This window comes from Tursiops truncatus, chromosome 13 (assembly GCF_011762595.2).
Source record: "Tursiops truncatus isolate mTurTru1 chromosome 13, mTurTru1.mat.Y, whole genome shotgun sequence".
Lineage (NCBI taxonomy): Eukaryota > Metazoa > Chordata > Mammalia > Artiodactyla > Delphinidae > Tursiops > Tursiops truncatus.
The window spans coordinates 49,751,021-50,295,885 of NC_047046.1; the positions used below are offsets into that span (position 1 = coordinate 49,751,021).

Here is a 544,865-nt window from a genome sequence, read left to right on the forward strand (position 1 = left end):
ATGGAGCTCCCAGGATGCCCACTTGAGCTGGTTTTCCACTGCATCGAGCTCAGAACTTGGTAATCCCTGAGCTTCTTCTTGAGATACCATCTCCTCTACTAACACTTCCCGTTTTCGTCGTCGAAGAGAAACCTGGAAATGAAAGGGTTTGGTTCAGTTGAGAACGAACGTGATGAGAATCAAACCTAAACGCACACAAAAGAAACCATACAAAACATATGCTGCAGAGGCCTAGATGGCAAACAAGCATAGATAATGCGGGGGGGGGGGGGGAACGACACAGAAACATAATTTTAACTTAGTTGAGTGGAATTAATTCAGCAGCTGCGCCTACTGCCATGCCAATGCTCCTGACCCAGGAACGTGACGCAGCAGGCTTACCGGCTGTCCAGGGTCGTCCAGTTCACTCTCTAAATCCTCCAGCACCGTCACTGCCTCCTCTCCATTCTCTGGATGATGCTCTCGAACCCAAGTCTGTAGCTCCTTGGGTAGGATGGCAACAAACTGCTCCAGTACTACCAGCTCCAAGATTTGTTCTTTTGTGTGTGTCTCTGGCCTGAGCCATAGACGGCAAAGTTCCCGAAGCTGGCTCACAGCTTCACGGGGCCCAGGTGAATCCTGGTATCCAAACTGCCTGAATCGCTGCCGGAAAACCTCCGGGTCAGGGAGATGGTTCCAGGGGATACTTGACCCCTCTTCGCCATCAGGATCCTCCTCCAACTTCACTCTCAGAATTTTTTCCTCTTCATCTGGAGTTGGGATGATAAGTATTGAATCCTCTTCCACTGACTGTGCAGACATCCTGATTTATAATACTTCAAGAAAAGACAATCAAGGTAGGATACAGGCCTCAGGGAAATACCCCGTTTTCTTCACAGGCACTCCTGAGGCACAAGAAATGAAAAATATATAAATGACCAAATATTCTAAGAATTTGGACACATACCGATTAAAGGAAATAAAAATGTATTCTTTTACTAGGTTAAAAATTCCAATCAATAACCTAAAACCAGAAGTTGGCAAACTACAGCTCATGGCCAAATCTAGCCTGGTGCCCATTTTTGTACAGTGCTTGTACTAAGAAAGAGTTTTCACATTTTGACATGGTTGAAAGAAATCAAAAGAACACTCCATGACATGTGAAAATGATACGAAATTAAGTTGTCTCCATAAATTTTATTTGTTCACACTACAATAGCAGAATTGAGTAGTTGCAATAGACACTATAGGGCATGAAAAACCTAGTATTTACTCTGGCCCTTTAGAGAAAAAGTTTGCCTATCTGTGACCTACAAAACCTATTTCAACAATCAAAAGAATCCAAGTAAGCACCAGACCACTTCAGTGTTATTTAAATGCATCTGACCCTTGAATACATTATTTGCAATTCATAACTGGTGTTCCCTGACACACTTAGGTCACCTCAAAAGCAGGGACTGCTTTTTCATTATCCGCTTAAAAAATTTCTTTTGACAAATGTTTTTTAAGGGCTAAGAAATATTTTCAAAATGTTTAAGAACTCCCCGGAGTTAAAATATACGTGAAAAAAACATTCACTTGCTCAGTAACAGATACATAATGTTGACAAAAATTAACCACTATGTGCCATAAAACTTAAGTATTATTCAGTCACCCACCGCGCCGTAAGTACCTTTACATTTGTAATGACAGGCATTAATCACAGTAAAATTTTTCAAAGAAAAGGCACTCTCATAACACCGTAACTTCGTGCAGTGGTGCAGACTCTTGTCCTTACACTGGGTGACTCACAGGCTCCCCGGCTTCTACCTTCAGGGAAACCTTGTACTATTTCTGATCCTTTCCTTAGTATTTGCACAGTCATGCCCATGCCATTGTTTACAATACCCATTAGGAATGAGCCATGCAGCTACTCAATGTACCTATTCAGGACCCGGAATGTGAAAGCCAGTAATTTCCAAACAACTTCCCGTAACCCCATGAGACTAGGAATCGGAAAATATCTTATCAGGTAATATACATACAGGTGTAATTAAACACTCTGGAGTGTGGCGGCCCTACAAACACGTAGGTTTGGCCTACAGATTCGTTTGTTCCTATTCCAAGACCCTACCTTATCGACGGCTCAGTCTACAGAAAATAAATTTCTCTTCCTTTTACGTTCTCATACAGCACCCTGCCCGTGGGACGTGAGGAGGTGCGGGGAGGGCAGCCTCGCTGTCCCGACGGCGCGTGGGCGGGGAGCCCAGTTCCCCACTCACTCCTGCAGACTGCCGCTGCGAACCCCGCCCCCACCGCAGCGATTCCAGCCTTCTTCCCCGCACTCGCGGCGGCGGCTTTCGTTAGACCAAAAGCCACCCTGCCACAACAGCGTCGAAGCCACGGTACTTCCGCCCGCGACCGGCTGAACTACAAGTCCCGGCAGGCCCCGCGAGAGGTCCGCCCACTCCCACCTCCGCCCGAAAAGAATCCCAGAACTCTCCGCGAGATGCCAGGGCCTCGAAATAGAACAAAACCGCCCGATGGGGGAGGGGAAGGCAAGGGTCGCGGAGGACACAAGGGATGGAGGAGTCGCCGAAGGTGCTGAAAGCCGAATCTGGCTTTCCGTGTACCCCTCGCCGTCCCCCAACTGCCGGGCATGGAGTCCGCGGCCTGCCCCCCCGCGCCTCCCGGGAAGCCGAGAAAGGTCCCCGCCAGGCTTCTTCGCTGACTCTTGCCAAAGCGGTCCGCAGCCCGTAGCCCAGAGTCTCCCTCACGCACTTCCCCCCACTCTCGCGCAAACCTCGGGCTCGGGAACCGCAGCCGCTTCGCTGTGCACGGCGGACGCACAAACGCCACTCACGAGCGGTTTCCCAGCAGCCCCCGGCGCAGACTGCTTCCGGTCTGCGGGCCCCAGGAGGCGGGGGGAGGCGAAGCACCGCGTTACCATGGAGATGCGCTCCGGGCAGGGGGAAGGGCTGTCCGACGACAATGACTGCTTTGAGGCTACGCTTGGCCTCGCGCCTCTTTCCTCCGGATAGCCCAGCCTTCTGTGTTCCGCTTAGAAGACAAGGAAAAGAAAGAATTCAGCCACTAAGATAGTCTTACGGTTTCATAAGCCTTTTCGCATGCATTATCTCATGTGATCGTCACAGTAATCCTCTGACAGAAGTAACAAAAGCTAATATTTATGAATGCTAACTACATCGTACCAGGCACAGTCACCATGCTTTACATGTATTGTAATTTAATTTTCACAACAACCCTAAGATGGTAAGAACTTTTATTATCCCCATTTCACAGCTGAGATAATCGCGGCACAAGTAAATAGCTTGCCCAGAGCTCATAACTAATAAGTGGGAAGCAAGATTTAAAACCAAGGCATGACTCTAACCTTTGCCTCCCCACTTGCTGTGCTATAGAGCTTTAGTATGACCAATTTATGTGTCAGGGAAACAAAATGAGACTCTTAACCAAGAGCTTTGGCAATGATCGCACATTGAATTTGCAGAATGCGTGGTCACCTTCTGACTTCAGGCTTGACATTTTATACTACAAAACAGCTGCCAAAGTGATCGTTTAAAAACATAAATCAGATCATTTCATCCCCTATTTAAAGGCCTTCAGTGGATCCCTACTGCCTTAATTATGACATAAAAACTCCTGACGTTTGTCTGTAAGGCCTCCTGTAATCTGTTCCTTGCCCCCAATCCCATCTCCACCCCACCCCACTCCCCAGCTCTTAGGCTCATTGTGACCCAGGATCCTCAGCCTCCCTGACCACCTTTCCTCCCAGAAGCCTCCCCACTCTCAAGCACTGGGTAGAAGTGAGCCCACTTATTCATTTCTCTGGTTTTTGTTTTCTTTTGTTTTTCTCCATAAGTCTCCTAAGGGCAGGGACCTTGCCTGTCTTGTTCACCACAGTATCCCCACCTAGTAGTCCCAGGATGCTGACTGCCTGGTACATAGAGAACCCAATAAATATTTATTGAATAAATGAATGAAGCATGGGCTGCTCAGATTGCTGCCTTTGCTAGATCACATGTCAGGCCTCAGAAACCACACAAAAGAGCCCTGTTGTTTAAGTTCTGTGTTAGAAGTGCAGGTCCAGCCTTCCAGAAGCATTCCAAGATCCTCAGGCTTCAGCTTTCTGCCTCCTTCAGGAAAGTGTCCTTTGCAAAGAGCCCTCAAGTCTCTGCAGGATTCATGAATGAGAGAGCAAGTGAGTTAGAAGCTGATGGTATAGCATTACTCTACTCTCTGACTAGAGCTTTGCCTCCCCAGAACCCCTGCAACTTCTGATGCCTCTTCTCTCTTCATTTAGGCAGTTTCCGAAATCCAGACTTTTTTCTCTCCTGCTTGCCTACTGCCACCAACCTACCTGGCTGCTCTTCCCAACCTTTCTCTCTTCTGTGACTCTAAAAGCTAGCTCAAGGCATTTTTGTTTTGCTTTAAGAGTTCTTTTTTTTACATCTAATTAATGTTGGAAAACTAAAAGGATACACATCAAACAGAAATACTTGGGGAAATTAAAAATGTTGCAAAATTTTACAAAACCCTTTGCCTGAGATTCGTTCTATCATTCCTAATTCTGAGAGAATAAATGGTAACCACGATGAAGTTTTCCTCTCTAATTTACTCGTTTGAGGGCAGGGACTACCAACCCCGGTTTTGAAACACCATCCTTCTGAGCCCCACTACGTGAGCTCTTTCCTGAATGGTGGGCCCTGTTGCTATCTTAAAGATCTAGTCTTAAAGATCTAGGACTTCCCTGATGGCGCAGTGGTTAAGAATCCGCCTGCCAATGCAGGGGACACGGGTTCAAGCCCTGGTTTAGGAAGATCCCACATGCCACAGAGCAACTGAGCCCGTGCACCACGACTACTGAGCCTGTGCTGTAGAGCCCTAGGGCCACAACTACTGAAGCCCGCGCACCTAGAGCCCGTGCTCCACAAGAGAAGCCACCACTCTCCACAACTAGAGAAAAGACCATGCGCAGCAACAAAGACCCAATGCAGCCAAAAATAAATAAATTTATTTAAAACAAAAAAGATAGAGCATCATGATCCTCTGGGCAACCTGAGTGTAGGGAATAGCTCCGTGCCAGTGCCTGACGACCTTGCACATAGCTACAGAGGCCACAGAGACGAGGCTTGTGCTGCAGCTGACCTGAGTCTTGGCAGAACACCTTGTGATCCCCCTGGAACATGAGAGGCTCATGAGGAGCTGCTATAGGCCACTTGCCACTCAGCTCCCTGTCCTCCCAGGAGGCTGTCAGGGAAGTTTCTCCAGGCTTCCCAGGTTGTGATGAGGCTTTCTGCCTCACCAGCCTAGAGTACAGCTGCAGATTATACACAGGTTTAGATATGCAGTGTGGCATTAGCCCCTCAGCAACAAGGGGTCCCACATCTCAGGTTGCAGTCACCCAACTGTTGTTTTGGTGTCATCCTTTTGGTGTGTGAGACAAAAGCTCATGGGGAGCTGAAACCTTTGGCTACTCTTGCTTTGTCTCTGTAAGTAATAATCTAAATCTAAAAACGGCTTGTTGTTTCTTTACCAGCCAAATCTTTTAACCTTGCCTTGAAAGCATCTCATCCATTAATTAATGGTAAAAATTAAAAGCAAACAAACAAACAAAAGCAGACAGATGCTACCTGGCTGAGTTCCAGAGACCTAGAAATGATTAAAATGAAGTCATGATTCCCTCTTTTAACATTACCGTCTCGTTCAGGAGATAGACATAGAAAACAAGGAGATAGACATAGAAAACAAGGAGATAGACATAGAAAACAAGAATTTACAAGACAATGTAGAAGTGCTACAGTAAAAGCGCTTAAGAATACCAGCAGGAAAAAAAAAAAAGAATACCAGCAGGGGCACCCAAATGAATTAGTATGCTGAAGGGGAACGGAGGCACCCCGAGAGCGAGGAAGTGGAGTAAGAAAAGTTTTCATGCTGAACAAAAACACAGACCTTCAGATTTGGTGTTACCATATTTCATCCCAAAATTATCTTTTCTAGGATTTTCTCTAACAATTATTTTGGAGCTCTCATACCTTCTCCTCAGCTCAAAAGTATCTCCCTCTGGGCACTTAAAGTACACTGGTTAAATATTCCATTTTAGCTAATAAATGCACTGCACCAGGAATCTTTTCATTGCAAGTGACTAAAAAGGTAACTGGCAGGCACTGTTAGCTTCCTACAAAAAGCACTCCCCCTTACTTCTAATACGCTCCTCATTTTTTTGATTTTGGGGGCCCAACACTGTGCCCAGCCCATAGACAATAAGTTGTGATTGAGCTAAGCCATCCATGACTTCTCTGTTTCTCTTTGCCATGTATTCACTTTGCCTTCCTAATGGCTAGGAATGGCCAAATGATTCTGTTCTGGTCAATGAGATGTAAGGGGCAGTAGTTTGTGTATTTCAAGAAATTTATCTAATTCATGTAAGTTGTCAGATGTATTAGCATAAAGTTGTTCATAATATTTCCTTAATATCCTGTCTACAGGATCAGTAGTGATGTCCCCTTTTTCATTCCTGAAATTGATACTCTTGTTTCTTTTTCAGTTTTGCTTGAAGTTTATCAATTTTATTAATCTTTCAAAGTAACAACTTTTGGGTTCATTTGCTCTATTACTTTTGTTTTCTATTTCATGGAGTTCTGCTCCTTTTAAAAGAAATTAATATACGGTAAAATTAGTTCTGTTTTAGCAGATAGCTCCAGGAGTTTTAAAACATGTACAGATTGTAAAACTACCACCAAAATCATGATACAGGATAGTTCTATCATTCCACAAAACTCCCTCAAGATGTACTCACAACTTTCCTACTCCCTAACCCATGGCAACCACTGATTTATAATCCATCAATGACTTTTACACGATGTAATACAAATGGAATCATAAAGTATTTAACCTTTTACATAACTTTCATCAAACATACTACCTTTGAGATTCATCTATGTTGTTGCATGTCTCAATAGTGCATTTCATTTTATTGCTGAGTAGTATTTTACTGTAGATATCAGTTTGTTTATCCATTCATCCATCGAAGGACTTTTGGGTTGATTCCAGATTTGGGCGATTTTGAATAGAGCTACTATAAATACTAATGGACATGCTTTTGTGTGACCATAGTTTTTATCTCTCTAGAGTAAATATCTAGAAGTGGAATTGCTGGGTCATATAGTATTATGGACTGAATATTTGTGCCCGCCTCCCAAACTCACACGTTGAAGCCTTAACCCACAGTGTGATGGTATTTGAAGATGGGCCCTTTGGGAGGTAATTAGGTTAGATATGGTCATGAGAGTGGGGCCTCCACAATGGGATTAGTTCCCTTATAAAAAGAGATGTAGAGAGTTTGCTTCCTCTGTCTCTCCACCATGTGAAGACAAGGCAAGAAGATGGCCACCTGCAAGACAGGAAGAGAGCCCTCACCTGGGAACCAAATCAGCTGGCACCTTGACCTTGGATTTCCCAACCTCCAGAACTGTAAGAACTAAATTCCTGTTATTTAAGCCACCCGGTTTATAGTATTTTGTTATAGAAGCTGGAGCTAATATATATGATTTTTGCTTTTTTTAGTTTGAATACATTGAATTTTAAAAAGTGAAAAAAAGAAAGAAATATTGAGCCAAAATCAATATTTGGTACATAAAGTATGAATCTGGAAAAGCACTATTAAAAATTATATCTATCTCTATATTCTTTTAATAGTGTGTTTCACAGAGAAAAATGTTTAATTTTGATGAACTCCAATTTATCCATTTTAAAATTTTATGGCTAGTCCTTTTGGTGCCATAGCTAAGAATTCCTAACACCAGGACCTGAAGATTCTCTCATGTTTTCTTCTAAAAGTTTTATATTTTTACATTTAATATTAGATGTATGATTTATATTACATTAATTTTTATATAAGGTATGAATTATAGGTTGAGAGTTTGTGTATATGTCTGTTTCCATATAGATGTCCAGTTGTTCTATTTGATAAAAAGGTTTTGTTTTTATTGCATTGCATTTCCATCTTTTTTTTTTTAATTTATTTTTGGCTGCATTGGGTTTTCGTTGCTGTGCGTGGGCTTTCTCTAGTGCGGCGAGGAGGGGCTACTCTTCATTGCAGTGCTCAGGCTTCTCATTGTGGTGGCTTCTCTTGTTGTGGAGCACGGGCTCCAGGCATGCAGGCTTCAGTAGTTGTGGCACACGGGCTCAGTAGTTTTGGCTCGAGGGCTCTAGAAGGCAGGCTCAGTAGCTGTGGCGCACGGGCTCAGTTGCTCCATGGCATATGGAATCTTCCCGGACCAGGGCTTGAACCCGTGTCCCCTGCATTGGCAGGTGGATTCTTAACCACTGCACCACCAAGGAAGTCCTCCATCTTTATAAAAAAAAAAAAATCAGTTAGCCATATTTGTGTGGATCTTTTTCTGAACTCTCTAATATGTTACATTGATCTCTGTGTCTATCTCAATACCACATCTTTGATTACTATAGCTTTATAATAATTGTTTAAAATCTGGTAGTGTGAGTCCTCCAACTTTGTATTTCTTTTCAAAATTATTTTAGGTATATATATATATATATATATTTAGCATTCCATAAAACTTTTAGAATTAGCTTGCCTATATCTACACAAAATATCCTACTGAATTCTGTCAGAATTGCTTTAAATCTATTCATCAATTTTATGGACAACTGGCATGTTAATCATATTGAGTCTATCAATCCATGGATACACATTATATCTCTCCATTTAAATTTTCTTTGATTTTATTCATCAGCATTTTGTATATTTCAGTGTGTAGATCCTGCCCATGTTTTATTCAATTTATTTGTGAACATTAACTGATTTTTGGAGCTATTTAAAATGATATTTTAAAATATCCAGTTATTCACAGCTGTATTTATAAATATCATTGATTTTTGTGTATTGACTTGTATCCTAGAACCTTGATAAATTCCTATATTAGTCAAGGTTCTCCAGAGAAACAGAACCAACAGGATATATATCCATATATCTGTATCTATCTATCTAAGATATGTTCTAGAAGTTGCCTTACAGTTATGAAGGCTAAGAAGTTCCACAATCTTCCATCTGTAAACTGGGGAATCCGGAAAGTTGGAGATGTAATTCATTCTGGCTGATGTCTGAGAGGCAGGAAAAAATGGATGTCTCAGTTCAAGCAGAGAGAGCAAATATGCCCATCCTTTGCCTTTTCAGGTCCTCAAGAGATTGGATGATGCCCACCCATACTGGTGAAGGTGAACTTCTTTTTTATTTTATTGAAGTGTAGTTGACTTACAATGTTGTGTTAATTTCTGTTGTACAGCAAAGTGATTCAATTACATAGGTACATTCTTTTTCATGTTCTTTTCCATTATGGTTTATCACAGGATTTTGAATATTTCCCTGTGCTGTACAGGAGGACCTTGTTGTTTATCCATTCCATATATAATAGTTTGCCTCTGCTGATCCCAAACTCCCAATACAAGGGTGAACTTCTTTACTTAATCTACTGATTCAAATGCTAATCTCTTCTGGAAATACCTTCACAGGAACACCCAGAAATAAGGTTTTACCAGGTATCTGGGCATCCCTTAGCTCAATCAAGCTGACACATAAAATTAACCATCATAACTCCATCATTAGCATTTTGAAGAGTTTTTATAGAGTCAGTGAAATTTTCTATGGAGATAATCATGTTATCTGTGAATAGGGAAAATTTATTTAATTTCCAATCTGTATTATTTTGATTTCTTTTTCTTTGCCTTATTGTACTGTCTAGGACTTCCAATTCAATACTGAGTAGGAGAGGAGAGAGTAGATATCTCTTAGGGGAAAAACTATTCAGTCTTTCACAATTAAGTATGATCTTAATTCTAGAGGTTTTTGTTTGTTTGGTTTGGTTTTTTTGCTTTATGTAAAGACTATTTTTGGAGCAGTTTTAGGTTTACAACAAAATTGAGAAAAAGATATCCCCTGCCCCTACACATGCATAGCCTCTCTCATTACCAACATCACTCGCCAGAATGGTATATATATATATATATATATATATATATTTTTTTTTTTTTTTAAACCAAGGATGAACCTACATTGACACATCATAATCTCCCAAAGTCCATAGTCTACCTTAGGGTTCACGCTTGGTGTTGTACATTCTATGGGTTTGGACAAATGTATAATGTCATATAACCATCATTATAATATCATAAAGAGTATTTTCATTGCCCTGAAATCCTCTGTGCTCTGGCTATTCATCTCTCTACTCTCCCCCACCCCTGGCAACTTTTTACTGTCTCCATAGTTTTGCCTTTTCCTGAATGTCATACAGTTGGAATCATACTGTATATAGTCTTTTCAGGTTGGCTTCTTTCACTTAGTAATATGTATTTAACGTTTCTCCATGCCTTTTCTTGTCTTGACAGCTCATCTCTTTTTTAGCCCCAAATAGTATTCCATTGTCTGGATATACTGCAATTATCTTTTCGAATTAATATTTTCTTTTTTTTTGGATACATACCCACAACTGGAATTGCTGGGTCATATGGTAGTTCTATTTTTAGTTTTTTGAGAAATCTCCATACTGTTTTCCACAGTGGCTGCACCAATTTGCACTCCCATCAATAGTGTACAAGGTTCCCCTTTTATCCACCTCCTGGCCAGCATTTGTTATTTGTGTTCTATTTGATGATAGCCATTCTGACAGGTGTGAGGTGATATCTCATTGTGGTTTTAATTTGCATTTCCCTGATGATTAACGATATTGAGCATTTTTTTCATGTGCTTGTTGGCCAACTGAATGTCCTCTTCGGGAAAATGTCTGTTCAGGTCTTCTGCCCATTTTTAAAACGGGTTGTTTGTTTTTTTGATGTTGAGTTCTATGAGTTGTTTATGTATTTTGGATATTTACCCCTTATCGGTCATATCATTTGCAAGAGAGTATGTTTAGTTCTGTAAGAAACTACCGAACTGTCTTCCAATGTATCTGTACAATTTTGCATTCGCACCACCAATGAGTGAGAGTTCCTGTTGCTCCATATCCTCATCAGCATTTGGTGTTGTTGGTGTTCCACGTTTTGGCCATTCTAATAGGTTTGTAGTGAATTCTAGCTTTTTAATAGATGTCCTTTATGAGTTTGAGGAAGTTCCTATTTTTTCTTATCAGTGGGTGGTGAATTTTGTCAAACACTCTTTCTGCATTAATTGATATGGCCATGTGGTGTTTTCTCTTTGCAACTACTAATCTGGTGTGTTTCTTTGATTTTGAATACTGAGTCAACCTTATAGTCCTGGGATAAACCCCACTTGGTCCAGGTGTTTTATTCTTTTTACACATTGCTGGATTCAGTTTGATAATATTTTGTTGAGGAATTTTGTGCCTGTGTTCCTTAAGGATTTTGGATTGTGGTTTTCTTTTTTTATACTGTCTGGGTTTTTTCCCTGTTTTTCAATCTTTTATTCTCTGTGTTGTTTAAATTGGATGATTTTTACTGATCTATAGCTATTTCCTCTGTCATCTACATTGTTCCATTAAGCTCATCAAGTGAATATTTTATTTTGGTTGTATTTTTCAGCACTAAAATTTCCATTTGGGTCTTCTTTATACCTTCTGTTTCTTTGCTGATGTTTCCTGTCTTTCCATTCATTCACCCTTACTTCCTAAGCAGGGTTATAATATCTGATTAAGGTCTTTTTCTGATAACTCTAAAATCTATGTCATCTAGGCCTTGATATAATTTGATTTTCTTTCTCTTTGCAAATTGAGATAGTCTGGTTCTTCCTGTGCTTAACAGTTTTGCATTGTATACTGCACATTTTGAATATTATGTTATCAGATTCTGGGTATCATTTAAACCCTAAGTTGAAGGTTGACTTGTTTGTTTGTTTTAGCAAGGAGCTGCCCTTGTTAGGGTCAGGTTACAAGGTCTGATCTGCATTGTTTGGGCTTTCCAAAGTCAGTTCAGTTTCCAAACATTTCTAGTCCTATGTGTATGCCACTCAGTGGCCAGTCTGGATTCTGGGCGGTAGTCTGCCCCGTAGCTCAGTTCGCAATGCCTGTGCTCTGATGTTTAGGGTCAGATCCATGCATGAATAGTTTAGAGGTGAGCAGAGGAGTTCATACACTACTTGTGGGAATTACTCTTTATCTCTCTAGTCTCTGCAACAAATGCAACACTTTCTCACTCCTTGAGGCCTCCCTTACTAGTCTTCCAGCTAGAAAGCTGGGGTTTTATTTTCCTTGCTCTGATATTTACTCCTCTCAACTACATCTGCATCCTGGTGAAAGGAGTGATAGGACACCAAGAGAATAAAAGTAATGGGGATTGGCACCATGCTCTTGGGACCAAAGCTCCTCTGATCAGAGTGAAGGGTTCCCCTCTCTCTTAGTTGAAGGTGACTTCCCTGTGACCCCTGCCATTGCTGTGCTGCTGCTGCTGCCACTGCCACTGCCATAGGGAGAGAAGTTGAAGGAAAAAAAAAAGATGCGGGATTTCCCCTATTTTCTGGACCCTTAGAAGCCCCTTTCCCATCCCTTGGGCCAGACACAGAACACCTCTCTTGGAGTTCTTCTCTTTGTGCACTTCAGGGTTTCAGGCTCCCTTTGAGTCCAGGCCAGGTGATACCAAAAGGGAAAAAGGGTAAATTCAGTGGAACTTGAAATTCTAGTCCTCTTCCCCAGTCTGCTTGCTATTATTTACATTGAGGAGTCCTCAGCATGAAAGTTCCATGCTTTCTGTCCAGGATTCTGTGGGACTCTCTCTTTAGAGAGAGACAGGTTGGAGTGTACTTACTCCATCTTGCCTAGAACCAGAGCCTCTGTTTTTATTCTGATCATTTTCCCCCTTTGGCTTACTTTAGTTTTAAATTGCTCTTTTGTTTTTTCCCTGACTTCTTCTACTTTTTTTTTCTTTAATTAATTTTTGGCTGCGTTGGGTCTTTGTTGCTGTGCACGGGCTTCCTCTAGTTGCGGTGAGCGGGGGCCACTCTTCATTGTGGTGCGCGGTCTTCTCATTGCAGTTGCCTCTCTTGTTGCAGAGCACGGGCTCCAGGCGTCAGGGCCTCAGTAGTTGTGGCTCACGGGCTATAGAGCACAGGCTCAGCAGTTGTGGCGCATGGGCCTATTTGCCTCTTGGCATGTGGGATCTTCCTGGACCAGGGATCAAACCTCTGTCCCCTGCATTGGCAGGCAGACTCCTAACCACTGCGCCATCAGGGAAGTCCCATTTCCTGGCTTCTTAAGGTAGATAATCAGATCACTGATTTTAAGTCTTTTGTCTCTTCTAATATAAGTATTTAAAGGAATGGTACCTCAGGAAAAAAAAAAAACTTGTTACCTCAGGGCTTCAGTCCTGTTTGTCTGTAGTACTCTTGGCTCCTTCCTCCACATGGGTCTGCTTCATCTTCCAGCTGTTGCAGCACTGCCTGCTGTCATAACCAGTCACAACAACATCTGGAGATAGAAAAGCATCATCTCTTCTTCATGTCTCTCTTTTTTTTTTTGACCGCGCTGCGCAGCATGTGGGATTTTGGTTCTCCAACCAGGGATTAAACCCTCGCCCCCTGCAGTGGAAGTGCAGAGCCTTAACCACTGGACTGCCAAGGAAGTCCCTATGTCTCTTTTTTAGAAGAAAGCAAACTTTTCCAGAAGCCATGCAGCGGGCTTCCCCTAATGTCTCATTGGTCCAAATTGAGTGATATGCCTGTTCCTAAATCAAAATTACTTGCAAGTGGAATCGGATTATCATAATTGGCTTAGAGTAATCATTTGGGGTTGAATGAATATTTTAAAAAATCAAACTGTAAAACACCTAGGTGACAAGACTGCTAATAGGCAATGAATCAAAAGTAAAATTTAATGGACTAACTCAGTTCTGATGCAGCCTCACTGACATGTCCAGCTGGAGATATTCTACCTAGAATCCTGACAACTCCTTCTTCAAAAGACTGGAGCCAGCAAAGCTGCATAGGAAAAGACTGCAGATGTCTACCTGGCTGATCATTAGCTCTGACAGTAGAGTTCCTTAGTTTAGCTGCCACTCAATGTCTTTGTAGTCTTTGAATAAAAATAATCCTTCATTTGAAGACAAACCAGTTAATCTGAGCTACGTTCAAACACAAGTATGATTAAGAGAGCCAGCTAGTAAGATACATCCATTAGCTTAAAATTTCAGGAATCAATAAAGTAATTAACTTAGCATATGGCTTTATATAAGGAAATACATTGAATCCAAGATGGAAATTATAACTAATTTTAGTATTATTTACTAGCCATCCAGGATTTGTAGCCCATATAGTCCATTCAAATCTTCTTTTAGGGCTGCTGGGATAGTCTCATCATTGCCTGTCCTAAGTGTTAGTGGCAAAGAGAAAATTATTTGTTAGTCCCTTCACCAAACACTCGTCTGGATTTTATCTTCCAGATCTTCTGCTTTTCAGCATTCCATAGAGTTTCTTATTATTATTATTCCTTTTTTTTTACTAGAATATAAATGTTATTAGGACAGGATTATAGAAAAGTGATTTCCTTTTTGTTTCCTCCAATGCTCTTGTGGTAAAATATACATAAAGTTTACCATTTTAACCATTTTTAAGTGTACAATTCAGTGGCATTAAGTACATTTATAATGTTGTACAGCCATCACAATTATCCATTTCCAGAACTTTTTTATCACCCTAAACAGAATCTCTGTACCCATTAAACAACTCCTCATTCCTCTCTCCCCCCAGCCCTGGTAACCACTATTCTACTTTGTCTCTATGAATCTGCCTATTCTAGAAACCTCATGTAAGTAGAATCATACAATATTCATCCTCTTTTGTCTGGCTTATTTCACTTAGCATGTTTTCAAGGTTCATTCATGTTGTAGCATGTACAAGTTTCCTCTGCTATCCCATAGCAGGGAGTTTCTCTGAAACCTTTCGGAAGCCGAAATGGTGTAAAGCAAAGAATCGATTACTTTACATCTTGCTGACGGATACGTGAAATAAATCAAGATAAAGCACATATGCTCACAGACACAGTTCAAAGCTATGGCAGCTTGATGCTGAGATGCTTGGTGTAGTTCCAGGGAAGGAGCTTGGCTGTGCCAGTCTTGCCGTTTGGGGAGCATACTGCCTCTATTACAGACCGTTAAATAGGTACTAATGTAGGTCTTTCATAAAAGTGAAGTGATGGAAAGCAAACTTTCAAAAAGCAGAGGATACCTGTACCTGTTTTCACTAACTGAAATAAATCTGAGGAGGATTTTCACTTTTAAGGAAAAAGGTAAAAAGCAATGATAGCATTCAGCCTTTGTTTTGGTGGCAAGCTGTTACAGAGGCAGCAAGCAGCCCAAGCAGCTAGAGTGGCACTGCCAAGCTCCTTCCTGGAGAACGACTCTCAGCATCTCAGCATGAAACCGCCATAGCTTAGAGCTGTGTCTACGGTAACTGCTTCTTTGCTTTACACCATTTCGGCTTATGAAAAGTTTCATAGGAACACTCTACTTTCAGATAGTGGGAAAAACCTGTACTAATGTAGGTCTTTCGTAAAAGCGAAGTGGTGTAAAGTGAACTTTTGAAAAGCGGGGGATACCCGTATCAGAATTTCATTGCTTTTCAACGTTAAATGATATTCCAATTGTATGTGTATACCATATTTTTGCTTACCCATTGATTTATTGATGAACACGTGGGTTGTTTCCACTTTTTGGCTGTTGTAAATAATGCTGCTATGAACATGAGTGTACAAGTATTGGTTTGAGTCCATGCTTTCAATTCTTTGGGGTATATACCAGGAGTGGAATTGCCATACCATGTGGTAATTCTATGTTTAGCTTTTTGAGGAACCACCAAACTGTTTTCCACAGTGGCTGTACCATTTTACATTCCCATCAGCAGTGCACAAGGGTTCCAGTTTCTCCACATCCTTGCCAACACTTGTTATTTTTTGTATTTTTAATCAGCCAGCATGATGGGTGTGAGGTGGTATATCACTGAGGTGTTGATTTGCATTTCCCAAATGATTAGTGATACTGAACATCTTTTCCTGTACTTACTGGCCATTTATATATTTTCTTTGGAGAAATGTCTATTCATGTCTTTTGCCCATTTTTGAAATGGGTTGAGTTTTGTTTTTTTTCCTGTTGAATTATAGGCGTTCTTTACATATTCTGGATATCATCACATTTAAGATTTGCAAATATTTTCATTTCACAAATATTTGAGTGCCTGTTATGGGCATGTACTGTGCCTGATGCTTGAGAAACATGTGAATGAGGCAGCTCATGCTCTGGAGAAACATAGTATAGTGAGGTCAATACAGGAGTAGATATAGTATCAATTTAGTGGATAAAAAGCTACCACATTGAAAAGAAAAGTGGAGCTTATTTTTTGTAACTGATGTTTTTGCTTCTTGAATTCCCACCCCATTGAGTGGGGAGTGGTAGTGATGAAAGAGTTGAATTAAATTATTCAGTCCATTTTAAGTTCAACTCCCTATCACGGCTATTTCTCCCTCTGCCCTTCTCTGCCATCTAGATGTCTGGGAAGAGAGTTTCTATTCCCTGTGGTGAGGTGGTGCTGTGGATTGGGTCTCAGATGGCCTTGCCATCCTCCTGAGCCTCTCTGGTTTCTATTCTGGGCAGCTAGTCTGAGGTGCTTGCTCACCAAACCTGCAGCAGTTAAGTGATCTGTTCTGGTGAGGCAGGAGGCCAGTATCCCTTCCTTCATGATTTGCCTCCACCTTGGCTCTAGCCACCCCTCTAAGGTGTAGCTGAGACTCACAGTTCTGGCCACAAGTTCCACAAAGTTACTTTGTCCAATGATCCCAATTCTCCAGGTGGTTCAACCAGCTCCTTTCCAAGGTCCCCATCAGGTAGGGGGAACGGCTACATATTTTCGAAATCACATGGTAGCTGGTAGACTCTTCACTAACTCTGTATTGCCATTTTTACAATAGTCCAGTGTTGGAGCACAGGAAGTCTGTTGAGCAATTGTTTCCCAATGCACCCCAATGCACTCAATGACAAGTAAGCCCAGCTTTCTCCCCTTTCAAGTTCTCTCCCAACCCCCTCCAGCATTTCTGCAGAGGTGAAACGTCACCTGTGTCTGACCTTCTCTTTGTCTCACCATTCCCAGGATCAGGAGGGCTTTTTTTTTTCTTTTACTATTCCGTGACTTCTTTCTTCTCAAAGTATCATTCCTCCTCTTCCTTGGGCCATATTTGCAGTTTGATATTTTATCTTTTAAAAATTATTGGAGCGGTTTTCCCTGGTGGCGCAGTGGTTGAGAGTCTGCCTGCCGATGCAGGGGACACGGGTTAGTGCCCTGGTCCAGGAAGATCCCACATGCTGCAGAGCGGCTAGGCCCGTGAGCCTATGGCCACTGAGCCTGCACGTCCGGAGCCTGTGCTCCGCAACAGGAGAGGCCACAACAGTGAGAGGCCCGTGTACCGCAAAAAAAAAAAAAAAAAAAATTATCGGAGTATAGTTGATTTACAATGCTGTGTTAGTTTCAGCTGTACAGCAAAGTGAATCAGTTATACATATACATATATCTACTCTTTTTTAGATTCTTTTCCCGTATAGGTCATTACAGAGTCCTGAGTAGAGTTCCCTGTGCTATACAGTAAGTCCTTATTAGTTATCTATTTTATATATAGTAGTGTGTATATGTCAGTCCCAATCTCCCAATTTATCCCTCCCCTGACACTTCCCCCCTGGTAACCATAAGTTCTACATCTGTGACTCTACTTCTGTAAATAAATTCAACTGTACCATTTTTTTTTTTTTTTAGATTCCACATATAAGCAGCATATGATATTTGCCTTTCTCTGACTTACTTCACTATGACAATCTCCAGGTCCATCCATGTTGCTGCAAATGACATTATTTTGTTCTTTTTTATGGCCGACTGTAGTTTGATATTTTAAAAATACCGTATTTCATGTGATAAATGTAATGCCAGGGTGAGAACAGATTACTATGGAATCAACAGAAAGGTGTGGAGGTGGTCCCAACCTATTCTTAGGATGTTACAGTAGGCTTCCTGGAAGAAGTGGCATTTAAGCTAAAACCTGAAGAATACACAGGAGTTAAGATAAAGTGCAGAAGCTGGATAAGAGTTTAAAAGGAACACATACAAAGGCCCAGAGGCAGGAGGACTTCTAATTCAGAATGTCCTTGGCATAGAGTATTAAGGAGGCAGTAAAAAAAGAGAAAGCTGAAATGGTAAACTGTGGTCACATCATGAAAAGCCTCAAAAACCTTGTTTAGGAGTTCTGATTTTATATTAAAAGCAATGGGGGGAAATCCCTGGCGGTCCAGTGGTTAGGACTCCATGCTTTCACTGCTGAGGGCCCAGGTTCAATCCCGGTGGGGGAACTAAGATACTGCAAGACTTGCGGCTTGGCCAAAGGGGGGAAAAAAAGCAATGGGTGGCTTGTGTTTTAAGCAAGGAGGGTACATGATCAAATTTATGTTTTAGAAAGATCACTGTGTTTGAAAGAGATGGATGCATATGAAGGAGGCAAAACTAAGGGCCATTTTGCTCCCCCCGACTCAGGGATTAGCCACCATCTTGAATTTTTAAGAATATGCTAGAAAAGTCACATCAGCATATTTGAATGTTGAAGAGATGGATCCTGAAGGAAAGCAAAAGGATGAATAAAAAAGAGAATAACTGATGGCAGCCAACATCCTTCAGAGGTGGGAAGGAGTGCTGAGGGACCAGAGAAGAGAGACCCCTCTTTCATTCTGAAAGGAAGGGGAGAGGAAATGATGGGTGAGATGTAGATAAGTTGACAAACTTGGTGGAGTTCTCATCTTTTTTTTTTTTTTATTGATAATGAAGGAGGCAAAATCATAGCCATCTGCTCATGAAAAGGAAAGTGGCCAAGAAGGAGTATGGCAAACACTGTTGGCTGACTCAGTGTGGTTCCCAATCCCCATCTGCCCTGCTGCTTTCCCTCTAGGAGTTGAAAACACTGGCTTTACTAGACACACCTGCAACAAGGAAACATAAGCAGAATTTTGCTAGGGTTTCTTGGAAAGCTTTCCCTTTTCCTAGTAGAGGACATGGCCATGGCTGGAGTCCCTCTTCCTCTCTTACTTGACCCCAAATGCCATTCCCAGAGCTGAGACAGCTCTCTTGCATATCTGAGAAAATAAGTATGAAGGAAAGGCCCAAAGAAGTGCAGAGACAGCAGCCAGACAAGTCATTGTTCAGCTGCCGATTGACAGCCAGCAGCAACTCGCCTCCAGATTTCTGGTTGCAAAGTCTAATTTGTTTAAGCCACCAAAGGTGGATTTTGTATCCAGAAGCATTCCTGATACAGGAAGTTTCAAGGACAGTGACAAACATCTGACCTGGTCTCTGAAGAGAATGGGAGAAAAAGAGGGAACATAGGATTAGAGATAATAATAAAGGCTCAGATGAAGTGAAATTCATTTAAAAAACACCAATTTCATTTTGGAGTATTTACTATCTGTGGAAATTAATGAGTTTGATGGGGTGCTAATATGCTAATTTTATCAAGGTTATACCAAGTCACATTAATTCTCCAGTTAGATAAACTAGCACCTTCTACTTATTAGGAGACCTGTGTAAGTGCAAGATAACTTAGAGTACTCAGCGACACCCTTTAAAGATTTGTTATTCTAAGATGATATGATTCACATCACTGTCTGGTGGAGAAGTTCAGATTATTCACACTGAAGACAATGTAATCTTGCAAAGTTTATGGCAGAAGCAAGTGAAGAAAGACGCTTCCCTCAGAATACTTGATTTAGATTCTGTCATTTTATTCACATAGTACCCAAAAAACTCTTTCCATGATTAAGCAGTAATTCACAATACATGTATCTTTTGAGGCATTTGCTGCTTTAACAGATGGCTTGTTCCTCTCTTTAATTACAAAAAGAATGAGACCCCAATAAAAAGACTCCTACATTTTTAATAAATGAAAATGTACAAAACTCAATACTTATTCATATTTACTAGAGCTACAAAGTATAATCACTATCAGAAAATTCTAAAATTAAAATTTGTATTCTCCTCTCCCCTTACTAATCTAATATTTATCAATATTCCAACTAAGCAGAGCATGTAATCCCACATTTGTCTCAGGAGTTACTCCAAGCACTAGATATGACTGGATTTTCTGATAATGAAATGTTTACCCTTCATGAGGTACAAAGTTCACCATGAGGCCTATCCTCCCTTCTCCTTCTAAGGACTTTCATTTCTCATGGTTGCCTCCATATTGGGTAACGGTGGCACCATGGGAGACACGACAATCCATGTATTCTTGTAATACATACAGAGTTTTATTAAGAATCCCTGGAAAGGGGGACATTATGTTATATATTGTCAGAATACTTAAAAAAAATACCAGTCATTTACTTTTTAAACAAGAGAATCTGATTGAATTAAATGTGGGTTAAACTCAATGGACTCTTTAAATTGAACTTTAGTGATTTTCTCATTTGCACAAGAGTATCAAAATCCAAGGTCTTAACATCATGATAAATTGTCTAGAAACTCATTTACTAAGAATGCATAAGACCCTGAAAAGGTTGTCCTGGGATGCCTGAAACATGTTCACAGATGATTTATGCCAGAACAGAGGCCATGAAGAACTCTGAAGGATAGTCACCAGCTGTTAAGGGTTCCCATTTCCAGGTAAGTACAGTTCTCCATTATGTGCTGCACTTACCAGGTAACATCAGTCTCATTTGGACAGTCTTTTCTTCATCTTCCTTATTACTTTATGTTAAGGTGATCATCAACTTTATATAAGCACCCACAGATAACTGTTCATTATTAGAACACTCATCATATTTAGGCCACTTCCTAAAGACACGTAGAGCAAATCTTAATGCTTTCACTGAGATATTTCCAATATAAATTGTAAAGGAGATAATTTTTTTTTCCTACACAGGAAATTACTTAGTATCATCAACAGTATGTATAGATGATATTATACATCAACTAAACCTCAATTTTAAAAATTGAAACAAAACAGTATGTAGGTTCTCAGGTTTTTGTAAGAGACGAGTAAAGTCCCTTTACTCACCTGCTTCCTAACAATGACCCTGGACATTTCAGCTTAGGTCTTGAGGTACATATTCTTTTGGGTCTCCTCAATCTTATTCTCATATTTTGAATCTGGTAACAGAAAATAAAACAGGAAATTTATTATATTTTATTATTATTATTTTTGGCCACGCCACGTGACTTGGAGGATATTAGTTCCCTGATGAGGGACTGAATCCAGGCCTGCAGCAGTGAAAGTGTGGAGTCCTAACCACTGGACTGCCAGAGAATTTCCAGGAAATTTTTTTAAAAAACTGATTTAATCTTTGGTCTAGTAACTCCAATGTGCAAATAATGAAATGGAGAATACCCACTTATATACTAACTCACACACTCCTTCTCAACAGGGAAAATGTACTTGTCTAAAAAGGAACATACTAGTTCATTATTTGTGTTAATAATGGAAACAGTAGAACATGTCTGAGAGTATCTTTTCAAGAGTTGCACTAGGGATGGAAATCCGATTTAAGCTTTAGAATCTCAATCGTCTGAACTGACACTGTACAGAAAAGCAAACAATGCTGACAGAAAATATTCTACATTCTCTCCTGTGGCTTTTACAACCTTTCAAAGGAAATTGGTGCCCACTGAAACTACCGATTTATGCTAAAGGAGTATTGGTGCCTTGTGTCTGCTCCCCTGTTGAAAAAGTTCTCAATAAATGGTTTGACTCCCTCACAGCACTGATGGGACTTTCTCTCTAGTATGTTTTTTCCTATGTCTGAAAAGATTCGAGCTCTGACTAAAGGCTTTCCCACAATCATGACATTTGAAGGGTTTCTCCCCAGTGTGGGTTCTTCGATGTTGAATCAGGATTGCACTTCGGCTGAAAGCCTTTGCACACACGTCACATGTATAAGGTTTCTCTCCACTGTGGATCCTCTGATGTAGATTAAGGGCTGAGCTCTGAGTAAAGACTTTCCCACATTCATTACACTTGTGTTGTTTTTTTCGAGTACGGTTTCCCTGTCTTCTTTCAAACTTTCTATCTTGTTCACAGGTTCCTCTAAATGTGAAACTCTGGGAAGCATTCATTTGAAGAGTGTTAGAAACTTTGTGATGCAGTTCTTTGCCTGAAGAAGTCTTTCGCCTTGAAGCTGATTTCACATTTATAGTTCCGGTGTCTCTATCTGAAATAATACATGGAAAAGCAAATGTAACCAGTTCTCTGTCCAGAAGGAAGGAAAACGAAATAGAATGATCCAAATGAAATATATATAGACTATTTTTTAGCTGGCATGTTTGAAATATAGCATCACAATGTGGAGGATGGAGAGGGTAAGGCAGAAAACACTGAGAAGATCAAAAGGTGAAAGAGATTTATATACTGATGAGGTGGGCAACTATAAACATGAAAAGCTCTAAAAAAAAAAAAGATGAAAAGCTCTGTGCAAAAGGTAGAATGGTGGGTAGGGGTAAAAAGATACATTAGAAACTGAGGAAAGTCTGGAAGAAAAGAAAGGGCCTAAGATGAGGAATTATTGGAGAAGCAGAGGAGCAACTGAAGGAGAGGAATTAAATGTGGTAGTGGGTAGCAATAAGCAAGATTTAGTACAAGAGTATCAATAAACAAAAGTTATAAAAATAAATGAATCAGTCTTTAGACCGTGACCTTGGGGGTCCCTCAAAAGGGCCTCAGGGACTGCCTGATGGCGGAAGAGGTGGGACGACACTGCTTGTTCCTGCTTTAGTCAGAGTAGCTGTGTTTTCATCTGTTTAATATATTGCAACTCCGCATAAAATTTCATTGAGAAGAGGGCCATGCTGCTTAAAAAAAGGTTTGAAAATCCGGATGGAGATGATGTCAAGGATTCAAAAATCTGAACGATATTATAAGAATCTCTGAGAAGGAAATGAGGACAAAATACTGAGAAAGTGCACTGGCAGGATATATAATGGTGGAAGTTCCCACAGGAACAGGAGGCAGGAGGGGAGATTGGAGACCTCTTACAGAAAGCAGCCTAGATGTGTGTGATGGGTGGGCTGAGAGGCCACCTTCCCACCCCCCAACCATGACCTGAACCCTGCCCCTCACCATTTTGTCTTAAGGTGTGATGCTCCTTCGATGCCCACTGCAGTTGCTTTTTTGTGGGCTTAAGCTGGCTACGTGGTGTCTCCTGAGTGATTTCACAAGTTGATAGCTTCTTTGCAAGCATGTCCTCATTTCGTCCAAGAGAGACCTAGAAACAGTTTGGTACTAACTGAGGCTGAAGAAGGGAATCAGGTTGGAACTTGAAGATAAAATAACAGAGAAGAAACTATCCTGGGACACAGGAAAAGGGAGGAAAAAGGCAGAGGCGCATTCTGTTTTCTGGCACAGCTGGGAGTCCACTCACCACACTCTACATTTAGTTGTGCTGAGTGGGAGTACAATTTGGGAGCTCTAACCCCAGTGATGTGCCAGAGCTCCTGACTCAGCCTTGTCCCTCATGCCCACAGCCCCTTCTCACCTGTTCAGCCGCCCTGTCATGCTCTTTCTCCAGCTCCTCCAGCATCACCACGGCTTCCTCTCCACTCTCTGGTCGGTTCTCTTCAAACCAGGCCTGCAGCTCCTCAGGCAACATGGCCAGGAACTGCTCCAGCACCAGCAGCTCCAGGATCTGCTCCTTGCTATGCACCTCTGGCCTCAGCCACTGACAGCACAGCTCGCGGAGCCGGCTCAGAGCCTCCCGGGGCCCAGATGACTCTTGGTAGTCAAACTGCCTGAACCGCTGGCGGTAGGTCTCTGAGCTGTAGTAGCTGCTCCAGTGGCGGCTGGAGACCATATTAGAGGCCTGCCCTCCCTCTTCCACCTTCATTACCAGAATGCAGTCAGGGTCCCCTGAAGTTTGTGGAAGGAGTTTTGATGTCTCTCTCAATTTTGCAGACATTTGGACTAGGAATAGCTCAGAACTGCTGGGCTTTAATCTTCAAGAAGGTGAAACTCTCCTTATGGACACTCCTAAATATGATTAAAGAGACAAGTGGAAACAAGACAGAGACAAATGCTTCTTAGAAGGATACAACTAAGATTAGAAACATAAAGACTGTACAGAAAGTGCTGCCCTTAATCTTAACATAAACCATGCTTTCAAAGAACACTTCCTTCTCTAAGAGAATCAAAGAGCTCAGAGGCATTAATTTATATACATGAGTAATTTGCAATTTATTCTGAAAATCATGCACGTGAGGCTGACTAAATATCACAATAAGAGTTCAGCTAGTGTTGCAGAGGAGCTCCTGGAGAACAGAAATAAGGGAAGGCTGAGGAAAGTTATGACTCTGGGTCAGCCTCGAAGAGCCAGTTAATTTTTTCTAGACTGCTGCAAGGAGCTCTAAGGAACAGTCTCACGAGAGAAGTACTTTTGCATAGATTTTTTTTTCGATGCTTACTAATTTTTAAAACAATATTACTTTGGCATTAAAGGGACCATTCAAAAGAAAAAAGCATATTCCTCCATCTTAATGTATTTCCATTTTTTCATGTCCATGTCTACTGCTCATCTGTGACATCCATATTATTTACTTAATTATCTCTTTACTGTAGAATATTTAGGCTGTTTCTAATTTTTACTATTATAAACAATGCTAGGAAGCACATTTTCAGAAAATATACTATTTTTCTCCTTTCAAATTATTTCCTTCAAAGATGTCCCAAGGACTTGACTTACTGGGGTCAAAGCAAAAGGGACAAATATCTTGCTATGTATTATCAAATAGATTATAGAAAACGCTGTATCAAATCACAGTGTCACCAGCAACATAGTGATGTATGGGGGCAACAATTTCTCCAAGTATCGCTAGCTTGTTAGCAGGAAGGGGGTGGGAAGACGTTTTCCTTAGTAGCATTTTAGTATATGTATCACTAGTAACTGACAGCTAATTTAAACTGTTATATGTGCCCCTATTTTTCCTCTCTACCATTTTTTTCCCCACTTCACCGAGAACTCTTCTAGGCACTGAAGATATGGCGGTGACCCGAACAAAGCCTGCGGCTGCATAAAGCTTATATTCTAGCCCGGGAAAGACAAGGTTACCAAATAAATGACACAACTTTATACAGTGCTCCACAACTGAAACGCAGAGAATTTACTATGTGCTAAGCACTCGTTTAGGGATCTTAATAAATATAAACTCATTTAAATCCCCACAAAAGCCCTGTAAGGTTCTTTTCATCCCCACGTTGAGGAACCCGCCAGGGCAAGCTCAGGTAACGAGACCAAAGGCAAAGGAGCAGGGCTGGGGTCTGAGTTCAGGCCATCCACACCTTCTACGGTGCTGCGCGGTCCAGAGCCGGTGGCCGGGGTCCCAGCGCAAAGAAAGGCAGCAGACCCATGTGATCCTGAGCCGAATCTGGGATCGAGACCGGAGCGACAGGTGGGGTTTGAGGCCACGTGTCTGGAGCCGTCTAAGGGAGTTACACAGAGGGCCCCTAAGCTAAAGCATCCTCTGGAAGTCGCAGGAGTGGCCACCGGGACGCACTTTGCGTCTCCCGCACCAGGAGCGGAGTCTGTGCCGGGTCCACAATTGCTCTCAGTTCCACGCAAGAGACCAAACCCCCAACACCGCGCGAGGGTCCGTATCGAACCCGGTCCCTGGAGGAGAGGTTTCGCCCAGAGTCCCAGATCCGGGGGTCTTTCCCAAGGGGATCGACTCTCCCTTGGAAATACCTCCTCTGCTGAGCCTGCTCCCGACGGTCCCGGGACACCTTCCTCCACCACACGGCGCCGCTCCCGGACGGGGACCCGACTCCGCGAGACCACACGAGGAGAATGGGCGCGGGGGGAGGGTGCGCGGGAGGTCAGGTAAGCGCGCGGAGGGTGATGGGAGGAGGTCGGCTTCGGGGGCGGGGGTCAGGCGCCGCAGGGTACCCGGACAAGGAGAGGGGGTGCACGCACACGTTGTAAGAGGCCAGGAGGTGCGGGGACGAGGTGGAGGCCGCGGGGAAGCGCCGGGGGCGTGAGGAAGAGGTAGCCGGGGTGGGGGCGGGGAGGGGTATGAAGAGGGGGTGCGCGGGCGCGTGCTAGTAGTGGTGGTGGGGCTCCCGTGAGGTGGCCCCAGGCCGGCGGCCATCCCTTCCCCATCCCCCCGTGTGCCGGTCGCTTCTCCCAGAGACCTAGCAGAGCGAAGAGACCTCAACTCTCACCTCCGGCCTAGGAAGGACGACCCCGCGTTTTGGGGGAGAAGCCGGGGAAGCGCCCAACAGGACGCTGCTTCCGGTCCTCGCGGCGGGTGGGGGGGGCGGGGCTCGGGATGCCGGAGACGTTGCCATGGAGACGAGCCGAGGCCCGCGCCTCAGGCTTCCAGAGAGGTAGCTCTTGGACTGCGGGGAAGAGCGAAATACCGACGGATGGGAATCCAGCTGCTTGGGATCCCCGTTCAAAGAAACCAGCATTATTTTTCTCAGAGTACTTTTACTTACATTATTTCGTTTACTCTTTCGATAAGCCAGTACGGTTATCCCCATTTTACAGGGAATAAACCCAAAGTTTCTGTGACTTGGCCAAGGTCACGGAGGAGACTCCCGGGCTTTCCACCGCTACGCACAACTTTCTGTAATACCATCTGCGCTCCTGAGGCTGGCTACGCTCCAAGTATCGTCGTAAGAAATGTGTTTGACCCTCCCATCCTCACCCCATGTTTTCACGAGAACCTAATGGCCCTTGAAAAGGTGTGAACCCGCGCACGCACATATTTTGGCACTAATATATACATATATATGTCCTCAGATAATCTTGAGTAAATTTAAAAATAAATTTGAGGCTAACTGAGCTACAAGGCCACAGCCCCACATATTGGCTCCCTCCTCCACCCACTTTCCCTAGGGACTCTTGGAAATATAGAGGGAAGTAGGGAATCAGGGAGAGGACAGCAATGCTTGAAAATTAATAAACGACAATAAGAAGAAAAAAACCCTTTTGGTATGAGCAAACAAATAAAAAAGAAAGGTATATTAGTAATGAAGTCTGAAGGGATGAGAGAAAAGGCTGGTTTACTCAGTCTATGCCAGACCTAGGGGATTAGTGGAGAAACTTGCATCTTAATTAACCTACAGTGGTATTAAATTTGAAGAATTTATTTTTTTAAAGAAATTCTTGCTTCTACAGCGGTATTTCATGGGATAAGATTTTTTGTTAATTGCTAACACATAGCAAGACAACCCAAAATTGTACAAGGGAATATATTTATGGTGATGGTGGGTAGGTTAAATGACTCAAGGCAATGAGGAATCTGAAACAGATCCTCAAGGGCAATCTTGGCAGTGGTGTGAAGTCATAGAAGGTGGTTTAAGGAGAAAATGGGCAGCAGTCAAAAGCTGCAAGGAGAATAAGGAACTGTGAAAAGCCATGTGATTTGGCAGGAAGTCAGAGGTGAGTACATCAGCTAGGATTCTACCAGATAGCTGGACCCAAGAACCTAAAGTTTCTTTTAAAAAAGGGAGGCTTCTGGGCTTCCCTGGTGGCGCAGTGGTTAAGAATCCGCCTGCCAATGCAGGGGACATGCGTTTGAGCCCTGGTCCAGGAAGATCCCACGTGCCACGGAGCAACTAAGCCCGTGCGCCACACTACTGAGCCTGCGCTCTAGAGCCCGCGAGCCACAACTACTGAGCCTGTGTGCCACAACTACTGAAGCCTGTGCTCCTAGAGCTCCACAACAAGAGAAACCACCACAGTGAGAAGCCTGCGCATCGCAATGAAGAGTAGCGCCTGATCGCCGCAACTAGAGAAAGTGAGCGTGCAGCAACGAAGACCCAACGCAGCCAAAAAAAAGAAAAGAAAAAATAAAGGGAGCAAATGTAAAAGATTGGTTGTAATAAATAGTTCACAGTAAGCTTGATAAAGGGCAGGCTTTTGTTTTTATTTTTTTAATGTTTGGGTGGAAAGCAATTAACAGGAACAAGCTCCTAGTAGAGCAAGCATCTAGCTGTATACCAGATGCATGGTAAACACTGGGAATTCAGATCTGAGGTACAGATTCTTTTTTTTTTTTTTTTTATTTGGCTGCGTCTTAGTTGTTAGTCTTAGTTGCAGGCATGCGGGATCTTCGTTGCGTCATGCAGGCTTCTCTCTAGTTGTGGCTCGCAGGCTCCAGAGTATGCGGGCTCAGTAGTTGTGGTGCTCCGGGTTAGTTGCCCCGTGGCATGTGGGACCTTAGTTCCCTGACCAGAGATCGAACCCACGTCCCCTGCATTGGAAGGTGGATTCTTAACCACTGGACCACCAGGGAAGTCCTGAGATACATATTCTTGCTCTTTAGGAACTGATAGACTACTTAAGAAGAAGAGTATATAAACTGACTATTCCAAACAAAGTGGCAGATGTTCAGATGGAGCTACCTACAGGATGCTACAAAAGCATAAAGAAAGGGAGGTGTTGGGGAGAGCTGAGTGTTGATACATTTCAGACTGAGGGACCAGAGCAGAAAGTTTACATTTGTTGGATTGAAGGATGTCAAAACATGAGTGGCTGAGGATGAGGGTGAAGAAGTAAGCAGGGGTCTAGTTTTGAAAGATTTGGCAGGCCAAGTAAAAGGCTGTGAACTAAAATTTGAAGCAGGGTCTTGAGCGACTGGCTCAAGCATATCTGCAATTCAGATAAAATTCTGATGGCAATGTGAAAGATGGGTTTGAGTGGAGACCAAACTAAAGGTAGGGTGACCAGCTCTGAAGCTATTTCAAGGTTCCAGGCTGCAACTGACGGAGGTCTGAACTAGTGGAGGCAGATTCAGGGAATATTTGGGAGGCTGGTGTTTGTTGGATGGTAGGCTGACCATTGGATGGATAGTGCATCATTAAAGAAGTTTAAAAAAGAAAAACAGTATGAGTAGGTTTGACAGTGGCTTATGTGGACTTTTGAGGGGAGTTTTCGGTAGCCTGAATCTGAGTCTGAATGAGATGAAAGCAATACCATACAATCAAACAACACAAAATTGGACACTTTGTGAGATTATGTGAAAGTAAATATCAAATGTGCTCTATATCTGAATGCTTCTCCTGTATATTAACCTCCTTGTAAATTTTTTCTTTTTTTTTTTTTCCCTGCGTGGCGCAGCTTGCGGGATCTTAGTTCCCTAACCAGGGATTGAACCCACGCCCTTGGCAGTGAAAGCTTTGAGCCCTAACCACTGGACTGCCAGGGAATTCCCTCCCTGTAAATTTTATAAGATACTTATAAACACAGTGAAGGAAGAGGGCAATTACTTTATTTACTTTTTAATTTTTTAATTTTATATTATTTATTTTTGTATACAGCAGGTCCTTATTAGTCATCAATTTTATACACATCAGTGTATACATGTCAATCCCAATTGCCCAGTTCATCACACCACCACCCCCCACCGCTTTCCCCCCTTGGTGGCCATACATTTGTTCTCTACATCTGTGTCTCAATTTCTGCCCTGCAAACCAGTTCATCTGTACCATTTTTCTAGGTTCCACATATATACGTTAATATACGATATTTGTTTTTCTCTTTCTGACTTACTTCACTCTGTATGACAGTCTCTAGATCCATCCACGTCTCTACAAATGACCCAGTTTTGTTCCTTTTGATGGCTGAGTAATATTCCATTGTATATATGTACCACATCATCTTTATCCATTTGTCTGTCGATGGGCATTTAGATTGCTTCCATGACCTGGCTATTGTAAATATTGCTGCAATGAATATTGGGGTGCATGTGTCTTTTTGAATTATGGTTTTCTCTGGGTATATGCCCAATAGTGGGATTGCTGGATCATATGGTAATTCAATTTTTAGTTTTTTAAGGAACCTCCATACTGTTCTCCATAGTGGCTGTCTGTATCAATTTACATTCCCACCAACAGTGCAAGAGGGTTCCCTTTTCTCCACACCCTCTCCAGCATTTGTTGTTTGTAGATTTTCTGATGATGCCCATTCTAACTGGTGTGAGGTGATACCTCATTGTAGTTTTGATTTGCATTTCTCTAATAATTAGTGATGTTGAGCAGCTTTTCATGTACTTCTTGGCCATCTGTATGTCTTTGGAGAAATGTCTATTTAGGTCTTCTGCCCATTTTTGGATTGGGTTGTTTGTTTCTTTAATATTGAGCTGCATGAGCTGTTTATATATTTTAGAGATTAATCCTTTGTCCATTGATTCATTTGCAAATATTTTCTCCCATTCTGAGGGTTGTCTTTTCATCTTGTTTATGGTTTCCTTTGCTGTGCAAAAGCTTTGAAGTTTCATTAGTTCCCATTTGTTTATTTTTGTTTTTATTTCCATTACTGCAGGAGGTGGATCAAAAAAGATCTTGCTGTGATTTATGTCAAAGAGTGTTCTTCCTATGTTTTCCTCTAAGAATTTTATAGTGTCCGGCCTTACATTTAGGTCTCGAATCCATTTTGAGTTTATTTTTGTGTATGGTGTTAGGGAGTGTTCTAATTTCATTCTTTTACATGTAGCTGTCCAGTTTTCCCAGCACCACTTATTGAAGAGGCTGTCTTTTCTCCATTGTATATCTTTGCCTCCTTTGTCATAGATTAGTTGACTATAGGTGTGTGGGTTTATCTCTGGGCTTTCTATCTATCCATTGATCTATGTTTATGTTTTTGTGTCAGTACCATATTGTCTTGATTACTGTAGCTTTGTAGTATAGTCTGAAGTCAGGGAGCCTGATTCCTCCAGCTCCTTTTTTTTTCCCTCAAGACCGCTTTGGCTATTCGGGGTCTTTTGTGTCTCCATACAAATTTTAAGATTTTTTGTTCTAGTTCCATACAAAATGCCATTGGTAATTTGATAGGGATTGCATTGAATCTGTAGATTGCTTTAGGTAGTATAGTCATTTTCACAATATTGATTCTTCCAATCCAAGAACATGGTATATCTCTCCATCTGTTGGTATCATCTTTAATTTCTTTCATCAGTGTCTTATAGTTTTCTGCATACAGGTCTTTTGTCTCCCTAGGTAGGTTTATTCCTAGGTATTTTATTCTTTTTGTTGCAATGGTAAATGGGAGTATTTCCTTAAATTTTCTTTCAGATTTTTCATCATTAGTGTATAGGAATGCAAAGGATTTCTGTGCATTAATTTTGTATCCTGCAACTTTACCAAATTCATTGATTAGCTCTAATAGTGTTCTGGTGGCATCTTTAGGATTCTCTATGTATAGTATCATGTCATCTGCAAACAGTGACACTTTTACTTCTTCTTTTCCAATTTGTATTCCTTTTATTTCTTTTTCTTCTCTGATTGCCGAAATGACATTATAGAGACGTTCACTCCTCAACTTTCTATTCACGTTCCTCACGACATTCCTCATCCCAGCATATTTGCTTTCCACCTAGTTAAAGGCTTTTAGTGGTGTGGCTCTGTTTCCACCTGTGCATAGAACCATTTTTTTCCTTGCCCAGGGTATGTGAAGCAGATGTGTTAGAGACAAGCTGCCATATTTCTATAAGGATAATAGGTTAGAAAGTCAAGAAATTTAGCTTTAGAAATAAAAAGCAATTTGCCTGCAATTGAACTACAGTTTCCAGAGAGTGGTGGATAGAGTGTGTGTAGCAAGTCCAAGTGTGGATACACACTGAATGGCTATGAGAGTTTGGATGTGTCCCTTTGTGGAAGATACGAATTAGGGAAACAACTAAGGAAGATACGAATTAGGGAAACAACTAAGATACAAGTTAGGGAAACAACTAAGGAGGCATCCCAAACTGAGTTCATGTTATTCCCCTTATACCCTCAACTGGCCCCGCTCCCCCAATTCCTTGCTTTGATAGTGAAAACTACTGTTAACTCCATGCTCCAGGCAAAAATCTTAGAATTCATCTTGGACATTTCCCTCTCCCTCATTCTACTACCCCCAGTGGGTGCAGAAGTCAGCAGAGGGACCTGGTTCATGCCCTGACTCTGCCACAAGCTAGCTGTGGGCAAGTTCCTGCAATCCTCTGCTCCTCATCTCCTCATTTATAAAATAGGGATCATAGTAGTCATCTCATTGGGTGAAGATTAAATAAGATAATGTACGTAGGTAAAGTTCCACAGGTGATTCCAGTGGACAGCTGTATCAGTTTCCTGGGGCTTCTGGAACAAAGTACCACAGAATTGGTGCCTTAAAACAGCAGAAATTTATTCCCTCACAGTTCTGGAGGCCAGACATCCAAAATCTGTTTCACCGGGCTGAAATCAAGGTGTCAGCAGGGCAGCACTGCCTCTGGAAGCTCTAGGGGAAAATCCATTTCTTTCCTCTTCCAGCTCCTGGTGGCTGCCAGCATTCCTTGGCATGTGGCTGCATCACTTCAATTTTCAAGGCCAGTATCTTCAAGTCTCCTTCTTCCTCTCTCTTGTAAGGTTAAATGTGATTGCATTTAGGGTCTACCTACCCACAAAATCAAGGACAATTTCCCTATCTCAAGATTCTTAATTTAATCACCCCTGCAAAGACACCTTTTCCAAATGAGGTAACATTTACAGGTTCCAGGAATTAGGATCTGATATCTTTGGGGGCCATTTTGGGGGGGTCTGCCACAACAGACAAGGTTGAGAATCTCTATATTAGGTAGATAAGGAACTGCCTCAAAAGGAAAGCTTTGGAAAAACAAGCATTTAAGAGGAGAGTTCTAACCCATGGTCTATGGGCTCTCTATCTGTGTGCCTGATGTGGTAACTACTAAATACCTGTGGCTAGTTAAGTTTAAATTTAAACCAATTAAAATTAAATAAAATTAGAAATCCAATTCCTTGGTCACATCTGCCAGTTTCAAATGCTCGTAGCCTCATGTGTCTCACAGGCTACCATATTGGACAGCACAAATACAGAACATGTCCACAATCGTAGAAAGCTTTAATAGACATCATTTCTCACCCCGAAATATGTTTCTAGATGCATATGTTCACTTTTCTGGGGACAGGGTCTAACAGAAGACACAAGTTACCAACACTGACAAAGACTAGCCTGTTGATGTGTTTTATTGGCTCACTGTTTTAAAATTGAATTGGTTCCTAACATGGACATTTTGATTCAATACATTAAAAAAAAAAATCGGGCTTCCCTGGTGGCACAGTGGTTGAGTGTCTGCCTGCCGATGCAGGGGACACGGGTTCATGCCCCTGTCTGGGAAGATCCCACATGCGGTGGAGTGGCTAGTCCCATGAGCCATGGCCGCTGAGCCTGTGCGTCCGGAGCCTGTGCTCCACAACAGTGAGAGGCCCGTGTACCACAAAAAAAAAAAAAAAAAAAAAAAAAAAAAATCACACTACTTCTTTTGAAAAACTGAAAAATCTAGGAATACTGATCCCGCATTCCCTCAGAGCAAACATTTCTTGGACAAAGTATCTGCTACCTGCTTTAGACAGATCATGCTTTCCCCAGTTGCCATTGTCCCCACCTACCCACTGCCATTTCTATCACTAGTCTAGCCCCTACAGGTTAGTGGAGTTTGAGGCTTCTAATCTTCATCTTCTGATTCTCAAAGATGTCCAAGATTATCGCTTCTCAAACTTGAATGTATCAATACATACAGATCACTTGGGGATCTTGCTGAAATGCAGATTCTGATTCAGTAAGTTTGAGGTGGGGCCCGAGTTTCTGCATTTCTAATACATTCCCAGGTGATGGTAATGTTTGAATAGCAAGGCTCTGATGGAATCTAGAATCTATTTTCTATCAATAGAATAACTTAGTGGAGAGCCAAATTCAAGCTGCCAGAGACATGTTCTGAATATTGGAGAAGTCACAGCACTAGTAGCAGTACTGAACAATTGGTAAATGAGGCTTCTTCCCCCATCTTTAAAATGGCTTCTTTGGTATTTAATAGTGAATTTGTACCAGTTAAAACCCAGTTTAATTATTCACAGATATGAGTGGAGATGTTTTTAATTGCCCACTCAGCAACTGTTTTTGAGGTAAAGGCTGCCAAGGTACTTAGCATAAATCATTTAACCAAAACATCTGAAGAGGGGATTCCCTGGCAGTCCAGTGGTTAGGACTCAGCACTTTCACTGCTGAGGTCCCGGGTTGGATCGCTGGTTGGGGAAACTAAGATCCCTCAAGCCTCAAGGTGCAGCCAAAAAAAAAAAAAAAATCTTAAGATGATCAAACAACCTGAAAATGATACACATCTCCCCAGTGTGGATTCTTTGATGATCAATTAAGAGGACAGAACTTGTCCCCAGTGTGTATGCTCTGAGGCTGAATAAAGGTTGAGCTTTGAGTAAAGGTTTTTCAAGAAAATGTCCCAGGACTGAAAGACAAGAATTCACAGATCAAAAGGGCCAGCCCTTTGTGTACTCAACACATGGGATGAAGACCTATATCATTATGGAATTTCTCAAAATTTGGGAGAAATTTAAGATCCTAAAAGCTTCCAGAATCTAACAGGCCACAAACTAAAAATTGAAAAACAAGATGGTATTAGACTTCTCAGTTTAGAAGGTGATAAACAGTGCCATCAAAATCTTGAGAAAAATTATTTCCAATTAAAATCCTGCTGGGAAGTTCCCTGGTGGTCCAGTGGTCAGGACTTAGCGCTTTCACTGCCGTGGCCAGGTTCAATCCCTAGTCGGGGAACTAAGATCCCACAAGTCATGTGGCATGGCCAGAAAAATAAATTAATTAATTAAAAAATTTAAAAATAAAATAAAAAATAAAACCCTGCTGGATCATTATGCAAAGCGAGAAAAAGGACATTTTCAGGCATGCGAAGTATTAAAAAAAAGTTACCTTCCATGCAGCCTTTTTCAGGAGACTATTGGATGTCTACCAAAAAGAGAGTAAACCAAGTAAGAAGATACAAATAGAGGATTCAACACAGGAGATAATTAAGAAAATTCCCAAGAGGGTGATGAAAGGAGGTCCCAGGTGGCAGTCGGAGTTAAGCAGCAGAGGGATGGAGAGCTCAAGGAACATGACTTCAAGGGGGAAAAAAATGGTGCAGTGGAGTACTGGGTGTGTTTGTTTTGTTATGTTCCAGTGTTGAGAGGAGTTTTATACTCTGGCTGAAAGTCAGTGGAAAAATTAGTGGTAGATGGATAGAAGACTAAACAAAGCGGAAAACAATGTTATCATTTATCATTAGATCCAGGTAAGCAAAATAGTATATAAGAAATTTAATTATAGTATATCATAAGGCTTAGCTATGGATAATATTTATATAGTCATAAAAATGTAAACACTGAATTCTGATCTAACCAAAATATGTTAGAAGTATATTGGGAGGATTGGGGTTGCAGGGAGGAGAATCCTGTGTGATGAAGATGCCTGTGGATTTATAAGAGAGCTAAGTCCTTATCTTCCATAATATGAGCTTAGTCAATAGTAGTTAAAATGAAATATCAAGAAGAAGTAGCTGTATTAACAAGTTATTTTTAAAGTGTAAGTAAATCCCCACAGAAACAGCTGTAAGAGTTGAAGGTAGATGCAGTCCTGGGGAGCAGGGGATGGGGAAGGGACTGCCCTTGTCCATTCTAGGTCTTGTAGACCAATTTGACTTTTCAATTATATGTATTATGACATCAGTTATAGAGAATAAACTATAATTGCACCTCCCATCCTCTTTAAGCCTTCTGTATTGAGGCTTCCACCCTCACCCCCTTACTAGTCTTCCCTGTTGCCAAATCTAATTCACTTGTTTTAGTTCTCATCTTCTCAGAATTTCGCATTATTAACTACGGTACTTCTTCCACTTTGAACTCTTTGTCCTTCATTTTCACTACTCTTCTGTCTTCAGGTTCTCTTCCTTCTTCTGAACACTCTTTACAGTGGTTCCTCTTGCTCTGCAATCCCACATATTGAGTGTTCCCCATTGTTCTGCCTTTGGTTCCTGCACTTTTCATGTTGTAGGCTCTCTGTGGGCCAGCTCATCTATTTCCACCTGTAACTCTTCACCAACCATCTCTAAACTAATCAGTTCCAATTTACATCTTGAGCCTGATCTTCTCCTTGAGGCTCCTCCCCACAGAGCTGAGTGCTTATCAGACATTACCACTTGTTACGTCAGACAGAGAAAAAGAAATACCGTGTGATATCCCTTATATGTGTAATCTAAAACGAAATGATACAAATGAACTTATTTACAAAGCAGAAACAGACTCACAGACTTAGAGAATGAACTTACGGTTACTGGGGGGAAGGGAGGAGGGCCGGGGATAGTTAGGGAGTTTGGGATCGACATGTACACACTGCTGTATTTTAAATGGACGACCAACAAGAACCTACTGTATAGCACAGGGAACTCTGTTCAATGTTATGTGGCAGCCTGGATGGGAGGGGAGTTTAGGGGAGAATGGATACGTGTATATGTATGGCTGAGTGCCTTTGCTGTGCACCTGAGACTATCACAACATTGTTAATTGGCTATACGCCAATATAAAATGAGTTAAAAAATTTTAAAAAAACAAAAAAAAACATTACCACTTGTTTGTTTTACTGACAACCTTAAACTAAACATGAGTTATTCCTCACTTCTCCCACACTCACCTCTTTTTCCTCCTTATCTCTTGAGCTAGCACCACCATCCACTCATTCCCCCCAGTAGAAATCTGGAATCTTCCAGATATGTCTATTTCACTCATGTACATGTCAGGCAGTGTCTGTGTCCCATTCATCTTTGGGCTCTCTGTGTCCTTTATTCCCTTTATGGTGGCTGGCACATTGATCTCTACTTAATTCATGCTCCATAAATGCAGGAATCAAAAAGAGGAGGATCAAACTGATAAAAGAGTCAGTTTCCCACTAGCAATGGGATTGTGGGAGTGGACTGGAAACGATATAAAATTTGATGTATACTGGTAGTGGGAGTCCAGGGTAAGGTCTGAAGGTGATGAAGGACAAAGTCAAAATGTTAAATCTGAAATTTAGCGAAGAGTGTTCCGATGGATTTAAAGGTGTAGTTACCAGAGAAGACAGATAATCCACAGGGAGAGCGCAGTGGGTCAGAGAGCTGCTACACGTACAAATATTGCAATAAAAGCATAATGGCTTCAGGACAGTTTCATGTGAAGAGATGAAGATAATACATTTCATACAGTACTGAGCAGCCATGTCTGGGAAGACAGTAAAACCCAATGAGAGGGAGATAAATGGTAGAGTTTCGCCATTCACTGTAACCTTGGGTGTTTAGCACACTGCCTGCATGGAGTCTTGCTTCTTGCCTCTCTCCCGAAACATGGGGCTCCAGGTATTCATTTATGAGTTGGTTCTCTACAAACTGCAGCTGAACATTTGGTGCTGTATTAGTTTCTTAGAGCTGCCATAACAAATTACCACAAACGGTGCCTTCAAACAACAAGAATTTGTTATCTCGTGGTTCTGGAGGCTAGAAGTCTGAAATGAAGGTGTTGGCAGGGCCATACTCCCTCTGAAGGGTCTTTGCCTCTTCCTAATTTCTGATGCTTGCTGGCAATCCTGCATCACTCCAATCTCTGCCTCTGTCACCTTATGGCCTTCTTCCTTCTGTGTCTAAGTGTGGCTTCTTGTCTCAGCTCCTTTTAAAGGATTCATTGGATTTAGGGCCCACCCTAATCCAGTATGACCTCATCTTAACTAATTACATCTGCAAAAAATGTCCATTTCTAAATAACGTCACATTCTGAGCTTTCAGGTGGACATGAATTTTGGGAGGACACTATTCAACCCAGTTCAGTGCCTTTGCCTTCTAGCAGTTTATTGCAATTCACCCTTCTTTGCCTGCTCTGTAAACCTGAAATTGGCCTCCTAAATATTTTCCCTTTACCCACAAACATGATGTTACGATTTGTCAGTTGGGGGTGCTGTAGAAACATTGCGGGAGGAAGGAGTTTCCCTTCCCCGTTCTGGTGTGCTGGCTCAGCTTGTGGCTCTCCAGAATCCAGCAGCAGCTCTCCCTGCAACAGTTTTCTCCTGCACCCTCTCAGGCACTAGTGAGATACTCCCTTGCCCTCTAGAGGGAAGACTTCCAGCAAGATCCACTACCATGACACAACAGTTGACTCCTTTCTATCCAGTGAGCCATGACTGCACTGCAGAGGAGGCTCCTAAGCAAGTAAACAAAATGACAGACTCGGTGTACGTAAGTCAGTCCCTTACCCCAGTCACCCCAGTGCTTGCTCTACGGGCCATAAACAAAGTGGCCACAGTGGCAGGGATGGAGGCTATGCGTGGGCTAAAAACACGGACTTTACCTACCCAAGACTGGCCTGACAAGCATTACTGCTGAGTGTCTAACTTGTCAACAGCAGAGGCCAAAGCTAAGCCTCTCAAATGGCACCACTCCCCATGGGGACCAACCAGCCACCTGGGGCACATTGATTACATTGGACCTCTTTCTTCATAGAGGGAGCAGAGATTCATCCTCACTGGAATATTCATGACTCTGAACATGGATTTGCCTTCCCTGAACATAACACTTCAGCCCCACCATCTGTGTACTTATGGAATGCTTTATCCATCATCTTGGTATTCTGCGCAGCACTGCTTCTCATCAAAGAGCTCATTTCACAGCAAAGGAAATAGAGCAATCGGCTTATGCCCATGGAATCAACTGGTCCTACCACATACCCCATCACCTGGAGCCGTTGGCGTAATTGAAAGTCGGAATGGACGATTCAGTTGTGGTGCCAGTTGGGAGACAACCCCCCCAGAACCATGGGATTCTGTCTTACAGGGTAGAGTATAGGTTTTGAATCAGTGATTGTTATATGATGTTCTCTCTCCTGTAGCCAGAACACATGGATCTGGGCATCAAGGGGAGGAAGTGGGAGTGGCTCCTTTCACTCTTAAACTCACTAAGAAGAAATATTCTTCCTTCCCCAGAAACTTTGAGCAATGCTGGTTTGGAATTCATAGTCCCCAGGGGAAGAATGTTTCCACCAGCCGACATAATGGTTCAATTGAATTGGAAAGTGAGAATGCCTCCTGGACATTTTGGACCTCTTATACTATTCACCAACTGGCCAGAAAAAAAGGGGCGGGGGTTACTCTAAATGAGGTACTTGAACTTGGGCTGCTACTACACAGTGCAGGCAAGGAGGACTATGTCTGAAACCCAGGGAGTTATGTGGGTGTGCTTCTTAGTACTTCCATGCCTAATAGCGAAAGTTAATGGAAAACTACAGAAACCAGGAAAGGCAGGACTGAAGACTCAAACCCTCTTGAGAGTGAAGGTTTGGGTCACTCTGGTAAGTAATGAACTCCAACCAGCTGAATTTCTGGCTGAGGGTGGGGAAAATGTGATGTGGACTGGGCGGTGGGAGAAGGAAGAGATGGGTACCATTGACAGCCTCATAACAAAGCACAGAAATAATGGCAGTAGTAGCTTCGTGTATATTCTCATTACATACATGTGTGTTTATTGAATGTACTAAACATTTTCTTCTATCTCCTTTCTATTTTTATGTTACATACATGTAGTTGAAAATTAACTTTACAATTTATTCTTTAGGTGACAGAATATTCAGTGGGACTCCACCTGAATTTAGGAGTGAGTCATATAACCACTGATGGATATGACAGAATATTCAGTGGGACTCCACCTGAATTTGAGGAGTGATTCATATAACCACTGATGGATATGGTGCCTGTTGGAACTGTGTGCCTCTACATTTTGAAGAAGAGGTGAGAACTTTACTTTTAATACAGAAAGTTGTATTTTGTTATGGGAACAATTAGAAGTGTTTTATTGATGTACAGAAGTTCGAAGCGGTGTAGAAGGCTGCACGTGGAGGCTGAGGAGCCAGAGGGCTCTCCTCACTGGTACTGCTGTGCTACTGCTCCAGCTATTCTTGGAACCTTTAAGTGTCTCTTCGTGTCCTCTCCAATTTGAGACACAGCTTGTATCACCATGAAAGTTCTTCCAATTTCCCTATTCTATAGTGATTTTGTTCTTCTCACGACCCTGAAGAACTTGACTATGTCACACATATAGCATCTAATTGTACTCGGAATATAATTCTCCTCTCATTATTTGGTACATTACACTGCTCCTCCACCAGCCCCAGTCCATTTGATCCTCAGCTCTTTTAGGACAATGTCTCATTCCTCTTTTGCCTCATCCACCAAAAATACACACATGAATACACACGCAATGAACATCTCTTAATTAACTGCCCTTGCTTGCCGCACTGATTTTCTGCTTCTTGCTCCAAATTTAGTGTTTCAGCTAATACAGTGTTTCCCAACCTAATCTGACTAGAGATTGCCTTTGACATTAATATGTCAAACTTACTCAAAATTACTTGGAAATTTAAAAAAATTCATCAAGGTTTGCTTGCTATAGAGCAGGGATTTATGGAAAATATTTTATTCTGGATTAGTACATTGTATCATAACATGACTTTCCTCCACTACTTAAAAATAATTATATAAGAATTAAAATGACATACTGTAGTTCCAAAGAAATTAAAAACTAAAATTACTATATGATACAGCAATTCCACTTCTGGGTATACACCCCAAAGAATTGAAAACAGAGTCTTAAAAAGATATTTGTACATCCATGTTTATAGCAGCATTATTCACAGAAGATGGAAGCCAACAAGTGTCCATCAACAGATGAATAGATAAGCAAAATGTGGCATGAACATGCAATGGAATGTTAGTCAGCCTGAAAAAGGAAGGGAATTCTGACACATGCTACAACATGGATGAATCTTGAGGATATAATGCTAAGTGAAATAAGCCAGTCACAAAAAGACAAATACTGTATGATTCCACTTATATGAGTGTAATCAATAGAATAGTCAAATTCATAGAGACAGAAAGTAGAATGGTGGTTTCCAGGGGCTGGGGGAAGGGGTATGGGGAGTAGTTGTTTGATACAAAGTTTCAGTTTTACAATATGGAAAGAGTTCTGGAGATTGGTTGCATAGTAACATGAGTATACTTAACACTACTGCACAGTACACTTAAAAATGGTTAAGATGGTAAATTTTGTTGTGTATCTTTTACAGATAATCTGATACCTTTTAAAAAATCTAACAGAGTCCATAAAAAAATTTATAGATGAGATTGTTTAGGAACCAATGGAAAAATTATTGAGAGAAATTAAAGACTGAAATAAATGGAGTGACATCCTGTGTTCATGGATTAGAAGACCTGACATAGTAAAAATGACAGTTCTTTCTAAAATTATCTGTAGATTTCATGCAATCCCAATAAAAATTTCAACACTTTTTCTGTAAATTAAAAAACTGAAACTAACATTTATATGGAAATGCAAAGACTTAAGAAGAACCAAGACACTCTTCTTTTTTTCAATTGAAGTATAGTTGATGTACAATACTATATAAGTTACAGGTGTACAATATAGTGATTCATAATTTTTAAAGGTTATATTCCTTTTATAGTTATTATAAAATATTGGCTATATTCCCCATGTTGTACAATATATCCTTGTAGCCTGTTTGATACTTAATAGTTTGTACTTCTTAATCCCTAACCCCTATATTTCCCCTCTTCCCTTCCCTCTCCCAGCTGGTAACCACTAGTTTGTTCTCCATATCTGTGAGTCTGTTTCTTTCTTGTTATATCCACTAGTTTGTTGTATTTTTTAGATTCCACATATAAGTGATATCATACAGTATATTTCTTTCTCTGTCTGACTTATTTAACTTAGCATAATATCCTCCAAGTCCATCCATGTTGTTGCAAATGTCAAAATTTCATTCTTGTTTATGGCTGAATAGTATTCCATTGTATATGTATATACCACATCTTCTTTATCCATTCAATTGTTGATGGACACTTAGGTTGCTTCTGTATCTTGGCAGTTGTAAATAATGCTGCCATGAACATCGGGATGCATGTATCTTTTCAAATTAGTGGGTTTGTTTTTTTTTTCAGATATCTACCCAGGAGTGGAATTGCTGGGTCACATGGTAGTTCTATTTTTAGTTTTATGAGAAACCTCCATACTACTTTCAACAGTGGCTGCACCAATTTACATTCCCACCAACAGTGTGTACAAGGGTTCCGTTTTCTCCACATCCTGCTCAACATATGTTATTTGTGTTCTTTTTGATGATAGCTATTCTGATAGGTATCAGGTGATATCTCATTGTGGTTTTGATTTGCATTTCCTTCATGATTAGCAATGTTGAGCATCTTTTTATGTGCTTGTTGGCCATCTGAATGTCCTTTTTGGAAAAATGTCTGTTCAGGTCTTGTGCCCATTTTTTAATTGGGTTGGTTGGTTTTTGATGTTGAGTTGTATGAAGAAGAGCCAAGACACTCTTAAAGGAGAAGAATGAGGTGGTGGGACTTGCTCTGTTGGCTATAAAGATATATTAAAACTCTGCAGTAGCTAAAAAATGTGATATTAATATAAGAATAAATAAACATACCAATGGAAGAGATTAAAGGTACCAGGAATAGATTGACACATACATGGTTAGTTGATGAGTGACACAAGTAGCACTGCAGAATAGTGGGTGAAAGGTGGTCTTTTCAGTAAATGATGTTGGATCAATTCATTATCTATGTAGAAAAAGTAAAGTAAAATTTTATCCCTACCTCACACCATACACAAAAATAATTTTCAAGTCAATTTTAGGCCTAAATGTGCAAAGCAAAACAATAAAGATTTTGGCATATAACGTAGGAAAACATCTTCAAGGTATTGGGATGAGAGAGATTTAAAAAATAGGACATTAAAAGCACTAACCAAAAAAGGAAAAAATGACAGATTTGTCTTATTAAAATTCAGAACTGCTATTATCAAAAGATTGAAAAGGCAAGCAAGTGTGGGATCTCAGGATTTTAGCTGTGCACCAAATGAGGGGGTAAATAACTAGTCTCATTTTAAGTGGTAGCACTGAAGATAGCTCCAGTCATTTTTATTTAAAAGAAATTTAATTTAAAGGATATACCGTATAGCATAGGTTATACCCATTATACTCATTATCTTGTGATAACCTATAGTGGAATATAATCTGCAAAAATACTGAATCACTATGCTGTACACCTGAAACTAACACGATATTATAAATCAAGTATACTTCAATAAACAATTTAAATTTTTAATTTTTTATTGAAATATGGTTAATGTATCATATTATGTTAGTTTTAGGTGTACTACATAGTGATTAGACTTTTGTATACATTATGAAATGGTTACCACAATATATCTAGTAACCATCTGTCTCCATACAAAGTTATGACAATATTATTGACCATATTCCTTACACTGTATATTATATCCCATAGCTTATTTATTTTATAACTGGAGGTTTGTGCCTCTTAATCCCCTTCACCTATTTCCCCCCATCATCTTACTCAGTTCCAGTAATTTTTAATAGTATTTTTGAAGGTTCCAGATTTGTTTAACCATATTGAGCGGACCTTACAGCTTCATCAGAGAGTGTGGACATTAATTTTGACAATACCTAGAAGACTAAGCAAATAAAAAAATGAAGCAATGTAATGACCTTCCAGGAGCAAAAACATACAAGGATATTATCAGGAGAAAAATATAATTATATAATACTTTCTAGTTCATCTGTGAATAATACTTACAAAATCGTAAATCATAATATGGTAAAGATGATTTATTAATATCCTATTATAACTATATTTAGAATAGTTATATATAAATACAGACTAATATTAAGTTAAAATTAAATATTGAAAGATATATTTGTAGTTAAATATATTTTAATTTATTAATATTGTATTACCAGTATAATTAGAGGAGGAGGAGGAGGTGGGGGTAGGGAAAGAACTAAATCCGCATCTTCCAAGGTAGTAATACAGTGTTCTTTGCCTTCTTCTCCACAAGAGGGCGCAAGGTGAATACGATTTTCAAGTCCATTGTTTCATCCAGGGCCTTCGGCTGTGACCAGGGACTGCCACTTACCTCCATTTTGGTAGAGTTAACAAACTACTATTGTTAACATCTAAACAACTGTCTTTGAGGTCCGGGAGCTGTTGAAGGGATACCCAGATGAAGAAGTCATGATTTAAGCACTCACAATCTAGTGGGGTCCCAGAGGGAACAAAAATCATACATTTGGAGGGTGTGCTAAGGGCCCCAGGAGTCCCGCAGATAATGAGTTGGGGTGTTCCTTCTGAGAGGTTGGCATGGTTGGGGGTGATGCATTGGATGAGGCAGAGCGATGGAATAGACTGCACATGGAGAGATCAACTGTGGGAGCACTGAGGGCCCAGGGCTGCTGTGGGAACGCAGGAATTCTTCACCAGCAGACTCGGGGGCAATGATGAAAGAGGTGAAGGTTTCTTAACCAACACTCTGCCTGCAAACACTGGGCAGTTTCTGAGGTCTGTTCTCCCTTCTTTGTCCCTTGCAGTCTGCTCTGTTCCCTTAAGGGCCCATGACTTTCACACAGACACCACCCCTGCCCGCTCTGCCCCACCCCCATGACCTTCTTCAGATGCGCTTCACCCTTTCCTCACAGAGGCCTTTCCTTATCCAGGGCCATTTCCTCTTATTCTTTCAGGCCTTCCCCACTTATCTGAGGGTTTGCTCTCTGGTCTCTAGTCCTCTTCTCCTCTCCTGGACCTTCCTCCCCAACACTAGGATTCCTGTCCTTCTTCCCCCTGGTCTCTCATCTGTCGCCCAGTCAGCTCCCTTTCTGGAGGGCTGGAAAGGGACTGACCCTCAGGACCCCTGGGGCTCCGGTGAATATGGCTGACGCTCTTTTCACACCTCTGCTTTTCCTTTTGTGGCCAGGTGTTCACGCTGTATCCTCGGCATTTTAGTCTGATATTTCCAAAGCAGTAGCACTGCTTATGGACTCTGAACTTGAAACGTGAGAAAGTTCTGCACCGCCCTTTCAGTTCTTAAACCTGGTTCCAAGTGAGCTTGTCTGTCGTGTGGTGTGATGATGTGATGGATATCACAGGGGTCATGATGCACAGGCCCGCCTCCTGGTGCTGACCTTCCCGGCCAGGGTACTCGGGCAAATGAAGGTACTCTGGGAGTCTCAGTTTCCTCACCTGTAAAATGAAGCCAATGAGAGCAATTACCTCATAGGATTGTCCTGAGAAGTAAATGAGGTAACAATAAATGAGGCAGTGTTTCCTAAGCATCTAGGAAATCCTTTACACTAAAAGGAAGTGCTAAAAAATGTAGCTATTATTATTATTTCTTCATCTGTGACACTCAGGTGGGATTGCCGAGGGCAGACTGAATGATCTCCAAGAGGCTCCTTCAAGCTCTTTCCTCTGAGTTTGTCAAATATGACTCGCCATACATGCTGCACGGGTTTTGCGGCTCAATTCTTATAGCTTCCCTCCTCTGTCTGTCTCCTCTGGTAACCCCCATGCCACCCCAGCCCTGGGACACCTCAGTCAACAGCTCTCCGCGCTAAATTCCTCGCTGTTCTAAAGAGCGAGTGGTTTCAGTTCTGGGTGCAGTGGCTTCACCATCCGGGGAGTCAGCTCCAGGCAAGTGGCATCCACAGGACAAACCAGAGGAGTCATCACCACCTCTGCTCATAATCTGGTTTCTAGATATGAATATGGGTCAAAGGATACCGTATTGGTTGCCATGACAAACCACCCAGCATATATAAATGTTTTCATTTCTATTCTGGAACAAAATCTCACACAGCCTGCAATGGGACAGTGTTTCCAGGCCTGAGGGGAGGCTGAACCTCCACTGATGCGTCAGACTGGTCAGACTGTCCATTCCCCTTACGACATTTCTGTTTCCTGGCATTTTGCTGTCTTCCTGCTTTAGAACAACAGCAGCCATGAGTAAACTCTTCACACGTTGCACGTGCAAATCAGCGTGGCAGGACTGAGAAGCGGGGCTTGCGTCAGCCCAGTTCAGGCTGAGTGACAGGTTCTGCTTTCCCAAGTGACCGACGGAAGGCAGGAGTGTTTCCCAAGGACCAGGCTCAGGCCACTCAAATGAGAAAGCTGGCCTGGGGTCAACTTATATCCCAACCAAGGAGGCTGCCTGATGAGCAGAGCCCCACAGCAGAGTAAGTTCAGAGGCTCCATCAGACACCTAAAGGCTGAGGAAGGAGTCTTAAGTGACAGGCTGGAAAGAGATCCCCAGAGACTAGGTGTTCGAAAAACCCACAAAAGTACTTCAGGGAGGAAAGTGCTTGCTTCATGGAGAGAGCTGATGCCAGAGCATCACGGAATTCCAAGTTGTACGAGGACTCCCTGCCCCACCTTCACCTCCATCCTGGGTGGGGTCAGAAACCACAGCAAAGGTGGGGCAAAAGTCATAAAGGAGGTTGACAAGAAAAGAGAAAAGTATCAGGACCTTTTCCCCTGCAGGTGTGATGGGAAACCCAGCCCAAACATGAAATTTAGTTTTATTATTATTATTATTACTGACACCATACTTTAATTAGTAGCCTTGCAGTGACTAGAGGATCTTTGGTTACTCATAAGTAACCAGAAAAATCTTCAGAGCTGCTGGAGCGCTTCTCCTTGGGGCAGGGCAGAACTAGCCCCACCTCAGGGGAAATGAATGATGCTGTCTGAGCCCATCTCCATGAAGCCCATTTGCTTCTTATAGAGGCCAGACTGGCAATCCACGCCAGAGTTAGGAGTTCAATGGAGTGGCCATAAGGAGTGACAGTGGCTGTCGGCTCTATTCTAGTGCAGGATGCTGAGCCCCAAGATGAGCAAAGGGCTTTTCACATCTCCCAGAAGCAGGGGATCTCTGCTGAGCTGGATAGGATGGGAGGTAGAGGAGAAGGGAGGGTGTGAAATAGACTATTCAGAGGGAGTGGATGTGACCGTGACCGAGGAGTGCAGAGACCCTGGTGGGCAGGGCTGCTGCTCATTTGAGATTTGTGACATCTCTGTCCCTTTGATACCTGCTTCTTGGGTCCGATGGCTGGATGATTAAGGTTAACAAGCATTGGGGTTTCACCACAGTGTAGAGAAAGGCTGCAAGAAGGGCATTAGACGGCAGGTGGTGACATGCTGGACCACAGGTAGTCTGGACCGGATGAGGAAGAAAGGGAGACACCGGCACTGCAGACCATGCCCCGTGGGTCCAGGGGTTGGAGCTGGGGTCTGTAGAGAGCGGGGGTGGAGCTGGAGGTGCCGGGACAGCAGGCACCCCAGCAAGCTTCTGAAGTGGGGCATCTACTTGTGAAAATAAGATCTGGGCTTAGGCTGTGGGTGCTGAGGTGTGAGGAGAGGATGACTGTAGAGATGGGGAAGGACTGAGAAACCAGAGTGTGGTGGTTCACCCATTGTAGGGAATTGACAGGGGACAGGTAATGTTAGGGGAAACTGACTGAAACCGCCCACCCTGGCCAGGCACCACAGTAACCATTTGCACGAGTTATTTTACAACAGGAGGTCCTGTAAGGAACATGGGACTAAAAGCTACCACCAACCAGGAGAATTCCAGAAAGGTCAAAAGGAGACGCCAGTCCATATGTCCTACCCACCTCCCAGAATCCTCCTCGCTGGAATCCATCTTGGCTGAGTGATGCGTGCACCACCAGGCAGGACCCTGAGTCAGAATGATTGGCCAGAGACAACCTGGAAACTAACCCCATCACCATAAAACCTGAGACTGTGAGCCACGTGGCAGAGCAGTCCTCCTGGGTTCCCTTACCCTCTTGCTCTCCACCCGGGCGCCCCTTCCCAGTAAAGTCTCTTGCTTTGTCAGCACATGTGTCTCCTCGGACAATTCATTTCCGAGTGTTAGACAAGAGCCCACTCTCAGGCCCTGGAAGGGGCCCCCCTTCCTGCAACAGTAAGAGGACCAGGTCAGTCAGTCAGGTGCTGCAGTTGCTGCAGAATAAGGTGAGTGGAAGTTGGCCACAAGGAGAGTCATGAGTGGTAAAGTCTTCAGGGCATGAGCTCAACTTCAAGGGAAGAGAAATGGATTAGAAATGGACTTGGATGTTTGGAATGACTAGAATGCTGCAGTGTGATATCCAGTTATTAAGCTCTGGTCCTTACACACACACACACACACACACACACACACACACACACATACACACACACACACACACACACACACACACACACACACACACACACAGCCTGAGCTGACCAGGGCCTAGGTCATTAGCTGGCAAATTGCTGGGGAGGAGGCCTGGCACACTCCCCTGGTCTACAAAGTCTTTATTCTTCATCCCTAACCCTCCACCAGGAGTGGGGTCATCAAAGCCGCAGGACCCCATTCTCTAGGAAGGAGAGAAGCGCTGGGGAATAAGCCCCCAAGACCATCAACAAAACAGGGAGGGAATGAAGGGAGGGGCAGAAAGAGTGGAGGGGTGGCAGACAGCAGGGGAAGAGAAGGGTGTGGTGTGCGGGTGCAAGCAGGACGAGACCTGAAGGGTGGTTGCAGGAGCTGGAGAGATACGCTCAGGAAGGCAGGGGCGTGGTATAGATGGTGGATGACAACTGGGTCATGCGTGAGGAAATGGAAGGAGAAAATTCAGACAGTTCTTTCAAGAACTTTGGCTAAGAAAAGGCAGGGAGAGATGGGGCAATAACAGCAGGGAAGGTGTTTTTATGATGGGTAAGGTTTGAGCATGACAAAAAGCCTGCTTTCTGTTTAAATGCTCCTTGGTGGGAGCATGTTAAAGCCGATGTGATTATCTAGTCAGCCTGTAAGTAGGGACGCTCATGGAAGTCTGCCTCTGACAAGACCGTAAGACCGTGACGGCAACTGATCACATGTATATTACAGCACCGTGGCTCTGACATGAAGCTCCACCCGGGGACAGTGTGGGTGGGATTGGACAGCATCTGGATTATTTAGAAGCACTACAGGCTGATGGGGAAAAAGTTTAAGGATGAGGAAAGAGGAGAAAGAAAACTCAGAAAAATCTGCGTGTAAATGGAAATTATTTTTAAAAATCTACCAACACCTGAAAGTTAACTATGTTGGATTTAAAAACGAGTATCAAACCTCCCCAGAGCTCTAAGAGGCTTGCCTAGAGCCCATGGGGTCTATGGACATCCAAGCGTTGGTGGGGGTGATGATCCCAATTTTAGGAGAGAGACCAGCTAAAGTCAGAGTGTATCTGATGACTAGGGACACCTTCAGCAGTGCATAAACCCATGCTGTTTGTTCCAGCTCCCAGGGAAAACAGGGTGTGGAGACTGGCATTTGCAGGTTGCAGGCAAGGGAGGTTAACTTGGAAGAAATGGGCTTACTTTATAAAAATACAAGCTACCAGGGAAGGACTTCAGGATGGTAAATGTCAGGATTGGTTAAAATGTGATCAAATGACATCATGCTTCAAAAGAACAAAATTAAAATTGAATTAATTAATTAAAATTGAGTAGAATGAATTTAACTGCTAAACCAAGGCACATAAATTATGTTTTTAAAAGGTAGCAGAATTCTACTCCTAGCCAAGGTGAAGTAGCAGAGACAGTGTTTACCCTCCTACCTGAAACAACCAAAAAAAAAAAAAAACGAAAAGAAAAAGAAAATAAATGGATGAAATATATGAAACAAGGGTTTTCAAGAGCCTAGACATCAGGCAATAGAGGACAGTGATCCCTGAGATAAAGGAAACAAGTGACTGCCCCAGCTTATTGCTTTGAGAATTTTCAGGTGACAGTACCGGGAAAGGGACCCAAGCACAGCAAGACCCAGCTGCATGGTGCCTATAAGAAATCCATTTAATATAAGGACATAAATAGAGACAGAAAGCAAATTGGTAGTTGCCAGGGGGTGGGGGAGGGGAAATGAGAAGCAACTGCTTAATAGGTCCAGGGTTTTCTGTTGGGGTGATGAAAACATTTTGGAACTAAATAGAGGAAGTGATTGCACAACATTGTGAATGCACTAAATGCCACTGAATTGCACACATTAAAGTGGTTATTTTGATGTTATGTGAAATTTTTTTTTTGGTAATTTATTTATTTATTTATTTATGGCTGCATTGGGTCTTCGTTGCTGCACATGGGCTTCCATAGTTGTGGCTTGCAGGCTCTAGAGCGCAAGCTCAGTAGTTGTGGCACATGGGCTTAGTTGCTCATGGCATGTGGGATCTTTCCCGACCAGGGCTCGAACCCATCTTCCCTGCATTGGCAGACGGATTCTTAACCACTGCACCACCAGAGAAGTCCCTGTTATGTGAATTTCACCTGAAAACAACAAAACAAAACAAAAACAAAAACAAAAAACCAACTAACCAGGCATACAAGGGAACAAAACAACCAGCAGAAACCAGAGACCCACAGAAGATCTAGAGAATGAAGTTATAAAACTCAGACTTGAAAATAATTATGCTTGCTGTGTTCATTAAGAGATGAAAGATGAAACTGAGTATTTTGACAGAGGAATATAAACTGTAAAAAAAAAAAATAGAGAGAGTGTTTTGTTGTCCAGTATACCATGTTCATCTCTATGCTCAGGGTCTCTGATCTTGGACCTGATTGGTTCCCAGGAAATAATCACAAGTTAAACCATTAGAGGTCATACCCTTGTATGTGTACTTTTATAAAGTTTTGGGAAATCCATTTTATTCCATAAAAGTGCCAAAGCTGTTAGAAAATAAATGAAAACAAATATAAAGTTTACAAAACATCAAGTATATTAGTGAAAGAAGTATGTGTAAAAGACATTGTAAATGTTCATTTGTGGATGTTTTTCTACACGTTTTTAATCTGAGGCACTGTGGAGTTTAACTAGTTATCTTCATTCAACTCATTCGATAAACATTTACTGAGCATCTTAAAAAAAAAAAAAGAGAAATTCTAGAACTGTAGGTACAACAATCAAATGAGTAAATCAGTGAATGGGTTTAACAGTGGAATAGAGAGCTGAAGAGAGTAGTAATGAATTTTTAATGACCTGGAAGACAATGTCCAGAATACAGTATTGAGAAGTGAAGGTAAGACAAAGAAGTTACAGAAAGGAGTCTCATAAGGAGGGGAGAGGATGAGGGGGACGGAGTAGTATTTGAGAATACTAATAGTTGAGAATTTTCAAAAATTGATGAAAGATATTAAGCCATATATTTATAGCTGACTTCTAAACAGTGGAATCTGGAAGACAATGGAATGATATCTTCAAAATGCTAAAAAATATATATCTGCCAAAGGATGGTGTAGAAAACAAATGCTCCAGCAGTTCATAAATGGGACATTAACTTAAGACAAGAGAAAGATGACAGGATTACAGAAGCTGGATAAGGATTGAGCAGGCCACTAAAGAGGCATTGACAAGGAATGTTTCCTAGGCAGGTGGTCAGGAAATCTTAAGGTCTGTTGGTGGAACAATGAGTCAGTCTGTTTGGGTGAAGTTGGGCAACGATCACTAGGGTTGGGATAGAAGTTGAGCCTGGAAATAGTCAGTAGGAGCAAGATGGTGAATGATCTCATCCTACAGGTGATGGGAAATACTGAAGGTGTTTTTATGGCATCCTTGCCTTGTTTCTTGGTAGAATACTGCTGCTAAAAGTCTTTCTCCCAATTTCCTGGTATAGGTATAAATCATGCTGTCTCTTGCTACTTTACTATGAGTGAAATGAAGTTTAGATAAGTACCAGCTTCAGCCTGCACTATACTTTTACTCCCCTGAGAGGAAATATTAAATTACCATTTTAAAATAATCCAATTGCAATGAATCTTATTTCCCCTTTGATTTGTTCCTCTGGAGCCAGAGTGAGACAGTAAAGCAGGGAGGGAAGCGAAAATAAAGAAGTTCCCTTTCAAAGTTGTTTCCACATGGCTGATCTTTTGAATTATTTTCTCATTTTTTAAGCACCACATTCCTTTTAGTCCTAACTTTCCCTTTCTGTCTTCAGAAGGTCAGAGATACTCCTTATAAACCCATACTGTCTTAATCAGTCCATGTGAGCTCTGTTTTGCTTTAACTGTATATTCCTCACCTCTGAGTGCCACTCCCACTTGCCCCCCAACCCAGAGTCCAACTCTGATATGTTTGGTATACATACTTGCATAATTCATTAATCTTTGAAAACGATAGTGTTCCTTTATGTATATTTTAATTACATCAATGGCACTTGCTTTTAGGACCCTATAATTTGACCTACTGGACTAAACTCTTAATTTTCTAGTCCATTCTCTTTCATTTGCATCTCTTGGAATTTTCTGTTTTTATCTATTTCCTTTAAGATTCCTCAAGGTGCTCAGCATGATAAATATCAGGAAAATGCAAATCAAAACCACAATGAGGGACTTCCTTGGTGGTCCAGTGGCTAAGACTCCGAGCTCCCAATGCAGGGGTCCCAGGTTCGATCCCTGGTCAGGGAACTAGGTCCCACATGCCGCAACTAATACCCAGGGTGGCCAAATAAATAAATATTTTTTAAAAAACACAATGAGATATCACCTCATGCCTAGAATGGCTATTGTCAAAAAGACAAGAGGTAACAAGTGTAGAAGAAGGTGTGAAGAAAAGGGAACCCCGGTGCACTGTTTGTAAAAATACAAATTGGTGCAGCCACTATGGAAAACAGTATGGAGTTTCCACATATGATCCAGCAATTCCACTTTTGGGTATATATCCAAAGGAATTGAAATAAAGATCTTGTAGAGATATCTGCTCTTCCATGTTCATTGCAGCATTATTCACAATAGCCAAGATATGGAAACATCCTAAGTGTCCATCAATGGATGAACTGATATTTTTTCATCTGATTTTATTTTTATTCCCATATTAAACATGGAGATGGAAAAATAAAGTCTTATATTAAGCAGTGACCAAAAAAAGTTACAATGGAATATGTTTCAGCGATAAGAAAGAAGAAAACCCTGCCATTTTGGCAATTTGGATGAACCTTGAATGTACTGTGCTAAGTGAAATAAATCAGACAGAGTAAGACAAATACTGTATGGTATCACTTATATGTGGAATCTAAAAAAGTCAAACTCAGAGAAACAGAGTAGAGTGGTAGTTACCAGGGGTTGGGGAGTTGAGGGAAAGGAGAGATATTGGGTAAAGGGTATAAACTTCCAGTTATAAGATAAACAAGTTTGGGGATCTAACATACTTTTTGTAGCTGCTTAAGTTGGAAGCTGACATAACTGATTTGAGACGTTTCTTCTTTTCTAATACTGATATTTAGTGCTTTTAATTACGCCTATTACAGCATACCACAAATTATATGTTATGCTTTCATTTTCATTCTCTTCAAAATACTTTCTAATTTTCTGTTTGACTTCTTTTTGATTCATGGGTCATTTAGGAGTGTGTTATTTAGTTTCTAAATATTTGGGGTTTTCCCGAGATCTTTCTCTAATTGATTTCTAATATAATTCCATTTCTTATAAGCAGCATATGGTTGGGTCTTGCTTTTTTATGCAAACTGACAATCTGAGCATTTCCATTTTATGTGATTATTGGTATGGTTATGTTTAAGTCTCTCATCTCGATATTTGTTTTCTATTTGTCCCATTCGTTCTTTGTTCCTTTTTCCTCTTATTCTGCCTTCTTTGGGATTGAATGAGGATTTTTTTTTTTTATGATTCCATCTTATCTCGTTTGTTGCCTTACTAAGTATAACTCTTTGTCATGTTATTTTAGTGCTTGCTTTAGGGTTTATAGTATACATTTTAATGTATCAGGTGATATTATACTAATTCATACATATTATAGGAACCTTACAACAATATACTGCCATATCTTCCCTCCAGCCTTTGTGCTATTGTTGTCATATATTTCACTTCTAAACTTCACAATATATGGTTATTATTTTTGCTTAAGCAGTCAATTATCTTATAATGTGATTTAAAGGATGAAAAACTTTTTTATATTTACCCATACAGTCACTGTTTCTGATGTTCTTCATTCCTTTGCATAAATTCAGTTTCCATCTGGTATCTTTGTCCTTCTGCCTGAAGGACTTCCATAAATATTTCTTTAGTACAGATCACTGGAGACAGATTCTTTCAGCTTTTGTTTGTCTGAAAAAGGCTTTATTTTGCCTTCTTTTTTGAAAGGTGTTTTTGTTGAGTAAAGAATTTTAGGTTGACGGATTCCCCCCCCAATACTTTAAAGCGTTGCTACATTGTCTTCTATCTTGATTTTTTTCCAATGGGAAATCTGCTGTTGTCCTTTGTCTCGATGTAATGTGTCTTTTTCCTGCTGCTAGCTATTTTTAAGATTTTCTCTTTATCATGGATTTTGAGAAATTTAATTATGATGTGCCTTGGTGTAACTTATATTTTTGTGTGCTTGGGTTTTATTGAGTTTCTTAGTTCTGTAGGCCTATAATTTTCATCACTTTTAGAAAGTTTTTGGCCATTATTTTTACAGATTTTTTTCCCTGCCAATCCTCTCTATCCCCTCTTCTTCAGAGACTCCAGTTGTGTGTATATTTGACCACTTGAAGTTATCCCACATTTCACTGATGCTCTCTTCATTTATTTTGTCTTTTTTCTCTGTGTTTTATGTATATATATTGGATAGTTTCTATTGGTATATCTTCAAATTCATGAATCTTTTCTTCTCTAATATCTGAGTAGTTGCTTTAGGGTTTATATTGTATATATTTAACTTACTACAATCTATCTTCAGGTGATATTATATCACTTCACATACAATACTTTACTTATGTTTCTCCCTTCCTAGCATTTATGTCATTCATTTTATACATCTGTTATAAACCCCACAATACAATGTTATTACTTTTGTTAAACTGTCAATTGTTTTTTAAAGAAATTTAAATAATAATAATAAATCTTATATAATTACCCATGTAGTTACCATTTCTGGTGCCTTAATTCCTTTGTGTAGATCCAGATTTACCTCTGACATCATTTTTAGTTCTGCCTGAAGGATGTCCTTTAACATTTTTTTAAAGTGAAAGTCTGATGATGATGAATTCTTTCAGCTTTTGTATGTCTATAAATATTTATATTTTGCTTTCATTTTTTGAAAGATATTGGGTGTAGTATTTAAGGTCAACAGTTTCTCCTTTCGGTCCTTTAAAGATATTGCTCCATGTCTTCTTGCTTATGTTGTTTTCAGTGAGAATTCTGTGGTTCTTATCTCTGTCTTATTAACATCCCCCCACCTCCTGCCCCAGCTACCTTTAAGATTTTCTCATCACTGTTGTTTTTTTTTTTCCTAATATTTTATGACTTGGTATAGTTTTCTTCTTCTTCTTCTTCATTTTTTTTTTTTAATGCTTGGGATTCATTGAGTTCCTTGGATCTTTGGATTTATAGTTTGAAAAACATTAGAAAAAATTTCAGCCATGATTTAGTTAAATGCCTTTTTGACCTTCCATTCTCTTCTCTGCTGTGAAGACTTAGGTTGCTTGAAATTGCCCCACTGTTCACTGAGGGTCTTTTTTTTCTTCTTTTCTTCTGTCAAATCTAACCTGCCATTAATACCATCCAGTGAATTTTTCATTTCATACATTGTAACTTTTATTCTAGAAGTTTGATTTAGGTCTTTTAAAAAATATCAGTACATATCATACTTCTATTTAAGTTTTTGAATATATACAATACAATTTTAATTGTCTTAATATCTTTGTCTGCTTATTCTAACAACTGTCAGTTCTGGATTGGTTTCAATTGATAGATTATTGTCCTTATTTTGAATTATAGTTTCCTGCTTCTTTTCATCACCTGGTGACCTTTATTTCTGAGACATTGTGGATTTTACCTTATCAGGTGCTAGATATATTATTTTTGTTGTTCTGTGAATTTTTTTTAACATCTTTATTGGAGTATAATTGCTTTACAATGGTGTGTTAGTTTCTGCTTTATAACAAAGTGAATCAGCTATACATATACATATATCCCCATATCCCTTCCCTCTTGCATCTCCCTCCCACCCTCCCTATCTCCACGCTCTAGGTGGTCACAAAGCACTGAGCTGATCTCCCTGTGCTATGCGGCTGCTTCCCACTAGCTATCTGTTTTACATTTGGTAGTGTATATAAATCCATGCCACTCTCTCACTTCGTCCCAGCTTACCCTTCCCCCTCTCCATGTCCTCAAGTCCATTCTCAACGTCTGCATCTTTATTCCTGCCCTGACCCTAGGTTCTTCATAACCAATTTTTTTTTTTTTTAGATTCCATATATATGTGTTAGCATACAGTATTTGTTTTTCTCTTTCTGTCTTTCTTCACTCTGTATGACAGACTCTAGGTCCATCCACCTCACTACAAATAACTCAATTTCGTTCCTTTTTATGGCTGAGTAATATTCCATTTTATATATGTGCCACATCTTCTTTATCCATCTGTGAATGTTCTTCATGTTTGTCTGGGATACAGTTACGTTTCTTAGAAAAAGTCTGATTTTTTAAATTCTTACTTTTACGATATTTTGGGTCCAGAGTAGTGCTTAGTTTAGGGCTAACTTTTTCCCCTTACTGAGGCAAGGCCTTCCTGAGTATTCCATTCAATGTCCTGTGAATTATGAGTTTTTCCAGTCTGGCTGGTGGGAATCGGCACTGTTCCCAGCTCGGTGCTAGTGCCAGATGCTGTTCTCCAATCCTTTCAGATAGGTTTGTTCCCCTAGCTTTAGGTAGTTTTCTGAGTCCTGTGCTGGTCATTTCTCTCCTGAATACCCAAGGGTGACCCTCTGCAGATCTCTGGGATTCCCTCTCTGTCCTAAGCACTTTAGCCACCTTGATTTGCCTGTGACTCTCAGCTCCCCAACTCAGGGGGACTGCTAGTCGCTGCCTGGGTTCCCTCTCCGTGCACTGCAGCCTGGAAACTCTCTCAAGGCAGGAAGCTGGACAGCCACAGGGCTCACCTCATTTGTTTCTTGTCTTGCAGGTTAATGTTTCTTGTTGCCTGATGTCCAATTGGAGTCTTTAAACCTGTTGTTTCATACATTGTGTCTTGGTTGGTTGGTTTGAGACAGGAGTATAGAATCTAGTCCCTGTTACTCCTTCTTGAGTGGAAGCAAATATTCCTTCCTTTATTTTCTTAATTTGAGATTTTAAATAGTCTCCATAAATATCTTGTACATTCTTGAATTATTTCTTTGATAGTTCTCTTCCCTCAGTTTTCTCTGTTCCTTCCTTCTGAAACATATTTTTCTGCTCTCTTCATTGTCTTTGTTTCCAAATTTTATTTTTTTATCTGTTTATTTGATTTCCAGATTTTGTGTCAGGTGATTGTCAAATTAAATTGTCAGGTGATTTCTGGTTTGTCTTTCATATTTAAGAGGATATTCATTTGAAACAAAAGTGGAAACTCTTGCCTACTTACACAGTAGTAAATTTTATATTTACATCACAGTTAACTTCACCAAATTATGCACTCACCCTTATATCCCTTATTCCAAATTTCCTCTCTTTATTTATTTATTTATTTATTTATATTTATTTTTTTTGTGGTTCACGGGCCTCTCACTGTTGTGGCCTCTCCCGTTGCGGAGCACAGGCTCCGGACGCGCAGGCTCAGCGGCCATGGCTCACAGGCCCAGCCCCTCCGCGGCACGTGGGATCTTCCCGGACTGGGGCACGAACCTGTGTCCCCTGCATCGGCAGGCGGACTCTCAACCACTGCGCCACCAGGGAAGCCCTATTTATTTATTTTTTGCTAGAATTTTTCCTCCAAGATTTCTCTCAAGAAGGTTTTTTGTTTTTGTTTTTTTGTCTACTAAAACTCTAGACTTTGTGTGCCTGAGGATATCTTTGTTTCATCCTCACATTTAAATAGTAATATAGGGAATTCCTTAGTGGTCAAGTGATTAGGACTCGGCCCTTTCACGGCCATGGCCTGGGTTCAATCCCTGGTCAGAGAGCTAATAGCCCACAAACTGTGCAGCATGGCCGGAAAAAAAAGCTTCTATAAAGTGAGTCTGTGAGTTTGGTTTTTTTAAAATAAATAAATAGTAATATAGCTGGATATAAAATTCTAGTTCAAAGCTCTTTTTCTGTAACACTTTCAAAATCAGCATTCCATGATCCCCTCACATCAGTAGTTGCTGTTGACAAGTTTGATGTCTGTCTGGTTCTGGGTTGTCCTTGGATTCTCTGTCTCACATGGAGTGCATCTTTTTTTCTTTTCCAAATATCCTTAATGAAACCAGGAGGCCAGATACCTCTCAAGAGAAGGGTGATGACTGCATGTAATTAAACCCTGTCTGCAGCTGGGGCTGAAATTCCCACCATAAGATCTGTGAGGCCAGCCACTGACCACCCTGCATAATCGATTCTGCAGCTAAGGGAAACAGCCAACCACAGACTCATGGAAAATTCAAAGTCCTTTATCAGTTTACTCTCAGAGAACTTCTTATCAAGTATAAATTCCCAGTGGTGAGGCCAAGGGGGGGTGGGCATGGGGCCATGCCCACTCTGGGTTCCAGGTACATCTGGGATCTGTTTAGTTGGAATGGAATTCCTGCCACTGCGTCCCTCTCCAAGGCTTCCACTCAAGACTGCTTGAAGGGATGTTTGGCTTGGGACAGGAGGAATGGGTCTCAGGAGTGAGATAATGTGCTTGTACTGTCTATGGAACACAGTGATGCTGGCAGGAGTCTTTGGGAAAGAAGTGATGGAAGAACACCATGCTGGACAGTGTACGTGTGTGTGTGTATGTGTGTATACACAAACACATTCTTCAGATGAAAAGATATGGTTCAGTCAAGGTTTCCCTCTTTGAAGTAAACTTGATGAATTTTGCTCATTCTTATTCTTACCAAGCTCAGATAGGTACAGTAGGACCTACAGATTTCCATTTTTCATGAGATCGCCCAGGAAATTCACCACCCTCTGCCATCCCCAGTACACCTACTTGTGTGTCCTGCTGGCCAAAGTTTATTCAAAATATGGAGCATACATATGGTTTTAGTTCAGTTTTCCCCATCTGTGGGGAAGCTCTCTCCTGGTTAAGGTATTGGGATTGATTGTCCTAATAGGCAAGGTGTTGTGTAAGGAAGGCTGTGGTAGGCAGGATAATGCCTCCCCCCTCAACCAAAGATGTTCATGCTCTAATCCCTGGAGCCCGTGAATACGTTACATTACGTGGCAAAAGGAACTTTGCAGGTGGGATTAAATATAGGCCTTGAGACAGTGATATTATTCTGGATTATCTGGGTGGACCCAACCTAATCACATGAGTCTTTAAAAGCAGAGATCCTTTCAGCTGGATCAGAGAGATGAGAGGGGAGAAAAAGGAGAGATTCAATGTGTGAGAAGAATTCAACCTATCATTGCTGATGATGAAGATAGAAGAAGGGGCCCCCAGGTGGAGGAAAGTGGTGGCCTATAGGAGTCAACAACAACCCTCAGCTTACGGCCAGCAAGCAAACAGGGGCCTCAGGTCTACAATTGCAGAATTCTGCCAACAACCCAAATGAGCAGGAAGTGTATTCTTCCCTAGCACTTCCAAAAAAAGAATGCAACCTGCTGACTCCTTGATTTTTAGCTTAGGAAGATGATGCATATGTCAGACTTCTGACTTCCAGAACCATAAGATAATGTATTTGTGTTGTTTTACACCATGAAGTTTGTGATAATTTGTTACAGCAGCAATACAAGGCTACCACAGAGCCTTACACAAATGTCAAAAAACAGTCAACAAATTGAGATGACTGTAAATCCTGTGGGAAGGTGACCTTGATGTACGCAACCTTGGGCATTACTACGTTCCCAGATATTGATCTCAGGGAGCAGGAACATATATATATTCCATTAATCATAAAATGCACCCTTACTTTATGGATATTAAAATGTGAAAACAAATGTGGTGCCAGGGAGTAACACTGCATCTGTTGTGTGCCTTAGGTTTAATATCTACTCTTTTTTTTTTTTTTTTTTTTGTGGTACGCGGGCCTTTCACTGTTGTGGCCTCTCCCGTTGCGGCGCACAGGCTCCGGACGCGCAGGCTCAGTGGCCATGGCTCACGGGCCCAGCTGCTCCGCGGCCTGTGGGATCTTCCCGGACCGGGGCACGAACCCGTGTCCCCTGCATCGGCAGGCAGACTCTCAACCACTGCGCCACCAGGGAAGCCCCAATATCTTCTTCTCTTTTTGCTCAGAAAGAAGGTCAAAATCAAGAGCCCAGAGCCATGCCCAGCCTCTCTAGTGCAGGTGAAGCTAATAATAAAAGAGTCCCATGAATTAAACTGTAAGTGAAAACAATTGAATAACCCTCCAGCTTACTTAGAATAAAATATCTACCTATGAAGGTGGACATTTTAAATTTTCTTCCATCTACATATTTTCAACTTTATATTATGGAAATATTCAAACATGTACAAAAAATAGAGAGACTAACATAATGAGCGTCAATGTACACATCAACCAGCTTCATCATCAACAATAATCTAGTTTCATCTCTTTCTTCACAGCTTGGTTTTTGCATGGGAGTATTTTAAAGCAAATTCTAGCCACCATGTAATTTCACCACCAGAGGAGGATATTAAAGGAATTTTAAAAGAAACTATTCCTTTGGCATTATTATACCTCACAAAATTAATAAGCATTTGAGGTGGACCATTAGGCATGAAGCTATAAGGTGGAATTAGAGGGGAAAGGCTAGGAGTAAACTGTTCAAATCTGTATTAGCTTCCTGTTGCTGCTGTAACAAATACTACAACTTTAGTGTCTTAATGCAAATTCATTACCTTGTCTTGCAGTTTTGGAGGTCAAACGTCCAAAAATCAGTGTCTGTGGGCTACAGTAAAGGTGTTTGTAAACCTTCATTCCTTTCTGGGGCTCTGGGGGAGAATCTGTTTCTCTGACTTATCCAGTTCCTAGAGGCTGCCCACATTCCTTGGCTCATGGCTCCCTTTCCTCCATCTTCAAAGTCAGAAATGTTGCATGGCTCTGACCATTTTTTATTTGGTGGTTACATCTTCCTCTCTGTCTGTCTCTTCTGCTTCTCTATTCTACTTTTAAGGACCTATAGATTACATTGGGCCCACCAGGATAATCCAGGGTAATCTCCCTATTTTAAGGTCAGCTGACTATTACCTTTAGTTTCATCTGCAAGCCTAATTCTGCTTTGCCATCTAACCTAACATAGTCACAGGTTCCAGGGATTGGGATGTGGACATCTTTAGGGGACCATTATTTGGCCTGCCACAAGCTCCCTCCTCAATTAGGTGTATGGTTGGGGACAGCAGCCAGGAGAAGCAAATAATAACAGTATCTGGAAAACCATGAGAGAAGAAATTCAAGTTCTACACAGGAAGCTTCAGGGAAAAGGCTTCCGGTATCCCTAATCATGAGAAAAAGATACAAAACATGCAAGGAAAACTGAGAAACTCCTTTGCATGATTTGCCAGCCCTGGCTGTGTGTGTTTGCAGAAGAAGGGTGGTTGTAAGGTCCTTCCTTTCTCTCTCTACACAGGGATTTAGTTGTGATAGGAAAAGTCACTGTAGAACTTTTAAAAGTGATAGGAATGTAAACCAATGATGATGATGAGCCTTTGGCCCACTGGTGAGGTGGCTGCCACTTGCCGCCGACGTGCCTTTGTCAGGAAGGCCCAGGGTCCCGGAGAGAAAACAGCGTCAGGGTGAGAGGAGGGACCCCAGCATCCCCCTCTGGGAGTCAGCTTCCAAACAGGCCACGTTGACTTGGGTGTGAATCACACTGGTCTGAACAAGAACACAAACCCAAGAAAAAATATTGTTGGATGAGGTGATTTATGACTTCCTCTTATCTCTTCTTTCAAAACGTTAAGAAACGTCAGGCTTAGTTTGTTCAGATTCATTACAGGTTGCATGGAAGAGGAAAAACTAAAAAACAAAACAAGATCAAAAATTTGTTGTTTGGCCCACACCCGTCTCTTGGGCATTGTTTCTAGGCATGAACTGCATTTTTGTAAACGAGGGTTTACCTGCAAACCTTCCTTGCAGGAATAGCTGATCGTCAGAAATTGCTGACGCGTGCACACTCACACTGATACACACTGCTGCTTACTGTTCATTTGTAAAACCTCTTGATTGTGAGCTTAATTCGGAAACCATTTCCAAATACTATCACTTTGGTGTTTCTCACTCATATTTTCTGTTTTCTAAAATTGTATTACTAATATGGCGCAACTCTCATGTTTAGTTTTATTAAACTAGCAGCACTTTGTTCTTTGTATTGATGTGTGTGTGTGTGTGTGCGTGTGTCTGTACACACCACACACTTTTACTTGTGCATGGGCATAAAGGAAACAACGAGCCAAAAAAACAAACAAATATTGTTCTACTTCCACACTAAAGTGACTTTTAAAGGCTTGTTGGGTAAGACATTTGAGTGCAGGACAAGTTAGAGCAAGCAAAACGTTGGAGCAGACTTATAAGTGTTTTATCTGAATTTTAGTGTAAAACAAAGCTGTGGCTACCAGCACGGTTGTGGATCATGCTCCTTTTATTTATTTGTTCAGCTTCAAAAGAAAGGCTAGTCCCGCCTTTGTCACACGCAGGCCATGTTCAACGAGCCACCAACCCTCCTTGGGGCCAGTGTCAGAAGACAGACACAGGGACCCCAGACATTCGCAGGCTCTTCTCTCAGGGATGTGGGAGGAGGGTCCCTCTTGGAGGCTGCGTGGGCACCTCAGCACTGCCCTCAGCACTTATTACCCTCAGAACCCATCTTGCCATGCTTCCCTTCCAACTCTGCCAAGAACGTTTTTGAGACAGAGGCTGATGGAAAGAAAGTGAGTGGGAAGAAGCTCAACTGAGCTTTCACTCCAGGAGTCCCACAGTGTTGGTTGTGCTGTTTGACTTTAGAAGGGGCCTGTCCTCCAGTTTCAAGCACTGCTCAATACTTGAGTACTTGTGGCCACTCCTGAATCTGGGACTCTAGGGAGGAGGGAGAGCCCCTGCAGCCAGGAGAGGAACAAAAGGAAGCCCTGTGTTCCGCCTCTGCTGTCATTCATCACAAAAGGCTCCCTTCTGTCTCCTATTTTGCCTAAGGGGAAGGGTTGGCAAAATCTGAAAGATCTCTCTGCTTCAAAAGAAAAAATAGAACAAGGGAGGGAGAGAGGGAGGAAGAGAGAGAAGGGATCAGTTCATCTTTTGTTTGGGAAGAACTTTAGGTCTGTAACAACAAACACCAATTGTGGCGGGCGGCCTCAGCCCTAAAGAAGGCGGTCCAGGCCACATTAGAATCCAGGGAATTTGAAATGGCGGCGTTTGTGGTGCCTTGCAGATTTCCACTGGCAATTTCTTTAAAGCCAAAGAATTATAATTAAAATAGAAATGGATCCAATTATATCTGCCTCTTGTCTGAAAGGATGTAGCTGGTAATGAGAATCACATGTCTAAGCTTCAGCTCCTATTTCCAAGCAAGTTGTCCCATGAGAGAAATTCCTTCTTTTCAGCAAAGCTCAGTAAACCACATTTCTCCCTCCTCTTTGGCTACTGTGGTTTTGCACTGATTTTTAAAAGTCCAAGCAATGGAGCTTCAGTCATAGTAAATGCTTCATTTCTTTTTCCTTTCTGCTCTCTGTGAGACACGTCAGGGTGATAAGACATAGCGTTTTGTTTCAAAGACAGAGATCAGGAGAGTAGGAGCTCTTAGTCTTTTTTTTTTTTTGCAGTACGCGGGCCTCTCACTGTTGTGGCCTCTCCCGATGCGGAGCACAGGCTCCGGATGCGCAGGCCCAGTGGCCATGGCTCACGGGCCCAGCCGCTCCGCGGCTTGTGGAATCTTCCCGGACCAGGGCACGAACCCGTGTCCCCTGCATTGGCAGGCGGACTCTCAACCACTGCGCCACCAGGGAAGCCCGGGAGCTCTTAGTCTTAACCAACCAAGATGCACTCTCTCAGGAATGACAGACTAGGTAGCTCAGGCTGTTGCCACCTGGGTTGTTGTCAGGCTGTGAGAAAGTGGCTTGGTTACGGAGGAGAGGGGAGGAGCTTACTAGGTGACCGGGTAGGCCAGTCTTGGGGAGAATCTTACCCATGGGTGAGTGAGGCTCAGATAACATGGTGGTCATCAGAGTGCCGTGAAAATGGCAGAGCCTGTACTGGGACAGAATGCCATGGTTGCCAGCAATAAATAGATTACATAACAGTGTTGTTCTTATCATTGTTACTACAGCGACTCATGACAGATTTGGTCTGTATACCTCGGATCCATTCAGGCACCACAGGGTGTCCCAACACTCTTCTCCTAACTGGAAGCTCTAGAAGCAAGAACAGGGGCAGAGTCAGCTGTCCTGGTGCCCAGCTGTTATAGACATCCACGTAGAAGTCTTTGGGTAGATATATGTTTTTGCGTACTTAGTAATTATGTGAATATCTTCTTTGGTGAAATATCTATTAAAATCTTTGGACCGTTTTTAATTTTTATGTATTTATTTTTAACATCTTTATTGGAGTATAATTGTTTTACAATGGTGTGTTAGTTTCTGCTTTATATTGCTCATTTTTTAATTGAGTTTTTTGACTTACTGAATTGTAAGAGTTCCTTATATATTCTAGATAAAAATCTTTTATTAGACATAGATTGAAAATACTTTCTCACAGACTGTAGTTTGTCTTTTTATTTTCTGAATTGTATCTTTTGAAGAGCAAAAGTTTTAGATTTTGATGAAGTCCAATTTATTAATTATTTCTTTTTGTATCATACTATGCTTTTTGTACAATAGCATCTAAGAACTCTTTACCTAACCCAAGGTCACAAAGATTTCATAGAACATTTTCTTCTAGAAGTTTTATAGTTTTTGCTTTTACTTTAAGCCTGTAATTAATTTGGGGAGTTAATTTTTGTATGTGTCATGAAGTAAGGATCTAAGTTCATGTTTCTCCATATGGATATCCAGTTGTCTCAGTAACATTTGTTGAAGAACATTGTTTCTCAACAGAACTGCTGTGGCACCTTTGTTGAAAATCAACTGACTATAAATATAAGTGTTAATTTCTGAACTCTCTGTTCTATTCCAATTATCTATATATCTATTTTTATGCCAATACCACATTTTCTTGATTACTGTGGTTTTGTAGTAAGTTTTTTGTTTTGTTTTTGTTTGGTTTTTTTGCGGTACGCGGGCCTCTCACTGTTGTGGCCTCTCCTGTTGCGGAGCACAGGCTCCGGACGCGCAGGCTCAGCGGCCATGGCTCACGGGCCCAGCCGCTCCGCGGCATGTGGGATCTTCCCGGACCGGGGCACGAACCCGTGTCCCCTGCATCGGCAGGCGGACTCTCAACCACTGCGCCACCAGGGAAGCCCTGTAGTAAGTTTTGAAATCAGGTAGTGTGAATCCTTCAAGTTTGTTCTCCTTTTAAAAAATAGTTTTGACTATTCTATGTCCTTTGCATTCTCATATACAAGCCAACTGATTGGCTTGTCAGTTGCTATAAGAAATTCTGCTGAGATTTAGATAATGATTCTGTTGGCCAATCTGGGGAGAACTGCCATCTTAATAATACTGTTTCTTTCAATCCATGAAGATGGAATATATCTCTATTTATATCTTTAAATTGTCCTGTATTCTCTTAAAATTCTCTTTTTAGTTTACAAGTCTTGCACTTCTCGAGTTAAATTTACTCCTAAGTATTTTATTCTTTTGGATGCTATTGTGAATGGGATTTTCTTAACTGTGTTTTTGGACTTTTCATTGTGAGTTTGTAGGAAAAATTGATATATTTTATATCGATCTTTTACCCTGAGATTTTCTACATGCTGGGTCGTGCTGTCTGTGGATAAAAACAGTTTTTCTTTTCCAATTTGCATATAATACATTTGGTTGATCTTTCTTGTTTTGTTGTACTGGCTAGAACCTTCAGTATTATGCTGAATAGGTGAGAACAGATATCCTTTTGCTTTCAATCTATTTGTGTCTTTGAATTGAAAGCGTGTGTCTTGTAGACCAGTGGTCCCCAACCTTTTTGGCACCAGGGACCGTTTTGTGGAAGACAGTTTTTCGATGGACTGGGGCCGGGGGGATGGTTTTGGGATGACTCAAGCGCATTACCTTTATTGTGCACTTTATTTCTATTATTATTACATTGTAATATATAATGAAATAATTATACAACTCACCATAATGCAGAATCAGTGGGAGCCCTGAGCTTGTTTTCCTGCAACTAGATGGTCCCATGTGGGGGTGATGGGAGACAGTGATACCCTAAGTGTGTTGCTTATGTCCAGTCTTCTCCGTAAGATGCAGCTTAATTGTCACTTGCCACTCACTGATAGGGTTTTGATATGAGTCTGCAAGCAGTTGATTTATTATGGTCTCTGTGCAGTCAAACCTCTCTGCTAATGATAATCTGCATTTGCAGCCGCTCCCCAGCGCTAGCATCACCGCCTCAGCTCCACCTCAGATCACCAGGCATTAGATTCTCATAAGGAGCATGCAACCTAGATCCCTGGCATGCACAGTTCACAGTAGGGTTCGCGCTCCTATGAGAATCTAATGCTGCCGCTGATCTGACAGGAGGTGGAGCTCAGGCAGTAATGCGAGCGATGGGGAGCAGCTGCAGATACAGATGAAGCTTCACTCACTCACCCGCCCCTCACCTCCTGCTGTGTGGCCCGGTTCCTAACCGGCCACGGACCCGTACCGGTCCATGGCCCAGGGGTTGGGACACTTTGTTGTAGACAACATATGGTTGGATTTCATTTTTTTATTCAGTCTAACTATCTCTGACTTTTGACAGGAATATTTATTTTTAATGTAATTATTAATATGGTTGGATTTATATGTGTTATTTTGCTATTTGTTTTCTATATGCCTCTTGTCTTTTTTATTCCTTCTTACTCCCTTCTTTTGTGTTAAACAAATAATTTTGTATAGTATTTTAATTCCTTGGTTGATTTTTTAAAGTATACTTTTGAGTTATTGTCTTAGTGTTTGCTCTAGGAAACACAATGTGCATTTTAACATATTACAACGTATCTCATATTTTAATCTAGTAAAATATAGCAACTTTGTTTCAATATAGTTTCATTTTATTCCTATGTCACTTTTGTGCTGTTAGTGTCATGTATATTACTACAACTATATATGTTATAAATTCCAAAATACACTTGCTTTATATAATCTTACACCATTTAAAGAAATAATAGGAGAAAAATATATATTCATTAAGTCTTTTATAATTACCCATATTTTTACCATTTCTAGTCTCCATTTCTTCTTGTGGATTCAAGTTACCAACTGAAGTAAGTTTCTTTCCTCTCGAAGGACTTTTAGTATTTTTTGTGAGGTATGTCTGTTAGCAGCACTTTATAGCAGTCTTTGCATACCTAAGAATATCTTTATTTCACTTTCACTTTTGAAGGGTAGTTTTGCTGGATATGGAATTCTTGGCTAACAGTTTTTTCTTTCAGCGCTTTGAATATGTCATTCCACTGCTTTCTGGCCTGCATTGTTTCTGATGAGATTTAGCCATTATTTGTATTGTTGTTCCCTTACATATGATTAGTTTTTCTTTTGCTATTTTCAAGATTTCCTCTTTGTTTTTTGCTTTGAAGAGTTTGATATGACTAAGTGAAGATCTCTTTGTGTTTTTCCTACTTGGGGTTCCTTGGTATTTTGGGATCTATGAATTAATGCTTTCCTCAAATTTGAGAGGTTTTCAGCCTTTATTTCTTCAATTTTTTTTTTCTGCTCTTTTTCTTTCTCCTCTTATTCCAGGACTCCCATTTTGCAGTTGGTATGCTTGATGTTGTCCCACAGGTCTCTGAGATTGTTCTCTTTTCTTCAGTCTTTTTTCTCTTTGTTTTTCAGATTGGATAACATTCTATTGATCTGTCTTCAAATTCACTGGTTTCTTCTGATGTTTCGAATCTACTGCTGATCCCATATAATAAAGTTTTCATTTTGTTATTGTATTTTTCAACTCTAGCATTTCCATTTTGGCCCTTTTTTTAAAAAAAATTCTATTTTTTGTTGATATTCCTACTTGTTGAGTCATTTTAATAATATTTTCCTGAAATTTCTAAAACATGGTTTCCTTTAGTTTTTTGAAATATTTCAAATAGCTTTGAAGTGTTTGTCTGTTAAATCCAACATCTGTGCCACTCAAAGACAGTTTCCATTGACATTCTTCCCGACCCCAAGTATGTCACACTTTCTTGTTATTTTGCATGACATGTAAATTTTTGTTCAATATTGGATATTATAGATAATATAACAAATCTAGATTCTGTTTTCCTTTTATCTTCTGAAATTCTTAGCTGTTACTGATTTTTGTTTGTTTGTAACTTGCCTGGACTTGATCTGCAGAATCAGTCACCCTGAAGCATGCATCTGCTGCTCAGTTTTTTTTTTTCTTTTTCAATTCTTATTTGTATTTTTTCTGTGGGGGCCTGGCTTCTTTGCGGTCATCTCTGTGTTTGCATAGCTTAAGTCACTCAGTGATCGGTCAGAAGTTGTGCTTAAACACCACCCTCTGTTGGTGGATCTGTGTTTGAATTGGGGGATGTATTCAAATTTGGCAGTTTTCAACTCTGCCCTAGCTGTTACTTTAACACCAGGCCCTCTCGGGTCTCCACTGTGCATGCGCACAGGCTCCCAGACAGCCAGGGTTATGTCAAATGCTTATCAAGATGTCAGTGGCTATCTCATTTCCAGGATCCCCCTATTCAATTTCTGGCCAGTCTTATACTGCTCATCCCAACCAGGATTGCAACTTCAGGCTAGGAGATCTGCAGACTTTTCCCATTTGCTGCTGGCTGTGGGTTTCCACTCTTCACTCTAGATCAAGTGAAGGCCAGTCCTATCCTGGATGAACAGGTTGACTGGGCTGAGATGGAGGATGGAGTCAGTCCCAGCCAAGAAAGCCACATATCCCCACTATTTTTACCTGTATCCCCACAGTTTTTCATGATTACATGTTTCTCAATTTGTTGTTTGCCTGTGGTCAATTTCCAGAGCCCTGAAATGATTGCTTTTTTTGCAACTATGTCTAGTTTTATGGTTGATTTTAGTGGGGAGGATTTGTTGATCTCTACTCCTTTATAGCTGCAAGTCCAGCCACATACAATATATTTTTAAAGAAATGCATTTTATTATTTTAAGCATGTTATATTATCATTTTAGCTATAAATGAGTACTAATACGTAAAGCTAAATTTAGAACAATGGAATCATTTCTCAGCCTTTTGGCTAAGATCAAATGTAGAAAAATTGTAGTTCACAATAATGTGACTTTGACATTTTATGATCAGGAACAGAAAAACTTTTCAAAAGGCATTTTGAAATAATTCCTAAGTTTTCAAGTCTTGGATTAAAAATTCTATCTGAATAGCAAGAGTCTCATATTTTTACAGGAGGAAATTATTTCAAACTTTTAATTTAGCAACTAGCATATGAATGAACTGGAGTCTAAATTGAAGAATTCCAAGTGTATTCCTGTCTTGGTTGAGGCATAATATAAATATTTTCCTGGTGTCTTGTGGGGGCAGGGCGGTCACGATTTACATACTTGCCACCCTCTTTTAAATGGATTCAGCTACAATGTCTATGGCATCAGGAGAACGTAGAAGTCTGCCTGTAGACTAGGATTGTGGCCATTTCAGGTGCTCAGCCAGACCACCTTCTAGCTCTCCTCCTTTTCAGCCCATTCCTCTTGCCCCTGCTCTGGATGGGGACATGGGAAGAGGGGCTGCAGGATCTGGAGGACATCCAGCCCTGGTCTCAGAGGCCACATGGTCCCCAGAGGGTACTGAGACATTCCAGGATCCTGGAAGCAGGGCAAAGAGTCATCCATGAGGAGGGTGAGGGGACATCTGCTCAGGGCTGGATGGCTCCCTACTGCCTACCCAAGCTAGGCCAGGTCCTGGGTCTTCCATGACCTGGCCTGGCCTTATCTACCCCACTGACTGCCCAATTGGCCAGTGTGATTGCCATGGGGTGAGGGACAGGGAGAAGACCAGTCATTCAGGCCTGCATGACCATGACTGCACCACTAACAAAAATGCCCTAGCCTTAGGAGCATAAAAATTCTTTTCACTTGAAATCATGCAACAGAAGCACTCAGAGTAAAGCGTATTTTTAAGGATATTAGTGGGAGTGATTCAGAGTCAGCAGATCCAGGGTGTGGACGTTAGCTCAGTACGGCATCTATGGTGCAAGATCTGCGACTCAGTTCTATGGCTGCCCAGTCCTTTCTAAGCTCTCTTCCTTTCCTGGCATAGCATTGCATTGTGGGTTAAATGTGTGCCCCCCAAAGTTATGTTAAAGTCCTAACTCCAAGTACCTCAGAATGTGACCTTATTTGGAAGTAGAGTCATTGTGGAAGTAATTAGTTAGGATGAGGTCATTAAGGTGGGCCCTAATCCAAATATGACTGGAAGACGATGTGAAGACAGACACACAGGGAGAACACCATGTGAAGGCACAGGACACACAGACACACAGAGGGAAGACAGCCACGTGAAGATGGAGGCAGAGTGAAGCTACCGTGAGCCAAGGAACGCTTGGGGCTATGAGAATCTGGGAGAAGCAAGGGGAGATCCACCCCTAGAGACTTCAGAGAGAACAGGCCCATGCTGACAACTTGATTCCAGACTTCTAGCCTCCAGAACTGTGAGAAAAGGACGTTCTGTTGTTTTAAGCCACCCAGTTTGGGTACTTCGTTACAGCAGCCCTAGGAAACTGATAAGCATGGTATGTGTACTTTGTCAAATTTGCTTCTCTCTGTCTTCACAGTTCCCACCTCTGTTCCCAGCCTGGGACACCAGCCCAGCTGCCAGGTCCTCTTCTGGGCCACATGGTCATGCCACGTGTGGGTCAGTGGCTTTGGGAAGCAGGCTCATTTTATAGACTTGGATTTTTAAAAAGACTGTCTTTTTATTATTCCCACAATTTCTCACACTTACCAGCATCTGGTATGTTACAGAGGAGAGTATCTTCATGCTCACTGTGAAATCACAGCTGTTTCTTGGGCACTATTGAAGCCAGGCCTAGTTGACAGCCTGCGTAGAGAAATGGCAGGAGTGTGAGGCTGGTGTCCGGGATACAGAGTGCTGTCCTTGGGGGAGGCCAAGCAGGGACTGGGCTGAATGTTGTGATGCTGGGGCATGACTGCATCTCTGGACCCTGTCCCACCTCCCTGGTTCAGGGCCTTCACACAGGCTGCTCCCTCTGCTGGGGACTCTAACTGGGCTCCTAATCCTACTGTATGTCTCAACTCAAGTGTCACCTTCTTACCTAAGGGGGCACTATTGTCCCCCTCCCCATACAATACACATCCTCCCACATTCTTTTCTTGCTTCATAACCTTCAATATGATTTGTCACTATCTTACTTATTCATCTGCTCACTTGTTTTTTGCCATGGTGAGTATAAAAGCTATGCCAGCTTTATCCCCCACTGCACCCCTGGTACTGGGCACCGGTCCCCAGCACATATTAGGTGCTCAAAACCTCCTGTGGAATGCATTCCTACTTGGAAGGAATAGTGACATACATGCAGACAACTGGACACCACCAAGGGCGTTTTTGTTTTGACTGTTCTAAACCACTAGGCTCCAGAGCTGCCTCCCGCAGGCCCCGAGACTCGATGAGTAAGTTGCAGCTTGAGGTTCCTGTCCTTAGGCAGCCCCTCATCTTTACCTTCGTGACCCTCATCCTCAGCTGTGTGATGTGCTCTCTGTGGGTCCCCAGTGTAGACTGGGGGTTTGGGGGACTAAGAAGCTCCTGCGCACGTTACCAAAGATCTGCGTGCACACATACCCAGGAGAGTCACAGACAGGGCCTGCCAGGGTTGGGGAGACACCAGGGGTCATCCGGAGTGCCTGCAGCAGCCCCCTCACCACCTCCTTGCTCCTGCCTGGGCCCCTACAGTCTGGCTCCACTCAGCAGCCCGAGAGGTCTGTTACAAGGGAAGTTGGCCCGTATCACTCTGCTGCTCAGAACCATCTGTACCTCCCCTGACCACCAAGAGCGAAAGCCCGGGACCTCACCCTGCCCAGCAGGCCCCAGCTCCCCCTCGGACTCACCTCCTGTGCCCTCCTCCACACTCATCCTGTCCCTTGGTGCGGCCCCCCTTGAGCATGCTGCGTGCTCTTCTACAGTAGGGCCTCTGCTGGCGACAGTGTCCACCCAGATAAATGCATCTCTCCAGTCAAGTCCTAGCTCAAATGTCAACTTCTCAGTGGGCCCACCTGGACCACCCTATTTTTTAAATTAAACTTTTTATTGTGAGACAACTGCAGATTCACCCATAGGTACAAGAAATAATACAGAAAGATGTCCCGTGTCCTTTACACTGTTCACCTGCAATGGTGACATCTTACAAACCTACAACGCAATAGCACAACCAGGACGCAGACATCGACACAGTCAAGATACAGAACATTTCCATCCCCACAACGACCCTCCTACTGTCGCTTTCATAGCCACACACACTCCCCTCCAGTCCCATCCCCTCCAGATCCCCGGCAACCACTCATCTGTGCTCCATTTCTATAACTTTGTCATTTCAATAATGTTCTTTAAACGGAATCATACAGTATGTAACCTTTCGGGATTGACTTTTTCACCCAGAATAATTCTCTGGAGACTCCTCCAGGTCGTTGGGGATATCAATGGGTTGTTCCTTTTCTTTGCTGAGTAGTAGTTCCATGGCGAGAAGGTGCCAGTTCATTTGATCATTCACCCGATGAAGGACAGCTGGGTTATTTCCAGTTTGGGACTATTACAAGAAGAGCTACTGTGGAAATGCATGTACAGGTTTTTGTGTGGACACAAGTGTTCATTTCTCTAAGAGAAATGCCTGAGAGTACAATTGCTGGGTTGCATACTGGTTGCATGTTTAATTTTTAAAGAAACTCTGGCCGTTCTATCCTGATCTATAAAGTCTCTCCCCACACCCAAAAACATCCAACACCTTTTATCCCTGCTTTACTTTTATCTTTTCCTCAGCAGTTCACTTTCTAATGTAGTATATAATGGGCTTATTCATTTATTAGGTGTATTGCATTTGATCTGTCTTCCCCATCCCCCCCAGGGTCGTGCTGGGCCAGGGTGGGCATAAGGAGCCCCTGTGTAGGCACAGGCCTGAAGTCGGCCCTCTGACCGGCGCCCTGCACAGGGGAAAGCTTGCTGACACCTTGAGTGCACAGAAACGCCGATGTGCCCACGAACCTCCTAATGTGGCTGTGATGACGAGGCAGACTGTGCACGAATTCCCCAGCTAAAGCAGTCCGCTAGGTTTACAAGCAAATCACACTGAGCTCAAAAAACAAATTAGCGCTATCCCGACATAAAACTTACTGAGCAGGAAAGTTTGAACTTAGAAACTCTCTTGATTTATGACCTGACCAAGCAGAGCTGCAGTCCACACAGACCCTCACACCCCCAGCAGTGTTTCTCGGCATCACCAGTTCCAGGGGAGGGAGTCTTTTTTGCAAATTAGCAGAAAGGATTCTAGTTAGAAACATTCAGAGAGCCCCAGAGGGAGGAGAAGCAAGACAGGACTGAATTTCATGCTGAAAAGTGAAAACCAAATAAACAAAGCTGCCTGTGATGGCAGCTGGCCAGCTCAGCTGTGTAAGTGAACAGCAAAAACATTCCTCTGCCCTGTGGAAGGCCCTGGACGAAATCCAGAACCTTGTGTACTTAGCCTGACTGGGGGGTTGTTGTTATTATTATCATTACCATAAATTCATTTATTCTTAATACATTGGTGTCTTTCATTTTGAACATTTGCTTGACATTTGTACTGATTAGGTGAATGCCGGAAGAAATGATTAAATAATGTCGTAAAATAATGCTTTGGCCTGACTCGACGTGGAAATGTTTGTAGTGTTCTCATTAACACCAGATGATGTCAGCCTGACTATTGTGCTGCTTTCTCAAAAACACACAGGGCTGAAAAAACCCTCACAAACTATCCAAAATGAGTCAAGGCTCTCAAAGGCTTTTCCTCCGTAAATACCCTCCTGTGCGATTTGGCCTGGGAGGCTGTTGGGAGCACCGTGGCTCTGAGTGTTGGGAACTCATATGTCTCGTCAGCCGAAGTGTCACCTGGAGAGGTGACTCAGGTGTCACTGTGGATCAGTGCTGCCTGTGTCCCCTCTCAGCCTGGCTCTGTGGGATCTGACGTCTCTGTGCTTCGATCCTGTGACTTCTACTCCCCACTTTTCTTCCTGACCCTTTGTTCTCCTCCACTTTATCCTTCCTCTTCTTCCCTTTCCTCCCCCCAACCCTAGGCTCAACCAACTCAGTTAACCCACTAACTCAACTAGGCCTCAGCCCTGAAGCATCCGTGTCTATAATAGAAATACAGCTGCGGGTAAACTGCCATCCTCACCTGGGAACTGCAACTTCCCAGTTGCCCTGGGCAACTGGAAGGAGGTGTCGAGGCCCAGGGCATGGCTTGGGCCAGGGGGCAGTCCTCAGTGTTCCCCTCCAAGCAGACCAGTCTGCCTCTGCCCAAGCCCACTCCATGCAAGTTCCACCTGGCCACCCTGGGCTTCCTCAGGGCCCCAGAGGGACCATGGGAACCACAGGAGACAACCACTGTGGTCTCCTAACAGTGTCCTGGGGTGAAGAGAGGGTTCTGAGGAAGGAGGCTTTATTGCAGGCTTCAACATGATCTCTAGGGAAGATTAGCAACTTGTGGGAGAAAAGCAAAACCCATTTCCAGGGAGCCTTCAAAGGCTAAACCATAAATGCTCAGTGAGCACTGCAAGCTATGGATGGGAGAACAGGCAGGTGCCTGCCCAGGCCTGCAGCTCTAGGTCAAGGAACCACAGTAGGGACCACTGTCCTCAGAATCAGAGGCCCCAGAGCCTGGATCCCTGGACCAGGCCACACTGGCCGATCTCATGGTGGCTCCTGTATTAATCTGCTCAGGCTGCCATAACAGACGCCCATAGTCTGGATGGCTTAAAAAAAAGAAATTTATTTTCTCACAATTCTGGAGGCCAGATGTCCAAGATCAAAGTCCAACAGGGCCAGTTTCTGGGGGGTCTCTCTTCCTGGCTTGCAGACAACATCTTTCTTGCTGTGTCCTCACATGGCCCTTCCTTGGTGCATACACACAGAGAGCACTCTCTAGTGTGTCTTCGTAATGGGACATTAATCCTATGGGATCGGGGCCCCACCCTCTGACCTCATGTAACCTTAATTACCTTCTGATAGGCCCCATATCTCAATACAGTCACATGGTGGGTTAGGGCTTCAACATATGAATTTAGGGGGACACAGTTCAGTCCATAGCAGCTCCCTAGGAACGGGTGTCCCACTTCCCTAACTGGAAGAAGGCCAGGATTCCCCAGCATCAGTTTGGTTCAGGTTTGCTCATGAAGGATGTCTACTGCTCTGGGTGGGGGCTGGGACCCTAAAGGGATCAGCGTGCCCTGAGTGCCCCTGTCCTGGCAGAAGCTCAGCTGACAATGGAGAACATTATGACATATGAGTTCCTTCCAAATTAAGCTAAAATGCAAACGCAGGAGCTATGTGCTGGCGCTCAGTCTCAAGAGCTGGACAGGAAGAGGGGTAGGCCATGGTACATCACAGACAGCCCACTGGCCTGCATGTGAGAAGCCAGGCATCCCCTCCCCACTTCCCTCACCTGTGCAGTGAGGATACGTGGTGAATGCTGCGCACCCACAGGGTTGTGTGGTGTTTGCACGCGCTCACGTGGGTGGAGCCCTGAGAAGTGGAGAGGGGAGATCTCAGGAGGCAGAGGCAGGAGGAGACTGACCTCCTCACCTTTTCGTGGAGCCATGGGAAGCCGGCCCCCGGGTTGGCCGCCCCAAGTGCCATCTCCCTCTCTGGTACTATGCCTCCCTGGTATCTGTCTCTAAACTAGGCTCTGAGAGAGCCACCATGTGTCTTGTGACAAACATTAGAGGCCTTCTGCCCTTGCTGCTGTTGAAGAGCAAACCAGAATGTGGCCTGAAAGTGCAAGGCAGCTTGGTGAACCTCACAGCTGTCATGGACCAGAGGGAGAGCCATCTGCCTCAAAAAAGAGTGTGAAGTGTGCACACACGTGTTTGTGTGTGTATGTGTGTGTGTGTGTGTGTGTTTGTCTGCGCACACCCACTGGAGATAAGGGTCATGGCCATGAGTTCTTCTAGCAATTGGCTATGATTCTGAAGGGGCTGGAAACATGGCCCAAGCTGAATCTGTGATCCAGCATGTTGGGTCCTACTATCCCCAAAGCCTGTAGTCCTGGTCTAGAACAAGGCCCCTAAGAGACTGGGGGAGCCATGTGGGGGTGACATGCACTGCAGCAGTGTCTGAGCAGCATGTCACCAGAGACCAAGGCCCTCCATGGAAGCACACACACATAGGAGTGTGCATGTTAGGGTGGGGCAGAAGGAGGGTTTGCTTGGTGCTGTAACACTGATCTCCTTTCTCTCCTGTCCTCCTGGGAAGGGATAACCCAAGAAGAAGCTGAAACAGAGACTTGTGACCCTCACTCACGTGGGGTGGGGATGGCAGCCCGGCTTCTCTGCAGACAGCTCTCCCAGCCATCGGAGTGGACCTCTGCTTCCACCCCTGGCAGGACAAGGGCAAGAGAACTCATGCTCTTGGAAAAGATCACTATATACATATATATTACATCTTTATTGGAGTATAATTGCTTTACAATGGTGTGTTAGTTTCTGCTTTATAACAAAGTGAATCAGTTATACATATATATATGTTCCCATATCTCTTCCCTCTTACGTCTCCCTCCCTGCCACCCTCCCTATCCCACCCCTCTAGGTGGTCACAAAGCACCGAGCTGATCTCCCTGTGCTATGTGGCTGCTTCCCACTAGCTATCTATTTTACCTTGGTACTGTATATATGTCCATGCCTCTCTCTTGCTTTGTCACAGCTTACCCTTCCCACTCCCCATTTCCTCAAGTTCATTGTCTAGTAGGTCTGTGTCTTTATTCCTGTCTTACCCCTAGGTTCTTCATGACATTTTTTTCCCTTAAATTCCATATATATGTGTTAGCATATGGTATTTGTCTTTCTCTTACTGACTTACTTCACTCTGTATGACACACTCTAGGTCTATCCACCTCATTACAAACAGCTCAACTTCGTTTCTTTTTATGGCTGAGTAATATTCCATTGTATATATGTGCCACATCTTCTTTATCCATTCATCTGATGATGGACACTTAGGTTGTTTCCATCTCTGGGCTATTGTAAATAGAGCTGCAATGAACATTTTGGTACATGACTCTTTTTGAATTATGGTTTTCTCAGGGTATATACCCAGTAGTGGGATTGCTGGGTCATATGGTAGTTCTATTTGTAGTTTTTTAAGGAACATCCATACTGTTCTTCATAGTGGCTATACAAATTCACATTCCCACCAGCAGTGAAAGAGTGTTCCCTTTTCTCCACACCCTCTCCAGCATTTACTGTTTCTAGATTTTTTTGATGATGGCCATTCTGACTGGTGTGAGATGATATCTCATGGTAGTTTTGATTTGCATTTCTCTAATGATTAATGATGTTGATCATTCTTTCATGTGTTTGTTGGCAGTCTGTGTATCTTCTTTGGAGAAATGTCTATTTAGGTCTTCTGCCCATTTTTGGATTGGGTTGTTTGTTTTTTTGTTATTGAGCTGTATGAGCTGCTTGTAAATGTTGGAGATTAATCCTTTGTCAGTTGCTTCATTTGCAAATATTTTCTCCCATTCTGAGGGTTGTCTCTTGGTCTTGTTTATGGTTTCCTTTGCTGTGCAAAAGCTTTGAAGTTTCATTAGGTCCCATTTGTTTATTTTTGTTTTTATTTCCATTTCTCTAGGAGGTGGGTCAAAAAGGATCTTGCTGTGATTTATGTCATAGAGTGTTCTGCCTATGTTTTCCTCTAAGAATTTGATAGTTTCTGGCCTTACATTTAGGTCTTTAACCATTTTGAGCTTATTTTTGTGTATGGTGTTAGAGAGTGATCTAATCTCATACTTTTACATGTACCTGTCCAGTTTTCCCAGCACCACTGATTGAAGAGGCTGTCCTTTCTCCACTGTACATTGCTGCCTCCTTTATCAAAGATAGGGTGACCATATGTGTGTGGGTTTATCTCTGGGCTTTCTATCCTGTTCCATTGATGTATCTTTCTGTTTTTGTGCCAGTACCATACTGTCTTGATTACTGTAGCTTTGTAGTATAGTCTGAAGTCAGGGAGCCTGATTCCTCCAGCTCCGTTTTTCGTTCTCAAGATTGCTTTGGCTATTCGGGGTCATTTGTGTTTCCATACAAATTGTGAAATTTTTTGTTCTAGTTCTGTGAAAAATGCCAGTGATAGTTTGATAGGGATTGCATTGAATCTGTAGATTGCTTTCGGTCGTACAGTCATTTTCACAATATTGATTCTTCCAATCCAAGAACATGGTATATCTCTCCATCTATTTATATCATCTTTAATTTCTTTCATCAGTGTCTTATAATTTTCTGCATACAGGTCTTTTGTCTCCTCAGGTAGGTTTATTCCTGGACATTTTATTCTTTTTGTTGCAATGGTAAACGGGAGTGTTTTCTTGATTTCACTTTCAGATTTTTCATCATTAGTGTATAGGAATGCCAGAGATTTCTGTGCATTAATTTTTTATCCTGCTACTTTACCAAATTCATTGATTAACTCTAGTAGTTTTTTGGTAGCATCTTTAGGATTCTCTATGTATAGTATCATGTCATCTGCAAACAGTGACAGCTTTACTTCTTTTCCGATTTGGATTCCTTTTATTTCCTTTTCTTTTCGATTGCTGTGGCTAAAACTTCTAAAACTATGTTGAGTAAGAGTGGTGAGAGTGGGCAACCTTGTCTTGTTCCTGATCTTAGTGGAAATGCTTTCAGTTTTTCACCATTGAGGATGATTTTGCCTGTGGGTTTGTCATATATGGCCTTTATTATGTTGAGGAAAGTTCCCTCTATGCCTACTTTCTGCAGGATTTTTATCATAAATGGGTGTTGAATTTTGTCAAATGCTTTCTCTGCATCTATTGAGATGATCATATGGTTTTTCTCCTTCACTTTGTTAATATGGTGTATCACGTTGCTTGATTTGCGTATATTGAAGAATCCTTGCGTTCCTGGAATAAACCGCACTTGATCATGGTGTATGATCCTTTTAAAGTGCTGTTGGATTCTGTTTGCTAGTATTTCGTTGAGGATTTTTGCATCTATTTTCATCAGTGATATTGGCCTGTAGTTTTCTTTCTTTTTGACATCCTTGTCTGGTTTTGGTATCAAGGTGATGGTGGCCTCGTAGAATGAGTTTGGGAGTGTTCCTCCCTCTGCCATATTTTGGAAGAGTTTGAGAAGGATAGGTGTTAGGTCTTCTCTAAATGTTTGATAGAATTCACCTGTGAAGCCATCTGGTCCTGGGCTTTTGTTTGTTGGAAGATTTTTAATCACAGTTTCAATTTCAGAGTTTGTGATTCGTCTGTTCATTATTTCTTCCTGATTCAGTCTTGGCACATTGTGCATTTCTAAGAATTTGTCCATTTCTTCCAGGTTGTCCATTTTATTGGCATAGAGTTGCTTGTAGTAATCTCTCATGATCTTTTGTATTTCTGCAGTGTCAGTTGTTACTTCTCTTTTTTCATTTCTAATTCTATGGATTTGAGTCTTCTCCCTTTTTTTCTTGATGAGTCTGGCTAATGGTTTATCAATTTTATCTTCTCAAAGAACCAGCTTTTAGTTTTATTGATCTTTGCTATCATTTCCTTCATTTCTTTTTCATTTATTTCTGATCTGATCTTTATGATTTCTTTCTTTCAGCTAACTTTGGGCTTTTTTTGGTCTTCTTTCTCTAACTGCTTTAGGTGGAAGGTTAGGTTGTCTATTTGAGATGTTTCCTGTTTCTTAAGGTAGGGTTGTATTGCTATAAACTTCCCTCTTAGAATTGCTTTTGCTGCATCCCATAGGTTTTGGGTTGTCATGTCTCCATTGTCATTTGTTTCTAGGTATTTTTTAATTTCCGTTTTGATTTCTTCAGTGATCACTTCCTTATTAAGTAGTGTATTGTTTAGCCTCCATGTGTTTGTATTTTTTACAGATCTTTTCCTGTAATTGATATCTAGTCTCATAGGGTTGTGGTCGGAAAAGATACTTGATACAATTTCAATTTTCTTAAATTTACCAAGGCTTGATTTGTGACCCAAGATATGATCTTTCCTGGAGAATGTTCCATGAGCACTTGAGAGAAATGTGTATTCTGTTGTTTTTGGATGGAATGTCCTATAAATATCAATTAAGTCCATCTTGTTTAATGTGTCATTTAAAGCTTGTGTTTCCTTATTTATTTTCATTTTGGATGATCTGTCCATTGGTGAAAGTGGGGTGTTAAAGTCCCCTACTATGAATGTGTTACTGTCGATTTCCCCTTTTATGGCTGTTAGTATTTGCCTTATGTATTGAGGTGCTCCTATGTTGAGTACATAAATATTTACAATGGTTATATCTTCTTCTTGGATCGATCCCTTGATCATTATGTAATGTCCTTCTTTGTCTCTTCTAATAGTCTTTATTTTAAAGTGTATTTTGTCTGATATGAGAATTGCTACTCCAGCTTTCTTTTGGTTTCCATTTGCATGGAATATCTTTTTCCATCCCCTTACTATCAGTCTGTATGTGTCTCTAGGTCTGAAGTGGGTCTCTTGTAAACAGTATATATATGGGTCTTGTTTTTGTATCCATTCAGCCAATCTGTGTCTTTGGTGGGAGCATTTAGTCCATTTACACTTAAAGTAATTATCGATATGTATGTTCTTATTCCTATTTTGTTAATTGTTTTGGGTTCGTTCTTGTAGGTCTTTTCCTTCTCTTGTGTTTCTTGCCTAGAGAAGTTCCTTTAGCATTTGTTGTAAAGCTGGTTTGGTGGTACTGAACCCTCTCAGCTTTTGCTTGTCTGTAAAGGTTTTAATTTCTCCATCAAATCTGAATGAGATCCTTGCTGGGTAGAGTAATCTTGGTTGCAGGTTCTTCTCCTTCATCACTTTAAATATGTCCTGCCCGTCCCTTCTGGCTTGCAGAGTTTCTGCTGAAAGATCAGCTGTTAACCTTATGGGGATTCCCCTGTGTGTTATTTGTTGTTTTTCCCTTGCTGCTTTTAATATGTTTTCTTTGTATTTAATTTTTGACAGTTTGATTAATATGTGTCTTGGCATATTTCTCCTTGGATTTTTCCTGTATGGGACTCTCTGTGCTTCCTGGAGTTGATTAACTATTTCTTTCCCATATTAGGGAAGTTTTCAACTATAATCTCTTCAAATATTTTCTCAGTCCCTTTCGTTTTCTCTTCTTCTTCTGGAACCCCTATAATTCGAATGTTGTTGCATTTAATGTTGTCCCAGAGGTCTCTGAGACTGTCTTCAGTTCTTTTCATTCTTTTTTCTTTATTCTGCTCTGCAGTAGTTATTTCCACTATTTTATCTTCCAGGTCACTTATCCGTTCTTCTGCCTCAGTTATTCTGCTATTGATCCCTTCTAGAGTATTTTTAATTTCATTTATTGTGTTGTTCATCGTTGCTTGTTTCATCTTTAGTTCTTCTAGGTCCTTGTTAAATGTTTCTTGCATTTTGTCTATTCTATTTCCAAGATTTTGGATCATCTTTACTATCATTATTCTGAACTCTTTTTCAGGTAGACTGCCTACTTCCTCTTCATTTGTTAGGTCTGTTGGGTTTTTATCTTGCTCCTTCATCTGCTGTGTGTTTCTCTGTCTTCTCATTTTGCTTATCTTCCTGTGTTTGGGGTCTCCTTTTTGCAGGCTGCAGGTTCATAGTTCCCGTTGTTTTTGATGTCTGTCCCCAGTGGCTAAATTTGGTTCAGTGGGTTGTGTAGGCTTCCTGGTGGAGGGGACTAGTGCCTGTGTTCTGGTGGATGAGGCTGGATCTTGTCTTTCTGGTGGGCAGGTCCACGTCTGGTGGTGTGTTTTGGGGGTGTCTGTGGACTTATTATGATTTTAGGCCGCCTCTGCTAATGGGTGGGGTTGTGTTCCTGTCTTGCTAGTTGTTTGGCATAGGGTGTCCAGAATTGTAGCTTACTGGTCGTTGAGTGAAACTGGGTGCTGGTGTTGAGATGGAGATCTCTCGGAGATTTTCGCTGTTTGATATTATGTGGAGCTGAGAGGTCTCTTGTGGCCGAGTTTCCTGAAGTTGGCTCTCCCACCTCAGAGGCACAGCACTGACTCCTGGCTGCAGTACCAAGAGCCTTTCATCCACACGGCTCAGGATAAAAGGGAGAAAAAGTAGAAAAAGAAAGGAAGAAAGAAAGAAAGGAAGGAAGGAAGGAAGGAAGGAAGGAAGAAGGGAGGGAGGGAGGGAGGGAGGAAGGAGGGAAGGAAGGAAAGAAAGAAAGAAAGAAGATAAAATAAAATAAGATAAAATAAAATAAAGTTATTAAAATAAAAAATAATTATTAAGAAAAATTTTAAAAATTTTTTAAAGAAAAAAAAAAATCCAAAAACGGACAGATAGAACCCTAGGACAAATGGTGAAAGCAAAGCTATACAGACAAAATGTCACACAGAAGCATACACATACACACTCTCAAAAAGAGGAAAAGGGGCAAAAATCATAAATCTTGCTCTCAAAGTCCACCTCCTCAATTTGGGATCATTCCTTGTCTATTCAGGTATTCCACCGATGCTGGGTACATCAAGTTGATTGTGGAGTTTTAATCCGCTGCTTCTGAGGCTGCTGGGAGAGATTTCCCTTTCTCTTCTTTGTTCTCACAGCTCCTGGGGCTCAGCTTTGGATTTGGCCCCGCCTCTGCGTGTAGGTCGACGGAGGACGTCTGTTCTTCACTCAGACAGGACGAGGTTAAAGGAGCCGCTGATTCGGGGGCTCTGGCTCACTCAGGCTGGGGGGGAGGGAGGGGCACGGACTGCGGGGCGAGCCTGCGGCGGCAGAGGCCAGTGTGACGTCGCACCAGCCTGAGGCGCGCCGTGCGTTCTCCCGGGGAAGTTGTCCCTGGATCCCGGGACCCTGGCAGTGGCGGGCTGCACAGGCTCCCCGGAAGCGTGGTGTGGATAGTGACCTGTGCTCGCACACAGGCTTCCTGGTGGCGGCAGCAGCAGCCTTAGCGTCTCATGCCCGTCTCTGGCGTCCGCGCTTTTAGCAGCTGTTCGCGCCCGTCTCGAGCTCCTTTAAGCAGCGCTCTTAATCCCCTCTCCTCGCGCACCAGGAAACAAAGAGGGAAGAAAAAGTCTCTTGCCTCTTCCGCAGGTCCAGACTTTTCCCTGGACTCCCTCCCAGCTAGATGTGGTGCACTAACCCCCTGCAGGCTGTGTTCACCCCGCCAACCCCAGTTCTCTCCCTGCGCTCTGACCGAAGCCCGAGCCTCAGCTCCCAGCTCTGCCCACCCTGGCAGGTGAGCAGACAAGCCTCTTGGGCTGGTGAGTGGTGGTCGGCACCGATCCTCTGTGCTGGAATCTCCCCGCTTTGCCCTCCGCACCCCTGTTGCTGTGCTCTCCTCCGCAGCTCCAAAGCTTCCCCCCCTCCACCACCCGCCGTCTCCGCCCGCGAAGGGGCCTCCTAGTGTGTGGAAACCTTTCCTCCTTCACGGCTCCCTCCCACTGGTGCAGGTCCCGTCCCTATCCTTTTGTCTCTATTTATTCTTTTTTCTTTTGCCCTACCCAGGTACGTGGGGACTTTCTTGCCTTTTGGGAGGTCTGAGGTCTTCTGCCAGCGTTCAGTAGGTGTTCTGTAGGAGTTGTTCCACGTGTAGATGTATTTCTGGTGTAACTGTGGGGCGGAAGGTGATCTCTGCGTCTTACTCTTCTGCCATCTTCCCCTCTAGGCTATATATATTGTTTTATATTTTATTTTTGGCTGCATCGGGTCTTCGTTGCTGCGCGTGGGCTTTCTCTAGTTGCAGCGAGCAGGGGCTAGTCTTCATTGCAGTATGTGGGCTTCTCATTGCGGTGGCTTCTCTTGTTGTGGAGCACAGGCTCTAGGCGGGTGGGCTTCAGTAGTTGTGGCACGAGGGCTCAGTAGTTATGACTGGCGGGCTCTAGAGCACAGGCTCGGTAGTTGTGGCGAACAGGCTTAGTTGCTCCACAGCTTGCGGGATCTTCGCGGACCAGGGATCAAACCCATGACCCCTGCATTGGCAGGCGGGTTCTTAACCACTGCGCCACCAGGGAAGTCCCAGGTCACAGTATTTTAAAAGAAGATAAATATTACTTAGCTGGAGGCCACAAATAGGTGTCAAGATTCTCCCATATAGTGCTGGCAGCCCTAATTTATGTTATATAAGGTATAGCTAGGCCCTCAGTTACCTGAATTGGTCATGGAATATGCTGTTGTCAATGGGATAATATTTGGAAATGTCCATTTCACCCATGTAACAGGTTTGTATAGAACTCCTCGGCTGTGCTGGACCAGTACAGCACTAGAGATGCATCAGTAAGCAAACCAGAGTCCTGTCCTGTGGAGCTTGCACTTAAGCAGGAGGAAATAGACCATGAGCCAGTAACAGAGTAAATCAGTAAAATGCACTGTGTACCAAAGGTCAGATGGGTGTCACAGAAGAAAAAAAGAAAGAAAAAGAAAAAGAGGGATGGGCAGTAACAGGATGGGTGGAGCAGGTTAGAACTGCAGTCAGAGAAGGCCTCATGGGGGAAGTGACATTGAGAAAAGACAGAAGAGCAGGGTGGGTCAAGTAGATATGTGGGGTAAGAGCCTTCTAGCCAGAAAGAAGAGCCAGTGCAAAGGCCCTGAGGTAGATAAGATAAGCAAGAGTTCATGGATAAAGTTTTCGTGGACCCATAGGCAGAGTGGAGAGCGGATGGATGCCCACGAGGATCAGGGTCCTCCTCCATGTCATCTTCAGGAAGTCCCGTCACCTCCCGGTTCTCTGAGCCCCAGGTCTACCCCAGACCATGAGGCCAGCACTTCATGAAGACAGGCTTTATCACACTGGGCATCCCACTTAGTCTCTGGAATGGATTCCAGCGCCCTAATTTCAGTCCTGAGCATTCTGCTTCTCAGTGGCTCCTCCCGTCTCTGTCGCTGTGGTGCTCTTCCTTTGTGTCTGCTTTACCCTTCTCTCCCGTTGAGGATCATGGTTCACACTCTTCCTCTAGTTACACCCTGCTTGGCTGCCTTCAACCCCACCCTAGGAAAGGTCTCCAGACTCGGTCCTAGAATCTTGCACTTCAGAACCTAGAAAACACACTCCCACCCCTGGGTTCTTCCTGGACCCAGAGTCAGGGTCAAAACCATCCAGCCGGGCTTCCCTGGTGGCGCAGTGGTTGAGAGTCTGCCTGCCGATGCAGGGGACACGGGTTCGTGTCCCGGTCCAGGAAGATCCCACGTGCCGTGGAGCGGCTGGGCCTGTGAGCCATGGCCGCTGAGCCTGCGCGTCCGGAGCCTGTGCTCTGCAATGGGAGAGGCCACAATAGTGAGAGGCCCGTGTACTGCCAAAAAAAAAAAAGAAAGGAAAAAAACCCATCCAGCCCTCACAGGGCATTAGATTAGATGATTCATTAGATCTTATCATGGGCTAGTACTCCTCAATCCTAAGAGAAATCTCTAAAAGTGTAATGCACTCCTTACTGCCTTAGAAACTGATGTAGTAGACACATTTTATCCTTTCTTCAAAATGCAGTCATAATTACATTATACAGTGGAGAATCGCTCTTTGGGAACATTTGTTGTCCTCTTCTACAGACAGACCAAGGGGTTATAGGATTATATGTGTCCTGGTCCCAGGAGAGACCCCGACACATACCTGCTTGCAGAAGCCTATGCGTTCAGCTTGTTTTTTCTGTTTTTGTTCTTGTCATTTGACTTGTTCTCACAAAAGTAGAGTGACGACCTCAGTTCTCTGTCCCTCTGAACAACATTATCTAGCAAAACTCATTACTGATTTAAAGAGGCTGTTTTCTCTCAACAAATTTTCTTCCCCATAGTAACTTTTCTTCACTGTTACCAAAACTCTCTGAAGTACACTTGAATTCACACCTTGTATTGTCTTCTGGGCTTCCTGCCTACAGAGATTCTCCTTCCAATTTCTCTCCTTTCGTGAAAGAGCAGAACATCCTGAATCTCTGTGTGTGTCCTCTGTGGCACTGAGGAGCTATGACATACCAGGTCCTCAACAGACTAGCTGAACTAACTCTAAACCATTCCTGATGTTCCTGTCAGAATAGCCCAAATATTTCATCACTTCTAGGGGCCTGAACTCTCAGGCCCCACTGAAAAACATGTTCAAGTCCCACAGCAGAGTTGTATAGAGTTACATTCTTTGTGTGGGATTTGTACTGACACGTGGCTTTGCTGTAAAAGCAGATACCTGCAGAACCTCTGTGGCTTAAAAGGACAAAGTTTTACTTCTTGCTCATACTCCAGGTGTGCCATGGTCAGCTGGGGGCTCTGCTTTGCTCTGTGTCACTCACTCAGGAATGCAGGCTGACAGGCTCCCCAACTTGGAGCATTGCCGTTGTTGGGACAGACTGTATTCGTTTCCTATTGCTGCTGTAACCAGTTACCACAAACTTAAGTGCCTGAAAACAATGCAAATTTATTGTCTTCCAGTTTTGAAGGTCACGGTCTGAAATGGGTCTCATTGGGCTAAGATCAAGGTGTCGGCAGGACTGTTTTCCTCCTGGAGGCTCTCGGGGAGAATCTGTTTCCCTCCCTTTCCAGCTTCTGGAGGCTGCCTGTGTGCCTTCCTCCATCTTCACAGCCAGAAGTGGAACATTTTCAATTCTCTCTGTTGCCTCTGCTCCATCGTCACATCTTCTTCCACTCTGCCTCTCCTGCCTCCCTCTTGTGAGGGTCCTTGTGATTACACTGGGCCCACCTGGAGAAGCCGGGATCATCTCCTTATCTCAAGATCCTTAATCACACTTGCGAGATCCTTTCTGTCCTGTGAGGTAACATATTCACAGGTTCCAGGGGTTAAGAGGACGTCTTTGGGGGGGCCATTATTCAGCTTACCACACAGAGGGAGGTGATGGTGTCCAATCACACGCAGGCTTAAATATTCCACCCAGAAATAGTCACACTTCACTTTTCATTGGTCAATCAAGTCACATGGCCACACCTAACTTTTATGAGGCAGGAAGTACAATCTCTCATGTATCTAGAATGAAGGGAATAAGAATAAACACCCTGAATTCTTCTTCAGGATTAGGATGAAGGAGAATGCAAAAGGCCTTCACTACCATGGTAACAACAAAATAAATCTACATGAACGAAGAATCATACTTTTCTATTTGGTGAATAGGTTGTAGATGCAAGGAAGCCCTGATTAACTGAATTTCAGGTAGGAATGAGCCCCCCACGGTTGAGCCAAAAGCCCCAGCTGAGGCAAACACCTAGTCTGGTATAGGTAGATAGAAGAGCAGGCCTGCTCTAGAGGAAGACAGTGTGGGCAGGAGGCAGCCAAGATTTACATGGTTGAACAAAAGAAAACAAATATAAACCCCCAGACCCAAGAAGCTGAGCAACTCATAAGCAGAGTGAACATAAAGAAAATCACAGCCAGTCACTTTGTAATCAAAATGCTGACAACAAAGTTAAAAAAAAAATCTAAAAAGGAGCCAGAAGAAAAAAGACATATTATATGCATACAAAATTAAGCTGACATCTCATCGGAAACAATAAGGCCAGAGACAATCTTTAAGTGCTGAAAGAAAAAAAAATGTCTGCAACTTAGAATCTATAAACTACCAAAATATATTATAAAAATTAAGGCAAAATAAAGGCGTTTTTTGATAAACAAAAGCTGAGAGTCATCTCTAGCAAATTCACACTACAAGAAATGCTAAACAAGTTCCTTGAGGCTGATAGAAAATAACATCAGATTGAGTAAGTTAACAAGAGAGAAAACACACATTTCAAACATCAGGATTAAAAGGGGGTTATTGTTAGCAATTCTGCAGAGATAAAGGATTAATAAAGGTGAATAAAGGGTTTTTGAACAATTTTATGCTAAAAAGTACTAAGTTAGATGAAAAGGACAAATTCCTTGAAAAACACACTTACCAAAACTGACACAGGAAGAAATAGAGAATCTGAAGATCCTCATGTTGATTTTAAAAATTGACTGTGCAATTAAAAACCTTTTGCAAAGAAAACTTCTGTCAAAGATAGTTTCACTGGTAAATTCTATCCAACCTGCAAGGAAGAAATTATACCAACTATACACAAACTGTTTCAGAGAATAGAGGAGAAAATCATTTCCCAATTTTTAAAACTTTTGGCCAGCCCCAACCCTAAGACCAAAACCAGACAAAGACATTACAAGAAAAGAAAACCACAGACCAATATCCCTTTTGAACATAGACACAAACATCTTTAACAAAATGCTAGCAAACTGAGCCTAGCATTTTTTTTTATGACCAAAAACTAGTGTTTTTTTCCTCAGGAATGTGGGGTTGTTTTATTTAAAAATATTAACATAATTCATCATATTATCAAAATAAAATGGAAAAATCATATGACCATCTCAGTAGACACAGGAAAAGCAGTCTACAAAATTCAGCACCTATTCATAATAAAAACTCTCAGCATGCTAGGAATAAAAGGAAACTTTCTCAACCTGACAGAGGTAATTAAAAAAAAAACCTATACGTAACATCATATATAATGATGAAATATTGGAATTTTCACCTTAATATGGAGAGCAAGGCAACACTGTTCACTCTCACCACTTCTCTTCAACATTGCACTGGAGCTCACTATTCACTGGGACAATAGGGCAAAAAAAAATAGGCATATAAATTGGAAAGAAAGAATTAAAACTGTCTAGAGCTAATAAGTGAATTCAGCAAGGTCTCAGAATACAAGGTCAATATACAAATATAAATTGTATTTCTATACACTAGCAGCAAAATTAAAAAATTAAATTTAAAAAATACCATTTGAAAAAATGGGTCAGATTGAGGGATGTTGGAATTATGTTTATGGTGTGTTGGAATCATGCATATGATGGTAGTAATGAATGATCTGAAAATAAAATGAAGAAAGCAATTCCATTACAGTAGCATAAGCAGCATAAAATAGAATAACATACTTAGGAATAAATTTAACCAAGGAGGCAAAAGGCTTGCAGGCTGAAAACTACAAAACATTGTTGAAAGAAATTAAAGACCTAAATAAGTGGAAAGACATCTCATTTTCATGTATTGGAAGACTTAATATTGTTAAGATGGCAATACTTCCCAAAAGCAACATATAGATTCAATGCAATTCCTATCAAAATCCCGATGGCATTTTTTTTACAGAAATAGAAACGCAGCCTTATATTCAGATGGAATCTTAAGGTATTCCAAATCACTAAAATAATCTTGAAAAGAACAAAGTTGCTGGACTCACACTTCCTGATTTCAAAACTTACTAAAAACCTATGGTAATCAAAATTGTTGTACTGGCATGAGAACAGATATAACACCAATGAAATGGAGTAGAGAGCCCAGAAATAAACCCTTACATATATGGTCAGTTGATTTTCAACAAGGGTCAAGACACTTTAATGTGGAAAGGACAGGCTTTTTAACAATTAGTGATAGAAAAACTGTATATCCATATGCAAAGGAATGAAGTTGGGCCTTTACCTTACACCATATACAAAAATTAACTCAAAATGGATTAAAGACCCAAACGTAAAAGCCAAAACTATAAAACTCTTAGAAGAAAACATACAGGAAATGTTTCATGATATTGGATTTGGCAGTGATTTATTGGATATGACACCAAAAGCACAGGCAACAACAACAAAAAATAGATAAATTGGACTTCATCAAAATTTTATAAGTTCTGTGCACCAAAGAACACTATCAAGAGAGTAAGTAAAAAGACCACCTACAGAATGGGAGAAAATATTTGCAATTCATATATCTGATAAGGGTCTAGCAATCAGAACATCTAAAGAACTTTATAACTCAACAACAAAAAGACAAAAGCCTAATTTAAAAAATGGGCAAAGGACTTGAACAGACATCTTCCAACAAATATATACAAATGGCCAATGAAAAGATGCTCAACATCATTAGTCACTAGAGCAACACAAACCAAAACCACAATGAGGTATCACTTCACACCCGCTAGGATGGCTAAAAAAAAAAAAAAGACCAGAAAATAAACAAGTATTGGGGAGAATATGGAAATATTGGAACCCTTATACATTGCTGGTAGGAATATAAATTGTACAGCCACTGTGGAAAACATTTTGATGGTACCTGAAAAAGTTAAACGTAGAATTACCAAATGACGCAGCAAGTCTACTCCTAGATATATACCCCAAAGAACTGAAAACTATTCTAACAAAAACTTGTACATGAGTGTTCATAGCAGCACTATTCACACTAGCCATAAGGTGAAACAACCCAAATGTCCACCAACTGATGAATGGATAAATAAAATGTGGTTTATCCACACAATGGAATATATCAGCCATAAAAAGGATTGAAGTACTGATACATGCTACAACATGGGTGAACCTCAAAAACATGCTAAGTGAAAGAAGCCAGATGCAAAAGACCACATATTACATGATTCCATTTGTATACAATATCCAGAATAGGTAAGTCTGTAGAGACAGAAAGCAGGACAGTGGTTGCCAGGGGCTTGGGAGAGGTAGAAATGGAGACTGTTAATGGACACAGGTTTCTTCTGGGGGATGATGAAAATGCTCTAAAATTAGATAGTGGTGATGGTTGCACAACAACTGAATTGTACACATTAAAAAGGTTTTTACTCTATGTAAATTATATGTCAAAAAAATTCTATGCAACATAGGACTATACACCAAAAAGTGAATACTGTCACAATACACCTATTAGAATGGCCCAAATCCAGAGCACTGACAACACCAAAAGCTGACAAGGATGAGGAGCAATAGGAACTCTCATTCACGGGGGAGAATGCAGAATGGTACGGCCACTCCCGAAGACAGTTTGACAATTTCTTACAAAACTAAGCGTACTCTTACTATATGATCCAGAAACCACGCTCCTTGGTATTTACCCAAAGGAGTTGAAAACTTACGTCTACACAAAAACCTGCGTATGGATGATAACAGCAGCTCTGTCCATAATTGCCTAGACTTGGAAGCAACCAAGATGACCTTCAGTAGGTAAGAAGATAAATTGTGGCACATTCAGGCAATGGAATATTATTCAGGGCTAAGGTCATATGAGCTAGTAAGCCATACAAAGACATGGAGGAAAATTAAATGCCTATTAGTAAGTGAAAGAAGCCAGTCTGGAAAGGCTACCTCATGTGTATGAGTCCAACTATATGACATTCTAGAAGAGGCAAAACTATGGAGACAATAAAAAGACCAGTAGTTGCCAGGGGTTGGGGGGAGGGGAGAGATGAATAGGCAGAGCACAGAGGATTTTTAGGGCATGAAGATACTCTGTATGATACCATAATGATGGATGCATGTCAAAATACATTTATCTAAACCCTGACATCATACTCAAAATAATTAATTCAAGATGAATAACAAACTTAAATAGAAAAGGGAACCAAAATGCTTTTAGCAGAGAGCATGGGAGAATATCCTCGTGACCTTGAGGTAGGCAAAGATTGCTTAGAACACACAAAAAAAAACCCATTCACTGTACAAGAAATACAGTGATCAATAAAAGGGCAGCAAAATTAAAATTCAGTTCATCAAAAGATACCATTCAGAGAATGAAAAGGCTGAACAGCACTGATGACGATCACAGCCTGATTAGCGGCAGAGGGCCTCAGCACTGTTGCTGGCTTCCCACTCACCTGCTTCAGAGGCTTGGAGCTTTGCAAAGTCCTTATCAAGTCCTACCCATCTTTTCTCTCGCTTAGATTGATAGATTGACAGGTTGTGAAGGTTGCATTTGGCCCTGACCAATTCAAGAGCTTTTTTGTCTAACAACAAAGCCTACGCCTCTACTAACATTTCTGCAAACACCAATCGGCCATGGTTTTCTCAACTTCCTTTTTACTATTCAATTGGTAGCCAAGTGGCACGGAAGGCCTTAAAAGTCACATTTTTAACATCGTAATGAAATTGACAGTTCTGAAACTGCCTGCATATTACCTCAGCCTGCTCGGAAGCATCTCTGTAAACTTCATACTGTGAATACTAAAGCACTTCTTATCTGTAGCACCTCGCAAAGCACATTGACATGAAATTTCACATAAGCTCCACAACACACAGGGATTATTACCTTCATTTTCAGATGAGCACATTAAGATTTCTGAGCATTCCTGTTAACCTATCCTTTACCTATCTAGTAAGCAGAGGTGTGGAGTGCAAACCCAGATCCTCTGCCTCCAAATCCAGACTTCTCACCTCCTTGTCAGGCCTGGCCCTGGGACATGGTAGACATAGTCTCAGTCACTAACTCTCCTTCGTCAGCATGGGGGTGAATCTGTGTGCAAACAACATTTGGCAGAATTTACAGAATGGTGATGGAACCAACCAGACAATGTGCCTGTCTCAACATGAGCTTGTGCCCTGTGAGTAGCCAACGTGGAACCGTCGAAGGCTCTGGGCAACTGAAGGTTTTGTTTCATGAAAGTAAGCAGCGCTAGGACCTCCAAGTATGAGCAGACCAGTCAGGTTTTGTTTAAACTGGGGATCCTTTGAGCACCGGTTACCAGTGGAAGGGAAGTGAGCAAACTGCCTAAAGAGACCAACTCAGCAGGCTCTGGGTGTGGGCAGTGCTCAGAAACGAGCTTTAAGATGTTGAAGTCACTCAGTTGCTCTGCAGCTTTTTGATTGGCTGATTGTATTGTGAGCCTTCTAATCGTTGATTCGTTTTGAAATGCCAAAGCCCTTACTAACAAAATGAAACAGACGGGGAGGATCACTTGACAGAGGACTGGGCACGTAGGGGACTCAGTGGAAGTTGTGCCAGCAGCCCCCTGCCCTAACCCTTTTGGGCCAAGTTTTCTGTCCCAACCCACACAGAGTGGAAGGGTATGAAACCAGGGAGCAGCTGGCAAAGGGGGGAAAATGGGTGCCAGGACTGAGGTGTGAGGAAGCCCAAAAGACTAGATGGCAGGTAAAACAAAACAGGGAGGTGTTCGGATTTTAGCGGGGGGGCAGGACTGCGCAACAGGGTTCATGGTGCGTATTTCAGTCTTTCAAAGGCACTTGCCAGCCTGTTGATTTTCCATTCAACCGAGTCTGCCATAAGTTGATTCCATGATGGTGTCCTAATGTGTTCTGTGCCACACATAGGCAAGCCAAGGCACTAGCATTATGTTTGAGATATTTCTTCCGAGAACAAGAAAATTTCTCCCCAAATTTCCCCTGGATAACATCTCTCCCCTTCTCAAATCCTCCCATTCCCCATAAAACAACAACAGCACAAGAAATAAATGAGGGATGAAATCAGAGTAACAAGTATTTATAACTTCACAAATTACTCCAAGAAAGAATGGACCAGACTTCACATACACACAATAATATATGGAATCTTCTTGCTTGGGGTGTACGGCACCTCGCTACTACCAGAAATTACTGCTTCGTTATCACAATTCCTACAAGGTAGAATGTGGTGGAGTCAGCAAAAATGCTTTTATGGGAAGTTTGCAAATAATACTATTTCTTATGGGAGAAATAATTTTGGCAAGAATGTCTTCTTTTCAAGTCATACCATGTAACATATTACTTTCTGAATCAGAAATAAGTCAAACCAGAATTTTTTAAAAAAATCAATTATTTATTTTTGGCTGCGTTGGGTCTTCGTTGCTGTGCGCGGGCTTTCTCTAGTTGCAGCAAGCGGGGGCTACTCTTCGTTGTGGCGCGTGGGCCTCTCATTGCGGTGGCTTCTCTTATTGCAGAGCACGGGCTCTAGGTGAGCAGGCTCAGTAGTTGTGGCTCACAGGCTCTAGAGCACAGGCTCAGTAGTTGTGGCACACGGGCTTAGTTGCTCCGCGGCATGTGGGATCTTCCTGGACTGGGGCTCAAACCCGTGTCCCCTGCCTTGGCAGGCAGATTCTTAACCTCTGTGCCACCAGGGAAGTCCCCAAACCAGAATTTTTAAAGGACATAGTAATAGTGGTTCTTAATTATTATATCTTGAATATATAATAGATATTTAAAATAGCAGTAAAGAAGGTTAAAGTGGGTGAGTTTTCACTTGGTAACTAATGATACTTTATCATGTCTATAGTTTGAAAGGCAGCATTTAGGATCCACAAGTAAGATTTTCTTCAGTGATATGGGATTCAGCAGTTGCTGCTCTATTGGGGGTTGTAGAATGACTTTTCAAAAAAAGCCATTTTTTTTAAAGCCAACTTTTTCTCTTAGAACAGTTTTAGATTTACAGAAAAGGTGCAAAGATAGTACAGAGTTCCCACATAGCCCACACCCAGTTTCCCTGATAATTAACTTTTCATGTTACATTTATATACATTTGCTAGAATTAATGAACCAATATTGATACATTGTTATTAACTAAACTCCATACCTTATTTCAGATTTCCTTAGTTTTTGCTTGATGTCATTTTCTGCTGCAGGATCCCATTTAGGACATCACATTACATTTCATCATTATGTCTCCTTAAGTTCCTCCTGATTATGATGATTTCTCAGACTTTCCTTGTTTTTGATGACCTTGACAGTTTCGAGGAGTACTGGTAAGTTATTTTGTAGAGTGTTGTTCAGGTGGGATTTGTCTGAGGTTTTTCTCATAATTAGAGTGGGCCTGTTGGGTTTTGGAAGGAAGACCACAGAGGTGAAGTGTAATTCTCATCACATCCTATCAAGGTACATGCGAGCAACATGACTTACCACCAGGATGTTAATAGGATGATGTTTTACTTTACTGGGAAGCAGGGAGCTTGCTGAAGGATGGGCCAGAACCCCAGCCCCCAAGCGTGTGTAGGAGAGGTTGTAGGGGAGGGGCCTGAGCTCCAGAGCACAGAAACCTGACGAAGCAGGGACCTGTTCCTCTTGGGAAATCCCGGTGGTTTACACTGCCTAGTAATGAGATTGCTTCCAAAGCGGGAAAGCGTGCCCTGTGCCTGGTCCCATCGGGGGCCTGGTGAGTGGATGCCCTTCGATGCTCAGGAAGGGTTTTGACAGTGCTGCAAGGAAGCCCAGGGACCCTCTGTGTCTGGTGCGGGGGAAGGGGTATGGGGGTTCAGGTGAGAGTAATTTATGAACAAGGATATATGCTTAGCGGGCAGAGGCTATGTATAAAATGTAAGCCCCCTGACGGGAGCATCCTAAGTAAATTAAGGCACAAGCATTATACAGATATGGCACAAAACCAGCTGGTAGGAGAAACACGCCTGAGGTTTGAATCCAAGTGTTAGAAGGCGCAGAGCATGGGGACGTCCCAGGCTAGGCTGAAAAGTGTTCAGCACGGCTCAGGGCTGCAAGGCTGGAAGGCAGGAGCCAGCTGGGTCTGTAACGAGGCTGTCTGCACAGCACACTGGACCTCAGCTGTGCTCCGCTCCCTCTCTCCACCAGGCCTTGGGGATGGAGGTTACATCTCTACTCGTTTCCCCTTGTTCGCATTCCAGGACTCCGCCTGGCATGGGGGCTGGAATTCTTTCAGGCCCGGGGTTTCTACATGAGCTCCTATGTGGAAAGTCGCTGGGCTGCTCCAGGATGTCCTCTGCTGTGCCCCATCCTGTCCTCCTTATCACAGCTGCAGGCGGCCTGAGCCACATTCCTCCTGCCTGAGTCATTGCCCCAGGCCCCAGGCTGCCTTTCCTCCAGCTTGGCCTGGGGGCCAGCCCCTGTGCAGCCCATCTCGTTGCTTGTCCCTTTATTCGTCAAGAATGCGACAGATTTATTTTTGTCACCTGCATGGAATGGCAGCTATTAGCCAAAGAAAATTTTCCATACATTAAGTTCTTCCCTTTCCTCTTCAGCATCCTTCTCATCAAGATCTAGCCTATCTCATCCCTACTGGGCCCTACTCCTAATCACAGCATTATCTGTATATTTTTTAACTTAGGTTTCCTTGATGGTTATAACACCATTTGATCAAAAGTCTAAGCTATGTTTTTAGGTTTAGACCGTGCACGCCCATCCACCCACTGGTGGACTTCTGACCTCCACCTTCCTGCTTGTTGATGTCTTATCCCCTAGAGCACCTTACTAACCCTCCTATGGCAGAAGGCTTCCATTCCCCACATGAATGGATGAATGAATGAAAGGGAACAAACACAATGTTGCCTAATGTCTAAACCAAGTGATTTTGAATTTGTTGAATTAACTGGAAAATTTGACACCAGGTGGATCTTATTTTTCGTAGATAACTGGCAGGCCCCTGGAATCCTGTCATATTCAATTTCAAGTTTAAAATACCTCTAATACATAATTTGGGGCTAAATTTTATGCTAATTACTTGATTCTAGATAAGCAACAAGACATTATGGTGGTTTTGGAAAAGGTATGGAAGGAAAACTTAAAATTGAAAACATTCTCTTCATGGCCATTGACATTTTTACCCAGAAATTACAGTGAGACTGCCTAGTATCCCCACAGCATAACTTAAGTCAGGGGGTATTTATTCTGAGCACAACCCTCTTACTTTTAAGAATTATTCTCTAAACATTGAATGCCCATTATGTATCACGCAAGATGATTAGTAATTTCTAGTCATTTTTCCCTAAAAGAGGAAATATTCCCTAGTGTACTCACTTCTACTCTCTCCGTGGTTTAGTCATCAAATGTTTACCAAGCTCTACCATGTGCCAGATGCTCTCAGTGCCAGGCTCCCTGCCCTTAAAGGGCTCAGCCTGGCGACCATGCAAGGCATCTAGCATGGAGCCTGTGGACCACCAGAGCTAGCGGGTGTGTGTGTGTGTGTGACAGGGAAGGGACAGGGAAGCTTTCTGGAGGAGGTAACTGCTAAGCTGAGTGCTGAGGGATAAGGGAACTCTCCAAGCTGTAGCAGACAAGGAATGAGCTCGCCACGTTGTGGGAAATGAAATGTTGTGTTGGACACAACTTATTTGAAAGGAGACATTAGGCCAGAAATTTAAATGGGAATTAAGAAGCAGTCTTCCATATCCAGGACATAGCTCTGCGGTAAAACCAGGATGCCAAGTCTCCATCCCTTCATCAGGATCTGCTCCTCAAGAAGTGGTGAGGCTTGGTGAATGAGGATTCCAGAGAAGCCAGGGCACATCCTCCCAGACACCTTTCTCCTTCCCGGCAGCCTCGTGACCAGCTTGGACCATGACTCCTGTGCAGCCCTGGGCAGACAGCCCAATATCCCTGGGCCTCAGTCTCCTTCATGGTTAAACTTGGAGCAGTGATGCTCCCCAGTTAGGAGCTGTTTCTCTGAGTTCTTGGCCCAGCTCTTGTAAAATGCAGATACTGCTAGGCACCTAAATGAGTTCATGCTGGTCTCAGCATTGTGTATAGGTAACAGGAAGTGTTTGCCCATGGTGAGGGTGTGTGTAGACAGAATGGGGTTGGGCCCTTCCTTACAGAGGGACCTGCACATGGGGTGGGAGGGAGGGGAAGCAGTGCCTGGCTTAGAGCTTTGCTTCTGGCCCCGCCAGTCCCCATTTACTCTGATTTAAAAGACAAAACAGAAGCTATAGTTTCTGGAATGATCCTGGGTCACAGACTCTTCAGAAATGGAAGGTACCTCACCACTCATCACTCCCACCTTTGATTTAGTCCAGTCAATTTCTGTTCTTTTCCATTAGATCCAATGACTTAGACGGGAACAAAGCAGTAGTTTAAATAAATATCATATCTGGCAAAGCCATGAAGCATTTTCCGCCTAGTTGTTGGTTCTCACTCAATTACTTGTGAAGCGTGTAAGTCGCGCAAGCCTCACTGCTGGGTGTGGTGATGGCAGTGAAAGGTGGTTTAGAAGAAATGTGTCCACCCAGTCTTCTCCTTTAGAGAAAGGATATTGCTCAGGGTTCTCCAGAGACACAGAACCAGTTGGATGTGTGTATACCTGTAGATGTAGAAAGAGAGATTTATTTTAGGGAATTGGCTCACGTGATTGTGGGGCTGGCAAGACTGCAGTGTGAAGGGCAGGCCAGCAGGCTGGAGATCCAGGGAAGAGCTGAGGTTGCAGCTTGAGTCCAAAGGCAGCCTGAAGGCAGAATTTCTCTTCCAGGGCCCTCCATCTTTTTCTCTGAAGGCCTTCAACTGACTGGATGAGTCCCACCCATATTATGGAGAGTAAAGCGCTTTACTCAAAGTTCACTGGTTTAAATGTTAATCTCATCTAAAAAATATTCTCACAGTGACTTCTAGACTGCTGTTTGACTAGATATCTGGGCACTGTGGCCACCAGGTTGCACACAGAGTTAACCGCCACGGGACAGTCCTGGCATGGTCATTTCGGCCTTCTCATGGTACATCCAGGCAGAGACCCTGTGCTCCTTCTCACCCTCCTCAGGTAGCTCCAGGCCAGCCTTCTGCCAGAGGAAGCAGGGGCTGAAAGGAGCCCTGGGCCTGGATGGAGGGGCCTGGCTCACTGCCCTCGCTGCCTGCTGGTAGCCATGCCGTTTCTCCTCTTGGACTTCAGGTTCCGTGGGCGTAAAGTGGACATGCCGCTCTACCCGCCTCACAGGAGCGACGTGAGCATTAAATGGAAATACCATTTGCGCTCCGTTAAGTGCAGTCATTGCGCTGTCAGGAGGAGCCAGCATTCCTGGCTTGGAGCGGGGCAGAGAGGGTCCCTCATGCTGATGGGTGGGGTGGGGAGGTGGGGACTTCCCTCATGGACCGAGGCAACATGGGGAGGAGCGTCCACCCTCAAGGACGAGCCTGAGCTCTGCCTGCGGGAAATACTCCCAACCCAGAGCTCCTAAATTGAGCTTTTTGCTCTTTTAAAATTACTATATGTTCTTTCCAAAAATTCCAAAATTTCAGGGTAAAAACTTCCCCTCCTTCATCACTCCTTCCCCAAATCCACACCCTTCTCCAAAGGAGGCAACTGTTAACTCCTTGGCATGAATCATTTCACACCCCTTCTCACTGATTTCTTTTGTCACTACAAAAAATGGGGTTTGTCTATGGTTTTGTGATTTTTAAAATTCACTTAGCAATATACCATATGTGCTTTTTCGTGTCTATATCTGACTTTATGTATACTGGATTTTTTTTTCCCTATTCACTAAATTAGAGAAAAAAGGTAAAGAAGAAAAAAAAGGTAAGTAAAAAGGCTTCTTACAAATTAAAAGCTGAACCTCACTGTAGACCTAGGACATCAGCTTTCTGAGAGAGCGCCCACAGTGTTCTCTGCGGAGGGCCCTGGCCAGGCAGTGCTACCGCGAGGGCTGCCTTTGCCCCCAGACCCACTGACGCCTTCCCTCCCTGGAGTTCTGCCTTGCCTTCTGCCCCTGTAGCCTGTGTGCCTCTGAGGCTGAGCCACAGGTTGGCCCTCCGCCACTCCATAAGCAAAGAAATAGCGGCGTCGAATTTCAGAGAGAATGGTAATGAGTGGGCACACTTAGGGTATTGTTTCTTTAACAAAACCTTCCAGGCAGGCAAGCATGGAGTTTGGGGGAATTGTGCTAGTGTGTGCTTTGGGGACACCTCACTTTCAAGGTCTGGTACTGAAAAGACCAGAAACTCTCTTATCTTTATCTCTAGTTAGCAGTTTCCTCCCCAGTTGTTATTAGGGGAGAAATCGGTCACCAAGGCCTCAGCTGGATCCCTGAAAAAAGCCCTTACAGTATTCCACATTGCAAAAGCCCAGGACATTGCTGGGAAGATCCGAGGCTCTGAGTCCCCGCGGCTGGTGGAGGTGACTCATCTTCCTGACCCCAGCAGAGGAGAGCGGCGTGTTTGGTGCGTACTGTGCGCCTGTCAGCACTCAGCATCCTGTTGGCCAGGAAAACGCTGCCCCTTCCCGGGAAAGCCTTTGTCTGCAGTTGGAACACAAGCACCAGTGGACAGAGGCCACGGAGTCATGGAAGAAAACCAGGTTGAATCCAGGGGCTCCGTGTTTGTAGTGGGAAGAGAGATGCCCCCATTTTCCCACCGAATCCTGTCACCAAAACAAGTAGGCAACTTGGCCTACTTTTGTTCTTGAGGGTTTCCCGGCCCATTATTACAACAAAAAGTGGTAGCAGACATGGTGGATACCAAGGAAGGCATAAAGCAAGAATGGTTTGGAAGAGGTCCAGTGAGCGGTTTCTATCGCCCCCTCCCCATCTGGAGGAGCTCGTTCATCAGAGTCCTCCCCAACCCCGCCGTGACTCCTCTCTTCCCCTGGCCTCAGCCATGGATCACTTATTTACTTAGCTAGTAATTTACCCCTTCCCTTGCTCCATAAAAAAGTTGAAACAGCTCATAAAAATACACAGAATAAAGGATGGACTAAATGACCACCATAAGTAAGGAAGAAGACAAGGAAAATAGCTGATAGAGCAGCAATACGATGAGCACACGGGAGTGTCTGTCAGCCGATGCTGTTCAGTTACTACGAGTGGGCTGCAAATTTGGACCTAAGAGTCCTAGAAGCCAAAGAAAAGAGACAGAATAATCAGGCAGAAGGTGCATATCGGCAAGTCAGAAAAAGATCTGCCTTTTTAATGTAGAGACCAGGGAGAGATGAGGAATCACAGTTCACAGTTTGCATGTGGGCCAGGGACTGAGTTAAAGGCTCTTCTGACATTTTCTCATTTGATCCTGGCAATCATGTCAGGTGGATACTATTATGACACTCATTTTACAGATAAGGAAACTGAGAATTTGAGAGTAAGTTAGTAGTTTGCCCAAGACCAGAGAGTTAGTCAGTTGTAGAAATGAGACTCAAACCTAGGCTATCAGCCTCCATGTCTGGGTGCCAAACTAGGAGGCTAACCTTGCAGGGCAGTGGGGGGCCCTCAGGGCTATTTCTGCAACAGATGCAACAGGGATTTCTGTAGGACTGTGTCTCCTCACTTCTTTCAATACAATTCCTAAATACAGGCACAGAAGCATAAATGTAGTTAAAATTCTGCGACAGCAGTTCCTTCAACTAAAACAGCTTGTCCAGGTGCTTAGTTCTTTGAAGATCTAATTTTCTTCTCTGTATAGATGTATAAACATTGCAGATTCTATCAGGAAGTAGATCAACAGGTATTTTCTCAAACCACAGTCATTTTAATGCATCCCAAACCCACTCTAGTACGTTTTATTTATTCCTCAGAAGGAACTAGAAGCTGATGTCTTTAGTCTCTCTACTCCCACGCCTACCCCTACATGGGAAATACTCTTATAGCCTCCAGGACAATGGGACTCACAACGAAGACCTCTATTAACCAATGTCTTGAGGACAACTTCACCTGACGTGTTGTTCTTTTCTTCCAACCTATTCTTTGTGAAATGCTTTGGGAATTGGGTATTCCCTCTACTTAAGACCATGTACCATTCAGCAGCATTTCTCAAACTTTCAGCTTCCATAAACCCCTTTACGCTCATGCAGACCACCAATTTTAGGTAAAAATTCATCACAATTTTTAGTAATAAAAACATCATATTCTAAAAAAAACCTTTTTATTATGAAGAAATTCAAACACCTATGAAAGTAGAATAGTGTAATGAACCTCTGTGTACCCATCACTCAGCTTCAACAGTTACTGGCCAATCTTGTTTCAGCACTACTCACACCAACTTCCTCTTTCCCATATTATCCTGAAGCAAATCCCAGATAACACATCATTCCATCCATAAATATTTCAGTATGTGTTTCTAAAAGATATGAATCCTTTCTTTTAACATGACAAGACCATTATCACAACTAAAAGTATTCATAAGAGTTCCTAAAAATCATCAAATATCAAATTTCCAATTGTTTCAAAAATGTTTTAATTTCTTTTTGTTTGAATCAGGATCCGAATAAGGCTTGCACATTCCTACCAGATAGAACTTTATTTTAAATATCACTAATCATTTCATGCATTTGCAAGAGGACATCATTTTCAGTCTCTTCCCAAGGTATCTGTCCTCTTTGTTCTGGTTTCTTTACTCTGTACTCCAGCAGTTTCTTTCCTTACCTTTTGTTTTTGCTAAGTTAAGCATTCCCAACTCACAGTTATAGGTCGCTGGAAACAGCACCAAGTATCTGGTATTGCTTTATGATGGCCATGGATTCAGAAGTGAGACATTTCTCATTGAAAATACTTTTAGCCCAATTACAAAACACATTCAAAATCCAGATGGATGCGTGCTTTAACTTGGGAGATGGGGACAAAATGGGTCCTTCTCATCCACACAGACTGCCCTCAGCTCTCGAAAGCATTTGTCCAACATTACAGGTAGTTAGTTCTAAACTGTTCCCAATAGTAAATTGCTTTCTTCCTATTAAAGACAAGTATCAGATATTGGGAAAGAGCCAAACTCCACTCAGAGCAGATTGGACCTCAGTTTGGTCTTAAGAAAACAATCTGGTTTTTCAAATGTTTTCCCTTTTAAAGGACCAAGTTCATCCTTTGGATACTACAGGTCAGCGCCAGAAATGACAAGGTATCTCAGACAAATCACCAGTGGATGTGCCGTGATGGGCAAAGTCAAGTTCATCCAAAGTTGTGGAAAGGCCCTCTGACAGCAGAGGGGAAAGCAGAGGGGTGGGGGTCAGACTGTTGGAAAGAGCACCTAAGAGGACACTGAAAACATCCAGACAGGAAGTGAGGTCAGGCAGGAACAGAGCTGAAAGAAGAGAAAGTATCAGTGTGAGAAAAAGGGGGCTTGGGTCGGATTGAACATGAGGGATGAATATGGAGCAGGGAGGAATCTTCAGTGACATTTGTGTTTCTGACACCAGTGCTGGGGAGGAGAGTCTGCCTGCTGATGCAGGGGACACGGGTTCGTGCCCCAGTCCGGGAAGATCCCACATGCTGCGGAGAGGCTGGGCCCGTGAGCCATGGCCGCTGAGCCTGCGCGTCCGGAGCCTGTGCTCTGCAACAGGTGAGGCCACAACAGTGAGAGGCCCGTGTACCGCAAAAAAAAAAAAAAAGAAAAGAAAACATACCCCATACCCCACGGGAAATATTCTCTTTGTAGTTGCAACAAGGGTCTCAACACTGGCTGCACATCTCCATCATCTGGGGAGTTTAAGAAACACTATGCCCGGCAGCACACCCCCGCCCCCTCCCAGCACAGGCCAGTTGAGTCCGAATCCCTGTGTATTTTGACACCTCCCTCTACACCCCTCTGTCTCCCTGCAGAGGTGATGCTGACGTACAGCGGGGCTGAGAACCACTGGACCAGGCATGCACAGCGAGGGCTGTTTCAGCACCAAATTACCTGCCTGTTCAGAACCTGTGGGAGGACTCCTTGGAGCTGCTCACAGCTCGAAGCTTAGCTTGGCTCAGCCTGGATCCCTGTTGCTTGGGGTGAGAGAAGTGACCTGACCTTCAGAACTCAGCTCTCTGGCCAAAATAAGGGCTGGCAAGGAAGGCCTGGCAGGGGAAAAGGAAAGAAGGGAGCCAGGTGTCCAGCACACGTGCTTCCCCTCTGCCTGCGGAAGGCAGTGGTCTCAACCTCCTGTGCGTCACAGGCACGCTGGGATACTTGTCAAATGCAGATGCCTGGGCCCCACTCCCTGCATTGATTAGAAGGTGTAGGGTGTGGCCCAGTAATCTGCATTTTAACAGGTCCCAGGTGACTCTGACGGAGGGCTCTGGTGCACACCCACCCCCCTCAAACCCTGAGAGGCCTGCAGGGGTCTGTGGGAACCCCCGGTGGCCGTGTGCCAGGCAGGGATCCTTTGTCCTCCTGGCCCTGGCCCAGGGGAGTCTGAAATCAGGACTGAGGTAGCGGCCAGCAAGCAGTGTTAGAAATGATTAGAATTTCCATTTCTAGAAATGGTCAGGATCGTGGGGCATGGTCCAAACGGGGGGTCTTCACGGAAGAGAGATGCACCCGCCCCACGTGTTCTTTGTGTCATAGAAGGTGGAAGCAAGGCAAGAAGGGCCCTTGACTTACCTGCCCCATGGAGGTTTCCTAGGCTGAGTGCAGGCAGGGGACGCAGGAGCGAGAACCCAGGAAGCAGCCTCTGGTCCTGCAGAGAACTTCCGTGTCAGCAGTGGGTTTCAAAGTACGGTTTCTGGGGCCAGCAACATCAGAATCATTTGTTAGAAATGCAGAGTCTCAGGCCCCACCCCCAATCTCTGGATCAGACCCTTGGGAGACGGGCCCCTGTCTGTGTTACAGCGGGGCCTCAGGTGGTTCTGTTAGCGCTGAGGCTTGAGGACCCCGCGCTGCAGGCTCCAGTGCTTCAGTGCTCACGGGCTTAGAGAAGGTCCTTGCTCTCCTGGCCATCACCCCAGTCCCTTTCCGTGGCGGAGGGAGAAGCCATACCACACCCCTCCCACTCTCCCCACCAGCTGGGAAGGGGCTGAATGACACAGGGGCTGCTGCGCCCACCCGGAGGAATGGAAAAGCCAAGTTCCCGGCAGCTGCCCCCCGCCCAGCAGGCTGCCCCCAGCTGACTCTCAGCTGTTTTTCCTTTCTCTGTGCCCAGAGGGGTGCAGGAGGGGCTCTCCCTCAGAAAGCAAAGGCACCTGGGGGCCTAAGCCACCCAAAGCACAGGCAGCTCTGGCCCAGAAGCCCCAGGGTCTGGTTCCACTGTCGCCCCCCAGAGACCTTTGGGAATGAGGCTCAGGGAAGCTTGGAGTACCGTCTCCTTCTCCTGGCCCATGAGCGCCTCCTCTTCTCAGAGGCAGGCCCTGTTCTGGAGCAGACAGCATCCTGTACCAGGACAGACATCCTGCTTGGGAGGGGTGACGATGGTCGTACCCCACACCTCCAGAAAGGGGCCGGGGCTGCTGGTTTAGTCAGCTCAGGCTGCTGTAAATGCCACAGACCACTCAGTGGCTTAACTAACAGATGTACCTCTCTCGGTTCTGGAGGCCGGGAAGGGAAGAGAGGCTGATTCAGAGGCCAAGGCCTAGAACGAGGACTGACCCAGTGTGACAGGGTGAGCTCCTCAGTTCTCTCTTCTCCAGCCCCAATTCTGGACCTCCTCCAAGCATTCCGATCAGGGACAAATTGGAACATGCTCAGAGAGGGAGTCCCCGGGATCAGGAATAATTCAGCTTCATTGTCAGGACCCACTGTCGAGTCTTTAAACATGTTACAAGAGTCCACAGCTTTGAAGCAAAAGTTTGAGGACTTACTTGGGTTAAATTAAAAGCACAATTTTATATTTTCTTGTCAAACAACTTCACTTGGGGCAACAACTGAAGTATAATTTAATTCAACAGGATATATCACACTTGGAGGGAAAACACAAAAACCTCCTTAAATTAAAGCCAAACATGCTTTCCAAGGCCCAACACTGACATTTCCAGATTGACAGAATGAGTTTGTTTCCATAAAACAAAATCTTGAGTCCAAAGTCTGCCTTTGAGACAGTTTTCCACTTCATGCTCCGTTTCTCCGGGCTCAGGGAACGATGCTCGTGGCCTTCCTCAGGGCCAGGTAGCCCGTGACCACGTCGGACGGCAGCCGCCGAATGTAGGAAAACTCCTCGATGGTGCTGAAGCGCAGCTTGCTCTGGGGGTCAGTGTAGCTGGCCTGGGTGGGAGACAGGCACAGAGAAGGGCAGAAAGTTGTTGTCAGACTTGAGATTTCAGATCAAGATAAACATTATTTTTCTGTTTTACTGAAACTGAAAAATGTCTTCATCACGTCTGACTCTGTCACCAAGAATGCTAAATCGCTCAGTTTGGCAAAGACACATTAGTCTTCCCAGAACTGAGAAAGGCTTCAGGGTATGGACAGGAGGAAGGGTGAATAACCACATCAGACACCGGGACTCCTGTGGTTGGTGCCTCAGGGCTACCAGCAACAGGTCCAAACCGAATTCATCCTTCCCTGATCCCCGCCTTCAGATGCCACCTGCTTCAAACAAATGCTCCGGCTCTGTCACCCAAGGCCGGGGCAGGGGGGCACCCCGTCCCCACACCACCTACTCCCAGTGCGCTGCTCTCTTGCTTCCCCTCACCGCCCCCAGGTCACTTCCATGGCTCCCTGGGCTACCCTGCAGTGCCGGAATGGCCACCCACCCTCCTCCACTGGAAAGGGCTGCCATCTGACACCTGCAGCCAGGGGCATCTTTACAACCTGCAGCTCCGATCATGTCTTTCCTCGTGAAACCTTTCAAGGGCCCAAGTCCGCAGCACAGCTCCTCAGGCCCTGCCTGGGCCCCCCCTTCCGAGCCTCTGCCTCGGCCACGTGTCCCCACCGTCCGGTTCCAACCACCCCGGCTCTAAGCGCCTCCCTCCCGTCCTGCCCATTTGCCCTTTCCTTGCCCAGTGACCGCCCGCTCATCCCGAAGTCGCATCATCGGGGACGCTTTATCTGCCCACAGGCAGTCAGGACCCTATCCTCACGTTCACCTCAGTACCCCTGTCTCCGGTGGAATGCTTACCTCTGTTGCTCTTACGTTTATCATCTGTGGGACTCTGCCTGAAGTCTAGGCTGTGAGTCCCCACGAGGCAAGAACCCCGTGGCTTGCTTATCACTGGATCCTGGCTGTACTGAGTCCTAGTGCGATGCAGAGCGCACAGTGGGCCTTCAGCTACCATGAATGAGGGATGAGTGAATGAACAAACCAATGAACGATGGGGAGACACAGAAAAGAGAACTTGTTTCCCACTGATATATCAAAATTCTCTTTTGGTCTGTTCTCCCCACGTGCAGAGTGGAGACAATATTCACTTACTATCTACCTCAAGGCACATGGCTCCTACAGATTTTGAAACAGAAAACATGAGGGTGAGTCATTTGGAGCTCCTTTAAAAAATTATAAAAGATGCCATTAACATCTAGACCGGTAACAGCCAATTACTCAGGTGTGGACTGTTTGCGCCAGTGCTGGTCGTCTCTGCATGGACCCAGACGCGCTGGGATCTAAGGAGGGAGGGAGGCTTGGTGAAGAAGCAACAAGCTGAAAGGAACTTAGTCATGGGTTTCTCATGCTCTGAAAAGTCTTCAGTTCCATCACTGAGGATCTCCCTAAGGTATCTGAGGTCTGTGTGTTAGGAAAATGAGATTATTCCTAAAAAGCTAAGATTAATTAAAGTTCTATCTAAAACAGAACTTTGATCCTTTGGCTTAATCTAGATATTGCGTTTCTGTACCACATTTCCTTTCATGCCACTCATATAAAGGAAGGCTTAACTGGAAAAACAGCAGCAGGTCCCTTCTGAGGGCTCCTGGCCATGAGGCAGTTAGATGTACTATCTGGCAGGGGAGCTGCCCTGCAGTTCCGAGCAGGGGTGCAGGCATGTGCATCTGGCTTTGATTATCTGGCCTCCATGGATGAACCAGCCCTGGCCCGGTTCCATCTCTGTGGCTGCCTCACTCCCACCACCAAACTGTGCCAAGCCCGCCAGCCCAAGTTCAGGCCTCACTGCCAAGAAGGCTGCTGAACAAATAATGCGGAATACAGAGAACTGTTGCACCAACAAAGAGGTCAAACAAAAACTTGCACGGACCAGACCTGACCTAGTATTCTGAACAGAGGGAAGGAGGCTGGGTGACACCTCAGAGATGAGCAAGTAAAGAACTGGACTCCTGCGGTCTGCCCTCCTCTGGGCTCCGTCCCACCAGCCTGAATGAAGCAAAGGCCCCCTGCCCAGAGGGCAGGCAGCACACAGCTTTTCATGCCTCCCTTGTTACAGGGGGACAGGCAGTATATGCTGCTCCCCCATCTCACCCAGAGCCTTGTAACAAGGGCTAAACACAGGTGTGACCCTGCATCCCTTCCAGCCAGGCCCCAACACAGGGGAAATGGCCACTGGCTGGAACAGATGGGTCAGTGTAAACATGAGCCCGGCTTTATTTTATTTTTTAATTTTTTTGCGGTACGCGGGCCTCTCACTGTTGTGGCCTCTCCCGTCGAGGAGCACAGGCTCCGGACGCACAGGCTCAGCGGCCATGGCTCTCGGACCCAGCTGCTCCGCGGCATGTGGGATCCTCCCGGACCGGGGCACGAACCCGTGTCCCCTGCATCGGCAGGCGGACTCCCAACCACTGCGCCACCAGGGAAGCCCCCGGCTTTACTTTTTAATTACGTAAGTTTAATTTATACAAGTAACAGGTGAACATATTCTCCTCTAAAGAAAAGAAAACACTGCAAATAAGACTAAAGTCTCCTTTTACTACCATCTACCATCCAGAAGTCCTTTGTCTTCCCCTGAGGAAAGTGCTGCTAGGTGGGCACCCTTCCAGGCCTTGTTTATAAATATACCCTCACACACACATACAAACACACCAGAGAAGTGCCCAGTATTTTTTGTGACTGTGTATTGAGTTTTACTGAAGTGGTACCATGCTACTTATCCTGCTTTGCACCACATCTTGGAAGTTTACCCATGTTGTTACCTATACATCAAACTCACAGAATAGTGTGAACCCCCCAGCCCTACGCCACTGGTTGAACTTTATGTTGTTTCCAATATTTTGCTAACACATTTTCTCATAAGCACTTCTGCAAGAAGCTCCTTGTACACAATATTTCTCTAGGGAGCTGGCTGGAAGGCAAATTGCTAGGTCGTAGGCCTCTACCTTTTTGTCTCAATAGATAGTGCCAATCGTTTTCCCGAGAATGTGTACCAGTGTGGCTCCCACCTCAAGACAGCCATGTAGGAGGATGTCCATTGTCTATGTTGGTGACAAGGCATATAACCAAATGTCTTCATTTCTTTCCTACCTGATGAGTCTTTTTCCTAATTATCATTGAACATCTGCTCATTGGTCATCTGTATTTCCTCCTTGTAATTGTCTGTTCATATTCTTGTAGCTGATTCTTCTATGGGATTGTCTTTCAATGATTTGGTAGAGTTCTTTGTTTATTCAGAATGTCTTAATTCTTACACACAGTGGGGCAATAGGTTAGTTATGTATAACATGACAAGTCCTTTGCCAATGGCATAAATGGGCCTGGAACAATGCTTCTCAAAATGATTTTCATGCCTCCTAGTGTGTGAAAACCACTCCACTAGCAGATGAGCTGCCTGATAGTGGTGAGGATAAAGCTACATTCTAAGGGGCCACCCTCCAAGTCTGGCCATAAACCATGGCTTCTACAAGCTCAGCACAAAATGGTACAGGGAGAAATTTCCACTTTGGGCCATAACAGAATAACTTGTGCCAGATGAGCCCTCCTTCCATAAACAACTGTTAAAATGGGTCAAATATATGAGGCAACTATTTTCAGGCAGTAGACAAGAGATAGCATAAGACTACAATATTTTTCTCAAATGGAAGTCCCCTCAGGGGACCTTTCGAAAAAGATACATGCCCATGAATGGACGCAGAAAGAAGAACCCAACACAGACACACAGACACAGACACACACATACACACACAGACATCACTTTATAGTGCTTCTGCTCTCCCTGTTTTTTAGGATCATTATATTTAAGGTCTATGTTAACAAGTCTGTAGTACTCTGAGGAGTGTGTGCTCTTTGGAGGAAAAGCTAAAACATATGACTAACTCAGAGAGGAAAACTAACATTATTTTCAAAAATATAATAAAAAATCTTTCCCAATATCATTAATTTAGTGTGCTACAGAAGTTGGAGGCACACATTTTCATAAAAAGGTAAAGCATTTAAATGATGTCTATGAGCTTCAAAAAGTGAGGTGTCTCATTATTTCTACAGTTACGAAAAGAAGCCCATCTTCCAAATTTAACAATAATGAAAAAGGATGAAGAAAGCGAGCAGAAAATTCCACACTTCATCCACATTCTGCAAACGAGGAAACGAGGTTCTCTGGGGTCGCTGAGGTTCGGGGACTTACCCAAGTCCCACTTGTCCAACTGCACTGCTGGTTTTCAAACTGTTTTCCCTAGAAGCACCGTAGGGGTCCCTGGGGTGGGGAGTGGGGGGAAGGGCAGAGGACCAGATCCACACGGGGTCACAGTGGGCAGGTGGGCTCCAGGGGATTCTGTAAAAGATTTCATTTGGAAAAGGGATTCTGATGCTTAAAAATAAATTTGAAAATCACTATCTTTACGATAGTGCCTCTTTAAAGAAGTTTAATTTTTTTTTTTTAAGTATTGAGTTGGCCAAAAGATTTGTTCAGGTTTGTCCATAAGATCTTACGGAAAAACCCAAACGAACTTTTTGGCCAACCCAATACAATCATCTCTAAATTGCAGGATTTTTTTTTTAAACTTCAGCAATAAAAATGGGAAATGGTTGTTTCTTTCATGTTCTCTCATATAGTTAACAAGCAGAGGAAGGGAAACTAACACTCAGGTCTCCTGCTTTCGGGAGCAACCCTCGCTCCAGGCTGCCCACATGGATGCCCCAGGTTGCAGCCACTCGTAAATAACTGAGTGAATGCTTCCGCACAAACCCATCACCTGTTCAGAGTACACGGGCTCCGGCAGGACCAGTGTCAATATCCAACACCTTCTAAATAGACAGTACCGTGAAATCTCCTTCTCAGTTCGATGTTGTAAGACACAGAGATGTAATTATACTCACAAGAAGACCTGAAACATCAGAATACTTCTTAGCTGGTTTAAAGGACGGAGGAGCATCAATACTGAAGTCTGGGGGAAAAAAAAAAAGAAAATAACTAAACTGGCTTTAAAAAGTTCAGACCCTTTCCCTTTTTTTTTTCCTAAAATACTGCTTGATAATATTCCTGAACTTTTTACTTTGCGATTCAGTACTCAGAGAATTCTCTGGGGAAATAATGCAGGATGTCATAGACCAAGTGCAGGCTCCAGATCCTGCTCTGCCCTGTCCCCAGGGACCCTCCCCTCCAGCAGAACCACGGGAAAGCTCATCTGCCCACAAGCTACTTTCACTGTCTCCAGTTACACGGACTGATGTGATGAGATGCCAAACAACCCGCTAATTGGATCTGAGCATCCAGACACCGGAATGTCCACACCCAGGCAACTGACTAGTTCAGTTGTCACCCGTCTGAGTCACCCCCATGAAAGACGTGCAGTGGGGCAAGAGATGGAAGGAAGTTCGAACCTGTACTTTCCATGGAAGTTGAGCAGAACATGTTAACACAGATTTGGAAATACTGCAACATACTACTGCTGCAGATCGAAATGTTAACAGTGACACTAAAAACCACACGTCCATGACAACGCAAACACACAGGTTCAACACAGAATACAGCTATGAGGAAATACACACATAATCTCCCTATGTGGATGCCACTGTAAAATTCCCAAGCTAAAAAGTGTTTCTACATGAATGCAAACACAATAATGTGGGTTTGTTATAAGAAAGTTCCTAGTCTGACATTATAAACACATCGGAGGTTCTAGTCAGCTCACAGTTAGGATCATTCAGTTGCCATGGCAGTGCCCTTTCAGAAGCCAGAATCTGTTTCAGGTTCTTCCAGGTTCTATTCTTCTTGCCAGCCGCTGCGCCACCGTGGCCAGAGTGCTCGAGGCGAAAACACGGATTGGAAGAAACAGAAATCAGGGGAGATGATCACTTCAGTATCTGACATTTATGCATATTCATAACTGTAATAAACCCCTCATTCCATCAGCAGTCAGTGTACCCTAAGGCTTTTTAAAAAAGTATTACACCGTACACTTTAATCTTACTTATAAAAAAACACAGCTTTTGGATTGTCAAAACATATGAGTTAGTTGGTGACGGAGTAGAAACAAAAGGTTATTTTTTTATATGCACATAGAAAATCACATCCTTTATTGGGTCTTACTTTATGGAGTTCACTCATGAATTTCCCACTACTTTAAATTTACTACAGGGTTAGATTTAAACTCATGACCACATCTCCAAACTCCTTTCTGAGGGCCAGTCTCCACCTTGTAAATTACTGGTGCTCCAGGAAAACCCAAGGAAGCCTCAATCATGGCACAGCAAGCCTTCTGGAATTTTTTTTTTCTTTGTTGTCTTATGACGATGACAAAATAAAATGGAAGGAATACAAAAATCTGTTACAACTGTTAACGCTGTATTTTCAAAGCTAATTAATGAAAAATAAACTTCAATGGTATAATCTGAATCATGTAATTTATCCTACCCCTCAAGCACTCCTCTTTTAGTTAATTATTTCAAGCCTCACCTAAATCTTATGAAGAAGGAAGGTGAGCAATCATCGTGGAAGTGACCCACTCTCAAGATGGTATCCTTTAATGAGTTCCACAAAGGACACCAAAATCCTTGGGAACTGGCACACTGGGAGGTCAACAGGAAGGGCCTTCTTCTCCCGCCCCTACCGCTCCTACAACAGCCCACAGTGGAGGAGGCGGTGACTTGGGCTGATGGAGACGGGGCACCAGTGCTGCCTGGGCTGCAGGCCCAGCAAGATCAGGGGCCGAGGTACAGTTGTTTGGGTTTTTATTTCTAAAACACCTTAGATGCTTACCACAAAGTTGGGATCCTTAAATGGCAAAGGTTTGGCAGCTTTTTCAAGAGGTCCTGTGCTAAAATCGGAGGGCACCATTTTATTCTCACTCACGCCTTCCATGCTGATACCCTTAAAACATAATAAGAATAGTACGAGGTCAGCGTCCTTTAGCTGAGCTTCCTAACTCAGCTCTCACCAAGACGTAAGATGACAGTACCGGACACGCGAGGGGAGACGGTGCGCCCAGAGCCCCAGCGGGCGGCCTGCACCGGGGGAGAACCTGGAAGCAGCACCCGCTGTGCAGAAGCCACAGCAGAGGCAGCCAGGACCCCAGCCGCCAGGCTTCCTGTCCCCTGAGTGCCAAGCACAGGTGTCTCACTACTACAAGATGGGTGCTATTATCCCCAGTTTACACAGAAGAAAACTGAGGCTCAGGTATACGGGTTCAAGGCCACACAGGGATTACCTCTGGATTCAAACCCAGGTGGAGGCAATTCCAAAAGGCCCCACCATCTCCGTGACACCACATGGCCCCTATTCCTGCCCATCTTGTCAAATTGTGTCTTGAAACATTAAGACAAAAAAGGTCCAGCCCCTTTAAGGGTCTCATCGGCTGGAGAACCCAGGATGGAGCTGGTACGCGTAAGGGCACAACAGGTTGTGGGCATTCTGAGCACGGAGAATAAAGGGAGAGCAGGCTGGGGGCCACGGTCACCTGGCTGCGGCAGAGAGCGCCCTGACAAGCAGGCTAATGCACTTTAAAACAAAAAACCTTTGAAGCCAAGAATCAGGAAGAAAATACAAGCCAAAGGAAGACATCACTTCTGATTTGTAATGCTACTTCCAATCTTCCCAGACCGCAAGAGACTGTTTTATAATTGATATATAATTTATATACAGTGAAATGTGCAGATCTTAAGTGTACGTTTCATGAGTTTTGCCAAATGCTTCCACTTGTGTAATCCAGGTCCCTAACGAGGCAGAATATTTCCATCATCTCAGAAAGTGCCCTCATGCCCCTTCCTAGTCAATACCTTCCAACGTCAGGCAGCCACTGTTCTATTTCCACCACGTTACTTTGGCCTGTTCTAGAAATTTATATGAGTGGAATCCGACAGCATGTACTGTTTGCTGTGTTTGGCTTCTTTAGCTCAGCATAAAGTTTCTGAGGTTTGTCCATGTCGCTGCATAGATTGGTAGATTGTCTCACAGAATTTGTATACCAGTCAGCAGAGCGGTGTTCCGCTGTATGGATGTACCACAATGTGCCTGTCCATTTTCTTGTTGATGAAATGTGGGTCATTTTCAGTCTTCAGCTATTATAAACAAAGCTGCTGTGAACATTCTGTACAAGTCTTTATGTGGACATGTGTCTTTACTTCTCCTGGGTAAATACCTACTAGTGGAAAGGGTTATAGGGTGAATAAACTTTATGAGAAACTGACAGATCATTTCCCTAAACGGCTGCACTCTTTGACACTCCCAGCAGGAGTGTATGAGAGTTCTGGGGGGTGGGGGAGACAGGGACCACCCACCCTGCTGCAATAGTTTTCCGAACAGTTTCTTCTCACACACCTTCCGAGACTCCTCTCCAGGGTCTCTCCTGTGGGTCTGTGCTCCCTCTCCTCTGCCCACAACCCTTCTTCTATCTGGACTGCCCCTCACCTTATCCTCCCCCTATTCACGGTCTTTCCTAACTTTTCTCCCCTCCAAGGCCTAGCTCTCTAAGAACTAAGACGCCTCCAATTTCGCAACCTTTTCCCACCATCTATAGCCACAGTTCCCTCTCTCTTTCTTTTCCTATCCTCCCCTCCCTCCCCAGTCCTTCGCCTTTATCTGGCCCTTCCTCAGCTCTGGGGTTCAGGGGAGGGCCTCAGAAGCACACATCTTGCCCTCTCTGTTTTCTACAGCACACTCAGCGACACACTTCTAAATGTAAACTTGACGTAACTCCCCTATTTACAGCTCATCAGTGCTTCCCACCGCCCTGGGAATTAGGCACAAGTCTGGCCCCCTGGCCTCCTCTCCAGCCTCCCCTCTTGCACCCCTCCCTCCTGTATTTTGTATTTTCTGGTCCAGAATCCATGGAGTCATTTTCTGTAAGCATAAAGAGTTTCCATTTTTTTCCATTTTTATTTATGCTCCACTAAAATTTCCATTGGGATTAGTCCATGCCAGTTTTACTCTTGCAACAAAGATTAGATTTAGCATTTTGTACATAACCAACTTTTTATTGCCCTTGGGATTTTTCCTTCATGGTCATAGTATTTCTGCACATACATGTGTCCTGGGAGACCCAATCTGATGAGGAAGATTTGATTTTTCCCATCACATTTAATCAGTAACCAACGTTAGCTTGAGTAGTTCTGGCCAGTTGTCAATGTTATTTAGTGTTGACTACTTGTAAGAGTAATATCATAAATTGGATACATGACTGATAGTTAGTATTTAGGTCTTGGTTAGTCACTGAAGTAACAACAGCTTTGTGAAACAGGCAGGGAACAACAGACCAGAAGAAGGAGAGACAAAGGAGAGAGGTGAGCAGATGAGGAAAGGGACAGATTCCAAGGGTGAGAAGGCACAGGGGGTCAGAACAACCTGCTTCACCATCTGGCCCAGGCTTCCGTGCCCTGCATCTAACCCAGTGCCTGGCACAGAGTAAGCCCCAAATAATCACTGACTGATTAACTGACTGGAGTTAAGGAATAAGACAACGCAGCGTCACTCCATGCCAGCATCAGTATTTGAGATGTGTATGCTCCGGAGTTCACTGTAAGGAATCGTCCCTGGATGGGATGCAGTGGCCAAACCCAAAGAAACACAGGAAGGATAATTCAGAAACGACTGGGCTTGGTTACCTATAGGGCACAAGGGAACAGGGTGGGAGGAAGGGGAGATGGGAAAGGATGAGAGAGGAGTAAACTTCTCCAAGTATAGTTATTTGTAAAGTTTTGACCTTTTGAACCATGTTAAATTTTCACATACAAACAAACAAATAAATAAAACCAACCAGCAAGGATCGGGCAGCAGATAGAGAAAATGGAATACAAACAAAAACCAATTTAACTGAGGTTTGAATGAATAACTCAACCACACTGAAGGGGAGGAAGGGAGAAATAACGTTAGTGATGTGAACATAGTATTCTTACCATATAACCTAAGGTTAGAGGCAAAAAGAACCAGGAACAATTGGTAGGTTTGTTTCTCACAAGGGTACCGGTTAATAATTCTGAAACTACACATCTTCTAAGATGAGGCAAATAAGGAATGAGGGGCGGCTATAATGAACCTTGTGCTATTGGATGGAAATCACAGGTCAGCAATAGGAGTTCATGGTTTCTAACATATATACAGACAGATAAACACAGAAATGGATACAGAGGCATTAAGTGATCCAGGCTCAGTGTTTCCTGAAACTCATATCCAATGGCACTGGAAAGTCCAGATATCACCTACTGTTATGAAAACATAAAAAAACAATAACAGAAGACTGGGAACTTCAGAAAGAAAAGGGGAACAATGGAATGAGTGAAAAAAACTGGGGTACATATAATAGACTATCATTAGCCTCATGAGTTTCTTAAATTCTATATGATGTCAAAGCATGGGGGGTGCTTACACACACACACACACACACACACACACACACCCCTACATTTCCTAGCTCTTCCATGGAGATGGCTGGGAACAATAAACAATAGGGACACCAGGTATAGATCCTGGTTTCTAAATATTGTTCTCCAAGAACTAGTAATCTTTGAAGAAATGGCTGATTCCAGGGCTGGGGCAGGGAAGTACAAGATGAGCCTTGTGGCACCAGAAAGTAAGAAAACGCTTGTATCAGTTTGCTAGAGCTGCCTAACAAAATACCACAGACTGGGTGGTTTAAATAACAGAAACTTATTTTCTTACAGTTCTGGAGACTAGAAGTTCAAGATCAAGGTGTCAGCAGGGTTGGGTTTTCCTGAGACCTGTCTCTCTCTCTCTCTTTTTTAAAATTGTTTTTTAAAATTTTATCTTATTGAAGTATAGTTGATTTACAATGTTGTATTAATTTCTGCAGTACAGCAAAGTGACTCAATTATACATATATATACATTCTTTTTCATATTCTTTTCCACTACAGTTTATCACAGGATATTGAGTATAGTTCTCTGTGCTATACAGTAGGACCTTGTTGTTTATCCATTCTATATATAATAGTTTGCACCTGCTAACCCCAAACTCCCAACCCATCCTCCCCCCACCCCGTCCCCTGGCAACCACAAGTCTGTTCTCTATGAGATCTATCTCTTTGGCTTGTGGATGGCCATCTTCTCACTGTGTCCTCACATGGTCTTTTCTCTGTATACACGCCCTCCCCACCCCATCCCTTTCCCTCTTCTTATAAGGACACCAGTCATACTGAATTAGGGCTCCACCCTTATGACCTCATTTAACCTTAATTACCTCCTTAACGGCATTATTTCTAAATACAGTAACATTCTGAGGCATACTGGGGGTTAGGACTTTAACATATGAACCCTGAAGGGACACAGTTCAAGTCCATTACAGCACTCGAAAAGTGATGGGCGTAAATTAAAGGACATAGGAGTCAGTTTGAAGAGGTTCCCACTGGCCAAATCTGGACAATTTGCTCAACATCATGAGTCAGTAGGGAAATAGAAATCAAAACCACAATGAGATATCACTTCACACCCACTAGGATGGCTACACTCAAGGACATAATAATGTGTTGGTGAGGATGTGGAGAAACTAGAACCCTCATACATTGCTTGTGAGAATGTAAAAGGGTGCAATCACTTTGAAAAAAAGTCTCCTGGCACTATTTACAATAGCCAGGGCATGGAAGCAACCTAAGTGTCCATCGAGAGATGAATGGATAAAGATGTGGCACATATATACAATGGAATATTACTCAGCCATAAAAAGATATGAAATTGAGTTATTTGTAGTGAGGTGGATGGACCTAGAGTCTGTCATACAGAGTGACGTAAGTCAGAAAGAGAAAAACAGAAACTGTGTGCTAACACATATATATGGAATCTAAAAAAAATTGGTTCTGATGAAACTAGGGGCAGGACAGAAATAAAGACACAGACGTAGAGAATGGACTTGAGGACATGGGGTGGGGGGGCAGGCGGGTAGAGGGTAAGCTGGGATGAAGTGAGAGAGTGGCATGGACATATATACACTACCAAACGTAAAATAGATAGCTAGTGGGAAGCAGCTGCATAGCACAGGGAGATCAGCTTGGTGCTTTGTGACCACCTAGAGGGGTGGGATAGGGAAGGTGGGAGGGAGATGCAAGAGGGAGGGAATATGGGGATATATGTATACATATAGCTGATTCACTTTGTTATAAAGCAGAAACTAACACAACATTGTAGAGCAATTATACTCCAATAAAGATGTAATAAAAAAAACAACAGTCTGCTGGGTCCTCAAAATGTTAAACATAGAATTATCATATGACCCCCAAATTCAACTCCTAGGTATATACCCAAGAGAACTGAAAACATATGTCTATGTAAAAATCCATATATAAATAGTCATAGAAGCGTTATTCATAATAGCTCAAAAGCATAAACAACCTAAATGTCCATCAACTAATGAATGCATAAACGAACTGTGGCTTGTCCATACAATGGAGTATTCAACTGTAAGAAGGAATGAAGTACTGACACATGCTACAACATGGATAAACCTTGAATATATTATGCTAACTGAAAGAAGCCAGACACAAAAAGCCACATATTGTATGATTCCACTTATCTGAGGTACCTAAAGTAGTCAAATTCATAGAGGTAGAACGTAGATGAGGGGTTTATCAGGAGCTGGCAGGACAGGGGAATGGGGAGTGACTGGTAATGGGGAGGGGGTTGCTTTGGGCAGTCATGGAAATATTCGACAATAAGATAGTAGTGATGGTAGCACAACTCAGTAAATTTATTATAAACCACTGAACTGTACATTCTAAAGGCGTGAATTTTACGGTATACAAATTATATCTCAATAGAGCTGTTACAAATAAACAAACCAATAAATGTATGAAAGACTGAATGAAGAAGGCTAGTAATGGATTGTGACCCAGAGAACAAAATGAGAATGGACGAATACAAACACTGATTGTAAGAATGCAAAGGAAATGGGAGAGAAGAGAAAGCTCTTGCTCACAGCAGGATTCTAATAACTGTAGAAGGAAAGAAAGAATTAGAAAATCACCATTTGGCAACCACCACTGTAATAACTGTTGCAGGCAGGAACCATCAACAGACACTAAAAGTGGTTGGCAAAAGTGTGAAGAGAAACAGGATATACACAGTCTCAAGACACTGATACTTTAATACAAACAGGAACACAATAACCTCATAGTGGAGAAAACTGGCAGACACTAACTTACTAAGTGCTCACAGACACATCACCCGCAACGGGATGGATCGACATCAAGTTCCACGACATGAAGCGCGGAGAAGGGAACAGCATCCTTCTCTGCTCCTGCCAAAATGTATCACCCGAATCTAATCACAAGGAAATATCAGACAAGCCCGAACTGAGGAAGAGTCTATGAAACAATGAGCGGTGCTCTTCAGAAGTGTCGTGGTCATGAAAGATAAAGACTGTTCCACATAACAGGAGGCTAAAAAGACATGACAACCAAGTGCAAAGTGTGAGCCTAGGCTGGATCTTGGACCAGGCAAAGGACGAGAATAAGGTCTGTATATGAGGTATCAGTGCCGCTTCAACGTTCATTCCCTAAATTTGACCACTGTACTGCTGTTATATATGTAAGAGAATGCCTTTGGTTTTAGGAAATCCACACTAAAATATTTAGAGGATTAAAAAAATACAGTGGCCATGTGAGACCCTCCCCTGCACACAGCCAGCTGCCAACCTAACAGCGAATGAGCCACGGGCCCTGGGGAGGAAGCAATGGCTGGCATGCAGATGGAGAAGAGTGACAGGGACCTGCTCTGTCAAGAGGTGGTGGCGGGCTTCCCTGGTGGCGCAGTGGTTGAGAGTCCGCCTGCCGATGCAGGGGACACGGGTTCGTGCCCTGGTCCAGGAAGATCCCACGTGCCGCGGAGCGGCTGGGCCCGTGAGCCATGGCCGCTGAGCCTGCGCGTCCGGAGCCTGTGCTCGTCAACGGGAGAGGCCACAGCAGTGAGAGGCCTGCGTACCGCAAAAAAATAAAAAAAAAAAAAAGCGGTGGTGGCACCTGCCAGTGTCAGAAGAAGGATAGGGGTTATTTTCCCCAGGAATCTGACAATTCACAAGGGCACAGCAAGACACCGGCGAGGAGCAGTCCGGTGGGTGGGGGCTGCCAGGAGGCTGGGCCTCCAGGGCAGCCTAAGTTAAGGGAGAGAGGGGAAAACAACCCTGCTAACTATGCAGTGAGCATCACGTCAGAGCAGAAAAGCCAAGCCAGCCAGGGCCAACTCAAGAAAAACAGGTGGAATGTGAAAGAGGTTTCCCGGGGCCAGATCCACTGTAAGTTTCAACTTCATTTGAGTTTTTCATAAAGAAAATGACTGCTTACATAATGTTGTTTCCATCTGGGAGAAAATAAACAAACGGAAGTGTTCAGAAGCAAAGAGGAGATACTAGAGGGAAACGAAGAACCAGGCCCCAAGGCCTCCTATGGTGATTCCAGAACTACCCATGGAACACGCATGGGTTGCAGGCCACCGTCCTCAGCAGGGACGTCGGCTTTTTCTCGTGGGCCAGAACAGCCTGCGTTCCTCCCTCTCTCCGTCTGCTTCTTCCCTGACTCCTAGTGGGGGGTTTAAAGGCGCCGGGTGCACAGTGAAATCCCGGGAGGGAACAAGGGCATCCTTTGAGGTCGGCTGTTTGCTCCCAGGTCCCGGGAGACCCAGGGGGAGGCAACAGGAACACCTCGCTGGACTTGGGCAGGGGTGCGGCCCCAGAGGCGGCGGAGGAAAGCAGGTGCCTTGCAGCCCACATGGGTTGGCAGGTCTGGGCGCCCGCCCCCGGGAGAGGACATGCCAGCAGACAGAGGACAGAGCATGGGAGGCAATGGGAAGAGACGGTCGGGAGTCTGCATCAGCCGCTCCAGCAGCAAGAAGCGGGTGAGGGTGATGCGCTCAAGCGCTGACTTCCACGACCGAACCCTCCTGTTCGTCTGGTCACCCCATCCTTATCTCCTCCCTCATCAGCAGGCCAAACCCCGCTGAGGAGTCACGCTGAGGATGGGACAGGAAAGGACGCCATCCTGACACCAGCTAGGCCACGTCAACCTGGGGCCACTTGCTGCCTCTGCAACAGTGAAGGCTTGCTTCCCTCTCTGACCAGATGCAAAAGAACACCCGACTCCGGGCCCTGAGCGGGGTTTTCTGCTTTTCTTTCCTCTTTAAACCCACCCTCCATGGTACTGCGCCCTCGTTCTTCCCCTCCCCTGGGCTTCAGCCATGCTGGACGCCCGGGTCTGTTAGTGAGGGAATGAGAGGGAGAGACGTACTGTCAAGGGGAGGTTCAAGTCTGTGAGGCTGGGCTGCAGTGAAGTACAATCTGAAATGATGTATAGTTTCTATGTTACTAAACCATTAGTCACACTAAGAGACTTTAGGAGCTGAACTGTCCCGCCCCAAGACACAAAAGCCCTGAGATCAGAGGAAAGGAATGAGGCCCGGCCCTAAGGGCTGTCCCCTCTTTGCAGCACGAAAAGAGCTGATTAAGCCCCAAGGAAGAGGAACCCGGGCCGCCATCAAAGGACTGCTCCAGAGTCAGCAAGGCCTCAGCTCGCCCGACCAGGCCCAAATGCACCACTTCGTGTCTCCTTGGCAGCCTGCAGGGCCCTGACTCAGACTGAAAGGGGGCCTTCTGTCTGTGGTTACACAGAAGGGAGACAAATGTCCTCTGTCTTATCATTCATGAATCCAATGCCCCGTTACATCTATCTAATAGTAGTCTAGATTCAAATACCTGACCCTAGTCTAAAACTGCAGGGTTACTGTAGGGTTACTTGAAACACAGTGAGATGCAACCTAACATTCGATCAAGTCAATTAAAAGCACTTAATTCCTTGAGAAGACTATCAACATAGAGAAAGGGTCAAGAAACAGTGCTAAGTGGGACTTCCCTGGCGGTCCAGTGGTTAAGACTCTGCACTTCCAGGGTAGGGGGCACAGGTTCGATCCCTGGTCGTGGAACTAAGATCCCACATCCCATATGTTGTGTGGTGCAACCACAAACAAACAAACAAACAAAAAGAAAACAGTGCTAAGTGAAAAGCAGGGCATGCAATGTTATACACCAAATACAGTTTCTTAAAAACTATATCAACACGTAGAAAACACAAATTATAATAATTGTGGGGGAAGACGACTGGCTGACGTTTTGTGTCCACTTTAAAAATAGAAAAAAGAAAACTAACATTATCATGATTTTTTTTAAAGGTGGGGTAGAATGATTATTTTTTAGATGAATACATCAAATCAGTCCAGTGTTCTCTGGATGCCTCCAATTACAGAAGATTGTACCATCACCTGCGCTCTGCACTAACCTTCTAAAGAAGCAACTGCTGCCTCTCAACTTATTTAGATGCTTTGCTAACTGCTTCACCATCACAAATCAGCCTGTTAGGTAACACTCAGTCTATAGATCAATTAGGTTTCTCTGTAGATTTTAACTTGAATAGGCACTTGCAAAGTCTAAAATGCCCTGTATTGAGCTAATAAAATTCCCCCACAAAGCTTTTCTGTGCACCTTGGATTTGGTTACATTAGAGATCCAATTACATCTTCTAAGGTAGAGACTGGTAAGAGTGATATTAAGAGAGGCAGTCAAGAAAAAAAAATGTGGACTCTGGACGGTCTGTCTGGGTCCCAATACTGACCCTACGAACCTGTTAGCTGTGTGACCATGGAAAAGTTACTTAACCTCTCTATGCTCCTGTCTTTTTACCTGCAGAATAACAATTCACAGAGAATTAAATGAGATAGTACTTAGAAGGTGCCTAGAACAACATTTGGTACACACTAAATGCCCACTAAATATTATTATTATTTATCATGACTTCTTTCACTTTAGCACAGCACAGTGTATCTGTTCTCCAGCCCAAGTTAACACTAATCATTTTCAAAATATCATGACCAGAATGGATGGGAGATGGCACTTTCCAGATTATGATGTAATTAATCAACAACTATATTACTTATACTGAAAATATAAATCCAAACACAGAATTGTAATTCTGTGACAATGTGTACAGCTTAGCAAGCATAAACACCAATAATTTCTGTTGAACTAAAGATTCATCTTGATGGAATAATAAAACAATATTGTTTTAGTCCTATTAAACTATTTAATACCATTTTCTAGGGCTGACATAAAGGGGACGTCTATAAATGCTTTGCTCAGAATACTTTTAGATCAAAAATATTCCCTTCAACCCCTGAGGACTTCCAAGCAGAAAGCCCTCTAAATTTCATCTAGTCACTCAATTTTACTTTAGAAATAGCATGCACATTCTGGAAAGTAAAACCCACCTTAAGAATCCATCGAGTTATTTTCACCAATTTCAAAAAGCACTCTAATGTCTATGTAAATGTCCTTTATAAATTTTTAAACCCCATGAAAGTTTTACAGACACTGCTTTTTTGTAAGACATAAAATAGCAGAAACTACTGAAATTTCGATACTGAAAGACCTCTAAAGTCCCTTTTAACTCAAGAACTACAATCATTTATATTAAAAAACCCACTTATTTCTCACTGATGAAACCTTGAGCAAACTCATACATGTACACGGCGCCGACTCTGGAAGGCCTTCCCCATCCAAACCCACCACCCCTCAAAGGCCACCTCTAGTCCCGCTTCTCCCTCCCCACCTCTCCTTCTCTGATGAACATCACCTATGCTGAATCCTCATCTTCCTGTGTCCCACCACTAAGGCACCAATACCAGAGAAGACCTATAATCGGCTTTGGGACATGGTTAGAAATGACCAGATTTTCCTAACTGTTTCAGATATGTGATGGGTAGAATTCAGAGATGGCCCTTAAGATTCCCGGCCTCTGGTGTACACACACCTTCTCCCCATTTTTAAGCAAATGCACCACTAACGTACGTACCACTGTGAAGGGATCTGAGATATATTTAAGGGATTTGCAATATATATCTTATATTTGACATATAATTAAGGTCTCAAGTCAGCTGATCTTAAACAAGAGACTATCCTGGTGGGCCTGCCCTAATCACACAAGCTCTCTAAAGAGTCAGAGACAAGAGAAGTCAGAGACATTTGAGGTGTGAGAGAGATTAGACACAAAAGAGATTCTCCACAGCTGGCTTCACAGATAAAGAAGATGTGGTACATATATACAATGGAATATTACTCAGCCATAAAAAGGAACGAGATTGGGTCATTTTGTAGCGACGTGGATGGACCCAGAGTCTGTCATACAGAGTGAAGTAAGTCAGAAAGAGAAAAACAAATATCGTATATTAAGGCATATATGTGGAATCTAGAAAAAGGGTACAGAGGAGCCTATTTGTGGGGCAGGAATAGAGATGCAGACGTAGAAAATGGAAGTGTGGACACGGGGTGGGGGGAAGTGGGGTGGGATGAGTTGGGAGATTGGGATTGACATATATACACTACCATGTGTAAAATAGATAGATAGTGGGAACCTACTGTATAGCTCAGGGAGCTCAGCCGGGTGCTCTGTGGTGACCTAGATGGGTGGGAAGGGGAGAGGGTGGGAGGGAGGTCCAAGAGGGAGGGGATATAGGTATACATATAGCTGATTCACTTTGTTGTACAGCAGAAACTAACACAACATTCTAAAGCAACTAGACCCCAATAATAATGAATAAATAAATAAAGATGGAGGAGGCCATGTGGCTAGGAATGTGGACAGTGACAAATCGACAGCAAGGAGACAGGGACCTCAGCCCTACCACTGCAAAGAACTGAATTCTGCCAACAACCTGAGTGAGCTTCAAAAAAAGATTTTCCCCCAGAGCATCCAGGCAACAAACTAGCCCAGCCAACTCTTTGATTTCAGCTTGGTGACACCCTGAGCAGGGAACCAAACCACTCCTGTTGTGACAGGACTTCTGACCTACAGAACCAGGAACTCATAGGTGTTACTTAAGCTACTAAATTTGTGGTCATTTGTTACGACAGCAACAGAAAACTAATACAATATGTGTAGGTCATTCTCTCCTCCTGGAAGGATTTGGGGATGGCAGGGACAAGCTATAATCCCTTGAAATGTCTTAAGCATACTGCTGGAGACATAAGAGAAATAAATTCTTGCTGACTGAGCTCAACTGAAATGGGACAGAAAGGCTGAGGAGGGAACACAGATAAGGGTCAATTCAGGAAGATTCCAGACAGCCCTCAGGGCAGCATTGCGCAAATGCCTGCATTTGCTGTGGACAAGGGAACTAGGATGGAATGCTATGTTAGAGCAGGAAGAAAAAAAAAAAAACAGCTAAGACTCCTTTCTGGAGATAGAGGTCAAGTTTTTTTCCTTCTTCATGAGATGCTGAGGGTGGGAGTCAGGTAACTGTATACCTCATTAGTTAAATGCCAGCTGGGAAGAGGAGAACAAAGAAAGGAATTCACCTTTCCAGGGAATGCCCTTCTCTTTCTAGCCTGAGGACTCGCTGAGGCTGATGAGATGGAGAAGACCCACAGGGAGTACCTAGGCAGCCCGTCCCCTCACTGAGAGCTCTAAGGCCACCAGAGTTGTGATTTCCACCAAGCTGGGTTACTGGGAATTCCCAGCATCTTGAAGGCATTCGTCCACTCTCTGAAGCCTGCTGTGGAGGAGCTGATGATCAATGCTACCTTTAGGGTCAAAACAATCATTCCTCCCAATATGTACTGACTACATTCCTTGGTCTCAGCACAGCTGGATATCAACATGCACCGTGCACATACTGGGAGAAAGTACTCGCAATGCATATATCTGGCAAAGGACCCCAACCAATAATATATAAAGAACTCCTATACATTAACAATTAAAAAAAACAACAACACAATGAGAAAAAAATCAGACACCTCACAGAAGGTATCGGAATGGTCAAAAGCAAATTAAATAGTGATGACATCATTAGTAATCTGAGACACAAAAATTCAAACAAAGAAATACCATGACACAACCATCAGAATGGCTAAAATTAAAGACTCGATGCCAAGTATTGTTGAGGATGTAGAGCAACTGGAACTCTCATACTCTGCTGCTGAGAATGCACAATAGTGCAACTACCTTGGGAAATACTGTTTAACAATTTCTAAGTTCAATGTGTGTCTACCTCATGATCCAGCAATTCCACTACTATCCGTTGACCCAAGAGAAATGAAAGCATGTATCTACCCAGATTTTTAGGAATGTTCAGAACAGCTTACGCATAAGAGCAAAAACTGTAAACAACTCAAATGTCCATCAGTTGTGGTATATTTACACAATATACTCTATGTACTGATACAGGTAATAACATGAATGAATGAATAACTCTCACAAACATTTTTTTCACAGAGAAATCCAAACAGACACAAGAGAATATGCTTTGTATGATTTCATTTATATTCTGCTCAAAAACGCAAAGTCAATCTATGGTGAGAGATGTCAGAGTACTGGTTACCTCTGGCAGGGAGGGAAGAGAGTACTAACCGGAAAGGGTCACCAGGGAATATTCTGGGGCCCTTGGAAATGCTCTCTATCTTAATCTGGATGGTGGCCACATCGGTGGATACATATGTAAAGTCATTGATCAGTATTCTTAAGATTTGGGCATTGTACTGTATGCAAATCATACATCAATAAAGTATTTTAAAAGGAAAAAATGCACTACCAATTATCGACGGAGGAAGCCATAGACAGTTAATATCTCTAGAATGTCGTTCTGGGTTTAGGATGCCACGCCATGTGTTGGAGAGCACAAAATAACACACTCCATCTTTGCTTTCTCATTGCTTTAAATAAAATGAAGCAATTGCAGAGCCCCGATCTCCCAGATGCTGTGAAGTCTGTGCCAGGCGCTGTGCTCAGAGCTTAGGACCATGATCTCATTGAATCCTCATAACAACCGCATGAGATAAGACCAAATCCACTTTGGGACAGGGAAACTAGGGTCAAAAAAGCACTTTTCTGAGGATGAGGGAAATCATCTGTATCAATACATCTTTGTGTTCCCCCACACCGTTCATTAGGGCGCTCTGCACCTCACAGGCACTCGGTAAATGTCTGCAGAATGGACGAAGGTGAGACAGGAGAACTTCTGGTTGACTGAAACTCACATAAAGAAAAGTCCCGAGCCTCGCTCTAATCGCTACCCCGACGGGAAGGGGCGTCCCTACTAGTAAGGCAATAACAACCTCCCCACCTCCCCAGTTCTCCTCATGGACAATGCAACACGGGTCATTCTTTAACCAAACTCCACGTATGCAAACTAAGGGGAAAAAATGTTTCATTTGCACCAGACACCTGCGTTTACCCAAGAGGTACGACTGCAGGGCCCCGCCCACGCGAGGCGCCCCGCCTCCCACTGCCCCGCCCCGCAGCCCGGCGCACGCGCTCTCCGCCCCGGCAACGCGCAGACTAGGGGAGTGACAGCGTACCTGCGCAAAGCCAGAGGCGGACACTTTTTTCTTCTTACTGGCGGTATAGCCCCCGGCGCTGCTGCCGTTGTGGAAAGGACTGGCCGGCCTCTTCTTGCTGTTCCGGGCTATCCCCGGAGTGGAAGTGGTGGCCACAATTGGAATTTGAGCCGCCATTCCTACCCCGAGTCTTCCTCCTACCCCCTCCCCACTTGGTCCCAGTGCAGGCCCTGGAACTTCCGGCCCGCCGTTACTTCCGTCTTAATGCTTTTGAAAACCCGGCCTGGACTCCGAAAGCTTTCGTTGACTTCTCTCGGCCAAATGTAAAAGGCGGAGCTCGGAGCTGTCTCTTCCTTCCGGGCGGGAGGGTGTCTGGCGGGCGGAGTGCTGCTGTTCACGAGCTCGGACCCGGGCACGTGCTTGGACGTCCCCAGGGATTGAGGATTAGAACATCCCGTGATCTTTTTAAAACAACTGGATTTTTAAAAAGTTAATCACCACGTTGTCTCTTCTCACGTTAAGTCAGAAGATTGATCGCTTTTGATGTCTCTAAGTGTAAAGGTAAGGTCATTCTCTGTGGACTAGACAGACCGCCAGACTGCCAGCATTCCCCTTAGTCGCGGCCTTGTCGCGCACAAGTTTGTGTACCCTGGTGCCCAGATGGATTTGAACGGTAGAGTGGTTCTTAACCTTGAAGGGGTCACGGACCCCTTTGAGCATCTCAGCTCCCCTTTCTGCCCCCCCCAAATTATACAGGCACAGACAAAATCTTACATACAGATTTCAGCAGTTCACAAATCTGCTAAAACCTATTTATGAACTTCAATGGAACACCCCTCCCTCTTGTTATTTGCCGCATGATACTCTGTACTTCTTCAAATCTTCATGACATAAATTACATGGTTTATAATTGGTTGGTTCCTTTCTCATTTGGTTTCTGCTAGAAGTAAGCTCTAAAGGGGAAGGCCAGTTATGTTTTGCTTACTTTTCTTTTCCAGGTTCACGAGTACCTTGCAAGTCGTTGGTACATTATAAGTGTTTTTTAAATGAAGTAATTAAAAAATGAAAACCCCTTGCATTAATTGGGTGAAGCTTCTGTGTTCTGATACAGGAAAGTAGTATTTATGAATCTGGGTACTTGAAGGAAATAGGCTGCAGAATGACTTACAGGTGAGAGAAAGAGAATAGGAAACCAGTAATGATGTTATTGACATCTTTTCTCCTTTGGAGAAAGGAGTAAGCTACCAGTGTTGAAATGTTCCCTCCTGTACTCCAGTCTCCACCCCTATCTTCCCCTAAATCTAGTCTTCCTTATTCCTTATCTCAGACTGACATCTCCCACCAACTACTCACCTAGCCAGAAACTAGGTGTTGATCCTGGCTTCTTGGGCCTACTCTCTTCTCATTCCAGTCAGCTCCCCACTCACTTCTCTTCCTATCCTGGTGAATCCATCACCCCTCATCTGGGTCCTTGCAAGACACCTCTTGCAGCCTCGTTTTGTTTCATTTCTTTTTTTTACTTTAATTTTTATTTTATATTGGAGTATAGTTGATTTACAATATTGTGTCACAGCCTCTTGATGGAAGTTTGAGCCTCCATCTTTTCCTAATCCTCCCTGACCCCAGGCCATTCTTCACATTGGCTGCCAGAATGGGCTAACTAAATCACAAATCTAATCGTGCCACTTACTTTCTTACGTTCTTCAGGGCTCTTTTACCTTGGCATATAACATCCTTAATAACTGGGCTCTGCCCCCTTTTCTTGCTCCATTCCCAACACTTAAGTCCCTGCAGCCAGGGACTAACTCTTGCCTAGAGTGTACATCGTTCTCTTAACTCATCATAGTTTTTTTTCCCATTATTTCCTCTCCTAGGAATGCTGCAGTTCAGATGCTACTTCCAATGAAAAGCTCCCTGCCACCTGATGCACCTTCCTTTCCCTCCCCTTCCCCTGCACCCACCCTGTGCATGCGTGTATGAGGGCATTGAACACAGGGTGTTCTGCTGGGCACCTTTCCATAATCCCTTAGTAAATTTTTCTGAGTTCAAACACCAATCCCCTACTACGGAGGAATCTGACAAGTGGGTGTCTCACCATCTGGCTTCCCAGTGCAAAATTCAGTCCTGATTTTGCCTAATCCCTTGGGATCTGGAACATCACCATTCTTTTATTTTCCTCTTTCCTAACCACTGATCCTTTCTTTGACAGTTTTTTTCTTCTACCAAATGGTTTCTAATCATACTATAGTTTTTTCAAAATATTGGTTATGTGGGACTTCCCTGGTGGCACAGAGGTTAAGACTCCATGCTCCCAATGCAGGGGGCTTGGGTTCAATGCCTGGTCAGGGAACTAGATCCCACATGCATGCTGCAGTTAAGAGTTTGCATGCCGCAATGAAGACCCAGCACAACCAAATAAATAAATATTTTTAAAAAATAATGAATAAAATTAAAAATATATATATAGGTTATGTAGACACATCCTGCCCAGCAGATATACATTTTTTAAGTTTCCCAGGTGATTCTAATGATCAGCCAGGCTTGGAACCAGCTCTTCCTTCTCAGTCCTTACATATCGAGGGTTCCTTGTTGCTTGGTCAAAGGCCCTCTGCCCTCCTCAGTTTATACTTTCCCCAGACATTTTACTAACTCATGGGGCCTCAGGTACCATCTAAATGCAGATCAGGGCCTTCCCTGGTGGCGCAGTGGTTAAGAATACACCTGCCAATGCAGGGGACACAGGTTCAACCCCTGGTCCAGGAAGATCCCACATGCCGTGGAGCAACTAAGCCCACACACCACAACTACTGAGCCTGTGCTCTGGAGCCCACGAGCCACAACTACTGAGCCCGTGCGCTCTAGGGCCTGCGTGCCGCAACTACTGAGCCCACCTGCTGCAATTTCTGAAGCCCGCGTGCCAAGAGCCCACGCTGTGCAACAAGAGAAGCCACCGCAATGAGAAGCCTGCGCACTGCAACGAAGAGTAGCTCCCGCTCGCCACAACTAGAGAAAGCCTGTGCACAGCAACAAAGACCCGAGGCAGCCAAAAATTTTAAAAATATATATATAAATGCAGATCACTTTCAGATTTGCATCCCTTATCTAGATCTTTCTCCAAAGATGCATAGCCAGATATAAAATTCCCTGCCTAGATATAAATTCAGATGCTTATCACACTCAGCATCTCACACTCAGCTTGGCAAAGGCAGAATTCATCCTCCTCCTTGCTCCTCCAAACACACTCCTCCTTCAGCACTTCCTATCTCAGCAAATGCCACCATTATTCACCAGTTGTTCAAACTAGAAACCTGGGTGGCATCCTTGACTCCTCCCCTTCGGTCACCTCCGCACTATAACCCCACTCCAGCCACCATCATCTCCCTTGAGGACTCCTACGTTGCCTTTTTATCTTTCTGTTTCACCTCTGGTCCCTCCAACCGAGTTCCCACATACAATTCCATATGACCTCTTCAACAATACAGATGTGCAATGTTTAGATTGTGCCCTCTACTTGAAACCCTTCAGTGGCTTCCCATGTTCCCTAGAATGAAGTCCAATGTCCACAACATGGATTTACAGGCCTTCAGAGAGCTGCCCACGTCTCCAACCTTGCCTCTCACCCAGCTCTCTGGACTCCAGTCCAGTTTTCACTTTTGTCAGTTCCACCAACCAGCTGTGTTCCCTCCTCCCTCAGGGCCTTTACCCATGTTGCTACTGCTTCTGCCTGGAAGCTGCTTTTCTCCCCAAACCACCCTCCTGGGGTCTCATTTATTTCCACCCACTTTTCCTGTCTTGGCTGACATGCTATTATTTTAGCCTTCCCCATCCCTCTGGTTTGGTTAAAACTCCTGTTCCGTGCTCCCATCACTCTTAGTCATCTGCTGTCAATTAAGCAGTTGTAGTATGCCCAGCCCCGGGGATAGAGACAAGGACAAACAAAACAGAATAGTCCCTGCTCTCAGGAAGCCCCCTGTCTAGCAGGGGAAGAGAGACAATAGATTTTTCTTTTCCACTGGACAGAAACTCCCTGTGGGCAGTTGCCGGAGTCATCAAGGATTGAGTGGCAGAGCAGTGACAGATGATTAGCAATGAAGAGGGTGAGAGAAATGCGGGAGCACATCCACTCAAGGAGGAGAAGCTTTGGGCTGGGGAGAAACATGTTCCACGTCCACCTTGGTAGTACCATCACTGCACACCGTGACACAGGCAGGGAGTCCACACGTGCTGCCTCAGGTGTAGCTCACATGCTTCCATATCTATTGCTGGAGATAAATTAACAGCGTGGGTCCACTTACACAAGGAGTTTTTTCAATAAATACATACTACAGTACTATACAGTCCTCGGCTGGTTGAATCAACGAATGTGGAACCGTGCATCTGGAGGGCTGACTGTAAAGTTATACGCAGATTTTCAGTTTTACGTGGGTGGGTCCCCAACCCCCATGTTGTTCTAATGTGCTTGTTAAGCTACCCCATCTCACCTGAGATGTAAAGCATCTACTCAACTGTCTCATCAATTTCAGGAAAAGTAGTGGGTATTGGGATCATCTTCCATCATTGGATGGAAGACACGCTGCCGCCTTCTCTTGATAACTTGTGTGAAGTACAATGGGCGTTGCTCACTGTATGAACGATGGCTGCTCCAGTTGGTATGGGACTCCTTGATGATGCGAAGTAACCTTGAAGCTGCAGTCGAGACCCTCAAAATCCCCAACCCACAGCCGCCACGAGAGGAGCAGGAGCAGAGCGTGCAGTGCCTGTTCATAGGGATGTGCAGGCCGAATTAGCCCCACTACAACCAGAAGCTGACAGAGCCCCTCAGAGATGATCACAGTCTTGTCTGGATTTGTTCTGTGGACATCACCTCTCAGGGACCTTCTCTGATCTCCATTCCCACCTTTAAACCGAGTGCGATGTCCCTCAAGGAGGCGCTCCCAGGGGCCTGTTTCCTCCATCACAGGACACATTATGTCACGCGGATTACAAGCTCACTTGGGCAGAGGCAGTTTCTGGTCCATCACTGTTTTCCTGAGACTTGCAGTCCCTAGTGATGATTGTGGAGGGCCTTATTGTTTAAACGAACCTTATCTAGGAGAGAGCTCAGGCCAGAGAGGGGTGGGCAGGGGCCCTGGTTCACATAGTTGTTTGCTAATTTTTCACCTGACAGATGCATGGAAATATTTAAAGGCAGGAAAGAGAGAGAAATTGAAAATAGGCCTGACGCTAACATTTGCAGCGTCCAGGGCAAGAGTACAAATGGAGGCCTACTTAGCACGTGTCTTGCTATTTACATGCACAAGTCAAGCTGATGAACTGTAAGATAAAATACCTGCTACCTCAGCAAACACACCTTCACAACTCAGAGGACCAGAGCTCAATCTAGAATTCTCAGATTCCGTGGAGTTCTGCTGCAGACGTGGTGGCATGGGGACAGCCATGCCAGCGCCGGGCCCCCTCCCTTTCACCCCTTGCTGCACTGGGCATCATGAGGCCACACGTGTGCACATGTTTGGAAACCTGCCCACCTTCTCCCCGACCCTCACAAACAGCCTCCTCTTTACCACGCCTGGGCCTGGGGGTGTACACATGGAGCCCAGGGACGAGGCCCACAGAGGCCATCTGGGGCCATTTGGGCAGGAGGTCCTGGGGTCCCTGGTATCCAGAGCACGTTCAGGAAGGGGGGTGGCGAGAACCAGGGTGGACGTGTGTCCCTCCCTCCACTGGGAGCAGAAGGGCATGGCCAGGAGAGGGCCCTCTTGTGCAGGCCAGGGACTCGCCTGCTACTGCGGTGTGAGTCCTGAGAAGGCCTCTATGAGGAACATGAGTGAGGGGCAGGCGGCTGCTGCCCCTGAAGCTAGGGGGGTGGGGGGAACGACAGGCAGAGGGGGGTCCAGGTGGAGAGCCGTATTCAGATGAGGTGGCAGGAAGTTAACATGATTTCCATCCTTTAGCCAGGGTTTCCCCGGGAAGGGGGAGGTGACATCTGCTCGGTGGCGGGTGGGGGCCGGAGGCTTGGAGAAGGGTCATAGGAAAGTTTGGAAAAGGCTACGTTCAATAGTATCATGGGAAAGGACAGATAAGGAAACTTTCAGAAGAAACTGGCCGCGCCACGGGCCTGCTGTGGCTGCCGGGTATCCGTGGGCAGGGTGTGCACAGCTCAACTCCAGATGCACCTTCTACATCGACGACAATGTGATGGTGACCCCTCGAGTCGGGCACTGAGTCAGGCATTGCACCTCCCGCACAGTCACACCTGGCAGCTCCAGGCTCACGCAATCTCCTCTCTGAATTTTGACCTCAACTGTTAATATTGCTTTGCAGAGTCTGAATGAGAGAAAATAGTTTTAAGGGCCCCCATGCTTACTGGAATTACTCCGTAAGCCATGCCTATTCTATAAGCACTAATTTAACATTACAAATGTGGCCTCCAAACGCTGACAAAGTTCTCCCCGAATAGTGGAGTACTTCCCTTTAATTCTGAGAGCCAGGATCATGCTCCCGGGATGGTGTTTTCCTCATCCTTGTTGCCCCTGTAAACCCCCTCTGAGCACTGGTCCTTCTCTTGTCTCTCGAGGCCCCACCCATTACTTAAAATGAATTATTATTTTAGCATTTACTCTTTGTGCATATTATAGAGAAAGAAAACAATTGTAATTACTATAATTCTGCCATCTCTGAGGTTGCCTCCCTATTTTGCACTCTGCAAACCTCAAATTTGCTAATCCCCAGGCTGTGACAACACCTCCCTTCTTAAACTGGCAGCCTGCTTCAATTCTTCCCCTCGTGTCATTGTTCCTATTTCTGCCACGTTGTTGAGTTTTGTTTGCTTTCATTCACACATGACATTTTCTTTTCCGTCAGCTGTACTTGTACTTTGAGATAGTAGTGGAGACAGTCCAAAAGCTTCGGGGACAGTTGGTTGTGGAATAAAACAGTGATGATGTGGAGACTCGGGGATGTTCATTTTCTAAGCTTGCAAAGAAATCCTCAAAAGACTGAGGAGCTGAGGCCTCCTCTCAGGTGCCTTTTGTTCCACGTCTTCACGAGTCATTGCTGCTCCTGCCCCAAGGCAGGTGAACCAGCCAGCCCAGGTCCCAGAGTGCACCTAGCTCTGGGGACAGGGGCAGGGCCAGAAAAGCGCATGGGCTGCGGAGGGAGGGAAACCCATTCCAGGCAAAGGAATAGCATCGGCCACCTTCCTCATCGGTGGAACACTGGGGAGGCCCAGAGGCCTGTAGGGCACAGAAGCCTCCACCCCAGCCTTGTCCAAGGAAGCCTGGCCAGCTGATGAGGCCTCCACCTGCCATCGTTTAGAAGAGCAAGAAATGGAATGTGTGATGGCGCTCACAATTTTTTAGAAAACTATACATTCTATAAAATCTCAAACTACCTATGATGCCCTATGACTGGTCTCGTTATCTTTTGTTTTTAACTCTTACTGGGGCACCCTTGAATGTTGAATGGATCCTGACCAAGTCCAGCTGCCCTGGTCTCCATCTCGCTTCTCTCAGGGCTCCTGGACGCCCTCACCCCACACCCCCCAGCTCTGCCATGGCTGCTCTGAGCCCATCCCTGGACCTGAGTGCAGAATGGCTCCTGGCCTCTTGCCTTAGCCCGTGTTCACCTCTGCAATTCTCTGATCCTGTTGTGGAGCAATTTCTGAAATGATCTATTTGGTTCTCCACCTACTACACTAAGGATCTGAACTTTTTGTAAGGATTGGGAATCGTCAGTGTGAATTGAACATCTGAACATTTGTACTCTTCTCTAAGACAAGGAACTTCTCATGAATTGTAGCTGGTGTATAAGGCATTTGCCCTGTACTAAATGGCCCTGACCAATATGCACTTGGAGTTCTTGCCTCCTGATGTTCATTTCTGCCATTAAAGTGTTGGCTTTAGACTTCTCTCCTAGCACAGCCATACACTTAGCAGATTTTCTGTTTTCAATATGCCGTGGACTAAAGTGACAGATCCCCAAAGGTGTTAGAAGTATGTCTAAAATCATCACAGATGCCCGTGAGTGAGGCCTTGCGTGAGCATTCAGGGACCAGGGCCATGTGCTTCAGTGTATGGACTTTGATTTAGTTTGGTGAATCAAACACCTTTTTTCTTTTTTTTAATCTTATAAATTCTTTTGGCTTCATCTCTAAAATGGGTTAACCAATCTTGTTTACCTGGGTTTTCAGAGATTTTTAGAAAATAAACATTTTTATTAAAGCATAACTCACATAAAAAAGTACACAAATCGTAAGTGTACAGTGAGATGAATTTTTACAGAGTAAACACCTGGTAATCCTTCAAGAAATAGAACATCATCAGTGCCTCTAAAGCCGCCTGTTCTATGCCCATTGCCAATCCTCTCTACTCCCCACTACTCAAAGATTCATCTTTGAGTCATGTAGCCATGCTTCATTTTCATTGCTATATAGTTTTCCAGTGTGAGAACACACTACAGTGTATCCATTCCTCTGCTGGACATTTAAGTGGTTTCCAGGATTTGGGGGTTCTGTTGGATTACACTGCTATGAACATTGTACATAACTTTTGATGCACTCATGTACACATTTCTGTTGTTAATCCCAAGAATGGAATTGCTGGATCATAGGCTATGGCTTAATAAATCCTGCCAATAGTTGTGGCATGTGATTGTACCAATTTACCTTCCCACCAGCAGCAAATAAGAGTTCCAATTACTCCAAATGATCAAGGAACTTTTCATTGAACTTTATAATGAATTACTGTGTTTGCCAAATAAATGCCCCTAGTAGGAAGCAGTGGAGTGTGGCAGAAATCATGCTAAAGGGAAACCTCAGGTGAAGCGTGAAATCGTTCTGGACCATGAAGTCCTCATTTCTGAAGCAGAGCTGACCTCTAAGACCACTTTCACCTTTAACACTGTTGGCTCATTTTGTGATTCTCATAAGAAGTGCTTCATTCGTCATGTACTTTCTGGTGTCTCCCTGTGCCAGGCCCAGGACCAGCTCTGGGTGGACGCTAAACAACAGATGTATACACGTGGGCCATCGATGCCCGGCTTCACGTGCACAGGTTAAACTGGAGCAAGGACGCTGACCGCTGAAGGGTTTAGGAAGGGCGGGTGGCAAATGAGCAAGAGACATTTGCAAGAAGAGTTCTTGGGCCCAGAGTGGTGTTATTTTGTTCCAGGCAGCACGGCTGAGCTACCAGAACAAACGGTCCGAGTCCAAAATGAGCCAAGGACGAGGCAATGCTGGGGCCACTGTGGGCGAGTCAGCTCACTGCTTGGCAACACACACCAACCTCCTCTATGCCCACGCAAGGCAGGTGGCTGCTGTCACCTCGGTCAGCCTCCTGCCTTTGACGCTCCACTGCATCAAAGTCTGAGCTCTGTCTTTGGGTGGATGGAGCCTGTGGCTGTACTCAGGCCTGAGCTGCACGAGAGACTTGGAGAATGAGGACCTGGCATTTTCAGTTTCTGTAGAGGGTAGGGGCCCCCAAGCTCAGGAAGGGGTTTGGATATTGGACCACTAGAACTATGGTTACTGATGATAACAAGAGCTGAAGCAGTTATCAGTTATCATCCTTCCTGGAGTTTTAAAAAAGATCACAGCCAAAGAGGATTAAAACACTCTTTTATTCCTCCTTGTTTTCTACAGTTAAAGCTCCCAGGATCCACACCTTAGATCCACGCCACAACTGTCACATGTTCAGAAGTGATACAGCTTCTCAAAACCACGCAAGGTATGCAGGAGGACTGGCCGAGCTGAGTGGTGGACAGATCAAGGCCCTGCAGCTCCCCACTGTTGGAAGCAGCTGTCTAACAGGGCAAGTGTTTGTTCCCAGATCTGGAGCACAATGGTTCATGATTCCTCGATTAAAGGTTTGTCTCCTTCACACAAAGACCTCGGGAGCTCATTCTAAGAGCGATGGAAATCTGCTTCCTCCCACCTGCCCAGATGCGCAGCTGCGCACTGACAAAGGCACACATACCGTAAACACGCCAGTGTCACCCTCCTTAGCCCCCGGCCCTCCTGGCCACTCCCCTGTGGCTGGGCAGCCTGGCTGGCCTTTGTATCACTGAGTCCCCCTCACCCGACCAGTTATGGACGGTGAAACAGACACATCTTCCTCTCCGCATCCTGACCTTTGCCCCTCATGCTGCTTCCTCTGGCTAAGTTGCCTCATCCTCTCCTGAGGTCTTCTCCCCTGGCTCCTGCTACAGGGCAGGCAGGCAGTCAACTCAGTCTGAGAGGAGGGGACTCGGTGCAGCATAATACGACCTAAAATATCTCATGGGCAGGAGCCCAGCCCTCGCCCTCCCCACGCTCCTGGTGAGTCACTTTAGGCACTGCCTTCGTCCCGGGGCTCTTTTCAAAAGCAGATGCTCCCAGAAGAGGTCAAATGTTGAATCATCACCCTTGGTGTCCTACTGTGGGTTATTTTCATCAGATCACTTTCCTCTGAATTAGGAGGAGTCTCTAGGGGTGGAGGGAGCTTCTAAAGGTCAGCAAAGGGAGCCGAGGAGTAAGGAGGAGACCTGCTAACAGATCTGATCCACGGCTCCGGAGTCCCCATCCCTTCCTCCCACTGGCCGCCATGCCCCACCCCACCCCCACCTCCCAGGAGAAGAAGAGGCACAGCTCCAGCTGGCTGCCCCAGAGCCTGCTCCTGTCTGGGCCCACACCTCTAGCCCCAGCCCTTCCTACTCTACACTTTGCTCCTCAAGTCCCAAACCCTCACACCTACCAGCCTGCATTCTTAGCAGATCACATAGTTCCCGTTGCTACTCAGCATGAATGTAGCAAAACCAGATGCTGGAGTGGCCCTTTGCAGTTTATGCATATGCTTATTCCATTTAGTCTTCACAACAAATCTGCAGTGGGTGGCTGTTATGCCCACCCCATCACTTAGGAACCTGAAGCTCTAAGAGAATTAAAAATAAAATGAAATAATATCCAAAGGCAGAGGGAGGGGAGGGAGGGCATGTTTTAAGGTCTCACAGCTACATAGTGGCCAAGCTGGTTTGAGTCAACAACTTATCAGATGTCTGGTCGGGTGCTGGAGGACATCAGAGGCATTCCTGGAGGACCCGTTCCCTCTTCCAGTGTCAGGTCTGAGCCACTCAAAGCTTTGATCCTTCTTTCTTGCTTACTGCACTGGCCAGAATCTCCAGTGCAATGTTGAACAGAAGGAATGAGAACAGACGCCCTTGTCTTTTTTCTGATCACAGGGGGAACATGTTCATCTTTGATCATTAGGTTTGATGTTAGCTGTGGGGTTTTCATAGCTGCCATTTATCAGTTGAGGAAGTTGTCTTCCATTCCTAGTTCGCTGAGAGTTTTTAATCAGGAACAGAAGTAGGATTTTGTTAAATGCTTGTTCTGCATCTACTGAGGTCATCATATAGTTTTTCTTTTTAAGCTGTCGATATGAGGAATTAGATTGAGTACTTGTTGAACGTTAAACCAATCTTGAATTCCTGGGTTAAATCCCACTTGGTTAGGATGTGTTATCCTTTTAGTATATCGTTGGATTTGATTTGCTAAAATTTTGTTAAGAATTTTTGCCTCTGTGTTCATAATTTGTCTATAGTTTCTTTTCTTGTCATTTCTTTGTTTGGTTTTGGTATTAGGGTAACACTGGCCTCATAGATTGGGTTTAGAGGTATTCCCTTCTCTTCAATTTTCTAGAAGACTTTGTGTATTATTTATTCCATAAATGTTTTGTTGAGTTATCTGTGGCTGTTTTGATACTTTTTGGTTGTGATTTAAAAAAAAACATAATCCAGAAAATGTCAACATCAGGAAATCCCAATGGCTATTGTTGGCATCAGCATCCTCACCAGCAACAGACGGCATCATTATTGTTTTTCAACCCTGACAACTCCCAGGAGGAATGAAGCTGGCATCTGAATGATGCTCTAGTGGTACTTTATGGGGCTGAAGTCACCAAGAGCTTCTTTCTCATTAGACCCAAACATTTCAGAAACCAATGGCTTCTGAGAATTAGTACTAACTCTTCCAGACCCTGACCTCTTTTGCACTGTTCAGATTCTTTCCATCCTTCCGGGCTTAGCTGGCATCTCTTTTGACTTCCCTGAGAATCTGCCAACACCCCACCCGGGCCTGTCTTTGAATTCCTGTCACCCTGACAGCCAGAACTACCCAGTTAAGCTCTTTGTGAAATTCTGCCTTGTGTTATTTTCTTGTTGATTCTTCTATATGTTTCTCTCTAACTAGATTATAAGTTACGTGTCTTCTATTGCCTCAAACATCTGATGGAAGGTTGACTGATTTAGGGCTAGTCATCCTAGCATATGGTATATGAATTTCTAACTTCACGATGTCTGCTCATCCAGCAGTGGTTCTGCTAGGAAACAAATACGAGGCAGAACATCTTTTCATATACAACTTTGTCTCATAAATGACTGCATATGTTCTACGTCAGTTCTGCATATCTCCTAAACATTACTCGGTTTTCCTATTGGCAAAATGGCGGGCCTGAGTTTTTTCTCTTCATGAAAACCCTAGAAGCATGGATGACAGGTTAGTGTCTCAATATCGGAAGCGTTTCTGCCTACATTTCATTACACTCTCCCATGAGGTGGAAAGAGCAAGTCTCATGCTCATATTTTAAGAGGCCTGTCTTTCCAGCCCTGGCCCTGCCCTGCCTCCTCTGAACTTGGCCTTGCCACTCACTCCCTGAGCCCCACACCCATGTGCTGTTCGGTGCCCCAGGCCTCGCGTTGTGCACTTGGCCTGGAAATACACCGGGGTCTAATTCAAACATATCCTCAAGTGAATACTATCCACTCCCACCCCCAAGCAGAATTAATGAGTCAAGTGTGAATTTCTAAAAACCCGCCTTTTTATCTGCTTCATCACATTCTATTTTTTAAAATCTTTAGAACTCGTTAATCAAACTCATTGATAAAATATGCCTTCATTTCAAAAATAAATAGGTTGATAGTCATTTCCATCATTGGAGAGTTTGTCAGTATTTCCAAGGGCAGTGAGCATTGATTCTGAAGGCCCAAACCCAAGCTATTAGCAACTGTTAAAATAAACACGTCTACTACCAAAACCAGGAAGTCTCTAAGTGCTGTCTTGTCTCACTGTTTTCCAGTTCCCCATTCTTCTGACCCTTGTTTCTCCCTGGCTATAGTCTCACGTGTCTCTTTGTGTCTGCTTGTGGCTCTGCCTTGGCCCAGGGCTCCTGGCTATTTGTTTACTCTTCCCTTTTCTTGCCTTTGTTGCCTTCCTCATTCTTTTATTGTCGTCATAACTTGGGCTGGCTGGACATTAGGTCACAGCAGGTCTTGGCAATCAGGAGTCAAGAATGACAGTGACTCTCAGAAACTTTCCTAGCCACAGAGCCCAGCCCTAGTGAGGGTGTTGTGATAGGCACCACATCTTCACTTCTTGCCTCAGAGAAATCCAGCACAGCAACGTGTCTGCGTAGTTATTCCCTTCCTACCTAATCCCTGGAGACCAGCTGTCAGCCTAAGACTGAGTAACACACAGCAGGTGCCTTGGACCCCTGGATCCTGAGTGTCAGAGCCACTTAGCTCGCACACACACCCAGGCCCAGTGGGTACCAGATCACAGTGTTGATTAACTGACATTATGTTCATGCGAATTTTATGTGATTATATTTTTGTTCCCATTAGATTGAAGTTTAGTTTGAGTTAAAATAACACTTTAGCCTTTAAAGTTCCATGTTGCATTTTTGCAACTCTTCAGCTTACCAGCCACTCAGGTTATTTTTTAGTTTTTCTTTATGTGTTAACCCCTTTATATGTTACATCCCAAATATGTGTATCTGAAATTGAAAAACACACCTTCCTCTGACAGATGATCTTCGAGGCCCCTCTTCTGCTCTCCTTCCTCCTGCTTTCTTCCCTGGGCGGCTGACCCAGATCAAGGGCAGATCAAGGGCTCTCTAGCCCTCTGCTGCCCAGGTGGGTTTAGCCAACTGGGAACCAGAGCAGGAGATGGGTGGCGGAGAGGGACGTAGGGTATTTATTCCCCCAGCTCCCTCAGGGCAAGGTCACAGCTCTCAACTGGAGGACCCAGGTCCTCTCAAGGAAGACTTCTCTGTGAAGCTTTCTCCTTCTGTAGCAACCCCCGGAGCTGCACTCTCCCTTCTGGTTTCCTGAAACCCAACCGCACCTCTTTAAATTCTTCCTTTATTGAATCCTTCATGAGTTTTCCTAACTCTGTGCCATTGATTTCCTGCTGATAGGTTTCAAAAAGTGTTTGAAATCCTCATTCAGAGGTAGTGGCACGTTGACAATGTCAAACCACATTTGGGTGCAGACACCTAGACATCTCATAACAGAGGAGAGCGACTGACTCAAATGGGAGCCTGGGTGAGAAACCCTTTGATTTCACTCAAGGCAGTTGCATCTCAAGTACAGCATTTCTTTAATGCAACCGTCCTGTAATGACCATAAAACTCAGTGTTCTATTACTGCAAATCCTGTGTTGGGACTGATTAAGGGCTCTGATTGCAGAATTACTGGGAAATGAGTAAATACCATAAAAGTTGTTTCGAAACGTGTTTTAAATCACCCCTGGGATTTGGAATCATGGCAATCTTAAACTCTTCCCTGCTTCTCCGTGTAGGGAGAAGTCAGGTTGTGGTTTTATGCCACCAGTGTAAGCAACTCCATTCCCCTCTGCTCAGCCAGTTGGTGAAGTTTAGGGAAGGTGGGGGTTCAGCCTGAGAACCTAACCTGCAAGTCCCCAGGTGTTGTGTGTCCTGAGGACCTCCCGCATGCCAGGCCCTGCGCCCAGCGTGTCACGTGCAGGGTCCCATCCATCCTCAGCTCAGTCTTGTGATGGGGCTGCTGGTCTTTCTCCTTCACCTGCCCCCAGACCTGCTATGCTTTGGGCTCCCCGGTTCCATGGTGTCCCCGCAGGCTGTCAAGGCCAGCAGACAGCCCCTCACTTGGAAGGGGACATGCAGGAGATGCCACTAATCACTCATGCGGGCCTTCCCACGGGCTACCTCACCTGCCAAGGTGACCAAGTTATGAGCCTAGGATTGCCCCACGATACCCGGCGACTGGCTCCCTGCCAGGATGTGATAGGCCTCTCAGAGGCACAATGCCCCGTCTGTTGAGTCTCATGGAGGGAAAATGGTGTCTGGAGAGATGAGTGTTCCTCTTTCTCACTGCTCACAGGGTGACTTTATAGTTCAGGGAGCAAACAGGAAGTAGGATCTTGCTGTCTCTCCTACACAGAGGCATTGCGGTGGCTCCAGGCACCCCCCATCACCCCCCATCTGTCATCGTGGCAATGCCACAGGAGCCGCTGTGCAGAGCTGAGCCCTCTGCCCCTCCCGGGCCACCCTGTCCCCAGCCCCAGCCCCTGCCTGGCCCCTCCCCAGCCCAGGACTGCACCTGCAGACCTGAGCCAGGTCAGCCCATGTCAGGTGGCTTCACAGGCCACCCCGATTCCCTGGTTATTTTCTCTTAACTTCACCGTGCGTTTCACAGCCCTGAATTTTGGAGAGCCCCCTTCCCCCTGTCGCATTATGGCACGTGTTTTTGTGTGAGTGTTATTTACTTTGCTGTCCCAGTGAAGGAAGAGGGAAGTTGGAGGTTCCAGCAGCCGCATCAGGAGGCCGCCTTTCGAGGCCTGCCCTGCCCTTTGACCCCTTCCTGCCCTGGGATCGTCACCCCACGCACAGGAGCGCCTCTGTCGCCTCTGGAACAGGCAGCCCCCCTCAGCCAGGGTGCCCACCCCAGGTTCCCAACAGCGCCCTCTGGAGCGCAGAGCACTCAGGCTCGGCTCGGCTAGGCCTCCAGGAGAGCTGCAAGCCGGGCCTCGGAGCATCAGAGACAGGAGCTGCACAGAGAGAAGTAATCGTGCTCTCAGAGGCCACTGGGCTGACCCCACAGGGGGAGGGAAAAAGTGGCTCCTATTGGCAGCTCCAGTCTTGGCCAACCCCAGCCCTTCCTAACCCTCACCCGACCCTGCAGCCCCGCCCCAGGTTGCATTTCTGTGCACTGAGAAGCATTTAACGCTCCATGACCCCCCTCATCCCAAGGTTTGGCATCGTATCTTACACACACACACGCATACATGCACAAAATACATATACACCTCTATACACATAATACTTACAGGTTCATGCACACTTATGCACACATGTACACAGAACGTGCACATATTCCATCTTACACACGTACACATACATCACACACACACACACACACATATATATATATATATATACACTCTCACAAACTACACAACCAACCATTAACAGTGGCTCTCTGTTGCCCAGGCAGAGTGGCACCAGTTCTGGTTCAATCCTTTCCACCCACCACCTCCCTTTGATGGGAAGTTGGGGGTAGGGGATAGTGGCCATTGGACCAGTTCATCCCCATCACACCGAGGTGCTGTTAAATAAGTAACTTTTAGATTAAGAAGCAGAATGGCCACGATTTAGGATGTGTCTGCTTGTGACCGAGGCGAGCGTGTTTCTGAGGATCATACCTTTTCCTCTTTCCAGCTGTGGACTCATCCAGGGCAGGGATGCTTTCTGACTTTTTTATTTTTATTTTTTGATGGTTCGCTTGTTTTTATCCTAAGTCCTTATCACAGGCAGGTGGTGGGTGCCTGGTTTTAATGAATGGATGAAAGAACGAATGGATCAACAAATCCATTCATTAAAAGCAATGACTGTGATTAATGGTGAAGATGACCACAAAAACTAGATGTTTGAAAGGATGGGTGAGGGATGGCATGAGGAATAAGATAACCTGATAAATTGTTAACTTCTAATTTTTTTCTCTCACTAACTCGAGTCTGCAAAGAAAAGTCATTTGATTTTTTTAGTGATAAATTAGTTGCTGGCTCCTGGTCCCAGAGCTTCCTGGCTGCTGGAGAACATGAGCTATCCATGTTAAATGTCCTTGTCCCACGTTACACAGCAGCAGGGCATGTGTAGTGGGGGAGAACCAGTTCTTGTCCTCTGTCCCCAAATGGCCTCTTCAGGACCTGGGTTCCTTTGCAGCATCTGTTCCGGGGTGCCTCGGGGAGTGGGCATCTGGGCCATGGCAGCCTGTGGTCCTGTTTCCCAAGCGGGATCACATGCTCTAGGCCTCCAGGATCCAGGCTGTGAGTGGACGTGAGCCAGGCCCACTGGGCCAAACTCTAAAGAGCTCGGGGTTGAGGACAAACTAGAGTGACATTCAAGTTGTTCACAGCACCATGCTAAACAAGCCATCTCTATCTAAAACTAAGTCTGGCTTGTGGCCCCCAGTTGCCAGCTTTTTCTCTGGAGGAAGGATTCAAGCCCTACACAGACTAGTTCCCTCTGTAATTCTCCTAAGGATGTATTCAGGGCACACCCTCATCTCCAGAGGGCGCCAAGCATTTCAGCACAGCTCCCTCTAGTTTCAGGCCTCCACAGAGTGCTGTGTGTGCATCTCTCCTGCCTTCCCTTCCACACATTCGCATCCTCAAGGGCATCCCCCTAGAACCGCCTAGAGAGGTAAACTGGCCATACACCTTCAGCCCCACGTCCAGATGAAAGAGAAGGACAGACATTCAAATGGGAGAGTCTATTGAAGGAGGAGAATTGTCAGTGACTGAGAGGTGGAGGAGGGAGAGTGAAGACGGCCCACTCTCCTTTCTCCCTATGGTGCTGGGAGGTCGGCCCTGAGCAGAGACATTAAGGATTAGATGGGGGAGAGGGGCTGGCATCTTAAATTAAGTGGCCTTAGATGTTTATCACCCTCCAAGTAAAAGTAATCTTGAGATGTCAAGACGTCAGGAATGGAAATTCAACTAAATATGTTTAAAGAAAGAGAAAGAAGGTAAAGTAAAGCCATTTCCTGTTTATGTCCTAGCAGGTTCAGCTACTAAATAGATCAACTTCCTCCAGCCCCAGGAGACACTGTCTACCCCGGGGAAAAGCCTTCTCATTTTGTGTTTATTCTAGACGATCCGGGTCTGACCTGAGAACATAGATCTTTGGAAGACAGAGCTAGTCTGACTTAGAGGTTATTGTACTCGCCTGCCCACTGCATCCTTCCCAAAGGGAAAGAGGACAGGGCCAGCCCCAGCTCAGACGAGAAGCTGGGAAGAGGGAAAATGTAGGAAGCAAAAAATGTGTAGAGATTACTCAAAAAAAACCCTTAGCCCAGATGCACCGGTCAAAAGCAAAAAGTACTCAGAGATCAGGGCGAGGGCTGCTCGAGCAAGGAGGCATCCTTGGCTTCCTGACATCCTTAAGGGGCGGGGATCTGATGGCTCCTTCAGCTCATGCACGCCCTTGGCCTGTGGACCAGCCAGCGAATCTTTCTCTCGGGGACCTCAGTTTTCCCCACTGTCAAAATAGACACCAAAACTGGTTCCAGTGACCTCACCAAGTAGCATGAAGTCAAATACAATTTCATGGCCTTACATGAAGGAGGAACTCTGAAAACTGCAGGAAGCCACCCTGAACCCAAAATATCCCCTGTTGTCACCATTGCCAATTACTGAGGCCCTTATGGAGACTGGTTACCTCTGTAATTCTCCGAAGGATGTATTTAGGGCATTCTTGCTTTGTAACTGTCTTTGGGATTTTGCAATACAGTATTCTACTAATTTTAAATATGCATAGTCTCAGCTTACAAACAAGTTGTGTTCCAAAAGTAGCTTTGCAGGTTGGTTAGTTGGCTCTCAGAATTCAGTTTCACATGAAAACTGTGCTAAAACAAAATCTATGATTCATGTGCAGTCAAGCTAGTAGAAAACAAGACTGTTACAATGCGGTAATGAAGCCAAATGGAAAAAATATTCTATTAAAACTGACCAAGGGAATGGTACACTGACTAGCTTAAATCCAGGTACTTTAAAATTCTCCACTAATATGCTTGAATGCTGCTGTTTCCTGTATCCTGAAGCCTTGTGCTGGGCATAAAGCAGACAAGGAGGGGAGGTGGAAAATTGTGATGGAATTCCTAGCAAGTCAGAGCAACCCACACATTTCTCCTCTAGAACTTCCCGGAGCTAGGCTTCCTCCACCGTCTGTGTCCACCGACCACTTCCTGGCTCCACCCCACACTTAACACGCCTCCCCATCTTCCTCTAGCAAAGATGAGGGCCACACACAAGGTGTTACGATTTAGGGGGCAGAGGGGTTGACATTTCTACTTTTAAATTTACTAAGATACTTTAACTGCGAAAAAGGAAAGTAGCAGGTCCTCAGTTGCCAGGTTCTAACCCAGAGGAACAGAGCATTAAATCAAGCATGGAGCGACCCTACTGTGTTACTGCACAGGCCACACGTTCATGACGCCGGCCCTGAACGTGGCATCCACCTGCTGGACAGCCTTGACCCTCCTGGGTCATGTCTCATTTCCTGTCCATATTTCCCAGGTGCCTTCGTTTAGCCTCCCTCCATTGTGTGGACCATGCCAAGGGCCCCTAAGAAAGGCACCTCTGGGTCCTGGCCTCAGAGACGCCCTCTGTCTCCAGGGTCTTACAACTATTTGGCTAAGCAGACAGTCTCTAAACCAGCACACACTTTCCATCTCACACTGTGCCTGCACAAAACTTCCTCTATGACAAACTTTCAAAAATAGGAACACAGCACCCCGGGACAAAGGCAACAGACATGGCTGCAGGGGTCACACTGGGTTCTTCCTGTTTCTGCATCTACGTGTTCACTGGTCTACACTTCAGCATGCTGGCTGTACCCAGGCCTTTCTTTAGGTTTTTAGCCAACATTAAGCCCCATTGTGATGGTTAATTTTATGTGTCAACTCGACTGGGCCACGGGATGCCCAGATATTTGGTCAAACATTATTCTGAGTGTGTCTGTGAGGGTGTTTTTGGATGAGATTCACATTGGAATCAGCAGGCTAAGTGAAGCAGATTGCCCTCCCCAGTATGGGTGGGCATCGTCCAATCAGTCGAAGGCCTGAATAGAACTAAAAGGCTGACCCTCTCAAGACTAAGGGGAAAACACACACCCTGCCTGATTCCCTTGAGCTGGGACATCGGTCTCCTGCCTTTGGACTCAAACTGAAATGTTGGCTCTTCTTGGGTATGGAAACTGCTTGCTTGGGGACTGGAGCTTCCACCACCAGCTCTCCTGGGTCTCCAGCTATTGACTGCAGACTGTGGGACTTAGCCTCCATAATCTCATGAGCTAATTCCTTATAATAAATTTCTACTATCTGTCTATCTACCTACCTACCTACCTATGTATCAATCTTAAAAAAGCCTTTGTTTTATATGTATTTATATTTTTACACATATATATATATATATATATATATAATCTCCTATTGGTTCTGTTTCTCTGGAGAACTGTAACTAATGCACCCCGTCTATCCAAAAAAAGTGCAGTTAGGATTGAAAGTGCCCATAACGATGAACAGGATGTCAGTGCCCTTCAACCAACGGCCCCCAGGAACACACCTGTGGGTGACCAGCATCACACTGAGGGAGAACATTCACTGTGGGGAACTGTGGAGCATCTCTGTAAGAATAGCAAGAACCTATTATAGAATTTGGGCTTTGGGGGTGATTGGGAAGGATCCAAGAAAGCAATGGATTGCACAAAAAGTAAGGACAGAAAGTGAGACCATTCTATGTTTATCTCAACAAATACCTTCTCTCTGGGGAGGGCTAACTAGAGCAGGGATAAAGCTATGCTTGGTAAAGACGCCGCAGTCACTCATTTCAGCTGACGGGAGTGTTGTTTGGAAGTTTGTGGTGGCACGGTGATTTTGGTTTGCCCTGGCTTGGACAAAGGTACGAAGTGGCCCTGTGTTGTCTCACTTTGTCGTGGTCTCAGAGTGGCCTTTTCTGATGTTGGTGTTCTGTGAGATTATTTGTGTCCCGCTACCCCATGTTCTCAGTCACTTCTGCTCCCCCAGTTCTCCCCTCCCTTGCCCCAGCCTGCCCCTCCACCCAGAAGAGAGCTGAAAGCTTATCCAGAGAGGCAGATGGCTGGGTCTCCCCTATGCAGACAGAGGGTCTCTGGGACCTTCTGAGGGGAGTAGCCACAATACACACAAGCTTCTTTCCTGCTTATTGTGACTCCCTTTCTAAAATCTTTGTACTCTGTGTTATTACCAAAACCCAAGCACTGTGCTGAACACTTTACATATATTCACGAATTCCACCCTTAAAACAACCCTAGAAGGTAAGTATAGTATTGTTTTCATTTTGATGGTGGGGTAACCCAGGTACACATAGAGTAAAAAGCAATAACAGCAACAAAGCAAACCCTGACAACAGAGAACTACTCCAGCCACCACGAAAAGTCCCTCTTGTGCTTGATCACGTAGCACGATGTGCATCTATGCAGGATGACATAGACAAAGTCAGAGAACTTCCTTTCCATCTGCACACTATTTCCAGAGTAAACTATCATTTCGCCCTGGACCAAAACCCTGCAGTGCTCCCTACTGCCTAAAGAATGAAGCCCAAATGCCTTACATCGAGACCCAGGCCAGATTTGAGACCCTGTCTCGACTATGCCGGTGTCCTTAGTTTTCCCTTTCCCCTAAGTGAGCTTCCTGCTATGCCCACAGCCATACATTCACTGCCCCCTGAACATGTCAAATGCATTTCCACGTCCATGCTACTCCCTCCAGCTGGAATATCCCCCGACCTCCATCCAATCTCAGTTTCATCTCTCCTTCCCAACTCAGATCTGTGTTCCTCTGTGCAGTTTTCCTGGCAGGTATCCTGTGCTATTTTATATTCTTATTTACGTTTTTATGTATCACCCTTGTTGTCCCAATAAGACCTATGGCAGATAGTTTGCAAAACAACCACAGTAGTTTCTCCCCTGCCTAGATGTGTGTCCTTTTGCAGCATGACTTGCCCTGGCCACTTCTACCTTCAAGAGGCAGAGTCTTTGTCTTCACTCTTTTGAGTCTGAGTCTGAATGTAAATATGACTTGCCATTGGAACGTTAGATAATCCTCGCCACCGTGTGAGGAGCCTGGGCTAGCCAGCAAAGGATTAGAAAACACAAGGAACAGAGATGGATCTTCCCAGCTGATCAACCAAAGCCAAGCTGTCTAGACCAAGCAGCCTGCCAGATGTGTGAATGAGGCCGTCCTAAACCATCCAGCCCCAGTTAAGCCATCCTGGACAGAAAAGCATTCGAGCCAACCCAAGGAATTGTGAACAAACAATAGATGTTTGTTTTTACATGCCAGGATGTTTTGAGATGGTTTGTTATGCAGCAACAGCTAACAAATACAACATTATAAACTCCATCAGGTGCTGCGCTATGACCCACCTTGCCTGAATTCTTGGAATTCAGCCTTGCACATGACAGTCAGTCTTCAATAAATGTTTGTTTTTGATGATAACAACTTGAATAAAGAATGTTGAGGAATTCCCTAGAAGTCCAGTGGTTAGGACTCCATGCTTTCACTGCTGAGGGCCCAGGTTCAATCCCTGATTGGGGAACTAAGACCCCACAAGCTGCAAGGCATAGCCAAAATAAATAAATAAATAAAGTAAAAAAAAATAAATAAAGTAAAAAAAAAAAGAATATTGAGAGCTGGAGTTTGAAGGAGGCCAGGCCTAGCCTTCAGAGAGGATGGAGATCTGGCGGTGCCTGGGAAAGTTGTTTCATGCTTAAAACCTGGACTGAGCCAACTGGGTGATATCAGAGTCCATGTTAGCCTACCTTAACTCTGTGGAGTTTCTATCATGAAATTCCCTTTTCTCACAGGACAACTTAGCTATGCACTAACTTGGCCATCACGTGCTGGATTCAGCTGATGGAGTAGCAGGAAGAGGTTACCTTTGGGAAGAGAGATGCAGCCTCTGGAGGTGAGCTTTCACATTTTATCATTCCTTCCATTTATCTAGTGTTTACTGAACACCCACCATGTGCCTGGTGGTGGGCTGGGGACTAAGGAAATGAACAAGCCTGATCCCACCAGGTCCTCAAGGGGCTCTAGTCTGAAGCGTCAGAACACGTCTGACCATCTGGCTCAAGTTCAACAAGAAGAGAGGTGAGTTAGAGAGCTCCTGTTCTAGGGCTCATTTTCCTGAACAAATTTATAGACAATTTCCCAAGCCTTTATATTTTCTTAACCAAACTGAACTTTTCTTAAGAAAACAAGTAAAAATTAATTGTCCTTAATGGTATAATCATCTAACTCCAGATGTAACGCAACTGTGCAGCTGAGTCCTGGGTGCCGCATTCTCAATATCAAGACCTCAGACCGTGGTGGAAGAATGAAAGGCAGTGATGCCTGGTGTCCTCCAAAGGTTCTGTGACACCCTGCCTGATGGCCAAGGGCCTGACCGTGGCTCCTCGGATGGGTTCTAGTAATCACACACCCAATCATGGATTACTGGGTATTGAGTGCTTATTATTTAAGTGCTAACAGTTTTAAACACTCTATTCTTTTCAATTCTCTCAGCAACCCCGTGAGATAGGAACTACTATGATGTCTTTTTGCAGATGAGAAAACCGAAGCACTAAGAAGTTAAGTAACTCACCCAAGGTCACACAGCTAATACGTAGCAGAGCTAGGGCTTGACCTCAGTGTTTTCGTTTTTATCTTTCGTAATGCTTGCACCACTTTAGACCTGGCCTGTTAATAGCATTGTTGGGAGACTCTCTGGACTCCTTTCCTTTCCTCCCACTCTAGAACTTCAGTGTCCCTGCAGCCCGGCACTTATTTATAGGTGGTAACTTGCCTTCTGCTGTTTTTGCTCTTAGAGGATTGGAAGTGCTTCTAACACAGCACTTTACTTCCAGTTTGGTTTATCTTTGAGCTTTAGCTCAAAACAAATAAGAGAGCCTGACCTGTTCCCTCCAGGCAGCTTCTGAATGAGAGCCTTCCAGAACTGTCAGCCAGCGCTTAGCTGACACCAGCCCAGCTCCAGGCTGCAGGTGACTTGGGGAGGCTCTGGGAGGCTCGCGGGCGCTCCTGTCCCAGCTCTGAGCAACAGGCCTGCAGACAGGGCTGGCTGAGTGAGGGAGTCACTGGGTCCTAGAGGCAGGAAACGACCTCACCTGCCAGGCCAGGACCAGTATTTTCTACTTTCAGTTATAGACATTTTGTAAAAAGAAGAAGAGAAAACCCTGGAGAGATGGCTCCCTACGTGGATGGGGTCCCCAGCCCCTCCCTTCCTTTCCTGCTCCGGAGCTACTTCCCTCCCTCCCTCTCCTCTCAGCCCAGCCCTTCCTTTCCTCCTCCTCTCCCATCCCCCTTCGCACACAAGATCTCCTCTCCCTTTCCTAAAGTCCAGCCTATAGGAATTTCCTCCTAATTCAGATCCGGTTTTCCGGCGTTACCATGGCAACCCGTGGCTACCAAGGCTTTTCAGCAAAGTCACTTCTCCCCTACATTTTCCATAGAAATCTGCATTCTACATCTTGCTCCTCCCCACTTGCCGTGTTTGAGCGAAACTCTAGCCCCAGGCTCTCCAACATCTTTAAATGTTTTTAAACAGCCATATCTCTTTTATCTCAACTATGTTGATGTATTTTGAATAATTTAAGATATAATGTCATCAACTTAGTTAATTCCGAATACATCAGTACAATTTTCTCCATGGAGCGTACCTGGCTTACTTAGTGAGGGGTGGACAAGTTGCATTTGTATTTATGCAGGGGCGTTGACAGGAGCTGAATTGTGAATACTGAGTAGGGAAGCGGCTCAGGTGGGACTGTTGGTGCCCCACAGGGAAGGTGGGAGCAAACCACAAACCTGCCCCAAGGAAATTGTCCTGCCCACAAGTGTCAGTGAGAGCTTGTGAAAATAGGCACAAAACACCCAGAACTCAGCATCCTCTCCAAGCCCTGAGCAAAAAATCCTAAATCTGGTGCAAAGGAAAGAATATGCCCTCTGAAATTAGGCAGAATTGAGTGTTATCCTCAATGCTGTTAATGAACTAGCTGTGCTTGGGCAGGTTCCTTGCCCTCTCTGAATCTCAGTAGTGTATCTTTCAAAGTTATTGGGAGAAATAAATGGGCTAATGCACGTAAAAGGGCCTAAAGTAGTTCTCGGCACACACTCGCGAAAAGAGTAACCGCCATATTCCAGTTATTGTCATGAGCAAAGTTCTATGAGGCACAGCATCAAGATTCAAGCTGAGCACGAGAAGCAGACGCCATGGTCACCAAACAATCAGGCTGCACAGCTGGTAACCAAACCAGAAGCCATGGTCTCCACACTCCAAAGTTCAGGATATAAGCAGTAATGAGACACTAAGACACCAAGTCTCATCAGACGCTGTTACAGGAGCAACATCGTAGCATCATCAGGTAGAAACTGACCCAGCAAAGGAACCGTGCACTGGCTGCTTTCAGGGTCCTCTCGCCTCTCCATGGCCTACTGGAGATGTGCTGGAATGTGTGTTAGGCAAGCCAAGAGCTGGGAGCAGGACAGTGTAGGGAGAGAAAGCCAGGTCCCTACTGGGGCCCAGGAAAGAAGGTTGAGCACACACAGATGGGGACTTGACCTGAGCTAGTTCAGCAGGACCCGTGAGTGTGGGGTTGGTTCCAAGCCTTGAACCTTCAACTTGAAAAATATGTCATGCAGATATTCTGAAACTTAGTGCATGACAGGACGGTAAATGAGACATTTCCTGGCATCCACAGCAGCAGGGGCCACATCAGCAGCGCTGTACATACTAAGAGACTATACCTACAAAAGCAACCACTAGCTCAAGACCCCCTTCTAGGATATATAAGAGGAGATCAAGTAAAACTACTGGGGGCCCCTTCTTTGGAAGTTGTTTCCCAGGCAGAGGTAGCAGGGAGTGGGGCAGAGAATTTGGCCCATGTCTGCTCGAAGGTGGTGGGCTGCTGTTTGAGAAAAATCTAAAGGTGAGACATTATAATTAAGCTTCTCCTGAGGGTGGAGGAAGAAGAGAAGCCAACTGCACTTTTAGAAGCAAAGGAACACAGGTCTCACCACGGGTCAGCCATGAGCTCCCTGAGAGGGAGTCAACTGCATAGTCTTGAACAGGACTCTGCCCAGAGGCCCTCCCAGAGGAGTGAGATAACACAACAGAGGGTCTGTGTGGGGCGGACTTAGGAGCCAGGAAGGAGTCATAAGTAGCCAGCTGGAAGAAGCATAGTCCAGGACAGAAAACTGTGGTTAGAGGGATCCTGGCAAACCCACAGAAGAGATCTATGAGGGGGAAAATTAGCATCTGAACATGAGTCACACACAGAAGGCACCAAACCGGGTGACAGCAGTACAGATATAGTAAGAACTTTTCTCTTCCGCTTATCTTCCTCTCTCCTTGAGCCAACCACGGAGAAGCTAGAGGCAGGATGGGGCAATAGAGGGCAACAAGATGGGGAGGTAAGGAAGAAAAAACTGGTCTCCAAACCTACCCTCAACCACTGCATGTTTCCTAGCCAAGTATGGTCTTAACCAGGAGAGGAGCTTACTCCAGGTGAAGGATACATTTTTTTTTTCTTTTCTCAGCTTTATTGAGGTATAATTGACAAAAATTGTATGCATTTAAGGGGTACAACGTGATGGTTTCATATAAATACACACTGTGAAGTGATCACCACAATCAAGCTAATTAGCATTACCTCACACAGTTACCATTCCGGGGTTTTCTTTTCTTTTCTTTTCTTTTCATCCCCCTACACCCCATCCCCTCTGGCAATCACCTTTTGTTCTCTGTATCCATGAGTCTATTTCTGTTTTGTTATGTTTGTTCATTTCTTTTGTTTTTTAGCTTCCATATATAAGTGAAGGCATACGGTCTTTCTCTTTCTTTGTCTGACTTAGCTCACTTACCATAAGACCCTTTAGGTCCATCCATGTTGCTACAAAAGGCAAGATTTCATTCTTTTTTAGGGCTGAAAAGCTGTGTTATATTCTATTGTACATCTATCTCCTATCTATCTATCTATCTATCTATCTAATCTTCTTTATCTATGAACACTTATCTTTATCTATGAACATTTATCAATGAACACTTAAGTTGCTTCCATATCTTGGCTAGTGCTGCAATGAGCATATGAGTGCATGAATCTTTTAGAATTAGTGTTTTTGTTTTCTTTGAAAAAATACCCAAAAGTGGAATTGCTGGATCATATGGTAGTTCTATTTTTAATTTTGGGGGGAAACTTCATACAGTTTTCCATAGTAGCTACACCAATTTACCCTCCCACCAACAGTGCATGAGGGTCCCATTTTCTCCATAACTCACCATCTGTTGTCATTTGTGGTCTTTTTGATGATGTCCATTCCAATAGATGTGAGGTGATATCTCATTGTAGTTTTGGTTTGCATTTCCCTAATTATTAGTGATGTTGAGCATCTTCTCACGTGCCTGTTGGCCATCTGTATGTCTTCCCTGGGAAAATGTTTATTCAGGTCCTCTGCCCATTTTTTTTTTTTTTTCCCATGGGCAAATCTGTTTTATCCAGAGTAACTGAAAAGCACCACCAGCAGCAGCTCCTAGCCACCCCATGGGCGGATCCTGCAGATGCTCTGCTGCACAGAAGGCACGGGACCCAAGTGCAATTCCGTTGACACCAAGTTCTAGAACAGGTAAAACACACCTATGGCAGCCATAAAGTCAGCAGGTTTACACCTGGGAGTGGGGGTGGGGGGATGCGGTGGGAGTAGCTGGGAAAGGACACAAGGGGCTTCTGCAATGGGGAAGAACAGAGAAGGGGCTGAGAATGTTCTAGGTCTTGATCTGGACTCAGGTGCTGTGGAGGTGCACATGTGTAAAATTTCATGGACTGACACTGCTCTGCACACTCAGGGTGTGTATGTGCAACTCCAGTATTTTGTTGTTTCTTTTAAGGGAAACAATTGGATCTGGGAAGGTTGGCATCTTTTTAGCTAGGGAATGGTGGAGAATTCTCTCTTCTTGTCTGATAAAGTTGAGGAAGAAAACTGAAAGTCTTCTAGAGGTGATGTCTGGAGAGATGGGCGACTGAAATATAAGGGGCATTTCCTTGCCAGCAGGAGGATAAAAAGTTGCCATCTTCCACCATCTGAGTCCCAAAGCTCAGAGAGATTTCCAAAGATTGTTTAATTGATTTTTCTCCTATTTACATGCAGATCATAGTGTCTGGGGCCCAGGAATTCAGACACACGGCTTTGGGTCCACTCAGCCCCGTGAAGAATCCTGTCTGAAACTCGCATAAAGTCAGACACACACGTCTTCAGAAACACGCTGTCTCCTTTTTGTCTGGGGCTCCAGGGAGCGGGTGCAATGAGCAGGGCCTCAGACACGCTCCCATCTGCAGAGTCCCGGGGATCCCATCCCTCTGTTCTGCTGCACTGCAATCCAGCTGGTGTTCACAGTGTGTTCCCCAAAAGGGCCAAACCCCGTCACCATCACCGCCTTCCTGAGCTGCTCCATGACGGGCTCAGACTGCACCTCTGACCCACTCCTGTCTGGACTCCTCTGCCCATTTTTTAATCGAGTTATTTGTTTTTGATGTTGGGCTGTATGAGTTCTCAGTATATTTTGGATAATAGCTCCTTATCAGATATATCATTTGCAAATATCTTCTGCCATTCAGGAAGCAACATTTTCATTTTGCTGATAGTTTCCTTCCCTGTGCAAAAGCCTTTTAGTCTGATGTAGTCCCACTGGTGTATTTTTGGTTTTGTTTCCCTTGCCTGAGGAGACATATCCAACAAGATATTGCTAAGACCGATGTTAAAGAGCTTTCTGCCTATGTTTTCTTCTAAGAGTTTTATGGTTCAAGTCTTACATTTAGCCTTTAATCCATTTTGAGTTTCTTTTTGTATATAGAGTGAGAAAGTAGTCCAACTTGGTTCTTTTGCCTGCAGTTGTTCAGCTTTCTCAGCACCAATTATTGAAGAGATTGTCTTTCCCCATCAATTATTCTTGCCTCCTTCATCATGGATTAATTGCCCATGTAAGTGTAGGTTCATTTCTGGGCTCTCTATTCTGTTGCATTGATCTCTGTGTCTGCTTTTGCCAGTACCATATTGTTTTTATGACTGTAGCTTTGTAGTATAATTTCAAATCAGGGAGCGTCATACCTCCATCTTTGTTCTTCTTTCTCAGGTATTTGAGCTAGTTGGGCTCGTTCGTGTTTCTATACAGTTTTAGAATTATTTGTTCTAGTTCTGTGAAAAAAATGCCAGTGGTATTTTGATAGGGATTGCATTGAATCTGTAGATTGCTTTGGGTAGTATGGTCATTTTAACAATATTAATTCTTCTAATCCATGAGCATGGTATATCTTTCCATTTCTGTCATCTTCAACTTCTTTCATCAACATCTTATAGTTTTCCAAGTACAGATATTTTACCTCCTTGGTTATATTTATTCCTAGGTATTTTATTCTTTTTGATATAATTATAAATGGGATTTTCTTAATTTGTCCTTCTGATAGTGTTCATTGCTAATGTATAGAGACACAAAAAATTTGTGTATATTAATATTGTATCCTGCAACTTTATTGAATTTATAGTTTTTTGGTACTGTCTTTCAGTTTTTCCATACATAGTATCATGTCATCTACAAACACTGAAAGTTTTACTTCTTCCTTTCCAATCTGGATTCCTTTATTTCTTTTTCTTGTCTGATTGCTGTGGCTAGGACTTCCAATATTGTGTTGAATAAAAGTGGCAAGAGTTGGCATCCTTATCGTGCCCCTGATTTTTTTTTAACATCTTTATTGGAGTATAATTGCTTTAAAATGCTGTGTTAGTTTCTGCTTTACAACAAAGTAAATCAACTATATGTATACATATATCCCCATATCCCTACCTCTTATGTCTCCCTTCCATCCTCCCTATCCCACCCCTCTAAGTGGTCACAAAGCACCGAGCTGATCTCCCTGTGTAATGCAGCTGCTTCCCACTGGTTGTCTATTTTACAATTGGTAGAGTATATATGTCAGTGGTACTCTCTCCTTCACAACTTACCCTTCCCCCTTCCTGTGCCCTCAAGTCCATTCTCTATGTCTGCGTCTTGATTCCTGTCCTGCCCCTAGGTTCTTCAGAACCATTTTTTTTTTTTTAGATTCCATATATATGTGTTAGCACACGGTATCTGTTTTTCTTCTTCTGACTTACTTCACTCTGTATGACAGACTCTAGGTCCATCCACCTCACTACAAATAACTCAATTTTGTTTCTTTTTATGGCTGAGTAATATTCCATTGTATATATGTGCCACATCTTCTTTATCCATTCATCTCTCGATGGACACTTAGGTTGCTTCCATGTCCTGGCTATTGTAAATAGTGCTGCAATGAACATTGTGATACATGACTCTTTTTGAATTATGGTTTTCTCAGGGTATATGCCCAGTAGTGGGATTGCTGGGTCATTTAGTAGTTCTATTTTTAGTTTTTAAAGGAGCCTCCATACTGTTCTCCATAGTGGCTGTATCAATTTACATTCCCACCAACAGTGCAAGAGGGTTCCCTTTTCTCCACACCCTCTCCAGCATTTATTGTTTCTAGATTTCTTGATGATGGCCATTCTGACTGGTGTGAGATGGTATCTCATTGTAGTTTTGATTTGCATTTCTCTAATGATTAATGATGTTGAGCATTCTTTCATGTGTTTGTTGGCAGTCGGTATATCTTCTTTGGAGAAATGTCTATTTAGGTCTTCTGCCCATTTTTGGATTGGGTTGTTTGTTTTTTTTGTTATTGAGCTGCATGAGCTGCTTGTAAATTTTGGAGATTAATGCTTTGTCAGTTGCTTCATTTGCAAATATTTTCTCCCATTCTGAGGGTTGTCTTTTGGTCTTGTTTATGGTTTCCTTTGCTGTGCAAAAGCTTTGAAGTTTCATTAGGTCCCATTTGTTTATTTTTGTTTTTATTTCCATTTCTCTAGGAGGTGGGTCAAAAAGGATCTTGCTGTGATTTATGTCATAGAGTGTTCTGCCTATGTTTTCCTCTAAGAATTTGATAGTTTCTGGCCTCACATTTAGGTCTTTAATCCATTTTGAGTTTATATTTGTGTATGGTGTTAGGGAGTGATCTAATCTCATACTTTTACATGTACCTGTCCAGTTTTCCCAGCATCAGTTATTGAAGAGGCTGTCCTTTCTCCACTGTACATTCCTGCCTCCTTTATCAAAGATAAGGTGACCATATGTGCATGGGTTTATCTCTGGGCTTTCTATCCTGTTCCATTGATCTATGTTTATGTTTTTGTGCCAGTACCATGCTGTCTTGATTACTGTAGCTTTGTAGTATAGTCTGAAGTCAGGGAGCCTGATTCCTCCAGCTCTGTTTTTCGTTCTCAAGATTGCTTTGGCTATTCAGGGTCTTTCGTGTTTCCATACAAATTGTGAAATTTTTTGTTCTGGTTCTGTAAAAAGTTCCATTGGTAGTTTGATAGGGTTTGCATTGAATCTGTAGATTGCTTCAGATAGTATAGTCATTTTCACAGTGTTGATTCTTCCAATCCGAAAACATGGTATATCTCTCCATCTGTTTGCATCGTCTTTAATTCCTTTCATCAATGTCTTGTAGTTTTCTGCATACAAGTCTTTTGTCTACTTAAGTAGGTTTATTCCTAGGTATTTTATTCTTTTTGTTGCAGTGGTAAATGGGAGCGTTTCCTTAATTTCTCTTTCAGATTTTTCATCATTAGTGTATAGGAATGCAAGAGATTTCTGTGCATTAACTTTGTGTCCTGCTACTCTACCAAATTCATTGATTAGCTCTAGTAGTTTTCTGGTAGCATCTTTAGGATTCTCTATGTATAGTATCATATCATCTGCAAACAGTGACAGTTTTACTTATTCTTTTCCCACTTGGATTCCTTTTATTTCCTTTTCTTCTCTGATTGCTTCCAAAATTATGTTGAATAATAGTGCTGAGAGTGGGCAACCTTGTCTTGTTCCTGATCTTAGAGGAAATGCTTTCAGTTTTTCACCATTGAGAAAGATGTTGGCTGTGGGTTTGTCATATATGGCCTTTATTATGTTGAGATAGGTTCCCTCTATGCCTACTTTCTGGAGAGTTTTTTTTTTTTTATCATAAATGTGTGTTGAATTTTGTCAAAAGATTTTTCTGAACCTATTGAGATTATCATATGGTTTTTATCCTTCAATTTGTTAATATGGTGTATCACATTGATTGATTTGTGCATATTGAAGAATCCTTGCATGCCTGGGATAAACCCCACTTGATCATGGTGTATGATCCTTTTAATGTGCTGTTGGATTCTGTTTGCTAGTATTTTGTTGAGGATTTTTGCATCTATGTTTATAAGTGATATTGGCCTGTAATTTTCCTTTTTGTGTGACATCTTTGTCTGGTTTTAGTATCAGGGTGATGGTGGTCTCGTACAATGAGTTTGAGAGTGTTCCTCCCTCTGCTATATTTTGGAAGAGTTTGAGAAGGATAGGTGTTAACTCTTCTCTAAATGTTTGATAAAATTCGCCTGTGAAGCCATCTGGTCCTGGGCTTTTGTTTGTTGGAAGATTTTTAATCACAGTTTCAATATCAGTGCTTGGGATTGGTCTGTTTATATTTTCTGTTTCTTCCTGGTTCAATCTCAGAAGTTTGTGCTTTTCTAAGAATTTGTCCATTTCTTCAAGGATGTCCATTTTATTGATATATAGTTGCTTGTAGTAACCTTTCATGATCCTTTGTATTTCTACAGGGTCAGTTGTTACTCCTCCTTTTTCATTTCTAATTCTGTGCTTTGAGTCTTCTCCCTTTTTTTCTTGTTGAGTCTGGCTAATGGTTTATCAATTTTGTTTATCTTCTCAAAGAACCAGCTTTTAGTTTTATTGATCTTTGCTACTGTTTCCTTCATTTCTTTTTCATTTATTTCCAATCTGATCTTTATGATTTCTTTCCTTTGGCTGACTTTGGAGGGTTCTTTTGTTCTTCTATCTCTAATTGTTTTAGGTGTAAGGTTAGGTTGTTTATTTGAGATGGTTCTTGTTTCTTGATGTAGGATTGTATTGCTATAAACTTCCCTCTTAGGACTGCTTTTGCTGCATCCCATAGCTTTTGGATTGTCATGTTTTCATTGTCTTTTGTTTCTAGGTATTTTTTGATTTCCTCGTTGATTTCTTCAGTGCTCTCTTGGTTATTTAGTAGCGTATTGTTTAGCCTCTAATGTGTTTGTATTTTTTACAGATTGTTTCTGTAATTGATATCTAGTCTCATAGCATTGTTTCAGAAAAAGTACTCGATACAATTTCAATTGTCTTAAATTTACCGAGGCTTGCTTTGTGACCCATGATATGAACTATCCTGGAGAATGTTCCATGCGCACTTCCATGAGCACAGTGTTCCATGAGCACAGTGTATTCTGTTGTTTTTGGATGGAATGTCCTATAAATATCAATTAAGTCCATCTTGTCTGATGTGTCATTTAAAGCTTCTGTTTCCTTATTTATTTTCATTGTGGATGATCTGTCCATTGGTGAAAGTGGGACATTAAAGTCCCCTACTATTACCGTGTTACTGTTGATTTACCCTTTTATGGCTGTTAGCACTTGCCTTATGTATTGAGGTGCTCCTTTGTTGGGTGCATAAATATTTACAATTGTTACATCTTCTTCTTGGATTGATCCCTTGATCATTATGTACTGTTATTCTTAGTCTCTTGTAATAGTCTTTATTTTAAAGTCTATTTTGTCTGATATGAGAATTGCTACTCCAGCTTTCTTTTGATGTCCATTTGCATGGAATATATTTTTCCATCCTCTCATTTTCAGTCTGTGTGTGACCCTAGGTCTGAAGTGGGTCTCTTGTAGACAGCATATATATGGGTCTTGTTTTTATATCCATTCAGCCAGTCTGTGTCTTTTGGTTGGAGCATTTAATCCATTTATATTTAAAGTAATTATCGATATGTATGTCCTTATTACCATTTTCTTAATTGTTTTGGGTTTGTTTTTGTGGGTCTCTTCCTTCTTTTGTGTTTCCTGCTTAGAGAAGTTCCTTTTGCATTTGGTATACAGCTGGTTTGGTGGTGCTGAATTCTCTTAACTTTTGCTTCTCTGTAAAGGTTTCAATTTCTCTGTCAAATCTGAATGAGATCCTGGCTGGGGAGAGTAATCTTGGTTGTAGGTGTTTCCCTTTCATCACTTTAAATATGTCCTGCCACTCCCTTCTGGCTTGCAGAGTTTCTGCTGAAAGATCAGCTGTTAACCTTATGAGATTCCTTTTATTCTATTTGTTGCTTTTCCCTTGCTGCTTTTAATATTTTTTCTTTGTATTTAATTTTTGATAGTTTGATTAATATGTGTCTTGGCGTGTTTCTCCCTGGATTTATCCTGTATGGGATTCTCTGTGCTTCCTGGACTTGATTGGCTCTTTCCTTTCCCATGTTAGGGAAGTTTTCAGCTATAATCTCTTCAAATATTTTATCAGGCCCTTGCTTTTTCTCTTCTTCTTCTGGGATCCCTATAATTCAAATGTTGGTGCATTTAATGTTGTCCCAGAGGTCTCTGAGACTGTCCTCAGTTCTTTTCATTCTTTCTTCTTTATTCTGCTCTGCGGGAGTTATTTCCACTATTTTATCTTCCAGGTCACTTATCCATTCTTCTGCCTCAGTTATTTTTCTATTGATTCCTTCTAGAGAATTTTTAACTTCATTTATTGTGTTGTTCATCAGTGTCTGTTTGCTCTATAATTCTTTAGCTCCTTGTTAAATGTTTCTTGTATTTTCTCCATTATATTTCCAAGACTTTGGATCAGTTTTACTATCATTATTCTGAATTCTTTTTCAGGTAGACTGCCTATTTCCTCTTCATTTGTTTGGTCTGGTGGGTTTTTATCTTGGTCCTCCATCTGTTGCATATTTCTCTGTCTTCTCATTTTATTTAACTTACTGTGTTTGGGGTCTCCAAACACAGTTTGGGCTGGGACTGGATCTTGACTTTCTGCTGGGCAGGGCCACATCTGGCAGTGGGTATTGAGGTGTCTGTGAACTTAGTATGATTTTAGGCAGCCTCTCTGCTAATGGATGGGGTTGTGCTCCTGTCTTGCTAGGTGTTTGGCATGGGGTGTCCAGCAATGGAGCTTGCTGGATGTTGTGTGGAGCTCGGTCTTAGTGTTGCGACAGAAATCTCCTGGAGAGTTCTCGCCAATTGATATTACGTGGGGCCAGGAGGTCTCTGGTGGTCCAATATCCTGGACTTGACTCTCCCATCTCAGTGGCTCAGGCCTGACACCCAGCCAGAGCACCAAGAACCTGTCAGCCACAAGGCTCTGAAGAAAAGGAAGAAAAAAATATTAATAATAATAAAATAAAAAGAAAAGAAGAGAGCAACCAAGCCAATAAACAAATCAAGCAATGGTAACAAGGACTAAAAACTAGACTAAGATAAACATAAAAATCAGAAACAAATTGGTCAGGGCCCTGAACCCAGATGGCGGAGTAGAAGGACGTGCTCTCACTCACTCTTGTGAGAACACCGGAATCACAACCAGGTGCTGGACAATCATCGACAGGAAGACACTGGAACTCACCAAAAAAGATACCCCACATCCAAAGACAAAGGAGAACCCACAATGAGACAGTAGGATGGGTGCAATCACAGTAAAATCAAATCCCATAACTCCTGGCTGGGTGACTCACGGACTGGAGAATAATTATACCAGAGAACTCCACCCACTGGAATGAAGGTTCTGAGCCCCATGTCAGGCTTCCTAACCTGGGGATCTGGCAATGGGAGGAGGAATTCCTAGAGAATCAGACTTTGAAGACTAGTGGGAATTGATTGCAGGACTTTGACAGGACTGGGGGAAACAGAGACTCCACTCTTGGAGGGCACACATAAAGTAGTGTGTGCATCAGGACCTAGGGGGAGGGGCAGTGACCCCAGGGGAGACTGAACCAGACCTACCTGCTAGTGTTGGAGGGTCTCCTCAGAATCGGGGGTGGCTGTGGCTCACCGTGGGGACAAGGACACCAGCAGCAGAAGTTCTGGGAAGTACTCCTTGGCATGAGCCCTCCCAGAGTCTGTGATTAGTCCAACAAAAGAGCCCAGGCAGGCTCCAGTGTTCGGTTGCCTCAGGCCAAACAACCAACAGGAAGGGAACCCAGCCCCACCCATCAGCAGTCAAGCAGATTAAAGTTTTACTGAGCCCTGCCCACCAGAGCAACAGTCAGCCCTACCTACTACCAGCCCCTTCCATCAGGAAACTTGCACAGCCTCTTAGATAGCCTCATCCACCAGAGGGCAGACAGCAGAAGCAAGAAGAACTACAATCCTGCAGCCTGTGGAACAAAAACCACATTCACAGAAAGATAGACAAGATGAAAATGCAGAGGGCTATGTATCAGATGAAGGAACAAGATAAAACCCCAGAAAAACAACTAAATGAAGTGGACATAGGCAACCTTCCAGAAAAAGAATTCAGAATAATGATAGTGAAGATGATCCAGGACCTCAGTAAAAGAATGGAGGCAAAGATCTAGAAGATGCAAGAAATGGTTAACAAAGACCTAGAAGAATTAAAGAACAAACAAACAGAGATGAACAATACAATAACTGAAATGAAAACTACACTAGAAGGAATCAATAGCAGAATAACTGAGGCAAAAGAATGGATAAGTGACTTGGAAGACAGAATGGTGGAATTCACTGCCACGGAACAGAATAAAGAAAACAGAATGAAAAGAAATGAAGACAGCCTAAGAAACCTCTGGAACAATGTTAAACACAACAACATTCGCATTATAGGCGTCCCAGAAGGAGAAGAGAGAGAGAAAGGACCTCAGAAAATATTTGAAGAGATTATAGTCGAAAACTTCCTTAACATGTGAAAGGAAATAGCCACCCAAGTCCAGGAAGCACAAAGAGTCCCATACAGGATAAATCCAAGGAGAAACATGCCAAGACACATAGTAATCAAATTGGCAAAAATGAAAGACAAAGAAAAATTATTGAAAGCAGCAAAGGAAAAATGACAAATAACATACAAGAGAACTCCCATAACGTTCACAGCTGATTTCTCAGCAGAAGCTCTACAAGCCAGAAGGGAGTGGAATGATATACTGAAAGTGATAAAAGGGAAGAAGCTACAACTAAGATAACTCTACCCGGCAAGGATCTCATTCAGATTCGATGGAGAAATCAAAAGCTTTACAGACAAGCAAAAGTTAGAGAATTCACCACCAAACCAGCTCTACAGCAAATGCTAAAAGAACTTCTCTAAGTGGGAAACACAAGAGAAGAAAAGGACCTACAAAAACAAACCCAAAACAATTAAGAAAATGGTCACAGGAACTTACATATCAATAATTACCTTAAACATGAATGGATTAAATGCTCCAACCAAAAGACACAGGCTTGCTGAATGGATACAGCAAGACCCACATATATGCTGTCTACAAGAGACCCACTCCAGACCTAGGGACACATACAGACTGAAAATGAGGGGATGGAAAGAGATATTCCATGCAAGTGGAAACCAAAAGAAAGCTGGAGTAGCAATACTCATATCAGATAAAATAGACTTTAAAATAAAGAATGTTACAAGAGACAAGGAAGGACACTACACAATGATCAGGGGATCAAACCAAGAAGAAGATATAACAATTATAAATATATATGCACCCAACATAGAAGCATCTCAATACATAAGGCAACTGCTAAGAGCTATAAAAGAGGAAATCGACAGTAACACAATAATAGTGGGGGACTTTAACACCTCACTTACACCAATGGACAGATCATCCAAAATGAAAATAAATAAGGAAGAAGAAGCTTTAAATGACACAATAGACCAGATACCTTTAACTGATATTTATAGGACATTCCATCCAAAAACAGCAGATTATACTTTCTTCTCAAGTGTGCATGGAACATTCTCCAGGATAGATCACATCTTGGGTCACAAATCAAGCCTCAGTAAATTTAAGAAAATTGTAATCATATCAAGCATCTTTTCAAACCACAATGCTATGTGATTAGAAATGAATTACAGGGGAAAAAAATGTAAAAAACACAAACACATGGAGGCTAAACAATACGTTACTAAATAACCAAGAGATCACTGAAGAAATCTAAGGGGACATCAAAAAAATACCTAGAGACAAATGACAATGAAAACACGACAATCCAAAACCTATGGAATGCAGCAAAAGCAGTTCTAAGAGGGAAGTTTATAGCTATACAAGCCTACCTCAAGAAACAAGAAAAATCTCAAGTAAACAATCTAACCTTATACCTAAAGGAAGTAGAGAAAGAAGAATATACAAAACCCAAAGTTAGCAGAAGGAAAAAAATCATAAAAATCACAGCAGAAACAAATGAAATAGAAACAAAGAAAACAATAGCAAAGATCAATAAAACTAAAAGGTGGTTCTTTAAGAAGATAAACAAAATTGATAAACCATTAGCCAGTCTCATCAAGAAAAAGATGGAGAGGACTCAAATCAATAAAATTAGAAATGAAAAAGGAGAAGTTACAACAGACACCGCAGAAATACAAAGCATCCTAAGAGACTACTACAAGCAACTCTATGCCAATAAAATGGACCACCTGGAAGAAATGGACAAATTATTACAAAGGTATAACCTTCCAGGACTGAACCAGGAAGAATAGAAAATATGATCAGATGAATTATAAGTAATGAAATTGAAACTGTGATTAAAAATCTTCCAACAAACAAAAGTCCAGGACCAGATGGCTTCACAGGTGAATTCTATCAAACATTTCGAGAAGAGCTAACACCCATCCTTCTCAAACTCTTCCAAAAAATTTCAGAGGCAGGAACACCTCACGAACTCATTCTATGAGGGCACCATCACCCTGATTACAAAACCAGACAAAGATACTACAAAAAAAGGAAACTACAGACCAATATCACCAATGAATATAGATGCAAAAATCCTCAACAAAATACTAGCAAACAGAATCCAACAACACATTAAAAGGATCATACACCATGATCAACTGGGATTTATCCCAGGGATGCAAGGATTCTCCAATATACGCAAATCAATCAATGTGATACACCATATTAACAAACTGAAGAATTAAAGCCATATGATCATCTCAATGCAGAAAAAGCTTTTGACAAAATTCAACACCCATGTATGATAAAAACTCTCCAGAAAGTGGGCACAGAGAGAACCTACCTCAACATAATAAAGGCCATATATGAAAAACCGACAGCAAACATTATTCTCAATGGTGAAAAACTGAAAGCATTTCCTCTAAGATCAGGAACAAGACAAGGATGTCCATTCTCACCACTATTATTCAACATACTTTTGGAAGTCCTAGCCACGGCAATCAGAGAAGAAAAAGAAAAGGAATCTAAGTGGGAAAAGAAGAAGTAAAACTGTCACTGTTTGTAGATGACATGATACTATACATAGAGAATCCTAAAGATGCCACCAGAACACTACTAGAGCTAATCAATGAATTTGGTAAAGTTGCAGGATACAAAATTAATGCACAGAAATCCCTTGCATTCCTATACACTAATGATGAAAAATCTGAAAGAGAATTTAAGGAAATACTCCCATTTACCATTGCAACAAAAAGAATAAAATACCTAGCAATAAACCTACCTAGGGAGACAAAAGACCTGTATGCAGAAAACTGTAAGACACTGATGAAAGAAATTAAAGATGATACCAACAGATGGAGAGATATACCATGTTCTTGGATTGGAAGAATCAATATTGTGAAAATCACTATATTACCCAAAGCAATCTACAGATTCAATGCAATCCCTATCAAATTACCAATGGCATTTTGTACAGAACTAGAGCAATAAATCTTAAAATTTGTGTGGAGACACAAAAGACCCCGAATAGCCAAAGCAGCCTTGAGGGAAAAAAACAGAGCTGGAGGCATCAGACTCCCTGACTTCAGATTGTACTACAAAGCTACAGCAATCAAGACAGTATGGTACTGGCACAAAAACAGAAACATAGATCAATGGAACAAGATAGAAAGCCCAGAGATAAACCCACACACCTGTGGTCAACTAATCTATGACAAAGGAGGAAAGGGTATACAATGGAGAAAAGACAGTCTCTTCAATAAATGTTGCTGGGAAAACTAGACAGCTACATGTAAAAGAATGAAATTAGAACACTCCCTAACACCATATACAAAAATAAACTCAAAATGGATTCGAGACCTAAATGTAAGTCTGGACACTATAAAACTCTTATAGGAAAACATAGGAAGAACACTCTTTGACATAAATCACAGCAAGATCTTTTTTGATCCACCTTCTAGAGTAATGGAAATAAAAACTAAAATAAACAAATGGGAACTAATGAAACTTCAAAGCTTTTGCACAGCAAAGGAAACCATAAGCAAGACGAAAAGACAACTCTCAGAATGGTAGAAAATATTTGCAAAGGAATCAACGGACAAAGGATTAATCTCCAAAATATATAAACAGCCCATGCAGCTCAATATTAAGAAAACAAACAACCCAATCCAAAAATGGGCAGAAGACCTAAATAAACGTTTCTCTGAAGAAGACATACAGATGGCCAAGAAGCACATGAAAAGCTGCTCAACATCACTAATTATTAGAGAAATGCAAATCAAAACTACAATGAGGTATCACCTCACACCAGTTAAGATGGACATCATCAGAAAATCTACAAACAACAAATGCTGGAGAGTGTGTGGAGAAAAGGGAACCCTCTTGCCCTGTTGGTGGGAATGTGAATTGGTACAGCCACTATGGAGAACAGTATGGAGGTTCCTTAAAAAACTAAAAGTAGAATTACCATATGATCCAGCAATCCCACTACTTGGCATATACCCAGAGAAAACCATAATCCAAAAAGAGTCATGTATCAAAATGTTCATTGCATCCCTATTTACAATAGCCAGGACATGGAAGCAACCTAAGTGTCCATCAACAGATCAATGGATGAAGAAGATGTGGCACATATATACAATGGGATATTACTCAGTCATAAAAAGAAACGAAATTGTGTTATTTGTAGTGAGGTGGATGGACCTAGAGTCTGTCATACAGAGTGAAGTAAGTCAGAAAGAGAAAAACAAATACCGTATGCTAACACATATATATGGAATCTAAGAAAAAAAAAAAAGATCGTGAAGAACCTAGGGGCAAGACGGGAAAAAAGACACAGACCTACCAGAGAATGGACTTGAGGATATGTGGAGGGGGAAGGATAAGCTGTGACAAAGTGAGAGAGTGGCATGGACATATATACACTACCAAATGTAAAATAGATAGCTAGTGAGAAGCAGCTGCATAGCACAGGGAGATCAGTCCGGTGCTTTGTGACCACCTAGAGGGGTGGGATAGGGAGAGTGGGAGGGAGGGAGATGCAAGATGGAAGAGATATGGGGACTTACGTATATGTAAAACTGATTCACTTTATTATAAAGCAGAAACTAACACACCATTGTAAAGCAATTATACTCCAATAAATATGTTAAAAAAGAAAAAAAAAAGACACACGCACCCCAATGTTCATTGCAGCACTATTTACAATAACCAAGTCATAGAAGCAACCTAAATGCCCATCAACAGACAAATGGATAAAGAAGATGTGGTACATATATACAATGGAATATTACTCAGCCATAAAAAGGAACGAAATTGGGTCATTTGTTGAGACGTGGTTGGATCTAGAGACTGTCATACAGAGTGAAGTAAGTCAGAGAGAGAAAAACAAATATCATATATTAACGCATGTATGTGGAACCTAGAAAAATGGTACCAGTTTGCAGGGCAGAAGTTGAGACACAGATGTAGAGAACAAACGTATGGACACCAAGGGGAAAAGCCGCAGGGGTTGGGGGTGGTGGTGTGATGAATTGGGCGATTGGGATTGGCATGTATACACTGATGTGTATAAAATTGATGACTAATAAGAACCTGCTGTATAAAAAAATAAATAAAATCCAAAAATTAAAAAAAAAAAAAGAAACAAATCAGTCACAGACAGCAATCCCCAAGTCTACAGTTGCTCCCAAAATCCACCACCGCAATTTTGGGAACATTCATTGTCTGTTCAGGTGTTCCACAAATTCAGTGTTCATCAGGTTGATTGTGGGGATTTAATCTGCTGCTCCTGAAATTTCCCTTTCTCTTCTTTGTTCACACAGATCCTGTGGTTCAGCTTTGGTTTTGACCCTTCCTCTGTGTGTAGGTCGCCCTCAGGCATCTGTTCTCCGCCCAGACAGGAGGAGGTTAAAGCAGTGGCTGATTAGGGCTCTTTTGCTCACTCAGGCTGGAGGGGAGGGAGGGGTATGGCAGTCATAATTGGAATGCAGGGCGAGTCTGCCACCGCGGAGGCCAGCGTGATATTGCAACAGCCTGAGGCACACAGTGTATTCTCCTGGGGAAGATGTCCGTGGATCACGGAACCCTGGCAGTGGCGGGCTGCACAGTTTCCCGGTGGGGGTGTGGATAGTGACCTGTGTTTGCACACAGGATTCTTGGTGGCAGCAGCCACAGCATTAACAGTTCATGCCCATCTCTGGGGTCTGAGCTGATAGCTGTAGCTCACGCCCGTCTCTGGAGCTTACTTAGGAAGTGCTCTGCCTTCTGTGGGCACACTGGGAAGGAATCCTCTCTCCTTGCGCACCCCAAAACAATGGTCTCTTGCCTCTTCGGCAGTTCCAGACTTTTTCCTGGACTCCCCCCCGGCTAGCTGTGGTGCACTAACCCCCTGCAGGCTGTGTTCACGACGCCAGCCCTCTCCCTGGGGTCTGACCTCCGAAGCCCAAGCTTCAGCTCCCAGTCCCCACCCGCCCCAGCAGGTGAGCAGACAAGTGTCTCAGGGTGGTGAGTGCTGGTTGTCACTGATCCTCTGTACGGGAATCTCTCCCCTTTGCCCTCCGCACCCCTGTTGCTATGCTCTCCTCCGCGGCTCCAAAGGTTCCCCCCTCCGCCACCCGCAGTCTCCGCCTGCGAAGGGGCTTCCTAGTGTGTGGAAACCTTTCCTCCTTCACAGCTCCCTCCCACTGGTGCAGGTCCCGTCCCTATCCTTTTGTCTCGTTTATTCTTTTTTCTTTTGCCCTACCCAGGTACGTGGGGAGTTTCTTGCCTTTTGGGAAGTCTGAGGTCTTCTGCCAGCATTCAGTAGGTGTTCTGTAGGAGTTGTTCCACATGTAGATGTATTTTTGATGTATTTGTGGGGAGGAAGGTTATCTCCACATCTTACTCCTCTGCTATCTTGAAGGTTCTCCCCACCCCATGTTCCTGATTTTACAGAAAATGTTTTCAGCTTTTTATTGTTGAGTATGGTGTTAACTGTGGGTTTGTCATATATGGCTCTTCATGTGTTGAGGCATGTTCCTTCGATACCCAGTTTGCTGAGAATTTTTATCATAAATGGATGTTGAATTTTGTCAAAAGCTTTTTTGCATCCATTGAGATGTTCATAAGATTTTTATTTTTCAAATTGTTGATGTAGTGTAGCACGTTGATTGGTTTGCGAATATTGAACCATCCTTGAATTCCTGGAACAGATCTCACTTGATCACATGTATGATCCTTTAAATGTGTTGTTGAATTTGGTTTGCTAATATTTCGTTGGGGATTTTTACATCTATGTTCATTGGGGTATTGGACTATGATTTTGTCTGGTTTTGGTGTCATGGTGATGCTGGTCTCATAGAATGAGTTCAGAAGCATTCCTTCCTCTTAAGTTTTTTGAATAGTTTGAGAAAGATAGGAGTTAACTCTTTTTAAAATATTTGGTAGAACTCACCTGTGAAGCTGTCTGGTCCTGGTGTTTTGTTTGGGAGGTTTTATTATTATTATTACTGATTCAGTTTCACTACTGGTAATTTGTCTGTTCCTATTTCCTGTTTCTTCCTGATTCAGTCTTGGGAGATTATACATTTCTAGGGATTTATCAATTTATTCTAGGTTGTCTATTTTATTGGCTTATAATTGTTTGCAGTAATCTCCTATGATACTTTGTATTTCTGTGGTCAGTTATAATTTCTCCTTTTCCATTTCTTAATTTTTTTTGGCCATGCCACGGGCTTGTGGGATCTTAGCTCCCTGACCAGGGATTGAATCCTGGCCCTCGGTAGTGAAAGTGCCGAGTCCCCTAACCACTGGACTGCCAAGGAATTCCCTTTCATTTCTGATTTTATTTATTTGGTTCCTCCTTTTTTTTTCCTTAATGAATCTGGCTAACAGTTTATCAATTTTGTTTATTTTTACAAAGAACTAGCTCTTAGTTTCATTGATCTTTTCTATCACTTTTCAGTCTCTATTTCATTTATTTATTCTCTGATCTTTATTATTTCATTCCCTGTACTAACTTTGGGTTTTGTTTTTTCTACTTTTTCTAGTTTCTTTAGGTGGAAGGTTAGGTTGTATATTTGAGGTTTTTCTTCTTTCCTGAGGTAGGCTTGCATCACTATAAACTTCACTTTTAGAACTACTTTTGCTGCATTCCGTAGATTTTGGATTATTGTGTTTCCCTTCTTTGATTTCTTCAGTGACTCATTAGTTGTGTAGTAGCATATTGTTTGTGTTCTTTGCAGTTTTTTCCCTATAGCTGATTTTTAGCCTCATACTTGTGGTTGGAAAAGATGCTTGGTATGATTTCAGTCTTCTTAAATTTATTGAGACTTGTTTTGTGCCCTAGCACATGATCTATGCTGGAGAATGCTTCATGTGCATTTGAAAAGAATATGTATTCTGTTGCTTTTGGATGGAATATTCTTTATATATCTATCAAGTCCTTCTGGTTTAATGTTTCATATAAGGCCAGTGTTTCCTTATTGATTTTCTGTCTGCATGATTTTTCCATTGATATAAACATATTTTGATATTAGACTGGACTAGACTTTTTTAAAGTTTTTTTTGGCTTTATTGGATCTTCATTACTGCATGTGGGATTTCTCTAGCTGTGGTGAGCAGGGGCTACTCTTCGTGGCAGTGCATGAGCTTCTCATTGAGGTGGCTTCTCTTGTTGCGGAGCACGGGCTCTAGGCACATGGACTTCAGTAGTTGTGGTGTGCAGGCTCAGTAGTTGTGGTGCATGGACTTAGTTGCTCTGCAGCATGTGGGATCTTCCCGGACCAGGGATGGAGCCCATGCCCCCTGCATTGGTAGACGGATTCTTAACCACTGTGTCCCCAGGGAAGTCCCTGGACTAGACTTTTTAATACTTAAATCTGACTGGAAAAAGTTATGGATCCGTCTGAAATTTCATCTGAGAGTGGGAAAAATGATGATTTGATAGAGTTTGCTAGAAGGTAGTTGGTATATGTGTGTGAGAGAGAAGCTACTGTATAAATTTAATCTATCCCTAGTCCAGCTCAAGGAATGAAAGATGCCTTTTTGATTTGTCTAAGTGTTGAACTGCATATAGCCCCAAGACTGACAGACCCAGAAGATGCTGACTTTGGTGGATTCTAGAACTTGGTCATGGGAGTATCATGCACATTCAGAAACATATACCTAGTTCATGGTTCCAGTCTCAAATACAGCACAAATATATCCTTAGAAGACAAAGGGGTAAGATTTGGTGTTTGGGGTCCTCTCACAGGATGCTTTTTTTTACCTTTTTTTAAAAAAATCTTTTATTTTATATTGGAGTATAGTTGATTAACAATGTTGTGATAGTTTCAGGTGTACAGCCAAGTGATTCAGTTACACATATACATGTATCTATTCTTTTTCAAATTCTTCTCCTATTTAGGTTGTTGCATAATATTGAGCAGAATTCTCTGTGCTATACAGTAGGTCCTTGTTGGTTATCCATTTTAAATATAGCAGTATGTACATGTCAATCCCTAACTCCCTAACTATCCCTTCCCCCACCCTTTCCCCCTCACAGGATGCTTTTGTTTCCAAGAACTTCTGCCTAGAGCCTACCTCTGGGGATCACCCCTAGGTCTCTTTCTTTACCCCACTTACGGCTTTCCAATTCCAACCCAGATAGCTTAGGATCCATGCAGAGAAGATCCTGAATCTAGAATACTCTAGGACTCCTCATATGTTCAGCCCTTGTTTCATGTTGAATTTCAGGAATTTTTGGAGATTTTGAAAACCCCACTCTCACTTCTAAAGAACAAGAACATGGGCTAAACTTGCCTTTGGTGGAGCAGAATATACAAATCTCCCAGGGTGCAAATATTGTCACAAATAAGAATTCTGAAGGTTATTAGAATCTCTTAAAGAAAGAATTCCCCAGATGGATGTGTTTCAGTTAATGGAAGGATCACAGCAGATTCAATCACTCTGTGAATAAATTACTATGTATCAAAAGCCATTTTCCATTCTGGTTTGGTTAAAATGACATAAGCACACTTTGCTATGTTACTTCCACTGAATGCAGCTAAAAATGACAGAAAAAATATGTGGAGGAGCTATCAAGGACTTTGGAGGAAAAAAAATCATAGTAGGAAAATTGCAGAAGAAAACCAAAACTCCAAATAAGATAGATTCATGGGTGGTTTTCCTGTATCTTTTCTTACTCTGATGTCCCTTTATCTGTAATCAAAAGCAATGAAACCCAGAATTGTGTACTAGGGGTGACGAGAAAGAGCTCTAAGAAAAACTCTCTCTTTCTTGTTTGAGAAGGAACAGGGGACCCATAAAAGCTCAGAGAGAATGGGGGGAATCCCCCATATTTTTAGTCATTTACATCATCTACACCTAACCCTCCAGGCAACCCTATGATGGTGGTAGTGACAGCAGTGGCACCTGAACAATGAACAGGCACCTAAAACTCTGAGGGAAGGGAATTTGTCTTTTTGACCAAAGGGGCTCTGGTTCAAAGAGCATAGGAAGAATTTGCATTGATTTTCACCTCTATCTATCCTCCTACTACTTGGCTTTGGAGGTAGACAGAGTCAGAAATATGCCATAGAGTGGGGAAGCTCAAACTCCAGCTTTCCAACCAGAAGACCAGAAGAGGTCCCTGGGGGCCAGAAAATGTCACAGAGATCATGGTGAAGAGGAAATTTAAGAAAGCAGTGCCATAAAGTTGAATATGTACACCTTGGTTCATTCTTGAACCAATGAAAAAAAGGAAATTAGAGACCATCATTCATCATTAATATAGCTATAACTATCTTCAACAAAATATTAGCAAATTGATTCCAGTAATAAATAAAGAGAATAATTAGCCACAACTATGTGGGGTTGTTTCCAAGACTGCAAGAATGGTTTAAATTTGAAAATCAATTAACATAATCTGCCATATTAACAGACCGAAGAAGAAAAACCACACACAATTATATCAGTTAATGCAGAAAATTTATTTGAAACTAGCTCAATATCCTTTCATGAAAAAAACCCTGAACAAAGTAAGAATAGAAGGCAATTATTTAAACTGATAAAAGGCATCTATAAAAACAAACAAAAAAACCCATAGCCAATATATTAACAATGGTGAAAGACTTGACTTGAACAACCCAATAAAAAATGAACAAAAGATTTGAACAGACACTACCAAAGAGGATGTAAGGATGGAAAATAAGCACATATAAAGATGTTTGACATCACTAACCATTAAGAAAATGCAAATTAAAACTACAATAAGAAACTACTGCACACTTATTTGGACATCTTTTTTAAAAAAGAAAGACAATACCAAGTGCTAGTGGTAATAAGGATTACCTGGAACTCTCATTCTTTGCTAGTGGAAATGCAAAATGGTAAACAGTTGGAAACAGTTTGGAAAACAGTTTGGAAGTTTCTTATAAAGTTAAACATACACTTACTTTATGATCAAGCAATCATATTTACCCCAAATAAATAAAAAATTATGTTCACACAAACACCAGTACACTAATGTGTGTAGCAACTCTATTCATAATTGCCAAAAATTAGAACTAACTCAAATATCCTCAACAAGTAAATGATAAAGACACAGTGGTGTCTGTATGTAATAGAATGCCATTTAGCAATAAAAAAGAATGATCACAAAGGTATTATGCTGAGTGAAAAAAGTTGGTCTCAAAAATTTACATACCGTATGATTTCATTTATACGACATTGGGAAAAGGCAACACTTATAGGGAAATGAATTGGTTTTCTATTGCTTCCTAACAAGTGTCCACAAACTTAGTGGCTTAAAACAATGCATAATTATTATTACCCCAGTTTCTGTGGGTCAGGAGTCAGAGCTCAGGTTAGCTGGGTCTTACACTCAGGGTCTCACAAGGCTGAAATAAATGGATCTTCAGGCTGTGTTCTCATGTGAAGGCTCAACTAGGGAAGCATTCACTTCCGGGCTCATTCAGGTTGTTGGCAGAATTCATTTTGCACCTCTGTGACTGAGGGCAGTGGCTTCTTACTGGCTGTTGGCTGGAGGCTATCCTCAGGTCCTGGGGTTTCCTGCCACGTGGCCCTCCTTCCCAGGCAGTCACGCATGACAGTTTGCTTCTTTAAGGCCAGCCAAAGAGTGTCTCTTGCTCCAGTCTGCTAAGATATAACATAGTGTAATCATGGGAGTGACCTTTGCCACATAACAATCTAACCAAGAAAGTGACCAAGATCCTGTCATCTTGGCCATATTCTACTGGCTAGAAGTAAGTCACAGGTCATGTCCACACCCAAGATCAGGGAGATGATATAGGGTATAACCCCCGGGGCTGAAGGTCATGGAGGCCTTTTTAGAATTAAGTCAACTACAGGAAGAGAAAAGTGGTTGCAAGAAGTGAGAGGTAGGGAAATGGTTTGGCTACAAATGAGCAACAGAGCAAGTTTTCAGGTGTAATGAATTGTTTATATCCTGGTTATTTTGGTAATTACATGAATCTACAGATGTGTTAAAACTCAGAACTCTACACACACATGTCAATTTTACTGAATATAAATTTAAATATAGAAGGATGAAAGTCTTCTTTTCAAAAAGACATTTTCCCATTTTAAAATGTTATCAAAATTAATTTCCCTCTTTTCTCATTATGGGGATGCAGTTTTAACACCATTTCTCATCTCCTTCCGTATGGAGCACGCCACTGGACCAGTGCCTCACAACCCAGGATTTAGTGTCGTTTGTCCTACAGTCAGGGGATCTCACAGCACAGGTAAAGCTGCACATCCTGAACAGTGGAGAAATTTATTTTCATGAAACATTCAAGGATCCCTTCTCACTATTTTATTCAGGTGTCTTATCTCCAGATGAGGGGGGAGGTTGTGGGGGCCATGATCACAGCAAGGGACCAAAGGCTGCCGTTTGAAAACAGAAGGTTTAAGTAGAATTGGTGTCCCTATTTTTCAGTTGTGTTACTATCCACATGCCATTCTATTGTTTGAAACCTATCGATGACCTTTCATCCCCCTTGAAAAGAAAACTAAACTCCTCCCCTGATTTCCAAAGCCCTGCATCTACTGAGCCCTTCCCTCTGCTTCCATCTCCATTCTCCCCTCTTCCCTTCATTCAGTGGGCTTTTGCTTCACTGGGTCCTCTTTCTGTCCCTCTCAGCCTCTTCTCTGGTAATCTTGCACAGGCTCCAGACACGCAGGCTCAGCGGCCATGGCTCACGGGCCCAGCCGCTCCGCGGCATGTGGGATCTTCCCGGACCGGGGCACGAACTCGTGTCCCCTGCATTGGCAGGTGGACTCTCAACCACTGCGCCACCAGGGAATCCCTGGTAATCTTTTTTTTAACCGATTTATAACATACACACAGAACAAGCATATACCATAAGTGTATAGCTTGATGAATTCTCACAAAGTAAACACAGACATGTAACCAGCACCACCCCACAAAATCAAAAATCCCAGAACCTCAGAATCTCCCTTCATCCTCCTTCCATTTACTTTTCCCAAGGATGGAGCTATCCTAAAGTAACCCATCTGGTTTTCTGTTTATTCCTTGCACATTTAAAATTCTTCTTAATTCAGGACTTTGGCACATGATGTTCTCCCTGCCTGGATCATTCACAAGTCCACCTCCAGACTCATCTACTCTTCACATACCTGCTTCTCTTAATCTCCTCTTAAAAGTCACCTCCTCCGGTGGGCTTCCCTTGACATCTCCAGATAAAGGGGCCCTCCCCCACCCTCACTCTGTCACCTCAGCCTATTCATTCCCTTCTTAGAATTTATCATGAGTCAAATTCATCTGATTCATCTATTCTGTTTATTTATATATTTTCTCTCTCAAAGGTAAGTTCACGCTAAAATATTAAGGGAAAAAAGACCAATAACCTTGTAGAAAAGATTGGCCTGAGATATGAAGGCAGTTCACAGAAAGAAAAATGCTTTTCAGTGCTTAACGTCTTTAAATATTTGAAAAGATGTTCAGTCTTACATAACAGAATTACCAATTAAAAACATGATAACTTTTCTCCCTGTCAGATTTCTTTCTGTCAAAAAGTCCAAATAATGGAAAAGATATTCTGTTGATGAGGCAATGAAAGAACTTACACATTCATACATTGCTGGCTGGAATGGAAAGAAAGGTATAACCCCATGCAAGGGGTTGGGAGTTTGGAATATCTAGCAAAAGTACATATACAATTACCCTTTGAGACAGCAATCTCTCTTCTAAGCATCTTTCACATAGATATAGTGACAAAAATATGAAATATCATATGCATAAAGCTATTAACTATGGCTCTGTTTGTAATAAATAAAACAGCCCAATTTTCTATCAAGTGAACTAGAATGAATAAAATATTGTACATCCATGCAGTGAAACACTGTGGAGCTATAAAAAGGAATGAGGAGGATCTTTATCAAATGTTCTAGAGTGATCACCAGGATATATTGTTAAGTGAACAAAACAGTGTTTGTGTATGTGTGTGCATGTTCCAAAGTCAAAACCATTAGACAAGACACCTTCAATCAAGTCTAATTTCCATCCCTGTCTCTCTATGTCCTGTTTTCTCCCTTGATAATAACTAATAATTTCAGCAGATTTTAATTTATTATTTACTTTAAAAATGGTAAGGTTATATATGTCTATGCATATACACATGCTTGTAATTTGCTAGGCACACACATTGAGTTTCCTATTACTGCTGTAATAAATTGCCACAAATTTAGTGGCTTAAAACTAGATACATTTATTCTCTTATGAGTCTAGAGGCAAGAATTCTGAAAGGAGCCTTGTGGGGCTAAAATCAAGGTGCTGGCAGGGCCGGTTCCTTCTGGAGGCTCTGAGGGGAAAATCCATTTCCTTGCCTTTTTCAGATTTTAGTGGCTGCTGTATTCCTTGCCTTGTGACCCCTTCCTCCATCTTCAAAGTGCATCATTTCAATCTCTGCTTTCATCAGCAGATCACCTTCTTTTCTGTGTAGCAAATTTCTCTGTCTCTTTGTTATAAGGATACTTGTGATTATATTTAGGGCCCACCCAGGTGATAATTCAGAATCCTCTTCCCATCTCAAAATCCTTAACTTAATCACATTTGCAGTGTTCCTTTTGCCATATAAGATAATATTCACAGGTTATATATATATATGTTCATTTTTGCTTAAACTTTAAAAAAAAAGATAAATTAAAATCTCTTGAAAATTATTACTTATAAGAGAGGGAGGAAATAGAGAGATAGGAATGGAAACTAGATATGACTGAATGTATCTTGTTTTATGGCTTTTGACTTTGGAACAATATAAATGTTTTGTGTAACTATAAAACAAAATGAAAAAAGTCAATAAAAATTAAAAAACCAAAATAGAACAAGTAAATCTAACTATATATCTGACTGATGGTTTAACCATATAATCTAACAGGTAATACTGTAACTTCAAAACATAGATAATCAACAAGGACTTACTGTATAGTACAGGGAACTCTAATCTATATTCTGTAATAACCTGTATGGGAAAAGAATCTGAAAAAGAATGGATATATGTATACATATAACTTTGCTGTACATCTGAAATTAACACAACATTGTAAATCAACTATACTCCAATATAAAAATCAAATTAAATGGAAAAAATAAAAATAAAACTGTCCCAAGCCTTAAAAACAAACATACCAAAAACCTCACAGTAGTTTGTATCTGCCTGGTGAAGTAGATTGTAACGTCAAAGAATTGCATGCCCACACACAAAACTACACAGTATTCAATAATCATACTTTTAGTAATGATATTGTTAGTGTCGTTTGTAAACTGTTATGTACATATAGTAAGATAAAAACAAATAGGTAAATACGTTAATGTTGGTAAGAACAAAGATTTTTAGCACACACGCACAAAAAGAGACAAACATAAAATCAAAGAAGTTGAATACAATTTCTGTGATCTTAAATTTGGAAATATCAATATGAAATCATTTTACTCTTAAAAATGTTTCCCAGTTCTGTCCACCAAAAAGTGTAAAAGCAATAAGCAACTCAGTAGTAATGAACATTTTTAACACTCCGACTGGAGTCTCTAAAGACCATTTCTCATTAAAGGGAACTAGGTCTCCATGGAGAAATGGCTGATTTCAGATATGAGATGTGACATGTACAAGATGAACCCAAAAGATCTTTCATAACAGAAAACAAGAGCTGCTGGGTCCTGTGAAAGGACTCAGTAGACAGCTCAAAGGATTTCACTGGCCAAAGATGGGCAATTTACACTTCAAAAAGAATAATGCCTGCAGTACATTGTGATATATAAAAATATTAAAATCCACATGCTTATAATAATACTTTTTGCAAACCCCATTGATCACCTTTGGAGGATGCTAGGGCATTAACTCATTCTAAAAATTGGTAAATAAATGGAAAAAATCAGCTTTTCCTGTATGAAATGTATTTCAAGGTAACCAGATAGTTAAGGAGAGAAATTTCTCCTTTATAAAATAATTCAAGACATTAAATGTAAAATAAATGGTACAATTAGAATATTACCACTTTGCAAGCTTTGATGAAATAATGCACCTAGGCAATGATTACTAACAGCTGCTAAAAGCCACTAGGTAAAAGGCCAGTGGGAACTCTTAGGTTTTTAATATTCATCTTTACTAATTTTTCCCTGGTTGTACATATGAGGCTTTTTTTTGTTTATTTGTTTTTATTATTTTTTAACATCTTTATTGGAGTATAATTGCTTTACAATGTTGTGTTAGTTTCTGCTGTATAACAAAGTGAATCAGTTATATGCATACATATATCCCCATATCCCCTCCCTCTTGCATCTCCATCCCCCCCTCCCTATCCTTGAGGACACGGGAGGGGGAAGGGTAAACTGGGACAAAGTGAGAGAGTAACATATGAGGTTTTTTTAAAAAAAATTTATTTATTTAATTTATTTATTTTTGGCTGTGTTGGATTTTTGTTGCTGCGTACAGGCTTTCTCTAGTTGTGGCGAGCGGGGGCTACTCTTTGCTGCGGCGCGCAGGCTTCTCATTGCCGTGGCTTCTCTTGCTGCAGAGCACCGGCTCTAGGTGCGCAGGCTTCAGCAGTTGTGGCATTCGGGTTCAGTAGTTGTGGCACATGGGCTTAGTTGCTCTGCAGTATGTGGGATGTTCTCAGACCAGGGATCAAACCTGCGTCCCCTGCATTGTCAGGCAGATTCTTAACCACTGCGCCACCAGGGAAGCCCACATATGAGGTTTTTAGTTCAGAGTCAGGTTTCTTTTTATACTCACAGCCAGCTCAGCAGCCAGAGAACATTGCAACATTGTTTCCTCATGCTCAGCACTCCCCCACCCACACACGCACAGAGGGTCATGTGAGAGCCAGAGGAGAGAAAATGCTGTATACCATTGGTGGGTTCACTCTGTAGGTGAGATACAGAAAAATATGGGTTTCCTCTGTTTGTGAAGGATAAAGACACCACTTTCCTCCCATCACCTTCTGAAAGTGTCCTTGGAAATCAGATGGAAGAGATCCTTACCCTAACCCTTTGGTATGAAAATAAATCTCTGAGGGAAAAGATAAGCCAGTGTGTTCAGTTTTACAAGTCAGAGATGTTTCCAAGGCCCTGGGCCTCACTATCTGGTCAGTCAAAAATTGACTTCGAAGTTGGATGTCAGGTAACGAAACAAATTTCAGTGAAATTTGTTCAGAAATCCCCAACTGTGCAGAAACATATTTTCCTCTACAGTGTCATAAAAATTTTAGAATAATGGATCAAGATGATACCATCTAAACCACTGATTACTTATATCACCAAAAACCTAGATAACCAGACATTATACTCTATGTGATATAATAGAAAACTCACAGTACCTCCTTTGAAGTATTCTTGTCAAATAATCGACCTGCATCTAATCAAGCCTCTAGAACCAGCTACCAGTTTTCAAGAGATTAGGAACAGAAGAACATGTTAGACAATGCCACAGGGATGCCATCAGCCAAATCCAGAACCTGGGAAATTCTACAGGATAAATGATGTGGTTTCTACAATAAGTAAATAGCAAGAAAAAAGGGGGCAGGAGAGGAGAGATTTAGAAATTTAAAATGCCGTAAAAGAGGTAGCAACCGGCACTTCTCTGGTGGCGCAGCGGTTAAGAAGCTGCCTGCCAACGCGGGGGACACGGGTTCGATCCCTGGTCCAGGAAGATCCCACGTGCCTTGGAGCAACTAAGCCTGTGTGCCACAACTACTGAAGCCCGCGCACCTAGAGCCTGTGCTCTGCAACAAGAAAAGCCACCGCAAGAAGACGGCGCACTGCCATGAAGAGTAGCCCCCGCTCGCCGCAACTAGAGAAAGCCTGCACGCAGCAACGAAGACCCAACGCAGCCAAAAATAAACAGATAAATAAATTTGTTAAAAAGAAAGACCTAGCAACCAACCAATTTGTGTAGATAGAATTTGTTTAGATCCTGGTTTCAATATATCAACTGAGAAGAAAAAACTATTTGTGGACTATCAGAGAAATATGAACACTGAATATTAGATGATATTAATGAATGAATGTTAAAGGTATGATAATGGTATTGTTCTGTTTTTAAAATAGAGTTTTTCTCTCTTAGGCAAACATTTGGAAATATTTACAGATGAACTGATATGATAATTGCGATTTGCTTTAAAATAATGGATGGAGATCCAGAGGGAATGGGGAAGTAGAGAAGAAAGAGAAATGGCCATGTGCTGATAACTGTTGAAGCCGGGCCATGTGTACTTTGGGGTCCATTATACTATTCTCTCTACTTTCATGTAGGATGAAGATGTCCATAATAGCAAGGGTTTTGTTTTCTTTCTTTCTTTCTTTTCTTTGGCCAAGCCACACGGCTTGCAGGATCCTAGTTCCCTGACCAAGGATTAAACCCGGGCCCTTGGCAGTGAAAGTGCCAAGTCCTAACCGCTGGACCGCCAGGGAATTCCCAGGGTTTTATTTTCTGTATTTTTCTTAAGTGAGTTCCAAGAGGATAGGACCTTGCCTCTTCCTCCTTCTGTACTAGTTTCTCTAGAGGTGCCGTAACAAAGGACCACAAACTGGGAGTTTAAACAATAGAAATGTATTTTCTGCCTGTTCTGGAGGCTGAAAGTCCAACATCAAGGGGTCAGCAGGTTTGGTTCCTTCTAAGGGCCATGAGGGGAGGATCTGTTCCAGGCCTCTCCTTGGTTCATCGATGGTTATCTTCTCCCAGTGTCTTCACATCATCTTCCCTTGGTGTTAATGTCTGTATCCAAATCTTCCTTTTCTTGTAAGCACACCAGTCACATGGGGTGGGGGCCCACCCTAATGACCTCTTTTAATTTAATTATCTCTGTAAAGTAATTTTGACTCTAAACACAGTCACATTCTGAGGCACTGAGAGTTAGAACTTCGATATATGAATGGGGGGGCGGGTGACACAATTCAGCCCATAACACTGAACTAACCCCAACACCTGGCACGGTGCCCGGAAAATAGAGGGGCTCTAATAACTGTTTTTCAAATGAATCAGTGATGTTAGAAGATGGCAGCTGGGCAGCAAGACCCTGCTGCCTGAATTCTCCCCTTTCCGCAATGTCTTCTTGCTGTAGTTTTAATGACGGGGGTCCTTTCCATCTAGTCTGGGGGCCTGAGTTTGTTGCTGTCGGGGCATAGTTAGCAGGAAAACAATGCAAGGCAGATCAGCACAGGGTTGGATTACCGCCACCGCAGTTCTGCGAAGCTCCATCGTAGGCGATTTATTGTGAACGTGGTTTTAGTAGCAAGACAGTCAGACAAGACTGAGTACATCACCCCAGGCGAGGTCCAATGGGGCCTGACAATTGCCTGCATTCCCCAGACTTGGTGCTTTCTCCAATCATTATCGCCCACTTAACCTCAAATGAATGAGTACTCAGAGCCCGTGCCCTCAAAGGTGATGGGGAGACACAGGCTATCATTAACAGATGGGAGTTCCACTGAAGTGTTTAAAAGCCAATAAGGTCTCTTTAATTCAGCTGTGCACGTTAATAGCCAAAATGAAACAAGAACATATCTGCAATAAAAAGGTACAATATAGTCCTTTCAGTCTCAAATACATTTAACTACTTAACTATAGATCCATTTATTCCTTTGATTTTTGCCTATGATGTAAAAGAATAAGAGAAAATTAACTAATTCAAAGTTACTGAATATATGACCTACTTTAAAATTATGTTCAAAACCTCGAAATCAGGCAGTTACAGCAATATTAAAGCATTTCGGATAAACGCTGTCTTGCCAGCTATTTCTTTCCTTTCCTTTTCATTTCTGGCTTGCAAATTTTAAAAAAGGCACCTCAATTCTTTAAGATAATTTTTTCCCAATTATAAATTCTTCATGTTCACTGAAGAAAATTTTGAAGACACAGAAAAGCATGAAGAAAACATTTAATCCCAACCTCAGAGAGACCTATGCTTAAACTTTCAGTATTTTCTTCCAGTTGTTCATTTAAACATTTATTCTCTATGTCATATTTTCATCCCAATTTGGCATTATGCCAAGTCTTTTCCCCATACCATTAGCATTTCTTGTAAATATCATTTTTTTCTCTTTACTTCTTTATTGAGGTATTTCTTGTATTCAACAAGTACACAAATCGTAGGTGTACAGATTGATGAACTTTGACATATGTATAGACCCACATAACCATCATTCCAGATCTCTATATAAAATATTTCCAACACTTCAAAGCTCCTTTTTGCCCCCTCCAATTGTGCCTATTCTTTTTTTTTTAATTGAAGATTTCTTGATTTACAGTGTTGTGTGAGTTTCAGGTATACAGCAAAGAGATTCAGTTATATATATATGTATATATATATATATAAAATATATATTTATGTTCTTCTTCAGATTCAATTTTGCCTATTCTTTTTTTTTAATATTTTACTTATTTATTTTTTGGCTGTGACACATGGCTCGGGGGATCTTAGTTCCCCGACCCGTGCCCCCTGCAGTGGAAGCACAGAGTCTTAACTACTGGACCGCCAGGGAATTCCCTTGACTATTCTTGATCTTGATATAAGTGGAGCCATGTCTCAAGTACTCTTATGTAGTTTCTCTCACTAAATGTTAGCTCTATGAGATTTATCCGTGTTTCTGAATATTCCAGTAGTTTATTCTTTTTTTTCTAACTGCTGTACAGAATCCCATTGTTTGAAAATGTCAACAGTTCCTTATTCATTTTTTTACAGATGGACATCTGTGTTTTTTCCAGTTTAGGGTTATTATGAGTAAAGCTGCTATGACCATTCTTGTGCCTGTCTCTTTCTGGACATAAGCACCTATCTCTCTTGAGTACACATCCAGTAGAATTGCTACATCCTATGATAAATGTATGTTTTAGCTTTGGCAGATGTTGCCCACCATTTGGTAAAGCAGTAATACCGATTCACCCTCCCACCAGCATCGTATGAGAGTTCCAGTTATTCCCATTCTCACCAGCACTTGGTATTGACAGGCTTTTAAATGTTGGTCATTCTCCTGGGTGTATAGTTGTTTCTCACTGTGGTTTTAATTTACATTTTCCTGGTAACTAAGGGTGTTGAGCACCTTTTCAATTTGGATATCTCTTTTGTGAATTGCCTGTTCAGATATTTGGCTATTATTCTATTTGGTTGCCTGCCATTTTCTTATTTATTTGTAGGAATTCTTTAAGTATCTGGTGATCTTGACTTGAAGGGGTTACTTATATTTAAGAACTAACTAAAACTTCAGAGAACATGGGCTTTATTATAGAATGATGGGGGTTTTCTGGGGGTTACTCTCAAAGGTTTCTGGAAGATTCTAGAAGCCTTTTCTTTGGATCATTCAGACTCCCCAGAAGAGACTCCATCAATGAAGGACGAGCTGTGTTGATGAACCCAACCAAGAAATGGATGAAAGGAATGGGGAAAATGGGCAGTCAAGGGATTACTGGAATCAAAGAACATGGTGATGTAAATGGTGAGGGCTGGGAATTCCTTCAACCCAAATAAGGTAATAAAAGGTGGGAAAAGTTAGGAGAAAAATTAGGGTAAGAGGTGTGTTAAATGTGTGGTTTCTTGTGTTGGGGAGCCAGGGCAGCGGAGAGGGTGACGGTTCTTACAGTTCAGTGTTTGCTGTTCACTTGATTTCACCTGTTGCCAGGCCTGCGGGTGACCTCCAGCCACCCCTGCACCCTGCACCCCTACATGTGGGCCTCAGAGTTTCACAGGACCAACCATGTAATTTATGGGGCCCAGTGCAAAATGAAAATGCAGAGCCCCTTGTTCAAAATGTATTCGGAATTCCGTGGGGGAAATGGGGAGATGTTGATCAAAGGGTACAGACATTCAGTTATAAGATGACTATGTTGCTGAGATCTAAGGTCCAGCCTGGTGACTGTAGTTAACAATATTGAATTATACACTTGAGAGTTGCTGTGAGAGTAGAGCTTTAATGTTCTCACCGTAACAACAACAAGAAAATGGCAATTATGTGAGGTGAAGGGTGTGTAAACTAGCCTTCCTGTGGTAAGCATTTTGTAATATATAATGTATATATATGTGTATCAAGTCATCATACTGTACACCTTAAACGTACGCAGTGTTGTATGTCAATTATATCTTGACAAAGCTGAAAAAAAAGTAACTGTGGTGGGAATAATGAACCAAATCATATACAGGTTGATGTGGTAATAACATCAAATCTGATCTTTAAACCTTTATATCCAAATTCCTGCTGGCAAGAAACATAGTCACCAAAAGGCCAGGCTTTAAAAAGTATTTAAAATGTCCAGGCAAGGGAGGAAGTATTTATGTCTGGACTTAACACAGTGAGTGAACATTTTCTTCGAATCCATTGAATGAGGGGATTTACTCAACATAAAAAAAAGAAAAAAAAAAAGAATTTCAACATAGGAAGAGCAGAGCATTCATCCACAAGCTGCAGGAACATGAAGCAGACCCTTGCGGTTCAATTTCTCAAAAGAATAACCTCCCCTTGCCCATTTGAGGGAGGTGGTGTAGGATGGAGATATTTAAGAGGGGAATCAACCTGGTGGTCCCTCTGGCCTGGAGGCAGTTCCCCCATCCCCTCGCCCTTAGTTTTGAGGCCACGTAAGAGGTGCCTGTTGGGTTCTGGGCGAGCCCTCTCTCCTCTCAGCAGCCTCTCTCTGAACTTCCTTAAATCAATTCTCTCTCCTTCCTCTTTCTGTTCATCTTTTTTAAAAAATGGATTCAAATTTCTCATCCATTGTTGTCTTTAATGTTCTCTGTCCTCATGGGTGAACATATTCCTCATTGATTTACTATAATTTAGTGGGATTTTATGGGGAGCGGAGTTCAGTGCCTGAGACTGGTCTGCCACTTAGGGCCTTGAAGAGCAATCCACAAAGAGGGGACAACAGCAAGCTCCTAAGCGGCTTTTGGTGATGTGTTGAATCTCTCTGCCGCACCAGCTCTGGAGCCAGGCTGCGGGGCTCCTATCCCAGCTCTCCAGTCAGCTGCCGCATGACCTGCGCATGTTACTGCTTCCGTTATGCCTTAGTTTTCTTACCGATGCAACAGGGCTATTATAATAGTACTACTGATGCTGAAAGCTTGGCCTTTGTGCACGGGTGCTGAATCAAGTCTCGGAGACAGTTTTAGGTGAAGTAGAAAAGAATAGCTTTATTGCTTTGCCAGGCAAAGGCGGACGTAGCAGGCTCGTGCCTCTCAAAATTGTGTGCCCCCAACCTGGGAGGATTTGATGAGGAGTCTTACAGCAAAGGTTCAAGGGTGGAGTTGCTGATAAGATTAGGGTGTGTGCAGGCTCTCCTGAATCTTGATGAGTTTCTCTGGTTCCTTTAATCTGGCCTCAGGTGGTTTCTTGCCTGCTCCTCCCTTGATTAGCAACTCTTCAAATCTGCCCTTTGGAACTCAGGGAAGGTCATGGAGGCTGGAGTCTGTCCCCTACACACAAGAAACAGGGACAGAAAGACTTCCATGCCCTGGAGTCCCACAGGATCCTGCTTGTTAATACAACATTATGAGTTAGTATCTGAAAACCCAGAAAAGTTTCTTATTGAGATGAAGAGGGGAAGGTGAGTCTCCCATGACTGGAGCAAACAACACCTCTGTGGGGTACTTCCCCCAGAAACGGGAACAGTCAGTGGGCTTTGAAAAGAGGAGTGAGGGTCTGCTGACAGCTTGGGAACACTTCTCATTTTGCTTTTTGTAGATTTTGATCACTTGATGTATGGTCAGGCCACTCAAGGTGGCTGTTCTCTTGCTCTCTGTACATCCCCTGCCCGACCAGTGCCTGCTTCACCTACACCCTCCTCACCTGACTGACCTTCCTGCATACTTGCCCCAGGCCCCAGCTGGTGATTGTTCTTATCAGAGGGGTGGTGAGGGGCATGCCCCCCCCCCCCCCCCCCCCCCCCCGCTAGTCTCTCTGGTAACTGATGAGCCAACCTGAGGTCAATTCCCCTATAACTGGCAATCTCCTCTTCCCCCCTGGGAGCGAAGACTGCTGCCATGTTCTGCCCATCTTCTGCCACACACGGTGGGGTGTCTCTCCAGAACCTTCCTTCCCCCTTCCATTAATCTACTGATGTCTCCTTTGCTGACTCTGGGCTCTTTCTTCCATCTTGTAGCTGGGCAAGTACAGTCCTTGCAGGTCTGCAGGATGCAGTCCAACACTTGGTTTACCAGGTTGACCTTGGCCCAGAATGTGGAAGAACAAGCCACTACTTTCTCATCTGAACTGTTTGTGGAACCACCCTCTTCCCTCTCCCCACTTCCGTTTGGGCTTCTGGTTCAGGTCTGCAGGTCTGGAGGGTCCAGATCTGACCCCACCTTCCCAGAAGTTCAGTTACTGACAAAGGTTGTCAGTGACTGGGATCCCACTGGTATGAGGGGCACGTGTGCTGGCCAAGGCTCTTTTGGTTACTAGTGGCAGAAACCCAGATATTATAAGGTAAATTAAGAAAGTTTTGGCTAAAGTAAATAATCCATGATGAGACAGGTTGGAGCAGGCCTCAGAGACAACAGCAACTCATTCTCTCTGCATTCATATCTCGGCTTCTGCCTGTGTGTGACTCATTCTCTCACTCTGGTATGTACAACAGGGGCCACGGCCACTAGAGCTTCAGGATTCGAGCCGGGCAGCCGCTCTTCTATCTTCTACATGGTTGTGCTTATGGCTTTGTGAAGTTATCTATAGCATTAACAGACCTAGAAGCGCATGCATGTATGGGGGCTAGGGTTTCATTTTAAAAGATAAAGGGTGACTCTGTAACACATCTGAGAGCTTATCTCCTTGGACCTTGAGTGACAATAAGCAAAAAGTGAATGACAGGGAAAATCAGAGTACAGCAGAACACCATCTGCATGGACTTTTTCTCTTAGTCCACTCGGGCTGGCTTTGAAGTGAGCTGCATAACTCATAAGCATTGGAAAAATTCTGGAGCAGAGCCGATTTTCTGTACTGCACCTGAATAAACAAAGGTTCATGAAGTTGCGTCTTCATTTCCCCTTCATCAAAAGTCGATCCCCTTCTTAAAAGGGATACTCATATTTCTAAATTCATATTTTCCCTAACACAAGAGAAATTTAATATTATTCTGATGCCACTTGAGAAAAGAGGTAAAATTCCTAGATCATTGGAAGAAATAATATACACTCCAGAAAGAAAAGAAACCAGGAAATGTAAGGTTCTGAGGAAGTGAATGGAAAAAAAAACTAGAGTCAAAATATTGTTTACTAGAACAAAAAGGTAGCAGAGAAGAAAGAAAGTGAAGAACCAGGGTAGTATGTGAAAAGCACAACTGAATGAGAATCTAAAAGACCTCCTGGGAAACAAACACAGGATACCCGATAGGTAGATAGATAGATAGATATGGATCCAGGCATGACCAAGGTGGCTTCCTAGATGGCATAGAGTTGAGTGAATATTATCTCAGACCCACTCACAGATGTCCACCCCTGCTGACTTACAGAAAGACAAGTGGCCCAGCTTGAAAGAGACCAGAAAGAATTTTTATTTTAGTTTAGTTTAGTCTATTTTATTTTATTTTTTGGCCGCACCATGCAGCATGCAGGATCCTAGTTCCCCAACCAGGGATCGAACCTATGCACCCTGCAGTGGAGACACGGATTCTTAACCACTAGACTGCCAGGGAAGTCCCCAGAAAGAATTTTTAATATTTGTAAATTATTAGGCAGGAGACTGAAGGCCTAAGGAATATGCATGGTATTGTTGCTACTTCTTGCAAGCCATCTATGGGACTTTGGGAGAGAAATTGAGGGCAGGAATGGTTTTCTACCAGATGGTATGAGGGCATTTGGCATTCTGGACTTTCACATAAAGGGCTAGAATCAGGTATTTCTAACTAGAGGGGAAGTGGATCCCACAAAGATAGGAAAGAACAGGCTTGCTCAGAGACTAGCTGACATGCACAGGAGGATTCTAAAGTAAAGTGTATTCATTTTTTTTTAAATAAAGAGATGTACAAAGATGAAAACAAAAATAATTCGGAAGTCTACTGTGCAGAATAAATCTTAACATTAAACAACAAATAGATAAAATAACCCATGCACTTGTGAGAAAAGTTCAAATAGTACCTGAGAGGTTTTTATACAAAATATGGGTGAGGATGGAGGGGGAAAAAAACCAAGTATGACATGGTGAGCAATAAGTGGGCAAGAGATTCCCAATGATTCTCATGAAGAAAGTGGTTGAGAAACAAGATGATTATGATGGCCTCAGTTTCCCTGATGTGCAGAGAATGGCCAATAAGGTAAATTCACAGTTTTAATTAACTAAGACTGGTATTTTGAAATTCAAAAGTAGAATATGATGTAAGAGCTTTCTTTATTCCAAAGAAATATATATTAGGTAGCATACCATGAATATGTGCAGCAACCTTCATTAAGTCAATGTATTTATCAAGCACATGTAATCTGCCAGGAATTTTTCTAGATATTGGAATCCAATACCTGCTCTCAAGGAGCTTATAGTCTATGATCACAAGTTGCTTTTTGAATTCAGCCAGGTATCTATAACCCCAAATTGTTCTAGTGAGTAAATAAGGACACACCTGCAAGAAAGCTGTGTTAATTCTCTGAAGGATTTGAGATGTGATCAGTCCTTTTTGAAAACACACACACAGAAGAGGGAAAGAAGGGTGCAGAACCAAAGATGACTTTGCACGGTTAGACAGATATGTAAAAATGGAATCAGGAAGATTAAAGTCCAACAGGAGATGGGGCTTGATTTTTTTCTAAGTAAACATTATTGAATGACCCCATATATACCCTAAAGCACAGCAATCACAATTATATCACTCGTTCATTTTCACAAATTGAACACACCCATGTAACCAGCATCCAGATCAAAAAAACAGAGCACAGCCAGCATCTCCAGAAACCTCCTTATGGCTTCTTCTAATCATCACACACCCCATCCCGCACCCTTGGCTACGGCTAACTGCTATCTCGACTTCTAACACTATACCTTACTTTTGCCAAAAGTAGTTCACTTTCTTAAAACTACTTTGCTCAGGTAAAACCTGCACATATTTAAGTGCGAAATTAAGCACCACCCAGTCAAGGTACTGAACATTTATTTCCATCATCCCTAAAATTTTCCTATGTTTCTTCGTAATCCAACCCACCTACTACTCCTGTCCCTAGGTGACCTCTGATCTGTTTCTGTCACTATGTGAGTTTGCATTTATTAGAATTTTATACAAATGGGATCCTACAATAAATGGGATCATACACCCCTTTTTTTTTTAAGTCTGCCTTCTTTTACTCAATGTAGTGATTTTGAGATTCATCCATGTCGTTTCATAAGTCAGTGGTTTGTTCCTTTGTATGGATGAGTAGTATCTTATTGTATGGCTATAACGGAATTTGTTTATCCATTCACCAGGCTTATAATTATTACAAATAAAGCGGCTATAAACATTCAGGATCAAGTCTTTGAAGAAATATAAGCTTTCATTTTTCTTGGGCAAATACCTAGAAGTGGAATGGCTGGGTCACATTGTAGGTGTGTCAAAATGCGGCCAAACTGCCTTCCAAGGTGATGTATGAGAGGGCCAGTTGTGCCCCCTTCTCACCACTCCTTGCTATTATCAGGCTTTTTAAAGTTTAGTTATTCTAGTGGATGTATAGTGGGGTCTCATTGGGGGTTTAGATTGCATTTTCCTGATTACTAGTGATGTGAAGCATCTATTCATGACCTTCTTGGCCATTTTAATATATTCTTTTGTGAATTGTCTGAGTGATTTTTTTTAACGCCAAGATCAGCAAAAAGGACTTATGCAAATGTTCAGAGGCAAGGGAAGGGAGAGTGGGCCATAGATGCAGTGTTGCTGGATAGTAAGGACAAGACAGACTCTTACCTTGCTTTAGTTTTCTATTTCAGGGGGAAAATCTTCAACCTAAAAGGAGGAATGGCAGCCTGCATATAGGAAGAAATAGCAGATCCATAAAATGAATTGGAGAGTAGAGACCTAGTGGTCCACCAATAATCATTTCCCCCTTCTTTCTTTAGAATCCCCAAGTTTTAGTTTGATATAGGGTGACCAGCCTCTCTTTTTGCCCAGGACTGAGGAGATTCCTAGGATGCAGGACTTTCTAGAAAATACTTAGGTAAACCTAGGGAGAAAGACTTAGGTAAACCTAGGGAGGTCCTTGGCTATCCAAAATGAAGATGATTATTTCCCAGGCTCCCTTTCAGCTAGATGTGGCCATGCAATTAAGTTATGACCAGTGAAATAAAAGCAAAAGTGATGTCAACTTTCTGGGGTGTTCACGGGAAGAGCATGCCCTCCCCTTTCTTCCTTTCTGTCTTCCCACTGGCTCAAATGAAGAAGTGAGAGCAGGAACAGGCCTGCCCATCCTCATCTGTGAGATAGAAGCTGCTGGTTAAGAATGCCAGAGCAACAGGAGAGAAGGACGCAGAGCCCCTGATTATTACGACACTGCCATAACAACCAGAGTTGCCTACCCAGCTTTTACGTAAGAGAGAAGTAAACTTCGATTTTGTTTAAGCTCCTTATTTTAGACCTCCTTACAGCTGCCTACATAATATAGTATACAAGAGCTAAAGTAGGCAGGCTAAATGATTTCAATGGATATAAATGTTTTCAATCTTCAAAAAGAAGGCATAAACAAACCCCAAACTGGTGAGTTTGATGACAATATTGGGTGATTTTTCTACAGTGGATCAACAAAAGGATGTTGTGAGTCACTTAAAAAGGCAGCAGAGATTGCTATGCTCGAACATGGTTGCACCAAGAATTAGTCTTGTTGAACTTGTCTTAGTTTCACTCTTTTGAGATGGTTGTTATACTGGTAGGTCAGCAAGATGTGTGCTGGTGATAAGGCTACTAACAAGAACACACATGGCATTCATGCAGACTTGTTCTGGGTATAAGAACAACTAGGTGGATGAAAAACCAGTCGAACAGTCATACCCAGAGGGTATTGAGTATGCATCAACATCAGCTTGGAAGGAAATTTCAAGAGGAAGCTTTGATCTAGCTACATATTTTATCAGTGATTCAGATAACCAGATAGTGAAGTATTCATCCTATTGGCAGAAGACAAGACAGTAAATACTAATGAAGACAGAATCAGGACTAAAAGCTCTTGCTGGCTAGAATGGCAGAATGAAACTAACAAAGTGAAGTGATAAATGTGTGTTCATGCATTCAGATTGAAAAAAAAACCATCCAATAAGATAAGAAATGGGGGAGCTATGAATTAATATTAAGTATTTTAGGTGACGGCTCAAAATGAGTCAACAGGACAAAGCTGCAGCAGTCCTGGCTGACTGTTAACAGGATGACAGCGTCTGCCATGGGGGGCATGGCTCTGCTAGCAGTGTTCAAAGTGGCAGTTCTCATGCCACGATTTGAAAGATATAGAGGCACAGCTTGGAGAAGGAGTGGAGGAGACATGAAACTAATCTCAAATACTGGGGGGCTAACCTGTGGAGTTCTAACTCTACACAGCCATGGCCCTGGTCCCTCACTCTGACGTTCACACTTCACTCACATTTGTCTGACTATCTACCTGCTCCTGACCTTCAGCTTGCCACTCTATTCCTGTTGCTTATCTTCACATACAGGTTCATCCTGCTGCTCTCAGCTTTGGGAACATTGTCTTTCTGACCTGAGCCCTTGATGTCAAGGAGATTGGGTGGACACAAGAGTGGAGAAGCTAAGTGTGAGCAGTGGTAATGGTCATGCCCCAAGCACTTCCTCTTCAAGCAGTGTCTTTTCAGATTGAAATGCATCAAGAAGGTAGTCAAAAGTAGCAACGTTTTTTTTTTGGCTTCGCCGCGTGGCTTGTGGGATCCTAGTTCTGCAACCAGGGATTGAACCTGTGCCCTCAGCAGTGAAGGCACAGAGTCCTAACCCCGGGACCGCCAGGGAATTCCCAAAAGTAGCAACCCTTTTTTCTTTAAATAAATTTATTTATTTTATTTATTTATTTTTGGCTGTGTTGGGTCTTCGTTGCTGTGTGCGGGCTTTTCTCTAGTTGCGGTGAGCCGAGTCTACTCCTCCTTGTGGTGCACAGGCTTCTCATTGCAGTGGCTTCTCTTGTTGCAGAGCTCGGGCTCTAGGCACGTGGGCTTCAGGAGTTGTGGCATGTAGGCTCAGTAGTTGTGGCTCACGGGCTCTAGAGCACAGGCTCAGTAGTTGTGGTGCACGGGCTTAGTTGCTCCGCGGCATGTGGGATCTTCCCGGACCAGGGCTCCAACCCATGTCCCCTGCATTGGCAAGCAGATTCTTAACCACTGCGCCACCAGGGAAGCCCAGTAGCAACTTTTTAATATGCTCTTTTCTCTGAATTGTGGAAATTGCTGTGCTTCTGAGGCTTAATGGGGAATATGGGGCAGTATGATGAACTACATACCTTAAATAGCCCTCCCAAAGAAACAACTAAAACTGCTGAATAAAATTTTAAAATATGTGTATTTAAAAATGCATCACTGAGCTTGCAGGAAAAAGGCCTCACAAGCCAAAAAATGAAACGAAATTTAAATCCAGAGAGGAAAGATAGCCCTAAGGTTGGCTTTCACCTTGAGACCATCAGCCCAACCCTGGTGACCCTGAGCTTTCACTAGGTAGCCCTTCAGGATAGAAAAACAGAAGCTAAAATCCACGGCCTGCCCAAGTGTAGAATCTGAAAGGATATCCTGCATAAAGTTGAGAACCCCGAGGAACATAGCATTGATGTAAAGATAAATTACAAAGAAATTCACCCTAATGAAAAAGACAACAAGGAAATTTATCTTGACTTTGGCATTGGGTAGAGGGAGAAAAGTCTGTCCTGGTAAGGTGTAATCCTCAGCAGGCCCCATATGAGTTTTGGCTTGTATTCAACTATCTACAAGGTTCTAAAAAACCTTAGTCTAAAAAGTTAAAGTAATCTCAGGTCCCTAAAGAAGCAAGCCAAATCTTTTATGAGAGAATATAGCTTAAAGTCAGACCTTAAAGAATTTCCACAAAGTTCCAAAGAACAGGAGCTCACTGTCAAGCATTACAGAATATGCAGGAAAATAAGGCAACCTGAGTGAGAGTTAGCAGACAGCAGACTCAATCTATAAAAGCTTGTATTAATTGGAATTATCAGATACTAAATATAAATTAAATTTGCTTAATTTGTACATAGAAATAAAAGAGAGGAGTGAAATATGACTAGAGAAAAAGAGCAATTAAAAATAACCAAGCATAATTTTAAAAGACCAAAAAGAAGTTCTAGAAATGAAAAATATAATAAAGTTTCAAGAACAAGGCAAAAGATCAATAAAAAAGTGGATATAGCCCCAATAATAGAAATCAATATTGAAATCACACAAAATATATTAACCGAACACAGTGGAATGAAATTAGAAACAGTACCAGAAGAAATGTAGGATATTTACAAATATGTTAAAATTAAAAAAATATACTCCTAAATAACCAAAGGGTCAAAGAAGAAATCACAAGAGAAATTAGAAAACACTTTGAGATGAATGAAAATGAAACACAAGCAGGGGTAGAAGGAAATTTATACCTGCAAATGCCTATATTTAAAAAAAGAAAAGAAAAGAGAAAAAAATCCCATATCAAGAGCCTAATCTTCTACCGTAAGAAATTAGAAAAAGAAGAGCAAACTTAACCCAAAACAAGCAGAAGGAACAAAATCATAGAGACTAAAGAGAAAATAAATAAATAGAAAAACAAAAGAGAAAATCAACAAAACCAAAAGTTTTATTGATATGAAATGTCAAAAAATTGACAAAACTTGAGCTAGACTAACAAGGAGAAAAGAGAAGATTCAAATTGCTAAAATCAGGAATGAAAGTGGAGATATCACTTATAACCTTTCAGAAATAAAACAGGCCTATAAGGGAATATACTGTTGCATGTTCCATCACTTAAGTCCAGGCATTCAGTAAAACAATAAAATTAAAAAACAAACAATTAAAGGAAACAAAGTAGATAAACTAAATAAAATGAATAAATTACTAGAAAGACACAAACTACCAAAACTGATTCTAAAAGAAAATCTGAATAGAACTATAAGAAGTAAAGAGATGGAATTATCAGTAAAACAAAAACAAAAAAGAAAACCAACCAAACAAAAACTTTCCACAAAGAAAAACCGAGTCTCACATGACTTCGCTAGTGAATTCTACCAACTTTTAAGGAAGAATTAACACCAATTCTTAACAAACTCTTCCAAAAATTAGAAGAGATGGCACACATCTCAACTCATTCTACAAGGACAGTATTACCTTGATACTAACATAAAGCAAAGATATCACAAGAAAACTACAGACCAAAATCCCTTGTGAATATAGACTCAAATATCCTCTTCAAAATACTAGCAAACTGAATTCAGCAGCATATAAAAAGGATTGTACACCATGATCAACTGGGATCTTTCATAGGGTTGCAAGTTTGGCTTAAGATATGAAAAACAATCAACGTAAAACACTGTATTAATAGAATAAAGGACAAAAAACACACAATCATCTCAATAGATGTAGATAAGCTTTTGACAAAATCTAACAGCATTTCATGAGAAACCATCAAACAAACTAGAGATAAAAGAGAAAGTCCTCAATTTATTAAAGGCCATCTATGAAAACTACATAGCTAACAACATCTTCAATGGTGAAACACGATGTTTTCCCCCAAAATCAGGAACAAGTCACTGCTATTCAACATTATACTGGAGGTTCTAGCCAGGGCAATTAAGTAAGAAAAAGAAATAAAAGGCATCCACATTGGAAAGGAAGAAGTAAAACTCTCTCTATTCACAGATGACATAACCTTACATATAGAAAATCCTGAGACATTCACACATACACACACACAAATATTAAAACTAATAAATGCATTCATCAAAATTTCAGGATCCAGTTTCACCATGCAAAAACTCTATTTCTGTAAATAAGCAATAAATAATCATAAATAAAATTAAGAAAAAAGTACATTTACAATAACAATAAAAAGAATAAAATACTTAGAAATAAATTTAGCAAAAGAAGACTTGGACACTAAGAACTACAAAATATTACTAAAAGAAATTAAAGAAGACCTAAATAACTGGAAAGACATCCCTTGATCATCACATTGGAGGTTAGGATTTCAGCATATGAATTTGGGAGAGACACAAACATTTAATTCATAACAGGCACCAAGACAATCCACTAGGAGAAAGAATAATCTCTTCAGAAAATGGGTCTGGGATAACTGGATATCCAAAGGCAAAAGAATGAAGTTGGACTCTTATGCCATATTAAAAAATTAACTCTTGGATTTAAGACCTAAATGTAAAAGTTGAAAATATAAAATTCTTAGAAGAAAACAGGAGCAAGTCTTTGTGACCTTGGATTAGGCAATGTTTTCTTAGATATGATGTGTAAAGCACATGTGACAACAGAAAAAGCAGATAAATTGGACTTCAGCAAAACTTTTTTAAAAAATGTGCTTCAGTGGACACCATTCTGAAAGTGAGAAAACAACCCACAGAATGGAAGAAAATATTTATAAGTCATATAGCTTATACGGGACTTGTATCTAGAGTATATAAAAATCTCTTATAATAAATAATAAAAAGGGAAATAACCCATTTTTTTAATTGGGTAAAGGATTTGACTAGAGTTTTCTCAAAGAGAGATACTTCAGTGCAAGTATCAAACCATAGTTAGTGAATCTAAACATTGTTAGACTTTCTAGAAGAAATAGAAATATTATATACAATCTCCAAATTACTAGATGGGTAAAAATAAAGTGAAAGGAGAAAAGCAGAATGAATTTTTTTAAAAGACAAAAAAGGACACCAGAAACAAAACCAGAAAAATAGGAAAGTATTAAATAAAAGTAGGAATAGGTTCAAATATAATTCTAAATAGAATAAACTCAGTCTTGAAGACAATGTTTACTGCAGAGACTTTTAAAACCTAGTTATATGCCATTTTCAAAAGACATACCTAAACATAAGGCACAGAAAGTTAAAAATGAAAGGATAGAAAAAATACCCAGAACACAAAAATAGGTGGTATAACTGTATCAATGTCAGACGAAGTAGATGTTAAAGTGAAACTAAAGGACACAGATTTCCTGTCAACGTAAGGAAGAAATTTCTAAGGGACCTATAAGAAAAGTGGAATGAGTGACCTCTGGAGTCATTGAATTCTCCATACTTTGAGAAATTCAAATCTGAGGTGGTGACCACTCGTAAGTGTGTTAGGGAGGACATTAAACCATCACAGAAAGGTTGGGATTTAATGACCATACAGTTTCTCTGTATCCTGAAATCCTAATATGTTATCTCATTTTCCAGTTGTCTTTCAAATTATTTCATTTTCTCATGTCTACAAGATTTTCTGATTAGCCACATATTAGAAGGAAGTTCTGAAACTCCTGTCTCATTATAAACCTTCATCTCTAAAGTATAAAGTCTGTGGCACATATGTGTATACGTAAGAGTGTGATTTACGTGTGTGTTAGGCTGTATGTGTACACACATGTCCATTGTTAGGACTTCAGTTTCCTCTGCTTTAAGATTTGTCTTCTAACAATTTGTCTGAAAGGGAGGTTGAGAAAACTCCCAGAGGAAACTATTAATGTCCTATCTTATCTAACAGACAACAACAGTCAGTTGTCTGAGTTACTAACAGATATGCAAAGAGAGATAAACATTGCAAAGCCTTGAGAACATACAACACATTTTGAGGGTGTGGGCTGGGTGGCAGCTGTTTGGCAATAGCGTTCAGCTGTTCTTTTGCAATACAGATCCTCAGGTTTTAAACTGCCAGATAGAGATCTATCCAAAAAATTCTCAAAAAATTTCCTGGAAGATGTCTGGGGCTGGGAGTGGATAGAGCCTGCTCTACCTGCTCCAAGATACTCCCAGGGTGGGACCCAGAGAATAGAGTCCCACCCTGGGACCCTAAAAATAGGTGGGATCCTATTTTTAACAAGCATCTCTAGAGGATTCTGAATCATACTAAAGATTGAGAAACATGAATTTAAGGTATCTCAAGATTTTATTATAAAAGAGGTGAGCTCTTTTTCCATGCTTTTAAATACCAATTTCTTTAAAATATTCCTTGATTGTCTTTTTTTTTTTTTAATTGGTGACACAGATTGTAAAGACATTTGGAGGTAGTACTCTCACTTTACTTTTTGGTGAAACCATCTTGGGTCTTTTTTTCCAATCATATTTCATTTATTCTCATCAACTTTAAAAGGAGATCATGTCATTACTCACTGTGATGGCAGGAATCTGGCCTTCGTGGTCTAAATGATCTAGGAGTATACCTACAGGAAAAGGACAAAAATGGTCATGGTTTTATTTTCTTTGCTGGTATAGATACCTAGGTTAGGGGATGTGAGTTCTATGATCCTAAAAGAAAGTATAACAGTAGTCTCAAGAAGACAAACCAAGCCAGCAAGAAGCTCATTGTAAATGTGATCAAGTTGCAGGAGAAGCCAAAAAGAGAGAATGAAAAGAAAGAATTTCAACTTCTGTAATCATTTACTAAATAAATAATTTGAAATATTTATTCAAAAATTATTTTTAAATGACAGTAATGGACAATGATTAGTACAAAGGTAACTTTAGGCTGGAAGAAAGTAATTTTCAGCAAAAAGAGGCAATAGAGCAAAGGAAAGGCTGACTTTGTTTCCTCCTCACAAAGTCACAGAATTTAACATTTTTTTTACCAGAGGTGAAAAAATAAATAGCTTTTACCTTACACAGTCTCATCAGACACAAAATAAATGATTGAATGCAATCTGGCTTACTAAGAATTCATTACAGGGCTTCCCTGGTGGCACAGTGGTTAAGAACCCTCCTGTCAGTGCAAGGGACCTGGGTTCGAGCCCTGGGCCAGGAAGATCCCACATGCCGCGGAGCAACAAAGCCGATGCACCACAACTACTGAGCCTGTGCTCTAGAGCCTGCGAGCCACAACTACTGAAGCCTGTATGCCTAGAGCCCGTGCTCTGCAACAAGAGAAGCCACCACAATGAGAAGCCTGTGTACCACAACGAAGAGTAGCCCCCGCTGGTCGCAACTAGAGAGAAAGCCCGCGCGCAGCAGCGAGGACCCAACACAGCCAAAAATAAATAAATAAATAAAAAATAGATTCCATTACGTAAGAGCCAGTTAAGATTTATTCTTTAGGCTGACCACAAATGTCCTCCTATAGATTGAAGCTCTCTGAGAAATAACTGTGTTCCTCTTGTATGTACCCCACATGTCTTCAACACTGTTGATCATGTAACAGGATATCAAAAATATCCTGGTTGGTTAAATAGTTGACTGCTTTTTGAACAGCACTCATTGTGAACTTACATATCCTTATGAAATTTCACTAAGTTAAAGAGAAAACTCTAAATAGAATAAACAGAAAACAGGAGCAAGTCTTTGTGACCTTGGATTAGGCAATGTTTGGATTAGGCAATGTTCTTGAGAGCAAAAACAACTCATTGGGAAAAGGATGAGAATCATATTGGCTTTCAGATTTTCTACCCTTAGGCTGGACTACCATAGAACAATGCCTTCAAAATACTAACAGAAAATTGTTTGGAACATAGAATTCTATATCTAGCCAATTTACCAGTCTGCAAATCACATTGAAAGAATTCAACATTCACCTCCCTTTATGGAAAAAAAATCACTTGAGTATATGCTTTAAGAAAATGAAAATTGAAATAAAAAAGATGAAGATATAAAATCCAAAAATTAATGGCCACAACTCAGAATAGCAATAAAAAGAATCCCTAGGCTGTTCGTTGGGCAGCAGGTATAAAGGCAATTGGTCCAAAGTGAAACATATAGTTAGAAGACTTGCAGACAAATGTATTTGATAGGAAAATGAATTCACCTCAACAAATAAGTATTATTTTAAAAGTTATATGAACTTAGTGATAGAGTGAAGGTGATTGTTTCTTCTGTCAATAAGAAAAAAGTAAGGCAAACAGAAACTCTGAAAAATAAAAAGCTCTATAGCAAAATCACAGCCTATATAAAACAAATTAAATGTAACATGATTCTGAATAGCTTATGGAGTGTAATGAAGGATAAAACATTCTATCTTGGTTTTTGAAATATTATTTTTGAATCTATACATATTTAGGAAAAGCCTAAGTACATTTCCTTCTCCACAAGTCTACCTACATTTCTTGATTCTGCAGAAAATAATATGTACACAATTTTAGTATTTCAAGCACCCTTTATTGGATTTTACTTTTTTGAATCAACTTATACACAAAGCATAGAAAACCTAACTGTAGTTTCAAAACAGAAGGAAATGTTATAAACCTTTATAATGTATAAGTTACGAGATGGAAAGGGAAGAGAGGATGTAAAAGTTTCAGGGTATACATATCCTCATTTTTTATAATGAAGACTTGAGAGATACTGCCTAAAGTTGAGTAGCCAAGAAAGTACTTTCTTTTTATAACTTAAGGTTATAAAGTAAGCCAGTAGAAGAAGTACTTATAATACAACTAACAAAATATTGAAAGGAGGGAGACAGAGGTGGTGTTAATGAGCCCAATTCCTATTCTTTGATAGGTGGAAATCAATAAAAAACTTGTGTGTGGTAGATGTTATTGTTCCCAACTTTTTGCTCCTTCTATGTAGTAGATAATATATCCACTCTCTCTGTCATATGATTTTTGCCATACTTCCTGATAGGGCATAGATAGTTTCATGCCTATCCCCATCAACCCTGGGCTTGGCAATATGAATTATTTTGAACAATGAAACGTGGGTGGAAGTGACACTGGTTAGCTCTGAACAGAGGTTTTCAGAAGTATCATGTGTTTCAGTTACTTCTTCTTTTTTTTTTTTTTTTTGTGGTACGCGGGCCTCTCACTGTTGTGGCCTCTCCCGTTGCGGAGCTCAGGCTCTGGACATGCAGGCTCAGCAACCATGGCTCATGGGCCTAGCCACTCCGCGGCACGTGGGATCTTCCCGGACCGGGGCACGAACCCGTGTCCCCTGCATCAGCAGGCGGACTCTCAACCACTGCGCCACCAGGGAAGCCCTCAGTTACTTCTCTTCAGCTGTGGCCCTCTGCCGTGGGAAAAGCATATCCCAAATAATAATAGACGTTCCTTTAGCCCAAGACCCAAGATAAAAAGACGTATAGAGTCAAGCCAAACCAAGTCCAGCATGGTGGCAGCCAATGACTTGTGAGCTTGCAATAAGTGTTTGTTGTAAACAATGACTTGGGGATTGTTTGTATGGTCACAAAAATTGACACACACTGTCTAAAGTTGATAAATCAAGAATTGGAATTATACTATTTAGAATTAGGGGAGATATCCATCAGAGAGGTGGGGTGGCAACCACCAAAAAGAATTAGTTAAAGGTAGTTACCTTTGGGGATGCTATTTGGTGGGAAAAATTTAAGCCTTTGTTTCATATCTTCCTATCCTATTTGAATTTTTTATCATATGTATGTATTTTATATATGTATGTATTACTATTATACTTAAAATGTGCAAAGTACAGTGCATACCATCTAGGAGGTGATATAAGCCATAGACACATAAAACATTATAGCTATCATATCATGAGGCAGCTAATTTGTGTGGGGAAAAAAAAATGCCCCAGATGATGAAATTATAAGAATTCAAAAAAAAAAAGGAGAGAGAGAGAGATCAACCCAACTGAAGAGGTGATAGATGGTAAAGAAAATTGCACTGTGAAAGAATCCATAGGGATTAAGGTAGGTGGAGGAAAGTAGGCAAGGAAGAAATAAGCAGCATAATAAATCTGGAGAGAGGGAACACTGAAGTGGGTGTGGTATGACTGGAGCAGAGAATTCTTATGGGGGAGCTGTGGGCAAGAGGGCTGGGACTGATAAGAATGGGACAAGATTGTGAAGAGCTTGGATGGCTTGAGTAATGTGTGTGTGGACAGAATGACTTCATGAACTTGGTGTTTCAGGAAGGCCAACATGGCAGGGCAGTGTAAGACAGACTGTATTCAGAATCCTCAGAGCTAATAGAAACTGTCTCAAGGGTCACTTAGCCAGGTGGTGTGGCATATGTGAGGGTATTGCTCTTAGTCACATAGCTTCTGTTACCACACCCTCCTTTGGGCCTAAAGCTATAAAAGCAGTGCCTCACTCCTTTGCTAGAAATGTGTAAATAATTATTCACATAGACTTGTGCCCTGGGGGACTGGGAAGCTATGACTAGGGGAAAGAAGGGGCCACAAAAAGGTATTTTATAAATCTCTCAAAATCACTCTTAGCTGGACAAGACCTGCAGTCTTCTCCTCCACCCTGTGCTACTTACCAAGTTTTTTTTCACTGAGTCTTCCTAAATGCCATCTGATGATACCATGAATTCACATGTGTTAAAACTCAGGTTGGGACTTCCCCAGTGGTCCAGTGGTTAAGACTCTGCCTTCCAGTGCAGGGGGCATGGGTTCCATCCCTGGTCAGGGAACTAAGAACCCACATGCTGCAGGGTATGGCCAAACAAACAAAACAAACAAAAAACCCCTCTGGTTGTCTTACTCCACTTACTCAGTTTGAACTGAGAACCCAACATCTCTTCCATTTCTCTTCATTTCAGGTTCATTCCATTCGATTTCCTTTGAAGTGACGACTGCCCACCCAAATCTACTGCCCACTAAGACTTGCTTCCATTGCCCTTGATGATTTTTGTACCTGACTTAGGTTTTAGCTGCTATTCTGACTCCTGCTCTCCTTAACCTTAAAAAAAATTCATACTGGTGTCTGGTCTGACTGTATTATTTTCAGTTTCTTAGGTTCATTTCTGTCACTGCCTTCTTTACCTTCATTGGCCATGTGCCCAAATGGCATACGCTGAGCCTTCTCCACCTGCAGAATCTCAGGCTTGTTCTTCTCACCAGCTGTCTCAAGTTTTCCACTCCTCCATGCTTGCTGACCTCGGACTGCATTGAGTCTCTGATCTAGCAGTTCCCAGGATTTCACCTATTTTTTTCCTGTATGATATTATAGCCCATATAAGTCTCCAGAGTATATGTGTGGAATTCCCAATAAACCAGCAATAAATCTTCCCTTTCCTCTCTGACTCATAAAAGCCTATTGGAATGCAAAAAACTGGGAGTGACTTTTTTTATAGGAATAATCTGCAATCTGCTCTAATTTATGTTTTAAAACTTTATTCTCAACTTCTTGTTCCTGCCCAAGATGGAATAGTGTGGATGGAGTACATTTCCCACTAAGAACAGTTAAAAGCCCTGGACATTGTATATGAAACAAGCAAGAGAAAACTGTGAAAGGCAGAGAGAAGAAGACAACTGACTAAGGACCTTGGGATCTGAGGAATGACAGGACAATGAGTTCTCCGTGTTGTTTTTTTGTTTGTGTGTTTGGTTTGTTTGTTTGTCTTGCCTCATATATCTTAGGCTAGAGAAGCTGGCAAACTAGAAACACCACAGGAACAAATTTTTTAAAAACCCCAAGAAATGCCTGCTCTCACTAGCTAAAGGACTGGGAAAGAGGCAACGTAGACAACTTTTAGACCAGTAACTACCCTATTCTAGCCAAACCCTGCAGAAAAAAAATGTGACCTCACCCCTGTCCCAGTCAGCAAAGGCTGAAAAGAGGGACTCCCACCTTCACCCTTTTGTTAGAAGGCATCACTCATGACCCCTCTAACCCCTGCTGGGGTGATGTCAGAGAAGACCAAGTGGGGAGCCAGCACTTTCATCCTGGCCTAGTTGACAGGTGACTAGCAAAAACAAAACAAACAAAACAACCCAACCATGTGGAAGTGTATTATGCCAGGTTAAAAAAAAAAAAAAAAAAAGCCAGTCTCAAAAGGTCATATACTGTATGCTTCCATTATATAACATCCTTGAATAACAAAACTATAGAGATGGAAAACAGATAGTGGTTGCCAGGGGTTAGAGATAGTGGGGATGGGGGAGGGGTAGGTGTGACTATGAAGGAAGTTCATGAGGGAGATCTCTGTGGTAATGGAATAGTTCTGTATCTTGATGCTGGTGATAGTTATGGGAAACTGCACATGTGATAAAGTGGCACAGAACTATACACACATATTGTACCAATACCAATTTCCTGGTTTTGACATTGTACTATAGTTACAAGTTTATAGCTTTTTTATAAGTTACAGTTATAAGATGTAACCATTGGGGGGAAATGGGTGAAGGGTACAAAGGACTTTTCTGTACAGTTTTTACAACTTCCTATGAATTTATAATTATTTCAAAATAAAAAGTTAAAAAAGTTATCCTTCAATTTTGATACTTGTGGTAGTCATTAATGTTATAATCCAAATTTTTGCAGCTCTCTGCCTTCTGGGGACAATGCTGGGATTTATTGCATTTCCCTGCTTCTTTGAAAGTCAGATATGGCAGGTCGTTTGATTTGGCCAATGAAATGCATGCATAAAAGTGACACTTGGTGAGGAAGTGTTACGAGACCATGTACAATATGCCACATGTCCTTCTGTCTCTGCCAAGGAGGAAACAGGTGCTGCTCTGGATTCTTCTCCAGCCTGGGATGGACCGCCCCCCCACCCACCCCCACCCCCGTCCCCCTTCCTCAAATGACATGGCTTGTGGGCCAGAAGCTAATGTGTAGTTTTAAGCTCCCAGGATTTGGGGCTTTTGGCTATAGACATCCAGTGCAGTAATACAACAATTAGTCACCATTACCTGCCCATGCCCCTTACAAATGCCTAAAATGTACTGATCTTATCACCAGATCCAAAGCAAGGCACCCTCCTGACTGCTTATGATCCACATTTACCCCACCCAGGACCGCCCTCACCATGCTGACATATGCCTACTGCCTGACCTAACCCATGATCACCACCCATCTGGCTATTTTCACTTGGTTTAATGTTTTTGAGGTTCCTCTATGTTGTATCTTCCACATATCTTCTATGTATCTTTCATTCTGTTTTATTGCTGAATAGCATTCACTGTATGGACATACCACATTTTGTTTATCCATTCACCAGTTGCTGGACATCTGGATTGTTTCTACTTTTCAAGTATTATGAATAATTCTCCTATGAATATTTATATACAACTTGCTATATGAACATGTTTTCAGTTTTGGGGGGTATATACCTAGGAGTGGAATCATTGGGTCATATGGTACTCTTACGTATAACTTTTTAAGTACCTTTTTAACAAACTTCCAAAGTGGCTGTACCATTTCACATATCCATCAGAAATGTAGGTTAGGGTTCTAATCTCTCTAATCTCCTCAGCAACACTTGCTATCATCAGTCGTTTTTATTACAGCCATTGTAGTGGGTGCAAAGAGCTTTCTCATTGTGGTTCTGATTTTCATTTCCCTAGTCGCTAATGATGTTGAACATCTTTTCATGCTACTGTTGACCATGTAAATATTTTCTTTGGTAAAATGCCGATTTCATCCTTTTATCCATTTAAAATTCAATTATTAGTCTTATTAAGTTATGAGTTCTTTATATATTCTGAATACAAGTCCTTTATCAGATATACGATTTGCAAACCTTTTTTTCCCCCCAAGAAACAAAAAAACTTTTTTTTTCCTAAACACGGTTATTTTTTAAAAAGATAAAAACTTCAAAGTGAAGTTCCCTTGTGGTACATTAACAGGCCAATCATGATTCACTTTGTTTCAAAATATTATGTAAGTACTTTTAAAAAGCAACTTTTAACTTTTATTTTAGAATACTTGGAAAATGTAGATAAGCACAAAATAGGATAGTAAAATTCCACAGATAATCTTCAGTAACATTATTTGCTTCCAGCCTTTTGGTTTTTTCTGCGAACATACCTTTATTTAAAATATAAAAATGGGACCATTTAAATATTATAAACATTAGTTTCATCGCTGGCAAGCAAGACACAAAAACCTCTGAATGATTCAAGTAGAAAATTTATTAAAATAACAGTTGGTCATGCCTAGTGAGTGACAGAGGACCAGGCTGCGTCTCCTCTTCAGGTTAAGGTACGGCTAGGTACTGGAATTAGTGCCAAGGAAGAGTGTTTCCCAAGGGGGCACCGTGGAAGGGCCCCTCTCAGAACTACAAGGGAGACACTGCCCTAAACAGCCCCCATCCTGCGGGGGCCGGGGTTGTTTTTGTCCCCCAAGGCCTGGCTGCCTCTTCCGGCTTTGCCGGTCGGTGGCCTCCCCTCTCGCCGCCCACCCTGGGTCCTGGACCTCCTGCATCCCTGTCGCCGGACGCAGCGCTCAGCCCGGCCAGACCAAGGGGCCGCTGACCGTCCTCCAGTTCCGAGTCTTCGTCGGCCGCTCGCGGGTCTGGAACAAACCTGGCCTCGGCCCCGGGATCGATCCGAAGATCTCGTCGGCGCGGTGAGGGCACCGTCCTTTCCTCCCACCCCGCGACCTGCTCGACGTGAAACGGCCCAAGCTGTACTTCACTTGCGGCGGCAGCCCCTTTGTCCGTGCACAGGTTCAGGTGGAGACCACCCGGGCCGGACCTCACGGCCGAGCCCGTCGCAGACCCAGGCTCCCGCCCGGGACAGGACCGGCAGCGCCGCCCGGAGGCCCTTGCTCCGGCGCCCGGGTTCCGCGCCTCCCCGCGGGTGGGACAGGCAGAGGTAGAGGCGCCGAGAAGCCGGAACCTTCACAGCCCCGAGGGAAGCGCCGCGGCCCCGAGGTGGGCTCGCCGCAGGGGCGGGGGCGCCGCATCCGGGTGAGCGCGCGGCGCCCCCGCCTCCCCCGCGCAGCCGCACGGGCCGCCGCCGCCGCCAGCACGCCGCGAGCGGGGAGGACCGCGCCCAAGCGGCCTGCGTGGGCGGCCCTGCGGCCCCGGACCGCCGCGCTGAGGCGGTCCCAAGCGAGCAGCAGCTGCGGCGGCAGCAGCATGCGGGGTGGCCCGGAGTAGCGCGCCGAGCCCGCGAGGCCCCGCGCGGAGGAGGGGGCAGGCGCGGCGGAGGCGGGGCCCGCGTCGGGCCCGCCCGCCCGCCGGGGGAGCCGCCGGCAGTGGTCGAGGAGGCGGCGCGGCGGACGGCGGCCCGAGAGTAGCGCCCGCGCTGCGGCCCGCGGGACCGCGCCGCGACCGCCCGGGCCGGCCCCGAGGAGCGCCCGCCGCCGCCGCCGCCGCCGCGTGCGGACCGAGGTGAGTGTCCGCCCGCGCCCGGGCCGTCCCGGAGCCGCGGCCGCTGACGCGGAGCCGGGGGAGGAGGAGGCGGAGGAGGCCCGGCCGCGTCCGCGTCTCCTGTCCCTTTGTGGCCGGCGCGGCCGGGGCGCGGGCTCGCTGGGCGCGGGGTCCGGGTCGGGGACTCGGAGGCTGCTGGACACGCGGCGTCTCTGGTTGGCCGCTGCGGCGAGAAGCGAGTTTCCGTCCTAGTTTGACATTGAGTTAGAACCGTTTTTCTTTAGAAGACGGAAGTTTGTTTTATTGACCAAAATACAGCTAAATATGGCTCCTGGGTTCGGTCCGGCGGTGTGGTACTTGGAGCCGCGGTGCCAGGCTGACCCCCGCCCGGCCGGCGCGACGCGGGAGGGGAGGACACGCGGGCGGCCCGGGTTGGGGGCTTCCGGCCCACTACCCGCGAAGAGGACCCGGCCGTGAATTAGCAGACGTCTGTGGTTGGGAAGTAGCGGGCGTTAGGTAATGTAGTACAGCTTCCTGGAAGAATGAATGAATGAAATGTCATTTACTCACCCATAATCAGTGCAATGCCCATTTAAAGATTTGCCAGGAATTGTGATGATTTGCAGTGTCATTGCCTCTCTTACCTGGTCAACCTTGCTAAGTGAAGGCCCCCTCCTCCGAACTTGTGACCTTGGCCTCATTCACAGAGCCGCTAAGCTAACCAGACGGGCTTGGCATTTTCTGGCAAGTGTGGGCAATGGTCAGAGTAGTCTTTGTGATTGTGAACTGTTTCTGGAGGGCAGAGATCATACCTTGTGCTTAATATCAACACACTGATCTATAATAATTCTTGTCAAGAACTCTGAGAGGGTGGGGTGGGATGGGTGGGTATTTTGTCCTCATTTCACAAATGAAGTTGAGGCCCTAAGAAGTTGTAACTTTACAGGGCGCAAGCTAAGCAGCAGAGTTGGGGTTCACACCTAGGTCTTATTAATCCAGTGCTTTTTACATTACATTTGTGTCTGGACTTGGGTTGTCCATTGTGGTAGCCACTAACCACATGTGGCTATTTAAATTAATTAAAATTAAAGTTTTGAAAATTCACTAGCCACATTACAAGTGTTCAGTAGCCAAATGTGACCGGTGGTTACTATTGAACAGCACTTGTCTAGACCATATATCCATTGGCTTATTCAGTAAATATTTGTTGAGTGCCATATGTCTATGAGGCATAGTTTTAAGTCCTGGGTATAGCATGGTGAATAGGAGAGGCAAAATGTCTCTTGGCTTCATGGAGCTTGCATTCTACGTGATAGTTTAAGGGATGTTTCCTTGGTACCTTCAGTGCTTTGCTAATGCAAAGTGTGGTTCGTGAACCAGCAGCAGCATCTCTGTCACCTGGGAGTTTGGAAGAAATGCAGAATCTCAGGTCCCAAGCCACATCAACTGAATGAGTATCTGTTAAAGTGATTCAACAGGTCACAGGTGATAGATCTCAGATCTCAAGTGATTTGTTTTCATACTGAAGGCCTTATTCAGAACACCAGTGATAACTGGGTTTAACAAATGTCCTGATGGATTGTTTGGTAGGGCTCTTAAGCCAACTTTGAATGCCTTGGGAACACTCATCATTTACACAAATACTTGTTAAATGCCTGGCTTCTGTAGTAGAGTGTCAGCTTTATGAGAGCAGAGATTGTGTCTTCCTTTTCCAGCCATGTATCTTCAAAGACTGCACAGTGCCTGGTAAGCAGTAGGCACTCAATAAATGCTTCTTGAGTATATTAATGAGCCTGTTCAGAAGTCAAAAGTAGTTAATCCCAAGCAATTCAGGCAAGGTAATATTCAGGGCAGCGGGTAAGAGCATAGGACCAGAATCAAAATGAAGGTGGTAGGTCTGTGTGTAGCTTTTCAGCTCTAAGCCCCAGCTACCCTGGCCTGAGTTTCATTTCCTGGTTCCCTTGCATGCCCTATCTCTTTCTCTTTTTAATAATATAAAATAATATTTATACATTTGAATCTTAATCATATCTTAGTGCCACATACATATGTATATGTGTATGTATATTATTTTTAAAAAACTAAATTCCAGACTTTATTAGGATTTCACCAATTTTCCCATTAATATCCTCTTTCTGTTCCAGAATCCTGTCCAGGGTACCACATTGCACCACATTGTATTTAGTCATCATGTCTCCTTAGTCTTTGGTCTGTGGCAGTTTCTCTGTTTTCCTTGTTTTGTGTAACTTTGGTAGCCTTGAGGAGTACTGTCCTGGCTGTCTTCAGTGGGCAGCTTTCCATAGACCAGATAGGATCATCTAATACTGGGAAAAGGCTCTCATATTCAGGAAAGTAAGGCCCTGACAGGAATAGCTATTTCTGCTGGTATTTGTCTGTTTATGTAATATATACATCTATTATGCTTCTGTAACAACTTACAACTGTAGTACTTTGTTTTCAGTAGCAGATTCTTGGGATACAGTTCTTAATTGGTTGAGATTCAGAAGAGGGTTACAACATTGTAAATGTGAACCAGTATTTTAAAATATACTGAGTTTTTATTTTATTATGGGTTAAGAGCTGGGCTGAGGTGGAGGGGCTAGGAAAAAGGAGAGATTAGCTAAAAGAGGCAGTGGGTCAGAGAGGGACCATGGTGCACGGAGTGACAGATACTGCAGGAAAGAAGACTGGGGCAACTGCATAGAAGGGAACTAGAAGTGAATACTTGCTGTTCGTTCATTGACTCAGTTAATATTTATTGGGTGCTTATTGTGTGCCAGTCCAGTGGTAGATACTCAAGATAACTGGGGTTGGACAGCATTAGATAAACATGCAGGTAAGTACATAATAATTAAACTTGTGATGAGTGCTAGAAAGAAAAGGTAAAGGGTGCTGGAGAGACTGTGTTTGTGTGGTGGTGGGGAGCTGCTTGCTTTTGGTTGGCTGGGTTGGTAAGGAAGTCTTCTCTCATTTGCATTCCTCGCTCCAGCTTTTGGGGACCTTCCATTGTTACCCCCACACTGCTTATTCCATCTTTTTGTTATTTCACAACACACATGCCCCTTTCTTCATAGGCACTGTGTTTATCTTTAGCTCCGAGTCTTTACATAAGATTTCTTCTTCCCAAGACATCCCCATCTCCGCTTCCACTTGTGGAAGTGCTACCTCTTGTTCAAGGATTTGCTCAAATCTCATCTCCTTTATGAAGTCTTTCACTGTTGATTTATGCCTGTGTTTGTCACTCTACTTGAGTTTATGGTGTTTAAGGGTACGGATAATATTTTACGTTTATATCTATGTGTCCGCAGTCCACCACAAAGCCAAAATTAATAAAGAGTTGTTAAGAAGGTAGATCTATTCTGAAGTGTTAACATTTGGGTGATGAATCTTAGAGTAGAGAGTGAAGGTCCAGTTTTGGGCTTTTTTTTGTGTGTGTGTGATGAAAGAAAGTGCAGCATTTATTTCAGGGCACCAAGCAAGGAGTTAGGGACAGCTAGTGCTCAAAAAGCCCAAACTCTGGGCTTTTTTAAATTAAACTTTTTTTGGCGGCATAATTGTAGATCCACATGGAGTTACAAGAAATAATTCTGAAAGATCCCATGTACCCGTTACCCAGTTGCTCCCAGTGGTATCATGTAAAACTGTAGTGCAATATCAGACCCATGAGAGTGTCATTGATATAGTCAAGAACATTTCCATCAGCACAGGGTTTCTGCATGTTCTGTTATAGCCATACCCTCTTCCCTCCCAGTTCCATACACTCCTTAAGTCCTGACAATCAGGATATGATTGTTCTCCATTTCTATAATTTTGTCCTTTGAAGAATGTTTTATACATGGAGTCATATAGTAAGTACCTTTTGGAATTGGCTTTTGCCCCCCATGCCCCGCCCCCCCCCCAGCATAATTCTCTGGAGACTCATCGAGGTATTGGGTGTATCAATAGTTGCTTCCTTTTTATTGCTGAGTAGTATTTCATAGTATGGATGTACTTTTATGGTTCTTTTAACCATTTACCTTTTGAAGGACATTTGTTGTTTCCAGTTTTGGCTATTATAGCACCATTGGTTGAAAAGGCAACATTGTTTCCTCCATTGAATTGCTTTTATGTATGTAAAAAAAAAATCGGTTGGGTATACTTATATGCGTTTATTTCTGGGTTCTCTGTTCTGTTCCATTGATCTATGTGTCTGTCCTTCCACCAGTATTGTACAGTCTTGGTTACTGTGCAATATAATAAGTCTTAAGTAGGTGTAGAATGATTCCTCCCACTTCATTCTTTTTCAGAATTGTATTAGCTGTTCTTTCCTTTGCTTCTCCATATAAATTGTAGAATAATCTTGTTTATATTTATAAAAAGTCCTACTGGAATTTTGATAGGAATTGCATTAGACCTATATATCAATTTGGGGAGAATTGTTGTCTTACTATGTTGTTTCTTCCAATCTATGAACATGGTATGTCTCTCCATTTATTTAGATCTTCTTTGATTTCTTTCATTAGCATTGTGTAGTTTTATCATACAAGTCTATGTTTTGTTAGATTTTGTTGGATTTTTGTTAGATTTACATGTAAGTATTTGTATTTTGAACAATTGAAAATGGTATTGTATTTTACAGGCAGCTTATGCAGCTCAGTATCAAAAAAACAAACAACCCAATCCAAAAATGGGCAGAAGACCTAAATAGACATTTCTCCAAAGAAGATATACGGATTGCCAACAAACACATGAAAGGATGCTCAACACCACTAATCATTAGAGAAATGCAAATCAAAACTACAATGAGGTATCACCTCACATTGGTCAGAATGGCCATCATCATAAAAATCTACAAAGAAATGCTGGAGTGGGTGTGGAGAAAAGGGAACCCTCTTGCACTGTTGGTGGGAATGTAAATTGAGACAGCCACCATGGAGAACAGTATGGAGGTTCCTTAAAAAACTAAAAATAGAACTCCCATATGACCCAGCAATCCCACTACTGTCATATACCCTGAGAAAACCATAATTCAAAAGGAGTCATGAACCACAATGTTCACTGCAGTACTATTTACAGTAACCAGGACATGGAAGCAACCTAAGTGTCCATCGACAGATGAATAGATAAAGAAGATGTGGCACATATATACAATGGAATATTACTCAGCCATAAAAAGAAACGAAATTGAGTTATTTGTAGTGAGGTGGATGGACCTAGAGTCTGTCATACAGAGTGAAGTAAGTCAGAAAAAGAAAAACAAATACCATATGCTAACACATATATATGGAATCTAAAAAAAAAAATGGTTCTGAAGAACCTAGGGGCAGGACAGGAATAAAGACGCAGACGTAGAGAATGGACTTGAGGACACGGAGAGGGGGAAGGAAGCTGGGATGAAGTGAGAGAGTGGCATTGACATATATACACTACCAAATGTAAAATAGATAGCTGGTGGGAAGCAGCCGCATAGCACAGGGAGATCAGCTCGGTGCTTGTGACCACCTAGAGGGGTGGATTAGGGAGGGTGGGAGGGGGACACAAGACGGAGGGGATATGGAGATATATGTACATGTATACCTGATTCACTTTGTTATAAAGCAGAAACTAACAACATTGTAAAGCAATTATACTCCAATAAAGATGTTAAAAATGGTATTGTATTTTAAATTTTGGTGTCCATGTGTTTATTGCTAGTAGAAGTATTAACTTTCTTATGTTGATCTTGTATCCTGCAGTCTTGTGGAACCCATTTTTTAGTTCTAGGAGTTTTTCTGTAGATTCCTTCAGACTTTCTAAGTAGACAACCATGTCTTGTCTACATAGGGGCAGTTTTATTTCTTCCTTTTCAATCTGCATGCTGTTTACTTCCTCTTCTTGCTTTATTGCACTGGCGAAAACTTCTAGTACTATGTTTAATAAGAATAATAAGAGAGGGCGTTTTTGCCTTGTTTCTGATCTTAGGGAGAAAGCATTTAGTCTTTCACTATGTTTTGGGTCAGTCTCTGCCAATCCATAGTGATGCTATTGGCTAGAAATGACTGGTACTCACCTGGGCCTGTGGTGAGCCCCCGCACAGACATTTCCCCTTCTGGAGGAGCCAGTTTTGTGTCTGGACTGGCCCTTGTGCTCTTACAGTGATTGTAAGACACACCTCTGCAACAACCATAAGGGAAGTTTGAAAAGAAAAGGTTTATTACTTACAGGTCCTGGAGGAGGGTACATGGCATGCCTGAGGCCACACAACGAGGTTGTGGGTAAAGAGTGCAGACCTGGGTTTCTGCTTTTTTGTGGGGTTGATGGTGAGGGGCATAGGGTTTTGTAGATTCTCTCTTTATTGGTGAATGTAAGACATAAGAGCAGGAATTAGGTCACAGGAAGGGAAAAGCAAGCTGTCAAATGGTCAGTTATCTAATGACTAGAGCTTTCTTAAAGAAAAAAAAGTAACTTTATGGGTGGGGCGGCATGGCTCTTTATCTAGCTGTGTAGCTGGCAATGTGTTTATTCAAGATGGATGTCTTTGAACTGGATGCCTGGGAAATCAAAAGCTTAATGTCAGGCATTTACATTGTACAATCAAAAAAGCTATTTGTCAGGTACTTATACTACACACTATTAAATATAGTGTTAACTGTACGGTTTTTCTAGATGCTCTTCATCAAGTTGAGGACATTCCCTTCTGTTTCTGTCTCTGAAAGTTTTTGGCATGAATGGGTGTTGAATTTCATTAAGTGCTTTTTGCGCATTGATCTTTATATGTTCATGTAATTTTTTTCTTTAGCCTATTGATGTGATGGATTATTTTGATTGATTTTTAATTGAGCCAGCCTTGCATTCCTGGAATAAACCCCACTTGGTCATGGTGTATTATCCCTTTTTTTTTTTTTTTTTTTTTTTTTGCGGTACCTGGGCCTCTCACTGCTGTGGCCTCTCCCGTTACGGAACATAGGCTCCGGACGCGTAGGCCCAGTGGCTGTGGCTCACGGGCCCAGCCGCTCTGCGGCATGTGGGATCTTCCCGGACCGGGGCACGAACCCGTGTCCCCTGCATCGGCAGGTGGACTCTCAACCACTGCGCCACCAGGGAAGCCCCATATTATCCCTTTTATATTTTGCTGAGTTCAGTTTACTAACATTTTGTTGAGGACTTTTTGCATTTACATTCACGGGGGCATTTAGCAGTATAAATTTTCCTCTAAGCACTGTTTTAGCTGTGTCCCACAAATTCTGTTTTATTTTTATTTTCACTCAGTTCAGTATGTTTTTATTTCCCTGAGACTTTGACCCATGGATTATTTAGAAGTGTGTTGTCTGGTTTCCAGGTGTTTGGAGATTTTCCTGTTATCTTTCTGGTTTTGGTTTTTACTTCAATTCTGTTGTGGTTGGAGAATACAGTCTGTATGTTTCAGTTCTTTTAAATGTGTTTAGGCTTGTTTTATGGCTTAAAATATAGTCTGTCTTGGTATATGTTCTGTGGACACTTGGTTAGAATGTGTTTTCTGCTGTTGAGAGGAGTGTTTTATAAATTTCATATATGTTGTTTAGATTCTGTTGGTTGATAGTGTTGTTGAGTTCTTCTATACCCTTGCTGGTTTTCTACCTAGCTATTCTATCAACTCCTGAGAGAGGGATGTTGAAGTCTCAACTATATTTGTGGATTTGTCTGTTTCTCCTTTTAGGTTATATCAGTTTTTAGCTTTACATATTTTTCAGCTCTCTGCTGCATACACATTTAGGGTTGCTGTGTTTTCGTGGTGGGTTGACACTTTCTGTCACTACATAATGTCCTTCTCTGTCTCTAGTAATTCTCTTTGCTCTGAATTCTACTCTTATCTGATATTAACATAGTTGCTACTTTTCTTTTTCCTTTGATTGCTTTCCTTTAATTGTTTGGATGTTATATCCTTTTCCATTCTTTTAATTCCAATCTGCCTAAACTGTTATGTTTGAATTAAGTGTCTTGTAGACAGCATATACTTGGATCATGTTTTTTAGTTGATTCTAGCAATCTTTGTCTTTTTCATTGATGCATTTAGACCATTTACAATGAATGTTATTATTGATCTGTTAGAGCTTAAGTCTGCCATTTAATTTTTTGTTTATTCCCTCTGTTTTTTGTTTCTCTGGGTATTCCCCCACTGCTCCTCCTCCCAGCTTCCTGTGGGTTACTTGAACATTTTTTTTTTACAATTCCATTTTAATTTATACTGTTTTTGAGTGTATTTCTTTGTATAGGTTTTTTTGTTTTGTTTTTGTTTTTTTGTTTCTTGCAGTACGCGGGCCTCTCACTGTTGTGGCCTCTCCCGTTGCGGAGCACAGGCTCCGGACGCGCAGGCTCAGCAGCCATGGCTCACGGGCCCAGCCGCTCCGCGGCATGTGGGATCTTCCTGGACCGGGGCACGAACCCCTGTCCCCTGCATCAGCAGGCGGACTCTCAACTGCTGCGCCACCAGGGAAGCCCTGTATAGTTTTTTTAAATTAAAAATATTTTTACTGGTTGATTTAGGTATTACATTATATATACCTGGCTAATCATTGTCTAGTGGTGTCATCATTTTTCCTGTTCAGATGAAGCGCAGAAACCTTACTTCCCTATACATCCCTTTACCTGCCCACATTTTTTTTTTTCTTTGTGGTACGCGGGCCTCTCACTGTCGTGGCCTCTCCCGTTGCGGAGCACAGGCTCCGGACGCGCAGGCTCAGCGGCCATGGCTCACGGGCCCAGCCGCTCCGCGGCATGTGGGATCTTCCCGGACCGGGGCACGAACCCGTGTCCCCTGCATCGGCAGGTGGACTCTCAACCAGTGCGCCACCAGGGAAGCTCTACCTGACCACATTTTAATACAGTTGTATTTATTTCTTTTAAAAACATTTACAAGTGCGCTAGACACTGTGTTATATAGTTTTGCTTTCACAAACATAAATTAGTAAACTCAAGGGGAGAAGGAAAGCCTATTTATCTGTATTTTTGCTTACTGTGTTTTCTCTTGATGTGTCAGCATTCCTTCTCTTATCATTTCTTTTTTGTTTTTTAGAACTTCCGTTAGCCATTCTTAAGGGTATGTCTGCTGGCCACAGATTTTCTTTGTTTTCCTTCATTTGGGGATGACCTGATTTGCTCTTCATTCCTGAAGCATATTTTCTTTGGGTATAGGATTCTGTGTTGATCTTTTCTTTCAGCACTTGAAAAATGTTGTACCACTTACCTCTGGCCTCCCTGGTTTCTGATGAGAAATCCACTGTCTGAATAGTTTTTCCTCTGTAGTTAAGGTGTCTTTTATCTATCACTGTCCTCAGGATTTTTTCTTTATTTTTAGTTTTTAGAAATTTAATTGTGATAAATGTTGGTTTGGATTTCTTTGGGTTTATCCTGTTTGCATTCACTCAGCTTCCTGAACCTGTAGGTTTGTGTCTCTTTCCAAATTTGGGAAGTTTTCACCATTATTTCCTGAGTGCAAGTGCTTTTTCAGCAAACTCTCTTTCTTTCTTTTCAAGACTCTGATGACTTGAATGTTAGATCTTTTGTTATGGTCCCACAGGTTCCTAAGGTTGTCAATTCTTCTTTAGTTTATTTCTTTCTGTTGTTCAGTTTGAGTAATTTCTGTTTTTGTATCTTCGAGTTTCTTTGTCCCTTCCATTCTGCTGTTGAGTTCATCAACTTAGCTTTTTATTTCAGTATTTTTCAGCTCTAAAATTTCCATTTTGTTCTTATTTGTATCTTCTGTTTCTTTGTTGAGGTTATTTATTTGTTTCATTTATTTATTTTGAAATTTCTTGTTGAAGCCTTTCTGTCACAGCTGCATTATAATCATTCTCAGATAATTCTGACATCTCTGTCATTTTGGTGTTGGTATCAGTGTCTTTTTCATTTAGTTTGAGGTCATCCTGGCTTTTGGTATGGTGAGTGTCTTTTTTTTTTTATTAAAACCTGGAAATTTTCATATTCTGTGAAATTCTGGATCTTATTTAAGCCTTTGTTTTAGCTGGCTTTTTTTTGACACCACTCCAGCAGGGGTAGGGGTGGCATGTGGTGCTACCTTGTTATTCCTAGGAGGAACTAGAAGTACAGCCTCCCCACTTGGCCTCCCTTGACCCAAGAAGTAAAGTGTTTTGTTACTGTCAGATGGGGTTAGAGGTCCAGGATTCTCAGGGGACATGATATGGAAGGGTGCCTTGTTACCAGCTGACATGGATGAAAGCCTGGGCTCCCTACTTGGCCTCCTTAGCACCAGTCTAGTGTGGATGGGGTTGGGGTGCCTTGTTACAGCCTGGTGAGTATATGGAAATTTAAGCTACCTACCTGACCTTTGCTGGCCTGGGTGGGCCACAGTTTTTTCTGTGGTTTTTGTCTGGAGTAGTCATTTTTTTCCCTTAGCATTTTCTGTCTTGCTAAGATGTCCCTTTTTTGGTCCTTTGGCTAGAGAGAGCAGGCTTTTGTTGGGCTTTTTTTGGTCTGTGCCTGTTGGCATTTCCAGTTGGCCAGCTTCTTCACTTCCAAGTTTGGGATATATGAGGCAAAAATAAAACCCAGGGTAGTCACCATTGTGTTGTTCCTCAGGGCCTGAGGTCTTGCCAGTCTGCCTTCTTCTCTCCACATTTAAGAGTCTTCTTATGTTTGTTTCATATGCACTCTCCAGAATTTTTAGTTGTAGTTAGTGGGAGGAATAAGGAAAAGTACATCTACTCCATCTTCCTGGAAGCAAATGTCCTGAAGGACCAGTTTTTAACATTTTCCCTTTGTCACAGACTGATTCTTTTCTAACATATGTAAAGTATGAATTATAAGAAAAATGAAACTAAAAGCCTACAATATATAACTTACAATTTTTTATTGTTAGATTCAGTAGATGTAAAAGTTCTGTAACATTGCCGTCAAAGTTTCTAAGTGCTTACTGTCAATCTCTGTACTTACTCTTCATGGAGTAGGTGGGTGCAAGCAGTTTGCTGTCTAAGGACCACACTTTGACTAGCACTGCCTTGGGTATGACTACTTGATTCTTTTTGAAACTAGAAGTCAGTGATCAGCCATTCAGTTTAGTTTCTCCTCTGCTATTTTCCTTGTATTTTTGTAAGGATGTCTTCAATGTGAAACTCTTTTAATCCTTAAGGAGAAGGAATGTTTTAGGGCAGCTGTTTCATTAGCGATCAGTTCAGAGTGCACCTCTGATTTTATGTGACTTATTTCTCCTTTAATTTTTAGAGTTCTTATAAAATGTTATGAGTTATAGAATAAATTCCTACAAGTGTTTAAAGAATCCTTTACAATCATTGTAATTATAACTTCTAATGTTACATAGAGAACATATGGTGGTTTTTGGTTCTGTAAAGATGTGTAAATGTAGGTTTCTGGCATGTAATCTTTTGGTTGGTGACCTTAGCTGTGGGATAAACACTAAAGACACTAGATAAACCGTTTTGGGGAGACTTGAGGTGAATTGAAGGTAGTTCTTCAGTTTAGATGTCATGGTTTTTGCTAGATCTTTGTGTCCTTGGTAGTTACGACTTCCTTCTTGTTAAAAAAAATTTTTTTTTTAAGTATCACTTCAGTTATAAAAAGGAGTAGAATTTGCATTTGTTGGTAAAGCCACATGCTAAGTTAGTGGATTGGTCTTTGGAAATTGCACATTGCAGTTTATATTTATTGTTTCTCTTAAGGTTAAAGAGAGAGTGAAATTTTCTGGGAATGTTATAATTCTCATTTTTCCATCTCTAGGGATTTGTGAGTTATCAATAAACACTTTTCTAGTATTTACCAGTCCCTGTGTGTGGCAGGGGCTGTAGAGGGTAAGTGAGGCCAGACTGCTTCAGAGAGAAGTCCGTATTCTGCTCATAGTCAAGCTGCAGAATTAGTTTTAATTATTTTAAGTGTTTTCAAGCAGAGAGAACACTACCTGATGAAATAGGACTGTTGTAGGGAGAGCAGCCATGAGAGTTTCAACTTCTACCCAGAAATAGGGGCATAAGAGAACTAAAACAGTTTTGCCACTCGGCATGGAGAATGGTGGTAAGATGGTCTCTGATCTGAAACTTGGGAGAGGAGTGAGAAAGTAGAGGGAAGAAGAGGATGGTTAATTGTAGACTAGGAGTCTCTGAATAGGGCTGGAAATCCTATGATGAGCAGCCTCTGGGGCATTTCAGTGCATGAGCTATAAGGACACTCCTGGAGAGAAAGGAGCTTTGTGGTAGAAGCTTTCGACTGGAGATGTCCTTGAGTTAGAGGAAGGGGTGTAATACTGGCAGCTTATCAGCCAGTGTTTATCAGCTGGTGTAGTGGGCTCTTACCTCAGAAGGGGAAGTTTGAGGAGTATTAGAGAAACAAGGAGTTGGTTCAGATAGACTGGGATGTAAGCTATTGACAGTTGGAGATGGTGCTGTGAAACACAAATAAGACACAATATGTGTAGCACTGATCAGTGCCAGGCACTATTCCAAGTGTTTTACGTATACTAGTTCATTTAATCGTTATAACAGTCCTTGGAGGTAACTACTTTTATCATTATCCCCATTGTTTAGAGGAAGGATGGAGGAACTGTAGCCCAGGGAAGTTAAGTGGCGAAGCTGGGATGTGCACCTTCCCTGTGTCTGTGCATTTAACGTGGCAGTCTGGCTCCAGAGTTTATGGTCTTAACCACTAAGCTAGATTGCCTGGTTAGAATAGTGTGGACAAGATTAATAGGGTCTTTGAATACCAAGCAGAAGCATATGGACATTATTTGGAGGACAGTAGGGAGACATTGAAGGATTTTGATGGGACTGTTGATTGACATCAGAATTGAACTTTAAAATACATGTAGATGGATGATTTTTATTTTAAGACTAGAGGTAGGACTTGAGACTAATGCACCAGTCTAGTTGACCATGTATACAGGAACATATAGCTGCATTTTTAGAGATGGAATCAGATGTTCTTGTCAGTGGATGAAGGAAAGAGAGAAGTCAGTCACTGGACCTCTAGGAGAATATCACCATTAACAGAACTGGAAAAAAACAGGAGAGTTTGTTTGAGGATAGTTACTGAGTGTGTCTTGAGACATGTCCAGTTGCAGGTGCCAGAGAGGGACTCCAGGTGGAGCTGTCCTGTGGCCATCGTAATTGTGGAACTTGATCTTGGCAGGAGAGGTCAGTTCTGGAGGTACAGATAAGCATGAGCAGCATGGAGTTGGTGAAAATAGGGAGTGGTGGAGAGGGCCAGGAAATGAATTCAAGGGGATGCTTACATTTGGGACTTCAGAGAAGGAAAGAGTCTTTTTTTTTTTTTTTTTTGGCGGTACGGGGCCTCTGACTGTTGTGACCTCTCCTGTTGCGGAGCACAGGCTCCGGACGCGCAGGCTCAGCGGCCATGGCTCACAGGCCTAGCCGCTCCGCGGTATGTGGGATCTTCCCGGACTGGGGCACGAACCCACGTCCCCTGCATCGGTAGGCGGACTCCCAACCTCTGCGACACCAGGGAAGCCCGGAAAGAGTCTTTTACATCGTCATTGAGCAAATATTTATTGAGTGTCTGCTGTGGGCCAGGCTATGTGAATACACAGTGAACAAAACAGACATGGTTCCTGTGCTTGTTGATCATACAAACTTATGGGGTAGACAAAAGTAGAGACAATTAAGTGAATAATGGGAGTTTTCACAACAAACAAACAAAATAAATAAAGGGGAAATGATGTTTCAGCTGAGACCCAGAGGTCAACAAAGATTTTAGTACAGAGAGTGGGGCAAGAAGATTCCAGGTAAAAAGAATGGTATGTGCAGAGGCCATGTAGCAGAAGAGGACTCACTCTTCTTAAGGAACTGAAAGATCACTGTGGCTGAAGGGCCACTGGTGCAGTGGAAAGTGAGGTGAGACGCAGGGAGAGAAATTGGCAGGGATGATGGGACGGGTGATGCAGGACCTTAATCCCAGTGCTGTTGGAAGGCTCTGAGCAGGAGAGAGCCCTGTCTCAAATTTTAGGCAGATCACCCTGCTGCAGTGTGGAGAATGGATTCATGCAGGAGGTAGGATGGGTGGAAGAGAAGCGTGGAGACCAGTGAGGAGACTTGCAGGAGGCCTGGACTACAGTAGTGGCAGTGGGTGTGTGTGAGGCTGAAGATGGCTCTAGTGTCTCTCTCAGCAGGCTGCTCGGGCCCTACCTGGCCTTCCCCTCAGTGGTGCTTTTTCCTCTATCACATCATGTATCGTGGTGATGCTCAGTTTATCCATCTGTGTTCCTTCTGGGCTGTGACTTCCTTAGGCAAAAGTAGGGACCTTCACTTACTGGTCTCTTAAGCACAGGTGCTTTCCAGCTGAGAAGTGAGCGGTAATGTTGAATAATAGATCAGCATGCGTACCTTTCAAGGTGCAAGACTGTGGTCAGGTTTAGACTGAGTCTTTCCTGTTTTTTTTTCCTTGAGAGAAACTCCAAGACCTGGGCTGGCTGGTGGCAGTGTTACAGGGGAGAGAGCGTGCTGACTGTGGGGCCTGTGTGGCCTTCAGAGGTGTTTTCAGGTGCCTGGCCATTGGAAGGTCGGGAGGAGAATTAGAAGAGAACAGAGTCAGGAAAGCCTTGAATTTGGGGGAGGAGGCCTTGTGAGGAATGACGGGCACTCCTGTGCAGTGCTGCCGGGCAGGCCGGAGTGTGGAGAGACTTGCTCTGCTCCCTGCAGTTCCAGCTGCGAGGTGACGGCAGAAATCCTATTACAAGGTGATCAGTGGTGACGGCAGGTGGAGCCAGTTCCCTGAGGAGCTGGAGAGGAGGAGGAGGGCGGGGCTTGATGGGGCAGTGGAGGAGGTGACTTCTAGGACAGGAGGAGCGAGCCCGTTGCCTGTAAGCAGTGGGAGTGGCGTGTGAGAGCAGGGGCCCAGCGCAGGGCTGATGGGACAAGGAAGGAGGGCTGTGGTCGGAGGGGACAAATGCCCCCGCAGGAGGGGGCGGCCAGCCATCTGCTCCGAGGACTTTGCTCTTGGCGTGTGCTCCCTCCCTGGGGGCAGAGGGTTCTGTTTTCCTAGAGAAGCCAGGAATCCTGATTTTGTTTTGAGTGCAAAGTCCTGATGTTTAAATGTTGGCAGTTCATTTTTAAGAATCTGGTTTTGTGGGGAAAGGAGAGACAAAACCCTCATCTCTGACAGTTATCTTAGGAGAAAGGGCTGGTGAGTGTGAGAGACAGGAGGAAAGCGTATGTGGAACAAAGCTTCCGAGGCTGTGGGAAGGAATGCGACTGAGTGTGCAAGTGGAGGGCACCATCCTTGGGGAGGGGGAAGGGCTCTGAGAGAGCAGAGGGCGCATGAGGTGCGAGTGAAGTGGAAGGAGCGCGGGTCTGAGGAGGAGAGACTTCGTGGAGCTGGGGCCAGGGCCGCGTGGCGTGGCCACGAGGGTGTGCACATGTGGCTGGCTGGGCTGTGAGGTGGGTTTCCGGTGGACCCAGCCAGCCTGGTGTCCGGACTTTCTCTGTGATGTTAATATCCTGGAAGTCAAAGCAGAACAAAACAGTGGGGCTTGCCTAGGGTTAGGACTGAAAGGCCGAAAGGTCCAGTGGGTGAGGGAATTTTTGTGTGTCAGGAGGGTGAAATAACAAAGGTTTTGTGACTTCTTGGTTGGTAGCTGAGCACGTGGAAGGTGGGGTAGGGCTCAGGGGCAAATGGAGAAGGGCAGGTTTGGTGGGGTGAGGATTGTGTGCGCCAGATGGTGGGGAGACCGTGGCCAGGTGTGGTCTGTTTTTGGGTTTGGTGTGGGCCGAGGTATCCGTGTAAGGTGTGGACGGGCAGGTTGGTATTGGGCCCTGAGACAGAAGACAGAGCACCAGGATCCGGGCTGCTGAGGACGACAGTGTTAGAAGTCAGCTTGAGTGTTGCAGCTGATGGAGGATGGAGGGGATTGGAAGTGAGGAAAAGGCGGTCAACCCAGTGCTGACATCAACCCATTGGGGGAGGTTGGGTGGTGTCTTGAAGATCAGTCTCAGAATATACGGTTACATATTTTGGAGGTGGGGCCTAAATGAAGTAGCATATTTTGAGTAATCCACAGTTCACACTTAACTATTACAGTACTCTATTTTAATATTATGGTAAATGTAGAATACCCTCATATATGACAAAAATGTAATAAAATAATATATAAGAAGATTGGGACTGATCCATTTTTTTAGGGCAGACAAAGTGGGGGTCCACCTGCAGTTCACTTTACTCACACCCACAACGATACTTGATTGCCAGTCCTGACCTGTTCTGTTTTCATTTACTGGCAGCTCCAGTCTTGTGAGAAGTGGCAGTGACTAACCCAGTCATGCCGTCACCTGGACCCCTAGAAGTCCTTGCCAGTATCACTTTCTGAGGGGTCAGGGGCTCCACAAGGGTCTTCATATTTCCCTTAAACTTTCAGCAGTGGAAGACCATAGGCTTTGTTTAGTAACCAGACTGTAAGCCTGTGGCAGCAAGCTGCTGCCTGTTTACTCGCCACCTTCCAAACAGAAGTAAACAGAAATGATTATGAATTTAGGGGTGCTTTCTTCTCTCCATGTGATGTCCACATGTTTCTGCATAAAAATACTACTGGAAGAGTAAGGAGACTAAGGTCATTTTTTTGCATTATTAAGTAATGGGAATTTTTTTAAAATAGAAGTTGACATTTACATGGTAACATACCCTGACAGTACCAAAAGTTATACAGTGGAAAGTAATTCTTCCACCCCAGTATTATTTTTTAATGTGCAAATAAATGGAAGTCATAGATATTTCTGGGCCAGATGAGAGTTGCCTTAATTTTTTTTTTTTTGTAAATTAGAACATTATGAAGAGATATAATAACTAGGCTAGAGGGGAAAGAAACCACCAGTTAGATGCGATTTTCCGGTAGGCATTTTTAAGAAGTTAAATTTGGGGTACATTTTGAGAAATGGGAAACAGGAGAGCTTTGGGAGAGAACTTACGACACTGGGTGTTAGATATAGAAGTTAGGATAGATATGTCAGAGCAGAAAGAAGCACGAAGTCACTTAGCATGGGTTTATCTGAGCCCTGAAATGGAAAAACTTTTCTCCAGAGACTCAAAATGGGAACTAAAAACAGTAGCTAGATTCAGATTGGGCAGGAAGGTGGAAATAAGACAAATCAAAGTAGACAGGGATCTAGTGATGTAGACTAGGATAGTAAAAACAGAATTCCAGGAAAAAATTCTTGAGGACTTTAAACCTGAACCAAGCCAGCTGGATAACTTATACTGTTCTCTCACCTCTGAATAATCTCTGCCCTTACATATTATTGAGGTATAATAGAGTTTCATTATGAACATGAACCTTTTATATGCTAAAGTGTGCTGAACTAGGGAAAAAGCGTTTCCACCAGAGACAGACAGGGAAAGTCTCCCCCTTTATATTTTTGTATAGATTGCAGCAGTGAACCTGAGTAGACATATGTTTTTACAGTCTCTGCAATATTATACAAGGCAGGGAGAGGTAATTCTCCAAAAGGAAATTAGGATGGATGCTAGGCAGCTGAAAAGAATTGTCTCCTTTTCAATATCAAAGATTTTCATGATTCTTAAAGGGAACCCTCCTACACTGTTGGTAAGAATGTAAATTGGTGCAGACACTACGGATCCAGTATGGGGATTCCTCAAAAAGTTAAGAATAGAACTACCATGTGATCCACTATCCCACTTCTGGGTGTTTATCCAAGAATAAAAAACACTAATTCGAAAAGGTGTATGTGCCCCTATGTTCATTGCAGCATTATTTACAATAGCCAAGATATGAAAACAACTTAAGTGCCCATCAACAGATGAGTGGATAAAGATGTGGTATATTGAATACATACACAATGGAATACTACTAAGTCATAAAGAAGATGAAATCTTGCTATTTGCAGTAACATAGATGGACTGTGAGGGTATTATGCTAAGTGAAATAAGTCAGAGGAAGACTGAGTACCATATGATTTCACTCATATGTGGAATCTATAAAAAACAGAAAACCAAAGTAAATGAACAAACCAGACAAAACATATGTATGTGGAGAACAGAGTAGTGGTTACCAGAGGGGAAGAGGTGGAGGGAGGGTGAAATGGATAAAGGGGATCAACTGTATGGTGACAGATGGAAACTAAATTTTTGGTGGTGAGCACCCTGTAGGGTATACAGAAGTAGAAATATAATGTTGTACACATGAAACTTATATAATGTTACAAACCAATGTTACCTCAATTAAAATTTTTTTCGTAATTCTTCACACTGTAGTAAATTACTTGTATAAGACAAATAATAGCTAGAACTTATTTAGTGCTTTGCTCAATACAATTTATACTGTGTCTGATATCAGCCCTTTACACGCTGCTTATTTAATCATCACAACAATCTTTTAATGTGGGTAACCACTTGTGTGAACTTACCCGATAATAGGTGTGAGAGCCAGGTGCAAACCTAGGTAGTGTGTGCTGCATTGCCTCTGTGCTGTTTAAAAAATTAGTTAATGCTTTTAAATAAAATTGAATTTTATTAATTTTATTGTGTGTGCATATTTTTAAATGGTAGTACCATGTATCTCTTTCTCACACACACAGAAATGATGTAATTTATTCAGAAAGGTAGTGAGGCAGTTCTTCAGCTTCCCGAGGCTTCTTGGCTGTAGATTAGGAATCACTGGCTATCCTTGTATTGATGTACAGTTCTCTCCCAGTCATGTCTTCTCTTCTCTCCACTGTGTGACCATCAGTGGTGGCCCTGAGTAATCTAAGGCAATCATGCTAGTCCATCCCCCTTGCTAGGGATTGATTCAGAAATAGGCATGTTAGAATTTTAGGCTGAGGAAAATCTGCTGAAGCTTCTGGGAAAGACTTTTTTCCTTGCCCAAGGCATGGGGAAGTGGCCACTCTCTTTGTGTAGACGTTGTCGGATTTGACTGTGAGGCTCTGAGCTGCTGCAGCAATCTTGTTAAACTCAAGGAGGAAAGCAGCTCCAGAAGGTGGCCGCAAGTATTGCAGAGGGATGGAGTGACAGTTGCTAGGCTGACAACTCTGAATTCCACCCTACCCCTGGACTAACAGTTATGTGAGCCAGTAAATTTCCTTACGTTTAAGCAGTTTGAGGTGTGATTTCTGTTCATTTACAGCTAACGGCATCTCAGCAGATGTCATAATGCAGAATTGCACTGGAAAGAGATAACGAGATTCCTTCTGCTGGATGTTCAAAGTAAAATCATCAAGATACTGTTAAATAGGCTGGTCCCCTAACCTGGCAAGGTAGAAACTGCATGAATTAGACTCAGAGGACCTGGGTTATAGTTTCTGCTTTGACATTAAGAACCTATGTCACAGACCTAAATTTCCCTATTAGCAATAACAAGAAGGTTGCCCTGAATAAGCTGTAATGTACTTTTCATCTCAAATATCCTCTGTTTTGGAACCCACAACAAATATCTAGTTAAACTTAATTAGGAATTAGGAGATTTTTTTTTTGGAAAACAGTGAGCCATCTCAGATTTTTATTATAATTTAGTAGCCCCAAGGCAGTCTCTTTCTACAGCTTGTATGTAAGTAGCAGTAGTAAAGTTTTTAACAGTGTTTTAAAAACTCCCCCCCCCCCCCCGCCCCCAAGGACTTAAAACCAGTAGCTTATTTATTTATTTATTAAAAAAATTTTTTTTGGTTTCTTTAAGATTCTTCAGATTGTTCATATGCTCTCTTTTTACTGTGGAAATTTTCAAATGTATATGGAAGTAGAATAGTGTAATGAATCCCCATATATTCATCTTCTTACCTCAGGAATTATCAACATTTTGACAGTCTTAAAACCAGTAGCTTTTAAATGCTTATATAGTTGGCTCTTCTAGCAGACACTTTTTTCCCTGGTAAACTTTGGAGCTAACTTAGGTCTCCCTTGCTTTAAGGTTTCAGTTGTCTGCGTATGTTTATTTAATACTTTTTTTTTTTTAGCATCAAAAGCAGTTACAACACTGTGAAAACAAGTCTTTATATTAGCAATTGTGCTCAAACAATTATGAATATTTAGGCATTTATATTTGTACATGTCACGGTAGGATGAGTTACGCTGTACTAGCATGCAACCCCCAAATCTCAGTGGCTTACATACTGGTTGGCTGGGGACTCTGCTCTGCCTCATCCCGCTCTGACACCCAAGCTGAGGGAGCAGTTACCGTCTTAAATGTTGCCAGCACTGGCACAGAGGGAAAGAGAGCAGGGCAAATTGTGCACTGTTTTTTTGTTTTGTTTTGTTTTTTTTGCGGTACGCGGGCCTCTCACTGTTGTGGCCTCTCCCGTTGCGGAGCACAGGCTCCGGACGCTCAGGCTCAGCGGCCATGGCTCAAGGGCCCAATCGCTCCGCGGCATGTGGGATCTTTCTGGACCGGGGCACGAACCCAATTCCCCTGCATCAGCAGGCGGACTCTAGACCACTGCGCCACCAGGGAAACCCTGTGCACTGTTTCTTAAAGCTTCTTTGTGTCATTTTTGTTCACATATCAGGGGCCAAAGCAAATCATATGCCTATCCCATATTTTAAGGGGATGGAAAATTGCAAATCTACCATGTGCCTGCCAGGAGAACCAGAAATATTTGGTGGACAGCATTAATGATTATCACAGTATCATGACAAATATAAAATCTCTTCTGCCTTTCAACTTTATATGTAAGAGCCAAGGCTTCAAATCTTGTTTACTCTCATGGAACAAGTTTAGTATAGGTCATGGTATTAAAATTAGCCTCATTGTTTTATTAGCTCTTGTTTATTTAAAAGGCACTTTCAGACCAGTTATTTAGAAAAAGTCCTCAAGAGAGGAAATACCAGTTTTGAGATTGGATCCCTGACTTTTTCTGGAAGATACAGACTCTTCACTTCTCTCAGGTGATGCAGTAGACCAGGGAAGGGGCAGGATAATTGGAGCTGCTTCACTTTCCATTAGAGCAAGACCTTTCCCATCTTTGCCCTGCATCTTTCAAAAAGTAGCATTTTGGATTTGCATTCTGACATGGGTAAAATCCTGGGTCAGACCCCTGGAATATTTCAACTGGGGTTCAGGATTTGATATCAGATCTCTGTTTATATCTTTTGCTTTTGGAGGCTGGGATTTAAACAACACATTCTGACTATCCTGTGTGAGTTATGTCAGTCATAGCACTGGCCATGTTTATATGACCTTCTGCAGGAAACTGTGTTACCCCCCCCCCCCCGCCCCCCAGTCTCTGCTCAAACGTGCTCTTGGTTGGTCATAATTTTATAGCCCTCAGAAACATGCACCAGACCAAGGCAAGGCAGCCAGACCAGTAGCAGCTACTGTGATAAGACTTGGCTTGAAAGGATAAGTGAGGCCAGCTAGCTCCTTTCTCATGTAGAGAATTTAACTTCCAGGACTGAGACTGAGGCTGCTGAGCCTGTTAGGAAGCCATGAGAGAGTAGAAAAGCCATGATCAATTCTGGCTGCTGGGGGCCTTTGCATTTCTGCTTCCCTCTGTGAGCCCCCAGCCCTGTGGTCACTTCTGCCCAGCTTGGCCTTGGGATTGCATGTTCTGTAGGATAGGATTAGTTAGGAGTACTTGTTCCAGAGACCCCAAACAAGGGTAGCTGAGGCAAGAAGAGCTACTTCTCTTTCGTGTCCAAGTCAGAGCATAGACAGCTCATGGCTGGGGTGGCAGCTCCATGGTCCTCTGGGATCTTGGTGGCTCCAGCTCTCTCCTCTGCCATCCCAGGGTCTAGTCTTCATCCTCGTGGCCTGAGTCGGCACATTCACGTTCCATGCAGCAGGATGGAGGAAGAGTAGAAGAGAAGGCATGCTCTGTCCAGTCCTTTTTGGACACCTCTAGAAGTTGTACACAAGACTTCTCTCATATCAATTAGATCTTCACTGATGAAGAGACTGGGAAATACATTCTTTTACTAGCTGTCCATGTGCCTTGCAAAAACTGGGAGTTCTGTAACTGCAGAAGAGGGCACGAACAGTAGACACCTCACAATCTGCTTTGTGTATCTTGAAAGTAAACTCTGTTGCTTGAGGCTGTCTCTGTGCCTTGGTATGAAAGGCATCTAAGTCACCTCTCAGAATGTCCTTCTTTCATTTCATGCCTGTTTGTACGTACTCCACTGATTGTTTCGGCCAAACTAAACAAAGGTTCATTTGTTCATTTACTAAAATGTTCTTTTGTTAGTGTCCGTTGTGCACTTCAAGTACAGTCCTGGGTATTGAGAAGACACAGAAATGAACTAATACGAGGTCTCTGCCCTCAAGGAGCTCACAGTTTGGCAGAGAGAGATGTGTGAGTAAATAGTCGCGCTGTTGTGTGATAAATGCAGTGATGAAGACCCTCGTGGAAGATACAAAGTATACCTGCTAGGATGGCAAAGAAGCGTGCTGGCTGCATCTTCCCCCTCTTTCTTTCTTCAAGACGCAGGAAATGAAGGCCCACACGCTGGCCCTAACTAAGCACTAGCCATGGTAGGGGCACTGTCAGTCCAAATTCAGATACTCTTTCCTATAAGAACTTCCCAGTTTTTTCCTATCCGTGGACAGAGTAAAAGCTTTCTAACGGCAAATCCTTGAATCTACTACAGGAAAGAGCAATATATGTACAGAGTATATAATACACGTATAACTGTATGTACAGTGCTTTATGTCATATAACATTCTTCTTACCACAAACCTCATTTATCCAGAAATCCAGTTACCTAGTTTTATCAAAACTGGTATTTCTTTTGGACATTTGTTACATGACAGTCTTTGTTGACTGACTTACCAGTGGTGTTTTTGTTTTACTTTAAATCTTATCCCCATTTACTTTTTGTCTGCATCTGTCTATAGAAAGCTGATCGTTGATTGGCATTAATGGTGCTTTAGGGAATACACAGTAATCTTAGGTTGAAATGGAATTTTTATACAAAAAAATTTAGATCAGTTAAAGCGCTGTCAGCTTATCAGAATATAGGAGATAACATAAGATTAATACAGCATTGCTCCTGCGACCTATCTCCTGGGATGTGGAAATAGCTGTTTTTCAGACCTCTCCTCTGAAATGGTGTTTTCTCTTTGATGATCTTACCTAGAGCCTGTTGCTACCATTGAACTCTTCTCTGTTTGCTCTGTTAGATTATGTGTTAAGTTTATGAGTTGAAAGCACTGTTATGCATCATAGTTTATTTGGATTAATTATAACTCTAAGTTTTGTTTTAATTCTTGCCATCATAGGTACTACTGGGACTGTTAAGAATTTTTTCCTGGAAGAGAATTATTTTTTAATAGGGAAGGTGGGAAAGACAGATATGGTCAGAAGCATTTGGGAGAGAGCAGTGGCTGAGACAAAGTGAATTCATATTTTTATATTGATTATAATCAGCTGCTTGCTCTTTGCTTCATATTAATCCCTTTAGATTCTCTTTTTGAAGGCATATGTTGTAATAATGACATCTCAAATAATACTAAATATTTTTTGTATATAAAAGTGAAATGAATCCCTAGCGTTTGAATGATCTTCAGTGTACATTTGATTCTTTTTGATAGACGTAGAAAATTGTTCTGAAAGTCATTATACTGAAACTTATGGAACTTCATATTGGAACATATGGAACTATGTAACTTCAGTTGTTTTTTTGTTTTTAATCTGCATTGTGTCTGGAACCGTGGATATGTCCTTCCGTGGAATCATAGAGTGTTACAATTTCAAGGAATAGGACCACCTATATAATGTGAGTGAGTCCAGTGCAAAATGAAAATGTGGGGCCCCTTATTAAAAACCATTAAGAATTTCAAGACCGTGAGAGCAGAGCATTAAACCAAAATGTGGAGCCCTTCTAAGCGTGGAGCCCTTCTAAGCGTGGGGCCCTGTGTGACTGCACAGGTCACAGGTGCGTGAAGCCTGCCCTACCAGGAAATCTTAGCATGCATTTAGTGTAGGCCGCTTCTTTAATAGATGAGGATGTGTAGCATTTATATGAAACTAGATGCTGATAAATTATTACTGTATAGCAAGACCAAAGCCTCAACCTTTAAAAATGGTGCTTCGGAAGGTTTCTGTAAGCATTTTTAGTCAGTGTAATTTAAAACTACCATCAGATATTCCCAGTGGTCATAAAAATAATGGCATGGGTAGTTGAAATAAATAATCCCACAGAATTTTATCCTAAATTGTTTCCCAATTCTCCATCCAACAGGGTTTCTTTTTTCTTTTTTAAGATCTTTGTCATAGTTTCTGTCCTGCTGCAAATTTTATTAGCTTAGATTTAGATTTCTTTATTCTCCTGTAAATGCTCTAAGAGTTCTAATGAGCCTTGAAGGGACCCACAGGAAGGGGACTGAAGAGAAGCAGAGGGCATTTATAATCTACAATGTAGATAACAAGCCCTTAAAACTGAGAACAGTGCCTGTGTAAGTGTGGTGGATATTCTGTTGCTGCAGGACACATGGAAGACTAAGTAGCATGTGTTTGTTATTGAAAGTCTGCTGTATATACCCCTGTCACTATAGGTTTTTTTATTAAATTACTTTTATTAACTAGTGATCAAATCGTTTTTGTTTTGTTTTTGCAGAATCACGTTAATTATGACTGCTGTTAGAAATAAATGGAAGCAGCTAGCTCCTTGAGCATGATTCATGGTCACGTCACTTTAAAACTTAAATGTTGATCTTCTGATAGCTACTTTGGGGGGCATTTTTGTACCTTGTTTCATTAGCTTACCCAATTTTATATGTTTTTTTTTTTTTTTAAAATCATTATTTATTTATTTTTGGCTGTGTTGGGTCTCCGTTGCTGCGTGCGGGCTTTCTCTAGTTGCGGCGAGCGGGGGCTACTCTTCGTTGCGGTGCACGGGTTTCTCACTGCGGTGGCTTCTCTTGTTGTGGAGTATGGGCTCTAGGTGCATAGGCTTCAGTAATTGTGGTGTGCAGGCTCAGTAGTTGCGGCGTACAGGCTTAGTTGCTCCGCGGTGTGTGGGGTTTTCTTGGACCAGGGATTGAACCTGTGTCCCCTGCATTGGCAGGCAGATTCTTAACCACTGCGCCACCAGGGAAGTCCTATATGGTGTTTTAATAAAACTCACAGACGGTATAATGTGAATTTGACCTGCTCTTCTAGCATGGTAGAATACATTGGATAGCCAACAGAAGAGAACTATTAAAAAAATGTATGAACAAATCAACTGCTCATGGCACAGGAAAATTAGGACATCATGGAGTTAAGGGAGTTTGTAATGCAAACAGCTACCAGCTCGTAGAGCTGCCTCTCAGCTCCCATAACAGAAATCAACTCAGTTGATCAGAAACAGTAAGAACTAACACCCTTCTACATTGAATAATTTGGGGTCATGTTTTACTGTTTTGATTGCTGTGTGCAATTGCCAGCTACAATGCTGAATCCACTTTACTTAACTTTCAGTTTTTGGCTGACTTTTCCTACAGTCTGGTGTCTAACAAGGAGCTTTTGCTTCTCTTAAGTGCTAACCCAGGAGCTGAAACCTGTGATGTGGATACCAGCCACCTCTTGCACCATTAGGGGAGAAACAGAATAGGGGATATGCCTGTTTGAGAGCATTGCCCTTTACAAAATGGCTCTGAAGTTTATAACATGCTTTACAGATGAAATTCAGTAATCTGCTGAACATTTATGGAGTGTGTGTGATGTATAAGGCCCAGTGTTCGACTCAGTGGGTGATAGAAAGATAAGACGTCTTAATTCCTGCTGTAGTTAAAGGTAAGACATAAAAATAGTTATAGTTAGAATAAAAGTCGATTCAGTGATTTAGACATTTGTCTCATACTTATTAAGCACCTACTGCTATGAATCAGACACTGCTCGGCACGGTGAATTCAAAAATGCCTTCCAGGACCCCCAGTCAAATGGGTGGACTTGGCATACAAAAATACACCTGCGTGATAACGTCAGTAGAGGTGTGTGGAGGGAGAGGTCTGCGGAGGCGAGAAGCGGTTCCTTGAATCCCAGCAGCATGTCAGCAGGAACAGCCCTGGGTCCTGGGAGTACAAAGCCTCTGCCTTCACGGAACTTTGGGCTGAGTGTTACATGAATCTGGCAGATGGACGAGCAGAGGCCATTTCAGACAGAGGAGTCAACACATGTGGAGACGTGGAAGCGAGAGACAGCATGGCACACTGGAGCCTGGGCGTGGTTAGCAGGGCAGGGCCCCTGAAGGAGGTGCGGATGCGTGGCCGGCTCATGCTGGGCATTGTCCCCAAGGCTCTGTCGGGGACGCTCTTCCACGGGCTCTTCTGTGGCTTCCCGTCTCCTCAGCAACACTGCCTCAGAAAAGCCTTTCCTGATCACCTGGCAGAGAGGAACAGCCCACACCCTTGCTAACACAGCACCTGTCCTTTTTATTTATTTACGGAGTGCTCCTTACTAGCTGACACTTTTTGTTTATTTTTGTTTATTGTCCGTGTCCCAGCACTTGGCTACAGTTCCATGAGAGCAGGAACCCGGTCTGTCCTGTTTATTGCTGTATCCCTAGCACCTAGAACCCAGCATAAAACTAGCATTTGATAAATGTTTGTGGAATCAATGTAAGTATGGAATGTTTTACTATGAATTTTGGATTTTATTCTATAGACCAGTGGCTCTCAATATTATTCTTCTCTAGACCACTTTATACCCAAAAATTATTGAAGACCTCAAAGATTTTTTTGTTTTGTGGGTTATGTTTGTTAATATTTATTATATTAAAGATAAAAACCTAGACATTTTAGACACTAATTCATTTAAAATAATAATAAATCCATTACATGTTGATATAAATATATTTTTAAAAATACCTGCTTTCCAAAGCAAAAAATTAGTGAGGAGTGTGGCAGTGTTTTATATTTGTGCAGATCTCATTGTCTAACTTCTCATAGCTGGATTCTCAGATCTTCTTTTGTATTCAGTCTTTTATGATATCATATGTCATGTAGCCTCTGGAACTCAGCTACATACTCATGATGGAATGAGAGTAAAAAGGCAAATAATGACTTGATATTAGTATACGATTAGTTTTGACCTTGCAGGCTCCTTGAAAGGATCTTGAAGACCCCCAGATGTGGTCCCCAGGCTACCATTTGAAGATCTGCTGCTGTAGGTGGATGGTTTTCTAACTTTTTAGTAGCAAGAGTATGTTCTCAAATAATATCTTCTACCAAGCTCCAATGTATAGCTAAAGATAGAGCTGTTTGGGTTAAAGTGCATCTGTGTTGGGCATTAGGTCCCAGGAGCCCTGAATTCCCTTTCTTTCTCATTCCTCGGCTAAGGAATGGTACCTCCAGGGTGGGAACATTGTGTGAGAGAGTGAGGCAGGTGAGCTCTTTACCACTTGGTACCATAGTTAAATTTCAGTACGTATTTTATTTAATGGCTTTTAATATATCATAGCTTACTATATTTTTGCGTGAACTACTAGTATCTTATAAAGGCCATTTTCCCATAAATACACGATCATTGGTTTGCTTTCATAAAAAAAAATTAATTGCAATCAGAGACCTTATTTTGTTTGAGGTTTACTTTTCCAATTTTGTTTAAGAAACTTTACTGAAATTTGCAGGAACCTTATAGAAATATTTATGTCAGTAAACATTACCTAACTCAGGTTTTTGAAAACAAGTTGCTTTCTTTACACATCTGAGAGTATGTAAAATAAAATTCAGTCAAGGCCCAATATGTAATCAGACAGAAGTGAAGAGGTAGAAGTGGTCTAATTCTACTTGCCAAATACAGGAGGGATTCTCACGGTCGGGAGAGTGGAGGAGAGTGGCAGCTGGCCAGAGTCAGACTGGCGCCTGCACAGGTGCTGTAAGCAGCATCACCACTGGCTGGCTTTGGTATGTTGCTGTGTTTAAAATGCAGTTATTTGCCTCAGGAAACATCCTCAAGTTGGCCTATTTTGTGACTACGTGGAACTGTTTCTAATGTTTTTTTTATCTTGAAAAAGGATCACAAGTTTCCTGTAAAGCTTCTGGTTTTGCAAGTAAATCCTGTCTACATTTTGTAGGTTCTGTTCTTTGGGAGTTTTATCCGATAGACAAAATAAAATTACCATGTTATAACATTAATCAATTACCATCATCATTACCTGTATCATTAAAAAGAGAGAGAGATCATCCGTTGTGTATAATCATAACACAATGTTTATATAGAATACAAACTCTAGCTTTATTTTCTACCTTTTAAGAGGTGGAAGGGAAAATTGAGGGATACCGAGAAAAGCAATGAAAATAATTGCAGGACTGAAAAGTACAGTCTTGGTTTTGGAGTTAAATGTTTTAAGGTGTGATTTAGTTACTATTCAACTTCATACATGATTCTTCTTATGAAAAGAGAAAAATCCGTTTTAAAGAGTTACAAATAGGGCACATCTCCATAAAAGGTAGAATGAGATATAATTGGGCAAATTACCTTCTAAATTAGGTTTAACATTCAAAAGAACTGCCTAATAGTAATACCAATAAATTCCTAATTATCTTTAGAAATATGAGGGATGATTCTCATTTAACCATTCTCTCAGTAAATATTCAAGTCTATTTTGATCGTATCATAAGTTTATTTTAAAATTTCATTTATTTTAATTTTTTGAATAGGTAGCATCATAACTTTCTGAGCAGCATCTCCAGTTATTAATATTAAAGTGCGCCTGTGTTTCTTTGAAGTGGATGGAGTCATATAGTATTAACATATCTGTAGACTGCTCATCATCCTCCTTCACATCAAGAGAAGAGGAAAATACTCATAATTTCTTATAATTGTGTGTCTAATAAAAATTAATTGGTGATATGTGGGGGAAATAATGTTTTAGTAATAGCTACCTTGTTTAAGCTCGCAGTCCCTTCACCTTACTCTTGATCCTTCTACTTAAAGGATCCCTATTTTTTCTTTCCATTGCTCTTCCTACCTTCTGTGATACAATTCACTTTACTTAGTTTATTGTTTGCTGTCTGTACCTCTCTTCCCACATAGGTTTTTTTTTTGGGGGGGGGTGTTATAATTTCTCATAATATTTTTATTTTTATTTTTTTAACATCTTTATTGGCGTATACTTGCTTTACAATGGTGTGTTAGTTTCTGCTTTATAACAAAGTTAATCAGCTATACATATACATATATCCGCATATCTCCTCCCTCTTGCATCTCCCTCCCATCCTCCCTATCCAACCCCTCTAGGTGGTCACAAAGCACCAAGCTGATCTCCCTGTGCTATGTGGCTGCTTCCCACTGACTATCTGTTTTACATTTGGTAGTGTATATATGTCCATGCCACTCTCTCACTTCGTCCCAGCTTACCCTTCCCCCTCCCCGTGTCCTCAAGTCCATTCTCTACCTCTGTGTCTTTATTCCTGTCCTGCCCCTAGGTTCTTCAGAACCACTTTTTTATTTTTTAGATTCCATATATATGTGTTAGCATACGGTGTTTGTATTTCTCTTTTTGACTTCACTCTGTATGATAGACTCTAGGTCCATCCACCTCTCTACAAATAACTCAATTTCATTTCTTTTTATGGCTGAGTAATATTCCATTGTATATATGTGTCACATCTTCTTTATCCATTCATTTGTCAGTGGACACTTAGGTTGCTTCCATGCCGTAGCTATTGTAAATAGAGCTGCAATGAACATTGCGGTACATGACTCTTTGGTTTTCTCAGGGTATATGCCCAGTAGTGGGATTGCTGGGTCATATGGTAGTTCTGTTTTTAGTTTTTTAAGGAACCTCCATACTGTTCTCCATAGTGTCTGTATCAATTTACATTGCTACCAACAGTGCAGGAGGGTTCCGTTTTCTCCACACCCTCTCCAGCATTTATTGTTTATAGATTTTTTGATGATGGCCATTTTGACTGGTGTGAGGTGATACCTCATTGTAGTTTTGATTTGCATTCCTCAAATGGTTAGTGATGGTGAGCATCCTTTCATGTGTTTGTTGGCCAGCTGTACCACATAGGGTTTTTGAATGCGTTAATCTTTGTGTAGTTTAGTGATACATGCCAAGTGCGTAGAACAGTGTTTGGTACATATTTGTTAATCAAATGAATCATTTTTTTCTTTGGCTTTTAGAAGTAGAGGTACATTTCTTCTGGGGAAAAATACTCAGCAAACTATTCAAAGTGTTTAGAGGCTTCAGTTTCTGGCAGTGTGGCAAATTAGAGAGTGGGAAAAAAAAAGTCTCCACTTATTAAACATCACAAATACTGGGCCAGATATTCACACCTTTTAAACCCATAGTTGAGCTGACAAGCAAGTAAGGAAATGCCTCAGTGGTCAAAAGCAAGAACTCTTGAATCCAGGGAGGTAAGCTAATGGTGATGTGGCTGCTATGCTGGGGGTGCTGGTATCTGTAGATCCCTCGAGGCCTAGAGCTTTGGATTTTGCAGGGTGACCATGGGGTACTAGGCAGAGTCTTGGGATCAAGCAAGGTGAAAGGTCCAGAGACTCTGGTAGAAAGCTGAAACTCCCTGAAAGGTGTTGGTAAATAAACTAGGAAAAAATTTAAAAACTTGTACCACAGTGCAGGGGTGGGGGACAATAGGAGTACGGTAAGGAGGATTGCCTGTCTCAGCTTGTCTTTCATTGGGAAGGTGAGCGGTCTTCCCTGAGAAATGATAACTACAAGTCCACTCTTCACTGGGTTTGGGATTGGAGCTCATGCTACCTGAATGGCACAAAGCAAACAAACTAACAGAAAAACAAGCCAAGAAGTTAGTGAAAGGTGATCTCAGGTTGTTAGAACTGAGAAGCAAAGCAGATCCTCTCTGGAGGAATATAGGAACACATACTTCAGAGAATTGATACAGTTAAGTTTCTACGAACATGAGCTCACAGTTGAAAAAAAAAATCAAAAGCTCTTCAAATAAGCTACGATGAGTTAATCAGTGGAACTAGGAAACCATATAGTCAGGCACCAGAAACTGCAGATATTCTAGTTGTTAGATATAGAATATAAAATAAATGTTTACTGTGTTCAGATAGTATAAAAATATAGCTAAGGAGCAAGAGGCTATCAAAAATAATTAGACAAGCTGAATTCAGCAGTGCATAAAGGAAATACTGTATATTGAACAAAGAGTTTACTCCAGGAAGACAAGCTTGGTTCTGTGTTAGAAAATCTGTTAATGTAATTATCCACATGAACAGTTTAAAGCTTTAAAAAAACAAAAACGTATTCTAAAAGATACAGAAAAAGCATTTAATAATATTCAACATTCTTTTAGGATACAAACTCATTCCAAAATAAGGATAGGAGAGAAATTCCATAACCTGACAAAGGGCATCTGCAAAAAACCTACAGCTGACATCATACTTGATAGAGAAACATTAAAAGTATTCCTTTAAAAATCAGCAACAATGTAAGGATGTCCTTTGTTACCTCATTTCTGCAGCATTGCACTGGAGCTGCTAGTCAGTAAGGCAAGAAAGGTTACAGGCTTTAAAGAATGAACAGAATGGTCATCCTTAGAGTCAGTATGAATATTCTCATAGAAAATTCACCAGTCCACAGATAAATTTTTAGGATTTATAATAGTTAGCAAGTCGCTGAATATAAGATCAATGTAGTAAAATCAGTTCTGTTACTCTAAACTAGCAGCTCACAATAAAAATGTAATTAAAGATTTTCACATCAACTATACTCCAATAAAATTTTTTTTAAATTTCACAGTAGTGAAAAAAAAAGCTCCATGGGAATAAATATAAAAAGAGGTAACAAGATCTTTATATATAGAAAGTTTAAAAAATGTATTGAAAGACGTTAAAGGAGACCTAAATAAATGTGGGGACACACTATGTTCATAGGGAGAAAGACTGTTTCTTGTAAATATATCAATTAACCTGTCATTGATATATAAATTCATTGTTATGTCCATAAAAACCCTGTAGGGTATGGTTTTGTTTGTTTTTGTGAAACTTGACAAGTTAATTTAAAAATTTATTTTGGAAAGGAAATGTCTAAGAATAGCCAAGATATTTCTGAAGAGTACTTGTCCTACCAGATTTTAAGACTTAATGTAAAGCTTTAATAATTGAGTTAGGGCTTCCCTGGTGGCGCAGTGGTTGAGAGTCCGCCTGCCGATGCAGGGGACGCGGGTTCGTGCCCCGGTCTGGGAAGATCCCACAGGCCGCGGAGCGGTGAGGCCCGTGAGCCATGGCCGCTGAGCCTGCGCTTCCGGAGCCTGTGCTCCACAACGGGAGAGGCCACAACAGTGAGAGGCCCGCGTACCGCAAAAAAAAAAAAAAATTGAGTTAGTGTAGTATTAGGGCAAGGATACACAAATAGATACAGTAAAAAAAATTGAGGCAAAAAAAACAAAACAGAACTCTACATACATGGAAATCTGATATATGACAGAGCTGGTGTTACAGATCAAATAAGGAGATGGAATCCTCTGTAAACGGTATTGGGATTTATTGTTAGAAGGCAGGGGAGAGGATGGTTTCTTACCTCACACCATATTTAAAAAAAAAATTCCAGATGGATTAAAAATTTGTGAAAGGCAAAATATAAGCCTTCAGAATAAAATATTAGAGGGTATTTTATGATTTCAGGCTTTCTTAAGTAGTTGCCAAAAGCACACCTGTTGAAGGAAAAGGTTAATAAATTTGTGTATATTAAAACTGAGATCTTTTGTTTCTTGTTTAAAACAGAAAGAGCGTGTAAAGACAGGTCACAAGTACTCAAATAGAAGATATTTCTAACACATACAGCTGACAAAGATTTTTTAAATCACAGTAATATATACCCATATATGTATATATGTCCATGCACATACATATGTCAATGTGAAAAGATAAACGGGCAATAGAGAGGAAAAGCTTTTCGTAGAAAAAAATGAATATTTGTCAACAGGGAAATGCAAATTAAAACTACATTGACAGAATTATAAAAGCTGAATAATACCCAGCATACTCCTGTAATGCTCTGTGGCCAAGGTCAGCAAACCTTCTGTTTTAGGCTTTGCAGGCTGTACAGTCTCTGTTGTAATTACTCAGCTTTGCTGCTGTAGAGCAAAAGTAGCCATAAACCATACATAAACAAATAGAATGGGTGTGGCTGTGTTGCCATAAAATTTTATTTATAAAAATAGTGGTTTGCCAACCCCTGCTCTGTGGCACCAAAGATAATGAATTATTAATACATAAACGTGGACACATCTTACAAACTACACTACAAAGGTAGCAAAACATACATTATAGTATGATTCCATGAATGTACATTCCAAAGGTAGACTGTAAAGAATTCAGATTTATGGGTTTTACCGTGGTTACTGGAACTTGACAGACTTTGTCAAGGCCAGAACTCAAAATCGATGTTGGCCAAAGTACCTAACTTTTTAAAGCATCAGTTTTCTTATCTGTAAGATGATGGGCATAGGCATAATAGTACCTAGCTCATTGGATTGTTGGGAAGATTATTTTACATAGTGCCCCTAAAAGTGCTTAGCACAAAGTTAAAAGTTCAGTAATTGTTGCTATGCCTTTATTCTCCTTTTAAAATTTACATTCCTATTAAAAGAAAGGATAACCTTTCTTGCTTTGGGAACTCTAGGTATTTTTTATCCAGCCTTGCACTGCCTGTAGTTAACGTGACTGACAGTAAGGCTTGAAATACCCTCACCCTGAAGTCTTGAATAAGGTTTAATTTCTTTCAGTTAGCACAGTGTTTGAGACCCTCTGATGTTTTAGTGTCATGTTTAGCTCACCAAACTCCATGTAGCTTGCTAAATACCTGACAGAAACAGTTTCCAGTGTCACTTAACCTTCCTCTGTAGCATTTAGCATGTGCCACGCTCCAGGTTCTTCTCTGACCTCTTAGACCTTTCAGTTCTCTAAATGCTGCCCACCCCTAAAATCATGACTTATCAGCTTTTTCAGCTGAAAAATGAAGATAAAACCCATTCAGACAATTTTCCCCTCAATCTTCTATGTGTGGCTTCTGTTCTCTATAACTTTCTGTCATACCACCCTGATCACAGATGTTTATACTGTCTCCTCTTTAAGGATAGTGACATTGTCTAACTCATCTTTGTTCTCCCAGGGTCTGGCAGCATGCTTGGCATATAGTACATAGGTGCTGATTATATTGAAGTTAAGTGAATGAATGTATTCATGCCTTGATTTTGTTCATAAAACACCAGTGTTTGCAATATTTGGCCTGCCAAAGTAGGATGTTAAATCTGTTTGTAACCCTAAAGTAGCTTTTAGCTAGCTGAAACAAACTTAAAAGTTATTTCTTTATATTCTAAAAATTCCAACATACATAAAAGTAGAGGAAATACTAAAATGAACCCCCTGAAACCTGTTTCCATCTTCCAGATTCAGCAGAGGTTAAGATTTGCCACATGTGCTTCACTTCTCCATCTTTCCCATCACCTTCCTGCCAACCCCAAGTATCTTTTTTTTTAATTAATTTTTATTGGAGTGTAGTTGATTTATATTGTCGTGTTAGGAGCCCAAGTATCTTAAAGCAATATGAGACACCATGCTATTTTACCTCTAAAATTCTTCAGTGTGGATCTTTTAAAAGTGAGAACGTTTTCAAATCTATCCATAATGATGTTATCATTCCTAATAAAACTAACAATAATTCCTTAGTATCATCTTCTACCCAGTCCATAGTCATATTTTCCCAGTGGTCCCTATAGTGTCTGTTTGAGTTGGTTTGTTGATTCAAAAGTCAAACAAATCCACACATTACGTTTGGTTTTCCTGAAAAAACTCTTCTTATGAAGAGATAAAGCAATACCTAGTTTTTATTATTTCTCACCCCCCTTTCTTTTTGTTTTTTTTAAATACTCTCCCTCAAGATTAGGGTTCTTTATAATAAAACCAGAGACTTTGCAATTTTAGGTAAATGTTTCATCTCCCTTGAGACTGCTTTGCTGTTCTTTTTTGTTAATCAAGCACTTTAACATGTATAGGGCAGTACTGCACTTAACAGCACAGCAAAATGCGAGTCTGAAGGTTGTTAAATTTAACTGTTCTCTGCAGTACTGTTAGGACTTTTCATTAAGGCTGTAAAATTATTTTATGTTCATTAAAATGTATATGCTCTTTGATAACATTTAAACGTATCTTAAATATTTTACAGTAATTTTTCTTGAATTTATGGTTGTATGGAGGAGGCTAAATTTAGGCTGTAACACAGTATGTGTATTTGGAAAAATCTGCTCACGGATGAACTTAATTCTTACATACTCTAAAGCTGAAATGGAGAAATGTCATCTGCAAAAAATTTATCTTTTAGTTATGGTATTTTTGTCGGTAATAAAGAAGAACATGTGTAACTGTTCAGTGTATAATAAGGGAAGATAATTACCCAAGTGTTTAGAGGTTTTAGAAGAATGCAATTTTGAGAATTAAGTGGAATTTTAAAAAATAGTGCAGAAGTAATGTTTTGAGTTACTGATGTGAATTAAATAACAGGATTATTTCAGGGACTTTTTCAACAGTTTTCCTGTTAACTTTCTATTATATTGTTAAGTGAATAACATCCTAATTGCAGTGGTTTTGAGGGTTTCTGAGAGCAGGAAGCAAATCCTATGTCTACTCCCAAAGAGCTGAAAAAAATTCCAAGAAAAGGCACTTGGGATGTTATCTCCTAGCATGGACCTTACCTAGTGTCAGTGCAGAAGTCCTTAACTAGTATCAGAAGCCATGTGAAACTAGGAGAAAACTAAATTGAGGCAGTGAGGTAGAGAATAGCTATTCACAAAAACAAAAGGCAAGGGGCCAGAAAGTTGAGTAAAAACAGCAAGAGAGAATGCAGAAACAATATAAGCTAAGAAAAGAAGTTAAGTGGCATTAGAGAGTAACCAAATTAGGAGGAAAAAAACCCACAAAAACCAAAACCAGTGTACCAGATTGCTGACTAGTTAAGGGAAGAAGATGAAGAGTGTTTTGTAGTGTGTGGTACCTGTGATAAGTCTATGAAGTAGAACTCATGACTAACTAGATAGAGTACCATCTTTCTGTAACATGCTAATAAATGAACAAAGGGTTGTTTTTTTTTTTAATGGTAACTAAATATTTCAGACCATTATCTTGGACCAAAATCTGATATCTACCCCCATCCCAAATTTCTGTTTTCATTTGGTCTGTTGAGCAAATTTAAAACTTTTTCAATCCCAAAAGGTCACTTAAGTTAACCTCCAAGTAACGTAAGACAGTGTTTAAGTGAAGTAGTTCTCAGAAGACCCTTCATGTTTGCAGTCGTAAAAGACAACCAAATTTCATTTGAGGGTACTATCGTCCTTTGACATTTTTTCTTCCTTCTCTCTTCCCAGATGATTCAGTGGAGGAGGAGGAAAAGTATGGCACTGAGCTCTGGGGAGTGCATGGGAGAAGGAAAAACAGGGAAAAGGGAATGACAACAGAGATTTCCATTTAGTCTGCAAATTGTTTTTGGTTTTTCTCATCCCAAGCCCAGAGCCAAGAGACTGTGGGATCTTACAGTCTTGTTTGTTATCCAAACTGGCGGTAGCAGTGCTGGTGGTAATAGCATAGCACTGTCTGCATTCTCAGTGTGGTTGGCCAGTTTCTAGTGGATTCTTTATCCACTCTGGTTGGCCACCTCATAGCACATACACATTGCCTGTGCATTTTGGCTTGATCTGTGGGCCAACAGCCATCTGTGGGTAACATTTGAGAATCTCTGTTTAAAATCTGAGAAGTAAAATATATTTTTTAAATAAAAGATTTTAAACATACAGCAAAGTACAGTAGCAGAAGCCCAGGAACGGTCATGAACTCACGTTTCCCCTGTGTCTTATCTTTACATTTTTCTCTACTTGATTCTCTTCAGTTAGTATTAGGTTTGGCTGCATCTAAAAGATATGTTTCCTTTCTTCCCCCCAAAAAGAGGTGCTTTTAAAGAGAGTTTTTTCCTCCCAGGACATGGCAGCTGTGTGGTCATCAAGCACCCTACTCCTCTTATCTTTCTGCTTTTCAGTCCTTAGCCTGTGGCTTGCTTTCTCAAGGTCTTCTCATGGTTGCAAAGAATGTCCTTGTAGCTCCATCCTTTGTGTTCATGTTCCGGGCAGTGAAGTCAGTTCCCTTTTAATACCTTTCCCATACCCCACCCAGTGATTTCTGGTTTGATCTTACTAGCCACCTTAATCTGTGTGGCAGGCCAGGATATGTAAATTGCCACTCATTAATACAGCAGTTTGATTTGTAAGAAAGAAGAGGAAAGTAGATATTCAGTGAGGAACTAACAACCTGCCACAATTTAGGTCTTTTATATATAAAAAAGTTCCTATTGAAGCGCTTTCCTTCCTCCTCAGAGTTAACCATATGTGAATTTGGTATATTATTCTCATGCATATTATTTTACCTTTACAGTACATACTTATGTCCATGAAGTGTCTTATTTTAATATATTTTGAAACTATATAAATGGAACATACTGTGCATATGCAGATTGCTTTTTTCTTCATTCAGCATTGTTTACCCAGATAGATGCACATAGTTCTAGTTTAATTTTAACTAGTATGTAGTATTATACAGTTCATGTATCCTCTTGATGGACATTTATGTTGTTACCTTTTTTCCCCCATCATAAACAATGCTGCAGTCTTTGTACATTTCTCCTTATAAGTACGTGCAGAGTTTCTTCTGGGTGTATATCTAGAAGTGGAATTACTGAGTGATAGGGTAGTGCTTTCTTTAGCTTTGCTAGATATTGTCAGATTGCTCTCTGAAGTGGCTGTGCCAGATTACACTTATAACAACATTGTAGGAGTGGCTTTTTATTCCTTCCTGACACTTGTGTTGCTGCTCATCTGTTGAGGTCAAACTCATTTCCCTGAATACTGCTGAGGTTGAGTATATTTTCATATGTTCATTGGCTGTTTATGGTTCCTTGTCTGTGATTTGCCTGTTCATACCTTTTGGCTGTTTTTCACTTGTGTGTTGTTGTTTGTTTTGATTTGGAGGAGTTTTTAATACATTCTGATACTAATCTTTTGCTGATTATTTCTGTTGTGGATATTTTCCCCCAGTCTCTGGCTTATCATTTAAATGTCTATGATGTTAGTTATATTAAAATTTTTAATTTTCATGTAGTAATTATTTTTTCTTTTATGGTTTGTGCTTTTTGAGTATTCTTTAAGAAATTCTTATGTAACCAGGGACATAAAGATATTTGCCTATATTTTCTTTGAAAGTTTTAGAGATATGTATCCTTAAATCTTTAATCCACCTGGAATTGGTTTTTTGTATGGTGTGAGGTAGGGATTTTATTTTTACATATGGACGAACATTTATTAAATAGCCCATCCCTTTCATACTGATTTGTAGTGCCACCTGTGTCATGTGTTATTTGTATGTTCATGTAGGTCTGATCCTGGACTCTCTATTCTGTTTCACTGGTCTTTTAATCTGTCTCTGCCCATGATTCACACTGACTTAATTACTGTAGCTTGATTGATATATGGTAGACAGAGTTCCCTCACCTTGTTGTTCAAAATCTTATTGGTTTTCATGGCTTTGCTATTCAGTATGATTTTAGCATCTGCTTTTAAAGTTTTATAAAAGACTACATTGAGATTTTGACTGGAGCTGTAGTCAGTATATAGATTAATATGAAGAGAATTTACTTCATTTTTTAAAAGGTCTTTCTAAGCATTTTTGTAGTTATTATTGGCAAAGGAATTCATTGAATTTTGTTTTTAAAATCTTTTTTAAAATTTATTTATTTTTGGCTGCGCTGGGTCTTTGTTGCTGCGTGCAGGCTTTCTCTAGTTGCCCCGAGCGGGGGCTACTCTTCGTTGTGGTGCACGGACTGCTCATTGCAGTGGCTTCTCTTGTTGCAGAGCACAGGCTCTAGGCGCGCGGGCTTCAGTAGTTGTAGTATGCGGGCTCAGTAGTTGTGGCTCACGGGCTCTAGACCGCAGGCTCAGTAGTTGTGGTGCACGGGCTTAGTTGCTCCGTGGCACATGGGACCTTCCTGGACCAGGGCTTGAACCTGTGTCCCCTGCATTGGCAGGCAGATTCTTAACCACTGCGCCACCAGGGAAACCCAAGAATTCATTGAGTTTTGTATGTTGATCTTGAATCCAGCAACCTTGCTACAAGTTCTCATTAGTTCTAATTGCCTTTATTTTCTTGGATTTGCTATCATTTCTTTTGTTGTTTTTCTGTTTTCGTCTTTCCAATTCTTAAATCTTTTGTTTCTTTTTCTTGTTTTACTGTTCTGGATAGGAATTCTAGTACATTGTTGGAAGGGAAAAGTGATAGAAAGCATTTTTGTCCTTTTCCTTACTTCAAAGGGAATGCTTACAACACTTCATCAGTAAGTATTTTGTTTACTGTAGATTTAGGGCAGGTATCCTCTCTCAGGTTAACAAAATTCATTCTATTTCTAGTTTCCTAGCATTCTTTTGTTTTTGTTTTAAATATCATGAATAGGTGCAAGGTTGTATTATTTCACATAAAATGTTAAGTCCCTTGCAACCATATAGTTAAGCTTCCTCCCACCTCTATCCTTGGCTCTAATTTTGTCATATATTATGTCTTCATATTAATAAATTGTACAATACAAAGTTATAAATTTTGTTTTAATCAGCCATGTCTTTTAAGAAATCAGGAGGGAAAAAAACCAGGCTTTTGTATTTACTGATATTTACCATTGCTGATGTTTTTCATTTCTCCTTACAGATCTGAGTTTCCATCTGGTGTCATTTTCCTTCTGCCTGAAGAACTTCTGTTAGCATTTCTTGTAGTGCAGGTCTATGAGGCATGAGTTGTTTTGGCTTTTTCTTTATCTGAAAATGTCTTTGTTTCATATAATGAGAAGTCATTCTTTTTTTCTCTGTATTTAATATGTCTTTTTCCTCTCTCTGCTGCTTTCAAGATTTTTTCTGAATCTTTAATTTTCAGCAGTTTGAATGTGATGTGCTCTAGTTGTGATTTTCTTTGTATTTATCTTGCTTAGGGTTCACTGAACTTAGATTTGCAATTTTATGTTTTCTACCAACTGTGGACATTTTCAGCTCTTATTTTTATGTATACTTTTCTGCATAATTTTCTCTGTGCCCTACTTTCTGGGACTCCAGTTTCACTTATGTTAAACTTTATGGTTCTGTACCTCTGCTCAGTGAGCTCACTGAGGCTCTTTGTTTATTAAAATATTTTTCTTTCCACTCAGATCTTCAGATTAGGTTATTGTTTTTTTTATCTGTCTTTACGGTGACTGACCCTGTATTCTGTTGTTGCTAATTTGCTTTAAACCTGCCGAGTAAATTTTTCATTTCAGACTGTATCTTTGTGTTCTACATGGTTCTGTACGGTTCCATTTTGTAGTTTTCATTTGTCTGATGAGAGTTCCCTCTCTTTATTATTAAGTTCCTGAACATATTTATAGTAGCCACTTTATAGTATTTATAGTAGTCCTTGTCAACTAATTCCAACGTCTGAGTAATCTTGCGTTCGGTGTGTATTGACTACTTTTTTCTCTTGACTTGGGTCACATTTTCCTGTTTATTCTCATGTCTAGTAAGTTTTTATTGTATACTGGGTATTGTGGATATGTTTTTGTGACCTGCAATTCTGTTTTGTCTGAACGATTATTGACTCTTCGTTGCTCTAGCAGGCAGTCAACTGACTAGACCTAAACTCCAAGCTCTGTTTACCCTGCATTGGGCAATAGCTGATTTCTTTGTTCAGTTCTTACAGCTGTCTGGCTGTTGCTTTCATTTTGGACCTCTGGAGTCTCTTCCGTGTTGTATGGTCCAGGGCTTACCTAAGGATTGTGGTGGAGGTTATATACGTATTTCGGGGTTCCCTCTTTTCTAGGATATCTCCCCTCACTTTCCTATTGCTCTTTTAGCTCCGGACTTCATATTTTGATGCCATGAACCAATATGATTGTGAATTCCTTCTTGAACTTCAGCTTCTCTACACAGTGTCGGCTGGTATCTGTCCTCAGGCATGTACTTGTATAAAGGCAGAGCTCACCTAGCATAGTTCCCCTCTTTCAAGGGTTGGCTTCTGTCTAGTTTCTGCCTTTTGATTGCTCTCCAGTGCGTTTAGTTGTTTTTATCTTTCGGCCAGAGTTTATGATTGTTGTTTGTGGGAGGGTTAGTCCAGTATAAGCTATTCAACCTTTATGTGTGTAAATCTTCTGTGCTTTCAATTTTTTTTTAAAAAAAGCCTTTATTTTGAAAACAATTTTAGGTTTGCCATAAAATTGAGAGGAAAGTACAGAGATTTCAGTCCATATGCCCCCTGCCCCCACAAATGCATAACCTCCTCATTGTCAGCATCACTCACCAGAGTGGTGAGTGGTGCATTTGTTTTTTTGTTGTTTTAACCAAGGATAAACCTACATTGACACATTATAATCAGTCAAAGTACATAGATTGCCTAAGGGTTCACTCTTGGAGGTGTGTATTCTTTGAGTTTGGACCAATATATAAAGGCACATATCCATCATTATAATATCATACAGAGTATTTTCACTGCCCCCTAAATCCTATCCTCTATTTATCCTGACCTCCAGCCCCCATCCCTGGCAACCACTGATTTTTTTTTTTTTGCTCCATAATTTTGCCTTTTCTAGAATGTCTTATAGTTGGAATCATACAGTATGTAGCCTTTTCAGATTGGCTTTTTTCACAGTAATGTGCATTTAAGGTTCCTTCATGGCTTTTCATAGCTTGATAGCTCATTTCTTTTTAACACTGACTAATATTCCATTGTCTGGATGAACCACAGTTCGTCCATCCATTCACCTACTGAGGGACATCCCAGTTGCTTCCAGTTTTTCGCAATTATGAATAAAGCTACTGTGTAAACATCCCTGTGCACGTTTTTATGTGAGCGAAGGGTTTCAGCTTCTTTGGGTAAATACCAAGGAGCATGATTGCTGGATGGTATGATAAGAATATGTTTAGTTTTGTAAGAAACGGCCAAATTGTCTTCTAAAGTGGCTGTACCATTCTGCATTCTCACCAGCAGTAGATGATGGTTTCTGTTGGATGAGAGTTCCTTACCAGTATTTGGTGTTGTCAGTGTTCTGGATTTTTGCCATTGTAGTAGGTGTGTAGTGGTATCTCATTGTTTAAATTGTATTTTCCTGATGATGTATGATGTGCAGCATCTTTTCATATGTTTATTTGCCATCTCTATCTGTTTGGTGAGGTTGCTTTCACTTTTAACTTTTCTGAATCCTTATGTTTTTGATGTATGTATCGTAAATAGCATATAGCTTTTATTTAAAAAGTCCAGTCTGATAACTTTTAATGAATACATTTAATCTTTTTATCTTCATTTAAATTACTTATGTATGGGGAATTTTTTCTACCATTTTGTTTTGTGCTTTCTATATTTGTGGGTTTTTTGTATTAGGATTTTTTTTTTTTTTTTTTTTTTTTGGCTGCATTGGGTCTTCGTTGCTGTGTGCAGGCTTCTCATTGCGATGGCTTCTCTTGTTGCGGAGCACAGGCTCTAGGTGTGCGGGCTTCAGTAGTTGTGGCGCGTGTGGGCTTCAGTAGTTGTGGTGTGCGGGCTTAGTTGCTCTGTGACATGTGGGATCTTCCCGGACCAGGGCTCGAACCCATGTCCCCTGCAGTGGCAGGCGGATTCTTAACCACTGTGCCACTGGGGAAGCCCTGGATTTTTTAAATGATTTTAAGTTCCTTCCCATTTTATTCCAAATTGATTGGTTTTCTTATTTCTCCTTTTTGCAGTTTGGTTTTTGATTACACATACTGTTTTTACTTAATTAGTTGTTACCTTTTAATTTAAAAAAATATTTAATTTAAAAAAGTCTAAAATTAATCAAATATCTCTGCTCTATACCTAAACACAGCAAGCTTAAAATGCTTTAATTTCAGTTACCTTTATTCCTTCTTACATGGCATTTCTTTCTGTTATTTTCATTCATTTACAAATAATTATTGAATTCTACCATGTGCCAAGTTTTCTTCTAGGTGCTGTAGTAATAGCGTTAAACAAAATAGAGGCTCTGCCCTCATGAAGCTTACAAGATAATTAATAAACTAATTATGATATATTATGTTGTAAATTAGTGTTTGGTGCTAGAATGGAAAGTAAAGCATTAGGACAAAAATAAAGAATGACTTGGGGTGGAGATGCTATTTTATATATGAGTTTCTGCTGTCTTCAGACATTTGATAAGATTTTTAGGACTCAAGTGTGAAAAATATGATTCTCTTGCTGGAGGAGCTTGCATTCTAACCAGAGTCACAGGAAGAAGTTACAGATGTGGGAGCCATCAGCACATGGTGGGTAATGCTTTACAACTGGTGGATTTCCCAACGAGGCTGTTACAGTGTCAGGCAGCATCCAGACAGATCCTGGGCAGAGTGGGATGAGCCAGAGAAGAAGACTGCAAAGCATAGTCAGAAAAGTGGGAGAACAAGGAATGACCCTGGAGCCAAGAAAAGAAGAGGTTATGTTTTACTTATAGCCTGCCTATTCTGCAAATAATTTAAGAGGCTGAGACATCAAGTAGAAGGAGTATGAGAAAGAAACTTGTCTTGGTAGTTAGGACATTAGAGTGACTTGATCAAAAACAGTTTCATTAAAGTGAAGCCAGACTACACTGAGTTGAGAAGTTGAGAAATTGGAGACAGAATGAAGACTACTTGCATAGAAGGTGGTAAAGGAAAGAAGAGAGAGAGAGTGATAATTTGAGGGGAAGAACTCAGGGCTAAGGTTGGTATTCTGGCAAAAATACAGAACAAAACCTTGGAGACTTTAGGGACTCTCTGGCCAGAAAATAAAATGGGCCTCTGGCCTGGAGGAGGTTTCTGCTGGATCCTTTATTTGCCAGAAACTGCTCCCTAGGATCTCTCGGGTTTTCCATTGCTGATGGTGGCAGTGTATTTCCTTGTATCTCAGTTCATTGTTGGGAGGAAAGATGTAAATTTTCTGAAACCTCAGTGTTCTGTTGTAATGATTTGTCATTTGTATTCAAGAGGTAAAATTAAAAACATGGGAAAACTTCCCGTGACTATTGCTCTTCAAACTCCTTAGCATGAGAGTCAAGATTTCCCCTGTTCTGAACACACCCTTTCAACCATATCTCCCAGTTTCTCTGTTTGCTGTCCCCTAGATGTCCCTTGATTTTCCTGCCTCCCTATTTTAGCTCACGTTGTTTTGTCCTCTTGAAATATTCTTTTGCCTTTTCCTAATTGAAACCAATTCCCGTCATTCTCCTTCACCGGGTTCTCTCCTTTGTGCACTATAGCTCCTTGTAGCTTGGCACCTGTTGCAAAGATAGAAAAGCATTCTGTAAATTGTAAAGTGCCACAAAAACTTATTATATATCCTCCTAAACTACAAGCTCATTGAGGGAAGAAACTGAGCCTTCTTCATATTTATGTACATCAAACTACTTAGTTTTGTGTCTTGTACATACTTGATATTTATTGAAGTTTGAATGAATTAGGGATTTGTGATTCTGTGATAGCTTAAATAATGCTAAGAATGGGCATATTATACACCAGGTTCTACTTTGCAGCTGTTAAATTTATACTGAAATTCTGCTCCTATGCAGTCTCCTGTAAAAGTAGATTCCTTAATTTGGATCCTCCACTGGTTCACATCTCATTTTTTTCTTCACAGGATATGTGCCTATCTAAATCAGTAATTGTAGGTTGCAGAGTGATGTATTGGCATGCTTTTGACTATAGTAGCAGAATACCCAGTTAAACAAATAGGGCTTTATCCCCTCTGGTAACAAGAAGTCTAGACCTAGAGATTTCAGGGCGTCTGTTAGTGGCTGCATGATACAACAGGGTCCCTTTTGCTTTCCATGTTTTCATGTTGTCATACTTAGCATGTTGATGTTGGCTTCCCTCATGACCTCAAGATGGCTGCAGCACTTCTAAGTATGCTCTGCAAACAATATCCAAAGCCAGAAAAGTATAGTTTCTCCTTCAGCATCTCTATGAGGGAGCATAACTTTTCCTGAATGCTTCCCAATAGATTTCCCCTAAGATCCTATTGGTTGAGATTTGGTTACTTACACTGGCAAGAGGAGTAGAACAGTCACAGTTGACTTGGACCAATCAAGAATAGGTAGTCTAGCAGAGAATGATCACTTGAATTCAGTTAGGGGTCTAATGCCATGAAAAACATGGGGTGGGAGATAAGGAACAAACAGTATCTGCCACAGGTGCTGTCTGTGTGTCTTTGGCCTTCCCACCTGGGAAGTTAATATCCTCATAGATTTCTAAGAGGAGGAGAGATACTTTCTACAGTATTTCCACTGAGCTTGGTGTTGGATCTCAGAAATACTTTATTCACTGATTCACTTATTCATGTAATAAACATTAACTGAACACATATTTTGTGCCAGGTATTGTGCTCAGCATTGGGGAAGTAGCTGGTAAGACTTGGTCCTTGTCCTCAGGTGGTGGCTGGTGTATAGTCCAGTGGAATAGGGTGGCTGAGGTAATGGGGGGAGGAGAGAGTTATTTTGTAATAAACTGATTTTAGGAAATTTATTTTTCAACAGGAGATGTGGGACATGTGGATTTGGGATATGAATTCATTTGAAAAACCACTTTGGGGTAAGTTGATAGCTGGGAGTAAATGACTTGAGGGTTGTACTTCTCTTTACATTGGGATTTGCTCTTACTGTGATGTAGGTTCAAACTTATGTTCATTGGACTTTATGCCTCATATACACACAAGAAAATGGCTTGTACTAAAATCCTAGTGTAGTAATTTGAGAAATAAAACCATCAAGCATAGCCACAGTACTAATTAATATTCATGCATTCACTTCTCATTCAGGAGGTCAATATGAAGACTAAATGAAGACCAGGTTTAGAAATAGAAAGATACTTATTATATACGGTTTAACCTGCTTGCGCTCAACCAATAATCCTGTCATGTGGACTGGAAAGCACTCATAGCACCAGTGTTATGGAGATGGAGGGTTAAAGTTTGTCTCTGAGCTTCTCTTTGCAGTACTCCAAATGGCCGTTTGAATTCTCATTGCATCAGTACAAATATAAAAGATTCCTGATTTTTCATTTCATCTAAGAAAGAGCCTCTAGAAATGCTATTTAATATTTACTGAGTGTTTACTATGAGTGTGTTGTGCATTACTTCATTTAATTCAGGGACTATAAGGTGGGTATGTTTTTCTCATTCAGAGGAATAAAAAGACCCAGATTTATGCAAATAAAGTACAATTGTTAGGATCACATAACTAATACGTTTTGGAATTGAAATTTGAATTTCAGCATTTGGCCTAACAGACCCTCATTTCTGTTTTAAAATGCTGATTGTGTTGGGTGTCCCCAAGACCAACCCCAGGTTTAGTGACTGGCTAGGAGGGCTCATAGGATTCAGCATATGATCATAATAATGGCTAAGATTTATTACAGCGAAAGGATACACAGCAGTATTACAAAGGGAAGAAGTGCGTGGGGTGAAGTCTGGAGGAGACTAGTCACTAGCTTCCAAGAGTCCTCTCCCAGTAGATTCCCACCGGATGAGCTTAATTCCTCCAGCAATGAATTTTGACAACACATGTGAAGTGCTGTCAACCAGGGAAACTCATTAGACTCTGTGCCAATGTTTTTATTGGACCTGGTAATGGAGCCACCTTCCACCTATCATGTACCAAAATTTCAGGCTCCCAGAAGGAAAACATGTTTTGCATAAACCATAATGTTTGTATAAACAGTTTAGGCACAGTGAGGCCCACTTATCATTTAAGGTAAGTTTTATATCGTTGTAGGGAACTGTTTATCCTTCAAGTTCCCAGACACCAGCCAAGGGCTAACCTTGCAACCCAGCCTTTCTAAGGACAGTAATCTCAATCTTACATCTTAGCTTTTATCCTGTACACTGATTTATTCATTTAAGGATATTGTTCTTATGATCATTTAGCTTCTGAAAAGTAATGAGAGAAGTAGGTATTATGGCAAACGAAATTCTTTAGTGGTGTTTATTTTGAGGGTCCCATGACTGCCCACTATTTGATTTGCTGGAAAGACTGACACAACTCAACATAATGTTGTACTCATGGCTAAGTTTATTACGGCAAAGGTTACAGTGCAAGAACAGCAGGAAAAAGATATATGTAGGTGATTGCTAGAGAGATCAGGCACGGACTTCTAAATCTTCCCTCTGTGAGGATCACAGGGACACGATTTCCCCTCTAGCTGTGAGTGATAGAGACACGTACAAGATGTGTCGGACAGGGAAGCCCATGAGTATTCCAGTCCAGAGTTTTTATAGGAAGCTGGTTACATAGGCATACTACTGCCATGTGGCCAGCCATGGCAACTGAAACTTAGGGCTCCAGACCAGATACCAGGTGCGCATCATAAATCTTGATGATTACTTTAAACAATGCTGACAGCCTGGTACATCCTGACTCACCACCTCTAACATCCTTAACCAGTGACTGTGAACATTCCAGGAGGAGTTTAGTTCTCAGAGTTTGGCCAGGGGTCATTGCCATGGCTGTAGGCATCCCCCAGGGTTTAGCAAGGACTGGGTAGGACTCTTTGTTAACTCTATCCTCTCAGACTCCTACATGAAATAATGCTTTATTTGTTGAATGCAAAATTTAATGATGACATATTTTTATAATATGATACTCTATACTTGGAAAAAATAATTGATAGTAGAAATAGTTTGCAAATTTCACTTACCTGAGGGGAGGTTTGTAGATTCTTTTCTTTTAGGGATTTATATAATGGTGACTTTTGAATTTCCCATTTTTGTCCACAATTATTTGTATTATATACAGGTATATGTTATGTTAAAGAACGATACAGAAATATGAACTTAAATTAGTTGAATCAAGATATTACAAAATTAACCTTCTCTCTGAAGGTCTGCCTCATGAGAAGCTTTTAAACACAATGGGATCTCTTTTTTATGCAATTTGCAGATTCACAGAAATAACAGTTTTGCAGAAAGAAAATAACCCATAATTTAAAAATTGCCTGGTTCCAGGATTTGGAACCAATCTTTACTAGTTTATTTATTGCTCTTTGAAACCTGGTTTGTGTTATGCAAAAAAGAAAGACAAAGTAGATGGGGAAGTTTCCATGCTTGAATATGAGAAGTTCTGAGTTAACAAACTTGCATAGCTTTCCTTATTGCAGGACTTCACAGAACCTTTGGTGCAGTGATGGACAGCGAATGGAGTATGTAACATTTCCCTAACTTATTTGACCATGGAATTTCTTAAGTGCGACTCTCCCTGTGGTCTTGCAAACAGTGTTCTTTAGAACAAAATAACAGGACATCGGGAAGCCCTTAAAGGGATTTAGCTAAAGGAGAGACAGAAACAAAACAACTATAGAAAAAAATTTAAAGAAAACCTTGTTGTAGAAAAGTTTAGTGTCTTACACTGCCTGATAAAACCTATTTAGAAACTTCCCTATCTGGATGTCTTTTTCCTGCCAGGTTTCCTGAGTTGATGTTTCTCTTTTGTAATGTGAATGGCGTGTCTCTTACACTGGTATTTAATAGTGTGATAAGAGCTTCTGTGGTGTGGATCACTGCCTTCATGCTCCTACCATCTACAGTGTCTGACATGGTAGCAAGAACGTAGTTAGCTAAGACTCAATAAATATCCAGACAGCATGGAATGATTGTGACTCTAAAATACTGAAGCCATTTTTTTTAAGGAATAACAATATAGTAGACGTAAAGGCTAGGTGCTGTGCGTTTATCTTAATAGTGCTGTCATTTGAAAAACACTTTTAGAACTTTTCTTATAGACTTCCCTTGAATTCCTCTTTTCATCTCCAACTTTTTTTATGACCTTTATGAATTTGTAATTGGTTTATTTTTTCAGAACAGTAGAATTTGTCTACCATAGACATGTAAGCACTTTTAACTACTAGATTTCTTTTGCAGTAGATGGAATATCATTTTAAGTAATTAAATGGTCGTCATAGCTAAGGAAGGCCAGTGGGTCAGAAGTAGCCAAGGCCCTCCTCAAGTAGTGAAAGGTGAGAATACTTGCTTTACTGTGTATCAAAAATTATTAGGGCTTCCCTGGTGGCGCAGGGGTTGAGAGTCTGCCTGCCGATGCAGGGGACACAGGTTCGTGCCCTGGTCCAGGAAGATCCCACATGCCACGGAGCAGCTGTGCCCGTGAGCCATGGCCACTGAGCCTGCATGTCTGGAAAAAAAAAAAAAATTATTATAAAGCTGTAATAATTAAGACAGCCATGTGGTGTAGGGATAGACAGACCAATGGAACAGAACATAGAACCTCAGAAACCTGGTTTATGACAAAGTTGGCATTGCACACTTCTAGGGAGAGGATGAACTTTTCCATAAATAGTACTGGGACAATTGGTTATCCACATGGAAGAAGATGACATTCAATCTCTACTTAAACTGGAAAGGTAAAGCTTTAAAATTTTTAGACCTTAAAACATTATTTTTAATGATCTCTAGATAGAGAAGAGTTTCTTAAGACATAGAAAATGTGAACTATAAAAGACACCTCTTGGGAATTCCCTAGCAGTCCAGTGATTAGAACTCCGAGCTCTAATTGCTTAGGGCCTGGGTTCAATCCCTGGTTGGGGAACTAAGATCCCGCAAACTGTGTGGCACAGCCAGAAAGAAAAAAATAAAATAATAAAAGACACCTCTTGTTAAGAAGATAAGCTATAAACTGGAAAAGTTACTTGTAGTACATGTAACTGACATGGATTAGAATCTAGACTGTATAAAGATCTTCACAAACTAATAGGAAAAAGACAAAACAACCCCACCCAGTAGAATAATGGACTAAACTTCAATAGGTACATTAGAGAAGAGGAAATGGAATGACCAGTAATGTCAGAGATGGTGGGAAAATGCAGATTCAAACTATATTAAGATAACAACTACACACTTACCAGATTGTCAAAAAATAAAATAGTTTGACATCAATAACTGTTGCCAAGGATATAACACATCCAGAGCCCTCATTTTTCTTTCTAATTTGTTTCAAACACCTGGGAAAACAAATTTGCCATATTAGTCATATTGAAAATATGTATACCCTATGACCTAATTCCCCTAGGTATGTGCTGTAGATCAGGGTTGGTGTGACAACTCATGAATTAAGAAAGGTTTTTAACATCTTTAAATGGTTAAAAAAATAAAAATAATATTTCATAATTTGTAATATGAAAATTAAATGAGATTCAAATTTCAGTGTCCATAAATAAAGTTCTGTTGGAATACTGTCACGCTTTCTTGGTTACATACCACTTTTGGCTGCTTTTGTGGTACAACACCAGATTTGAGTGGTTGCAGTAGAGATCTTATGTCCCGCAAAGCCTAAAATGTTTACAATCTGGCCCTTTGCAGAAGAAGTTTGCTGACCCCTGGCACGTTTGTTCCAGGAAACGTGTTCAGGAATATTCATAGTAGTACTGCTTGTAATAACAGAAACCTAGAAATAACCACATGTTTATTAAGGGTAGAAGGGATAAACTGTGGTAAGCCTCATAGTGTATAATTATAAGCCAGTTGAATATTAGACAGTAGTGAAAATGAACTGACTGCAACTACATGCCAACAAATGGATGGTTCTCAGGAACGTAGTGTTAGAAGAAAAGCAGGTCTCAGATTCTTCCATTTATAAGCAGTTCAGAAACAGAAAATGTAAACAAGGCATTTTTAAGGATAACAGTGAGGTAAAACTATCAGGAAAAGAAAGAATGTTAAGTTCAGAATAGAGGTGGTCTTTGAGGAACTAGGAAGAGATGGTATTGGAGAGGGAACTATAAAGGTGATGTTCTTATTCTTAAACTGAGTGGTGGATACATGTGTATGTTGTGTTGTGATCCTTTATATCTGTGGTTTGTTTTATACTTACTTTTGATACTTGATATGTTTTTGTGATTTGGGGCATTAAAAAGTATCTTTTCAAATAGTGTAGTCTGCCTCATAATGTATAATTGTTTATGACTAGTAGAGGGGAACCTCACCAGTGGACCAGAACCTGTTTGATTTTTACCTGTAGGTCTCCTCTGTCCCCTACCCACCCATCCCCCCAGTGGCCATCCCAGATGTGTGTTAGGAACCCAATTCAAATTGTCATAAACAGAAAAGGGGATTAATAGAAGGATTTCCTGGGTGTTCACAAAAGCCAAAGTAGAGTCAGGGACTCCGTCACCTTTGCCTCTCATCCTGTGTGCCTCTGGGCTCATCTTCTTGGACTGCAGGTCAGCTTTCTCTACATGTTGGGCAGTGTAGCTGACTGCAGTGCTAGATTAGCACAGGCTTCCAGCTTTGTGACTCGGGAAGCCAAGGGGTGAGGTCTTGTGGTTGACCTGGCCAGGTCATTTGGCTATCCTGTGGCCAGGGGGCTAGATCTGTTACCAGAAGAAACCCTTGGGGGAGAGTGGGGACAGCACAAGTCAGAATCATGAGCCAGGAAGCCACCTCGGTTTGTGTCTATTTTATGTCTGTTCTTTAAGTATAAAACAATATGTGGCTTTTTGACATAGCTTTGTGGATATCAGGGCTATTTTGAAGTGACCATTAAGACATTTATTGCTTAAGACAGGATACTCAGTGGTTGGGGTGGAAAGAGAGGTTAGAAATGTCTGTTGAGCGTATTACTGCAATTAAAAAAAAATCACAACAGCATCACCACAAAGGTGTCTCCTGCTACCCCTTTATAGTCACAGCCATTCTATTCTTTTCCCCCTGATAGGGACATTTAAGACATTAAAATGTTTGAGTCAAAATAGACATTACAAACTTGCTTTAAAACGATGTATCTATGAGCTATTCTGAATGACTGGGAGGGCACTTATCCCACTGGTAATAGTGTTTAAGTGGGATGGGGGTTTATAGATGGCTTTGTATCTTTTATTTTACTTCTCTGTGTTTGCCAGGTTCTTTGTATTGAGCATATATTACTTTGTAACTAGGAAGAATATTCACTTTTAAAGGTATTGCTAGGAGCTAAGTCTGTTTATCACCTTGGAAACTGGCATTCCACTTAAGATGTTTGCCATTCCAAACACTGAATGCTCTAAATTAAAACATTTCGGCCAGTAAATTTTATAGGAGTTATTATCTATTCATAGATTTACTCTTGTTTTTGGTATATGGTAGGATCTAAATTTTTTTTTAACATTTGGAAAGCTATTTGTTCCTTTATCAGTTTTCTGCTCTGATTTATAGTATCACCTTTCCAATTTTCCACACGTTTAGGTTTGTTTTGGGGTACCACATGGCTGTAGATACTTCTGCTTTATAATAAATCCAGTTCCTAAAGGTTTCATTTGTGTTTTGATTAGAATTAAATTAATTTAGGAAGAAGTTGCTTGTTTGTTTTTCCTGAACATGGTACATCTATCCATTAGTCAGGTGTTCTTTTATGTCCTTCGACAAAGCTCCACAATTTTCTCCATGTCTTGCACATATTTTGTTAAGTTTATTTCCAAATACCTTAGGGTTTTTATAGCTGCTTTGAATGTGATGTTTTCCTTTATATATTGTAATTAGTTATTATCATGAAGAAGCATGATTGATGTTATATGTTTACCTTGTATTCAGCAACCTTGATGAAATAATGAATTAGCTCTAATGGTTTATTTATTGATTTCTTTTAGAGTTTCTATACAGAAGACATGCTATCTGCAGATAATTTTGTCTCTTTTCAATCCCCTAATTCTTATTCCTTTTCTTGTCATATTGTTTAGACCTCCAGTACAATATCAGATTGAAGTGAGGATGCATAACTTTTCTTATTTGCAATGTTACAGAAATGCATCAGGAATCCCATCATTAAATATGTTTGCTATAAGTTAAAGAATTTCCTTTCTAGTCCTAGTTTTCTGTGAAGTTCTCTATTGATGAGTAATGAACTACCTAACTGCCTCAAAACTTAATGGCTTTAAACAATAAACATTTATTATCTCATATATTCTTTGGGTCAGGAATGCAGGAGTAGCTTAGCAAGGTGGTATTGACTCAGGATCATATATGATGTTGCAGTCAAGATGAAGGCTTGACTGGGTCTGCTTCCAAAGTGGTTCACTTCCATGCCTCGCAAGAGAGTACTCTTTGTTGGCAGGAGGTTTCAGTTTCTCAGCACATGGATCTCTATAGGGATGCTTCAGTGTCCTTCTGACGTGGTGCTGGCTTTCCCCAGAGTGTGTGATCTGAGAGAGAGCTGGGAAGAGAACTGTGCTTTATGACTAGCCTTGAAATCACACATCATTACTTCCACCATATTCTATTGGTTAGAAGCAAGTCCCTAAGTCCAGCCCACACTTTAGGAGGGAAATTACACTCCACAAAAATTACTTCATGTATTGATTTTTTTTTTGGTCTGTCTGCCCCTGCAAAGTTGCACAAGAGCAGGGGCTTCTATCTGTATATCTTTACAGAGATATACAGAGAACCCCACTTTGAGCCTCAAACTTTTGTGTCCTCAGCTGTGGTTAACATCTCTTTGAGGGTATCAGAGGTACCTCATACTCAGCATGTCCAAAGTCAAACTTACATTTCTTTCCATCTTTTCCTCCTTTCCAAAAATTGGTCCTCTTTTACTGGTCCCTGTTTCTATGACTGGCAACACTCTACATCCACTTGTATAGGCCAGGATTTCCTCCTCTTTACCCCCACCTGACTCATCCTTAAATCCCATTGAGTTTGTCCCTTAATACCTCTTGAATCTCGCCACTTTTATCCAGCTCCAGCTTTGTCGCAATCACAGTTTTCACCTCTTTTGTCTTTGATCCACTGGCCTTTGAGTGTTGGGCTCCTTCCTGCTATAGAATCCTTGCTACTCACTGCCCCAAATGCTCATTTTCTCTTCAAATCATGTCTTCCTCAGGGAAGCCTTTTTGACAAAGTCAGATCTCTTTTACAGATGTGTATAGTGCTGTGTACCTCCCTCCAAAGCAGTTATCATGATTGAAATTTCACGTTTATGTGAGTGTTTGACTAATGCCTGCTTTCCTGGAGACAACTTTAAACTTCGTAAAGGAAGGAATATTTGGTTCATGTTTGTATTCCTTGCATTTGACACATTCCCTACATTTACTGAGTTTGTGTGTTTTGAATGTATGAAATAATAATAAATGAATGAATAGGTTTCTTTATAGTTCTGAGAAATAGAGCAAATGGAATATATAATTAGTAAATAAAATAATCTTGATTCTCTTTATAATGTTAGAGGATAAATATCATTTTTTTAAGTCTTTTAGTTTTTCTGGCAGAAATTTCAGCTACAAATTAAAGGAATAGTTCTATTGAAGGGTCTCATACCTCTGCCTGGTCAGTACAGTGCAAAATTAGTCATTCTAGGTGTAGGTGCCTGAGAATTCAGTGTTCTTGGGAGAGGGGAGATAAGCACCTTAACATACTCAGAAGACTGAAGTTTTAGGTCCAAGAGAATGATGCTTCTATTTTCTCCAAAGCTGCTTTTGAGCTGAGACTCTCTTTTTAGGCTTGAAATTTCTGGAGAGCCTTGGCTAGAAGTATATGGAGTAAGAGAAAGTAATTATTTAGCCCTAGAAAATACTGATCAACCTTTGGAAAAACTTGGCATATGACACGTAGGATAGAATCAGAAGTTTACTGTTATAATTGATCACTGTACTTTGACATTAATTCAGATTTTATACCTTCTAAAATAATTAAGGAGTTAAATGCATTTCATATGGAAGGTTTTAATCTATTGTGGTTGAGACAGAAACTCTGAGCTTTTAATAATTTCCAAGATAAATTCTGGTATGTATCACTTGAAGAAATACACAACAGTTTTTCTCCTAAAATTGGAATTGTTTCTTTGAAGGATCCTCACCTCTCCTGTATTTATCTGTGTACAGTAAAATTCACCCTTTTAGGTGTAGTCGTACCAGTCTGGACAAAATGACCGCCGCCACCACAAGCAAGAGATGGAATGTTTTCATCATCACAAGTTCCTTCACGGCCCTTTGAGAACAGTCCTCTACTTTTCCACAGCCCCTGGCAACCACTGATCTAATTTGTCTCATGTAAATGGAATCATACAGTATGCAGCCTTTTGTGACTGACCACTTTCACTTAGCATAAAGCTTTTGAGATTCATCAGTATTATTGCGTATATATCAAGAGTTCTTTTTGATTGCTGGATTTCTGGGTAGTAGTATTTCACTGTTTGGTGTACCACAATTTGTTTATCCATTCACCAGGTGATGGACATTTGGATTGTTTCCAGATTTTGATGATTATGGTTAAGCTGCTATAAAGATTTGTGTACAAGCCTTTGTGTAGACGTACGTTTTCCTTTCTCTTAAGTAAATAGCTAGGAATGGAATTGCAGATTCTTGTGGGAAGAAACTGCCAAAATGTTTTCCAGAGAGACTGTACCATTGTGCATTCCACTGGCAATGTATTAGAGGTCCAGTTGCAGCAGTTCCTTGATAGCACTTGGTAGTTTTCTTTTTTCCTTTCACTATTTATATTGGGGCATAGTGGTGTTTCATTGTGGTCTTAACTTGCAGTTGCCTAATAGCTAATGATGTTGAACATCTTTTCTTGTGCTCTTTTGCCACCTGTATCGCTGTTTTGGTAAAGCAACAGTTCAAACCTTTTGCCCATTGTATTGGATTAGGATTTTTAAAAATTGTATTTGGAGAGTTCTTTATATGGTCTGTATATAAGTAATTATCAGATATGTAATTTGTAAATATTTTCTCCCAATATGTGACTTGTTTTTTATTTTTTTAACTGTCTTTTGAAGAGCAGATTTTAATTATAAAGTCCAACTTATCAGTCTTTTTAAATGATTTGTGCATTTTATTGTTACCATGTAAGGAATCTCTACATAACTCAAGGTCTCAAAGATGTTTGCCTCTTTATCCTCCTTTCTCCCTACACCTCCTGCTTTCTCTGTACCGCTCCCCCAAATACACACACACCCACTGCATTTCATCTTTACTTTTAGAATCTAATTGTGCTGCCTTGGAAAAATTAAATAGGAATGAGTACAGAGTTATAAAGATTTACGTTTAAGTGTTCTGGGCTGTAAGCATTGAAAAAATTAACAATCAGCAGATTTTAGACAACACAAAACTACATTTGAATCCCAGCTGTTGCACTGGCAGTTAGACTGCTTGCTTTGCCAGTGACCAAAAGAGGTAGCCTTTCATGTAAAGTGGCTTGAAATATATATATATATAAAATATGTATCTCGCTTCTCTGGAGAGAACTGTTGGTCCATGACACTGTGCATTATAATGCTTTTGCTCTTCCCCTCACCCTAGTCACCACAGATGTCAGTTGTTGCTCACTGCATGTGACAGACATTGAGTAAGTATGATTTTGAGGCAAGAATATGACAGTAGCATCCCTGTTCTCACTGTGCAGTCAGGAAGTGTTGGTTTGATGAAAGGAGGCCAATAGGCAAGAGATCAAAGTCCCCAGAGAGATGAACAGAAATAATACTTTACATTTATAAGTATTACTTGGTATTTTGGGGTGCTTTTCAGGTTGCTGTTTAGCCACCTTGTGAATTAGGAAAGAACTATTGTATCTTTTTCATAAATAAACTCTCTGGCCTGCCCTGAATTGTTTAGGTAGAGACATCTCTACTGCCCACCATGGAACATGCTACATAAAACTGCCCTTGTAAGAAGCTGCTATGCTGCCCATCAGCCCAGCCCTTCAGAGCTTCTGCTCATTGGCTTTCACCTGTGCCAAGTGTGTGTTTCCTCCATCCACTCCCCTGAATGCACTTGGCTCATCTATCTCCTGAACAGCAGTGACACAGACCTTTGAGCCTCGGTGTCAGCGGCTCGGTGGGATGGCTCCTTACCTCTCTGAGGTCCCTCGGGCTGCTCCAGAGCTCCCCCAGATGAGTGCCATATGTGTCAGAAGTGTTTCTGGCCTAGCTATCCCAAAGGACAGTTCCTCCAGTCATTTTCTCATGATATTTGGGGGTGGGGGGGGTGGGTAGAAACTAAACATCAGGGAAGTCTGTAAAATTACTGTCAGAGCCAGGACTAGGGCTCAGATCTTTCGATACCCTTTTCTTTTCTGTTATACTTTCCATGAATCTTGTTTTTGAACGGCTGGTGACTAGCATTTTTAGAATGGGATTCAGTTGGGACAGAGGGATAAGAATCATTCCAATTAAACTGCTCTAGAAAAGCTACTAGGAGAACTCATATAAATCCTTGGACTCTGGGAACTGAATGTGAGTGGTTAAAATGGACTGGGAATTACTGGTTTCTTAAACTCCTGTGGCAGTTAATGGCTTAGCTTTTGCTTTAGTGTTTAATACAGCAATTGAATAGAAGGCAGTTAAGCCCCATGTGTTTGATGGATATAAGATAGTAGCTCACTGTTTTAATTTGAATTTTCCTCTTTGTAATGAATCGAGCACCTTTTCACTTGTTTATTGGCTATTCAGGTTTCCTTTCTGCAAAGTGCTTGTTTAGTCCTTTACCCATTTTTCTATTGGATTGTGTATATTGATTTGTAGGAGTTATTTGCATGTTCATGTTACTATTTTTATATATTTTACAAGTATTCTTTCAAGTCTGAATTTAAAACTTATTCTTCATAGTAAAATTTCATACTCATATTGAATTAATCCATTGTTTCTTTTTTAGGTTCTGAATTTTTAAGTTAATCTTTTTTCTTTTTCTTTCTATAGGTTATGAACGTGATTTCTGATGAAACTGGATTGGAATAATTTTCATGATCTTTGTATATTTATATATATATATATTTTAAAATTTTGCATTTGACTTAAAGTGCCATGAGAAAATTTGCATATTGCAAGGTGGTCCTAGCCACCTCCTTGATTTGGGTACTCTTGGATATGTTCCTGCTGCTTTACTTCAGTGAATGCAACAAATGTGATGAAAAAAAAGAGAGAGGACTTCCTGCTGGGGATGGTGAGTGACATTTTATAATAGTGGACCTGTTTTGATATATATGTCACTTGTTTGTACTAATTTGGAAACTATAAAATTTTAACATTTTTAGATTAATAGTAATCCCTGGCTTCCTATATATGATGATCATATTTCCATCAGTTCTCCAGTAGGTTCTTCTAACAGTTAAAAGTATTAAAGTATCCTGTATAGAATTGCTGAATTCAATTTGTGTGTTCCATGTTTAATGTAGTTAATTTTCTGGAAGTTATATTACCAAATACTGTAGGGAATCTCATAGCTGGAACTACCAAAATTGTACAGGAGACTAGTCTAGTGTCATAATGCTGAGTGGAGCGTTAAAATTGCATTATCAAGTATGAGAGAGAGTTCTCCAGCCTTCCCATCTCAGTCCTAAGGGAAGAAGTCATTTTAGGTAGATGTGGTCTGGTGAGTTTGTTTTGTTAATGCTGTAGATAGCTCCAGTTAGCACTTTTAGGGAGAGCTTATGAAAAGATCAGGCTATAAAATCTGGGCTGCAGTGAGAACACTGCAGTATCTGATACGGAAAAGGAAGGAAACACAAATATGAAGGACCTAGTTTGGAAGACTGACATTCTTGACAGAGGACACCTGAAAAATTCAGTTTTAGACTCTCTGTGTTTAAACCAAAAAAACAAATGCTGCCTTTTATTTTTTTTTTAAACAAAATGAAAATGACTTTGCATTGTGAATCAGTAATTCAGCTATTCTGCGCTCTGAACTCTCTGTGATTAGTTATAGAATATCTGGCTAAACAGTAATTCTATTTTTAGGAATTATTTGTGAATGATTACTGTTTTATTTGAATATGTAGCCACATTTAAATATCTTGCACTTTTATAATGAAAGCACCTGGTCCCTTAAAATTTACAATCTAAAATTATTTATTTGTATTGGTAGGTGTGCCTACTTATTGTAATTTTTACAGATGGGATTGTGTAACCAGTTCTCTTTATTTCATGGGAAATCTGCCTAAAATTAGGCTCAGTTGCTAACACTGGACTTTAGTAATACCTAGGCTAACCCCTGACTTTTTAATTTTCACCTTCCCCATCATTTTTTTCCTATTAATTTGTTGACTTTCCTGGTTTCCTTTATGGCCCTGCTGTTTAGTAAGTTTGTTGGGTGACAAGAGCTATAACTCTGTCAACATTTAAATCAAATCAAAGGTATTGCCATTCACCAGTAAGAAACTAGCATAATTCTTGTCCCAAATGGAACAGATTAACTTTACCCTCACTCCACCTTAATTCGTTACCATTTATAGTGGGAGCTCATGGTGTTCTGTCTTAAATGCAAAGGCATGAAAAGTAAGAAAGACTGGGACCTCTGTAGTAGGTGAAGACACACTTAGTGAATGTTTTTTAAACTCTGATATGTGCTGGGCAGTGTGCTACGTGCTAGTGACATACACTTCAACAATACAAAAAAGTTCCTCCCTTTGGGGAATCCCAATCCAACAGGAGAGAAAGAATATGGTAAAATAGTGATATGATAGATAGCATACTAGAGATGTGCATGAGAGCAGGAGGAAGGAACACCGTGGGGCATCTGAGAAGGTGCAGCAAGGAAGTGTAATGCTCAAGCTGTAGTATCAGGGTGAGCAGGTGTTTGTTAGGTTTGATGGGTGAGGGGAATACCTTCCAAGCAAAGGAGAGAAGCATGTGCAAGATAAGCAAGTGAGAGACAGAGTTGATGGATAGGAGAATGTGAGGAAAGAGCATGGGACGAAGCTGGGAGGTTAGCAGAGGCCACATCACAGGAGGCCTTTTATGACATGCTAAGGGTTTTGGACTAAATCCTGTAGGTGAGGCATGACATTGAAGGATTTTTTTGGCTGCGTCAGGTCTTAGTTGCGGCATGCGGGATCTTTTGTTGCGGTGCACGGGCTTCTCTCCAGTTGTGGTGCGCAGGCTCCAAGGCACATGGGCTCTGTGGTTTGTGGCATGCAGGCTCTCTAGTTGAGGCCCGCGAGCTCAGTAGTTGTGGCGTGAGGGTTTAGTTGCCTTGCAGCATGTGGGATCTTAGTTCCCTGACCAGGGATTGAACCCTTGTCGCCTGCATTGTAAGGCAGATTGTTTACCACTGGACCACCAGGGAAGTCCCACTGAAGGATTTTAAACAAGGAAATCAGTAACCTGATGGGATCCAGACTTTCAGAAGGAAGTTTGGTGGTCACGTGGCTGATGTATTGGCTTGGTGTTTAAAAGCCAAAGTTCCTTCGGTTTTTAAATAAAAATAAAAGACACATTTTTCATTTTCACCAAGAGCTTTATTGAACAACATAATGACAGTTTTGTACCACTACCTTCTGCCATTTTTCAGGCAACTTCATAATTCCATCTTCCCAAAATTTTTTATCTTTTTGAGCAAAGAACTCTTTCAGGTGCCTTTTACAGTCTTCCAGGGGATTGAAATTTTTTCCATTAAGAGACTTTTGTAAAGACCGAAATAAATGGAAATCTGAAGGTGCAATTGGTGAATATGGCGGGTGAATCAGAACTTCCCAGCCAAGCTGTGAAAGTTTTTGCCTGGTCATCAAAGAAACATGTGGTTTTGCGTTAATCCTGATGGAAAATCATGCATTTTCTTTTGACTAATTCTGGACCCTTTTCGTCGAGTGCTGCTTTCAGTTGGTCTAATTGGGAGCAGTACTTGTTGGAATTAATCATTTGGTTTCTGGAAGGGGCTCATAATAGAGGACTCCCTTCCAATCCCAACATCATCTTCTTTGGATGAAGACCAGCCTTCGGTGTGATTGGTGGTGGTTCATTCACTTGCCCCACGATCTCTTCCATTCCACATTATTGTATAGTATCCACTTTTCATCGCCTGTCACAATTTGTTTTAAAAACGGAACATTTCAGCAGAGAATCTCATGCGGAAATACGGTCAAGAAGGGTTTTTTTCGCTTAATTTACGTGGAACCCAAACATCAAAACGATTTACATAACCAGGCTGGTGCAAATGATTTCAGCGCTTGATTTGGATATTTTGAGTATTGGCTATCTCCCACGTGATATAACATTGATTGTTCTCAATTAATGTCTCGATTTGATCCTTATCAACTTCAACTGGTCTCCCCGACCTTGGAGCATCGTCCAGCAAAAAGTCTCCAGCACAAAACTTCGCAGACCACTTTTGACATGTTTGATCAGTCACAGCACCTTCTCCATACGCTGCACAAATATTTTTTTGTGTTTCAGTTACATTTTTACCTTTCTTGTAATAATAAAGCATAATATGCCAAAAATGTTGCTTTTTTTCCTTCTGTCTTCAATATTAAAATGGCTACACAAAAATGCACAGATTTTGATAAGTTTTTTTTTTTAATGCATGACATATGACAGCTGTCACAATACAGTCTAACAAAAATGTTTCAAATGGGGCTTCCCTGGTGGCGCAGTGGTTGAGAGTCCGCCTGCCGATGCAGGGGACACGGGTTCGTGCCCCGGTCTGGGAAGATCCCACGTGCCGCGGAGCGGCTGGGCCCGTGAGCCATGGCTGCTGAGCCTGCGCGTCCAGAGCCTGTGCTCCGCAATGGGAGAGGCCACAACAGTGAGAGGCCCGAGTACCACCAAAAAAAAAAAAAAATGTTTCAAATGAAGTTAAAGACAACTAAGCACTACTAGAGCCATCGTATGGGAAAAACCAAACAAACTTTTTGGCCAACCCAATACTAGAAGGGAGTGAGACGGCAGAGACTGGTTGTGAGGCCGTTGGGAAGGTTTGGAGAAGTTCTTGGGGCCTACACTAAAATGACACTGGAGATGGAGAGGAAATAAAATATATTAGAAGTTTGTATATAGTGGCGTTTACATAGCATGGGGAGTCACTGAATGTAGGTAATAATGGAAAGTGAAAAGTCTAAGATGACTCTTAGGTCTTCCTCTTTGGATGAATTGATACGAGGTGGGGCCCCCAGAGGTGGAGTGGCTTTGGTGAGAAGGCAGAAGGATGAGTTACGTTTGGAGCGTTTAACATTGGGGTGTTGGGAGGGATGTTCTGCAGCAGAGGGTGGCTGGGGTAGAGCATGTGGGCAGCATGTGGGCAGCAGTGTGGGCTCCAGCAGTGTGTGGATGTTGGAAGAGACAGGCCAGTGTTGGAGAGGATCATGGAGAGTCAGCAAAGGGAAATAAGGCTTCTGGAAGTCAGAGTAGGGGGAGAAGCCAGAGGGAGTGGGGTCATGGAAATCCAGGAGTGATGTTTGTTCAGAGATTTTACCTGAGATGAAGAAGTGGTTCTGATGTGTTTCCCAGCAGGGGGTTTCTTGTGACCCTAGCAAGTGCCATTTCAGTGCCAGTGGATTTGATATTACTGATGTGTAGCTTATCCTTTTGGGAAGCTTCCACACAAAGAGATAGTACAGTAGTTTAAAAGAAAGGAATGGAGCCAAAGTTGGTTTTCTATGAATGTATGTATTTTTTATGTATGTTGAGGGAGAGGTTTAAGATATAAAGTAATGAAGTAATACTTGAAAGAGCCAATTCTCAGCAGATGAGACAGTGTGGTGTCAACCATAAGAAAAGGATTATCCTTGAAGAGGATTCTAAGGTTAATACAGTTTTGGAAAACCACTAGTAGCATGAGCATCAAGGAAAAGGAGTAGCTTTTATACAAAGTACAGAAGTACAAAGTAAAGGAGAAATGGTGTGAAAGTAACAATGTGGAGCTATGAGAGAGCGTCGTTACCTCCTGGGAGACAGAGAATGAAAGTTGTTGAGGGTTGTGAGGTTAATGGGCTCTGGGGAAGAGCTGGATTTAAGTCTGGTAGATGGGGCCCCTGTTGAGACAAGACGTATTGATAGAAGCTTTATAATGGCCTGGGGGCATCAGGGTGTTGTGTGGGACAGACTGAGAAGGCCGTGAGCAGTGGAAGAATGAGAGAAGCACTGAGCAGTAAGCCAAGAGGTGAGTTAATAGCTGAAGGGAGAGACTTGGAGAGGCCAGCGGTTCCAGATGGGGCCCTAGAGCATCCATTTTCAAACTGTGTTCCATGTAGCCTTAAGGCATTGAAGGGAAAGAGTGAGGAAATGATTTAGGGAAGGGGGACAATTGATGCTAAGCAAGAACAATTTGAAAAATCTGCTCTGATGTGAAGTTTCAGTGCAGTGGGCGCTGAGAGGTCTCGAGTAGCATCAGAGGCCTAAGGTTGTTAAGGCTCTCAACATAAGGCTGATGAGGAATTGTGGTGCCACTGAACAGATCTTTCACTAAAATTGTTGGGAGAGGGTTGATAGGTGATGGCATCAAGGATGTGGACCTTCTTAGTGGAATTAGCAAGTACAGTCAGTGACCTAGAGGAATGTAGGTCTCTTTTGATAGAACACATAAGGTCTCCAGGATATTCGTTTTCTATGGCATTTGAAAAACCAAATCAAAACAAAAAAGCAAAAAAATAATGAGCAGATAGAACACTCCAGAGCAGTTGTCTCAGTATTGTAAGGACCTCATTTCTGAACTTCTTTGAACTGCTTTACAGTGCCAATTTGGTGAAATTTACCAAATTCTGTTCTTTATACTATTGTGTACAAAAAGGTGTCTTATTTTTAAGCAGAATGGATTCGTTATCCTTATGATAATGCTTATAAGATTATCGTTGATATATTTAGTTTTCTAGGATTCTTACATTTACTTGTTACTTGCCTGCGTCAGGTAACAACAGGCCAGTCTTTGGTGTTTCAGAGGGTTGGTTTTGTTTTGTTTTATTTTATTTTCCTGAGCATTCTCTCTCATAGTTTTATTCTTGTATTTTATACCCCAGACTATCTGAGAATAGCAAAATTCTTCTGTTGCTGGAGGATTAGATTAGATTCCCTTTGAAAAAACACGGTTAGTGTGGGTTATGTCTTGGGAATATTTTTGCAACTCTTCTGCTTTTTAGAATTAACTCATTCATTCAATTTATGGATTTGTATGTTGCATAGACTATTCAATATTTTTACAGATGCAATTTCAAGTAGGAATTAATCCTTTCTGCCAGCACTGTACTTGATTTTCAGATTATTAAAATGTTGATTATTCAAGTTTTCATGTACTTCTGCTAGAATTATTTCAGTTGTCAAACAGTAGGAAAAGTTTGAGAACATATTTTATAGAAGAAACTTCTGATGATTAAAAACTTAAAAATATTGTTAGTAAAGGCTTTCAGAAACTCTTTATTACAGACTTTTAGTGTGCTTAGAGTTTTATCTGAACACATTACAAATGAATATAAAATTGGAATGAGGGTTGAAACTGACAGGTGTTGAGGTAGCAGAGAGTTATCAATGAATTTTGTTATATGCAATAATATTTTGATGTTAAAAAAATCAGGTAATTTGCTTTGTTTATAGAATACATATTATATACACTAAGAAAGCAAAAACATTTCAGTTATCATTGTAAGCCACATGCCAATTTCAGAGATGTTAAAATATGGGAAAAAATATTTTGGAATAAGTGAAATATAGTGCATAAAAATAGTAAAGATAGTTGTATAATAAGGTAAGAAAATTGTTTGGGAGAAATGATTTTAGCCTTTTATCTTCCCCAAATGGGTATCATGTAACTTTATACCTCCTTATTCCACTTCCATGAGAAAAATACAAACTAGAAATTTGTAAGATTTATTAAAACACATTCATAGGTATGTCATGTGGTTTGTATATGTGAATTTTATTTGGCGGCATTCAGAGTGAACCTGTAGTTTTTTCGAAAATTAAATTTTCTAAAACATGAAACTTCTGTACATTGTCATGTAAATGAAGTTTAAAGTGCATAATAAAATGTTCTCACATAATACTTTGGAATAACACCTTAGTCACCCCCTTGTCAAAGTTGATTTGATTTTTAGAAATGATCTGCCTATAAAATTTTATGGCAATGAAAGTTTGTTTTTCAGTTCGGGAAATGATAATATCCAAACCCATTTCATTTGCTTTCAAGCAAGTTTCACTGAACTCTTTTTTAATTTACATGAAAGACTGGTAAGTAGAATACAAGGAAAGTTAATGCTTACTATCTTCTTTGTTAGTTGCTTTTTAGTACTGCAAGTGTATTAGTAGTAAAAATATTCACTAGCTAGTTGCATTTTATCCTGGCATCTTTGCCAAAGAAAATTAGTTTACTGGTTGGTGTAATTCTTCAGGATATTATAATTTCTAAATTAGAGTATTGTGGTGGATTCTGTGAGTCATGCAGTAGTCATATAACTTTTGATTAATGGCCATTTTAAATGCGGCTCTGAGATCTCATGTGTATCAGTAGGTTAAAGTATATAATGTGGGTATTATACCAGATATTTAGATTATTAGTAAGTACCAGGTGACCAAATTTGTAAAATATTGCAGCCAGGAGGATTTTATATGTTGTACAGTTTTGCCTAATTCTTTAAGACCTCAAGGCTAGAGTTTTACTTCACTGTGATGGGGCAGGATTTTAACTTTCTGGTCATAACAGTCTCTCAGGCTGTAAGCAATCAAGTTTATACTTACTGGTTCTTACAGTAATAATTTCTTGAGTGCTCCTTCATGCTCCCCCAATCCTCATGGAAAATTTCCAAACATAAACAAAAGTAGAGAAAAATAGAAAATTGATCTCCCATATACCCATCATCTGGCTTCGACAGTTATCAACTCAAAGCTAGTCTTGTGGCATAGATACATGGATACCTCTTTCTTTTTGTCCTCCCCACCCCCCATTTTTGGTTGTGTTGAAGAAGAAGAAATTGCTTTCTTTGTTTTCTCCAGTTTCCCACAGTCAGGATTTGCATCCCTTTAATGTTTTTTTTTTATCATTTCCTCTGTCCCCTATATTTCCTGTGAATTGGTAAGTAAGTCCAGAGGCTTGATCAGATTCAGGATCTACCGCACCCTGCCCCCAGCAAAAATATGTTATAGATGGTGTTCTGTATAACTTAATATTCAATTAAAAAACTGAGTAGTGTGAAAATGTTTCCATTTTAACTTTTCTTTAAAGCATCATCTTATGCTAAAATAGGGCACAGGTAACTGAAGGATATTTATAATCAGGGCCACTAGATGTCTCCCACCTACTCTTCAGGTTATCTGTGCCATGCAGATAAAATAACTGTTACCTCTAGAACTGCACTGCTTCATACTGACCCCTGAATGTCCCAACCCCCAAATCTGTTAATTACTCTTTATTTTCAGAGACAGGTAAGTAAGAATTGACTCTGAGAGTTTTATAATTTATGATTTTTAAAGTTTTAAAAGCTTATATAGGCATTATACTTCTGTACTTACAGTTTTTATTACACTTGGCATTGAAAATTTTTGTCACTGAGAATTTTTTAATTCTTATATTTAAAGAGCTTACTTGACAAAAATTAGCCAGGATTTGTTTTTAAAAATTGTATTATAGGGCTTCCCTGGTGGCACAGTGGTTGAGAGTCCACCTGCCGATGCAGGGGACATGGGTTCGTGCCCCAGCCCGGGAAGATCCCACATGCCACGGAGCGGCTGGGCCCGTGAGCCATGGCTGCTGAGCCTGCGCGTCTGGAGCCTGTGCTCCACAACGGGAGAGGCCACAACAGAGGCCTGCGTAAAGCAAAAAAAAAAACCAAAAACATTGTATTATAAGAGTTTCCTATAATTTATTTCCTAATATTTTAACTTCCTTCCTGGAATCACAGTTCATTGTGAGAATGGGGAAAGTTATTATCCCCCATTTTTTTCCTTGATAGTCCTCTAGAATAGATTTTATATTCTAGACAGAGTTTTTGAAGACACAGTGAATAATATTCTGCAGCTCTGGTATTGGTAGGTTGCTTTGTACCCCATCTGAACAGTCATCCTGTAGGTCAGCTTTACCAACTAGAGCTGTTCTTGGGCAGATGAAGCTAGGCTGAAATGAGCTGGTTTGTCTACTGCCTTGATGTCTTCATTTTTGTCCAGAGACTTTCGGGGATGCCTAAAAAACAAACTGTAGGAGAATAAAACTTTCAGCTTTAAAAATAAACAGGTAATGTACAAAACAGATATTTTCATCCCATTCTTATCCTTACCTCATTTTCTACCCATCCCTCTTAGATGGGAAGTTTAACAATTTTTTTCGAATTTAATATATTCTAGAACATATTTTTCTTGGAACACTTTTCAGCATCTCAAAAGCATATAGCAAGGAACAAGGTTTGGGAACTGCTGATCAGGAATATTATTCTTTTTACTAATATAGCCGGTCCTCCATATCCGTGGGTTATACAGAGGCCTGACCGTACCACACCTTTTTATATAAGGGACTTGTGCATCTGTGGATTTTGGTATCTGCAGGGCAGGGTGAGGGTGGTGTCTTGGAACCAGTCCCCCATGGATACTGAGGGACAACTGTATATTACGAGATAACATTACTTCTGATTAGAATTATATTTCTTTTTTTTCATTAATAAGGTTATTTACTAGATATATTTCAAATATGTAATCTACATATATGGAATACATAATTTTAACACATTCCACTTAGCATTTTTAAAAATGAAGCATTTTTCTAGCCCACAAAGGAAATGTTAATACCTTTCAAAAGGTAGGAAGTTTAAGCCACATGAGGGTAGAGAACATGTAATGTCTTGTCTGCACTGATCTCAGTGCCTGGCACAGTGGCTGCTATGATGTAGGTGCTCATTAAATATTTATTGTTGGAAGGCTGTATTTTCTCACAAGTGCAATAAAATAAAAAAGTTTACAATGAATGTTTGAACAAATAAAAAGCTCAAAGCATAAAAGAAAGTCAAAATAAAAGAAATTCTCAAGAATTATATTTCTTGATGCTCCACCTTGCATAATGCTTATTATAATGTCTACTATTGTCAATTCTAGGATTTCATTTTGACTTATTTTGAATAACACTTTTACTCACATATTAATTTAGCATATGGTTATAAAATGCCTGTAAAACAATGCTAAACTCCACAGAAGGTACATGAATGAACAAAAAACTCCAGCTAAAAAAGAGATCATAATCTAGTTAGGGGAGGGTGTCATAGGCAGGTTTAGCGATCATAATAAGAGAGAACTATTGATTAGAGACATAGAGCCCTGGATGTATGTAGTAGTCAAGAGTAGTAAATTGTCACTCTAGAGAGATGCAGAAAAGCTGCAGGAGAGAAGCTGTTTTAGCTGGGCCTTGAAGGACAAGTGTGAGTTTGGTATTGCAGAGGTAGAGGTAGGAAGGAGAAGACAAGGGAGGGGCCAGTGTGAGCAAAGGCATCAACGCAAGAAGACATGAGGCACATGGAGGAAAGTAGTGGGTGCTGTTGGACTGGAGGATGAGGATCCGGGGGGTGGGAGGTGGAGACCCCAGCAAGTGGTGGGTTTGGGAAGTTAGATTAAATTTCCTATTAAAGAGATTGGCCTCTAGGAGACCATGAGAATAACACAATGAAGGCTATGCTTTAGGGAGATTAATGTGGTAACGATATCCGAGATGGGAGTGCCAAGGCCATGAAGTGATTCAGGTGAGTGGTGCAAAGTGAGGAGGTCTTGAGTCAGGACGAGGTGTGGAAGCGGAGGAAAAGGCGGCCCCTAGGCCGTGTCTCAGACTGGGAGAGGATGGGCTCAGAAATGGCTCTGGTTGTTGAGGACATAGTTTAAACTCAAATGTTATTAAACAGAAACATGAATCAATTGTTATACAATTAATGTTAGTTAAGTTTCCTCCTTATTCTTAGTTCTAGAGCCAGTACAGAAGCCTCATGAAGGTCCTGGAGAAATGGGGAAACCAGTCGTCATTCCTAAAGAGGATCAAGAAAAGATGAAAGAGATGTTTAAAATCAATCAGTTCAATTTAATGGCAAGTGAGATGATTGCACTCAACAGATCTTTACCAGATGTTAGGTTAGAAGGGTAAGTACCTAGTGTGGTCCTAATAGTATTTAATATGAATGAAAAATATGTTATGAATTCCCAATAAATTGCACTTTAGTGTTGACTCTTCTTAAAGTGATTGTTACATCACTAAGTTACTACTTACCCCCCCACTTAAATAATTAAATGCTGATAAAATAATACCTCAAGTTCTAGTGATCATTGGGACTATATATTTCAGGCTTTGGAAGATAATTGTTTATCTTGATAGATTAGTAGGGATTTTAAACTTCATTAACAAAACATTTATATAGTTAATTTTTTAATTTGAATTCTATTTTATTTTTTTTATACAGCAGGTTCTTATTAGTTATCTGTTTTATACATATTAGTGTATACATGTCAGTCGCAATCTCCCAGTTCATCCCACCCACCCACCCCCGCCACTTTCCCCCCTTGGTGTATATAATTAATTTTTTACAAGATTCTTTTAAGTTGTGTGTAACTTAAAACGGTGAAGTATACAGTCATAAGCATACAGATTACTGAATTTTTACATATGTATGTACCTGTCTAACCATCATCCAGATCAACTTACAGAACATTTCCATCACCCCTGAAAGATCTCTTGTGTTCCATTCCAGTCAGTACTCCCACCCCCAGGGGCAGCCATTGTTTTGATCTCTAAACATAGATTAGCTTTGTCTTTCTTTGAACTGTTTATAAATGGACCCATACTGTTTATATTCTTTGGTGTCTCTGAGATCCATATTGTTGCATGTGTCAGAAACTTATTCTTGTCCATTGCAGTGTTGTGGTTTGTTATGTGAATATACCATAGTTTATTTACATGTTGATAGATATTTGTGTTGTTTCCACTTATTGACTATTGTGAATAAAGGCTATGGTGACATTTCTGTGCACATTTTAGGAAGACTTAAGCTCTCATTTCTATTTGGTGTACGTATTGGGGAAAGAAATAGGGTATACACTTAAGTAGCTTTAGCACGTGCTGCCAAACATTTTTCCAAGATGGTTGTAGCAACTTACACTCCTACCAGCAATATAAGGCCCAGTTGTGCCATACGAAGAAGGTAATACAAGGTATCTGGACTAGAGGACAACAGGCCCAGTTAAAAGCAAGGGAACTGTACAGAGAAAGGTAGATCAAGTGAACATATACATTCTAGCTGTTGAGACCCTCTAGCCACCTTGCTTTCTGGGGCTCCCATTAATGCCAGCAGCCAGGCTTTATCCCTCCAGGCAGGAGATTGGAAGATCTTTATCAGCAGAATTGGACTAGCCCTAGAGAAAAGCAAAACAACTGCAAACACTGACATCAGAGATTCTCCAACTTAATAGCATAGCCTGATCACTCCAGTGGAGTATACTCATAGTCAGTAAGCCTCACTTAAATATTCAGAGCTTATATTCAGTTTTTTGGCCTTCCATTTTTAGTAGTAGATGACCAAGGAATATTAGACATCACAGGAAACCCTCAAACATGTAAAGTATAATTCAAAACTTTAAGCAACTTGGAGGAAGCAAAGCCTGACTATTCAGGGGGAAGAAAACTTAAAAAGAAATAATTAGTAATCCCAATGAAATAAGAAAACATATTACAACCATAAAACAAGAATAGGATACCATTCAAAAGATAGACTGAGAGGGCTTCCCTGGTGGCACAGTGGTTGAGAGTCTGCCTGCCGATGCAGGGGACACGGGTTCGTGCCCCGGTCCGGGAAGATCCCACATGCCGCGGAGCGCCTGGGCCTGTGAGCCATGGCCGCTGAGCCTGCGCGTCCAGAGCCTGTGCTCCGCAACGGGAGAGGCCACAGCAGTGAGAGGCCCACGTACCGCAAAAAAAAAAAAAAAAAAAAAAAAAGACTGAGAGAACCAAAAAGAGCTTTTGGGAATTAAAACAAAACAAAACTCAATAGCAGGTTGGGAGGAAATCTTCCATAAAAATAGATCAAAGAGATGGACAATAGTAAAAGCTTATGAAATTGAATTGACTATCAATGAGGACCAATATTTGATTAATAGGAGTCTCAAAGAGAACAACAAAAAAGGTGAGGAGAGGGATAGGCAGGTGGGAAGGAGAAAATTTATCCACCAGATTTTCCAGAACTGGACTGTACAGGTTTTGGATTGAAAGACCATTAAGTTTTCAGGACAATAGATGAAAACAGACTGCACCCCCAAGGCATTGTGACTTTCAGAACACTGGCAATCATTCCCTGAAAAAGACCTCTTATAAGTTTCTCTTGAGAAGAGAGCAGATCACAATCAAAGGATTATTTATCAGAATATCTTCAAACTTCTCAGCAGCAACTCTGGAAACAAAGGAGCAAAATTCTAAAGGAAAATAACTTCCAACCTAGAATTCTGTATGCATCCAAATTAACAATAAAGTGCACAGGTTAAATAAGGACATTTTGGGAATGCAAGGTCTCAAAACATTGAACTGCCACCACATATCTTTTCTTGGGAAGTTACTGGCTTGTGCTCCACCAAAAGAGGACTTAAATCAAGGAAAAGGTTGACACAGGATGTAGAAGACGGGAGATCTGATGTGCGAGAGATGGTGGGAATCTCTGGAAGATGGTGTAAGGACAGCCACGGGTGAGAGTTGTGCAGGCAGAGAGGCAGCCAGCCCAGGTGGGAGCAGCTCAGAAAATGCTCACCAGGAGAGACTTCAAGGAGATGTTGAAGTCATACCTGATAAGGCTGGATGTCTTGGAGGGATTTAGACAATTGATGGAGAATTTGGGATTGAATTAGTAATAAGTACATAGAAAACCATCGCAAGAAAAAAATTAAACAATCATTAAATCCAGGGAAAATTTTTTAAAGTCGTTCAGAGAAGGCAAAGGTAATCATAGTTTATTACATGGCACAGCTGTGAATAAGTCATAATAAGGTAACCATTGAATATTGTGCATGTAAAAATTAAACTGAGGGGGTATAGAGTATTCATCCAGCAAATTGGTTAAGTGGACATCAGTCAAGAGAAGCTTCATTGTAAACTTAGATTTTCACAAACTGTGTACTTTCCTGAGTAATTTAAGAATTATTGAAGAAAGCTAGACTCCTCAGGGAAGTCTCAGTTAAATTCAGTGATGTCTCCATTAAAAAGAACCTTAACTATTATTGTTTATAGTAGAGTTGTTTTTGCGCTTTTAATAATTCCGCTAAATACATCACCACTCTCAACACATTTTATTGTTTATTTTTTAAAATCTTTTACATGGTTCTTGAAGATACTTTTACTAATGAGTAGCTTATAAGTATATTAAATATATTATAAACACTAGTTTTTGCACAGTGAACAACTTCATGATATAAAGATCAGTGTTTAAATGGTGTGATACGTGTGCTTGTGCACCAAATTTTGGGCTTGATGAGGACTTCTCAGACTTGAAAAAATCCTGCTTTGTGCTGGATTGCTAGTCCAGCTGCTAATATGCAGTCCTTCTGGCCAGCCATTGGGTCTCTGGGATAGGGCTGCTTCATGGGGTGGCACAAAGTCACTACTACCACTGAATAGCCATTTTTTGTCTTCTTGTTCCATTTCTGTGCTTTTATCCTTTTTTTAAAAAAGTTTTGAAAAACTTTTTATTATGGAAATTTTCAAATATATACAAAAATAGAGATAATAGTCTGAACCCTAATGTATGCATCACCTTGCTTCAACAGTTCCTAAAAGTTCTCTTTTATACCCTCTAAAATGTCCTGCAACAATCTCCTTCTCCTGGTATTTACACTTCTGTGTGGTCTCTTCCTGTGTTGTGCTAGGGTTGGTCTGTATGGCCAGCAGTACAAGTGATGGAGTGTCATTTTCAGGACTGGGTTATAAAATACACTGTGGTTTCCAATTTGGTCTTTTATTCTCACTTGGATCATTGACCCCGGGGTAAGCCAGCTGACATGACAGGAATGGCCCTGTGGAGAAGCCCACATGGTTTGTGGATTTTGGGGATCAACCAGGTGAGTGAGATTAGAAGCAGGTTTCCCAACCTCAGGCAAAGACCTAACCATTTGCAAATATTACAATATTTGTCTCTGAAAGATAGGACTCATAGAACAAAAAAAAAGGAAAGGGAAAAATCATGATACCATTTTTCATACCTAAAAAAAGTCTTAACAGTGATTCCTTGATAACATGAAATATCCAGTTAAATTTCCCTAGTTATGTCATATATTTTCCTTTTTTAAGAGTGTTTGTATCGGGATGCAGATAAGGTGCACACATTGCAACAGGTAGGTATCTATCTCAAGTGTCTCTTAGTCTGTAGGTTCCGTCTTCTTTTTTCCCTTACAGTTTATTATTTGAATACGAGGTAGAGCGTCTTATATCTTTCCTGACTCTGCATTTTGCTGATTGCTGGTGCCATTGATTGTGTTCTTCTGTTTCCTCTCTTCCCTGTAGATTGGTAGGTTAAAGGCGTTTTGTACCAATATCCTTGAAGTCAAGTAAGTTGTGACCTATTAGACAGGCCTATTATATGTCCCATCAGTCTGTTTTCTATCATTGAAACTCCTATTAGCCAGGCATTGGACTGCTTGCATTGATTCTCTTAGTCCCTTTTATTTTTATCTTTTCTCATGTTTCTGTTCTACTTCCAGGGAGAAATGCTAGGCTACCTTTCAGCTATTCTTTTGAATTTTTTATTTGTTAAATTTTTAATTACTAAGTCGTTGCTGTTGTTTTCTGAATTAAAGATACAGACACAAAACCCTGCAACTTAACTTTTTTATTCACAGAAATATTTGTGAGATGTTTAGTATGTAACATTTTAATCTTTCTAGTTTTTAAAGTAATTTTAACTTTGGTTTACAAAATTATCAGTCCCATGAGGCAGGCTGCTGTTAAGTGGCTCAGAGAGATTGCTGTAGCCCAGAACAATTGAATCAGGTTTGAATCCAGGTCTTCTGACATTTAATTCCCTTCTTTCTCTGCCTAATTGCTAAAGCTTATTTTTTTCTCATTTTCTTAACTATTACTTTTAATGTTAGATGAAATTCTGGAAACAGATTAAAATCATGTATTTAGTAGAATTCTGCTTATTTTCTCATGTTAGATAAGCTTCTCTAGATGATTTGGATAAACTTCTGGGAGTTGCTCTGCTTATAATTTTTAAGACTTAACGGTTTTATAATCTTTTAGGTGTTTTCAGTAACGTTGTTATAATTCTATAAATAGTAATTGGTAGTTCTAAGGCTAATATGTATTTTGTTTCCGTTAAATACAATTTTGAAAACAATATTCTAACATAAATTTTACTCTTTGTATCTGTATTTATCCTCTTATAGTATGATTTCTACCTGCTTCATGAAATGTAAATTTGTTATACAAGTTTAGTGAGTTCCCTGATTTTTTGTTTTATCTGTTGCCTCAAAGACACACGTGATAATTAGCAGTTTAAAAATATGCCTTAAAATATTTATCTTGAAGTATTTTTTCTTTTGTGGTTTTTTTTTGGCTGCTTCGGTTGCTGTGGGTGGGCTTTCTTTAGTTGTGGCTAGCGGGGGCTACTCTTCATCGTGGTGCGCGGCCTTCTCATTGCGGTGGCTTCTCTTGTTGCGGAGCATGGGCTCTAAGCGCGCGGGCTCAGTAGTTGTGGCTCGCGGGCTCTAGAGCGCAGGCTCCGTAGTTGTGGCGCATGGGCTTAGTTGCTCTGCGGCATGTGGGATCTTCCCAGACTGGGGATCGAACCCATGTCCCCTGCATTGGCAGGCGGATTCTTAACTACTGCGCCACCAGGGAAGCCCTCTTTTGCATTTTCCATCTTTCACTAGTGATCTCTCAGAAATTTTATTCTTTGGAAAACGTAGCTTTCTCTTTCCTTATTTTAGCTATTAATTTTTTTGAATGAAATAGTCTAAACATTCAGAAAGCTATAGGAGATAACAAAGTTTTGTATCAAACACTAACTTTATTGAATTTTAACAAGTTGCCGTATTCTCTTCATATTTTGTTTTTAAAATAAAGCTTTACAGCTACTGTTGAAACCATTTGTGTACCCCTCCCCAGTTGTATTCCATTCCTCTCTAACCATAGGTCTGATTTTTTGCATTTATCATTACTCTGCATGTTTATCTATCTATCTATTATCTATCTACCTAAATAATATATAGTTTCATATTTTTAACAACAAATTCTAGCATAGCATATGCACATATTCTTCTGCAACTTTAAAATTGTTCAAGCATTGATTTTGAAATTTGGCCATATCATTACATGTAGTACTAGGTCATTCATTTTAACTGCTTTGTAGAAGTCCATTGTGGGAATATACACCATAATTTATCTATTTTGCTTTTGGTTAGATGTATATACTTTACAGTTACAGAATGTCTATAAATATCCTGTTTAAACAAGCATGTATTCTCTTGTACAGATGCAACAGTTTTCTGTGGAACAGTGCTTTCCAAATTGTAGGTCATGACCCCTTAGTCATTAATGGATCATGAGATCAATTTAGAAGACCTTAGGCCTGAAGTTTTTTTTTTATGGTATTTCATACACAATGTGAATACCTGTTAGCATTTTAATTAGTGAAATAGAAGATATCGGAGTGTATCTCATGTAATAAAAGTTTTTTTCATTAATCATGGTTTCAGAATGTATGTTTTAGGGTGACTTAAAATGTATTTGTTACCATGTGTTATGGTCAGTTGCACGGAGATGCGAAATAATCGTGTTGAGAGGAATGCACTTTTTAATTTCATTTGATGTTTTTTAAAATTGCTCCCACTGTGGTTTCACCAGTTTACATTTTCAAGCTGCAGTGGATGAGAGATTACATTGCTCTGCATATTCATGCAGAGGATAGTAGTGGCATGAGTGAGATATCATAGTGGCATGGAAGAGGCTGGCACAGGTGAAGTTTTCAAATTCTGATTGTATGTTTAAGATGGAAGCTCTCAGAATGCTGACAGGTTGGATGTGGAGTAAAAGAAAAAAGGAAAAGTTAAGAATTTAGGCCTGATTAGCTATCTGAATTAAAGTGATACTTGCCAAGATGGAAAGGAGAGTAGAAATATGGGAATAGAAATCAAGAATTGTTAGCACATATTTATAAAATCCTGGAGTTCAGGGGAGGGGTTGAAGCTGGAGTCATTAAGGGATAAGAGAATTTAAAGTCACGGGACTGGTTGACAGCCACTGAAGTGGATGAGGTGAAAAAGGGGTTAGGGAGCTAATGTTCCAGCCTTCGAAGATTGAGAACAGGAGGAAGATCTAGCAAGAGGCTGAGGAGAGGTGAGGTAATGTTTCAAGGGGGAAGTGGCCAGCTGTGTTAAATGCTGCTGAGAGGCTAAGTTGAGATCTCTAGACTGACCGACGGTTTCAGTTTGTGGAGAGGCTGTTGGACAGGATTGTTTCTGTGGAGTGATAGGCAATGAAACCGTGGCTTAAAAGAATGGGGAGACTTTCCATTTCTGTAATGGTGGCCTTGGTGATCTGGACCAACTCTCCAGATGAGAACATCTAGAGAGTTAGAAAAATCATCCTCTTGAAAACATCCAGAGGTTAGAAAGCACAGCTTAGAAGGTAGTGAAAAATTACAGAGCCAACATCTGGGAGAAGATGGAAACCCAGAGAAATGAGCATAGAATTTGGAGGCTACTTTTTATCTAGAGGCATCTGCTGAATCCAAAAGGTATATACTGAGAAACTAGATAGTGCTTTTGACAAGAAAGAAAAGATATTGGGAGCAAGAGGGACTTAATGAGGTGCTGGCCGTGTTCTATTTCTTCACCTGAGTCATGATTACATGAGCATTTGCTTGTGATATCTCATTTGCTCTAAATTTATGTTTTTTGCACTCTGTTATGCTTCCCATAAAATCAACTTGAAAAAAGAGTGGGAGAAACAAAGTGGGAGGGAAGCAGTGGAGACAGCAAGTATAGCAGTGCTTTTGAGGTGTAATTGTTGGAAAAAGAGAAATGGGGCAGTTAGCTGGGGAGATTGTGCAATCAGGGGAGACATTTTCTTTTTCTTCTGTAATATGGCATATAGTACAGTATGGTTGTGTGTTGATAGAAATGATCCCATTGAGGGAAAATTTGAGAGGGGAGTGTTATAGCAAGAGCATTCAACTTGAGCAGGTGAGAAGGAATGTAGTTGGCTTCAGACGGGAACAGGGATAATGCAGACATTGTATAATGGGGAAAAGGCACAATGTTTATGATCACAGATGTCTACAGGATGGTCAGTGTGTTGATGGGAGTATGGAAATCCTCATCTGATGGCTTTTTTCAGTGAAATTAGAAACAAGGTTAACACCTGTGAGTGAGGAGGGTAAGAAAGGTATTGGGAATCTCAGGAGATGTGGAACAGTTTGCAGGGGTTAACTAGGACATGTAGTGGGAACACTGGATAGCGCTGAGAGCCTCCTTGAGGTTTGGTTTGTAAGTTGAAAATGAGACCATTCAGCATGCTCATACGTTTTCTTTAGCCATATTCAGCAGCCCTAGTGCAGATGCAGAATCAGCAGAAAGTTGGATTTAGCTATTGGGATATTGCCAAGCGAGTGAGATAGAATAGGGAGATACAAGACAGTGATTATAATAAAGAGTCCTGGAAAACAAGCAGAGGGTCACAGAAAGTAAAAGGATGGAAGGGTCTGGATTTGAGATCCCAATGAAGAAAGCTAAGGATCTGGGATTATTGGAGTAACTGAGTGGGAACAAGCCAGGATGTCAGGGGGGAGGGAGTGGGGATGGGAGGTGGAAGGAGCAATGGTGACCAGAGATTGGGATGCTTAAAATGGAGATTATCAGTAATGATGTGGTCTAAGGGTATAGCATGAAAGTAAGTGGATGAGATATGCTGGAGGAGAGCAGAGCAGAGCAAAGATCTGAGAGGCCAAGTGTTGATAAATCGACTGCATGGAAACTAAAATGACTGATAATGTGATGACAAGACTAGTGATGGAATTGGTAGGGAAGGTGACAGATGACTGTACCAAGGATGGGTTGGCAACTTCTGATAGCACCTTCTTTAAAGGACCTGAGGCTTCTTAGGGAAGAGGGAGAAACATAAGTCTTAAAATAGCGATGAGGAACAAGGGAGATACTTGCCCCCACTTCCAGACTCAGTGGTGCAAGGGATGTTGAAGAAAAGCTAGCCTTCTCTTGAAAGACCACTCAGAAGGCAGTATTCTTGGTGATGTTTTAATTAGTGTAGAATATGAAGGGAATATTCAGAGAATAGATTGTGAATATTCGGGAACTTTGCTAATGACAGTAACCATGAATTCCAGAGAGCACAGTGGAAAGGTTTAGAGATTATGAGCTTTAGTTAGCCAAATCGCAATTAGAATTTGGGTAATTCACGATGACTTGGAAGGCTTGGGTTTTTTGTTATTTGTTCATAGCATTATCTTCAGTACCTAATGCTTTTAAAACATTTTCACTAGATCTGTAATTATGTGTCTATTCTCATTTCTAATACTGTTTGTTTCTTTTCTCTTTTTTCCTTAGGCAGTCTTGCTAGTGGTTTGTAGTTTTTAAGTTTTAAAAGAGGAGTAGCTTTTCCTTTTGTTTATTCAGTTTTTTAAAACTTGTTTTCTATGTAATTATCTTTCTTCTATTTTGTATTTAATCTGTTTTCTCACTTGCTTAGTTAAATGCTTAACCTGTTAATTTAAAATATTTTTGTTTTCTAATGAATTCACTAAAGACTCTAAATTTACATCTGTGAATCATGTCAGTGTACCCTGCTAGTTTTATATGTAGTACTTTCATCCTAATTCATTTACAAGTAGTTTGTAATTTCCATTTGATTTCTATTCAACCCAGGATGACTTAGAAGTAAATTTTAAAATTTCTATGTACATTTCTTTTTGCCTTTTGATTTTCTCATTTTTGTTATTGATTCCTAGATTAATGATCAGTAAAGATTATCTTTTTGAAATGTGTTGAAACCTTTGTGATCTAGAAAGTGTGCAGGGTTTTTTAAATGTTTCCTCTGCAGTTGAAAATAACATGGTCTGGTTGCCTGTTACTTTTGTTTTTTTCTGTTTTAGTGTGCATACTCTATTAGATTCTGATTAAGTTGTATAAAAAAAGAACTCCCACTATGATCGTGGATTTGACAATTTCCCTAACTCATTCTGTTAGTTTATTTTTCAAGGCTGAATCGTTGGATGCATTTAAGACAATTTACTGTGTGTGTGTGTGTGTGTGTGTGTGTGTGTGCACGCACGCGTGCACGTGTGTTTTTTAAACTCAGTGTTCGCATATCTTTATTGACTTTCTTCCTCCTGATTTTGATATTGTTACATCACTTTTAGTCTAACGTTTTCCTGGTATGTCTTTTTTCTTTTTCTGTTTTTTTACTTTGAGGCATCTGTATGATTTTTGTTTTAGGTATATCTCTAAATGGCTGAATTTTATATTTTTAAATCATATAATCTTTGTTTTTAATAGTTGAGTTTGATGCATGTTTATTTATTGTGACTATTGATATATTTAGACTTATTTCTTTTAGGTTGAACCATATGAAATTGATACTCATTTTTGACCTATGAAAATGACAGCTTTATAAAGTTCCATCTAAATAAATCTTGTTTTTTGTTTACCATCATTTTTTTTCTTCCTTTCCTGCATTGCTAATTGATAACATTTTTAGTATTCATGTTTTTCTCTCTCTTGGTTTGGAAACTTCACATTTTATTTTTATTCCTTTAGTGGTGAGATCTGGGCACATTGTAATGTCTGTCAAGGTGTGAATTCATCTACATGCTCAGTGTACATAGTGTACTTTTGATCTGAGCATTCATGTTCTTCACTTCTAGAACATTTCTAGTTGTAATCTCAGATTTTGCTGTGTCACCATTCCCTCTGGTCTGTTCTTCTGGAACTGCTCGTGTGCATATACTAGAGCTTCTTAATGTATACTCTTATTTTTTCTCCTTTTTTGAATTGTATCTAGGTGAATTTCTCATTAATGGCTTGATGCTGGCAAAGTCTGGATCTGCCATTATTGGCTGTGTGGCTTTGGACAAGTTACTTCACCTTTCCGTACCTCAAGATCCTTATCTGTACAATCTGGACAGTAATAAGAGCTGCTGGGAGGCTCTGTAGTGCTTTGAATACTCACTGTCCTAGGATGTAGAGAAGGCCTCTGTTCAGGGAGAATGAGCTCCTGGTCCCAGTGTAGTTCTCAGGAGAAGCTTACTCCAGGCATGCTTTTCCATCCTCACTCTTTTTCACTCACCACTGTCTGGCTTTTGAAGTGTATTCACAATGAAATGTGAAATGAGAACTATCAGCCTATATTTAAATATCCCTACATTGAGATGGATGAAACTGGCCAGCAGTTGGTTTTCAGACCGATTCCCAGAGGCGGAAGGAGTAGTGTGGGACAGCCCCTAGAGAGCAGCTTTTTCACCCCCTTATCTGAATCCAGAAAAGCCTTGGTTGTTCTAAGCTGTAGGGTTAACTGGTAGTATAGCTGGAGTGTCCAGATCACCCTGTGTGAGAACCTTTACTGCCTTGTAGGGTCTCCAGGGGCACATTTCTGAAGGCAGCTGGAGGAAAGAATAACATTGTTCCAGTGTCAAGAAGAGTTCAATAGAATTAACAAAGAGTTCTCTTTGTAATGTGTAATCTTAGGGAAAGAGATTAATACAAATTCAAAGCACCTAATTTGTCAATTCCATCCTATATAATTAGTCTCAGATGCTTAAAAAGTAATAATACCACTTATTGAGTGTTTATTATGTACCCAGGACTATACACATTATCCTATTTAAACAGTTGAGCAAAATGGTAGTAGTATACCCAGTTTACAGATTGGTAAACTCAGTTTAGGGAGATTAAATAATTTATGCAAAAGTATGATCAAGAAGTGACTCAAGTGAAATGTGTCAATGATAAAACATGTAATCTTAGTCACTGTGCTTGGCCATCACTTTTATGGTTAGATCTTCATTGATCTTGCCTGAATGAGAGTACATGGAGGAGAAATTATGTAACATTGCCAAACACTGCCAGACAGTGTTTTAACTTGTCGTTGATAAATGGTAGTGTCAGGTAAATTTGGTGGGTGACAAAGAATACTCTGAAAATCATACTCAAAGGGACATGGAGATGAGGGATAGGTTATTTGTGCATATTCACCTTGATTTGGAATCAAGCTACTTCATTTCCGTAAGCCTCAGTTTTCCCATCTTTAAAATTGGGAGAATAATACCTCTGTCTTAGGGTTGTTGTAAGGATAAAGTGGGATAATGCCTATAAAACTTCTAATGCCGTTTCACTCCCTAAGAGGTTTAGGATAAGTACAGTGGGACTTTAACTGTTGAAAAATCATAGAAATAATAATTATCAAGGGAATGCTGTTGTTCTGTATTCCTGAATTTTTAGGTATTTGTGTGGATTGATTCTCTGGTAAGCCTAGTCTTGCTGAGTTGAACACTATCCTAAGCAATTTTATTAATGTCTTTATTTCCTGAAACACTGCTGAGTCACTCAGGCAGGCACTCGAGCTAACTCTCAGACCACATAGTGAATTTCATGCATTAGAATTTATTCAGTAATCCTCTCACTCGCTTATAAAATGAGTACTCATTATGCAGGACATCTTTTAATTAATATCGTATATAGGGACATAAATGAAACCACTCGTGTTTTCACTCATTGTTTAAAAATTATAAAAATGGGATTTTCAATCTACTCTAGTATATAACTCACTCCCATTAATAGCATCAGCCCACTATAGAAGTGATGGTGTAGTCTGAAACACGTGCCATCTCCCCTCATCCTTTCTCAGTCTGTGCTCTCTGCCAAAACAAAGGAGTAAACTAAGAGAAAGACATGCTGTATAGAAGAGAGGAAATCCAGTGTGCAGAGAGAGAACAGAATCCTGGGCAGGGCTGGGGGCCAGACGGCAAAGGGAGAGCCTCAGATGACAGTGGTGCGGGCATGGAGGGAGGCAGCCCAGAAAACCTCAGGAGAGATTGCTTTAAGAAGATTCCTATACTATATTGATAGTTGGTGCTTCTGAACACCTTAAGAGACTTTTAGACAGTTTGTAGAGAGTGTGGGTTTGAATTAGTGACAAGTACATAGAAAACTAAGGAAGAGTGGGGGGATAATCGATGGTGAAGTGGAGGGGAATGTTGTGCAGAAAGAGGAAAATTATTAATAATATATGACTCAGCTATGAATAGCATTTTTTAAATTTTTATTTATTTATTTATTTATTTTTGGCTGTGTTGGGTCTTCGTTGCTGTGCGCGGGCTTTCTCTAGTTGCAGTGAGCGGGGGCTACTCTTCATTGCGGTGTGCAGACTTCTCATTGCAGTGGCTTCTCTTGTTGCGGAGCACGGGCTCTAGGCGCGCAGGCTTCAGTAGTTGTGGCACACAGGCTCAGTAGTTGTGGCTCTCGGGCTCTAGAGCGCAGGCTCAGTAGTTGTGGTGCACGGGCTTAGTTGCTACATGGCATGTGGGATCTTCCCGGACCCGGGCTCGAACCCATGTCCCCCTGCATTGGCAGGAGGATTCTTAACCACTGCGCCACCAGGGAAGCCCTATGAATAACATTTTACATAGCTCTAATATACATTCAGGAGTGATGTATCCAAATTTATAATATAATTTTGGGAGACTGAGAGACTAGCAAGTGTATGTGTTGGGGGAGATAGGAGTGAGATAAATCCTCATATTCTGTAGTAAGAAGTCAATACATTATATCTACAACTAGAGAAAAATGAAGTAAAAATGCAGATATAGTACTTAGAATTATGTCTGCTCTATGAGAAGGGAGAAGTGGCAAAGAGGTGAGGGAACAGCCTTTTTTAAAAATAGATCTTTATTGGAGTAGAATTGCTTCACAATACTGTGTTAGTTTCTGTTGTACAGCCTTTTTAAACAAGCTTTTGACAGCTTATTTTTTAAGCATGTACATGTCCTTTGATCAAAATTAAACCTAAATAAAGATGCTCAGCTAATTCTGATCTCTGCAGACATCCCACCTCCCAGAGACTCATTACTCCAATCTAGTGCTTCTCAAACTTGCTAGGGTAGGAGAGGAGGGAGAAAGGAAATAAGGCTGGGAATGTGGATGTGGAATTAAATCTGTCTCTGACCTTTGGTCACCCCTTACTAGTTTCCCAGACCAGAAGGAGAGAGCTTATCTTGGGACTCCTTCTTTGTGCTTCTAGTGCATTTTTCCAGTTGTGGAACTGCCTTTGAGTGCAGCCTGACTAATGCCAGAGGGGGAAAAATGGAAAACTCACCACTGGTTAGATGGAACTTCAAATTCTAGTCTCCTTCACCAGTTGACCTGCTACCATTTACATTTCAGTGTCCCCTCAGACAGCTGCTCCATGTATTCTGTCCAGGAGTTATGGTACCACCCACTGGGAGTAACAGAGTGGAGTGCACTTACTCCATCTTTCCTGGAGCCAGAAAATGCACCCATTTAAAGTGAATAATTCAGTGATTTTGAGTAGATTTTCAGAGTTATGCAAGTATCACCACTTGTAGAAAATTTCCATCACCCCAAAAAGGTCTGTGGTGTGCATTTGTAGTCACTCTCCATTCCCACTCTCAGCCCTAGGATTAAGTTATCACCAATGTACTCTGTGTATATGGATTTGCCTTATCTGGATATTTCATATAAGTGGAATCATATAATATGAAGTCTTTTGCGTCTGGGTTCTTTGACGGAGGATAATGTTTCTGAGATACTCCCGTGTTGTAGCATGTATCCTTTGTTCCTTTTTATTGCCCAGTGTTATTCAGCTGTATGGATAAAACACATTTATTTCTCCTGTCACCAGTTGATGAACATTTGAATTGTTCCCCTTTTCTGGCTATTATGAATAATGTTTCTAAGAACATTTGTGTTACAGGTGTTTGTGTGGATATATAGTTTTGTTTTTCTTGGGCAAATTCCTGATTGCTGGGTCATATGATAACTTTAACTATTTAAGAAATTGCCAAACGATTTTCCAGAGTGGCTGCACCATTTACATTCCCACCAGCAATGTATGAGGGTTCTAGTTTCTCCACATCCTCACCAACACTTCTTTTTGACTCTTTTTTTACTATAGCCATTCTACTAGGTATGAACTGGTGTTTCATTGTGATTTTAATTTGTGTTTCTCTAATGATTAATGATATTGGGGATCTTTTCATGTACTTATCAGCCATTCTTATATCTTTGATGAAATGTTTCTTCAAATATGTTGCCCATTTTAAATTGGATTGTTTGTCTTCCTGTTACTGAGTTGTAAGAGTTCTTTATGTATTCTGGATACAAATCATTTATCAGACATATGATTTCCAAATATTTTCTCAGTTTGTGGCTTGTGCGTTACATTTCCTTAATGGTAACTTTAGGCACAGAATGTGCTTAATGGCACACAAATAGTTAATTTTAATGAAGTCATATTTATCAGTTGTTTCTTTTACGGGTTATGCTTCTAATGTTATCACACTTCATGGTACAAGACTGGAATCTTACCCCTGAGATCAGAAATAAGGAAAGGATGTCTACTTTCCACTTCTGTTTAAAATTGTACCAGTCCAAAACTTGCACCTGTGCTGTGGGTACAGAAGGAGAGCCTCAGAAGAAGCCCTCTCTGGGCTGGGATACAAGAAGAGGGTCTCTTAAGGGTTAGAGAGTGGAGTAAAACCCTTATTTCTCCCCTAACCCATCTCTTTAAAAAAATTTTTTTTACCTGCCCCACAATCTCAGCCCCTAGGCAGTATTGCCAGGCAGCACAGCCATGAGCAGTGGCCAGGGAAGCAACTAAACATCTGAGGGGAATTGTCTCTGACTAGAACAACTCTGGTGTCCGGAGCATGGGTAGAATTCCCATTGCTTTTCTTTTTCTGTCTCCGACAGCGTGACCTGGAACACAGGACAGTCTTGGGAAGTATGCAGCAGAGGGAGGAAACTAAAGCCTCTGCTTTCTAACTATGTTGGAAGACTCAACATAAAAGATGTCAGTTCTCCCCAATAGATGTTTGGTGAAATTCCATTCACAATCCCAGCAAGGGATTTAAGTTTTTATTTGAAAAGGCAAGGGAAATAGAATAGATAAAATAATTTTGAAAAAGATGAATAAAGTTGGAGTAAATACAGTACCCAATTTAAAGACTTTCTATAAAGCTGCAGTAGTCAAGACAGTGTGGTGTTGGCAGAAAGATAGATATATAGATTAGTGGAACAGGACAGAAAACTCAGAAATAGACCCATATAAATATGGCTATTTTTTTTAATTGAAGTATAGTTGATTTACAATGTTGTGTTAGTTTCAGTTGTACAGCAAAGTGATTCACTTTTATGTATTCATATTCTCTTCCATTATGGTTTATTATAAGACACTGAATATAGTTCCCTGTGCTGTACAGTAGGACCTTGTTACCTGTTTTTTGTATAGTAGTTTGTATCTGCTAATCCCAAACTCCTAATAATACCCCTCTCCCAGGCCCTTTCCCCTTTGGTAACCATAAGTTTGTTTTCTATGTCTGTGAGTCTGTTTTTGTTTTGTAAATAAGTTCATTTGTATCATATTTTAGATTCCACATATAAGTGATACCATGTAGTATTTGTCTTTCTGACTTATTTCACTTAGTATGATAATCTCTAGTTCCATTCATGTTGGTGCATGTGGCATTATTTCATTCTTTTTTATGGCTGAATAATATTCCATTATATACAATACACATGTACACACACAAATACATACATATGTATGTATTTATGTATATACCGCATCTTCTTTATCCATTCAGCTGTCAGTGGACATTTAGGTTGCTTTCATATCTTGGCTATTGTAAATAGTGCTGCTGTGAACATTGGGGTGCATGTATCTTTCTGAATTAGAGTTTTCTCCAGATATATGCCCAGGAGTGGGATTAGGCTGTTTGATTTTTGACAAAGGTAAAAAGTCATTCAATAGAGAAAAGATTTTCTCTTCAACAAATGGTGTTGGAACAGTTAGAAATTCATATGCAAAAACATGATTCTCAACCTGAATCTCATGTATTATATGAAAATTAACTCAAATTTGATCATAGATCTAAATCTAAAACCTAAAATATTATAATTTTTAGGACCAATATTCAGGACCTTACATTAGGCAGAGAGTATTTAGACATGACATCAAAAGCATGATTTCATCAAGGAAAAAATTGGACTTCATTAAATTTTAAAATTTTCACTCTGTTAACACTGTTAAGAGAATCAAATGACAAGCAACAGACTGGGAGGAAATATTTATAAACTGGATATCCAACAAAGGGCTTGTGTCTGGAATACACAAAGGACTCTCAAACATCAACCCTTACTCCAATGAAGATGTTAAAAAATAAAAACAATTTTTTTTAATTAAAACATTCAGGGGCTTCCCTAGTGGCGCAGTGGTGAGAATCTGCCTGCTAATGCAGGGGACGCGGGTTCGAGCCCTGGTCTGGGAGGATCCCACATGCCACGGAGCAGCTGAGCCCATGAGCCACAACTACTGAGCCTGCGCGTCTGGAGCCTGTGCTCCGCAACAAGAGAGGCCGCGATAGTGAGAGGCCCGCGCACCGCGATGAAGAGTGGCCCCCGCTTGCCACAACTAGAGAAAGCCCTCGCACAGAAACTAAGACCCAACACAGCAAAAATTAATTAATTAATTAATAAACTCCTACCCCCAACATCTTTTAAAAAAAACAAAAAATTCAACCCAGTTAAAAAAAAATTGAATGCAATAAAAAAGTTGTCAGCAGATTTGACACTTCACCCAGGATGCTGTATGAATAGCAAATGAGCACATGAAAAGACACCAACCATTGGAGAAATGCCAGTTAAAACCATAATTAGATACCGCTCTATACCTATTTAAATGGCTAAAATAAAAATACCGCCAGCATCAAGTACTGACAAAGATGCAGAACAATTGGAACTCTCATATATTTCTGGTGGGAATGCAAAAATAATACAGTCTCTCTGGAAAAGTTTGGCAGTTTAAAAGTTACACTTACATTGTTACACTTACCATGTAATCCAGCTAGCCCATTACTGAATATTTACTCTAGAGAAATGAGAACATGTTTACACAAAAAGTTTTTTTTTTATTGGAGTATAATTGCTTTACAATGTTGTGTTAATTTCTGCTGCATAGCGAAGTGAATCAGCCATACGCATACACACATCCCCTCCCTCTTGGACTTCCCTCCCCCCACCCCAGCATCCCACCCAGCTAGGCCATCACATAGCACTGAGCTGAGCTCCCTGTGCTATACAGCAGGTTCCTACTAGCTATCTATTTTGCACATACTAGTGTATTTATGTCAAACCTAATCTCAACACAAAAGACCCCGAATAGCCAAAGCAATCTTGAGAAAGAAAAACGGAGCTGGAAGAATCAGGTTCTCTGACTTCAGACTATACTACAAAGCTACAGTAATCAATACAGTATGGTGCTGGCACAAAAACAGAAATATAGATCAGTGGAACAGGATAGAGAGCCCAGAGATAAACCCACACACCTATGGTCACCTAATCTATGACAAAGGAGGCAAGAATATACAATGGAGAAAAGACAGCCTCTTCAATAAATGGTGCTGGGAAAACTGGACAGCTACATGTAAAAGAGTGAAATTAGAACACTCCCTAACACCATACACAAAAATAAACTCAAAATGGATTAAAGACCTAAATGTAAGACCGGACACTATAAAGTTAGGGGCGAACATAGGAAAAACACTCTTTGACATAAATCACAGCAAGATATTTTTTGACCCACCTCCTAGAGTAATGAAAATAAAAGCACATGAAAATTTGTACATGAATATTTATAGCAACCCTATTCATAATGGCCAAAAAAACTGGAAAGAACAGGTGAATGAAGAAACAAACTAATATATCAGAATGGAGTACTATTCAGCAATAAAAAATAACAAACTTCTGGTACAACAACTTAAAGGAATCTCAGAGATATTGTCCTGGGTGAAAGAAAGATTATACACCTCATTCATGACATTTATGAAAACACAAAACTATAGTAATGGAGAACAGATGTCGGTTGCTGGGAGTGTTAGGTGTAGGGGGAGGGTGTGAGTATAAAAGGATAGCACAAAGGAGTTCTTTGGGGAGATGGAACTGTTCTGTTTTCTGATTTTGGTGATAGTTTTATGAATCTATACACATACTAAAACTCATAGAACTTTTCACCACCACCCCAAAAAAAGGTCATTAAAAAAATGACATAATACCAACTGTTGGTGAGTATGCGGAACAACTGGAACTCTTAACAGACTGATGGTGAGAGTGAAAATTATTACACCCTCTTTGGAAACCTGTTTCACAGTATTTACTAAAGCTGAGCTTATATATCCTTTATTGCCCAACAGTACAGAAATGTATACATGTTGTCACCAAAAGACATGCACATGAATATTATCACAGCACTATTCATTGTAGCCCAGACTAGAAAGTACTCTAATGTCCATCAATGGTGAATGGAAAAATATGTTATGATTATGTTATGATTATGTATTCATATAATGGAATACTGTGCGGCAGTATAAATAAACTATTGCATACAACAATATGGATGATACATAACCACACTGTTGAATGAAAGAATTCAGACATAAAAGGATGCTCTGTATCGATAGCTCCCAAAGTGTGGTTCTGAGACTTCTGGGGTCCTTGAGGTCCTTTCAAGAAGTCTGCAAGGTCAAAACAGTTTTCATAATATTACTAAGATATTATTTACCCTTTCTGCTCTTAATCAACTAGTGTGCAGTGGAGTTTGAGAGGCTGTGTGGGTCAGGGTCCAGGTGGGAGTCAGAAATCACACAATAATTTGAACAGAGACGTTTTAATATAAATAATTACTAACTATAATGGGATTAACTATAAGGGAGTATAGATAGTAGTAAAGGAAGGAAAATTATTAAGGAAGGAAAACCTTTGGAAGGGAGACCCCCTCCATAAGGCTGGGATTCAGACCTCTTTGGAGAAGTTTCTGTAGATGGTAGAGAACTTTGCTAGTTACCCCTGGCCAGACCTGGTTCACAGTACCCTCCAGAATGGGGACTGGTAAGGCAGGGTAACAAGCATAAAATACACTTCAGAGCGCATTTGGGCAGGAAATCAGAGCCAGAACTGCCAAACAGCAACCACCGCTCCTGGCTTTAGGCAACCAACTCTGGGAAGCCAACTGCTGGGGTACCTGGGAGACTTACTCAGAGTCTGCCTGTGGGGTGCTACTCATGCGTTTGGGTGTCTTCCACACACTCCAGTAGCAGCCACCCTATAGGAAGGAGAAGAAAACAAATGGAGGCATGCTAGAACCAGGAAGGGAGGTTTCTTCCTCCGGCAGTGTCCCTCCAACACCCTCGACTGTCAAAGCTTACGTATGCATCTTGCCGACTGCAAAGGAGATATGCTTATAGGAGCCAGTTACGCTATCGCAGAGCAGGCAGTGAAGGATATATTTGGAGATAAGAGGCAATAAATTCTTAGTGGGTTACTATATGAAAGTGATAAATCATCTCTTTGATAGCTACTGTAATTGTGTTTGTGGATTCTTCATTTTAAAATTTTGTTTTAATTTATAATGTAAATATTAATAGCTATAACCCATAGACAGAAGAACTTTGGGATCCTCAATTTTTAAATGTGTAAAGGGGTTTTGAGTCAAAAAGTTTGAGAACCACTGCTCTATATTATTTCTTTTAAATAAGCATTTAAAGAAAGAGGTAAAAATCATCTGTAGTGTTAGAGGTCCAGAGGAGTGGTTACCTTGGGAAGGGGCAGAAAGGAAGCCTCTGGGGTGTTGGTAATGGTCTGTTTCTTTATCTGGGTGCTGACTCCTTGATGCAGTCACTTTGTGGAAACACATTCACCTGTATACTTATGGTTGTCAACTTGTTTGAATGTATATTATATTTCAGTAAAAAGTTAAGACTCTTCTTTTTCCTCTCTTCCTAACCCACATCCTGTTGTTAAATCTGTGTGTGGTGTTTTTGCTTTGTTTTGTTTGCTTTTAAAGTAGCACAACCTTACACTGGCTAATTTTCATCCCTGAGGATGAAAGACTCAGTTGGGACAGGGTGGAAGAAAACTGCTTCATAGTACTGCCTGTGCTTATCCTCAGCTCTGTGCTCCCTACCCCCAAAGGGATCCTTCACCTCCAGCCCCACAAGGACAGGTGGTCCCTCCCTGGGAGAAGCTTAGCTAGAATGCTGAAAGCATCTCTGGTCTTCTCGAGTGCTTTATGGCTTTCTCAGGTAGAGGGGAGTGTGTGTGTGTTTACCTGTTTGAGAGCAGTTATGAAGATTTTCCCATATTTTCTCTATATTTTCTGTTTTGCATTGAGAGAATATTTATGAATTTATATGTTCTCTGAATGATTAAATTCAATTGTTTGATTTAGGAAATTGTTTTCCTTTTTGTCATCTGTTCTTCTGGGTCCCAATAATTTGCTTTGCTCTCTGATTCTTCCATCCTGCTGTGAATGATTTCCATTTTAGTCTTCTTTATTTCCAGTGTTCCTATAGCCTTGCTTCCTTTCCATACAACCTCAGAATTTAATGCTTTAATGTCATCCTAGTAATAAATCTGGCTTATCACTCCTCTTCTGCAGACCCTGCCATCTCAGGAGTTTTCCGTCATCTTCCTGTCTGCTCCCTAGCCATGCACATGGCTAGCAGTACTGTTGGTACATGGCGAATTTGCCTAATCATCTCTGTGTCTCACTTGATTTTGTTCTTTTTGTTGTTTCAGTAAGCTAGCAGCTTTACAGTCACCATGACTGTTTTGTTTCCCGATTCTCCTATAATAATAAGTAGGATTAATTTGTGAAAAAGGATTACATATGACTTAATGTGATTCAGTTAAATAATATTAGAAAGTCTTTTTCTGAATGCCCCTTACCTGTACACAAGCTACTCCTGACTTCACAGTCCTGCTCCAGTAGTCTGTGGGTCAGGTATACAGCATGCACCTTCCCATGAAAACATGAGTGTCTTGGCTTGCTCACCTACAAGGTACCTGAAGCATAGTACTAATGAGATATCTATAATGTGGCCGCCATTTATAACAGAGTTCTGATAAATACTGTCCAAAAGTAAGACTATTTGATATAATGCTATTATATCAATACTATCTGAAAATAATAATAATAAATAAAATGGTATTATTTTCAGATAGTATTATTTGGAATGCCAAGAACCTTCCCACAGTTTTCCTTCCCGTAGCCTAGGCAGCTAGTCTTTTGGACTTCACCTCCAGCCCAGACCTGGAGGGAGGGGACTGTAGAGAGGGTGGCAGGCTGTGTAGATCTTGGTGTGGACACAGGGTGAGCGGGAAGTGGACTGTGACGTGGACATGGGGCTGTGGTCTCAGGCGCCGGTGGATAGACAGTGAGGTTACTGGCGAGAGGAGTCTTGGGAATGGTGAAGAGGTGTGGGAGGGGCTGAAATGGGATTTAATGAAGAAAGACAATGGAAGCTGTTTGTTTCCCCTTTTCTCCTGGGAGGGAGGAGGGACCAGTGCTGATGGGGCTCCCTAGTGAAGTCTCCTTCGTTTCTCCTTCTTTCAACCCCTTTATTTTACCTTGCCATCTTTTTCCTCTTCTATTTTCCTTTTCTTCCAGCTGCCAATCAGCAGCCCTAGGGTGCCACGTTTAGTAAGTAGGGTTATAGTGGCAGCTTCAGAAGAGGGCTTTTGTTGGTATTTTTTCTCAATTCTTCCCCCTTCTCTCCTTTCTCCACTCCCACTGACAGGTAATAATAGAGAGATTGGAGAGACCACACAAGGTTTGAGGAGTTTACGAGAGCAAGAAAAAAAGGTGGATATAGAGGCTGGGACAACTCTTAAAATTTGGGGGTCCCTAAGAAAGAGTAATACGTGCAGTCTTTAGGAGAGGTTTTGTTCTAAAACAGATGCCTTGACGTCTGGTTACTTAGTGCTGTTGTTGCCCTCGGTTAGTCTGTTTCTAGCGGTTTCATCTAGCTAACAAGATTGAAAGAAGAGACCATGTAGAATTAGTATATTGATTCTGTGTGCAGGTATTTTGGGTGTGTTTGGTCTTTCTGATGGTTACATTTCTAAAGATAGTCTCTACTAAACAAGATGCATGTGGAAATTTCATTGTGGAGGGGGCAGCATCAAGACTGTGGAGTTCCCAGTCAGGCCCTGCCGCTCCCTCCCTTGGTCCATCCTCTGCTTCTCATCTGTGAAATGTGGCTTCACATACCCCACAGAACTATCAGGAAGTTTCAGTGACCAGTACATAATAGATACTCAGTAAATTTTAGTTTACTTACTTTGTGGAAGGTAATCCTTTGCTTAGATTATTAAACTGTTAGACTGTAGTGGTTCTGATTTTTTGTCTAATGGGATTCTTGAGATACGTTCACTTTGGGATTAATGTAGCCTTAGTACATTACCCATTAAAACGAATCAGCAGAAAACATGTCAGGAAAGAGGTGTCTGATTTTAAGAATATAATTAACATCTTTAAAAATAGTTTTAATCTAACCATATAACTTTAAGTAGGTACTATTTTATTAAACATGCAACATTAACCAAAACTTAAATAAATGAAGTACTGAGAGTTGCACCACTAGAGCCACCTGTCTTATTCTTCTGTTACCCCTTACTTGATTATGCTATTGTAACAGTTTTACAAAGGCATTTGCTTTGTCTCTAGGTGTAAAACAAAGGTGTATCCAGATAATCTTCCTACAACAAGTGTGGTGATTGTTTTCCATAATGAGGCTTGGAGCACACTTCTGCGAACTGTCCAGAGTGTCATTAATCGCTCACCAAGACACATGCTAGAAGAAATTGTTCTAGTAGATGATGCCAGTGAAAGAGGTAAATTTTACATTTTAATGCCAATAATATGCTACACCTTTTGTCATTATGGTTAAAAAACTAGTTGCTATCATTTTAACCTAATAATTTTATACAAACTTCTAATTTATCCTAAAAGTTATTTATAATGTTTGGACTCATTTCACATATGCAAAAAATTTACACCCTTGTGAAACTTAAAATATTACTTTAATTAGCATTTAGTTTGTGTCACATCTTAATCTTGTTTTAAAAAGAAATCTATAAAAATTTATGCAGAACAGTGGGAAAAAAACACGTAATTTTGTCAGGATTTTCTCTGTGGGAAGCTACAGCCCTGAGTCAGTGGAGAAAGATTGGCTCTGACTGAGAGCCATGAATAGAGAGATTTAGTTCCATGTACAGTGGGAAGCATCCCTGACAGCAAAACAGAGCCTGAGCTGGCTGAGCCTTAGCTCTCCAGATTCTTCTTAGGTTTTCCGTTTCCTCTATTCCTAAGTTCAGGAATAATCTATAGCTAGGTACATAAAGGGTGACGAAGGAACTTATGAAAAAGTGGTATATAATATGTTTCTGATCTCATGATGAATCTCTACAGTGGCTCTTGCCCAGACATTCTTCCAAGAATCTCAGAATTTTTCACAGGCTTTTTTTTCACAGCACAGCTGTTCATCATTGGTGTCATGTGTTTCCCCCAATATTCCTATACTCACATGAGAAAAATTTGGAGGGAACTACGGAAAACGGCTCTTCCTTCCTTGCTTAGGCAGCCTTAAACTTCATGACCCATCTTTTCAACCTTTTTTGTTATTATCTTCAACTTTCTCACCTCTCTCTCATTGCATCTGCTAAAATAGTTTAGTCAAGTATTATACCTTCTCCTCCCTGTGCCCACACTAAATATATATGTTTAACCGTGATGAATTTAATCATTTCCTGTCTTAATTATTGGGAATAATTTACTCATTGATAACAATTTAAATCTTCTTACTTTGCCAGGTTGTAGAGGTACAAATGAAGAATAAGATACAGCCCTGCTGTTTCAAGGGCCTTGTAGCTTACTTCCTTAGTCTAATCAAGGAGATAGTTTATAATTACATAAAACATTTAATAATAATATATAATGTAATTAATGTCAAAATGAATGAGAGCTGTTATAAATTAAGAATACCACACTTAAATAATTACTGTTGACAGAAGCATAAACCCCACGTGGATAATTGTTAGCTAGGAGTTAATTAATCCCTCTTTAAGAAAATTAGCTGAAGTTAATTTTAGCAGTGATTCATACAGACATCTATCCTGCAAGTGACTTTTACTTATATGTTGATATTTGTTAAATGTTCCTCAAGAAGAGATATTTTTCCTCAGATGAAATGATTTATTTTTCCAGTCGCCCCTTTGTTTTCTCCATTATTTTGTTGAGTGCCTGAGAAGGCTGTGAAATAGTAAGTTTTTGTAGGATGTGGCCTAACCAGCAAGACTTAACATGTCTGCAGCCTGAAGTGACAAAGATAGTCACGTATCCCGGTTCTCTTTTACCTCCCTCATGTAGGCCCTTCTGAATCACCCCAGCCTTTGTAAACCTGTAATTGGAAACGTGTGGGCAGGTGTCTGCCTCGCTGCCCCGTCGGGCTTAGTCACTAAGCAGGACCCTGAGCGTCACCCCACAGCCCTGATCAGGGACCTGGCTCTTCTGTATCTTCCTGCCTGGAAAGTCTCAGGCATCTGGGTCACCACTTCTGATATTTGGGAACCCCTGGGCATTGTGTTTTTGTGGTTATAACTGCAGTCTTGCTATCCAGATTGAGAATTATCTAATCTAACTTTCTTGTTTAGGTGGTAACTTTGGGCCCAGGAACCAGAGCCAGCTCTCTAAGTCCGCTCTTTCCTATTCATGAGGCACAGCCATGGCACCGTCATTTCTCACCTGGCCGATGAAATAGACTAATTAGTCTCCCCACAAACACTCTCACCCGATCCTGTCTGTTCATGCTGCGTACAGAGGGAGCTTTTAAACGTGCAGACCTGACCGTGTCACTTTTCTGATTAAAACCTTTCCTCTAAACAAGGACCTACTGTATAGCACAGGGAACTATAGTCAGTATCCTGTAATAACCTATAATGGAAAAGAAGCTGAAAAAAATATGTATGTATATATAACTGAATCACGTTGCTGTACACCTGAAACATTGTAAATCAACTATACTTCAATTAAAAGAAAAAGAAGCCTTCCTTCTAAGGCCTGCAGGACCTGGCCTCTGCCTGCATCTCCAGACATATCTCAGATCATTCCCTGCCCACCCCAGCCCCTAGTTCCTCTTGTATGTTTCCTCAGAATCAAGTTACACTTAGGCTTTCCTGACCTCCTGCAACCGGGTCATGTCCCTCTGAGCACCTCTCAGAACACTCTGTACTCCCACAGCTCTCCCCAGAGATTAACCTGTTTACTTGTCTATTTAATGACTGTCTCCCCCAACCCTGCCCCGCAGACAGGCACTATGACTCCATCAGGACTATTTGCTCACCATTATCTCCTCGGTGTCCACAGTGCCTATCGCACAGTAGACAGTCCAGAATATATTCAGTGAATGAAGGAAAGAATAATCTACCAGTCAGTTGATCCTTATTTCTACTCCGTGTCTGCACAGACTTCCTAACTAGGTTGTGTAGTGTGCATAGTCTGCTCATGGCCTCAGGGTATTGGATTTCATGGTGAACCTGCTGAGTTGTCAGTAGCTCCATTTATTAAGTATGAAGTAGATGCTATAATTATCCCTATTTTATTGATTGAGCAAAATGAGACTTCACATAAACCTAGGGTTTAACCTCTTAACTGCTATGTAGTCATGTCTGTCATAACTTTACTGTTAAGGGGTCTGTAATGAAGATGGAGTCTGGATGAATCCCTAGTTCATGTTCAAAGTTATGCAGTTGTCATCTCAGAAGGTTACGTTAAGATTTAGAGTTGATATAGTGTTCTGAATCTGAGATGACTATTGTTTTTTTCATTTTGCACAAAAGGAAACAGAGGTTCTTATTTAAGTAGGGATTAGGAGTCAGATTTATTACACTCTAAATTCTTTGCTCTTTCTACTGCTCTTTAGAGCTCTGGCTAAGATTTCTCAGATGTTGCTAGGAGCAGTGAAATTTTCCCTGACATTCACTCTCTGACAGCCTCCCAACTCCCTGATGCAGAGATGCCTAGGGATCCATTTATAGACTAATAGCTGTAAAGATACTCTAATAAGATTCTCTCTTATTTTTAGATGACATAGTACCTTCTAATCATAATCACTTAACACCCCTCCATGGCTTCATTTTTATAAAATGAGGTTTGAATAAATAGTTCCTAATCCCCCACCTAGCCCTGAGTCCATAATTCTGTATCAGGTGTTAGGAAGATACCTATTTCTTAGCCATATTGCCTGAAAGCCACAAAGACATCAAACAAAGATGCCAAGAAAATTTGTTGAATAGCAACTTTTTTCAACTACCAGACCAGAGAATCATGCATTTTTCATTTTAGTTATAGACAGGACAGAATATTATAACTTTCAAAGATACAGAATTCAGGGATTAGATTGCTTTGATTCTTAATAAGCACTTTAAACTGTCTAATATTTTGGGGAAGACTTACTGGGCAACCCAGTGTGACACAGCCGAATTTGACTGGTCTAAGGTACTAGAATATATCTCACACCTTACCACATGAGATTCTGTCAAACTCTGGACATAAAGAAATTTAAATTTGGATCAGGTTGGGTGAATCCGCAGTCCTGAATTGTTCTCTCGGTAGTTCCCTCCTAGGATTTCTTGCTGCGGGTGAAAAGAGGGGCTTTGAAGTCAGGCAGACCTGGTTTGAATCTTGGATCTACCTCTTAATAAGCTGTGTCATCTTGATCAGTTCCTTTAATATTCTGAGCCTTAGAGTTTCATATCTAAAACATGTTTAATGACATCTCATAGGGTTGCTATGAGGATTAAATGAAATAAAATATGTAAAGAACCTGGCATTGTACTAAATAGGCATAAAGTGGTAAAATGTTGTTTTTCATTGGGGTTGGCACTACCCTCACCTTTTTTTACTCAGAATCAAGTTATATATGTTTCTGACCCTAAGGTTTGGTTCATAAAATCATGGTGATCAGATAGGAGTTCTCCACATATTTTTCAGATTTTCTTTTTAGCCCAGATATTTTAGGAAGTGTATTAGCAGACATGGAAATGATTGGTGTTCTGGTGTAGTGGGACACAGAGGCCTTTTTTTCTTTCACAGTTTTCATAGTCCTGATTATTCCATTATTGAATCAGTCAGGTCTTAACCAGTTCCAATGGGCCAGAACCATTCCACTACTATTTGTCTTTCCCTCTCCGCTATGTAGGGAGCCCTTTGGATTCCCACGTTTAGTATTTAAAGAGCCCCTTAATACTTACACCCTGACCTTCGTTACTGGGGTCCCAGGACAGAGCTAGTCATAGGAGTCCTAGTAGCTCCATGTCAAGTTTTTCCTTCACTAGAGAGACTGTCCTTGTACCTGTGGTATGGGGACAAATTGGAAAGACATTTGATCACCATCTGTCACTTCTCTGGCATAAGCACCATGAACTAACCTGATCTGAAAAGGTTCCTGTCTTTGGTTTGAGGAAGTGGAACCTTTTCTGCTTTTTAAAATCAATTGTGTACTTTGGAGGCAGGAACTCCTTGGCTTAGGAGCATAACCTCTATCTGACCTCTCTAGGATAGCTGCTGACTTCATCACCCATTCACTCTCCCTTTCTCTCTTCCTCTTCAATTGCCCTTCCCTCTGGAAACCTTTTTTGCTTAGACCGACCTGTCTGGTAAGGGTTCTGTTTGGTCTTATAGCTCCAGTCCAGCATTCTCATCTAGCTTGACCTCATTTCCCGCCTCCTGAAAAAGAACTACATAGTCAGAGACTGTGATAAACTATAAGACAATTTGTTTCTGCCTTTGAAGAAACCCCACAATTTTCCGAACTCTAACAGCTATAGCATATTGTGTTCTTTCTCTCTATTGAAGTCTGGATTTAATTCTCTTGCACTACCTTCTTTCTGTTCCTGATCCTTAAGCATGATTAGAGAAAAGGAGAATTGAGCCTGACGGAGAGCTGCTTAGAGAAGTGTGGTAACGTGCCTTTGACTGAGCCTGAGCTCAGAGGCTCTCCCCTAATTCCTCGTGTAACAAAGGAGAGGCAGTTCTGGTACATTCTCTCAGGAAATAAAAAGGCTTCCTAAGTGAAACGGGTTTGTGAGTCAGGGAGCGCACTGAAAGTGCTCAGTAGGTATGTGTTGAATGAATATTGCAAACTAAAATTGCCTTCCATCTGGATAATGCCAGCTCGCAGTTTTTAAAATTTGTTTTGTTTTATTAATTTTCAGACTTTTTGAAAAGACCTCTAGAGAGTTATGTGAAAAAATTAAAAGTACCAGTTCACGTAATTCGAATGGAGCAACGTTCTGGATTGATCAGAGCTAGGTTAAAAGGAGCTGCAGTGTCTAAAGGCCAAGTGATCACCTTTTTAGATGCTCACTGTGAATGTACAGTGGGGTGGCTGGAGCCTCTCTTAGCCAGGATCAAACATGACAGGTAATTTTCTGGAGTCTATAAATTGTTTTCAGTGCGTTTGTCCTAAACTATGGTAAGTTGAAAAATTCCATGTTTTTAAATAAATATAAAAATATTTTCCTTTAAAATACCCATGAAGAGTACTCTAAACCAAATACGAATAAGACCATGTTCTAAAGTCTGGAAGGAATGTTTGCAGACTGTCTTGTTAATGAGGATGGATTAGGAAACATGTTAGGACGTATACTATATGCTCTCTTCACTAAACGGGAGCAGAACAGATAGACACGGATCTCAGGGAAGGTAGGATAAAGCCCTTTACTTGTCCCTGCTCCCTAAGGCTGACACTGGGGCGCGAGCAGGTCATCTCTCTGTCTGCATCCTTACTGGGACTGTATCTCTTAGCCTATAGCACAAGGTAGAAGCGGGTGGGGAGATAACACATTGTCTCCTGAAATGCTTGATTGTTTATGGAAAAGGACTGTAATCTTGGATAATACAGGTAGAATATTGGGAACAGTGCAAGCTTATGGTTGTAGTCTTTCATGATGCACAATTTTCAAAGAATTACCTACTGCTGGGCTTGGCCTTAGCTCCTAGATATGAGGAGACAACCTAACTTCAGTCTGCAAGACCTATGTTAGTTGAATTTCTGCTTGTCATTGAAGTTTGAACCAGAGGCTGTCTGTGTCAACATTAAGGTTTAGATTTCAGCAGGGTAAACTTTTACTAGTCACGTAGAGCATAGTGGGAGCCAAAGTCATTGCATCTATTCTGTTTGTAAGCAAATGCTGGACCTACATCTCTGCCCGCCCCCCCACGCCCAGTTTTTTTTTTGGCCGCGCCACCCGGCATGTGGGATCTTAGTTCCCTGACCCGGGATCGAACCTATGCCCCCTGCATTAGGAGCGTGGAATCTTAACCACTGGACCGCCAAGGAAGTCCCCATCTCTCCCCTTTCAAAGATGAATTGCCTGGGCAATGAGAAGATACAGTAGCTTTAGGAAGAAGAACACTGCCTGAAGAAGAAATAGGATATTTCTGTAAATTGTTTTCTATATGTAACAGATGACTGATTTAGGAAGTGTTTGCTTGCGTAAAGACAATGTGTAACCATTATGAAGCAGGAGCCTGGACCCATGGAGAGAAAGCAATGTGAGGTGATGACAGAAATATGAAAGGGAAATTGGCTGAAATAACAACCACAACAACTTCCAGTTGGGCTGTGTGGTAGATTAGGTATCCTGAATAATGTTTCCAACTGAAAAAGCTAAGTGCTGGATAAATTCAAAACACATTTTTTTTTTAAAGATTTATTTTTTATTTATTTATTTCATTTATTTTTGGCTGCGTCGGGTCTTAGTTGCAGCACGCAGGATCTTCATTGAGGCACGCAGGATTTTTCATTGCAGCGCATGGGCTTCTCTCTAGTTGTGGCATGCGGGTTTTTCTCTCTGTAGTTGCGGCGCATGGGCTCCAGAGCACGTGTGCTCTGTAGTTTGCGGCACACAGTCTCTCTAGTAGAGGCGCGAGAGCTCAGTATGTGTGGCGTGTGGGCTTAGTTGCCCTGCAGCATGTGGGGTCTTAGTTCCCTGACCAGGGTTCAAACCTGTGTCCCCTGCATTGTAAGGTGGATTCTTTACCACTGGACCACCAGGGAAGTCCCCCCAAAACATTTTTAAGTGCCTCACCAAGTTGGCAGCAAAGTAAGAAATTCTGCAGATCTCAGAACAAAGTGCAAACAAGTAAAGTAGTCTAGGCACTAAAGCCAGCTTTCACTTGTAGGGTTTCTGCTGAACTTAGGGGACACTGAGCTTCTGCCTTGAAAGACAAACAGATGGGAGGATGGGAGCCAAGGCCTGGGCCCCGCCTACAGTGGGAAGACGAATAGCAAACACCTGTATAAAGCGAGGCTCCTGATGTCTGTACTTCTGTGTTAGAATGAGAAATGAATCCCACCACACCAAAGACAACTTGGCCGTTTCAACCTTGGTATGGGGTGGAGGAGGGGAAATGGATCTCCCCTAAGAATTTGTAAGCAGAACATAGAAAAGGGGTACCAATTCAGCTGTTTTTATGAGACTAGTATAACCTTGATATGAAACCAGAACAGATGTGGAAGATTACTCAAACCCACTCACAAATGCTAATACGAAAATCTCACAGCACCAGCAAACTGAATCCAACTGAGATTTATTAATATCATATCAACATATATATATATTTATATATATAAGTAAAGCATATCATATAACATATCAATATATGTAACATATCATCACTACTTGGTTAGTGTAATATTACAAAACCAATTCACATAATATACCCTGCTAACATATTTCTGAAACTGTGATTAAAACCCTGTCATTAGGACTTCCCTGGTGGCGCAGTGGTTGAGAGTCCGCCTGCCGATGCAGGAGACGCAGGTTCGTGCCCCGGTCCGGGAGGATCCCACATGCCGTGGAACGGCTGGGCCCATGAGCCGTGGCTGCTGAGCCTGCGTGTCCAGAGCCTGTGCTCTGCAATGGGAGAGACCACAACAGTGAGAGGCCCGCGTACTGCAAAAACAAAAACAAAAACAAACCCTGTCATTAAAACTCTAATCACTTTAGTAGATACAGAAAAAAGTGTTCATTTATGATTAAAATGAACATTGATTTATGATTAGAAATACTTAGTAAACTATTATAGAATGTAAATTTACTAATTTAAGATGCTAAACTAATTTAATTTAGCTACACACACACACACACCCTTAACTAGCAAACATCATATCAATAGAGAAATGCAGAAAGTATTTTTTGGAAGATATTGCACAAGATAAGAATGCCCTGAATTATTACTGTTACTCAGTATTATTAGAAGCCTTAGATTTTGCAATAATATAAGAAAGGGTACAAGAATTGGAAAGGAAAAAAGCAAGTGCTGTCAATTGCAAATGATTTTTTTTTTACGAAGAAAAGTAAACTATAAGTAGTAGAAATAATAAGAATTTAGCAGTGTAGCCAAACATAAGATCACCATAGAAAAGTCAGTTGCCTTCTCCATACCAGCAGGAAGAGTTAGAAAATATAATGTAAAAAGAAGAAAAGAAATGATACCATTTATAATAGCAATGGAAATCATAGGCTATAATTAGGAATATGTTTAACAAATAATGCATGATATAGAAAACTGTTGAAATTCATTGGAAAATAATCTGAGCGGAGAGAAAGATAATGTTCATGGATAGAAAAGTCAATACAAAAATGTCATTTCTCTCCACATTGATTTATATAAATTCAATGTGTTTCTAATTGAAAATCTCAACAGAATTTTCTTGGAGAAACTGGCTGATTCTAACATTTATCTGGAAATACACATTTTAAAAAATAGCTAAAATACCCCTGAAAAAGAGGAGTCAAGTACAACTGGGCCTGCCCTACTAGACATCAAGACTTATTTTAAAGCTATTTTAATTGTGGCAGTGACGTATTGATGCAGGAGTTCACAAATAGACTAGTGAAACAGAGCCACTCCATGTTTCTATGAAAACTTGATTTATGACAGAGCAGGCACTTATGATTACAGCAGCAGAAAAAAAAAAGACCGTTAGATAAATAGTGCTAGAACAATTGGGCATCCATAAGGAAAATAAACGAAGTTGGATCCTTACTGCATGTAATGCCCAAAATCAGTTTCATAAGGATTAAAGATAAACATGAAAGGCAAAAATATAATTGTTTTTGAAGATAATATGGGAGAATATGATTTGGGAGTAAGGAAAGATTCCTCAAATAAGACACCAGTCAGATGGGGAGGATATCACATACTCTAAAATGTGGCTCCCAAGGGCTCTGAGCAGAGGGCACTGTTTCTTAGAAGGGGTTGTGGGCATATATGTTTTTTCAAGTTTATAAAAATCACAATACCAAAAGGAAAATGTTTCAGAGTACGTGTTCAGACAATTTGTATGAAGAAATACAAACTGCAGGAAAAATACTCTTTCTAATCATTAGAAAAGATAATTTTTTTTAATCCAGAGATACTGTGTAACATTATTATAGTAACAAAATTGCAAGAAAATAACATCCAAAGTTGATATTATAAGGAATCTGTATATACATATAACACTTTTGGAAAGAAGTTGAGTAGTGCCACAAAAAGTTCTTTCCTTTAATTCACTTATCTCACTCCTGGAAGTTCACTCTTAAAGCAAAAGTGAAATATTGTATATATGAACATGGTCACTTAGTATCTTAATAGCAAAAATATATAAGAAACACAAATGTCCAGAAGTCATTTATTAAGAAAATTGTTAGCTTAAAATTATTAAATATGTAGTCATTAGAATTATTAAATATATAGTCATTAAAAGTTATTTTTGAATACTGTAGAAATATTTGAAGTACTTTTACATGTGGCAAATATATAAAAGTATGAATGGAAGAGGGATGGAAGGTTATTTTCAATAAGTTATAAATAAATATGATAAATAATTATGATGCTAGCTTGGTAGGATATAGCAGGGAATTTTTTCACCATTGTCCTTAACATAATAGAATGTATTTTTATTTTAAAAACACTTAGTATACACTTGTTATATAATTGTTACCATAGCCCTCAAAAAAGAAGGTTTTAAAAGATTTTTAATTTGCTTTTATGATTTTAGGAAGACAGTGGTCTGTCCTATCATTGATGTGATCAGTGATGATACTTTTGAGTACATGGCAGGTTCTGACATGACCTATGGTGGATTCAACTGGAAGCTCAATTTTCGCTGGTATCCTGTTCCCCAAAGAGAAATGGACAGAAGGAAAGGTGATCGAACTCTTCCTGTGAGGTAACTGATTTGTCAAACATTTTCCCTAATGTGTTATTGGCAGGGGATTGTGAAGCATTGGGGATCATATTAGAAGGATTATATGTGTATTTTGAAAGACATGAAGGATTTGTGCACCATATATGTAGTTAAGAGCCATCTTTCATGTATATCATTATTTCAAAGAGGGATTTTTTTCCTCTGATGAATTAATAAAATTCGAATTTTTCATTTCTATAAATCTAGTTCCTGTGAGAAATGATAGTGACATGCATATGTTTTCATTCCTATATGAACAATGTTTTGCACATCTGTAATTTATGCTTTAATTCAGTTGTTAGGGATAATAATATTTAACTTAAACCATCCCTTAATTAATTGTAAGTGCCAATATGTGAAAATAATACCTAAAACTGGGTAATAAAATGTAAAATGTAAGATTTTAAATTCAGATATGTACCATCTGATAAGGTTAGAAAAAGCTTGTTTCAAATATAAAAATAACTAGAATTGGCAAAAGTATAAAAAAGGATTTCCATTAATGCATTTCTGCTTTTTCTTTTGTTCTATATTTGGTCTTATATAGATTTTTTTCAGAAAGGGATAAAAACCTTCATGCTATTCAGGACCTTTAGATAGAGACCTTGAGCCTTCTGAGCCATCCTAGGATTCCAGTTGCATCAGCCTGCTGCTTCTGTAGTAATTGAGAGTTCCTGCAGCACCAGGCTTTTTAGCCTTCTCCTCTCCAAGAGAGGAGAAGGCTTCCCAGATCTGTCTTCCTTTGAATTAAGTCCAGTTCTGACAAAGTTGAAGAGAGATTTCACTAATTCTATGCTCTTTCTCCCTAGCCAGCCCGAGTCCTTTCCTAGTAAAGGGACTTTTCCACTCCTTTGGTGACAGTTCAAATCACCATCTAAACCAGGGGTCACTAAACATTCCATACATGATTGACTTCTTTGAAAAATCTGATAAAAGCTTTGAGTCTTCTCTAAAGTGGGACTGGGGGTGGGAGGCAGGGATGCACATGTGCAAACAGAAGGGTTTACATACAAGTCTAGGAAATTTAGAGAGATCCCCAAACCTAGGTCAAGAAACCGCTGCACTAAATGATAATGCAGGGTGTCAGCCTATTTATTTCCTTTGACTCCTAAGATATTAGACTTTCTCATTCTTTTTTCTCTTCTAAAATCAAAGTAAGTCCTAACTTCTTTGTGGAAACAACTGTTTCTACTGGAAAAGCAAATGCTGCCACCCTCACCAGTGCATGGAATGAGTATGTTTTAGGGTTACATAGGTAGCCAGTTCATCCTAAAATATGATCTCCATAGTGTCCTCTGTCCCTGGAACTTAATTACGGTCTCTTAGTTGGAACCCAATTTTTCTCCATATTCATTCTTCAAGGAAACCAATATTTGGTATTCATTTATTTAAATCCTCCTTCATTATCATTTCTCTGCTTAATTCTACCTATTCCCACCCACTCTACATACCTAGGCCATGTTTTGAGGCAGAGAATTTACCATACTTGGTGAGGATGATGAACTCCTTACTTAGGAGGAGTATATTGATTTTATTCTGTACTTCATCTCCTTCCTTAAAGGTTGAGGGAAAGGGCTTCATTGCTTTCCTCCTGTTTAGTCTTACATCTTTGCAATATTTGCCACCCCTTAGAACCTGGCGTGTTAGAGCTGCTAACGTGAGTCTAGTTGGTTAATGTGGTCAACTGCATTTATGGTTGCTTGGAACTATGGAGTAGATACACAGTCAGATGGAGAGGATTATGAGAAATAGCTTCAATTTAAGGAGTTTGGGGTAGAAGCTCAGTCAGGACCTGAGGATCAAGAAAGGTACTGAAGACAGTAAGAGCCCTTGGGACTGGGCAGGGAAGGGTGTCCAGGCAGAGAAGGATGTCCAGGTAGGAGCTGTGGCAGCACAACTGGGGTGCAGGTCCAGCACAAAAACAAAGAAAGCCCTGGGAGCCTGTGAAAGTTTCTGCAGAGTGTGAGAATAAGCATTTATTCTGTAGTTAAAAACAGTTACAAAACTACTTTTAAAAACAAAAACTGATAGTAAATTTTAAATTGTTACAATTAACGGTATAGTATTATGATTGAATTTCAGAACACCTACAATGGCAGGAGGCCTTTTTTCAATAGACAGAGATTACTTTCAGGAAATTGGAACATATGATGCTGGAATGGATATTTGGGGAGGAGAAAACCTAGAAATTTCCTTTAGGGTAAGTTCCCTTTGAAAAAAGTAATCTGTATAACCTCAAATATGGATATGCTTTAAATATTTATGTTATCTCTAAATAAAAATTAAAAAGTGAATTTAATACGAGTTTAATCAGACTTCACAGCCTTCAGCCCATAAAAAGTTTGGTGATACTATTAAAGGTTCATTATAAACTATTTTAAGCAAATAATTTAGTTAGATTACTAGTCCACCTGTAAAACTTATACAAGATTCCCCTGTTGTCTTTAATTTGTTACTTTCAAGGAAGTGATTCAAACTCTAAAAATAAACAAAAATAACACATAGTTTGTAGATGCTACTTTGTTACTTAACTGCCAAAAACATAATCTCACTTTCTTTAATATGCTTTGTCCTTCTGGTTTGAAAATTGTTCTCTTATTTAAACCTGGTCACTTTACCAGCTTTATATTTTTCCCCATAAAAAGAAAAAGGCGGGCTTCCCTGGTGGCGCAGTGGTTGAGAGTCCGCCTGCCGATGCAGGGGACACGGGTTCGTGCCCTGTTCCGGGAAGATCCCACATGCCACGGAGCGGCTGGGCTCGTGAGCCATGGCCGCTGAGCTGCGTGTCCGGAGCCTGTGCTCCGCAATGGGGGGGAGGCCACAACAGTGAGAGGCCCGCGTACCACAAAAAAAAAAAAAAAAGGCAAAAGAATTCTGAAATTATTCTAAATGAATGGTAACCCAGTCAACCTTAAGTCTTATGCATTTCCTGTTCACAAAAAACAACATATTTTTAAAATGACATAGTGTATTTCTGAAAATAATGAACTTTAGACACATGGCCTATAGTGGAAATCACACTGAACTGCGCTGAAGTCTAACCCAGCTAGCTTGCTGTGTTCCTGGTAGATAGCTTTGCTCTTTATAAAAGGAGAGGTTTGAACTCCAGATCATCTTGGAGATCCTACTTAGCTGTATTACTTTATGATCCTGTGAAAATGTTAAGGCAGGCACACAATATTTAACAAAATCAAAATTTTTCAAAATGTATTTTAATTGAAAATAGATGTTTGACTTACGGAAAAATGTATTTTGAAAGGATAATTTCGTTAAGGATGTGAAACCAGTTAATGATCTTTCTTTTACCCCTTTTTTGTTTTTATTCTCACAAACACCATAGAGTGTGCTCTCACTGTCCACTGAATAACTCACGAGTAATCAAGTTTAGATTCCTAGGTTCTGTTTAATGTACAGGTTGTGACAGGTTTGGAGAAGGAGGAACAGATAGGACTCTGGCTGAATACTGCATGGTCAGAGTTTTTGACCACGAACCATATTAATAAATGTACACACAACCCATAATATAAACATTTCATGAAACAGTATATCCTTGTTAGTACTGGTTGCAGTTCATCAAATTTGAATTTTATGACCCTTGTAAGAGTGACGGCCTGCAGTTAGAGAAATACTGCTGTGGACCTCAAGTCTTTTCTGTATTTTGCATTTACCTATCTTCCTGAATTTAACCTTCAACTTCTGGTTTGATCAGAACCAAAAATTGAGGAAGCACTGGCTTTGGAACCATATAGCAGGAGCTCCACTGTACGCCCTTGATTCTGTGAAATTCCAGCTATGAAACTCAATAAGATGTGAACCGTTTTTTTTTTTATAATTATCAGTGTTTAAAACTGGTCTTCTTTGCTGTTGTTTTCAGATTTGGCAGTGTGGAGGAACTTTGGAGATTGTTACTTGCTCACATGTTGGACATGTGTTTCGGAAAGCTACACCCTACACGTTTCCAGGAGGCACAGGGCAGATTATCAATAAAAATAACAGACGACTTGCAGAAGTGTGGATGGATGAATTCAAGAATTTCTTCTATATAATTTCTCCAGGTTAGCATTATCTTGCATTAGAATTACAAAACTAACTTTCTTGGTCTGATCCTAATGCATTCTGAAGAGAGATAAGAAGGAGTGGAAGAGAACCTCTGAGCAGAGGCCAGACACCTACCTCATAAGTTGTTGTAAGGAGTAAAGGAAGTCACATACGTATAGAAGGTGCTTAGCAGAATGCCTGGTATATGTCATTAACAGTAACAATACATGATCCAGTCTTGCAGAAGTCACTATTTGTCCAGGTGCTTTCCATGTTCTTTTTTTTTTTAAACCTAACTGCAACATTTAACATATATATGAAAGCGTCAAGTATTTCAAGGCCAGTGCAGAGCCCTGTAACATGCCTCCAGGGACTTCTCTCCTCTTCTGAGTTTTGTGGCAACAGCTGTTCCATCAGCTATAAATCTGCCTGGCATTGTTACCATCCCATCCTCTTCAATCACCACAAGACTGTGCAGTGGTAGCGCACACAATTCAGTGAGCTGTGAGAGAGAAACCTGACTGGAAACAATTGCTCTGTTTAACCTCTGTTTCATATTTGGGCAAAATTGGTCTTTATTTTTGTTTTTGCCTTAACAAATATTAAACTTTTCTGACCCCCTATAACTTACATTTGTATGTAATATTATTAGCATATATATCATTCTCAGATAAATTTAATTTTTCTTTGAAAAACACATATATTTCCTTGTTTTATACTTTGGGAGGTGGATTTATGGTATGTCACTTGTGTAGTCACACATCACCAAAATGATACTACTTTTCCTGTTTGACTGGCTTTTTAGATGCAATATATAAATAGAAATGTGTTACCTAACGGAACATTAATAATTCAGTCACTTATTTCTTTTAACAGGTGTTACAAAGGTAGATTATGGAGATATATCATCAAGACTTGGTCTAAGACACAAACTTCAATGCAGACCTTTCTCTTGGTACCTAGAGAATATCTATCCCGATTCTCAGATTCCACGTCACTATTTCTCTTTGGGAGAGGTAAAAAAAACGTGTGTGTGTGTGTATTCTGTGTGGTTATTATGTTCTCACTGATTTATAAAAAAGAATAGAGGTTACACTTCTAACAAGGGAGTACCTTCGTATTAAAGTTATCTCAAATGTGAGAAAGTTCTTGTTGAAGCAGTCTACTTATTAATTTTTTATCATGTTATATTTTTGTTAAAATAAGAATGCTCTACCTCTCACCTTTCACAGTTGGACTTTTGTTACAGTATATTAGTGTCTTTGATAGACTTCTTATTTTAACAAACTGGCCCATTTAGTTGAAACCATATATTCCTAAAGCTAATGTTCTAGCATTTATTAGCCCAAATTAAAGTGTGAGGAACTTCAAAGTAAAGATAAATTGTAAAGAACTGACAAGGAAACTTGAAAGACCATTTATAATAAGTTGTATTTTTAACACCCATTTATTTTCCCTTGGGAGTCCAAAATCTCAGTGTGGGCGTGGAGGTTGGAAAGACTGTTGGTTAGCATACTTATCTCTGATGATGCCTTTAGTCATTGCTCTTAGAATTCAGCAGCAGATCTTCTTGAAACTGAAATAATTTACTTATTAGTGCTTATAATTAGCCGACACAATTAGTTGTGCTTTGGAGTTTGGCCTTTTTAATCTTTGTGGGTGCCCATGGTATAGGGTCTGGTGTGAGAGAGTCTTGCCTTCTTACCTTCTGGTATAACTACCAGGATGGTCACAAGGAAGTATTTCTTGTGCCCTGTCCCACTGTTTTCCTAGACTGTCGATAGCCGTTCTTTCTGGTTCCCAGCCAAAGCTGTGCTCTGTGTGTAGGAAATCTAGATGGGTCCTTCTCTTTAGTCCAGGGGTCTGATCAAGTCAGGGGTTTTAGTAGTTTCATAGGGCTGCCATAATAAAATACCACTTCTGGCTTAAACACAGAAATGTATTGTCTCACAGTTCTAAAGACTAGAAATCCAAGATCAAAGTGTGGGCAGGTTTGGTTCCTTCTGAGGTCTGTGAAGAATCTGTTCTCTGCCTCTTTCTAGCTTCTAGTGGTTTGCCGACAATCATCGGTGTTCCTTGGCATGTAGAAGCGTCACCCTGATCTCTGCCCTCATCTTCACATGGCATTCTCCTGTGTACGTGTCTGTCCCCAAATTTGCCCTGTATATAAGGACACCAGTCATATTGGATTAAAGCCTACCCTAATGAACCTCATTTTAACTTGATTACCTCTGTAAAGAACCTGTCTCCAAATAATGTCACATTCTGAGGTGCTGGGGGTTAGGACTCCAACATGTGAATTTGGAGTGGGGACACAATTCAATCCATAACAAAGATTGAGCTAGGTGGGGCTGGGTTGCAGTTTTAGGGAAGACTTAGTTCACTTCTGGCTCATGTATGTTTCTTGGAGGGGTCTTGTCTCCTCAACCCTGAAAGTTTTGCCTTTCTGAGGTTTTGAGATTAGTATACTTTAGCCTCCCACCTTGTTCAGTGGGGGGAACCAGTTGTTATTTTTTCAGGTCTTCTGTCTAGCAGGAATTTGTCTCCTAAGCACCAGGAGATGTGGAAGATTTTTTTTTTAATTTTATTGAAGTATAGTTGCTTTACAGTGTTGTGTTAATTTCTACTACACAGCAAAGTGATTCATTTATATATACACACACACACACACACACACACACACATTCTTTTTCATATTCTTTTCCATTATGGTTTATCACAGGATATTGAGTATAGTTCCCTGTGCTATACAGTAGGACCTTGTTGTTTATCCATCCTATATATAATAGTTTGCATCTACTAATCCCATACTCCCTATCCCTCCTCTACACCCCCCATTGGCAACCACAAGTCTGTTCTCTATATCTGTGAGATTGTTTCTGTTCTGTAGATAAGTTCATTTGTGTCATAATTTGGATTCCACATATAAGTGATATCATATGGTATTTGTCTTTCTCTTTCTGACTTACTCTGCTTAGTATGATAATCTCTAGGTCCATCCATGTTGCTGCAAATGGCATTATTTCTTATGGCTGAGTAGTATTCCATTGTATATATGTACCATATCTTCTTCATCCATTCATCTGTCTCTGGACATTTAGGTTGCTTCCATGTCTTGGCTATTGTAAATAGTGCTGCAGTGAACACTGGGGTGCATGTATCTTTTCAAATTATAGTTTTCTCCGGATATATGACCAGTTGTGGGATTGCAGGATCATATGGCAACTCTGTTTTTAGTTTTTTGAGGAACCTCCATACTGTTTTCCATAGTGGCTGCAGCAATTTACATTCCCACCAACAGTGTAGGAGGGTTCCTTTTTCTCCACACCCTCTCCAGCATTTGTTAGTTGTAGACTTTTTAATGATGGCCATTCTGACCAGTGTTAGGTGATACCTCATTGTAGTTTTGATTTGCATTTCTCTAATAATTAGCTATGTTGATCATCTTTTCATGTGCCTGTTGGCCATCTGTATGTATTATTTGGAGAAATATTTATTTAGAGCTTCTGCTCATTTTTTGATTGAGTTTTTTTTTGCTGTTTTTGTTGTTGTTATTGAGTTGTATGAGCTGTTTGTACAGTTTAGAAGTCCTTGTCGGTCACATCATTTGCAAATATTTTCTCCCAGTCCATAGACTGTCTTTTCATTTTGTTTAGGTTTCCTTTGCTGTGCAAAAGCTTGTAGGTTTGATTAGGTCCCGTTTGTTTATTTTTGTTTTTATTTCTATTGCCTTGAATGACTGACTTAAAACATTGGTATGATTTATGTCAGAGAATGTCTTGCCTATATTCTCTTCTAAGAGTTTTATGGTATCATGTCTTACATTTAAGTCTTTAAGCCATTTTGAGTTTATTTTTGTGTATTATATGACGGTGTGTTCTAATTTCATTGATTTACATGTCGCGGTCTGTCCAACTTTCCCAATACCACTTGCTGAAGAGACTGTCTCTTCTCCATTGTGTATTCTAGGCTCCTTTGTCAAAGATTAATTGACCATAGGTGTGTAGGTTTATTTCTGGGCTCACTATTCCGTTCCGTTGGTCCATATGTCTGTTTTTGTGCCAAAAACCACACTGTTTTGATTACTGTAGCTTTGTAGAATTGTCTGAAGTCTGGGAGAGTTATGCCTCCTGCTGTATTCTTTTTCCTCAGGATTGTGTTGGCAATTCTGGGTCTTTTATGGTTCCATATAAATTTTAGGATTATTTGTTCTCCTTCTGTGAAAAATGTCATGGGTAATTTGATAGGAATTGCATAAATCTATAGATTGCTTTGGTAGTACGGCCACTTTAACAATATTAATTCTTTCAATCCAAGAGCATAAAATATCTTTCCATTTCTTTGAATCATCTTCAGTTTCCTTTATTAATGTTTTATAGTTCTCAGCATATAAGTCTTTCACCTCCTTGGTCAGGTTTATTCCTAGGTGTTTTTTTTAAATGCAGTTTTGAAAGGGATTGTTTTTTTTTACTTTCCCTTTCTGATATTTCATTGTTAGTGTAAAGAAATGCACCCGATTTCTGTTATGTTAATCTTCTATCCTGCTACCTTGCTGAATTCGTTCATCAGTTCTAGTAGTTTTTGTGTGGAGTCTTTAGGGTTTTATATATATAGTATCATGGCATCTACATATAATGACAGTTTTCCCTCTTGAGATGTGGAGGATTTCATTTTCCCTTTTAGCCACAGCTTCCCATCCACTGACAGCACAGCAAATGTCCCATGAGGGGAATGGCCTCGTATTTGGGGCTCCTCTGATTTTTATTTTGTCATGCTAGCCTTCACATAACCAGCATCACTGTGCTCTTTCCTTAAGGAAAAGGCCCTTTTGGGCCACACCCTGTCCTCAGCCTGCACCATCAGCAAATGTCCTTACTGAGGAAGACATCTGGTGATTGTCAGCTCACCTAGGGAGGGCTCTTCCCTTTCTGGGATTATAGTTCACCTCACCCTAATTGCTTCCATTGCTCTCTAATAGACTCAAAAATAGGATTTCTGCAATTTAGCTGTTTTTCCCTCTACTTGTTGGAGCAGAAGTGTTGGACTACTATGTGTTACTACTGAGAAAGTGCTTTTCCTCTTCTTTACTACAGTGCAATACCTCAAGCCAGGGGGCCATAAAGATTCTGGTTCTCCTTTCTTAATAATCTTCTAATTCCCCAAGGTCCCTCTTTTTATTAGGTCAAGGCAGTGATTTTCAATTTTCTGATTACAACCCAGAAGTGGTTTATAAATCAATTTAGCTACTTATGGCCAACATTTTTTAATAGCTTAGGAAATACTGTATGAAAGTGCATTGCTTATAGTAAAGAAACTTTGTTTTTACTGGGTCTGTCTGCAGTTCATTGCAAATCTTTATAAACCTTTAAATTATAAAATTGACTTTTTGAAGGCATGTGAATCCAAATAGAAAAAAAGAAAAACTCAACACTTCTGTGACAGGAATTGATAGCAGGGCAAAATTTTCTTTGTAAGTCACGACAGGGAATGTTGATTTGTGTGGACAGGGCCACATCCAGGTCCCACCCCAGGACTGAATCTTCCTGACATTCAGGAAAAGTCGGCCCCCCCCACCCCCGATCTGCAGGAGGTTGTCACTTCTTCCTTCCTTTCATTCATTCAACAAATATTTGCATACGGACTATTTGATAGATACTATTTTAAGTACTGGGAATACAGTGAATAAAATAAAGTCTCTGCTTTTGTGGATCTTACAGTCTCTGGAGAAAGACAGATTTTTCTTTTTTTTTTTAAATATTCACGGTGTCAGGTGGTGGTAAGGACAAAGGGGATAGAATGACTTGTGGGCGGGAGTGGTGGTGCTCTTTTATGTGGAGTAGTTGAAAAAATCCTCTCTTATAAGGTGATTTTTGAGCAGAGATCTGAAGGAAGTGAAGGAGCAAGTCAGATGAATTTCTGGGGAAAGAGTGTTCCAGGCACAAGGAAAACAAGTGCAAAGGCCCTAAGACAGGAATGTACTTTGGCACATTCCAGAAGCAGCAGAGAGGCCAGTTGTCTGGGTATAGTGGACAGGGGGAGAGCAGAAGAAGATAAGGTCAAGACGTAGTGAGGGCCAAATCACATAGAGCTTGTAGGCCGTAGTAAGGACTTTGGGTTTTGTTCTGAGGTGGGAAGTTGCAGGGAGAGATGAGCAGACTTTCACTGAAAAGGATCAGATTGTCTGCTATGTCAAAAAGAACTCTGTGGGAACAAGAGTAGAACTGGTGTATTGGTGAAAGGAAAAGAATAGCCAAGGATTATATTAAGATTCTGACTGAGACTCTGGGGCAGTGAAGTTGGCCTTACTGAGATGGGAAGGCCTGTAGAGCAGGTGCAGAAGGTGCTCAGCAGTGCAGTCTGGGACATGTTAACATTTGATCCAGGTAAAGATAGTGGATAGATATTTGCATTAAAAAACCTGCAGCTTGGACAAAAGTTTGCGATGGAGATCTAAAGTTAGGGGTTGGCAGTATATAGGTGGTTTTTAAAACCACAAAACTTTATGAGAGCACCTTGCGGGGGGAGTGAATGTATTGTAGATGGACAAGAGGACTGAGGACCAAGCCATAAAAAACTCCACAATTTAGAAATTGTGAAGGTGAGAAGGAATCAGCCAAAAAGACTGAGAAGGAGGAGCATTGAAATAGGAAGAGAGGGAATTCCCTGGCAGTCCAGTGGTTAGGACTCTGTGCTTCCACTGCAGGGGGCACAAGTTCTATCCCTGGTCAGGGAACTAAGGTCCCACAAACCACATGGCATGGCCAAAAAAAAAAAAAAAAACAGTTACTATTTCTGAAATAGGAAAAGAACCAAGAAAGTGATGCCCCAGTAAGTGAAGGACTTGCTTCAAGAAAGAGGGAAGTGATCCATCGTGTGGAACACTGCAGAGAAAGGAGGGAGACAAGTCCTGAGAACCAGCCGTTGGATTGGTGAGGGAGACGCTGTCAGGAGGCTCCATCTCACTGTGTCAAGTGGGTTCCGGTGGAGATCTGTAGGGACGGAATCTCTGATGGCTTCACAGGAGATCAGGAGAAGAGGAAGTGGAGATCATGAGTGTGGATAAGAAATTTTGCTGTAAAGCTGAACAGAGAAATGAGTGGTAGCTGGAGGGGTAAATGGGGTTAAAGAAGGTTTTTTCTGTTTATTTTTACTAAGATGAAACTGTGCTGATGCCAAGGACACAAAAGAGAAAATGTGAAGATAGAAAAGAGCCACCGCTTGCAGGAGTCCAGGAGTCACGTTTAGTAGGTGGGGGAATGGGCTGTGGTGCACAGTGGAGGTAGAGGCTGGAGGGTGGGCAGTTCATCCACGCAGCTGGAAGGAAGTGGGGGCCGGGGCCAAGTCAGGCAAATTGTGGGTTGAGAGCTGGAGGCTGGTAGTTTGAGGTGGGAGTGTGAGGGACTTCTCTGGTGAGCCTTGTTTCTTCAGCTGAACACAAGATCGTTGGCTGAGAGTAAAGAGCGGGTGTTGGTGATGGGGGAAAGAGGAGGAGATGTAACGTGGAAAAGTAGGATGCGGTAGAGCAGCTAGATCACAGCGGGGAGCTGCGCGGTGGTGAGTTAGAAACTGATCAGCCTGGTTGCAGTGTCTTCCAGTGCCAGAGCGAGCACAGACTCCTTGTTTGTCCTTGGTAGTTCCTAAGGCTACTTCATGGTTGACCTGAGCTCCCTGCCTCTGAGCTTTGTTGTGGTTTAAGGAAGTCACCTCAAACAAGCGAGGGTATGCGGAGTTCCTTGTCTCATTAGTGAGTATCCATTCCCTTTGCTGGGGCCTCATTCCAGTCAAGAAAGGCCCAGCGTGGGTGATGCCATGGGAAGATTGATAGCAGTTGCTTGCCTTCAGAATAAAGAATGAGGAGCTTTTTTTTTTTTTTTCAGAACTGACCCAATTTTGGACAACACCTAGGCATTGTTAGCTAGGTCAGAATATAGGCATATTACAAAGAGCCACTTGTCTAACACACAGTAGATGATTGCCTAGGCAAGCTTGCCTTTTACCTGCCTCTTGCCAGCCGGCTTTCTATATAAGAAACAGATTTTACCCTCTGTGGCCTGCTTGTTATTACCTTAGTAACTAAGCAGCTGGTCTTAAGCATTTATGTCCTTAATACTAGGCCACACTGTCAGGTCGAAGCTCTGATTTTGGGACCGGGGTTGTTCTCGAGCACCAGCCAAAGTGCAGCTAGGGAGCTTGTGCTTGTGATAGCTCCACCTCTGTGAGCCTTCCTTTGCTAGGACTGGAATTTAGCCTATCAGGTACCTCTTGTCATGTTACAAGGGCCCAGGGAAACCTGAAGTCATAGGATTTTAGAGCAGAAAGGGAAATCGGAATGTGTACATTTAGCACGTCTGGCTCCACAAAGTCTGGCTCTCATAGCTCCTGTAGGGACCTGGAACTGAATGAATGTGTTTCATTGTGATATCTAGTTGTTGTTAATCCAAGAGGTGAATTGTCTAAACAGCAGACACAGAAAGCAAATAATCCAGACTCTTAACAGTGTAGCCAGGCTTATGGACTGACCATTTACTTTTCCACCCTAAAATTTACTGAGCATGAACTTTATGTCAAGTACCAGTCTGATGCTTTACAAATATTAACTCATTTCCCAGCACTCTGAGATAGGTGCTATTTTCCCCCACTTCACGTGTAAGTAAATTAAGGCACAAATAAATGGTTTAAGCAACGTGGCTCAGGTCACAACCACAAAATGGAAGAGACAGGATTTGAACACAGGCAGTCTGGCTTGAGAGCTTGTGCTGTTAACGACTAACACTCATACCCTTTCTCGTATCTAACCAGTATTACCCTCACGGCAGAAGGGGAAAAAGTAAATCTAGGTTCCGTAATAGTAGATTCTAAGAATCCTTTAACTGCTTACATTGTCTACCCTAATGAAGGTGCCAGGATTCTGGAGGAGACTATAGCAGAAACCAAGAAACTTAGGCTCTGATTTCTTGCCTGGTTTCATTCCTGGTTTCCCAGGAATGAGTGCATTCACAATCATCAACTCATAAGGTTGAAAATAATATTTTAGTGACAGCTGTTGTACACCTGAGTTAAGGAGAACCAACAGCTATTGTGGACCTACTAGGTGTCGGTTTCTGCTGGGTCTCTGTATGTGTTACCTCACTAAGGGATCTCAGCAAATGTGAGAGAGAGTGTTATCCCTGTTTTACAGATGAGAAAATGAGGTTTGTGCAGCAACATTTCCCACTTACTATGTTCTAAAGAATGCTGGTGTCTGATATCTCTCAAGGTGCCTGTTAGAAAGGCAAGGGATAGGGGAGGAGGGGTGGATTTTATGGCCAAAAATGTTTGGGAAATGCTGCTTTATAAAAAGCAGCATTATATCCTTCTGTACTATCAGTCCGCATCCCTACCAAGAGTCTATGTTAAAAGGCTTTGAGAAGTCCTTCAGTAAAGAAAACCTATTCAAATTTGTTAATCTGGTATTTCCCAAACATACTTGATCACAAAATCATTTTTTCAGTGGCAGATACTGAAAAACAGTTTATTCAGTTGTTCAAATCATGGTTTTGGGAATAACTGTCTTAGAGTACTGACCTGCCAAGGTCGCATGGCAGGTGGAGCCGGGCGTGAGGCCCAGCTCTGCGTGTCCCCCAACCCTGAGCTCTCATGCCTACCCATCTGCCTCCAGACACCTTGAAAGTGCGGCTATTTTCCCCTGACTGCATCGTTCATATATTGTTATGACTTTTTTTAAGTGTCAGATTTTGAGTAACCAAGTCTGGTACCTATTTCCATTCCAATATGAACATTGAAACAAGTATTATCACCACCATTCCATAGTTCACTAGAAAGCCGGTAATTGGTTACATAGCCTTAAAGCTGTATAGAATTACCATTTTGAACATCTGATTCAACTTTTTTTTTAATGTTCCTAATTTTTCCCTTCCGCAAAGACTCTTCAAAGTTAACTCCCACCAAAGAAACCTATTAAATGATCTCCTGCCTCCTGACATCATAAAGAACAGAATTGTTCCCAAAACTCACCCCTAGTCATCCTGGTTTTTCATTTCCTTCAAAAATCATCTCACACACTCTGTAGGTGAGGTAGCCCACATGTATTACTACAAAGGAGGGGGATATTCCCTGAAAATTGTCTTCGCTAGCAATCTAACATGTGGAAAAACCAGCCTGAAGAGCAGCTCAAAGATGCCACTTTATGCGTTGAGCCAGACAGAATCCTCTCTGCCCAGGGACCAAACATCACAGCTCCCCTTCTACAGAAGGTCCTTCCTCACTGAGTGTGCGGGGCTTCTCTCCACCCCTCCCCTGCACTTTGGAGAAGTGCCATCAGGCCCCACCAGAGGCCCACCCACTCTCTGACCACCCGTCTCAGCTGGGCCACGTCTTGCTGATCAAGGTTCATTGTCACCAAAACAGTTGTTGGGAAGTAATGGTTTCCAATCCTTGGAGAACTCTACTTTTAACATCTAGTTGTCAGTAGTATCCTCAAGGGTTGGAGGCTCAGATCTCTTATGTCAGAAAACAATCCAGAATTGTTCATAGGAGTGGTGTAAGGGTGGTATAAGCTGTTACAGGTAAAACTCATAGAACAATGCCTAGTGCAGAGTAAGTGTAATTTATTTGCTGTAATTTTTAGCAACATCAGTTATGGAAACAGAATAGCCAAAGTTGATTTATTATAAGATAGTTACTGAGTGATAGGAAGTCCAATTACATTTGGGGAGAATTTTATTTTTTATTTTTTTATTTTTTTGCGGTACGCGGGCCTCTCACAGCTGTGGCCTCTCCCATTGTGGAGCACAGGCTCTGGACGCGCAGGCTCAGCAGCCATGGCTCACGGGCCCAGCCGCTCCGCGGCATGTGGGATCTTCCCGGACCGGGTCACGAACCCGTGTCCCCTGCATCGGCAGGCGGACTGTCAACCACTGTGCCACCAGGGAAGCCCGAGAATTTTATTTTTTTAATTTTTATTATATTAAGTTTGATAAAAGATAATTATTTAACCAAAAAAACCCATTCCATGTGAGAGGGAGAATCTGACAATAATGTTGGTTCTTCCCTAATCATTTCTGTGACATTTATCACCTTTCTTGAGAAACCTCTACATCTATATTTGAGAGAAAAAAATTGATGAAAACAAAGGACTGGGGAGTTTGTAACTTTTTCAAAAGTATAAGGAAATAATTGTTTTATATGAATATATGAGATAAAGACTCACCTTGTCAAAATTTGAACTAAATTTTTTGTCAAGTAAGATAGCCATGATCATCAAGTATTAATTGATTATCCATTAAGGTGCAGAAAGGTGTGTTTTATGTAAAATTGTATCTAACTATAAAACCTTTTGTAAAATCTATTTATGAGGTAATAGGTTTCTGCTTTAAAATAACGGATAAAAAGATGATGTGCATTACGTGGTAAAAGAATTCCTGGATACTGATGTGATATGCTACACCCAGGAAAAAAAGGCCTTGTGATTTCCAGCTTGAATAATTTGACAGCTTGTGGGATTATTAATAAAACTAGGGGTATCAGGGGAAGGGGGGAATATATGGAGGAATGAAGATGGATGTTTGTTTTAGGTAGCACTCCTCAGGGTCAGGGGTGGAGTGGCAGGGGTATGTTGAAATATTCAGGTGAAGAAGTATTAGCATTAAGGAGTTGGAAAATCCTGTTTTTGCATGAACTGAGTTTGAGGTTTTGATGGAATAGCCAGATGGAGTTGACTGGCGATAAGGTGGCAGCACAGAATTATTACCGTTTCTGAGTCCACTACGTGCTAGACTCCGAAGTAGGCATGTGGATGCACTGTCTTACCCAGCCTCAACATAGAGCTGACTAGTCTCTCTTAGGAAATTGTCCTCAGAGGGTTTGGATCATTTGGACTTAAACCCAGGCCTCTCTTTTGCCAAAGCCCCAGTTCTTATTCTGATCCTCTGGGAATAATACAGTTATTCATACTTATGCTATTGTATCTTTATAAGAAAAAAATGCATCTGGACTTGTTAGTGCCTTATTAAAATAGTGGAATAATATGTAGACTATACATGTTTATAAAAATAAATGGGTTATTTGTGGTTTTAACTTTCCCCCCAGTTTCTCTCTCACACACAATTACTCCTTTTCTATCTACATGACATGACAGATATAGTTTGTCCCACTTCTCCCTTCCGGCTTACCTGCTGACAGTACCACCCATGACAACAAGATTTAGAACTTTACAAATGTCTATTAATTTGCCATATGCTTTTAAACTGTAGTGGTTCAGAGGAAAAAAATATATCAGTGCTTAAAATATTCTTCCTAATTCAGATGACTGATTCAACTTTTTTATGTAACTGACAAGTACCTAATGGAAGAATGGTGTTTACACTACACACCATGCTTAGGCTTTCCAGTTAAGCCAAGTTCCAGGTTCTTTGCTTAGAAAATACCCACCTTGGGCTTCCCTGGTGGCGCAGTGTTTGAGAGTCCGCCTGCCGATGCAGGGGATGCGGGTTCGTGCCCCGGTCCGGGAAGATCCCACATGCCGCGGAGCGGTTGAGCCCATGAGCCATGGCCGCTGAGCCTGCGCATCCGGAGCCTGTGCTCTGCAATGGGAGAGGCCACAACAGTGAGAGGCCCGCGTACGGCAAAAAAAAAAAAAAAAAAAGAAAATACCCACCTTGAGCCTCCTAAGAAGTCATCAAAGTAGTTATCAATAGTAATGCCCCCTTATCTTGGTGGCAAACAGTGTCCACAGGGAGCTGTTAAGTTGCTTCATATTATTAGGCAAACTAGAGCTTACTGAGTTAAATACAAATCATAGAAGAACAGTTTGGGATGAAAGAAAGAAAGAACTTAAAGGATTTCTCCATGAAACACAAAAATTACTTATATAAATAGTAAGACCTTTCTAGATCACAGAATCTTAGATAGCCAGACAGTGATTTTTTTTCCCTCCCAACTCATAGCCCTTACCTAAGATTTAGTGGGAAGTTTAGATTGATTTTAATGTGTGTGTTAGATATGTATGTGTCTGTCTAGTTAACCTCTCTAACTCGTGATATTTTTCATTATTCATTGTCCCCCTAGATACGAAATGTGGAAACAAATCAGTGTCTAGATAACATGGCTAGAAAAGAGAATGAAAAAGTTGGAATTTTTAACTGTCACGGTATGGGAGGTAATCAGGTGAGTATTTCAGTAAAGCTTTAAAAGGGGTAATTTTTGGATTTGTTTTCATCTTCTTCCTTTTTTATTTCATGACATCATTCAGGAAATATTTTCCTACCTTTAAAGAGAAAATAATAAAGACTTTAGGAGAATAGAGCCTTCAATCTAATGATTATTTTTTAAATGAAACATTTGTAAAAGGCCCTTTCTGAGAACTGTGTTTACATTGTTGTACGTGAGATTTATTCTGCCCTTTTTAGTCAAACAGATGACAACCCTTGACAGTACACTCCGTATATACAGAGAACTTAAGATCATTTTTTTTTCCTCTCTGCAAAAATAGTGGTGTCTTTTCTGAGTTATTTATTCTCCATTACACTAATAAAGTTCAAAAAGCATGTATCTTGAAATACTTGTCTTTTTCTCTGCCAGATTCTTGGGCATATAAAACGCTAATTTATTTTGCTGTTAAAGCTTATATGTGTGCATTTTTGTTTTTCAGGTTTTCTCTTACACTGCCAACAAAGAAATTAGAACAGATGACCTTTGCTTGGATGTCTCCAAACTTAATGGCCCAGTCACAATGCTCAAATGCCACCACCTAAAAGGCAACCAGCTTTGGGAGTATGATCCGGTGGTAAGTTATCCAGTTGAATATAGGAATAAAATTGGGTGTCATTGGGTGTATTGTATAAAATATTTTATATCTAGAAGAGTGAATTCTTGTGGAATCTGCATATGGATCAAATTGTTCTTATATTCCAAGAATTGACAGGTAGGAAAAGCAATATACGTGAAATAAACATGTTTTAATCTCTCCAGTAATTAAATTAGAATTGCCTCCAGTCCCTGGGTCCTTATTGTTACTATGTAATCACTCTTCCCTCCGTATGTCCTTAAGCTTTGCCAGCCACTGTGGTAGAAATGGAACGGTTAAGTAGGCTTTTAAAATTACCGAATTAAACACTGAGGTAAAAGGTGAGATTTAATTAACGAAATTCTCTGGCTCAGTGATTTTTCAGTGACATATATAATAAAACTATTTGTCTTTGCTTTCCTCTGGAGCCACTCCCTCTCCCCACCTGCTATATGTTGTACTCAAATAGCGGTACTTAAAAGCAATCAAAGCATCTCCAGTAAACCTCTCTTCCTTTCCTCATACCTGGCTAACCTCCCAACTTACGCTTTTTTGCTCTATGGTTCTGGAACCAGCACCAGCATCTTCAATATATCTTTCTCTGGTTCTTTTTCTTCCGCTTACAAGCACTGGTTTTCTTCTTCATGTTGGGACAGACTTTTGCCTATTTTATTTTGTACATACCATCCTACTTTTCTCCTGTGCCGTATGATGGCGAGTGAATGGCTGGCACTTGTGCCTCTGGTTCTTCAACCTGGCTTCTGCCTTGGTCTGACACTATATAGAAACAGCCCCTGGATGCAAAGCCAGGACATTCTCGTCTCTTTTTCTTAACTTCTCTGTAGTATTTACTATTGCTAAGCAGATGCTCTTTTAAAATCCTTGTATCCATTGGCTTTAGATGCACTACTGTTTAGTTTCTTCTCTTAGCTTTTTCTCTACTTCTTTTGTCTGCTTGGCTCACTCTGCTGCTTCATTCTACCCCCTCAATGGAGATGTCCAAACCAAGTTGTGACTTTGGCTGTCTTTTCTCCATATACTGCATCACATACAAACCCTGGTCTACTTTTCATCTTCGACCAGCTATTCCCTGAACGTATCGTGTACTTTCCCACTTTACATTTAAGATCATACAGTTCCATCTGCCTAACAAATCCTGCCTGTTCTTGAGAGCCCAGAATTGACATCATTTCCATGGATCGCAGCCAGAAATTAGCTCTCTCTGTCTTAATTACAATTGTCTCTGACCCCTGTAATTCTGTGCTTCTTTGTAGTTATTTATCTACCAGTCTTTTTCTCCACTATTAGTTAGATCCTGGAGGGCAAAGACCATGTTTTATAAATCCTGGGTCTCCCTTCACAGTATCAAACTATAGTTAAAAAAAAAGTGTGTGTGTGTGTGTGTGTGTGTGTGTGTGTGTGTGTGTGTGTGTGTGTGTGAGAGAGAGAGAGAGAGAGAGAGAGAGAGAGAGAGCGAGCGAGCGAGCAGTAGCTCAGTTAATATGACTGTTGGAAGTGGCCTGAATATTCTGTTGCAGGGTTTTCCATGGTGCATGCCATTGCCATTTTGGATGTAGCTGCCCCAGGTCCTGCAGGATATATGGCATCTCTGAGTCCAGACAGTAAATGCCAGTGGCACCCCACAGTCATTGTGAAGCCAAAATATTTTGAAAATTAAAAAGCCTCCCAATTGTATATGTTCATTGAAGAATGATGGTATGTTTAATTAGGTAATATAAACCTATTTATAGTAGCATGAACAAATAGTGGTTTAGTTTTTTCTTAAGTCTGGATGTAAGTGGCTTCTGGCATGGATTCAGTGATACAGTGATGTCAGGGATAACATTGCAGCAATATTCTTGGCTTTTTCTTGTGGCCTCTAGAAGGCTGCTACAGTGCTCACCATCACACCCAACTCAAGACAGGAAGAAGGGAAGAGGAATGTTGCACTACTGCGTGAATTGCTCTTTATCAGGAAAGCCAAAGCTTTTCCTGGATCCCCTGCAGCAGGCTCTGCTGTGCCCCATGGGCCAGAACTTCATCTCATAGTGATCCCCCAGCCATAAGGGGAGGCTGGGAAAGCAGGCATTTGCATTTCCAGTCTTTCTTTATGGTGTGATGTGGCCAGGAGACAGGGAGTGGGAATGGCCATTGGCAGACTGTGTATAAGATACACAGTCTACCACAGCAGTTATTCAGAAGTAAATGTTTGCTTAGAAATTAAGGAGCTAGAAGTGATTTAGGATATTTTGAAAGAACCAGTTATGAGTGTAAAGTTTTAAAACCCCTGGAGCACTCTGCAAGGTGTCTTCACTGAGATTAAATTTAGTATTGCCAGCTGGGTTCTCCCAGAAGCAGACTCCACTCCAAGGTTCGTATTCAGGATGTTTATTAGGGAGCATCCTTTAGATCAACACCTGTGAAAAGGGAGACAGAAGAATTGGCAGAGGGAGGAGTCAAGCTGCGATGTGGGTCCCACAGTCTGAGCTGACTGCACAGGGAGTTCCGGACGGCCCATCAGAGTTGTCCTGCCTCCATCAGTTGAAAACTGCAGTCTGGAAGAATAACACTTATGTCAGTAATGTATAATCTAAAGTCATGAAATCTTAGATTTCAAAGGAACCCTAGAAATAAAATTCAGGACATTGTTTTTAATACATGTAGACATTGAAGCCCAGAATGGAAGTTAATTGCCCAAGGTCACAGAGCAGGTAAATGGTGTTACCAGATCTCAGACAGACCTGGGATTCTTAATCCAGGATTCTTTGCACAATACCATACTGTCTTCTATTAAATTTGTATATTGTATCTTTGTCTTGTTTATAGTATACATTGCAGAGAGTTTACGACACCAGGCTCTTTCGCTTTGACTACTTGTAGCTGTCCTTTCTGGAATGAAAATGTAGATTTTAACACAGTTATATCTAGAGATTAGGGGTAGAGGGCGGCAAATTATTTTTTTTCTAGGTTGCAGGTGGACTTTATGCAATGATAACTATAGCTTTCATCCTCCTTTCAGAGGTTACAATTAGCCTGTTGCCTTAGTTACACTCTTTCTGTGTGGAAACTAGTCCATGCTGATGGATCCTCTGCTGAGTACGGTGACCACAGTCCGCACAGAGTCACGAGCCACAGAACTGTGCCCCTGCTGTCAGCAGCCAGAGAGCTGTGTCTGGAACAGGGCTCTTCACCAGAGTCCTGGTCTCCTGAAGGGATGTTAGCTTCCTGAAATTATAGGGATTCTGTCTTAATTTTGAGCAGTTAAATACCCAGCATGTATCAATAACCTCTGTCTTTGTTACAAGTTTATTTTAATGATTCTCAATAAGTGAAATAATGACATTTTTAAAAATTAGGGTGATAAAGACCAATTTCCCAACTAAGTTTTTTGTTGTGCTTTTTTGTTTTTATTAATACTGACAGTGGGCCTGATGAAGTTGGCCACTCAGAGAAGCTTTGAAGGGCCTTCTGGAATGTTTGGGGGGTTCTTTTTAAAGTGCTTTGTTTTTGTCTTACAAATGACCAAAGGCCTTAGCAGCAAGCTGTGTGCTTCGCTCTCGGGGCTGCCAGACTGTGTCCGCGGCTGCTCAGGATGTTGTATGAGTGCCTCTGAGCTGGGCGGCACTTTCTGTTCATTATCTTAACATTTCCGCACAGCTCTAGACGCATTCTTGTCCCCATTTTATAGATGAGGGACCTGGGGCTGAGAGAGGTTTTTGCTCAGGGGCATATTGTTGACATGTGACAAATCTGGGGTTCACTACAGAAATGTCTGACTGCAAAGTGCATCCCCTCAAAACAAACTACACAGCATCTGCATAAAAGTAAAAACAGCCCCAGCCATGCTGACTTTTCCCGGTCTTTTTATATATGTATGTATGCATGTATGCATGTATGGCTGCGTTGGGTCTTTGCACAGGCTTTCTCTCTCTAGTTGCGGAGAGCGGGGGCTACTCTTCGTTGCGGTGCGCTACTCTTTGTTGCGGTGCGCAGGCTTCTCATTGCCGTGGCTTCTCTTGTTGCAGAGCATGGGTTCTACAGCGCAGGCCTAGTAGTTGTGGCGCATGGGCTTAGCTGCTCTGTGGCATGTGGGATCTTACCGGACCAGGACTCGAACCCGTGTCTCCTGCATTGGCAGGCAGATTCTTAACCACTGCGCCACCAGGGAAGCCCTTCCCGGTCTTCTTGTTATGCATTTATTGGAGCTAAAGTAAAGTATCTAACACTGACCCTTCGATATTACTGAAGTCAGTGTTGAGAGTAAACTGTGACATCTGCGAATGTGCACTGCCTTTTGCCAGCTTCCACATGGAGCATAACACAGAAGTGACTGAAAGCTAAAGTAGCTGTATTGTATACAGTCATTAGGTTTTGCTTTGTTTGAAGTTCAAATAGGTACAAAAGAGGCCTTATGAAAATGAAATGTTCCTTATGAAAATTAAATGAGCTAAAAGAATTACATTAAAATAGAGCCGTGAGTAAAAATGTGTGAATAAACATATTTCCTTATAGTTACATACTTATTAGGATAACGCTTAATGCAGATTCCTACATAGCTGCTTTGGAGTTCTCCACCTGACCGGGGCTTGGTATCGGATTCATTAGTATGGTCAGTATGTGTCTGTTAACTCTCATCTGTCATGTTCTTTTGAAATTATCCTAAAAATCAGCATGACAGCATCAAGTCCGGAATGCAGACAAGTAGAGAGGAAGGTATATAGCCACATCTGTCAGCCACTTATTAAGGACTGTTGTATAAATCTTACGATTTCGAGTCTTCAAAAAGACCTGAGTTTCTAAAGACTTGAAACTTGGAATCACAGAATTAATTTTAAGAGCCTTATCATGGGAAAACGAAGCAGTTTTGAGATAGCTTTTTGAAAATAGGTTGAGGATCCTAAATTAGAAATCACTAATCTGATCACTTTTTTAGGAAACTGAAGCACAAAAAAGTAAAATTTCTCACAGTATTACAGAGCTTATGGCAGAATTGGGACTTAGAATTGAGGTCATCTGACTGCAAATCCAGCAGAATGCACTGTACCCCCAGTGCCTTTCTCCCCCGACATAGCTCTTAATGCTGTCTTTACACAGGTACATTTCTCCATTGTCTTAAGTAATCCCTTTTCTACAGAGGAATTTCATAATCACAAAAAATGGTTGAGGTGTTTTGGTTTTGTTTTCCACTTTCATATTAAGACTTCTTTCCTGTCATTTTCAGAAATTAACCCTGCAGCATGTGAACAGTAATCAGTGCCTGGATAAAGCCACAGAAGAGGACAGCCAGGTGCCCAGCATTAGAGACTGCAATGGAAGCCGGTCCCAGCAGTGGCTTCTTCGAAATGTAACCCTTCCAGAAATATTCTGAGACCAAATTTACAAAAAAAGAAAAAAATAAGGATTGACTGGGCTACCTCAGCATACATTTCTGCCACATTCTTAAGTAGCAAAAAAGGAAAAGTGCTTTCCTCCTGCAGGATGTAAGGTTTATCAGCCATTAAAACTTAAACTGCTCTCTCTTTCACTAGCTGTGAACCGGCCTTCCTGTCCAAGGACGTGAAACTACGTTAGTAGCGAGATTGTGCACACTGATGTTTACAAGATTAAGAGTCTTTCATCAAGAATCATTGTAAAGAATATTCAGACTGAAACAATCTACGAAATGTGCTTTCCAGAGAGCTGCACCTTTTATGGTTTGCTTGCACATCAGTCATTTCTGCTGAATGTGCTGTTATAATGAAGAGATGTCCAAGATTTTTTTTCTGATTAGAACTGGTAGCCAGTATATTAAATATTGATATAAAAATAAATGAAAAAGAACTGGAACCAGATTCAGAATCATGAAAACATTTTTACAATTAAAAAGACTATATTAAACAGGGTTTAAAGGAAATTAAAACAGAACTATGAGAAGTACAATTTGTTATAGTATAGTATCAAATTTCTATATAGATTTTATACCTCAGTGGGGGAAAATAACTGATTCCAATGACATTTCATTCTGTTTTCATCTGTGATAGTCATGGATGCTTTTTTTTTTCCTTGGGGTGCTGAAATTGAGCTGAAAAAGTGGCTCCTTGAACGTAGTTTTAATTGCTTTCTACAGTTGTTTTTTTTTATTTGGTTTGTGGGCTGTTGGAATTGTAATTTTTAATTGCCTTCAAAAAATGGAGATTTAAAATAATGTCTGGTTTCACTGAACAAGTTTGATATCTCAGTTGCTCTTGGGTCAACTGGCTTATAGACTTTCTCTCACACACAAATTTCTTATTAGATTTTCAACTTCCTAACTTGATCCAACTGACTATGTTTAATACCCAAGATTCATACTACTGTACTACAGATTTGTTTTCACAGCAATAAATCTTCTGTTCTTTGTTTATGATTCCACTCAATAGACGGCCTGCAGAAGTGATTTATTATTTGGGTATTTGGAGATGATACGTTTGATGGTTTTTTGGAAAAAACTTTTTTCACTCCATACTCAGATGTGCTTCATTGTCAAGTGCATATTTAGATTAGGTTCTTGAATTGTAATGTTGATCTGCTGCTTTTTTTTTAATAAAATTTGACTGAAAATGTTTAATTGGCATTTTTTAATGAGTTAGCTGAAGAAGTGCAACTATTATTCCATATTATTAGTCCTGCATTTCTTCCCTAAATTGCATTTAGGTTAAATCTGTTTTATTTTTCTGATTTTTAATACAAGATAACCTGAGTATTGATTAAAGTTGAGTATCAATTAAATTGTTTTAATTATCGAAAGAAAATCTGATTGTGACATTTTTCCTGATACGTAAAGCAGTCCATTGGCAAAAGTGCATATATTTTTCTTCCTATTTGTAAGATTATATTTAATGATATTTTCTTTGTCAAAGGCTCTCACTGCAGGCAGTGCTATTTCTTGTGCCTAAAAATGTTGTTGCATCACTAATGATGCTTGCCAAGTTGAGTGTACAGAAAGTTTCTCATATCCTATTCGTTAATATCAAGCACATGTGGATGCTTTAGGGTGAGGCTGTAGTACAGAATGCACAAATTTTGTCCCCAGGAAATCTGAGACAAAGGAGGTGCTGGATGGGGTTTTTTTCCTATTCCATGAGCTGTGTTAATGCTATCTTTGGTAGGCCTTATGCTTGAATAAACCAGATGTCTAATCAATAAATTATTTTCATGCTCAGAATTTCAGGTTTTTGTACTCTAGTGTAGGTTGGTCTTATTTCTTACTGTAAGAAAACTTAACAGCAATGTAACTTAAGGTTTTGTTGTGTTTTTTTAAGAGGGGGATGTGAGTGATTTAATTCTTGGTTACTTTTAGAATCCAATAGATAATCCCATTGCCTTTATTTTTCTAATTAAAGAATTCCTAAGTACTTTGAAAATATAAAATATTCCTGAATAGTTTTGCTTTACATTGGTTTTATCTGAAGTTAAAATAGATCTCTGTTCTTTATAGCTCTTTGTAGATTAGGCAGTGTGCTAAACACTGTTAAAAATTAAATTGGGAAGAAAGGAATGAATGAAGAAGAAAGCAAAGGATGAAAAGATGGGATTATTACTTGACTAGTGAATAATTCGTAAATGTGACAGTTAAGGACAATTTGAATCTCACCAATCTGTTCACCCTACTCCAATCCCAACCCATTTTAATATGTCTTTCTGTTCTAACTGGGATCTTGAAAAATAGTACTTTGTTCACCGTTCTGCAAATAAAAGGCAGCATGTAGGTCATGTCCTCATTTCCCTATTCTACATTCAGCTGAAAAACAAAGGTTTCTCTGTAAAGATTTGGTGGCTGTCTCCATTTTTTAAGAACTATACCAAGAATAAATTTAACTCCAGAATTACATATTCTGCAAAGGAGAAGGAAATCAGAAAGAAGGTGGTATTTCTGAGGTGATAACTGTAAAAAGAGGTATACAAAGAGTGAATCACTTTTTACTGTTCAGAAAATCAGATGTTTCCAATTATATGACACTGCTCCTATTCTCTGATTTCTTGAAGTGTTTGCTTGATAAATCTATCAGAACTGATAATTTTGCAGGATATGAGGCAAAACTCAGTTGTACTGTCTATACACTAGCAACAAACAATTGGGAATTAAATTTTAAATATATAATTTATCATCAAAGAAGTCAAATACCTCAAAAGTAAGGTAACAAGAGAGGTGCAAGACTTCTACCCGGAAAACAACAAAACATTGCTGAGAGAAACTGTAGAACACTGCAATGGATAGGTTATGTTCATGAATTGAAAGACTACATACTGTTAAGATCTCATTGCCCACAAATTGATCTACAGATCCAATGAAATCAAAATATGAGGCTTTCTTGTAGAAATTGGCAAATATACATGAAATGCAGCAGACCCAAAATAGCCAAGAAAATCTTGAAGAAGAAAAAAAAGTTGGAAGACTTTACTCGATTTTATGACTTGCTTTAAAGCTACAGAAATTGAGTGTGGTACTAGAGTTAGGACAGACGTAGATCAATGGATAGAATAGAGAGTCCAGAAATAGATCCACACGTATGTAATTACTGACTTTTCAACAAAAACACCAAGCAATTCAGTAAGTTGTTATGGAATGTGATTTCAGTTGGACCTGGAGTAATGATACCTGTATGAGAAAACACCAAACATTGATGCTTTAGTGCAATGTGCATTTATTCAAAATTGATCAGAGACCTAAATGTGAAGGCAAAGCAAATCTTCTAGAAGAAAACAGTATCTCCATGACTCTCAGGATAGGCAGGTATTTTAGGACACAAAAGATGTCAACCATAAAAGATAAAAACTGATAAATTTCACCAAAATTAAACCCTTCTCATCAAGAAGATACTATTAAGGTGAAAAGGCAAGCCATGACCAAGGAGAAAACATTTGCAATACATGTAAATGACAAAGGATTCATATGCAGAAAAACAACTTGTAAAAGCCATTTCAAAAGTAACACAATATAAAAATCAGTGACTTGAATACACACTTCACAGAAGCTATCCAAATGTGCAATTAGCACAGGAAAAGGTGCCCAACATCAGTCATCAGGGAATGCAAGATGAAACCATGAAACCACAAGGAAATCACACTGCGTACCTGCTGAATGGTGAGAATGTGGAGCAACTGGTGTATGTCAATTGGTATTGTCACCTTGGGAAAGAGCTTGCCAGTTCCTCATAAAGGTAAACATTTGCCTACCCCATGACTCAGTGACTCTACTTCCACAGATACAACCAAGAGAGACAAGTATATGGGCCCACAGCAAGATTTGTGCAAGAATATTCTCATAGTTCCAAACTGGGAACTACCCAAATATCCATCAGCAAGTTAGTGGATAATCAAACTAATGGTACATTTATACACTGGGATATTAGTCTGCGATTTTAAAAAGTGAATTCCTGATAGAACAACAAGGATAAGTCTAAAAAATGTTGAACAAAGAAAGCTAGACATGTTACATTTATATCAGGTTCAAGAACAGGCAAAGCAAATACCGAGTGGTTACCTCTGGGTGAGCACAGGGTGGAAACAAGCATGAGAGAACTTTCTGGAATGATGGGAGTATTCTATAAAGTGATTTAGATGATGGTAACATGCATAAACTTTTAAAAATTTTTTTGAGCTGTGTACTTAGGATATATGCATTTTATTGTATGTGAATTATACCTCAATAAAGTACGGGGGGAAATAAGGAAGATAGCAAGATTTTCTCCACTGCTACAAAACACCCAGAGGCTGAATAAATTACAACTAACATATTTCCTATTGGGATGCTGAGCTCAGAAGAAAATATAGAAAATCCTTAATGTCTGGGGGAAAAAAAGGATACATAAACTTAAGCCACAGATGTAACTGCTAAACATGAAAGCCCTTCCTCTCCAAGGACAAAATATAGTAACCAGAGTTTGGGGAATAGGAGCTTAGGCCTGAACAAAGTTGGAGAATTAAAGATATGCATAAAGCTGGAATAGTCAGAGGAGTTACACCTAAGGATAGGTAAAGAAGTCTGGCACCTCGTGAAGGAAACCAAAAAGTGGTTGACTAACTCTGCCCCTCTTGAGAGTGTAAATGGTGATGAGGATGGTGCCACCTCTGTAATCATAAGGCCTGCTTTTACCCAGATCAAGGGTTTAATGCCACACTCATGAGGTCTGCAGATCAAGAAAAAGTAGATTTATGGCCTTTGCTGGGAATCATTAGAATACAAGTCTTTTTGAAAAATATCCAGTTCCCTACACTCCACAAATTATGAAATCACTATATAAAAGAGGAAGTGAGTCCCCAGTATGAATGTTAAAAAAAAAAAAAGTTTGCTGAAGACAAAGACGGTGGAATAGGAGGATGCTGAGCTCACCTCCCCTCACAAACACATCAAAACTACAAATACATATGGAGCGACTCTCAGGTCAGCGTGGGGACTAGCAGAACAGCTCTTCCACAACCAAGGCTGTAAAGAAAGATCCACACAGAGCCTGGTAGGAAGGGAAAAGAAGCAATCTGGTGGAGACCTGCACCCCTAGTGGGGGATACAGAAGAGGAGGGAGAGATCACAGGCTCAGGGATCCTCCCCGGGTAGTGAGGGGTTCCAGCCACTTACTAGGCACGCCAGCACAGGGGCCTGACATCAGGAAGATGAGCGCTTTTAGTGAGTTTGAAAACCAGTGGGGCTTACCTGAGGGCTATAGGAAACTGAGACCCCATTCTTGAAGAACATATGCGTGGACTTGCTTACTTCCGATCACAGTGTGGAGGCAGCAGATTGAAAACTGCCTGGGGCTCTGGCCAGTTTGCCGGGACCACCCTAGCACACTCCCGAGCCTGCACTGGGCTCCTGGCTCCAGTCCCCCTTGCTCTGGTGCTGCTTGCCACTGAGGCAGAAGCTGTAGTTTTCAATGAGCGTATGCATACTTGGAGAGAACTGAGCCAGCTCAGACCCGGCCCTGCCTCTGGCCAGCCATTGCCAGCGAGCCCTTTGGTGCACACACACAGGAGCGAGCAAGGCTATCTCCAGGGTGGAGACCATCACGAGAGCACCAGTCCTTGCGCAGACTCGGAAGGGAGTGAAGCTAGCTCCAGGGCAGAGAGAAGCATCATTGGAGCTTTGTATACATGTGGGAGGGGGCTGGGCCAGCTCAGTGGCATGGCATCAACCCCTCCTTCGCCAACCCAGCCTCTAACCAAGGCGTGCACACCAGGGAAAAAGTGAAACCACAGAAGTGTAGCCCCAAGTCCTCAGGCCTCAGCCATATCCCAAACCAAGGTGGAGGCTGCTACCACACCTGGGAGAAACCCAACTCCCTTGCAGCTCCAGCTCCATCCCCTTAGGCCCCAGCCCTGGCCCCAGTAGAGCAGTTACAGCCATTGAGCATAGGAAGGCCCCAGCTTGCACCTGGCTCTGGCTCTAGCCCCTCCAATTCCGTTCTTACCTCCCACCAAAGAGGTGGCTCCCAGAACACCCCAGGGAAAGAGGCAGTTCATGCTCTTTTGAGAACCAGCTCTGCGCCAAAGCTACCGGGCACACTCAGACTGCATAGAATGCTCCCATACAAGGACACACCTTCAAGACCAGGATAGGTAACTGTTTCACCTAATTTCATAGAGACATGGAAAGTTAAAATGAGCCTACAGAGGAATATGTTTCAAACAAAAGATCAAGGGAAAAAAACCCTAATGAAACAGAGATAAATAATTTACCTGAGAAAGAATTCAAAGCAATAGTAATAAGAATGCTAACTGAACTAGGGGAAAGAATAGAATTGACACTGTAAGAATTTTAATAAGGAACTAGAAAATATAAAAAGAACCGGTCAGAGCTGATGGATACAATAACTGAAATGAAAAACACACAGAGGGAATTAACAGCAGATTAAGTGATACAGAAGAACTCAGAGGGGAAGATGGCAGAAGAGTAAGACGCAGAGATCACCTTCCTCCCCACAGATACGCCAAAAATACATCTACATGTGGAAGAACTCCTACAGAACACCTACTGAACGCTGGCAGAAGACCTCAGACCTCCCAAAAGGCAAGAAAGTCCCCACGTACCTGGGTAGGGCAAAAGAAAAAAGAATAAATAGAGACAAGAGGATAGGGACGGGACCTGCACCAGTGGGAGGGAGCCGAGAAGGAGGAAAGGTTTCCACACACTAGGAAGCCCCTTCGCAGGCAGTGACTGCGGGTGGCGGAGGGGGAAGCTTCGGAGCCGCGGAGGAGAGCACAGCAGCAGGGGTGCGGAGGGCAAAGCAGAGAGATTCCTGCACAGAGGATAGGTGCCGACCGGCACTCACCAGCCCGAGAGGCTTGTCTGCTCACCCTCCGGGGCGGGCGGGGCTGGGAGCTGAGGCTAGGGCTTTGGTCAGAGCGCAGGGAGAGGACTAGGGTTGGCAGCGTGAACACAGCCTGAAGGGGTTAGTGCGCCACGGCTGGCCGGGAGGGAGGCCGGGGAGAAGTCTGGGGCTGCAGAAGAGGCAAGAGACTTTTTCTTCCCTCTTTGTTTCCTGGTGCGCAAGGAAAGGGGATTAAGAGCGCTGCTTAAAGGAACTCCAGAGACGGGTGCGAACCGCGGCTAAAAGCGCGGACCCCAGAGACGGGCATGAGACGCTAAGGCTGCTGCTGCCGCCACCAAGAAGCCTGTGTGCAAGCACAGGTCACTATCCACACCCCTCTTCTGGGGAGCCTGTGCAGCCTGCCACTGCCAGGGTCCCGGGATCCAGGGACAACTCCCCCGGGAGAACGCACGGCGCGCCTCAGGCTGGTGCAACGTCACGCCGACCTCTGCCGCTGCAGGCTCACCCCGCATCCGTACCCCTCCCTCCCCCTGGCCTGAGTGAGCCAGAGCCCCCGAATCAGCGGCTTTTTTAACCCCGTCCCGTCAGAGTGAAGAACAGACGCCTTCCAGCAACCTATACGCAGAGGTGGGGCCAAATCCAAAGCTGAGCCCCGGGAGCTGTGAGAACAAAGAAGAGAAAGGGAAATCTCTCCCAGCAGCCTCAGAAGCAGCGGATTAAAGCTCCACAATCAACTTGATGTACCCTGCATCTGTGGAATAAATGAATAGACAACGAATCATCCCAAATTCGTTGGGATGAGAGGCTCTTGGTGCTGCAGCCAGGAGTCACCTCTGAGGTGGGAGAGCCAACTTCAGGACACTGCTCCACAAGAGACATCCCAGCTCCACATAATATCAAACGGCGAAAATCTCCCAGAGATCTCCATCTCAACATCAACACCCAGCTTCACTCAACGACCAGCAAGCTACACTGCTGGACACCCTATGCCAAACAACTAGCAAGACAGGGACACAACCCCACCCATTAGCAGAGAGGCTGCCTAAAATCATAATAAGTCCACAGACACCCCAAAACACACCATCAGACGTGGACCTGCCCACCAGAAAGACAAGATCCAGCCTCATCCACCAGAACACAGGCACTAGTCCCCTCCACCAGGAAGCCTACACAACCCACTGAACCAACTTTAGCCACTGGGAACAGACACCAAAAACAAGGGAACTACGAACCTGCAGCCTGCAAAAAGGAGACCCCAAACACAGGAAGATAAGCAAAATGAGAAGACAGAAAAACACACAGCAGATGAAGGAGCAAGATAAAAACCCACCAGGCCTAACAAATGAAGAGGAAATAGGCAGTCTACCTGAAAAAGAATTCAGAATAATGATAGTAAAGATGATCCAAAATCTTGGAAATAGAATAGACAAAATGCAAGATACATTTAATAAGGACCTAGAAGAACTAAAGATGAAACGAACAACGATGAACAACTCAATAAATGAAATTAAAAATACTCTAGATGGGATCAATAGCAGAATAACTGAGTCAGAAGAACAGGTAAGTGACCTGGAAGATAAAATAGTGGAAATAACTACTGCAGAGCAGAATAAAGAAAAAAGAATGAGAACTGAGGACAGTCTCAGAGACCTCTGGGACAACACTAAACGCACCAACATTTGAATTATAGGGGTTCCAGAAGAAGAAGAGAAAATGAACGGGACTGAGAAAATATTTGAAGAGATTATAGTTGAAAACTTCCCTAATATGGGAAAGGAAATAGTTAATCAAGTCCAGGAAGCACGGAGAGTCCCATACAGGATAAATCCAAGGAGAAATCTGCCAAGACACATATTAATCAAACTGTCAAAAATTAAATACAAAGAAGACATATTAAAAGCAGCAAGGGAAAAACAACAAATAACATACAAGGGAATCCCCATAAGGTTAACAGCTGATCTTTCAGCAGAAACTGCAAGCCAGAAGGGACTGGCAGGACATATTTAAAGTAATGAAGGAGAAAAGCCTGCAACCAAGATTACTCTACCCAGCAAGGATCTCATTCAGATTTGATGGAGAAATTAAAACCTTTACAGACAAGCAAAAGCTGAGAGAGTTTAGCACCACGAAACCAGCTTTACAACAAATGCTAAAGGAACTTCTCTAGGCAAAAAATACAAGAGAAGGAAAAGACCTACAATAACGAACCCAAAACAATTAAGAAAATGGGAATAGGAACATACATATCGATAATTACCTTAAATGTAAATGGACTAAATGCTCCCACCAAAAGACACAGATTGGCTGAATGGATACAAAAACAAGACCCATATATATGCTGTCTACAAGAGACCCACTTCAGACCTAGAGACACATACAGACTGAAAGTAAGGGGATGGAAAAATATATTCCATGCAAATGGAAACCAAAAGAAAGCTGGAGTAGCAATTCTCATATCAGACAAAATACACTTTAAAATAAAGACTATTAGAAGAGACAAAGAAGGACACTACATAATGATCAAGGGATCGATCCAAGGAGAAGATATAACAATTGTAAATATTTATGCACCCAACATAGGAGCACCTCAATACATAAGGCAAATACTAACAGCCATAAAAGGGGAAATCGACAGTAACACATTCATATTAGGGGACTTTAACACCCCACTTTCACCAATGGACAGATCATCCAAAATGAAAATAAATAAGGAAACACAAGCTTTAAATGATACACTAAACAAGATGGGCTTAATTGATATTTATAGGACATTCGATCCAAAAACAACAGAATACACATTTTTCTCAAGTGCTCATGGAACATTCTCCAGGATAGATCATATCTTGGGTCACAAATCAAGCCTTGGTAAATTTAAGAAAACTCAAATTGTATCAAGTATCTTTTCCAACCACAACACTATGAGACTAGATATCAATTACAGGAAAAGATCTGTAAAAAATACACATGGAGGCTAAACAATACACTTCTTAATAATGAGGTGATCACTGAGGAAACCAAAGAGGAAATAAAAAAATACCTAGAAACAAATGACAATGGAGACACGACAACCCAAAACCTATGGGATGCAGCAAAAGCAGTTCTAAGAGGGAAGTTTATAGCAATACAATCCTACCTTAAGAAACAGGAAACATCTCGAATAAACAACCTAACCTTGCACCTAAACCAATTAGAGAAAGAAGAACAAAAAAAACCCCAAAGTTAGCAGAAGGAAACAAATCATAAAAATCAGATCAGGAATAAATGAAAAAGAAATGAAGGAAACGATAGCAAAGATCAATAAAACTAAAAGCTGATTCTTTGAGAAGATCAACAAAATTGATAAACCATTAGCCAGACTCATCAAGAAAAAAAGGGAGAAGACTCAAATCAACAGAATTAGAAATGAAAAAGGAGAAGTAACAACTGACACTGCAGAAATACAAAAGATCATGAGAGATTACTACAAGCAACTCTATGCCAATAAAATGGACAACCTGGAAGAAATGGACAAATTCTTAGAAATGCACAACCTGCCATGACTGAATCAGGAAGAAATAGAAAATGTGAACAGGCCAATCACAAGCACTGAAATTGAAACTGTGATTAAAAATCTTCCAACAAACAAAAGCCCAGGACCAGATGGCTTCACAGGCGAACAGAAATCCAACAGCAAATTAAAAGGATCATACACCATGATCAAGTGGGGTTTATTCCAGGAATGCAAGGATTCTTCAATATACGCAAATCAAGCAACGTGATACACCATATTAACAAATTGAAGGAGAAAAACCATATGATCATCTCAAAAGATGCAGAGAAAGCTTTCAACAAAATTCAACACCCAATTATGATAAAAACCCTGCAGAAAGTAGGCATAGAGGGAACTTCCCTCAACATAATAAAGGCCATATATGACAAACCCACAGCCAACATCGTCCTCAATGGTGAAAAACTGAAAGCATTTCCACTAAGATCAGGAACAAGACAAGGTTGCCCACTCTCACCACTCTTATTCAACATAGTTTTGGAAGTTTTAGCCACAACAATCAGAGAACAAAAGGAAATAAAAGGAATCCGAATCGGAAAAGAAGAAGTAAAGCTGTCACTGTTTGCAGATGACACGATACTATACAAAGAGAATCCTAAAGATGCTACCAGAAAACTACTAGAGCTAATCAATGAATTTGGTAAAGTAGCAGGATACAAAATTAATGCACAGAAATCTCTGGCATTCCTATACACTAAGGATGAAAAATCTGAAAGTGAAATCAAGAAAACACTCCCATTTACCATTGCAACAAAAAGAATAAAATATCTAGGAATAAACCTACCTAAGGAGACAAAAGACCTGTATGCAGAAAATTATAAGACACTGATGAAAGAAATTAAAGATGATACAAATAGATGGAGAGATATACCATGTTCTTGGATTGGAAGAGTCCACATTGTGAAAATGACTCTACTACCCAAAGCAATCTACAGATTCAATGCAATCCCTATCAAACTACCATTGGCATTTTTCACAGGTCTAGAACAAAAAATTTCACAATTTGTATGGAAACACAAAAGACCCCGAATAGCCAAAGCAATCTTGAGAACAAAAAACGGAGCTGGAGGAATCAGGCTCCGACTTCAGACTAGACTACAAAGCTACAGTAATCAATACAGTATGGTACTGGCACAAAAACAGTATGGTACTGGCACAAAAACAGTTCAGTGGAACAAGATAGAAAGCCCAGAGATAAACCCACGCACATATGGTCACCTTATCTTTGATAAAGGAGGCAGGAATGTACACTGGAGAAAGGACAGCCTCTTCAATAAGTGGTGCTGGGAAAACTGGACAGGTACATGTAAAAGTATGAGATTAGATCACTCTCTAACACCACACACAAAAATAAGCTCAAAATGGATTAAAGACCTAAATGTAAGGCCAGAAACTATCAAACTCTTAGAGGAAAACATAGGCAGAACACTCTATGACATAAATCACAGCAAGATCCTTTTTGACCCTCCTTCTAGTGAAATGGAAATAAAAACAAAAATAAACAAATGGGACCTAATGAAACTTCAAAGCTTTTGCACAGCAAAGGAAACCATAAACAAGACCAAAAGACAACTCTCAGAATGGGAGAAAATATTTGCAAATGAAGCAACTGACAAAGGATTAATCTCCAAAATTTATAAGCAGATCATGCAGCTCAATAACAAAAAAAAAACAACCCAATCCAAAAATGGTCAGAAGACCTAAACAGACATTTCTCCAAAGAAGATATATTGATTGCCAACAAACACATGAAAGAATGCTCAACATCATTAATCACTAGAGAAATGCAAATCAAAACTACAATGAGATATCATTTCACACCAGTCAGAATGGCCATTATCAAAAAATCTACAAACAATAAATGCTGGAGAGTGTGTGGAGAAAAGGGAACACTCTTGCACTGCTGGTGGGAATGTGAATTGGTTCAGCCACTATGGAGAACAGTATGGAAGTTCCTTAGAAAACTACAAATAGAACTACCATATGACCCAGCAATCCCACTACTGGGCATATACCCTGAGAAAACCATAATTCAAAAAGAGTCATGTACCAAAATGTTCATTGTAGCTCTATTTACAATAGCCCGGAGATGGAAACAACCTAAGTGTCCATCATCAGATGAATGGATAAAGAAGATGTGGCACATATGTATGATGGAATATTACTCAGCCATAAAAAGAAACGAAATTGAGCTATTTGTAATGAGGTGGATAGACCTAGAGTCTGTCATACAGAGTGAAGTAAGTCAGAAGGAGAAAGTCAAATACCGTATGCTAACACATATATATGGAATTTAAGAAAAAAAATGTCATGAAGAACCTAAGGGTAAGACAGGAATAAAGACACAGACCTACTAGAGAATGGACTTGAGGATATGGGGAGGGGGAAGGGTAAGCTGTGACAAAGCGAGAAGGAGGCATGGACATATATACACTACCAAATGTAAGGTAGATAGCTAGTGGGAAGCAGCCGCATAGCACAGGGAGATTAGCTCGGTTCTTTGTCACCACTCGGAGGGGTGGGATAGGGAGGGTGGGAGGAAGGGAGTTGCAAGAGGGAAGAGATATGGGAACATACGTATAACTGATTCACTTTGTTATAAAGCAGAAACTAACACACCATTGTAAAGCAATTATACTCCAGTAAAGATGCAAAAAAAAAAAGAAGAAATCAGAGCAATCTGGAAGACAGAATAACAGAAATTACTCGATCAGAACAACAAAAACAAATTTTAAAAGTTGAGGGGCTTCCCTGGTGGCGCAGTGATTGAGAGAGCCTGTGTGTCCAGAGCCTGTGCTCTGTAACAGGAGAGGCCACAACAGTGAGAGGCCCATGTACCGTGAAAAAATATATATATATATTGAGAATAGTTTAAGGGACCTCTAGGACATCAAGCATACTAAGATTTGCATTATAGGGGTCCCAGCTGGAGAAGAAAGGGTAAAAGGGGTAGAAAATATATTTGATGAAATGATGGCTGAAAACTTCCTAACCTACAGAAGGAGATAGGTATCCAGGTACAAGAAACACAGAGTGCCAAACAAGATGAATCCAAAGACACCTACAACAAGACATATTATAATTAAAATGTCAAAAGTTAAAGAGAATTCTAAGAGCCACAAGAGAAAAACAAAGAGTCACATATAAGGGAAGCTCCATAAAGCTATCAGCTGACTTTTCAGCAGAAACTTTGTAGGCCAGAAGGGAGTGGCATGATATACTTAATGTGCTGAAAGGATAAAACCTACAAGCTAGGATACTCTACCCAGCAAGATTATCATTTAGAACTGAAGGAGAGAGAAAGAGCTTCTCACAAAAGTAAAAACTAAAAGAGTTCATCAATACTAAACTGACCTTACAGAAGTGTTAAAGGGTCTTCTTTAAGTAAAAAAGAAAAAGCCACAACAAGAAATAAATTATAGGAAGTGAAAAATCCCACTGGTAAAGGCAAATATATAGTAAAGTCTGTGGATCAACCACTTAAATATCCTAGTACAAAGGCAAAAACACTGTAAAATTAACTATAACTACAATAAACAGTTAATGGCTAAGCATGAAAATGTAAAATATGACATCAAAAACATGAAACAAGGGACTTCCCTAGCAGTCCACTGGTTAGGACTATGCATTTCCACTGCAGAGGGCGCAGGTTCAATCCCTGGTTGGGGAACTAAGATCCCACATGCTGCATGGCACAGCCAAAAAATAGAAATAGAAGGAAAAAACCCACACAAAACATGAAACAAGGTGGGGTTGGTAAAAAATGCAGAGCTTTTAGAATGTGTTTTAACATTTTTAAACAAGTAGATCAAGTAGATACAGTTATAGGTCAGTTATAGGTTACAGGTCAACATATATGAACTACACACTAACCACAAATCAAAAACTTACAATAGACATAGAAAACCTAGAGAGAAAGGAACACAAACATGACATTAAAGAAAATCATCAAACCACAAGAGAAGAGACTAAAAGAAGAACAAAAGACCAGCGAACTACAAAAACAACCAGAAAGTGAATAACAAAATGGCGTGCCGCAAAAAGAACATACCTATCAAAAATCACTTTAAATATTAATGGACTAGGACTTCCCTGGTGGCACAGTGGTTAAGAATCCACCTGCCAATGCAGGAGACACAGTGGTTAAGAATCCACCTGCCAATGCAGGAGACAAGCCCTTGTCCAGGAAGATCCCACATGCCGCAGAGCAACTAAGCTGGTGCGCCACAACTACTGAGCCTGCACTCTAGAGCCCACGAGCCACAACTACTGAGCCCATGTGCCACAACTACAGAGCCCATGCGCTCTGGAACCTGCTCACCACAACTAGAGAGCCTGCACACCACAACTAGAGAGAAGCCCACGCACCACAACGAAGAGCCCACGTGCCACGCTGAAGATACCATGTGCCGCAACTAAGACCTGATGCAGCCAAAAATAATAATTTTTTTAAAAGTCTATAAAAAAGACAAAGGAAGACTTTATACAAAGGGATCAATACAGAAAGGGACAAAATATTTGTAAGCAAATATGCACCTAATATAGGAGCACCTAAATATATAAAGCAGATATTAACAGACAAAAAGGGAGAAACTGACAATAATATAATAAAAGTAGGGGACTTTAACACCCCACTTACATCAATGGAGAGATCATCACACAGAAAATCAATAAGAAAGCAGTGGCCTCAAATGACACATTGGACCAGTTGGAATTAACAGATACATAATGGAACATTCCATCCAAAAACTGCAGAAAACACATTCTTTTCAAGTGCTCATGAAGCATTCTCCAGGATAGATCACATGTTAAGCCACAATACAAGTCTCAAAAAAGTTAAGAGGATAGAAACTATATCAAGCGTCTTTTCCAACCACATGGTATGAAGCCAGAAATTAATTACAGGAAGAAAAACAGGGAAAACAAAAACACTAGGAGATTAAACAACATTCTAATAAAAAACTAATGGGTCAGTATAGAAATAAAAGAGGAAGTCAGAAAATACATTGAGACATGAAAATAAAAACACAACTTTCCAAAGTCTACAAGATGCAGCAAAAGCAGTTCTAAGAGGAAACTTTATAGTGATGCAGGCATACTTCAAGAAACAAGAAAAATCTCAACCTAACCTACCATCAAAAGGAATTAGAAAAAGAAATACAAAGTCCAGAGCCAGAAGAAGGAAAGAAATAATAAGGATCAGCAAGGAAATAAATAAAATTGAGGCCAAAAAAACAACAGAAAAGATCAATGAAACCCAAACAATCATAAGAGACACATATTAATCAAACTAACAAAAATTAAATTCAAAGACAAAATATTCAAAGCAGCAAGGGAAAAGCAACAAATAAGGGAATCCCAACATACAAGGGAATCCCCATAAGGTTATCAGCTGATTTTTCAGCATAAACTCTGCAGGCCAGAAAGGAGTGGCAGGATATATTTAAAGTCATGAAAGGGAAAAGCCTACAACCAAGATTACTCTACCCAGCAAGGATATCATTCAGATTCGATGGAGAAATCAAAAGCTGTACAGACAAGCAAAAGGTAAAAGAATTCAGCAGCACAAAGTGAGCTTTATAACAAATGCTAAAGAAACTTCTCTAGGAGGGAAACACAAGAGAAGAAAATGACCTACAAAAACAAACACAAAACAATTAAGAAAATGGTAATAGGAACAGACTGGCTGAATGGATACAAAAACAAGACCCATAGATATGCTGTCTACAAGAGACCCACTTCAGACCTAGAGACACATACAGACTGCAAGTGAGGGGGTGGAAAAAGATATTCCATGCAAATGGAAATCAAAAGAAAGCTGGAGTAGCAATACTCGTACCAGACAAAATAGACTTTAAAATAAAGACTGTGACAAGAGACAAGGAAGGACACTACATGATGATCAGGGATCAATCCAAGAAGTAGATATAACAATTGTAAATATTTATGCACCCAGCATAGGAGAACCTCAATATATAAGGCAAATACTAATAGCCAAAAAGGGAGAAACTGACAGTAACACAATAATAGTGGGGGACTTTAACACCCCACTTACCAATGGACAGATCATCCAGACAGAAAATTAATAAGGAGACACAAGCTTTAAATGACACATTAGACCAGATAGACTTAACTGATATTTATAGAACATTCCATTCGAAAGCTGCAGAATACATTTTCTTCTCAAGTGCACACAGTACATTCTCCAGGATAGATCACATCTTGGGTCACACATGAAAAGATGCTACACATCATTAATTATTACAGAAATCCAAGTCAAAACTACCATAAGGTATCATCTCACACCAGTAAGAATGGTCATCATCAAAAAATCTACAAACAATAAATGCTGGACAGGGTGTGGAGAAAAGGGAACCCGCTTAAAAAAAAAAGGGAACTGTTGATGGGAATGTAAATTGATACAGCCACTATGGAAAACAGTATGGAGGTTCCTAAGAAAACTAAAAATAGAACTACCATATGACCCAGCAATCCCACTCCTGGGCATATACCCAGAGAAAACATAATTCCAAAAGATACATGCACCCCTGTGTTCATTGCAGCACTATTTACAATAGCCAAGACATGGAAGCAACCTAAATGTCCATCGACAGATGAATGGATAAAGAAGATGTTGTACATATATACAATGGGATATTAATCAGCCATAAAAAGGAATGAAATTTTGCCATTTGCAGAGACATAGATGGACCTAGAGACTGTCATACAGAGTGAAATAAGTCAGAAAGAGCAAAACAAATAGCCTATATTAATGCATATCATAGAGAACAAATGTATGGACGCCAAGGCGGGAAAGGCGGGGGTGGGATGAATTGGGTGACTGGGATTGACATATATATGCTACTATGTATAAAACAGATAACTAATGAGAACCTACTATATAGCCCAGGGAACTCTACTCAGTGCTCTGTGGTGACCTAAATGGGAAGGAAATCCAAAAAGAAGGGGATATACGTATACATATAGCTGATTCACTTTGCTGTACAGCAGAAACTAACACATAGTAAAGCAACTATACTCCAATAAAACAAAAGAAAATATAATAGTTGGTGGTGATTGCCTCTTAAATGTCTTAAAGCCACTACCCTTCTTAAAAAAAAACAAACCACAATGTGATTTCACCTCATACCTGTCAGAATACCTATCACTAAAAAGACAACAAATAATAAGTGTTGGCAAGGGTGTGGTGAAAAGGGAACTCTATTTCACTATTGGTAGGAATGTAAGCTGGTACAGCCACTATGAAAAACAATGGAGGTTCCTCAAAAGATAAAAAATAGAGCTACCATATGATCCAGCAGTTCCACTCCTGGGTTTATATCTGAAGAAAACAAGAGCACTAATTAGAAAAGATACATGCACCCAATATTCACAGCAGCATTATTTACAATAGCCAAGACATAGAAACAACCTAAGTGTCCATCAACATATTAATGGATAAAGAAGCTGTGGTACACACACACACATACACACACACAAATGGAATATTACTCAACCATAAAAAAGAATGAAATTTGCTATTTGCAACAACGTGGATAAACCTGGAGGGTTTACGCTTAGTAAAACAAATCAGACAGAGAAAGGCAAACGCTGTTTTCACTTATATGTGGAATCTAAAAAATAAATCACATGAATGAATATAACAAAACAGAAACAAACTCATAGATACAGAGAACAAACTAGTGGCTACCAGTGGAGAGAGTGGTGGGGAGAGGAGCAAGATAGGGGAAGGGGACTAAGAAGTACAAACTACTAGATACAAAATAAGTAAGATACAAGGATGTAATGTGTAGCACAGGGAATATAACCAATATTTTATAATAACTTTAAATGGAGTATAATCTATAAAAATATCAAATCACTATGTGTACACCTGAAACTAATATAACATTGTAACTCAACTACACTTTAATTAACAAAAAAAAGAATTTAAAAAAAGTTCGGGCAAAGTGAGAGTAGCTTGGGTCAGGCTAAACCTCTTCCCAGTAAGTCAATAAGTTAATGACCCTGGACAACAATTTTTTGCGGGGGGGCCATGCCACTTGTCTTGTGGGATCTTGTTCCTCAACCAGGGATCAAACCCGGGCCCCCCCTGCAGTGGAAGCATAGAGTCCTAACCACTGGACCACCAGGGAATTCCCCAGGACAATTTTTAAAAAGAAAGTTTGAAGGCCCTGGAGAGTGAACAAAAGACAGAAAAAGTAGGGGATTTGACGCTTGTTTAGCAGGACCTTCATTGGATAAAATGACATATATATAGCTTTTCCACAGAGAGGATCCCCAATGCACACAGCTCACTAAAGTAGTGTTCATACAGGCAGTGACTGTTGTCTTATGCTGAGGAGTAAGAGATCTTATTTAGAAGGAAACAGAGTGGCTGGAAATGGAGGGAGGAAATCCCAACAGGAAGGAGCCATAGGGGAGCCCCCAAATCTGCACACAAAATTTTCCTCAAATCCTTGGCTTATTCAACTAAGTGTGTACAGGATGAAACTCCAGGAAGCCCAGGGGAAAACAGCTGGAAGGCAGAAGATCTGAGCAGAGATCTTAGAGGTTGCTTGGTACCAAGAATACAAAGTTTCAAGTTCACATTCTTCCAATTTCCAGGGGCCTGATAAACACTTTAGACTTTATGTTGAAACCCAATAAGAGCCATAGGAATAAAGACCATTTTTCTTAAGGATTTAGAGCTATTCCTAGGGCCAAGAACCAAGTGGGAAAAGACCAGACTCAACAAAGTGTAAAACCAAGCCTCTGTAACATCAAGTTGATCTGCCAATAATTTAATTGACTTCTTGGACAAAACTCAATAGTCTTCTGAGGAAGATAACAGAATCTCTTCAATACATCAGTCACAGTGCTCAGTACAAAATGAAAAAGTAATAGATAAAGAGACAAGAAAGTGATCTTTATTTTTTTAAATAGTCAAGAAAAGCAGACCCACTGATAACCTATATAATGGAATTAGCAGCCAAGCTCTTCAAAATAAGTATGTGTTTTTTTAAAATAGATATTGAAAAAATGGCTATAATAAAATTGGGAAATTTCAGAAGATATAGAAATTAGAAAAGAGAAAATTAGAATCCTAATACTGAAAAATATCAAAGAATTTATTGAATGAGATTAATATCAAATAGGACACAATAGAAAAAGGGTCAGTGAACACAAGTCAATAAAATTTTTTCAAACTGAACCACGGGTAGTGAAGAAGATGAGGAAGAGACAGTCTGAGAGGCAGGGGCTTTGTCAAGATGGCAGAGCAGGAAGACCCTGGGTTTACCTCCTTCCATGGGCACCCCGGTCCCACTTGCAGCAAACCAGCACCAGCTTTGAGACACCCAGGACCCTGCAGCCAACCATGTCAGGAACTGGCCCCACCTGCCAAAAGGCCAATACTGGATCCTGGAAGCCCGGCCCCCAAACCACCCACCCGAGAACCCAGCTCAGCCCACCAGTGGGCCAGCACTAGCCACAGGACCAACACCCCACAACAGTGCGGCACCCCGCCACCTCATGTCCCAGCCCTGCCAACCAGCAGCCCACATAAAGGGCACCCCTAGAGCATATGGCTCTGGTGATGAGAATGTAATGCGCTGCTCGGACACACAGGACATCTACAAAAGGCCACTTCTCCAAGGTTGGGAAAAGTAACCAACCTAACAAATAACACAGAAATAAAAACAGCAGTTAGGCAAAATGAGGAGAAAGGAACATGGTTCAAACAAAGGAATAAGATAAAACCCCAGAAGAAGTAAATGCACTGGAGATAGGCAATCTGATCCAAAGAAAATGAAAACACTAATTTCAAAAAGATACACGTACTCCAGTGTTCATGGCAGCATTATTCACAATAGCCAATATACGGAAGCAAGTGCCCATCAATAGATTAATGGATAAAGAAGCTATGGTAATATATATATATATATACACACACACACATACACACACATACATACATACAATGCAATACTACTCAGCCACAAAAAAGAATACAATCTTGCTATTTGCAACAACATGGATGGACATGGAGGGCATTGTGCTTAGTGAACTAAGTCAGACAGAAAAAGACAAATACTGTATGTTATTACTTACACGTGCAATCTAAAAACAAAACAAACAAATGAATATAATAAACAAAAACAGGCTTACAGATATAGAGAACTAGTGGTTACCAGTTACCTCCCTAGCTACCTCTCCAGTGGGAGAGGAAAGAGAGGAAGGGCAAGAGAGGGGTAGAGAATTAAGAGGTACAAAGTACTATATATAAAAGAAATAAGCTACAGGGATATATTGCACAGCTCAGGGAATACAGCCCATATTTTAAAATACCTTTAAATGAAATATAAGCTATAAAAACTTTGAATCACTATGTTGTACACTCAAAACTAATATAATATTGTAAATCAACTATATAATTCAATTAAAATGAAATATTTATCAAGTGACATTTTAAATATTTGAAGGTGTTTAAGTTTGTAAATGAAACAAACGTCATCCAAAAGCCCTGTAAAAAGACTGCTAAATTTTGATAGACTTATACATAGAAAAATAAAAAGAAAAATTTTTATAAAATTTATAACTTTACTTAATATTATTTTTAAAAAAATTAGTGGCTTCTAATTGTGTTAATAATAGAATGCATCATCTATAGAAAAGCCTATCTCCCTCTTCAACATCATTTTCAGCTTCTTTCCTTTTTGATCATTATGATCCAACCACCATTGTCTTTCAGTTCCTCCAACAAACCAAGCTCTTTTTCACATGAAGGCTTTTACATGTGCTGTGCCTTGATTTTCCTAAAAAGTCCGACACACACCAGCTATTTTCCATTTATTATTCATACCTTAAATAAATGCCCCTTCCTTATCAAGACCTTCCGACTACACAATTCCAAACAGGCACCCCTTTTATTCACTATATAATCTTTTCCTTTGTTGCTCTTAACAAAATGTTTCATCATATAATTAGTTGGATGTTTACCCTATCTTACCCCTAAATGATAAGCTGTATAAACAACCAAACCTCATGATAGAATTTAGTGACAAATATAGTGCTTGGAACATAGATAATAAATATATATTTGTTGAAAGAGTAAACCAATAATTTTTATTTGTTTCTATTGTTCTGTAATAAATAGGCACTTTGCAGAAAAATATTATTTCTTCTTAGTTCTTCATTAGGTGGCACAGTTTAATAAAAATCTGTAATTATAAAAAATTTATACATATCATTTAATAAAACGATATTTTTTAAAAAGAGGAAAAGTCATGATAATCAAGCACATGCATCTGATACTCAGAAGGAAGTAAGACAGAGAATGAAGGCTGAGGGAGAAGTTGTGTCATGCCTTTCTCCTCACTTCCATGATTGCTGGCAATCCCTGGCTTGTAGATGCATCACTCCAATCTCTGCCATTTTCTGTACATGGCATTATACTGCGTCTGTGTCTCTCCTCTTAAAGGACACTAAATATACTGGGCTGAGGGCCCACCCTAATCTAATTTGACCTCTTAGCTAACTATATCTACAATACTGTTATGAGTTGAATTGTGTCCACCCAAGAAAGATATGTTAAAGTCCAACCCTCAGTTTCTCAGAATATAAACCTTATTTGGAAATAGCATCTTTACAGAGGTAATCAAATTACAATAAGGTCATTAGGGTGGGCCCTAATCCAATATGCCTTATGTCCTTATAGAAATGGGAAATTTGAACACAGAGAGGGACACAGATAGAGAGAAGATGATGAGAAGACACAGAACATCATCTACAAGCCAAGGAATACCTCAGAGTAACAGAACCTAGGAGAGAAGCAAGGAACAGATTATCCCTTACAACCCTCTGAAGGAATCAACTCTGCTAACCCCTTGATTTGGGTCTTCTAGTCTCCAAACTCCAGAACAATAAATTTCTGTTGTTTAAGCCACTCAGTGTGTGGTACTTTGTTATGGCAGCTCCAGGAAACTTACACAGACCTTATTTCAAAATTCGGTCCCATTCTGACGTTCTGAGTAGATGTGAATTTTGGGGAAACACTATTTTAAATCAGTACATTCACTAAACATTTAAAGAAGAATTAACACAAATCCTTCACAAACTGTCCCATAAAAGAAGAGGAAGGAACACCTCAATTCATTTTATGGGACTAGCATTACCCTGACACCAAATCCAGACAAAGATATCGCAAGAAAAGGAAAGGAAAAAACCTAAAGACAAATATCTCTGATGATTATCGATGAAAATATCTTCAACAAAAGATACTAGTAAACCAAAGATACTAGTAAACCAAACCCAGCAGTATATTAAAATAATTACACACCATGATGAAGTGGGATTTATCGTAGGAATGCAAGGTTGGTTCAACATATGAAATCCATGTAATACACCACTTTAATATAATAAAGGACAAAAACCACATGATCATTTCAACAGATGCAGTAAAGATATTTGATAAAATCCTACACCATTTCATGATAAAAACAGTCAACAAACTGGGAATAGAAGGGAACTTCCTCAATCTAACAAAGGGCCTCTATGAAAAATCCACAGCTAACATGATATTTAACAGTGAAAGACTGGATGTTTTCCCCCTAAGATCAGGAAAACAAACAACAAGGTTGTTCAGTCTTGCCATGTCTATTCACCATTGTACTGGAGATTCTAACCAAGGCACTTAAGCAAGAAAAAACATCTAGATTGAAAAGGAAAAAACTAAAACTATCTTTACTTGCAGATGACATGATCTCCTATATAGAAAATTCTAAGGAGTACACTAAAAAAAAAAAAATTAGAAATAATAAATGAGTTCAGCAAGGTTGCAAGACAAGATCAATACTCAAAAATCAGTTGTATTTCTATACCCTAGCAATGAACAATTCAAAAATAAAATTAATAAAACAATTAATTTAAAATAGTATCAAAAATAAATAAATACTCAGGAATAGATTTAACAAAAAAGTGCAAGACTTACACGTTGAAAACTTTTTTTAAAAAATCACTGAAAGAGAACCTAAAAAAATCACATGTTCATGAGTCAAGACTTAAAATTGTTAAAATGGTGATATTTCCCAAATTGAGCTACAATTTCAATAAGTCCCTATCAAAATCCCAGGTGCCTTTTTTTGCAGAAATTGACAAACTTATCCTAAAATTCATATGGAAATTCAAAAGGCCCAGAATAACCAAAGTAATCTTGGAAAGAGGACAAAAGTTGGAGTGTTAAGCCTCTTGATTTTCAGCCTTACTACAAAGCTACAGTAATCAAGACAGTGTGGGGTTTGTATATGGACAGACAAACAGATCAATGGAATAGAACTGAGTCCATTAAAAATCTCTTACATTTATAGTCAATTGATTTTTCAACAAGAGTGCCAGGGAAATTTAATGGAAAGAGTAGTTTTTTAAACAAATGGTAGTGGGACAACGGGAAGTCTACATGCAAAAGAAGGAAGTTTGACCTGTATATTATACCATATACAAAAATTAACTCAAAATGGATAAAAGACCCAAATGTAAGAGCTAAAATTATAAAACTCTTAAAAGGAAACATAAGCATGATCTTCATTACCTTGGATTAGGCAACGATCTCTTAGATATGAAACTAAAAAGCACCAGTAAAAAGAGAAAGAAATACAGAAATTGAAATTCATCAAAATGAAAAGCTTTTGTGCTCTCAAAGGTCCCCATCAAGAAAGTGAAAAGATAACCCAGAGAATGGGAAAAAAATATTGGTCAATCATATATTCAATAAGGGACTTTTATCCAGAATATATGAAAAGTGCTTGCAACTCAACAATAAAAAGACAAATAATCCAATTAAAAAATGGGCAAAAGAATCAAATAGAAATTTCTCCAAAGAAGATACACAAATGGCCAATAAGAATATGAACATATGCTCAACATCATTAGCCATCAGGGAAATACAAATCAAAACCACAATAAGATACCGCTTCACACCCACTAGGATGACTATTAAGAAAAAGACAATAAGTTCTGCTGAGGATATAAAGAAATCAGGATCTTCATACATTGCTGGTAGAAGTGTAAAATGGTGCAGGTGCCATGGGAAACATTTTGCAGGTTCCTTAAAAAGTTAAACATAGAGTGATCATAAGACCCAGTAATTTCTTTTTTTTTTAACTTTTTATTTTATATTGGAGTATAGTTGATTAACAATGTTGTGTTAGTTTCAGTTGTACAACAAAGTGATTCAGTTATACATAGACATGTATCTATTCTTTTTCAAATTCTTTTCCCAATTAGGTTGTTAAATAATACTGAGCAGAGTTCTCTATGCTATACAGTAGGTCCTTGTTGGTTATCCATTTTAAATATAGCAGTGTGTACATGACAATCCCAAACTCCCTGTCCCTTCCTACACCCACCCTTCTCCCCGGAACCATAAGTTCATTCTCTAAGTCTGTGAGCCTGTTTCTGTTTTGTAAATATGTTCATTTGTACCATTTTTGTTACATTCCTCGTATAAGCGATATCTTTCTGATTGTCTAACTTACTTCACTCAGTATGACAATCTCTAAGTCCATCCATGTTGCTGCAAGAGACCTAGTAATTTCACTCCTAGGTTTATACCCAAGAGAACTGAAAACATGTCTACACAAAAATTTGTTCATAAACAGTCATAGCAGCATTATTCATAATAGCAAAAGAGTGGCAATAACCCAATGTCCATCAACTGATGAATGGATGAATAAAATATATCTCCATACAACAATTCTTTTTTATTCAGTCACAAAAAAGAATTAACCACTGGAGAGTGACATCAGCAAGATGGTGGACTAGGAAGCTACAGGTCCACCTTCCCCCACAAAGACATTGAGTTAACAACAATATACAGAGAACCTCTCTGAGAACTCTAGAGACCAACTGAGAAGCTACGGCACCAGGCTATTGTAAAATCAAGAAGGAACTCCAGCAAAAGGGGTAGGAAAATTCACGTTTGATGCACCTGTTCATGCCCCTTCCTTTATGTAGCACAGCATAGAGGAAATCCTTGCTCCTCCCTCAGGATAGAAACAAAAGATGGACCATGTAGCCAACACTCTGGCTTGCTTGGGAGCAGCCTGAGGGACTGCTTTCTGTCTTGCCTGATTCAGAGCGTTTAACAGGATCAGTACCAGAATTTGGGAAGCTGCTGAAATCAGAGGCAAGCAGCATATCAGAGCAGCAGCTTTGCAGGAAGACACCAAGGGGAGCAAGAGATAAAAAATTGAGAGGTCTTAGAACCTACAGCTAGGCTGATTGGTGAAGGTCTTCCCTGTGTAAAGCTAGTATGCAAAGATTGGGAGAGGTGGTTATTTTTTCCAAATGCTCAAATCTCAGGAAAAAAATTGTAAGGCATACAAAGACACAGGAAAATGTTGGTCAGTCAAAGGAAAAGAAATAAAACTCTAGAAACTAACCCTAAAGAAATGCAGATCTATGAGCTCCCTGACAAAAAATTAAAATAATTGTTATAAAGATAGTGAACTAAAAGAAAACACAAACAACTAAACTGAATTAGGAAAATGATGAATGAACAAAATAAGAATATTAACAAAGAGACAAACTATTTTTTTTAAAAAGCAAACAAATTTTGGAGCTGAAAAATACAATAACTGAACAAAAAATTCAATAGAGTCGGGACGTCCCAGGTGCTGCAGTGGTTAAGAATCCTCCTGCCAATGCAGGGGACATGGGTTCGAGCCCTGGTCTGGGAAGATCCCACATGCCGTGGAGCAACTAAGTCTGTGCGCCACAACTACTGAGCCTGTGCTCTAGAGCCCACAAGCCACAACTACTGAGCCTGTGTGCCACAACTACTGAAGCCCGTGTGCCTACAGCCCACATTCCTCAACAAGAGAAGCCACCACAATGAGAAGCCCACACACCACAATGAAGAGTAGCCCCTGCTCGCCGTGGCTAGAGAAAGCCCACATGCAGCAACAAAAGCCCAACACAGCCAAAAATAAATAAATAAATTTATTTTTAAAAACATTCAATAGGGCTTCCTTGGTGGCGCAGTGGTTGAGAGTCCGCCTGCCGACGCAGGGGACGTGGGTTCGTGCCCCAGTCTGGGAAGATCCCACATGCCGCGGAGTGGCTGGGCCCGTGAGCCATGGCTGCTGAGCCTGCGCGTCCGGAGCCTGTGCTCCGCAGTGGGAGAGGCCACAACAGTGAGAGGCCCGCGTAGCGAAAAAAAAAAAAACATTCAATAGAGGGGTTCAACAGCTGACTTGACCAAGCTAGCAAAAGTGAAGACAGGTCATTTGAAATTATTGAGTCAGAGGAGCAAATAAGAAAATATTAAAAAAACCAAAGATAGCCTAAGGGACTTATGGTACATTCTCAGGGGGACTAATGTACACATTAAGGAAATCCCAGAAGGAGAAGAAAGAGAGAAAGGGGCAAAGAGTTTCTGTGAAGAAATGACAGTCAAAAGCTTCCCAAATCTAAGAAAATAGACATACAGATTTTAAGAAATTTAAAGAACTCCAACTAGAGTAAATCCAAAGAGAACCACATCAAGACACATTACAATCAAATTGTCTAAAGTCAAAGACAGATGATCTTGAAAGCAGTTAGAGGAAAGCAATATATCATTTACAAAGGAGCTTCCATAAGATTATCAGCAGATTTCTCAGCATAACCTTTGAAAGCCAGAAGGGAGTAGTATGATATATTCAAAGTACTAAAAGAAAAGAACTCAACCAAGAATACTGTATGTGGCAAGACTGTCCTTCAAAATGAAGGAGAAATTAAGACCTTCCTAGATAAATAAAAGCTGAGGGATTTCATTAGCACTAGAACTACTCTACAAGGAATGCTAAAAGAGTCCTTCAAGTTGAAGTGAAAAGATAATAGACAGCAACATGAAGCTGTTGCTGAAATTATAAGGCTCTTCAATAAAGGTAAGTGCATGAACAAATATAGTAACCTCTTCTATTGTAATTTTAATGCATAGAATTTAAATGACAAAAATTTAAATAACCATAAATCTATATTACACAATATTTAAAGATGTGATTGGTGACATCAATAGTACAAAGTGTGTGAGGTGAAGCTGTAAAGGAATAGAGTTGCAACTGAAGCTAAGTTGTTATCAGTTTAAAACAGAAAGCTACAATTTTAAGATATTTAATTGCAATGGTAACCACAAAGAAAATATCTATAGAATATACACAAAAGGAAATGAGAAAGAAATCAAAGTGTATCACTACCAAAAAAATGAAACACAAAGTAAGAAAGACAATAAAGCTACAAGACATACAGAAAACGATGAACAAAATGGCAATTGTTAAGTCCCTCCCTGTCAATAATTACTTTAAATACATGTAAATGCATTAAACTCCCCAATCAAAAGACACAGATTGGCTTAATGGATTTAAAAAAGTGATCCAACTACATGCTGTCTACAAGAGACTTTAGATCTAAGGACACACATAGGCTGAAAGTGAAAGGGTGGAAAAAGATATTCCATACAAACGGTAACCAGAAAAGAGCAGGAGTGGCCATACTAAAACCAGACAGACTTTAAATCAAAAACTATTACAAAAGACAAAGAAGGACATTGTACAATAATAAGAGGGTCGATTCACCAAGAAGATTTATCAGTTATAAATATTTATGTACCAAACCTCAGAACTCCTAAATATATGAAGCAAACCTTGATAGAATTGAAGGGGGAAATAGACAGAAACACAATACTAGTAAGAGAGTTCAATTCCCCACTTTCAATAATGGATAGAACAACCAGACAGAAAGTCAGCAAGCAAATGGAGGAACTGAACAACACTGTAGACCAACTGGACCTAACAGACATATACAGAACATTTTACCCAACTATAGCAGAATGTACATTCTTATCAAGTGCACATGGTACATTCTCCAGGATAGACCACATATTAGGCCACAAAACAACTCTTAATAAATTCAAGACTATTGAAATCATACAAAGTATCTTTCTCCATCACAATGGAATGAAACTAGAAATCAACAGCACAAGGAAAACTGGAAAATCCACAAATATGTGGAAATTAAACAATACACTTTTAAACAACCAATGCAACATAGAAATTCACAAGGAATATTATAAAATACCTGAGACAAGTCAAAATTAAAACACGACATACCAAAACTTATGGGATGCAGTGAAAGCAGTGCTAAGAGGGAAATTTACAGGTATAAATGAGTACTATACTGAAGTAGAAAGACCTCAACCCAAATTTACAACTCAAGAAACTAGAAAAAGAAGAAAAAACTTAATCCAAAGGGAGCATAAGGAAGAAAATAATAAAGATTAGAGCAGAGATAAACTAGAGAACAGGAAAATAGAAAACAATGAATGAAACTGAGTTGAATTTTAAAAGATCAACAAAATTATCAAATCCTTAGCTAGATTATGAGAAAAGAGAGAAGACTCAAATAACTAAAATTAGAAATGAAAGAGGGCATTACAATGACAGGAAGAAAAGGATTATAGAAGAATACTATGAACAATTGTACACCAAGTTGTACAACAAATTAGTTAACCTAGAAGAAATGAATAAAATCCTAGAAACACTTAAACTGCCAAGACTGAATCATGAAGAAACAGAAAATCTAAACAGACCAATACTGAGTAAAAAGATTGAACAGGGAATCAAAAGCCTCCCAACAGGGCTTCCCTGGTGGCGCAGTGGTTGAGAGTCCGCCTGCCGATGCAGGGGACACAGGTTCGTGCCCCGGCTCGGGAAGATCCCACAGGCTGCGGAGCGGCTGGGCCCGTGAGCCATGGCCGCTGAGCCTGCGCGTCTGGAGCCTGTGCTCCGCAACGGGAGAGGCCACAGCAGTGAGAGGCCTGCGTACCACAAAAAAAAAAAAAAAAAAAAAAAAAGCCTCCCAACAAAGAAAAGCCCAGGACCAGATAGATTCACTGGTGAATTCTACCAAACATTTAAAGAGGTAACACCAGTTCTCCTGAATCTCTTCAAAAAAAACTTAAGAGGGGGGTACACTTCCAAATTCATTCTATGAAGCTAGCATTATCCTGATACCAAAGCCAGATAAAGACACTACAAGAAAATATAACTATGACCACTATCCCTGGTGACTATTGATGCAAAAATTCTTAACAAAATACTAGCAAAAAGAATTCAACAGAACTTTAAAAGGAGTATACACCATGACCAAGTGGGATTTGTTCCTGGAATGCTTAAATGGCTCCACCTATAAAAATCAATTAATGCAATACACCACAATAACAGAATGAAGGATGAAAAAGGATCATCTCAACTGATGCGGAAAAGCATATGACAAGGTTCAACACCCTTTCATGATAAAAAAAAATCAGCAAACTAAAAAAAGAAAGAATTATTGCAACATAATAAAGCCCATATGTGAAAAGCCCACAGCTATCAATCATACTTAAGGGTGAAAGACTGAAAGTTTTCCCTCTGAGATCAGGAACAAGGCAAGGATATCTGCTCTTACCACTTTTATTTTTTTCAATATAGCATTGGAAATCCTAGCTAGAGCACTTAGGCACTTAGACCTAAAACTATAAAACTCCTAGAGGAAAACAAAAGGGAAAAGTTTCATGACATTGGACTTGGCGATGATTTCTTGGATATGGCACCAAAATCATAAGCAACAAGAGCAAAAAAATAGACTATACCAAACTTAAAAACTTTTGTGTGTCAAAGGACAAAATCAACGAAGTGAAAGGCAAACTATGTAATGGGAGAAAATATTTGCAAAAGCACATATCTGAAAAAGGCATTAATATCCAGAATATATAAAGAAATCCTACATATCAATAAAAAATAAAATAGCGTAACTAAAAAATGGGCACAAATTTTAATAGACATTTCTCCAAAGATGATATATAAATGGCCAAAAAGCATATGAAAAGATGCTCAACATCACTAATCATCAGAGGAATGCAAATCAGAACCACATTAGATATCACCTCATACCCATTAGTATGGGTAATATCAAAAAGACAGAAAATAACAAGTGTTGACAGGGATGTGGAGAAGTTGGAACTTGTGCATTGTTGGTGGGATTGTAAAATCGTGCAACCATTACGGAAAACAGTATGGAAGTTCTTCAAAAAATAAAAATAGAACTACCATATGATCCCACAATCCTATTTTTGGGCATATATCCAAAAAAATTGAAAGCAGGGGTCTCCAAGAGATACTTGCATACCCATGCTTATAGCACACTATTAACAACAGCCAAGATGCAGAAGCAACACAAATGTGAATGGATAAACAAAATGTGAGACAGATATAGATATAATCACACAGTGGATTATTACTCAGCCTTAAAATGGAAGGAAATCTTGACACATCCTTTAACATGGATGAACCTTGAGGACATTATGCTAAGTGAAATATGCCACTCACAAAAAGACAAATATTATATGTTTCTGCTTATATGAAATATCTGAAGTAATCAAATTCATTGAAATAGAAAGTAGAATTGTGGTTACCAGGGGCTGGGGGGAGGGGGGAAAAGGGAGTTGCAGTTTAATGGGTATTTTCACAACAGTGTGAACATACTTAACACTAAAGTATAGTTAAAATGGTTACAATGGTAAATTTTATGTGTTTTTTACCACACGCACAGAAAGGAATGCACCAAATGCTGGTGAGTATACAGAGTAACAGGAACTCTCATTCGTTGCTGGTGGGAATGCAGAATGGTACAGCCACTTTGGAAGACAGTTGGGCAGTTTCTTACAAAACTAAACATATTCTTACCACACCATCCAGTAATCATTCTCCTTGGTATTTATCCAAAGGATTTGGAAACTTTCGTCCACACAAAAACCTCCACACGGATGTTTACAGTAGCTCTATTCATAATTGCCAAAACTTGGAAGCAACCAAGGTGAATGGATAAACCGTGGGACATTATAACAATGGACTGTTTTCAGCCCTTAAAAAATAAAAGCTACCAAGCCAAAAACAAGGCATGGGGGAAACTTAAATGCACATTACTAGGTGAAAAAAAGCCAACCTGAAAAAGCTACCTACTGTAGGATTCCAACTATATGACATTCTGGAAAATCAAAACTATGGAGACAATAAAAATATCTGTAGTTGCCAGGGGAAAGGGTCGGGGGGAGGAATAAATAGGCAGAGCACAGAGAATTCTTAGGGCAGTGAAAATACTCTGTATGATGTTATAATGATGGATACATGTCTTTATACGTTTGTCCAAACCCACAGAGTTTACACCACCAAGAGTGAACCCTAAGGGAAACTATGGACTTTGAGTGATTATGGTTTGTCAATGAAGGGTCACCCTTGGTAACAAATGTACCACTATGGTGAGTGAAGTGGGAGGCTATACATGTGTGGGAGAAAGGAGGTATATGGGAAATCTCTGTACCTCCCTCTCAATTTTGTTGTGAACCTAAAAACTGCTCTTAAAAATGTTTTTTTAATAAAAGGAATTAAGTACTTATTCATGCATGTTACAACATGGGTGCACTTTGAAAATATGCTGCATGAAAGAAGCCAGATAGAACACATTTTATGATTCCATTTATGTGAAGTGTTCAGATTAGGCACCCAGAGACAGAAAATAGGTTAGTGTTTGGCACGACCTTGGGGAAGAGGGAATGGGGAACGACTGGAAATGGGTGTGCGTTTATTTTTGAGATTATAAAAATGTTCTGGAATTAGATAGTGGATATGGTGTGCAACGTTGTAAATATACTAAAACCACCGAATTGTACACTTTAAAAAATAAACAAGTAAGCAAAAAATCGAAGGTGAAATAAAGACATTTTCATATAAATGGAACCTGAGAGCCTCTGTGGCCAACAGTCCTGCACTGTAAGAAATGCTAAAAGAAGTTCTTCATACTAAAAGGAAATGGTAGCAGGTAGGCATTCAGATCTACAAAAGGGAACAAAGAGCAACAGTAATGATAAATATACCTCATAGCAATAGTGTCGGGTGGGAACTGCCCTCTGAAGCCAGCTCCCAGGCGGTGGGTTCCTTTGCCATCTTGCCTCTTCACTCTTAGGAACTAGGGACCTCTCCGCAGGCAGCTCTCACCATACACTCTCTCTCTGTTTTTCACGTGGTGGAGGGAACCCCAGTAAGTCCACCACCTAAGCAGATGAGCAGGGTGTGCAGGGCCAGTGCCCGGCTCCCCTCAGGCAAGCACCCCATTCTACCCTAGGGGGACACACTTGGGAAAGGGAGAGGCTGACATCCCTCAAAAGCCCCCCCTTCCCACCTTTGGACTCTGGGGTTGAGCTGCTACAGGTCCGAAGGCAGAAGGGCTGGGTTGCACATAGGTACTTCCCTATAAGCCTGTGCAGAGGGGCCACCCTGAGGGCCTCAGCTCCTGCCTCATAGGCCAGGAAGAACCTTCACTTTCAAGACATCAGGCAATATTGTACTGCACATCCTGTCAAGAGAGGGGAGAAGGAGAGGGACACGGTCTCTACACAGTTGTGCCATTTCAGTGGCCAAAGTGAAACGGTCAGTTGTGAAAGGAGACAGTGGCCCTGTGGAAAGAGCACAGGCTTGGAAGTCAGATAATCATAGGTTCAAATCCAAAGTGGGCCATCTGTCAGCTGAGGGACCTTTAGCAAGGCCCTTCATCTCTCCGGGCCTCTGTTTTGTCATGTCTAAACTGCCTGCCTCATTGGGGAGTTATAACACCTTGACAGAGATGGCATTAACAGATGGTTTTTCCCTTCCGCCGCTCTCATCATTTGCTTCTGCTAAGGCTGGTGCCTGTGGTGAGGGCAGCTGCACTGAGCTGTGTGCCAAACCAGACCAAGGACACTGTGCACTGGGCCGCTGGAAGGGGATCCAATCCAGAAGGATGGAAATCCAGTCCTCCTTAACCAATGCATGACTTGGTTTGACTTCAGCAAAGAAACATTTAAAACTGCAAAAAGTGAAAAGAAACAAGGTAGGATTTACTCTTCAGCACTTCCACTGTTACTCAGTCCAGCCCACCTGATTCCATCCTGCACTCTGAGTGTGTGGCCTTCCCTGATCCACAGGCCACAGGCAGGTTTAGAGATAAAGAGCTTGACTTGAAACAGTGGACCAAAGAGAGAAAAGTCCCAGCCAGACTCACAGAGAACAGACTTGTGGTTGTCAAGGGGGAGGGGGGTATGGGAGGGATGGATAGGGAGTTTGGGATTAGCAGAGGCAAACTATTATATATAGAATGGATAAACAACAAGGTCTTACTGTATAGTGCAGGGAACTACTATATTTAATATCCTGTGATAAACTGTAGTGGAAAAGAATATGAAAAAGAATGTATATGTGTGTGTGTGTGTGTGTATATATATATATATATATATACACACACACACATATATATAACTGAATCACTGTGTTGTACACCAGAAACTCACACAACATTGTAAATCAACTAGACTTGAATAAAATAAATTTTTAAGAAAGGAAAAGTCTCAGCCAGTCTCCTTCATGATTGCAGACTCAAAACTCCTAGACACAACATAAAAAGAAAGAATTCAACATTAGATTAAAAGAAGTATTCACTTCAACTAAGTTGGGATTGTCTCAAAATTTAACTAAGGTTTAAGAGAAAATCTATGAATGTATTGGGCCAGTAGATGTTTGATAAAACCTTAATAGTAAACACTTGTTGCAAAAGTTGTGTTTAATATGTTTGGTTTTTTAAAAGTACTCTTGTACTTTAACTTATATTTTTTCAAACCAAAAGCCAAATTTCTATTTAACGATAAAACCCTAGAGACTTTCTTATTTAAATCAAACAAAAGAAGGATGCCTGCTGTCACCACTACCACTTAACAGTGTTCAGGAAGTTCTGACAATACATTAAGATCTGAAACAGAAAGGAGGTAAAAAAACGTCATCAAGAACAACAATGTGTTCTCATTATTTGCAGATGATTGTCATTTATTTGTTTCTTAATTCACCAAATATACACTGAGAGCCTCCTCTATGTCCCACACCATTCAGGGAAACAGAATGCAAACTCCCTGCCTTCACGGAGCTGACAGGAGGCAGGGTTGGAGACAGATAAACAAACAAGTGAAACAAAATAAAGAATGTGCCTTGAAGAAAACGAAAACAGTTGACAGAGTGACAAGGCAGAAGGAGCCATTCCGTAGCAGGTGGTCAGCCTAACTAAAGAAGGGATATTTGACCATAGTGTGGAAGGTACAAAAGAGCAAGCCATGGGGCAAGTGGACAGTTTTCCAGGTTGGGGAGCAGTGAGGGCAAAGGCCCTAGGACAGGAAGAAGGTCAGCAAGCTGATTAGGGCAGTATGGACAAGGAATAGTTAGGTGAAGGGAAGGAGCCCAAGATAGGGCCAAAAAGCAGGCAATAGGAGGGCTAATTACAGGCAGAATAATGGCTCCCAAAGATGGTCATGTCCTAATCCCTGGAACCTGTGAATATGTTAGTTTACTTTGCAAAGGAGAATTAAGTTTGCAAATGGATATAAGGTTGCTAATCAGTTGACCCTGAGGTGGGGAAATTATCCTAGATTAGCTGGGTGGTCCCAAGGCAATCACAAGTCTCCTTAAATGTAAAAGAGGGTGAATCAGTGGTAGAGTGATGTGATATAAGAAAAACTCAACTGGACATTGCTGGCTTTGAAGATGGAAGGGGGCCATGAGCCAAGGATGCAAGCAGCCCCTAGAAGCTAGAAAAGGTGAAAAAACAGATTATCCCTTAAAATCTACAGAAAGGAACATAGCCCTACTGACACGTTGATTTTAAGCCAGTAAAACCCATTTTGGACTTCTGGCCTCTAGAATTGTAAGATAACAGATCTGTGCTTTTACACCACTAGCTTGTGTTGTTACACCAGCAATAAGAAACAAACACAATGGTGTATTACACTATTTTCAAATATTTAATTAGCATTCCATCCCTGGAATAAACCCTATTTAGTCAGTGTATAATTCTTTTTACAGACTGGTGAATTCTGCTTGCTAATGTCTTGTTAAGAGTTTTTCTATCTATATTCATGAGGGATATTGATCTACAGATTTCCCTTTTTGTGTTATCATTGTGTAGTTTAAGAGTTCTTTGTAAATTTGGGATAACAGTCCTTTATTAGATGTGCCTTTTGCAAATATTTTCTCCCAGTCTGTGTCTTGTCTTCCCATTTTCTTGGTTGTCTTTCACAGAGCAGAAGTTTTTAACTTTAATGAAGTCCAACTTATCGATTATTTCTTTCATGGATCATGTCTTTGTTGTTCTATCTAAAAAAGGCATCACAATACCCAAAGTCATAGGTTTTCTCCTGTGTTATTTTCCAGGAGTTTTATAGTTTTGCATTTTACAGTTAGATCTATGATCCATTTTAAGTTAATTTTTGTGAAGGGTGTAAGGTCTCTGTCTAGGTTATTTTTTTTTGTATGTAAATGTCCAGTTGTTCCAACATCAACTGTTGAAGAGACTATCTTTGTTCCACTGTATTGCCTTTGCTTCTTTGTCAAAGAGTAGTTGACCATATTTATGGGGCACTCTTTCTGGGCTTTTGATTCTGTTCTATTGACTTATCTGTCTGTCTTTTCATCAATACGATACTGTCTTAATTTTTATAGCTATATAATAAGGCTTGAAGTCAGGTAGAATCAGTTGCCCAATATTGTTCTTTTTCAGTTTTGTGTTGGCTATTCTTAGCCTTTTGTCTCTCCATATAAACTTTAGAATCAGCTTGTTGATAATCCATAAAATAAATTGCTAGTTTCCCCTGAGGGTAGGTCTTGTTAAGAACAGATTTCTTGGCATATTTCAAAATGGTTTCTTTTCCCCTCCCCATGCCAGATGCCCCGAGGTAATTCTTCTCTGATATCTACTGTGGGGATCTGATTGAGCTCCTGGGGGAAAATCTCACAATATTGTGAGGGTCCCTCTGTGTCTGGGTGCCCTGGAGTTTTTAACTCTCAGATTTGTCCACACTGAGCCTCCAGCCATCATAGTTCAGATTTTCCTACCCTGACTCTGGCTCCTGCAGTGAATTCTGCTCATGAGTCTCCGCTCCTCTGGTAAGCTGGGACTCCCTGTATTCGCCTGACTCTTCGATCCTGGGGCAGTGGTTTGCCCTGTGTCCTCCCCTCTTCTATGGATCCAAGAAGAGTTGTTGATTTTTCAGTCTGGACCAGCTTTTTACATGTTGTTGGAATGGATGGTGACTTCCAAGTTCCTTACCTGTGGAACTGGAAAACAGAACTCCTTCCTGTACGTCTTAGACTTCCACTTTTATTTACCTTCTAGAGTTTTTATTTTCTTAGAGTTTTTTTTTTAATTTAATTTAAATTTTTATACAGCAGGTTCTTACTAGTTATCTATTTCATACATATTAGTGTATATATGTCAATCTCAATCTCCCAGTTCATCCCACCACCCCCGCTTTACCCCCTTGGTGTCCATACGTTTGTTCTCTACGTCTGTGTCTATATTTCTGCCTTATAAACCAGTTCATCTGTACCATTTTTCTAGATTCCACATATATGCGTTAATATACGGTATCTGTTTTTCTCTTTCTGACTTACTTCACTCTGTATGAGAGTCTCTAGGTCCATCCACATCTCTACAAATGACCCAATTTCATTCCTCTTTATGGCTGAGTAATATTCCATTGTATATACGTACCACATCTTCTTTACCCATTTGTCTGTTGATGGGCGTTTAGGTTTCTTCCATGTCCTGGCTATTGTAAACAGTGCTGCAATGAACATTGGGGTGCATGTGCCTTTTTGAATAGTTTTTCTTTTTAAGGCACCTCTTCGTATAGTATTTTTTTCAGCAGTTTGCTCAAGATATTATACTATATGTATATAACATCAGTCTACTGAGGTCAACATTTTTCAGTCCAAGTGAAGTGTTATGTTTTTAGCACTCATCCTCTTTAATTGTGTCCTGAATGTACACATGGGATTTTTAGATCAGGAGTAGATTTCTTATTATTTACCTTACAGAAAATAACAAGCATGTGCTTCTCCCATGTCCTTGGAACAATACAGTGAGAGCCAGGTCAAATACAAAGACACATGCAAAGTCTACATTGTAAGTGAGAAACACAGAGGAGTGAATTTTGGCCATTTATATGCAGGAGAAAGGCAGATGCCTCTCTCTCCCCTTCTGAAAGAATCTCCTTGGAAATGTCTTACTTGAACACTTTGAAATAAGTATCTCAAGGGTCCAAACAGCCCAATTCTCAGCTTTTAAAATGTACAAATATCTGTGTGTCCTGGGTTTCATCCCTTTTGAAATTTCAAAAGCCATTACCTAGAAAAATAATGCTCAAACCTAGATACCTATCCTGAAATGTAACTTTTTTGCTCTTGGGTGGCTAAAACAAGGCTAATGGATGGAAGCAATTAGTTCTACTAGTAGGGAAACAGATGACTTCAGATCTAGTTTCTGAGCGAAGTGAAAACAAACATTACATTTATTGAACACTGATTCCCCAGTCTCTGGAGTCTGAGACTTTTATAGGAACACTGAGAAATTCACATGATATATTTACCAAAAAAACTTTACCTCCCTTTGATTCCTTTTACTCTTCCCCATTTACATTATGATTGTCTTAGCTATTTTCTCTAAATACGCTGAGAACTACATCAGAAAATGTAGTAATTTTAGATAATAATAAAAACTTCAACTAAAAAGAAAAAAAAAATGTAGTAATTTTTGCTTCAACCACCAAACATAATTTAGAAAACTTAAGAGGAAAAGGAAAATCTGTTGTATTTACTCATAGTTTTACTCTTTCTGTTTTTCTTTCTTCCTTACTGATGTTCCACGAATTCTTTTATTTTTTTGGTAACAGCTTTACTGAGATATAATTCACAGAATACAATTTACTCATTACAAGTGTACAATTCAGTAGTTTTTTAGTATATTCACAGAGTTGTGCAACCATCATCACAATTTTAGAACATTTTTATCACCTCAGAAAGAAGCCCCATACTCTTTAGCCATCACTCCCCAAGTCCTAGGCAACCACTAATCTACTTTTTCTCTGTAGATGTACCTATTCTGGAGATTTTATATAAATGGAATATAGTGTTTTCTGATTGGCTTCATTTAGCTTATATTTTCAAGATTCATCCATGTTGTAGCATGTATCAATATTTCATTCCTTTCTATTGCCAAATAATATTCCATTGTGTGGATATACCACACTTCATTTATCCATTCATCAGTTAACAGACATTTGGGTTGTTTCCACTTTTGACTATTTATGAATAATGCAGGTATGAACATTTATGTACAGATTTTTTTGCAGGACATTTTACTTGGGTATATACCTAGGAGTGAAATTGCTGGGTCGTATGATAACTCTATGTTTAATTTCCTGAGTACCTGCCAAACTGTTTTTCAAAGCAGCTGCACCATTTTACATTCCCACCAGCAACGTACGAGGGACCCAGTTTCTGCACATCATCAAAACTTGTTATTATCTTTTTTTCTTTATTTTTTTGACTGCATTGGGTTTTAGTTGCGGCATGCAGGATCTTCGTTGAGGCATGCAGTAACTTTCATTGCGGTGCACAGTCTCTTTGTTGTGGCACACGGGCTTCTTTCTAGTTGTGGCGTGTGGGTTTCTCTCTAGTGGTGCGCAGGTTTCTCTCTACTTGTGGCATGCAGGTTTTCTCTTTCTAGTTGTGGCACGCGGGCTCCAGGGTGCATGGGCTCTGTAGTTGTGGCACACGGGCTCTCTCGTTGAGGTGTGTGAGCTCAGTAGTTGTGGTGCGCAGCATGTGGGAAATATGAACAGACCAATAACAAGTACTGAAATTGAAACTGTGATTAAAAAACCCCCAACAGGTTGTGGGAATGTAAATTGATACAGCCACTATGGAGAACAGTATGGAGGTTCCTTAAAAAACTAAAAATAGAGCTACCATATGACCCTGCAATCCCACTACTGGGCATATACCCTGAGAAAACCATAATTCAAAAAGAGTCATGTACCACAATGTTCATTGCAGCTCTATTTACAGTAGCCAGGACATGGAAGCAACGTAACTGTCCATCGACAGATGAATGGATAAAGAAGATGGAATAAAGATGCAGATGTAGAGAATGGACTTGAGGACACGGGGAGGGGGAAGGTAAGCTGCGACAAAGTGAGAGAGTGACATGGACTTATATATACTACCAAATGTAAAATAGATAGCTAGTGGGAAGCAGCTGCATAGCACAGGGAGATCAGCTCGGTGCTTTGTGACCACCTAGAGGGGTCATCAAAACAGTATGATACTGACACAAAAATAGAAATATAGATCAATGGAACAGGATAGAAAGCCCAGAACTAAATCCATGCACCTATGGTCAATTAATCTACAACAAAGCAGGCAAGACTATATAATGGAGGAAAGACAGTCTCTTCAATAAATGGTGCTGGGAAAACTAGACAGCTACATGTTAAAAAAATGAAATTAGAACACTCTAACACCATACAAAAAATAAACTCAAAATAGATTAAAGACGTAAATGTAAGGCTGGACACTATAAAACTCTTAGAGGAAAACATAGGTATAACACTCTCTGACATAAATCACAGCAATATGTTTTTCAATCTGTCTGCCAGAGTAATGGAAATAAAAACAAAAATAAACAAATAGGACCTAATTAAACTCAAAAGCTTTTGCACAGCAAAGGAAACCATAAACAAAAAGACAACCCACAGAATTGGAGAAAATATTTGCAAATGATGTGAGACAAGAGATCAGTCTCCAAAATTTACAAACAGCTCATGCAACTTAATATCATAAAAACAAACAACCCAATCAAAAAATGGGCAGAAGACCTAAATAGATACTTCTCCAAAGAAGACATACAGATGGCCAAGAGGCATATTAAAAGATGTTCAACATTGCTAATTATTAGAAAAATGAAAATCAAAACTACAATGAGATATCACCTCACATCAGTCAGAATGGCCATCATCAAAAAAATCCACAAACAGCAAATGCTGGAGACAGTGTGGAGAAAAGGGAACCGTCCTACACTGCTGATGGGAATGTAAATTAGTATAGTCACTATGGAGAACAGTATGGAGGTTTCTTAAAAAGCTAAACATAGAGCTACCATACGATCCTGCAATCCCACTCCTGGGCATATATCCAGAGAAAGACATGGTCCAAAAGGATACATGCACCCCTGTGTTCACTGCATGCAGCACTGTTTACAATAGCCAAGAAACCTAATTGGAAGCAACCTCAATGTCCATCGACAGATGAATGGATAAAAAAGATGTGGTACATATATCCATTGGAATATTACTCAGCCATTAAAAAGAATGAAACAATGCCATTTGCAGCAACATGGAGATTACGATACTGAGTGAAGTCAGACAGAGAAAGACAAATATCATATGATATTGCTTATATGCAGAATCTAAAAATAATGATACAAATGAACTTATTTACAAAACAGAAACAGACTCACAGACTTCAAGAACAAACTTATGGTTACCAGAGGGGAAGGGCTGGGGGGAGGGATAGTTACGGAATTTGGGATTGACATGTACACACTACTATATTTAAAATGGATAATCAACAAGGACCTACTGTATAGCACAGGGAACTCTGCTCAATATTATGTAACAACCTAAATGGGAAAAGAATTTGAAAAAGAATGATACATGTATATGGATAACCGAATCACGTTCCTGTACACCTGAAACTAACACAACATTGTTAATCAACTTATACTCCAATATAAAATAAAAAGTTAAAAAAAAAAAAACTTCCTTTAGCTATCCTTTTAGAGTAGTTCTACTGGAAACAGATCCTCTTAGTTTTTCTTCATCTGAGAATGTCTTAATTTACCCTTCCTTCCTAAAGGATATTTTCACTGGATATAGAATTGTGAGTTGATGATTCTTTACTTTTAGCACTTGAAAAATGTTATGCTACTTCATCTGGCCTCTGTGATTTCTGATGAGAAATCCACTGTCATTTGAATTATTTTTCCTTTATGGGTAAGGTGTCACTTCTCTCTCATTGATAAAGAATTTTTTCTTTGTCTTTAGTTTGCAGAATTTTTATCATGATATGTTTTGATTTGGCTTTCTTTGGGCTTATCCTGTTGGGGATTTGCTCAGTTTCTTATATCTGTAGACATATATCTTTTGTCATATTTGGGATATTTTCAGCTATAATTTTTTTGAATACCTTTTCAGCCCCATACTTTTTCTCATCTCCTTCTGAGACTCCAGTGACACAAATATTTGATATGTTTATAATCCTACAGGTCTGTGAGGGTCTGCTATTAATTTTTTAACCTGTTTTTTCTTTATTGTTCAGATTAGGTAATTTTCCTATTATATTTTTATAAATTTATTTATTTATTTATGTTTTGGCTGTGTTGGGTCTTCATTGCTGTACACGAGCTTTCTCTAGTTGCAGTGAGCGGGGGCTACTCTTCATAGTGGTGCGCGGGCTTCTCATTGCGGTGGCTTCTCTTATTGCAGAGCATGGGCTCTAGGCACACGGGCTTCAGTAGTTGCGGCTCACGGGGTCTAGAGCACAGGCTCAGTAGTTGTGGCGCACGGGCTTAGTTGCTCTGCGGCATGTGCGATCTTTACGGACCAGGGCTCAAACCCGTGTCTCCTGCATTGGCAGGCAGATTCTTAACCACTGTCCCACCAGGGAAGCCCTGTTATCCTTTTTCTAATTGCTCACATATTTGTTTACTTTTTACATAGATGTATAATTTATGGTACTCTATGTTTATTAAGGTTATATATGTATAAATAAATATTTATACTAATCATTATTACTGTAATTGCTATTTGCCTATAAACCTCATCCCACTCGAATAAATAATCTCAGTGTTAGATGCCTACTTGCCCATTTGGGCTGCTGTGTCACCTCAAATCAGGATCCACCACCCTCTCACCCTCACACTCCCACCTTCACTCACGTCTGCTCAATCTCAGGAAACTATGTCAAAGCAATTTTGCCACAATCATATTAACAAGATGACCTCTTGATCTGGTATCTCCAAGCAAGAAGCTAAGTACAGGACAGTGCCAACAGACAACTGGTTGACAAGGCATTTGGGTGCCTCTACCCAGGCTCTTCAGTACAGAGTCTGGCTCATGCCACCAATCAGAGTCACACTGTAATGGTGGCTCTTCCCAGGGGCCCAGAAAGGAGGGCCCAGGCTTTGTCCCAAAGGAGGTACAAGGGCAGGAATATCTGAGACTCAGGGGACAGAACTTCACACATAAATACTGGGAGCCTATTACTTTCCAGGAGTCCCAGAGCCCCAGGGACCAAAGCCCAGGATACCAGCACAGGCTCCAGTGGCACAAGGCCTACGTCTGGAAAGGTGAAAGTCTGCAGCAACCTGACACACTGTTATATTCTCAAATCAGAAAATAAGGAATCTCAGAGCAACTGAATGCGAGCCCGCCTGATAATACCTGGTGTTGTCAGCCTTGGCCATCTTCCACTGCACAGCTGCAGCCAATCTCATTCTTCGCAGCACAAACCAGTCCCAAGGGAAAAAATGGCCCTTACTCTCAGAACCCAAGGCATACGAACCAGTACACAGGTTACAGCTGGTCCTAATGCACCTTGGGCTACCCATCCTGAACACGCTTATCCAGAAAGAACTAGAGCTTAGTCACTTTAGTGCACTTCTCGCAGTAGGTTTTTGGGGAAAAAAAAGAAACACGTGCAAACACACACACACACACACACTCCCTCACTCACAGACATGCAGGAAAAAAAAAAATCCCAGGCACTCACCTACATCCTTGGGGCCGGTTGTTCCTGCCAGCAGCTGTGAGGTGTCCCGAATTCGTCCCAGGAAACATCCTCGCCTACTCCTGGAGCCTTTTCTCTGCAGAACAGCCCGAATGCATTGCTTTCGCTTTGAAACCGGCGCAACTGCCAGCGCCCTGCGGTGGGAGAGCTGGCCCCTTCACCCAAGCCCCTCCATCAGGAAATGTTCTCCTCTTTGAACACCACGACGGACACCTGAGGGCCAAGGATAGGGCCTGCAGAGGGAGGGATGGCGTGTGGGGCTTCCCAGGAAGGCAAACAGGAGCCCCAAAGGTGCGCTGTGCGCCTTAGGTTGCGTGGCGGTTAAGTGCGGGGCCTGATGGAGGAGCGGGCAGAGCATGGGCTGGAAGCCACCGAGCGGCAGGGGAGGCTCAGAGAATGGCGGCACACGGCCCAACGCTCTGCTCCTTTCAGCTCTCTTCCCCGAGGAAGCCCGATCTCGTAGAATCTCGAGAGATCTACCGGGAGACGGTTGGTCCTGGAATGAAAACACCTGGGTTCCCCAGGGGCTGCAGGCCCTGCCTCCCAGACTCCTTCTTAAAGAGTCTGGCTCACGCCACCTATCAACCAGACCCCAGTTCTCAGAGTCGCAGGGAACCCAGAAGAATTTGGTCGCTCCATAGCCTGGCCCACTGGGGCCACACCCTCAGCGAGGCCCAAGGCTCTTAGTTAACTCTGGAAACCCCGGGCCATCACCCTTCCGGATGAACTGGAGAGACTCCAGCAGACCCCCCGAGTTGCGTGTTGCTTGTCACCTTAACAAGAACCTTGGATTCCGATGGTGAGGATCGTCACGGCTTTGTAGTAATACCTCTGAATGTCTCCGAACCCACTGGAAATAAGAAATTTATTTTATTGAAGCCTGTGAATCTGCTTTTAAAAGAAATGAGTTTACCAAGGAACACCCGGTTTTAATAACGACAGACATTGCAGATCTTTAGAGCAAATATCTACCAAAATGACTAGAATTGTCTCTAGGTGTGGGGTTTTTACAGCTCTCCACCTATTTTTAGCAGTGAGAAGTGAGGAGTCAGAGCTTCTGGAGGAATTGGCTTTTGTGAAAGATGTCAATTTATCAGGACCTCAGTGAGAGAGACTGGAGTAAGGGGCGTGGGGGGCTGGGGGCAGACCCCAGGACTGCAGTGAACCGTCACCTCTGCTCCCAAGCTCCAAGCCCCACTCCCACCCCATCCCGCATGTGTCACTGTGTTTGTCCTTTCTCCGCCTGGCCCAGACCCCTGCCCTGCGCTGCCGGAGGTGGGAGGTGCTGGAGAATGAGGCCCAGGTGCGGTTGATCTACAGAAAGGGTGAGGCAGAAGGGGGCAATGTCCTTCCTGGATCAATAATGCACTTCCCAAAGCAGTGAGAACTTCTTAGCGCAGAAAACGTGCCCCAAAGTGACCACTCAGTCAGTGCCTGGCACAAAGTAGTTCCTGGAGAAACGCGTTTAACCAATCCCTGCCCTTACGGAAATCGGACTCCCCACCCCCACCCCCTTTTATCCTGGGGGAAGAGGTGCAACCTTAGCTTAACAATGAGCAGCTGATATAGGCTCGTGCAGAGGCCACGGCGGATCAGGCTCAGCGCAGCCCTTGCACAGGCCCCATGGGAGCATGAGCTTCGGTCGGGAGGAGCCAGAGCCCGGCCCTGAGGGGGATGGGAGGGAAGGACCCAACCCTACAAGCCTAAAATGGAAAAAAGTCCTTCGAGGAGTTTCCCAGTCTGGATTCCATGGCATCGTAAAAGGTGTTCTGTGGAAAATGTACATCCCGGTTACGTAGGTCTGGGGAACTACGGGTTAAACAAACTTAGGCGAGTCTCTCGCGTTTCGCCGAGCCTTTCTCACCAGAGGTGACTCCGGCCGGAGATGCAAGATGAAGGTGCCGGATTCTGTGAGCAGAGCGCCCTCTGGGGGAAATACCGATGGATGCAATAGGGAGGGCTTGTCTATGCCAAACTCCTGCTTTCAATAAGGACCCTGAGGCTCCAGGGAGCTTGAAAGGCTCAACTGGGGCCCTACTGAGCTGTGAAAAAGTCCCTGATTCTGAGAGAGAAGGACAGGCCTTCTCCTCACCTGCCCGCGGTGTCTCTGGGGATCAGGGACCACGTCCAGGGCCCTTGGAGTTGGAGTTGGGGCCGGTAGGTACAGGGTCCCTGGTGGGGGTACTCCCCACAGGCTCTACTCCCCGTGACACTTGCCGGCGCCACTGTGCACGGGGCGGGGGGCGGCGGGAGGAGACTGCCTGGGGCGCAGATGCGTGGATTCCTTCGTTCCAAGGAGACAGCATGAGGAGGACCTGGGTGTGGAAGGCAGAGGATGATGAAGGAACTGACTGAGGCGGCCTCCCAACCAGATGTCCCTTCCCCAGGGTGGTCCCTGAGGAGCACAGGGGCGCCCTAGAGGTCGGGGAGCTTCAAAGCGGACAGGCCTGGGGTCCCTGTCCTGGCCCTTCACCCCCCCAGTCGCTAGGTAGCCGAAGGAGTCGCAAGACTCCCGGCTGTAGCCGCATGGGGAGCGCGGTGCTCTGGGCCTGGCCCAGGAGGTGCTCAGCCCCGACAGTTCCCCAGGGGCTGGCGGAAGAGCACCAGGCAGCCTGCAGGAGGTTAACGAACATCATCAGAAGGTCGCATGTTGGGACTCCCTCATCCCCAAGGTCTCAAAACCGTCCAGGCAGTGTCTGCCTCCACTCTAGACTCCAGCCCTGCCCCTCAGGCCCCGGCTACAGATAGCAGATCCTGGCCTGGCCTCTCTGCGCCCCTTCTCCCTTTAAACACACACACACACACACACACACACACACACACACCCCCACACACACCCACACACACACCCAGAACCACCTTTGGGCAGTCAGTCATTTAACACTGGGCTCAGCGTTTGTGCCGGCAACAGGCAGACAACAGTGGGCAAGGTCGACACCTCGTCCTTGGGAAGACTGGTGCCCAGGACAATGGTGGGCACAGAGCAGGTTCTCCCTACAGGTTTGCTGACTGACTGATCCACCTAAGCAATTAACGAGATCTATGTGGATGTTGCCCTCATGTTCCCACAGTCCAGTAGGGGAAACTGGTGTGAATTAAACAATTGCAAATGCTTAATTAACAATTGCCACCATGATAAGGACCAGGAGGGAAAAGTACAGAATTCTGTGGGATCTATGGTCAGGTAGGCTTCCCTGAGGAAGTGAGATTTCAGCTGACACCTGAGGATGAGAAGAGTTGGCTGGGTGAAGTGCAGAAGAAGGAGCGTTCCAGGTGAGGGCAACAGCACATTCGGGGCCTGAAGCCCAGCTCCTGTCTTGGCTGTCTCGGCTTGGGTCCCCTCAGTGGCTCCCCCATGATGGCTGCACACCTGGGCCCACAGCACTCGCCCTTCTGCCAGATTTCTCTCCCTCTGCTCTCCTGCAGGGCTCAGGACCCAGCCTGTCCTGCGTTCCCAGCTCTATGCCTTTGCCCTGGTGCTGGGGAGTGGGGGGCTCCCCTATCTCCACCTGTTCAAAGCTTTCCCTGGGTTCCAGTTCTGGGTGAGATGGAGTAAGCACATGCCACCCTGTCTGTCCCACTCAATACAACTGTACCCCCGGACAGCAGGCATGGAGCAGCTATCTGAAGACTCTGAGAAGTACATAGCAGCAGGGGGATTGGGGAAGGAGAGCAGAATTTGAAGCACCCAGGCACTAGCAGTGAGTTCACTACTTTTGTTCTCCAGTACAGCATACCTTGTTTTATTGCCCTTCGAAGATATTGCAGGGTTTTTTCTTTTATAAATTGAAGGTTTGTGATGACTCTGTGTTATCAGATGATGGTTAACATTTTTTTTTTACCAATGAAGTATGTTTTGATTAAGGTATGTGCATTGTTTTTTAAACAATGCTATTGCACACCTAATATGTGACAGTATAGAGTCAACATAACTTTTATATGCACTGGAAAACAAAAAAATTCATGTGACTTGCTTTATTGCAATATTCACTTTATTGTGGTGGTCTGGAAGGGAATCCGCCATATCTCTGAGCCTTGGCTCCAGGCTGCCGGATATCTGCAAGTGGACGCGGGTAGTGATGGCTGTGATCTGGGCAATGAAGGCTTGATCAGCCTTTTGCTTCCAGTGGTCTCATCAGAGAATCCTTACTGAATACATCTGCATCAGTGGCACCACTGTCCCATCAGCAGTGGCAATATGTTTCCCCGAGTTACTGCCCCACAGAGGGGTGTCTGTAATCTGCCAGTCCAGAACCTCCCCAGTAGCAGGCCAGGTGGTGGCCCATCAGCAACTCAGGCTCAGGGGAGGACTGGCCAGTATGATTAGGACTGTGGTGAGCTCTGGCCCTTGAGAGAACAATCGCGGTCACTTTCTGCCTGATGGATATGGTGCTGAGCAGCTGCAACAGTGCTGACACCATCAACTTAGCTAAACCACCAGTGCACCGGACCCAAGAGTTTAGGGGTTTCTTTGTGAAGCCAGGGCCCCTTTGGGTCAGTGGCTTTGCTTTAGGGGACATGGCAGGGGATACTGTTTCCCCTAAAGGTGTCAACACCCCATTTGATGTGAAGGTGAGATGCCAGGAGGGCCAGGCAACCTGGTTCTTGAATATATGTGCCATTTCCTTTTGAACAGAGAGATCTTTTGGGCTCTTTCCACCTTGTTAGTCATTGAGTCTGATTTGATACGCCTCAAAATGGGCATTCAGGCCAAAGAGCCACAAGCCATGCACGGGTCAGACATGCAGTTTCCACAAGAGCTTGGTAATAACTTGCTCAAAAACAAAACCAAAAGGACACCGGTGGCTTTTCCGGCAGGTGGCGCTGTTATACCAGGAAATGCCCCAGCATAGTCTGCCGGCCATTAAATCTTTAAAACTGATTTCTCCTCTTGCAGGAATTCTATATTGTCTCTGCCGGACCACCAGGGATGGTTTAGGGAGGAAACGATAGAGGGGAGGTTGCAGTCTACACGTACCTCCAGCACTTCTGTACACGCAGCGATCCCGGATGGGAGAATCCCTTCTGTCACTCACCTGACCGGAAGACAGACTAGAACCCTCAGTACTTACCATCCGTTCAGTGGTGGAAGCCACAACAGTACAGTGAATGGCCCACAGGACCCCGCCCAAAGGCCCCTTAGGATTTCCTTCCCTTCTGCAAACTTCACCAAAACCCAATCGTTTGAATTCGGGAGCCTTTTTACTCCATGAGAACATGAACCAAGGAGTCTAACATGCACAAGAGTCAGGGACTACAGTGATGTGAGTCCCTAACACCAGAACAACACGTTAACCCCTGGCTGGCAGTTCATGGAGCACAGGGGGCGGTGGAGGCTAGCCCCTGGGGGACGGTGGGAGCAGCAGAAAGGAAACAATGTCAGCCTCTTTTCTCCAGTTCTCCAGGGTCTACACCTGAGCATGCCACTTATTGCTCCCAGCGTCCGGTGCGTGGGCCCAGGGGCTTCTTTCTTCCTCTGCACAGGCCACCACCTTCCGACCTGCATCCTCTGTGCTTTGGGCACCCACGCAGTGCTGAGAAATGGCCCAAGCAAAACAGGGGTCAGGACTTTACAGTCTTGGCACACACAGTAGGAGATGCAGGAGAGCAAGAAGCTCAAAGAGAATTGTCTCTCCCAAAACTGAAAAAAAATTATATGAAGAGATAATGTCAAAACCGTACTAGATAACTTAAAATGGAATACTAAAAAATGTTTTTTTAAGTAACCTAAACAAAGGTAGGAAAGGGGAAACAGAAGAATGAAAAATAGAGGGAACAAACCAAAAACAAATAATAAAATGGTCATATCAATAATTACATTAAATATAAACAACATAAACACACCAATTCAAGATAGAGATTGGCAGAATGGATTTTTAAAAATGACCCAAGCACCTGCTGTCTACAAGAAACTCTCTTCCCATATTATGATATAGGTAGGTTAAAAAGAAAAAGTATGAAAAAAACTATACCATGGAAACCCTAACAAACCAAAGCAAGGGTGACTAAATATCAAAGTAAACTTCAGAGCAAAGAAATTAGCAGAGTTAGAGAGAGACATTACACATTGTTAGAAGAATCAATCCACCCATAACATTTCTAAATGTATTTCTAACATTTCTAAATGTATAAACACCTGAGAATAGGAGCTTCAAAATATATGAAGCAAAAATTGTCATAGCAGAAAAGTAGTAGACATATCCACAATTATACTTGGAAGCTGCAGCACTCCTCTCTATGTAATATATAGAAAAAGTTACAGAAAATTAGCAAGGATAGAACTGAACAACACCATCAACTAGCTTGAATTAACTGATATTTATGGAACACTCCACACATTCTTTTCAAGTGCACATGGAGCATTTATCAAGATAGACTATATTGTGAGTCATAAATCAAACCTTAACAAACTTAAAAGGATTGAAATCATACAAAATATGCTTTCTGACTCTAATGAAATTAAACTAGAAATCAGTAACAAAGACAATTGAAAATTTTCCAAACACTAGCAAAGAAACAGCACACTTTTAAAAAGGAATCTCAAAGGAAATTAGAAAATACATTAAAAAGAAAGAAAATTAATATATAACATATCAAAATTGTGGGGTGTAGCTAAAGTGGGAGGGGAATTTATTGCATTAAATGCTTATATTACAAAATAAGAAACGTCTTAAAGCAACCACCTAAGCTTCTCCCATAAGAAACTGGGGGAGGGGGTGGGGAGGAGGGGGAGCAAAATAAACCCAAAGCGAGTAGGAGATAGAAATAATAAAGATCAGTTACTAATGAAATTGAAAATAGACAAACAGAAAAAAATCAATGAAACCAAAAGGTGGTTCTTTGAAAGACCAATACAATTGATGTACCTCTAGTCAGACTGACAAACAGAAAAAGAGAGAAGACAGAAATTACTAAATCAAGAATGAAAAAGTGAATATAACTGTAGACCTCACAGACATGAAAACAATAAAATTTCTATGAAAATGAATTGGACAGACTACATGAAATAGGTTAAATCCTCAAAAACCACAAACTATCAAAACTAACCCACAACATGAAAGATAACTCAGTCCTATAACAATTTTAAAAATTGAACTTGTAGTTTAAAACTGTACTTTAAAACTCTCCAAGCCCTGATGTTTTCATTGATAAATTATTTTCTTTTACTATAACAATCTTATTGGGATATAATTAACATACCACACAATTCACCCATTAAAGTGTATAAGTCAATAGTTTTTGGTGTATTTAGAGTTGTATAATCATCACCACAATCAATTTTAGAACATTTCAACACCCCAAAATAAACCCTGAACCCATGAGCAATCACTTCACATTTCCTCCCAATTCTTCAGCACTAGGCAACCACTAATGTATTTTCTGTCTCTATGAATTTGCCTATCCTGGACATTTCTTATAAATGGAGTCATATAATACATGGTCTTTGTGACTGGTTTCTTTCTCTTACTATATTTTCAAGGTTCAGCCATGTTGTAGCATGTATAAGTTCTTTATTTCCTTTTATGGTCAAACAATCTTCCATTATATAGATATATCACATTTGATTGATCCATTCATTAATTGATGGGTATTTGCATTGTTTCCACGTTTTGGCTGTTATGAATAATATAGCTATAAACATTTGTGTAGAAGTTTTAATGTGGACATATGTTTTCATTTCTCTTGGGTACATACTTAGGAGTGGAATTTCTGGGTCATATGGTAACTCTATGTTTGTCTTTCTGAGGAACAGCCATACTTTTCCAAAACAGCCCCATTACAATTCTCACCAATAGTGTATAAAAGTGCCTTAAAACACATGTTATAATGTCTTTTTAAAAAATTCTAGCCATCCTAATGAGTGTGAAGTAGTATCTCATTATGGTTTTGATTTGCATTTCCCTGATGGTTAATGATATTGACACCTCTTTTCATCTGCTTATTGATCATGTGTATATCTTCTTCAGAGAAGTGTCTATTCAGATCCTTTCCCTATTTTTTTATTTTTTTATTTTTTTAATTTTTTTGCAGTACGTGGGCCTCTCACTGTTGTGGCCTCTCCCGTTGTGGAGCACAGGCTCCGGACGCACAGGCTCAGTGGCCATGGCTCACGGGCCCAGCCGCTCTGCAGCATGTGGGATCTTCCCAGACCGGGGCACGAACCCGTGTCCCCTGCATCGGCAGGTGGACTCTCAACCACTGCGCCACCAGGGAAGCCCCCCTATTTTTTAATTAGGTTATTTGTCTTTTTGTTATTGAATGATGTGTTTTTTATATACTCTAGATACAAGTCCCTTATCAGATATATGATTTACAAATATTTTCTCCTATTCTGTAAGTTGTCTTTTCACTTCCTTGGTAGTATACTTTGAAGCACAATAGTTTTTAATTTTGATGAAATATGCTTTATCTTTTTTTCTTTTGTTGCTTACACTTTTTGTGTCATATCTAAGAATGCTTGTTCTAATCCAAGGTCATGAATGTTCATGCCTATATTTTTTTCTAAGAGTTTTATAGTTTTAGCTCTAACAATCAGGTTTAGCATTCATTTGAGTTAATTTTTATGTATGGTGTGAGGAAGTGATCTTTTACATATAAGTATCCAGTTGTCTCAGTACCATCTATTTAAAAAACTGTTCTTTCCCCATTTAATTGTCTTGGCACCCTTGCTGAAAATCAATGGACTATAAACATGAAAGTGAATTTCTGGGATCTCAAATCTATTTCATTGGACTATATGCCTATTCTTATGCCAGTACCACACTTTCTTGATACTGTAGCTTTGCAGTAAATTTGAAATGGGTAAGTGTGAGTCCTCCAACTTGGTTCTTCTTTTTCAAGATTGTTTTGGCTGTACTGGGTCCCTTGCATTTCCATACGAATTTTAAGATCAGCTTGTCAGTTCTGGCCAAAAAGGCACTTGGAATTTTATAGGGATTGTGTTGGATCTATAGAATAATTAGGGAGTACTGCCATCTTAAAAATATTAAGCCTTCCAATCCATGAACATGGATTGTCTTCATTTATTTAGGTCTTCCTAATTTCTTTCAACAATATTTTATAGTTTTCAGTGTTCAAGGTTGACATTTCTTTAGTTAAATGTATTCTTTCTTTATTTTTTGGTGCTATTATATATGAAATTATTTTCTTAATTTCACTTTTGGATTATTCGTTGCAAGTATATAAACATACATTTTAAAAACCACATCCCTATCATGATCGGAATTAAGGCCAGTCTTATTTTCTTTATTGCATTTTAGGGAGAAGTTTGGAGGAGGTGACCAATTACTGATGTTTTTACCACACAAGTAATATATTAATGCATACTCCTCATAAAAGGTTCAAACAATGCAGGAATATTCAGAGGGAAACACCGTAGCCTCCTTAACCACATGTCCCCATCCTTCTTGCTTCCTGCCACAAGTACCAAGCACTGTGAACACTGCTTTGCATTCATTCAGTCCACGTACTTTTTTTTGTATATTTTATGTACAATCAGTATTTTTTTGGTACATTGATATTGTATTCTGCAAATTTGCTGACCTCGTTTATTAGTTTAATAGTTTTTTAGTACATTCCTGAGGATTTTCTCAATTCGAGATCATGTCATCTGCAAACAGATAGTTTGAGGGAAGATCACATAAAACAGTTCATGTATCTGGTGCATGGTGAGCCCTCCCTGGATGACAGTTCGTCTCATGCATTCCTTGTTAGAGTCAACATCCCCTCAAGCTCTTATTGTTGAACCCAAGTTTGTGTGCCTGATGCTCAGTGAGGCCAAACAAACCAAAACTCCAGAGTTTGGAGCAGAGAAAGGTTTATTTCAGGGCCAAGCAAGAACAGGTGGCTTGTGCTCGAAGGTTTGGGGGGGGAAGAGGTTTTAATGGCAAAATTTGGGATGAGGGCTACAGGGTGTGTGACTCTCTTCTGATTAGTTAATGGTGAGGTAACAGGGTGGTGTTTCAGGAATCTTGTGCTCAGCCTGAAGTTACCATCCTCCACCTGGGTGAGGGCCTTAGTTCCTGTGGAAGAACTCAAGGACATGTTGTTATGTATATCCCTTGAGGAGGAGCTAGGACTCTGCTTTATCATTCTACTATTGTTTGACGCTTTCTCTTTGTTTCTGCATTCCCTCACTTCCATGATTAATAACTGCTTGAATCTGCCCTTTGGAAATCAGGGAAGGTCTAGGAAGCTGCAGGCTTTTACCTACCAATAAGAAACAGAGGACATGGAAAGGCTTTTGTACCAGTAGGGCCCACAGGGTTATGCTCATCTTAATCCCTCCTTTTCTTTAATACTCCTCAATCTTGAGGGGAACAGGTGTTGGACAAGAAAGGGGATAACATTTTGCATACAGAGGTTAATCATAAACTTGGCAGAGGAACTCAGTTTTGCAGCAACTTGGTTTCAATCCCCACTCCTGTTTCAGCCTTCCCCAAATCTTTGAGAGAACAGGGCAACAACTGCTCTGGCTACTTCCTGCTGAAATGGGGTGTAGTCCTGCCTCAATTTGAGGAATGGACACCAAATTGGAAATATTCCCATGTTCTAAGTTTTGGATCCAAGTCTTGTATGATTAAGACTCCTGTCAATGCAACTGACAAAGAAATTTGGTTATAATAACTAGAATTATGACTGATAACATTTTATTAGGATATACCATATTTTTAGGAATTCCATATTGCTTTTAGAATATCTATATTAATAACATTTACCCACACAGTATAACCTGAGAAGGCTTATCATTCATTTGACAATGCTTCCCATGTAATTTAACTTATCAAATAATCCTAGTTAATTTAATCTCTGAGATGCCTCAGCATTCCTCTGAAGCATACCAGAGTTAGCTGGAGGTCAAAAGAACATCAATTAGAATTTGATATTTGGGAAGTTTGTCAAAAATATCAAAAAGGTTTCAAAACACTTGGTCAAATAGGATCACAGGTTATGTGAAACAAAACTTATTCACTCAACCAAAGTGACAAAAGATTTCAAAAGCAAATACAGATCATTTTAAGGCAAAGAACCTCACACAGTTTGTTATCAAAAGCAGCATTCCAAGAAAACTTTGTTCTCTTAACAGAGAGAGAAACCGATTCCAGTCCTGTATCAGCCTACTCTTAATAACAAAATCCATTTACCTAATTAAATTTAATCCAATCTTAGCCAATTCTGACCATGTAAAAAACTCTTTTCTCAGTGTTCCTTTTCCACAAACCTTGTACAACTTTCTGTATCCATATTATTCTGTCCCTTATTTTCTTTTTCATTCAGAAACAACCAGCTCTGGGATAAAACTACCATTTTTTCCTTTAGCAAAATGCATTTCCATTCCTCATACCTTCTTTTACTGAAAACACACATCCTACTTTTTCTGGCATACTGAAATGTTTCCCTCATTATTATTTTTTAAATTATTTTTTAAAGTTTACCTAAAAAACCTGCTTTACATTTAATTTACTCATTTCATCATATCATTTTTCTTGTTGACAAATTTTATAACAGAAACAATATGAACTTGTTGACTTTTAGTAAGTACAATAAAAATATTATACTTAATACTGATGACTGTAAAGACATGTTTATATTAATCAAACCAACAAGCTTCCACTAGCTTTAATACCAGATATCAATTTAATATTGAATATCTCCAAGATCATGTGAACCTAAAATTCATTCTGGCCAGTTTCTTTTATATTTCTGAGAACTTATATAAGTGCTTAATTTCTTTTAAGCCTTTTAAACAGAGCTCATCCACAAACCAATCTTGGCAATGCCATTTGGAGGCAGAGACACATCATATTGATAATGTACACATAAACATACATACATCTATATAGACACAGACAGATAACCCACAGTTTTCCTGCTTGAGTTTCAAAAGGCCTCTTTTTTTTCTTTTTCTTCAGTCTCAGGGATCACAGATGATTAGATAAAAGTTCCTGAGAGCCCAGGTAGATCATTTACATCTCAAAGGCACAGGGAGAGAAGTACAAGTTCCTTCTAGAAAGCTACCTTCTACTAACTGCACATGCAAAAGACAGTTTTAGAATGTCAAGAGCCCCATCTTGGCCATTTTTAGGGTGAGATTTCCTTCAGTTCCTAAATAGCCAATTCAGTTTAGATCAATAACAGTAATAGACAGTAATACATATCATTCACATGCCTCACTTCCAGAGAAACTTGAACCAGCATTTAAGTTACCAGGACCATCTGACAAAGGTCAATATCAGGAAGAGAAACAGGATTTGGACTCATGTACTGAGACACTCACACACACCCCCAAGATAAAAGCCAAAGCAATTCCAAAAGACTCACTTTGTTACAATAGAATAAAAGCCTAAACATAAGGAAGTTCATCCTATTTCCTTTCCCTTTCAGAAAACAGTTCTAGTTGAAAGATGGTGTTACAATTTAGAGAACAATTAGGGACTATTGTTCTCCAGACCCCAAGGAGTACTGAGGCCAAGCAGTATTACAATAAAAAATCATTTTCTTTCATTCATGGAAGATAGCTGAAGCTCTCCCAGTTTTGCAATATACACCCTAGGTGACTACAAGGTGGAACAGAGCTCTGATCACCCATATTTAATTACTCACTTCTGGTGTTGTCAAATATCAAGCAAACAGCAAATACTGCAATGTAGAACAGTCTCTCAGGGTCACAGTTCCGTAGCCCTAGAAAGGGAAAATTCCCAACCAATGCTCCACTGTAGGTGAAGGCAATGCAATAGGGACGAATACTTTGGTGTCATCACATGCAATCTCTGTTACCAGAGATGTCTCAACCAACCAATGCAAGTACTGATATACACACAAAGATACAAACAACAAATACAGTCACACAGACAAAGATCAGATGAGCTAGAATCCAAATTCCACTCCCATTCCCAGATGGAGGCCTCCAAAGAGATTGGCCCAGCTCCCAAGAGGGAATGGGTATAGATTGGCTCACAATGAGCCAGAGTGGCTCAATTCCTGAAAGGAAATGAACCCAGTTGGTGGGGACAGAATTCCCAGCCTGCACAAGCTGGAGTGACTCACACCAAAACAAAAGTAAAGGTGAACTGTAGATCAGGACATTTCTCAGCTCCAAACAGCCTTGTGCTGTGGTGGTTGGTGTCTGTCAGAGAGAGTCCCTCTGAGTTCCCTGAAACAAAATGAGCTTTAGCAGCTGCTGGGGACTCAGGGAAGGGACTGCCCCCAGCCAGGGTTGACCTGTCACAGGCATGGGCTCCTGGCTGGCTCGCCAAAATTGTTGTCAAATGCAAGTTCGTGTACCTAACACGCAGTGAAGCCAAACAAACCAAAACATCAGAGTTTGGAGCAGATAAAGGTGTACTGCAAGGGCCAAGCAAGGAGACTGGAGAGCTGGTGCTCAAAAGACCTGATATTTTTCGGGGAAGAGTGTTTAAAGGCAAATTTGGGGTGAGGGCTGCAGGGTGTGTGACTTTCTTCTGATTGGTTAGTGGTGAGGTAACAGGGTGGTGTTCTAGGAATCTGGTGTTCAGCCTGAAATTACCATCCTCTACCTGGATGGAGGCCTTAGTTCCTGCAGAAGAACTCAAAGATAAGGAGTTCCTTGAGAAGGAACTAGGACTCTGCTTTACTGCTGCACTATTGTTTGACTGCCTTTCCTTTGTTTCTGTGTTCCCTCAGTTCCTTGATTGGTAAATGTTTGAATCTGCCCTTTGGAACTCAGGAAAGGTTTAGGAAGCTGAAGCCTTTTCCTACAAACAAGAACTGGGGGACACAGAAAGGCTTTTGTACCCAAGAGGGCCCCATAGGGTCATACTCAGTTTCACTCTTAGAGGTGGGGGCCCCTCTCCTCTGCAGAGTCAGTCTTCTGAAGGCTGTCCCTGCCTGGCTGTATTCCCAAGAGATGAGCTTCATGGATACCACCCTTGCCTGAACCAGTTTACTCTAAGAGCCCCTGAGCTCCAGCTCTTTGTCCCTGGCTCCAGCTTCTTCTCCCAGGCAGAAAGCAATTCCAGACCCGAAATATGCCCACCCCCATGGTGTCTCCAAAATAGAGAAAGAAGAATGGAAGTGGGGTTTTTCACAGCCCTGTGTTCCTTCTTCACAAGGTTGGCCTCCACTTGTGAGTCCTGAGGGAAGTGGGCTCTTTGAGGAGGGGGCAGAAAAAATATGGGAGAACAACCTACCTTAGCATAGGGTCTTTCAAACCAAATTCTGCATGACTCTGAATAAACAGAAGTAAAAAGAACTGTATGAAGGAAATTTTATATTAAACATCTTAATATCTAGAAATTCTGCACCTATACATATTACAAAACTATACAGCAGTTTCAAAAAACTCAACACACTTTGATTGCTTACCCACTGGGGCTGGGCCCTGATCCTGGTGCCAGGACCATGGCCTCATTCTGAGGTGCCCCTAGTTCAGCAACAGAGATGAGGTGAGCTGTGCCAGGTGGGCTTTGCCTGCTCCCTAACAAGAGTTCACCTTGAGCCAGGTAGTTCTTAGATAGTTCTGTGGGTTTGGGGGGCTTTCAAGTGCAGAGTCTCCTCTTAGTCAAGGGCACAGGCACAAGGGTATCTGTGGCCACTGGACATGCTTTGGGTCCCCTGGCTGCTCCCAGAGGGGCCCAGGCCTTGATGGGACAAAGGCCCTCCTGCCTCTGAGAAGCAGATGGTTTCACTCAGCACCATGCTCGATTCCCCACCAAGCTCTGCCCTAGCTGCCTGGTGCCCAATCCCCTATGTACACAGATGTTGTTGAACCCAAGTTCGTGTGCCCATGCACAGTCACAGTGAGGCTAAACAAAGGAAATGCCAGAGTTTGGAGCAAAGAAAGGGTTATTGATCAAGAGGGCACCAACCCAGAAGATGGGAGATGTAGGTTTGCCTCAGATCCATCTTATTGGCTGGCTGGGGTGTAAGGTATTTAAAGGCAACAATTGGAGTGAGGGTTGCAGGGAGGGTGACTTTCTTCTGCTTGGTTGGTGGTGAGGTAATAGGATGATGTTTCAGGAATCTTAATCATCAACGTTTTGCGGTCTGGGGTCTACAGTGTTTGTGCTCAGCATGTAGTCACCATCCTCCACCTTAGCTCCTAAAGAACAACTCAAAGATATGTGTCAGATTGTTATGTATATCCCTTGAGGAGGGACTAGAACTCTGTTTTATCACTGAACTATTGTTTCTTGACTGCTTTTCCTCTGTGTCTGCATTTCCTCACTTCCCTAATTAGTAACTGCTTGAGTCTGCCCTTTGGAAATCAGGGAAGGCCTAGGAGAGTAAAACCTTTTTCTACAAACAAAAAAATTGCAGCACAGAGGGGCATTTGTATCTAGGAGGGCCCCACAGGGTACACAGGTTTCACAGACAGTGAGGGTCAATTACCTTCCCTCCTCCTTCCTGCACTGAGCACAAGGGTCTGTGGTCAGCACTGTCAGGTCACTTCCTCTGAGTCAGGTGCTGTGTCTGCTTCCTTTTGAACAGAGTCTAATTCAGTCCTTGAGTCTGGGCACCACATCCTCCTGCTCACTGGAACACAGAGGTAAGTTTTGGCTCCTCTGGAGCACTATAATCAGGAAGGCCAGGGAGGAAACTCCAGGAAGAGGAACCCCCAGAGCCCAGAACCCCCAGTCCCACTAGGTGGATGCCACGCCCAGCTTCTGTGCTGCTCAGCCCATCCCAGAAGGCACAGGGGCACATGTGTGTGTGCTGATTCTGCCCCAGAAGAAGTCCCAGATTCCACCCGCACCACCGCCAGTCCCTCGCCAACCCCAGGTAATCACACCAGGTGCACTCCATCAACACAGGCCTTCTCAAGAGATATTATTCTCTACGATGAAAAAAATAACACTATTATGAGCAGAGCCTGATGAAAGAAGGGCTGAGAGCATTTCGAAGATGAATTGCTGGTTTTATGGCACATTTGCATTTAAATAGATTCTTTAACTCTTTTTCTGAACTTCAAATAAGACAGCCTTAAAAGTGCTGACTAAGAGGGAGGTGTGTTCTTAATTTCCACTTTAATTTTAACACAGATACATCGTCTTATCATAGCTCCTGCCATCCAGGTGGGAGCAGCATCTCACTGATTTCTCAGCCTTCAGCCCTGCCTAACCTGCCAGATCTTCACCTCTTGGGACTCGTGATATACCTCCTCTCCTCTAGGACCTATGCTGGCTTCCTACTGCCTGCCACAACTCTCGCCAACACCGCTCTCTGGCTCTCAGGGCCCCACACTACTCCAAAGTCTAGTCATCACTCCTTAGAATGAGGCTCAGAGAGGGAGAAAGTAACAAACATCTTTGCACATGTTAGCTGGTAAAAAGAAAAAAAAAAAGGAACATTTGCCCATTCTGACATCACCAAGGCAAAGTACCCTTTTTATCAAAAAGAGACTCATTGAAATTTCTTAGATGCCAATTCCCCGAGCTTTCTGCCCCATGGCCTCCGATGTTGCTCTCACCTCCTTTTGCTCACTTTCTAAACGCTGCCCCTGGGTAGGGCCCACGTGAAGGCCACCACCACCTCCCATCCTTTGTACTATATGATCCAGCAATCCCACTCCTGGCCATATATCTGGAGAAAACCATAATTTGAAAAGATACATGCTCCCCAATGTTCATTGCAACACTGTTTACAATAACCAAGACATGGAAACAACCTAAATGTCCATCGACAGATAACTGGATAAAGAAGATGTGGTACATATATACAATGGAATATTAGCCATAAAAAAGAATGAAATAATGCCACTTGCAGCAACATGGATGGACCTAGAGATTATCATACTTAGGTGAAGTCAGAGAAAGACAAATATATGATATCACTTAAATGTGGAATCTAGTAAAACAAAATTGATATAAATGGACTTATTTACAAAACAGAAACAGACTCAGAAATCTCAAAATCAAACTTATGGTTACCAAAGGGGAAACGTCGGGGGAAGTGGTAAATTAAGAGATTGGGATTAACATATACACACGACCATATAGAAAATAGATAAGTAATAAAGACCTAATGTATAGCACAGGGAACAATACTCAGTATTCTGCAATAACCTATATGGGAAAGGAATATGAAAAAGAAGGGATATATGTATATGCATAACTGATGAACTTGGCTGTACACCTGAAACTAACACATCATTGTAAATCAACTATACTCCAATAAAACAAAAACAAAGGGCCATAAATACACGTGGAATGGGATATTCAAAAGGCATTTAGGGCAGAGGCACCAGATTTATCAATACAAGCTGCCCCATTTTCCAGGGTGGGACACAAGCCCACGATGCAGGACTACTTCAAAAGCACACCTCGTCCACAGCATAAAAGGCCCAAGATTTGGTATGGGGGGAGTCCTCCTTCACCTCAAGTATAGAGAGGGCTTCAGCAGGGCACTTGAAGACCTTGATTCATGTTCTCTGTGGTTTGGGGGACAACATGGATGCACGTGCAATGCTGTGCAGGGCAAGAGGTTTTCAGCACAAAGCAGAACAGGGGTGGGGGATGGGACCCTTGTCCCCAGGGTGATGCCAGAGAGGGATTGAACTGAGTTTTAAAGGGTGGGTTGGATTAAGAAAAGACTAGAGGGAATTCCCTGGTGGTCGAGCGGTTAGGACTCTGCGCTTCCACTGCTGAGGGACTGGGTTCGATCCCTGGTCAGGGAACTAAGATCCCACAAGCCACGTGGCCAGAAATAAATAAGTAAAAAATAAATAAAACTTACGGTCACTTGGTCTTTCCGGGCTCCCAAATCTCTCTAGATTTAATGCCCCCTATGCTGTGACCTATCCCAGTTCATCCTCCATCCCCAGACTCCTCCAATGGCACTGCCTCCCTCACATGCCACTTAGACGTCCAATCAACTTCTCAAATCCAACTCATCCAACTCGGAACTCCTGATTTCTCCCTCAAAACCCATCCTCTCGTTTTCCTCGTCTCTGTGAATAATATCACCATTGTAGGGGTTCAGAACGACCCTCCCCCGAAATGTGCCACTTTTGAGCTAAAGGCAGTTGAGACCCTGTGGGCTCAAGAGAAACTACTACTGCTCCCTTAACCACCTGGAAGAATTTAAATTGAAGACGTTTCCCAGAAAAAGAGTTATTACCAAAAATAAATTTTATCTGAGTGGCCCTATCCATATAGCAGGGCAAACGTCTAATTATCAAACATCTGCTCTTCTTATTATCTTCCTGTGAATGACCCTCCTGTCCTCGGAAGCCCCAAGCCCCATCCCATTCCTTAGCTCAGGATGTCATATATACCTCATTTTACCCTTCTTTCTCTGACCCACATGTTTATGGTGTTCCCGAATGTATGAAATTAAACTGATTTTCTCCTTTTAATCTGACTCATGCCAATTTAGACCAGCCAGAAGAACCTAGAAGGGTAAGGGAAAATCTCTGCCTGCCCAACACCATCCTTCTAGCCAGAAGTCAGGGGCCATCCTTGAGTCTCCTCTGTCCACATCAGATTTATCACCACTCCTGGTTGACTTCTTCCAGGGATCACTCATCTCCAGTCATTTCTCAACATCCCTAATTCACCATCCCCCCAAATCAAACAGCCACCATCATCTCTTGCCCAGACAACTGGCCTCCAGCTGTCCTCTTTGTCCTTCACTCCCAACGGTTTATTCTTTACACAGCAACCAGAGCAATTTTTCTGAAAATGTAGATCAAATCATATTCCTTCATGGCTTAAACCCTCCAATTACTTCCCATAGCATCCAGAACTAAAGAAGCAGCTCTTTACCCTGGCCTAGAAAGCCCTATGTCTGGTTCCTTCTTATGCTCCAGGACAATCACGTGTCCTCACCATGGCACACCTCTCCTGACCTGAGATTTTGCACATGCTGGTCTTCCCTTCTGAAATACTCTTCCGCAGGTCTCATCCTTCAGGGCTCAGCTTAAAGCTCTCCTTTTTGTGGAGCCCTTCCCTGATCTCTCCCCGCCTCCTTCCACTGAGGTTTCTTCCCTCTACCCCCACCCTTTAGCCACCATTACAGCACTAATTTTCTTCATAGTATTTTGTATTTAGCTTACTTATTCGTTCCTACATTGATCCAGTCGCTAGTCCTGAGAGCTGTCCTAGGTGCTGGAGACACAGCCAGGAACAACCTGACTCACTCTCTTGCCCAGCGCACAATAATAATTCGTTGAAAGAATTCGTTGTTTCATTCATGGATGTGTGAAGGAAGTAGGCTTGAACTGATTCAACAGTGTCTTAGCTGTGAAGTCTCATAGAAATGGAATATTTGCAAATCAAATAAACCAACTGGAACTTTGGAGCCCAGAGCAAATCCTTTTTTTGGAGCCAAGAGTTCTTTTGTGATGTAAATGAGCCATCGCCTCCTCCCAGCTCTGTGTTCTTGTTCAGGAGCTTTCCTCGGGCTCCTGAACCCTCTAAAATGATATGTAAAATATGTGTGGCTGGGCATTTTGTGCATTTTTCGGAGGCATTCATATCTTCCATTAGATTCTTGATGGGTCCATTACTCCAAAAAGCTCAGGAGACGTGGCTCTGGCCTGTGCCTATTTTTCAGGACTGTTCTGTTGTGCCCTTTCCTGGTGAACGAATTGCACTGATAATTGTCTATTTTTAGAAAGCAGCTCTTTAAAAGCCACAAACTTCCATCTAGCCATCATTAAATGAATCCCCAGTTCCACACACTTGGTGAAAACCCTTATTTGTAAAGCATGAAGGTACTACTCTCTATTACTAAGGTGGAAAAATATTTTTTTCATTGTACTTCAAAGAGGCTGAAAGCAACGAGTCTCATAAAAATATGAAAACCTAGGTAAGTTGCTCAAAAGCAGGAGAGCCCTTGGAAATTTCCTGGTAAAGAAAATGTCTGCTTCAAGCTGCCTCTGGGTCTCACAGTGAACTTTAAAATGAAGAATTTCTTCTCCCAAGATTAACATCATTAATGTCAGAGGGAGTTGTTTGAAGTCACAGACCCTTAAGCAACATCCCTTAGAGAAAACTTGAGCAGCAGCTCTTTGCCTCCAAGAGTCAAATCCCACCCCCAACCTTCACTCTGCCAGCAGCTCAGCTGTCACAAACGTAACTGTCCTCTCCTTCCTGGTGCCCACCTCCCACTTGTCACCTGGGTCAGTGGAGGGCTCCCTTGCATCAAAGGCAAGCCACCTCCCTACCCTCACCCAGGGCCAAATCTGACCCCAGAGCTACCGCCTGCATTTGGCCCTCCAGAGCCCCCCAGCTAAGCTGCCCAGTAAGGCTCCCTGAAGAATGGAAGGGCCTTGTCCCCGGATACCATGGGCTCACTCAAGGGTGGGAGCAGAGGATGCAGGGAGGATAGACAGCCCTGTACAACTGTGCTTGGGGCTGCCCTCTTAACCTTCCTGCTTTAGATCCTCAATAAGATTTATGACATTTTCAGAGAGCTTTCTAAAGCCTTCTTCCTGTGTCTGTAGGCTTTGAGGACCACTGTTCTCTGACACCTTCCTGGCTAGGGACAAAGGGAGGGTCTGAATAAGCTAAGGCATTTTTTCAAGGTTATACTTTAGGAGTTTTTATGTTTTGTTTTTGTTCCCTCTCTATTATGGAAATTTCCAAACATATGCAAAAGGAGAGCTAATAGAATGATAAACCTCTTTATACCTCCCACCCAGTTTTGACAATTCCATATCTGCCAGTCCTGGTTCATCTTGAACTCAGGTCAGCCTGAAGTTACTATCTTCCACCCGGGTGGGGCCTTAGTTCCTGTAAAACTCAGAGATGTGGATCAGGTGGTTCTGTATATCCCTTGATGAGGAGCTAGGACTCTGCTTTATTGCCTCGCTACTGCTTCTTGACTACTTTCCCTTTGTTTCTGCTTCCCCTCACTTCCCTATTAGTAACTGCTTGAATCTGCCCTTGGGAACTCAGGGAAGGTCTAGGAGGCTGAAACCTTTTTCCTACAAACAAGAAATGGGAAGACTTCCCTGGTGGCGCAGTGGTTAAGAATCCGCCTACCAATGCAGGGGACACGGGTTTGAGCCCTGGTCTGGGAAGATCCCACATGCCGCGGAGCAACTAAGCCCGTGAGTCACAACTACTGAGCCTGCGCTCTAGAGCCTGTGAGCCACAACTACTGAGCCCGTGTGCCACAACTACTGAAGCCTGCATGCCTACAGCCCATGCTCCGCAACAAGAGAAGCCACCGCAATGAGAAGCCTGCGCACCGCAACTAAGAGTAGCCTTGCACACAGCAGTGAAGACCCAATGCAGCCAAAAATAAATAAATAAATTAATTAATTAATTAACTTAAAAAAAAAAGAATTGGGGGACACAGAAAGGCTTTTGTACCCAGAAGGGCCCTACAGGGTCCTGCTCGGTTTCAACTACACATACATGAGAGGTTCACAGACAGAAGGGTAAAATGAGGTATATGTGCCATCCTGAGCTAAGGGGTGGGATAGGGGCGTGGGGCTTCCAAAGACTGGAAGGTCTTCACAGGCCAATAAGAAGAGCAGATGTTTGGTAATTAGATGTTTGCTCCGCCACAGAGATGGGGCCACTTAGATAAAATTTATTGCTGGTAATAACCCTTTTCTGGGAAAAATCCTCAATTTAAATTCTTCCAGGTGCTCAAAGGGAGGGGCAGGAGTTTCTTTTGAACCTGTAGGAGCTTGATTGCCTTTAGCTCAAAATAATCCTCATGCAAAAGTGGCACATTTGGGAAAGGCTGGTTCTAAAGCTCTACATTTCATAAATGGCTTTTTTTTTATGGTGTGTTTGAATCAGAATCCAAGTAAGCGCCACACTTTGCCATTGGTTGTAAAGCTCTTAAGTCTCTTTTCATGTTGAATTTCCCTTCCAACTCTTTTTTCCATGTCATTTATTTGTTGAAGAATGTGCTTCAGCTTTAGACATTCTATTTTTTGCTTTTGTCTCAGCTTCCTGTGAGATTCTTGATTTTTCTTTGCTTTGTCTTTTCTGGGAACCAGATGGGGGAGGAGGTTGGTAGTCTCGCTATGATGTCATTCATTTAATGCCCCGTTTGGAGAACCCACCCCTTCTTCCACAGGGCCTGGTGCTTCCTCAGGCTCAGTCCCCCAGGCTCAGTCTCTCCAGCTGCCTGAAATGGTGTAGGGGGTGGGGTCTTGGGCCTATGTGTGTTCATCAAAGACCACCAGGAGCGCACCTGCAGTGAAACAAAGTTGAGTTTATCGTCTTGTTGAAATGAGAGAGACTGGCATCGTGGAGACCTGCGGGCGTCTCTGAGAGAGTGTTATGAAGACCTTAGAATACGATTTGGACTTGAGTTAGGTTATCTGGAAGAGGGCTCAGGGAAGTGTGGTTTGCTCCGGATTGGGTGCTGTCTGGAAATGAGGGGTAATCCTGCGATTGCTTAATGAACTTTATCTAGGAGTCAGGAGGAATGAAGTGTAATCAGTAAAGAAGCCTCAGGCACTTTCTGAGCCAGAAGAGGGGTCTCTGGAACATTCTTCAGGTCTCGGTTGTTCCTGTTCTTCTTCATGCTCAGGCGTGGCTGTGGAATGAATGGTCTCGTTTTTAATCTTCATCTGCCACGTCACCGAGTGGCCTTGTCTGATGGAGGTGTCCTAGGAAACTGTCTTTGTTCAACAGGAGAATATCATGGCCTCGTTGTGAGGGCCAGGCCAGCTCCCAGCTGTCAGGGGCCGTTTTGTTCTTCTCCAGCCCTAGGTGCCTCTGTTTTCAGCTCCCTGATGCCTCTGTTCTGAGCCTTGCCGGCTCTGGGCTCACTCCTGGGCTGGCTTCTCAGCTTGCCCCCCTGCCAGCTGTCAGCTCTCAGCTGCCTGTGTTTGCTAGGTCGGTGACCACTCAGAGATCTTTTTCCAAATTTGTGTTGCCTTCTCTGCTGTGAACCCTTGGCCTAGTCTCTTTACCTTTGGGGGGCTTATGCCTTTTTTTGTCCCTTTACTGTCTTTAGAGGACTTTGGATTCAGAGCAGTTGCAGGTGATCGTATCCCCACAGCATCGGTAACTGGCAGTCGTGTCAGGTTTTTGTCTGGGGCAGGTTTTTGTCAGAGAACTGCTCCTTAGTGAAGTCCTGTCCTTAGTGAGGGGATGCTTCGTATTTATTCCGACAAATCCCCTCCTTGAGAACGTGGGGGACATGTGTGGACCACAGGCTGATATTGGGATCAAGAAGGTTCCAATTCCCTCACTTAATGAGAACTGCATTTTTTCTTCAGGCATCCCACTTTACCATCTGATTCTGTACAGAGGGCTGTGTCATCATGGGGGAGTCTCATGGACTCACTTGTTTAAGTGGATTCCCCACGGCTGAGTAACTTTGTTTCCTTACATCTGGAGCAGTAGAAATATCTGCTTCTTAGAAACCGTCAAGGTGGCAAGTGCACACTTTACTAAGAACCATACTTCTCATCTGTGAGAGCCAGCATTTTTAATTAGCTGGCTGGACAGCTACTTGTCTTCTTTAAGGTATAAATTATTAAAGGCCAAGGGGGGAAACGTCCGTTTAATGCAATGACACGCTTATACCATTCGTCTTGGCAACCTGGCTTCACTCAGTTGTACTCTGTGGAGAAATAATGGCAATTTACAAAAGAATCATCGCTACGATGTGATCCCAGGGAGCTGAAAATGTTCCACCACGGTCATAATTACACATCCCATGTAATGGGTTAAAGGTGGAGGAAATATCTTTGGTCCTGTTGCTCAGATGGAAGTCGGCACAGAGGATAGAAAGTCTGATTCCGGTTCTGCAAATCCCCAAACGTTTAACAGGGCTCATGGGGGACCCGTCAAGAGGGTCAGTGGTGCAGGAGCTGCATGAAACGGTCTGTGACAAAATCCACTTATAACACCTTTTTTCTTTAAAACCTTGCTCTTCTATGTATAATTGTATTTTTAAAGAGCCATATTTGCATGTAGACTGGGATTTGCTGTTGGAAGTGAACATAACCTCTGAATATGAGGAGGGCATGTTATTAGAAAATAACCATTGTCATTGATAGTGGGTAAAATTTTGACAACAGCACCACCTGCTGTGATTTACAGTATGACCCTTGTATGCCACATACAGTGCATGTCTCATTTTCACAATAGCTCCATTTAGCCAGTGAGGAAAGAAGGCCAGAGAGGTTGACAACGTTACACAGTTAGGGAGCAATGAAGCCTCAGTTCAAACCTGAGTCTGACTCAGCTCAGGTCACCTCCTCCAGGAAGCCTTCCCTGACCTCCACACACCCTCCACTATGACACCTGCATCGTACCCCAGATCTTGCTATGTGTCTGCCACAAAAGCAGGCTGGAACTTCTTCCTCATTTATTCCCAGTCCTGGCCCAAAGCAGCCTCTGGAAAAATTCATTCAAAATGAACCTGATGTCAAGCCAAGCGTCTCTTTCCTTTGTGACCAGGCATTGCCACTGCCCTGTCCCTGTGTGGTCCTCTGGCTCTTGCACCCGGGGAACTGGGATGAGAACACTGTGAAAGGGGCCACACACTTCTGGAATAAAGTGTGAAGTCATCAGCATTGCGGCTGAGTTTTTTCCAAAAAAGGAATAAAACAAAGGAGAAGGGGCAAAGGTTGAGAGATGGCCGGCAGACAGTGAGGACACCCTTTGTATAGAGACCCATTTTGTAACCGAACTCTTGCTGGCAGCTCCCTACACATAGGCAAAGGTAGGAAGGGTTCAGGAAGTCCGTTGTGAATGCCAGAGGTCTGAGGAGTTAGAGAAATGAAGACAGCCCAGGACAAGGGGCCACAGCCCCAGAGGACTGAGGGGGCAGAGAAAGTCTCATTTTAAACTTAGAACCATATCCATATACATATTTGAGTCTAAGACACGAGGGAGAAAATAATATTCAAAGGAAACAGGTTCCTTGGGTCTAGCGGGGAACGCCAGGTTTAAACAGATATCAGACATTGTAGCCAAGTACAGGCTTGGAACTGGGGCTGCCCAGGTTTGGATCCCAGCTGTGCCACGTTCCAGTGCGTGACCTTGGACTAGTTGTTAATCTGTCTGTGCCTCAGTTAAACCTTCTGTAAAATGAAGGCAATAATAGTACGAATTTAACTGAGTTGTTTTGAAGATCAAGGTTAATACCCGTGAAAGGCTCAGATCACTCAGCATAGCCAGCATGGGTTGAGCACCTGTTCCGTGCCGTCCCTGTGCTCATTCACAGGGTCTCCTTATCACCCCAGTGAGGTCAGTACCTCTATTAGCATCATCCCCATTTTACAGATGCAGAAACTGAGGCACAGATTGCTGACTATCTTTCCCAAGATCATTCAGCTAAGAAGCAGCAAAGCCAGAGGCTGAATCTGGACAATCTGGTGCCAGAATCCCTCTCCCAGCTACTTTGCCATGCTGCCTCTCAAAAATACTCTTTTTGTAGTATCAAGGTACCTGTTGTAGGTTGAATTGTCTCCCTGAGAAAGGTCTGTTGAAATCTTAACACCCGGGATCTGTTTGTGCTCATTTGGTTGGTCTTTGTTTTCTTCCACACGTGTCTAAATTTGTTTAGAATATTTCACATATACCAGTATTCAGGTATCTGGGATGAGACTTAACAAATGAACAGGCCCTCTGTGATAATACCACACGCAGCCTTGGGTGACGGAAGCAAATCCAGTAAATGAAAATTCCACTTTATACTGAAATGAATTATTTTCTCTTAAGAAGAGTTGATTAAATTCCAGCTCCACTGTTACCTTTGAAATATTGCTGGCCTCCTCTCCCCTCCCCCACCATCTCTCTCTGCAGGAAGGAGAAATGGTGACAGTAAGGACAGACTTTCCTTGTCACTTCTGTCTGACCACGAAGCAAGAACTGGTCAGTGATGTGGGAATGGCAGGACCCAGAGGCATGTCCCCTGGAGACAGGGAAGGATGGGGGTACAGGGCACATCGGGAGTGCCCCTAGGTCTGAAGGGACAATTTGAGTCGGCAAGTGTAAGCTCTGCAAGAAACTTCTGCTCTGACAAAGAAGTATTGAGCAGGTAAAAGCTAGACATCTCTACAGCCACTGAAGACCACGTCTGAAAGTAGGAAGGCAGGGAGAGGAGGAGGAGGAAAGACAGCACTTTTGTAAAAGAATGGAAGGATGGATACCAACTGCCATATTACAGAGGTTAATTCTGGCGCGGGGCCGCGGGATCACAGATGGCCTCTGTTTTGTTTTAATTTTATTTTGTTCTATGTTCTTTTGGGGGTTTTCCATGTGTTCTGCCACAAACACCTATGACTTCTGGAACTAGGAAAGTTATTTTTAAGAATATGAGTGTTGGGGGGAGGGGGCAAGATGGTATATCTTGTAAGGCAGCATGATGTGACGGCAGAAGAGTCATATAAAAGATCACTACTGAAAGGCAAGCTGCAAACTTTAAGTTTTTACTGTGAGAAAATATTTTGCAACTGATAAGGAATCTTGAAATCTTGGAGAGTGAAGAATTTGTCAATATTAGAAATCACAGTGAGCACGCTCCTGACTCAGGGCCCTTACACTCACTGTTCCCTCTGCCCCAACACTTTTCCCCCAGACTTCTGCCTGGTATCCTTCCTCATTTCAGGCAGGTCTCTGCTCCAATGTTTATCAGACGCCCCTGCACAGAAAAGCAGCCCCCATACCCCAACACATGAATGTCCCTTCACCAGAAAGTCATTATCAATGACAGCATGGATGAGGACCATCCTGGCCCAGAACAATAGTGACAACAGGCGATCACCATAGTATTCCTTGAATGAAAACATGAAGTCACTTAGATGTTTCAGGGGGTGGTGCAAGTGTCATTTTCTGGCCTTAGGTCAGGAGCCCCAGGTCTCTCTCTTCTCGGGGGCCCCTGAGGATGACACAGACATTGGACTCGCAAAGCAAAGCAATGGCATTAGCCACAAACTCCAACATATTCAGTTCCTGGTGAGTTTTCCATGAGAAAAGAGTTTAAAGACATTAGACACGTAGAACACAGACTTTGGCCCCAAAATGCCAACTCCCACTAAAATGAACCAGGATTAAATGGCTGATTCCAGATCTTGGGCCAAAAGTGTATAAGATGAACCTGGGCCATCTGGTCCTGCCTGAAAAAAAGGAGATCTCAAAGGGTCATGGCAAACAAAGACCCAAGAGTCAACTTGAAAAGGCTCCGTGGCCCAAATGTGACCATTTGAATAATGACAATGTTTTGAAAGACATGAAATATATTAAAATATATGAGTTCAATTAATATTCCAAAAACAAAAACCCCAGAACGAAACAAAACTAATTGATTACCTTAGATAAGGCACAAACTTGTTATTCTGAAAACTGATAAGGCAAGGGAAAGAATTGAGCTTTATCCTGCTTTTCTCTACAACCTATATTTCAAGATAACCAAGTAAAGAAGGAAAATTTCTTTCTATTGAAAGCCATTCAAGCTAATAAATGAATAAGCAATGAGGTAATTAGAAAATCAGCATTTTGCAAATCCCCAATGAAAAACGGACCTAGGTAGCAATAATTAATGGCTGCTAACCATTCAGTGAAAGTCAATGGAATGTATTAGAATGAATGGGTCAGGGTGAAAAACTAAACCCACTGATCAATGTGAGTTAGTGTCATCAAAAGTGGGCAACTTTGCCTCTTGGGGTGATGCAATAGGAAGCACACAGCACTACCTAGGAAGTAATTTTGATGGAAAAAAAAGCCTAAATCTGACCAAGCCCTTGACCATACTCCCAGGAAAGGAAACGATCAGGGATAGAGGAACAGGTAAACAGATAGTTCTAGAAAGCAGTAAGCCAAACTTGGAAATGTAGAAAATTCTACAGGACAAACGACCCAGTTTCTTCAATAAAGATATGGTTTTAAAGAAGAGAAGGCAAATTGTTAGATCAAAGGAGACTTGGGACATCACAATCAAATGCGGTACGTGGCCCGTATTTGCATCCTGATTTGACAAAAACAACTACAAACATATGTTTTTGAAATAATCAGAGAAAAGTGAATATAAACCAAGTATTGGACACTAACAGGAATTACTTATTTTGTTGGCTGTCATGATATTATGGTTAGAGTTTTTAAGTCACTACATTTAGAGATACATATTGAAATATTTGCGTGTGACATTATATGATATCTGAGGTTTGCTTTAAAATACTCCAGCAAGAAAAATATAAATGGGAGAGCACCTGAGACAAGAATGCTGAAAAGTGGATTTCTGTGGAAGAGGATATTGGCCCCTGCAGTTTTACACTCATGTAGCTTCTCATCTACCTGGGAGAGAAGACTGCTTTGCTTATTTTAAAATTTCCAATTTATTGTAGACCAATACTTTTGTAAAATACAATAAAAGTGAATTGCCAAAAAAGTTAAATGATAAAAAACCAGACATACAGCATATAAGTCTAAATTTTTCATTGGGTTCAACACACATACAATTATATTGAAATAAATACAGTCAGAACAAATATACTACATGGAAAGTGAACATAATTTTTTTAAACCTATTTTGTGGCTGTTTTTCACTGAATGTGCCTATATAAGCAATGAATATGGAGAATTGCTATTACATTCATAACTTTTTGTCATTCCATAATCATAACTCATCAGAAAGTTATGAGTGAGATAGTGATTCCCCATATTAAATGCCTCTGCACACAGTTTGAACAAAAACCACGCATATTAATATTTAAAGTTTTTAATGTGACAATTGAGTTTGCTTCTTAATTTATCTAAACTACTTTGGATTGATGACAACACTACTCACAGAGGGTAATGTGCCTCTAAACTTTTCTTTGCTTCGTTGTCATGACACTTCTAGTAGAGAAATCAGACTCACAGAGGTGTGAATGGCAGGAGAGAGTTCAAGTCATTTCAGCAGGCTCAGAATATTCATTTTTAACTTGTATCAAAAATGAAGCAAATAATGATATATTTTCAATATTCGTCTTCAGTCCTTAATCCTAGCCAGTGCCATCAACTTATCCTGTAAAGTTGTACTTCAATTTAAATTATCCATACCTTTTGATGAAAAATTATTCCAGAGCCATAGATTTCTTACATGTGCATTGTCTTCTGGTGGAAAATAAAATTCATATTCATAGGTGTATGAGTGTAGAGTAACAGGCCACTACCTACATTCCTAATTGTTGTTGAGACATGTCATAAAAATCATAGAAATCCTAACTTTTGCCTCTTTGATATTTTGTTGCATTCCTTTTTGGGTGGAAGTTTTAAGATCATTAAAAATATCTAAGAGGGCTTCCCTGGTGGCACAGTGGTTGAGAGTCCGCCTGCCGATGCAGGGGACATGGGTTTGTGCCCCGGTCCGGGAAGATCCCACATGCTACGGAGCGGCTGGGCCCGTGAGCCATGGCCACTGAGCCTGCGTGTCCGGAGCCTGTGCTCCACAACGGGAGAAGCCACAACAGTGAGAGGCCCGCGTACCGCAAAAACAAAAACAAAACAAAAAAAAACCCCAAAATATCTAAGAGATCAGACAAATCAACAAGTCTGGAGCTCTAGTTCACATCTTCAAACACTGGATCAGGGGCTTCCCTGGTGGCTCAGTGATTAAGAATCTGCCTGCCAATGCAGGGGACATGGGTTCAAGCCCTTGTCCGGGAAGATCCCAAATACCGTGGAGCAACTAAGCCCATGCGCCACACTACTGAGCCTGCGCTCTAGAGCCCATGAGCCACAACTACTGAGCCCTCGACCCACAACTACTGAAGCTCTCGTGCCTAGAGCCCATGCTCCACAACAAGAGAAGCCACTGCAATGAGAAGCCCATGCACTGCAACCAACAGTAGCCCCCGCTCGCTGCAACTAGAGAAAGTCCGTGCGCAGCAACAAAGACCCAACACAGCCAAAAATAAAAAAATAAATTAAATAAATTTTAAAAAACAAAAATACACATTTGGGTCAAACTGATTCCTTACCTTACAGAAAAATGGTGAATTTGTTCTGCATTGTATTCCAAAAGAATTCTCCCTGCAACAAGCACTGCGCCTCAGCATGCAGTAAGAGATTATTATGCTCCACATCCATACATCACATAAAAGTAGAATGACTTTTTTAATGAAGTATAGTTGATTTACATTATTTCATTCTTTTTTATGGCTGAATAGCATGCCATTGTATATATATACCGTACCTTCTTTATCCATTCATCCATCGAGGGATATTTAGGTTGTTTCCATGTTAATGCATTTTGCTTTTATGTAATTCACAGATTTTTAATTAATCATTAAATGCACTAGTTCACGTGATTTTTTTATTTGCTTGTTTTGGTAACAAGACTTTCTCAATGAAGGAAGCAGTGCATTAATTCACAAGCTCCTTAATCCAGGTGACTGGTCCAGAATATTCTCCCATCATTGCAACTATGCTATCAGAACACACTGTCCTACACAAAACAAACTCCAAACTACATTTGTTGATGATATATTCTTTTCTAATTTATATAGTTCAGAGCTAGTTGCGTTTATTGACAATGAAGTTAGAAAGAATACATATCACCAGCATGTTTAAATTTCACACATACTAGAATTACCATATTAACAAATCTGTGCATTCTTTATGCTACAATTAAAAATTCTTTACTGGCTTTATTTGCTCTGTGGGTTTGTTTTCTTTATACGAGACAGTTCCTCCCTGTATCAAGCTATGGTCAATGAAACATGGGGTCAAATAACATAGGGTTAAAAATAAATCATTGGATTGCTATTTTCCTAATTAAGCTAATAATGTGCTAAATTAAAAACACAAAAGCTTGATTTTAAAAAAATAACAAGTCATAAAAATAAATAAATGCTTAAACTAGGAGTTTTATAACTTTTAGATTTCAGTTGCCAAATTAAACTGAAAATTGTATATGTTGCAATGTGTATCTGGTACATCAGTCACACCGTACACAATTCATCATGTAAGTTTATTTATTTATTATTTATTTATTTATTTTGCAGTACGCGGGCCTCTCACTGTTGTGGCCTCTCCCACTGCAAAGCAACAGGCTCTGGACACGCAGGCTCAGTGGCCATGGCTCACAGGCCCAGCCGCTCCGCGGCATGTGGGGTCTTCCCGGACCGGGGCACGAACCCGTGTCCCCTGCATCAGCAGGCAGACTCTCAACCACTGCACCACCAGGGAAGCCCACATCATGTAAGTTTAAAGAATCCAAACTCTCTATCCTGCTTCTTGAGCTGAATCCAGTGACAGGCACTTGGAAGTCATGGCAATGTCAAATTTCTGTGAAAGTTTCTCAGTGTTTACTCTCAATTTCTGTACTTAATGCCTCATGGATCAGAAACAAACAGAGTGTGGATACCATGGGTCTATGGACTATAGTTTGAGTAGCGCTACATTGTACTATTCTCTCTACTTTTGTGTGTGTAACTGTTTTCTATTACTGCATAACAAATTACCACAAACTTAGTGGCTTAAAATAACACAAATTTACTCTGTCACAGTTTTTGTGGGTTAGGAGTCCAGGAATACTTAGCTGGGGTCTCTGCTCAGGGTCTCACAAGGTGACAGTAAAGATGTCATCTGGGCTGCATTCCTATCTACAAGCTCAACTTGGGAAGAATGAGCTTCCAAGCTCCCTCAGGTTGCTGGCAAATTCAGTTCTTTGCATTGTAGGACTGAGGTTTGTGCTCTGATTGGCTGTTACTCTCCTTAGGCAGTTAACAGCATGGCTGTTGACTTCATCAGGGCCAGCAGGAGACAGTCTCTGTTTCTTTGCATTTCTTTTAAAGAGTTCATCTGATTAGGTCATGCCCGTACAGGTAAATCTCTCTTTCCATTAACTTGAGGTTGGCTCATTAGTTCAAGATGGTGGAGTAGAAGGATGTGCGCTCACTCCCTCTTGTGAGAGCACCAGATCACAACTAACTGCTGAACAATCATTGACAGGAAGACACTGGAACTCACCAAAAAAGATACCCCACATCCAAAGACAAAGGAGAAGTCACAGTGAGATGGTAGGAGGGGAGCAATCACAATAAAATCAAGTCCCATAACTTCTGGGTGGGTGACTCACAAACTGGAGAACACTTATACCACAGAAGGCCACCCACAGGAGTGAACGTTCTGAGCCCTATGTCAGGATTCCCAACCTGGGGGTCTGCAATGGGAGGAGGAATTACTAGAGAATCAGACTTTGAAGGCTAGAGGGATTTGATTACAGGATTTTGACAGGACTGGGGGAAACAGAGACTCCACTCTTGGAGGGCACACACAAAGTAGTGTGCACATCAGGACCCAAGGGAAGGAGCAGTGACCCCATAGGAGACTGAACCAGATCTCCCTGCTAGGGTTGGAGGGTTTCCTGCAGAGGTGGGGGGACGGCTGTGGCTCACTGTGGGGACAAGGACACTGGCAGCCGAAGTTCTGGGAAGTAATCCTTGGCGTGAGCCCTCCCAGAGTCCACCATTAGCCCCACCAAAGAGCTGGGTAGGCTCCAGTGCTGGGTCTCCTGAGGCCAAACAACCAACAGGGAGGGAACCCAGCCCCACCCATCAGCAGACAAGCAGATTAAAGTTTTACTGAGCTCTGTCCACCAGAGCAACATCCAGCTCTACCCACCACCAGTCCCTCCCAACAGGAAGCTTGCACAAGTCTCTTAGATAGCCTCATCCACCACAGGGCAGACAGCAGAAGAAGGAAGAACTACAATCCTGCAGCTTGTGGAACGAAAACCACATTCACAGAAAGACAGACAAAATGAAAAGGCAAAGGACTATGTAACAAATGAAGGAACAAGATAAACCCACAGGAAAACAATTAAATGAAGTGGAGATAGGCAACCTTCCAGAAAAAGAATTCAGAATAATGACAGTGAAGATGATCCAGGACCTTGGAAAAAGAATGGAGGCAAAGATCGAGAAGATGCAAGAAATGGTTAACAAAGACCTAGAAGAATTAAAGAGATAAACAATACAATAACTGAAATGAAAAATACACAAGAAGTAATCAATAGCAAAATAACTGAGGCAGAAGAACAGATAAGTGACCTGGAAGACAGAACGGTGGAATTCATTGCCACAGAATAGAATAAAGAAAACAGAATGAAAACAAATGAAGACAGCCTAAGAGACCTCAGGGACAACATTAAACGCACCAACATTCACATTATAGGGGTCCCAGAAGGAGAAGAGAGAGAGAAAGGACCCAAGAAAATATCTGAAGAGATTATAGGGACTTCCCTGATGGCACAATGGTTAAGAATCCACCTGCCAATGCAGGGGACACAGGTTCGAGCCCTGCTCCGGGAAGAGCCCACATGCCATGGAGCAACTAAGCGTGTGCACCACAACTACTGAGCCTGCACCCTAGAGCCCGTGAGCCACAACTACTGAAGCCTGCAATCCTAGAGCCCACGCTCTGCAACAAGAGAAGCCACTGCAATGAGAAGCCCGTGCACAGCATCAAAGAGTAGCCTTCCTTGCCACAACTAGAGAGAAAGCCCGTGCTCAGCAAAGAAGACCCAATGCAGCCTAAATAAATAAATTTATAAAGAAAACAAAAAGAGAGAGAGATTATAGTTGAAAAATTCCCTAACATGGGAAAGGAAATAGCCACCCAAGTCCAGGAAGCACAGAGAGTCCCAGGCAGGATAAACCCAAGGAGAAACATGCCAAGACACATAGGAATCAAACTGACAAAAATTAAAGACAAAGAAAAATTATTGAAAGCAACAAGGGAAAAATGACAACTAACATACAAGGGAACTCCCATAAGGTTAACAGCTGATTTCTCAGCAGAAACTCTACAAGCCAGAAGGGAGTGGCATGATAATTTAAAGTGATGAAAGGGAAGAACGTACAGCCAAGACTACACTACCTGGCAAGGATCTCATTCAGATTCAACGGAGAAATCAAAAGCTTTACAGACAAGCAAGAGCTAAGGGAATTCAGCACCACCAAACCAGCTCTACAACAAATGCTAAAGGAACTTCTCTAAGTGGGAAACACAAGAGAAGAAAAGGACCTACAAAAACAAACCCAAAACAATTAAGGAAATGGTTATAGGAACATACATATAGATAATTACCTTAAACATAAATGGATTAAATGCTCCAACCAAAAGAAACAGGCTTGCTGAATGGATACAAAAACAAGATCCATATATACGCTGTCTACAAGAGACACACTTCAGATCTAGGGACACGTACATACTGAAAGTGAGGGGATGGAAAAAGATATTCCATGCAAATGGAAATCAAAAGAAAGCTGGAGTAGCAATAGTCATATCAGATGAAATAGACTTTAAAATAAAGAATGTTACAAGAGACAAGGAAGGACAATACATAATGATCAAGGGATCAATCCAAGAAGAAGATATAACAATTATAAATATATAGGCACCCAACATAGGAGCACCTCAATACATCAGGCAACTGCTAACAGCTATAAAAGAGGAAATCAACAGTAACACAATAATAGGGAGGGACTTTAACACCTCACTTTCACTAATGGACAGATCATCCAGACAGAAGATTAATAAGGAAACACAAGCTTTAAATGACACAATAGACCAGGTAGATTTAATTGATATTTATAGGAAATTCCATCCAAAAACAGCAGATTACACTTTCTTCTCAAGTGCACACTTAACATTCACAAGGATAGAACATATCTTGGGTAAGAAATCAAGCCTCAGTAAATTTAAGAAAACTAAAATCATATCAAGCATCCTTTCCGACAACAACGCTATGAGATTAGAAATCAATTACAGGGAAAAAAACGTTAAAAACACAAACACATGGAGGCTAAACAATACGTTACTAAATAACCAAGAGATCACTGAGGAAATCAAAGGGGAAATAAAAAATAGCTAGAGACAAATGACAATGAAAACACAATGATCCAAAACCTATGGGATGCAGCAAGAGCAGTTCTAAGGGGGAAGTTTATAGTGATACAGTCCTACCTCAGGAAACAAGAAAGATCTCAAATAAACAACCTAAGCTTACCCCTAAATCAACTAAAGAAAGAAGAACAAACAAAACCCAAAGCTAATAGAAAGAAAGAAATCATAAAAATCGGAGCAGAAATAAATGAAATAGAAACAAACAAAACAATAGCAAAGATCAATAAAACTAAAAGCTGATTCTTTGAGAAGATAAACAAAATTGATAAACCTTTAGCCAGACTCATCAAGAAAAAGAGGGAGAGGACTCAAATCAATAAAATTAGAAAAGAAAAAGGAGAAGTTACAACAGACACCGCAGAAAATACAAAGCATCATAAGAGACTACTACAAGCAACTCTATACCAATAAAATGTACAACCTGGAAGAAATCGACAAAGTCTTAGGAAGGTATAACCTTCCAAGACTGAACCAGGAAGAAATAGAAAATATGAACAGACCAATCCCAAGTAATGAATTGAAACTGTGATTAAAAATCTTCCAACAGACAAAAGTCCAGGACCAGATGGCTTCACAGGTGAATTCTATCAAACATTTAGAGAAGAGCTAACACTCATCCTTCTCAAACTCTTCCAAAAAATTGCAGAGGAAGGAACACTCCCAAACTCATTCTATGAGGCCACCATCACCCTGATACCAAAACCAAACAAAGATATCACAAAAAAAGAAAACTACAGGCCAATATCACTGATGAACATAGATGCAAAAATCCTCAACAAAATGCTAGCAAGAATAATCCAAAAACACATTAAAAGGATCATACACCATGATCAAGGGAACTTATCTCAGGCATGCAAGGATTCTTCAATATACTCAAATCAATAAATGTGATACACCATATTAAAAAATTGAAGAATAAAAAGTATATGATCATCTCAATAGATGCAGAAAAAGCTTCTGACAAAATTCAACACCCATTTATATTAAAAACTCTTCAGATAGTGGGCATAGAGGGAACCTACCTCAACATAATAAAGGCCATATATGAAAAACCCACAGCAAACATCATTCTCAATGGTGAAAACTGAAAGCATTTCCTCTAAAATCAGGAACAAGACAAGGATGTCAACTCTCACCACTATTATTCAACATAGTATTGGAAGTCCTAGCCATGGCAATCAGAGAAGAAAAAGAAATAAAAGGAATCCAAATTGGAAAAGAAGTAAAACTCACTGTTTGTAGATGACATGATACTATACATAGAGAATCCTAAAGATGCCACCAGAAAAGTACTACAGCTATTCAATGAATTTGGTAAACTTGCAGGATACAAAATTAATGCTCAGAAATCTCTTGCATTCCTATATACTAACAATGAAAGAGCAGAAAGAGAAATTAAGGAAATGATCCCATTTACCATTGCCACAAAAAGAATAAAATACCTAGGAATAAACCTACCTAAGGAGGTAAAAGACCTGTACTCAGAAAACTATAAGACACTGATGAAAGAGATCAAAGATGACACAAACAGATAGAGAGATATATCATGTTCTTGGATTGGAAGAATCAATATGGTGAAAATGACTATACTACCCAAAGCAATCTACAGATTCAATGCAATCCCTATCAAATTACCAGTGGCATTTTTTACGTAACTAGAACAAAAAAATCTTAAAATTTGTATGGAGACACAAAAGACCCTGAATAGCCAAAGCAGTCTTGAGGGAAAAAAACAGAGCTGGAGGAATCAGATTCCCTGACTTCAGACTATATTACAAAGCTAAAGTAATCAAGACAATATGGTACTGGCACAAAAACAGAAAAATAGATCAATGGAACAGGATAGAAAGCCCAGAGATAAAGCCATGCACCTATGGTCAACTAATCTATGACAAAGGAGGCAAGGATATACAATGGAGAAAAGACAGTCTCTTCAATAAGTGGTGCTAGGAAAAGTGGACAGCTACATGTAAAGGAATGAAATTAGAACACCATACACAAAAATAAACTCAAAATGGATTAAAGACCTAAATGTAAGATCAGACACTATAAAACTCTTAGAGGAAAACATAGGAAAAACACTCTTTGACATAAACCAGGGCAAGATCTTTTTTGACCCAGCTCCTAGAGTAATGGAAATAAAAACAAAAATAAACAAATGCGACCTAATGAAAATTAAAAGCTTTTGCACAGAGAAGGAAACTATAAACAAGACGAAAAGACAACCCTCAGAATGGAAGAAAATATTTGCAAACAAATCAATGGACAAAGGATTAATCTCCAAAATATATAAACAGCTCATGCAGCTCAATATTAAAAAGCAACCCAATCATAAAATGGGAATAAGACCTAAATAGACATCTCTCCAAAGAAGACATACAGATGGCCAAGAGGTACATAAAAAACTGCTCAACATCATTAATTATTAGAGAAATGCAAATCAAAACTACAATGAGGTATCACCTCACACCAGTTAGAATGGGCATCATCAGAAAATCTACAAACAACAAATGCTGGAGAGGGTGTGGAGAAAAGGGAACCCTCTTGCCCTGTTGGTGGCAATGTAAACTGATACAGCCACTATGGAGAAGAGTATGGAGGTTCCTTAAAAAACTAAAAATAGAATTACCATATGACCCAGAAATCCCACTACTGGGCATATACCCAGAGAAAACCATAATTCTAAAAGACACATGCACCCCAATGTTCACTGCAGCACTATTTACAATAGCCACGTCATGGAAGCAACCTAAATGCCCATCAACAGATGAATGTATCAAGAAGATACAGTACATATACACAATGGAATATTAGTCATCCATAAAAAGGAACAAAACTGGGTCATTTGTAGAGACGTGGATGGACCTAGAGACTGTCATACAGAGTGAAGTAAGTCAGAAAGAGAAAAACAAATATCGTATATTAATGCATATATGTGGAATGTAGAAAAATGGTACAGATGAATCGGTTTGCAGGGCAGAAATAGAGACACAGATGTAGAGAACAAATGTATGGACACGAAGGGGGCAAAGTGGAGGGGGGGATGATTTGGGAGATTGGGACTGACATATATACACTAATATGTATAAAGTAGATAACTAATAAGAACCTGCTGTATAAAAAATAAATAAATAAAGGCAAAAAAATCAGCTTACTTTATTGTATAACTACAAAGAAAGAAAATGTATTCAGCAAATATATTGTTATTTGGATACACAATGATTTTTACCTCCCCCTGACGTATTTCATGTATCCAGGACTAAAATCTTCTCCAGAAAAAGAGAATAAAGGAATAAAATATTTTTTAAAAACAACAACAACAAAAAAAACGAGGTCTATTGCTTAGGGACTTTAGCTACATTTGCAAAATTCCTTCATTTTTGCCATATATGAAACCCAATCATGGGCATAACATCAGGGGGTGGAGATCATGAAACTCTCTTAGAATTCTGCCTACAAGGTGTGTTTTAAATTTTCTTAATAATAATAATAAAATAAATTATATATATAATATAGAGAAAATATATAATTAATGAATTATACATAGAAAACCCTAAAGACTCCACCAAAAAACTGTTAGATTTAATAAACAAGATCAGTAAATTTGCAAGATACCAAATCAATATACAAAAATCAGTTACAATTCTATACAGTAAAAATGAATTATCAGAAAGAGAAATTAAGAAAACAACCCCATTTACAATTGTATCAAAAAGAATAAAATAGCAAGATTGAATTTAACCAAGGAGGTGAAGAATCTGTACACTGAAAACTATAAGACTCTGATGAAAGAAACTGAAGAAGACACAAATAAATGGAAAAATATTTTATGCCCATAGTTAGGATCAATTAATAGTTAAAATGTCCAAATAAAAAATAGTTAAAATGTCCATACTACCCAAAGGGATTTACAGATTCAGAGCAATCCCTATCAAAATACTAATGACATTTTTCACAGAAATAGAACAAACAATCCCAAAATTTGTATACAACCACAAAAGACCCCAAATAGCCAAAGCAATCTTGAGAAAGAACAAAGCTGGAGGCATCACACTTCCTGATGTTAAAAGAAACAAGCCCCAAATGGAGTCACCTGTGCTAAGACCCACCAAGACTACCTAACTGCAGTTTCAGCTTCTCCCAAGAATGGAAATTTAAACAAATCAGTCTTGATTTCCTGGTCAGCACTAGTGAGGTAATCTGCCTAAGACCCACTGCCTATCCCTAAAGGAAGATAACCTTTCCTGAAGTAATCTACTCTTTTCATTTCCTTGTCCCACTCTCTTTTTACCTATAAAAACCTTCTGTTTTGTACAACTCCTTGGAGCACCTTTCTGCTTACTAGATGAGATGTTGCCCAATTCATGAATCTTTGAATAAAGCCAATTAGATCTTCAAATTTACTCAGTTGAATTTTGTGGTATTTTTTGAATTTTGTTTTTTAACATTGATTTTCAGACTATATTACAAAGCTATAGTAATGAAAACATTATGGTATTGGCATAAAAAGAGACACATAGCTCAAAGGAACAGAATAGAGAGCCCAGAAATAAACCCATGTATATACAGTCAATTAATTTAGGAGCCAAGAATATACAGTGGGGAAAGGATAGTCTCTTCAAGAAATGTTGCTGAGAAAACCAGACAACCACATGCAAAAGAATGAAACTCGACCACTATCTTTCACCATACACAAAAGGCAACTCAAAATTGAATAAGACTTAAACATAAGGCCTGAAACCATAAAACTCCTAGAAGAAAATACAAAGGATAAGCTCTTTGACATTGGTCTTGGCAATGATTTTTTGGATTTGACTCCAAAAGCAAAGGCAACGAAAGCAAAAATAAACAAATGGGACCACATAAAACTAAACAGCTTCTGCACAGCAAAGGAAACTATCAACAAAATGAAAAGGCAGCCTACAGAATGGGAGAAAGTATTTACAAATCAAATATCTGATAAAAGTTAATATGTGAAATATAAAGAACTCACACAACTCAATAACAAAAACAAAACAAAACAAAACCATTCGGTTAAAAATGGGCAGAGGAAGTAAATAGACATTTTTCTGAAGACATACAAATGGCCAACAGGTACATGAAAACGTGCTCAACATCACTATCACCAGGGAAATGCAAATCAAAACCACAATAAGATATCACCTTATACCTGTTAGAATGGCTCTTATCAAAAAGACAAGAGATAACAAATGTTAGTGAGGATGTGGAGAAAAGGCAACTCTTGTGCACTGTTGGTGGGAATGTAAATTGGTGTAGCCACTATGGAAAACTACTATATGATCCAGTAATCTTACTTCTTGTATTTGTATAAGAAAAATGAAAATATCTTTAAAATGAAAATAAGAGGGCTTCCCTGGTGGCGCAGTGGTTGAGAGTCCACCTGCCGATGCAGGGGACATGGGTTCGTGCCCCGGTTCGGGAAGATCCCACATGCTACGGAGCGGCTGGGCCCATGAGCCATGGCCGCTGAGCCTGCGCGTCCGGAGCCTGTGCTCCGCAACGGGAGAGGCCACAACAGTGAGAGGCCCGCGTACCACAAAAAAAAAAAAAAAAAGAAAGAAAATAAGAAAGAGCAGTCTTTGTAAAATTAGCAGAACAATAGTGTCACATGACCCACCTTCTCCTCACTGCCGGTGCTACAGTCCAGAGGCCAGGGGAATGCACAGAGTATCTGATGTCACTGTGAAGTCTTTTATGGAATGGAATGATTAACACTCAGGGGCATGATGAGGTCGATGGATGGATTTGCTTCCAGGGAAGCAATGTTCCTGCAGTCTGTTGGTCAATGGTTTTGATGCTATTAGTGGGGCTTCCACTTAGAGCTCCAGGGGTCTGTATCTGTCCTTATCTTGTCAATATTTTTAGCAATAGCTTTGATGGTTATTCCATTTTCTGACAAAACAGAGCAGGGAAGAAGAGATAAAGTGATAGACAACAGAGTGAAGATTGAGACTTATCTTGGGAGTCAGGAATGTCAAGTTAACACTAAAAAAGATTAATTTGCACAAAGATGAAGGTCAGGCTTTATACAGACATCTTCCTAGTCACTTGTAAATTGTGAGTGTGGGGAGACTTGAAAGAATTCCTGTGGAAAAAAAGATCTGGTGATCTCAGTCAATGCTAAGTCCAACGTCAACCAAGAGTTTGATGTGGCAGCTAAAAATATGAGTCCAACCTGGGTTTGCATCAATCCTTTCTGCACTGCCCTCTCCATGGACCACCACATCTGGGTGTTACACTTGAGAGCCTCCTCACTGGGCTCACAGTTGCCCAGCCTCCCTTTTCCCTCTTCCCTGGCCCACATATCACTGTATGTGAGGGGACCACTTCTACTTCCCAACAAGCTAAACCTCAGCAACTCCTCATTGCCTACCCAGTCATGCACAAGACCTTGGCCTGTAAGGCAAAGAGCTTCATGTTTTGGCCAGCTCTTTCCAGCCTTCCTCTTCCCTCTCTTTCCTACATGTTTCAACTGAACTTGAGATCTCACCATTTCCTGAATATATTCCAGTTTCTCCCCCCCTCACAGGCTGTCATCTCCCTCCTCAGCCTTCCAGCTGCTCCTGCTGAAAGTTCCAATTCTTTCCATACCTTGCCTTACAACTACTACCTCAACCCCCAATCTCTCACCCAGGAAACTCCATGTTTTTGTTCTCCTTTTATGGGTATATATTTTTTATTATGTCTGCCGTGTGAGTGTTGGGATTTCTGGGTGGGGCTCTGGTGTGCACCTGGTGGAATGAGGTACAGGGTCCCAGGAAAGTCTGTATCATGCTTCTCCTCCCCCCACTCCTCCTCATCGTGGCTCAGGCTGAGGAATCTGTGTTTAAAGAACAATAGCAGAATGAGAATAAAGTGCCAGGATTTAATGTGAACCAATGCCCTTGTTCTACAAAGTAGAGCCCACTAGGAAAATTCAGTTACAGTAGGCAGATTTGGTTCAAGGTCAAAGTGGGATACTTACTCTTCCCACCTGCACCTCCAGTGCAGAGAGAGGGGCAGATCGACGGAGAGACAGAGAGAGATGGAGGGGGTTCAAGTGGGCAGAGTCCACTTACCAAGAGTGGACACAACACAGAAACAGTGGATGGCTGGCCTGTCACTAGGCTCCAAGTCTTGCCTTAGGGAGGATGGACAGGGCACCACAAACGGGTGGTATCTTTTAAGGCTCAGCCACCTGGTCCCCTAGTAAAACAGGACCAGTGACTATCCTGGGATTTACCCAACCACAGGCACAACTTCCCCCTTAGAGAGAGACTGGGATGGCGTGGAAAGAGAAGCTTGGAGAGAGGTGCAGAATTGGTCTATTCCCAATTGGAAACTACTGGAGGACAGTAAAATTTAGTCAATCTAATTATAGAGGAAAGAACTGCATTTTGTTTATTGCATATTTGGTGTGATTAAAAGTTTACTGGAGAAAAATCATCCATGAAACGTATTTTAACATTTTTCTGAATGCCTCAATGACACTTGGTGCAAAACAAACAAAAAAATGATCTCTTTATAATAACCAAATTTTTTGCATGTACCTGACACAATGCTACTCAAGAAATCTGCAGAATTGAATTTGTGACTTACATTTTAAAACCAGTATTGACAAGTTTGAGTCAGTCAGGGTTTTAGTATCCAGAATGGAAGGAAGTCATCTGAAAAACATATAATATGAGCAAGATTCAGGTCACTTCTAGGGGTGAGAGGGGCTTTTTCTGAATTACAGAAACAAGGCCAAATAAGGTCAAATGATTATGGGACCCTACAGGACATGGTTTAAGGCTCTAACAACATAAAGGAGATGCTTCCAGCAATGAGCCCTTCAAATAGAGGAAAGGCTGCCTTGAGAGGCTGCCTGCGATTAGAGCAACAGAAAGAAGATTCTGGTTCTGAGTCAGGAATTAGACTCAACTTCCAAATCTGAGTCTATGAAAACTAACTTCATGTAGGATTTGAGAGAGAGAGAAAAGAATGATTTAGCTAAACATTTGAAAACCAGATTTACATTCTTAAAGTCTCATTTAAGGAAAAAAAAAAAGGAAATCCCGTTTCTTTTCTCTTTATCCACGTTGCAGATAATGTGTTTCAGAGACACTCACACCACCGTGTGTTTAATTATGTTGTATTATCATTGGGTCTTTAGAGTCAAATATAATCAGTCTCTGGGAATACTGGGTTTTTGCACCATTATGTCTTGAAATCATTTATATCCAAGCTTAAATGAATTCAAATAAACATACTTTTTCTCTAAAAGTTCAGGGTTATCTATTACTTTGAAGTTGGTAATTAGCTTTATTTATAGGGACATAACTGACATTTGACTGAAAAAAAATGCTGCAACAGGTTTGACTGTGGGTTTCAGTTAAAGAACAGATATTACTTAAATTTTCATTTTTTTCCTAACAAAGGATTTGTTGCAAAATTAACAAATCTGAAAGAGTGCAGGGCAAATGATAGCCTGTATATGCGTAAATATATGAACTAATAAAAGCTATCATCTGAAGCCCAAGAGAAAGCCAGCTATTTGTAATTTGACAGCTGGGTGAGTGCTGTTTTAATTAATGTGATGAACTTGTGAATTTAGTCAATTTAATTATAGAGGAAATAACTGCATTTGTTTATTGAATATTTGGTGTGATTAAAAATTTACTGGAGAAAAATCATCCATGAAAGGTATTTTAACATTTTTCTGAATGCCTCAATGACATTTGGTGCAAAACAAAAAAACTGAAAAATATATATATATATATATATATTTTTTTTTTTTTTTTTTTTTTTTTTTTGCAGTATGTGGGCCTCTCACTGTTGTGGCCTCTCCCGTTGCGGAGCACAGGCTCCGGACGCGCAGGCTAAGCGGCCATAGCTCACGGGCCTAGCCACTCCGCGGCATGTGGGATCTTCCCGGACCAGGGCACAAACCCGTGTCCCCTGCATCGGCAGGCGGACTCTCAACCACTGCGCCACCAGGGAAGCCCTATGAACTATATTTTGTGCGTAATATTGAGTTATATTTCTTCATCACAATCTGAGCTAGATTTGGTCAGAATCAGCCTGTTGTAAATCAGCAGCTGCTGCCACAACTCACCAGAATAAAACAAATTATGGAAAGATTGTTTATTAGGTTGAGCCCCGTCTTTATTAGTCAATTGCTACAATTTTATTTTATAGTCTCATTTTATTCTAATGCTTTCTCTGTCATAAAAATGTTAATAATTTCTCTTAGTATTTCATATTAATTTGTCAAACCAAGCTTAAACAATGCCATAAGCCTGTCCTGCAAGAGATTTGGTGGTGGATGGGGAAGCCAACTCAATATACCAGTATTATGGGCCAAGGATCAAGTCCAATTTCTAAAAAAAGGTTATTGAGCACCTTCTAGCACCTTCTATGTGGCAGGCACCATCCCAGGCTAGCAGTACTGGGTAAACAATATAGACCAGGTTCCTGGCTTTGGGAACTCACAAGTCTGATGGAGGAGATCTCCATGTAAAGAAGCCATTGTGTTACAAAGCAGGGTAGCCATGGTGGGAAAGAAGAGGGACACCAGGGTCACCAGCCAGCCAACCCAAGAAAAAGCACAGCACTGAGGTATCGTTTTAGAGACTTCTTGACTTGGGGGTCCTTCGCCAGGTTTAACTAAATTAAGAGTAGTAGAATACATTTAGATCCCACTTTATTTTGAAATGTGAAATAACATGTAATGGTTAATTTTATATATCAACTGAACCATGGGATGGACAGATATTTGGTTAAATATTATTCTGAGTGTGTCTGTGAGGGTGTTTATGGATTGGATTAAGATTTGAATCAGTAGAATGAGTAAAGCAGATTGCCCTCCCCAGTGTGGGTGGGTCTTATCCAATCAGATTAAGGCCTGAATAGAACAAAAAGGCTGAGTGAGGGATTCACTCTCTCTCTACCTGTCTCTGAGTTGGGACATTGGTCTCCTCTTGCCTTTGGATTCAGACTTGGACTGGAAGTTACACTATCAGCTCTCCTGCTTCAGACTCGGGCTGGAACTTCTTAGCCTCCATAATCATATAAGCCTATTCCTTATAATAAATCTCTTTACATATATATCCTGTTGGTTCTGTTTCTCAGGGGAACCCTGACTAATACACCATAATGCAGTCAACCTGTGAATATCCATTAGTTTCCAGTAGAAATGGTGTAGTTCTGCCTCCCCGGAGGGCTTCTCAACTCGATTAAACAGATTGAACTGATATTAAAATACTCCTTTCATTGACCTAAAGTGGGTGTGTGTCTTAAGTGGAATGTGCCAGGCAGTTAAGTTTTCCAGTTACGTGAGGACTGATCCATGTCACTCCCAAAGACTCCAAAGCATTCTCCTTTCTTCTGTGACTTCCACCTTCAGAAATGAACACTGCAATCAGAAGACAGAACTAAGGTGGCCTCTAGGACAGTGATTCCGAAATGGGATGCTCAGACCACTCATGGCCCTGTTAAAACTGTGGATTTCCAGGCCCCCTCTGGCATCTCTGTGGGGAACCCTGTGGGGGTGGATAAACTCAAGGACCTCACTGCAATTGGAGCACAGTTCAGCAAGAAGGTCTCAGGACATGTCCTGACAGCCATTTTCATCGCTGCCTTTTACAATTAATTCTAGAAACACATGTTTTCTAAACGCACCATTGTTTTGTTTTGTGTGGTCTTTTAAAAACAACTGTCTCTAGTTTCTGCCACTTCAAATCAATCTTAGCTCTTGCAGCCCTGCCAGTTCTCATAGACACCTGACACTTCCTGCTGTCTGCTGTAGAGTAGCTTTGGGGATAGAGATTATTTCCTTTCCTCCTTCTCAAGCCCCACCCTAAGCTTTTTCTGTTTAACTAAGAAAAAGCAGAAATTGGTTAAATCTGTATTTTTAGGGAATCTTTTCCTAGTTGTGTTAGGGCCATAGTTGTTGATCTGGTGACAGAAGAAATTCCTGACTGATTAAATGTGCTATGTCTAGATGCTCTAGCAATAAAATTGTGCCCTTGAAGTGAGAGCCTGGCCCCAGATGGGGTCCTGTGGGAAATGCCTCAATGTGGGAGCAAGACTGCTTCAGACCTGGGAGAGGTCCCATGCAGTGGAGCCCTTCATGACTCCCCCCACTCACTATCCCTGCCTCCTGGGACATATGTCCCCTCCTCAACCTGGAGGAGAGAAGGCAGTTTGTAGATTGAGATGTCAAATTGCCCCAGTAAAAGGCATAAATGGGCTGGCATAACTTTATTACGTACAGCTCATAACTTAATTCACAGCCCCTCCTCCTTTTGGCTTCAACCCAAATGCCCATCAACTGATGAATAGATAAACAAAATATGGTGTATCCATACAATGAGATATTATTTAGCCATAAAAAGGAATGGATGAAGCTGAAAACATTATGATAGATGAAAAAAGTCAGTCACAAAATGTACTTGAAAGAAATAGAAAATATGAACAGACCAATCACAAGCACTGAAATTGAAACTGTGATTAAAAATCTTCCAACAAACAAAAGCCCAGGACCAGATGGCTTCACAGGTGAATTCTATCAAACATTTAGAGAAGAGCTAACACCTATCCTTCTCAAACTCTTCCAAAATATAGCAGAGGGAGGAACACTCTCAAACTCATTCTACGAGGCCACCATCACCCTGATACCAAAACCAGACAAGGATGTCACAAAGAAATAAAACTACAGGCCAATATCACTGATGAACATAGATGCAAAAATCCTCAACAAAATACTAGCAAACAGAATCCAACAGCACATTAAAATGATCATACAGTATGATCAAGTGGGGTTTATTCCAGGAATGCAAGGATTCTTCAATATACGCAAATCATTTAATGTGATACACCATATTAACAAATTGAAGGAGAAAAACCATATGGTCATCTCAATAGATGCAGAGAAAGCTTTTGACAAAATTCAACACCCATTTATGATAAAAACCCTGCAGAAAGTAGGCATAGAGGGAACTTTCCTCAACATAATAAAGGCCATATATGACAAACCCACAGCCAACACCGTCCTCAATGGTGAAAAACTGAAAGCATTTCCACTAAGATCAGGAACAAGACAAGGTTGCCCACTCTCACCACTCTTATTCAACATAGTATTGGAAGTTTTATCCACAGCAATCAGAGAAGAAAAGGAAATAAAAGGAATCCAAATTGGAAAAGAAGAAGTAAAGCTGTCAATGTTTGCAGATGACACGATACTCTACATAGAGAATCCTAAAGATGCTACCAGAAAACTACTAGAGTTAATCAATGAATTTGGTAAAGTAGCAGGATATAAAATTAATGCACAGAAATCTCTGGCATTCCTATACACTAATGATGAAAAATCTGAAAGTGAAATCAAGAAAACACTCCCATTTACCAATGCAACAAAAAGAACAAAATATCTAGGAATAAACCTACCTAAGGAGACAAAAGACCTGTATGCAGAAAATTATAAGACACTGATGAAAGAAATTAAAGATGATACAAATAGATGGAGAGATATACCATGTTCTTGGATTGGAAGAATCAACATTGTGAAAATGACTCTACTACCCAAAGCAATCTACAGATTCAATGCAATCCCTATCAAACTACCACTGGCATTTTTCACAGAACTAGAACAAAAAATTTCACAATTTGTATGGAATCACAAAAGACCCCGAATAGCCAAAGCAATCTTGAGAACGAAAAACAGAGCTGGAGGAATCAGGCTCCCTGACTTCAGACTATACTACAAAGCTACAGTAATCAAGACAGCATGGTACTGGCACATAAACATAGATCAATGGAACAGGATAGAAAGCCCAGAGATAAACCCACGCACATATGGTCACCTTATCTTTGATAAAGGAGGCAGGAATGTACAGTGGAGAAAGGACAGCCTCTTCAATAACTGATGCTGGGAAAACTGGACAGGTACATGTAAAAGTATGAGATTAGATCACTCCCTAACACCATACACAAAAATAAACTCAAAATGGATTAAAGACCTAAATGTGAGGCCAGAAACTATCAAATTCTTAGAGGAAAACATAGGCAGAACACTCTATGACATAAATCACAGCAAGATCCTTTCTGACTCACCTCCTAGAGAAATGAAAATAAAAACAAAAATAAACAAATGGGACCTAATGGAACTTCAAAGCTTTTGCACAGCAAAGGAAACCAGAAACAAGACCGAAAGACAACCCTCAGAATGGGAGAAAATATTTGCAAATGAAGCAACTGAGAAAGCATTAATCTCCAAAATTTACAAGCAGCTCATGCAGCTCAATAACAAAAAAACAAACAACCCAATCCAAAAATGGGCAGAAGACCTAAATAGACATTTCTCCAAAGAAGATATACAGACTGCCAACAAACACATGAAAGAATGCTCAACATCATTAATCATTAGAGAAATGCAAATCAAAACTACAATGAGATATCATCTCACACCAGTCAGAATGGCCATCATCAAGAAATCTAGAAACAATAAATGCTGGAGAGGGTGTGGAGAAAAGGGAACACTCTTGCACTGCTGGTGGGAATGTGAATTGGTACAGCCACTATGGAGAATAGTATGGAGGTTCCTTAAAAAACTACAAATAGAACTACCATATGACCAGCAATCCCACTACTGGGCATATACCCTGAGAAATCCATAATTCAAAAAGAGTCATGTACCAAAATATTCATTGCAGCTCTATTTACAATAGCCAGGACACGGAAACAACCTAAGTGTCCATCATCGGATGAATGGATAAAGAAGATGTGGCACATATATACAATGGAATATTACTCAGCCATAAAAAGAAACAAAGTTGAGCTATTTGTAATGATGTGGATGGACCTAGAGTCTGTCATACAGAGTGAAGTAAGTCATAAAGAGAAAGACAAATACCGTATGCTAACACATATATATGGAATTTAAGAAAATAAAAAATGTCATGAAGAACCTAGGTGTAAGACAGGAATAAAGACACAGACCTACTAGAGAATGGACTTGAGGATATGGGGAGGGGGAAGGGTAAGCTGTGACAAAGTGAGAGAGTGGCATGGACATATATACACTACCAAACGTGAAATAGATAGCTAGTGGGAAGCAGCCGCATAGCACAGGGAGATCAGCTCGGTGCTTTGTGACCACCTAGAGCGGTGGGATAGGGAGGGTGGGAGGGAGGGAGACCCAAGAGGGAAGAGATATGGGAACATATGTATAACTGATTCACTTTGTTATAAAGCAGAAACTAACACACCATTGTAAAGCAATTATACTCCAATAAAGATGTAAAAATAAAAAAGAAAATGTACTTGAAGGGCCCTGCAGAACCAAAGCAAGAGTGCAAATCTTCAGTGAGGGATCTGAGGAGAGAAACTCTGAAGTACAACTCAGCAATCTGGTCCTGGGCTCCAGCCTTGAAATTTACTAGCTTTACAGCCTTAGTCAAGATTCAAATTTTTCTAAACTTGAATTTTCTCATCAGTAAAATTAGGAAAACAGTGTCTTCGTTTGTGAGGTTTGAATGAGATTGTGTGTGTGTTCAGTGCTATGGTAGTTTATTACAGAAATGGGCCCCCAATTACTTCTTCCTGTACCTCCACCCTTGGTGGTCTCATTCCACATTGATTCTGGGATTAGCTACGTGACTTGCTTTGACTGATGGCACATTCGCGGACATAATTTAAGCAGAGGCTTAACATACTGTGCATTGGGACTTGCCTTCTTATACCACACAAGTCTACCATGAGAAGACACCTGAGCTAGCCTGCTGGAGACGTGTGGCTCAGCTGTCAGCCCAGCCATGAGAGTGAGGCCGTCTTAGACCATCCTATCCCAGCTGAGCTGCCAGATGACTGGAGCCATACAAGAGACTCCAGGTGCAGAAGAACCAGCCAGCTGAGCCCAGCCCCAATTGCTAACCTACCTGTCAAAGACCACTAGGAACACACTCGTAGTCAAGCAAAGTTAGCTTTATTTCGAGTGCTGCAGCAATGGAGAGTGTACAGCAAAGGAACCAGGAAGGGGAAGCCAGGAGGGGCTTATTATAGGATTTGGGTGTCTGTTGGGTGATTCCATAAGGCATTTAGGGAAGTGGGAGCCAGTTTTTGATTGGGTGCTTTCAGAAAATGGGGCCATCTTGTTGACTGGATCTCTTGATAATTTTTATCTATGAGGCAGGAGGATTAAAGTGGGACTACATTTGTCAGCGGTAACTCATATCAGCTGGAAGGAGGAGCTGTTTAGTTATTTTTGAGTTGCAGAATGTCCTTGTCTCTGTATAGTTTCAGGCATGATCACAAAATAGTCTTGTTCTGTCTTATTCCATCATGGTCAAAGAATGGCCTTGTCTGAGTATTGTTTATATGCTGTGAAAACTGTTTATATACATTCAGGAACACTACAGCTGCCAGGTGTTGGGGCCACTTTTTACTTTCTTACACAGAATCATAAGCAAATAATTGTCTTAATGCTCTAGGTTTTGGGGTGGTTTTTAATTCAGAAATATATAACTAATATGAGCTCTTTGTAATGCCTAAAGTGCTGTGCAGGCTTTCTGATCCCTTCTGGGGTTATATATGTAGAAAGCCCTGACTTCATGGGCTCAAAGTAGAGGAAGTAGCAGAATGTGAGGAAGTTAACCAAGACCAGCTGAGGACAAGGAGCAGGTGGGGACTTCAGAGGCCCGAGGTGGCCACATACATGCAGCAGACAGGGCTGGTTTAATCATCTCCTGCTTGAGTCTGATGCTGCCTCTTTCAGATACTGCTTCCCAGGACCAGACCATGATGTTCCATCTTTCCTAGGCCCTCCCCATCCAGGATCCACTCCTGGCTTGAGGGGTAGCAGGGCAAGGGCAGGTTCCCCAGGACCTTTTCTCAGCTAACATCTCTCACAGGCACATGAAAGCCTCTGGTGGTCTGTGCATGAACAATCTATTCTGTTCACAGACCCTTCTGTGGGTTCAGCCATCATAAACAATATTGGAGCCTATTTTATATTTGGTAGAAAGATATACCTGCCCTTGCTCTGGGTACCAGAGGTATTGACCCATTTCAAGGAGGTGTGACAGAGGAGTCATAATTCTTGGTTATTGTTTCACCTCTTGAATGACCAATAGCCCAAGAGTGAACTCTTCTGCTTTTTGACCAGGTACTTTTAGCTTAAATCACTGCCAGTCAGGCTCTGGTCATAAATCTCCTGAGGACAGGTCACGCTTCTCGCAGTTACTTCTTCTCTAGCCAAAACCTTCAGTGAAGTTCAGGGAAGAAAGAAGGACAGTAAATCTTATTTTCCCCTTACAAATACTCTATAGGCTAGTCCCCACTGACAGCTTAAAAACTGACTCAAACTTGATCAACTTCTGGGAGGTACTCTTTCACTCAGCTACAAGAGTGTGTTTTTCCATTCACCCTCAAAGCCAGAGGCAGCCACTTTATCTGTCAGAGTCTACCACAGTTGGGTACAGAAAGATCCAGATGACTGAAAAGTAACCATTCATACTGGCTTCACAGAAAGGAAGAAAGTAAATCCCCAGTGGGAACACTGGGACATTTGTCTTGGTTCAGTAGGTCCTTGAAAGAACATGAGAAGCCCTTTCTTCATTTGAGGGTGTTGAATTGCATTTTACATGAAAATTTACCATTCCAATCACAGGGGACTTTTGAATTTCAGTGAATCCTCCCTTCCTTCCTTCTTGCTCTGTCGAACCAGCGAAGAGCCAAACATTGGCTAATTGCAGAGCCAGTGTCAACTCAACCACAGAAACCTGGATCATCCACTCTTGGCTATGCAGTTTGCCAGACAATGTCAATGTTAAGATAGGAAAGGATTCCATACTTTGAGGTCACAATCACTCAGCAATGATTCCACCCACTTCTACCCATGATGAAGGGCCATTGGCCAGATTCCTGGCTCTGTACCCTTCTGGCTGTCACATAACAGTTTTGTATCTCAGTGCCTTTGTTTGTGTCAATAGAATGTGTTTCTACCCATCTCACAGGATTGTTAGGAGGAAAGTACAAAATTTCTTTGAGGCGTATAAAATGATAAACTTATGCTCTGTGAAATTTTATACATTTATTTAATGTGTTATTCCACGACATCTCACCATAATTCTATCACAGTAGGATAAATGGCAGCAGCCAAAACACATCCTCCCCACAAATAACAAGAATAGTTTGTGAGCTCCCCAAGGCTAAGAGCCATGTCCACTCATCCGTATATCCACTGTGACACACATCACCCAAGGAAATACCCCTAGGATAGGTGTGTTGAATAGATAGATGGAACACTGAATGAATGGATGGATGGATGGATGGGTGGGTGGGCGGGTGGTAGATGAATAGATATGGTGGATGATCGAATGGATGGATGCAGGACCAAGATGGTATGCAACAGCATGGGCATTCGGGTTGTCAAAACATTAAAATACTTCCACATTGGTTGGTAAATATGTCGCTCCCTGAGCTCTTCAAGGGCTTCCTGTTGTCCTGACTACCTTGATCCTCCTCCTCCCACAAAGCCCCCAGTCCTTTCCACAATGGCAATTGTACCATTATCATCTGGCACAGAATTCCGTGCTGATAGGAAATCTAAGTGGTTGATTCCAGTGGCCCCACTTAATTGTGAAATATTTTGAACGTCCCTCTTGCTTGGATGGGTGACCATTTCATTACTGGGCTAGTTTTAGGCCACCGGCCCTAGGACGAGGCTCTTAATAAATCCTATGAATGAGATTTAAATTTGTTGTCAGTATTTCCTAGTTCATAGGATTAAACTCCATCATAACTTGAGGTCCTCTAAGGTTTTAATCTTTGTTGTTGACTTTCTTTTCTTCACCACACTCCAAAATTTCCAAATAGTGATTTGCCACATGTGGGGCTGGGACTTTTCCCTCAAGTAATTCCTTATTACATTAACTCACTTTCTTAATAGCATGGGTTTGGAGCATTTCTTATTAATTAACTTCCCCAGCTTTATTGAGATATGACTGACATACAACTTTGTATAAGTTTAAGGTATACAATATGATGATTTGATACGTGTATATATTGCAAAATGATTACCACAATAAGGTCAGTTAGCACCTCCACCTCTCATACGATTACCTTTTGTGTGTGTTGTGAGAACATTTAAGATCTATCGGCAACTTTCAAGTAGGTAATACAGTACTGTTACTGTATTACTGTATAACCACACTGTTACTATGGTTACCATGTCGGTACATTAGATCCCCAGGACTTACTCATCTTAAAACTGGAAGTTTGTACCCTTTGACCATCTCCCATTCTCCCCCATCCCCACCCCTGGCAACCATCATTCTACTCTCCGTTTCTATGTAAATTACTTTCTTAGTAGCATGAGTATGGATGATTTCTATTCCAAATAGTTACTTATTATATTAACTCAGTTTCTTAATAGCATAGGTTTTGGAGAGAAATGCTGGCTAAGTGTCATGACCAATGGGTTCATCTAGAATACTCCTTCATTAAACCCTGGAAGAACTTGTGACAGCTGTATATTTACCTCTCCAGGCAGAGCTCACGTCACGTTTTGAAAGAGATGTTGGTCTCACACAGGCCATGATCCAGCCATGTTGCTGATGCCTCGTTATGTGTCTCTCAGCTCCTCCACTGGGGACTACCACTTGGAATTTAGGGACTGCTGCCCTCCACCTACACTATGGCCACCATGCATGGCTTTGGTGGGATGGAGCCCCCCTCCCCCCACTCCACTCAGTTCCCTGCAACAATCTTTGGGAAGTAATGCTCACCACTCCCAACACACACACACTTCCCAATAATGAATAATAATCTCCAGAAGGAAACAGTGTAGCAATAGGAAGGCAGAAAGTGGGGCTTCCCAGGTGGCGCGGTGGTTAAGAATCCACCTGCCGATGCAGGGGACACGGGTTTGGGCCCTGGTCCGGGAAGATCCCACATGCCGTGGAGCAACTAAGCCCGTGCGCCACAATTACTGAGCCCGTGCTCTAGAGCCCACGAGCCACAACTACTGAGCCTACGCAGCACAACTACTGAAGCCCGCGTGCCTAGAGCCCGTGCTCTGCAACAAGAGAAGCCACCGCAATGAGAAGCCCATGCACCGCGCTCGCCACAACTAGAGAAAGCCCACGTGCAGCAATGAAGAACTAATGCAGCCAAAAATAAATAAATAAAATAAGTTAATTTAAAAAAATAATAAAAAGAAAGGCAGAAAGTGTTTCCCATGGACCTCTTCATTAACGTGCTGAGCATCAGCTGAGCCATTTGGTCCACTCTCTTCTGTCCAGACCATGCCCAGAGTACAAAGGAAGGGGCTCTTTCTCACCGCTTATCAAACAGCTGAGAGATTTAGTTTTCAAACTCTGGGGCAGGGCCTTGAAATATAAGTTCTTTCCCTTGGGCCAGAGTGGAGTTCTTAGGTGGCCCCTCTCACCCCTCCCCTCCTCAAGGAGGCAGAAGTGTTAACCTTCTCAGAGTATTGGCCTCAGGGTTAGAGGGCAGGAAAAGGACTCTTCCAGCCCCAGTTTTTCTCTGTCTGCTGCACGTCCCTTCCTTAGAAGTAAAGGATGCATTATCTACTATTTGGAAAAGTTTTATCAAAGGGAAGTTGTTCTAAGAAACATAATAGTTAGCATCTAGAATGTGCACTTCACAGCTGGGCCGGGCAATGAAACGGATCAGTGGCTTCTGCATTTTGAAAAGAGAAAAACATAGTGGCTGTCATCCTTCAACAGCGAGTATATCGAATGATATTTTGTAATTAACTCCTACTCCTCTGAGACAAAGAATAAAAGATCTGGAATAGCTCAGTTCCCTCCATCTGAGCATAAGGAAAGAAGCACTGCAGTAATATCAGGACTGCCACCTTCAACAGCACCTGCCAGATTTTAAGAGGAGATTTTCTTCTGCCAACATCATTCTCCTCTCCCCCACTGCTAGAGAACTGGCTGAATTTCCCCTTCTCATGTAGCATCTTTTTTTGATAAAGTATAACAACTATAGTAACACATTAGAAGAAATAACTATCACACAGAGGAAAGGCTTCAGTGTTTGCTGAAGGTACCAACTGCACCGGTCTCCAGGGTTACTGGGTTGATTTGCATCAGACTCCTGTTCTCTTCTCCACCACCCCATCCCTTCCCTGCTTCCTGGAGACCCTGTGAGACAAAGTCCCCATCCTAGCAAATGGCATTTGCACATTTCTACACAGGAGTCACCCCTCCCCCCCCCCACACACACACCAACTCACAGCTCTTGCTGCCGGCGCCTGGTTTGACGCATCCACGTGTTTCCAGGCAGCTCATGCCCAGTGAACTGAAGCTTTGAGCCATGACCTCAGCAGGAAGGACTTGCAGCCTAGCTCCCAGCCAGGTTGCAGTCATCCGGGAATAAGAACTGTGTTGCTGCAGATGTTCATCTGACCCTCTTGTGCAGGAGCTGAGGGTCTGGGGAAAAAGAGGGGGACAGTCCCACAGTCTGAGTGGAGGGTCGCATCACTGATGCTCAGAGCTTTCCTCACTAACAGGTAACTTCTATAATCATAACAAATCTAGACTTTAAAAAGAAAGAAATGAGCTCTGCCCTCCTCACTTCCAAGCTGGGCAGGGAGGAACAGAGGAACAAGAGCCTCTTCCTTTGTCTAGGCAGTATGGTTCATAAAGCACTTGGTGAAAGCTGGGTCTGCCCAGGAAAACAGAAATCCCTCTAGGTCTTTGAAAAAAGGAACTTAATACAGGGGATCAGTTGATGAAGCTACAGGAGCGCAGAGGAATTCAACAGGAAACAGTGGAAAAGCAGAGATTAGCCACAGCAGGAAGCCACAAACACACCAGGGCCCGTGAAGACAGTGGGAGCAGAGGGTGGGACCAGGGGCCAAAACCAGGTCTCCTGCAGATGCTGAAACTGTGAGATGGCCCCATGGGAGCTGGGACCATAAGGCAGGGGCTGCGTGGCAGAAGCTGGAGCCCTGAAGGGAACACAGCCACTGCTGAGATGCAAGAGCAGAGGGAGAGAGTAAAGCAGTAGGGAATTTCCTCCCCTCCCTCCAGTTTTCCACCAGGCCTCCCGTGGCATGCCTCCCAAGGTCAGTGGTAAAGAAGCCCGTGAAATGTAGCTCCTTACAATCAAAAGAGGCGCACAGGAGGGGCTGGGGTGGATCTGAGGCACACCGGGCACCCAGTCTTTCCTTTCACCCCGGTTACAGACCAGGAGGACTGAGATGAAGATCAAAAGGTTAGATGGCCATCCCTCAGTAAACGCCAGCTTAGCCCCTCTGGCACCATCACACCCTTGGAAGTGAGACAGGAGATAGCTGGGCCGCTGAGCATATGGAGCTTGTCTCCTGCAGACATTTCAAGGGAAAGATAAAGGCAGGAACAGAGAGGAGCTGAGCTCTGCCTGAGTAACAAGATAAGACGACCACATTTTTCATTCTTGAGGTCAAGGAGACCTCCCCGACTACACATGCGCAAAAAAAAGTTCCTCAGGAGTCAAAAAAGGGAGGGGGCGTTAGCCCATAGTACGTCCTGACAGCCTCCCAGAGCCCTCGCGCTGGAATCCATCTTGGCTAAAAGACGTGCGCCCACGTCGTGGAGTGCCCTGAGTCAGACCAGATACGGGCACAAAGCCAGATGAAGCAAGATGATTGGCTAGAGGAAACCCAGAAAACTGCCCCCATATAAAGTTTAAGCCACCCCAAAGCACGTGACTCTCCGAGCCCCCTCGCGTGTCTTTCCACACGTACTTGTTTTCTAATAAACACTTTACCTGCTTCACTACCTTCTGTCTCCTTGTTGAATTCTTTCTTCAGAGAAGACAAGGACCAAGGTCCTGTTTCAAGCCCGCTGGCCCTCATGGTCTAGGCGTTAAGATTCCTGGTTTTCACCGAGGCGGCCCGGATTCAATTGGCGGTCAGGAAACTAAGATCCTGCTTCAAGTGGCCGCACCTGTGGCCCCCACCCCCGCCCCGCCCCGCCCCGCCCCGCCCGAGCTCAGAGGGGGGAGCAAGGATATGCTCTGAGGTGGGGATGAAAGACGATTCCACAAAGACTTTGGGAGATCCCAGGGCAAGGGCTGAGAGGGCCACAGTGCGAGTTCGCTCAGGCTGGACTCCTAGGATGGGTGGGTTCTGGGGTGTAAGAGTTAGGGTGTCTTGGACAGCAGCAGAAATTTAAACCCTCAAGTTCCATTAGAGGACCTGGGCTAGAGGTGGTCCATGTTACAGCGGAGGGAGAGAAATTAGACCGGGGCTTCCAGCTGTGTAAAAGTGCTTTTTTTTTTAACCATGTCATGGGCTTGCACTGGACAACCTATTTGTTATTTGAACCCCTAATGCTTTGCACTCTAACGAAATTGTCCCCCTGCTTTAAGGCTGGTGGAGGGTGTGCTGCTGTGAGCTGAGCTAGCTTACTGCTTATGAGTCCAGGTGGGCCGGGGCCAGAGTCCAACACCACCGTCTACAGTCCTGGCCGTGGACACCTTATGGAACCTTTCAGGTTCCTCTCCTGGAAGATGGGGGTGCTGACACTTACCTCGCAGAGAGCCGTTGTGAGGACTACGTGAGACAGCGAACTTGGCAACAAAGCACTTAGCACAGAGCTTGGCTCCCGGAAAGGGCTCAGAAAATGGCAGCACTGGTCTGCGGGTGAGACAAGGCTCTCACAGCCTTACCAGGATCACCCACCCACCAGGACCCCTGGATGCTCTGATCCTGGGCTGGGCCAGTGAGAACACACAGCAAAGAACAGTCTCCTTGTCACCTGCCTTCACAGCCGGGCGGTAAAGGGTTGAAGGCAGCAAATCGCCTTCCCAGCCTGTGGCTCCTTAGTCACAAAAAACAAACAGATCACAGCCTGTCAAGTCCCAGAAGCGAGCTAGATCGGAAGAATGCACATTGCCTGGCAAAATGTACCACCTTCAGCTGCCCATGGAAGTCCTGTTATGTTGAGAAAGAAAGTCAAAGGCCTTCGCGGAGACGGGAAACCTGACGCCCCTTCCCACTGTCGAGGGGTCCGGGCTGGGTACTGTGGGGGACGGGTGGGGTGAAGGAGCAGTCAGGGTGCCAGTGGTAATGGACAGATGCCTCTGAAAGTCACGGGTCGCCGTCTGTCCTCTGTGGGCGGCGCAGGAGCCGGGAGGGCCTCCCTGGACCCGGCAACCACAGGGAGGGCAGAGGCTAACGGAGGAGGGTAGCTACTGGTTATCTCAGGGCCTGGGGGACCAGCACACAGGGGTGGCTGAGGCAGGGGAGGGGGAACGGGGCGAGAGGGTCCTGAGCTCTGTGGCAAGACCCAGGGGGTGAGTCGGACAAACAGCAGTGAAGGTCACAGGTACGGGTCAGCCCTTCACTCACCCGAGTGGGTGCCCAAGGCGGCCTGTAAAGATACACAGCTTCCTCTAAGCCTCCTGCAAACGCGAGTGGCTCCTGGAGGGACCTGCTCAGCGTCTTCTGGGCTTTTCAGCCATGACTTCAGGACGGGGTTTTCTTTCCTTCGAGTGGGTTCACACAACGCCCCATTCCACTCCCCACCGCTGTCAGGGTGCAGTCACAGTAGCTCTGCAGTTCTGTGTATTGTCAAGATAATGACCCTTCAAGAAAAAAAGAAAGAAACTACCGTTCTTGGAGGGATGGAGAAAGAGGACAGAAAGCTCTAGAAACTCCAAGGAGGGCCACGGTCTCTGGCCAGGGTGAGACAGAGCTTCAGCAAAGGGCAGAGGCAGGACCACAGAGCATATTCTGGAGACAGTAAGTCTTTCTATGTGTCTGGAATGGTGCGCCGGGGAGGTATCTTCTATCCACGGGGATATTTTGGGTTAATGATAACACGTAACACACGTAATCCAGGCTTTACCGATATTTGTTCCCTTGAATTTGGGGGGAAGAATCTGAGCTTCATCTGACTGAATCAACAGTCAAATGGTGACCCCCAGGCATTCTTGGTGAGGTGGGACCATGGTGGCTCAGCAGCGGGGGCCCTGGACGACAGTCCCTTATCACAGGGTCACAGGGGTGACAGGCCTCATGGGCCAGCCTGATTCAGTGAGCGCTGACAAAGATTCTTTGCTTGACCAAACTTCAGTCAGGTTCCCAAACCTTCTCCAAGCCCATCTCTGCACCTGCTTGTAAAATACAGTTTCAGCAAGCATCAGCTCCCCTAACCTCACTATCTGATCAGGTTCCTCGTCCCCCTCATTTCCCAGGTGGTATCTGATCACCCCGGCCTGCCTTCAGCAAGAATCCTGTTAGTCTGGTTTAGCCAGAGTTCCCTCTTACTGCTGATGCTTCCTCGTAGGAATTTTCCACACACTGACTCCCACCCTGATCCTTGGCTACAAATTCCCACTTGCCTGTGCGGTATTCAGAGTTAAGTCCAGTCTCTCTCCCGCTGCAGAATCCCATTGCAGTGGTCTCTCTACCTATCGCCATGGTCCTGAATGAAAGCTGCCTTACGATCCTCGATAAACAGCATGAACAATTTTTTCTTTAACAGGCCCACCTGCCTCCCCACTCGTCCCCCACCTGTCACCACCAGCCACAAACACTGATTTCCCTCCCCTCTTGCCACACCTGTGGGTCTGCTGGGAGACCCCCAGCTTAGCGCTGCTCTTGCCGATGAAAGCACTTCTCCACCTCTGCCCCTGGCACCTGAAAGTTGCCATGGTGGCGCCTTTCCACAGGTACAATGCCGCAAATTGGGCCCTGCCCCCGAAATATATTCTATACCATACAAATACTAAAAGTGGTCACAAAAGTACATTACGATAAAATATAAACAGATGCTTTAACAAACATTTGTTAAGTGAAATTGACTATTTAATATACAAGCTGCCATGAATAGTATCTTAGGCAGAGTTTTTTGCCTAGACCAAATTGGCCGACACTGTTCCTTTTTTTTTTTTAAGTTAACAGGAAATATAGAAGTTTTCCTGCACTTCTTCCTCTTCCTCATTCCCTTCCTCTCAGTTCAAGCTTAAAGCCCTCAGGTAGGGCAGAGCAAGGTGGAAGGAAGTCATGGTGACTCAGGGCAGTATGGGAGAGCCCAGTCGGGGTCTGGAGGATGTCTGGTGAGGGCACAGCACAGCATGGGATTTCTGAGCCCAGGTGACATGAGGGCATCAGAGGGAAGTCTGAGGCAGGAGAGTGGCTACATACATACGTGGATATATTAAGGGAAAGGGATGCCAGGTTTCTCACTGACAGAAAAGAAAGTTACAAATAAGGAAGGAAAAAATAAAATGAATCCTGCGGTGCTGAAACTGTCAGTGTGAACTCACGTTGTCATATATATAGGAATAAAGACAGAGATAAATATAGATGCAAATGTTTGTGTGTGTGTAGATAAAAGTACATATAGGGCTTCCCTGGTGGCGCAGTGGTTGAGAGTCCGCCTACCGATGCAGGGGACACGGGTTCGCGCCCCGGTCGGGGAAGATCCCACATGCCGCGGAGCGGCTGGGCCCGTGAGCCATGGCCGCTGAGCCTGCGCGTCCGGAGCCTGTGCTCCACAACGGGAGAGGCCACAACAGTGCGAGGCCCGCGTGCCGCAAAAAAAAAAAAAAAAAAAAAGAAAGAAAAGTACATATATATATATTCCCTAACCCTGGCCACACCTGAAAGCAGTGGTACCACAAAAGCAATGAGCCCACTTAACTCCCCAGTCTTGGCTTTTTAATATCATTCCCAACTGAAAGAAACCAGGGCTCCTTAGAGAAATGGCTGATTCCAGGGCTGGGGCAGGGAACCTACAAGATGAGCCTGGGATATCTTACTGTGCCAGAAAGTAGGAAAGTGCTCAAAGAACAATAGGGATATGTCAAAAGGACTTTGGCCTACAGGTCAAATCTGAGACAATTTTAGCATCAAAATAGATGATAGTGTCAATGCCTATAGTTGGACCAGTTGGGTTTACTACTCATTACAGTGAGGGCGAATGCATACCGTAAGTAACCATGGGGTATCTCAGTCAGAGGGTGTCAGAAACTATTACAGGATCGGCTTTTGTTTTGGAGGGTTTGGGGAGAGTCCAAGAACATGGGGTTTGCTCTGAATCACACACTGTCAGGAAGCAGAGACATTTCTATGATTGGTGCCTCAACAAATCTTATCTATAGGGAGGGCAGACTAGAGCAGGGATCAAGCTGTAACACTCAAGAAGAAGCAGTCACTCATATTAGCCGGGAGAGAGGGATATTTGGTATTTTGTGGGTTGCATCTTGCTTTTGTCTATGCCTAGACAAAATTATTAAGTGGCCTTGTTTTGTATCAATTTGCCATGGTCTCAAAGTGGCCTTGTCTGATGTTGGTGCTCTGTGAGATGATTTGTGTCCGACAGAAGAGGATACGTGGCCTAGTTTGAGCACCAGGCCAGCTTTGAACAGTGACGCCCAGCTGAAAGCATCACACCAGGTCCTAGATCTCAGGAATGCCTTTTTCTTTATCAATAATAATGACATAACTTATCGGACAAAATAAGACTCTATGAATCCATATAGATATAAAGTAACTGATTAAATTAGGAATATGATGAGAAATTTCTTTAAATTAATAGACTTTGTTTTAGAGCAGTTTTAGGTTTATGGGAAAATTGAACAGAGAGTACAGAGTTCCCATATATTTCACACACACACACACAGAATTTCCGCTATTATTAACATCTTGTATTAGTGTGGTACATTTGTTACAATTTATGAGGTAATATGACTCATAAACCAAAGTCTACAGTTTATGTTAGAGTTCACTCTTTGTGTTGTACATTCTGTGGGCTTTGATGAATGTGTAATGAATGTATCCACCATTACAGTATCAGCAGAATAGTTTTACTGCCCTAAAATCCCCTGTGCGCCACCTGTTCTTCCCTCATTCTGAACCCCGGCAACCACTGGTCCTTATACTGTCTCCCTAGTTTTGCCTTTTCCAGAATGTCATATAGTTAGAATCATACAATATGTATTCTTTTCAGATTGGCTTCCTTCACTGGGCAATATGCTTTTAAGTTTCCTCATTGTCTTTTTATGACTTTATAGCTCATTTATTTTTATTGCTGAATAATACTCCATCGTATGGATGTACCATTTGCTTATCCATTTACTTATTAAAGGATATCTTGGTTGCTTCCAATTTTGGGCAATTATGAATACAGCTGCTATAAGTATATGCAGGTTTCTGCATGGATACGTTTTCGACTCATTTGGGTAAATACCAAGGAGTACAATCACTGGATCGTATGGTAAGCCTATGTTCAGTTTTGTAGGAAACTTCCAGACTGTCTCCTAAAGTGGTTGTACTGTCTTGCATCCCCACTAGCAATGAATGAAACGCGATAATTACATGTGTTGTGATATTCTGGATGGGATCTTGGAACAGAAAAAGAACATTAGGCAAAAACCAAGGGAATCTGAATAAAGTGTGGACTTTAGTTAATAATGTATGCATAGTTAATAATGTATGCATAATAATAATAATAAATAATACTGATGCACTTGTTGTGACAAATGTACCACAGGAGTGTAAGATGTTAAAATAGGGGAAACTCGGTACAGGGTACACTGAATTCTCACACTATCTTTGAAATTTTTTTGTAAATCTAAAACTATTCTGAAACAAGATGTTTATTTAAATATTTTAAAAAGAAATGGCAGAATATCACCATATACCCCAGGGAATGAATACAGGCATTAAGCATCAGTGACTGCTATGATCACAAAAAGAGAGACAACCAGACATTATGTGTTTCCTGCTGTCTTGCTAAAAGAATTGAACTTGAATCTGGTCCAATTTCTGGCTCCAGCTGTCAATTTGTAGGAAATGCAGAAGACAGAGGAACATGTTGCTTTGTACCATAACCAACAGAATCCATTATCACCTATCAATAGTGAAAGAAACTTCAAAATGAAAAACTAGGAAAGAGAATGTAGCAACATACGAAAAAACAATACCCCACCATCACCATCTATTTTTGAAGACTAAAAAGAAAGAAGAGGTTAAAAATAAACAAAAAAGCAGACTCAAAATTAATTTCATTTGGAGATGATATAGATATATACCTGGAAAAACCAAAATAATCAACTGAAAACTGTTAGAAATAAGAGAATTCAGCAAACTGGTTAAAAAACTTAGTAAACAAAATGATTGCTTTGCTACATGCAACAATAACTAGCTAACAAACATAAGAGAACAAAAGATTCCACTTCAAAATGACATAAAACAAAGTAAACATTGCTGAGAATAAGATTATTAAAAATGTGCAGTATGCAGAAAAATTTTAAACTCTATTGACAAAACTGAGAGGACAATTAAATAAACGGAAAGACATCCTGTTCAAGATCAGAAAATCTACCCTATAAAAGTGTCGATTCTCCCTAATTTTATCTACAAGTTTAATGTGATCCCAATAAAAATAGCATCAGTTCAACATCCAAATAATAGGAATTTCAGAAAGGACAAAGAAAATGGCGGGAAAAAGTTAGCAAAGAAAAATACAGTTTCTTGAGCAAAACATTCTAGATTGAAAGGGCCTTTTGAATTCTCAGTATAATAAATAGAGAAAAAAGACCCACACCAAAGCATATGATTAAGAAATTATAGAACAACAGTAATAAAAAGGAAGCTCTTAGACACCAACAGAAAGGGAGAAAAATAGATTATAAAAAAACCCAGGATCAGGACTCAGAAAAGCATCAGACCTCTCAGAAACCAAGCTTACTGCGAGTTAGAAGACTCACAGTGGAGAAACCCCTTCACAATGCTGAGGTAAAAGAATTTCTGTCTTATAATTCATATCCAGCTGAGGTATCACTTAAGTCTGGGGAAAAACCAGTGACTTTTTATTATTGTTTTCCTCATTAAAAAAAAAAACTATTTATGGTAGAAAAGTTCAAACATTTAAAAGTAGAGAGGACAATGGTATAATAAACTCCCATCTACTTAACACCCAGATTCAACAATGATCAGATTATGGCCAATCTTGCTTCATCTACACCCTGTTTCCCCCTCTGTTCTATCAATGAGTCTCTCTAGAAGGTAAGGACTTCAAAATATAAGAATAATGTCATTATTACACCTAAAATAAAATTGAACAATATCATCAGATATTCAGTGTTCAAATTTCCAGTTGCTTCATAAATATCACACACTCTTTAGAATTATAGTTTGTTTGAATCAGGATCCATATAAGGTCCACACCTTGTAAACTGTTTGCTTTCTAAATCTTTTAATCTCTCATTTTCTCCTCTTATTTTCTGTACAAACTATTTTCTTGCAAATGCTTTTTTTCCCTCTTGAAATTTATCTATTGAAGAAACTGGGTTGTGTGACCTGTAATGTTGCCCATGTTCTAGATTATTTTGCTGACTGTATCCCTATGATATCAGTAATCTTCTCTGTCCTCTCTATTTCCTGAATTTGGAAATATTTGGACCTAGAGGAGAACAAGGACTTCCCTTGGCATGCTTCCCCAGGAAGCCAACGAAGATGTGTTCCACTAAAAACAAAGGCAGACCAAAGACCTGGGATCCAGCTCAAGAGAGAGGCAAGGATGCTCCTCCAAATAACATGGATGTGAGTCCCCAAAGATGTGGAGGTGAATCTCAGACGACAGCTATGTAACAGATACAAGGAGCAAAGTCCAGGTTAGAGCAGGAGAATACTGAGAGCTCGAAGGAGAATGTCTCCAAGAAGAAAGTGAAATTGTAGTTATATTTGACGTGTTCAATCATGTTGAGAGCAGACTTTCAGTTCTATAACAAAGTTTAGGACTAGTCATAAAGAAGACTAAGGAATAGAAAAGATATTATTGTACAAGAAAGGAAATATAAGCATAGCTCACTGCTGGTTTAGCCATGAATAATATTTACCCAGTCATAATAATACAAATGCTTAATATTGATTTAATTTAAAAGAGCAGTATAACTCTATTGAGAGGAGGAGAGGAGGGAAGAGGCTTCAAGAAGAGTCTGATGTTACCCTTGCCAGGAGTGCCCACTTCATAGTACTTATTACTGGAATGAGCTAGAACTCAGCAAAGATGCTACTCCTATTTTTCATTTTCATTGATGTAAGTACTCTTATTCATACAAATAAGTAGATGGTAATGGGAGGAGATCTGTTACAGCAATTCACTCAATACTTTGAACTCCTTCCAACTTTATGTCAAAACTCACAAAGGAATACATCATCAGATAATTGAAATTTAAAACTTAAAAAAGCTTCCTGTGACAGTTAACACTCCAAGTATTTAAATACTTCTTACATTTAAAAATTTCTGGATTGGATTAAGATTACAATGACTAGTAGTATGTATTTTATCAAAATGATATATCATTCTATGCATTATGAATTTTGATAAGCAATTATTAACATAGAAGAATTAAGAAATGCACTTCCAAAATGTTATTTTTAATTATTTGCTTTCAAAAAAATTGAAGCAGGCACTATGGTCACAGGAAAAATTTTTTAAGTTTTTCATTGCAATTATGATACATGTTCTTTATTACAAAGAAGTGTGTTTGGCGATGAATGAAGCTTAAGTATTTTATAATAGGATAAAGTTTTTGAGAAAATAGAAAGGAATGGGGCCACTGACTGCTGGGGGTTAGGGGCTGGGGCTTGGAGCTGGAGACCCAGGATCTAGGAACTGGGGATTCTGGAGGCTAAAGGCAGAGGATTCAATGCTGGGGACCGGGGTCCTGGAGTAACCCCTCTCTGCACTGACCTTACCTACCCAGGATCTCAGGTCTCAGTTCCTTCTCAATATACTTTTTTTTTTTTAACAGTTCTGGAAAAAAGACATTGTTCTGTTTTTCCATTATTTCATGTCATTTTTTTCAGTATGTTCCTATTCTTCCATTATCCCTTCCAAATGCTGAGAGCATTTAACCATCACAAGAACCCTCCTGCCTCCCAATGGGACTTGGGGCAGCCATGCCCTGTGAGGGGACTTTTACACCTGCCTGCCTAAGACCAAAACATAGAGAAGCAAGTATTTTATGAGTCCAGGGCCATGTGCCTCCTGGCAGGCCTCCTCCATTCTCCTTAAGACAAGGGGCCTGAACAGGGACACCAAGGGCACCTGAGTACCTCACAATCCAGGGTTTCAAAACTGGGCTCTCAGAACCTCAAGGGGAACCTGGAGGTCAGCTCCCCTCTCAGAATCAGAAGTGCTTGCCTCCTTCTGGAAGATCACAATGAAATGGAAATGTTAGGACTCTGGGAAACAGAAATTGGCCCAAGGGTTTCTCCCACCATTTATTCTCTATCAAAATTCAGAACTAATTAAATAGAGAGCATTTTCTAATAATAACTCAATGTTAGCAATGTGGCTTTAGCAAAATATAATCTGTCATGAAATTATTGCTTTTAATTTGAATTTTGTTGCTTTTATGTTTGAAAATTTATTTTAGTTTTATATAGCCGTGGATAGATGTTATATGCTTTTGCACTTAGTATAAAAATAATTTAAATTCACACAGGGGGGTCTGCTTTTTCTTTTCTTTGAATAGGGTCTGTTCTTTGCTCAAACTTGGAAAACACTGCTTTAGTGTAGTCATGAGAGATTGTGCAGAGCAGCTGTAAAGAGAAAAGGAAAGCCAGACCCTGCTCAGACATGCTCAGTGCCAAGGCGACCTCAGAGAGAGGGGCCAGGAACTGGCACAGGAGGTTCTCTTGGGGTCCTGTGAGTAAAGTACGGGAGGGCAGTTTGGGGAATGTACAAGAGGATAACTGAACCATCACCCTGCAGTACTCGGGGCGCTCAGCTGCTATTGACAAAAATCGCAACTCAGACCCAAAGGGAATGTCCTGGCTTCAGGAGGGACTCAGGCCAGCTAGAGTCTCTGGGATGTCCTCAGGACCCTTCCCTCTTGTGCCCCATTGCCCTCTGCATCTCAGCTTCATTCTGGTCAACTGCAGGAGGGATTCCCCCATTGAGGGGATGGAGGCAAAGCCCCAATTTAACATCTTCCCAGCTTGGCAACCTCAACAGAAGATGTCTTCTTTCTGCCACTGTCTGGGTATCAGGCCCAGCACATGTGGACCAGCCTGTGTCCAGGGATTGGCCTAGGCCCAAATCCTGTGCCCACCTGTGGCCAAGGAGAAGGGCTGGCACTGTGCTGGCCAAAGGCAATAGCTCCATCCTCCTCCATCCCAGGGCGCCTGCTGGGCAGTGTTGCTATGAGCCCCAGAACTCAGCTATACCAAGTCCTGGCAAAAGGAGTCATGTCCCGTAGAAGGGTTAAAGGAAAAATTATTCTGACGCTTGTTAAAGCAGTAAGGAAGACTTCATTCAAGACTACTGTAATAGGAGAGAGAGACAGAGATCGGGCTCAACTCTGAATCCATCAAAGACAGTGGGGATTTCTAGCCAAGGGGCAGGGTGAGGGGCCAGTGGACAGAAAATTACTGAGAGGAGATATCAGCGGGGGGTGGGGGGGGTGGGGGTGGTGGGGGTGGGTGGATTCTTGCTAAACTGCTAAACTAACAGGATTCTTGCTAAAGGCAGGCCAAGGACTTGGGACAGCAAAGTTTGAGGACGAAGAACTTGATCGGGTAGCAAGGGTAGAGTATTCTCTCTAAACTGACTTAGTGGGGACTCCTGAAGGAGGGACTCAGAAGGCCAAGGCTGAGGCCTAGTCGAGAAGAGGGCTTATAGGACCCTGAGTAACATTTGGTAAAGGAGACAGTCATTGTCAGAAGGGCTGCTATACTGGGGCTTGGGGACAAGAAGTTCCAGCGGAGAGGACCTTCTGGTCTGCATGATTCGAGGCAACATCAGCTGCAAGGACATGTTCCTGGATGAGAACATTGCCATGCAGGTCTCGGGGCTGCCCTGGGGCTGGGAATGTAGGGGAGGAAAAATCATTTTCCCTCTACCTTTCTAGGTTCTGTGAGAGACCCTCGTGTAATAAAGGACAGATTAACAGAGAAAAACAAACACAAGTTTAATAAAATGGATACCAACTGTATAATGGGGGATACCCAGGAAAACTGAGCAAAACTCACTGAAGTGGCCCAAACCACCACCCTAAATACCATCTTCAGCTACAGACAAAAGAAAGATATTGATGGGTGGCAGACAAGTTATGGGAGCTTCTTAGGGAAAACACAGTAAACATGGGTAAGGTTGTTATGCAGATTTAAGTCAGACACACTGATAAGAGCTTCTTGTAATTTAGTCATTCTCTTCCTGATTCAGAGCCCAGGATATCCTTCAAATGGAGATTCCCCCCATCCGTGTACATTTCCCTTACAAAAGAGTAAATTCTACTCTGTTTTTAGAGCTTCTCTTCTGTGACTGCTTTCTCTCAAAAATAATTGGTTCCAAATAATCCTTATGCCAAACAACCATATTTGGGGATAGCATATTCTGCTACCCTTCAGGGACAATCTCTAAAAGTGTGAAGTATTTAAAAGTAAGGCAAAAAAATGTAAAATAGATAGCTAGTGGGAAGCAGCCGCATAGCACAGGGAGATCAGCTCCCTGCTTTGTGACCACCTAGAGGGGTGGGTAGGGAGGGTGGGAGGGAGGGAGACGCAGGAGGGAAGAGATATGGGAACATATGTATATGTATAACTGATTCACTTTGTTATAAAGCAGAAACTAACACACCATTGTAAAGCAATTATACTCCAATAAAGATGTTAAAAAACCCCAAAAACCCTGGGTGGGGGGCACTGCGGACATTTTCTGGGTCTCCATGGGTACCAGTCTCAGCAAGGACAGTGGGAGCACTCTATTTGCATATCTCACACTTCCTTGTTTTAGAAACTTATTGATTCAAATATGCAAAAAAGCCCGGGGCAGGGACTGAATAGGTATGAAGGACAGCCTGATGGCTCTGCTTAGCATTAATTAGCATTTCAAAACTGTCAAGCTGCTGGAAGACCTTATTTTAATTGCTGCTAATCGGAGGTTCTAGAGTGACCAAGGAGCTCTCCAGTGGGTACAATCCTGTGCAAGAAGAAAGGTATCCAAAGAGAAAATGAGGGGGTGGGTGGCATGGGGGGTGGGCTGGGGCTTCAGTCGTAAGCACAAAGGGGCACTTATTTCAGGGGATTTCGGAATCCTTAAAGCTCGATTCTTGAGTTTTCCATTCAGTGGAGCCTCGGTCCCAGGGTGGCCACTTTCCTTTAACATCTGCGTGGGTAATGCAGAGACAATGCCAAACATTAAGAAAAAAAGATGCTTTTCTGTTCCTCTGCTGTCATTTTATTGTGTTCTTTTAAAGGAACTACAGCCCATCACCATAGCATGGCTCCCTTTCCATTACTGAGGATATCTTCCCTTTGAGCAGTCAAGGGGAGGAGGGGAGGAGCTTAAGAGCTGGACGACTTACGCGGTGTGGAAACTTCCCGAATGAGAACAGACAGAGGCTATTTATTCAGAGCTTGCTATGGCAAGGGAGCCAGCCAGCCACCATCTCTTGTGTTGGCAGAGACTCCAAGGCAGGCAGGGCAGCGGGAAAGCTTTAGAGTGTAAAAAAGGAAGGCTTCAGGTATGCTCTCATTGGAGATTGTTGGCATGGGAAAGCTAGAGGCAGGCTAACGAGAAGTGGGGCGTCCTATGGGATTGGTTTGGGGAGCTTATTTGGCTTTTTCGAGTTGGTCCTGAATTGGAGGGCGGGGCGGGTGATTTAAAAAAAAAGAAAATAGGAAGCTGCAGTCACGGCCCAAGTGCTGACCTTTCTGCGGCAGAGGTTCTGGATCAGAGTTCCATTGTCATATATGGTCTGGCCATTGTCTGTGTGTGTGTCCAGCCTCTCACCACGGTTGTATTTATCATAAAAAGTAAGATCAAGCAGAGGAAATGATTATTCTTGGTTCAAGGTAACAGCTCCTGCAAATCTGGAGCACAGATGGCAACCAGTTCAGGAGCACCTATTATTACACCTGAAAGAGCATTCGGGGAACGCTGGGCTCCCAGTCCTGTTGCCACCAGGAAAATGTGCTCCTCAGCTTTGCTGCCAGCAGCAGTTAGACAGGCTGAGTTGCTGTGCTGTGAGCCCGAGGATCTGAGGATACACAGCTGCCACAGTGCCTCGCCAGGGCTTCTAGCTCAACAGGCTTCCGAATACTTCATTCTAGGGGCCTCTTGATCAAACAGCACATCTGGTAGGAATGCCCTGCTGTGGTGAGAGCCAGGAATGTGCAAGACGTCTCCGTGGTGAGTCAGGGACAAGGGGTGGGCAACCATGGGGACTGAAAGCTGATCTGCTCTGGATGGTGTACTGACCTGGCCACGAGGGAGGAAGAGCTGGAGGAAGGTCCCACAATGAGAGACAGATGAATCAGCAGAAGATACGAACCAAGGAGAGCTAGAAAACCAGAATAACTGCTGTCACCACAGTTCACTAAGTTGGAACGGAATCTGTTTTGTACTCAAAGCAACATGATGGCAAATGGAAGACGTACTCTCAGCAGTGGCCGGTCACAGATGTCCAGAGAGACAGACTGCCCAAAATGAACCTTGTGTCCTTTGTTATTCTTTCTTCTAGCGGAGAGACACCATTGCTTACACTGTGCTCAAAGCTGGCGTGTTTGGCAGAAATGTCTTTCTCATTTACCTCCTTCCCCAGAGCCCCTGAAGCTGGACACCCAGGCTAGAGAGGAAATGTGAGGGCCGTGGAAGCCGTTCCTGGAAACCCTGACCTGGATAGCTTGTCTGCTCTTCATCTGAAGGAAACCTGGCCCTTGAGACTAAGACTTTCTTAAGATTAAGAAAGAACTTTGGATCTAGAATCAGGAGTTGACCTCAATATTGAATGACCCTCGCTAAGGCACTTAAACTCTCGGTGTTTATTTTAGGACTTGTCAAAATTAGGGATGTTATCCCTGTCTGAGCCAGGTCACACTCTCATTCTTTTTATCGCAATGTGATAGAAAGTCAACTCTGGGAGACAGATGGCAGACAAAAGTTATCTATCTCTGACTCCCTATGGAAGGCAAGTCCCATAAAATTCACACATTATCTGATTACAACTTCCTCTGTCTGAATGTGAGTGCAAATATCCTGGATCTGGCTTGGTTTTCTTGTCTTTGGGAACCAAAAAAAAAAAAAAAAAAACAGAGAGGGCTATGACTGAGGCTGTGTCTCTTTCACCTTTCCTGGAGGCAAGGGATCCTGTCTTATTTCTATCTCTTTCTTCGGGGCAGAAATTCTAGGTTAAAGGTGACATCTGATCACAATACTCTTCCCTCATGTGGGACACAGTCTTGTCTTCCCCCTCCTCTTGACTACAAACCTTTTCAAACAAGCAAGCATAATTTCTAAACAAAGAGGGAAATTAACAAGAAGTTTGCAAAATTGCGTGTACTTTTCCCTGCTGCAGATACAGAGTACATGACCTGGAAAGGAACGTATCATCCACTGCGTGATCACTTAAGAAAAAGACAATTGTTCTATTCATTCTATCTGCTGTCAATGAGGAAGAAAAATCTCCAGCACCAGAAAAGAGATTTTCTCCAAGTTTCCCAAAATAGTGCCAGAGTTTTGCTACCAGTCAATTGTTGCACCAGCTTGGTCTGCGTTTGCATTCCAGGGATAGGGCATGACCGAAAAAATAGATCCTATGATGAAAAGAATTCTTCTTTTCCTTGCAGACAGGGGATGTGTGTTGACAGAGAAAAGACCAGGTTCTTGCTTAGGTTTAGGGGAAAGAAGGCCAGGAATAAAAGCCCAACATTTTCTTCTTACCAAAGTGACGCTTTTGATCTTATCAAAGGAGAAGGAGCTTGCTGAGGAAGGGAAAGTGGTCCACTGAGTTGCTGTGGAGTTGAGCCTGCAGGGGACAGAATGGTGGAGTGGGGTGTGAGCGAGCTTCTCAGTGTGCTCTCAACATCACCCCACCTCTGCCCAAGAGCTCACATGGTCTCCTCCAAGCTGACCCCAAGGGCCACAACCAGACAATTAATGGACTTGCTCAGGGTCACTCTGACCCAGAGACTGTGGTCATGGTTCATCTTGGTTTGCATCCTACATGGTTATTGCAGGAAAGACCATTTGGGGACACATCATTAAAAGAGTTCTGGGGGTTTCCCTGGTGGCGCAGTGGTTAAGAATACACCTGCCAATGCAGGGGACATGGGTTCGAGCCCTGTTCCGGGAAGATCCCACATGCTGCGGAGCAACTAAGCCCATGCGCCACAACTACTGAGCCCGCGCTCTAGAGCCCGCAAGCCACAACTACTGAAGCCCGCACGCCTAGAGCCCATGCTCCCAACAAGAGAAGCCACCACAATGAGAAGCCTGCACACCGCAACAAAGAGTAGCCCCCTCTCGCAGCAACCAGAGGAAAGCCCGTGTGCAGCAACAAAGACCCAACGCAGCCAAAAATAAAATAAAATAAATAAATTTATATTAAAAAAAAAAAGAGTTCTGGAGACCACAGTATGCACAGTTGTCCGCATGTCCCAGAAGCATTTCTAGTGGCCAAAGCAAGGCCCCTGCAGGCCAGTATGGGCTGCTGTGTGTGTGACCAGTGACTTAGAAGAAGGCCAACAGGATCTGAGCGTCAGCCTGTAGATGCTGCTGCCCAGTCAGAGGGCCAGAGATGTGGCTGCTGTGGAAATACTGATTCCAGAAGCTCTTATCACCCCAACAAACCTGATAAGATGAAATTTAATAGGGGCAAATGTGAGGTTCTGTGCGTGAGCTCAATGCAATTTTCTGAGAAAGAAAATTAAAAATTTAGCTTCTCTTCTACACTTTGATTAGAGTCTTGGTGGATTTATGCAGAAACTTGGGGCTGAGAGAAACATAAGAAATCCTCTAGCCCAACCAGACGTAGTACAGATAAGGACCAAGAGAGACTGTGACCTAATTAAGACCTGAATTTCAGTGCCGTCCTCAACTCGGATGGAAGTGGTACCATCGTGTGTGCATGTGTTTGGTGCCGTGTCAGGAGTCAGTATAGAGCAGTGGTTAAGAGTACAAGCTTGGGCTCCAGTTCCAACACTCACAGGCTGTGAAAAAAATATGCACCTTCTATTTAACCTCTCTGTTTCCTCTTCTGAAAATGTGATAAAAAGTCAGTGATGGCTCATAGAAATTTTTCAATAAATGTTAGATATTATTTGCATGCTGTGTTTAGCACTTTCTGGAACTCTTCACATAAATAAATATAGATGTACATTTAGAAATAGATATACTTGCACAAACTATTTAACCTCTCTGTTTTCTCATCTGAAAAATAGGATAAAAAGTCAGTGTATATATACGTGTGTGTGTGCGTGCAACTGTAGGTTGAAGAGGGCCAAGGACCTGACCCTGAAAAAAGTCCATTTGAAAAATGCAAATTCAACAGGAACAAAGGATATGACTAGGCTGCTAAACAAGCTAATGACACTCAAGGCTCCATTAGAATTACCAAGAGAGGAAACAGCCTCAACGTTTTTTGGGTTAATCAGACCATGTTTAGACCAATGGTCTCAGCTACAAATCACAGGGGCTATCACCAAGCTGACATCCAGGATGGTGGGGAATCTGGAAACCTTGTCCTATAAGGAAAAATGGAGGTAATGGGGAGTACTTAGCCAAGAGAATACTTGGTGCTGGTGTGGGATATGTTGTAGTATCTAAAGTCTATCACGAGGATGACAATGATTCAAACAATAAAAGCAGGATAATAGATGGAAGTTAAAGGGATGAATATTTCACCTCAATATAAGGATGGAATTTTTAGCAATCACAGATATTCACAAAGACACGGTTTTTCATGCTGCAGAGGGCGTGTGTTTGAGCAGTAATTAGCTGTTGTAAGTGGTTCCTGCATTTAGTAGTTAGAAATGATAACAGCTACTGCTATTATCTCTAATTCTTACAACTCTATAAGGTAAAGCATATTGTCTTCATTCTACAGTTGAGGAAACTGAGGCTCAGAGAGGTTACTGAGCAGGCTCAAAGTCATACATCTAGTAATGGTGAACTGAGATGAACCAAGATTCAAATCCAGATCTGATTCTGAATTGCACATTCACTTCATTATGCCATGATGTTGACCTTCCAGCTCATTTTTTCCCATTTCCACCTGTCCACCCTATTTCCACCTACTTGGTCAGAATTAAATGCAGAGTAACAAATTCCCTCATTGCTTTATCTGTCTCTGATCAAAGTAGCTTACAATTTTTTGAAAAACTCATAGCACCCCTAGAAAGGAAAATGCAAATAAGGAAAAATTCTTAAGAGTTAAATTTCTTGAATGTAAATACAAAGACAGTGCCTTAAATAGAAGACAAAATATATCCCTTCAAAACCGAAATGAACACAGCTCCAGATTGGCAGTGGCCTCTACAGAGTGAAATGAACATACTATCTTGTCTTTTCTTTTTGCACAGTTACCATACAGGTGCCTGCTGCTGGCTGCACGGGACTCTAACTTCTGCCTGGGAGGAGAAGCCAGGGCTTATACAAGTGTCACAGAGATGACCAGGAACAGCACATCAAGGGAAACTTCCAGGTCTTCATGGGATGTGAGAACAGAAGTTTCTTAGTGATTGCAAGGAAAATCTCTTTCACTAAGATCACTAAGGAAGGTCTCTTTCCTTCTCACTTTACAGGTGAAAAAACTGAGGCCCAGAGGGGTAGAGTGATTCTCCTCAGGGCCCAGAGTAAATTGGAATCAGAATCTGGGACTAGAACCATGGCCTTTGAACTACAGCAGTGGGAGCTATATTAAAGCTGCAGAGGCCAGGTCCCACTCCAGCATCAGTGAACATATATGGACATATTTAATGCTCTACCGAATTTACTGTGCATGCATGATTAAACATTTGTACTACAATTGCGTTTTTATCTGTATTTTTGTCAATTTTTCTTTATATTTATCTTTTTGCATTTGTTTTTATAAGAAGTTTATTCAACTATAAATCACATACCACACAATTCTGTCATTTAAAGTGTACACTTCAATGGTTTTTAGTATAATTCAGAATTGTGCAACCATGACCACAGTAAATTCTGAGTATTTTCATCGTCCCAAACCCCATATTCTGTATTTCCCTTCAACCCCTCCAGCCCTAGGCAACTACTAATCTACCTTTTTACCTACAGATTTTCCTGTTCTGGATATTTCATATAAATGGAATCATACAATAAATATGTGGTCTTCTGTCACTGGCTTCTTTCACTTAGCATAATGTTTTCAAGTTTCATCTATGTTGTAGCATGGATCAGTATTCCATTCCTCTTTATTGCCAAATAATATTCAATTATATGGATACACTACCTCTTCTTTATCTTTTCATTAGCTAATGGACATTTGGGTTGTTTCCATTTTGGGGCTATTATGAATAATGCTGCTATGAACATGCATGTACAAATTTTTGTATAAACATATGTTTTCATTTCCCTTGTATATATAACCAGGAGTGAAAGTGCTAGGTCATATGGTAACCCTATATTTAACTTTTTAAGGAACTGCCAGACTGTTTTCCAAAGCAGCTTCACCATTTTACATTCCCACCAAACAGTGTTTGAGGGTTCCAACTTCTCTAAATCCTCACCAGCACCTGTAATTGTCTTTTCGATTATAGCTATCCCACTGTGTATGAAGTGGTATTGCATTGTGGTTTTGATTTTCATTTTCCTAATCTATCATTTATTAATTTTATATTTAAAAACTATATCTTTAGACATATAATACTGGAGGATTATTGCATCTTCTTATTAGAATGTAACTTTTATCAATATGAAAAAACTCCTTTATCCCAGAAAATGGTTTTTGCCTTATATTCTATTTTGTCTGATATTAATATTGCTATGTGTATTTTTTTGTTAACATTTTCCTGGCATATATTTTTCTATGTCATTTTGTTTTAAAGAGCCTCATACATAACACAGAGCCTATTTATTTATTTATTTATTACTTATTTATTTATTGTAACCACTCTGAATTTTAATAGAATATAGTCCATTCATACTTATTGTGATTACTTAAAGGTTCTACTTTATTCTTTCAAATTTACTATAATTTTTTAGTATTTTTTTCTTCCCTGCCTTTTATAAGATTGATTGAATTTTCCTTATTCCATTTTGTTCTTTTAGTGGTTTTCCTTTAAAATGTAAAGCACATATTTATACATATATTTCTGTTAATTAGTATCTTTAACTTCTCCCCTGAAAAGGAAAAGAAACTTAAAAAGCTTCTCTTTCCCTCTTACTCATCCCTGCCACCACACATGTCACAATTATCTGGGACTTCAGTTCCAATAATAAGAATACTGTTAGTAATAACAGGCAAAACTAACATCTATAGAACAACTTACTCTATTCCACAATGTATAAGCATAAATTCTTCTAATCTTACCAACATGTTTATGAGGTATACATATGGTATGTTACTTTCCAAAGATAATACAAGTAATGGTAGAGGTTATATTAATGTTATTCCTCAACATTTATGTAAACTTAACTTAATAAGTTTCATTGGTTTTTAAAATGGTCACACTACCCAAAGCAATCTACAGATTTAATGTAATGTTTATCAAATTACCCATGACATTTTTCACAGAATGAGAACAAATACTCCTAAAATTTATATGGAACCATAAAAGACCCAGAATTGCCAAAGCCATCCTGAGGAAAAAGACCAAACCAGGAGGCATAACCCTCCCAGACTTCAGACAATACTACAAAGCTACAGTAATCAAAACAGCATGGTACTGGCAAAAACAGACATGTGGATCAATGAAACAGAATAGAGAGATCAGAAATAAACCCACACACGTATGGACAAGTAATCTTTGACAAAGGAGGCAAGAATATACAATGGGGAAAAGACAGTCTCTTCAGCAAGTGGTGTTGGAAAAGTTGGACAGCTGCATGTAAATCAATGAAGTTAGAACACACCCTCACACCATACACAAAAATAAACTCAAAATGGCTTAAAGACTTAAATATAAGACATGACACCATAAAACTCCTAGAAGAGAACATAGGCAAAACGTTCTCTGATATAAATTGTACCAATGTTTTCTTAGGTCAGTCTTTCAAGGCAATAGAAATAAAAGCAAAAATAAACAAATGGGACCTAATCCAACTTAAAAGCTTCTGTAAAGCAAAGGAAACCATAAACAAAACAAAAAGACAGCCTATGGACTGGGAGAAAACATTTGCAAATGATGGGACTGACAAGGGCTTAATTTCCAAAATACACAAACAGCTGATACAACTCAGTAACAGAAAAACAAAACAACCCAATCAAAATATGGGCAGAAGACCTAAATAGATATTTCTCCAACGAAGACATACAGATGGCCAATAGGCACATGAAAAGATGCTCATCATCACTAATTATTAGAGAAATGCAAATCAAAACTACAATGAGGTATCACCTCACACCAATCAGAATGGCCATCATTAAAAAGTCTACAGATAACAAATGCTGGAGAGGGTGCAGAGAAAAGGGAACCTTCCTACACTGTTGGTGGGAATGTAAATTGGTGCAGCCACTATGGAAAACAGTATGGACGTTCCTCAAAAAAACTAAAGTTAGGTTCCATATGATCCAGCAATCCTACTCCTGGGCATATATCCGGACAAAACTATAACTCGAAAAGGTACACGTACCCACTATGTTCATAGCAGCAGTATTCACAATAGCAAGACATGGAAACAACCTAAACGTCCATCAACAGATGAATGGATAAAGAAGATGTGGTACATATATACAATGGAATACTACTCAGCCATAAAAAAGAATGAAATAATGCCATTTGCAACAACATGGATGTAACTAGAGTTTATCATACTAAGCGAAGTAAGCTAGAAAGAGAAAGACAAATACCATATGATATCACTTACATGTGGAATCTAAAATACGATGCAAATGAACGTGTCTATGAAACAGAAACAGACTCACAGACATAAAGAACAGACTTGTGGTTGCCAAGGGGAAGGAGGGGTGGGGAGGGAAGGGTTGGCAGCTCGGGATTAGCAGATGCAAACTAGTATACACAGGATGGATAAACAACAAGGTCCTACTATATAGCACAGGGGACTATATTCAATATTCTGTGATAAAGCAGAATGAAAAAGAATATATATGTATATATGTATAACTGAATCATGTTGCTGTATAGTAAAAATTAACACATACTCATACTCAACCATACTCAATAAAGTTTTTTTAAAATGAAAAATAAATAAGTTTCATTGGTTCCTTTGCTTGTATTTACTGGCTCTTTTGGATTTTTTTAACTTATTTGTTCTACTGAAAAAATAACGAGTATTTCTTTCTGAGATAGTTTAAGGGTATTTCTTACATGTTTAACTATGTCTCTATCTTTGCTCTCACACTTATAATACTAGGTTGGCTAGATATAAAATTATGTCTAATATAATTTTCTTCCAGAATTTGGTTTTATTGAGTTAAGCATCCAAGTTGTCTTTGGAAATCCTGAGGCAAATCAGATTCTCATTTCTTTGTAGATATTCTGTTTCTCTCTCTCTCTCTCTCTCAGCAGCACATTATTCCATTGTATGGGTATACCATAGTTTATTCATCCAATCTTCTATATGTGGATATCTAAGTTGTTTCAAATATTTTATAATCACAAACAATGCTAGAGTATATAACATTTCACATATGAATTTTCAAATTATTAAAGGTGTATCTTTAGGGTAAATTTATACAAGTGGGACTTCTGGATACAAAGTAAACTCGTGTAGTTTTGTGAGATATGGCAAAATTCCCCTTCATAAGGGAATTGCATGCTTTTGCACTCACACCAGCAATGTATAAGAGTGCCTGTTTGTCCACACCTTTACAAGCAGTGTGTTTTTTTTTTTTTAATTTTTGCCAATATGATACATGAGAAATAGTAACTCAATAGTTTTGACTTGCATTTCTATAATCATGAGTGATTTTAAATATCTTTGTGTGTGTGTGAACTATATGTTCATATTTTTAATCCATTTTTCTATTGAGTTCTTTGATCACTTTCCTTTAACTCTTTACCCGTAATATATGTTGCAAATATTTTCTCCCACTTTGTCTTTCATTATTTAACTTAATGGGTTTTTTGTTTGTTTACACCATGCAAAGTTTGTTTTTTCTTTTTAAATGCAGGTAATCAATCTTATCTTCTATTGTACCTATATTTTAAGTGACAGAAAGCTTTTCCCTATATCCTGGTTATAGATACCCATGCTTTCTTCTAATAAATGTATGATTTTGTTTTTATCTTTATATATTTGATCCCTTTGTAGCTTATTCTTATTCAAGAAGGGTTCATTGAATACAGAGTTCTCTGAGTTCTTGAATGTTTTAAACTCTTCTTCTACAGCCTTGATCCTTGAAGGACAGCTTGGCAAGATACAGAATTTCTGGTTCTTACATTTCTTTCCTTGAATTTCTTATAAGTGCCATCCTCTTTTGCTTTGCTTTGTATGTTGCTCTTGAGAAGTCTGATGCTAGCCTAATTCTCTTGCCCTTGCAAAGTCATTTAGTCTTTCTGCCTGGAGGCCTGAGGATTTTTTTTTTTTTTTTTTTTTTTATCTTTGAAGTCTAATAGTTTCACTAAGCTATTTCTTGGAGTCAACCATTCTGGGGGAATTTTCCAAGGTACCCAGTTGGATTTATCAATATGTAGACTCAGGCCTTTTTTTTTTCCAAAATATTTTCTTGGAGTATAGTTTAAACATTAGTTCTATTATATTGTTTGTTTTTCTGCTTCAGGGACTCTAATTATGTTGGATTTGCTTTGTCTTTCTTCTATTGCAACCACTTTCCCCATGATCCCTTTTACATCCTCTGTATCTCATTTTCTTGGTTGTTTTTCTGCCTTTCTTCAATGACCCGTTATTAAATATTCTCCCAAATCACTCTCCACAGAGGATTGCAGTGTCAGCTAGAGAGAGAACTCTGGTGGAATTTAGTGTTTATTTTTCTACTGACAGATTATTTGAAGTCTGTCATGTTTTTCTGACTCCTAGTTATCCTAAAGGTATCTGTTTCATGTGGTTTTATTTGTTCCTCTTATTGATCTGTATACTTTTTAGAGAATATATGGAGTGATTTGGATTTATGCACTGCCATTTTTCTTGGGTTACCTAGAATTCTCAATATCATCTTTTAACTCCTTGAAGAGTTATTTAAAATCCCAGACTGATATATTAATTATCTGAATCTCCTGTGGACCTGTTTCTACTGTCCATTGCTTCTCTTATTTTTGGTCATATGGTCTTGGTTTCTTGTATCCTGTAATTTTTTTAAAGCACTAGACATCGTATTTTTAAAAAATCAGGACTTCCTTGGTGGCACAGTGGTTAAGAATCCGCCTGCCAATGCAGGGAACATGGGTTCGATCCCTGTTCCAGGAAGATCCCACATGCTACAGAGCAATAAGCCCATGTGCCACAACTACTGAGCCTGCACTCTAGAGCCTGTGAGACACAACTACTGAGCCCACGTGCCACAACTACTGAAGCCCATGTGCCTAGAGCGCATGGTCTGCAACAAGAGAAGGCACCGCAATGAGAAGCCCGCACACCGCAACGAAGAGTAGCCCCTGCTCGCTGCAATTAGAGAAAGCCTGCACGCAGCAATGAAGACCCAACGCAGCCAAAAAAAACCCCAAATAAATAAATGTATAAAAGAAGAAAAGAAAAGATCCATGAATCTTAAAAAAAAAAAAATCAGATATAACTTGAGGCCTGGATATTGGTATCTTTCTCCAGAGAGGATTTACTTTTGCTTCTGGTAGGGAGTTAGAGGCACTCCCAATTCCAGACCATCTTAATCCAATAAGGGATTAATAGAATTTGAAATGGTTTCAATTCATATGCTGACTGATCTATTTCTAGTTCATTTTTACTCCCAGGACATAGCTCGAGACAAAGTCTTAGAGTTTAGCAGAATCTCTTTCTGGTAGAACCTGAACTCCCATTTTCATTCCTTCTAGTCAGTGAGTCTGCTGAACTCCAGGTTCCTCCTTCAAATATGTATCTTTTCAGGAACTTCTCTGGTGGTTCAGTGGTAAAGAATCCACCTTCCAATGCAGGGCACGTGGGTTCGATCCCTGGTCGGGGAACTAGGATCCCACATGCCGTGGGGCAACTAAGCTCGCACACCACAACTACTGAGCTACGTGCCACAAACTACAGAGCCCATGTGCTCTAGAGCCTGTGCACCACAACTAGACAGAGAAAACCTGCATGCCACAACTAGAGAAAAGTCCGCACAATCCCACATGCCTCAACAAAGGTCCCATGTGCAGCAACTAAGACCCAACACAGCCAAAAGATATATATACATATATGTGTGTGTGTGTATATATATATATGTATATGTGTATATATATATATATATATATATATATGTATATGTGTATATATATATCTTTTCTATTCTGTCCAGTTCTTCTAGTTTGGCCTCAGTGAAAGGGTTGGCAATTTCCTTGTTTCTTCAAGAATCAAAGTAAGAGAAACCTCAAATTACATGATAAATAAGTACCATGGATGTAATGTACAGCATGATGACATGGTTAACACTGTTGTGATATATATGAAAGTTATCAAGAGGGTAAATCCTAAGAGTTCTCAACACAAGGAAAAAAAAATTTTTTGCTTTCTCTTTTTATTGTATCTTTATGAGATGATGGATGCTAACTAAATTTATTGAGGTAGTCATTTCACAATACATTTAAGTCAAACCATTATTCTGTATACTATAAACTTATACAATGGTGTGCGTCAATTGTATCTCAATAAAACTGGAAAATATATTAACAATTAAAGAATCAAAGTAAGACCAGTTTGTGAATTTATCTATCCTGCCTGTCACCCCTCTCATAAATGAACAAAGGACAGCAAGAAATCAAGACACTGCTACCAGCTGCCTTTGAACACTACCCTCATCCTTCCTCTGTCAGTGTAGACATGGCTCCCCTTTAAAATAGCAAAAGAAAATATATTGATTGCATTAGTTTCCTAAGGCTGCTGTAAGAAATTGCCACAAACCAGGTGGCTTAAAACAATAGAAATTTATTTTCTCACAGTTCTGGAGGTAAGAAGTCCAAAATCAAGGTGCTGGCAGGGCTCTAGGGGGAGAATCCTTCCTTGTCTCTTCCAGCTTTTGATGGCCCCTGGCAGACCCTGGCTTGTGGCCACATCAGTTCAATGTCTGCCTTCTTCTCATGACCTTCTTCCCTCTGTCTCTGTTTTTTTTGTTGTTGGTGGTGATCTTTTTCTCACATCTCCCTCTCCTGTCTCTTGGGAAAACACTGGTTATTGGACTTGGAGTCCACTCTAAATTCAGGATGGTAGCATCTCAAGATTCTTAGTAACATTTGCAAAGACCCTATTTCCATATAAGGTCACACTCACAGGTACTGGGGGGTGGGACTTAGATATATCTTTTGGGGGCCACAATTCAACCTACTACACTGATCACACACTATATGTCAGTCGTGGTGCTGTACCATTTACATGGATTAGTCTGTTTTGCCTTCATAACAACACTATGAATAGATACTATTCTTTTGCCCATTTACAAGTGAGGAAACTGAGGTTATGTTAGAACCTAAGTAACTTGCTCAAGATATCACATCTAGTAGTTTAAAGATTTGAATTCAGACCCAGGCAGGCATTACTCTAGATGATGACATTACACCACATCCTTTAGGCACCAGACTTTGTGGAACCGCTACACTCAAGGGGAAAGGTCAGAGGACAGCCAGTTCTCATTTTGGAAACCATCGACAAAAGCCTGTAAAAGGGCTCGGACCCGGGGAACCTCTTCCCCATTCCTCCTCCACTTCCTCCATTCTGTTGCCAAACATTTTATGGCTGCTATTGGCCTCCAGGTTCCACACAAGGTGTGCTGTCACCTTTAGGGGCCCACGTATACCTTAGTTAGGCTTGTTTTTATTGTGAAGATCTGATAGCTATACAATATTGATCTGTTAAAGCACCTGTTACTTAGGGTATGTTTGGCACATAAGACAATGATCATGTGGGAACTTAAGAGCAAATCTGAGGCACAGCTGGGCATCATGGGGATCAGGTAGGAGCCGTCAGGTCCTGAGGCAGCTGAGGACCTGGCTGTTCCCTGCCTCTCCCTTGTGGGCCTCAGTCTCTCCTCTTTGCTCCACTCATCACTAACCAACCCCCCTGCTCCCTCATGATTTTAGCTCCCTGTTTGGCCTACACAGTGAAGCTTGCCATGGCCTCACCTCCCTCTGCAGCCCACTACCCTATCCCCTTGTCTTTCTTTGTTCAGGTTGTTGGGAAAGAGAGTCTATGTGACCCAGTTCCTCTCCCTATGTCATATCATACCAGAGTCAGTATGCAAATTGGCGGCCCTAAGCTATGTGCCCACCCTACCTGGGCAGCCATAGCTAGGAGGACGGACATACAGAGGGTGACATATCACATATGGCCAGTGAAGTAGGTGTCCTTACAGGTGCTATGGGTGTAGGAGTCGTTCTAAGGAAGAGCACTCTGAGTATAGCATATCCACCCCTTACGTTCACCCACACCCCATGCACAGCCATAGACCACATTTCACCCGTCATGATGCTCCTCTCAGGATGAAGCAAATTTGGGTGAGGGATTTCAACTCCTGCCCTGTGAGTGTCTAAGGACCCCCCAGCCTGTCACCCATTGGATTTCTGGCCAAAACCCTAGGCTGACCTGAGTCCCATTGCTCACACATTACAGCCCAGCCTAACTCAAGTCCACCACTGACTCCTTTTGGTCCTTGTTCTAATGCTAGTTCCTGTCCTGTGTATAGTTCTGCATGGAGCTTGTATTATTTTTCTATTGCTGCTATAACAAATTATCACAAACTTAGCAGCTTAAAACAATACAAATGTATTATCTTACAATTCTGCAGATTTTGCCTAATACAGTTCTCAGTGGGTCAAAATCAAGGTGTCAGCAGGACTGCATTCCTTTCCGGAGGCTCTAGGGGAGAATCCATTTCCTTGCCCTTTCCAGCTTCTAGAGGGCACCCTTATTCATTGGCTTGTGCCCCCTTCCTCCATCTTCAAAGTCAGTGAAAGAGGTTGAATCCTTCTTACATCACATCATTCTGATCTTCTGCCACTCTCTCCCACTTTTAAGCACCCCTGTGATTATATTAGGCCCACTAGGATAATTCATAATACTCTTCCAATTTTAAGATCAGCAAATTAGCAACCTTAATTCCATCAACCTTAATTCTCCTTGGCCATATAATGTAACATATCCACAGCTTCCTGGGATGGGAAAGTGCACATCTTTGGGGGGCCATTATTCTGCCTAACACAGAGTTCAACTAACATTTCATTAGGTCCTACTATATATAAGGAACTGCACTGGGGACTTATTGTGCCCCAAAGTAAGTAAAGATTGAGCAGAGAGACCATGGACCACTAGAGGATATATAAATGCATACATCTTTACTTACACAACACACATGCACATACTCATGTACACACACACACACACACACACACACACACACACACTAGTAGGCCAGGATATCAATACACAACTTATCCAGAGCACAGGGAGGGAGAGTAAGACCAGCTTTAAGGAGACTGTGTTACCTGGACTTTGTGACCTGGAACTTGGTGACTTTTAAAAAAGCAGCTTCAGTAGAGCAATTTTGATGGTAGTAAAATGGAACAGAGATAGGGATTGAAAAGGAGGCAAGAAAACCAAGGCCTGGTGGGCTCCACTTACAGTCCAGAAATTTACCAAAGGAAAGAAAGAAACAGGGCTGTAGCAAGAGCCTCTTTACCCCGAGGCTGTTTTCCACCTTTCCAAGTTCATGGTCCCACAGCATATTTAACCTGGAACTTGGGAAGGAGCTCTCCTGGAGGAGAGCTTCGCTGGAATCTAAGCACGGCACCTGCCACCTGGCTGCACAGGTGACAAACGACTCTCCCACACACTAACGGTACCTGATGCTCGCCTTCATCGCTTCTGCTGAAAGGCCCTAAGCTGCTGTATGTATCAGCTAGGGTCCTATCAGCTGACAGATGACTGCTCAAAATGAAGAGAATTAAAGAAGGGACTATTTACAGAGAGGAGGGTTAAGGAAACTGAGAAGCGTGGAGAAGAAACAAGGGACACAGAGGGAACTCATTAAACCCCTAAGCCTCAAAGGTCAAGGGGAGGGAGCTGTTACTGGAACCCAATGAAAGCTATAGCCACGGAAGAGGGTGGGCTGGATGGGAGCCGAGCTGCGGGCTCGGCCGGGGGCGGAGAATAGATATCTCCACCTCTTTCTCTTATCCTCCGGTCTGCAGCTGCTGCTTTCCCCGCACCCCCCGCCCCCCGCCCCTCCCCCCCCCCCCCCCCCGCCGGCTGATCTAATCAGAAGCCAGAGGATACCACTCAGCCGATGCAGCCTATAGAAGTCAGCCTTTGAGGGCACAGAATGGGAGGGAAGGGTGGAGCCAACCAAATATCCAGCCCCTACCCACCCCTGGATTACTCCTAGTTCCAGTAGTTCTAGAAATAACTGGATTTGGCCAAGCTCTCTGAGGAGACAGCAGCCGCAGAAGTTTCTGTCACTATCACTAGAATCCAGGGCTCCAGGACAGCAGTGGAAGGAAGCTCTGAGAGAAAAGGCAAAGAAAGGCAACAGGAAGGGAGAAAAGGCGGCTTGGAGGTAAGAGAGGAGCAGCGTGGAGGAAGCTCCCGGCTGTCAAACTATCCTCGGCTAAGCTCTGAGCCTTTGCTTAAAAATCAGTGCGCAGAGCTGTTTACCCACCTTGAGCGCTATCCCACATCTGTCGTTATTTTCGATGAGCTCATGGAGCCATCCGAGCTGCTCCTGGGCCCATTCTTAGTGATATTAAAGCACTTTTTAATTGCCACATTCTCTGCGGCAGAGAAAGCCTCATCTGAATGTAGCTTTAAAACCAACAGCAATCAGCAGAGATCCATCAATTAGCATTCAGCATTAAGTGAGGCGGAACGTTTGCCAAGGCTCCAAGGGCCTCTCCACCCCGAACGTTCTACAAGGTTCATTCTCTTCTGTTTGAATAATATTCGGAGCTCTTGACTGACAGTTTTTCTCAGCTGCCAAAAGAATAACCGATTTTCTACCGTAACTCTTTTCGGACTCAAACGGTACAGCTCCAACAGAGCTCTTTACCCTGGTACACACATTTTTTTTTTTTTAAGGGAAAAGTATCTGCTTCAAACCACTAATTATAATTTATTATAACAACACATCCCAGGAAGCAGGGTTCTTACTGTAATTAACTGCTGAGGAGTTGGATGGAGCAACTGTTTACTGAGTTTCAATTGACTTGTTCAGAATCTGTCACCCTCTTGCAACTTAACCCACAATCAGATCTGAATTCAAAATGTTATGGAAGCCCTGTCAACTTTATGCTGAATATTTCAGAGTAGTTTGCTCTCTTCAGAATTTTCTTTAGGTTATGCCATTTTTCTGTCTTTGAGAGGGAAAGGTTTTATCCTAAAATATATATGTACTTCTTTCCTTTCTGTGATGGTTAAACATGACAGTGGGCATCAGAGGTAGTTTCCCAATACTGGCTACTCCCGCTGGGTTGTAAGAATTTTGAAATGTGTAGATGTGCTGGCATTACTTCAATCGAATATCATACTGAAGAGACCTCTTTTTCGTTTTATCCCATTGTCACTGTCCTGAGGCTTGTACTGATCCTCAGTTTCCTTCTCTGTAAAGTGGGGATGATAATATATAGCCTACAAAACTGTTCTGAAGGTTGAGTGTAATCTAAGTGTTTGACACAGAATTGAGCCTACAGTAAACAGCTCTTTTATTCTTCGCCGGCCAGGAAAACATGGCAACGACTGAAAAGGGTGAGAGACTATTTTTGCTCGTGCCGATCTCTGAGTCCATGATCAGAATTGCCAGCAAATGAACAGTCTCTAAGCCAGCCAGGCTTCTGAAATCCTCAATCCTTAATTCACAACACAGTCACCAGAACTAAATGGTTCTAAATTATTTGAGTTTCAAGTGGCTAGGGTGACAACAATTCTTTCAGCCACCTTCCTATGTAGCTGTTTCTGACTTTCCGAGCATGTGGCACCGGGGACTAAGGTTTTCTTCTTCTAAATGAAGACAGTTGGCTCCTGGCCTTCTCTGGTATAAATTCATAAGACTGTTTATAAAATTTAGATCATTCCTGGCAAGAAAGTTATTTCAAGGGTTTCTCTGGTGGCGCAGTGGTTGAGAGTCCGCCTGCCAATGCAGGGGACACGGGTTCATGCCCCAGTCCGGGAAGATCCCACATGCCGCGGAGCGGCTGGGCCTGTGAGCCGTGGCTGCTGAGCCTGCGCGTCCGGAGCCTGTGCTCTGCAGTGGGAGAGGCCACAACAGTGAGAGGCCCGCGTACCACAAAAAAAAAAAAAAAAGTTATTTCAAAATGATATGTTTCACCTATAGTTATTGAGATGTCACTTTTGGCAACTCAGAAAGTTGTTACATAGAGTCTGAATTTGGTGACATCAAACAATATTAGAAGGACAGCACACAAACATTTCTGATGCATTTCCTTTTTTGCAGAATGGAGTTAGTTTAATTACTTTGTGATGATAAAAGCAATATGTGGTTATTGCAAAGCACTAAAAACAAGAAAAGCATTGTGCAATAAAGAGTTAACTCAAAAAAAAAAAAAAAAAAAAAGAGTTAACTCAGCAGGCTTGCGGCTTGCGCTGTTCAAACCCACACCTTCCCAAGATCTTCAGGACTTGACTTTGGCCTAGTTCTTGAAGATGGACCTTTGAGCCTTTGGAATATCCTGCCTGTGAGAGTGTTTTTGTCTGCCTGAAGCCTTGGGCCGCACCAGACAGTTTATGCTAACAATGTGATTATGGTGAAAACTGTTTCTGTAGGCCTGAGGCTTTGGGCCACACTGTTATCAGTCTGACCTCTGGAATGTGGGGTCTGCATGCCTATGTGACTGACCCCTGGACACCAAGGCTCAGTGATATTCCCCAGTTATGAGATTCCCTTGTTGGTAACACGGTATATGTGTTGTCACATCTTGTTGCTGGCAGAATTAAGCACTTTCTGTGGGACTCCACTGTGTGAGAACAATTGGAAGCTTGTCCTAGTTTTTCCTGGACTCCATCCTATGTGCCTTTCCCTTTGCTGATTTCAGTATGTATTGTTTTACTGTAACAAACTCTAACTGTGAGTATAACAGCTTTTCTGAGTCCTGTGAGTCCTACTAGTGAATCATCAAACATAATGTATGGTCTTGGGGATCCTCAATGCAAATATTAAAAAATTAAAGTTAAAATAATCCATTGTCTTACTTCTAAAGATAATATTTTCTTTAAAATACATATATAGGGCTTCCCTGGTGGCACAGTGGTTAAGAATCCTCCTGCCAATGCAGGGGACACGGGTTCGAACCCTGGTCCGGGAAGATCCCACATGCTGCAGAGCTACTTAGCCCGTGCTTCATAACTACTGAGCCTGCGCTCTAGAGCCCGCGAGCCACAACTCCTGAAGCCCCGGTGCCTAGAGCCCATGCTCTGCAACAAGAGAAGCCACCGTAATGAGAAGCCCATGCACCACAATGAAGAGTAGCCCCCGCTCACTGCAACTAGAGAAAGCCTGCACACAGCAACAAAGACCCAATGCAGCCAAAAAAAAAAATATATATATATATACACACACACATACTTAGAGACTTTTTTTCCTATATACTCCAATATTTTGTTAATGGACAATGGGTCATATTATATACTATGCTTATTAACCTTTTCTCATTTAACATAGAATGAACACATTTTCCTTTGCCCTTAAATATAGATATATTATTTGTACAGCATTCTGTTGTATAGAATTTATGGTTCATTTATTTAATTGATCATTTATTGATAGTCATTTGGGCTGTTTCCCCTTTTTTTGGTATTATAAACAGTGGTGCAATAAACATCTTTGTAGATAACCTACTTGCAAGCTTGTCTCCTTATTTGTGATACAAGGACCTGTGATACAAAGATTTAAGAATTGTGGTGAGAATCACTTGAAGTGACTAATGAGATGTGGCAAAACAGGTTAAGTTTTCAGACCTCTAACCAGAATATTCTTGATATCTAAAATGACTGGAATTAGGCTGGATTCTGAAGAGATCCTCATTCAATAAATTCATGGAAACCTGTGTCTCCACCATTTTTCAACTATATCCATATGAGCTCTTAGACCTTAAAATAGGCATTCTTCTTTGGTCCTAAGGAGTTAGCTTACTGTTTTCTACTGAGATTTATTATAACCCATTTCCCCCAAAATGAGAATAGATATATATTCTCCTAACACCAAGCAGCTACAAGATCAAGAATATCTGACTCTGCTAGTAATTTAACTGCTTGACAGAATAAAACTTAACAATCTTTAGATAAAGACAATATAGCCCAGAGCCTTTACAATATATCATTTACAATGTTCAGCATTCAGAAAGAAATTACTAGAAAATGTGATCCATAATCAAGAGGGAAAACAGTAAGTTAAGCAGACAAATGAATGACTCAGATATTTGTATTACCAAGTAAGGATCTTAAAAGTAACTACTATAAATATGTTAACAAATTTAGAGAAAAATATGTAACATAGGTGAACAGATGGGAAATTCCAAAAGAGAAACTCTTAAAAAGAACCAAATAATTCTGTATAGAAACTGAAAATGCAATATCTTAATAAAGAATTCATTGGAGGGCTTAGCGGAAGACTGGACACAGAAGAAGAACTAATCAGTGAAATCAAAGATAAGTCAATAGAAAGGATTCAAAATGAACTACACAGAGAAAATAATAAAATAAAAAGCAAGAGCATCTGGGGACATTATCAATCCAATACATATGTATGGAGTCCCAGAAGAAGACAAGATGTGGAGAAAATATATTTAGAGATAATAAATGAAATTTTTCAAAAACTGATGAAATACATCAGTCTACATACAAGAATCTAAGTGAATCCCAAGCAGGATGAATACAAAGGCACATTATAGTCAAACTTCAGAAAACCAAAGAGAAAGAGAAAAATCTTAAAACAGCCAATGTGGGGAGGGGGACACATTACATTCAGGGGAACAATATCAATAATGACTAACTTCTCATCAGAAGCTATGGAAACCACCAGACAGTAGAACAACATTTTCAAAGTGCTAAAAGAAAATATTAGTCAATTTAGAATACTATACCCAGTGAAAATATCCTTCAGAAATGAAGACAAAGTAGAGACATTTTTAGACAAATAAAAATAGAATTTATCACTAACAGAACTACATTGCAAAAAAATGCTAAAGGGAAATGATCCTATAAAGACTAGACCTGTAAGAAGAGTCCTGGAAATGGTGAAGATGTGGGTAAACATAAAAGACTATTTTCAATGTTTCTCTTTCAACAAACAATGGAAGACAAGCTTATTCTAAAATGTATATGGAAAAGCAAAGGGCCTAGAAGAGCCAGAACAGCTTTGACAAGAAGAATAAAGTGGGAGGAATTTTTAGACTTACTATATACCTACAGTAACCAAGACAGTGTGGTACTGCTGGAGGAATGAACACATAGATCAATGACCCAGAATAGAGAACCCAGAAATAGATCCATACAAATATGCCCAACACTTTTTGACAAAGGTACAAAACGCAGTTCAATGGAGGAAGGATAGTCTAGTCAGTAAATGGTGCTGGAGCAACTGGCAAAAACAAAACAAAACAAAAACAAAAACCTTGATCTAAACCTCAGATCTCATAAAAAAATTATTCATAATGAACCATAGACTTAAATGTAAAACTGTAAGTCTTTCGGAAGAAAACACAGGAGAAAATCTTTGGAACCTAGTGCTAAATTCAACATCACTAGTGATTAGCCATGACACCAAAAGTATAATTCCTAACAGAACACATTGATAAATTAAACTTCATCAATTTGCTCTATGAAAGATCATAAAAGAATGACAAGGCAAGCCCCAGACTGGACGGAAATATTTGCAAACTATGTATCTGACAAAGGACTTGTATCTAGAACATATAGAGAACTCACACACTCAACAGTAATAAAGCAAGTGATCCAATGAGAAAATGAGCAAAAAACATTAACAGATATTTCACCGAAAAGGATTTATGGATGGCCAATAAACATAAAAAAAGTTATTTAACATCATTAGCCATTAGAGAGACGAAAACTAAAGCCACAATGAAATATCATGACAAATCTATTAGGACGTAAAATAAAAATAATAAGTGCCGGTGAGGCTGTGGAGCAACTGCATCTCTCATACATTGCTATTGGGAATGTAAAATGGGACAATCAATCTGGAAAATAGTTTGGCAATTTCTTATAAAACGAAATATATACTTATTATTTAACCCAGCACTTACACACTTGGACATTTATCTCAGAGAAATGAAAATTTATGCTCACACAAGAACCTGTATATGAATGTTCATAGCAGCTTTATTCATAATAGCTAAAATATGGAAATAGCCCAAATATCCTTCAATGTGTAAATGGATAAACAAACTATGCTACAGTGGAATACTACTCAGCAATAAAAAAGGAGCAAGCTACTGATATACAGTACATATTACATGGATCTCAGAGGCATTCCTTTTTTTTTTTTTTTTCCCCACACTACTGCCTCTTTATTCTCCTGCTCTGTTGTCTTGAGGCAATTGTAGGAGGAAAATACACATCAGTATTTACTCTGTATACTGATTTCTTTACAGGTGTAATGCACCTGTAAAGAAAGTTGCTTTCAATAGTGTTCGATAGTGTTTTTCTTCAGAGGCGTTCTCCTGAGTGAAAAAAGCCAATCTAAAAAGATTACATACTGTATGACTCCATTTATACAGCATCCTCCAAATGTCAGTATCATAGAGATGGAGAGCAAACTAATGGCTGCCAGAGGATAGAGATTTGGGGAGGGAGGGTGGGGTGCTATAAAGGGGTAGCACAAGGGAGTTCCTTGGTATTGATGGGACAGTTTTATATCTCGATTATGTAGTAAAACAAATCCATACATGTGCAAAAACTGAATAGAACTATACATACACACACATATAAACTCATCAGTGAAAACTGGTGAAATCTGAATAAGGCACAGTTAACAGTATTGTACCAATATCAATTTCCTGGTTTCGATATTATTGGGGTTAGATATTACCACTGGGGGAATATGGGCAAAGGATACACAAGATTCTCTGTACTACTTTTGCAACTTCCTGTGAGTCTATAACTATTTCAAAAGTGAAAGATTTTGGAAAACTATTGACTGTTTAAAGTAAAAGCAGTAAAAACAACGTATGGAGTATTTATAACAAATATAGAAGTAAAATATACAACAAAAAAATAGCACAAAGCAAGAAATGGAGTTAAATACAGTTGTAAGATTCTTATATTGTTTGTATAGTGGTACGATTGAATTCAGGGTCACTTGTGATAACTTAAGGCTGCATACTATAATCCCTATTACAGCCACTAAATTAACAATCTATCTATTTATCAAGCAGTATAGCCAAAAAGCAAATAAAAGAGACAAAATGGAATACCAAAAAGTGATTGATTACTTCAACAGAAAGCATGAAACAAGGAACAAAGAACAGATGGGACAAATAGAAAATAGGAACAAAATGGTTTAACCCAACCATATCAGTAATTACAGTAACTGTAAATGAACTAGACGTTCCAATAAAAAATCATTTGGATTTTTAAAAAAAGATTCAACTATGTTATTTATTAGAGGTACACATTAAATATAAGGACACAGGTTGAAAGACACATGCTACACAAACGCTAATCAGAACAAAGCTGGTGCAGTTATGTTAATAAGACAGAAAGTAGACTTCAGGACAAGGATTATCACCAGTGAGAGAGGAATATTTCATAATGATGAAAGGCTCAGTTTTACAGGACATGACAATCTTAAATACATGCACCCAACAACAAGCTTTCACATAGAAATAGCTAAAGCAAAAAATGATAGAACCAAGCAAATCCTTCATCTTACCTGAATATTTCAACACTCTTCTCTCAATAATCTTTTTTTTCCATCTTTATCAGAGTATAATTGTTTTACAATGTTGTGTTAGTTTCTGCTGTACAACAAAGTGAATCAGCTATATGTATACATATATCCCCTCCCTCCCACCCTCCGTACCCCACCACTCTAGATCGTCACGAAGCATCGAGCTGATCTCCCTGTCAGTAATCTTTAGAATAAGCAGATAGAAATATTAGTAAAGATACAAAAAAATATGAACAACACTATTCACCAATGTCCTAATTGACATTTATAGAACATCCCACCCAACCACAGCAGAACACACATACCTTTCAAGTGCACATATTCACCAATAGAGACTATTTATTGGGCCATTAAACAAGTCAATAAATTTCAAGCATTGTAATCATAAGGATATGTTCTCTGACCACAGTGGAATTAAACTAGAAATCAATTTTTTAAAAAAATAAATAAGTCTTCACCTATATGTCAGCGGAGTCTCCCTGCCTCAAATAATCTAGGTAAGTTTTTCGCTGACCCTCATCTTCTATCTATGGAAATCTGATATCCTCTCCTGTATTAGTCAGGTTTCTCCAGAGAAAGAAAACCATAGGATGTGTATACATACATATATATAGAGAGGGAGATATTTTTTTAAACCGGCTTATGTGATTGCAGAGGCTTAATAAATCCAAAACCTACAGGGTAGGCTGGCAAACTGAAGACTCAGGTAAGAGCTGCCATTCAAGACCGTCCAAAGACGGTCTGCTGGCAGAATTCCTTCTTCCTCAAGAGAAGTCAGTCTTTGTTCTAGCTAGGCTTCAAGGAATGGATGAGGCCCATTCACCCTATGGAAGGTAACTGGTTCACTTGAAGTCCACGCACTTAAATGTTAATCTCAGCCAACAAAACATCCAACAAAAACACTTTCACAGAAACATCCAGAATAACGTTTGACCAAATACCTGGTCACTGCCGCCCAGCCAAGTTGACACATAAATTAACCATCATGCCTCCCTGCCATGATTTCCTAAATTTCTTGAAGGATGAGCCTGCCTGTGGTCTCCAAACTAATATCTTTCCTAAATTAATTCAGTTTACAAATCATCAGGCCATCTCACATGGGCCATTAATGTGAAACTCAGGCCCTTCCACCAAGTTCCAACAAAACCAAGAAACTAACAGAACCCCATTCACACAAGGCCTTTGTGAGCGTAACAGACTTTGGTGAACGTCAGGGGACACGGGATGGGTTCTTCTTTAGCAACACAAACAACTTAAAAGTGTACAATAACTCCCCATACCATTTGACCCACTCCCTTTGCTCCCCCTTCCTTTTCTGTCCTCCCCACCTCCAAATTATTGTTCATTTCTACAAAAGGCAATCCAAATGTTTCTGTTGATTCCTTGATGTCTGCCAAACCGCTTTCTATCCCAACTTGCTTTCCTAAATAAGGGCATTGCCTGAGAAGAATTCCAAGACCAGCTGTGAATCATCACTGCATCTCACCCGTCTCAGTAACCTGGTTTCCCCAGAAGTTTCATTTAAATATAGCCTCTCATTTTATTCCACGGCCCTCTAAATCATTCAAGAGAAGGAAAAACACTGAACCTATTACATTTAGAACCTAGTAAGTTCCTGCTAAAAGAGGAGGCTCTATGAACACCACGAGGCCAGAGAAAAGTGAAGGAATAAATGGATGATTTATACTGAGGACTGGGCAGGTGTGGGAGGAACATACGCAGATGGTCGTCAGACCAGAGGTTGATCTGGATCTGGCTGAAAGATGCTACCCTAGGGCAGGCGCTTTGCAGAAATGTGACCCACAGACCCCAGCTGTAAAGGTAGGGGTCATTCCCTGGACCCTGTGTCCCCAGCTCCCACCCCAGTGCTGTGATGGTGAAGGTAGCTTGCCTCTGATGCCTCCCACCTCCAGTTTGAGGGTCCTCTGTTGGAGCTTCTTCCCTATTGAAATTCACCATCTGGGGAGGGGGAAGGGTAAGTCGGGATGAAGTGAGAGAGTGGCATGGACATATATACACTACCAAATGTAAAGCAGATAGCTAGCGGGAAGGAGCCGCATAGCACAGGGAGATCAGCTCGGTGCTTTGTGACCACCTAGAGGGGTGGGATAGGGAGGGTGGGAGGGAGGGAGACGCAAGAGGGTGGGGATATGGGGATATATGTATACGTATAGCTGATTCACTTTGTTATACAGCAGAAACTAACACACCATTGTAAAGCAATTATACTCCAATAAAGATGTTAAAAAAAAAAAGAAATTCACCATCTGATTTCATTTACCTCTCAAGTCCCTGTCATGTAGGAGAGTAACGTAATCAATGAAACCCAGCTGATGCCTGCAGTGGTTTAATCTACCACTTTGCAGGAAATACTCACATTTAATAGACAACTCGTAAAAATGCAATGTTTGTTGTCCCGATGGGAACGCAGGTTTAGCGGTGGGCTTTCCCACCAATGGGAGAGATGTTTGGGGAACTGCTGCCTTCCTTGCTGTCCTTCAAGCCTCACTGTGGAGCCTCGGTCACCTGAGCTGGACTGGGGACCGGGGGTAAGGAGCAGAAAGTGGCCTCAAAGCCCAGGTCGAAGCGGGCCGCGCCCCAGGCAGCTGGCACAAGGTACCGGACGCGGACTAGGGGTGAGCGAAGCCCTGCACCGAGACTGATCGCGCACCAAGAAGGGGCCAGGCGGGGGCTGCCCCCAGGCCACTCTTCCGGGAGCTACACCCACCTTCCTTCCCGCCGTCTCCGTGCTGCTGCCACGTCGGGTCCCTGGCGGGAAGCAGGCTCTGCTGCGGACCTGCGTCCCTCCGGCTGCAACACAAGACACGAGGGGTCGGAGCAGCGCCCGGGTCCCATGTTGTAGCCGGAGGTCTCACACCGTGTCATGGTGAGCCCGGCCTGCGGGCACCTGCCCCGCTTCCTCTTCCAGGTGGGCCGCCCGGCTTAGGCTTGAGGAGTCTGTCTTGCTGTGCATCTGGACGAGCACGCTGTAAAACAACAGAGGCCACGTAGGGATGCGGCGCTACGACAGGGGCTGTCCTCGCAGCAGCAGAGGAAAAAACAGTGGCTTCGGTGGAGGGCAGCCGGGAGCCGAGGAGTCTGACTGCCTCCGCCCAAGCCCTGCGGGGGGCGGCGTGGGTGCCCTGCGCTCCAGGTGCACCGCAGCCTGATGGAAATGCTCAGAGAGCAGGTACGCTCACAATATTTAGCTGTCCACATGCGTTTTCCTTCCAAAAATGAATTACCGCTGTTTACAAGACACTAATTACAGTTTATTACAACAATGCTGCCTAGGAAATAGGGTCTTACTCTAATACTATGATGAGAATTTTGTAAATGCCAGACTAGTACAATGAATTGCCCTAAATTATAATAAATGTCTGTGCTTTGGAAGTAAGGCAGTAAACACAGCATTATTGCTATCCATTTTCAATGGGCCTATCTAGGATTTATTACTTATTTATGGCTTATTTTTATTCAAAAACTCCTACATATCATTTTTATGTGAATTCGTTTTGGTGAGCCATTTCTGGGTTTTCTCACAAAATAAAATGAGGAAGGTCCGGAATCAGAAAAGCACCCATTCAATTTCCCCAGAGGTGACCTACTGAAATTTCTCCGCCACATTCCCTGTCAGCTAAACTCTTTGCGGAAACCATGGACTGACAGAGGAATCAACTGAGGCATTGCTCACTCTACTTTTGCTCCAATAACGCAGATCGTCAGCCTTGTTTAAGAAGGCAATAGGCTTTGAGCACAGATTAGACATTAAATAAAAGTGTCGAAATTCAATATGACATGGTTTTCTCCCAATAAAAGAAGACAAGAATTCCACGGACCCACCATGTAGGAGGAAGAGGAATAACAATATCATGCCCACATTTTACACAGAAACTTAAAACTGAACAGTCTGAAAGCAAAAAAAAAACCAAAAACCCTTTTCCTGCCTAAATAATCTAAAAGATTTACAAGGGTTCTTCCCAGATGACCTGAATTCTCACCATTGTCTCTGAGTGTGTGCGCAGTGCCTTGGAGACACACATTCCCCAGATAAGTTACTTTTTTCCAAAGCTCCTTTCACTTTTCTGTCCTGTATCTCCTGGAATCATTCACTTTTAAAGACTTTGTTGTGTTCTCGGGGCCCAGGGCAGGACCTCTGAGAAAGGAGACCTGTCAGACAGCCACCAGGCAGTGGCCCGCTGCTGGCTGCTGGGAGAAACTCCCCACTCCCCAGGACCTCTGCTTAGAAAGTCCAGACTCCTGATGTTAGCTCTGTCTCCAAGCAGCCAGGCCCTAACTAAACTCAGAAGAAACTGAAATTCTGCACATGATGACCTTGCCTTTGAAAAACAGCAGAAATGAGTTTTGTGTTAGAGTTCTAAGAAAGTGAAGGTTTCCCAGTGCTTATCAGCACGTCTGACTGTGAGCATGTGTGGCACCCTGTGATGTATTTTGAGAAACAAAGGGACACAGAGGCAGACCGGACCCTGAGGAGAAAGCCCTGTGGCGATACAACGGCAGCGGGGGGAGGGGGGGGCTGTGGGGGGAAGGAGGTGGCCTAAAACTCCAGCCCTGCCACACAGCAGCAGGGGGGGAGGCCACTATGTGCCACCCCTAGAAGAAAACCCAAGGCTGCAGGCCTGCCCTGCCTATTTGCACGACGCTAGGAGAGCTGGTCCCCAGGAACCAGGAAGCGAAGTGCGGGCCAGGCAGAGGCAGAGCTTCAGCCCACGGGAGCCCCTGCACCTCGCCCAAGACACATCCTCCGGGTGCTGTGAGGCGGGCCTTCCACCCCTAGTCAGAAGCCTGGCTCACGTTGGGGCTCAGCTGGAACAGCAGAGGGGCAGGGCCCTCCACCCCGGGCGGAGGGGAACAGGGAGCCCAACAGGAGGTGGGCCAGTCAGAAGCTCCGGGCCAGGGTGGAAGATGAGTCCAAGCAGGAGGTGAGTTCAGAAGAGTCCTGAACAGGGGAGAGGGGCGGTGTTGCAGGAAGATGGGGACAAGACAAGCCTCCTGTCCCCGCTCACTGCCTGGGCCCTTCCGCCCCCCTATTTCACCCCCACTACCCTGGAGGAACCAGTCGTCTCCTCCACGCCCGTGATGAGGCGGGGCTGCCTGGCTTGTCTGCACCAACGAGAGGTCAGAATGAAGAGAGAATGGGAATCAGAAAAGCTGAGAGCAAGACTCAGAGCCCCCAGAGCCCCCCTGCGGGATGGGGGACACTGAAACCAGCACGCTGCGGGTGCAGCAGGCCGAGGACAAAGGAGAAGAGGTGCTTCCGTTAAATCAAAGAGCACCTGTAGCAGGTGCAGACTGTTGCAGGCGGAAGGTCAGCGGCCTCCTCCGCAACAGTGAAGTCTGGGGTGGGGCGGGACTCAGGGAAACGAGCAGAGTTTACCTACTGCGTGGCCTTGGTGAAGTGCAGCTGGAGTTCGGGGCCCACATGGCTGCACTGAACGTCCTGGCCGCTTCCCCACTGGGCAGGGCTGGGATGTGCAAGCAGGGCAGGCCGCGGCCTGCAGTAAGATGGCAGTGGGCCAAGCATCTGGGGTACAGGCCCCTGAGTGTCCTCTGGCAGGGGAAGAGCTCCTGACGACCTGCCCTGGAGTGGGGGAGGGAAAAGGGCGGTGCTAGAGACCAGGGCACGTGAAGTGAGTGTCTGCAAAGGCCTGGCTTCCCTGGGAGATGGGCTTCTGGCCCCTCACCACCGCTCCTGCGGGCTGCCCACAGAGTGCCCCCAGCCGTTCACAGATGTCCTAGCAGGGAAGATTCAGTGGCCAGAGCACTAAGAGGGAGCACAGTGCCCATCCCTGCTTGCCTGGCCCAGGGTCTGACTTTAGGGAAGAACCACAGAGCCTTAAGGGAGGTGGTGAAGGAAGGAAAGACGAGGCCAAAGGCACTCCTGGAGCTTTAGAAACCTCTTGAAGACTGGCAAACACGCAAGAGACTTTAGAGCTACTTGAAAAATGACAAAGTCAGAAATGTTAAAAATGGCCATCATTATGCAGGAAGGTGGGTTGCAGCGGGAGCACCAGTGAAACAGGCCCCTTTGCCTTCCATTTGCTGCAGGTTCTATTGGCACTCTATTTTCTTCTATTTATTTTTATACCCTAAAAAAAAAAGCCTCTACATTAAATAGTCACCTTTCATCCGTTTGTAATTATCTTCCTCTGGGGCACCATAAATTTCTTTGGTATTATTATCATATTAGAGAACTTAATACATTTTTTCCCCTTGCCTCCAGAGCACGAGACTCACAGATGCTTCCAGAGCAGGACGGAAGACCACACAAGTCTGCTTTATGGCACTTAATAGGATGGGCCCACTGCTAAAATCTCTGCCCCTGTTTCGGAAAGAATGCTAATGAGAAAAGAAAGACTCTGCACCTTGGCTTCTACCACAGTATTTAGAGGAAGAGGCGCAGTGATGGAGAAGGCGTATTGAGCAAAAGTAAAAAATATGAATAAATAAAGCTTTTGAATTCTGCACTGTGATGCCCTTACTCTGGGACTTCAGGAAAGTCACTTTAAACTTTCTAAGCCTCAGTTTCCTTCTCTGCAAAATGGGGATATAAAACCTGTCCTGGCTTTGTATGGGGTTGTTTTTACAGGTAGAGCAGGATAGGATCTTCTTTGTTATCCCTGAAATGGGAGTGAACACTAACAATAAAATGTTATGTTGATGCAAGATATTAGTAGAATTATTATCCAAGGAAATTATGCACTCTTATATTCATTTAACAAACATTTATTGAGCTTTTAGTGTGTGCCTGACCCTATGCTAAGCACTAGAAGTTAAGACGGTGAACCCCACAGCTGTTCCGACCACGGTGGTCACATTCTGTTACCTGCAACCAAGTGTGGTCCTATTTCATATTTAAAGGGACAATAAAGGGGTTAAGTCTGTGGGCTAAGCCAGGGCCTAAGCTTTGGAGCCAGAATGCTGTGGGTTCAAATCCAGCTTATGAGCTGTGTAACCTGGGGAACATTACATAGTGCCTGTGAAAACAAGTTTCTCCATCTTTAAAACGGGGGTGATAGTGCCACATTCACCAGATGGCCATGAGGAGGATGAGGTGTAACGTGGTAAGGAACTTGTACCTGCCACAGACAGAGCCCCCCCATCCCCCTCTTCCCCATGCAGTACCTGCTGTTGCTGTCATATGCACCAGCGATGCTGTTTCATTCACGGTGACACATTTAGACACAAAGGCTTACTCCCCAGGCTCCCCACAGAGGTGACCCTCAATCCGCTCCTTGCTGGTGATCAGTCCAGATCCCACCCAGCAGGGGAACCTCTAATCTTTCCACCTCCGGAAGGAAGAACTTGCCAGTGAGGAAAACCAGGGGTGCACCACATGCTCCCCAGAGGAGTTCAGAGAGGGGGAAGGTCATCGAGGCTGACAGCCACAGACATGGCCTGGCTTCTGCACATAGTAGGGCTCAGTACACTCGGCAAGTGAACAGACCGATAAATGAAGGTCTGACCTGAGCTAGGCCTTTCATAGGAACCACGGTTATAGACTTCTGCATTTTCTGTGTTCATACTGGGTGCCAGGCACACTCTTAGGGTCCTGACCAACTCCAGAGATAGGCTTGGGACTCACCACCAGGTGTGGGTTACCTTCTGGGGAGATTCGAGGCACATCTCATGAAACCATATGGGATCAGTTTAAAATTGCAAAATGTCAGCCTGCAGATAAGATAGACTTAGTATAGTAGTTTCCAAGTGTAATAGGGAAGAAGCTTTTGTATCCTATTACAAGTTAATCACCAAAGGGATGTTGCCTATAAGCTTAAATTATACCTAATGGCCCATCTCTGGGAACCCTACCTCCCCAGGTAATGAGCATTAAGCTAAAATACCTTTGTTTAGATCATAGGAAACATGCTGACCAGGCCCACCTGTGAATGACCGCAGGAAGACATGAACACATCCCCTCAGGAGACTGATTAGAGCCATGAAATATTTGACATTACTCCCTCCCCTTTAGTATAAAAGAAGCCTGAATTCTAACTAACTCAGGCAAGGTGGTTCTTCGGGGCATGAGTCCACCATCTTCTCAGTTTGCTGGCTTTCCGAATAAAGTCCCTATTTCTTGCCCCAGCACCTCGTCATTTATTGGCCTGTTGTGCAGCGAGCAGTACAAGCTTGGACTCGGTAACAAAAACACTGAGGGTGGGGAAGCCCTTTGGAGCAGGAATGCCTTGGAGGCTGTGTCCCCCTCCCTGCCGAAACTCGTACAGCCTTATCAGACATCAGCTCTCTCTATCCTGCTGCCTCTGACCAAAAGTGAGGCTCACCCCGTTCCAGACTTACTTGAGATAGTCATGCCAGACTTGCCGAAACTATTTAAAAATTTCCACTTCCTCTTTCCAGGCCTTCTACCTGGACCCCTGTGGTGGCCTCCTAGCTGGATGGAGATCATTCTAATCCATTCTAATCGTCTCCCCACTAATACTACCTCTATTAGTCACTCCACTTCCCAAAGAATAAAGCTTAACTTCTTAGCCTGGCATTTTAAAACTGCTTTACAACCTGGTCTCTCCCCATCTCCAGCTACTCCTCCATCAGTATTTCATAGTCCCGAGAAACTCACTGCTTCCTTGCCCCCCACCCTCACAACTGTGCCCACACCATCCCCTCCACGGGGCATGCCCGTCCCCGTTCCTGTCCATCATTGCACTGCCCATCCTTTCAGGGCAGCTCAGGGGTCCCTTCTCATTAGACACCCCCACTTCTCACCTCCTCAAGAGCTAAGATTGAACTTCATTTTTGACACTTCTTTATATGGTAGGACTTTTAAACAATAAACTCCCAAGTTATAAACTCCATTAGATCAGGAACTGAATCATGTATGGCTTTGTGTACCCTTTGGTCGCTAATAAGATATCTCAAACATTGAAGGTATGTAATAGATATTTGTTGGATAAATTAATATTTAGTTACTTCATAAAAGTTCCCCTATTTGTCATGCAAATGGTTTTCTTTCTTCCACGGTCACAAAACAATTCAATATCTCCGAAGCTCTTGCTGGTATCATTTTCTCGAGCACAATTATTAATAATTTGTCTTAAAACGTTGGTTGAAGTGCCTAACGTGAAGATAAGAGGTCTGCCTTCCTGTTGATGCTCAACCTCAGGCATAATTACGGGTCATAAGAGGCATGAAGAGGTGTGAAGATGAAAGCTCAAAAGGTCGAATGTGCAACTTCGAAATCCTGAAATGGGGAGCGATTATTAGCAGCCTTGAGGGCCCTGGGAGCAGGAGGCACAATTAATCGCGTGTGAGACCATTTGTTCTGCATGTCGTGGAGTTCCGTCACCCTCCTCCATCCCATCCCAACACACAAACACAAGCACACAGAGCCGGCCTTCTCCCTGCTGGGAAAGAGTTGCCCAGGTCTGCAGATAACTGACGTATGCTCGTTCAAGGACCAGAACTCAAAACACGTGAGGGTCCAGATGGGACCACCCAGTCTTCCCAAGCATGACCTTCTCAGCCTAATTCGACCTTCCATCGATCACTCAGTGTCATTATCATGAGCATTATTTAGTGTGCTGGGCAGACTGTGATTTTCTTGGAAGCTCTGTGCCTTTTCCTCTCGATTGCTAAAATATTTAGTTTCTGTACCTGCTTTTCATAATTTTCCAATCTTCCCATGACTGTCAGATTCTCTGTGGTCATTTCATGAGGGGAAAGCCTGCAGCAGCAATCCTATTTGCAAAGGCCAGAAAACTAGCTAACCAAGCTGGTCAAGTCTATGTCTGAGCAAGAAGCGTGTTGTTAAAAGGTTAAGAACTAGTGGTCCTTGTAACATTTATTCCAGAAGGTCTGAGGCCTTTTTCTATGTTCTTCCTGGTTCCCTAGGAAGTTCAAGTTGTAAGCAAAGACATCCCACTTCTGAATAAAGATGGTAGGCAAGCCCTGTGGCAGTGTGTGTATAATCTCCCCTCTGTGATCAGAAAATTAGTTTCAACACAACAGCATCATTCATTGCATTAAATTAATGGCACTAATTTGAATTTTACTGGTTTTCTAGTTTTTATTATATTCAGTTAGAAATTTGCATATGAGCTTGCATGTGTTTAAATAGCATTATAATAATACAGTCAACCCAATAAGAATTTTTCTCAGTTCTGCCTTGCAAAATCTTTCTCTGACGCTTGGCCTGCTCACTGGGGAGGCTTGTCATTGATTCTGTTCGTGTCAAGATGTTACTGGTGCAAAGTGACTGGCAATAAACATTCATTCCAAAGAAAGCACTGATGACCCATTGGGGAACTAGCTCATAAGGCTGTAAAGGGGTCACTCAGGTCAACCAGAATGTACTGACACTTGTCTTTTTATGACCTCGAAATATTCACATAACTTTTAATTAAACTTCTTTTTTGAGATGATTGTAGATTTGCATGAAGTTATAAGAAATAATACTGAGAGATCCACACATCCCTCACCCAGTTTCCCCAGGGGTAACATCTTATAAAACCATAGTAAGATCACAGTCAGGACATTGACAGTGTCCTTGACAAAGCACCAATCTTCATCAGATTTCCCCAGTTTAACATGCACTTACTCATCTGTGTTTATTTTCTGTGTGTTTAGTTCCATGCAGTTTTACCTCATGTGCAGTTTCCACCACCACAGTCAAGACATAAACCAGTTCCATCACCACAATGATCCCTAGAGCTACCCTTCTATAACCACACGCATCTCCCCTCTGTACCCACCCCACCCTGCAAGCCCCTGGCAACCACTAATCTGTCCTCCATCTCTACAGTTTTGGTCATTTCGAGAATCTTATATAAATGGAACCATACAGTATGCAACCTTTTAGGATTGGCTTTTGTACTCAGTATTTTAAGATCCATCCAAAGTGTAGTGTGTATCAAGAGTTTGTTCTTTTTCATTGCTGGCTAGGATTCCATGACCTGGATGCACCACAGTTTGTTTAACCGTTCACCTGTTGAAGGACATGTGGTGTGTTTCAAGTTTGGGGGCTATTTCAAATAAAACTTCCATGAACATTCATGTACAAGTTTTTGTGTGAACGTAAATTTTCATTTCTTTGGGATGAAAGCCTGCAAGTCAGAGTGATGTGTTGTATGGTAATTATATGTTTAGTTTTATAAGGAAGTGTCACACTTTTCCAGAGTTTTTAGCATTTCACCCAACAAAGCATTTTAAAATTCTCATCAAGGACTTGTGGACTCCAGTTTGCAAAACACTAATTTAGTGACTGACACCAGATAACTAAGATATAAGCAAGGTGTTCTTGAAGATATAAAAAGGGAAGTGACTAGTTCTGGATGAAAAAAAAAATTAATTCTTAATGAATAGATACTGGAAAAAACTTTAAAGTTTCAAGTAGTTTTCTGCCTCCCAAATGGTAGAGGCCCGAGTTTTGAGGCAGTGTTCCTTGTTGTAGGAAAAACATGCTAAATGGCCTTTCGGCTATTCAAATGTAAAACAAGCCCCCTTTCTCAGGTCTGGAGGACAGTGTGTACAGTACAGGGACAGTGACTTCAGCCAACCACACCTCCGAAGCTCCAGCTTCAGGGCCCCTCTCTCGCCAGGCTGTTTCGCAGACCCTGGAAACATGGTTATGTGTTTAAGCAAATTTTTTTTTTTTTTTTTTTTTGGTTGCGCTGGGTCTTAGTTGCGGCAGGAGTCCTCCTTAGTTGCAACTCCAGGGTTCCTTAGTGGCGGCTCACTGGCTGCTTAGTTGTGGCGTGCATGTAGGATCTAGTTCCCTGACCAGGGATCGAACTCAGGCCCCCTGCATTGGGAGCACAGAGTCTTATCCACTGCACCACTAGGGAAGTCCCTTCTGTAAATTTTTTAAAGATATTTTACCATCGTTGAGTAAGACCACTGCCCATGTCCATTCCAAAGTTCCCTATGTCACACTCTCCTTCAGGCCAGGTGGCAGTGGAATGGCCATGGCATCTGGGGGATCCAGCAAGGGAAATAAGGTTAGGGATACATTTAATTTGGGTGACAGGATCCATTTATGCAGTCTCCAGTCACTTCCACACATAGCTAAGTTATTGCTGACTGCCCAGTTACAAGAATGTCCCCCATGAAAGGTTCTGCCACCCTCTGGGCAGACTCCCTGGTCCAGCCATGAAGGTTGAGGGCCCAGGGCCGTATTATAACATGAACATGTCTCAGGGGACCCAGCAGCAGAAGAATCTGGGGAGGAGAAGCAAGGTTTAAAATGTACCCAGCCAGAAGCTGCTCTACAGAAAATTCCTTGCAGCACCAGATGCGTAGAATTGTAAGCAGAAGATTCAGCTCTCATCAACTCCAATCAGAATGGTCATTCTCTCCTGTCAGGAACAGTCTTGAGAATGAAGTTTATACAATTATAAACATATCATGCTCTTTTCTCTTTTTTGATAAACTTTTATCAGAATCTCTGTGTTCATGGGACATAAACCTGTAAAATACTACCAACACTGAGTTCGTCTCTGTGGAAGTCACATGCTTTATGTATCCCAACGTGTCCGATCCCATTTTAAAATATCTGACACACCCTGTCCTGATGAAGTCTGTCATTCCAGATGCAGTAAATTTTGATGAATCAGGCTCAAGGAAATTATGCTAATTTGAAATTATGCCAAATAGAACGTATTACCTTTTGATTCTCTGCACTGAGTATGATAGGTGATCAAAGAGCACGCAGCCAAAAAAAAAAAAAAAATAGGGAAAAACAGAGATGTGTCAGGCTGTTAATTAACTAAAATATTAGGTCATTTTCTTGGATTTGGTGCTATTTAAGGCATCTTTCAGCATGTTATTTTTTAAAATAAATTTATTTATTTTTGGCTGCTCTGTGTCTTCATTGCTGTGCGCGGGCTTTCTCTAGTTGTGGTGAGTGGGGGCTACTCCGTTGTGGTGCACAGGCTTCTCATTGTGGTGGCTTCTCTTGTTGCAGAGCACAGGCTCTAGGCACGTGGGCTTCAGTAGCTGCAGCATGCGAGTTCAGTAGTTGCAGCATGTGGGCCCTGGAGCATGCGGGCTTCAGTAGCTGTGGCTCGCGGGCTCTAGAGTGCAGGCTCAGTAGTTGTGGTGCACGGGCTTAGTTGCTCCGTGGCATGTGGGATCTTCCCAAACCAGGGATCGAACCCACGTCCCCTGCATTGGCAGGCGGATTCTTAACCACTGGGCCACCAGGGAAGCCCCAGGAGATGGGCGTTTTAATGCTGGCTTTACCACAGGATTAATTTCCTACTGTTTTAACAAAATACCACCAATCGAATAACTTAAAACAACACTGGTTTACTATCTTTCAGTTCTGGAAGTCAGAAGTTTGATATGAGTCTCACAAGGCTATAATCAAGGTGTCGGCAGAGCTGCGATTCCTCTGGAGGTGACAGGGATGAATTTGTTTCCTTGACTTTTTCAGTTTCTAGAAGTCATGGCTGCATCACTCTGACCTCTGTTTCCATGGTCACATCTCTCTCTCTTTGACTCTTGCCTCCTGCCTCCCACTTATAAGAACCCTTGTGATTATACCTGGATACTCCAGGATAATCTCTGCATCTCAAAATCCTTAATCATATCTGAAAAGTCCCGTTTGCCATGAAAGGGAACATAGTCACAGGTTCTGGGGATAAGGATGTGACATCTTCGGAGCCATTATTCTGCTTACCACAACCCCCAACTTGCTGTGTGATCCTGACCAAACCATCCACCTCTCTGAGCCTGCTTCATCTTGTGTATCATAAAGAATTGAAATAATTCATGCCTCTTAGCTCTAAGAGTCTGTGATTCCGTGATCCAGGGCTGACCAGCGTACTTTGGTGAGATGGGAGCTCAGGTCAAGTGCAGTATCCCTGGTTATGGGTAAAATGTCCCTGTGGAAGCCAAACAGCACGGGGCTGAGACCAGGGCCTGTGGCTTCTCAACATGTTTCTGTGCACAAATTCACCTAGTGATTTGAATTTTGTTAGAAGAAACCTGGAGCAACATGTGAAAAAGTTTTAGGAAGTTAAGTTCTGCTTATTTATCTCACTTTACCTTAAAGTAAAGCTATCTCATGAAGCAAAGGTAATTCTTGGCTGTTTTTCATGGATATAGAGCTGCAAATTCAGTCTTCAAAACACTGTTTCTTTTCCCTTAGACGCTTTACTTAGCTAACATAAAGCGTTGTTATCTCCCATAGCCACTGCCTTCAGTCACACTCAGTGGAATGGCTCTTTTCCCTCCCTCAGTGATATTCTGGTAGGTCTCATACCTTACTCTTGGCTTAGTCCACTTCGCAGCTTCCAGCAAGGCTCCCTCCCCTCCCTCCTCCCCCGTCTGGCCAGGCTCGCTGGAGGCAGCAGGAATAGGGAGGAGTCTGCTTGGAGCACCTGCTTCCCCTCCCTCCCTGTGCTGGGTCTCCACTGGGCAGAGGGGTGTGTAGAAGAATGGGCCGGACAGAGCTGGACAAGTGGCCTCCCATGTCCGGTCAACCCTGCTAGCTGCTGATGCCCTCTGTGGGGGTTATCCAAATGCTGGCTGTCTTGAAGCGGGGGACAGGCTTCCTCAGAGGCCTGTAGGGCCTCCTCACTATACTCCTCTTTCACCTGGGACCATGGCAGACCTGCCCCACTCAGCCTCTTCCAACCCTACCCCAGCTCCAGCCTCCAAGAGTTCCCTCATCACCACATGCCCAGCTCAGTCACCAGTCGCATGTGAGCAACTCAGTGACCACTTGACCCAGAGGAACCTCCATCATTTTGGCTACAATGAAGGCCAGGCCTGCAGGTTACTCCACTGTAGGCGGCCCGTCTCTTTACCATACCAGCTCTCATAGGTTCTTCTCCTCCTGCCCAAGAAGCATGATGCTCATGTGGATACCCAACCAGAGAAGGACATACCAGTCACCTCTTTTTCCAATCATTCATTCACTCAGCAAACATTTATCAGTAACCAGCTATGAGGCAGGCACAGCTCAAGGCACTAGGAATATAGCAGAGACATAAACCCCTATCCTCACGGAACTTACAAATAAGCAAATTATATGTTGGATTGTGTAAGGTAATGGGGATAAAAAGTGCCAGTGGCAAGGGAGAGTGTAAATGGGTTTGTCAGTGAAGGTCTCATGAAGAAGGTGACATTTGATAGAATTACCTACCATATGGTCCAGCAATACCACTCTTGGGCATATATCCAGAGAAAACTCTAATTCAAAAAGATACATGAACCCCTATGTTCGTAGCAGCACAACTCACAATAGCCAAGACATGGAAGCAACGTAAATGTCCATCAACAGAAGAATGGATAAAGAAGATGTGGTACATATATATAATGGAATATTACTCAGCCATAAAAAAGAATGAAATAATGCCATTTGCAGCAACATGGATGGACGTAGAGATTATCATACTAAGTGAAGTAAGTCAGAAAGAGAAAGATGAATACCTTACGGTATCACTTATATGTGGAATCTAAAATACGACACGAAGTTATGTACGAAACAGACTCACAGAGAACAGACTTGTGGTTGCCAGGAGGTGAGGGATGGATCGGGAGTTTGGGTTAGCAGAGGCAAACTACTATATATATATATATATATATATATATATATATATACATATATATATATATATACATATATATATATGTATATATATATATATATATAAAACTGAATCACTTTGCTGTACACCAGAAACTAACACAACATTGTAAATCAACTATACTTCAATAAAATAAATTTTTTTTAAAAAGGTGACATTTGAAAAAAGCCTTGAAGGAGGTGAGGAAGTAGGCCCTGTGGATCTCTTGGGGGAGAACGTGCCGGGCAGAGGGACTGGTGCCAAGGCCCTGAGGCGGGAGCCTGTGTAGGATGTTCAAAGAACAGGAAGCAGGCCAGGATGGCTGGAGCAGAGTGAGCCAGGAGGAGCAGTGGGTGGTGAATAGGTAGTACAAGTGATAAAGGACCATATGGGCTACTATGAGGTCTTTGGAATTTACTCTGAATTCAAAGGAAAGACACTGGAGGGACCCAGGCAAAAGAGTGACATGATCTGACTTTAACAGCTTCCTTCTAGCTGCTCTGTGGATAATAGACTATCAAGAAGCAAGGGAATAAGCAGGGAGACCAGTCAGGAGGCTGTTGCAGTGACCCAGTAAAGGGATGATGGTGGCTTGCACCAGCATGGTAGCAGGGTAGATGGTAAGAAATGGTTGGATTCTTGATGTATTTTGAAGTAGAAGCAACAGAATTTCCTGACCTATTTGATGAGAAGTATGAGAGAGTGAAGAGAAGTCAAGATTTTTGACCGGAACAACAGGAAAGATGGAGTTGCCATGGAGATGGGAGGAGAAGCAGATCGGGTAGCGGGGAAGGACATCATGTTATGTTTGGACGTGGTCAGTTTGAGATGTCTGTTAGACATTTGAGTGGAGATACAGGACGGCAGTGGATATATATGTCTGAACTTCAGGGGAGAAGTCCAGGCTAGACATAAAAATTCAAGACCCTCAGCAGTGATACTTAAAGTTATGAAATATGGAACAGAATAGAGAGTTCAGAAGTAGGCCCATACAAGTATAGTCAAATGATCTTTGACAAGGAAGCAAAGTCAATTAAGTAGAGAAAGGATAGTCTTTTCAACAAATTGTGCTAGAACAATTGGATGTCCATATACAAAAAATAAACCTAGACACAGACTTCCTTACACCTTTCACAAAAATTAACTCAAAATGGATTATAGACTGAAAAGTAAAATGTAAAACCATAAAATTGCTAGAAGAAAATATAGGAGAAAATCTATAATGACCTTGGGTTTAGTGATGAGCTTTTAGATGCAACCCCAAAAGCATGATCCATGAAAGAAAAAAATGATACGCTGGACTTCATTAAAATAAATCTATAAGACTGGATAAGACCGCCAAGTGAAGGAGTGCAAAGAAGAGAAGAAGTCCAAGGACAGGGCCCACTGAGCCCTCTCACATTTCTAGCATCCCCATGAACAATTCTCCTGAACTCCCATAGTTTTAGGATGGGAGGGTTGGAGATACAAATTTGGAAGTCAGGAGCAATATAATATTTAAAGTACCCACCATCCTACATGAGATCACCTGAAGGGGGTCCCAGGCCGAGGAGAGAAGAGGTGAAGAAACAAGACTTGGGACTCTCCAACACTTAGATATGCTGGAGATATGAAGAGCAGTAGCCTTCAGCAGACTGAATAGGAAGGACCAGCAAGGCATATGAAAAGCCAAGTGACAGAGCTGTACCAGGGGCCAGGAGAAGAAAGTGCTTCAGGAACGTGAGGATGATCAACGTGTCAGTGCAACTGATAAGCTGCATTGAGAGGCTGAGGGTCAACTATGGGATCAGTCATGTGGGGTCACTGGCAACGACACCGAGGGCCATTTTGGTGGAGTGGCAGATACAAAGCCCCGCCCAAACTGAGTTCAAGAGAGAACTGAAGAAGAGGTAGGGAGAGTTACCTTAGACAATTCCATCCCAGAATTCTCTGAAAAGGGAATCAGAGATGATGGGCAGTATCTGAAGGGGAAGCCAGGCAAAGAGAGGGTTTTTGTAGACAGAAAAAAATTGCTGCAGGTGTGCATCCTGTTACAAATGGTCCAGTAAAGGGAAAACTCAACAGTACAGGAGAGAAAGGAGAAAACTGCAGGAGGAAAGGATCTATCAGAGAGAGGAGAGGGAGGGGCCCACACTCAGCCATCTAATCCTACAGGACACATGGCGAGATTCAAATGCAGCTGTGACGTTCTGGATTCCCAGTTCTGAGGAGTTCAAACATTGGGCCAACTTCCTCATGAAATCTGCTTTGTCATAGCAGTTCATACTCTGAGAAGCACCCAGGAATACAAGTTAAATTAACGACATGAATTCCAGAGAAAAAGAAAATGGTAACAAAAAATCAAATCTAGGCTTTTACCCTACTATCTCTATGGAGTTCTACAATCATCTAGCTATATGAAAGTTTGGACCTTCAAGTCAGCCGACAATTCATAACTGATCTTTCACAGAATATATTCAAAGATGATAAGCAATAGGTTAAATAGGTTAATGTGTTAAAAGCATCTTTTAACACATTAAATTGTAACACATTAAAGTTACTGAATTTTTTATTTTTATGAGACTATGCAAAAATTGTCAACTTGTCTGTGTTTTGCTTCATCCCAGGTGCAGGGCAGATGCTGTGTTTGCAAAACATCCTCAGTTTCATCCGCATATAAAACTCTTCAGACAGAAAGCAGGTAAGTGGTTGCCTAGGCCTGGAGGTAAAAACTGGGTATGAATACAAATGGAGGTTTCTTTTTGGGGATGATGGAAATGTTCTAAAATTAGATCATCATATATGTACAACTCTTTAAAGGTACTAAATACCATTGGGTTGTACACTTAAAACAGGTGAATTGGGCTTCCCTGGTGGTGCAGTGGTTGAGAGTCCGCCTGCTGATGCAGGGGACACGGGTTCGTGCCCCGGTCCGGGAAGATCCCACATGCCACGGAGCGGCTGGGACCGTGCGCCATGGCCGCTGAGCCTGCACGTCCGGAGCCTGTGCTCCGCAACAGGAGAGGCCACAACAGTGAGAGGCCCGCGTACCACAAAAAAAAAAAAAAACAGGTGAATTATATGGTAGGTAAATTATATCTTATAAAACTTTTTTTTAAAGAGAGAGAAAACTGTATGTTAAAGACTTGGTTCCTGTGGGAGGAGCTTGGGAGAGGATGCTTCAACCTTCCAGCTCTGGTTCTTGGGAGCCAGAATTTGCCTTCAGTGCTGTTGGATCTGGAAACACCAAAGTCACCTAGCGAAAGTCTGGGTTCTGTCCAATGAGCAGCCAAGAGCTCCTCAAACAAACATGGTCTAGCCTCTGGTGCGTTTGTGTGGTGCTTTAATATATAGCTACTTGACCAGCAATCCGCAAAGATTTCTATCAGCTGGTAAATAGCACGGTGTCTGGGACACTTTGGTAAGAAGTAATGGTCCTCAGGGTAAATAGGTGGAGTTCACAAGGAAGAAGCATGGCTGTGCTCATCTAAACAAATTTTTGGCGCTCGCTCTGTTCCAATGACATAAAGATTCCCATTTTCTCCCTTAAGGTTTAGATCAGTGTTTTTATGGGTTTGCTCCTATCTTAGGATCTTTGAGTCTCTGTCCCAGTACCCTGCTCAATAAAGTCCTCTATATGATGATAATCCACCCTCCAGACATGCAGCTCAGCATGCACGGTCCCCTCTAGAAACTGCCCTACACCAGTGTAACCCCTCAAATCCCACACCCATGGCTGCCTTCAACAGTACAGAGGCTCAGCAACAGCTTGATATGGGTGCTATTTGGCCAGTAGAAAGCAGATTGTCTAGGTTTTCTAGGTGGTTTCCTCCCCCTGCAGTTGAAGGCTGTAGGTCTCCTGAGCTGGGAACTGGGCCCTGTCCGGTCCCCACCCCTCAGTGGTCTCTCTTTTTTACTGTTCTTGAGGCAGGAGATGGATGGGCCACAAGCTAGGCATTTACAACTGGCCTCCTGTTTACATGTCATGGGGCAGGAAGAAGTGGGCTTCAGGCCGGACACTTACAACTAGTCTCCTGTTTGCATTTCCTGAGACAGGAGATAGATGGGCTCCAGGTTAGACATTTAAAATCAGCCTCCTGTTTGCTCTCCGAAATGGAAGTAACAACAGAAACAAGGTAAACAGCCAGGCTTTGTCTCCTGTGGACACCTTAAGATAACAGTCACGGCAGGAACAGAGAGGGGCTAAACATTGTTTGGGTAAAGGTCCAAGAGGTCACATGTTTCCCATCCTTGGGGCAAGGGAGACATTGCACATGTGCATAAAAGCTCCTTGGGGGTCAAAAAGGAGGGGGCACCACCCCATAATATGTGATGCTAAGGCCATCCCATAGGCCTCTGGGCTGAAATCCATCTTGGAAAAAAGTTGCACACGCCTGTTGGGGAGGGCCCTAGGGCAGGTCAGGTGTGGAAAAAGAAACCAGGTAATTGGCCAAAGGTAAACAAAGACCCGGAAGAACTGCCCTATGTAGATCACTTAACCGCCTCTTTGCTGCCTTCCTCCTCATTAGGGAGGACGCCCACATCCTTTCTCTCCCGGTGTGCCTCTCTGCCTTGCTTCTATCTTAACTAAACAAACTGTGTGCTCTCCCACTGTTGTGCTGTGTCTCTAATAATAAACTTTCTACCTGTTTTTACAGTTTTTGCCTCCGTGAGAAATGCATTTTTCACTGGAGGCAAGAGCCAGGGCTTCTGGTAGCTAGGATTCCTGGTTTTCATCCAGGCTACCCAGGTTCAATTCCTGGGCAGGGAATGAAGATCTTGCTTCAGGCCACCACTCACTGCTGCCTCTCTGAGATCATTCTCATGCTGCTTACATCGTCCCTCTTCACTTACCTGCTCCCTGTGCCCCCATCACCGCATTTCAGATCATCACCATCCACGCAAACCTTTTCTTTCTGTTTGATCTGAGCAGTTGAGAGCAGAGGCACAAATCCTGGCTCCTTCTCTTAATCACTGAGCACCTGGGGCAAGTAACTTCCAGCCATCTATGTATCAGTTTCTTAGTCTGTTTGGAGAATTAAACGGGCTACAAGGAAAGTGTTTTCTAGCACACTCCTGTGCATGGCAGTCAGCACACAGACATTGTTAGCTCTTCCGCGGTCAATGAATGGTTCTGTTGCAGTGCCTTTGGGGGAATCTTCAGGTTTGGGGGACTTTCCAGCTGTCTTCAGTATCATTGTTTGTGGCCCAGGAATTGCCGTTTTACTGTCGGAGATCTTCTCTTCCCTCTTCGTGCTGTTGCCGAAGTTTGCAATTGCTGGGCTGCCAACTCTGGGTACCAAACATGCTTCCTGCAGCTATTTACACTCATTCCAAGGCAAGCCGAGACCAGAGGAGCCTGCCAGGAGTGATGCATCCTTGCTCTGTCCCCACTCCTCCTTGGCTCTCAGTTCCTGGACTGAGCAAACGTCCACATTTGTCACTGCAAAACCCTTGTCCTCTGTAGGGAGTCATTTTCCCTTCCCAGCCCTAATTCTTTGCCCTTTTAAACCAGAGCTATTATTACTTCTAATTTGCATTGAATGGTCCCTTAACAACAATCCCACATTGAATGGGATATCAACTTACTTCTAATACTGCTAGATTTACCAAAACCTTAGCTCTACCAGAGTACAACTTAAAATGAAATAAACAGAAATGTAAACAGCTGTCACCACGTCCCCATACATAAATATTCTCCTTTACAGAACAGCTGCACAACAGCCAAGCTGACTAGAAGGCACGTTTGGATGAATCCCATTTTTCCTTTGCCATCAGTAAAAAATAATCTCATAAATTTATGTATCCTGGAAACATTTTTGGACCCAAAACAGTGCCAATGTTCTTTAGATTTAAAATTATAGGCAATATTTAAATAAGATAGATAATTTCATAGTACTTGTAAATAAAATAAAAATGTATTTTTTATTGTAAATACAATAAAAAAAATTTTTTAAGTTGAAGTAGAGTTGATTTACAAAATTGTGTTAGTTTCTGGTGTATAGCAAAGTGATTCAGTTATATGTATATATTCTTTTTCAGATTCTTTTCCATTATAGTTTACTACAAGATATTGAATTTAGTTCCCTGTGCTATATAGTAGGTCTTTGTTGTTTGTCTATTTTATATATATAGACTACTGTAGTATGTATCTGCTAATCCCAAACTCCTAATTTATCCCTCCCCACCTTTCCCCTTTGGTAACCATAAGTTTGTTTTCTGTGTCTGTGAGTCTGTTTCTGTTCTGTAAATAAATTCATTTGTATCATTTTTTTAGATTCCACATATAAGTGATATGATTTGTCTTTCTCTGTCTGACTTACTCCACTTAGTATGATAATCTCTAGGTCCTAAAAAAAAAAATCTATTAAGACTTCACCTTTTCTAGATAAGATATAAACAGTAGTATGCTGGTAAACTAGTTCCCTGGGGGTGGGGGGGAAGGCCTGTTTTGTAGTGCCTGCCTATGTCTGTGGTGTAAATATTCCCACTATGGCTGATTTCAAGCTATCAACTGTTTAACAGGGGGCTCATAAAATGCCTGAATATTTAACAACTGCAAAGGTTCTAGAACACCACTGGAAGGCAACCTAAAAGGGTACATAAAATGCATCAAGGTAACATAAGCAAAAAGTAGGTGAAAAGGAAGGAATGAAACAAGCATAAAGGAGTAAAATGGAGCCAGGAATTAGTAAACATGAAAATGTACAAAGCCCTATACACAGGTTGAAAACTCACATTTGGCTTTAAGAAACTTCCAACACTGTGAGAAGCTTACCTGATTCACAGTGTCCTTAAGATAAAAATAAGTCTCATGCTGAGAAGTACCAGTTTCCTGTTCTTCAAGTAGGTCACATTTCTCCAGAGGGTGCCCATGAACCAAAGACTGTGTCACATAGTGAAGTCCCTCATCCACATCAGGGTGGTAGGCTGACCTTGAGACTCCAGTTAGGTGAAAGCAACTCTGCAGGATGCTGAGTACAGTCGGGGTCCGGGACCAGCATTCCCACATTCTCAGTTTAATCCCTGGCAGGTGGAGTTGTGGCTGCATTCCGCAGCCTTTGAGTAATCTTCCGGGCTTTTGCTAAAGACAGAGTGTGCTAAGTTTGAAACTGCTCTCCCAGGCAGATCTCCCTATCCAAGGGTCTTTCTAGAAATTCCAACGTTCACAATATTCATATGATGGGGCTTCTGCCTCAGGGGCCTGATCAACAAGGCCCTGATCTTGGACTGGGTCCCAAGAACCAGAGCTTCAACAGAGTCAGGTCATGTCCCAGCCTGATCAATCCAGAGCTATCTGCAACCCTTGGCACTGTAGTTTGCATGGTTGACCACTCCCTTTGAGGGTGAGTCCTCTATGTGGTCTGGTCTCCAGCCCTGACCTGCCCTTCCCAGTCCTCCCCTTGTCCTCCCTGGCACTCCTTGGCTAAGCTCAAGCAAGCGCCCACACAAACCTCCACAAACCGGCTCCACTTTGGGGGGGATTTGCCTTTGTTAACATGGGCCCGCAGCAATGTTTCTCAGGGCAAGAAACAGTCCCATTCACTTGGTTGTCTCGTGCCATCACCCAAAACATACTGGATTCAACAAATGGCCTTTTCAAGTTCCTCATTTCTGCTTTTTTAGGTAGAAGTGAAGATGGGTGGGGAGAGGTGTTAAGCAGCTGACAGTAATTACTGAAGGGATGACAGCAACACCTAGAACACACACAGCGACCCTGTTATATAGAGAGCCCTGGGCCACCTTGGCCTGGTTTTCCTCACTGAGGACAAAGCCACCGAGATTCATCCTTCACTACAAGCCCCAGTGAGACTCAAGTGCCCTGGCCTCACCCGGCAGCAAACAGGCTCTCAGGACAGCTGGGTACAGAAATGGCACAGCTTGTCTGCTGGGGCAGGTTCCATCCTCCCCCAGCCAACATGCCCATCCTGCTACCCTGGGTCATTTTACTCTCGAAACCAAAAGTACGTACGCCTGTGCTGCAGCATATGGCCAAGCCACAGCTCTGCAAGGGAACTTGAAAGCCACAGTGCCCATCCAAGAAGAGGCCTTTGGCAGAGGCCATTGTCCTACCCTTAGTCCAGCAATGGAAAAGACGCTGGCGTAAAGGAAACAGTCATCTGTGAGTCAGGGTGTACGTGTCTGCGTGTGCACACATGGGGTTTCTTCTTTTCCATAAATTCTGATGGTCCTCTATGAGATGCTTACTTCAGACAAAAATTATAATCAGATACAGCAAAATATAGGAACTGGGAAAGAAAACAGTTACTTCTAAAAAGAAGTGAAATATTCCTTGGTTAATTAAGAGGAAAAGAATCCAGAACCCTTTTGAGCCCTCTTTGCAGAAGGGTATTAATTCCTCTAAGGATTTTTCTCCTATAAAGCAATTGGTGGACACGTTGAGCCAAGCACCAGGCTGCTCCCCGGGCACATGGAACCCGCCTCTCCTTCTCTGATGCACTAAACTCACATCTCAAATCCGCTATCAGCTGGTTGATGGACCCTACAAAACTGCAAATGTCTGGTAGAGAAATGTTACCTATAAGGAATATAATTGCAGGAAGCTTTCCACCTGCCCCAATCTAGAGGCATCGCAAGACAAATTCTTTCTGGAGGCCAACAAAAGAGTGAGAGAGTTTTGATAGAATTTACAAGACCTGCCAAGGCACGATCTGGCATTGTTCATCCCAAAGAAACGCATATGCACACAGTGTTATAGTAGCACTCCTCACAGTAGGTCCAAGTCCTTCCCTTGTTCTCTTTTCATTGGCCCTGTCAGATGGAGTGAGCAATAAACCTCCCTTTCTCTCTTCCACTCCACCCCACCCTACCATGCAGCCCCTGGGGACTTTGTGTGGGGTCGCGGCTGCAGGTAGGACCTGACTAGTCCAGCCCAATCAGAGCACCCCTATTCCTCTGCTGCAGTGTTTGGTTCAGGAATAGTCTCGCACAGAGTGTGGCCCAATCAGAGTAAAGCACAGAGGCAGCTGGCAGCCCCTACCCCTATGAATGAAGTCAGCCTCAAGAAAAAGCCAACACAGAGGTGAGTAATCTAGGAGAAACTAAGAGAAATAGATCCATAGGCAGAACCCTGATCAAACCATGCCTGAAACCCATCAAGCACTTGGGTCACAAGACTCAGTGAATCTCCTCTAATGTTCAAGGCCTGTGAATTAGATGGGATTTTCAGTAACCTGCAACCCAAAATGTGTCTTCTGAATTATTAAACGATTAATAGAATGGAAACTACCACATCGTGCGTAACAGGCTTCAGAAATTCTGGCTTTGAAAGGTGCTATACTCAGGAAGAGCAAACAACCAACAGTGACTGTATTTTAATGGGGGCAATTCTAATAATTCACACATCACTTTCTACTTATGCACTGCCTCTAGCAGGATTTGAGTCAGCTTACAATACAAAGACCTACATATTAGGACAATTAAAATAAGAATTAAATATCCAGTGGAAAAGACAGATATATCAGAAAACAACAGTGAAGTATAATTTTTATACTGGAACATACAATTTAACTCAGAGCATCCTAGCAAGCAAAGTAAAAAAAAAAAAAAGTAGCTTAATTTTTACATAATTCTTATTATCTGAAAAAGAAAAACATTCCTGTTTGCCAGAAGATATCACAGTTTTTCCTAGCAGAAAGTAAGATCTAGAATGGTTGTAGTCAATTTGGAAAGATTAGGCCCCTGAAAGCTGACATTAGCCGAACCACTTCACCTTATCTGTCTTTAGAAGGTCAACAAAAGTGTCGACACTGATCTAAGTCCTGGAAGTATTAGAATGTTACCAGATTCTGGCAGAGAAACATTTACATCAGCACTTGCAAGAAAGTACAGCGAGTTGCAGTGAATTTTTGAAGAAATTACAATGTGACACCAGCCCCACAGCGGTGCAGCCAGCAGCACCAGGAGGGCATGCTGAGGGCTTGAGCTTTGCAGCCCCTCTGTATCCAGACAACGAAGATGGCAGAAAAGTAGAGAAGTGGAGGGATGGAAAAGGAGAAGGGGGACCATGTGGGAGTCCTTGGAGAGGCAGCTAAGCTGCAAGACCCTGAGGTATGCGGCAGGAGACATAAGGCGTGCTTCATCAGCGTGTGCTGACACAGGTCTCCACATTTCCCCGAAAGAAATATGGAAGCACAGAGAAGTTGGCTCACCTTGAAAGAGAAAAGGGAACTCTGGACACAATTTAGACTAGGAGACTGTTGTTGGGTAACGATAGCTAATCTTTATTGAGCACAATACTCCATGAGGTACCATAATAGGGAAGAACAAATCTGACTCCATATTAGATCTGTTTCTTTTAGTTTAACGTTTGTATTCTTATAGCGTTTGCTTTGAGTTAAGAATGTTGCCTATAGCCTGAAATATACAGGATAGCCCATTCTCAAGGCTCTGACCTTTAAGGGTATAATAATACTTTTCCATTCATGTAGAGAAAAAAATTTGCAGAACAGAGAATAAAATCTGTCTTGTGGGAGGTTTACAGGAACATCATGACCTGACCTACCTGGACAGCTGCAAGAAAAAGGATTCCTACACCAAGGAGGTAGCAACCAACCATGCCCCATCCCTCACCTTGCCTTTAAAAATGCTTTGCTGAAACACTTGGAGGAGTTCAGGGTTTTCTGGGGCATGAGCCACCCGTTCTCCTTGCATGGCCCTGCAATAAACGTTTCTTTGCTCCAAACTCCTATGTTTCAGTCTGTTGGGCCTCAGTGTGTGTCAGGCACATGAACTTGCCTTCGGTAATGGTACTATTATTATCCCCAAGAGGATAATAATATCCAATGATGAAAGTGATGTTTGGTTTTTTGACCAAGATCTCACAGTTAATCATCGTTGGAGCCAGGGATCTGATCTGAGGTGGTCTGGCTGCAAAGCGAGCTGCTCACCTCTGGTTACGATGTCCATCACATTCATCCCCCCTAATAGGAGGTGCAGCTGCAGGGGACATTTCCACGTGAGCTGTGATAGGCCCTCCAGCTTATGCCGCACCTTTCCGCTTTCCCACACCATCCCACTCTACCTGCAGCCTAGAGATGCAAGGCTGGGAAGAGGCCCAGGGAGCCTTCAACCAATGGGCAACAGGAGCCAGTGGAGAAATGCTCTGGGCTCTGGCCCTCGGCAGACAACTCTGAGAGGTGTTCTGACAGAACTGAGCCCTCTACCCAGAGAGAGAGCCCCCACTCCTCTCTGACTCACCCTCTCCTCTCCCAGAATCACCTCCCAAATGAACTGTCTGCAGCAAAGCCCTTGTCTCAGGCTCTGCTAGAAAGCAGCCTTAACCAGGAGAAGGCATCAGCATCTAGGACATCAGAGATTGGAAAAGACAAAGCATCATATTCTTAGCAGGTTCAGCCTCTCACTGTGAAAGCCACTGGCCACTGCCCTACTCTGGAGAGAGAGGTTTTCAAGGAAAGATCAGCTCAGTGCTCAGCCAGAGGCAAAGATTTCAGTGGACAAGTATGTCTGACTGCACTATGTATTTTCTGAAGATTGACTTGTCCGTTTCAAAGTGAGTCATGACAGGAATCATCAGACCATGGAGTTGGTGGACAATGTGAGGCGTTCTCAGATAGATGCATTTCAATGTACTCTTTCTCTAGGGCAGTTGTACAAGGCTGATGAAATGGGTCTTTGTAGTGTCACTTGTCAGTTTCCTCATAAGTGGAGCATGTGCCCCTGATTTGAAACAGAGTAAAAAAGGACACATTGACTTTTTTGCATATTCGTATGCTACAGGCACCCATTTAAAAAAAAAAAAGAAGAAACTTTGGTGCCTGGGAAGAAATCTAATTTTCTCCAGGTTCTCAAATGTGCCACATTTTTTCCAGCCGTTTGCAAAGCGTGAACAAATGCACTGAGAAAGTGACCTTTCATGACTGCATTCAATTTATTCGACTGTATCCAATGGTTACTGCAGAACCAGGGGTTTGCCTGAAGACAGTAAATGAGTCTACTGCTAGACAAGACATGGGGCCCCCCCTGAGCAAGGAAAAAGTCTAAGCTTTTTTTTTTTCTATCCATCACTCTTACCTCAGTGATTCAACTTATGGTCCAAGCCATTATTCAGAATATCATTTCATGAGACATTTCATGCCAAAGTTCTCCAGCAAGGGAAGGAAAGTTTCCTCAGACACAAGAGGGCAAGAGATGCTTCCACTGATGCTGGTGTTTCTGAGCTGCTCAGAGAAGAATGAGATCCAGACCTGGGACCCAAACTCTGAGAAAGGGGCGCTGACCAGTTGGTGCTGGTGTCTCTGAGCTTGGATGGAGGTCCCAGTGCGCCTGGAGCCCAGATCTCTAGGAGGAGACACTGGGTCTCACAGAGGAGCACAATGAGTGTAGCTTTGCAAGTGTTGGAAAAACTACAAACAGGATCCATCAGGATCCAGCTGCCTCTGTGGGAGGAACTGCCGCCTCCAGGGTGACCAACCATTGTTGGAATAATGTTCACAGGAGCCACAAGCCAAGAGAAGAGGGGAGCATGTCCCTTCCTCCTGCAGTTTGCCCTTTCCATCTAGCACCCCCTACTGGCACAGCCTAACTGAGTGTCAGCAGGAAAAGCAAAAATGAGGTTTGCAGAGCCCCTGTACCAGCATCCAACCCAGGATGGGTTTGCAGCTAAGAGGCAGCTTAATGACTGGCACAGCACTCTATAAGACTTTCAGCCTCAGAATACTAAAGCCCTAGTTTTCAAATATTTCCTGTGCTTGGAATTCAGTGAAAAAAATAAAATATCGAGGAAGCTGTGGAGGAACTGTAGTCCTGTGTTTTGTCGACAAAAGTGCGCTCAGCTGGGAAGGTGAGCTCTGGATAAAACCTGAAGATGGTGAGGGATGTCTCTCCTGCATGTTTTAGCCACTTCAATATGAGTGAGGTAAGCTAAAGAGTTGTGCTGTGTTAGAGGCAAAAACAAGAGACAACGTTTGGGATACCAGTGGAAAATCAAAGGATGTAGATAATGGCAGAGAAAAAGGAAAAGGTAGAGTTTTCTGGCATTTAGGAAAGTGTTGGGCTTCCCTGGTGGCCCAGTGGTTAAGAATCCACCTGCCAATGCAGGGGACATGGGTTCGAGCCCTGGTCCAGGAAGATCCCACATGCCGTGGAGCAACTAAGCCTGTGCGCCACAACTGATCCTGCACTCTAGAACTTGCAAGCCACAACTGCTGAGCCCGCCTGCCACAATTACTGAAGCCCACGCACCTAGAGCCCGTGCTCCGCAACAAGAGAAGCCACCGCAGTGAGAAGCCCGTCCACCGCAATGAAGAGTAGCCCCCACTCACCGCAACTAGAGAAAGCCTGCATGCAGCAATAAAGACCCAACACAGCCATTAATTAATTAATTAATTAAAAGTGTTGCTGGGAATTCCCTAGCTGTCCAGTGGTTAGGACTCCATGCTCTCATTGCCAGGGTCCCAGGTTCAATCCCTGGTCGGGGAACTAGGATCCCACAAGCCACGCAGCGCAGGCAAAAAAAAACAAGTGTTGTGCATTGTGGGGAAAGACTGCTTCCGCTTGTAACACATTACTTTTTGAAGGAAGCAGCCTCATTAAATTGCCTCCATGTCTGCAGCCCCACACTTGCCTTTGCACTTCTGTGAGGAGGCAGAGTGGAAAGCAGGCCAGCGCTTGGAGCTCTTCTGAGCCCACCTGTGCTCCTTCCCAGGGAACTAACCCACAGCAGTTGCTGGGGTCACTCCCCATCCCCTCAGAACAAAGCAGTCCATTCAGCTGAGTAAGGACAAAACGTGTGCTATGTTTCTGGAATGATTTATGTTCAAAGGCACAGAATATGTGGATGTAAAGGATTGACATTTGTTAATCCAGGAAAGTCGTGTTCAAAGACCCTGGATAGTCAAGGTGTTACTGACAGTTGAGAAGATAATGTCGGCAAACCCTAGAGGAATGTGCTCAGTGAGAAAAGTCATGCTCACAGCCAATGCCTGAGAGGGTGAGGACTTTTTGAAAACCTCAGGATGGAAATCAAGGCCCCTCCATGGAGAGAAGGACCCTCCCCCCACCTCCCAGCTTCCTTTCCCGGCCTTGTGGCGGTACCAGACCCAGACTCACTCACGGTCATAAGAGGGGTTCCTGGCCTCTGGTGCAGGTGCCCTGCAAGGCCTTTTCCTATCAAATGATGATAAAGAGGACGTTTAGGTTTAGGACAGGAAAACATGACAAAAGTACGGAATAAATGTACAAGAATGCCCTGAGGGTAAATGCATTATGCACCTTCTAAGAAGGACCCACAGCTCTAAATGCCTATGATGATAGTTCTGCATTCTGTTTGTTTTTGTCAGGTTTAACTCCGGCCACTTACTTCTGTGCAGCGTGGATGCTTTTCAAGTTCAAAGTGAAAACTCTGCCTTTTATCTTTCTTATAAGGTTTTTCTAATCTTCACCTGGCATTCATGTGCTCTGGCAACAGACACTTCTATCCCCTGCCTCCTTATGGTTCCACTGTGACTCAAGTCAACTAAGTAAATTTCAGTGCTTTGTGGGAGCTTTAATTAGCTTTGGGGAGGGGGAAGTAATTATTAATAGCTCGTCATGATCTTTCTGACCTCTGTTTCGGGGTTCAGCCAGTTCCTTTCAAACGACACATAAGCCAACGGTTGGTCTGCAGACCCACGTTCCCTGGGAGAAATATTCTGGGGAATAATTGGCTTCATCTAACACAACCCTTGACCTCTTATACAAAATCCCCTTGAGCTGTGGGTGGGAAGGAGTTCTCAGGAAAGGACAGTGACTCCTACATAAAGTCAGAAAGACAGGGAACAACAGAAAGGGGTCTTAGGGGCGACTGTCTTAGATGGAAGTGGGTAAAAAAGGGGGGTAGGGTCTCTGACCTGTTGGGTACCTCTCATCCATGTGCAGACTGAGCTTCCTGGCAGCAATCCCTACGCTAAGGCCAGCCCCAATACCTGATATTTATATAAAGACACACACACACAAACCACCACCACCTTCGCCTACCACCTTGTGAGGCCTGCCAGCTCTTGCAGACACTTTTATTCATTCCATCAGCCAACACTTTCCAACAGGCCTGGTTATGTGCCAGGCACTATACTAGGCTTTGGGGATCAAAGTTAAGTAAGCACGAGTCTGAAAAGATGGCAAACAGACAGTCACGTGGAGGTCATGGTGCAGCCCTGCAAGTGCTATCACCAAAGCAAGACTAGGGTCCTGGCAATGCACAGCTCCAGCGGCACAATCGTGGGAGCCTCTGGGAATCTCACTCCTCCCCCCCATTGTCCATTCACCAGGTGAACATGGCCCCTGGAGTTGTGCTACCCAGTGGCCCTGGATGTGACCCAGGGACACAGAGATAGGTGGAGGAGGTGCTAATGGTAGGCGTCACCATCCTACTGTGATAATGGCAGCTGCCCAGAGGATGGGAATCTACCCTCTGTCCACCTGGTGCCTGCACTGCCTGCTCTGTCCTACTTCAGCCTTTGGGCCACCACATTTAAACTTATTAACCACACGGGCAAAGGATATGAACAACGAACCCACATGCCTATAATGAGCTACCTAGGGCCACTAGCTGTAAAAACAATGCAAATTAAAGCAATACCAGCAGATGGGAAAATGTTTTAAAGGCTGCTAACATCCAGCACTGATGAGGATGTGGGGAAATGCATTTCTCATACATTGCTGGTGAGGGAATGAATTTTTACAATCTTTTGGAAGATACTCTGGCAATATCCAATAAAATTAGAAATTCATGCCACCTTTGACCCAAGAGTCCCACTGCAGGGAATTTATCCTATAAGAATAAAAGCACCAGCATTGTTTATAATGGAAAAGGAAAATAAAACTGGACACATCCTAAATATCCACCCTAAAACTAGAGGAATGGCTAAATTATAATATCCATACCAAGGAATATTGCACAGCCATGAAGAAAAACGTCACATTTATACATATTTGGCTAGACATATACTAGTGGTGAATTGTTTAGAGGGAGGGGATAAAATAAAATTATGGAGAAATGTATACAGAAACTTATTCTTGAACAAAAATATAAGGAAGAAGCCCACGTACATTTCCATAAACACACACACACACACACACACACACACACACACACACAAACACATTTGAGCAGAAAGATGCAGAAGGTTACAAATCAAGCTCTTTAGATCAGTTACCTCAAAGGATACAATCAGAGGCAAAGAGATGATTATTGAGTTTTTCTTAATACCTCTGCTTTGTAACACTTGCTACAATGGATATGATTTTTTCAGTAATTAAAAAAATTCTAGTCAAGAAAATGAGACGACAAGCCACAGACTGGGAGAAAATATTTGCCAAAGCTATATCTGATATAGAACTGTTAGAGAACACTTAAAACTCAACAATAAGAAAACAAACAACCTGGTTTAAAAATAAGCAAAGCATGTGGACGGATAACGCACCAAAAAGTTATTGAGATGGCAATTAAGCTTATGAAAAGATGCTCAACTTCATTTGTTGTTAGGGAATTGCAAATGAAAACAACAATAAGATACCACTACATACTCATTAGAATGGCCAAAATTCAAAACACTGACAACAGCAAATATTGGCAAGGGAGTGCAGCAACAGGAACTCTCATTCATTGCTTGTGGGAATGCAAAACGGTACAGCCACTTTGGAAGACACTGGCAGTTTTTTACAAAACTAAACACACCCTTACCAAATGATGTAGGACTCCTTGGTATTTTACCCAAATGAATTGAAGATTTAAATTGTGTGCTGTTCTGAGTAGCGTGATGAAATCTTGTGCCTTCCTGCTCTGTCCCTCCAGGGACATGAATCATCCCTTGGACCAGTGTATCCATGCTGCATATGCTACCCGTCCATCAGTATTGGAGAAAATTTAGTATATATAGGGTTTGATACTATTCAAGATTTCAGGTATTCACTGGGGATCTTGGAACATAACTCTTACAGATAAGGGGAACTGCTGTTTCCTGCAGATAAGGGAAACTGCTGTATATGACATTCTGGAAAAGGCAAAAACTATGAAGACAGTAAAAAGATCAGTGGTGGCCAGGGATTGGAGGGTGGGGGGAATGACTAGGTCGAGCACAGAGCATTTTTAGGGCAGTAAAACTATTCTGTATGATACTATAGTGGTGGATACATGTCATTATACATTTGTCAAAACCCACAGAGTGTACAACACCAAGAATGAACCCTAGTGTAAACTACAAACTTCGGGTGTGTATGCACAGAAAATTGCTAATTGGAGAATGAGAGACTCTTAGTGGTTGTCTAGCTATGGGGGATGGGAGGGAGGTCTTACACCCTCCTGAGCTGTCTGAAATTTATGAGTAGATTAGCTTATAAATAAGTTAGAAACTAATTGTTTTAGGAAAAGCAGTTTTTCTTCCTTGCCTCATATCAATATAGTGCACTAAGATGTAAGTGTATACTCTACCCTGTTACAGAGCCCTTGTCAGTCTCAAGCTCACAAAGTCAATCATCAGTTTCTACGTGTGGTACTACCTGACCCTCAGGTATTATGAAAAGACATGTCATAACCAAGTAAAGGTGTGTCCAGCTTAAAGAATTATAGTGACACTTACATTTATATAGTGCTTCACAATCTAGGAAAGGCAAAAAGTTCTCCGTGAGGAATTTGTCTTTATGGAAGTAATATATAATGCAAGCAGTAAGTTTAAAGGTCTATCACAAGCAGAATGGCAAGCCTGTCCTCACTGTAAACAGCCACAAAAAATATCAAAAAACACATCAACAACCTGTAACATCCCTGCCTATAGCTATTACATAAGCAATTATGAGAAAATTCACTTTACAATATTTTTAAAACCCTCCCCACATGGAAGATCACACTTAACCTTTGGTTAAGGCACAGCCTAAAACAAATTCAAAGTATGTCTTCAAGAGCACCCAGACGTGACTGGTTTTTCTCTCAAGCTGCCTTTGTCCCAAAGGAGCAGTCTAAGTCCCACCCAAAAGCAGCATTGGGGGATCATGTAACACAGAGGAACAAACACCCCATACTTCCAACCTCCTCACTTACCCCCGACAGAGCAAAAACAGGTACATATATTATGGAGAAACTTTGCGTTACCTTTGGTATATAATTAGATACTGTTCCTCTCAATTCATGATTTTGAAAAAAGTTTTGCAGTATTTTAAAAGAAGCTTTTAAATGTAGTAATGGCGTTGAAAATAAACTTTTCAGTGGGAAAGGATTCTTGTTTTATGACAGACATCTATGGGAAGATATCATTTGATGAATAGCTAACTTTTCAAGATCATCGATTCCACAAAGGGAGCACACAGTTGCTTATGTAAGTTAAAATAAAATAACAGTAATGGCTGCCATCTATTGAGCACACACTAGTATTCACATGCACTCTCTCTAATTTTCACAACAACCCTATAAAGTGGGTACCATTGACCCCATTTCACAGATGGGAAAACTGAGGCAGAACAATAAAGCCTGCTCAAGATCACACAGCCAGAAAAGGGGTGTATCCAGGACTTGATCCAGTTCTTCCAGAGCTCAAGGGCCACAGCCCTCTCCTGGATAAGGGATAGAGGGATCAGGGGAAGGGATGTGCAGCCAATCCAGAGCACAGCACTGACTGTGCAGTGGCCTGGCTGGATGGAGATCTGATTCGATCAGCCCTCCTCTCTGAGAACAGGAGCCAGGTAGCCTGACAGCAGTGAGGAGCTGCCAGCTCACAATGCACACAGAGAGGGGGTTGAGGCAGCCTGAGGTCACGCAGGACAGAAGCTTTGGAACAGAGGAAGAGGGTCGAGGCCAAACACAGGAGCACGGCCCACGTGCCAAAGTCTGAGAGTAATGATCCCATAGGACCTTGCTCCTGAGGTCCCATATGTGCCTTTTCTGTTTCAAGCTGCCACCAGGTAACTGGCGGCTGTGTACAACTGTTCACCCCTCCCCAACCCCACCTGGGATAGCCATCCCCTTCCTCTATAATAACAGACTTCTACCACTTCCAATGCAGTCAAGGACCCAAATAATGAACCTCACTTCTTGGCCATCCTGGCATTTGGAGGCAGGGGGCCAACTGATTGTGTTTCAACACAATTCAGCAATGATTATCATTTTTGACAATTCTGTAGGTTGGCAAGGCTTAGCTGGGTGGTTCTTGTGTATCATGTGGTATCCGCTGGAGCTCAGCTGGTGCTGGTACAACCAAGATGACTTAATGTACATGATTGATACCTCAGCTGGGGTAGCTGGAATAGCTGGGGACTGGCTGAGTCTCCCTTCAGATGGTTGCTCATTATTAAGTAGTCTAGTCCAAGTCTCTGTACATGGTAGCTAGATCCCAAGAGGGTAAAAACAGAAACAACAAGGCCTAGTAAGGCCTTCCAATGCATTCTATTGGTCAAAGCAAGTCACAGGGCCAGCCCCCACACAATGAGAAAAGAAAGAGACTCCACTCCTTGATGGGAAAAGTGACATGAGCATACAAGAATGATTGGCAGCCATCGATGTGGCCAATATACCACAAAATATATCAAGGCAAGGTACTCGTCACTAAATAGTGGAAGTTGTTAAATCTTACTCAGCTACCAGGTGCCCTCTGCCCTTCTCCCTTTCTTCTTTGCTCCCACCTAGAATGTGGGTATGATGACTGGAACTTCAGCAGTCACCTTGCAACCATGAGGCAACCTGGAAGATGGACGCTACACACTGAGGATAACAGAAAGGAAGAAGGTTCCTGGTGAGATACAGGAGCTGCTACACCAGCCAAGGACTGCCTACTTCCAGAGTATTTACACATTTAAAAAAGACAGACCTCTGGGACTTCCCTGGTGGTCCAGTGGTAAAGAATCCACCTTCAAATTCAGGGGATGAGAGTTCGATCCCTGGTGGGGGAACTAAGATCCCACATGCTGTGGGGCAACTAAGCCCCTCGCACCACAACTAAGACACAATGCAGCCAAAAATAAATCAATAAAAAAGATAGACCTCTATCTTACCTAAGTTATGATTATTTGGATTTTGCAGTGGGCAGCAGCTCAAATGTGAACAGCCAACAGAAGGAATCACATAGCCCACAACACAACATTTCTTATTAAAAATATATATATATATATGTACATATATATATATAACTAATAGCACATATCCTGATTAATCATTAAGTTCCGTTAGAGCCATATAAAATATACTAAAGCAAAGGTAAATGTTTAGTGGCAAGTAACTTGTGCCTCTAAGGTACTAGGCATCAGTCCCTGGGGGCTTATGAGAAAATGTAAAGAGATTCCTTAATACTTCCATGTAAACCGTGCCTGAGAAAAATATTTTTAATGTCTTTCAGCCAAAACGAAGCTTGAGTGCCTATTCTAAACTCCTCCCCATTTAGGAAGAAATAGTATGTAAAGTTCAAATGGGGTCACCATATCCTACCCCAAACCCCTAATTTCTCATTTTCCACGCAGTCAGATGATCCCTTCTCCAACAATTGAGGCTGATTTATGAGCCTTTCCTCCCCATTCCAAATTTTCTTAAATGTCAAGCAAACAGGCAAGTTTTAAAACACAAGAATGGGATTTTTTTTTTTTTTAACAGATGTACATAGGAGGACCCTAGGACCGGTAAATTGAGAAGTGGGAAGGACAGTCAAGTAACTTTACAGGCCTAACTGGGGCACACAGACCAAATCTGCAGTAACAAATAGCCCCCAGTGCTCAAATACAAAGACAGGGGAAATGGCTGCATTGTAGCCTAATACATCTCTTCTGAATAGTAGCTGAAGTTGGCTATGTTATTATTTCACTCATTTTCGTGTAGGGTTTGGCAAATGTTTTATTTGATGTTTTGCATATATTTCAAATGATTGGAATATTTTAGATTCCTGTCTATTTAAAACTAGTAATTAGCTATCTTAAAAAAGGACACATTAGGGAAGACATATGGGAACATATGTTTATGTATGACTGATTCACTTTGTTATGGAGCAGAAACTAACACACCATTGTAAAGCAATTGTACCCCAATAAAGATGTTAAAAAAAAAAAGGACACATTGTTGAAATATTTTTTAAACATAATTAGAGTACTACTGCTGCTACATGCAGTATTATTAAGACCTAGAGTAATTAAAAAATTTGTTGTGCTGTTTTGCAACCCTTTAATCCTAAAGTCTAATTATACACGAAAGGCTTTTCCAGAGATTCCTCTTTGAATGTTCATCAGGGTGCAGAAAAACAAAGCATCTGGCAATTTATCTCCTAATCCAATTAAATGTGTACATCTTATCATTTGACCATTTGTCAGAAGAAAACTTGCTGACATGGTGCACACGTTTCTATCCCTACCATGATAACCTTAAAATACCAGCGATAACCAGTGGGTTCTGAAACAATGACCTCCTTCCTCTGACTCCAACAATCTGCCTAGGGTCTGGCTCTCGACAGACAGACGTCAACCCGGACGCACTCCTGCTGCTAACCTGCGCGCCTCACCGAGCTGCGGGGTCCACCCGGCTGTTTCCACGCGGTTCCTTTCCTTGACTTCCCATATCTTTGCTTCTTATCTTTCTGTTCTTTGCTTTCCGTCTCCAATCTCTCTCGCTGCTTCAGCACCCACTGACTTTCCATGTTAAAGATCTCGAAAGTGGTGGCTGTTTCTTTCCAGCCGCAGCTCATCATTTGCCCACGCATTTACTCTGGGGCACAGACCCAGGCTCTACGACTGGTCACCAGATACAGAGTTTAGCCAAGATCCTGGAGGGAATAGTTAACATTCAGCGCTAATAAAATAACCACTCTCCTTCCCCTTACACACACAGCATCTCAGGAGCATGGTTTATTTTTAAAGCTAATACTGTGAACACACTTGGCAGGAGAATGTCCTTTCCAATCTCCTGATCCCCGCCCTGGAAGACACAACTGTGCAGGCCGGTATCTTGAAGCACCAGCCGGCTTCGCTGTCCGCTTCAAACCATTTTGCCCTCTGACTGCTTGAGTCCTATGACCCGACTCTGACCGGGACCCTAGAGTCGCTGGACGCGGGCTCACCTGGTCACCGGCGGACACGGGCGTACGCTCACCTGGCTCCCACTCGGACTCGGGCGTGGGCTCACCTGGTCACCCGCGGAGCGGCGCGCGGCCCCACCTGGGTCCCCCTCCTGCCCGCGCCTCTGCGGCCGCTCTGGAGCAGGCATTGCGCTGCTGCAGCCCTGCATGCAGGGCTGAGCGGTCAGCAGGGAGTTCCAGCCAACTTATCCCGTGTGCCTGGAAAGACAGGGCTGCTGGGACTATGTATATTCTGTTTCGCGGGTCCTTGCGTTCCGAGTGACCGCTCTAGGCCACTTACCTCTGTACACTGACCGAGATCTCCCCGGCACTCTTCCCTTCTTTCCCTTTGGTTAGGGAATTAGCTGCGAGGCGCCGGGATCCATCGGAAACAGAAAACTACCTTTTCCCCCTGCTGGTGACTGTAAGGAACTGCATGTGGTGGATTAAACCCGCAAACAAGGCTTCCTAACCTCCTAGCAGTTAAGATTAGGGTTCTTGCCCACCCCCACGCCTGCCATATCAAACTTTTGAAAACTTTCTTTTTTATTCATTTTACTGTATTTTAAGTGCCATATTAAGGGAAGGCAACTCATTTTTAGCTTTCGAATTAGAAAATTTAAGACAATTAAGACCAAAAAAATTAAGACAAAATCCTGTGCAATCCATTTTTATTTCTTTTTGTAATTATAGAAAATTGGTGGGCTTCCCTGGTGGCCCAGTGGTTAAGAATCCGCCTGCCAATTCAGGGGACAGAGGTTCGAGCCCTGGGGAGGGAAGATCCCACATGCCCAACTAAGGTCCTGCGCCAAAACTACTGAAGCCTGCGCACCTAGAGCCTGTGCTCTGCAACAAGAGAAGCCACCGCAATAAGAAGCCCATGCACCTCAACAGAGAGTAGCCCCCACTCGCCATAACTAGAGAAAGCCCGTGCACAGCAACAAAGACCCAATGCAGCCAAAAATAAATAAATTAAATAAATTTATTTTTTAAAAAAAGAAAATTGCAGAATAAAAGTATGCAGAAGAGTATAATAGATTTTAGCTTTTGGTGATGGTGGACTAATCTTCATGCAGATAAGATTTCTAAAATCTGAGCAAAACATTTAAAAAAAATATTTGAAGGCCTTGGAGGTTGACCAAAAGAAGGTAGAAGGTGGAGAGGAAAGCATCCTTGAAAGATGAATGGAAATTGTTGAAATTTGTGAGGTTGTGGATTTTTATCTGAGGGCAACCCCCAATCCATGAGCAGCTCCAGCTGAAGAGAGCCACAGCCTGACTGGCTTGAAGGAGACACAAGGCCAGTAGAAGAATGGGAAAGTTAGCGGGAAAATGCACGGAGGAATCTATGGAGAGGATGAACTCCAAAATATGTGTTGTGTTAGTTTTCTATTGCTGCCACAACAAATTACCACAAGCTTAGTGACTTAAAAACAACACAGATTTATTATCTTACAGTCCCGGAGGTCAGAAGTCCTGTGCAGATCTCACTTGACCAAAATCAATGTGTTGACAGGCTACACTACTTTCTAGAGGATGTAGGGGAGAATCCGTTTCTGGATCATTCAGGTTTTTGACAGAATTCAGTTCCTTGCAGTTGTAGGACTGAGTTTCCTGCCTTGTTGCTGGCTGTCAGCTGAGGGTCATTCCCAGTTCCTACAGGCCTCTGCCACATTCCTTGACTTGAGGCCTCCTTCTTCCATCTTCAAAGCCTACAACTGTAGGTTCAATCCCTTTCACACTCTTCACTGTCTCATCTCTCTGACCCAGCCCAGAAAGTTTCTCTGCTTCTAAAAGAATAATGTAATTAGATTGGGCACACCCAGATTATGCAGGATAATCTTCCCATTTCAAGGTCAGTAAACTTAATCCCATCCGTGAAATCCCTCTTGCCATGTAAAGTAACATATGGACATGTTCTGGGGATTAGGGCATGGACATCTTCAAGGGGCCATTACGCTGTCTATGACAGTCTGCCCTCTGATCCCTCAAAGATGTCACATCTTAATATCAATAATTACATTAAATATAAATACACTAGGCATGCCAATTAAATCACAGAGATTGTAAGACTGGATTAAAAACTAAAGAAGACAAGACCCAATTGTATACTATCTACCAAAAAAAAGGACTTTAACTACAAAGACACAAATAGATTGAAAGTAAAAGGATGGAAAGAGATACACCATGTAAACAGAAAGAATAAGAAATCTGAAGTGGAAAGTAAAAGGATGGAAAGAGATATGCCATGCAAACAGAAAGAATAAGAAATCTGAAATGGCCAACGAGCACATACATGAAATGATGCTCTATATCACTAATAATAAGAGAAATGAAAGTCAAAACTGCAATGAGATATCATCTCATATCCATTAAGATGGTCACTATTAAAAAACAAACAAACAAACAAAAACAGACAATGACAAGTGTTGGTAAATATGTGGAGAAATTGGAACCCTTGCGTACTCTTTGTAGGACTATAAAATGGTGCAACTGTATGGAAAACAGTGTGGAGGTAGAGCAAAACATTAAAAAAATTAAAAGTAGAATTACCATATGATCCGGCAATCTCAGAAAACTAAAAGTAGAATTACCATATGATCCAGCAATCTCACTTCTTGGTATATATGCAAAAGAATTCAAAGCAGGATCTCAAAGAGATATTTGCACACCCATGTTCACTGCAGGATTATTTAAAGTAGCCAAGAGGTGGAAGAAACCCAAGTGTCCATCGACAGACAAATGGTTAAAGAAAACCTGATATATACATATGGTGGAATATTATGCAGCCTTTAAAAATAAGGAAATCCTGTAACATGCTGTCACATGGATGAAACTCAAGGACATTATGCTAACTGAAATAAGCCAGTCACAAAAGGGCAAAATACTGTATAATTGCACTCATACAAAATATCTAAAGCAGTCAAAACTCATAGAAACAGAAAGTAGATAAGTGGTTTCCAAGGGCTGAGGAGAGAGGGAGGGGAAATTAGTGTTTAATGGCTATAGAGTTTCAGTTTTGCAAGATGAAACTGTCCTAGAGATCTGTAGAACAATATGAATATACTTAACACTACTGAATTTAAAAGTTGTTAAGGTGGGACTTCCCTGGTGGCACAGGGGTTGAGAGTCCGCCTGCCGATGCAGGGGATGCGGGTTCGTGCCCCGGTCCAGGAAGATCCCACATGCCGTGGAGCGGCTAGGCCCATGAGCCATGGCCACTGAGCCTGCGCGTCCAGATCCTGTGCTCCGCAACGGGAGAGCCCACAACAGTGAGAGGCAAGTTGTTAACATGATAAATTTAATGTTATGTGTTTTTACAACCCCCCCACAAAAAAAAGAAATCAGAGGTGGCTATATTAATATTTGACAAAATAGACTTTAAGACAGAATATTATTAGAGATAAAAAGGGAAATTTCATAATTGTAAAAGGTCAATCCAGACAGAGAAAGACAAATACTGTATGATATCACTTATATGTGGAATCTAAAAAATACATACTGAATATAACAAAAAATAAACAGATTCACAGATACAGAGAACAAACTAGTAGGGAGAGGGAAGGGGGAGGGGCAATATAGGAAATTAAGAGATAACAAACAATTATGTATAAAATAAGCTACAAGGATATATTGTACAACACAGGGAATATAGCCAATATTTTATAATAACTATAAATGGAGTATAACCTTTAAAAATTGTGAATCACTATATTGTATACTTGTAACATATAATATTGTACATCAACTAAACTTCCAGTTTAAAAAGGGGTTAATCCATCAGGAAAACTTAACAATTATAAGTTTTTATGCACCTAATGTCAGAGCTTCAAAATAACCTTAAGCAAAACTAACAGAACTGAAGGGAGAAATAAGCAAACCCACAATCACAGTGAAAGACTTTAAGACCCTGCTTTTGATAATTGATTGAATTAGACACAAAAGCTCAGTAAATATATAGAATATCTTCAAAACACTATAGTCCAGGGATTGGTGAACTATGGTCTCTGACCAAATCCCATGAATATAGTGTTATTGGAAAATAGCTACATCCATTTGTTTATGTACTGTTTATGGCTATCTATGGCTGTTTTCATAGGACTGAGCAGATGAATCAGATCCAAATTGTTTGCAAAGCCCAATAATATTTACTACCTAGCCCTTCATGGGAAATTTTGCTGTCTTTCTACTTTTCAAGAGTGTTCTTATTGGAGCATTTGTACTATAGGTACTTTAAAGTCTTTGTCAGATAATTCCAACATCTGTGTCAATCTCAGCTTTGATGTCTGTTGATTTTTTGGCCATGTGAGTTGAGAATTTCCTCGTTTTTTTTAATGTACCAAGAATTTTTTTACTGTCTCCTGGAAAAATTTAATACTGTGTAATGACTCTAGGTCTTGTTTAAATTCTATGGAGAATGGACATATTTTTGTCTTAGGCAATAGACTTGCTTAGGTTTGGGCTACAAGTTCACCCTGCCTTCTGTGGGTTGTGGCAAATGCAAATTCAGTTTTCAAAGCCCTTGCAGTACCATTTGGATAGACCCTGAACATGTGACACTCAGTCATCTGGAACCTGGTCGATTGTCTGTTAGTTCAGTTTTCAAAGTCACAGCTATCCTGATCAGACCCATGTGTGCAGAGCCTAGTGGTGAGTCCAGAAATTCATGTACAACTTTATGAGATTTTCCTATAAAATTAAGAAAGAGCACCTCTTTCTACACAATCTCCCCAGTACTGTGCAGTTTTCTACAATTCCCCCTTTGGATCCTATGGCCAGAAAGTTACTTCACTCTGTGTACTCCTGTGACTGCTGCCATCTTTGGCCAAGTGGCAGAAGACAGAAAGAGGATAAAAAGAATATGGGGCTTCCCTGGTGGCACAGTGGTTGGGAGTCTGCCTGACAATGCAGGGGATACGGGTTCGAGCCCTGGTCTGGGAAGATCCCACATGCCGCGGAGCAACTAAGCCCGTGAGCCACAACTACTGAGCTTGCGCGTCTGGAGCCCGTGTTCCGCAATGGGAGAGGCCGCGACAGTGAGAGGCCCACGCACCACGATGAAGAGTGGCCCCCGCTCTCCGCAACTGGAGAAAGCCCCCACACAGAAATGAAGACCCAACACAGCCAAAAATAAATAAATTAATTTAAAAAATTTTTAAAAAGGAGCAATAGGGATTGATCAAATTGGGGAGGAATGTTCCCCTTCCTCAGAGTTTTGGCTCCTGCTGGTTCTTGTTGTGGCCTTTGCTGCTGTCACCACAGGAAGGCTTAGGGGCTGGGGCTACAGAAAATTGGGAGAAGAAAAAACATGGAGAATTCAACACACACTCTCTCTGAGTGTTAGGAGTTTCCTGATAATCAGCCAGAACTAAAGGGCCTCCCCTGGAGCTCCCTCTACATGCATCCCAGGCTACATTGCCACCAAATGAACAAAAATGATAAACTCACATCTAGCTCACTGGTACTTCAAGTTGTCTTCCCATTTAGCCTGCTACTATTCACTTTTCAGTCTTCCTGTAGGTGCCCTATGCATTCTGTCCAGGTTTTACAATTACATTCAGTGGAAGGACAGAATGGAGTGTGTTCACTCAATCCTTACCCAGAACCACAATATCAAAGATTAAAGCGAGGATATCACTACAGATTTTACAGACATGAAAAAGATAATAAGTTAGTATTATAAATAATTTTATGCCAATAAAGTTGACAGTTTAGATGAAACAGACAAATTGCTTAAAATAAAACTTACCGGGCTTCCCTGGTGGCGCAGTGGTTGAGAGTCTGCCTGCCAATGCAGGGGACACGGGTTCGTGCCCCGGTCCGGGAAGATCCCACATGCCGCAGAGTGGCTGGGCCCGTGAGCCATGGTCGTTGAGCGTTTGCGTCCAGAGCCTGTGCTCCGCAACGGGAGAGGCCAAAACAGTGAGAGGCCCGTGTACCACAAAAAATAAATAAATAAATAAAAAATAAAACTTACCAAAAATAACACAAAAAGAAATGGAATATCTGAATAGCCTTATATATATTTTTTATTAAAGTAAAATTAATTTCCAATATTATATTAGTTTCAGGTATACAACATAGTGATTCGATATTTTTATGCTTACTAAATGTTCACCACTATAAGTCTAATTACCATATGTTACCAAAGTTGTCACAATATTATGAACTATATTCCTTATGCTGTACATTATGTGCCCATGATTTATTTATTTTATAACTAGAAGTCTGTAACTCTCTTAGAACCCTTGCCCTATTTCACCCATCTCCCCATTCCTTCCCCTCTAGCAACCACCAGTTTGTTCTCTGTATCTATGAGTCTGTTTCTGTTTTATCTTTGTTCAATTGTTGTGTTTTAGATTCCATATAAGTGAAATCATAAGGTATTTGTCTTTCTCTGTCTGACATTTCATTTAGCATAATACCCTCTAGGTCCATCCATGTTGTCACAAATGGCAAGATTTCATTCTTTTTATGGCTCAATAATGTTCCACTGTGTGTGTGTGTGTGTGTGTGTGTACCATATCTTCTTTATCCATTAATCTAGTGATAGACACTTAGTCTGCTTACATATCTTGGCTATTGTAAATAATGCTACAATGAACATTGGGGTGCATTTATTTTTTTCCAATCAGTGTTTTTGTTTTCTTTGGATAAATACCCATAAACGGAATTGCTGGATCATATAGTAGTTCTATTTTTAATTTTTTGAGGAAACTCCGTATTTTTTTCCATAGTGGACGTACCAAATTACATTTCTACCAACAGTGCACAAGGGTTCCCTTTTCTCCACATCCTCACCAACATTTGTTACTTATCTTTTAGATAGTAGCCATTCTGACAGGTGTGAGATGATACCTCACTGTTTTTTATTTGCATTTGCCTGATGACTAGTGATGTTGAGCCTCTTTTCATATACCTGTTAGCCATCTGTATGTCTCCTTCGGAAATATGTCTATTCAGATCCTCTGCCCATTTTTTAAATTTGCTTGGGTTTTTTTAGGTTGTTGTTGTTGAGTTGAATGAGTTCTTTATATATTTTGGATATTAACCCCTTATCAGACATATCATTTGCAAATATCTTCTCCCATTAAGTAGGTTGTCATAGATTAATATAAGCATGGGTTCACTTTGGGCTCTCTATTCTGTTTCCTTGTGTGAAAGACACATCTGTGTCTGTTTTTTTGCCATACCATACTGTTTTGATTATTAAAGCTTGGCAATATAGTTTGAAATCAGGGAGCATAATACCTCCAGCTTTGTTCTTCTTTCTCAACATTGCTTTGGCTATTTGGGGTCTGTTTTGGTTTCATATAAATTTTAGGATTGTTTGGTCCAGATCTGTTGAAAAATGCCTTTGGTATTTCAATAGGGATTGCACTGAATCTGTAGATGCCTTGGGTAATATGATCATTTTAACAATATTCATGCTTCCAATGCATGAGCCTGGTGTATCTTTCCATCTGTTTGCATCATCTTCAAATTCTTTCATCAATGTCTTATAGTTTTCTGAGTACACATCTTTACCTCCTTAGGTAGGTATTTTGTTCTTTTTGCTGCAGTTGTAAAGGGGACTGTTTTCTAATTTCTCCTTCTGATATTTTGTCATTAGTGTATAGAAATGCAACAGATTTCTGTATGTTAACTTTGTAGGTTGCAATTTTACTGAATTAATTTATTATTTCTAATAGTTTTTTGGTGGAGTCTTTAGGGTTTCTATATATCGGATCATCATCTGCAAACAGTGACAATTTTACTTCTTCCTTTCTTATTTGGATGGTTTTTATTTCTTTTTCTTCTCTGATTGCTGTGACCGGGACTTCCAATCCTATGTTGAATAAAAGTGTCAAGAGTGGGCTTCCTTGTCTTGTTCCTGATCTTAGAGGAAATGATTTCCATTTTTGACCATTGAGTATGATGTGTGCTGTGGTTTTGTCATAAATGGCCTCTATTATTTTGAGATATGTTCCCTCTATGCCCACTTTGTTGAGAGTTTTTACCATAAGTGGATGTTGAATTTTGTCAAATGATTTTTCTGCATCTATTGAAATGATCATATGATTTTTATCATCTTGTTAATGTGGTGTATCACACTGATTGATTTGCAGATACTGAACCATCCTTGCATTCCTGGAATAAATTCCACTTGGTCATGGAGTATGATCCTTTTAATGTATTATTGAATTCAATTTGCTAATATTTTGTTAAGGATTTTTGCATCTATGTTCATTAGGGATATTGCCCTGTAATTTTCTTTTTTTTGTAGTGTTTTTGTCTGGCTTTGGCAATGCTGGCCTTGTAGAATGAGTTCAGAAGCATTCCTTTCTCTTCAATTTTTTGTAGTAGTTTGAGAAAGATAAATGTTGACTCTTCTTTAAATGTTTAGTAGAATTCACTTGTGAAGCCATCTGATCCTGGGCTTTTTTTTTGTTGGGAGCTTTTGGATTACTGATTCAATTTCATTACTTGTTTTTTGTTTGTTTGTTTTTAATTTATTTATTTTTGGCTGCATTGGGTCTTCATTGCTGGGCGCGGGCTTTCTCTAGTTGCAGAGAGTGGGGGCTACTCTTCATTGTGGTGTGCGGGCTTCTTATTGTGGTGGCTTCTCTTGTTGCAGAGCACAGGCTCTAGGTGCACAGGCTTCAGTAGTTGTGGCTCACAGGCTCAGTAGTTGTGGCTCGTGGGCTCAGTAGTTGTGGCTCGTGGGATCTAGAGTGCAGGCTCAGTAGTTGTGGTGCATGGGCTTAGTTGCTCTGTGGCGTGTGGGATCTTCCCCGACCAGGGCTTGAACCCATGTCCCCTGCACTGACAGGCAGACTCTTAACCACTGCACCACCAGGGAAGCCCCAATTTCATTACTTGTAATTGGTCTGTTCAGATTTTCAATTTCTTCCTGATTCAGTCTTGGAAGATTGTATGTTTCTAGGAATTTAGCTTTCTTCTGGACTGTCCAACTTGTTGGCATGTAATTGCTTACAGTAGTCCCATGATTCTTTGTATTTCTGTAGTATCAGTTGTAATTTCTCCTTTCAGTTCTGAATCTATTTAATCCCTCTCTCTCTCTCGATAAGTGTGGCTAAAAGTTTATTTTTTAATCTTTTCAAAGAACCAGGTCTTAGTTTCATATATCTTTTCTATTATTTCTTAGTCTCTATTTCTGATCTTTATTATTGCCTTCATTCTATTAATTTTGCAGCTTTGTTTCTTCTTTTTCTATTCCTTTAGGTGTAAAGTCCAGTTGTTTATTCGAGATTTTTCTTGTTTCTTGAGGTAGGTCTGTATCAGTAGGAACTTCCATCTGAGAACTGCTTTTGCTGTGTCCCATAGACTTTGGAAAAGTGTGTTTCCACTTTTATTTATCGCAAGGTATTTTTTAATTTCCACTTTGATTTCTTCATTGATTCATTGGTTGTTTAGCAGCATGTTATTTAGTCTCCATGTATTTGTGGGGTTTACAGTTTTCTTCTTGTAAGTGATTTCCAGTTTGATATCATTGTGGTCAGAAAAGATGCTTGATATGATTTCAATCTTCTTAAATTTTTAGAGACTTGTTTTGTGGGCCTAACATGTTCTATCCTGGAGAACATATCATGTGCACTTGAAAAGAATGTGTATTCAGCAGTTTGGGGATGGAATGTTCTGTATATTCCATCTAGTATAATGTGTCATTTAAGGACAATTTTCCTTATTGGATAAGTAGATGATCTCTCCATTGATGTAAGTGGGGTGTTAAAACTCCCCTACTATTATTGTATTATTGTCAATTTCTCTTTACGTTTGTTAATATCTGCTGTATATATTTAGGTGCTCCTGTATTAGGTGCATATATGTTTACAAATATTATATCCCCTTCTTGTATTGATCCTTTATTATTATATAATGTCCTTCTTTGTCTTTTATTGTAGACTTTGTTTTAAAGTCTACCTTGTCTGAAATGAGTATTGCTACCCCAACTTTCTGTTCATTTCCATTTGCATGGAATGTCTTTTTCCAACTCCTCACTTTCAGTCTCTGTGTGTCTTTAAATGTGAAGAGAGTCTCTTGTAGGCAGTATACAGATGGGTCTTCTTTTTTTATTCATTCAGCCACCCTACATCTTTTGATTGGAATATTCAGTCCATTTACATTTAAAGTAATTATTGATAGGCGTGTACTTTTTGCCATCTTGTTAACTGTTTTCTGGTAGTTTTCATAGTTCTTCCCTGTTATTTTCTTCTCTTGGTCTCTTCCCTTTCTATTTGATGATTTTCTTTATTGTTATTTTTGGGTTCCTGTCTCTTCATTTTTGTGTATCTATTGTAGGTTTTTGGTTTGTGGTTACCATGAAGTTCCTAAATATTGACTTATATGTACAGTTGTTTATTTTAAGCTGATAGTCCTTAACTTTGAATGCATTCTAAAAGCACCTAAAGTTTTACTCCATCACCACCACAATGTTTTGTTTTTGATGTCTTATTTTATATCTTTTAATTTTGAGTATCCCTTAACTACTTACTGTAGTTATAGTTGATTTTAGTACTTTTGTCATTTAACCTTCAAACTAGCTTTTTAAGTGGCTGGTCCATTCCCTTTACTGTATACTTGCCTTTACCAGTGAGAGTTTTTCTTTCATATATTTTCTTTCTTTTTTAACATCTTTATTGGAATATAATTCATATATTTTCTTATTTCTACTTATGGCCTTTTCTTTTTTACTTAAAGAAGACCATTTAACAAATAGCTTAAAAATGCAACTTACCAAAACTAATACAAAAAGTGAATATCTGAGTAACTTTATATTTATCAATGAAATTTAATATATTACCAAAAACTCTCAAGAAAACCTAAGCCTAAGATGGTTTCACTAGTAAATTCTATCAAACATTTAAGGAAGAAATAACATCAATCTTAAACTCTTTCAGAACGCAAAGGATAAAGGCACATTTTCCAACTTGTTTTATGAGATCAACATAACCCTGATACCAAAGACCTTATAAGATATGAATACAAAAATTATTCACAAAATATCAGTAAATCAAACATAACAATACATAAATCCATCATGAAAAAGTAGGGTTTAATCCTAGGAATACAAAGTTTCTTTAGCATTCAGAGACCAATCAGTGTAACCCACCATATGTAGGCAATAAAGAAAAACATATGACTATCTCAACTGATGCAAAGAAAGCATCTGACAAAATTCAATACCTATTCATTATGAAAAAAATGTTTTTAACTCTCAGTAAACTGGGAACAAAAGAGAGTTTGTTTAATTCGATTGCAGATATCTGTGAAAAACCTACAACTAATTAATTCTTAATGGTGAAACACTAAACACATTTTCCCTAATAATAGAAAGAAAGTAAGGTTTTCTGCTCTTGCCAATTCTATTGTATTGGAGGTCTTTGCCAGTTCAATACGGGAAGAAAAAGAAACAGAAGGCACATAGACTGAAAAAGAAGAACTATATATACCCCTATTTGCACGTGGCATGATCATTTGTATAGAAAATCCTAAGGAATCAACTATAGGAACAAACCTTCTAGATCTAATACATGAGTTTAACTAGGTTACTCGTAAACTAACGTGTGAGATTAACTAAGTCAATATATTAAAATCAATAGTATGTCTATATTGGGAAAGTGGAATTAAACAATAATCTTGGGGACTTCCCTGGTGGTCCAGTGGCTAAGATTCGGTGCTCCCAATGCAGGGGGCCCGGGTTCGATCCCTGGTCAGGGAACTAGATCCCACATGCTGCAACTAAAGATCCCACATGTCACAATGAAGATCCCACATGCTGCAATGAAGATCCAGCATGCTGCAACTAAGACCCTGTGCAGCCAAATAAATGAGTAAATAAATAAATAATCTCATTTACAATACCATCAAAAGCATAAAGTATTTGGAATAAATTTCATAAAAGACATGTAAGCCCTATACTCTACAGGGCTTACATGTCTTTTATGAAAACAACAGAACATTGCAAAGATAAATTAATGAAGACCTAAATAAATGGAGATATATACTACATTTATGGATTTAAATTCAACATTTTTTAGCTGTCAATTCTCCCCACAGTGGTCTCCCTACAATTCAATGTCAATAGGCTCCTTTTAGAAATTGGCAGGAAAATTCTAAAATGCATATGTAAAGGCAAAGGATCTGGAATAGCCAAAGCAATCTTGGGAAAGTAGAACAAAGCTGGAGCACTTACACTACCTGACTTCAAGGTTTATTACAAAATTATAGTAATTAAGACAGTATGGTATCTACATAAGGGTAGACAAATAGATCCATACAACAGACTAGAAAGTCCAGAAGTAGACCCACAGTTAAGTGATCAACTGGTTTTCACAAAGGTGTTAGATAAATTCAATGGCGAAAAGCTAGTCTCTACAACAAATGTTGCTGGAACTACTAACACCCTGCCCTCACACCACACAAAAATTAATTTGAGATATCTCATTGACCTAAACATAAAAACAAAATTACCAAGCTTTTAGAAGACAATATAGGAGAATATCTTACAATCTGAGGCTAGATGAGCAATAACCATACAAGAAAAATAACAAAAATTAACAAATTAGATTTCATCAAAATTAAAACTTCTGCTCATCAAAAGACACCATTAAGAAAATGGGTAGTCAAGACTTTTATTAAAAATATATAATGGGGGGGACTTCCCTGGTGGCGCAGTGGTTGAGAATCTGCCTGCCAATGCAGGGGACATGGGTTCGATCCCTGGTCTGGGAAGATCCCACATGCCACGGAGCAACTGGGCCCGTGAGCCATAACTACTGAGCCTGCACATCTGGAGCCTGTGTTCTGCAACAAGAGAGGCCGCGACAGTGAGAGGCCCACGCACCACGATTAAGAGTGGCCCCCGCTTGCCGCAACTAGAGAAAGCCCTTGCACAGAAACGAAGACCCAACACAGCCAAAAATAAATAAATAAATAATTTAAAAAAAAAAAAGAATATATAATGGGAAATTCCCTGGTGGTCCAGTGGTTAGGACTCCACACACTCACTGCCAAGGGCCCAGGTTTAATCCCTGGTCAGGGAACTAAGATTCCATAAGCCACGTGGTGTGGCAAAATGAAATGAAATGAAATAAAATAAAATAAAATAAACTCCTACAATTTGATAATAAAAACAAACACAATTTTTTAAATGGGCAAAAGACTTGAATAGACACTTCACAATGGAAGTCACACAAATGGCCAATAAGCACACGAAAAAGTGCTCAATATCATTATTCACCAGTCAAGTGAATACTGAAACCACAAAGAGATATCACTCCATACCATTACAATTGTTCAAAAGTTAAAAGACTGACAACACCAAATATTAGCAAAAATGTGGAGCAACTGGAACTCTCATACATTCTTGATGAGAATCCAAAGTGATCCAAATACCTTGGAAAAATATTTGCCCATTTCTTATAAAGTTAAACATGCTCATTTGACCAAGAAATTCTACTATTATTTACTCAAGAAAAGTGAAAATATAGGTTACAAAAAGACTTGTGTAACAATGTTAATCACAGCTCTATTTAAAATAGACAAAAACTGGAAACAGTCCAAATGTTCAACAGGTGAATGAATAAACAAAATGTAGTATAACCATAAAATGGAATGCCACCCAGCAATAAAAACAGTAAAAGAAGTACATACTATTTCAATCCATTAATGTGAAGTTCTAGAAAGTCATAACTAATTTATGTGAAAAGTATATATCATATGATTCCACTTGTATGAAATTCTGGACAGGTGAAACTAATATATGATAGAAGAAAAAGAAGAAGGAGGAGAAGAAGAAAGAAGAAGAAGAAGGAGAAGGAGAAGGAGAAGGAGAAGAAGAAGAAGAAGGAGGGGGAAGAGGAGGAAGAGGAGGAAGAGAAGGAGAAGAAAAGTGGTGCCTCTTTGAGGGGCAGGTGACTGGGAAAGATCACTACAGGGACTTACGGGATGAGGAAAATCTTGATAGAGTGTAGTTCCTCTTCCAGGGGGTTGGAAATGTTCTATATCTTGATAGGAGTATAGTCACTTTTTAAATTGTACATTTAAGATTTGTACATTTCAACATAGGTACATTTTTCCTTAAAAATGTTTACAATTGTTATTATAATTGAAGGGGATTAGGGAGAGTTAGAGATGAAACAAGAATGCCAGGATGCTGAGAGTTGCTGTGTGGTGTATATATGAAAGTTCATTACATTATGGTGATTATTTTGTATATGTTTGAGATTTTTCATAATAAAAAGTTTAAAATAAATAAATAAACATAACAAACTCACTGCCAACAACTGTCAACTCATGGCCAATCTAGTTTTATTTTCAACCCCTTCAACTTCCTTTCCTTCCAGTATGATTTTGCAACTCCTTATTGAGCCCCTGCTCTGTTGCCAGGCCCTGGGCTGGGGTCCACGTAAAGAGCAACAAAAAGGACAGACCAAGTCCTGTTGCCAAGGCATTCAGGAGGATAACAGGAGGAGAACAGGCAAACCATGAATGAATAAGGCAATTTCAGATAGTGAGGTTACTATGACAATAAAAACTAGTTATGGCAGAGAGTGACTTGGTGGGTGGGCCAGAAGCAGTTCTTTATTGGGTGGTCAAGGAACGCCTCTCTGAGAGAGTGATATTTGAGCCAAGATGAATGAGGAGGAAAAGTAGCCATGGAAAGGATCCTCATTCAAAGCCAAGGCCCTGGGGTGGGTCTGAGCAGGATATGTTGAGTGACAGAGAGAAGGCTGGCAAGACAGGAGCAGTATGAGTATAGGTAGGTGAGACAAGGTGAGGTCTGCGGTGGGGCAATGACCAGCCACATGGGGCCCTGGAGAGCAGGGCAAGGAGCTTGTGTTCCAAGTGCAACGAGGAGCTTGCAGAGGACACTCCATGTCCCCCCAAATGATTTACATTTTAAGAATGTCACTTTGTCTGCCCTGTGAAGAATGGACTGGGAGAAAGGAAGCAGGAAAAGAATGTAGGAGCCAAGGTAGGGATGCAGGCAAAAGAAGAGAGGATGGCCAAGGTGTGAGGAGAAGTGGGCAGAGTCATGATCTGCCTCTGATTGGGAGCCCGCAGAGCTTGTGGGTGGAGTGGCTACAAGGGGTGGGAAGCAGCAGCAGCAATGGCTCTTTGGTGGGGGAAGCCAAGGGTGCTATCTGGGCCCCACGGCATCTGAGAAAATAAGTTGTGATGCAAGTAGTGGTGCTGACGAGGCATCTGGTTATAGGAGTGCGGTGTTCAGAGCAGATAGAAGGAAATAGCTGAAGGAAAGTGTGCTGGGGGCCAGGGGAGTATGTACACATGTGTATACAGTGCGTTTCTCCTCTTCTGCTTTACCGGCTAGTGAAACAAAAAAAATCTAGAAGCAGATGCAACTTTATTTTAAAAAAACTTATATAGATAAGCTGACATTTCACCTATGCCACGGGGTTGTGAGGATGACGTGAATTAATACAAGACACTTTAAAAAGTGCCTGGCACATATGCAGTGTTCAGTGCATATTTTTTTAAACTTCAATTCCAGTAGAAAAAGACTAGTTTAGCTAGTAAGGGATCTTTGCATAACTTGCTGTGCATCTGGAAAAAATTCCAGTTATATGTTCTACCTCATACTTAAGTGAAAATACATTTCATACGGTTTAAAGATGTACATGGAAGAGAGATTTCCCTGGAGGCGCAGTGGTTGAGAATCCATCTGCCAATGCAGGGTACATGGGTTCAAGCCCTGGTCCAGGAGGATACCACAGTCATGGAGCAACTAAGCCCCACGACTACTGAGCCTGCGCTCTAGAGGCCATGAGCCACAACTACTGAGCCCACATGCCACAACTACTGAGGTCCGTGCACATAGAACCTGTGCTCGGCAACAAGAGATGCCACCACACTGAGAAGACCGTGCACTGCAACGAAGAGTAGCCCCTGCTCGCCGCAACTAGAGAAAGCCCACACGCAGTAACGAAGACCCAGCGCAGCCAAAAATAAATAAATAAATTTATTTAAAAAAAAAGAGATGTATATGGAAGAAACCAAACTAGAAAAGTATGAGAAAAACATTTGGATGAATAGTCAGTTGTCTAGCTTCAGCATAAACGAGGCCCTTTAACACTATACAGAAAACCCAGACCCAATCGTGCAGATTTTGACCACATACAAAATCTTGTGTGGCAAAAATGCTATAAACCTTGTCAAGGATAAGAGTTAAGTGAGGAAACATTGCATCATAAATGACAAGCAGAGGATGAATTTCACCAAAATACAAAGATTCCTAGAAATTGATAAACAGCCCAGTGACGATTTCTTTTCACAAAAGAAAATGCAAACCATCAAGAAATAAATGAATAGAGGCTTTATCTCACTGGTATTTAAGTGAACTAAAGACCTTCGCCTTTTCACTCATCCAGTTTGACCCAGTTCTCTCACATATTGATGCTGGGAGTGTGAATTGCTACAACCTTTTTTGAATGCTCTAGCAAATTAAAATATGGATATCATTCCACTCAGTGATTTCTCTTTTAGGAATTCAGACAAAAGAAATAAAAAGCATTAGCATATACAAGATATTTGCTGGTATACTAGTTGAACTAGCAAAGAACTGAAAAAAAATTGAATGTTCATCAATAGGAAAATAAATTATGGTTCATTACATTTTGTAATATTGTCAGCTATTAAAAAGTACATGTGAGAACTGTGTGTACTGGGGAGATGTTTGTGGCCTGTTGTTAAGGGAAAAGGCAAGTTATATCGTAAAGGACTAACATTCTATTTTTGGTTTTTGGTTTTTGTGTATGTCTTGGTTTTTTGTTGTTGTTGTTTGTGTGGTGATGGCGATTGGGGATATTTATACATTCATACAAGTGCTTACATGTGTAAGGTCATAGAAGGAGAAGAGACCCAACTGCTAATGTTGATCACCTCACAGAAGCAGGATGGAAAGGTGGGAAGAGCAGACGTAATAACTTTTCTTCTGAAAAATTAAAATATGTCTATATAGGAGTAAATATATAGTTTCTCTTTACAAACTTTTGCATCATTTGACTCCTTCCTGAACTTAAAAATGAAGGATAAATAAGGGTTTAGTATCCAGAATATATTGTTTTTTCCTTTTTTTTTTCAGAATATATTTTTTAAAAACTCTAACAACTCAACAACAAAAGGCAAATAATCCAATTTAAACATGGGCAAAGAAGTGGAACAGACATTTCTTCAAAGATATACAAATTGCCAACAACACATGAAAAGATGCGTAACATCATTAGCCATTAGACAAATGCAAATCAAAACCACAAAGAGATGCTACTTCACACTACTAGGATGGTTAGAATTAAAAAACCAGAAAATGAGTGTTGGTGAGGATGTGGAGAAACTGGAATCCTTGTTAAAAATGGAATTACAGTATAACCCAGCAATTTCACTGCTAGGTATAAATCCAAAAGAATAGAAAACAGATACAGTAGCAAATACATGTTCTAGTTCATAGCAGCATTATTCACAATAGCCAAAAGGTAGAAACAACTCACATGTCTATCAATGGATGAATGGATAAACAATACATGGTACATACATACAACGTAATATTACTCGGCCATAAAAAGATATGAAGTTCTGATATAGGCTGCAAAGTGGATGAACCTCAAAAACATTATACTAAATGGAAGAAGCCTCACACAAGAGATTCCATGTATGATTCCATTTATATGATATGTCCAGAATAGGTAAATCCATAGAAACAAAAAGCAGACTAGTGGTTGCCAGGGGCTGGGAGGGAGGGAAGAATGGGGAGTAACTGCTAATGGGGTACCGGTAGGCTGACAGAAATGTTTCCAAACTAGTAACAGTGGTGTTTGCACAACACTGCCGTTGTACTAAACATCGCTGAGTTGTTCACCTAAAATTGGTTAACGTTATGTCATCTGAATTTCAGTTGACGGAAGTTAGGAAGGAAGCTCGAGGCCTCGCTTCTCCCAGCTGCCCCCCGCGGACCGCGCTTCCGCCCGCCGCGGCCCAAGTCAGTACCCCAGCCCGCAAATTTAGAGGGCGACGGGGGCTGATGAAATGACAACCAGGGGTATGGTAAAGGAGGCTACCAGACAAAGACGGAGAGGCGGGCGGCACCCTCGGCTCCTGACGCTGCCACCCCTGCCCAGTCAAGCTGCTCCACCCAGACTATCGTCTGAGGTGATCGCCACCTCGCCCGCGGGGACGGGGTGGGACCCGGGGGGCGGGGCCAACGGCAGGGGGAGGGTCGCCTGCGCGCCGGACCGGACGCGAAGGCACCGGAACCCTTCAGCCTAGGGCACCTGTTTCCGGAGGGAGCTCTTATCCCGACGTCAAAGTCCGCCACGTTGGGAATCCGGTTTCCGGAGTCTCTTTTGGTGACCGGGTCTCAGCGGTGCAGAGGTGGCGGTGGCTATGAGGCAGAAGCACTACCTTGAGACTGCGGCGCGGAAACTACAAGATAGCTGCCCGGGCCAGGCCCGCTATCTCCTGTAAGAGAGGGAGGGAGGGGGAGCGGGAGGCTAGCCGCTAGGGGATGTTTCCTTGTCCCTTATGAGTCTCTTTCTCTTTTGCAGCTGGGCCTACAGTTCGTCACACGGTAGGGAGGACGCCCGTTGGTTGTGGGTCAGGCTGTCGTTGCCCCGCTCGCCTTCATTCCCCACAACGCTCAGGGTGATCCAAAAGAATCAGATCGACCCACTGCCATAATAAACCCCCTCGAGAGGCTTCTCAGTTTCGTAAAAAAATCCAAATTCCTTAACGTGCCTTATCTTGCCTGACATATTAGCGGCATTTGACGCATTGATCAGTCTACTCGAAATAGTTTCCTCACTTGGCTTCCGGACCATCACAAAGTTCACCGCCTACCTCTTTAGCCAGTACTTCTGTTTTGCTGGTTTCTTCTAATTTCCCCAACTTACAAATGTTGGAGTGTCCCAGGACTCATCCCTTGGACGTTTTTTCTAGCTACACTCAATTCCTTGGTGACAGTTTTTCATCCACTCTCATGGCCTTTAAATTCTGCATACTGAGGACTTACAAATTTATATCCCCAGTCCAGACCACTCCCGCGAATCCTAGACTCATTCAGATACGTTGACAACTTTTTTTGAATATTATGCTAGGCGAAAATTCAAGCTTTATCCCCCAACACGACAACCCGCCTCCTCCAATTATTCCCATTTCAGTAAATGGTAACCCCATCCTTAAGAATTAGCCCCCAAACCTAGGAGCCACTCTTGACTCACTAACAGCCTTCCTCCCCAAGCCAGTACGCCAGAAATCCCACTGGCTTTAAAATATATCCAATATCTAGCCACTTCTCTCCACATCCAACTTACCACCGTGGTCCAAGCCATCAGTTTCTCTCCTGGATTATTGGCAATAGCTCCCATGCATTTCTACAGTCCATTCTCAATCCAGCAGCCAACGTGAGCCTAATAGAAACCTAAGCTAGATCATGTCACTTCTCTGCTACCAACTCTGAAATAACTGCCCATCTCAGAGTAAAAGTGAAAATCTTTTAAAGGGACTTCATGGCCCTATGTCATAGGTCTGCATTACCTCTCCGACCTGCTCTCCCTTTTGTTCACTGAACTCCAACCACTGCCAGGCCCCTGTGCTGTTTCACAGCCTTTTGCACCTGCCCTTCCTTCTACCTGGAAATCTTACCTCACATATCTCCTTGGATTCTTCCTTCACTTCCTTCTGGTCTCTTGCAAATGTCACCCCACAAAGCCTTCACTGGCTGCCCTATTTAAGATTATAGCAGCTCCATCGCTATGCCCCATTCTCCTTTTCCTGTATTTCTTTTTTCTCCCCAGCACTTAACATTTGGCATTGTTGTATTCATTGTCTCTCTGCATGAATTGTCCTTTGTTCTCTGTGGTATTTCCCACACCCAGAACAGTGCTTGGCACTTAACTGTCACTCAGTAAATATGAATGAATTTTACATTTGGCAGAGCTAAGTTACGAACATGGTCTTTGGCTTTTTGTAGTGCTGTCTATCCCTAGTACTTAACACAGGGCTCACCAATAAATATTTATTGAATAACAGATAGTGTGCCCACCTTCCTTTTCAGCAGCATCACCTTCACACCTCACCTTTCCCGAAATAACCATGCTTGCTTTTTCACTGTACTTGTACCTGAAAGCCCGTTACCAATAATAGATGCCATTTCCAAATACAGATAAGAGTTTACAGTCACCTGTGATGACTTTTTCCAAGCCTGTTGGAAGTGTTTCTGGCTAGTCTATGCAGAGTTTAATAATTTTCAGGGCGTTTTAATCATATTCTGTTGCAGTTTTTACCAATCTTATCTTTATTTGTTTAGGGCTCCCCAAGAGCGTGAGTTCTGTAAAGGTAGCAACTCCTTTACTTCCATGTTTATGTCTCCACAGCCTAGCATCGTAGATGGTCAGTGAATGCTTTCTTGACTGCATAAAGGTCCTGGGGCAAGGCTGTTGTCCTGTTACCTTGTACTGCAGACAAAGCCCAGCTCACAACCACAGAATTGTGCTAATTGTTTTAAAAAGGAAAGTCACAATATAATTTGTTATTTTGTGATAAATGTGTTTGTAAAATTGATGAGAAATACAGCCTTTTTTACTTGGTAGCAAGTAATGAACAGTGTAGCAAAGGGTGGGGACTTACCTATCTGTTGCTAAAAGGAGTGAATGGATAGAATTATAGTGTTTTATAAAATAAATTATTGCTGATTTATGGTTTTGTAAATTCTCATATTTTGAGTGTGCTTAAGGAAAATGTATATTTGCTTGTATTAAATAATATACTCTTTTGCATTTATAATATTGATAGTTTACAGTAACAAAATATTCTGTTTGCTGACTCGTGAGTTTCATTTGTATAATTTTAGATGATAAAAGCACTTTTGAAGGAACATGTCCATACTGTTTCCAGTTGCTGGTTCAGGATAAGTCTCGAGTACGTCTCAAACCCAAACCCAAATTGACACCCAAAATACAGAAACTTCTTAATCGAGAAGCAAGAAATTATACACTCAGTTTTAAAGAAGCAAAAATTTTGAAAAAGTACAAAGACTCCACAAGTGTATTGGTAAGATTTCAATTCCAGTATGTATAAGTAAACCAGAATTTTCTTTTCTTTCACTTAAGATGAGGTTAAGAATTAGCCTGAATATAACTCAGAGGTTTGTAGTAGTATATTTAGATTGTCAAAATATATACATAGGATTTCTTTCTAGTGATTACTGTTTCATCAAGAGTACAGCTTATTTTTGTTTTTCACAATTACCTAAAACCAAACATCGTGAACTCTCAATTGCCCAGATCTTATTGCTGAGCACAATTATTTTCACAAAGTTGAGAATTTCTTGAGCTCACCAGTGTGACTTCACCTGAACTGCAGTTACCACTAAATTATTTTTTCAGCTAATGGTTCCTTTCTTCGAACAACAGTATGTATTAGGTATACATAAAGCTCTTGCCTTATGTATTAGGTACCAGTGTTACTTCTTCAGTCACCTCCGCTCCATGTCAGAGTATGTATTTAAGTTTATGCCCAACAAAGGTAAGTGCATCTTATGTTCATTCATCAAACATTTATTGAGGATCTATCTTATGCCAGACAATGCTGTGTATTGGGGATGTTAAGTGCAATAAAACAACCAAAAGCAAATTACTCTGGTTTACTGTATAGAGACCAGTATCAGATACACTTTATCTGCATGTTTTGTGTTAACATTCATCAACTATTCGAGTGCTTGCTTACTACCAGGCACTGTGCTGGGCATTCTGGACATTATGACAGATTATGTCTGGCCCAAGACTACAGTTGGTAATAACTTAGATTGGAACTGCCATATTTAGGAGTTTACCATAATTGGACAGGTAAATGAATTTTGCTATGTCATAAAATTGATTGTTTATAGAAAGCATAAAGTAACCTAAATAGACCTCTATAAATGCATTTTTACCTGCTCATGAACATCAGAGTACTTCTCAGCTAAACTAGTTTCTGTTAATTTTGTTGAGGCCTGGGCTGAATCCTGTGCCTTGTGAGTCAGATATGTAGAAGAAAGGCATTTAGCTATAAAATGAACCATGTGTTGGAAAATGAATCCTGAAAAGAAAGTCAACCTCTATCGCTAATGAAGTGAAGAAGTATGAGAATGTGAGGATTCATTTGATTGGTTTTATAAATTGCTTTAGACCTGTATTTACAGAATAAAGGTTTGAAGGAGTCAATTAAATTTTCAGTGATATTTTGCCATGTTGTATTGGGAAAAGGCTTGGAGTTTGTCTGCAAAAAAATGCTAAATGTCTACTATTGTTATAAAGAACAACTTTCCAGATGTTAAAGGGTATCATTCCCAGTCTCCTCCATTCCCTGCCGAACACGGTTTTACACTGAGAAAGTAAAGACTTTATCATCTTTAAAAAGGTGTTTTAAATTATATACAAATGTTTAGCCATTAACTTTTTATTGAAGATTTTCTTTTAAGTTTGTGTCTTGTCTGATTCCTGCTGCTAGTTTACAAGCTTGCTGAGGGCAGCCTTTGTTACTCACCCTGTAGTACCTGGTTTAGTCCCTTATGTATATGAATTTAATGAGCATGCAGTTTATTGGATTAAATTATAAGAGAAATCAGACCCACTATTTCTTCTTTTTATGGCAGGTGATTACTTGTAAAACATGCAACAGAACAGTTAAACATCATGGTAAAACTAGAAGCTTTCTGTCAACATTGAAGAGCAATCCTACCACTCCTGCAAGTAAACTCAGCCTAAAGACCCCAGAGAGAAAGACTCTAAGTTCTGCAAAACTAAATCATGATATGTCTGGTTCCAAAGCCAAGAGCCCAGCATTGATTTTCAGGTATATTAATCCATTAAGCTATTTAAATTACCAGTGTTAACCCATGAGTTCTAATTTCTCTGTTAATACACTCCCTGAAATTGCCATGCAGTTGAGGAAGTCATCACTGCACTGACTTCCAGGTGTATTCCTCTACTTCCAGTCTCTCCCTGGACCTGTTCCCAGCTGCCTATTAAATATATCCATTTCCCACCCCTACATGTCCCCACAGGTAACTACTCAAACCTGCCCATCCTCCTAAGTTCTTTATTCTGTAAATGAACATGCCCTTCTAGACATTCTGACCTGAAATGGTGAGTATAGTTGACAATCCTACTTGCTCAGTCTTGGTCCAGTTAGTCGCCAGTTTCTACCCATCCTGCTTCCAAGGTGTCTGCAGCTATTCTTTCCTTTTTCTCCCTGCTGCTGCTATCTGTTCAGGTCATTATTCACTCTTTGCCAGGACTACTACAATAATTCCCTGAGTCTTCCTGCTCCTAGTTTCAAGCCCTTTTAGTCTGATATTTTTTATTTTTATTTTTTATATATTTATTTGTTTACTTATCTTTCACCGTGTTGGGTCTTCGTTGCTGCATGCAGGCTTTCTCTAGTTGTGGCGAGCAGGGGCTACTCTTCGTTGTGGTGTGTGGGCTTCTCCTTGCAGTGGCTTCTCTTGTTCTGGAGCATGGGCTCTAGGCTCACGGGGTTGCTTCTCTTGTTGCGGAGCACGGGTGCTGGGCATGAGGCCTTCAGTAGTTGTGGCACATGGGCTCAGTAGTTGTGGCTCATGGGCTGTAGAGTGCAGGCTCAGTAGTTGTGGCATGTGGGCTCAATAGTTGTGGCACGTGGGCTCTAGAGCGCAGGCTCCGTAGTTGTGGCACACGGGCTTAGTTGCTCCACGGCATGTGGGATCTTCCTAGACCAGGGCACGAACTCGTGTCCCCTGCATCGGCAGGCAGACTCTCAACCATTGCGCCACCAGGGAAGCCCCGACAGGCGGATTCTTAACCACCGTGCCACCAGGAAGTCCAAAAGCACAGTTCTGATTAGAAGCTTTAGCACCTCACTCTGTAGCATATGGAACAAATACTCCAGCATGGATTTCCAGCCCCCACTACCTGGCACCAATCTGTCTGCCTCTCTTACTTGCCTTAATTCATCTTATGTGTCAGCAAAACTGAAGCACTCAGTTTACTTTCCTGCTCTAAACCTTTGTTCTTGCTGTTCCTGTATCAGAAATTCCTGTGGCAATCTAACTGAATAGGGATTTGTGAAATGATACCAAGTTAACTGTGTGACTGGGCACATGTTTTATTTTTAATAATCCTCAATACACTCTTCACTATGCTAATCAATAAATTTAGCTCCATAGAAACTGTGAAAGGAATTTTTAAACATTTTGTTACAAAAGAGTCTGGTAGTTTCTTGAAAATCAATAACAAAATTCAGCAGGAACTGGATTATTTGTTTTTACTGAATTGAGGTTTTTTTATATTGGGTTTGACATTTAAAATTTCAAGTCCAGTTTTCTCTATATTCCTAGTTATTTTGATGTTTGGTACAATAGGAATTCATCATGGAAGTTTCTACTTTATTGGACATGTGCAGATAAAAGAACATTTTGCATATTTAAAATAATTCAATTGCATTTAGACCAGACTCCTTCTTAGATATATGCAGGAAAGAGAAAGCTATTTCACATTTATCATGGATGGGGAGTCAGAAAAGGGATGAGACTGACAAACCCCAAATATTGTTTGGGGGGATGAACACAATTAGAAGGAAGGAAATAGAACGAGGCATAAATACACACATACCAGATGGGGAATCATCTATTCAGTGGATATTTTTAGAGGGCATCCTCTGTGCTTGGCACTGTTAAAAAGCACTGGAATATACAGTTAGTTGTACAAAGTGTCTGCCCCATGGAGCTTATATTGTAGGGGCGAAAATACAATGGAATGGTACCTATATGTGTAGGTTGATATTCTTCACTTTTGAGAAAGAAATGGTCTTGAGCTGTGAAGAAAAAATATGTTTTTAAAGTCCTTGCTTAGAACTGTCATGAATCTTGGTGTCAGACTTACAAGGAACTCAGACCTGATGACACTTTGCCTTTAGCTTTCTCTTTCAGGTGGTGAAAGAAGCTTCCAGAACCCTCATTATACCTCCTAAATGTTGCCTGTAGCCTGTTTAGTGAGGAGATTTTTAAATAAAATTGGAATGACTTTGCTGGGTACAGCCACTGCTCATATATGGCCATAATTATGGAAGAGTAGAAAACGATTCTAGTAGCAGGTATCTAGGCTAAGAAGGAAGAACTGTTGTTTGTCAGTATACCTAAGTGTGGCTTTATGTTTCTTTTCAGAAGAGCTAAATCTGGACAGTCAACACCCATTTGCTCCTCAAAGAATGTGAGCAAAACAAAGAAACACTTCTCTCAACTAAAAATGTTGCTTAGTCAGAGTGAATCCGAAAAGAATCCAAAGGTGGACTTCAGAAATTTCTTGTCTTCTTTGTAAAGGATGGACTATGAAAATAAGAAATGTTTAATGTAATTTCTGAAACTAAAGTTAGTCAGAAAACCTACTTTTAAAGAACTTATTTATTCTTAAAATACATGGAAACTAGGGTTCAAGAGCAAACTTTTCTTGGCATTCTTCAGTGTTTATGGAGAAAATACCTCATTAGAATGAAAAACTGAAACCTGCCTACCTCACCAGGTGATTGTGAGGATCAAAAATATATGAAAGGTCCTTGTAAGTAGTAAAGATATATATGGAATTGAGTGGTTATATTATTATTTTCTCCTCCCTTAAGTTTTCATTATGTCATTTTATTTCATAAGGAAATTGAGATCTTTATGAGAGGTGTGCTTACTCCTTTCTAGGTGTCTGTAACCTTATTGATAATTCAGAAAAACAATAAAGTATAATATTTCACCATAAGTGGCATTTCATTTGCTCTGGTGAAGACTTATTTTTAGGTCTAAAATTTATATCAGAACATAACATGGGAAGACAGAGTCAAGATGGTGGAGTAGGAGGACGCAGAGTCCGCGTCTCCTCACAACTAGGGCACCTACCAGATGCTGGTGGGGGACCTCGACACCCAAGGGTATGGGAGGAACCCCCAAAAGATAAGGCAGAACATGGGCGGGGGAGCGAGGGGGGAGGAGAGGTGGAGGTGGAATGGGACTGGCACCCCTGAGGGGTGGCGGTAGGGGTGGGGTTCCCACGCCTCAAGAGGCCCACTCACTGTGAGGGGATCAACAGGGATGCGGAGAGACCCTCGGGGATTCAGAGAATCGGAGGGGAGCACAGCTAGCATTTCCCCTGCCCACTTGGGCCCCAGGGAACCTGCTGGGGTCATGGGCCTTGTCTTCCACCCTCCAGGGCCCCCTCTGGCTGTGTGGGGGCATTGGAGGATGGGGGAGGAAGAGTAGAAGTGAATGGGGACGGACCCTTGGGGGTATGAGGATTGGGGGGGAATGTAGCTATCATTTCCCGCACCCACTTGGGCCGTGGCGAGCCTGCTGAGGTCCTGGCCCTGATACTCTGCACTCTGAGGCCGGCAGCACTCCAGGGCCCCATCCAGCTGCGCTGAGCCTAAGCCCCGCCCCCCACTTGGGCCTTTTCTGGCCCCGTGGGACCTGAGCATTGGCCCCAGCCCCCTGCCTAAACCCCACCCTTGCCTAAGCCCCACACCCTGCCTAAGCCAAGGCCTTTTCTGGCCTTTTTTTTTTTTTTTTTGCTATTTTGGTTCTGTTTTCTCTTCCAGTTGTTGTTTCATTTATACCTTTATTGTTTCTAATATATCTATTAGTTTTCTAATTTTATTTCTTATTCTTTGTTATTGTTATGCGCCATGTTGGTTTTTTTTTTTTTTTTTTTTTTTTTTTTGGTGCGTGGGTTTTTGGATCTTGATTCACAGGTCAGGGGTCAGGCCTGAGCTCCTGTGGTGGGAGCACTGAGTCTGAACCTCTGGACTAACAGACAACCTCAGACCCCAGGGAATATTCCTTGGAGTCAGGTCTCCCAGAGTTCCTCATCTGTGCACAAAGACCCAGCTTTACCCAACTGCCTGCAAACTCCAGTGCTGGAAGCCTCATTCCAAACAACCAGTAAGACAGGAACACAGTCTCACCCATCAAAAAAAATGAGATGACAAAAAAATATACTACAGATGAAGGAGCAAGGTTAAAAACCTACAAGACCAAATAAATGAAGAGGAAATAGGCAAACTACCTGAAAAAGAGTTCAGAGTAATGATAGGAAAGATGATCCAAAATCTCGGAAATAGAATGGAGGCACAGACTGAGAAAATACAAGAAATGTTTAACAAAGACCTAGAAGAACTAAAGAACAAACAAACAGAGATGAACAACACAATAACTGAAATGAAAAACACACTAGAAGGAATCAACAGGATTATAACAGGCAGAAGAACAAATAAGTGAGCTGGAAGATAGAATGGTGGAAGTAACTGCCAAGGAGCAGAGTAAAGAAAAAAGAATGAAAAGAATGGAAAACAGTCTCAGAGACCTCTGGGACAACACTAAACTCACCAACATTCAAATAACAGGGGTCCCAGAAGAAGAAGAGAAATAGAAAGAGTCTGAGGAAATATTCAAAGAGATTATAGTTGAAAACTTCCCTAAATTGGGAAAGGAAATAGCCACCCAAGTCCAGGAAGCACAGAGAGTCTCATACAGGATAAACCCTAGGAGAAACACACCAAGACACATATTAACCAAACTAACAAAAATTAAATTCAAAGAAAAAATATTTTAAAAGCAGCAAGGGAAAAGCAAAAAATAACATATAAGGGAATCCCTATAAGGTTATCAGCTGATTTTTCAGTAGAAACTCTGCAAGCCAAGAGGGAGGGGCAGGGCATATTTAAAGTGATGAAAGGGAAAAACCTACAACCAAGATTAGTCTTCCCAGCAAGGATCTCATTCAGATTTGATAGAGAAATCAAAAGCTTTACAGATAGGCAAAAGCTAAGAGAATTCAGCACCACCAAACCAACTTTACAACAAATGCTAAAGGAACTTCTCTAGGCAGGAAATACAAGAGAAGAAAAAGACCTACAAAAACAAACCCAAGACAATTACGAAAATGGTAATAGGAACATACATATCGATAATTACCTCAAATGTAAATAACTTAAATGCTCCAACCAAAAGACACAGACTGGCTGAATGCATACAAAAATAAGACCCATATATATGCTGTGTACAAGAGACCAGACCTAGGGACACATACAGACTGAAAGTCAGGGGATGGAAAAAGATATTCTATGCAAACGGGAATCACAAGAAAGCTGGAGTAGCAATACTCATATCAGATAAAATAGACTTTAAAATAAAGCCTGTTACAAGAGATAAGGAAGGACACTACCTAATGATCAAGGGATCAATCCAAAAGAAGATATAACAATTATAAATATTTATGCACCCAAAATAGGAGCACCTCAATACATAAGGAAAGTGCTAACAGCTATAAAAGGGGAAATCGACAGTAACACAATAATAGTGGGGGACCTTAACATCCCACTTACACCAACAGACAGATCATCCAGACAGAAAACTAGTAAGGAAACACAAGCTTGAAATGACACAATAGACCAGATAGATTTAATTGATATTTATAAGACATTCCACCCAAAAGTGGTAGAATACACTTTCTCCTCAAGTGCACACAGCACATTCTCCAGGATAGATCACATCTTGGGTCACAAATCAATCCTCGGAAAATTTAAGAAAATTGAAATCGTATCAAGTATCTTTTCTGACCACAACGCTATGAGATTAGAAATCAATTACAGGAAAAAAAACTGTAAAAACCCCCACAAACACATGGAGGCTAGACAATGTGCTGCTAAATAACCAAGAGATCACTGAAGAAATCAAAGAGGAAATAAAAAAATACCTAGAAACAAATGACAGTGAAAACACGACAACCCAAGACCTGTGGCATGCAGCAAAAGCAGTTCTAAGAGGGAAGTTTATAGCAATTCAATCTCACCTCAAGAAACAAGAAAAATCTCAAAACAATCTAATCTTACACCTAAAGCACCTAGAAAAAGAACAAAAACAAAAAACCCCAAAGTCAGTAAAAGGAAAGAAATCATAAAGATCAGAGCAGAAATAAATGAAATAGAAATGGAGGAAAAAAATAGCAAAGATCAATAAAACTAAAAGCTGGTTCTTTGAGAAGATAAACAAAATTGGTAAACCTTAGGCCAGACTCATCAAGAAAAAACAGGAGAGGACGCAAATCAATAAAATTAGAAATGAGAAAGGAGAAATTACAACTGACAATGCAGAAATAGAAAGGATCATAAGAAACTACTACAGGCAACTACGTGGCAATAAAATGGACAACCTGGAAGAAATTGACAAATTCTTAGAAAAGTACAACTTTCCAAGACTGAATCAGGAAGAATTAGAAAATATAAATGGACAAATCACAAGTAATGAAATTGAAACTGTGATTAAAAATCTTCCAACAAACAAAAGTCTAGGACCAGATGGCTTTACAGGAGAATTCTATCAAACATTTAGAGAAGAGCTAACACCTATCCTTCTGAAACTCTTCCCAAAAAATTGCAGAGGGAGGAACACTCCCACTTTCATTTTACGAGGCCACCATCAACCTGATACCAAAACCATAGAAAGATATCACAGAAAAAGAAAATTACAGACCAATAACACTGATGAACATAGACGCAAAAATAATCAACAAAATACTAGCAAACAGAATCCAACAACACATTAAAAGGATCATACATCATGATCAAGTGGGATTTATCCCAGGGATGCAAGGATTCTTCAATACACACAAATCAATTAATATGATACAGCATATTAACAAATTGAAGAATAAAACCCATATGATCATCTCAATAGATGCAGAAAAAGTTTTTAACAAAATTCAACACCCATTTTTGATAAAAACTCTCCAGATAGTCAGCATAGAGGAAACCTACCTCAACATGATAAAGGCCATATATGACAAACCCACAGCAAACATTCTCAATGGTGAAAACCTGAAAGCATTTCCTCTAAGATCAGGAATAAGACAAGGGTGTCTACCCTCCACTATTACTCAACATAGTTTTGGAAGTCCTAGCCATGGCAATCAGAGAAGAAAAAGAAATAAAAGGAATCCAAATTGGAAAAGAAGTAAAACTCACTGTTTGTAGATGACATGACACTATACATAGAAAATCCTAAAGATGCCACCAGAAAACTACTAGAGCTAATCAATGAGTTTCGTAAAGTTGCAGGATACAAAATTAATGCACAGAAATCTCTTGCATTCCTATACACTAACAATGAAAGATCAGAAAGAGAAATTAAGGAAACAATCCCATTTACCATTGCAACAAAAAGAATAAAATACCTAGAAATAAGCCTACCTAAGGAGGCAAAAAACCCCATACTCAGAAAACTATATACTGTATAGCACAGGGAACCCTACTCAGTGCTCTGTGGTGACCTAAATGAGAAGGAAAACCAAAAAGGAGGGGATATATGTATATGTTTAGCTGATTCTCTTTGCTGTACATTATAAACTAACACAGTATTGTAAAGCAACTATGCTCCAATTAAAAAAAAGAAAATTATAAAATACCAATGAAAGAAGTCAAAGATGACACAAACAGATGGAAAAATATACCATGTTCTTGGACTGGAGGAATCAATATTTTGAAAATGACTATACTACCCAAAGCAATCTACAGATTCAGTGCAATCCCTATCAAATTACCCATGGCATTCTTCACAGAATTAGAACAAAAAGTTTTACAATTTGTATGGAGACACAAAAGACCCCAAATAGCCAAAGCAAATTTGGGAAAGAAAAACGGAACTCGAGAAATCAGGCTCCCCAACTTCAAACTATTACACAAAGCTACAGTAATCAAGACAGTATGTACTGACAAAAAACAGAAATACAGATCAATGGTACAGGATAGAAAGTCCAGAGATAAACCCACATACCTATGGTCACCAAATCTATGACAAAGGAGGCAAGAACACACAATGGAGAAAAGACAGCCTCTTCGGTAAGTGGTGCTGGGAAAACTGGACAGCTACATGTGAAAGAATGAAATTAGAACACTCCCTAACACCATACACAAAAATAAAATGGATTAAAGACCTAAATGTAAGACCAGACACTATAAAACTCTTAGAGGAAAACATAGGAAAAACACTCTGACATAAACCAGTGCAAGATCTTTTTTGACCCACCTCCTAGAGTAATGAAAATAAAAACAAAAATAAACAAATGGGACTTAAACTTAAAAGCTTTTGCACAGAGAAGGAAACCATAAACAAGACAAAAAGACAGTCCTCAGAATGGGAGAAAATATTTGCAAAGAAAGCAACGGACAAAGGATTAATTTCCAAAATATACAAACAGCTCATGGAGCTCAATATCAAAAAAACAAAAAACCCAATCAAAAAATGGGCAAAAGACCTAAATAGACATTTCTCTAAAGAAGACATACAGAGGGCCAAGAGGGACATGAAAAGATGCTCAACATCACTAATTAGAGAAATGAAATCAAAACTACAACAAGGGCTTCCCTGGTGGCGCAGTGGTTGAGAGTCCGCCTGCTGATGCAGGGGACATGGGTTCGTGCCCTGGTCCAGGAAGATCCCACAAGCTGTGGAGCAGCTGGGCCCGTGAGCCATGGCCGCTGAGCCTGCACATCCGGAGCCTGTGCTCCGCAACGGGAGAGGCCACAACAGTGAGAGGCCCGCGTACCACACACACACGCAAAAAAACTACAACAAGGTATCACCTCACACTGGTCAGAATGGCCATCATCAAAATATCTATAAACAATAAATGCTGGAGAGGGTGTGGAGAAAGGGAACCCTCTTGCACTCTTGGTGGCAATATAAATTGATACAGCCACTGTGGAGAACAGTATGGAGGTTCCTTGAAAAACTAAAGATAGAACTACCATATGACCCAGCAATCCCACTCCTGGGCATATACCCTGAGAAAACCGAAATTCAAAAGGACATGTGCCCCAGTGTTCATTGCAGCACTATTTACAATAGCCAGGATATGGAAACAACCTAAATGTCCAATGACAGATGAATGGAAAAAGAAGAGGTGGTACATATATACAATGCAATATTACTCGGCCATAAAAAGGAACGAAATTGGGTCATTTGTAGAGATGTGGATGGACATAGAATCTGTCATACAGAGTGAAGTAAGTCAGAAAGAGAAAAACAAATATCGTATATTAACGCATATATATGGAATCTAGAAAAATGGTACAGATGAACCTATTTCCAGGGCAGTAATAGAGACGCAGATGTAGAGAACAAACATGTGGACGCAGTCAGGGAAGGGGAGGGTGGGACCAACTTGGAGATTAGGATTGACATATATACACTACCATGTGTAAAATAGCTAGCTAGTGGGAACCTGCTATAAAGCACAGGAAGCTCAGCTCTGTGATGACCTAGATGGGTGGGATAGGGGGTGGGGTGGGAGGGAGGTCCAAGAGGGAGGTATGTATACATATAGCTGACTCACTTCATTGTACAGCAGAAACTAACACAACATTGTAAAGCAATTATACTGCAATTTTTTAAAAAAAATAACATAGTAACAGTTTATCATAAGTCTTTCCTGGAACATAGATAAACATTCTTTAAATGATAGGCTAGGACTGTATTCAACCTTTTAAAACCTCTTTAAATAAACAATTTAGATACTTTATAATACGTTTCCAAGCCTCTTTGCTGCTCAAAAGTTTAAAACTTAAATTTTCTTAAGAACATACAATGAAGAAAGGTTAGTTTCTTCAATAAATAGTGCTAGGAAAACTGGACAACCACATGCAAAAAAATGAAACTACCACTATCACACCATACATAAAAATGAACTCAAGGGCTTCCCTGGTGGCGCAGTGGTTGAGAGTCCGCCTGCCAATGCTGGGGACACTGGTTTGTGCCCCGGTCTGGGAAGATCCCAGATGCCACGGAGCGGCTAGGCCTGTGAGCCATGGCTGCTGAGCCTGCGCGTCCGGAGCCTGTGGTCCACAATGGGAGAGGCCACAACAGTGAGAGGCCCGCCTACCGCCAAAAAATAAGAAAAAAAAAGAACTCAAAATGGATTAGACTTGAATGTTAAGACCTGAAACCACAAAACTCCTAGAAGAAATCATAGGCAATATGCTCTTTGACATCAGTCTTAGCATTATCTTTCTAGATATGTCTCCTCAGGCAAAGGAAACAAAAGCAAAAATAAATGGGATTACATCAAATTAAGAAGCTTCTACACAGCAAGGGAAACCATCAATAAAATGAAAAAACCTGAATGGGAGAAGATATTTGCAAATGATATATCTGATAAGGGATTAATTTATAAAAGACTCATATAACTCAACAACAACAGCAAAAATAACCTGTTAAAAAATGGGCAGAGAAGCTGAATAGACATTTTTCCAAAGAAGACATACAGATGGTCAACAGACACATGAAAAGATGTTCAATATCACTAATTATTAGGGAAATGCAAATCAAAACCACAATGAGATATCACTTCACACCTGTCAGAAATGTGAGTATCAAAAAAGGCAACAAAGTGTTGGCAAGGATGTGGAGAAAAGGAAAGACTTGTACGCTGTTTGTTAGTAGGAATGTAAATTGGTGTAGACACTGTGGAAGACAGTATAGAGATTTCTCCAAAAATTAAGAATAGAATTACCACAAGATCTACCTATCCCACTTCTTGGTATTTATCCAAAGAATACAAAAACACTGATCTGAAAAGATACCTGTATCCCATGTTCATCGCAGCATTATTTACAATAGTCAAGATATGGAAACAACCTAAGTGCCCATCAACAGATGAAGATAAAAAAAGATGTGGTAAAGCTGTTATTTTAAAAATGAAAATTAAAAATTACCTAAAAATATTACAGCGTATGTTGACGGCAATGTAAATTGGTGCAGCCAGTATAGAAAAGGGTATGTAGGTTCCTTAAAAACCTAAAAACAGAGCTACCATATGATCCAGCAATTCCACTCCTGGGTATCTTCTGGAAAAAATGAAAACACTAATTCGAGAAGATACATGCATCCCAATGCTCATAGCAGCACTATTTACAATAGCCAAGACATGGAAGTAATCCAAGTGCCCATCAACAGATGACTGGATTAATAAGACATATATACACATACATATACATACAATGGAATATTAGTCATAAAAAGAATGAAATACTGCTATTTACAGCAATGTGGCTAGACCTAGAGAATATTATGCTTTGTAAAATAAGTCACAGAAAGACAAATAATGTATGATATCACTTATATGTAGAATCTAAAAAATAATATAAATGAATGTATATGCAAAACAGACTCACAGATACAGAAAACAAACTTGTGCTTACCAAAGGGGAGAGGAAAGGGGAAAGGGACAAAATAGGGGTATGGGATTAACAGACACAAATTACTCTATATAAAATAGATAAGAAACAAGGATATACTGTACAGCACAGGGAATTATACCATGAGTCTTGTAATAACCTATAATGGAGTGTAATCTGCAAAAATACTGAATCACTATGCTGTACATCTGAAACTAACACAATATTGTAAATCAAGTATACTTCAATAAAATATTTTAAATATTACAGTGTAGATAGTTAAGTGAAAATGATAGTCTTATAAAGAGAAGCAGCACATGTGCAGGGCTCAGACTACGAGCAGTCCTGATTCCTGGACCTCCATCTCGTTGCCATGGCACTTGTTCATATGCTGATGAATCCTCCCAGCTACCACAGTGCTTCCTGAACACAGCTCACTTAGCTCTGGGCTACTTGTCTAGTCATTGGATGTGGAGACTGGAACATGTGACCAGAGAACCACTGATCCTGTGGACTGCAGCAAGCCTAATTGGAGGCCCTCACCAGCCAGAGAGGGATGGGGTGGGCAGAACCCTGAGAGGGAAAATCAAACCAACAGGAATGGGTGGGAAAGGGGCAAGGGGAGACAAAGATCTAATATTGCCTCATTTGTGTCCACAAAGAACTTTGGCACCAGATAGTTGACAATCTGTAGACCAAAATCATCTTCAATATACCCTGGTTCCATGCTGTCCACTATTGTCTCCCTCAGCACAGCCCCTGGGCCGCAACTGCAAAAGCACAATGGTGACTTTTAATGTGATCCCTACTCAGATTTTAGGACTCTGAGTAATGTTCCTAGGTGGGTCAGTCAAAGTACAATTGCACATTTGAGACATTGCTCTACTTTTTTTTTTTTTTTTTTTTTTGCGGTACGCGGGCCTCTCACTGTTGTGGCCTCTCCCGTTGTGGAGGGCTCGGATGCGCAGGCTCAGCGGCCATGGCTCACGGGCCCAGCCGCTCCGCGGCATGTGGGATCCTCCCGGACTGGGGCACGAACCCGAGTCCCCTGCATCGGCAGGCGGACTCTCAACCACTGCGCCACCAGGGAAGCCCACATTGCTCTACTTTTAAGCTGAGTTCTCTCACTTTCTCACCAGTGCCTCTCTTGCTTCCCTCCTGTTCCAGAAGAGGCAGCCTTCCTCCTCCCCAGCAAGGCCAGTCTGGCCATCGATCCTGGATTTCACCCCTTCTCTGACCCAGGGCAGTTGGCCAGTGGAATAGCCCTGCCTTCTTCATCTTCTCCCTCTACTGGATCCTTACTCTCAGCCTTTTTAATTTGCTTTTAGTAAGCCATTTATTGATGTATAACACACAGAGAAATGCTCAAAGCCCTGATCACAAGCCTTTGCACAGCTCTTCCCACACAGGAGCCTGGTGAGACTTGTGCCTGTGTGCCTCCCAGTCTGAGCTGTGCGGGCTGTAACCCCTGGGTGTAACTCAGCCAGAAAGTGTTCAGTATGCTTCCGTCTGTCCTGGGACTAAACGTACAATTAAATATAAATAGGAATTTTTCTGAATAAAAATCAATTGCATATAATACTAGTTATTTGAAAAGAAAATCCCAATTTTTCTATAGACTGCTTGTTTTAATTTAGTCTCTATTTTGTATTTTGATGTTTAAATTGTTACATCTTGAGAGGCCCTTTTAAGCTGCCTTCTTTTTTCTTTCAGCCCCATCAGAACTTTGAAAGCATCTGCCTTGCTTTCTTGCAAAGAAAAGTTCCAGACTATCTTCATTCTCTCAGTCATAAGATGTGGAAGCAGCCCCTCTCCAAGAAACCCTACTACTTTTGAGCACAAATTAGTAGTGATGCCAGAAATAGGATGTTGGTTATACTTCTACTGAGGAATAGTAATAGTACCTAGACCACTGCAGAGGCAGAGCTGGAAAAGATAAATTCTTAAAAATCCTGAGTTCTTATACTTAAAATTTAATTCTAATATTACCAAATGCCTATTTGAATGTTTTAACCCTGCAACCAAATATAAGTATCTTTTCTTTTATAATCTGATAAGCCATATATTGTTCATTTAAATAAAATTAATTCTAAGAATTACTTGTTTGTTCTTAAAAACAAGTACAACCTTCTGGTTAAGACTGTAGTCTTTGTGGTCCTGCCTTGCAGAACCTGGCTGTGCCATTTATTAACTGTGTAATCTTTGGCAAATTCTTAATTTCTCTGAGTCTGTTTCCTAATATGTAAAATGAGGGTAACGATAGTACTTACCACAGAAAGGTGCTGTGAGGACTCCATGAGATGGTACGTGAAAAACATCTAAAAGAGTGGATGGCATGTTGAAAGTGCTCAAGAAATTTGTGGTATTATCATAATTGATCAAAAAAATTGAAAAACTATGAACACCAACAATAAAACCACTAGATGAATAACAAGATCTAGCATTGCCCTGTGGTGGTTGTCCTTTGAAAGCATCTCGTTAATGATGTAGGCAAATTGTTTTGAGGTATTTGTAAACATTTTTTGGTTTTAATTATATGGACAAAGACCCTCTTCTTGACCAAACTTTAGACAAGCTTCTCTGAGCCCTCTTTTTGACTAGGCCTCATCCTTGGGCTTTGTATTTGGCCTGCCTAGCCCAGTTATAGCAAAAATCCTGCTAAGTCAGTTTAGCAAGAATTTCCCCACCCTCAACATCTCCTTTTAGTAATTTTCCATCCACCGATCCTCTTACTCTGCTCCTTGGCCATAAATCCCCAGCTGTCTTTAGCACAGAGTTGAGCTCAAACTTTCTCCCCTATTGGAATAGTCTTGATACCTATCACAAAGGTCCTGAATAAAGTCTTTTAACAAGTGTTAGATTGTTTTTTTCTTTAACAATATCAACACTTGTCTAATATATCTTCAGTCTAAGTTCAGGTTCAATTCAAGGCAATTTGGTGTTCTAACAAGTGACAGATTTACTTTGGTGACTGCTTTCTTGAGGTGGCATGTAGGTAGTGGAGGTTAATGGAAGTCTGACCTATGAATTCATTTCATGAAATGCAGAAACTCCAAGTGGTTCAACCTCCAGAATTATGGACAAGAGGCCCTTACAGCCTCAACTGGGTCTTCCTGTAATGGCTCTACGAGTTGTAAATACAAGATTTATATACATGTCTGCTTAGAATAATTCCAAATCATCTTTTACTTTTCTCAAGGACAGAAATTGTAGCAACACTTGTGGAATCAACATATTCTCTTATATATTGTGCACCCCAAAATGTTGGTTATAAATCTTGAGGTCAATTATCAATTGTCATTAAAGTTAACAGACAAAAGAGAACGCAGTGGTACAGGTGTTTAAAGTATATAGTTTTTGATATATTCAATTCAACCTAAGTCTTTTTAACCTTTTCTTGATATGAAATATTTAAAATTTATCTTTTTAGAACTATTAGCTTTTTAGAGAATATTTTCTTACTAATTTTAATATGCAATCACACACACACATCAAATATACATATGATTTACACTATTTAAAGTATGTCTTTGAATCCTTAACTTTTAAAAATGTAAAATCACCAGTCATAGCATTAGATCTAACTCATTTCAGATTAGTTATTCCAAAATTTCACTCTGAATTTAGGGAAACTTTGCACAAAGATTGGGTAGTGGTCTTAAATATCTGTATTTGGGATTTTCGTTTCAGTATCTTGGAATTACATTTACAGTGTATAGCTCTAAATAATTCTCCCTGTATTACTAGCTAGCTATAGTACCAGCTACTTTTTTTCGTATACCCTCAGGGGCACACCAGGCAGGATACCTGGTATTTAAATATAATTGATAATTATATGA

The 544,865-nt window shown here is 41.5% G+C and overlaps 6 protein-coding genes and 3 long non-coding RNA genes across 24 annotated transcripts in view; 4 read left to right on the forward strand and 5 right to left on the reverse strand.

The window, feature by feature from the left end:
- ZNF24 (zinc finger protein 24) overlaps nt 1–2,897 on the reverse strand; it is a 10,585-nt gene extending 7,688 nt beyond the window's left edge. For 2 of the 3 annotated variants that reach the window (XM_004328368.4, XM_073790651.1), the window contains exons 1-3: nt 2,762–2,897; nt 382–884; nt 1–132 (exon numbers count right to left, since the gene is read on the reverse strand). The exon at nt 1–132 is cut by the window's left edge and continues 16 nt beyond it. In XM_004328368.4, coding sequence (XP_004328416.1) covers nt 1–132; nt 382–801 — 552 coding nt within the window. In that variant the 5' untranslated portion in view covers nt 802–884; nt 2,762–2,897. Of the gene's footprint in view, nt 133–381; nt 885–2,092; nt 2,345–2,761 lie in introns of those variants that run through there. The other variant, XM_019930415.3, reaches the window with a different exon arrangement.
- A 16,822-nt stretch (nt 2,898–19,719) lies between these two features.
- On the reverse strand, nt 19,720–26,253 carry LOC109549193 (zinc finger protein 396-like). Of its 3 annotated transcripts, XM_073790653.1 has the most exons (5): nt 25,684–26,062; nt 23,485–23,975; nt 23,070–23,214; nt 21,823–22,164; nt 19,720–21,109 (listed from the first exon to the last, which is right to left on the reverse strand). In XM_073790653.1, the coding sequence occupies exons 2-5, from the start codon at nt 23,902–23,904 to the stop codon at nt 21,048–21,050; spliced, it is 969 nt and encodes a 322-aa protein (XP_073646754.1). In that variant the 5' UTR covers nt 23,905–23,975; nt 25,684–26,062; the 3' UTR covers nt 19,720–21,047. The 3 variants fall into 3 exon arrangements, with proteins under 3 accessions (XP_073646754.1, XP_033693551.1, XP_073646753.1); XM_033837660.2 differs by lacking the exon at nt 25,684–26,062 and adding an exon at nt 26,160–26,253 and having other exon boundaries at nt 19,720–22,164; XM_073790652.1 differs by having other exon boundaries at nt 19,720–22,164; nt 25,684–25,985.
- A 43,655-nt stretch (nt 26,254–69,908) lies between these two features.
- LOC117307694 (uncharacterized) lies at nt 69,909–109,494 on the forward strand. 6 transcript variants are annotated; one of them, XR_012325374.1, is made up of 5 exons: nt 69,909–70,362; nt 94,129–94,248; nt 98,727–102,496; nt 102,757–102,924; nt 109,209–109,494. It is a non-coding gene; the product is annotated as an uncharacterized lncRNA (long non-coding RNA). The 6 variants fall into 6 exon arrangements; XR_012325373.1 differs by lacking the exon at nt 109,209–109,494 and having other exon boundaries at nt 69,911–70,362; nt 98,727–99,530; nt 102,354–102,496; nt 102,757–104,828; XR_012325372.1 differs by lacking the exon at nt 109,209–109,494 and having other exon boundaries at nt 102,757–104,828.
- On the reverse strand, nt 104,768–126,757 carry INO80C (INO80 complex subunit C). 2 transcript variants are annotated; one of them, XR_012325371.1, is made up of 6 exons: nt 126,496–126,757; nt 111,922–112,032; nt 110,855–110,966; nt 110,040–110,107; nt 109,348–109,494; nt 105,054–105,109 (listed from the first exon to the last, which is right to left on the reverse strand). XR_012325371.1 is itself a non-coding variant. In XM_019930410.3 (5 exons), exons 1-5 carry the CDS (start codon nt 126,649–126,651, stop codon nt 104,978–104,980), a joined length of 579 nt encoding a protein of 192 aa, XP_019785969.1. In that variant the 5' UTR covers nt 126,652–126,743; the 3' UTR covers nt 104,768–104,977. The 2 variants fall into 2 exon arrangements, 1 of the variants encoding a protein (XP_019785969.1); XM_019930410.3 differs by lacking the exon at nt 109,348–109,494 and having other exon boundaries at nt 104,768–105,109; nt 126,496–126,743.
- A 74-nt stretch (nt 126,758–126,831) lies between these two features.
- LOC109549192 (uncharacterized) lies at nt 126,832–204,379 on the forward strand. Of its 3 annotated transcripts, XR_012325377.1 has the most exons (7): nt 126,832–127,035; nt 136,112–136,335; nt 149,166–149,266; nt 149,380–149,451; nt 149,605–149,800; nt 153,852–153,975; nt 202,704–204,379. It is a non-coding gene; the product is annotated as an uncharacterized lncRNA (long non-coding RNA). The 3 variants fall into 3 exon arrangements; XR_012325376.1 differs by lacking the exons at nt 149,166–149,266; nt 149,605–149,800 and having other exon boundaries at nt 149,306–149,451; XR_012325375.1 differs by lacking the exons at nt 149,166–149,266; nt 149,605–149,800; nt 153,852–153,975 and having other exon boundaries at nt 149,306–149,451; nt 198,925–204,379.
- Nucleotides 204,380–205,999: 1,620 nt separating this feature from the next.
- On the reverse strand, nt 206,000–264,790 carry LOC141276198 (uncharacterized). Its single transcript, XM_073790656.1, has 3 exons — nt 264,723–264,790; nt 252,594–252,648; nt 206,000–207,224 (listed from the first exon to the last, which is right to left on the reverse strand). The coding sequence occupies exons 2-3, from the start codon at nt 252,605–252,607 to the stop codon at nt 206,585–206,587; spliced, it is 654 nt and encodes a 217-aa protein (XP_073646757.1). The 5' UTR covers nt 252,608–252,648; nt 264,723–264,790; the 3' UTR covers nt 206,000–206,584.
- A 37-nt stretch (nt 264,791–264,827) lies between these two features.
- Nucleotides 264,828–335,046, forward strand: GALNT1 (polypeptide N-acetylgalactosaminyltransferase 1). Its single transcript, XM_033837663.2, has 11 exons — nt 264,828–264,966; nt 275,654–275,828; nt 299,470–299,636; nt 305,016–305,223; nt 309,854–310,024; nt 312,125–312,242; nt 313,917–314,097; nt 314,957–315,096; nt 327,146–327,244; nt 327,729–327,863; nt 333,085–335,046. The coding sequence occupies exons 1-11, from the start codon at nt 264,828–264,830 to the stop codon at nt 333,229–333,231; spliced, it is 1,680 nt and encodes a 559-aa protein (XP_033693554.1). The 3' UTR covers nt 333,232–335,046.
- Nucleotides 330,242–433,245, reverse strand: LOC109549191 (uncharacterized). 2 transcript variants are annotated; one of them, XR_012325378.1, is made up of 8 exons: nt 433,036–433,245; nt 431,519–431,714; nt 391,844–391,987; nt 390,643–390,680; nt 389,078–389,155; nt 377,248–382,115; nt 376,461–376,707; nt 330,242–330,418 (listed from the first exon to the last, which is right to left on the reverse strand). It is a non-coding gene; the product is annotated as an uncharacterized lncRNA (long non-coding RNA). The 2 variants fall into 2 exon arrangements; XR_002175408.3 differs by having other exon boundaries at nt 376,457–376,707.
- Nucleotides 433,246–525,120: 91,875 nt separating this feature from the next.
- Nucleotides 525,121–532,562, forward strand: RMP24 (ribonuclease MRP subunit p24). 3 transcript variants are annotated; one of them, XM_019930407.3, is made up of 5 exons: nt 525,121–525,266; nt 525,351–525,373; nt 527,654–527,853; nt 529,436–529,635; nt 531,986–532,562. In XM_019930407.3, exons 1-5 carry the CDS (start codon nt 525,190–525,192, stop codon nt 532,134–532,136), a joined length of 651 nt encoding a protein of 216 aa, XP_019785966.1. In that variant the 5' UTR covers nt 525,121–525,189; the 3' UTR covers nt 532,137–532,562. The 3 variants fall into 3 exon arrangements, with proteins under 3 accessions (XP_019785966.1, XP_019785965.1, XP_033693556.1); XM_019930406.3 differs by having other exon boundaries at nt 525,125–525,266; nt 531,983–532,562; XM_033837665.2 differs by having other exon boundaries at nt 525,142–525,266; nt 525,351–527,193; nt 531,983–532,562.
- Nucleotides 532,563–544,865: the final 12,303 nt, after the last annotated feature.

What these genes read in the sequence shown, in the direction of transcription:
- LOC109549193 (XM_033837660.2), bottom strand. Translation starts at nt 23,904, where the DNA reads ATGTCTGCAAAATTGAGAGAGACATCAAAACTCCTTCCACAAACTTCA. An exon ending in ATGACAGGGCGGCTGAACAG is followed by an intron (nt 23,215 to 23,484) that starts GTGAGAAGGGGC and finishes AACTGTTTCTAG; the next exon opens with GTCTCTCTTGGACGAAATGA. An exon ending in TCACACCTTAAGACAAAATG is followed by an intron (nt 22,165 to 23,069) that starts GTGAGGGGCAGG and finishes GTATTATTTCAG; the next exon opens with ATAGAGACACCGGAACTATA.
- RMP24 (XM_019930406.3), top strand. Translation starts at nt 525,190, where the DNA reads ATGAGGCAGAAGCACTACCTTGAGACTGCGGCGCGGAAACTACAAGAT. An exon ending in GGCCAGGCCCGCTATCTCCT is followed by an intron (nt 525,267 to 525,350) that starts GTAAGAGAGGGA and finishes TCTCTTTTGCAG; the next exon opens with CTGGGCCTACAGTTCGTCAC. An exon ending in AGCCCAGCATTGATTTTCAG is followed by an intron (nt 529,636 to 531,982) that starts GTATATTAATCC and finishes GTTTCTTTTCAG; the next exon opens with AAGAGCTAAATCTGGACAGT.
- GALNT1 (XM_033837663.2), top strand. Translation starts at nt 264,828, where the DNA reads ATGAGAAAATTTGCATATTGCAAGGTGGTCCTAGCCACCTCCTTGATT. An exon ending in AGGACTTCCTGCTGGGGATG is followed by an intron (nt 264,967 to 275,653) that starts GTGAGTGACATT and finishes CCTTATTCTTAG; the next exon opens with TTCTAGAGCCAGTACAGAAG. An exon ending in CCAGATGTTAGGTTAGAAGG is followed by an intron (nt 275,829 to 299,469) that starts GTAAGTACCTAG and finishes CTTTGTCTCTAG; the next exon opens with GTGTAAAACAAAGGTGTATC.
- INO80C (XM_019930410.3), bottom strand. Translation starts at nt 126,651, where the DNA reads ATGGCGGCTCAAATTCCAATTGTGGCCACCACTTCCACTCCGGGGATA. An exon ending in TTAAGGATCCCAACTTTGTG is followed by an intron (nt 110,967 to 111,921) that starts GTAAGCATCTAA and finishes TTTCGCCTCGAG; the next exon opens with CACTCTGGCCACGGTGGCGC. An exon ending in GCAACTGAATGATCCTAACT is followed by an intron (nt 110,108 to 110,854) that starts GTGAGCTGACTA and finishes TTTTTCCCCCAG; the next exon opens with ACTTCAGTATTGATGCTCCT.